The 576,716-nt window shown below is 46.1% G+C and overlaps 1 protein-coding gene across 1 annotated transcript; it reads right to left on the bottom strand.

Annotated features, from left to right (window-relative positions):
• Nucleotides 1–165,597: 165,597 nt before the first annotated feature.
• LOC147701661 (galactoside alpha-(1,2)-fucosyltransferase 2-like) lies at nt 165,598–166,650 on the bottom strand. The gene has a single exon (XM_086929355.1). It carries the CDS (start codon nt 166,648–166,650, stop codon nt 165,598–165,600), a length of 1,053 nt encoding a protein of 350 aa, XP_086785481.1.
• Between the last annotated feature and the right edge of the window lie 410,066 nt (nt 166,651–576,716).

Raw genomic sequence — 576,716 nt, 5'->3', positions numbered from 1 at the left:
GTTTAGCAATGGTAAAGTAAACAGAGTCTTAGGGTCAGCAAAAACGAAGTCAGCAAAAACAGGAGGTCCGAAGGAAAAATATTCAGGGAGAACCTTCGAGAACCACACCAAGGATGCCAGGTCTAGCAATAATTTGTTAAATAAACCTTCTTGAGACAGAGTTCAAGTTAAAAACTGTAAGAAACTGGGCTAGAAGCTGAGGGGTTAAGTGCCCACCTCAAGTAATAATCACAGTACTTGTCAGGGTAAACAACTAAAGTCAATAAAAGAAGCCTAAGCTCAATCCCCTGGTAGTTATGGCACAGAACAAATAGGCTTAACTTTGAAGCAATGTGTAAAGAGAAGAGGATGTGGTCTGATGGCTAGGGCAGTTGATCTCGAAGCTGGGGAACCACGTTTGAGTCTCGGCAGGGCCGCTCAACATCCTGTGATTCTGGGCAAAACACTTAATCTCCCCGTGTATTACAAAACGAATGTGTCTGTCTGTAACACAACTGGTGCTCATATAAAGAGGTCTGATACCTTCGGGTCTAGTTTGCGCTATATAAAACTCCCACCCAAAAAATAATTACGTATGTAGTACTACAACAGTAAAAAAGTTGAAATGCTAAATAATTCAAAAACTAAAGCAAAATTTAAAAAATAAATGACACCAAAATGACAAAAATCCAATAAGAGAAATCGGAGATATGATTTTTTAAAGTTTTAGGTAGGCCTGGGCAGCAAATTCCGCTCCGCTTGTGGAATTTGCAAAAATTTGGCAAATCCGCATTCCATGGGGAACGTGGAATTGCAGAAAATTCTGCAATCCGCGGTATAGCAGAATTCGTGAGCAGGGTCGAGGTTAAGCAGGAGGTAGCACTTACAAATTAGCCAATAGAAAGTACTCCAGTTGAGTAGAGGTATTGCACAAACAGGTGGCATCTTCTAGGATAAATATGCTGGGCAGGATTCATTCTGGCACGATCCTCCTGTCATAAAAATTAAACCTCAACAGGAAGAAGCACTTACAGATATAAATAAAGCAGGTGCCCAAATTAAAGCTCAAATTCGGTAACGCATTAATCAGCCCAAAAAAATTGTGAGCTCAGTCGAGGCTGGGCAGGTGTGCTTTTTCTCCATATCTACAGTAAAAAATTAGCGATGATGCTTTATGAAGGCCTTTGCATCCATGACTTTCTCGAGTGCAATCCCTGTGTAGTTCCTGTAACAGGAGGTTCTTTCTCCTCATCTGCTTCTCAGATCGTGCTCTGACCCTTTATAAACAAAAGGCATGTGAACTTGCATAGAAGCCCAGCCTGTTTGGCTTAGCCCCACATACACTAGCGGTAAGCAAAGTCTTCCCACACTTTTCCCACTATGATGGACAGTCAAAGGACCCCTGCTCCTTTCCGGTGCGGTGGCAAAGTTACAGCTGTAGTGTTATGGGTGGAACTAGCAATTCCACGAGCTCACGGAATTCCACGAGCTCGCAGAGACTACGCAAATTCCGCCCACCCTTAGTTTTAGGTAGAAATAGGCCCAAGAAGTGCCAATAAAAGTCAATGGGCATGGTAGAACATGACCTCTGTGTAAATATTAGGACCCTGACCCTGCTCCGTCCATCACCGCCCCCTTTTGTACTGCTTTGTTCGCCATAAGTTGGCAGGGTATGCTCAGACGTGAGTCCCTTGCTCACTATGCTACTGGATTCAAGCAAGCCTGGCTGAAGATGGCTGGAGTGCCAGAAACCGGTCCTAGGAAGCTTGTTTCCGGTCCTGGGAAGGCATGGCTTGGCAGTTCGGGCTGGAATGTTCCCATGAGGCATAGGGTCAGACTGATTTGAATATGGTCATGTCTGAACTGGGGAGGCAGAGTGGGCTAAAGAACAGTGATGGATTACACCCAGATCTGTTGACTGGGTGTGAGTGTTTGATTGGTTCAGATGCTCCGTCCATCACCATCCCCTTTTGTACCGCATGGATATTTGTGCTGGCACGGTGATTCCACCCAAAAATATGTGGAAAATGTGTTTTCTTCAGCTACATTTGAAGTTTAAAGGGGATTCTGGGTAGGGAAACGTTGAGGGACCCACACAAGGTATGCCTTGCTGGCCTCCCCATGTGCCTAGGTTTCATAAATTTGTGGGTTTGGTAGGTTCAGAGTAAAAGGATACCTCACTTTTGTAGGTAGGGCAAGGGCCTGTGACTGAGAAAAATCCAAAACAGGGGTTTTAGGGTATAGCACCCACAATTCTAAGCACTACATTTAAAGAAAAATGCATTTTTAGCCAATTCTGCATTGGACACCCACACAAGTGACATATCATTTTACTCGGGACACCAAGGAGAATACTGTGGGGTAGGACATTTGTGATGGCATGGTGATTCCACGCAAAAATATGTGGAAAATGTGTGCTTGTTTAGCAAAATGTGAGGTTTGTAGGGGATTCTGGGTAGGGAAATGTTGGGGGATCCACTCAAGTCATACCTCGTTGGACTTCCCAGGGTGTCTAGTTTTCAGAAATGTGTGGGTCTTGTAGGTTTCCAGAGATGGCGGCGAGCCCGGGGCCAAAAAAGCAGGTCCCCCCCCAAAAAACTGGTAGTTTTCTTAAAGGTAATTTTGAAGTCTCCACAGTACGATTTGGGCTATTTCCTGTTGCAGCCACTATGCATAGCCACACCTGTGAGGTACCATATTTATCAGGAGACCTGGATGAACGCTAGGTAGTAGGAAATTCGGGTAAGCCAGGTGATCCTACAACTTTCTCACGCAGAAATGTGAGAAGAAATTGACTTTTTTCAGCTAAATTTGTGGTTTACAGGGGATACTGGGTAGGGAAGTGTTGGGGGACCCACGCAAGCCATATCTTTCTGTACTCCCTCAGGTGTCTAGAAATGTGTGGATTTGGTAGGTTTCCATGGATGGCCGCTGACACTGGAGCAAAAAACTCATGGGACACCCCCTTGCAATACCAGGTTGTTTTGTGATAAGTAATTTTGATGTTGCCTCAATTGGTTTTGGGCCCTTGCCTTTCGCGAGTACTTGGACCACCCATACAAGTGAGGTACCATATTTCTTGACAGGCTTTGGGGAATGTGTGGTAGGTGGAATTTTGTGGATCCAAACAGATTCAAGAACTTTCCACCACAGAAATATATGGAAAATGAAAAGGTATGAGAACCTGGTGGACAAATTTTGAGGTTTGCAAGGGATTCTGGGTAACAGAACCTGGTGAGAGCCAGTCAAGTCAACCCATCCTGGAGTCCCCTGCGCGTCTAGTTTTCAAAAATGTAAAGGTTTGCTAGGTTTCCCTAGGTGCCGGCAGAGCTAGAGTTCAAAATCTACAGCTAGGCTCTTTGTAAAAAAGGGTCAGTTTTCACTGTGAAAAGGTGGTGTGTCTACGTTGCGTTTTGGGCCGTTTCCTGTCACGGGCTCTAGACCTACCCACACAAGTGAGGTACAATTTTTCTCAAAAGACTTTGGGGAACACAGGGTAGGTAGAATTCTGTGGATCTACACAGAGTCCAGAACTTTCCACCACACAATTGTGAGGAGAATGTGTTTTTCTTTTACACATTTTGAGGTTTGCAAGGGATTCTGAGTAACAGAACCTGCTGAGAGCCAGACAAGTCACCCCTTCTTGAATTTCCCTGGGTGTATAGTTTTCATAAATGTACAGATTTGCTAGGTTTTCCTAGGTGCCGGCAGAGATAGGGTTCAAAATCTGCAGCTAGGCACTCTGTAAAAAAAGGGTCTGTTTTACTGTGATAATGTGGTGTGTCCAGGTTAATTTTGGTCAGTTTGCTGTCGCGGGCACTAGGCCTACCCAAAACAAGTGAGGTAGTATTTTTCTCTGAAGACTTTGGGAACTGCGGGATAGGTAGAATATTGTGGATTCACGCAGATTACAGAACTTTATACCACAGAAATGTGAGAAAAACGTGTTTCTTTTAATAAATGTTGAGGTTTGCTAGGGATTCTGGGTAACAGAAGCTGATGAGAGCCAGACAAGCCACCCATCCTGGATTGCCCTGTGTAGGTTTGCTATGTTTCCCTAGGTGCTGGCAGAGCTAGGGTTCAAAATCTACACATAAGCACTTTGCAAAAAAACGGTCAGTTTTCACTGTGAAAATGTGGTGTGTCCATGTTGCGTTTTAGGCGGTTTCCTGTCGCGGGCACTAGGTCTACCCACACAAGTGAGGAGCCATTTTTTTTTAAGACTTTGGGGAACACAGGGTGGGTGGAATGTTTTCTTCATTTTGTGGATCCACGTGGATTCCAGAACTTTCCACCACATAAATGTGAGGAAAATGTGTTTTTGTTTTACAAATTTCTAGGTTTTCAAGGGATTCTGGGTGATAGAATCTGGTGAGAGCCAGTCAAGTCACCCCATCCTGGATTCCCCTGGGTGTCTAGTTTTCAAAAATGTACTGTTTTGCTAAGTTTCTCTAGGTGCCGGAAGAGCTAGGGTTCAAAGTCTGCAGCTAGGCACTTTGCAAAAAAAGGGTCAGTTTTCACTGTAAGAATAAAGTGTGTCCACGTTGCGTTTTGAGCCGTTTCCTGTCGCAGGACGCGGCCTACCCACACAAGTGAGGTACCATTTTTATTGGGAGACTTAGGGTAACACAGAATTGTAGAGCAACTGGTATTACCTATTGAGTTTCGATGCATTTCTTCCTTCCAAATGAAAGACAATGTGTAAAAAAGAAGTCATTTTAAAAAATGACCTATAATTCTCATGCTAGTATGGGTACTCACAATTTCGGAAATGTGCAAATATCTTCTGTTTATAAACTCTATTTTTTGTTCCAATTTCAGAAATACATAGGTGTCTCTCATACCGATATTGCCATGTATATATTTTTCCAAATTAATTGCTATATACCCGGCGTATTATAAAAAACCATTGCAAGACGCTGCTCAGTTATTGGCTCTGGGTTCGTCGGGTTCTTGGTGAACCTACAAATCCTATATTTCTCAACAACCAGAAAGGTCCAGCGGATGAAACAGTATATTGCTTTCAAACAGCTGTTATAATGAGAAGAACTTACAGGTGAAAATGTTGACACAAATGGCTGTTTTTTCAACTAATTTAATTTTTTTCCTATATTCAACAGTTATCAGGAAACCTTTAGAGATCTACAAAAATGACCCCTTGCTGAATTCAAAATGTTGTCTACTTTTCTAAAATGTATAGCTTTTCAGGATCCATTTTTGCTTTCGTACTCATTTCTACCATTAACTGGAAAAAGGTTGAAAGCACAAAAAATAGCAAAAATAGGCTACATCCCAGAAAAATGCCAAAACTGTGTAAAAAGGTTTAGTTTTCTGACAAAAGTCTGCTTGTCCCTGAAAGCTGGGAAGATGGTGATATCAGCACAACAACCTCTTTTTTATACCATTTGCAGGGAAAAAAACATCTCAGGAGGAGGGAAGGGGTAGGAGGGGTGGGGGGTCAGGAATGTTCGGGGGGTTCTGTCTGGATGGAGGGGTGGTGAGGTTATAGGGGGGAAAAAAGCAACACAAGAAAATGAAACTGAAATTCTAGAGCACTTAAGGAGTTATGTATCAAATATGGTAATGTCATGGAATGTTAGGACTGGCAAAATACATGTTATAATTTTTTCTATTCTAAAATGCTTCGAATAAAATGTTTGGCTTGGAACGTTGCTGGCCTGAATAGTAAAAGGAAAAGACGTTTAGTCCGGGAAGAAATAGCTCTGTATAAGCCCAATTTGGTTTTCCTATCTGGGACACATGTTGCCTATGCTGATAGAAACATCTTGGGATATTTGGGGCTTGAGGTGATAATTTGTTCGAAATTCAATGCATCTATAAGGGGGGTTGCTATTTTGAAAGATAAACGGGTTAAGCTAGAAGTTGGGAAGAGTGTTTGTGATAAAAAAGGGAGGTGGGCTATCGTTCAATTAATGGTGGAAAAAATTAAATATGTTTTTTGTATAGTTTATGGGTCAAATTTTGATGATGCTTACATTTTTGATCAGTTGAATATGGAATTATTGCAGTGGGCAGGCGAATTATTCATCATGGGTGACTTTAACTGCATAATGGACTACAAGATTGATACTGCAATGGGCAATGTAAATTATAGAATGCGGAAAACACGAGCTGCTATCCTTGAAATAGGGCGCATTCATAACATTAAAGATGTCTGGCGAGCTGCCTTTCCTACTACACCTGGGTTTACATACTACTCTGCCTCTCACAAGCTCTGCTCACGCATCGATATGGTCTGGGCATCAGATAGAGTAATGAGAAATAGCACCATCGAACTTTGCCCCAGAATTAATTCAGATCATAACCCTATTTTATTTACTTTTAGGTTTAAAGCATTTTATTAAGACAAAAACATAGGGAGAGGGAACAGGAGGTTAGGGTTACATACATTGAGCGAAAGAAATGAGCATGACACTATGAGTGCGACGGTGGACCAGTCCGCTGTGGAAGAAGAAGCAACAGCAAATGAAAACAGCTAAATGTAAGCAATACCTCCAATCTGAGCATGGTCAACACCATCAGTCTGAGCAGAGAGTAGTAAGCAATAACACAAAGAGGCCCAACCCACCATCCCCTAGAACCCCACCCCCGAACACCCCAACTCCCCCCAACTGCCCCCCACCCCGCCGTCCAATGTACCGCTGATAATATTACCTGCCTCCCCACCGCACCCTCCCCCTCCATGAACCCAGCCTCGCCACCCCTCCTAGTCTGCTTGAATCACCGGTGGCGTCAACATTAGGAGCCTGAGGTACCTCGGACAGGTGAGTTCCCTAAATTCCGTAGTTAAAAGCGCACGAAAGGGTTGCCACAGCTCATCAAATTGGTCTATCTCCCCCGCTACCGTGAGTGACAATTTTTCCATGCCCAGCACATGCCAGAGCCTGTGCAACCAGCCAGTGATGGAGGGGACCGTGGTGGTGCGCCAGTGGATTAGGATGTTCTGAACTGCTGAGCCCAGCGCTATCGCGATTTGCCTGCCCCTGCGGGACTTCAGCGGATACATCAGGCCATTAGGAAGGCCCAGCAATACATACGCCGGAAAGCACGGTAATTCAATTTCAAAATGCTTATCAACCTCATCAAGAACCTCCTTCCAATAAGCGGCCATCAAGGGACAATCCCAAAGAATATGTGAGAGGGTCCCCACCTGACCACAACCTCTCCAGCACTCCTTCTCGATATGCCTGTTCATCTCGTGCAGTCTCTCTGGGGTGTAATACCACTATGTGGACACCTTGGTGAATGTCTCAGTGAGGCCAGTGTGATATGCTGAGTGTCTCGCACGGTGTGCAATCTGGTCCCACTCCCTATGGCTAAGTGTCCTACCCAATTCCCTGTGCCATCGTTCCCTGCCCGGGTTATAGTAGTGAAACGGGGGGGGCTGTAAGAACTTGTAGAGATCAGTGATCAGTTTAGCATCGGAGGAGCGGGTCACCAACCACCGCTCATATGGTGTTATCTGACGATCAGCGGTGTCCCGCACCTGGGGTTGAAGCGCCCAGTGCCGAACCTGCATATATCGCAGTCTATCCGACTCCGGCAAGTGGAACTCCTGTTGAAGGAGCTGAAAGGGGACCACACCCTCAGACCCATAAATCTGAAAGAGAGCTCGGCAGCCCGCCGCCCTCCAATGGGAGAAAGCACCCGGCTCCATCCCTGGGGAGAAATCCGGATTACCCACTATGGGCGTAAATGGCGAGGGGAACGTGGTGAGTTCCCGAACCTCACAAATTGTGTCCCACACCCTCAGGGGAACCCGCGTGACATAGGAAGCATAGAGGTTAGGGGGGCGCTGAACTCGGCGCAAGAATGGAATTTCCTGGAGGGTACGCCCGGCCACCGCTTGGTCCTGAAAAAGCCAGTGCTTATCGGATTCCCACCTGCTCCACTCCACAAGGTAACGCAGCTGCGCCGCTTGAAAATATTTCCGGAGGTCCGGAATACCAAGGCCCCCCGCCTCTGGGGCCAGCGTGGAGAGAACCCTCTTCATCCGCGGCTTGCGGCCTTGCCAGACAAAGCGTGCGATGTCAGCTTGCGTCTGCCTGATCCAACCCACTGGAGGCTGGAGCGGCAAGGCTCGGAAAAGGTACAGGATCTGGGGCAGAACCGTCATCTTGACCGCAGCAATCCTGCCAAGCCAAGACAGCAGGCCCTTGCTCCAGCGGCCAAGCTCCTCCTTGATCTTCTTACTAAGAGAGGTGTAATTAGCCGTTACCATCTCTGGTAACGTCGGCGCCAGCAGAATCCCCAGGTCTGGGACCAGGGATGATGACCACTGCATGGGAAAGAGCCGCTGGAGGTCCCGTCTAGTATCCGCAGCCAGAGACACATCTAGAGCTACCGATTTGCCCATATTCATGTTGAAACCGGCCACTCGTGAAAAAGCGTCCAACTCGCGGACGCAGGCGGGAAGGGACCTCCTGGGATCGTCCAGGGTCAGCAGGACATCATCCGCATAAAGACTGACTGTGTGAACATACTGCCCCATCTTGATCCCGATTGCATCCGGGTTTTGGTGGATCCTCTGAGCAAATGGGTCCATGTAAAGAGCAAAGAGGAGTGGGGAAAGCGGGCACCCCTGCCTAGTGCCGCGCTCGATTGCAAAACTGCGGGAGCTGCACCCATTGACCCTCACCGTCGCTGAAGGGTACCTATAACAGTTGAAAACCATCGAGCAGAATTTATCACCGATGCCCAGTTTCTTAAGCACCTGCTCGAGGTAAGGCCAATGAACCCTATCGAAGGCTTTCTCTGCATCCACCGCCAGCAGCATCCGCTCGCCTGGGATCCGCGAAGCCTTCTCCAGAATGTGCGTCACTCGCTTAGTATTGTCGACAGTTTGTCTGCCGGGCACAAAGCCAGCCTGGTCGGCCTCAACCAGACCTGGGAGGTGCAGGGCCAGCCTGGATGCCAAAATCCCAGTGTACAACTTGAGGTCGACATTCAGGAGCGAGATGGGCCTATATGAGCCACATAAGGCCCGATCCTTCCCAGGCTTCGGGATCACTGAGACCGTCGCCCTCAGGAGATCCGGTGGGATAGCTCCTGATTCGGAGAAAGAGTTAAACAACCGGGTGAGGATAGGGGCCACAACCGGGCAAAAGGTTTTGTAAAACAGGGACGTGTAGCCGTCCGGGCCCGGGGCTTTCCCGTGCTTAAGTTTAGCTTTCGCAGAAATCACCTCCTCAACGTGGATATCGCGCTCAAGATATTCCGCCTGAGCGGGGTCCAGTGCCGGAAGGGTCACAGACTCCAGATATTCCACGGCTTCCCGCGACGAGGGGGGCTCCCCGGTGTACAGCGCCTCATAGAAACTACAAAAGGTTTCCGCCACCGCCGCATCACCGGAAACAGCCACCCCGTTCATACCCAAGAGTTCCTTCACCACATTACGCTGTTGCGCGACACGGAGCCTGTGTGCTAAGAGTTTGCCACACCTATCCCCCCCTGCGTAGAATGCATGCTTCAGACGTAACGCCGCGTATTCCGCCCTGTCCATGTCCAGCGCCGACAGGAGCTTCCTGGCAGCCTTCAACTGCCTCCAAACCCTTGGAGCACCCGTACGGCGGTGGACCTGTTCTAGCTCCCGGACTTTGGAAGTCAGCTCCTCCCTCTTCCGCTGCCGCTCCCTGTTCTCTGCCGAGGAGATGGAGATGAATTCCACCCTGAGGACCGCCTTCAGCGCCGCCCACTGTGTCGCCAATGAGGTGTCTGAGTTACTGTTGTGTGCCTGGTATTCCCGTATTGCCTCCTCAATATGTTTTACAACTGTTTTTTTGTGCAAAAGGGTGTCCCTAACGCGCCACACCCCCCGAGAGGGGGAGGTCGCCGGCCACGTGAACGTGCCCACGACCGGCGCATGATCAGACAGTGTCAGGACCCCAATGTCCGCCGCCGTAGCAGCGGCACGCATCGGTCCACTAACCGAAAAGTAGTCCAACCGTGCGTAGGTCCGGTGCGCATGCGAGTAATAGGAATAATCCCTGTCTGTAGGGTGGAGGGTGAAGGGTGCGCCAAAGGTCATGTAGGTCCATGTCAGTGATTCGGGCCTTCCCGGTTTGGGAAAGTTCCCCAGTCTGCGGGAATCGCTGCGCTGACCTATCTAATGCAGAATCGAAGACTATGTTTAAGTCACCCCCCAGGATAACATGACGATTGGGGGAAGCAGTTACATCCACCAGTACCGAATCTATAAAGCGTTCTTGATGGTCATTCGGGCTATATAAGGAGCCAATAGTAAACGACGTGCCCCCCAGGCGGAGGCGGTATGCCAAAAGCCTCCCCTTCTGTTCAGCAAATTTATATAACACTTCCCCCTTGAAGGAGCTCGCCAGCAGAATAGCTACCCCCACAGTCTTGGACGCAGAAGAGGAGAAAAACTGGGTGGGAAACCCGGCGGAGCGCATTCTGTGACAGTCACGGGACAACAAGTGGGTTTCTTGCAGGAGGCATATATCAGCTTGTGTCCCCTCCAGCAGAGACAAAATCGCCCTACGCTTTACAGGGTTATTAAGACCCTTAACATTAAGGGTCACCACCTTCAGGGACGACATATCTCCAAGAGTCCGGAGACGCTATGCCTCGGGCAGGCAGCCGGAGGGGGAGGGGCGCAGGGCAGCAGCGCAGGACAGGCAAAATAGGACCAAGCGCTAACACAGAAAATATCGGACGGTTCTTCCCCAACCCCTAAACAACTCCCGATCCCACCCCAAACGAACCAATGGCAACTAGCCAAATTCCAACTCAAACACAAACAGCCCATTGTCCCAGTCAAGTCCCAAAACGGACAAGTCTGCAGAAAGTACCAAAATTGGACGTCCAGCCACTCGCTTCCCCTGCTCCCCCCCGGCCCTCCCCCCGTCCCCCAAACCTGGCACCGAAGAAGCTATGTCCATCTCCCCCCGGAGTGAGTCTAGGCCGTCAAGGCCACGCCGTTCAAGGCGGCAGAGTCCCTGGCCGCTTTTCTCAGGGTGCTGGCCATGTCCGCTCTGATGGTGGGCGAGTCAGGCCGCCCGGCACTCGCCGCCGATCTCCTTCTCGCCGACCGCCGTCGTCCCCCTCTATCCGAGCGCCTCCAGGTCGGTGTTGCTCCATCCTCCTCAGTAGCCGTGAGCCCCAAGACGCCGCAAACATCCTGCAAGGAGCGCAGCTGGTGCAGTACCCCGTTCCAATGAAATATCAAACGAAAGGGATGTCCCCAGGAGTACGGTGCAGGAAATCGGTTGCAATCCTGAAGGACCTGCGCTTCTGCAACGTGATGGCAGACAGGTCCTGATACAGCGCCACAGGTCGCTCTCGGAACATCAATGGTTGTTTCCTGCAAGCCTCGGACATGATGCGCTCCTTCACCGGAAAGTCAGGGAGGTAGGCCAAGATGTCCGGCGGAGGTGCCGCCGACTGTCGCTGTCGGCCGACTCTGTGGGCCCTGTCGATGCGAATCGGGAAGTCCGCGGCCTCTCCCAGAATCTCCCGGAACAAGTCCTGCAAGTAGCCCACCAGGTCTGTCCCCTCGTCTGCAGACGGTACACCCCGTACCCGTATGTTATTCCTCCTCGACCTGTTCTCCAGGTCTTCGTTATGGGCTTGGAGTTCAACATGTTGCCCCCTGAGACGGAGAACGTCCTGTTGCAATTTCGTCGTCCCGGCGTTGGGCCGCCGCCTCCACCGTCTCCATCCGCTCACCAAGGCCTTCCACTTCCCTACGGACCTCGCGTACTTCACTGGCCACCTCCTGCTTCAGCGTCTGGATGTCCGCTTTAAGCGAGCTGAACAGTTCCTCCATGAAGGACCTCGTGACGGGGGGCTCACCTCCGGTCGGGTCCGCAACAGCTCGGGAAGAGCCCGGAGACGGTTGCGCCCTGTCCCGCTGTTGCTGGGCCCTGCTAAGCATGTCCGGCGGGGTGCGGTCCCCCTTCCTCGATCTCCTTTACCGGACATTCGTGTCCCGTACGCTGTTGCACTCAGCCAAAGCAGGAACACTGGCTTCGTCTACCTACAGTAGGCTCGGCCCTCGATGAGTATCCAACGTTCGGTAGAGACCCCCAGGAAGGAACTCCGGGCCAGATAAGGGACCTGCGCCACAGATGACAAAATGGCGGGCCAGTCTAGTCACAGAGAGCCGATCGGTGCCCAGCCAAGAATTCAAAAGGGACCTCCGCCAGGGGACCCCCGGCTGGCGCGTCCCACAGGAAGGGAGAGCCGTGCAAAAGCAGAGGTGTAGGAGATAACCTCAAGCGACACCAAAGGAGAGCTGCGTCACCGTCGCCGTCAAGACAAGATGGCGGTTGGGCAGGGCCGGGTAGATCGTCCAGGCCCGGTGATGCCACCAGGGCCACTCTAGGAGCCAGGTATACAGAGGAAAGTTCTATCCAGGGCCGTCCAACTAGAGAGGAGAGGCAGTAGACCTGGCTCCGATTCGGAGCATTGTCGCCAACTGGCCACGGGGCCGGGGTCCGCACCACATGAGAGGCCACCACCGCAAGTCCAGGCACCACCACGATCACACGGCAGAGTCCTTGCGCAGCGGAGTCACACAGCCGTTATCCCTCTGACAATCCCCGTCGAGCACCAGGGCGAGCTTCACTCCAGATCGTTAGATATCAGCACCAGGCCCCAGCCGAGGCATCCGGACAGCGCCCCGCTCTGCTCTGCCTCCTAGGCGCACCTCCGTCCTGCAATCGGTCTTTTAGCGTGCTTCCGCCGGAGCGATCGGGGCCAAAGTAGCATCAATGTGTGCCCCAAGGTCTCCGCCGCCCGTCTCTCAGCCGCTGAGCTTCAGCGGGGGGAGAGAAGCTAACGAAAAAGGGCTCGGGCCTAGTCGGACCGGAGGAGCTGCGGGAAGAAGCGTCCGCTGACCCCGCCATCTTGGCCACGCCCCCTTTTATTTACTTTTGATACTGAAAAGAGCTATATAACACCCGAACATTTTCATTTCCCAGGCACTTATTCACCAATATCTTATTTATTTCACAACTCAAGCTACATATTGCAGACTTTATTAAGATTAATCTTAACTCCACGACATTTTTAATGGTATGGGACTCTTGTAAGGCGAGTGTCCGGGGCTTTACCCAGCAATTTTTATTTCATCAAAATTCCGAGCGGTTTAAAAAGGACAGAGCGTTGGTTAACGATATACTTTGTACTGAACTGTTACTAGCGGAGGCTCTTCGTCGACAAGCCACGAATATAACAGAATTGGAACTACAATTAGGACGACTGAAATCTGCCCTAAAAATCATCTTCTGGGATGCAAGTAGCATTAAGCTACACAAATTTCAAGTGACACAGTATGAGAGCGGCGATAAAGTCGGAAAGTTATTAGCCTATAAAATAGCTGATGAACGAGCTAATACTCTGATCAAGAATTTAAAGGGCCCTAATAATAATATAATTGATCAACCCAATCAAATTTTAGAACATTTCGCTGCATTCTATAAAAAACTATACACTCCAGAAAATCAACCGACAGAGGTGGATATTCAGAAATATCTGGACGATTTTCAGGAGAAACCTGACTCCCTTGAGTTGGAACAACTATCTAATCCCATTAGTCCATGTGAAATAAGAAAGGCCATCTCTTCCTTACCAGCTGGAAAGGCATCCGGAGAAGATACGATCCCACTAGAAATTTATAAGGGGTGTGCCGAGGAACTTATCCCTCTCCTCTCCCAAGTTATTAATTATATTGGGGAAAACAAGGTAGCCCTGAAATACTGGAATAAGGCAAAATTAGTCTTTTTTAAAAAAAAGGGAAAATCACCTGATCAGTGCGGTTTGTACCGCACCATCTCGCTAATTAACGCAGATGCTAAAATATTAGCTAAAGTGTAAGCCACTCAATTAGCCCCGATAATACCGAAAATAGTAAGCCCAAATCAACATGGGTTTGTAATTGGTAGGGATACCACCCCACATATCAATCTGGCTGTCACAGCCTTTGATATTGCTGAAAAGGAATCCACCCCACTCGGTATGATTATGCTCGACGCAGAAAAGGCTTTTGACCGAGTGGGGTGGGATTACCTGTGGCTAGTTATGACTGGCCTTGGTTTTGGGGGCACATTTCTGAACTGGATACAGTCACTGTATGATAATCCCATGGCTAGGATCAGCTATGCTGGTCTATTATCAGCTTCGTTTACTATAGCTCGGGGAACCCACCAGGGGTGTCCCCTATCACCTCTCTTATTTGCCTTATCAATAGAACCATTTCTTTATGCTTTACGAATACAACCACTCATTATCCCTTTTAAGTTCAGTCCTCACTTATTGAATCTTACAGCTTATGCTGACGGCGTCGCCATATATTCAACCGATATCGGAGAGGCGATGCAGGGCATCATACTAGAAGCCAATAGATTTGGGGACGTCTCTGGCTATAAATTAAATCTAAACAAAACCCAAATAATTGCTAATTGCAAACCAGAAGGACTAACTATTGGACTGTGTTCGGCAGCTTCTTACTTAGGGGTTAAACTATCTGCAAATATTAAGGATTTAATTAAACTAAATTACGATGACCTAGTTAAAAATACTATAATTTTGCTAAAAAAATGGCATAAACTTTTTTTAAATATCATTGGCAGAATCAACTTGATTCGTATGATAATTTTTCCTAAATTTCTGTACTTTTTTCGTCCTATTCCCTTGGCATTATGCAATTCCTTTTTTTAAAAATTAGACGGGGTTTTCAGCAGTTTCATTTGGGGATATCGCAAAGCCCGCAGATCGATGACACTATTAAAAGGCGCTATCGAAATGGGAGGGTTGAACTTCCCGGACTTTAAGTTGTACTTCTGGGCAGTTATGTTTGGTATAGATGCAAAAATGTTCTTTTGGAGAATTAATGACCCCAACTATTACAAAAGAGTTCGTTTTAAGATAGCGAGGGATCTAGTTAAAATTTGGCGTAATATCCAGGCCTTCTGTAACGTGAATGTTTTCCATCCTAATTTGATTTTGTGGGGAAACCCCGGCTTACCGGGAATATTCAACGATGGATTAACTAACATATGGGGAACACATGGAATAAAAAAGTTAGGGGATCTGTACGGAGCACAAGGGCTCCTAAGTTTTGAAACACTCAAAATACTATATAATACCCCTGACTCTACGAAGTTCAAGTACCTGCAGCTATTCAACTTTTTTTCTCGAAAAATGAAACTAAAGAATTTTTCTGATTCAAGCATATGGGATAATTTCTATTCACAGGAAACTAAATCACTAATTAGGGGTTGTTCTAAATCTCTCAACACTTATAGAAACATAGACTGCAATATAATATCAGAGAAGTGGAGCAGGATGTTAGGGACCAATATTACTCCGGCTGTAATAAGTTAATCTCTACGTAATATTAATAATTTGGTCTCATCGTCAAGTTTAAGATTGCTGCAATTTAAAATAACCTGTATGCTTTACCATACCCCAGAAAGAATAACCAAATGGGCCTCGAATAGCATATATAGTGAACGAACTAAGTGCCCCAAATGTGCGTTGGTTGCAGCAGATTTGGTGCACATATTTTACACCTGCCCTAAACTTTCAGAATTTTGGACATCTTTTTAGACTATAATAACACTGAAATTAGGGAATATACCCCCCTTAGATTCTGCGTTAGTTATGTTAGACACTAATGGTAGGAATATCCAACACAAATCCTTATTTACTATTATGGTAACTTGTGCTAAACTTATAATTGGTCACGCTTGGATCTCCCCTAAACCCCCACATATAATGGAATGGTGGCCTCTCCTTAATGAAATTCATAGTATGGAATTAGCGCTGGCTAGGCTTAGGGGTACTAAATCTCTAGCTAAATTCAATAAGATCTGGAGGTCTCTCATATTTTAGTTTAAAAAATCATGTTTAATCTAGATCATTACTGTCTTCTGTTTTATATGTGTCAAGATATATGTATATATTTTGTTTGGATCTAACAAGAAATTTGTCAAATGATCTAATGCCAACCTAACGTTAACCTTGTAGACGTCTAGATTATTTCTTTTAATTTGACTCTTTTTTGTATACTGTTGGTTCTTGTGTTGCTAATAAATTTTTTTTTTAAAAAAAACATATTGTATCCCCGTGCTATCTTATGGAAAAATCAACCCTGTTATAGTGAAAATAGCTTTGAGGGCATTTTTTACAGTAAGGCTTGTTTAACATTAAACTTTTACATGTCCAACTTTCAAATACCATGCACCCTGCCCTGTCGGCAATGAGGCCTACGTAGCAGTGACTTAGACATATTTAAAAGGAAGGTTTATGTCTCTCCAAAATGGGTAACTTTGACAGATTGAATTTACAGTCAAAACCTAAACTGCAAGACTATTGGTGGCAGCCCTGCAGTCGTGTTTGCAGTGACTGCAGTGGATGGCACTATGAGTGCAGCAGTCCACTAGCAGCATTAAATTTAATGGTCCTTGGAACATTTGGTACCACATGCTAGGGACTTATAGGCAAAATAATTAAACCAATCAGGTGTATATCACTGTCATTGTGTTGAAAAGAGGAGCACTTGATCACTGTTTATCAGGGTTAAAGTGCACAGAGTTCTAAAGCTAGACTAAATAAGTTTAACAAAAAGGCAAAAGAAACTGGGGTGACCCTGCAGAAAGGGAAAATTTCCAACTGAATCCATGAAGGTATATTAAAGAACAGAAATCATTACAGAAGTAAAAAATATGGCTAGTTAGGTAACGTAGGGAATTTTTATAAGGCTCAGTCAAATGCAGCCCAAAGTTTTTCGCAAATATTCTAAGTTCTAAGCAGGAGACAGATTGATGTGGGTCTGATCTCTAAGAATCAGGCAAGGATTCATCAATCAATCAATCAATCACTGCATTTCTAAAGCGCGCTACATACCCGTGAGGGTCTCCAGGCACTGGGGGGAGGGGGGAGGGCGCGCTACTGATCCAAGAGCCAGGTCTTGAGAAGTCTTCTGAAGGCCAGCAGGTCCTGAGTTTGTCGTAGGCCAGTAGGGAAAGCCTTCCAGGTCTTGGTGGCGAGGCAGGGGAAGAATCTTTCACCGGCGGTGGCTTTCCGGATACAAGAAACTGTGGCGAGGGCGAGGTTGGCTGAGCGGAGGCTTCGGGTGGGGGTGTGGAAGCTGAGTCCGGTGTTGTGTAGTGCTTTGTGTGCATGGATGAGGAGTTTGAAGGTGATCCTCTTGTTGACGGGGAGCTAGTGCAGGCCTCTCGGGTGGGGTTTGATGTGCCTGCGTCAGGGGACGTTGAGAATCAGTCGTGCCGGGGCGTTCTGGATTTGTTGTAATCGTCTCAGGAGCTTGGTTGTTGTTCCTGAGTAGAGGGCGTTCCCGTAGTCGAGTCTACTGGTGATGAGGGCTTGGGTGACGTTTTTTCTCGTGTCGGGGGGGATTCATTTGAAGATCCTGCGGAGCATTCGGAGAGTGTTGAAGCAGGACGCGGAGACGGAGTTGACTTGCCTGGTCATGGAGAGGGTGGAGTTGAGGATGACTCCCAGGTTTCGTGCGTAGTCTGTGGGTTCTGGGGCTGTACCTAGCGATGTAGGCCACCAAGAGTTGTCCCAGGCTGATGGGGTGGGTCCGAGAATGAGGACCTCCGTCTTGTCTGAATTCAGCTTCAGTCTGCTGTCCTTCATCCAGTCGGCTACGGCCTTCTTTCCTCTGTGGAGGTTGGCTTTGGCGGTCTGTGGGTCTTCTGTGAGGGATATGATCAGCTGGGTGTCGTCGGCGTAGGATATGATGTTGAGGTTATGTTGTCGTGCGACGTCGGTGAGCGGTGCCATGTAGATGTTGAATAGCGTTGGGATGAGCGAGGATCCCTGTGGGACGTCACAAATGATCTTGGTGGTTTTTGAGAAGAAGGGTGGGAGGCGGTATGCTTTGGGTTCTGCCGGAGAGGAAGGATGTGGTCCAGGCCAGGGCCTTCTCTTTAAATCCTGCATCATGGAGGCGTGCTGATAGGGTTCGGTGGCAGACTGTGTCAAAGGTTGCTGATAGGTCCAGGAGGATGAGGGGGGCTGTTTCTCTTTTGTCCATCAGGATCCTGATGTCGTCAGTGGCGGCGATGAGGGCGGTCTCGGTGCTGTGGTTGCTGCGGAAACCAGATTGGGAAGGGTCCAGGATGTTGTTGTCTTTGAGGTAACGGGTTAGCTGTTTGTTGACAATCTCCTCTGTCACTTTTGCTGGGAACGGGAGCAGGGAGATGTGCCGGAAGTTCATGAGGTCATTGGGGTCCGCCTATGGCTTCTTCAGAAGGACGTTGATCTCGGTGTGCTTCCAGCTTTCCGGGAAGGTTGCTGTCTCGAAGGAACTGTTGATTGTTTTCCGGAGGTGGGGCGCGGTGGTTGTGCTGGCTTTGTTGAAGACGTGGTGAGGGCAGGGGTCGGATAGGGATCCGGAGTGGATGGAGTTCATGGTTTTGACGGTGTCTTTGTCGCTGATGTGGGTCCAGGCGGTCAGGCGGCTGGTGCGGGTGGTGGTCGCAGGGGTGGTGGACTCGGTGGTTGGAGCGGGGGTGCCAGTGTTGAAGCTGTCATGGATGTTGGCGATCTTGCGGAGAAAGAAGGTGGCCAGGGAGTCGCACAGGTCTTGTGATGGAGGGATATCTTTGGTGTTGGCACTGGGGTTGGAGAGTTCTTTCACGATGCTGAAGAGCTCTATGGTGTTGTGTGCGTTGTTGTCTAGGCGGTACTCTTGGCGGTCCTCTTGGAGGTCTGAATGGTTGGTGGTGTCTGTGGGTGGCGCTCTTGTGGGCTGTGTGGCTGTCTGGTGTTTGGTCGTGGAGCCATTTCTTCTCCAGCTTCCGACAGGTGCGCTTGGTGATCCGGAGGTCCTCAGTGAACCAGGCGGCTTTCTTGTAGGTGTGGTTTGTTGTGGAGGTCTTGAGAGGGGCGAGGGTTCTGGCGCAGTTGTTGATCCACTGTTTGAGGTTGATGGCGGCAGTGTCGGAGTCAGTGGGGTCGGCGGGTGGTCTCAGGGCGAGGGTGGTATTCAGTTGGTCCTTGGTGACCTTGCCCCAGCAGCGGCGTGGTAGCTGTTGGGTGTGGTGGTGTGTGGTGAGTTTCCTGAAGGTGAAGTGGATGCATCTGTGGTCAGTCCAGGGGGGTTCGGTGGTGTGGTTGAAGGAGACGTAGGGGCTTGTGGAGAAGATGGAGTCCAGCGTGTGTCCAGGGGCGTGGGTGGGTGTCATCACGAGCTGTTTGAGTCCAAGGTTGGCGAGGTTGTCGATCAGGGCAATGGAGTTGACGTCGTTGTTGTTCTCGAGGTGGTTCAGGTCACCGAGGAGGATGTAGTCCGTGGAGGCGACGGCGTGAATGCTGATGAGGTTGGTGATGGTGTCGCTGAACTATGGTCGTGATCCGGGAGGTCTATAGACGAGTGTTCCTCTGAAGGTGGTGTTGGGGTTGGTGTGGATCTGGAAGTGCATGTGCTCGGAGGTGGTGAGGGTGTCGTCGGTGTTGGTCGAGACTTTGAGGGTGTCCTTGTGGATGATAGTGATTCCCCCACCCACTCCGTTGGTGCGGTCTCTGCGGGAGATTTTGTTGCCCTGTGGGATGGCTATGGCGATGTCAGGTGATGAGGTGGCGTTCAGCCAGGTCTCTGTCAGGAAGGCGACGTCGGGGGCAGTGGAGTCTAGGAGATCCCAGAGTTCGATGGCTTGCTTAGTTCTGGCAGGCGAAGGGTGCTTGGGTGCACTTTGGGGTGGCCCGGTAGCAGGGGTGGCCTCGTCTGGTGTTGAGTGCGCGGAGGGTGCTGAAGTCATAGTGCAGTCTGGCGTTGCGGGGTGCGTGGGGTCCAGGGGTCCTGTCGCTGGGCATGGTCCTGACGCTGGGCATGGTCCAGGCGCGGACGGGTGCAGACGGGCTTGCCTTTGGCGCACCCTCGGCGTGCCATCGGCACGCCCGCTGCACCCTTCCACGTGGCGACCTCCATAAGAGGCGAAGTGGGAGGGAGGAGGAGCTGGGAGGCGGGCGGCCAATGGGCGAGGGACACGAAGGCAAAAGGGGGCAGGGCCGCAGGGGAGCAGCGGCGGGAAGCAGGGGGCGGGGAGGCACAGAGGGCAGTGGCGTGAAAAAGGCACGCCTAGAAACAGACAGTAGGAATGAAGTACAAAATGCCAAAATTACAAGATGAAAAAAACAGCATTAAGCACAGTGAGAGTAACAGTCACCAGGGGCGGCGAACCCTCGGCAGCGGCAGCAGCGGGAGGAGACACGGGCACCCAGGAGGAGCCGTGCGGCGTGGGGAGTGACCCATGGTCAGGTCACACCCACTGCCTCGTGGCGACCTCCAAAGAGGCCAAGTGGGAGGGAGGAGAAGCTAGGAGACGGGAGCGGGCGGCCAATGGACGAGGGACATGAAGACAAAAGGGAGAAGCTAGGAGCGGGAAGCAGAGGGGGGGCACGGAGGGCAGTGGCACAAAAAAGGAGCGCCTAGAAACAGACAGTAGGAATAAAGTACAAAATGACAAAATTACAAGATGAAAAAAACAGTATTAAGCACAGTGAGAGTAACAGTCACCAGGGGCGGCGAACCCTGGGCAGCGTCAGCAGCGGGAGGAGACACGGGCGCCCAGGAGGAGACGTGCGGCGCGGGGAGTGACCCGTGATTCATGGCTCACTCCAGATTGAGTCTATTTCATAATAAAATAAACAGGAAAATCACATGCTCAGCATAAGGCAATCAAATTGTAATATTGATTTAACAATCCTAACACTATCCTAACACTGTCCGCTGAATTAATATTTATGAAAACCTTTTTGACCTAATGTCATCAGATGTGTCAGAACAAATCCAGCTAAACCCAAAACAATGACAAACTCCTAAGAAGAATAGGCCCCATGAAACAGAGACAGGAAGGACCTTGAACTGTTAAATGTTGAATTGACAACATGTTATGTTATGCTTTAGAACAGTACCCAGCAGGTCTGACATCAGGGGAGAAGCCATTGTAAATAAGGTTCGTACTGCCTGTGTCAGCATGGATCACACCTACCAATCATGCATGGGTAGGCGTGATCCATGCTGACACAGGCAGTACGAACCTTATTTACAATGGCTTCTCCCCTGATGTCAGACCTGCTGAGTACTGTTGACACCTATTTACTCTAACTATTAGGCAAGAGCAGGTGTCAAACAGGTAGTACAACTTGTGTGCTTTTTGTAAACTGACACTCTTGTAGGTCATATTTCTGTAGATAGTAGTTTTGATATATTAGGTCCTGAAGAATCGCAGTCAATGAACTTTAAGCGAGAAACATGTTGACCACACCCTTCACATCTTAGTACTGTATCGCCTTTGAAAACTTAAGTTCCAGCGAGTACAGACTAATCTTGATTTTATTTGTGGCAGAGGACCACCAGAATAAAATTGTTTTCCGGTACCTTGTGCCTCATTTTATCCTCACCCACACCATCTACTCTGTTCTGGCCCCTCACCCACACTTCACCCATAGGCAGTTGAATAAAAGATCTCCGATAAAGAGCCCCTCTTTGAAGTGTGCCCGTTGGGTATTGCACCGCCTACCCAACGAGGAGCATTGCCTATGATGAAGCATGACACTCGCAAGGGTATGTGAGGCCATTATATCCAACACAATGGATACCCAGGGTTAGCTCTCGATAGAGCACTACCCCTTGCACCTTAGTGACCGTCCCTTTCTTCCTTTAGGAACAGCCCAGCCTCCTTTTTGTTGTCCAGCCATTTTAGTTAGCCATGTGCTCGCCATGTGCTTTTCCGTCTTCACTGTTGTCTGCCCTGGTATTCTGCTGGAGTCATCAAGTATAGTTAACTGTTTCAGCACTGAGATAGAGCCTTGTACATGCTCAGAAAGACTTGCAGTTGTTGGTATACACCTGTTATAAATGTAACTGTCCGACTATTTTAGCTAATGTCAGCAGATGTGTAGCTCCTCCCACCTTGTTGACGAAGCAATTCTCATGCTTCTATATATGTACAAACAACTATTTATGTGAACACTTGTACCTCCTCCTTTTGAGCTTCCATGCCTACTCTGCAAATATTATAGTATGAAGGCGCCACGGTTTCTGTATCCGTGTGCTGCCTCTCACATTGCCTGAGAGTTGTGTATAGACGTAGTTCCACCTCATGAGGTTTATTAAACGTTCTCATTTGATATTACAGCTTCCGTGCCAATTTCTTCTTTGTCAGTCTAAAGGACTAGTCCGATAAGAAGGGCAAATCCCTGCAAAAGTGGGCTTACTAAGGCCCATCCCACAAATTGGCGTCCGTCACGTGGGCCTCATCGGCGACTTGGATACCTGAATGAGTGGTCTCGACGGAAGTTTGGAATCTTGCTAAGGACGTACACTGAATGAGGAGGCCCTTGTCTTTGCAGGTCGAAGTGCTTTTCCAATGTTCCTGATTTGACCTTCCAGGTGGTGCCGGTCCTCAACTGAGATCCCTTCTGGCGTTCCTCTTGCAGGGATTTTTGGTCGATTCAGAACTTGGCAGTTGGAGGTTGGAGAACTTTATTTTGGTAAGGTCATTGAATGCAACACTTTTTGACTTGCTTGTTTGGCCAAAGATTCTGGTTTGGTTTGGACATATATAAATTGCAATTTATTCAGGCAGGTTAATGAGGAGATTTTTCTCTCAATTTTAAAGTCTTGAACGGTACAAATTGCGCTAAGTACCACTTTGTTATAATATTATATATACTATAATATTTTCGGCATGCCTGTTCCAAGCATGCTCCAAAGGATGTGTTGCTTTCTTGGTGGTGCCAATGTGGATTTAGAGCAAAATCAGCCGATTCCCCCTGAGGGGGACACCAAATAGAGATATGTACATTAAACACAGTATTTCTTCCATAATGTATAGTGCATTATGGACTAAATATACTAGAAAGGATCCTGATTTATGGTGGACAATACATGGGTCATTCGATGTTAGAAAAATTCAGTATATGGAGCAGTGTATGTTTAAATGCAAAAGTAGGCACAATATGTTTGATTGTGTACGAATGTGGGAGAAAGCAGCGCATGAGAGAATGAAACGAGAACAAGCACTAGTGGAAAAAGAACAGCCCAAAATATCTATGCGAAAGCGCTGGAACTGAAAAATTGAGAAATGAAAGAATTATAAAAGACAGAGGATAGGGAGCGTAGTTCACAGGTAAATGGCCAATACCCTGTCCGACGCCCCCTTCATCCTCTGCTTAATAAACCTCAGGATGAGTTAATCTTATTAGATAGATCCCTGCCTCCATATCACTTTCCGTCTGCCCCCGGGGATGTTTCGGATGATGACAAATCTTACCCACAACAGAAAGAGACAGATGTAGGCTCTAAACGAAATACTCATTTGTTTTTGTCTGCTGACCTGTCAGCCTCTCTTAGATCCGCTGATTGTAAAAGGGGTCGTAGACAACCAGTGACCAAAGATCCTTTTTGTGTTGCCCGGCGGTATCGCCTCTATGACCCACCAATATTTACTCACTGAAGAAGCAGGCGCTGGAGACTGAAAGGCAGGAAACGAGGGTTTATTCTCTCCGGAGGAGAACACATCAATTCAGACAGCAAGTATCGTCACGAGGTGCTCTAGCTGCATCTCTGAGGCCTGGCCTCTTATACTCAGGTTTATGATCTTTATTGCACGTAACACATTCTTGCAACACTTTGATATGTGAAAGAACATCCTCGGAATCTCCCCTTCAGGCCCGTTCCCACATACATTTACAGTTGAATTCCCCACCCCGGTCACAACAGGTGATGATTATCGCGCAGTAGGACATTCCGCCGATTCACGGAATGTGTGAAGTTTGATCGGATCTCGTAGGGTGGGGGCTTTGATCGGCTCGAGGGTCTTTTTGATGGGGAGGGGAGGCTTCCTACTGTACGGGGTAATAAACAGTATCCGCAGGGCCAGGTGGTGGCTTGGGAACAAGGAAGACAGACGGGCACACAGGAAAGGGAGGTTTGCATCAAAGGGCCTGAGACTATGAAAGGAACGAAGGGAGGTGTCGCGCTGGGAACAGGATGGGATTCTGAGGCAGATCTGCGCTGAAGAGGGGTTTATGACCCAAGGCATGTGAGAGTGAGGGGGTGGTCAGCGTGCGGGGGATGCCTGTGAGGTTAAGAGAGAGAGAGAGAGAGAGAGAGAGAGAGAGATGCCTGTGAGGTTAAGAGAGAGAGAGAGAAAGAGAGAGAGAGAGAGAGAGAGAGAGAGACGCGCTGGCTATCGGCGAGGGGCAGAGGGGCCATGGTGCTCAAAATGACTGCCGCTTACGCGCAAGGCATGTGAAAGCGGGAGTGATCAGTGCGTGGGGGTGCTTGTGTAGGTGGAGAGCCGTGCTGGGGGTCAGGGGTGTGCAGAGGGTGGTTCTGGTCAAGGCAGCTAATGTGGTGGGCGTGTGCGACGAAGAGTGTGGCATCGGGGCGAAAGGGAAGATGGCGCAGATAATGTTCACCAAACCGTATTGAATTTCCACAGTCCTCCCTTTAACATTTCTAAGACATCTTGCTGGCCTATTTCCTATCTATGTCTATTGTGGTGGTCATAAGTAAGGAAGTGATAACCCAGGTGAAGGAACTGTACATAAACATCACATTTTTAAAATCTTTTCATCCAGTGGGCGGGCTCATCGTTAAGCTTTGTTGCAGGAAAGTCATAGTAATGCAATATCAGACAAAAATTATGCAGGGAGAGCGTTGGGTACAGATCATAGAAGCTTGTAGTCATTCGGAATAGGAGCCGACAGGTTACCACGTAAGTAGGTTCTTTTTGTACTCGGTTGGAGCATAGTCAATTCAATGGTGGTTGGGAGAGAAATGAGACATAGTAAAAACAATAATCAGTGTTCCCAGTGTCTTATGGTCGTGGACCATTATTAGTCAGTTCTCGGCATTCTTTGTCGTCTTCTGTTGGCACTGTTGAACACCTGTATTACAATTCGTTCGTTAGCAGGAATGTCCATGTGGGTTGAGCCGTTGGAGGTCTGCGGGCAGGAGAGTGCCTTTGTACTGTTTCGCCAGACCTCATGGGAGAAATGCGTTACGGTTTTGGAGCAGAGGCATTTTCTTCCATAATCCAGAGAGTGGTCATTAGAAGGAGACAGAAAAGGATTGTGGTGAAGGGTGCAATTGTCTTTGAGTTGTGGAGTCTGTCTGTTCTTGAGTTTCTGTGGTGGGTATTTCCTGTTGCTTCCATCATCTTCAAGGTGTTCGGTACCGGGCAGAACCACATACTTCGTTTAGCTTCTCTTTGGGGTGACCCTTGGTGGTGTTTTTAGGTCACCGTTCTGAGATTTAACACAGTTTGTGGTCTACTTAGTCAGGGCTCCCTCCTCTTTGACGCAGGAAATGCCCTTCTCCGGGTGGCACAGTAGGATTTAGAGGATTTTGAAAGTTCAGGTGGAGGGAGGGTGTGTGGGTGAATAGTCTTTATGGCAGGTCGGAGGAGGAGGGGATGGAGCAGGGCCAGGTCGGGAACAGACCAGGGAGACGGAAAATTTTAGACAGGCGGGTCCATAATCACGTTCAGAGAGCAGGGACCTTCCGGCACGCGTCGATCATAGAGCAGGGGCCTCAGGTCAGCCCTTTCCTTTAGTTTTGTCGGAAACAGTGCCTCGTCCTGCGACTCCTTACTGTTGTGGTCTCGCCTTGGCCTCCGTCGCTGAGGTTCCACGGTCTGCAGTCAGGCCGCGTGCTCCCACATCCGGTCTCTTTCTCCTCCGACAGTGGTACCCTTAAATGAGTTTGAAAAGACAGTCTTTAGAGATTTTGCAGAGGAAGGTAATTACGTAAATCTATTTCTCTCCCAACACCAAGCAACTGGGGTAAACATCCGCTACATCGAGGTTTGCAGCCAACGTATAAACAATTGATGATGGGTTTGCTGGATTCCCAACAACTTCCCTTTGTGGTTATTTCTTTGGCGTTTTGTCGGTTTATTACATTCATTTTGTCGTGGTACGAGGTCTGATACCCATTCATTGCATTCGTTTATTACAGTCATGTCAGTTCTCCTGGAAGTGACCCATTTCCCTAGTACGAGTCTTGCAAGGCTAGACCGGTCTTCAGGGCTTGGTATTTTACGGAAAAGTGTAACGTGTTATTCACCATAGTCTGATAGGCATCCTTCTGAGGAATGAACATAGGCTAAACTATTCTCCATTACATCAATGCGTCTTATCTTTTGGCTAAACATCTCATTTTCAACAAGGTTTAATACAACAAGTTCTTTCATTTTCGATCTAATTTTAACTTTGTAAACATTCTAATCTCTAAATCGTTTCTTACAACCTGGCTACTTCATTAAAGACTTGGGGGGGGCTTGCGATAACTATTAAACTCATCTTTGAGGCGAGTGGGGTCTTATGGGAAACAACTAGGAACACAGTGAATTGGAGCAAGGGTCATTTTTCAAATTCTCGTCTGGGGCAGCCGATACAAAACTGATGGTGTCCTGGGAAGGCGGGTATATCTCGATCGCCTTTGCTGACTGGGGCATTGATACAATTTTGGGACCGGGAAGGTCGCGTTACCAGAAACATTTTATCATGGATGCCACTGACAAGTAGTTCCCTGAAAATGGGTCAGATTAGAGAACCTTAGTCGTCTTACCTGTCCCTTTCTTTTCGGTCAATCTAGGTTTCATCAATATTTAGCAGAAAGGGAGAGGTAGTAACGTGGTATCGATGCAATTTATATTTAAGACAAATTTGTGCAAATACTTGTGGTATTTGGAGCCAATCAGGTGGTGCACCAGGGGTAGTGGTTCGCCAATTAGGTGCCAGTCGCTAGGAAGAGCGAAAGAGTGGAGGAGAGAGAGAGAGAGAGAGAGAGAGAGAGAGAGAGAGAGAGAGAGAGGGAGAGAGAGAGAGAGACAGATAGAGAGAGAAAGATAGAGAGAGAGAGAGATAGAGAGAGACAGATAGAGGGGGAGAGAGAGAGATCGACAATAGGCTAAATAGTACACGTGTGACATGGAGAGTGGCCATGTACTATTTAGGCTATTCAGTGCATTACCCAACATGAAACATTTTGGGTTTGTGTTAGAATGTAGAAAGCATGCAGTTTGGGGATGGAAGAGCATTAGGCCAGGTACATAAGGACATGCATTGAGTCGGGTGTCTTTAGGTGCCATCTTGCAGCGTAGGTCCGCTTCATGTATCGGACATGGCATGGCTCCAGATCTTTTACTATACCCTAGTCGTTATTCCAATGTAACCTGTAGAGGGAGAAAAAGGAAGAAAGGAAGGGGGGGGGAACAACATTCGAGCATATCAAATGTACGGGCACGAAAGTTATTTACTTACCACATACTCGCACTTATCTCCTTGGGATATAATCCCTAGGGTCTTGGTTTCTGAAGTCGAGGGAGCGGGCGGTGTGATAGGTTGTTCGTGGGGGGTTCGAGGGTGGCATTATAGATCGTGTGTAGGGAAACGCTAAAAAGAGGAATCAGAGGCGCCAAGCGCGAGGTACCTGGTTTTGTAGATGTATCTAGCCATCGGAATCCTTAAATCATTCCCAAAGCTGTGATGTTCTAAGGCATATCAGTTCTTCGGTCAACCCTGTCCCTTAGTACCTCCGACCACCATACCTTTATAACATTCTATCATTCACACCGCTTCACTTTACCCATTCTCAGAAGTCGAGGTCCTTCTTCCTGCGTTAGTTCCTGAGCCTAGTCGCATATTTGGAGGCAGCGTATCATACCTTTTGATTCGATCCTCAATCCAGGGCCGAACAATCATTTTCTAATAACCTTGAAAAGAGAGCAAAACTGTTGCGCACAGAATAACCCTCCCGCCAATTCCCACATTTACAAAAGTATGCGATACTTGTTCATAGTTTGGAAAACCTTTTGTTGCATAATCGTTTAGTAAGTAAATATGTGAATGCAATCGTATTTGGTCGGACACGGCGATGGCTGAAGCACATACAGTAGGGGGCTATTTTGCAGTATTTAAAAACATTGGAAAACGTCTACTTAGTTATTTGCAAGAAACTGAAAACGTCTTTTAATAATTGAGGGATCATAGGGTATTTATTTCATAAATTGAAACACAGTCAGACTAATTGCAATCACATTTCCTAGATGTATACCGTGGACGTGCGTCGCAAGCTACGTTATGTATTGGTTACAATAAATATCATAATAAATCGTACATTGAAATCAACATATTAACGGGATCCTTTCAAATGTTCGCCAAGTGAACCCTCCTCCCCTCTTGGTCAAGTGTACAAAGGTTCACATACATAACTCAGAACATCAAGTCTTGTTAGTCAAAGAACACCACGAGGTGTCCGTAAGTTCCTATTGATACCGGCACCATTTTGGGCGATGCCGGGTTGGTTGCACCAGAATCCCTTTCGGCAGTTCAAAAAAAACCTGTGCTAACAGAGGGGTTGGTAATGTGGACGATCAATCAAGAGGGGAGGGAGGTAGAATCTTCCCTACCAGGTCACGTTGAGGTTCAGCCGGAACTCACTCGAATTCGTTAGCCCACAATGTTCCTGGGTGGTTCAGACTGAAGCTGGTGCAGACACGAGAGCACCACCATCTTGCGGCTATGTCGTGGTCGTTCCAGTTGTTCCCTACCGGAAGCCTGTAGGGGCCGAGGGCTTCTGGGACTCTGGTAGAATCTTCAAAGCTGTGGGGATGTTGTCGGAGGTGGGGGCTCGTGCCCAGGTGGGCAAGTGCCCGAGTTGCAATACCGGACAAAGTTACCCCAGCGGCCTAGACCCGCCTTCCAGAGGGCCCAGACGCCATTTTGAGACCCTGCAGTCGCCGCCCTTCGTCGTGTCTTTCAGGAGTGGAAGAAAACTTCTTGTGGCGACAAAGACAGAACATCATGCTGTTGGAGCAGGACATTTTGGTTCGGGGCGCCAGGGTGCAGCTGTGGAGCCTTCACCTGGGGAGGTGAGGGAGGCTCGTTCGCGCCGCCTCCCTCTCCCAGCGCATCCCATGCCGTCCCTTCGAATCAGGGGTGCACATGATGACCACCCTACACCCCTGACTCCGACTCTTGGGGGACCATTGTATGTCCGGTGCTGAGAAAATAGATCCGTCGGACATTGTACGTTCTCTGCTCCGCAAGTAGGTCCATCGAACATTGTATGTTCTGTGCTACGCAAATAGGTCAGTCGAACATTGTACGTTCTGTGCTGCACAAGTATATCCGTGGCCCGGCTGGAGGATTTCGGCGCCGGGCCGGGGCTGGGAAACCTCCTATCTGTGGAGGTGGGAGAGGCTCGTCCGCGTCGCCTCTCCCTCCCAGTCCCCCTGCACCAGTTCGATGGAGGAATTCGTGATGGCCGGACCAGGAGATACGAGGGAGGGGGTCATCTGCATCCGCCCCCTCCCTACTCGTGGCCCAGGGGACGTCACCCCAGGAAGGAGAGTATGGGAAGACCATTTCATGTCGGCCCATGGAGCCTCCTGTACCTTCTCATCGGCGATTTCCTTTGGTCTATGGCTGATGACTGGCCCCGCCCCACACGTGCTATGTGTTTCACCTTCCGGATGGGCGGGACCGTTGACTCGTTACATTTTGAAGACTTCCGGAGTGAGCGTAATATGTTTTGTATTGTTCCCATTAGTACAGTTTACTTTAAAGAATGTTTTACTAGTTTTTCTATTTATCGTTGGTTGTGTGTTATCTTTATCGTAATTAAATCCTAAATTATATAACAGATGCTTGGTTTCCCTGAGTCCTTTTTCTAACAGGAGGTTGTCTACGCAGGCCTGTATTTGCTTTTGTTTTTCAGAGTGGGGGGGGCAACAGGGGGGCAATCAGTCCCAGAACTCTAACATGTCGTTAAAATTGGTCTGACGAAATTTGTGCCATCGAGCATAATCGAACGTGGTGGTTCTATCCGTCCTGTCCGTGTTAGTCTGATTTGTTTTTGTCTCGCGCCTTTTCCCTTTCTGCCGGCCTGTTATTTCTGTCGACCCTCCGCTCTTACTTATGTTCTGTAGAGTCGGGCATTGGGCTTTCCAGTGTCCGAGACATTTACAGAAAGCACATTGGTTTTGCCTTAAATCCGTTTGTCCTGTGCATAGTGTCGGGGGATTACTTTTGGGTCGTTGTGTCTCGGGGTTGTCCCGTCGGCACATCCCTTTACACCGTTCTCTTTTTGTGTCTAATCCTCAGAACTGTGTCGTCCTTGGCCCTTCCTTTTGCCTACCAGACGTTTGGAGGATTGCCTGTCGCATTTCTTTAACTACTTTGACTTCGTCTCTTTCTTTTCGTTGCGTAGCCTCTTTGCGCCACATACTGAGACTATCGAGCATAATAGGCGTTGTCTTATTATTACGAAGGGCTATTTCCACCGTTTCTATTTTGTCTAAATCGAAGGATCCTATCAGTGGCCACTGTTTCTCTTGGTTTGTTTTGGTATACTTGTGCCATAGCTTACTATAGGCTATGGTAATTAATCCATACTTTGTGAACATGTCTTTATTAGGGGTGCCTTCCAGCGGGGCTAGATGCTCCACCTCTAATACACGGTCCGGGCTGAACCAGCTATCCATCAGTGGGGAGAAGACAGGCATGACGGATCACAATGGGGATAATAGTCAGCACTACCTATCTTATCACTGCGTGCAAAGACTAGACAGAATATTTCTATTCTACGTTGTTTGCAGGCAGTGAATACCTCAAGAACCAATATCGGGCAATCAATGTTTGGTCAATAAATAAAATAAAAAAATGGTCAATGGGGAGAATAAGTAGGCCCGCAAAGGTCTGCGTCACCTACCCTTTCACTATCTGCAAAGAGGGGGGCCTATTCTTTCCTGTTTGCAGACAGAGAATCTCCAGAAAACAATCCGTAACAGTTAATCAATGGGGAGGGGCAATTGATCAGTGGGGGAGAAAGATAGGCACGACGGGTGCGTTACCTATCCTTCACTGCTTGCAAAGAGAGAGCCGGTTGTTTCTCCGTTTGCCGACAGCGAAACTCCAAATAAATTAACAAAGAATAATACTAGTATTTTTCATCAATCATCAATCATTCCGCAATTCGTCGTGTTTACACGACGTTACCCGGATCGCATGGACAGTGTCTTGTCTTCCGAATCCAGCGCCCGATCGTCCTCTTCCCTTCGTACTCCTCGTGGCACTCCTGATGGTTCCCAGTCAGGACCGTAGATCACTCGAGAGAGGTCCGTTCGGAACCAGTGAAGTTCGGATGATCGGCTGTCAGACGAGGGTCTATCGGACAGGGTACCTTCCGATCGTTGCAGTCGTTCACTCTGTCGTCAGGACCTCTCCCACTGGATCCACGAGTCGCTGATGGGCCCCACGCTTGGGACGCCAATTGTAAAAGGGGTCGTAGACAACCAGTGACCAAAGATCCTTTTTGTGTTGCCCGGCGGTATCGCCTCTATGAGCCACCAATATTTACTCACTGAAGAAGCAGGCGCTGGAGACTGAAAGGCAGGAAACGAGGGTTTATTCTCTCCGGAGGAGAACACATCAATTCAGACAGCAAGTATCGTCACGAGGTGCTCTAGCTGCATCTCTGAGGCCTGGCCTCTTATACTCAGGTTTATGATCTTTATTGCACGTAACACATTCTTGCAACACTTTGATATGTGAAAGAACATCCTCGGAATCTCCCCTTCAGGCCCGTTCCCACATACATTTACAGTTGAATTCCCCACCCCGGTCACAACAGGTGATGATTATCGCGCAATAGGACATTCCGCCGATTCACGGAATGTGTGAAGTTTGATCGGATCTCGTAGGGTGGGGGCTTTAATCGGCTCGAGGGTCTTTTTGATGGGGAGGGGAGGCTTCCTACTGTACGGGGTAATAAACAGTATCCGCAGGGCCAGGTGGTGGCTTGGGAACAAGGAAGACAGACGGGCACACAGGAAAGGGAGGTTTGCATCAAAGGGCCTGAGACTATGAAAGGAACGAAGGGAGGTGTCGCGCTGGGAACAGGATGGGATTCTGAGGCAGATCTGCGCTGAAGAGGGGTTTATGACCCAAGGCATGTGAGAGTGAGGGGGTTGTCAGCGTGCGGGGGATGCCTGTGAGGTTAAGAGAGAGAGAGAGAGAGAGAGAGAGATGCCTGTGAGGTTAAGAGAGAGAGAGAGAGAGAGAGAGAGAGAGAGAGAGACGCGCTGGCTATCGGCGAGGGGCAGAGGGGCCATGGTGCTCAAAATGACTGCCGCTTACGCGCAAGGCATGTGAAAGCGGGAGTGATCAGTGCGTGGGGGTGCTTGTGTAGGTGGAGAGCCGTGCTGGGGGTCAGGGGTGTGCAGAGGGTGGTTCTGGTCAAGGCAGCTAATGTGGTGGGCGTGTGCGACGAAGAGTGTGGCATCGGGGCGAAAGGGAAGATGGCGCAGATAGTGTTCACCAAACCGTATTGAATTTCCACATGATCATAAAGCGGCTTTTCGTAATATTCCTGCTCTAGAAATTATAACCGATGTTCAGCAATGGGTGGATTCAGAACATTTACAGAGGAATTTACTGGAGCAGTTATTGGGAAATTTTGGAAATATACAGATGAATTAGAGCCTGCTGATATAAAACGTGATCATAAACAAATGAGTGACGGTCTTTTTCTCCCTTCCCAGGTGGTTGACTTAATTAGACACGTGGTTAAACTACGAAATGAGGCATTTCGTTTGGGAGCGGAGAAAAAGGCAGTTGCTACACCTGTACAAACAACTCAGACCCCGTGTTGCAGGAGGCAGACCCAGGGACAGATAAGGATAATGTGGTTCATGGAAACCAATACTTAAAGCTACGCCTTCATTTGTCCCCCTAGGGGTGCGGGAACCAATGACGATAAAACTTCAACTGATGCGAAGGGATATTATTTTTAGGATTGGGTTTATACTCTTTGGAGTAGAGCAGATGTTATGGCTCTAAAAGCTACCTTGGCTAATCCGCGGAAACAATCCAGCTGCTTTTTATGAAGAAGTTGAAGGAGCTATTAGTTCTTGGACTATGACCTTGCCTGATATAGATTTGTTTTTTGGGCTTATTTTACCTCCTGATATGTGGAGATCTATCTGTAAAATAGATGATCATACTGCTTTTGGAGATATTTGAAAGGAACTAGAGAAAATAGATGCAGAAACAGACCCTAAGCAGAAACCACAACAAGAGATATTAGACCTTTCAAAGGCTATAATAACTAAACTGAAAACTCTTATACCGCCCAAAAAGATAGACTGGACTATGGTAGCATCCTGTAAGCAAAAGGCAGATGAGTCAGTTTCAGATTTCTTTACTCTTTTCGAGGAGACATTCCATGACTTTAGTGGGCAATCATTGACCGATGACACGAGCAAGCATCTGTTCATCAACAAATTTGTCGCGAACATGTTGCCAGGAATAGCTAATCACCTAAAGGCCAGCAAGAGTTCATGGACTACCTCTTCCCCTGTTTCTCTTTTGACTATGGCTCAGTACTATGAACTGCAATTGGAAGAAAAAGGCAAGAGGATAAAAAGACTAAGAATTTAAAATTAAAGTCCCTTGCTCACTTTGCCACTGGATTCAAGCAAGCCTGGCTGAAAATGGCTGTAATGCCAGAAACCGGTCCTAGGAAGCTTGTTTCCGGTCAAGGCAAGACATGGCTTGGCAGTTCAGGCTGGACTGCTCCCATGAGGCACAGGGTCAGACTGATTTGCATATGGCCATGTCTGAACTGGGGTGGCAGAGTGGGCTAAAGAACGGGGATGGGTTAAACCCAGATCAGTTGACTGGGTGTGAGTGTTTGATTGGTTCAGATGCTCCGTCCATCACCAACCCCTTTTGTACCGCTTTGTTCACCATAGGTTGGCAGGGTATGCTCAGACGTGAATCCCTTGCTCACTTTGCCACTGGATTCAAGCAAGCCTGGCTGAAGACGGCAGTAATGCCATAAACCGGTCCTAGGAAGCTTGTTTTCAGTCCAGGGAAGACATGGCTTGGCAGTTCGGGCTGGACTGTTTCCATGAGGCATAGGGTCAGACTGATATTCATATGGCCATGTCTGAACTGGGGTGACAGAGTGGGCTAAAGAACGGTGATGGATTAAACCCAGATCTGTTGACTGGGTGTGAATGTTTGATTGGTTCAGATGCTCCGTCCATCACCACCCCCTTTTGTACCCCTTTGTTCACCATAAGTTGGCAGGGTCTGCTCAGACTTGAGTCCCTTGCTCACTTTGCCACTGAATTCAATCAAGCCTGGCTGCAGACAGCTGTAATGCCAGAAACTGGTCCTAGGAAGCTTGTTTCCGGTCAAGGTAAGACATGGCTTGGCAGTTCGGGCTGGACTGTTCCCATGAGGCACAGGGTCAGACTGATTTGCATATGGCCATGTCTGAACTGGGGTGGCAGAGTGGGCTAAAGAACGGTGATGGGTCAAACCCAGATCTGTTGACTGGGTGTGAGTGTTTGATTGGTTCAGATGCTCCGTCCATCACCAACCCCTTTTGTACTGCTTTGTTCACATTGAGTTGGCTGGGTGTGCTCAGACGTGAATCCCTTGCTCACTTTGCCACTGGATTCAAGCAAGCCTGGCTGCAGACAGCTGTAATGCCAGAAACTGGTCCTAGGAAGCTTGTTTCCGGTCAAGGTAAGACATGGCTTGGCAGTTCGGGCTGGACTGTTCCCATGAGGCACAGGGTCAGACTGATTTGCATATGGCCATGTCTGAACTGGGGTGGCAGAGTGGGCTAAAGAACGGTGATGGGTCAAACCCAGATCTGTTGACTGGGTGTGAGTGTTTGATTGGTTCAGATGCTCCGTCCATCACCAACCCCTTTTGTACTGCTTTGTTCACCTTAAGTTGGCTAGGTGTGCTCAGACGTGAATCCCTTGCTCACTTTGCCACTGGATTCAAGCAAGCCTGGCTGAAGACGGCTGTAATGCCATAAACCAGTCCTAGGAAGCTTGTTTCCAGTCCAGAGAAGACATGGCTTGGCAGTTCGGTCTGGACTGTTTCCATGAGGCACAGGGTCAGACTGATATGCATATGGCCATGTCTGCACTGGGGTGGAAGAGTGGGCTAAAGAACGGTGATGGATTAAACCCAGATCTGTTGACTGGGTGTGAGTGTTTGATTGGTTCAGATGCTCCGTCCATCACCACCCCCTTTTGTACCGTTTTGTTCACCATAAGTTGGCAGGGTATGCTCAGACGTGAGTCCCTTGCTCACTTTGCCACTGGATTCAAGCAAGCCTGGCTGAAGACGGCTGTAATGCCAGAAACCGGTCCTAGGAAGCTTGTTTCTGGTCCAGGGAAGACATGTCTTGGCAGTTCGGGCTGGACTGTTCCCATGAGGCACAGGGTCAGACTGATTTGCATATGGCCATGTCTAAACTGGGGTGGCAGAGTGGGCTAAAGAACGCTGATGGATTAAACCCAGATCTGTTGACTGAATGTGAGTGTTTGATTGGTTCAGATGCTCTGTCCATCACCACCCCCTTTTGTACCGCTTTGTTCGCCATAAGTTGGCAGGGTAAGCTCAGACGTGAGTCCCTTGCACACTTTGCCACTGGATTCAAGTAAGCCTGGCTGAAGACGGCTGTAATGCCAGAAACCGGTCCTAGGAATCTTATTTCCGGTCCAGGGAAGACATGGCTTGGCAGTTCAGGCTGGACTGCTCCCATGAGGCACAGGGTCAGACTGATTTGCATATGGCCATGTCTGAACTGGGGTGGCAGAGTGGGCTAAAGAACGGTGATGGGTTAAACCCAGATCTGTTGACTGGGTGTGAGTGTTTGATTGGTTCAGATGCTCCGTCCATCACCAACCCCTTTTGTACCGCTTTGTTCACCATAAGTTGGCAGGGTATGCTCAGACGTGAATCCCTTGCTCACTTTGCCACTGGATTCAAGCAAGCCTGGCTGAAGACGGCAGTAATGCCATAAACCGGTCCTAAGAAGCTTGTTTCCAGTCCAGGGAAGACATGGCTTGGCAGCTCGGGCTGGACTGTTTCCATGAGGCATAGGGTCAGACTGATATTCATATGGCCATGTCTGAACTGGGGTAGCAGAGTGGGCTAAAGAACGGTGATGGACTAAACCCAGATCTGTTGACTGGGTTTGAGTGTTTGATTGGTTCAGATGCTCCGTCCACCACCACCCCCTTTTGTACCGCTTTGTTCACCATAAGTTGGCAGTGTATGCTCAGACGTGAGTCCCTTGCTCATTTTGCCACTGGATTCAAGCAAGCCTGGCTGAAGACAGCTGTAATGCCAGAAACTGGTCCTAGGAAGCTTGTTTCCGGTCAAGGCAAGACATGGCTTGGCAGTTCGGGCTGGACTGTTCCCATGAGGCACAGGGTCAGACTGATTTGCATATGGCCATGTCTGAACTGGGGTGGCAGAGTGGGCTAAAGAACGGTGATGGGTTAAACCCAGATCTGTTGGCTGGGTGTGAGTGTTTGATTGGTTCAGATGCTCCGTCCATCACCAACCCCTTTTGTACTGCTTTGTTCACCAAAAGTTGGCCGGGTGTGTTCAGACGTTAATCCCTTGCTCACTTTGCCACTGGATTCAAGCACGCCTGGCTGAAGACGGCTGTAATGCCATAAACCGGTCCTAGGAGGCTTGTTTCCAGTCCAGGGAAGACATGGCTTGGCAGTTCGGGCAGGACTGTTTCCATGAGGCACAAGGTCAGACTGATATGCATATGCCCATGTCTGCACTGGGGTGGCAGAGTGGGCTAAAGAACGGTGATGGATTAAACCCAGATCTGTTGACTTGGTGTGAGTGTTTAATTGGTTCAGATGCTCCATCCATCACCACCCCCTTTTGTACCGTTTTGTTCATCATAAGTTGGCAGGGTATGCTCAGACGTGAGTCCCTTGCTCACTTTGCCACTGGATTCAAGCAAGCCTGGCTGAAGACGGCTGTAATGCCAGAAACCGGTCCTAGGAAGCTTGTTTCTGGTCCAGGGAAGACATGTCTTGGCAGTTCGGGCTGGACTGTTCCCTTGAGGCACAGGGTCAGACTGATTTGCATATGGCCATGTCTAAACTGGGGTGGCAGAGTGGGCCAAAGAACGCTGATGGATTAAACCCAGATCTGTTGACTGGGTGTGAGTGTTTGATTGGTTCAGATGCTCTGTCCATCACCACCTCCTTTTGTACCGCTTTGTTCGCCATAAGTTGGCAGGGTATGCTCAGACGTGAGTCCCTTGCACACTTTGCCACTAGATTCAAGTAAGCCTGGCTGAAGACGGCTGTAATGCCAGAAACCGGTCCTATGAAGCTTCTTTACGGTCCAGGGAAGACATGGCTTGGCAGTTCGGGCTGGACTGTTCCCATGAGCCACAGGGTCAGATTGATTTGCATATGGCCATGTCTGAACTGGGGTGGCAGAGTAGGCTAAAGAACGGTGATGGATTAAACCCAGATCTGTTGACTGGGTGTGAGTGTTTGATTGGTTCAGATGCTCCGTCCATCACCACCCCCTTTTGTACCGCTTTGTTCACCATAAGTTGGCAACGTATGCTCAGACGTGAGTCCCTTGCTCACTTTGCCACTGGATTCAAGCAAGCCTGGCTGAAGACGGCTGTAATGCCAGAAACCGGTCCTAGGAAGCTTGTTTCCGGTCCAGGGCAGGCATGGCTTGGTTTTCCGACACTGACGAGAGACACCACAATCCTGTTACTGTTGGTTTCTGGATTCAGACTTCCAACCTAATGACGGATGTACCCGCCCATCTTTTCCATTTATCAGTGAACTTTCACTCCTACTCCTTGGTCCTTGTACCCGTTTAACGCCGGGTTGGAATTATCACGGCAATCCAAACCCATTACACTCACACCACTGACAGCCCTGAAGAGTCAACGAGCTATCGGCTCGCTTGACGAAACACGTGTCGGCTGGTTAAGTTGTTTTTGTTTTGAAGTCACCCCTCCAGAACAGGAGGGTCCTAATACATCAAAAAAAGAAAATATATCCATGTGTCCACCTTGTCTCATTACTTTGACTTACGCTTGATATATTTCGAATATACGAAAAAGAAACCTGCATGATTATCCCATTGTAAACATGTGCACAGAATTTGTGTTTTATCCAATTGGCTGGGCCCTTGCCAACCTATACAGAGGTTTTTGGGTCTCCTCCGACCCTTTTGCTCCGTTCTTATTTTGTCGTGTTTACCTAGACTAACCGCTACCAGCATAGGTGCCACTTTTTCTTGTACACTCCAAAACCCTAAACGGAATCCTCGGCAAATACTACTGTGTTCGACACATACACTCCCACAGCTGTGTCACAGGAATATGCTCCGTATAGGACACAGGAGTTTACGATTAACGCTTGGCAGCACCGAGATTGGTTTAATGGCGCCCTACCCCACTCCTTGACAGCACAATGATTAGGTTATTTGTCCTTTCCAGGCCTGTTTTGCCTGGATTTACACTGCATCCTCGACATGGAGCGGTTGCCGTTGCTGATTTGCGGCTGCTACATACGGTCGCAATTAATGTAATTAGGTTGTTAGTCCAATACATTACCCGCAATCTCCCGGGCGGGGCCCCAGGTGGTGCGGCGCTTCCAGCCGGACAGGGCGGAATGAAACTTAGTCCAGTGATGGTCAATGCTGTGATGGGCAAGCGCCCCCCGAATAAGGATGATTTTCCTATCTGGCTTGCTGAGAAGTTTGACCAGCTGGAAGCAGTATTTCCTAACACGACTCCTGGTGGAAAACACAGGATTCTGAAAATTAAGGATGCCTAAAGACTTGATCCCAGAAGCTGGTGGCTGTGAGTCATGGGGTAAGATCTTTGCGGCAGTATATACGAGGTGCTTTGGCACACCATCAATGACTGTCCTTCCGACGGTCGTTAAGCGTGTTCAAGATGAGCACGGACCTGAGGCAGCGGTTGAATTGGGTTTGCGCCTCTGCAGCAGGTTTGACGTAGTTTCCGATCTCGTTCTTGCGAATGTCAAGGGAGAGTTTGTGAGCTTTCAGGTGTCTAATGCTTTGCAGACTATACCCGATGCCGGCAAACCACATCAGTTTCTGAGAATTATTGTGGCTGCTTATAAGACCGTGGGCCGCAATAGTTTGGGATTCAAGCCATTTTCCACTAAAGAGAAAAAGCAACCCCAAGGGCCGAAGTCAGAGACTGACGAACAGCCCAAGGCTAAAAAGCAAAATTGACGAAAAAACAAAAACAGGGTAAACAACAACAGCAGAAACAGGAGTCTCGTCCTGCATCTCCAGTGCTTGCGCCTACAGAACCTGTTTATGACTTGCGCGATCGCGCAACGATAAAATCACCTGATCGTTTTCAGGTTTCTAAACAATGCTCTCCTCATTCTTTTCAGGACTCATCGGCCTCATCGACCGGTGGTGGAGGAGGCGGCAGAGGTCAGGGTGGCCAGCAGGGACGGGACCAGCCCCGCCCGAAAGACAGTAAAGGCAAGCAGGACGATTCAACACCGAAAAGACCCCACTTTCAGAAAAAGAAAGTTGCCGCTTTAACAGCGAGATATGCCACAGATAGTGAGAACGCAGCTTCGGAATCAGACATGGACTGTGACCTTGCTGGACAGCGCGGTGGAGATTACCATAGTACGAGAGGCCCTGCGTCCGCTACTGAAGGTGACAGCGACTGACCGATATGTTGTTGTGGAGACAGATAATACTAGAGTAGCTCCCCCTGATAGACTTTATAACATAGTCCTTTTAATTGAAAGTGACATACAGCGTACCAACAAATGGGTATTTTGGGAAAATCTTACGACTACCTATGACATTTTGTTAGCGGAGGATGACTAGCCCCCACCTTTTGTGCTCACAGCTCAGAGAGGGGAGGAGGTAATCCTCCCTAGTCTCGAAAGAGCATTCGCTGAATTTTGCAGAAGAGTGGGCAAAGGCTCTTGCTCCAGCTCTGTACCATACACAGTGTGGTTGGGATAAATTTTCCCAACACCACGAAATTCCTTTGCGGTCTATGCCACAGCCTCAACCTCAATATCCCATCCGGCGTAAAGCTAAGGCTTCCGTCGCGGAAATCTTGAAAAATTGGAAAATCAAGGTGTGATGGAAACTTGTGTGTCACCAATGAATAACCCTCTTTTTACTGTGACCAAGCCTGATGGCTCGTACCGTTTGGTATTGGATTACCGGCATTTGACCTTGCATTGCCGTACCTGTGCAGTACAGAATACTCACAGCTCTGCTCTTGTGGATGGTCTTGTGCGTAAACGGTTTAAAACCACGCTTGACATATCCAACGTTTTCTTTGCCCACAATTTGGACGGACTGAGTTCCCAGTGGACCAGTTTTACCTGTGGTGGCAAACAACACCAGCATAAACTTTTACCTATGGGCTATAAAATAATCCAGGAGTATTTGCTACCCGTATTGTCTCTTTCTTAGAGAGGATAGACACTGATGCGTGTTTGTATGTGGATGACATTTATCTCACAGACGACGAGCTTTGGGCGCATCTGTGTCGCGTTGACCGCATCATTTGTAACTTTGCAGACTTCGGTTACAAGTTCAACTTTGTAAAGTCACAAATTGCAGAGTACACAGTCTTGTTCCTGGGCTATGAGCTCAACAATTGAGGTCGAGGATTGGCTCCTCACTTCTTGGAGAAATGTGCACAACTGCGCGCTCCTACAACTCTAAAAAAATTACAGTCCTTGCTGGGATTTTTGAATTTCGGGCGTACATATATTCCCGGATATGCCCAGCATATCAAGCCTTTGTATGCTTTGATACAACCTACTTTTACCAAATCTTGCTGGCTGCCAGAACATTCAGCTATTCTGCATTCTTTGCAAGCTGATATTTCAGAATCTAAATTCTTACTGACTCGTGACAACCACACCAACCTGGTGATAAGAATCATCCCTGGGGCGGTGGATTTTACGTACCTTACTTTTAACGAAGGAGACACAGTACCTATTGCTTACAAGTCACACTTGTACACTTCGGCTGAAATGTGGTTTTCCTCTGTGGAAAAAGTTTTGACAGCAGTGCAATTGGCGATTCTTAAGGAACGTGCGCTGTCACAGGGAAAATGCATGTTGGTTGTTACCCCGTTTCCTGCGTTAGAGGCAGTGACGTAAGCCAGTGTACCAAATTCTAAAGCTTTGCACCCACAGTGGATACAATGGGCAGCTTCATTGACATCTATGGATGTCACGTTTATTTTTGATGCCTCCTTACTTTCGCAGGAGTTTTTGCAGTATGAATTTGTTCATCCTGCCCCTTTGGCTATGCGGCCTTTGGAGGACTTCCATTGCATCATATACACTGATGGTTCAGTGCAGGTTGCGCATGGGTCTAAACACGCATACGTTTCCGCTTGCGCTATTGTGGTAAGTGCCATGGTGAATGATGAATTCAAGTCCAGAGTGGTGCACACGTAGACTCTTGGGGACTGCACCGCACAATTGGCAGAGCTTTGTGCTCTGATGCTTGCATTGGAGTACGCTGATCCTGGTGTGACAACTCTTATTGTGAGTGATTCTTACTACTGTGTCCAGTCTTACAATGAAAACCTGTTCTTTTGGATTCAGAATGATTTTTCGTGATTCCAAGGGTAGCACAATAAAACATAAAATGATCTGGGTCCGAGTGGCTGAGCTTAAAGAGCAATTGCCCCTCGTGTTTGTGAATCATACTCTCGGTCATCAGTGCGTAGGAGTTCACGCTGTTGGCAATTCGCCTACCGATGAGGCAGCAAAATCAGCGGTATCGACATATTTGGTAGCAGCAGTTACACGTTCCAGAAGTAAGATTGATGATGATATATTCGCAGCTGTTGCTGCAACTGAGAAGGGAAGTAAATATCCAAAAGGATTCCCTTTGAAGTATACATACTACTTAAGTCCTGATAAAGTTCATTATGTGAAAATACCTGAAGTTGATGAGAGGTTGAATCCAAGCACGGCCCGCAGGCCTACAGTGATTACCGCAGCCCATGAAGGTGTTGCGTCTGCGCATGCAGGCGCTTCGGCTACTGTAGCTCAGTTACAACAACGTTTCTGGTGGCGGGGGCTGTACAAACAGACGCGTGATTATGTCCTTCAATGAGACATTTGCCAGCAGAATAAGCCTTCAACTGCTGCGCATCCGCCCCAGACACAAATGTACATATCTAATAAACCCCTTGGGTGTGTTTATTTAGATCACTGTGGTCCTTTTCCTTCAGATACTGCTTATAAGTACATCTTAGTAGCAGTTGATTCATGCATACGCTTTTTGTGGGTGTGGCCACACTGCAGCGCTTATTCACGGACTGTCATAAGAGACTTGCGTGTCTTTGTAGGGATTTTTGCCTGTGGTACCTTCCATTCGGATCAGGGTCCGGCTTTCGCCTCTAAGGCGTATAAGGATGCCATGACTTCGTTGGGGGTCCTAGTCAAGTTTTCGTCTCCATACAGACCTGAGGGTAATAGTGTTGTGGAACGGATGAACCGAGATTTAAAGCAGTCTTTGACGGCTCGAGTTATAGGTACTTGCAGGAACTGGCTGGCCCACCTCAATAACGTGCAGCGTGCTCTTAATAATCTCCCTATAAGGTCTCCGGGTGGGCGGACCCCATATGAGATGCTCTTTGGTATCAAGATGTATGTCCCGGACATTGACGGTCTAGACTCGGTGGCTCAAGCTGCCTCCTTTGACGTAGACGTACATTGCAATGTTTTACAGGATCTACAAAAGACAAGAGACAATCTTGCAAAGGAACATTTGCCCTCCACCTCGGATGATGCGTTGCTGATCCGGGGAATTAGATGGCTACCCCAAGTTGGAGAACTGGTTCGTGAGAAGATCGAAAACAAGAAAGAATTTGGTCCCTCGGTTCCAGTGCTTGGAGTGAAGGGCACAAGAACAGTCATATTACCACCACTTCCAGGTCATAAGGAGAACAGGTATATCTCCATTGACAATGTCAAGATACACAGAGTGGCCGATTCTTCTTAGTATGACCCCAGCAGTCTTATGTCCTTCTATTTTGAGAAATTCTGTTTTGGCCCTGCTTTCCAATCCTGTACCTGATGTTGCTCTCGAGATGCCTGCTGTTTCCAGTCCTTTATTGAGTATACTGCCTGGTACTCAACATGATGAAACTGACTATACTTCTCCAACTGACTTATCGATGCCTGATTTGCAAACTCGCTTAGCTACAGAATCCAGATTTTCATTTGACACTGTTTCCGAAACATCAAAAAAGCCTTCGAAGATTTCTGTTCTGGCAAGACTGTTTAAAAAACCTTTTTTGATTCCCCCTTGGACTTATATTTTTTGGATGGTGCTTTTTTCGATTTACCTTTTTATGTCAATTTGTTTGTGTTTTATTTTTTCCGTCTCGTCAATGGACACTATGTCGAGGAGAGAACATGCATTCGACATATCAATGGAAGATTAGCTCCCAATTCCTCATCACACAGATTGAAGAGAGACTTGGCCTTAGTTAATATCACTGCTTGGCCTGTCTTAGATGGGATTGTATGGGATGCTGTTCGATTTCAAATCCATGGGCCCACTGAGGTTATAAATGTCCCTAATGTGCTTAGAGTGTCTATGGGGGATGTAGTTAAACAAAATACACGTTCTGATGATTGGGATATTCAAGCCGTAGAATCATTGTTTACTGATTTGAAATATTATGCTGCCTTTGATGCTGTAGATTTGTACTTGGAGTCTGCTAATTACGGTGATTTGTATTGTTATCAACATTTTGGCAATCACTACCTGCATAAAGCTAATACCAGGAGGCTCACTGTAAATTAGACCCAGTGGGAACACTGTCCAGCTCCTATCCAAGGCAGTTCTGCTACCTTCTTGAAAATGTTCACTTACTTTACAGATATTGATCAGTCTAATCCCAATGCTTTTTATTTAAAAATGACTGAAAAGTCCACATCCAAAGTTAGACTTACTGATACTATTATTGTATTCAAAGTCCTTTCTAGACCAGTTGGCTGTTGGAGGCTACCAGTTGTGGAAGGATACCATCGACCTTAAATCAGTTTGGGGTTCTAAAAGCTGGTAAGTGCAAGACACTGAGGCTTTGCACCGTGCATGCCTCATCCCGACCCACATGTTGTTTTTGAATTCTAAAATTTCTCAGACAACGTGCTTTGGATTGGCTACTCCTAAAAGATTAAATGCTCCTTCTTTTCCTGATTTAGAGGAACATTACGGTTGGAGTAATATTACTAAATTTTCCTTGAAAGAGTTACAGATTCTGTTATTGAATTCCTCCTTTAACATTTCCAGTTTGGATCCCGAAGGCTGATTGCTCTGGCACAGAAGTGCTGACTCATGCCAGCATCGTTTTCTGGGTTTAGCACATGGCTTTACACAGGTCAGGGTAGATCCCCGTTTTGCAAGTGGCCATTCTGTGACTACCTATTCTGTGGGAAAATTATGTCAAAACTGGCTCAGACATTCTACCTTGGCGTCAGTTAAACTGCATTTATCTAAAGTGACTGACGATGTTGATCTGAATGATTTCATAAAAGGCCCGGCTAAAGGTAGACCTAACATATGGATATATGCTGTTTATAATGAATTCTGGAAAACATCCCAGATTGAGGCGGCTACCCGCCTTAGAGCTATAGATCAAGCTAATTTAGAAAAAGTGCTAGCAGTTATAGATAACAACATTAACACGCTCTCTTCCCGCATTTACACATTAGATAATATTGTGTCATCTGTTGTAGATATTGTGCAAGATGAAGTGTCTGGTTAAAATCAATTGCGTTCCATTATGCAGTTTGCATGGACATTGCAGACCCTTAAGGCAGGAAAAGTGCCTTGGCATTACATGAATACATCATCATTGTTTGCCCCGTTTAATTTGACTGACAAGCAGCGCTTACTGTCGATGAAAGATGCTTCTTTTTCCATGTTACACATTGAAAGGTTGGAGCCTTTACCGTTTTCTGTGGCAGAGGCCAATACTGCAACGTGGCTAATTCACGGTTTAATAACTCTCCCGTTTCCTTTGTTTGAGTTTAAAAACTGAATGAAGTACTTTGCCATTGGCAGATCCGAACCTCTTGGAAGTTCTTATCTCCATGAAGCTTGGTCACTTCCTTTTACATATAGATGCCTTAGGGAGGGAAAGGAAGTTTATTTGAATGGTGAAGAATGCACTGAAACACCGGATCATTCAAATATGTGTAGACATATCCAATTGCATGGCTCCTGTAATCAAAACGAGCTGAATTTAGCCAGTATTTTGAAAGGTACCCCCGTGCCTGCAAGCGTTCCCACATTCACATTACTGGCAAATGGGAGTTATTTACTGTTAAACAATGAAGATTGCTGTGGCTTATTGAAAGGGATTGCTTATGTAGTTACCGTCAGTGAGCGTGTCGTTTGCTGCAAGATTGTAATGTATCCACCCCCGCATGGGAAACTGGATGTTTCCATCTGGCCTAAGGTTCTGACCTTGAAAGCAGAATTCAATAAGATGAGTCGCATAAGAGCTCTATTGTCCCAAAAAGGAGTTGCCCTCAAATCTGCTTGTGAAACATGTGTCCTTCACGTGGTAAATACCCGCACAGAGGTGCATGCCTTATTTAATACTGATTTGCCCTTGCACTTCGGTGAATTGATTCACACAATCTTCAATGTGTCCTCCACATCGGGGCTGGCTCACTTTTTTAAAGTTGTAAGCAGTGGCTTGGTGACTTCCTTCCAAACGATTTTCGGGGTCTTTCCCTCTTTCTTCCATTCTATTTTTTCCAGCCTGTTTGGTGGATTTCCCTTGCTACTGGCTCTTGCTGCTGGCGTGCTATTGCTGTTTTGTTTATTTCAAAATGGATGCACATCCTGTGTTACAAGATGAGCTGTCTCGGCTAGGGCTGCTTCGGGCCCGGATGCTTGAGTACTATGGAGCGCTGCCTCTTGCTACTTTGAGTGCAGCTTATGGATTATCGTTTCGATTTTCCTACTTTACATGCATCCAGCCTGTCTTCCATTGCCTGAGTTGCGACTTCGAATGGGCCCTGGATTTGTGTCTCTGCAATACGGTGTCTCCCGATGCGGATTATAATCAACTTATGACTCCCTTAGTTGCTCATGAATTGCTTTGTTCTGATGGAGGGATTATGGCCTTTGCAGCGATGCATGGAATACTGGGTCATTGGAATGTGTTTGCAGCGGAGCAAGATTTCTTGGCTCGCAGCTTCCTTGAAAACCCACGAGTTGTCCTCTGATGGTGCAAGAGGCTCCGGTAATTGAAGAACATGTATGTTCTTTCCCTTTGTTCAATTGGATGGCCAAATTATTTTTGGATGATAACAGTGACTTCCTGTTGGAGGCTGTTGCTGCATATTTTGCATATTCATTATTAGGATGAACTGTGTTTGCAGTCTCGCTTTCTTGTCCGACACTTTTCATTGGATTATTGTTTTTTTTTAGCACACAATTTTTTGGGAGCCCTAACCTATTGACTTTATCAATGTCCAAAGGCAAGATTTTTTTTTTCTCATCACAATTATATTTATTTTATCTCCGTTTTTGAGATACCAAATTGGAGACTTGTGTTCGAACTATCGATCTTGAACTCTGCATTCCTAAATTTGCTCCTTTTACTCGTTCTATCCGTGCTCGGATCGAAAGGAGGGTGTCAAGTGGTTTGGTTTTACCTTTGCACTGTGTTATGTTAGCATGAGCGTGTTAGAAGTTTGAACGCCATTTTCCTTTTCTGCAGCCTCTGCACATGACACATTTTGTTATTAAAGCTTTTCGCCTAGTTGAATATTTCGCTTCACACAAGAATAACATGTTTGCTAATAATATCAGCCTTGCTTGGAAAAGCTATGTCTGTACAGTGAGTGCCAAGGCCTTCAAGGTTATTTCAACACAGCGCTTGTTGTTCAGTTTGATCAGCGCACTGACTAGACATAATACATAAGCAGCTGTGACCAACTTTGGGTTTTAGGCGTGATTAATAATGCACTGCACAGAGCATGAGTTACACACTTGATGAATATTCGCATGCAGAGAGTCGGTGCAGGAGATGATGTGATACATTTCTGCTGAACCCAAAGGTATGTGCCCGCCCTTCTAAACCCAAAGAGACCTTCATAGATATAATATATTACACTAGCAAGGGAGGGTAAACTGAAGTTCTATTTAGAAATTTTTTCTTTACCATTTTAACATGCTTTCTCCTTTTGTATTTTATGGAATAGTAACTATGCTGCTAACCTTGTTCCTTATAATATGTTTGCTTGTATTAGCTAGGATACTGTGCTTGAGACCACTGCATTAGAAATAAACATTTCAAACTCGCATGTGTCCTCATTTACTCCTGGTTCTGGATTGATATGTTAGTATAACGAAAGAGTGTTCATGTGTTCCACGTTACCTGAGGTGTTCTAAGTCCATGTTCTGGGTTGTCTAAACATTGGGGGTTTGTAAGAACCAATGAGACACTGATTGCTAGTCTGGTAGGGAATTTTGGATACTAAGGTGAGTTTTGGCACATCCTAATTCACTGAGGTTCTAAGTCTCTATGCACAGTTCTGTGTAAGAGCAGAATCCCTGCTGCACTATTGTGTGTGCAAATGTGTGCCAAAGGTTCAGCTAGAAATGTTATTTGTGTGGAAAATGTAAGAAATAAGCTGCTTCACTACATGGGCCTAACTCGGGAATATAAAAGGGAATGGGGATGCCTCTAGTCAGAATGGGATGAATTTTGGACTGGAGGGGCTGTTCCAAGCTCCCTCGCAGTTGATAATGCTAATAGACCACCAAACCCTGCCCCATCTGGCACTTACTGGCCTTCATAGTCAAGCCGACGCTTTGTGAGGCCTGAAGCGCTTCCCCGAGGTGACACAGGTGGCTTTTTCAGCTGGGGTTGAAGACTGCAGTGTCGTCTAGGTAGACAGCACTTAAGTATCCAACCTCACCTGACCTGGTTAACCAAACCCTGGAAAGTGGCAGACAAATGACATAATCCGAAACTGGAAATGGCCCTCTGGGGAAGAGTAGGCAGATCTCTCTTTGGTCCTCTCATTTAAGGCAATCTACAAGTACCTTATTTGCCAGATCAAATATGCTGAGGAACTTGGCAACTCCCAACCAATCAATGAGCTCATCAGCTCTGGGGATATGGTGAGCGTCAGTCATAGTGACTAAATTGAGTCCCCGGTAATCTACACAAAACCTGAGTTTGAGGGTGGTACCTGGAGGGGCAGTCGTGGGAACCAGCAGCACAAGGCTGGACCAAGGGCTGCTTGAGGGCTCCTTTTCTCTCTTTTACAATATTTTTTATACTTCCTTCTTTATGCTGGTTTTAACCTTGTCAATCTGTAAATCTTATTATTCACAGGCATACTGTCCTCAGTGTCAATGTCATGGGTACACTAAGTAGTGAGCCCTATGCTTAGGAGTAAACTGTCCCAAAAATTAGCGGCAGCCCGTCTGTTGCTCTAGGGTCATTGTAGGGGAGAGGCTGACGCCTTTTACTGACCCATCTTGCTCCTTGAAAGAAAGAAGACTGGCAAAAGGTTCACTTTCCTCTTTCCATTCCGTCAATCATTTCCACATCATGGCAATCTTGGACCTCTTAAAGTGAGGTTTGGTGCGATTAACATGCAGGCCCTTTCAGGGTAATTGGGGGTCTTGAGGTCCACCAGGTCAGTGATCTCCCCCTTGCACCCCTTCAACTCATAGGACCCAGACCATCAGTCTTGTATGGCCCAGGGCTTCACAGGCTCCATCGCCCACTCTTTTTGGTCAGCCTAAAACTCGACCAGAGTGGTCTTCTGATATTAACAGAGCTTCATAACCTCCTGGCTGGAAGTGCAATGTCTGGGTGAGGAGTGCATGATTAGGCGTGGGAGGAGTTTGCTTTATTTCAATCCAGAGAATTCCGTTGATTTACTTAAAAACTTAGCTGAATTCCACAGAGTTATGCTGAGGACATAGTATTGTCTGCCACTCTAGTCAGGAAAACAAAAAGCCCAGTTAAAGCCCTGTTTGTCACTCCGAGTCCTTTCTTCATTGTCACAGAAAGAAAAAAAGTATTAGCTCTTCATATGTTTTAATAAAAAAGAATTATTGTGAGAAACACAACGCGCATGCAGATTATCTTCAAGTGATGCTGCACCCCCACATGGCACTTACATTGCTGACAATGAAAGTGAAATCATGACAGTATTCATAACCCTCCAGGCTTGGTTGGGCACACTTGTACCAGAGACCAGCAAGGAAGCACTCACAGAGACTCACTGCATGCGCTGCTGCACTCAGAAGCCCATTGCCTTCGTCCTAATAGAATGCTTGCTAATAATAAGATAAAAGGTAATCTAAATGAGGTGCGTCAGCACCAGTTGTTCTTTACAAATGTTTTCTGAGTGTAATTGAGAAGTAAAACCTATGGGGCAGATTTACAAGCCCCTTGCGGCTCTTTTACACCGCCTTTGCGTCACTGTGGTTACGCAGCGGTGGCGCAAAAGATACGTCATCGTGCGAGGTATTTACAACGTGATGCATATTCGAGATGCGTCACGTTGTAAAGCCCTGCGCCATAAATGGTGTTCCGGCGCAGGTGGAGGGGGGGGGCGTTCCGGCGCTGGAACGCCTCCTAAAAGTGTCTGAGTGAAATCTACAAGATTTCACTCAGTCACTTTTAGGCCAATGCTGCGTCAAAACCCTGCGCCTGCTTGAAGCAGGCGTAAGGCTTGACGCAGCATTGGAAGAATAGGCCCCCAGAGCATTGCTGGAGCTGTGTCGCGCTTGCGGCGCAACTCCAGCAATGCGCCGCCTTTACGGCACAGATGCGTGATGCATCTGTGCCGTTTTTGCCCCATGGTGCTCCACTTTGTAAATGCGGCGCATCATGGATGGCGGAGCTGCGGCGCACAATTACTGGTGCATCCCTGCTAATTTGCAGGGATGCACCAGTAATTGTAAATCTGCCCCTGTGTGTTTAGTGGCTGACCGGCAGTATTAGCACAAAAGAAAACTACAGAACAGCCAAGCCCCTTCGGGTACAGCTTTCGGTGCAACATGCATCCTACGCAGCCAGAGGGCAGCTTGAGTTGCCCACTGCGTTTGATCTACAATTGTCTGAATATTTCAATCGAGATTAAAATCCAGGAGCTTTTATTATGGGTATGGATGGAATACATTTCAGCTGCATTTCCTCTTTGCATGTGACTTGTTTTACAACACTCTCGAGAAATCTTAATTTTTTTAAGGGGCAGTTCGAAGCCTTGCTCCCAATGCATCTGAGTTAAATGCAGGGGCAACACACGTCATTGTCCCTCATTACTACCATCTTGAGGAATGTTGGTGCTGGTCACATCCCTGCTCAATCCTTATATTGCTAAGTGACAGGCCTCTCGCGTTCTAATAGGCTGACCCTGAGAAGTGATAGAGCCTGATATTTGTCATATTTTATCAATCTTTTACTAATGCTTGGCAATACTCTGAAGTGCTCTTCATGAAGAAACATTCGCAAATCCATGGCAGAGACACATCAATATTCCAATGAGTCTCCTGAGCAATGGGATATGCATTACATATGGATTTCTGGTGAGATTAGGGTGATCACAGGCAGTAAACTGCTCACCATGCATTTGAATATGGTAAATTACAATACAACTCATTACATTGCGTGCTTTTACAACACAGTCATTACGGTAAACATGTTGTTAGTATGCAATGAATTTACATCGTAAGTCATTACAATGACTTGCACTATTATTTACTATTCCTACTCCAGTTTGCGCAACAGTAGGGAAGGTGTTGGAAATAATTTTCTATACCTCAGCACCACCTGGTGCAAGTCGTTGTAATATCTTGCAATGTAAATGCGTTGCGTAATAACAACGCAGTTACATCGCGTTGTAATAGTACCGCGATGTAAAGACAGTGTTGTAAACGCTGTTTCCCGTGCATTTATAAAATTTGAAAACCACCTACAAGTGAAATGCTGCTTTATGCTGCCTGTCTTTTGATCACAGGTATCACCCCTGGCCTGCATGAAAACATATGACAATCATATATGTTTTACATCTAGATATAATAAGTGTTCTTTTTCCGAGTGCCAAACCTTTCTCTCTCTCATAGGCTGGCCAAACCTTTCTGTCTCTCATAGGCTGGCAAATTGCTATGTGTACATAAGTATCTTCCTCCAGACATACCTATCCATTGTGGATATTGTAATGTGCAGCTTAAACCAATCCCCCGTGTAGACAAACAACAACTATTTAGAATGTACCTTTTAACCTCATAAGTGCTGCGCCCAGTCCAACGGCCGACAGCACCACTACCTGAGTGCTGCCGTTGGCCGTTGACCGTTTCAACTGCACCTGCGCAATGGAACGTTCAGCACTGGAGCTGGACGTTCCATAGCTGCTAAGGTGTTACACTGTAGGTCCTTGCCAAGGCATTGCACAGAATTATTTTTGTTACTCGACGAGATAAGACCAGATGTATCTTTTCTCACCGAAACGTGGTTGACACCGTATTCCGACCCTGAGCTAGTACAAACTCTGGGGCAGGGCTATCAAATCGTAAGACAGGATCGCGCCAATGAAAGGGGTGGCGGATTAGCAATCATCTTCAGGGATTGCTTTACTTGTCGCAGCCTCCCCAACCCCTTTACTGACTGCGAAGGCCTGACTTTTTCCCTGGATTTTTCCCCTAATACGATTTTTTCTGAAGCACTTATATATCATCCACCGGGCCCAGCCAAACAGTTCCACAAATCATTGCCCCCGCTGGTCGCAGACCTTGCTTTCTCTCCCACTAACTATACGCTCTTAGGCGATTTGAACATCCATTTCGACGATGCGACTGATAATATCGCCAGAAAATTAATTGGAGATTTCTCCGCTTTACAGATGCCTCAGCTTATCCCCTACACATGCCAAAGGTCACCTTTTAGACCCGGTGTTCAGTAACTGCTCTAACTTGAAGGTATGTCCCCCAATAGCACTCCCCTGGACAGATCACACATTAATTCCCCTAGTATGGAAGACTGATAAGGTTTCGGTTCTCACACCGACAGTGCGAGAAACACGCAATTGGTCAAAAATCCAGTTGGAACGGTGGACCCATGAGCTACAAAGCTCCATTCCATCGATTGGTCAGAATCCATTGCTAGTCAATGAGACATTCAATGAATGGATAAAAAACTCTCTAAATGCCACACTTCCCATCAAGAAAACTGTTTTAAAACGATCTAGGATTTCTGCTCCCTGGTACTCGGACGAGCTCCGGGAGAAAAAGTGTTACTGCAAAAGACTGGAAAGGAAATGGCGGCTGGGATAAGCTGAGCCAGATAAAACTATCTATAGAGAGGCTATCAGAGCCTATAAAAAAGACATAAAGATTGCCCAATCCTTACATTACACCCATAAAATTGCAGAGGCCGGCTCCAGCTCCAAGGAGATTTATCAAATTGTAAAAAGCCTTATTAACCTTCCAACACTGCCATTAATTGATCATAATCCTCTGCTCCGCTGTGAGGATTTGGCAGAATTCTTCTTCCATAAAATCGATCTTATATACTCCTCTTTCCCACCTACAGAGCAGATCATTCCGAAGGAGTTACCTCTATGTCCTTCGCAAGAAGTTAAATCCAAATGTCCCTTTGCATCGGCGGAATTTCCCCCGCTGAATGCGGACCTACTCACTTCCCTTATGCAACAGGTGAAATCGGGCTCCCCCAGTGATCCTGCACCTCCCCATATCCTAGTCTCTGTCCCTCAGACCATTCTTCCTACTTTGTTAGAAGTACTTAACACCTCAATCTCTACAAGTATTGTCCCAGTGGCTTGGAAACGGGCCATGGTGCGGGCCCTTGTCAAAAAACCCAACCTGGACACCAAGAATCTCAACAACTTTCGTCCGATTTCCCTGCTTCCTTGGGCGGCCAAAATCCTTGAGAAGTACATAAATGGTCTACTAACAACTTTTCTTGAAAACAACCAGTTGCTCGACCCCTCACAGACAGGCTTCTGACCCAAGCATGGGACCGAGACCGCGCTGCTGGCGGTTCAGAGGAATCCAGAAAAATCTTAGATTGGGGAGGATCAATGGCAGTCATCCTCCTCGACCTGAGCACCGCATTTGATACCGTTAATCACGGTATCCTTCTGCAGCGTCTCCTGGATACTGGAATATCTGGCAGAGCCCTGGAGTGGGTCAGCTCATATTTGAGTGACAGAGCCTTCCAGGTTTATGGGGGCAATGCCACTTCTACCAGTAAGCCTCTGGGTTGTGGAGTTCTGCAGGGATCTTCGTTGAGCCCGACGTTATTCAACAGCTATATGAGACCGCTGGCTAAGATCGTCCGCCCATATGGGATCAAGATCATTACCTATGCGGACGATACTCAGCTGGTGGTTTCTCTGGCTCAAGAAGGGTGCTCCTTAGCAGGGGTGGATCTTGCAGGCTGTCTGGGGAGCATCAAGAGCTGGATGACCAAGTCTTGTCTAAAACTCAATAGAGACAAGACTGAGCTCATGCTACTGGGTCGGCTCGCACCAGCTTTCATTGATGCACTTTGGCCGCCCTGTTTAGGCCCTGCTCCGGCACCCAAGGATACCATCAAGAGCCTTGGCATCTGGCTGGATAGGTCTTTGTCATTTGACGATCCGGCAACTAGACTATCTGCCATCTGCTTTGGCATTCTCAGAGTCATCAGAAAGATCCTCCCTCTGCTTCCTTTTGAAGCAAAAAAGACTGTGATACAGGGCCTGATTCAATCCCGTCTGGATTTCGGGAATGCCCTGTATCTGGGAGCCCCTGATTTCACTCTGCGCAAATTACAAATAATACAAAACTGTGCTGCCCAGACGCTTCTGCAAATCCATCGTAGATCATCTGTGAAGTCTGGGCTAATAAGGATACACTTGCTCCATGTTAGGGAGAGAGTCAGCTTCAAATCCCTTTGTATTGCTCACCAGGCATTCTGGTCCATGGGCCCAGCAATCAATCTACCCCTTATCACTCCCTACCACCCTGCTAGACAGTTGTGCTCAACCCTTGCCACTCTGGCTACAGTTCCCAAAATAAATAGGACAAGAGCGGGAGGCCGCTCCTTCTCCTATAATGTGGCCAAGATGTGGAATGCTCTTCCCCAACATCTAAGGTCCAACCCTGATCTCACTTCATTCCGTAAGCAGCGGAAAACGTTCCTGTTTAATAAACAGTAGTCGGGCTTGATATATCTTCTTAGTAACCACATTCTCAGCTGCAATCTCAGTGCTTGGACGCCTCAGGGCAGCTATGTGCGCTATACAAAAATCATTTTCATTTCATTTCATTTCTGGCCCTGAAAATGTGTTGACCATGACTTTTGTCATTTTGAGTAATTCTTTTTTAATAAAACCTCGTAATACTTTTCAGGATACCTCATATACTAGCAAGCATGAGTATTAATACAATTGGGATTTTTCCTGTGAAAAAAATAGGAGTATAATGGGGACCATTTCAGTGAATCAAAACATGATAGAGATTCAAGGATGTGCGTTCCTGGGACCTCCATTATTTGCATAGTTCCAGATGCACTTACAGTTCCTGTTAGGATTAGACCAGTAATATATAAACCTGGTCCCAGGGGAAGCAGGATTCAAAATTCAGAAGTCCCTACTCAACAACAAGCAGCAAAAGTTACACCCTTAGTCAGAGAGTAGGGGAATGTATTACTTCCAGTACGATTATTACATATTCTCCTTGTGGTGCAAGTGCAGATACATCTGTGCATCAGACTGGATTTGGACTTATAAGGGCATTCCCAGTTTTACCAGATATGGGTTCACTTACTTTAAAACTGCCTTTAAATATGCATAGTAGCACACCTAAAGCAAAGGCTGCATCTAAAGCCTCTGAGGTACATACTGCTCTTAATGTCCAGGAACTGGAAGTCTTTTTTAGTCTTTAATGCTAGATCGAATGAGTGTGGGAGTACAGACTTGAGTCAGGGAACTCTTCAGTTAACGTATGTAGGAAAGTGCCTCTTTTGACACGGGTAGCCCCCACTTTTTGTCTGATATCTGATGCAATATTGAACTGTATGTGCAATGGGTTACTGCTATCCAGGGTCTCAGTGCCAGATCTGTTTCCCCAAAACAGTACCACAATTGGCACATCTTAAGTTGCCTATAAACAACAAAGGTACCAGAGGGTCTCAAAAGATATGCCCAGGGGTAAAGGAAAGCCAACCAATCCCTGACCTCAAAAGAGATACGTCACAGAAGGCTCTCAACAGGATGAGGAAAATACCCATCAGTCACCATACGGATACGCCCTTCATCATTTGGGATTTTATCCGTACCACCCGTCTGAGAAAATTGATGCCGCACTCAGAGGTCAACCCGGTGGTAAGGGGGTTCCTCAAAAGATATAGTCATTGACAGTGTGGTATGCCACTCGGTGTTGTGAGTGGCCTGAGACATGTGACTGGGGTGTGCAGTGTTAGAAAGAGTGAGGAAGTGCAAAAACCAAGGGAAAAGTGTATTAAAATTGGTTTAGAAAAAGCACTTGACAAAATTTATTCCATGTGTGCCTAACATACCAATGTTAAAAATAAGTGCAACCAGAGGCTGTCTGGTTATGTAGACAGTCTGAGGTAAAAGTGGTCGACTAGTTTCTGCAATCAAGGGACTGTTGCGTCCTTGCATTCATCAGGACCAAAATACAATTACAACTACTGCACCAAGTGGACTAAGTGAATTGAAGAGTGACACCAAGAAAACAAAAACAAGTGCAAATGGTCACCTGAATGTTCTAGGTGCCCTTACAGTCTGTGATGATCACTCGATCTGTAAGGTAGACTGGCCTCACCCCACCTGGCAGTGGCTCAGGGGAAGATGAAGCACCGCTCTGTCCGTCGGTACTCCAAGGCCGGCGTCCTGGCCGACTGGGGAGTTGCCCCTGAAAATCACTGCTGCTGTGTCGTCCGGTAACCAGAAAGAACTCTAAGTACCCCGGAGTACCTCCAGCCTTTGAGAAATTGCTGTGAAGGTATTGATTGGAAAGTGAATTATTGGTAGGGGTAAGTATGCACCTCCCACTAGTAAGAAGCCCACTAACACATGAAAGAAGTGACCCACGTGGGTCACCCGGGTCACTCTCGACCTCCTCTTGCCTTCCAGTAATGAAGAGTCGATGACGCAGTAGAGAATACAAGCAAACTAGTTTATTCACAAAATAAACTGCAGTGGAGTCCAGTCTGACCAGCCTCCTATGATGGCTGATTAGGGACTGACTCTAACAAGCATAAAGCTACATTATGTAGGTTGTGGAGCCCACAAAGCCCGCCTATTATGGAAAAGTACTTGTAGCTGTCGTAATACAATGGGGGCACAGAACATAAGTTTCGATTCCGCAGCCTGGTACAAGCTATCTACTATCCAAGGTCATCTGGCATGTACTCCCCTCTAGACAGGTGGTAGAAGGCCTCTATGTAACAGAAAAGGCATGCGTTAATGAGCAAGTTTCAGCATTGGAGAAACAAAACTTACCAAGGACCATTTCTCATAACTGAGCAAGTAACAGTTTAGATTATAATGCAAAATGACGTCTTCGAGAGCAAAAATGGTAGCACAGATGTAACAACTGCATCTACAGGTTACGCCTACCCACAATATGCAAATATAATGTATTAGCCATATAAATGCTAACATAATATTCGGTAATACACGAGGAAGATGTCAATGTAATGTTTCAGTTCTATCGCACAGTATATGGTCCAGTAAAGGTTTCAGTAAATTAGCCCCTTGCTCAGCCTTTGGTAGCTAACAACAAACAGTCAGGCCTAACTAAGGAGACAGGAGGCCAAAGCATTTAAAAACACCAATGTATGAAATAAGTAAGACAAAACAAACAATAAAAATCCAACACCAATTTATAAAAATACGAACTAATTGTATGAACAAATAGACACCAAAACAGCAAACATTCAATGTAGGGAACCATAGATATGTATCTTTAAAAAGTAACCATTTTATAGATATTAAAAACCTTTAGTGCCACTATGGGACATCCGGTTGCACTTTTCTGGGATAAAGTCAAAGTTTCAGGCTGACTGCAATGTGGCCCTAGTCGGATACACTAAACTGGTGCCCCCAGTCAAAATGTTACCTTCAGACTTAGAAACCTTCCTGGAGCTTTTTCTTCCAATGGCACTGGACCGTTCTCTGCATGTCGGATTAAGGGAGGGATCACCAGCTTGACATTCTGCGAGGCCCAGGTCAAATACTGGAAGTCCAGAGCTTTCAAGGGGAGGAATCTGAAATCCTGGCCAGGTCACAGTTGAAGATAATTGGCTTAACTTTAGCAGTTGAATCAGTCACCTTATGGAGCTTTTTCCCAAAAGTTCTCCAAACTATAGGAGGTGCTTCATGAGGGTCTCCTTGTAGGTTCAAAGTGTCCAAAACACAAATCCAAAGGTCTGGAATCTCCTGGAAGGTCTCTGGAGGGTCTGCACCACAATTCCCACAAAACTCCTGGCCAAAGCCTTAAAAGTCCACTGGACACACTCCAATGTGGGACTCTTGGAGATGATGCAGGTGGGCCCTGTTAACCTATAGCTTCAAGGGGTCCACTCCTTAATCCTTCCTGAAGCAAGACACTGTCCCCAGGGCTATAGTTACAAATTGTGCAGCAGGTGCAGTAATTAGAGTGCTTGCCTTTGGGTGCAAATTCAGATTCCAGCAGGGCAGTCCTTCTTTTCCTTGTAGTTTCAGCAGCTGAATATCTGAGAGACGATGCCGGTCTCAGGTATTCATTCAGTGTTCTGTGATGACAAGTAGAGGGTACCTCTGCCTGATTAGATGCTGGGTGCCACCCAAAAGCATGACAACTTACTCCAAAGTGTGTGGGACATCATCTTGCCCCACAAAGCATTGCACTTCCAATATGGATGAAATCTCTCCAGAGGAGTAAGAGCTAGCTAAATCAACCCGAATTGTGGCTCACTTCCATTAGCTCTCCTCCCCTAACCTCTGCACATTACTGTTCTAAACCTGCCATCTGACTGGAACACAGGGATACTAAAGGGGATGATGGACGAAGAGTTTGAGCATATCAAACACTCAACCCCAGTAAACTGATCTGGGTTTAATCCATCACCATTCTTTAGCTCACTCCACCACCCCAGTTCAGACATGGCCATATGCAAATCAGTCTGACCCTGTGCCTCATGGGAACAGTCCAGCCCGAACTGCCAAGCCATGTCTGACTGGAACACAGCATATGTGGATGGATTGGCTTGCTGATCTGCTCTCTCTTTGAGCTTAGTTTAATTCACATAGCCCCAACGGCAGGACCTGTTCTCCCCAGCTAAAGAGCTCTCTCAGTCGGATAACCAGTGCCCCTGCCAGGCCATTTGTCACCTAAATATACCAGCCTTGCTAAATCAGTTAAGACTGACCAATCAGCAGATACCACTAGAAAGCTGGATATTGGCTTAAAGAAGCCAGCCCGAACTGCCAAGCCATGTCTTCCCTGGACTGGAAACAAGCATCCTGGGACCGGTTTCGGATTCATAATCCTTATCAGCCAGGCTATCTTGAATCCAGTGGCAAAGTGAGCAAGGGACTCACATCTGAGCATACCCTGCCAACTTAGGGTGAACAAAGCAATACAAAAGGGGATGATGGACGGAGCATTTGAGCAAATCAAACACTCACCTCCAGTCAACTGATCTGGGTTTAATCCATCACCATTCTTTAGCTCACTCCACCACCCCAGTTCAGACATGGCCATATGCAAATCAGTCTGACCCTGTGCCTCGTGGGAACAGTCCAGCCCGAACTGCCAAGCAATGTCTGACTGGAACACAGCATATGGGGATGGATTGGCTTGCTGATCTGCTCTCTCTTTGAGCTCAGTTTAATTTACCTAGCCCCAACTGCAGGACCTGTCCTCCCCAGCTGAAGAGCTCTCTCTGTCAGATAACCAGTGCCCCTGCCAGGCCATTTGTCACCTAAAAATACCAGCCTTGCTAAATCAGTTAAAACTGACCAATCAGCAGATATCACTAGAAAGCTGGATATTGGCTTACATAAGAGAAAGTTCCATAACTTCTGTTCTGTACAACAAATGATACATTCAAGAGTGGCAAGTTGTTGGATTTCTTAATACCAATATTTTAAGTCTTTTAATGATATGTTTTCACTCCTTTCATAGCAATATTTATAACTACATAACATATTGCAATGATAGCTTATGGAGTGTGTTGTAATAAAAGAGGATAAAATGTAGAGGTAGCCAGGTAATTGATCCAAGTCAGGTGTTTATTAGTTGGTTTCAATATGATAAGTATTAGGTCCCACCAGGAGCTTGATGGATGTTGCTCAGCCCTCACTCACCAACTGACATTCCCCACACACACCAGGCACACACACATTCTATTCAGTCTGACATCACGCACACCAACATTCCACGCAGACATCTCACTCATACTGGCTGAGCAACCTAAAAGGAGATAAATCTAGTTACAACACATCTCCTTTTCTTAACAGGAAAAAACAGAAATGCTTGCAACATAAAGCAATTAAATAAATCAATTAAAATCTTGAAAGATACACATGCAATAACGTGGACAGTTCATATAAGAAAAGAAAAGGAAAGAAGAATAAGTAAAGCAAAGAAACAACGTAAAATGTAAAAGGATAAACCATAGAACATGGCACATATCCCACCCTCGTCGCCAAAATGTTGTAATAAAAGAGGATAAAATGTAGAGGTAGCCAGGTAATTGATCCAAGTCAGGTGTTTATTAGTTGGTTTCAATATGATAAGTATTAGGTCCCACCAGGAGCTTGATGGATGTTGCTCAGCCCTCACTCACCAACTGACATTCCCCACACACACCAGGCACACACACATTCTATTCAGTCTGACATCACGCACACCAACATTCCACGCAGACATCTCACTCATACTGGCTGAGCAACCTAAAAGGAGATAAATCTATTTACAACACAGTGCTTATGATGGGGGAAATTAAATGGGCAGTTTTTTCTTCGCCAGGATATATAACACATCCTTTATTTGGTCCCTGAATATAGTTACATGGCCCCCCACCCCTGGGACAACTAGGGGAGATCCTGGGGGTGCCTCATAGGCAGAAATACGATAGATTATTACTTTTAAAGTGCCCATAGCACTAAAGTCATGTTTGCACACAATTTTACTTTTAAAGACAGTCTGCAAGGTCAGTTTGCCTTTAAAATGACAGCAATCACATTGCAGCACACACATGTAAGTACAGGAATTCTGCTGGCCTCTAAACCTCCATGCCCCATTATATACTAGGGACTTATAGGTAGATTGAACACCTGGCCATATCATCTACTAAAGACTTATAATGTCTGTCATTATCAATTGTTAGTGTACCCTATTGTATGTACCTTTTCACACATAGCACTGGCCCTGGACCAGGTTATCAGAGTGCAGGGTCCAGTCAGCGTCAGTTGCCACAAGTATTATAAAGCTACAAAAAGGGGGTGAACACGGCAAAAGGCTGACTTTCTGACAGTATCACTCCTCTGCACACTGCAGGCATCGATCATGTGAGGTCCAGTTTGTCGACGTGCTTCTCTCCGATGACCTAGACACAGCACCAAAGTGAGAAAAGGTATAACCGCTCCGGAGAGTCAGACCTGTCTCCCAAACAAGTTTGGAGACACGAGGACCTGCCAGACCTATGGCATACCAAAACCCCAGGCAAGAGATGCCCAACACCTAGAAGAAGACTCCACTCCAGACTCCCGAAGCATCGGAAGGAGGCACCTATGAGGCTCATCAAGAAAACTGAGACCCACTTCTTGAGTTGCTCAGCTGTCCCGAGATTACCACTCCAAGTTGCCTGCTCCTGACCGCGAGGACCTCAAGATGCATGACAACGAGTTGACCTGTTCGCTCTGCACCTGGCCCCAACAGCCCCAGCACTGACCAACCAGACCTGCTCTGTTGGTCCCCATCCCTTGCGACCTCCTCCTTTTGAGGAGACCTACTGGAATTTCTTGTAAGTCCCTCTGTGAAGGGCTTTTTTAAGTGGCCTCCTTCGTCTTTGAGCACCAGCTTCCAAGACCACAGCACCTCTGCTCCCGGCTGATACGGGACTCTCCTGAACTTCTACTGCTGGAACTTTGGACCTTGTCCCGACATCAACCTAAAACAAGAAGGAGAACTTCGGATTAAATGATGAGTAGCTGTCTCACATTGGATTGCACATAAACTTATCAGTAGTATGACCTTTTATTCATGAATAAGGATGTTACTAGGAGAGCAAGACAAGCCTGAGATTAGTATGATGATTCAACAGCATTTGATTTGTTGGCAGAATAAGTCAGTTGAATAGAGTTTGCAATATTTTAAATATTGCAATCATGAGATTAAAATGAGATAGAAAAGTTAAAGGAAAAATTGATGGTGGTACAAATGAAAGCTGATGAGAGACAAATGCAAAATCCACCGTTTGTAGGTAATGCCTCTCCAATGCAAGGAATGTATCAATAGGGACCTCCGACGATGGAGGTGACTTCAGTCACAAGGTAGGGGTCGGGTGTCCCCATTAATCCATGTAATGGAATTGATGTAGCTACATTGAAGAAGTCAAATCCATGCCACTAATGCAATAAGTTGGGGCATTGGAAGCAAGAGCGTTGTCTTAGTCCCACAAATCAGGGACAAAATCCAGGGTTTGCACCACCTCAAAATAGTAATTCCATGCAGCAACAGAATGTAGCCGGACCTAGATCTTAATGTGCCACAAGCTCCAATGATGCAGGTTCCCCATCCCTTGATGCCACAGCCAGCTGCTAATGTTCCCTGATTTTTCTTTAAACCAGATCCTAAATTTGAATAAGAAGGCTTTCCTGAATACTAATGCTTACCAACAATTTCCCAATGTTTGATACTAGTGAAAATGTCTACATCAACCAGTCTTCGTGATGGTTTCTGAGGGGAGAAAGAATGATTGCATGCTTGACGCTGTCTTGGAGGTAAACCAGAGTGGCCCATTCATAGATGCTGAGGTAAATGGCTATGATTTACCATTTTGGGTTGATACTGGTGAGATCAGTGGAAGTCCTAAACCTACCCCTCTTGGGAAGAACTATCCAAGTGATGGAGTTGCTAATCAACAAATGAATAACCCCATTAGTGAAGATGTCTCTGTAAAGATAGGAAGTTTCGAGGATAATCATCAATTTGTGGTTTGTGATTCGAGTCCTGTGAGTTTATTAGGATGCAATTTGTTGTGCAAACTGAATTGCACCATATACTACACCCTGAAAGAAATAGAGCTAAAAACTCATGATGAGGACATTGACATTCTAATTCGCATGTCAGAATTTAATTATTCAAATGTTGCCAACGATGAGGACAGAAGACTAGCCTTTATATCTTAAAGATTTTCTGAGTCCAGAAGTATGGGATTTTTTTGCAGTAAAGGACATTGGACTTGTCAAAGGAGTTGAGCCTATTTATAAATAGACAAAGCTGCATTTGGAATATCCAAGAACTCCGCAGTACAATTTGACCCCGGAAATGATTACAAGAATATCTCTGGTGATCAAGACAATGAGTCAGCGGGGGCGTGGACTACAGCCGATGAAGATGGCCGCACACTAACACAGCTCCAGCATCCCACACTTGACATCCTGCATCATCCGCTAACTACTCCGCCTTAAACTGCAATAAGCAAACTGACAATTGTTGGCCACCTGCAATGCTCTCAATCCGGTGCATTTGTGGAGGGCTCTGGTGCACAAACGAGGCCATATAGATCGGGGCCTATGCCGGGTGAAAGGCCGAAGATGGCGAATCCCTGTCTCTGGAGAGACAACAAATGAGTGGCTCTAATGTGAAGCAGTAAAAGATAGAAGTGGGGGAGGAAGAATCGGCCATACCAGCACGGGCATGACATAGGCAAGTCACATCTAGGTCAAACAAAACAGAAGCACCAAACCGGCAGGAGGGGAGATATACCAGGCCCCGCAGGCACATCTACTGGGAGAGCGCGGTGAGGCAGCCTGGAGGAGATGAGACACTGCTGCGCTCAAATCCACAAGTTATCCCGGCTTAAAGATAGATGTGAGCAGGGAGTAGAGTTTGCATGGCACACTCAGAGAGGCTCCCGTGCTCGAGTTTGGTTGCTGTCATCGAAGTGCCACGCTGTGATTGACAGAAAGGAAGGGGTGATCCTCGGTGGGCCTGCTTGGGCACAGAATGACTCCCTGCCCATTAGAGGTAACTTCTTGAGTGGGTGGTGCCCCTGAGTGAACAAGAGTGGAAAGGGAGGCCACACCCGGCAGACAGTATAAACCGCGAGAAATAGCGAGAAACCCGAGCTAGGAGAGAAAGAGCCGAGCCTGTGAAACCCGACAGCTGGGAAGGGGTACACAGCCATAGAGCAGGCGGAGGGGATTACCCAGCGGACTCTGGGATTTGTACAAATTCCACAAAAGGCCCCACCTAATCTGAGCAATGACGGGTGGGAAGAGTGGACAGGCCTCATTCCAGACAAAGCTGGATAAGTTTGCATGGCAGCAGGGGGCAGAGACAAAAGAAAATGTGATGGATGCAATTCAATCACAGGATCAAACACCTATAGAGCACACTACTCTCAACCTTCACAACATCATGGCCGCAATAAACAGTTTATGTACTTCACTGGAATCAAGACTGGACTCTGTCACTATGGAGTTCTCCGTGATTAGAGCTGATATACCTAACTTAGAAACCAGAGTCAAAGAAGGCTCATTAGCCGACGACACTGCTCGCTTAAAACAACAGATCAGTGACCTACAAACAAAAAGTGAACTCCTGGAAACCCAGCTAGATGACTACAAAGGCAGAGCACGAAGGAATAACGTACGCATATAGGTGTTCCCGAACACGCAAAGGGACCATTTGTGTAGCTCTTCGTAGAAAACTAATCACGAAAGAGCTGCAGCCACGAGGCCTCTCAAACTACTTTCCATTGAAAGAGCCCACAGAATACCAGGAGGGAGGCCGAAACCTTGGGCCTCTCCCCAGACCTATGATAGCACGAGTCTTCAACTCCTGGGACAGAGATATTAGCTTACAAACTGTCCGTAGTGCACCATCAGTCACCTATGAAAACAGCAACATAACGTTTTTCCCAGACTTCAGTCTAAAAGTACAAAGACAAAGCTTTCTGGAAGTCAAACTGGCTTTAAGAGAAAAATAATTGAAATATGCCATGGTATTTCCAGACAAATTGAGAGTTGCAGCCGGAGGCAAAACTTGGTTCTTAACAAACCTTGAAGAAGCATGGGAATGGCTTGATGGATGGCGCAAAGTCAGAAACCCTGCACCTACCGGAAGACGCTCAAAACAGACGTGGAACTTGCAGAAGCAGGCAAACACCAACCATAGAGGCATGAGCTTCGCGAAGGAGGAAACGGACAAGACCCACAATGAACACTTAGACGACTTGACCACGTAGAGGCGAGACACTGCTGACAAGAGAGTTTCCAACAAGCTGACTAGCTCAAAAAACAATAATGAAAATTCAACCATCCCAGTGACTTTTATATTTTTTTCTAAAGGTCCAAGAATTGAAACTCCACAGTTGTAGGTATTAGAGAAAAGGAACTACCTTAAACAGATGCCCACCAATTTGTCCGACAACAGACAAGTTGCATGTGTTACCAGTTCATTGTATATGGAAGGGATGGGTGGGACTGGTGGTGTCCCGTTCCATTGAATTTTTAGGAAGAAGTCGTCAGGCACTCTGCAATGTTGGGGAGGTGGGGAGTTTACATACCATCATGCAGGTGTGAGGGGACGAGTTAGTTTAATTTAGTGGGGGGAGTTTCAATTTTAGTTACGTTTCGGGCATCAGAGTAGTATGAGGAGGCACCACGCACCCTCATAAACATATCCAATCCGTTCAACCCAAACAAACAAACAAGGCCCCGAACACAGTACCCACAACAGCACTACAGGACACAGACCCACAATGCCCACTGTAGGAGCAAAAGGCCGCAGGAACAGGGAGAGAGCAAATACAGAAATTATACCTCCCATGATGGATAAAAAGGAGGGGGCTACACACCAAATCCTTTCCTGGAACGTAAACAGATTAGGAGACAAACTCAAGCGAGCGATAGTGCCCCAATTTATAAATGTCAATCACCAGAGGTTGAACTATTGCACTAAACACACCTGGTGGGCAATACCTGCAAAGCCCTGGATATATGGGGTCATAAACTAATCGCACACGCCCAGTTCACTTCCAAATCCAGAGGGATAGGTGTACTTATTAGCAAAAGCTTTCCCTTCTTAGTGCAGAAGCCCTGGGCAGATATACAGGGCAGATTCGCAGCAGTAACTGGAATATGGGAAGGGAAATCTGTAAATCTTCTGTCGGCCTATGTTCCCCCAGTAATTCAGAAAACGACCCTATCTGACATTAGTAAAATCATTCTAGACCTTTCAGTCGGGGTCCTCTTGTTGGGAGGTGACCTAAATATGACACTACAGGATGCATGACGTTACAACTCATACTTTTACAACGCCTACCTTTACAACGCAATCTTTACACCGCAACATCCATTACAACGCATACCTTTACAACGCATGCCATTACAACGAATTCTTTGAAACGTCCTTTACAACACATTCCACTACAACGCATACTACCTTTACAACGCATACCATGACAACGCATAACATTACATTGCATGTAAGGTAAGTGTTGGATAGTGTAGGGGTTAAAATTACTATTCTAACTCCAGGGGGTGCAACAGTAGGGTAAGTGTTGGATAGTGTAGGGGTAAAAATTACTATTCTAACTCCAGAGTGTGCAACAGTAGGGTAAGTGTTGGATAGTGTAAGGGTCCTATGTATTGTAATGCTATGCGTTGAAATGGTATGCGTTGTAATGACTGCGTTGTGATGACATGCGTTGTAGTGGTGTGCGTTGTAGTGTCATGCGTTGTAATGGTTGCATTGTAAATGCATGCGTTGTAATGGATGTTGCGTTGTAAAAGTTTTGTTGTAATGGTAGTGCGGTGTAAAAGTTGCGTTGTAAAGGTTGTTTCCCACACTACATGACCAGGTGGACCGGTGACCCCCGACGACACTCATAAGAACATTCCTTATTAGTGGATTCCCTCTCTGCTTTTGGCCTAATAAATGTATGGCATCACCTCCACCCCCCAAGCGCTAAAATATATGTTTCACTCTGGTGCTCATAACAGCCTGTCGCATAGAGACTGCATACTCACACTAACGGACTTCGTCCGCAATTACAGGGAGGCACGATGTCTGGTGAGGGGTAAAACTGATCACGTCCAGATTCTGGCCAGATTTACCATGGACATGCCTGCTAGACAACCAACTCTCACTCCCAAGCAATGGTACCTGAAAGTTCTACACATCAGAAAGGAAATACTGCAATACATAGATACATACTTTAATGAAAACACTTGATCAGTGAAATAGCCACAAACAATTGGGGTGAGACTTTGAGGGACCCCCAAGAGATAGCTGAGGCCTGTGCAATCCATTTTACACACCTGTACATGGCCATGACCAAGGCCTCAGTAGATGACTCCCGAGAACTACTAGTAGATATTCCATAGGTGACCCTATCCCCTGAAGACAGTGAGTCACTGGAGGTAGACACCTATCTCCAAGACTTTTATTTAGAGAGTAGACAGAACGGAACTTTGCCACACGACCAAAGGCTGGCCTCCATAGTCGTAATACACAAACAAGGCAAACCGACCGAGAACTGCAGCTCCTACCGGCCCAGGATTCTGGCAAAATTACTAGTGGAACGATTGATTTCCATCATCACTAAAAGAGTAAAGAGTACACCTGGACAAATCAGGATTCATGCATGGTCCAAATTACGGCCCTTAACTTACTTCACCTCACGGGGTATTGGGTAAGATGGGAATACGCAGAGAAAATGCAGCAATACAGGAAACCGATGCGCGATTGGCATTCAATACCATAGAATGGCCTTATCTTTTTGCCGACCTGGAGCTAATGGGCTTCGGCCCGAAATATCTAAAGTGGGTCAGAATCCTATATGCTGAACCAATGGCCCAAGTGATAGTAAATTGCCACACTTCATGAATGTTCCGACTAGGTAAGGAAACTCAGCAAGGCTACCCTCTGTCACCGCTAATTGTTGCCTTGATATTGGAGACTTTGGCAACCTGTGTGAGAGGGGTTCTGTTGAATAGAGGATTAAAATAAGCAGAAGACTACAATAACAGAATATCTCTGAACGCAGATGATATACTACTATATGTAGTGTCACCACCTGCCTCCATCAATAGAATCCTCCAGACATTCACCATCTTCTGCTGGTATTCTGTTTACATTAAACTTCTTATGGGGTAACCCAGTATCCCTCAGAACCTGGGCAATACAATTTCAATATAAACAATGGTTCTGTCGGGTATGAACCTGATCGCTTCAAAACATGCGCAAATCCTTCAACATATGTTTTGTCATAATTATGTCAATTATCATGACTTCTAGAATAAATCATTAAATGCAAATCCAAACAAGCAAAAAGGGTCATAAAAAGTTTTAATCATTAAATTGTTTTTCATTCATGATTTGTTTTTTCTTATAGAGACCCTGTAACAATGCATAGAACATAACGCAAAAAAATTAATCAAGTAATACTTTATATCAAACGGCGCATCAATTCTGGTGAGTGAGATGTGACATATTGTGCAAAAGTGACATAGCAAATAGTGATTTATATACACATTAGTGAGGGAAGGGGGGAAGGAAAAGGAAGGACTTCGCAAGGCCAGTTTGTAGTTAATAATTATTTTGTCCAGTGTGCCACATTAGTTAGCTATGGTAACCTGGACCCAGTTGACTGGTCCTATGGTATTTTATCGTTGACGTTTCGACCCTGTTGACGCCTTGGTTATGGCTCTCGAGCGGGTCTTCCTCAGTACGGGGGAAGGGGTAGTGATGTTGCGCCTGTTGGTTAGATCGAAGGACCATCAGGTTTGGATTTTGCAAGCGATATTTATTAAAAACATAGTTCAAATGGTTTTAAAATAGCTGTGAGCGACTGGGTACTCAGACACTCACCTATTGTTCCTTTGTAAGTTGGACACAGGAGAGGTTTAATCAGTTATGGTTTACTCTTATGGAACGATTAATCTGTGGGGTATAATATAGGTGTAGGGGATTTAGTAATAATTCTGTCCTTAACCATATCTGAGAAACAGATTGCTGTAAATCGCAACTCACCCTGTCGGACAAATCCATGTGGAATCATGCTTCTGTTAGTTAGCTTGATTTGTCTTGTTCAATTCAATCGGTATTCATCAATAGCTGTGGATCGGCCGTTAATAATTCCGCGATCTGGAAGTTAAAATTAAATAGGGTAGGTAGTTATTAACGCGGTATGCGTAACATTGCAGAGGCTTTCGATTGAACCGATACGTTCGGTGCGATCATCTAAAGGCAGCTACACTCACCATTAAATAGTGATTTCTATGTCCATTCATGGGCCCAATCACGGTCACAGTCAGTCCTGTTGTCGGGCTGCAGTGGTGGATCTAACTGCGGCACCACCAATATGTATTATTCTTCGATTTCACTGGAGGACGTTGCCTCGTTCCTAAGATACCGTACACCTGGGCCCCGAGCTACGTCGGTCCCTATGACATCATGGCGCTAGGGGGAGTGTCATGGTGTGGAGTTGCTTTAGTTGCTAAGCGACGCATACCAGCGTCGCTTGCGAACAGAACATTTATTAATGTAGCCCCTTCAGCCCATCTGACTGCTCAAGAGTTGCGGGTTTAGGTCAAATGTCAATAGTCATGGGAAGGCAGTGTGGCATTTAGTGTGTGATATATTCAGTTCTACATAGTGAACAGGGGTAGTTTTGTACACTTCCAAGTCTGTTTCAATGACACGTTTAACCACATCTAGAGCACAGCTGATTACAATACATAGTCACATAGTCATATCAAATCATTATGTATAAATATGTTTCGGTACATAAGAATAACATTGTATTTAATATATACTTTCTGTACATAACAGATTGCAATATTGTATCATAACTTGACAATTTTGATGGTAAAAAAGTGCCATCCATCCTGTGTATGACCAGCTAGTTAGAGTCAAGTAAGGTGAACTAGGTTACAGTTGCTCCATCTGCCTTGCTGTCTCCTCCCTTTCATTCAGGCCTTGCTGTACAGTGTTAAGGCAATGTATCCATCTGCATTCCTTATAGTTCATTGTTTTTGAGAGGGAACCACCTCTGACGCCTGCGGTTACCTTTTCCAGAACCCTCCACTCCAATTCCCCTGGTTTATGTCTGTGAGTGTTATAATATTCCACAAGTGGGGCCCCTACTGCTCATGTGTTGTAGAATTCTTGTTTTTACTTTTTGCATTGTCTGCCCAACATAGACCAACTCACATGGGCAAGTGATGGCATATATAACATGGGTACTGTTACAGTTCATGAAGTGTGGTAATATGTATGTTTTGGAGTTGTAGGTGAAACTTGATCCTTCTTGGCAAAAATCACAAGCTTTACAGTTACCACACTTATGGTGCCCAACCACGTGTGGTAGGTTCAGCATGCTTCTTAGGTCTGGTTGTTTGGGGGTTTTAGGAATGCCCTGATTACTGTAGCTTTTATGTTCCTTCCTTGTTTGAAGGCAAACAATGGTTGTTCTTCCATCTGTAACTCAGCTGCCACCAGGTTCCAATATTTCTGTACGATCGTTTTGATATCTGTGCTCCTTGTATTGTATGTGGTCACACAATGCGCTTCGTCTCATTAGTTTTGTCTTTGGTCTCCAGTAGTTGTTCCCGTGGCTGATACCAGGCACGCTTCTTGGCGCGCTTCAATAGCCCTGACGGGTAACAACGCTTCTTTAATCTTATGGTCAAGTCATCTGCCTCACGGAAAAAATCTTTTATCTGGTAGCAGTTCCTTCTTAATCTCAGGTATGGCCCATAGGGCAAGTTGTCCCTTAGGTTCCTTGGGTGGTGAGAGCCATACAACAATAGAGTGTTCCTCTCCATTGGCTTATGATATAAATCCGTATAAAATAACCCATTTTCAGCTTTAAATGTGAGAACAAGAAAATCAATGGACTCACAACTGTGGGCCATCGTGAACTGAATGTCACTGCTCCTGCTGTTCAACCAAGCGTGAAACACATTGAGCTCTTCCTCATCTCCCGACCAGATGATCAGCACATCATCGATGTACCTTTTCCATACATTGATTTTATCCAGGTAGGGATTGTCCAGGTCATATAGGTATTCCTCCTCGTAACTGCCCATGAATATATTAGCCAAACTCTGGGCATATGTAGAGCCCATGGCGACTTCTTTGCACTGAAAATAAAAGTTTTCTAAACACAAAGTAGTTTTTCCTCATTGCTATATCCCAGATTTTGATCAGGAAGTCAGCAGGAATCCAGTGTGGTCTATCTCTTTTGTCAGTGTGGTCCTGATGATTTCTATTGCGGTGGTTTGGGGAATGGACGAATATAAGGATGATACATCCAGTGTCACCAGCATCTGCTACTCACGATCGAATGGTTGGCCCTCTAGTAGCTGTATGATGTGTGTGCTATCCTGTACATAGGATTTAGTAGTTGGCACCCAGGGCTGTAGAAAATAGTCAATACATTTGTTCAAAGACTCCAGAATCGAGCCACAACCTGATACTATTGGCCTACCAGGTGGTTTATCAAGTCTCTTGTGCACTTTCGGTAGAGCATATATAGTTAGAATTCTGGGTTCCTGTTGGTTGAGGAAATCATGGAGGATTCTGGAAAAGGTAACCGCAGGCGTCAGAGGTGGTTCCCTCTCAAAAACAATGAACTATAAGGAATGCAGAGGTATACATTGCCTTACTACTGTACAGCAAGGCCTGAATGAAAGGGAGGAGACAGCAAGGCAGATGGGGCAACTGTAACCTAGTTCACCTTACTTGACTCCAACTAGCTGGTCATACACAGGATAGATGGCACTTTTTTACCATCAAAATAGTCAAGTTATGAAACCATATTGCAATCTGTTATGTACAGAAAGTATATATTAAATACAATGTTATTCTTATGTACCAAAACATATTTATACATAATGATTTGATATGACTATGTGACTAAGTCTTGTAATCTCGGTAAACTGCAGATCCTTGCCCCAGCACAAACTGGATATTTTCACCCTTCTAACAGAAGAAGCACCTAGTGCTCTTTTCCTCACGGAAACTTGGCTACGTGACAGCTCCGGTCCTGACGTACCAACAGCTCTCCCAGCCAACTATGCCATAGCTAGGCACGACTGTCAAGGCCAAGTGGGCGGGGGTATTGCGATCATATATTGCAAAGATCTTATTTGCAACATGCTCCCAGTGAACATCCCAGACTGTGAAGCTGCCTCCTTCCAAATTACTCTGAACCCTAACTTTACGCTTTCCAGCCTCTTAATATACAGACCTCCTGGGAACGCTACTACCTGGACAGCCAGCCTAGCAAACTATATCTCACCATTCCTGTTAGACTACAAAAACGTTACACTCCTAGGGGACCTAAATTTGCACCTTGAGGACCCCTCTAACTTGGCGTGTTGCAGTCTATTCGATGACCTAAATGCCTTAAATCTATCACTCCTCAACCCCGGTCCCACGCACAAGGCAGGACATTTACTAGACCCCATAATTTCAAATCTCCCAGAATTAAAATGGACTCTAACCAGCCCTATATGCTGGTCAGATCATTACCTTATCAGCTTTCGCCTACTCTGGACTCCCTCCCCCAGTAATACCACCCGGTCCTCAAACCCCATGAGAAACTGGAAACGACTAGACATCAATAAACTGAACCAAGCGCTAACTACTAGTACACCTCACCAGGACCAAAATGTGGAAAATTTCGCTGTAGCCACAAATCAGTGGCTGGTTTCCGCAGTCAATCAATGCCTTCCCTTACAAAAGGCAAATAAAAACTTCCACCACCCCCCAGCCCCATGGTTCAACGAACTTCTCAAAGAAGAAAAATCCAAATGTAAAGCACTTGAAAGAAAATGGCGCAAAGATTACGACCCGGAAAAAAAGATCTCATACAATAAGGCGAGAAATGCCTATCACTCCTCTTGCACCAAAGCACGTGCCCTATATGTGGCAAACTCCATCAACAATGCTTCAAACAAAGCTAGGACTCTATTTAACACAGTAAGGGACCTAGCTGGGGCCCAAACAGCTGCTACTGTCCACCCCCTAACTAAAAACAATGTCAGGACCTTGCGACATTTTTCAATGACAAAATTGAGAATATAATCACAAATATCGCGTCCAGGCCTCTTTGCAATGGCTTACGCCAGGACCCTCCCATGGCCCTTGACAAAATAAACACCTTGGAAACCTGGCCCCTGATAACTAGGGACTCCCTACAAACCTCCCTAAAATCCATCACATCAGGCTCCCCTTGCGACCCTCTCCCTGTGAGTGTTTTAAAACAGCTCGAACCTACCCCCCTGACTGTCATAACAGACATGTTAAATGCTTCCCTTCAAACCTCCACCGTCCCATCTAGCTGGAAGCATGAAGTGGTGACCCCACTACAGAAGAAACCGGTCCGTCATCCGACCCCACATTTCTCTCAAATTACCGACCTATCTCTCTGCTCCCTGCCTTTTCCAAACTCATGGAAAGGCACATACATTCCGCCCTCACCTCTTTCTCTGAAGACAACAATCTCCTTCACCCCTCACAGTCAGGCTTCAGAGCAGGTTACTCCACGGAAACTGCCCTATTGGGTGTGACAGAAAAAATTCGACAACTCCTGGACAAAGGTCAAACGGTCACATTCATTCTTTTAGATCTGAGTGCGGCGTTTGACACCATATCACACAAAACTCTTCTGGCTACCCTAGAGAAAGACGGCATTCGCAACAACGCCTTACAATGGATCAAGTCCTTTCTTTCCGAAAGAACTTTCCAGATCAAATCTAACATCGCAAGCTCAGACATCTTCCCCGTGCCACACGGAGTTCCACAATGCTCCATCCTGAGCCCACTGTTTTTTAATCTTTACCTCAGACCATTGGCAGACTTGGCCGATCGCATAGGCCTGACTTTAATGACCTACGCCGACGACTCCCAAATTATCTTTTCCCTATCCGAATCAAACCCGTTAGCCCCCTCCCTACTGAAATACGGACTCCAAAAGATTTTCAACTGGATGACCATCAACCAGCTGAAACTAAATGGGGACAAAACGGAGGTTCTTCTACTGGGAAGAAACAAGGAACTGTGGACCCCCTACCACTGGCCGCCTGAGCTGGGTAACATTCCCCCGCCAGCTACTCAGGTAAGAAACCTAGGGGTTATTCTAGACAATACTCTTTCTATGAAACAGCAGGCAAATAAAGTCGCGGGACTCTGTTTCACCATAATAAAATGGTTAAAAAAAATCATTTGGATGCAGCCCCTTGACACGCAAACAAACGTAGTCAACGCTTTAATAACTTCACGTATTGACTACGGAAATGCTCTCTACCTTGGTTCCAACTTAGCAGTAATCAAGCGACTCCAACTGTTTCAAAACTCTGCTGCAAGACTCTTGTGTAGGATTAAAAAGTCCGAAAGCGTTTCAAAACACCTGAACGAATTACACTGGCTCAGGGTTGAACATCGGATCAGCTTTAAAACACTGAGCTACATGTTTAAGATTAAAAACAAAATGGCACCCTCCTACCTACAATCCTTAGCCTTTCCCTACCTGCCAACAAGAAGTCTTCGCTCTCAAACGGCCTCGAACTTTGCCGTCCCCAGATTCAAACTACAAAGATCTGGAGGGAAATCCTTTTCCGTCAGCGGACCAATGTTATGGAACTCACTCCCCCTTCATATCCGGAAAGAGGACAGCTACATTAAATTCCGGAAACTCGTAAAAACCTGGCTGTTTCAGAAACAATTGTGCTAAACTATTTACTCAGCATTTTCCTTTAACCTTCTATATGTCATAGGCGCCGGGAAACCCTTGTTGGGTAGCTGAGCGCCATACAAATGCATAAAATAAATAAATAAAATCAGCTTTGCTCTAAATGTGGCTAAACGTGTAATTGAAACAGACTTGGAAGTGTACAAAACTACCGCTGTTCACTATGTAGAACTGAATATATCACACACTAAATGTCACACTGCCTTCCCATGACTATTGACATTTGACCTAAACCCGCAACTCTTGAGCAGTCAAACGGGCTGAAGGGGCTCCATTAATAAACGTTCTGTTCGCAAGCGTCGCTGGTATGCGTCGCTTAGCAACTAAAGCAACTCTGCACCATGACACGCCCCCTAGCGCCATGACGTCATAGGGACCGACGCAGCTCGGGCCCGGGCGTACGGTATCTTAACAACGAAGCAACGTCCTCGACTGAAATTGAACAATAAGACATATTGGCATGCTGCAGTTAGATCCACCACTGCAGCCCGACAACACGACGAACTGTGACCCTGATTGGGCCCACGATTGGACATAGAAACCACTATTTAATGGTAAGTGTAGCGGCCTTTTGATGATCGCACTGAACGTATCGGTTCAATCGGAAGCCTCTGCAATGTTACGCATACCGCGTTGACAACTACCTACCCTATTTAATTTTAACTTCTTATTAACGGCTCATCCACAGCTATTGATGAATACTGATTGAATTGAACACGACGAATCAAGCTAACTAACAGAAGCATGATTCATCCGACAGGGTGAGTTGCGATTTACAGCAATCTGTTTCTCAAACATGGTTAAGGACAGAATTATTACTAAATCCCCTACACCTGTATTATAACCCACAGATTAATCGTTCCATAAGGGGAAACCATAACTGATTAAACCTCCCCTGTGTCCAACTTACAAAGGAACAATAGGTGAGTGTCTGAGTACCCAGTTGCTCACAGCTATTTTAAAACTATTTTAACTTTGTTTTTAATAAATATCGCTTGCAAAATCCAAACCTGATGGTCCTTCGATCTAACCAACAGGCGCAACATCACAACCCTTCCCCCGTTCGGAAGAAGACCCGCTCGAGACCCATAACCAAGGCGTCAACAGGGTTGAAACGTCGACGATAAAATACCATAGGACCAGTCAACTGGGTCCAGGTTACCATAGCTAACTAATGTGGCACACTGGACAAAATAATTATTAGCTAGAAACTGGCCTGGAGAAGTCCTTTCTTTTCCTTCCCCCCTTCCCTCACTAATGTGTATATAAATCACCATTTGCTATGTCACTTTTGCACAATATGTCACATCTCACTCACCAGAATTGATGCACAGTTTGATATAAAGTATTACTTGATTGATTTTTTTTTGCGTTATGTTCTATGCATTGTTACAGGGTCTCTATAAGAAAAAACAAATCATGAATGAAAAACAATTTAATGATTAAATCTTTTTATGACCCTTTTTGCTTGTTTGGATTTGCAATTAATGATTTATTCTAGAAGTCATGATGTTTGACAAAATTATGACAAAACATATGTTGAAGTATTTGCGCATGTTTTGAAGCGATCAGATTCATACCCGACAGAACCATTGTTTATATTGGTGTTCTGTTTACATCATAAATTGGTCCAAATTCACAATATTTACTCCCCATGGTCCACCACCAATATTACCACCTGACTGAGAAGTAACAGTAGCGAAAGAGGGCTTTCGCTACCTGGAGATCTTCATTCCGCCAGACCCACTCCTCTTCTATGCCAAAAACCTCCAGGGCCAGCTGACCCACTTACAAAATGGTGTGCGACATTGGAAGACAATGCCATTGTCTCTACTGTGTCAGGCGGCTTTGTTAAAGATGCTGGCACTGCCACGCTTCTTATACGTACTGCAAAATACCCCATTCAAAGTCCCAGACACATATTTCAATTACGTTAGGAACGAAGTGAAAACCTTACTATGGGACAGGAAACCCCCACTCATAGCTACACACAAAATAATGAGAGGGTGGAACGATGGCAGGATCGCTCTACCCAACCGTAGACTATACACATCACAACTAGTGGTCATTAACTATTGGGTATATCATCCACATAATGAGCTAGTATACCAAATTGATAGGGTACTTAGTGGCCCTGTAGGCTACAAAAGAGCCCTTTACATGAACACTAAACAACAAAAGCTAACAGGTCAAACGGCTCAAATAATTACATTATGGCATCAAGCAACTAAAGAACTAGGGGTCATATTTACAAGCCCATTGCGAGGCTGCTGTATCACGTTGCATGACACACTGGCGGCGCAACCTGCAGAGTGATATTTACAAGCACACGTAAAGCCGCCCTGTGTGACTCTGCCTTTGCTTGTAAATATCGCCCCTTTTTACGCAACACTTTGCATGTTGGGGCGTGACATGGGTGTTGCTTTGGCTTTTACCAAGCAACACCCATGTCCACTGATGCATTTCAATATTGACTAGCAATCGTAAATCTGGAAATGCATCAGAATGCTACGCCTAGGCGTAGAGAATTGCAACGAGGAGAAATGTTTTAATTTCTCCTCGCTCTTTTCCTCTTTCAATGCATGCTGCATTCTACAACACACATTGGAAGAGGAAATCACCTAAATTGATTGTTTTTGTGCCGGGAGGGGCCACTTGCTGCACAAAAACAACCTGCCCACGACGCAGGCATCCTTGCACCATGGTGCAAAAGGTCCTGCGCCGGTGCATGGCAGCAGTTTGTTTGCACAGAGATGCAACATATTGTTGTAAATACGTTGCATCCCTGTGCTTCGAAACTAAAGCAGCGTGACAAAGCAAAATGACTTGCAGCACCGTGCTGCATTAGTTTCATGTCAATCAGCCCCTAGATTGGAACAAGAAAGTAATGCAAGCAATGCCCCTGTGGGAAACCAAAAAGCTAGGTACATTAAGTGACTGCCCAGGGTTTGATAAGTGGGAAGCCAAAGGCATCTCGACGGAAGGGAATCTCAGTGCTACAGACAGAATACAAAATAGTTAGCTCTGAATCGTTCAGATATCTACAAATACACCATGCCCTGATAATGACCAGAGAGGTGGCCTTGCAAGAAGTGTCACCATTGGAAGATAGGTGCCTATCGGAACCTGTGAGTCGCAATGCAATCTCCATGACGTAACAAAAACTCAGTAATACCTTACCAGACCCACTCTTTCACCTCCAAGATCTCTGGCAGAGAGACATGTGTGATCTAGAAGAGGAGGACTGGTATGAAGCACTGGCCTCCCTGTGTGAGGTAGCCATTCCACTAAAACTCAGACTGATCCATCTCAAAGTCTTACATAGACAATACCTCTCATGTGGTACACAGAATAAAATGGGGAAAAGAGAAGATTCTGGGTGACTCTCGCACTGTGCTCAGGAGGGCACATTCTATCACACTCTCTGGTAATGCCCTATTATTAGACTGTACTTGAAGGCTGTAACTTCCCAGATGCAAATTGTGTGTGGAAAAGAGATCTGACCTACCCCTCACTGTGCTTGCTCAATATATGGGATGCCACCGATCTGACCAGCGCAGAACAATCTTGGGTTACTGTTACAAAGACAAAGACGCAGTAGCTGTGTAGGAATATACTGTAATGCTGATCTTCCCCACCACAGGTTCCAGTCATCTGGAGTCAGCTGTGAAATCTTCGGCACAATGGTCAATGTGCATTCCATGAGTTCAGAAAGGAGGGGGGACCATGGAGAGGAATGTACCAATAGAGGATTACAACAGTTAACCTTGGAAAGATCCTCGCCAGGCAAAATATAGCCCAAAAGTGCGGTATTTGAGAGATACCAACCCTGGGTGAATGGGAGAGAGATATGGATAGATATATGATAGCGGAGAAAGATGTGTATAAAAACAGAGGATGCCCTGGAAAATGGGACTGAAAGTGGGGAAAGTGGAATACACATCGAGGTGATATTTGTGTCTCCCCTATGAATGAACTATGCGGGGATGGGATTCGCGAGATTGTACGGGAATGTGATGATGAAAATGCTGTGTAGGAATATACTGTAATGCTGATCTTCCCCACCACTGGTTCCAGTCAGCTGGGGTCAGCTGTGAAATCTTCGGCCTAATGGTCAAAGTACATTCCATGAGTACAGAAAGGAGGGGGAACCATGGAGAGGAATGTACAAATAGAGGATTACAACAGTTAACCTTGGAAAGATCTTCCCCAAGCAAAATATAGCCCACAGGGGTGTTATTAGAGAGATACCAACCCTGGGTGAATGGGAGAGAGATATGGATAGATGCATGATAGCGGAGAAAGATGTGTATAAAAACAGAGGATGCCCTGGAAAATGGGACTGAAAGTGGGGAAAGTGGAATACCCATAGAGGTGATATTGGTGTCTCCCTTATGAATGAACTATGCGTGGATGGGATTAGCGAGATTGTATGGGAATGTGATGATGAAAATGCATGAGAATCGATATTGGCTAAGATACACGCTAAACATGATATATTTTGGCTTGTTTCAAATTCCACGTGAGGCTGAGTGGTTTACTAATATTGATATGTACTATGTGCTCTTCTCCATACCTTTACATGAGGACTGTCAGTTCCTCTTTGCATTAAGGCTCGGCAACCGTGATTTAGCATGGTGCAGACTTTTACAAGTGTATAAGGAGAGCCCTTCCATTTTAAAAAAGATTCCCAAGAAGAATTCGAAGACTATTGTCATGCCTTGTAGATGTGTTTTAGTCCATTTTATTGATGACCTGCTGTTTGTTTCAAATACCCATGAAGCATGCAAAAATGAAACTATTTCAGTTCTAGACCTCTTGGCTGAGAATGGGCAAAAGTTACAGTACTGTTTGAGAGAAGTTCTATATATTAGTCATCATATCAAGAAAGGTGTGTGTAGTGTGTCACAAGAGAGAATTTCAGCAATCACGCAAACTAATCTGCCACCAACACTGAAAGGAGTCAGGGTGTTTTTGTTAATGGTGGGCTACTGTTATCAGTGCATACCCAACTTTTCCCTAGTGGTGAAGCCTTTACAAAGGCTTACACACAAGGATGTGTCAGATCTGGTGCCTTGGGACTCTGACTGTTTGGTTGCCTTCCTAGAGTTGAGAGAAAGATTTTGCTACTTCATGGCACTAGCAATGCCTGATTACAACAAATAGTTTTCACTTTTCTGCAGCGAGAGAGAGGACTGCGCTCTTACATTGTTAAATCTGAACCGTGGTGGTGCCCAAAGACCAGTTACTTACTTCTCAGCCATGTTATATCAAGTGGCTACAGCGCTGCCTGGTTGCCTGAAAGCAGTGGCAGCAACAACAAGTTTCAACATTGAAGAATGTGAAAGTACAGTAATGGGTCATCCCTTAATTGTATATGTTCCTCATTCTATCAAAATTAAGTAAATGAGAACCAAGACACTGCACCTCACAAACAGTTGTCTGACCCACTATGAGCAGATAATACTCGAGAATGAGAATCTGTCCCTTAAGACTAAGAGGTGCTCTGTTTTGAATCCTGCCACTTTGCTACCTCTTCCTGAAAATGACAATGATGATGGTGAAGTGGAACGTGACTATCTGGATGTCACTGAACTATGCACCAAGCCAAGGGCCAGATATATACGATGAACCACTTCCTAAATCTGATTATGTTTTGCTTGAGAATGGCTCTTGTTTATGAGATCATAAATCAAATTTGATAGCTGCATAAGCTGTCTGCACAGATTCAGAAGTAGTGAAAGCTGCTTGGTTTCAAGGAGTAGTCTCCTCTCAAGTGGCGGAATTGATCTCTGTTACCTGAGCATGCTATGCTACAAATCGATTACAGGTGACTATATTTACAAATAGTTAGTACGGCTTTGGTGTGGTGCACAATTTTGTATAGTTATGGTCCCAGAATGGATTTAAGATGTCGCCAGGATCCCCGATGTATAACGGTAAGCAGTTGAGAAAACTGTGAGAGGCTTTGCGATTGCCCGCACAAGTTGCAGTCCTGAAATTTTCCCCACATTGCAAGGGAGATGACTATGTGACATCTGGCAACAGATATGCTTGCAAAGTTCCAAGGTCCTGTGCTTACAACGTGTGTACTGGAAGAAGGGTCAGAAGCAGAACAGCAGAAGCAGAACAGCAGAGCTGGGTAAACGCAGGTTATGTTCAAAGACATGAAGATCGAATATGGGTTTCAGGAGATGGCAGACCTGTGTTGCCAAACAGGCTAGCCGCCAATGGCTAGGCATTACCATGGTCAGACTCATATGGTGAGGGATGCCATGGTTAGATTGTTTCGCCAGACCTGGTTTAATCCCAGGTTCAGGTTAATGGTGGAAGCATTATGTCACAGATGTGTTGTATGCAAATAAAACAATATAGGGAAAAAAATGCAGTGACATTGAGCAACATATGGAGGTCCTTTAAAAGGATGCACATTGACTTTATTGTGATGCCCTGTGTGCAATGGGCTGAGATATGAGTAGGTTGTTGTGTGCATCTTTTCAATATGGGTTGAGGCATATCCCACCAGAAGGAATGATATTCTTACAGTAGGAAAGCTATTGTTGAGGGAGTTGATGCTAAGGTGCGGCTTCTTGACTTCTTTGGAATCGGACCGAGTCACGCACTTCAATAATGAAGTGCTGAGGATACTGTGTGCTGCCTTGCAAGTTGAACAGAGACTGCATTGTAGTTTGAGGCTTCAGGTTTGAAGGCTCGACAACGCGAATGTTAGCTGCGGTGAGTATTTAGAAACAGAGTTAGATTCCCCATAAAGTAAACGCTTAAGGAAGGAGAAAGTAGTGATAATTTCCTTCTGGCAAATAAGAAATCCGAGCGAACCACTAGACATCTTAGTGGGTGCCTTCAGTCGTTTGAGGGGCACGTGTAGAGTGTACCAAACGGGGAATCCATCCCACCCCCCGGGGATTGGATTATTCCCCCTATGAACTGAGTTTGAAGTACCCTTGTCCTGATGAAGCCACAAGAGACGACTGGCTGAAACGCGACCGCGACTGCGTCAACACTTTTTTGATAAGGAGTCCCCATACATTTTCCATTTGATTTATACTTGATTACATGTGCCCCAATAAATATATTTTTTTAGAGGAGTTATACCTCTGGCGCTGTTAGGACCTCCTTTGATGTGTATCACTTTAAGTTAGGAGTGGATACAGTGAGTATTCTGTATATGCCTTTAGGGTACATATATATATACTTGTTTGTATATGTAGTGTATATATTGTAGATTATAGATGTGATGTATATATATTGTATGTTGTATTGTATATGGAGATGAATGCTAGTTAGGTTGTTACATGGTTGTACAGTCTTTTTGTTCATATATAGTAATTGTTGATATTATTTTTTTTTATCTTGTGCGCCACCTTGTCGTCTGATTCATATATATGTCATTATAAATTTGTGAAAATTAATGATTTCTAATATTTGTAACCAACAGGATAATTAATTATATCTTGTTTGCAATTAAATGTTGGATTGATCCCTCAGTACCAATTTCTTTACTTTTACATCTTTTGATGTCCCTTGGTCAGGTACGGGAGGGTGATTTTGGCAGAACCCCTACATATTTTTCTAGTTTCAGGTTTGGAGGAGCAGGTCAATGGGACACTGAAATCAAGACTTGTCAAAGTGAGTGCTTCTACGTTTTTGAAATTGCCAGATGCTTTTCTGCTGGTGTTGATGAGTCTGCACAGCACACCTGATCGTAGGACAGGACTGTCTTCCATTGAGATCATCATGGGAAGGGCAATGAGATTGCCAGCTGTACCTGTAAATGCACTTGTAAACATTACTGATTGTCTGATACTAAATTACTGCAAAGAATTGGCTGAGGTAGTGCATTATGTGTCTCACAACGTTGCAACTGTTCCGCAACACCAGGAGCCGTGCTATTACCTAAGACCCGAAGACTAGGTAGTGGTCAAGAAGCATGTACACAAGCCATGCTTGGAATCTTATTGGCGAGGGCCGTACCAAATCCTACTCATGACTTCTACTGCTGTGAAGTGCAGAGCTCTCCCTAATTGGATACCTTTTGTCCATACTCTCAGAGTTCATTGTCCCTTTGATGAATAACACCTCTTCCAGAAGAGCCTGCGGTGGTTGAAATATCACTTGAATGGCCTGAAGAGGGTTCTAGAGAGCTGGATGACGGAACTGGTGAAGGAGAGGCTAATCCAGTGGTTGAAACAGATAGACTCCGACACTGATAAAGGGCTTAGTGTTAGAGACCTACGAGTGGCAGCAGGAAGAACGTTGGCCAAGATGGCAGGATAGACAGAGATTGGTCCTACTAGGAGAAAGTGATCTCTCAATAATGCCAGAGGTTTTAGAGGATTCAGATCTGCATAAAGGAGGAGAAGAGACAACGCTCAGGAGGTCAAAGCAAGCAAGAGTACCCTGCCAGAGCTACTCATCCCCTGAATGGGCATACTTCGAAATTACAGGGAGAATGAGTTCTGGCAATATTGGGTTCACTGTGAAAGTTCAATTAAAATTTCAGAAACTTGATCTCGTTTGATCTAACCTTTGAACTTTATTTTTTTACTTAATGCCTAGAGACATCTTATCTTAGATGTGCCTGAATTTCCTTTTTTGAATGCAAACAAGTTTCCTGTGCTAGTTGATGAACTGAAGCATTTTATACTGGGACTAATAGTGAGTGAACTAAAACTGTTTATTACTATAAACATTTCATATAATATGTGGGGAAGAAAAGACGATTACTGAGGCCCAAGGGAACCAACGGAGCATATGGTTATCCTTTAGTAGAGCACAGAGTAGGGCTAAGGAAGACTCACATAGATTCTTTATATTTCTGTATATTGTTTGAAAATTGATTTTGCTGCTTGCACAGGTGGAAACCGACAGAGAAGTTTCTGCAGCTGCTATGTTCTACTGAAGGTTTAATTCCAATGAAGTAATGTAAGGCAATCTTACTACTAGTGGGCATAGATACATCATAGTAGGTGCACTAATGACTTTAGTTGTAGTATTAGTTATAGTGCTTATAGGGTTATATTCAGCTACAGATAACTCAGTGGAATTTAAATCTACTGTTGTCCCCATCACGTCACATTCTTCTGATAGCAGCATGCAGTTGTGGGGGTTAAGAAATTACACACAGATGTATTGAGAGGGGGTTATATCACGAATGTTTATTTTAGCTTGCTTTATGAGTACATAAACACTATGATTTCTAGAAGTTGTTATATCTGAACTCAGTTATCCACTTCTGCTCCAGAGGGAATTACCTATCTTCATCTCCTCTAACATCATGTTATATTTCTTGTCATCTTGTTTTAAGCATATTTTATGGAGAAGGCAGTTTTCAATTTTACTTTTCGAATTATGATGTAGTTCTCTCACAAGCTGCCCTTATCAAACATTTAACCCCTTTGCTGCTAGGCCTCCCCCCTGCCTGTGCTAAGCCTTTTTTTTTGGCTATTTGGGGTAGTTCGCACTTAGGCCTATGTAACTTTTTGGCCACATAAGGTATCCACGCCAAATTTGCGTCTTTTTTTCCCAACATCATGGGCATTGTAAAGGTATCCAGGGTTTGTGGATTTCCCTGGAGGAAACCCAGACAATAGCCAAAATGCAGCAAAATTTTGTTTTTTTGGGGAAAAATGCGAAAAAAGGGCTACAGATGAAAGCATCTGCTTTTTTCCCTGCAAATGGTATAAAAAAAGGGGTTGTAGTGCTGAAATCACTAAACCCAGACATTTCGAAAACTAGACACATGGGGGAGTTCAGTGAGGTATGGCGTGCGTGGGTCCCCTAACGTTTTCCTACCCACAATCCCCCGCAAACCTTAAATTTAGCAAAAAAATTCACTTTTTCTCAAATTTCTGTGGGAAAGTTCTGGAATCTACGTGGATCAACAAATTTTCTCCCACTCAGCGTTCCCCCGGGTCTCCTGATAAAAATGATACCTCACTCGTGTGGGTGGGTCAAGTACCCACGGCAGACAAGTGCTTAAAACCTATTGAGGCGATATTAAAATTAGCTATCACAAAACAACCTAGTTTTGCAAGGGGTGTCCTATGAGTTTTTAGCCCTGGGCTCAGCGGCCATCTAGGGAAACCTACCAAACCCACACATTTCTGAAAACTAGACACAGGCGGGAGTCCAGTGAGGTATGGCTTGTGTGGGTCCCCTAAAGTTTTCCTACCCACAATCCCCTGCTAACCTCAAATTTAGCAAAAAAACCCACTTTTCTTTCAAATTTATGTGGGAAAGTTCTGGAATCTACGTCGATCCACACATTTCTTCCCACTCAGTGTTCCCCCAGGTCTCCTGATAAAAATGATACCTCACGCGCGTGGGTGGGTCAAGTACCCACGACAGGCAAGGGCCCAAAACCTTTTGAGTGACATCAAAATGACCTTTCACAAAACAACCTGGTTTTGCAAGGGGGGGTCACCTGGGTTTTTGCCCGCCGGGCTTGGTCGCCATCTAGGGAAACCTACCAAACACACACCTTTCTGGAAACTACGCAATTTTTGCTCCCAATTTGGCAAACATATACATGGACTATGAAGAACATAAATATGTCCTGAACAACATCAATATGTACCGCCCCAGGATCTCATGCTGGAAGCGGTACATCGACAACATTTTCCTTATCTGGTCTGGAATTGATTCTGAATTCAACAATTTCGTCACATACTTGAACTCAGTACAGTTACATCTCACCTTTACCTCCACTATCCACAAATCCAGTGTGGCCTTCCTTGATTTAAACATTCAATATGAGGAAGGGGGGCTATATACATCCCTGCACAGAAAACCTAGTGAACGCAACACACTGCTAATTTACAACAGCCCCCATCCTAGAGCACTAAGAGATGGATTACCCTATGGGCAGTTTTTAAGGCAATTGCACCAAGAAGTAAGATTACATGAGAGAGGCTAACATACTGAGGGGAAACTACTATCCACGGGCTATCCTAACAGGCTAGTTAAACATTTCTTCAAAAGAGCATGGTTTTGCCCCAGGGAAACATTACATACGCCAAAAGAAGCGTCCAACATAAATAGATTGATCTGTGTCACCACATTTGGCATACACACAAACAAATTACGCAAATAGATCACCAAAAACTGGCCCATTATCAGAAACATATAGATCCGAGCATTAAGGTTCCCATGTTCGCTTTTAAAAGGGGCAGGAATGTGAAGGATCATCTCATCAGATCATCGTTATAAAGCCTAATACAAACTACCAGATCACTGCAGGCCGCCTGGGGACTCCCAGAGGTTAAGGGCCATTACAAATGTGGCAACTGCGTAGCATGTGCATTCACTTCCAACACTAAGACATTTGAGCATGATAATGTCAAACTGAATTTGGAATTTTTCGCCAACTGCAACACCAAAAATGTGGTGTACTGCATCGCCTGCCCCTGTGGACTGCCGTACATTGGGCAAACCCAACAACCGATAAAGGCGAGAATTGGACAGCACCGCAGTAGAATCAGAAACTCAGTTCCTGATGCCCCGCTAGTCAACCACTACTCAGAAAAACATCACACTGCAGACGACATCAGATCGCAGGTGATGGACAAAGTACTGGTTCCGCCAAGAGGAGGAGACCTTTCCCAAATTTTGCAACAACTGGAATGTCGCTGGATTGACCGTACTAACTCAATGATGCAGGGGTTAAATTCCGCAGAAGAGTGGCGCCGCTTTGTCACTACACTGAGTATTTTATCACTAGACCCATGACCGCTCCCACACCACTGCATGTCCTTAGTTAACATACATTGGTTACACTACCCATTATACTTTGTTATACAGGTAGTGCCAGACACACCCCCCACGGGGGAATAGATGAATAGACAAATTGTATAACATACACAAGGGGACAGTCTCCGCTGCACAATAGATGCTTGTGATCAACCACCTACATAATATAGCCACCACACTTACTTCACGCGAGTCTGCATCCAGCACATCAGTATATGCATACATTACATACACCTTTGAGGATACTAGGTCTGTTGAGGCATAGATTCTAGAAACTATGTTTGCGTGTCCGCATGTGTGCTACTGCATGATGTAAAATATTGTGCTAGCTTGTTAAATATGTAATACTGGTCTGTTGAGGCATAGATCCTAGAAAATGAGTTTTTGTATCCGCATATGTGTTGCTACATGGTATAAAATATATTGTGCTATTCTGTTACATATGTAATCTACAATTGTCAGGTTTTCTGTAAGTTACTATTTATAATTGTAAGACAATGTATCTCACTTAAGGTACTATTGTTTCCCACAAGGGTTGACCAAATCGAATACAGGCCGTTTTTGTGGGTAGCTATTGTTATCAATCCCGCACTATCTAATTGCTCTTCTACCAGAAGAAGCCTGGCATCACTAACAATGACACCATGCAAATTAGACCGCCGCATTGCCCCACACTAGGCACCTTGGGAGTCTGTTGTTAATTTCAATGACACAGACCACAGAGTCATTGATCTCATCGCAGCTCTTGCCTCTACACTAAAGCCTGAGTGTCTATGCTTTTAGCAGGAATACGGCTATACCTGCAGCGCGGTACCTGACACACACTGTCATCGTACCTTCAGGAGAGGACGTTACATGGATACAGTACGCAGGGAGCTCGCCGCCCCTACTACGCCTATTACAGGTACGCAGTGCAAATGCCTCCGGCATTACATCGCTAGAGACCCCCACCTTCTCCTGTTAATATGCTAAACGCACTGTGGGCCTCATTTATGAAGTCATAACTGTGTGTTTCCAAATGACATTTGGTCACAAGCCCAACAGGGGCACTCCTTGTAAGTGATCACAATAAAGGCTTCTTGTTTTTACTCATTGAATTTTATTCATTCAAAAGAAAGAGTTCATTTCCTTCACTTGATTCTTAATTCATTTCAAATATTTCAAAAACATCCTGAAGTTATATTCCAACCTCCAATGCATTTCGAGCGGGTAGTCCGCTCGTCATCAGGGAGTGCATTCTAAAAATAGATACAATGCAACCAGTGAATTCAGGTTCAACATAAAAATAAACATTTAAAGGTGCATGAATGCAGAAATCTTCACTCCATTGTAAACAACACAAAAAAATGCGGTGTGGCTAATATGCTGGATTGACCTTATAACCCAAGGTGAAAAACGTGCTAAATGAAAACATTGCAGTAGCTCAAACTACTCACGTAATCAAATTTGTAGAGTTTGTGGTAAATCTAGGAAAAGTAATGAAAAGTACGTGTCAGACAAGTAATGGGCTGACATTAAAAAGGAGAGTTCGACTCGCGCTTCGAGAAATGACCAAAGCGCTTCAGAAATGGGCAGCGTAACGCTTTCAGGACTTCTTACCTGACAATGAGATGAAAGATGCGCGTTCAGGGAAACGTCCGGTACACCGTGGGTGGTGATGTTAGTAGCGATCGGGTTACTGTTTTTAAACGCGAGTGTTTGGATAAATGGTCGAAATAGTAAGACGGACTAGGGTCAGTCAGTCACGTGATCGAGAGCAAAAAGGTGGCGGCCATCTTAAGGTGGTGAAATTCCAGCATGTAAAACTACAGTTCTAACAAATAATAAAATAACAAATATTAACTTGAGGCATCACACGTTCAGAAGGTAAAGAGCAATATAGACAAGTATCAAATAATACTATAGATAGCAAACAAATTTAGTTCGTTCATTTAAACCATTAGGTTTCAAAGCCTGTAAGTAGTAAATCCAGTAATTCTCTCTGCGCAGTAGTTCTTTGTTGTTATCTTTTCCCTCAGATTTTTCAACAATTTCCAGTATAAGAAACCTCAGTTGCGCAATGTTGTGTTTAAATTCATGGAAGTGGGTAGCCACTGTAGATTTTGCATTCTTTGTCCTAATATTGGATTTATGTTCATTGATGCGCAAACGAATTTTGCGTTCAGTTTTCCCTACATAAATTTTCCCGCAGGGACATTTCAGAAGGTAAATTACATTAGTGGTTTCACAAGTGGCTGATACTCTCAGTTTGATTTCCTGACCCCGCATGGGGTGATGAATAACATTACCACGAATGATGTTATGGCAGTTTTGACAGTTCAAGCAAGGCATCGTGCCTGTGTACGTCTTTTTTCTTGGTTCTTTTCTCTTAATGATTTCTCCTAGGTTTCTGTTCCTAGTGTAAGCAAAAAGTGGAAGTTCAGTAAATGAAGTTTTAAAGTCAGGCTCCATGATTAACATTGGCCAATGTTTATTGATGATTTTTTTGAAAGTCTGACTGGACGTTGTGAACTTCGTAACTACCACCATCCTGGTGGTTTCTTTTCCTTTGCTTTTAGTTAGAGTTTCATTCCGAGTGATTTGTTGGCATTTTAAAGACGCTTTTGAAATGATGGTTGTAGGATATCCTCTTTTACTGAATCTGTCAGACATTTTCAACATCTTCAATTCACTCACACAATTTCAGATACTCAGATCACGTTTCTTGATGTACTCATATAAAAAAAAAGTGATTGCTTGGAAACTGACATTTTTAGAAAATCAACTGACAAAAATAGCATTCTCCACTACTCAAGTCATCACCAACACTCCTTAAAGAATAACTTACCCACATCTCAAATGTTAAGGATAAAAAGAATTGTATCTGATGAACACAAAGTTGAACAAAGAATCAAAGAAATGTCTGACAGATTCAGTAAAAGAGGATATCCTACAACATCATTTCAAAAGCGTCTTTAAAATGCCAACAAATCACACGGAATGAAACTCTAACTAAAAGCAAAGGAAAAGAAACCACCAGGATGGTGGTAGTTACGAAGTTCACAACGTCCAGTCAGACTTTCAAAAAAATCATCAATAAACATTGGCCAATGTTAATCATGGAACCTGACTTTAAAACTTCATTTACTGAACTTGCACTTTTTGCTTGCACTAGGAACAGAAACCTAGGAGAAATCATTAAGAGAAAAGAACCAAGAAAAAAGACGTACACAGGCACGATGCCTTGCTTGAACTGTCAAAACTGCCATAACATCATTCGTGGTAATGTTATTCATCACCCCATGCGGGGTCAGGAAATCAAACTGAGAGTATCAGCCACTTGTGAAACCACTAATGTAATTTACCTTCTGAAATGTCCCTGCGGGAAAATTTATGTAGGGAAAACTGAACGCAAAATTCGTTTGCGCATCAATGAACATAAATCCAATATTAGGACAAAGAATGCAAAATCTACAGTGGCTACCCACTTCCATGAATTTAAACACAACATTGCACAACTGAGGTTTCTTATACTGGAAATTGTTGAAAAATCTGAGGGAAAAGATAACAACAAAGAACTACTCCGCAGAGAGAATTACTGGATTTACTACTTACAGGCTTTGAAACCTAATGGTTTAAATGAACGAACTGAATTTGTTTGCTATCTATAGTATTATTTGATACTTGTCTATATTGCTCTTTACCTTCTGAACGTGTGATGCCTCAAGTTAATATTTGTTATTTTATTATTTGTTAGAACTGTAGTTTTACATGCTGGAATTTCACCACCTTAAGATGGCCGCCACCTTTTTGCTCTCGATCACGTGACTGACTGACCCTAGTCCGTCTTACTATTTCGACCATTTATCCAAACACTCGCGTTTAAAAACAGTAACCCGATCGCTACTAACATCACCACCCACGGTGTACCGGACGTTTCCCTGAACGCGCGTCTTTCATCTCATTGTCAGGTAAGAAGTCCTGAAAGCGTTACGCTGCCCATTTCTGAAGCGCTTTGGTCATTTCTCGAAGCGCGAGTCGAACTCTCCTTTTTAATGTCAGCCCATTACTTGTCTGACACGTACTTTTCATTACTTTTCCTGGATTTACCACAAACTCTACAAATTTGATTACGTGAGTAGTTTGAGCTACTGCAATGTTTTCATTTAGCACGTTTTTCACCTTGGGTTATAAGGTCAATCCAGCATATTAGCCACACCGCATTTTTTTGTGTTGTTTACAATGGAGTGAAGATTTCTGCATTCATGCACCTTTAAATGTTTATTTTTATGTTGAACCTGAATTCACTGGTTGCATTGTATCTATTTTTAGAATGCACTCCCTGATGAAGAGCGGACTACCCGCTCGAAATGCATTGGAGGTTGAAATATAACTTCAGGATGTTTTTGAAATATTTGAAATGAATTAAGAATCAAGTGAAGGAAATGAACTCTTTCTTTTGAATGAATAAAATTCAATGAGTAAAAACAAGAAGCCTTTATTGTGATCACTTACAAGGAGTGCCCCTGTTGGGCTTGTGACCAAATGTCATTTGGAAACACACAGTTATGATTTAATGTTACGTTGTACTGGACGGATAACGTACCCAAGGGAGCAACCTTAAACTCTTCTTAAATACATTACTAAACCAGGATAACTTTTGCTAAAAACTGGAGGTTGTGCACTTGTCCTACTTGTTTGTTTCCTCATTTATGAAGGCCTTGCGCCACTGGTGCGTCACTTTTTCCCATTTTAAAAGTGACGCACCGGCGGCGCAAGACCTTCATAAATAAGGCCTTGTGTATTTTTCCAACAAAATCGTATGCCGCATCTTCCAAAGTTTAATCCCACACGGCAAAGTGGAAATTCTCCCACATCGCTTCACGAATCCTCGCTCTCCCGTACTTACAGCGCCATCCCGCACTTGCTGGTAAGGAGCATACTGCATTCTTATCTTTCTACTTGAGCATAAATCCTATGTGTCCAGCCCAGGTTGTACTGATAGCCATATATATTTTTTCTTCTATTTTGTCGCCCGCAACTCCTGATCCAGAGCTCCTGGGCCAGCGCCATCACAACACGTGTCTACCATCACTACCCTCATATGGGGCAAGTGATCATGCTCGAACTGTTGCGCTCCTCAGACTATATGCCAATGTCGTTTTCCCATTTAGTCAGTGCAACCATCTGATTTTTCCCATTATTGCACAGCTTCCAGCTGGGTTCCCTGTGAGTTTCTTGTTACACTTTTGTGGCACTTTGCAAACAAGCATTTACAATGCAATGGTTTTGCCTTTGTTAAAGTTAGAGCTATTGGCATTGCTCTTGACATTATTTTTATCTATGTTTTTTTTTAACATAAATAAATGGCATTGTCATTTACAATGCCACTAGCTTTATCTCTCGCAAATGACACACACAAACACACACAGAGCCCCCCCCACACACACACCCACACAGAGCCCCCCACACACACAGCCACACAGAGCCCCCCACACACACAGCCACACAGAGCCCCCCACACACACAGCCACACAAAGCCCCCCACACACACAGCCACACAAAGCTTCCTACACACACAGCCACACAGAGCCCTCCACACACACCCACACAGCACAAGCGGGCAACAGGGGCACACGGAGGCACAAGCAGGCAACAGGGGCACACGGAGGCACAAGCAGGCAACAGGGGCACACGGAGGCACAAGCAGGCAACAGGGGCACGAAAACGGAGGCACAAGCAGGCAACAGGGGCACAAAAACGGAGGCACAAGCAGGCAACAGGGGTGAGTGAGCGACTCCGTCAGAACAGAGGAGCCTGCAGTTGGACAGAAGTTGCTGACTGCAGACATGCTGGCAGTCAGTTTATTGAGCAATCCACGGATATGGAGGGGCCGAGCAAAATATCCGGGCTGGCTGAAGGAGCACGAGCTGTGGCATGAAAATATTGGATTTGTAAATGGTGCAACAAGGACATTGTTGAGCAAAGCACGGGCACCAGCACGCATTGGCTAGTCAAAACCTAAAAATGGCTAAAAATATATTATTTTTTGGGATGGTCTCGAAAAGCCCACTATCGGCATTCCATGGCGCGGAGTGTTAGGTGGGTAGGTCATTTTGCTCCTTGCAAAAGAGCCGAATGCCGTCACTTGCAATTAAATTAACTGATGGCTGAAGTGAGCCGACCCACTGTTCCATGTTGTATGCTGTAGTGGGCAGACAAAAAAGCGCGAATGACAACAGATCAATGGATGAAAAGGGCCGACTGAAAGCCTTTACTGGCATACATAATTGTAGTAAATTCAAAATGCCCTACCTAGCTAGCACTAGATGTAAAAAGAAATATAGGAGGGCACAACAACGGTGTTTATAGGACTACACCCACTCCTCGATAACCATCAAAAGCTTTGACGGGAACCACTAACACCAAGGGTATTGGCAAGTAAGAAACAAGTTACAGAGCAGGAGTGTAGTCCTCACGTATCCAAGACTCAGAAGGGCGCCTCTACACTGGCCGAGCCCACAAGCGCCCATCCACTAGAAGGAAAGTAGCCGTCATTGACTCAGGGAGCGCTGCAGAGTTCGATGTGCGACTGATTTTTACCCAGCGGTTCAAAAACGTAAGAAATGCGACACCGGACACAATTTCCCAATAAATAAATAAATTATAAAGAAATGTGTCACACTTATTAAGGCCCCCAGTTGCATTCGACTGCTAATGATATATATATATTAGTTTTCGAAAAACTGCACACATTCTTTTAAAGTAGCAAAGCTGAGGTAGGAGATAAAAGTAGCAACAAAGGAGGAAATTCTAGCGCAAACTAAACAGCGAAGGACATAGAAACAAGTGACAGACAGCGAGGCGAGAGATCGGCGGATGAACAATGGGAGGAGTGAGGGCCGAAGAGGGAGGGGGCGAAGACACTCTATACACCCCAGGGCAGAGGCTTCCCGGGCACCCCATCTGTTCAGCACAGACCGGCTGCTCCTGGGGAGGGCTTTACCTGCTCAATCATCCACGCCCCCTCGGGGGAATCCCCCCCTCCTCCTTCCCCCTCGAGGCCGTCTTCCCCCTCCCCTTCTAATGAATCCTAATGAAGAAATCAATCTCCAGCCCCAGGACAGGATTGTGGTTAATTTTTGAGTTGTTTTTCTATTCGTGTGAGGCGCTCATTTATTACCTCCATTGTCTCCGGCATATGGGGAGGAGTGGGTTTGGGAAGCATATCCGATTGAGGCTGTTGGTTGCCACAGGGGCTTTGAGGGTTGTTGTGGTATGGGGGAGGGGAGGGGGTTAGGTGGCGGGTTAGGTTGAGGGTGTAGGCTGAGACAGGGGGGTCTGGGGTTGGGAGGGTTAGGGGAAGTGGAGAGGCATGTGTCTACCGATAGGTGGTGGTGGGGGGGATTGTGTAGGGTGTATCTCGAGAGAGCTGGTGTGGTTTTGTCTGAGGGTTGGGTGTAGGTTAGGCGGGTGCTCGAGATAGTGTGGATAGGGGGACTGGGGATGGTGCTTTGAGAGGGCTGAGGGGGTGGGGCAAGGTGCTGGTTTTTAGGGCGGGAGGTGTGGTTGGGGGGGGTGGGAGTAGGGGTGGAGGTGGAGGGCAATCTGGCCTGGGGGAGGAGGGCGAGTCTGCAGAGTTAGGTAGTTGAGGGCTTGGGGTGGGATTTGTGTCCGATCTTTCTTGGGTAGAGGTCTGGGGGTTGAGTTTGAGAGGGGTGGGGTCAGGATGTTTCTGCAGCTTGGGGAAGGCGAGTTCAAACTGGTGTAGGTTGAAGTTGTTGGCTTGGACCATGACTTTGCCATTTCTGTACAGAGTTATGGTGACGTTAATTGAGAATGGGGGAGATTTGGCGATACTTAAGACTTTGGCCGTGGGGGATGTTGGTGGTTTTGGTAACTCGCAGGGGGTTAGCTAGGTTATTTCTCCATTTGGCTTGGTGGGTGGTGTAGAAGATAAGGTCTGTTTTAGTCTTGCCTTTGGAGGAGTTGTGGTAGAGGTCGGCTGTGAGTGTTTCAGGGTGTCACTTGAGTAGATTATTTTTAAAGATTTTGGTGGCGTTAGCTGTGATGTTTGGAGGGTAGATGATGGAGAAGGAGTGGAGGCCGTGGGGTTTCAGGTTAAGCTGTACCTTGTTGCGCTCTGCATTGTCTGGAGAGGAATGTGCCGGTGGGAGCCGTGTGGAGATCGATTAGGGAGGGAGCAGGCTTGGAGATTCCTACTAGATATGATGAAGAGAAGTGCCAGATGACTGTGGGCAGGAAGGGGAGCACCCGGAAGCAGCCTGCAGAGACTCAAATGAGGTAAAGTTATTTGCAGGGTGGCCTAATTACTGCTGCTGTGGGCGGTTGAGGGGGCACTATCATGTACCATAGCGCCGTTGTTGTTGTACCTAGGGGTGTGGAAGAGTTGATTGGCGTCATTAGAACAGATGATGCCTTGCCTTTCTAGAATTGCTAAGCAGTATGGCCATAGAAGATTGAAAAATATTTCCAGTAGATATTGTGCCATCCTAGTGCGCAGTGGGGGTTATTGGATCTCTTTCAGCTAAACAGAATGGGAGGGAAATTTGGTTGAATGCCCATGCCAAGATGGCCACTGCTGGGGTTCGGTCAGTCCTCTTTTTATTATTATTTTGAGGCTCTTCGATCAGTTCTCTTTCTGTTTTTGCATGGAGTTGAGCAGGGCAGGGAGAGACAAAGGAGAATGGCCACCTATTATGTATACTCCTCATAGGAGGCTCCCATATGCGGAGAGAGTCAGTAGAGGCTTCACTCTCTGGTCGATCCAAATATGTGTGTGTGTGTGTGTGTGTGTGTGTGTGTGTGTGTGTGGGACATCGTGGAAATTTGAAAGAATGTGGAATGCAGGCACAGCTCCCTCAGGTTTCAGTCATGCGCAGCAAAGCACTTCATGACTCACCCAGTGGTTGCGGGGACAGGGCACTTCAGATGTGGCTCAGTATCTTCTCTTTTTTTCAGCCTTTGTGGCATTTGGAGCCCGGGGCGTGTTGGGAAGCTTCCTGGTTCAGGCAGTCCTCGTCACCGCCGGGCACCATTTTAAAGTCAGGCACCCGACTTCAGGAGCTCTTTGTCGCCTCTGCTAATGAGTGTTAATATTGTGTCTCTTCTTTTTTCCGTGGTCGGAATTCTGGAGTAGGCGGTCAGTGGGCGCGAACCGTTACGGTTATTTTCGGACTCCCGCTGGGATTTGATGCACATGCGGGGAGATGCGCAGCAGACCTCCCGGTCTAGCCTGGTGCGTGCGCGGGGTACTAGCCTGCACCGAGGATGGACTTCGGGGATGGCAGCTTTGTAGTCCAAGGAGAGTGAAGGATTGACCGCCAGGTCCGCTACCATTGCACTGCGCGGGCGAGTGACCACCATTTTTGCTGACCGGGGCTGCTGGCGCTAAAAAGTCGGTATCACCATGCTCCCAGGTGACCACCTACACTTTCCGCACTGGATCACAGCATCACGTCCCCAGCACGCTCCGACATCAGTGGATGTAGGAGTCCCAGGTGTGTATTGATGGACAGGACGTTTTCCTGGCAGTCCATGCAAGGTAGCTGGGTGCCTTGGTAATCATGGAGATCAGCTCATCAGGTGAGAAGAGGATCCAATGTATCATATTCATAGGTGTGCCATAGTAGCGTTGTGCAGTGGGATCTAGGTGGCGCCACAATGGAGCGGTTTAAACAGAGATAACTACCTAAAGGTAATTCCCAAACAGGGAGCTCCTATGGAGGCTCATACTCGGCGGCCACGTAAGAAGCTTTGACATGGGGTTCGCAATTATAAATTAACTACCACAATTCATCATTTACAATGGTTCTCCGGAGGGTCGACAGCACAGTGCAGGATCATGGAAGCCAATGGAATTATGAGGCAAAAAAATTTAAATTATGCACAAATTATGCAGCAGAGCAGATTAACGGGCATTGTAGAGCGGGAACGGGGGCCGGAGACACAGAGAGCGGGTGGGGGGCGGGAACGGGCATTGTAGAGCGGGAACGGGGCCCGGAGACACGGAGAGCGGGAGGGGGGCGGGAATGGGCATTGTAGAGCAAAGCACGGTCACCAGCGGGAGGGGGGCGGGAACGGGGGCCGGAGACGCTGCGAGCAGGAGAGGGGGTGGGAACAGCGGAAAATTAAAGCAAGCACTCACCTGGACTTCTTCCGGGTGCCTTCAATGCCGGACCAGATTCGGGGGCGTTCCCGGCTTTTGTCTGACGTCGCGTGACGTCGGCAAAAGCCAAAAAATTTCGGGAACGCCCCCGAATCTGGTCCGGCATTGACGGACAGGCCCATCGTCCAATGGCTAGGCTCCAATTAGGGAGCTAGCCAATAAATGACGGGGGCCGTTCCAAACCACACTACAGTACTCATTAGGTTTTCGCCTGCGCGAAAAAGATGCGCAGAGCGCATCTTTTCGCCAGGCAAAACCTAAAAAGGGGTCATTTTTCACAGTTGCATTTTGCGCCATTTCCTGTCACAGGCACTAGGCCTACCCACACAAGTGAGGTGCCATTTTTCTTGGAAGACTTTGGGGAATGCTCGGTGGGTGGAATTTTGTGGATCAGAACTTTCGACCACAAAAATGTTAGGAAAATGTGTTTTTTACACACTTTTTTAGGTTTGCAAGGGATTCTGGGTAACATAACCTGATGAAAGCCAGTCAGGTCACATCAGCCTGGATTTCCCTAGGTGTCTACTTTTCAAAAACGTATAGGTTTGCTGGTTTCCCTAGGTGCTGTCAAAATTAGGGTTAAAAATCTAGAGCTAGGCACATTGCTAAAAAAAAAAAAATGTGGTGCCTAGTGGGCTTTCTGCCGCCTTGGAGAGGAATCTGTTTGCCACGATATGCACCATACTGGGGGGCAGAAAGATGGTGGCTACTTTTTGTGGGGGTGGGGGTATTAGTATGCCCATTCTGGGCAGCCACACCCCCGAACATAAAAAAGTCAGTGTAATCTCTGGCTCCTTGTGGGCTTTCTGCCCCCCCCGGGTGCAGATTAGGGGCCACTGATAGCAACTTCCCCCTGGGGGGGGGCAGAAATACTGGAATTTCTATGGGGGCGGGTGGGGTATTTCCATGCCCGTTTTGGGCAGCCCCCACACCTACACGAATAAAAATAAAATCCCTGGTTTCTAGTGGGCTTTCTGGCTTTCTGGCCCCAGGGGTGGCAGATTGGGGGCTACAACCCCCATCTGCTCCCCAGGGGGGGCAGAAAGACTGTGATTGTTGTGGGAGGGGGGGGCATTGGCATGCCCATTTTGGGCAGCCCCCCCTCAAATTCAACTTGCCCCAAAATAAATCCCTGGCATATAGTGGGCTTTTTGCCACCCGGGGGGGCAGGGGCAGAAAGGATATGATTATGGTGGCAGTGGGGGCAATGGCATGCCCATCCTGGGCAGCCCCCACCCTGAGCCGACCCCACCCTAATTAAATTGCACAAAACAAAATTCCTAGCCTCTAGTGGTCTTTCGACCCCCCCGGGAGGGCAGATTAGGGGCTACTGCCCCTATCTTCACCGAAGGGGGGCAGAAAGTCCATAAATGTGGCAGGGGTGGGGGCATTGGCATGCCCGTTGTGGGCAGCCCCCACCATAATTAAAATTTCCCATAAAAAACCCTGGCATCTATTGGGTTTTCTGCCCCCCCCGGGGTGGCAGATTGGGGGCTACTGCCCCCATCTGCACCCCAGGGGAGCAGAAAGACTGAATATGCCAAAATATTATGGGCGGAGCAAAGGCCCTTGCCCAAGGGGCCGCTCCCCCCTCCTAGGTGTGACTCCCAAGCAGGGATTTCCAGTGATACCTCTCCCATCTTTCTACGTGCTCAGGGGGCTCAGATAGCTCAGATTAAAGGAGGTCTCAGGGAAATTTTTAAGACCTGCAAGGTGTATTTCCCCTTTAGAACGTATATATACCACAAAACACCTCGGGTATAGACAGAAATGTGGGAGAATGGGAAAAGGGAGGGGTAAATGTATGTCAATGGTTAAGACAGCCTCCAGGGAAGGGGGCCCGCTCTTTCCATCAATGACCGCCCTGGGGTACCGACAGAAAGAGCGGGGCCCCCTTCCCTGAGTAGTGACCAGGTAGAGGTGAGGGTGACACCCAATTATTATGGGTACACGGTAATTATTTCCACACTTGCCCAGTTGGACATTACAGGTGCAGTATATGATAAATTTTTACATTTATCACAGTATAGTTTTTCACTATTAGCAGCAGCTTTATATATTTTGTTTGTCTGGTCCTGAAGAATGCCCCGATTAAGCATGGGCGAATTTTGCGAATCTGGCGTTCGCGAATTTTGCGAATTTGTGAACTCGCAATCCGCAAAATCCGCGAATTCTCGCGAATTTGCGGTTTTTTTTGTTCGCAAGGATTTCTGCCAGTTCGCAAGGATTTCTGCCAGTTTGCGAGGGTTTTGTACTAGTTCGCAATTGCGAACTTACATGTCGGCTCGCAACGGTCGCGATTATGTTGTTTCTACGTCTGGTTCATCATCACAGGTTCCCAGCACCCTCTGTTTCACCCCTGCCACCCTCTGTTTCACCCATGCCACCCTCTGGTACATCAATGCCACTCTCTGGATGGTTACTAATGATGAGTTTGAACTTTTGAACCTGCTGAATGCTTTCACTTTTGCAAAACTCGTTTTTCTGCAGAACAGCATTACAGCAACTGTAATGCCCCAAACAAGCTTATATGAGAAAGTTGATTTCTAATCCAAAAGTTATCCAAAGAAAATCAAAAGGCCTCAAATCCAAAAAAGTGCAGGCAAATGTCAACCTGAGGAGTTATTCTGATAAAAATCATCATTTTCAGAAGGTCTATGCTGCTTGCTAGTAGATTTCTTGTGCAGAATTACAATTTTTGTAATTTCGCGAGTGCGAGATTGTTGCTGCCCGCCGCACCTACATGTTCGCAATTGCGAACTTACACCGCACGCCGCAAAATTGTATCACCAAGGAAAAAAAATCCGCTGCGTGCGAATTTGCGGATTTTCGGTAAATTTGCGAGCGTTCGCGGATTGCGAATTTTACCGAAAATCCCCAAAATCCGCGAGCGGAACGGATTTTCCGCCCATGCTTAGCCCCGATACTATTAGATCCTGGCGAGGGCAGAAACATGTCAACCTAATTTCACTGCTTAACATTTGACAATCTCAAGTGTTAGCATACTGCTTTTTAATCATGACAATGGCACTCTTTGAATAAAATTGATATAGAGCTCCTTTAGTCATTTTTAAATACACCCTTTTGTATCATTCAGCGCTGCACTTTTTCTTCTTCTTTATAAAAAAAATCCTCTTCAATTTGCACGAAGATATGCCTTTAGGTTCTATGTTGTACCCTGTGGAGTCATCAGCCATCCTCTAGCTCTTCAATCTGCTAAGGGTACCCTAGTCAATTCTGAAGACTGAGGTCCCTGGTGAGAGGAGGCCAGACCCAAATGATGAAACATCACAATCTGTGAATGATGGGTTCTGGCTTAAGAGGTTCTCTTCTCGTATAGAGGAAGCTGTTGTCTTAACCTTTGACATACATTTACCCCTCCCTTTTCCCATTCTCCCACCTTTCTGTCAAGATCCGAGGTGTTTTGAGGTATATACACGTAGAAAGTGAAACTGAAATGAGCCTAAAGGATCATTTCAGTTTCAAGTTCTATGAAATGACGTCAGCATGACGTGCAAGCTGATTGTCATTTCATAGAAACGGGGTGGGGGCCTCGGGAGCTTGGAAAGCTCTTCCCCAGCTCCTGAGGCTTTGGGGAAGTAAAATAAATCCCTCTGGTGCCTGCACCAGAGGGATTTCTTCTGCAATTGCGTCGGACGTGCGGAAGCCATCCGATGTACAGGAGAAGTTATGAGTCTGACGGCTCCCGCGCGTCCGACGCATGGAAGGGTTTAAAGGTGCAGAGATTGAAGACACATATTTTGCATCCCTTAAATCACTAGACACTGTGTATGCACATAGACGTAATTTGACCTCTTCAATGTCAAATGTGGATTTTTTTAAATTTAGTGGAGGATAGATGGAGAGATTTAAAGTATCCAAATGAAACTGATATAGATCTTAAAAATCACAAGCGAGTAGTAAAGAAATTGAATATCAGGAAAAAGGAATTTACCCACTTTCGTTTTAGATTGGAAACACAAAGGAAAGTTGTATATACATGTTGATCTGAATTATATAAATCAATTGTTTCTAGGGGATAGCAAATGTGAACATCCTTTTGAAGAAAGAGGGAAACATTCTTGTTTCCTGGAGAGGTAGGATCCTATGATTCCTGGAGTCTATTTTACTTGTGGGCAAAATGCGTATTTTATATTGCCCCATGGATGGCATGGTACTTGTTATCTTGACATAGTTTTCCCGAGGATTTATCATGTGGAACATGTTAATGATCCTGTATGGGAAGAGAAATCCAGAACTAAATGAAGCGTTAGTGCAGCAGAGGTAGTAGGAGATATTTTTGGTGTCATAATCCTGCCTGTGGCTTAATTTTAAATAATTTGAGAATTAGAAAGTTATCTACAAGAGTAGACAAATTTGCTACTTGTACTGCAAATTCCTTATTACTTGTAAATACTGAAATGATTGCAGTAAAGTCAGTGGTTTTGCAAAACTGACTTACCGTGGACATTTTGCTAGCAAAGGAGTGCGGAGTCTGTCAAATGTTAAAAGTCCAGCAATGCTGTAGTTATATCCCAGATGAAAGTAAGGATCTGGAGAAATACATTAATAATAAATCTGGGTTGAAGAAGGATTTGAAAGAGTTGGAAGCAACACATGCTTGGGAAGCCACTGGAAATGTATTTGCTTCAATAGACCGATGGTTTGGAAGTTTAGAAAGTGGAATGATAGGCACCATTTTAAAACCTCTTTTGATAATCACCCTTAATGCAATATTCATATTCCTCATCTTTAAACGATATCAGTATGCACAAATTAGTTAGCAAGTAAAGGGAGTGAAGTGGAAGAGAGCAAATGTGGAGTTAGAAGAAGGTCCGAACAAATATTAAGATCATATGAAGTGTCTAGAGGAGTCTAGATGAAAGATGCTCAAGATCAATAGGTTTTGATTGGTTTAATCTGACAATGATCTGATGATAATCTGTGATGGCTTGATCGCCATCAGATAAGGGATTGGAGTAGCATTATTGGAACACCATCCTTTTACGTTTGGTTAGGGCACATATATATTTACATTTGGTCTTATGTACTTGTGTGATGCAATAATACTAATGAGGTATGGTGTACCAAAGGTATAGAAAGTGCATTTATTATGTGTTTTTTATATATATGGTGTACCAAATGTTTAGAAAGTGGATGAATTGTGTGTTTTTGATATATATGTGAGTGCATATTAACATGTTTCTTTTTTTGAAACATCTTGATTGCTGGTATTACTCTTCTATAGCGTTAGATGCATTTGTGTTCAATGCTTTTTTTTATAAATTGTGACCAGTTGTCATTTTTTGCATAATAATACATCTATTAGTTATTGTGCCACGTATAAGAGTAAAGTATAATATAGTTTGATTCCTTCATTATTGATTTGATTTATAGGATCATAAGCAGGTTGTGGTACTAATATGCATTTAAAGAAACATTTAAGTGTGGGTGACGGTGGGCCTCCTCCCCACTGGAAATCAAATCCCCTCCCAAAGCTACACTTGCTAACCCTGGGGCTGGAGCACCAGTGGGTGCTGGGGATTTCTTAGGGCACCTATTGATAACATGTCCCACCTCATTGCAGTGATAGCAGGTAGGGGGACCTCTGTTATCCCTTCTGACCCTAGGGGGCCATGGCTAGTTCGGTTTGGGGTTGGGACTCCTTTCCCTGTTAACTAATTTGGGGTCCTTGAGAGAGCTCCTTTTGGTTACCCTTGTCCCCCCCCCACTCTTCTTCTGGGGACCCTGCCCACCTTTGGCTGTGGTACCCACAATTCCTCTGTGGACCCTGGTACTGGTCCAACGGTCCGCCTCCTTAGCAAGCTTAATAGGGTCTGTCAGCGTGCTGTCTAAAAGATGCTGGCGCAGCTCTGGAACACAAAGACTACTCAAGTGCTCCCAACTAATTAAATGCAACAAGCCCTTATAATCAGTTACTTTGCTGCCCTTCATCCAACATTCCAGTGCACGCGAGTACAAATTCACACACTCCATCCAAGTCAAGCTCTTTCTTCTTGAAGTTCTTAAACTGCAGTCTGTACTGCTCTGGAGTAAGTCCATACCTGAGACATAAGGCATTCTTCATATTGGAGTAGGTCATGGTAACTGCTAACTCTAAGGGCTCTAGAGCACTCCTCCCAGAAGCCTCAAATTGTTTTAACAGGCTCGCCCTCCATTGCTGTTCAGGCACACTATTCATTCTCAATGCAATTTTATAAGAAGTAAACCAGGCATAGATATTCTCACTCCTGTTATAATTCTGTACTAAATCCTTGGGAATATATACTTTACCCCCTGGCACTAGTTGTGCGCTGCCACCATTTGAACTGGAATCCACCTCCTTGGCCTTGATATCCAGTTCCCACATGCTCAACTCATGAGCCAAAAGCAATTTCTTTTCCTCCAGGGCATTTTTGCTCTCCTCTGCCGCCCTTTCTCTCTCTTTCTCCATTTCCAATTGCTTTATCTTTAACCTCATGACTTCCAAGTCTTGCAGCTAGATTCATCAAAGAAAAATGGGCTCGCAAAGGGCCAGATTCTGAGTATCTGGCCCTTTGCGAGCGCAATTTTTGCATTTGGGATTCATCATCCCAAATGCAGAAATCGCTAATTGCGAAATCACTAAATTGCAAGGAATTGCATTTAAGGAATCTCTATTTGAGATTCCTTAAATGCAATTCATTAACCATTTTTAAATTGCGAATTCGCTATTTTTGGCAGCTATTTACCGCGAAGTCAGACTTTGTGGTAAATAGCGAAAACTTAGAAAAATGCACTTTAGTGCATTTTTCTAAGTTGGATGTTACGCACACACATGTCCTTTGGACATGTGTGTGCGCAACATCAGTCTACATTGACATTTCAGGGGTGCTACAGGGTGTCCTTTGGACACCCTGGCACCCTTGAAATTGCATCCTTATTTGCGATTAGCAAATTGCTAATCTCAAATAAGGAATGACTCCCCATTCATTCCTATAGGCCTTTAGGCCCATAGGAATGAATGGGGAGACATTCCTTGGTTGCGATTAGCAATTTGCTAATTGCAAATAAGGAGGCTGTAGGAATCGCAATTTATTTTGCGATTTCTAAATGAATCCCGATTTGCAAGTCCTTAATAGCGATTCCTTAATAATCGCAATTAAGGACTCACAAATCAGGACATTGATGAATCCCTTACTCTCTGATTCACTTCTAACTCTTCAGGGGTAGGACCCCAGCTGGAGTGGTTGCTGCCAGCCCTTGAGCTCGGTTGGCCCACTGGCAATTCATGGGGTTGAAACCCCTCCCACTTGCATCATTTACCTCTTGGGCCTCCCATCAGGCCTTCAAGGTTCTCTGCAACTCATCCTTCCTAAAGTTGCCCTTTATGGAGCACTCAAACTTGTTGCAGAATTGCTTAAGCTGCTCAACTTTGTATGAATACAAATTCTCAATGACAAACTCCAATTCTGCCTCCACACTTGGTGCCTTTCCATTCACAGACATGATGCTTTGAAGAGTTACTCAAAAATAGAACCAAAAAAAAACCTCAACCATAGTATGCGGTGGCTTAGTGGTCTGCACTCACTAGTGATGTACACCAGTCACTGTGTGTCTAGTACAAATACAAGTTCAAAATCCCACTGCTGACCAACAATGTTAGATCTGGGGGTGTCTAGTTTGCAGAGGTAGGTACCACTGTCCAAATGGGGACCCTTGCTTCCAGTCAGGGTAAGGAGGATAAACTCTTTAGATAACCCCTGATCACCCCCTTGGTAGCTTGGCACGAGCAGTCAGGCTTATCTAAGGCAATTTGTACAGTATTTGTACCAACACTCACAGTAACACAGTGAAAACACCAGAAACTGACTCCACAACAGTTTAGAAAAATAAAAGTATTTCATCTAAATTACACAAGACCAAAACAACAAAAATCCAGCATACACAGTTCAAGAATATGGTTTCAAAAGTGTTCTTAAGGTTGTGTTAAAATAATCCACAGTTGCGTCACGTTTTAGCCAACAGTACCTTTCGATGTGACAAAAGATCCAAGTGAAAGCTGTAGCATTGAAAAGCAAGCGATGCGTCACTCCTGAGGCCCTGAGGAGTCGATGCGACAACCCCGCTGGACACAGTTGCGGTGACTCTGGTCTGTATGGGGAGGGATGCAATAATCTTGCGTGGATTCCAATGCACAGGTTTCGGTGGAAGCGGCTCGCAAAAGGTACGATGCAACGATCTTCAGGGCTCCGATGTACGGCTCAGCATCGATCTTCTCCTCTCGCAGTCCCTTGATGCGATGGCTCTGCAACGATTCTCACAGCGACGTGATGCGGTCCGCAAGCAAGCGGAGCGATGATCTCTCCCAGTGACGACAGGCTCTGCGACGATACTCGCAGCAATAGTAATCTTCCCACACCGGTCTAGTGCGTCCCGCAAGCGAATGATGCAACGACTCTGGCAGCGGCAACAGGCACTGTGATGATCTCGGCCTTCGTGGTGGCGGGAATTTTCTCGCACTGACGGGGATGCGCTCCGCAAGCGAGGGATGTGTTAAGCTTTGCAAAAAGTTCTTAAAATCTTGCTGTCCAGCTTCCCAAAACAGGTTCAACTTCCAGAGGCACCACAACTGGCCCAAGCACTCTAGGAAGGACAACATTCTCTCAGTAGAGTTCAGGGAAGCTGGGGGTGATGTCCGTTTGTTCCTGGGACTTCTTAACAGGGAGCCAGCTCTTCTTCAGGCCTTTGGAGATTCCTTCAAGCAAGGGATCACAGCACAAAGCAAAGTCCTTCCCATCTCCTTGGCAGCAAAGCAACTGCATGTCAGTCCAGCAAAGAAACAGCAGGACAGTCTTCCTTCTTCAGTCTTCAAGCTTTCTCCTTGGCAGAGGTTCCTTCTTGATTCCAGGATGATCTGGGGTCCTATGTGTATGTATAGGCATTTATATAGCGCACTACTTACCCGTAGGGTCCCAAGGCGCTTCGACCGCTGCGAAACCCTTCCTGGCTTCCCTGAGAGATGGTCCCTTAATGGGTATCTCCAGGGTGAGACCAGGCATCCCCGGCGGTCTGGTGGGGCCGTTAGTGAAGATGAGGCAAGCTAATGCCCAGAGTTGCCGAGTGTGATCGCTGATCAGAGTGGGCACCGAGGCGAGAGAATTATCGAGTCCGCTGACCCTGGTCCAGAAATCTGCCGCGCCGGGAATCGAACCCTGGTCCCGGGCCGTCCTCTGCTCTCGGGTCTGCCGCCTCTAACCAGTGAGCCACACTACTTCACTACTATACTTATACCCCTAAAAGTCTTTGTTCCCTTTGTGCAGGAGGGCTCAGAGCCCGGTATGAACCAGTTCTGGGTGTTCCTTGAGCACTTTGTTTTTCTGACTTCTCCTTTCCTTATAGAGAGAAGGGCAGGGTCGTCAGCCGCCCAGCAGGAGGTGGAGCCAGCATTGTGGAAGGCAGGCACAGCCCTATTCAGGCAGAGGTGCTGTCCCCTCCCACCACTCAAGATGCAGATGCAGTCATTCAGCCTAGAGCTAACTCAGCCAGCCTCCTGGGGGCTCCCCAGCCCCTGACACTCTCAAACCAGACAGTCAATTCACAAACAGGCCAAGGCACACAGAAAGTTCTCAAACACTGGTACTCTGGAAGATTGAGAGTGCTTCGGCAGAAATGCAGACAAAAAGAAAGAGCCTGGCTCGCCAAACCCAAGGCTCCAGAGAAGAGCCAGCATAAACAGGCCTTAAAAGAATACAAAAGAGCGCTAATAGAGAAAAAAAGAGCTACTTCAATAACACCACTGCCATGCTGAAATCTTCAAGAGAGCTCTTAAAAATCATCAACTCCTTATCCTCACCCAAAACCGCTAATTCAGTGGTTGAGAGTGACACAGGCACTATGTGATAACATTGCGAACTTCTTTCACACAAAAATAGCTGACATACATACTACCCTAGAAACTCTAAATTTGGAGCTGAAAACCTGGCCAACAACCACCTCATCTTTGCCTCATTCCCCTGTAATGCCTGTGGTCTTGGAAGCAAGTCCTTGCTCCCGTTTGGCATACTTTCCTATGATGTCACTGGTAGAGCTTAACAATCTCCTTGACGCTACTAAGTCTTGTTCCCCCTTAGACCCTTGGCCTTTAAAAACTCTTAAGGCATGCAGAGAGGCTGTCCTTCCTTCCCTACTGGAGATCATGAATATAGCCATTACCGAAGGGATTTTTCCTGTAGCCTGGAAGACCGCAGTGGTTAAACCCCTGCTAAAAAAGGCTTCCTTGAATCCCGAAGTTCTGAAAAATTTTCGGCCTATTTCTTTACTTCCGGCCCCGGCCAAAATACTCGAAGCCCATCTCAATCGTCACCTGACCTCATATTTGGAGAGTGAGAATCTGTTGGATGTCTCCCAACATGGGTTCCGTGCGGCCCATAGTACAGAAACAGCCCTCACGGTTGTTGTTAACAACATCAGATCAGAGGTTGACAGAAGTCAAACTGCGCTGTTGGTGTTGTTGGATCTAACGGCAGCTTTCAACACCCTGTCCACTTTAATCCTGGTCGACAGGTTGAGGGCGATAGGGGTCGAAGGCAGCGCTTTGAATCTCCTCTCCTCTTTTCTGCATCAGAGACAGCAGAGAGTTAAATTGGGCAAATTTCTGTCTCCCTCCCAGGCGGTGCAATGTGGGGTCCCACAGGGCTCGGCTCTGAGCCCTGTACTATTCAACATCTATGTGACCCCTCTCACTAAAATTGTAAGATCCTTTGGGTATCAGGTACTCTCTTATGCCGATGATACTCAGATCATTGTCTCCACTTCCCGATCAACACAAGACTCTGCCTCTAAATTTAGAGCATGCATGGAATTGGTATCATTATGGATGATACGTAACCATCTTAAGCTTAACGGAGAGAAGACTGAAGTCTTGGTCTTTGGAGGGAGTTATGAATTGGGGAATAAAGATTGGTGGCCTGTCTCACTAGGGGATTGTCCCCAACCGGCGCAAGCAGCCAGTAATTTGGGCGTAATAATTGATCCGGCCCTCTCATTTGACCTTCAGGTCAACAAAACAGTGGCCACTTGCTGTACTATCATTCGGACACTAAAAAAGATCGCCCCTTATCTGTCCCCTGAGGCACGCAAACAGTCAACGGTCGCCCTGGTATCTTCCAGGCTCGACTACTGTAATGCGCTGTATGGTGGTATTAACAAGAAATCGATTCAGTGCCTCCAGGTGGTTCAGAATGCCGCCGCTAGGCTGGTTCTCAACCTGCCTAGGTGCTCATCGGCTACCAGGGCAAGAAAAGATCTCCACTGGCTGCCAATTCAGGCCAGGATTTCTTTTAAACTCCTCTGTCTGGCCCACAGGGCAGTATTTGGATCAGGTTCCGAAGGGGTTACATCTCTAGTTAGCCCCTATATTCCCAGCAGATCCCTTCGATCATTCACCAAAAACCTGCTCACCATCCCTAGATTCAATAAGGTGAGATGGGGAGGAAGAGCGTTTTCCCTCTCGGCTCCCAAACTGTGGAACGCGCTCCCGCCTGAACTGTCCAGCCAACCCTCATTGGGTATTTTTCGTAAACTTTTGAAGACATGGCTTTTTTCCCTGGCTTATTAACGATTACTATATCTCCTTTCTGCTTTGTTGTGTTTATCTGTCTGTTATCTGCGCCTTGATGCCCCTTGGGGTTAGGTTATGCGCATTATAAGACACCCATTCATTCATTCATTCAAACACAGCATTTAAAAACAACCTTTCCTAAAAGATGTGTTATTAAATTCTGAGTTCAGGGATACCGACTTTTATGTCCTATCCTGCTCCTAAGGGGAGATATGCTAGTAGCCACTGTAGCCAGTATTCTCCATGATAGCCTATGGGCAAGATAGCCTTACAATAGTGAAACACGTAAATGGCTGTAATTCACTACCAGCGCATGTCACCTGCACTCGTACATGCTCTACCTTTCACATACACAGCGCACTGCCTAGGGGGTACCTTGGGCCTGCCATAGGGATGACTAATGTGTACAGAAAGGGAAGGGTTAGGCCTGGTCAGTGGGACACTGGCCAGGTTGACATGGCAGGTCACAGACTGCACACAGGCACTGCGGTGGCAGGCCCGAGACACCATTTTAGGGCTACTCATGTGGGTGGCACAATCAGTGCTGCAGGCCCACTAGTAGCATTTGTATCACCAGCCCTGGCACACTCAGTGTACTTTACTTGGGACTTTTTGGTGATATAAATATGCCAATCATGGATAACCAATTACAATCACAATTTACACAGGGAACACTGGCATTTTGACACTGATCAGCAGTAACAAAGTGCCCAAAGCATCTAAACCAGCAAAAACGAAATCCAGCACAGCATCAAAAATACAGAAGGACGAGGCAAAAAGACAGGGGATACCACGCCAAAGATGCCAGGTCTAACACTGAGGCTGATACCTTTCTTGCTTCCTGGATTCAATAGGTTTTAGTCCTTAGTTTAGTGTACAGTACTGTGGCAAATACTATGGCAAATACAATGGTGCTAAGTTTAATAGCCGAAAAAAATCTACAAAATCATCAGGCACTGTACGCCTGCTTCATAGACTTTAAGGCGGCGTTCGACCGTGTCAGCAGGCAACTACTCTGGTCTAAACTAAAGCAGCAGGGCCTGCCGGATTCAATCTTAACCCCAATAATGGACCTGTACACTAACACCTGGATGCAGGTAAAGATCGACAACGGACAGCGGCTAACTAGGAAGATCAGTACCTTTGATAGTCTAAAACAAGGCTGCGTTTTGGCCCCCCATCTCTTCAATTTATTCATGGCCGACCTGACATCGAGGCTAGACAGGATCAATGCTCATCCACCGCGGCTAGGGAGCCGTTGTTTAACACATCTATCCTATGCCGACGATGTGGTCCTACTCAGCCAGACGAAAATAGGCCTGCAGCGTCTCCTGCAAGCACTGACCGGATACACAAAACAGAACCTGCTTGAAATAAACAGCAAGAAAACAAAGATCATGGTAATAACTCGACGCTGCAAAGCACCACCAACCTTTGTAATAGACAACAACAAACTGGAAGTAGTAGAAAGCTATAAGTATTTGGGGATACAACTGGACAAGCGCCTTCATTTTTCCATGCATTTCAACACCATTGAAAAGAAGGGAACCTCCCTGTTATACGCATTTAGCAGTTTAGCTACCAAACTCAAAGGCCCTCTGTTCAACCCCCTATTAACCGTAATGAAAGCCAAGCTACTCCCAACAATAGCGTACGGCAGCGTGTTACATCACGGAAAGAGTGCACATTTTATAGACAAAATTCAAACGAAAGTCTTCAAGCACGTATTCGGCTTACCACACAACGCATCACCTGCACAAGTGCGACTCGAATTTGGCCTGCAGTCTCAAGAACTGCTGAAAAAATATGAGACTGTCAAATTCTGGTATGACGTCTGGCTGAATCAGGAAATTGAGGTCTATCGTGCCATGTGGGAAGCAATTCATAACAGTCCGAATTCCCGGTATGCCAACTTCTTACAACACTCCTTTGAAACCACCAAACTAGCAGCACTTTGGGAAACCAAGATTCCTGTACCAACGTTCAAACAGGTGGTAAAGAAGGCTGAAAACAGGCACTCATTGTTCAATGACATGTCAACCCTGAGCCATCGCTTACATGCCTGGATGACAATACATTCATATAAAAAGTCTACGCAGGCAGCCTATCTAGAACTCGCATTTTCATCATATGTTAAACATAAATACCTTAGTCTAAGGTTGGGCAACCTGCCAACAAATGCTGATCAACCCAAATGGAAGACCCAAGACATCAAGGAGTGCGACCTATGTGGTGCCGCAAAACAAGATTTCATTCATTTGATCTGCATTTGTCCCGCACTGGACCAGGAACGCCAGAACAGGCTAAAAGCGAAGTTCAAGTAATATGGAATCCGCACCTGTTGTTCCGCGATCATACAAGTCCTGTGCTCAGCGGACCCTCAACTCATCTGAAAAGCAGTCAAATTTATCACCAACTTTGAGAAAAAGAGAGGAACTTTGGCAAAGATCCAATTCATACCCTGAACTTACATTACTTGTGTGACTGTTCCCTCTGTAACTGACCCGGCTTTTCGAAGTTCGAAGGACATTTTCATTCACGATTTTAACTTCTAAATATGTATGTATCTCCAGATCCGTTTTTAAATATTACGGCATTTTATTTTTTGTAATGGTTATTAGTTAACTATACAATAAAGAATTTACACTCTAGTGTAGGGTTAGTAGGAGTTGCAAATATTTCCCATGTATGGGGAGAAGGATTGAAACTATTTGTCTACTCATCAAATCATTTTCCGTATCTTTTGCATTCCACCACTGAAATCCTCAATGTTCTTTACTGTTGAGAACCAATATTGTATGGCGCTTTGGTCTTCCTTTGGTAATCTTGTTTTTCTATACTATGTTCTTGAGATTGATATATTTCAGTCTGGCTTTGAGTTTGTAATAGACATTTTAACTTCAAGTTACTTACTCACACTTTTACTGTGTGGTATTAATGATCACACTATACTTTGATGGTTAAATTGTTGCTAACCCATTTTCCTCTCAGGCTACTATAAAGGTATATTGACCGAAGTTAAATTTGAAGAAACGGCCCAGAGTCAGTTTCAAGATGACTACTACCACATGATCATCTTGTAAAAGTTCGTAAACAAAGACATAGTAGTGCAACATAAATACGAGTTTTGTTTGAAAACACATACAAAGGAAAACAATGATGAACTGACTTTGTGTCATGTTTATTAATTACAATCAAATGCCAGTATAGTAGTCCATTTAAAAAAAAACATTAAACATCAAAACAACGGTGTCCATTGCAAATCCCTCTCCGCTACCTCCCTCCCTCATTTGAGTCCTTGATGTGTAAATATTTCACAACATACCTTGCATCCCACCAGTGCTACTTGTCTCATTTCATGATTTCCAGGCAACTGGGTCCCACTCAGTATTGACTCTGTGTTCAGCCTATTTTTATTTTTATTTTTAATTTATTTTTATTCACGGCACATAGTGAAACTCAGGCAAAAACAGTATACCATCAAAATGTATACATAATACTTATACAGAAAGGCATATAATAGTAAAAAAAACAGATACAAAATATATACATAAATTCATACAATATAAAAAGAAGCTTATTCCCAACAAAAAAATTATATAAAGTTGCCCCAAATTTTCTCAAAATTAAGCATAGCCCTGGTACCCCTAATATGGGCTAATCCGGCTTCCATATTGTGGATTTCATTAACCAAAGACCACCACTGCATAATCTGCGGTGGCTGGGGCGAGATCCATGCCCGAGATATAGTAAGTTTGGCACAGGATAACAGAATAGTAATTAAAGCTTTTTGAGGTAACGTAGTACTGTGTATATCTAAAAGTACACTTGAAGCTGATAATACTGGTGGTTTTATTAGTTTAAGCTTCAAAGCTTTATCCAAGTTATGCCAAAAATCCTTCAATTGCGGGCAAGAAAATAACATGTGTTCTATATTAGCACCAACTGTATCACATTTGGGGCATTTAGTACGATCAGTATATGATGGGTTTGAAGACCATTTAAGAATCACCTCCGGGGTATGGTATAACAAACAAGATGTTTTAAACTGTTGCAGTCGATGGCTAGCTGAATGAACCAAACTGTTAACTTTAGAAAGAGAGTGAGAAATCTGATCCGAATAGATCATCAATCCGAGTTTAGAGCTCCACTTCTCCGCTAATTTAGAGGAATCTTGTTTTATATAAGAAGTTAAACAATTATAGCCAGTACTTATTACCGATTTGGTTTTAGAAGAATAAAGGCAATCCCAGATATCAGATTCTGAGACAGTTAAGATTTTCATCCGACGTATCAGAAAATCATGTACCTGAATATATTTAAACCTCATAGACTCCGTAAGATGGTACAAACATTTTAGAGTCTCAAAATCTAGAAAGCCATAAGCACCATATATGTCCCCTAAGGTTAGAATACCATAGGTTGCCCAAACTCTAGCCCTACTGTCATTAAATATCCCCGGGAGTCCTGGGTTATCCCAAAGCCTCAATTTTGAGTGAAAAAGGAGGTCTTACAAAAACGCATCATACTAAACCAGATCTTAGCAGTATCTCGAGCTGTCTTAAATTTGACTCTTTTGTAAAAATTTGGGTCATTCAATCTAAGGAGAAACATTTTTGCTTCCAGATTCAGCATTATAGTATGAAAAAAGAAAGTTTTAAGCTCAGGGTTAAGTAGGGAACAAAGGCGGCCTATAAAAGTCACCCAAAAATAACGTTTAAAGTCCGGGAAGCAAAGACCACCCATATCAGTTGATCCTTTTAATGAAGACAAGCTTTTTCGAGCTTTCTTATAACCCCAAATAAAGCTACTAAAAATTCCATCTAACTTTTTGAAAAAAATATTGTTAAGTGCCAGAGGGATATAACGGAAAAGATAAAGAAATTTCGGCAAAATTTTCATTTTAATTAAGTTTATTCTGCGTATAATGTTTAATGGAATTTTATGCCATTTTTTAAGAAGCTGTTTCGTTTATTTAACCAGCACATCATAATTAATGGGAATTATATCATTAATCTTAGATGAAATTTTTACCCCCAGATAGTTAGCTGCCCTACAAACCCCCATAATTCCCCCCGATAGTTTATAGTTAACCACTAACTGAGTTTTATTCATATTTAATTTGTAGCCAGAAACATTGCCAAATTTTTCTGCTTTGACCATAATACCCTCTAATGCTGTTATGACATTTGATGAGTAGATGGCAATATCATCCGCATAAGCGGTGATTTTCAAGCAGTGGGGTCCAAAGCTAAATGGGATTATCTTGGGCTGAGCCAGGAGTGCAGATAGAAATGGCTCCATAGAGATTGAGAATAGCAAAGGTGATAACGGGCACCCCTGGCGAGTGCCCCGTGCTATAGAGAAAGCAGAGGATAGTGGAGCTGAGTAGCTGATTTTAGCCATAGGTTGATCATATAAGGCCCGAATCTAGCTAACCATATTGCCCCTGAGACCGATAAAAGACAGAACCGACCACAGATAATCCCACCCTACTCGGTCAAAAGCCTTTTCGGCATCTAATAAAATCATACCGAGTGGGGAGTCTTCAGTTTCGGCAATGTCGAAGGCTGTGATAGCTGTGTTGATGTGAGTTGTTGTGTCTCTGCCCAGTACAAAACCGTGCTGTTGTTCGTTAACAATCCCCGGGACAATCAGAGACAACCTGTTTGCCAACACTTTGGCGAATACTTTCGCATCAGAGTTGATCAGAGAAATTGGCCTATACGACCCACATTCCTCCGCTGGTTTATCTTTTTTTAAAAAGAAGATTATTTTCGTGATATTCCAAGAATTCGGGGCCTTCCCAGTTGACCCGATATGCTGTGTTACAAGAAGAAAAAGAGGAATTATTTCCTCAATGCAAATTTTGTATATTTCCAGCGGGATTGAGTCCTCCCCTGAAGCTTTCCCTGTTGGCAGAGATATAATAGCATGTCTCAGTTCCACCTCGGTAATATCATCCGAAAGAGTTTCCAAGCCTGGAAAATTAATTTTTTCTTAAAGTTACTTTCTAAGTATTTTAATATATTAGATGTAAGGGGTTGATTCTCCGGAGTATAAAGGGTACTATAATAATCTATGAATTGAGACAAGATCTGCACGGGTTGATTATACACAATTTGATTTGGACCTTTTATACATTTAATACGAGTCTGGGCTCTGTCATCTGCCACTTTATACGCCAATAACTTACCGATCTTATCCCCTCCTTCATAGAACTGAATTTTGGTCTTAAGCATTTTGGCACAGTTTTTTTCCATTAAGGTAGTTTTTAGATTTGATTTTAATTATCCCAATTTTAGTTCTATTTCTAGAACATTAGTAGATTGTAAACAAAGTGCCTTAATCAATAAAATGTCATACTCTCTAATATCTGCTGTTAATTTGTTATTCTCATTGCGACGTTCAGAATTCTGTTTAAGAATGTATTGTTGCGCATGACCTCTGATACTGGCCTTACATGTATCCCAAACACAAATATGAGAAGCAGTATGAAGATTTAATTTAATAAATTCACACATATGGAGCTTGAGTTGAGAGATATAAACTGTGTCAGTCAATAGATAGCGAGGGAACGAGAACAATCTGGAATTATTTTGACCGTCATCATAGCTATATGTTAGTAAAATAGGGTTATGATCCAAGGACACCCGGGGGCAAATTTCCATAATACTATTCTGAATGATTTGATCCGTTGCCCAAGTCATATCAATCCGCGTGAGTTTATGGGGAGCTGAATAAAACGTATGACCAGGGATAGCAGGGTAAAGGGAGCGCCATACATCCTTAACATTATGTACCCTGCTGAAATCTAAAATAGCAGCCCTGACTTTATGCATACTTTGGCGAGTCCCCGGTCTAGTGGTGTCCTGTTTGTAATCAATAATGCAATTGAAATCCCCCATCCGGTTTAGCTCCCCCTCCCAGCCCAATAATTCCACATTTAATTAATCAAAAACAAAAGCTTAATCTCTTTTGGAGCCATAGACTCCACATAGTACATATTTACAATTACCAATGCAGACTTACGCAATCACCCACCGACCCAATTTATCGGTGCCAGATCTGATTATTTCAATTTTAGATCTTTTATCTTTTAATATGGCAACCCCCCTGAGAGAAACCAATTGAGAAGAGCAGACTATAACCTCATAGCCCAGCTGATTGAGTAGTTTTCTATCTTTATATGAAATATGTGTCTCAGATAGGAAAATTAGCTGAGGGTTATAAAGCCTAAGTTCTTCGGATATAAGTCTTCTTTAATTCCTATTATTTGACCAGCTACGTTCCATGCTAAACATTTTAAAGTATGCATTTTAGTATATGATCTAAATCAGCTTCGCCAAACTGTATATTATAAAGAAATGAAAATAAGCAAAAAAAACAGTGAAACCATCCTTTCAAGTTTAAACTTTTATCACAATGTGCTGAGTTTTTAGAAATTTTAACCCCTCCCATACCACCCACCCCTTGGAGAACCTGGGCCCACGCCCCACCCCCCCTCTCCTTCAGCCCAGAACCAGAGGGAGCCCCTTCCATATCTGCTGCCGTTAAAGGGGCAGCACAGAACACAGAAGCACCGGGGCTATCCAACCACCCATTCCCGCTTTTTTTTTCCCCTCCATCCCCTAACCACTATTTTATCCCTTTCCTCTTTTGCTTTTCTTTAAGCTCCTCCTTTTTTTTCTTTCTTCCCAAATGCTAGTGAACACTCAAAAAAATACACCCAAAAAAGTTATTTATACATATAGTAGACCCTCATTTTCATCTTCAGCCCACCCATTAGCTCAAATTTGATAGCATACTCTGCGCCTCTTTCTCATCCAAAAAGTAATAGGTGTGAGCACCTTTAATAACTTTTAGACGGGCAGGCTCTTGCAAAAATGCTTGCCCCCCGATAGCTTTGAAGGGGTCAATAAACTTTTTTAATCTCCATGTCCTGTCCATCGTATGTTTGCTCAAATCTGAGCGAACAAATAGAGACATATTCTCATATTTAATAGGAGAATTGGGGCGTGCTTTGAGAGCTACTGCCTCTCTCAGGAGAAAATCCCCAAAATAAATTATGAAGGGCCTAGGGTATTTACTGTCCCTCTTCTTCTGAAATGGGGGGAGACGATGGGCTCTCTGGACCTGAGAGTCCCAGTCCTAGTCAGCTAGATCAGGTAGAGCTTTGCTTAGTAGTGCCACCACATATGCCCTTGCGTCTGACCCCTCCAAACCCTCCGATACACAAAAGAGTCTCAAATTTGTTCATCGTTGGCGATTTTCCAAGTCTTCGACCTTCAGCTGTAATGCCAGAATCTGGCTCTCATGATCCTTTAGTGAAGTCTCAGTGTGGGCTGAACTCTCTTCAATACCAACTACTTTTTGTTGAAGATCTTCTATTTCCTTCGATATCCCACTTAACTTGGAGGTCAATTCAGTCAATGAGTTCTGAAGTTTGGTATTATCCCCCCGTAGTTGCAAAAAATGTTCCTGCGCCTCAGCTCGATGGCTAGTTAAAGTGTGTAAAATAACCTCAAAAGGGGACATCTCAGGAGATTGTTTCTCAGAACCATCTAGAGAGATATTGCAGGAAGAATCAGAGGGCACACATGTTGGTGTATTGAGGCCATGGCAGGATGATTCAAGATTATCAGGGGAGGTTGCCGGTATAGAACTGGTTGTAAGACCAGTAGGGCTGAGAAACGGGACAGAATCTGTAACCAGAGCTGATCCTGGCGCCGATGCAGGATGAGCTAGGGGTAAAGAATGAGTGTCCAGCTGTTTTGCCTGAGATTCATCAGCGGATAGGGGCGAGCCTGAAAGTCGAAGAGTAATACTCTTCACAAGACCCTTAGCCTGTATCCATTTTCTGAGAGGGTTATTATCCAGATTGTGGTTGAAGTAAGATTAATTAAGGATAACCCTTCTGCTGGTGTTCTTTTCCCTTTCTTATTCCTGTTCTTTGTTTTTTTTCTGCTTAGCTTTGCCCCTTCGATCCGCCATAAATTTATCTATCTCTGCTGCCGTTCTGCCCCTTATTTCATGTTCCTCTCCCTCTTTATTTATTTTTATTTATTTATTTCACTTGTATAGGGCATATATCACCCGAAGGTCTCAGAGCGCTGGTAGAAACCCCTAGCAGAAACCCAGATATGGCAAGGGCAGATCAAAAAAGCCATGTTTTTAACTGTTTGCGGAATCTCAGGTAATCAGGTTCCATCCTAAGCTGGAGGGGAAGAGAGTTCCAGGCCTCGGGTGCTGTTTTACTGAAGGCCCTGTCGCCGTTTCTAACCGTGCGGACCCTAGGGATACTCAGAAGAGACTTGGAGGACGATCTAAGAGTCCTCATCGGGTGGTAGGCCTTCAGCTTTTGTTCAAGGTATACCGGTCCATGTCCATTGATGGATTTATGGACGAGGCAGCACAGTTTGAATTTAATACGGTTTTGTATTGGGAGCCAGTGTAAAGTTTTTAGGCAGGGTAATGACGGGGAGCGGGAGGGAATACTCAGAGCCCTCTGCGGAGCAGTCTCCTTCACACTCGCCCTCGACCTCGACCTCATCATCCCGGGCCGCATCCGCAGCCCCCTCAGAAGGTAGCGGATTCACGTTTGGTGGGCTGATAATGTTTATCCCCAAAGTAGTTCCTGAAGGATTAGTTGTGTCCAGTTCCTGCTCCTTAAGCCCCTCACCAGCAGCTACCTCCTTAACACTAGCTGCTAGTGTATTCAGCTCCTTAGGAACAGAGTCAAGAGCAACTCCTAGCTCTAAAATACTTTGTTGAGCTAGAATGCTAGATGAATCATTTTTATCTCGCGAGGTAGTTACATTAGACCCATCGTGCTCCTTCTCATTGTCATTTCTTTTTCCCAAGTCCGATGGACCCCCCCCTGCTATGATCTGCAAAAGGGTCCGAGTGGTATTTACTTCCTTGATAGATTTAGTTATTGTGACTTTAGATGTTACTTTAGATGGAAGAGTACTATCAGCAATCAACACAGGAGGACGTAGTACCTGTTTATTAGTCCCTGTGCCTCTCGCCGGTGATTTTGCTGCAGCAGTCGGCTGAGAAGATGATACTGCCAGCAAAGTAGTCCCAGCAGTGGTTACTGTCACTCGCCCTGGCGATATAGCAGCTTGGTCTGTTACAGCCGGTTTGGTCGCTCGAGTAGACCTGTGCAAGTTTTTTGGAGCCATCCCCTCCGCCTCTGCAGTCCAAGGCACACGTCCGCTCCGCAGCCGCCACCAGCCGAGTGCAGAACCCTGGATTAGCTGTGTGAGGCGGGGAGTCGAGAGCTGCCCTAATCGGCGAAACATTCAGAGCCAAAGCATTCGGCGCCCGCTCAGTGCATCCGCGTCACTAAGGAGCAACAATGTAACAGGGAAGCCGCTCCACCGAAGAACGCTGACTGGCGTCTGCACCTCTCATGCAGCTACAGTAACAAATGCCGGCGGCGGTACCTTCACTGCACTGGCGTCCGCTAGTGCTTTCTACCCTCCGATAGCTCTGCAGGAAAAGAAGCGAGGATGATTGTAAAGAAATAGAATCCATAAAGCTCGAAGCCACTTGCAGGGATGAATAGCCTTGAACAGATCCGAGGAACGGGTAAGTCTGTGAGAGCCCTGGCGGCAAGCTGTGTTCTAGGGCATCCTCACTCCGCCATCTTGGATCCCCTCCTCACTGTGTTCAGCCTATTTGTGATGGCCGGCATTCATATTCTGCCATAGATGCTAAATTAGTCTGGTACACCCTGTCCCTACCATTCTTCTTTTGTCCGTTAGCTGCCAAGGCTCCCATACCTTTTCAAATTTGTGGGGGGCACTGTGGGACTGATACGCCACATCCTCTTGTTGCATGAACCAACCTGGATTTAATATCTAATCAGTTAATTTTAGAGGGGTCTCCATTCCCCAGCAACGCATTTTGTAATGTCTGGCCACTGCTAACACCACATTGCAAAATATGTGTGAATTTTTGCCCAACGTCAGTTCCCATTGGATATCCAATAATATAAGGGGTGTCCCAGCCCTTTTGATGATATTTTACAGGTCGTGTCACAGTACTGACACAGATGTGGGCTGTACATGATATATGTACTAGAATATCATGCTGTTTGCAGCCTTGAAGAAATCGGTCATTGTCCACTTTACCCATGGCTCACAGTGGCGATCTGGTGCAATCCATTCTGTGTAATATCTTTAGTTGTACCATTTAGAAACCTGCCCCTTTAGTCATATTTATAGGGTAGATAACTGCTTCTCCTAAGGTGTTGTCCTCAGGTCTCGTTCCTATTCGTCTCAGAGTGCTATGAGAGGAGGGAGCCTGCTATGAAGCAGCGTGACGTAGATCTGTGACACTGCATGTTTGTAGCGGAATCTCTAATACTCTCATCTCTACCAGTGACTCTTAAGCTAGCTCACACATTCTGTGTGCATGTTTCATCAGGATGTGTTTCATCTGCATGTACCGAAGGAATTGGCTGTCTGTCATCTCTAATTGTGCCTGAAGCTCCCGAAAATGGAATCACAGCCCCATTTCCCCACACGTCTCCCTATTTAGAAATAGCCAACATGCTTCTTATAGCCTTCTAACTTCTGCAAGTCTTTCAGTGCCTCAGTTTCCCAGAGTGATGATTCCAGTGTCAGTTTCCCTCCCCAACTCATGGCCACTGTCACCTTTCTCCGAATTCACACTGCTGACTCTGTTGGGCAGGGCAGTGAGAGCATCTCCGCACTCCATATACATATAGGAAGTAATTGTTTGGGTTCATAGCTTGCCCGCCTGCTAGTTGCACACACCCAGTTGTTGACCACCAGTAATTGAGGCGCCCAGAAGCAGAGCTTTACGTTCGTCACAGGGTTTTTTTTCTGTCAGGGCATGTAAAGGCTATCCTGGGTGGTCCCCCATTCTACAGCAGCTCTCTCGTCATCATGGTCGGGCTTGCTCCGCTCACGGCCGGGCTGTGGCAGGGGCGGAGCATTGCGAGCATAAAGCCAGCCTTCCCACTGAAAGATCACTTTGCTTTCTAATCGACACTCGTGCGATTCTTCTACCCTCGCCCACTTATCTTTTTGCTTCTGGGTTTTCGTTCTGCCACGGTCGACATCTCCCATGGGCAGCAGTTCGGCAGTCCTCTTTGATCTTCCTCAATGTCCTCCTCCACTTCTTCTCCACTCTCGATCCTGTGACTGGAACTACCCACAACACAGAAAGCAACAGACCATTGAAAGAATCACAAATCTACACAGGCAGCAACGCTCTTTGAGCCCAGACATTTTTTAAATATGAGTCATATGCCTATAATTATCTCATGTGTTCTTCTGGCTATTGGAGATCCCGTTCTTTTCGTTGCACTTGCATTCTGGTGATATAAGAGAATGACAAGATATTGTTTAGTACACAGTTTCTGCTTTATTAAGAAACAAATACTTAAATGGACAAAAAAGCCCCACAGCTGTGTGTCGGGCCTTATCGCTGATTACAGAAAGCTTTTAGGTATGTTTGTACTTTCTAGATTTTGTATATAACATAATAGGTAAACTTTTTTAACCCTCAAATGTATGCTGTCTCGTTCAGTTTCATAGATTGTATGCCACTCCTGTATATTCAGTCTCTTTCTTAAGTTACGGCAGAGGGGAGTGTTACAGGTATTGATATACCATTATATAGATTTATGAATCACTGTTAGCTCTGTTTTATCATTCCTGTAGGCTCAACACATACACTGAAGTTTCTATTCTCTTCTTTGTATGCAGGAGACACATAGAGACTTCCTGGGCACCACTCATCTCCCTGTGATGACTGCGCGGGACCTTGTGTTTTTATCTTCCCGTACTCTCTTTTCTGTTTCACCTCAGACTAGCTATGACACTGTTGGGCAATCTTGGTGGTAGGAGGAAGTTGGGACCTTGCTACCTTTCATTCCTATAGCTCCTTCTGAAATACAGGTGAGAAGTGACAGAACGTGAAGCCCACATCTACTTTCTGCCTGAGCAATATGGAAAAACACCAGATTACCCTTGCTGATTTAGTCCACATGATAGAGAAGTTACAGAAGGAAACTCAAGCCCTTACTCTTAGAGGAGACACTATGCAGCATGGTAGTATCCCCAATCCGGCTACTGAGACAAGTCAGGAAGCTGCTGGAAACCTGTTTTCTCCGGCCTCTTCCTCTCGGACAAGCACTCCAGTTGTTCCCGTTACTAGTCCTCTTGCAATTCCTTTGGCACCTCCTGAACGGATTACCGGGGACCTCACAAAATTCACTAGGTTCATTAATCAATGCCAGTAACACTTCATGTGCATAGCCTCGTGTTTTCCTACAGAAGAGGCTAAGGTAGCATTTGTCTAATCATGTTTAGGTGAACCTGCAGCTCCCTAAGTTGAACATAATGACCCAATGTTGTATAATTACACTGCCTTTAAAGGTGATTTGAGAAGACTTTTTGAATGGCATTCATTTATGCAATCTGTAGACACAGAGTTGCTCTACTTAAAGCAAGGCACTAAAGAGTTTATGACTTATCTATCTAGTTTCAATAGACTTGTTGCAGAAGCAGGTTGGCCAGAAGCCAAATGCACTGTTTTTTTTTTATCAAGGACTTAAAAATGAACCAAAAAATGTATTAGCTCAGGTTGTAGACTCTCCTAAATCTTGTAGAGCCATCATTGCTCTAGTAATAAAACTGGATCGTAGATTGAGAGAGAGAGTTAGAGAAGAGGGGCGTTTTGACAACAGACTTTTACTAAATAAAGAGAAAAAACATATGTAATACATCCTTTGTTATTATTCTATATTGACTTTCGTCATATAAAGATTCCCTTTGGGCACCTTAATGTAAGGACCTAAGTTCACACAGGCATATAGACATCCAATCAATAATTAAAAAATGTGAAACTAAAGAAGCAATGTAAGAACTTAGGGCCATATGTATCAAGTCTTTTGTGATTCGCAAAGGCCGAAATTCGCAGAATATCGGCCTTTGCGAATCGTAAACAGCCTTTTTGCATGTTTTGGGATGTAAGAAACATTCCCAAAATAAGGAATTGCAAACTTGTGCGATTCCTTATTTTGCCATAGCATTTAGGGAATCGCTATTTTGCGATTCCTTAAATGCTATGTATGTAGCATTTTTGGCTAGCAAATTTTGGTTAAGAAATCGCAAATTACCACCAACTTGTAGTTGGTGGTAATTTGCGATTTCTTGTAAATATGCATAATTGTGCATTTGTGAGGGTGGCATATGACGCACATACGTGCCCATTGGGCATGTATGTGCGCCATATGCACACACATGTAATTTACAGGGGTGCAGCAGGGTGTCCTTGAGACACCCCTGCACCCTTGCAATAATTCTCAAATAGCGATGAGCAAATTGCGAATTCGCAATTTGAGAATTATTTGGAAATCATTCCTATGGGCCTCCTGGCCCATAGGAATGAATTGGAAATTATTCCTTAATTGCGAATTCGCAAAATGCGAATTTGCAATTAAGGAAGCTTAAGGAATCGCTAATAAAAAGCGATTTTCTTCATACATACCATTTTGCGATTCCTAAATAGCGATTCCTTAATAATCGCTATTTAGGAATCGCAAAACGGAACTATAATACATATGGCCCTTAGGTCCTTACATTAAGGTGCCCAAAGGGAATCTTTATATGACGAAAGTCAGTTGTGGAACCCTATCCCTTTGGTACTGGGGTCCCTCTCTCTTTTATTAGAGATTATTCTATATTGCACATATACGTTTTGAGTGAATAGCATATCTGTATAAAATCTTAGACAGCAAGACAAGTTAACAAATGCAAGATTACGAGTTCTTTATATTGCGCAGTTAAGACATCTCATTAAAGCATCATCAAGTGGAAAAATCCTTTTTAAATAAAACTCGTGCTCCCAAGTGTATGCCCCAAGTGATGGTAATTGAAGAACGTAGGTGACGATAAGACGAAAACCCATCCTAAGAATGAAGATGGAGGAAGAGAGAGAGAAAAGCCAGAAAGATCTAAGAGATTATGCAGTAGCCCCATGCTGAGATAAGAGATAATGGTACAAAAGGACGGGTTAACCCAATCTAGTCTAAACGGAGGAAATGTGGACCTATGGGTCAGCTATATTGATGATGTCCCGATAATTTGGACAGGGAGCACAGAGGACCTATCTGAGTTCCATCTATGGTTGAACTAAAGGAGTCCAGATATCCAGTTTAACCTCCAGTCAAGTAAGGAGCATATTGATTTCCTGGATGTAACGATTTTCGTGGAGAACAACTTGTTGCTCACAACACTTTACAGGAAACCGGCAGAACTCAACTCCCTTTTACAATACAATAGCCATCACCCAAGGGGATTTCGGGACAACCTAACGTTTGGACAGTTTTTGCGTACTCGTAGGAATTGTTCCCTAAAGGTTGATTACATCCGTGAATCACAAGAGCTGCAAGATCGCCTTTTGGAACGTGGCTACCCAGGGAGACTGATCAAAAGTGCACGCAAGCGTGCATGGTACAGTCCAAGTGAGTGTCTCTTTCATCCCAAAGAACGTGTGGCCCCTTTGACCAAAAGGATGATCTGTGTAACGACTTTTTCCACACAGAGCAATGCAATCAAGAAGATCATAAAGGTACTGGGGTTTGATATCTGACAATATTCAGCAAAACAATCCCTCTCTCCATTCATTTAGGAGAGCTAAGAACATTAGGGACATGGTAGTCCACTCATTTTTGGATGTTGAACAACCACCTACAGTACTGTCTTTATGGAAACTTCCAACGATCCTGGGACACCATCGCTGTGGCTCATGTAAAGCGTGTAACACTACCATGCAAACAAAGGAGTTCATACACAAAGAACGTACAGTGGTCCTTAAAGCATATACGAACTGCAATAGTTCCAATGTGATTTAAAATGCCCATGTGAACTGGTATATGTGGGGCAGACACAACAAAAAGTAAAGTCCAGGATACTCCAACATTGCAGCCGGATTCGCTGCGAGGTAGCAGGGGCACCTCTAGTTGAACATTTCAATGGATGTGGACATACACCTGAGAGCATGAAATGGATTGCACTTGAAATTGTAACACTCAACCCAAGGGGCGGTGACATAACATTAATTCTGAATGTCCGTGAGTCGAAATGGATGGCCATTTTCGACTCCATTGATAATGGTCTCAATGAAGTAGAGGGCAGTCATGCCCAGCTAGCTACTCTGATGTGATGAGTTACGATTTGGCCGTCATACATAGTTTAACCATGGCCGTAGTCCATATCTAATCCTCATGTGAGGGACTCACCCACGTCCTGGTTTGTTTATAGATACACTGGCAGACTATCAATAACAGTTCCTCCCACATTCAACACACCTAGAAGCTATGCACCGTTCCTATGAACGCTTTTACCCTCATGCTTGAGAGGTACGCGTTGTTCCAGGCAGGTTAATAGAGACATCACAAATTTGGGCGCCTTTACCCCCGTGCCTGGGAGGTACGCGCTTTGTGCTCACTAATAATAACCAAAGGGTTATGCAGAATGTAATTTGAGGCTTGTACATTTGCTATGAACGCTTTTACCCTCATGCTTGAGAGGTACGCGTTGTTCCAGGCAGGTTAATAGAGACATCACAAATTTGGGCGCCTTTACCCCCGTGCCTGGGAGGTACGTGCTTTGTACACACTAATAATAACCAAAGGGTTATGCAGAATGTAATTTGAGGCTTGTACATTTGGTAATCTGTAACCGATATTGGCGTTTGTACCCCGTGCCGGGGAGGTATGTGCTCTTTGTCTATTCATCAGATAAATACCAATGGTGACTAAGGGATGACCTATCCAGTATGGTCCATGTGTATTTCGCACCATACAGTTCAACGATTGCTAGATATTCAGCTTACATCACGTTATAATGGTCGAGTTGCCCCGACATAACAACATTATGGAGATCTTTCATTTGTGTTGAAATTCATGTGTATCACTTGCCCCTAATGCGCCACGTGTAGTTGGCATTTTATTGTTTAATTTATTCTATTTTTACATACCATGAGTGACCCATTTCCGATGATTTGGCCACATGCGAGGGACATAGTCTTTTTTCTCTTGCGCCTCTTATGCATTTTGCGTGATTACGTGCATGCTTCCCTGACGGCGTTTGTTTAATATCGGCAAGAACCACAATGCCGGGTTTAGTGCACTTCAAAGGTGAACACGTTTATGGACAGGCCGCTTTGCGGCCGACCTACAAGGCATGATTTCTTTGCTCGCAAGAAATTTCTTGGGGCTAGGCCCCGGTGTAAATACTATGTCTTTAGATGTTTTTGACCGTGGGGTGGTTGTAGCCTTTCTTTCATTTATGTTGCAGTGGATGCCGACTTCACAAGCGGCGCGTGGTTACCGATTTGAAAGATTTTTCCGACAATCATGTGAGTAATAATGTGATTGTTGTTGTTCCAATACAGGTAACTCAGTCCTGTTTCATGGAATACTGATTATGGTTCTGGTTTGCTTTTATCTCTCCATTTCTCATAGAATTTATTCATTGTCATGATGACATCACCTCATTAATTCATGTTCGGGGTGATCAGAATTTAATTAATACAGTGAGTACAATGCATGATTGATGCTGTTATCTTGGCATTGATGTTTATTAATGAGACCTCGAGTATACATGAGTATCATTATTATTATCTTTTTAGATTTCCCGCGCTCGTTTGGATTTGGAGCCTCCCGGCCCAAACTCCCTGATGTCCCCGCCATGGTAAATACCCTCTGGTTTCTACAATATTGCTGTGTGATTCGGTCACTTTTTTTAGCAGTTTACTGATGATTGTTCATTTCCCTTTAGACTCATCTGCCCCTTCACTCACTCCTCCCCCATGTCCTGATGAAGACCTCGTTTTGAGTCTGTAACTGTCGCCTACTATCCTTTTGGGGTCGAAACGTCAACTTTGTCCCTACTTTAACAACGGCTTGCGCTAATAAGGAATCTGAGACATGTAGAAGCGCCTTGAGCACGTTGTCGTATTACAAAGTCCATGAACAATTGATGTCTTCTTGCATAACTGGCTCACGTTTGAAGCCAGGGTGAATTATGTATTGTTCTACAAAGTAGGAAGTTGTTATTGCACTTTAGATTATACTAAGATCCGTTATTGCTTATCCTCACGTTGCACTACCTTTCCCTGCTTTCTACTCCTTGGGGTACACTTTTCTATGATGGTGAGAAAATGCCTCTGTTGCTTTGTGATTTTTGTACCTTTTGCTTCTTTCTCACACTGTGAGTCAAAACAAGTGTGACAATGTTTAAGATTAGTAGTGTTTTCATCCAATTTTTTTCGTATGTTTGCTTGACTGTTTGATGTACTGGGACCCCCTTGTATATGTATCGAGATAAGAGATAAGGCACTAGAAGTGTGTACGTACCACAAAATTGAATAAGACATATTATTATGTAATGTAATGTAATGTAAGGTAAAATGTAAAAGATATTTATAGAGTGCACTGCAACCCATCGGGCATCCTGGCGCTAAAGAGGGAAAAACAATAATAGACAACTGTGATCTGAAACAGCTAGAGGTTAGATTCTAGGAAAGAGCCAAGTTTTTATTTGTTTATGAAAAGGCAGAAGATCACTCATCAGTCGCAGCTCCAAGGGTAACGTGTTCTAAAGTCTAGCAGCAGCAACACTGAAAGCTTGACCCCCCAACTTAGCTCTTCTAATCAGTGGTACTTTCACCCAATTAGCTGAAGAAGACCGAAGGCAGCGGGGGAGGGACATTCCAGCAGGATTTACTCTGCAATGGTGTAGGACCCAATCCATGCAGTGCCTTAAACACAACGCAGAGGAATTTAAAATGAATCCTCTGCACTATAGGGATCCAGTGCAGCTCCGCAAGCATGCATTAGAAGAAATTGAGATAGTCACCAGACAAGACTACTAGTATACAAGAAGAGAGACAACAGAGAAAATATGATAAACAATGCTAAATGGAATTATTCAGAACAATGGAGAGCTGGTAAAAGTTACAAAATGAAGTGGACTCAAACTACTAAGTGGGCATGGGTAAGCTTTGATGCAATACAGTGCCTGAATGATGATGCTGGGCATGATGTTCCTCTGAAAATATTGAACACTGTTTTTAGGCATGGGTGGGTAAATAATAAATATGGCCAGTCAGTTTTGGCTATGTTTTGAGCTGTATCTCCACAACCTGCACTGTGCAAGTGTTGCTTTCACCACATCCGGCCCACCAAGTGTGTGAACAATTATTGTTTCAAACAATAAAGGCACCTATCAAAAAATCACACATCCCAGTGGAAGAGGGTCAGGTGTTTCATAAATGGATGGGAAGGGGGATTTGGGGAAAGGTTTTATAGACATACACTATACAAGGACAACATTCATCCTGGCAATGAGCAGCCAGCCATCATAAATGTGTTATGGGAGGATTAGGAAACAAAGGAATGATGATTACAGGTAAACTAAACCAAATTAACTGTCTGCCACCAGAGACACCCAAGTTACATTACGTTTCTAAATATTCAGTGTTATCAAGCTTTGAAAGATAGCAAAAATATTACAAATTAAAAATCTGTAGGAGTCAAGTAAACAACGAACTCATTTCGGCGGGAGGCAAGATGGCGGCAGCTTAGTTGTGGCTGTAACGGCGGTGCAGTGAGGCTGGTAACCGAAGGAGCTCAATGGAAGCTCAGTACTAAGCGAGCGCCTACCTACTGTTTGTGGAGGATTTTGAAGTAAAGTGGAGCAGCAATCGGGGATTTTCCGGGGCATGCTGGCTTCGCTGTCCTGTCGCGGATCGGCAGTTTGTATACTTCGAGAACTGGTGGCCGTGCTATCGGCTCTCTCCCCCAGCTCAAAACGCCGCGGCTTCTTCGGAGGGCGGAGTCTGGTGTGAAGACTGCCGCTGCGAAGAAGCTCAGAGCCCAGGTCAGAACGGTTGATCAGGACGTCGCTTGGGTGTTCGTGCTCGTGCTTGTCCAGTTTGCAAAAGGGAGCAGTTTCTTTATTTATTTATTTATTTAACGATTTGTAGAGCGCCTGGCGACCCGGAGGCATCCCCGCGCTATAAGAACTAGTAGTGACCAAGGAGGAAGAGGGACTATTTAGGGAAAAGGAGAGTTTTCAGTTTTTTGCGAAAGAGAAGGTGGCAGGGTTCCAGCCGCAGGCAGCGGGGGAGCGAGTTCCATCCTGTGGAGGCTTTTACTGCGAAGCGTCGACCACCAGTGCGCACCTTCCTGAATCTAGGGACATTGGCCAAACACTCATTATCCGAGCGCAAGAGACTGGGAGCCTTGTATGGGGTGACCATGTCTCTCAAGATAGAAGGGCCTAGGCCGTTGAGGAGTTTGTGGGCGGTACACAAAGCCTTAAATTCAATCCTCTGTCGTACTGGAAGCCAGTGTAGGGCCTTGAGCACTGGTCTGGCAGAGGCTCTGGATGGGAGATTCATAAGGAGCCGGGCAGCCGCATTTTGGGTGCGCTGAAGTTTTGCCAGGGTAGATTCGGGGGCTCCTAGATAAACAGCGTTGCTATAGTCTAGCCGAGCAAGGATCAGACCTTGAACCAAGAGTTTCCTTGATAGAAGGGGGAGTAGAGGAAGGATCTTGCGGATGGAACGCATGAGTCCGAAGCAGGTTCCTGCTGTTTTGGCTGCCTGGGTCTTCATGGACAGCTCAGGTTCAAGCCAGACTCCCACAGTCTTGATTTCCTTCTTCGGGGTGGGCACCTCACCGAAAACATCGGGCCAAACCGATGGAGGGATAGTAGTCCATTTCTTGCCCAAGAGCATGACTTCGGTTTTAGATCCGTTGAGCTTAAGTGATGACTCGCACATCCAGTGATGGATTTCCTGGAGGCAGTTCAACAGATTGTCTGGGTGGTTGTCAAGATGTGAGAGTGAGACGACCAATTGCGTGTCGTCCGTGTAGCTCACTATCTTGATCCCGAATGGGGCGACTACATCCTCCAGAGGGGCCATATACGCGTTAAACAAAGTGGGACTTAGCGAAGACCCTTGGGGGACTCCGCTAGAGAGGGGGAGAGGGGCTCAGCGGGAGTTGCCGTCCCATACCTGGAACGATCGGCCTGATAGAAAGGAGTCTATCCAGGCAAGCGCAGAGCCCCCGAGTCCTGTCCCGGCCAACCGGTGGAGTAAAACACGGTGGTTCACCGTGTCAAAGACTGCACTAAGGTCCAGGAGGATCACTGCCACTGACCCTCCTGAATCCAGAATGCACCTTGCCTCCTCGATGACGGCGAGGAGGGCGGTGTCCATGCCGTGGCCGGGATGAAACCCAGTTTGGGACCGACGCAGAAAGTTTTTGGATTCGAGGAACTGGGACAGTTGTACATTGACCAGTTTCTCTGCCATTTTGCTAATGCCTGGGAGGAGCGAGATCGGCCTGTAGTTTGCCAGATCAGTGGGGTCCAGTTGAGGTTTCTTAAGGAGAGCTTTGACTACTGCGCTCTTCCAGGTCGGAGGGAAAGAGCCTTGGGCCAGCGAGATGTTGATCAGCTCCGTGATAGTGGGCACGATGGCAGGGGCCACTGTTTTCAGGAATCTGATGGGAGCGGGGTCGCGGGGGGAGCCGCTTTTCATCTTGGCCAGAGTCCTTCCGAATTCGTCCAAAGATTCCGCCCTAAATGCGGTCAACTGTGGATGTGGGGTGTTACCTGTGTGGTTAACAGGTGTATCAGAGTCCGTATGGTTAGACGGACTGGGAGGTGGGAGTGAGGCTAGGATACAGGAGATTTTGGAGTCAAAGTAGGTTGCCATTTCATCACTTCTGTCCGGAGGGGACATATTGGAAGAGGGGGGAGCAGGTATTTTCAGAAGCTCTTTGGCTATGAGGTAGGATTCTCTCGCCGAGTTGGTGGCATTTTTTATTCTGGCATCGTAGTATGAGGCTTTAGTGAGTTTCAGGGTGCTTTTATAAGTTCTCACCGACCTACGATAGGCGTCCTTGCTGGTGTGAAGCCAGTCCTTTCTCCACAGTCGCTCCGCTTTTTTGCATTCTTTGCGGAGGGAGTTCTGAGTTCCGGGCTGAACCATGGGGCTGACCCTATCTTCCCGTTTTTATCCTCACGGGTTTTTATGGGGAGGATAGAATCGAGGGAGGTGGAGATCCACTCCCTAAACTTTCTGTCCGCTGTGACAGGGTCCTCCGATAGGCTAGGGGTCGTAGCGTTCAAGGCTCTGGCCCAGTCCTCTGCAGAGAGTCTGGACCATGCCCTGTCCTTGGTGTAGGTGGCAGGCTTGTGGGGCTTCCTGAAGGACCCTGGCAAGAAGAGAGGGACCAAAAAATGGTCCGTCCACGGGAGGGGAAGGGACGCTTTGGCTTGAAGGGTATGGATATTGGTAAACACAGGGTCATTGTGTTCTGTTGTGGAAGATGCACAGCTTAGTTTTGTAGCAAGATAATCTTAAGAGTTTCAAAAGTTGTTTGCTTTTTAGTGGTGCTCAACCTGGAGACGTCGAGGGTCCAACGACGCCGGTTGAAATAGTTAAGAACGTGTGGCTAGAGGAACTCTAGTTGCATCCCATGGTTGGCACTCATCATTGTTTGTCTTTCCCTATTGGAAGGAAACGACTTTCATACACTGTTGTGAAGTTGCTTTCTTTATTATGTTTCTTAATTCAAAGTTCGTAAGTGTGGAAATTCAATTCAATAAATCATGGTGAAGTTCATTTACAGATCATGGTATTCATTTTTAAGTTCAGGCACTGTCATTTTTGTGGGTCCAATGCATTTCGGGCATTGATGACAAGCCCTTCGTCAGGGAATTGACACTAAAAATGATAATAATAACACAAATTAATCTGGGACCTAAAGGTGAATGTATACATATACAGTACAAAATGCACAAAATTTCAACATGGCTTGGTGATTACAAAAGTGGCTCTTGGTGAGTAACATATGTAGAGAGGAATGTATTCTCTAAAAAACATATCAAAATAATACTGGTATAACAGCACTTAATTTAAGGTAATGGTATGTGATGATCGTGTAGGCTCGTATTCCTATCTGGTTTAAGAGATGTAAATTCTAAAGTAGCCGATTGCATGGTTAAATGGGAAGTTAGTATCGAGCGTCACTGTGAAAGGGAAAAATAAACAAAGAACCGTCAGCGCCTCTGGGCGCCTCTGGCCGTAGCTCCGTAATGCTCGCATCTTTAAGACGCGAGCATTACGGAGCACCGCACGCCCAGAGGCGCTGACGGTTCTTTGTTCTTTGTTCTTTGTTTATTTTTCCCTTTCACAGATCACGCGATCACCTCCGAAAAAACAGGCATGTAAGTGACGCTCGATACTAACTTCCCATTTAACCATGCAATCGGCTATTTTAGAATTTACATCTCTTAAACCAGATAGGAATACGAGCCTACACGATCATCACATACCATTACCTTAAATTACGTGCTGTTATACCAGTATTATTTTGATATGTTTTTTAGAGAATACATTCCTCTCTACATATGTTACTCACCAAGAGCCACTTTTGTAATCACCAAGCCATGTTGAAATTTTGTGCATTTTGTACTGTATATGTATACATTCACCTTTAGGTCCCAGATTAATTTGTGTTATTATTATCATTTTTAGTGTCAATTCCCTGACGAAGGGCTTGTCATCAATGCCCGAAATGCATTGGACCCACAAAAATGACAGTGCCTGAACTTAAAAATGAATACCATGATCTGTAAATGAACTTCACCATGATTTATTGAATTGAATTTCCACACTTACGAACTTTGAATTAAGAAACAAAATAAAGAAAGCAACTTCACAACAGTGTATGAAAGTCGTTTCCTTCCAATAGGGAAAGACAAACAATGATGAGTGCCAACCATGGGATGCAACTAGAGTTCCTCTAGCCACACGTTCTTAACTAAACACAGGGTCAAACAGGTGTCCCTTGATGTGGGTGGCTCCGGAGTTGGTCAGTTGGAGGCTGTAGGCCGCCAGGTCTAGGATCAAATCGGCTGCCCCTGTGTCTAGGGGGTCGTCAAAATGGATGTTGAGGTCTCCTATTATAGAGAAGTTGGAAGTAGAAAGGGCCAGAGATGATATTGATTCTAGAAGGGCGCTAGCGAAAGGGCCAAAATGGCCGGGAGGTCGATATACTAGGAGGCCTGACAGTGAATTTGTCGGCGCCAGCTGGATGGTAAAATGACAGCTTTCTGAGTCCAAGATATGGGCATCGTTGGTTCTACAGGAGAAGTGATCCCGGTGGAGAATGGCTAGTCCGCCTCCTCTTCCAGAGGGGCGTGGTTGGGACTGGATGAGGAAGCCCGGGGGTAGGGCTAAGACCACGTCCGAGTCCGAGTGGTCAGTGAGCCACGTTTCCGTAAGGAACAGAATGTCGAGGTCGTGGTCTACTATTAGGTGGTTGATGAGCAGAGCATGCATAGGAAGTGACCTGCAATTCAGTGCGGCTAATTTAAGGCCAGGGTGTGAGACGGGTGGAATGGTGAGTTGTAGCTGTACTGGGTGACAGAGTGTACATCTAGTGAAAGGTCCGTCTAAGTCAAGATACTATGGCCCCAAACCAAAATGAAGCATCTAAAGCCGCCTCAAAAAAGAAAAACCTTCGAGAGGAGGGCACAGTCAAGGTGACAGGAGCACACACACCGACGCCGGATAATCTTAATGAAAAACAACAGCCTTTGACCCGGACCCGGCAGGCTACAGTTTCGATAGCTGAGATGCTTACAAGAGTCTGTAAGGAGAAGGTGGCGGAGGCGGCAGGGGGTGTGCCTGTATTGGCAGAATTGACTGTAGATGAGACAGAGGCATTACAGGTACCCCAGGATGTGTACGTTGCCAGCGGGACTATCCCCCCAGAAACCGAGGATTTGCAAGCTGACGTGGCTGCGCAGGGCAAGGTGGAGGTGCCAAAGGGGTCAAAGGAAGGAGGGGCCCCCAGGGACTCCGCTGTAGAATTGGGAGAGATGGCTGGGGCGACATTTGATCCCAAAATACAGGCACAGGCTCAGGGTGCTATTGATGTTATCGACGCTGGCGGAAGGGAAGAACTAGCTCTATTGGAGCAGGGAGATGTCGGTGAGGTCACTGGTGCTGGGGATGGGGCTCAAAGTGAAGCCTTTTTCTTGGCCTCTGATGGTGTGGAATGGTCTGAGGAGGGGGAAGATGGTGATTGCAGTTCCCTCGGGGACTCGGAGAGTGAACCGGAGATTGAGCGCCCGGCAACTGCACTAAAAGTATCAGTAGCTGCGGGGAAGGGCCAGAAAGACCCCCGGTGCGAACTGAGCTGGGACCATTCCACTTCATTACCTCTACAGGGCAGCCTGGGTATTGAGAGGGCACAAATGTCCCTATTAGAAACAATCTATCAGGAGATCATAGCCCACAGGATAGAGACACGTCAGGAAAACCGTAAGTCACAAGCAGCAATGAGGAAAATGCGGAGCGTGCTTAGGAAGCTGTCCAAGGCTTGTGTAAACACCAGGGACAGAGTCTCAAATCTGGAGGACAGGATTGTCTCAACAGAACCAGAGGTGGAGGGGGCAGTTGCCAAGGTTAATGCACAAAGCTCCCAGGTTGTAGAAATACAATGGAAGCTTGAGGAGATGGAGAACAGGCTCCGCAGAAACAACCTGAGGGTCCGGGAATCCCGCAGGGATCGGAGGGGTCCGATATCAGGGCATTTACCATCAAGCTCTTTGAACAAGCATTCTCCGAGTTGGGGAGCTGGAATTGGTCCATTGAGCTGCAGAGAGTTCATCGTACACCTTTTAAGGTCAAAAGGAATACGAAGGAAGGGGACAAACCTAGGGCGATTTTGATCTTCTTAGGAAACTTTATTTTGCAACAGGCTATCTCTGATTTAGCAAGGCCTAATGCTAAACAGGGATGTGATGGGTTTTTATTTTTCGTGTGGCCGGATTTCTGCCACACGACGGTAGAAAGACGTTGGCATTTAAGACGTCTGATCAAGCCCATTCAGGACAAAAAGATGCAGGCATTTCTAATAAACCCGGCGCAGCTAAAGATTATTAACGAAGGGAGAACATTGTTTTTCCCATCTGAGATCAAAGCGAAGGAATATTTGGACTCTCCAGGAAGCTAGGGCGACTGCTGCTCCCAAGATGATGGAACGGGTTGTTGGCTATCAGCTGATTCTGAATTTGTGCATGATTTTTCGTTGACTTGCAATCTTTTGAGCTCCAATTTTTTTTAATTTGTTGGATGTACTGGTATAGTTAGTTCTCACCGCGCGTACCGTGCCCCATCACACGCACAGACCAGGTCTGAGCGCCTCACAGAGTAGGGTGGTGGGGGGTCAGGGGCGTGGGGGGGTAGGGTGGGTGGGCCTTTTGGAGCAGGGAAGGGTGGGGAGGGGGGGTTGGGGTGAAAAAAGGAAAAAGGAGGGAATGGTGCTATATTGATAGAGGACAAAAGGAGTTAACGAATATAAAAATATTTCAGCAGTTTCTTGTTGTAGGTGGCCTTGTTCAATTAAATGACGAACATTAGAATTTGCACAATGAATGTGGGGGCTTGAACGACTGGAAGAAAAGGCGGAGATTACCATATGTGGTGAAGCACAACAGAATAGATGTCCTCTGTCTTCAGGAGACCCATCTCCCCTGGGCTAAGAGAAATCTGCTGTTTATAAAAGGCTTTGAGCTGGTGGCATGCTCAACACAATCCTCAACTATCAGGGGAGTTGCCATTTTAGTAACAACAGCTCTGGGAAAGGCCAGGAAAGTGAAAACGGACAGCAATGGTAGATGGGTAATTGTCAAAATGGATCTGGGTTTTACAATTTGTGGGATATATGGCTCGAATGATGATGATCCTGAAATTTTTGATTTCTTAGAAGTAGAGTTAGCTAATTGGCCTACCCCCTTAGTATCTCTTCGGACTGGGGTAATGGAATATCCTATGTGGGGCGGAGACCCAGAGTTTTCAGATCAGTTCAGGCTCTTATTAGCTCGCACGGGCTGCAGGATGTATGGTGAACTAAAGAACCCCAGAATCCGGGTTTTACGTACTTCTCAAACCCTGCTCCGAAGTATTAAAAACTAGACTACTTTTTTATTTCCTCTCCAGAAATAGGGAAAGTTGAGATTATTAAACTCCCAAGAGCAATCTCAGACCATAACCCGTTGCTGCTAATGTATGATCAGGGAATGGTGGAAAGGTCAAAGTCACATTGGACATTTGAAAGGAGATTGTTGGCAGACAACAGGTTTGTAGTTCATTTGAATAAATGGGTGGGAGAATTTTTTGCAGCAAATAGGTATAGTACGTCACAGAATGGGGTCTGGGAGGCCTTTAAATCCGCTTTAAGGGGAGAGACGATTAGCTGTTCTGCCAGGCTTAGAAGAGAGGATAGGGCAGAGGTAGAGAAACTAATGGGCATGCTGGCTACCGAGGAGGAACAGCATATCAGGGACATTGTCTCTGGTGGAGATGGTAAGGAAAGCCATAATGTATTGCTGGCAGTTAAAGCGGTATTGCAGAAGGCGGTAACACAGATGGCAATCAGGGATTTTCAATCTTCAAGGGCAAAAAGATATGAAACAGGAGAGCAAGCTGGTAGAGCCCTTGCCCTTCGGCTAAGGCAGGAAAAATCTAAGAATAAGATTACTCGCATTGAGGAGGATGGAATTGTTTATACTGAAATTAAGGATGTACTGAGGGTGTTTGAAATTTTTTATCAAAAACTGTATGATGTGGGGGATACTGAGAGCAACCAGGGGGATGAGTATCTGGATAGGGGTCCTCGCTTGGATGATGTAACCAGAGCGGACCTCGATAAAGATATATCGTATGCCGAGGTCGTGGCTGCATTGCGGGAGTTAGCGCCCGGAAAAGCCACCGGCCCAGACGGGATCCCCCTGGAGGTGTACAAAGCAATGGAACGTGAGATTGTCCCATTGTTGGTCGACCTGTTCAATGAGATTGCGTACTCAGGGGTGGTCCCGGATTCATGGAAGGGAGCCAACATGATAATCTTCCACAAGAAGGGGAAACCAGCAGAGAAACTGGCCGATATCTTTGATTAATACCAATACAAAGCTCTATTCAAAGATCTGGGCTAAGAGGTTGGGCAGGATCATTGGCGGTCTCGTCTCCCCTTGGCAGCATGGGTTTGTTCCTGGACGGGGCACAACCGATCATACATGTAGAGCTATAACATTATTCGATGCCCAGGATGCCACGGGGGGGAGATCGCCATGATCCTGCTCGACGCAGAGAAAGTGTTTGATCGCGTTGCTTGGAGCTTTTTCTGGGGTATATTGGCAGGGAGGGGTTTTGGGGAGAAAGTCATCAGAGCACTTAAAGCCATGCATGTGGACCCGGCTGCTAGATTCACGGCTATGGGGCAAAAGTCGGGCAAATTTAATATAAAGAGAGGGACGCCCCAGGGTTGCCCCTGTTCGCCTATCCTCTTCTCTCTGTATATCGATCCCCTTCTCCAGAGAATATTAGAGAGCCCGAGTATCCCTCCTGTGATTTTTAACGGCCATGTCAATAAGATACTAGCGTATGCTGATGATTTGGCTGTATTCACGACGAACCCCCAGCAGGCACTACCGGTTCTGGTACAGATGGCGAAGGTTTTTGGTCAGGGCTCTGGGTACTCTAAAACACAGATAATTTGTTCAAAAAATATTGTGAAATCCGATTCTAGATTTGTGGATTCAGCTGTTTATTTAGGGGTAAAAATTAATGCTTCAGTGGGTAGAATAGTAGAAGAGAATTATCTCCCTCTTATTAAGTCTATAGAGACCGAATTGAAAAGAATAGACATGCTCCATTTTTCTTTGGTAGGCAGGGTTAATGCTCTAAAAATGTTAATGTTCCCTAGACTGCTGTATCTCTTTAGAGCTATACCCTTTTTATTGAGGAAAAAATAATGAAACAGCTGGAGTCCGTCTTTATAAGGTTTATATGGCAGTATGGCAAGGTCAGACGCTCTACCAGCCTTATGTCATTACCGAGGGAAAGGGGTGGTATGGCAACCCCAAATCTTAGATTGTACCACTGGTCCTGCCTCCTGATTCAAAATCTATTCTTTTTCAATTTGATGTCAGACCCGTTGGGGAAAATTCAAACTCAGGTACCCAGGGGCCTCCCCCAATTTTTGAGATGCTGTTGGGGGGGAAGCAACTGGCCTATTGTTGTGTGAAGTGGAACGTAGGTTTTATAAGAAGGCCCGCTTTAAGACTTTACACAGGGCCTGGTTCATCTGGAAAGCTATTTTGAAATTCTTTAATGCCCGAAGGTAAACTCTTATTTACATTTGGAAAACTCATGTCTTCTTCCTCAGTTGGGGGGCGATAGGAATCTCCAGGCTTGGAAGAGAATGGGGGTTAAGACTATTGGAGATGCATGGAGGGGGATAAGATCATAGGGTTTGAGGACCTGCAAAAGCGGTTTAGCATTCCTGCTAACCAGTGGTTTGTGTATGGACAAATTGCTCGTACCCTAAGGGCCCTAAGACCTAAACTGAAGCCCCCGGTAGATATTCCTGTGGTTGGTGCCCTGGTTAGAGGGTGTAGAAAGATTAAAGTGGTTTACGACCTTCTGGTGGTGAGGATTCAGGACGATATCAGAAAAATGGAAAGCGCTTGGGCTACTAAACTGTGAGATCCTTATGTTGATCTGGATCTTGCTCTTGGTTTAAATATAAAGCTTTTTCGGGCCTCTAATTTACGGGCTCAGCATTATAAAACAGTGTTTAATTTGTACCATACTCCGGCCAAATTATTTGCATGGGGTGTCAGGATTGATGAATGCTGCCCTAGGTGTAATTCAGGTCAAGCAGACCTAGTACATATGTTTGTTACCTGTGACAGGCTGGGCTCACTCATGGATGAGATTATGAAATTCTGGGAGGAGCTGCTAGGTCACAAGATCGATCTATCCCCTACGTTGGTGTTAATGGGTACAGACTCAAAATTGGCTTTGGAAGAGGATGAGGAAGCCCTGGTTTTTATGTCAGTAGCTGTGCTTCGAATCCTGATTTTAGCTGGCTGGAAAGATGTTATCGCACCCTCCTTCCAGATGTGGCTCTCGAGACTCTTGGGCATTCACAATGTTGAGTCTTGCTTATATGAACTCAAAGGAGTTAAAAACGGGAGATGGGAAGACGTTTCAGGGCCCCCGTGATGAAGTGGAGGGAGGCTAGAATTTGATCAGGAATCAGTATTTTACTGGCATATTTATTTGAACGCAAATGAATTTTATTTTCACATCATGAATTGTACATCTGTCTATTTATATCTTGAAAATCAAGTCCCTGCTATTGCATTTTTGTATCAAATTTTAATGCTTCTTTTGTGTCTATTTAAATGTTAAATTCTTTTATTGCATCCTAACCTTCAATAAAAAAAGGAGTCAAGTAAACAACACACACTGTTCTAATAATTACAAAAAGAATGACACTGTATTGCTAAATTGGGAGTTGCATCTGAATTCCTCTTGGACTATCCATCAATTGTGGGTGCCTGGCGGATGTGGTCCGGTAAGGTAAGCGTGAGTGTTATTTTAGATTTCCAGTTTGACCCAAGGTAAGAAGGCCTGTGGACTGAAAAACAAAAATGATATTGTAGAATCAAGGAGAAAGAAAAAAGTTAAACTTCAAAAGGAATGCACCAAGAACACTAAAAGTCAGTGCAAGAAATAAGAGAAGAATAGTCCTTTTGCACTCATTTATATATGCCTGGTGTATGAACAATTAGGAGAGGGCAATTTTACAACAAACAAAAATCACAAAATAGTAGCAGCATATAACTATTGGTATTGGGCTGATCAAACTTACAGCTATCCTCATGATTATCAATTGATCATCATGAATTCTAACAATAATATGTAGCCTAAGAGCGCATGCATAATGTGATGATTATTCATGACTAAATGTCTGTCACCGGTTACCTTTAACAACAGTTCCCCCACCCAACAACCAATTAGCTTTGAATTTGAGCCAGACAGCACTGAGCACAAACACCCAAATTAAATCAACTCACCGCTGTCACCACTCACCACCACCCCACACAGTTGAGTAGGCCTGTTTAGGCCATTTTAAAGTCATCACCTAATTGGTTGGTTTCAGTGAAGTTGAAAACTTCCTTCTTCTGGTGGCAGTTCTTCAAGTAGTCACTCCCAATCATTCCATCATCCGTGATTCTTCAGACTTTGAGTAAGGTGCCCAACTTGGCACCAACTGTGTCCTGAATCAAATGCAATCGACCTGGAGCACAATTTTCTTGTTGCACAACAAGAGAAATATTGAGTCATTTTTTGTTTAGACTCAATTTGTGTTTGCTTTATCTACACTAAAGTGTCTGGTCAGAACTGACTCTAAGAAGAGTATAAAGCAGAAAACACTTTAAAAAACAGTATGGAGTGGCCCAGGTGAAGAACTCTTGCTATCTCTCAAAGGAAAAGGAAAAATTATTTTCCGAAAAAACATGATCCGCCATCGGTAGGCCACCAACATTGTATAACCTCACAAACACCTTTAGGTGTAATAGTTACAGATAAACAAACACCTGGGGATCGATTTGTATTCAGGAAAGGAATCCGTACGACGATTCGTATTCGTAGCCTTTACCGTACGAATCGTACTAATCCGTCCGAATTGCGTAGTACGATCCGTTGGTAAAATAAACATCCGAATCTTTGCAAACCGTATGAAAATCAAGTGAAAATCCGTTTGATACGGACCGGAAAGTGAACCGTACGATTCGTAAACATGCTGTACGACCCGACAAGTACGATCCATACCGGGGACCGAGAACGTGATTTGTACGAGAAAACGCCACGAATGAGCTGCAATTTGTACGGAAAACATCCCGTGTGAATGAGCCACAAATTCAAATACAAAACAAACCCCCCTGAACGTAGCGCACGTGAACCCCGTAAAAACGTCGTGTATGAGCGAGCCACAAAAGTAAATACGAGACGAACGCCCCCTGAACGAAGTGCACGCGAAACCCTAAAATCAGCACAAGGAGGGTGCAAACGATTCGCACCAAACCACAAAACATGTCTCCTGTTAACAAACCTTTGGAAATGAATGTCCTGGCCAGATACAAACCGGCAAACAGAGGGCCTAACTCAGACCCACCCCATATAACACACCCACCAAAAATTCAAACTAAGCCCCACCCACAAATGGACCAATAAAAAGGGCCCACACACACAAACCATGATCCTTTGCAACATACCCATTTAGCTACAGACACTGGCAACACACCAACAACTGCACACATGCACCTTCACACATATCCCCCTCAATCACATTCAGACCCACACCCCCATTCATATTTAGACCCACACACCCACATCCATACACACTGTCACCCCCCCAATCACATTCACCCGACACCATGTCCGCACAGAAGAATCCAAAGTTCACAAAGGAGGAGATGGAGATCCTTGTAGATGAAGTCATCAGATTCGAGCCACAGCTGATTGGCGAATTGGTCAAACGGACCAGCATAGCTGAAAAAACACACCTGTGGGAGAGGATAGTCAATAGGGTGAATGCTGTTGCACCCATCAGACACACAAGGAGGAAGTGCCAGGCCAGATGGTACGATCTGCAGAGGATGATCAAGCGGAAGATGGATGAAGAGTACGCCCAGAGCCAGGTCACTGGAGGTGGTGGTCCCTGCAGACCAGTACAGTACCATCCCTGGAAGGAGAAGGTGCCCTACTACCACCGGTGGGAGTTCATGGCATTGAAGGAATCGTAGAGCCTGGTGAGTACACAAACAACTCATGTAACATGGGGGTAATGGCATCCACGCTCCAAGTACAAAAAATGCCAGCAACAACCCCCAAGCGCCCCCCGTCCACAACTACAGGCAAAAATAACGCTAATGCCACTAACATGTGTATGCCCCATTGACAAACCAAGGCCATGCTATGTCCCATGCTACAGGAAGCACAGACCGAAGAATAGACGTCCGGTATCCTGGGAAGGTGGGTGTCACAAAATGCATTGTGGGACTCCAAATAAGACCCAATTGCATGGGCGTCCGCAAGGGGGGCAAGGGGGGCTCTTGGCCCCCCCTGGATCACCAGTGTGTCTGGTGTGGGCCCGACCGGGAAGTGGGTGGAGGGACGGGGGAGGAGTAGGTTCACTTTGCAACATTAGCGGGTGTTTATAGATACAGAATGTTGGATTCGAATACGCGCTTGTACAATACGCGTGTGTTTTTAATTGAACAGACTGGATCGATTTGCTTGCTGCCCAATAACTACAAGGGACGCATAGAGATAATTGTCACAGAAACATCTTGTATACCCACAAGCATTGTGAAATTAAACATATTAGAAACGTGCGCTTACTCTTTTCTTTCTCTTCCATTTACCCAGACTGAGCCACAGCAACGCGCCGCCGGTACAGCTAGTATATATATATATTCTTCAACAAGCACCCAAAGCTATGGAGGAGCACTCGGCAACAGACCTACCAACCGGTTTTCACATTCAACTCTCCCTAACCTCCCAAGATAATCTTCATCGCCTGATGCGCTTCCATGCATTCCAGCATCTTAATCATAGGCTCACTTTAAATTACAGAAGTCAGGGCTCATTACGCATGCCTTTTTATTTATTTAATTGCCCTTAGTGGGCTTGGTTTATTGCTTGGCATGCTGGGACATGTAGTCATGTATCAAGCATTATTTACCCTTAGTGGGTGGCTGTTCGTAATTCCATTTTAAAAGCTTATGACTTCCTTTGTAGGTTGGTAAGGAGAGTTTCTTTATTCTCTGCTTGTTGTGCTGTTAGATCCCGGAACTGGTTTAGAAAATCCCAGCCTCTCTGTTTGTTATGTATAGATGGTGCATCTTCCCACGACAGGACTGCTGTGGGGTATTTTCTTCAACAAACATCCAAAGCTTTGGAAGAGGACTCGTCAACAGACCAACCATCCGGTTTTCACATTCAACTTTCCCTAACCTCTCAAGAGAATCTTCACCAACTGCCGCATTTCATTAATCATACGCTCACTTTAAATTACAACAGTCAGTGCTCATGGTCATTACGCATGCCTTTTTATTTATTCAATTGCTCTTACTGGGCTTGGCTTATTGCTTGGCATGCTGGGACATGTAGTCATGTATCGAGCATTATTACCCCTTAGTGGGTGGCTGTTCGTAATTTCATTTTAAAAGCTTTTTTCTTCCCTCGTTGGTAAGGAGAGTTTCTTTATTCTTGGCTTGTTGCGCTGTTAGATCTCGGAACTGGTTTCCAAGTCCTGTCGACATGAATCCATGATGTCAATGCATCTTGATCTCGCACCGCAGTCTTACCACAATCCTTTGAACAGGTGCCTGGCCTCTACTATGCAACGCATCTCCGACTGAAACTCATGAAACGCTCTGCAACCTCAGATTAAGGTTCTTTGGTTCAGCGGGTATAATTGGGCCCCTGTAGGTGGCTCACAATGTTCTGTTTCAATTTAGATCCCGTACATAGGTTTCCCGAATCATGTCCTTATATAGGCACAACTCACATTGTCCTTATTTAGACATAGTATCCCAGTCCCTATTTCGGCATCAGCCATGCTATGCACATACAGGCATAGTCACCTACTATTGTCCATCCAACGTCACAACAAGTTCTTAGAAACCAGACCCATAAGCCATTGGGGCTTTCCCTGCTTGGATTATTGTACTCATTTATTATGCATGAACAACTATTCCTTAGGGGTTCATTCATGACGTCTTCCTCTTCCCGACTTTACATCAATGCTAACATTCCTAGCCACCTGTAGTGTACAAGTAAGTGTATCTTTAAATAAGATATGGCACGCTCAGGCGCGCTCCATGTCTTATTAAGTACTACGATGTTGTGTTCTGTGGTGCGCACTTTTGAAGAGAATGATTCTCTTCAAAAGTGCATCGCTCGTGTTACAAACCTCTGTTGCATGTTTAACTGTACTGTAGTCATTAGACTGTTGGACACTGCCCTGAATAGTCGTGCTCCTGTGATTTGCTGCCTTTTACTTAAATAAACTATTTCTTGATAGTTTAAAGCCTTCTTTGCCATTCATCTTTATTTTACATATTGGCGACAAGGATTTGGCAGCATTTTACTATTTTTGCACTTTACTTTTAAATACCTCCTTTGAGCAATGCGCTTCGCTGGAACCTCGACGCACCTCACTTCATCTTGAAGCTGGAAACCTTGCTGGAGACCTTCGTTCGCTAAACCCTCAGCGCTGAACCTTCATTTCTGGGATTTCTGTTCTTTAATATTTTAAACGGAGCTGTTGATTCGTCGAGTCAGTCATGAACCGCGTGACATCATTCTTATGACTCATCACAACGTCAGCACGCTCTTTCACGCTCCGGTGGCCATTTTGACACAAGCTGTTTCCATGGTGATTCTTCAGTGAAGGTTTCCGAGTGTAATTTCTTCATTTCTTCACGGTGAGCGTATCCAGTGTTCAAAAGGTATTTCTTTCAACTTCGCTTTGAAAATAAGACAAATAACTAATTTATTTATTACAAATAAACACTTTCTGGCAGAACTTTTTTTTTTAAAGAAGTTTTCAAAGCTTCCTAAGCATTTTATTTATTTGTTTATTATGGCCACTAATCAACAGATCGTCTATTTAAATCATTTCCTGCCTAATCCAGGTAAACCTAAAGAGGCATGGAAATTATGGTTCAAAAGCTTTGAGAATTATTTAGTGGCAATTGGAGCAGATGAGTATTCTGCAAAAAGGAAGCTGGCTATTTTATATAGTCATTTGGGAACTGCTGGAAAGGAGATTTTCAACAATCTTCCAATTTCTGAACCTCCTCCGGGTAATGGAGATGGATGGAATGTTTTTACAGACGCTATTTTAAGATTAAATAAAAAATTCATAGAACAGCCCAGCGTCATGATGGAACGTTTCAACTTCATGAGAAGGAAACAACAACAAGATGAGTCTGTTGAGGATTTCATCTCTGTTTTAAAGAAATTTGGCTGCAGAGTGTAATTTTGGGGCATATCTGGATACTGTCCTCAGAGATCAATTTGTGTATAACTGTTTTCACAAACAAATACAGGAAAGAATTCTGAGTTGTCGTGACCCCACTTTAAATGAAGTTCTAGAAATGGCAAAGAGCGTTGAAAGGTCAATTGTCTCATCAAGATGCATCACTGATGGAAGTATACTTCAACATGAAAAAGACGTTCAGATTAACGCTGTTCTTCAAAAGAATTCTTCATTTAAGCCTTTTCAAAGAAAGATTAACTCATACTGTTTTAGATGTGGCTCAAAAAGTCATCTTAGTAACAGTCCTACCTGTCCTGCATTGGGGAAAAAGTGTACTTTTTGTAGCAAAACAGGTCACTTCAATATAGTTTGTAGGAACAGGAAAACAGTTAGAATTAATAATCTTTCTTCTCTTTCTTCGCTTGTAGCCAACCTACACGAAGGGATGAAAGACGTCGCCGTCTGGATGAGGAACAGCCGCCTTAAACTGAACTCGGACAAGACGGAAGTCCTCATCCTGGGATCATCACCCTCCACCTGGGACGACTCCTGGTGGCCCTGGGCACCGTCCCCAAACCAACGGACCACGCACGCAACCTGGGCTTCATCCTGGACTCCTCCCTGTCGATGAGCAGACAAGTCAACGCCGTTTCTTCCTCGTGCTTCAACACCCTGCGCATGCTCCGCAAGATCTTCAGATGGATCTCCACTGAAACCAGGAAGACCGTCACCCAGGCACTCGTCACCAGCCGACTGGACTACGGGAATGCCCTCTACGCCGGAACCACAGCCAAACTCCAGAGAAGACTCCAACGCATCCAAAACGCCTCCGCACGACTCATCCTGGACATCCCCCGACACAGCCACATCACCGGACACCTGAGAGAACTGCACTGGCTCCCCGTCAGCAAGAGAATCACGTTCAGACTCCTCACCCACGCACACAAGGCTCTACACGACCTGGGCCCCAAGTAACTCAACGACCGCTTGACCTTCTACGCGCCCACCCGCCAGCTACGATCGACCAACCACGCCCTCGCCACCGTACCACGCACATGCAGAGCCACCGCCGGAGGAAGATCCTTCTTCTACCTGGCAGCCAAGACCTGGAACTCCCTCCCCATTCACCTTCGACGTACCAAAGACCATCTCTCCTTCAGGAAGCAACTCAAAACCTGGCTGTTCGAGCAGTGACACACCCCTCTCCCCCAGCGCCTTGAGACCCTCCCGGGTGAGTAGCACGCTATATAAATGTCGTGATTGATTGATTGATTGAAGATCCTCATGCAAATGTTTCTAATGTTGATATGTCTTCCTTACAATCTTCATTTGATGATGTTCACATTAATTCTGTTCAAGATGTGAGTTGTTGCCAACATCCTTCTGAAACGAAAATTTTATCTATTGATTTAGTTGAAGTAGATCATCACACTGCACGTGTTAAAGACCCTACTTGCTATGTAATTGTTGAAAATGTAAAGTTGGATATGATGGCAGATTCGGGAGCACCGGTTACCATAATCTCTGATATTTTATTTAATGAATGTTGGAGTAAGAATGTAACTTTATTGCCTCTAGATATTATTCCTAAAGCTTACAATGGGAATAATATTGATATGTTAGGGTATTTTGTTACCAAGATTGAATGTTTGGGTAGGTCCACTACAACAAAAGTTTATGTTGCAATTAATGGCAAACTCATTGTTGGGTGGCAAGACCTAGCTAGAATGGGATTGAAATTAGTCCCTGGTTCTGATTCACCTGTTCAGGTCAATGAGACATCAATTTTTAATGTAGCTAATGAGGAAAACCTGGCGATTCATAGTTTCATATCTGAATTTCCAAAAGTATTCAAAGATTCTGTTGGCTACATTAAAGATTTTGAGCATTTAATCAGACTTAAACCTAATGCCATTCCTGTTTGTCATAAACTAAGGAATATTCCTTTGAATGTGAGGGATGAACTTAAAAAAGTGTTGGATAAATTGGTTTCAGAAGGCATTATTGTCCCTACTAACTCTTCTTTATGGGTTAGTCCTATTGACGTCGTTAAGAAAAAAGATTCCTCTATTCGTTTATGTGCAGACCTGAGTTCTCTTAACCAAAACATTATTGTGGATTGCCATCCATTGCCCAAAATTCAGGTATTGTTGGCGGGTATTTCAGAATCTAAAATGTTTACACTTTTGGACCTCAAGAGTGCGTATCATCAGATCCCTCTCTCGAGGTCCTCTTCTGAATTAACCACGTTTATAACTCCTTTTGGAGCATTCAAATACCTTCGACTTCCTTTTGGTCTGGCGTCTGCCGCCAGTGTGTTCGAAAAATTTATGGACACAATTTTACATGATATCCCAAATGTACAAGCTTATCAGGATGATGTTCTGATACATTCAAAAGATAAATCAGAACATATCAAAGTCTTAAGAAAAGTTTTATCTCTCTTTCAGGAAGTTGGGATAACTTTGGGTGTTAAAAAATGTATATTTATGGTTAAAGAACTAGACTACCTTGGTCACAGTATTTCTGCTCATGGTATCAAACTGAAAGTTTGTTTGACTAAAGCAATTTCTAGTGTTGTCATTCCAAAAGACAAGGACGCCCTGAGGTCGTTCCTTGGTCTCGCTGAGTACTATTCACGCTTTATCCAAAATTATTCTCAGTTTATTCAACCTCTTCGCACCTTGCTCAAAAAAGATGTGAAATTCACCTGGTCTGAGGAAGCTAACAATGCTTTTGACATGATAAAAAAGGTTATTGTAGAGGCACCTGCTTTATCTTCTTTTAATCCTAGTTTGCAATGCACCATTGCTGTTGACTCCAGTCAAAAAGGTTTAGGTGAGGTGCTTACTCAAAGAAGCACCTATAAGGAGAATACTGTAGCTTTTGCCTCAAGAGCTCTAAATGTGGCTGAGTCACATTATAGTACCATCGAAAGAGAAGCCCTTGAGAAGTTTAAAACGTTTATCTGGGGATCACATTTCACCCTTCTCAGTGATCACAAGCCTTTGCTTCATCTTCTCAATGGTAATGGAACAGGCAAGGCTTCTTCCAGACTGGTTCGCATTTTATCAAAGTTACATGAGTACAATTTCACAATCAAACACATATCTGGTGGCAATAATTTAAGAGCTGATGCTCTTTCAAGATTGAGTTTGGATAAAAATGATGAAGAAAATGATGACGTTGAATGCGTTGTAGCATCTATAGAAGAATTAGTTCTTTCACCTTTTTGCATCTCAGAGGCTGATTGGTTGAAGAGTTGCTCTGAAGATTCGGTTCCTGTTAATGTTAAAAACTTAATTGTTGCTGGATGGCCAAAAATTCATTCACTCCCTGCTTCATTGAAGGTTTTTGCACAAGTTTCTGAAGAACTTACTATTGTAAATGATGTAAATGATGTAATTTTTAGGGGCGATTTATGTGTCCCACCTTTGAGCATTCGCAAAAAACTTTTTGACTCTGCTCATCAAGGACACCTTGGTATTGGTGGTACCTCGAGGAAGTTAAAGGTGCACTTTTGGTGGCCTGACTTAGATAGGGATGTCACTGACTGGATTGATTCTTGTTCCACATGCTTGATTTCAGACAAGCATTGGAAGACACCCCTTTTACCTTTGCATACAGTTCCATTTCCTGAAGAGGCTTGGCAAAAGCTGGCTATTGATTTTTCTGGTTCTTGGGAAGTGTTACCTAGTGATAAACGCTACATTATATCATTGATTGATTACCATTCAAAGTGGTGTGTTTTTGAGTTCTCTGAGAATCCCACTTCTGCTGTAGTTATTACATTTTTGAGTACAATTTTTCTCTCTGAGGGTCCCACTAGAGAATTAGTCAGTGATAATGGCTCTCATTTTTGCTCCTCTTCTTTTGAATCATTTTTAAAATCATATGACATTAAACACCTTAGAGTAGCACTTTATTTGCCTTCTTCGAATGGTCTGATAGAGAGGATGAATACGTTTTTTAAGGAAGGTATCCAGACTGCTGTTTCCTCTAATTTGGATGTAGAAAAAGTTCTAAGGGGCAAATTGTGGTCATATTTGGTTACCCCTCATAGTACCACTGGAATTTCCCCTTTCAGACTTTTGAGAAAAATAAATCCAAATGGGAATATTTGCCCATCTTGGATAAAAGATTTGCAGTCTAAAGACAAATCTTGTTTAGCTTGTCGTGACAAGGAAGTTGTTAAAGTGAATGTTGCTTCAAAACAATTGACTCAAGAAAAAAACTTTAATTCAAAAATTCTTTCTTCTAGTCAACCTTTCAATGTTGGAGACTGGGTCATGGTGAAGTTTAATAGCAGGGTTAAGAAGGGTTTATCAACCTTCTCTTTACCTGCTCAAGTTCTCAAAGTTTCTAAGGGATCTCTATTTCTTGATCGAAAGGGGTGGTGGAGTAAGCGTGTCATTGTAAGACTTACTCCAGAACAGGCAAGAAAAATCTCCACTACTAAATATGTCAATGATTCTTCCTCTTGCTCTTTTTTCCCTTTAGGTGCAACTTCTCTGATGAACACTCTCATGTTAGTTCTCCTTGTGTTCGCCTTTCAGATTCTAATTCCAATCCTATTGTAGATTCTAATGTTGAAGAACCTCACTGTGATGCTACTGTTGATTCTCATGTTCGTGCTAGCTCTTCTAATGTTTCCACTGACAGGTGTCACAGGAATTGTTCTCTTCCTACTCGTTTTAAAGATTATTTTCTTTCTTAGTTTTGTCTGTTTATTTTCTTTTTATTCTCTTTTATTTATTATTTTTATTTATGTAAATAGGGAGAAGATGTAGTGTATCTTTAAATAAGATATGGCACGCTCAGGCGCTCTCCATGTCTTATTAAGTACTACGATGTTGCGTTCTGTGGCGCGCACTTTTGAAGAGAATGTTTCTCTTCAAAAGTGCATCGCTCGTGTTACAAACCTCTGTTGCATGTTTAACTGTACTGTAGTCATTAGACTGTTGGACACTGCCCTGAATAGTCGTGCTCCTGTGATTTGCTGCCTTTTACTTAAATAAACTATTTCTTAATAGTTTAAAGCCTTCTTTGCCATTCATCTTTATTTTACACCACCTACCAGGTATAAATATACCTTCACTTACCATGGCAAACCACTGCTCGGCTACACAGCTCAATGCGGCTCGCCACAGCGAATTTGGAAGAAATTCGAGCCTGCCTGATGCACTGACCAGACGCTGTCATCCTGCTCGCAGAGAATCCAGCTTCCAGTGTCCCGACTCCCTTCGCGGGGTGTTAGGTATTGAGATGCGGAAAGAGATCCCCACCTCTCTCATTCGACGGTATGGAGCAGACTAAAACCTAAAGGGACTCTTGGCATACAAACTAAATACAAACTATAGCTCACCATACTATGGAAAACAGCACCTACTTCTTATCTCGTACTACACTTAGGTTAGATACACTGGGGTAGAACTATTTAGAAACACCAGACGAGTATTCACATTTTAGCCTGTGTTATTTATGTATAATTATATAAATATATGTCATAGTTAAAAGACCATGCTATTGCAGTATTATTTCTTCTTTCTGCTTACTCTGTAAGTAATATATTCCGCATACTGTCTTGCGATTGTAACAGCTCATATCTCTTGCACGAGAAATAAGACTGTTCAATAAATCTTTTTATTGAAACGCCCGTCTATCTATTTCTGTGTAACTCTGAAGAAACTAAGCATGCATGATTGACTGAATGAAACTGTTATCTATTGTTTCCACGATTCTGAGAACTGTTACGATTCTAAGGGAAACAAAGTTGTCATGTTTATGCGGTTGTCAGAAACTACTCCCTTCTTGTTTATTTGAGAAGTTTCAAGTGACCTCTGAGTTAGCTGGCACACAAAGTAATTAAGTTTAATATACTCGATAGAGGCATACTGACCTCAGTCCTATGCAAAAATTATAATGTATATCATTCCAATGCGCAGAGCATATAGGAGAAATAGGAACTACACTACAACAATACATACAGTACATACAGTACAGGGATAAGAATTATATAAAGCAACACACCTGGTTTAGGCAGTATACAGCCTGTGCTTTTGTGAGCAATGCTTAAAATAATGATGCCTTTGTCAGTGTAAAAAATGTACTCATCCACGAGACCACTCTACTCGGAGTACTATTTCATGTCTGGCACATTTCCATGTAGATATGATTGCTTTTGCTGCCTGTACTCTCCAGAGATAAGTCCATCCTCTTATGTGAAGTATGTATATACAGCCCTTCCCACGACTGAATGCGCCTGTGATGAGTGCCTGCACTAATTTTAGGAGATTGAAGCTTATTTTTCACCAACAGGTCATGACCCAGAGCAAGGGAAGAAGACACAAAGAAAGATAGGAACAGAATAATGAAGGTAAAAAAGTGGAATTGCAAGAATAGGATGCTCAAAGTACAACACTAGTGTAGGGTAGTGAAAATGAAAGATAATGCAACCCTGGTGTTCAACAATGGGGCCCTAAGAAAACATTTGGATCTCTGTATTCTTCGACCAGTAGCAGCCCCCCCCCCCCCCTCAGCAGCTTGAAACCCTAGCGGGTATGTCGTGAGCTTCATGAATATCTTGATTGATTGATTGATTGATTGCCAACATGGTTTACTGGAGAAGGCCTACTTGTTTCCAGCACAACTGACCTGTGGGTCACCTATTCACTGTCACCCCATCCTAAAGAACCCAGCCCTGTCCAAGCATACATTATCTTTCATCTCATACATAGTAATAGTCTGAATTACATCTGCCTGTCAGACGAAAGAGCATTGTAACAGCAAAGCTACCCTGTGTTATTGTGTTATGATACAGTGCATTGCAAAATCTGCAGCAATGTTGCTGTGGGTGGAGGTGAGAAAGGAAATAACAAGACCAGCCATACCCAGGTAAGGTAACAACTTGGCAATCTTTAGCCACAGTTCACCCCTTTGCATCCTGGTGTATGCAGTACACAATTAGTGCTTACTTCAAAATTAGCGGTAGATATTCACCAACGTTGATGCAGACATTGCTGTGTATCTCTATACATGTGTCTATGGGTTTAACCCTTCATCAGTAGAGAGCAGAAGTAGAAGAGAACAAAGAAAAGCCATCAAAAGTTGGTGGAAATGCTGCCAAATTCCCCACAGGTCCCAGTACCACTCACAGGCACACATGTGCATTTCCAAAGCTTGTCAGTTTGCTTGCTAAAGGAAGTCTTTTCAAAATAAGGAAGGTTGGGAGCACATTGCCTAAAATCCCAGCACAGTTCACTAGACAGACCCTCCAGGATATCGCGATTTCGCGATTTCGCGGTTTGCCGCGAAATCGGGACTTTTGTAAAAATGCCGCGATTTTTACAGAAGTGCCCGCGAAATCATCACTTTAGTAGAAATCGCGCCGCATTTTTACAAAAGCAGCCGCTATATTATATCCTGGGGGGTCTGGTTAGTGACTAAGCTCCGTGATCGACTTCCTGGAGTGCAGTCTGGACCTATGCATCGTCCACTAGAATGCACTTACCCGCTCTACGGGACGGGCGATTAGACAGTGCTCGCTAGAAACAAAGAGTCACCTTTGACTTACAGAGGGAGATGTGATCGCTGTAAGTGAAGTCATTAGGGCTGACTCTGAAAGAAAGGATTACTGAAAGAGAAACGCATGTGCGTACATCAGCAAAGCGCCGGGGCTTATAGAAGTTCCCTGGCTACATGAGCTCTGGCATGCATTGGATGGCGGCTGACGGTAGTGGCAGGCAGTCAGGATCAATCTCGATCTCTCTCTTTCTCTCTCCCCCCCCCTTCCAGATGCCACGTGATTCTCTACAAAGTTTAAACCGCTCCCTACACCCACTGAATGACCATGATGTAATGCCTGTGGTGTCTCTGCCAGCCTTCCCATCTGAGAAGCCTGGGTTTGAAACACAGTTCATGACTGTTCCTCTTTGCTGTGGTTCTGGAGTCTATAGATATGCACTCCTCTCTGTGTGGGCACCCATCCTCTGTTGGCTCTATGATCATTCACTCTACCACTTACTGACAGCGTCTGTGTCCAGTCCAATTTCTCCTGCTCTCTCTTTCCTTCCCATACTTTGCCTTTTATGGACTACGTTTATTCGAAATGTTCTAGTTCCTGGCCTACTCAATACCTTTGTAGATATTTTATGTTTTTCACAAACCTGCCCTGCTCACTTATTTGTGATAGGACACTACATGCTCTGAAAAATGCCAACTTTTAAGTGTATATTATAATTGTGCTTCTGTCTGACAGTTAACGATGAATGATTTATATTTAATTACATTGTTAATGTTTGTATTCATACAATTTATAGTAGGTTCTCATTTCTCTTGTTCTCCTGTTCATGGGAATTGTCCGTGTTGAATAGATGCAAACACACATTATTCAGGAAGGAGACTCATGACCGTTAAAGCCAAATGCGACTTTATTTCAGTTGTACCCTGCCTAACATTGCCCTCACTTCAATGTAGGTCAATGGGTAAGATACTTCTCCCCATTTCTTTTTCAAAATCTCCCTCTTTCCTTTTTCCAAATAGTGGCATGCATGTTATACTGTAAATGTCAATGCTGCTCAATTTAAATATCATCTCTTCTCCCTCAGCTATGGGCAGATGTATGTTACTACTCTCCCCTTACTACTAATTACTTGAATCTGTCACTCACTTGCTGTCTGAGAAGGCACTGGCCACGGCACAGAAATGCTGAACTGCAACAATCGCCTCATTAGTCGGACAGATCCCTAGCCTTGTTCTCTATATTACATGAACTACTCGCACCAAGCCATAGTGACTTTTTATATGTCCTTGCCTTTCTGAAAATCTATATATTTCTCTAAAGGTCAATTTGACTTAAACATTGGCAAAGCCATTTTTAGTAGAAAGTGCAGGCTGGACATACCGCGTAAGTTTATGTGCAGTTTGGCTAGCCTCCCAATGGTTTGGGCTCATGGTTTGGGTGCAGGGTCTGGACACAGAACAGGTACTGTGGCCAATGCGTGGTGCACGCTGCCAAAGGCCAAAAGAAGTATGCATAGTTATTGCTTGATGTGCACATACTCTGTATCCCATATGACACTGGTTCATACAATGACATCAGCAATGATGCCATTGGTGATTTCATATGTGATCTCAGTGAGGTCATCACGTATTATCTGAGATGTTTAGCCTGGAAATACCATGGGATCAGGGGAAGCCCCCTGCCTCGCTCCGATTTGGGTCGGATAAGTTGTTGTTGGTGAAGACGCAGATTCTTGCCTTTCCAGATGAACCAGTTAATGACGAGATGTAGGTTAACGAGGATCGCTGGCAATGGGGTTAATGGTAGGGTCTGAAATCTAAAAAGAATGCGCAGGAGTATTGTCATTTTGACAGCCGCAATACGGCCGGACCATGACAGCCCTGAGCGGTTCCATGCAGAGAGCGTTGTGTTGGTCTGGGCGAGAAGGGGCCTTAGTTGGCTGCAAGTGTCTTCACCGGTGTGGGGGCCAGTAGGATGCCTAGGTATGGTATAGACAATTGGGCGCTCACCAACTCATGTGTTGGTAGACTGGGAGCTGCCATGTTAAAATCACGTAGTGCACCAGACGTAGTGGCTGCAGTACTAGCTGGAAAAACTCCTGTACAGTGAGGAGGTGTTGTTGCAACAACAGGGGAAGAATGGGACGGGGAGCAAGATACAATAAAATATGGACAGGAAAGAAATATCCTTCCTAGTTGTAGATTTGCTGTGAAACTGCAGCAGCCCATAATTGTGAAGCACACGCTCGAGGGAGACAAAGTGTCTACATTGTAAGTAAACCAAATATACATCGCTTAATGTTGTTAAATAACTAAAAAAAACTAAGATATCTGTGTTTGTTGTAGGAAAAATGGGAACATAAAATGCCGCAAAATTGCCGCTAAATTTTCATATTTGTGCCGCTACATTTCCATTTTTGTGCCGCTAAATTTTCGAATCCATGCCGCTATATCCTGGGGGGTCTAACTAGAGGTGAACAGCACTATCTGCCCCAACTCTGGTGGGAATCTACAGCTACCATTCAAGTAAGCACAAGCATTGCACTGCATTTACCATAGCGCTAAGGGGAGAGCTGTGCTGTGATGTGATGCTGTGTGCTCACATAAACCTTCTGTTTATAAAAGCTTCCTTGAGCCAGCAAGCTGACAAACTTTTGAAGTTGTACTTTTTCACCAGTAAGAAGTACTGAGACCTTAGAGGACTGTGGCAGCATTCACAGCAACCCCTGATGTAATTTGTGTTTCTAATCTCTACTGATGAAGGGCAACATCCAGAAACACATTTCTAGAGATGAACAGCACTATCTGCACCAACTCTGGTGAAAAACTACAGCTAACATTCAAGTAAGAACAAATGTATTGCAATTACTATGATGGTAAAGGACGAACTGTGCTGTGATGTGAGGCAGTGTGTGCCCATGTCCCTACTGTTTGAAAAGGCCCCCTTGAGCCAGCGAGCTGACAAGCTTTTGGATATGCACCCGTGTGCCAGTGAGAGTAACTGAGATTTCAGAGGACTGTTGCAGAATTCTCAGCAACTCCTGATGTAATTTGTTTTTCTGATCTCTACGGATCAAGGATGAAATCCAGGAGCACATGTGCATAGAGATGAACAGCGCTATCTGTACCAACTCTGGTAAAAAAAACTACAGCTAACATTTAAGTGAGTACAAACATTGGCAAACATTAACATGGCCATAACCGATGCTCTCAAAAACAACGTACCTTTCTTTCAAGGAAAACAGCACTCCAGCATTTATTGATTGGAACTGGTAAATAAAGCACATGATTTCAAATGTTTGTCAATCATTGTTAGTTTTGATGTGACAGATTTATATACTTTTGCACCCAACTGAAATATCTGGGTGATGGAGGGGCAAGCAGTGAGACAACCCTTACTTCAAGGGAAAAGTGCACCGTTGCAGCATGGCTGAGAGAAGAAACAAGCACACGTGTTTACAAATTAGCACATGGTCTGTGGTACTGACCAAACGTGAAACAATCAGTTCAAGTTGACAAGTGTTACACATATACATCGGTAAATGCACTTTCACAAAAATGCAGCAATAAGAGGAGCTGAATTGAGATTTAGATATGAGTGGTAGGCAGATAACTCTTGAGTGATTTAATGGCCTAATATGTTTTCCCACCTATGGTAAGAATCTAGGCTGTATACATGGTACACATAACAATTGACTTGCATGTGGCTTCTACCTTCCATGCACGCTCTAACCACATGCTCAAAGAATACATTTCAAAGCATTCGCTTTTGATATTAAGCAGTAGAAATAAAGAGCTATCATTCAAGTGGCTGGATTAACAATGCAAAAGCAGAAAACCTGGCATCAGTCCTGGCTTCTACACTCAAACAAATTATTTGATCGGAGGAAAATATTACTTTTGTGATTGATTTAATAGATGATAATATTGTTCCAAGTTCAATACGAATCTAGGCCTCATATAGAGTGCTTATGACAATTGACTGACCTCTTAGTTCATTAATAGCAATGTTGCCAGGGCAGAGGTGGACATGAATGTTTCTAAATTCACACTAAATTCAAACTATCGCTTTTACTAAATGCCTGTCAATGCAATGATGTAATCTGAAAATACTATGGCTAAACATTTTTGCATTTTTATGAAATACACTTTTTGGAATTATGAAGTGACTATGAACATTTTGTTGCATGAATTATTTGCGAGTTTCATGGCTTACCTTGTGCACTAGTTCTCCTTGATAGTTTTTTCGCTCACCCGCTTTTGGAGTTATAAATGTTTCCTTGGGATTGGAACGCATTGTCAAGCAGATTCAGCATCACAGGGGCAGCATTTTGTCCAAAGATAGGACACAGAATTTCTTTAATAGTCGGATGAGTTGAAGTTGAGATGGGGCACTAGTTCTTTACAAGAGCTGGAAAAAAGTCCTGCATACAGCCTATTCTTCTCCGTCAGCAATCTCCATCTGCCTTCTTCTTAATCTTTCTGTCCATGTGCAGCATTTGCTCCAGCGCCAATGGAAGAGAAGGCGATGGGGGCTAAGAAAGGTGTAGGGGCTCAGTAACAAAAAGACCAACATTCTGGATGCTCACTTTTTTAAATGTTGTGCAACAATTGCTAATCTTCAAGACTTCTGTTGCAATGCATTCTGGGAGTTTTGCGGGTGAACATGTATCTATATTCTTCCTGCTGCTTTCTTCTGGACTTCTAGCTCTGGAAATGCTGAGAAAAATCCCAGGGTGGCCGCAAGGCCGGCTTTAAATTGTTTTCCAGACTTGCTACTGACCTGTGTGTGATCCATTCAGCAGTACTATAATTGGAAAAACTTTACTCTGCAAACTCATAAATGGGGGTTATGTGACAGTGAAAACGGGTATCACACAATCCAAACCCAGCCAATACTGTCACCAGGTTTAAGCCATTATCTCTGCTCTCGAACAGTTTTCACACCTCATTCAGGTCAAGCACTGTCAAAGCAGCGGCTGTCATGCTAATGCAAATTAGGCTCCAAAAGCTTCAGGAATGGAAAGGTAACTTTCTAAAAATTACTTTAGGTAAATATATATTAAAAAGTTTACTTCACTATTAAACTGTATTTTTCATAAATATTAAAAATAGTAGTTGAGTCATATTTGTAGGTTGTGTCAAACACAATATATCAGAACACAGGTGCGCAGACAGACTGCTTTACTGATTTACTTTTGGTTTTAAGTTCACTTACGACAAAACCATTGAAAGATGGCCGCCAATCTAAGAATGTTTTTTTTCAACAGGAAAGATAGAGAATTCCAAGATGGCTACCAAGCCTGAGTACGCATGTCCATCCGTGAGCTAGTATGGCTGCCTTGTTGAAATTGTATTTAATCTACTTGACATGAGTGCTAACTTGGAATAATTTTAAAACCATTTACAGATGCCCCATACATCAGAGGTTGTAGTGAAGGGTACATGGGTGGGGCACATGGGTGCTGGTGGTGTGAGGGACAAGTGGTTATTGGGGAGAGCCAGATATTTAAATAAATAGAGCAGGGGAATCAACAATACATCTACTGATATAACATAAAAATACAATACACATTCAATTAGTTGCTGTCACATAGATTGTAATTTATTTAACATTTTTTATTCAACATTATTATTTTGCACTGTCGCATACAGTACTCAGTATATTCACAATTTAAATAGAGCTAATATTGATGTAGCAACACATAATATTTTAAATATCAGCATATGACCTTTGCCTTACTTTACATTGATGAACTACTAGATGCCCTAAAATACCCTCACCACCCCTAAACTCCATCCATTTCTGATACCTAAAAACCCCTCACCACCACTAAACTCCTCCCATCCCTCAACCCTATAAACCACCGTCCCTGCCTGAACTCCAACCAATGACCCCTAAAAACCACTCAGCACCCCTGAACATTACCAATCCTTGAACCTAAAAGCCGCTCAGTAGTCCTACATTTCACAAACGTTTAATTAATGTAATATGGGATTTTCTAAAATGATCCTTCCTTTAAAACGATTAGTTTAATTGTCATACCTTAAACTTATTTTTTCATGACTTTATTTCCTTCATCGTATTTTGTAAGTTTTTATTTTTTGATTAATTTGCATAGATCAAAACTACTAAATTTGGCCCGTGGATCTTTGACATCAAATATCATTTGCCATTATACTTGAGTTGAGCAGTAATTTATTTTGTAATGTTGTCAATTGTGATTTATGTCAGTAAATTGCCTATTTAGATTGACTGGTTTTTGAAGAAGAGTTTAAGTTATCCTAATAAATAGCTTAGATGCTGGATTTAGAGCCACAAATTTAGACCCTGATTCCTGGTGATGCACTACCTTGGAAACACAGTGGAACAGTTTCCATAGTGTGTTAAACAGCACAACAGTTTTTTTGCCGGGCTGTAAATGCAGAGAGAAGAAACCCTATGCCAAATGTTCCCATATAGCACCGCTCCATCACCTGCATTAGAAATGTGATGTGATAACTGGCACCACAGTTCGGCACTAAATAAAATACTTTGTGTTATTTTAGATCAGACCTGCAACGCAAAAATTAACGACAGGTCTCACATATAGATATAGGACCTTTATTGGAAATTCACTAAGACTTTGAGCATCTGCAGTTGCTTTTCTGCACTGCAAAATTTAATGAAATTGCTTTTACACATTTGTGGCCAAATAGACAGCACTTGTCCCCATTGATCAAGAAAGATACATTTGATCATCAGAAAATGCAGTAAAGAGTGACCTACCCAAAAAAATCAGCTTCTCCTCTTTGTGCTGGAGATATCCTATTGAGACTGTATGAGGTAAACATTATTCCCTATTCTCCCTATAAGCCTGCCATGTGCTGCATTGCGGGGGCTGGGACAAATGCCACTCTGTGAAGATGTAGTGTTGTGGCTTTCCCAATAATCTGCTCACTGAGGGAAACCTCCTTTAGCCCGCAGTTACAACAATGACCTGCTTTTACAATGAAATCAGTTCCCCAACTTCAATGTTACCATACGTAACTTTAACCCTCAAGACTTTACAACGACTTGCTTTAGGAGGCAGGTTGTTGGACTGGTGTTGAATTTTAAGTCCAACACCTTCCCGGCTGTTGCTTAGACAAGAGTAGTTATAGTAATTTATACTATTCCAAAGTCTAGCGTCTTCCTAGGCAAGTCATTGTGACGACTTACATGGTAAAATAATGCGTGGTAACATTGCAGTAAGGGTAGTGATTGAATTGTAAAGTCATGTGGGGCAAATGCATGCGGGTTCCGTGCATCCAGTCTTGCACAAAGGATATGATTGCCCTCCAAATTCGATAATAAAGGAAAAAGATCCACTATCCTCCTTTTGTACACATGGGGAAAATCAGGAAGAAGTTTCTAAATTCATCAGTAGGCACTGCATATACGTATTTGAAAATATGTGTGTCTTAAACTTACTTCATTTGATATCTAAAGGTATTATGTTCCAGTCGAATTTGTAAACAGTTTACAGCAATCAGATCTAAAAATTGGCTGATTATAATTTTTGCAGTTTTATAAAGCGCAAATATGGCCAAAGAGCAAAAGAGAACTTTAACTGAGCACCCCATTACACTACCAGAGCTCAGACCGTTTATGGTATGGGAGGATTAAGGGATTTGACCTGAATCATAGGATGTTGAGTCAATGCCAGGTCTCAAACCAAATTCACCGAGCTCCAATGTCAGCAGCTTTGGCTGTTCGGGCCTATAGATTTTTATTGAGGGATCCATAATATCAACGGCCAGTTTTATCACAGTATGCATTGCTGTTGTGCCATGCATGGTGTTGTAAGAGCCAAGCAATACTAAAATCAGATTTACTAAGCAACTCAAGGCCATCTTGCATGGCCCTGCATTGTTTGGTAAATCTGAAGTAACACAAGGCAGCTCATGTTGCTGCCTGTTGGTACTGTACCCTGAGAAGGCGATCCATGGGCGGAGAATGGGTGTTTACATGCTTCCATCCATGGATTTTGGCACATTTGCATACCAAGACTGGCATCACACTGCTACATCTTTTCAGGGTATGTGCAAAAAGGAGAAATATCTTTATTTCTTATTATTTCCTCTTTCTATGTGTGCTGCATTGCTGTTAGGAGTGGGAATAATAAGTCTAACCCTTCTGAAGTCCAACACTTTCCCTACTGTTGTGCTGTTTAGTGTCCAAATAGTACATTTAACCACTCCTAAGTCCAACACTTTCCCTGCTGTTGTGCTTACTGAAGTGGGATAATAAATGTAAATCCTCCAAAATCGAATGCGTTCCCTTCTGTTGCTAATACTGGAGTGGGAATATTAAATGTAATCCCTCCGAAGTCCAACGCTTTCCTTGCTGTTGCTTTGACTGGAGTGGGAATAGCAAATATTACCCCTCTGAAATCTACAATTTGCCTATTTTCTCGCTGTTTGGGGTGGGAATAGTAAATTTAATCTCTTCAAAGTCAACACTTTCCCTACTGCTGCACAGTTTGGAGTATCAGTAATAAACGAAACCCCTCAGAAGCCCAACAGTTTTCCTACTGTTGTGCTGACTGGAGTTAAAATAGTAAGTGTAACCCTCAAAAGTATAATGCTTTCCCTTCTTTTGCTTAGACTGGAGTGGTAATAGTAAACGTAAACCCTCTGAAGTCCAACACTTTCCCTACTGTTGCACTGTTTGGAGAGGGAATAGTAAATTTAACCTCTGAAAAATCCAACCCTTTTCCTACCTTCGCGCTCCCTGGAGTAGGAATCATAAATGTAACCCCTCAATGTCTAATTATTTTCTCCATTGCTGCTAAGGGACATATTATTACATTGGCAGTTTGGCAGAGGGCTGCCACACTGCCAAAGCCATAATGAGGCCGCCATCCTGATTCAGACTGTAATCCAGGCCAGGCAGTCCTGCAGTCGCTGGCCCACGGTGGTGCAGTCCTAAGGCTCATTAGTGAGCCTTAGCAAGACACTGCAAAGGGAATGCCATTGCATGTTCCTGCAGAGCATGGACTGTTATGACCAGTCCCTGCAGGACAGGGGGCACACTATATACTCCTCTGCATGCATCCACCGGCGCAGAGGCAACAGGGGGACCTGAAGGGCCCACTTTGTTTCCTCACCGCCAAACTTTTCATGGTGGGCTCACTGTCATGAAAACTGTGGTGGTGAGGAAACTCCTAATATGCTTGGTGGTACCGCCAGCATATTATGGGTCTCGACCACTGAAAGACCACCAGAGATCGCCGGATTCATGGCGTCAGCAGCAGTACCATGGTGCTACGACTGCCCAGCGTAAAATAGGGCAGTCAGACCACCAGTGCGGCAGGACCGCACCACAACCGCAGGTTGGTTTGGGGGTCCATCAGCCCTTAGACTGGAGTGGAAATAAAAAATGTAACTCCTCTGAAGTCCAACACTTTCCCTACTGAGTCGTTATTTGGAGTGAGAACAGTAAATTGAGGCCAGCCTTGAAGTCCGATACATTCTGTATTGGTGAATAAACTGAAGTGGAAATAATAAATGTAATATTTCAATATTTAAATTTGATATCATTTGTTTATATATATATATTTTTAATTTCATGTTATTTGTATAATGTATGCTTTATTTAAAATATATATACTTTTTATAGTAGTAAATGAAAAGCATATATTTAATATAATGTAAAATATATATTTATATGTATATATACTACTTTCAACTGTACATATATATATGTATATATATATGAAAACTCCTTTTTGGCTCAGCAGCTGCTGAGTCTCGTTATGGTCTGGCCACTTGGTGACAGTGGTTCGTGTGTAGGTAATGAACCTAACCATAAAATCGAAATCCTGTTGTTTTAAGCAGCAAACTTGTGAACAAGGGAGGAGAATCCCCGAAACACGTTGAGTGTTTGCCTTTGCATTTGGAATAAAGGCCTTTTTTCGCAAGAAGAGTTTGTGTGTTTTCTGCTGCTTAAAACAACAAAATTTCGATATTATGTATATATATATATGCACTTTATGAATTTCACTTTTTTAAGAAAATCTCATTTCACGCAACAGCGTTATCTCTTACTCTCTTACTCATAATAATACATTTTTTTACTTTAATGTTTTATCCTGGAATCTATTTATGATATGAAATTTAATATCATGTTTTTTCTAGATATGATACAATATTTTGCACATTGGAATGTATTTAATTTTCTGGCACTAGCACTTTATTTAAGGAGTTGATTGTATTTACAAGTGACACAACAACAGAAACTATTGACAAGGATCTTACAATTATCTAAGGGTTTCAATTGGCCACTTGGCCTTCATTTGTATCAAGGACTATTATAATACTGTTTGACTCTGAATTTTTAAGGGTTTTATCAATATGTATTCCTTGTATTCCATTAATTTTATCGTAAAAAATATCATCTGGTTTTTAAAAACATATTTATATTTTTTATTGCTAGTGTTTATGATTTCCCTTGCAATTTGTATATCTGGATCCAGGAGACGTATGTAATTACTGATAGTATATTTTTTCTGTGTCTACATGCCATGCAATCTAGCCTGACCAGGAAGTGTTTCTATTTACGTTGAGCAGCATGTCCGGGGTGTCATGTGATCAAGGCTGCAGCCCTGCAGCCGAAACGCGTCATGCAGGCAAAACTGAAATAAATGATTATGCACTGAATTATTCTGTGATTGGAGCACTTTCCTTGGAGGTCTGTAGCTGCGTTTTTGGTGAAAGGATTGCCTAGCTTCAGGATTATGTTATATATATATATAAACTACGGGTCTTGCTGGTGCCTGTGTCCACTGATCGGCTGAATTTCTGTGTGTTGCTTGCGGGAGCGCCATGTACCTCATATATATATATATATATATATATATATATATATATATATATATATTCCAAGTTTGCCATGTGCTTGGAGGCGCTCACAAGATAGTTTGATATTTTTGTACCTACCATTATAAAAACAATTATAAGTATAATTTTTGACATGATATTTTTGTCAAAGAATATTGGTTACCTCAATATTCTGACAGTGATGCGTTTATGTGTAACTGTTAAATACCTTAAATATATAACTATAGGACAATCTGCAACTTTAAAAGTACCACTTAATACCTATTTGTTGGAGAGAGCATTTCCTAGCCCTCTACAGAAGTCCATGAATCCCTAAATAAAATAGTACCTGGCAAAGCTGCTGGCTTGGATAAGATTCCAGGGGATTTCAATCAGGCTGACCCTAAGATCTGGGGTCCTTACTTTTGGGTGATCTTCAACGCCATTTTACAGGGAATGGCTTGGCTTTTCCCGCAACTTGGTTAGGCGCTGAGATCATCCCGGTAAATAAGAAGGGATCTCCTTTGTCACCCGCAAATTATAGATCAGCTAGATCAATGTCGCACAGAAAATCTTTGCCAGGGTATTTTTAGATCATCTGCAATCTTGGCTGGAAGAACAAAAGATCCTGACCCCTTTGCAGGATGGCTTTAGGGAGAGCACATTAACAATAGATCAGATCTTCAGGCTCCAGCTTCTCTATTGGAAAACAGACCAGAAGGGGGCAGCCTGTTTCTGGTCTTTGTTGACCTGAAAAGTGCATTTGACTTGGTACTCAGAGATGCTCTATGGAGGGTCCAAAGCGAGCTGGCTACATACTGGAAATTACGCCCAAATCAGATACGGGAAAAATGGGGAACTAACACAGCCCATCCCTGTAAATAGGCGAGCCAGACAGGGATGTGTTCTTGCCCCCACCTTGTTCTGCATATACATCAATGGTTTGATTGATGCGCTGAGAGTTTGTAAGGATACTGATGCTCGTAAAATTGCGCAAATGCAAATTCCTGCCATGATGTTCGCAGACGAAACCTTCATCCTCTCCAAATCTCCAATTGGTATCCAAAGAATCTTAGATGGGGTTTGCAAGTTTTGTAGGACCAGGGGATTAGAGATCAATATTACCTAAACTAAATTTATGATATTCAACCCTAGCAAATCTACACGCCCCCACCCGCACATGAATGGTATCTCTCTAGAGCAGGTCTCTGTATTCGATTACTTGGGTCTAAGTCTTACTGAAAACATGATCTGGGGGGTCAAAATCAGCAATTCTAAACTCAAACTGACACAAACTACAGGCGGCCTGGCTAAGTTCTTCAGAAAAAAATTCCACAAATCAGTGAGCCCAGTAATGGAGATTTATACAACCCAGGCCAGAAGTGCTGCCCTATAAGGCGCTGAACTTTGGAGGCACTCTAACCAGAGGCCTCTGGTCACTACTGAGAACTACTTCCTTAGACAATTATTCAGCCTACCGATAAGCACCCCTTTGGTTCCACTGCATATGGACCTTGGGGTGAGATCTATTGCTGAGGAAATTGGATGCAGGTCATTACTCTTTTGGTGGCGCCCCTGGGTAACACTGGAACTGTCAGAGTATAGATCAGAGCTATTGGATATCCTGAGACTCCCCAGTTCATGAAAGTTGCCATGGCTTTTATTGATCAGGGAGGACCTTTATGAAATAGGACTAAAAGAAATATGGGGCAACCCTGGTATAGCTTGCTTGAGAACATTACACAAATTATTAAACACCTGCTATTGGGGCGGATTATCCACAAAACTCCATACAGAACCCGTTCACGGCTCCCTCACATCACTCTTCCTGGAAGAAAACAAGACTTGCAGGTGGGAAGCATGTCTTGACGTAATCTGTCTGGCATCAGGCAGGAAATTATACGTAGTTTTGTCACGGCTGTCTCCCCCTGCGTGCCTTTACGTGTAACTGGTCGGGTGGTAATCCTACTGGGTGGCCAACCTGTAACATGTGTGTTGAGTCTGAACTTCATGTGTTCTTTTTTTTTGCCCAAGATATCGCTCAAAAAGACAAAGAAGGTTGGTACAGTTATGCAAAAACCTAGGCACAACCCGTGGAATGGAAGCATTTAGAATTCTAAAATACAATACATATTCCCATATAGTGTTTGCGGTTTCACGTTTTTTAATTTCCATGTGGTGGGCCAGGAAAACTTCCTCAATATGCATAACCATGGACCTGATTGTGGCTGACTTTCTTATCATTTTTTTAACTTAAAAAGTATTATCTCAGATGATTTGTTTTATCTCTTTTTAATTGTTTTTAATTATTTTTTAACCTGTTTGTATATATCTGTGCTTGTTCTTTTATGGTGAAAAACTGAAATAAAGAATTATTGGACTGGACTGGATTGGAATAACTATATAAACATTCTTCAAATTCACAGTAACAGATTTAGCAGTTTGACACATTGATGTATTATACAAACTATTTTGATACAGGCCTAATCTTCTGATTATTTTACAATGTAACATGTCTTTCATAGAGCTTAAAAGCCACATACCATTCTGTCCACGCTACAAACATTATCAACCACATTTTGTCCATTGTCGTTAGCTACTTGCTATACTGTTGATGTGTGCTGCATTGTTAACGTAATATTGTTAATTAGTCAGAGTACCTTGTTACTAGTTTAAAATAGCATATCAATATTGAATCGAAATAACCAATATGGTGCTACTGCAATGGAGTAGCTTCCAAAAATCATCCTTCTTCATTTAAATATACTAGGGGCCTTATTAGGACTTTGGCGGTCTTGTAGTGGGACCACCACGCTGCCGCCCTGCTCAGAGACATCCAAAGCTATTAAAGACTGCCCACCAGATTATGACTTATTTTTACTCTGGAAGGTAGTTCTTTGGTGGTCCCACTGCAAAGGCACCGCAATGCAGTTCCTGCAGGGCATGGACTATCCAGTCCATACCCTACAGAAATTGGTGCTGCATGCACATTGGGGGTCACAACATGTGCCCTCTTGCATGCACCCCATGGTGCATAGGAAAGGGCCCCCTTTGATTCATCCCCACCACACTTTCCATGGCGATTGAAGCGCAATGAAAAGTGTGGCAACCCCTAATATGCTTGGTGTGCCACAGCAGCACCGCCAGAATATTAAGGGCCTCAGGCCGAAGCACCACCACCAGGGATCATGGATCCTTGGGTGTCCAACCACCACAGTCCTAATGCAGCAGGAGGCCTACCAGCCTGGCGGTCCGTGGACTACCACCACAGGTTCGGTGATGCAAAAACTTGTAATAGGGGGCCTACATGTTGTTTTCCAAACAAAATTAGAGAATGCTAAAGAAACATGATTGTAAACGACATATTACGGTTTCCAGAGAATATGCCACCTAAGGGTCTGTAGCGGATGTATGACGTTACAACGCATGCTTTTACCACGCATGCCTTTACAACGCGGTTTTAACATCGCAAACCTTTACAACGCATAGCGCTTAGAGGTGCTGGATAGTGAAAAGTTTAATTTACTATTCCAACACCAGTCCCCGTGGACACTAGGGAAGGTGTTGGATAGTAAATTAAACGTATTCCCTATCCTAGAGAGCCCCCCAGCGCAATGCATGTAATGGTTTGCGTTGTAAATACCGCGTTGTAAAGGCACTGAGTGGTGAAAGTTTTGTTGTAAAGGTTGTTCACCGTCTGTAGCATGCCTGAAAACTGTTACTCGATGTATGTATACCTCAAATTTCTAGCTTAAATATTCAGGAGGAATGCCATGAAAACTGAATATGTAATGACATTCTACAATCAGTAGCTGCACACAATCACTCTCTGGTTAAAGTTTTTTTGCCAGAAGAGGTGAAAGGTCAGCAGGGATGCCAATCCATTCTGGAAGGTATGCCGCATCATAGTGAAAACGTTTGAGTAATGGTGAATCAGGCAAAGTGTAATTGTCAAGGTAGATCACCTCCCCGCCCGCAAGGTAACTTGCCCAAATTCCAAAGGTACCGATGGTCATGATGGTGTGGTTGCAGTGGGCGAGGAGTGCAAAGTCCTTCCCCGGGGATGACTCATTGCTGTCACCAGAGAAGAAGACATCGCCTCTGGAGCTGTTAATATTTTTCTTGCACCACTGCATCCCGTTGCTTGTCACTACAAACACAGGCTCCTCGTATTTGTCTCGAAAATATTTCATAGCTTGTTCGAAGTAGCCTTTACCAGCTACTACCCCTTTCCAGAAGTTGGGCATTGTTGTAATATAGTCCCCTCTTCGAACATGAACCCCAATGTAGGTTACATTCTTCCGGGAGCCCTTTAGCTTCTCCAAGTACTGATTGGCCTCCTCCTTGATAAAGTCATGGAACGTGAACTCTCTGAGGATCTCATCTCGAATGTGGTGGTAGAAGGTCCAAGACCAAGAATAGCCAGCCAATTGCACATACTTCCCACTGATGTTCTTGTACTCCTCAGACATCCAGTTATGTAGCCAATACCGTGTCCACTTTATTTTGTTGGCCACTCCTTGGTGCACTTGTGGCAGGCGTATCTTGAAAATCGGAGCTAGCCTGTTGAACATTTCTGGCAATATATAAGCTGGACGCCCGTTTAGTTTGGCCAGAGCATATAGCACTGCATACTCGCCCATTTGATTTCCTAGACGACCAATGGAATTCACAGTCCATGCCCCATCAGAGAGGAGATGCAACTCATTCTGTAAAATCTTAGGTTCCTTATGGAAGCTGGTAATATGGTGGACTGAGTAAGCAGTTGTACATTGACTCGTATTCTGGTAGTAATAAAACACAAAGCAAAGCACAAGAAGAGCAACAAAAGCATTGATGAGAAAGAAAATCTTTCTGCGGATGTTCCCAGTCAGTTGCTGATTCATATTTGCTTTTTACTGTTTACTGTTTGACCTAGACAAAAAGAAATGAACAACAATTAGTTGTCTTCATTCAAGAGATGACATTTCAATGTCTCAATTGTACAGGCCTTTTTGTTCTTACCTACACTGTACTTTGTATCTTGTGCATTACTCAATAAAAAGATGGAGATGTGTGCACCTGTTGTGAGCACATCATCTGTGTATATATGTTTGAGAGCTTGAAGAATGCCTATTGGCCCTTGTGGCAACAGCTGGGTGAGATCATAAGGGTCAAGGAGTTGAAAGGTCAGATCATTATCAGACTGAAGAGGCATACCATTGGGGTGCTCCTTGTGGCCCCTGAGGGACTTTAAGACCAAGTTAATAGTTCAATATCCCTTCTGAAAGTAATTGTAAGACTTCAGAACAGTGCTTTCTGAAGTTAGGGCCTGATTTACAAAAATAAACGTTCACTATCTAAAACCTTGTGATTCGAAATATTGCAAGTTTTGCGACCACAAAAGCCATTTTACAAGTTGAAAAAGTCATACTGACTTGTAAAATGGCATTTGTTTTCTGATTATCAAATTGGAATTGCTTGGCATTTACAGGGGTTACACATTGTGAATAGCCTCATTAATATTTATTAGACAGAAGTCATGCAACCTCCTTTGTGTGAACAGTTTGAAATGTGTATGTGTATCACAAATTGCATTCTAAATTAATCGGTGTGAAAATGGCACATCTCTGATTTGTGAATGTTGACAGTATAAATGGCCCATAGGCCCCTCATAGGTCCAGATTACAAATACCGCCAGACTCCTCCTGGGCCAGACTAGTGGTGGCACGGTGGTGGCAGTCTTGCGACCACCACATTATAACCCTAGTGGTCGTTCTCTGGTGGTGGCGCGGCGGTCCAGAGGCATCTATAAACTTGGTGGGACCGCTGCGTTCTCAACAAGAATATTACGACTTTCATCACCGCCACTGATTTCAAGGAGGGCCCCTTTATGCCTCACACATTGTAGACAAGTGCTCCCATGTGGACAAGCACAGAAGTGCCGGCACAACATGGACTTTTCAGTGCATGTCATGCTGGAACTTCCTTTGATGCTCCCTTTGCAGTGCCTATTTTTTAGGCACTGCTGTGGGAACAGCAAAGGAAATGGCTGCCAGTGACAAAAAAAGTCATTATACAGCGGGCGATCTTCACGTGGGTTTGGCTGTGTGGCGGCAGGGCAGTCATGCCACTGCATCGTCTAACTTGCAATCGAGCCCTAAGAGCCTCATTACGAGTCTGGTAGTCCCACCATGAGTCTGACGGTCTGCAAACCACCCGACTCGTAATAAGGCCCTAAAAGTGTGGCAACTTGGTTGGAATTATGACACTCCACATTTGAATTCTGTGAGAGTATTTAATTATAATTCACATAAAGTAATCTATACAATATTATGTCACTGCAAAATGTATGGAATGAGCTTCATGATGGCCGGACAATTACTTATCTTTAAAAAGATCCTTAGCAGAACTTGACCTCGATCACTGGGCTGCTCTCTCCACAGCAGCTCCACTGCAACTCCACACCTCCTTCATCGCTGCTAAGCCCCCAGCCTGGGTGTTCAATGCTGCTGTCTGCCCCTTTGTGTGCCAGTGGCTGCCCTGCCTGTCTCAGCTCCCTGCGGGGCACCTGTTAGCATTTAGGTGACTGTATTGGGTAATTTGTGTACATCTGGACTTTTGTACTGTGTCTATCATTGGTTTCTTTTTTCTGCTGTAATTCTTGGCTTCTTTGAGCCCACGTTCTCTGCTTCCCTGTACCACTGCTGCTGCCCCCACAGTAAGCATGGGCGGAAAATCCGTTACGCTCGCGGATTTTCGGTAAATTCGCGATCCGCGAACCCTCGCGAATTTACCGAAAATCCGCAAATTCGCACGCAGCGGATTTTTTTTCTTGGTGATACAATTTTGCGGCGTGCGGTGTAAGTTCGCAATTGCGAACATGTAGGTGCGGCGGGCAGCAACAATCTCGCACTCGCGAAATTACAGAATTTGCAATTCTGCACAAGAAATCCACTAGCAAGCAGCATAGACCTTCTGAAAATGATGATTTTTATCAGAATAACTCCTCAGGTTGACTTTTGCCTGCCCTTTTTTGGATTTGAGGCCTTTTGACTTTCTTTGGATCACTTTTGGATTAGAAATAAACCATTCCCTGTAGTGCTTCCTGACTGGGGCCCCTCCAGAGTTCAGTTGCTAGTTGCAACAATTGTATGACCCTGCTCTGACCCTCACAGCCGGATCATAGAATAGCTACAAGTAGGCCACAAGGTCCTGGAAATTTTTTTTACACTGCAACAGAAAGCAAATTACAGATAAGGAAGCAGGTGCCAGACTGGAATTTTAAAACAGTGACACATTAATAAATCAACCCCAAATTAATTCATGTCAGTTGAAGCAGGGCAGGTGTGCTTGCTTTTTCCCCCCATAATTTACAGTGATGATGATGAACCAGAGGGTGGCATTGATGTACCAGATGGTGGCATGGGTGAAACAGAGGGTGGCAGTGTTGAAACAGAGGGTGCTGTGAACCTGTGATGATGAACCAGGCGTAGAAACAACATAGTCGCGACCGTTGCATGCCGACAAGTAAGTTCGCAATCGCCAACTGGTACAAAATCCTCGCGAACTGGCAGAAACCCTTGCGAACACTATAAAAACAAAAAAATCCGCAAATTCGCGAGAATTCGCGGATTTTGCGGATTGCGAGTTCGCAAATGCGCAAATTTGCGAACGCCAGATTTGCAAAATTCGCCCATGCTTACCCCACAGCCCCTCCACCCTGTCCTCATCCGTTCCTGCTTCCCAGCTGATAGTCCCTCACCTCCCCTACATAATGGCGGCCACTGCAGGGGAGCGCCTGTAAGACCTTGACCTCGGTCACTGGCCTGCTCTCTCCCCAGCAGCTCTGCACCTCCTACATCGCCGCTGAGCCCCCAGCCTGGGTGTTCAAGGCTTCTGTCTGCCCCGTTGTGAGCCCATGCCTGCCCTGCCTGTCTCAGCTCCCTGCATGGTAACTGTTAGCATTTTGGTGACTGTATTTGGTAATTTGTGTATATCTGGGCTTTTGTACTGTGTTTATCATTGGTTTCTTTTTTCCCCTGTAATTCATGGCTTCTCTGAGCCCACGTTCTCTGCTTCCCTTTCCCGCTGTGGCTGCCCCAGTGACCCCCCCCTGTCATCACCCATTCCCGCCTCCCAGCTGATCGTCCATCCCCTTCCCTACATAATGGCGGCCACTACGTGCAAGCAGTGGGCACTCTGCTGGCACGCCATTGGTGCACTAAGGCAAGCCCGTCTTCGGCCAGCGCCAGGAACCCTGGAACTCCGACCTTTCCTCACTACGATACTACCACACTCCTGTCACTCAACGTCGGAAGACTCAGACACTGGCAACAGGCCTCGCTGTTATGTTTCATATAGGTACCCTAATATAGGCCCGGGTAATATCACATACCTTCCCCTACATGATCTCCCTTATACTACATAGTAAGGAGCCTTTAGGATTGAACTTTTACCTAGTTCTAGTCCTGGACACAGAAGAAGGGTATTCCCCTGTACACTAGCATCCTATAACTTCATCAATAGACTCATACAGTATGAAAGAATATTCATAAGGGTTTCATGGAAACCAGGCAGGGGCTACACCCCTGCATAATATCTGCATACAAGTTTCATCCCATACATTATCCTCAAATCCATTAATGGCTAATACAAAAAACAAGGGACAAAGGAACCCTAGATACTTTTTGTATAAATACCGCACATCTTACCAGGGTTAGAGAGAGGAGACCGAGACTTCCCAGCCGACACACTGACCACAGACACTGAGGCTTCGGCATGCAGACACTCCAGCTGACAGGTGTCTAAGACATCCCTCACGTCTAACTGTAGACCAAGACAGTGTCCCACACTCTCTCACTTCAGGTAATGGGGTTAAATCTTAGAGGGATTCTTGGCTTCACACCTACTCACATGCTAGGTACACTTAGGTCTTTTTTATCATGCATTTTATATTCATGTATGTATTCATGGTTGTTGAGGGTAGAACTGTACTATCCTTTTATTTTCACTGTACTGCTAATCATATATACCTGCTACTGTCTAATGGTTGTTGCAGCACAATTATTCTACACTAGAAGAACAACTGGGCAATAAATCCTTATTGTAAAATGCCCAACTGTTTCTTCTGTGTAAACTCTCTGAGACCGAATAAGCGAGCATGAGTGACTGAACGAAAGGTAGAACATTGTTGCCACAATTCTGAGGGATCAGGGTTGTCATGTTCTGAGGTTGCCTAGAACTAGCCTCTCCCCGATAGGAGGAGATTCTAGTGGCCCTGCGAGCTAGCTAAAACAGAAAGGCTAACATTCTCTGCTGGGGATACTCAGAGTCAGTCTGCCACATTTATGTTATCCAAACGCGCCGATCCTGTATGGGTAATATAGGAACTACACAACATGGCGCCGCCAACATTGTTTGGGTACTTATTTAACAGTAGAATCTGAGTAGCTCAGTTGTGCTAATTCTCGGAGACCCCTACTCACAAACACTAGAGACGTCTGGAGTGAGTGTGCACAAATCTCTACCTTAGCTGAGTAGGCAAAGTATCATTTTTATTGGCTGCTGGTTAATCAAGCTTTAAGGACACTTTGTTCCTAAATTGTGCAAAAACATTATCTTTGTTCCCCTGAAAAGCTATTTCGCATTCTAAAACACAATGACAAACAAAGAAGTAGGAATAAATGCGTTAGCACAACAAAGGCCTGACTCAGACGAGGAGGAAGATCCAAATGAAATCCAGTTTTATCCAAATATTAGACACGCACTCACCCTTAAACTACTTAAGCACGGTTTAACAGCCACAGGTGGCATAGTAGTATTTGTGATAGAGGCACACGAAGATTTCCAAACAAAGGTATTTTATTCATGGGTTACATTCCCAGCAGCAAATGAAAGAATAACAAACATTTCATTATTACAAACAAGATGACATACCAGTGAAATACATTCCATATGAGGACATTCAAGTTCCACTAACGTACCAGAAAAATGAATAATGGTTTAAAGGTGCCCTTCCCCATACAAGAAGAAGAGTAAGGCTCAGTCAGCTAGGAAGACCAGGAGCAACATGGCCATTATTAGTGGCCTACACACTACATCCTGACATTGACACAATGCCACAAGCTGAATTACTCGAACAACACAAGGAGTAGATAAAACTGTACAGAAATATGACACTATTTGTCATGAGGACACTTACAATCCAACCTGCAGTAGTTACAACAAATACAGCTCCTACACAAACTACAGCAACTAAAATCACTCCACACACATTACAAGCAGTAATGGGCAAAATGCCTATGAAACATGAACAAATACCATTCTGGATAGCTCATAAAATAACACGATTAGAAGCAGTATTCCCTGAATACTGTCCCTTATGAAAAACACAGAATGCTACTAATCTGCTTTCCCATGGGAATTACACCACAAAGAAAGGATTGTATCTCTTGGGGTACAGTCTTCGCTGACATCTATACCAGAACTCATGGTATACCATCCTTGGCTGTAGTACCAGATGTTTTAAGACAAATACAAAATGAGTATGGGGCAGAACCTGCTCTGAACCTAGAGATGAAATTACTAGGTAAATACGACCAGGTATCTGCAATTAGATTAGCAAATATTAAAGCGGAGGCAGCATCAGTGGCAATTCACCACCACCTACAGGAGTGTGGTCCTTTAAAACAGGAACACAAACTACCCAAAATTACAGAAACTGAATATGCAGAATTAGGCAGGGACAGTTTGGGTGGGAAAGCTTTAAAACCTCAAACAATGAACAGTCCTGAAAAGCACAATTCCAAGCAGACACCTGCTTCTCCCAAAACAAAGTGGGATAATAATAATAAAAAACAAAATAACAAAGAAAAGGGATCTCAATACAGAGGTGGATCTCCTCCACAGGAGCCACCCAAAAGGAGGTCCAACCTCAGGAAAAGGGAACATTAGGAAACCTGACAGGTATCATGATACTAATTCACATTCCTCTTGTTCCTTTCAGGGCTCAACGAAAAACTAAGAGAGAGAAGGATGGTCAGAACACAAAGAAGAGCGTACAAAGTCCAGAGACAAGCAGCACGCTCAAGACTATGCTCCAAACACAGTCTCTGGGGACTGTACGGCACAACAGGCAGAATTAAAAGCATTGATACTGGCACTGGTGAATACGGATCATGCATGTTTCTTATGCTAGAAGTGCCACGCATGGTCCCTCCACCCGATGCCTCAACCAGCTGCATAGTAATCTGGCAGACGGACCTCAATGGCAGATGCTGGGCAGACCCCCAAACGATACCTTAATCTGACCCTATGTTTTTGCATTTTTATATATAGTTTCTTCATTTTTGGGGAGTTGGTGTTATGTTTGTATGAATAAATTATTATTTAGTTTAAAAAAAAAAACATTATGGGCCTGATTATGATGTCGGTCGGAAAGGCTCTGAACGGCATTCAGATTTTCCTAAACCGTGTTGGAACCTATGTTTCTGATGAAGGCCCTCATTACGATGTCGGTCAAAAAGGCTCCGAACAGCATTCGGACTTTCCAAACCCAAGTCAGAACCCATGTTACCAACCGACTAGGAAACATTTCCGACCGACCGATTATGATAGAAGGTAACCATTTGGTTTTTCCGACTCGGTTCAGATTGGTATTCGGGGACTTTGAGTCAATCGGTGCCAAATCGTACAGGTCTATGAGCTCCGTTTCCAACTGACGCATTAGAATGTCAGATTCAGACCACCTTTCCGAATCAGTCTGTATGACGTGAAACAGCTAACGGAAACTGACTTTGGGGGCCTGTAGCAGGCCGCCCTTAATCCTGAGGCCTCCGATTCGGGCCCATTGGGTACCCAAGAGACCCATCTTTACAACCATGCACAGTGTGGGAGTCACAGTGGGGTGCCTGCAACAGGATGTAGGGTCCGCAACCACTCCAGTTTTCAATGGGAGCATGTGTTGTCGGTCGGTACACATACTCCTGTTGATGTCAATGGGAGTCCGACCAAGCGGTGTTTTGAAACATCGCAATCGGTCGGTCGGACTCTTCAACGATGGAAAGGTAACCATTCGGTCATTTTGAATCAGTTCCGACCAGCTTTCGGAGACTCTGAGTTGGTTGAAGCTGAATCACACAGCTCTACTGGTGCGTTTCCGACCAATGTATTACGATGTCGGAAGGGACAGCCTTTGCGACTTGGATCGTCCAACACGAAAAGGCTGTCGGAAACTAACTTTGGGGGCCACTAGCAGGCTCCCCTTCATCCTGAACCTCAATTTGGGGGCCGTGGGGGTAGCCAAGGGACCCCCTTGTAGAACCATGCACAGTGTGACAGGCACCATGGGGTCCCCACCACAGGGTGCAAGGTTTTCCTAAAACACACTTTTTTTAATGGAAGCCTGTGCTGTCGGTCGGAATACAGGCTCCCATAGAAGTCAATGGGAGACTTTCCGTATAGTATTCAGAGGCATCATAATTGGTCGGTCAGAACCTCAGACCGCAAGTCGGTCAGTTTAGTTTCTGACCGACATCATAATCAGGCCCATTATTTTATAATTTTAAGTATATATATTTTGTGAAGAATTTCAAAAATTATAATTACATTTCAATGGTTACGATGGCTATAAATAATTTGCTATATTTATGACACATATTTTAATATTTGAATTCATAAATATTTATACTTTTTTATTTAATTTTTTAATGGTTTATAAGGTTTATAATAAATGTATAGTAAACAGTAAACAATAATGATATGTTTTCATATTTATATAATGTAGAAGATTATCTTTGATGACAATTTTAATTTAAAACAATTTTCTAGGTGAAATTGTTTTTATTTATTTTAAAATAACTTTTTTTACAGATTTGAACTAGTGCATAGTGTTTGTGTGCAACACTTTCCCTGAGTTAATTCATATTGGTGTGGGTATAGGTAATTTTGTATGTTAAGTATCTTGCACTTTCCCTGACTTAAGTAATATTGTAGTGAGAATAGTAAATGTTGTATGTTTAGTGTCCAACACCTTCCCTGACTCAAGTTATATTGGAGAGGGAATAGCGAATTTTGTACATTAATTATCTAGCACTTTCCCTGACTTAAGGTATATTCGAGAGGGGATAGTTAATTTTGTATGTTAAGTATCTAGCACTTTTCCTGACTTAAGTAATATTGTAGTGAGAATAGTATATTTGTATGTTTAGTTTCCAGCACCTTCCATGGCTTAGTTATATTGTAGTGGTAATAGTACATTTTGTATGTTTTGGGGCCTATTAGGATGCCGGTTGGAAAGCCCCCTGGATTTGGTAGGTGGCTTTCCGACCACCATCGTTGATTTTAGTGCTGACTGGCTGATTATGAATCAGCCAGTCGGAATTGAAACCAGTCGGAGCCCACCAGCCAATTGGAGCCCAGCCCGTAATCCCAAAGGGCGGTCTTTCTACCCTTGGGATTATGATGCACGGTTTCCGGCAGACTTGCCATGCCGGACCTTTCTGGAATAGAAACCCCGTCAGAAAGTGTGTTGTGGGGCCCCTAGTAGAGCCCGCTTGTGTGCTGTTAATCCCAGCATCCTGTGACAGGCACCTTCAGTGATTAACACCACCTCCCATTTCCCTATAAGAGCATGTACTACAGGCAGTTTACAGCCATAACACATGTTTCCATAGGGAAAAGTTGGAATGCGACAGAAGTGTTCGGTCACATCCAAATCAGGCATTCGGGACCGCCGAACGGGGGTTGGTCAGACCAGTTTATGAGACATGTCGGACAGAAGCAATTCCGTCTGACATCGAAATCAGCCCCTTAGTGTTCACTATCTTACCTGCGTTGATTTATATTAGAGTGTGGATATTTAATTAAGAAAATTTACGAGCATATTTACAAGGAAGTGGCAGAGTGCAGTGTTAGCCTCCTTGGCTTAATGGCACGCTCCGCCACTTCTAAAATGCAGAGGTACACTGTATTTACAACAATAAGGTGCAGCCTTGCATTTCCCCCTCTGTTGGCGCTTATTTGGCTGCCAAGTGCCAACGCAGGCACTCTTGCACCTAAATGCATGATTGCTTTGTGCAGGGAGGTGTTCCTTCCTGCACATATTCAATCTGAAATAGCGTTTTGAAACTTTTATTTGTGCTGCTTAATACATAGAAGTTGTAAAACATAATTTTTATAATGATTGTTTATGTGCAAGAAAAGACACCTTCCTGCACATTAACAATCGATGACCTTTTGATGTTTCTATGTGTGTGGCACAACCTAGCACACATGAAAACAGCAAAAAAGAGGAGAAATTAAACATTTCCCCTTGTTGCGCCAGTGTAAGACCAGGTTTTCCCTGGTCTTAATTTTGGCGATACACCATATTTACGCCACCCTTGTAAATATAGGGTAGCATCAAAATCAATGGGTGGAACACCCACCGCAACACCCATTTCCTGCCCGTTTCACAATAAGGAGCCTATTACGATGTTGTCCAGACTTGTGTCTGCTCAACACGTCTCAGAAATAGGACCAACTGAACTCCGGTCGGTGGTCCTGACCTCCTGATTAGGATGTGACCGAACACTGTTTGGTCGAATTTCGATATTTTCCTACTGGAGCATGTGTTACAGCCATAAACTGTCCGTAGTACATGCTCCCATAGGGAAATGAGAGGTGGTGTTAATCCTTTAGGTGCCTGCCACAGGATGCAGGGATTAGCTGCCCCCAACTGGAGGCTGCAGAGGCAAGGGGGCCCTTGAGATTACGACACTCAATCTTTGACAGGCTTTCCATGTCGGGATTTCCGACTTGGAAAGCCTGTCAGAGACTGAGTAATATGCACTTTAGTGTATATTAGTTTTCCTGATTTAAATTATATTGTTGTGGTAACAGTATATGGTGTAGATATATTATCCAGTGTATTGTCTGAGTTATGTTGTTTTGCAGTGGGTATGTTATATTTTGGTATTTTGGTGTTTAGTGTTTTTTCTAATAACTTAAGTTGCGGCAATAATTGTTTTTTATGTGTAATTGGTGAGTACATTCCCTTTGGTTTGTGTTAATTTTTAGATTGTAATAAAATATTAAAAACGTTTTCGAATTTAAAAAATATATATTTTTAGATAAGTAATGGTGTAATTGTATATAATTACTGTGGTATTTTAGTAGTGTTTTTACTTTTGCATCATATTTAAACATTGTTTATATAGTAGTGAAAAGATACAAATATATGTTGCAATTATTTTAAGAGATGTAAGTATTAAATGCAAGCTTTTATAATTTGGCAAAAATGTATTAATGAAAGAATATTGGTTTTATTTACAAATATAGCAGGCTTCATAATTTTGCATTTATTGTAAACAATTACCTGTAAATCTTCCCCAAAATATTTTCATATGTTATTGATATACAGTAGGTATAGGCAGTATGTATTTAGAAATCAACTTTAATATATTTTTTAAAATATTTGTAAGTAGCATATGTTGCTTATGTTTTGTAAGTAGCATATGTGGCAACATTTATGAACTAATATTATATTTTTGATAATATTTAATGTACAACTTTTTGGTAATATTTATTGTTTGTAAACAGAAACATATATTTATTTAGTATTTTTTTCACAAACATATAAGGGCCCATTACGATGTCAGTCAGTTGAGCGTCTGGCCCACACTGTAGCGGAAATGGAACCGCCTGACAAGAAGTCGGCAGTCCCACTTCCTTTATTATGATGCAACAATCTTCACAGCAGTTGGAAAGTGTATTTTTCTGTTGCGGCTAGTTTGATAAAAAAAATACACTGTTAAAACATCCATGTACCAAGTGGCTGGCTCCATGCGGTGCCTGCCACATGATGCATGGATGTTTGGGGTGGCACCACAGGTGCCCCTTACTCCACAAAGCAGAGGCTGTGGGGGAATAGGTGCCCCACCAGGGGCCCCAAAGCCACTGTCCAAACGCCTTTCCATGTTGGAAAGGCTGACATGGAAAGGCTGTCGGAAATGGACATCATTATCCCAACAGCGGTGCCTGAGTAAGCACCACCACCATCTGGGGATTATATGTCTCACCGATGCCCCAACAGGATCTCTGTTCCTGTTGGAGGCTTCAGTCTTTCCCCAAGGCTGCAGCGGTCTGACCGTTTGATTGTCAGACTGACCGACACTGACAGCTTGTCACTGGCAATTCGCCTGACATCTTAATAGGCTCCATTGTTGCTATTTTATTGAAACATATTTGTAACATATAAATAAACATGTTTTTTATTTAACATTTTGTAATATATTTTTAATATATATTAAATAATTTTATAGGTAATACAATATTAATTAATATATATTTTAAAATTATTTACAAAATCAATTTTATATACTTATGTATGAATGGCATTTTATATAAAGGAAATAATATAAATTAAATAATAGTATTCAACATTTTATTATATTTGTAAACCATATAAAAAAATTGAAAATATTAGTACAATTTTTTAGTATTGTAAACATATTTTTCATTTGTATTTAACAATATACATTTTTAAATATATAGTAAATATTATTACATATTATAATACTATTTATTATATATTTTTCCATTTTTATAATTCATTTCACACAAATATTTTACATGGTGTATATATTTGCATTTTGAGTAAACATTTAACACTTCCAATTTTTATCCTATTTTCCTATTTACTTTAATGGGGAAATAGTATTTTGTCCAGTATTCTTAGACGCCCATTTTTTCCCTAACTGGGTTTTATATGCTTTTGCTATTTTTTTTTGGTTGCTGTTGGAGAAGGAAGGTCGCCATTGGAAGCTGTGTTTCTCCGTCAAGGTAAGTTTATCTGAAACAATTTTTAAAGTAATTTAAGGGTAGGGGGAGGCAGTTAGGTTATAGAGTATGTAGCGTGTTATTTTTGAAATTGTGTAGTATAGCATGTTTTTGGTAGTTTATGGAAAAGCCTTAGCGTTTTTTTATAATATTCAGTGTAGTACTTTAATAGTTCCGTGTGTTGTAGTATGTTATGTGTAATTGTAGGTGATGTGGATTTGTGAATTGTAGAAGATAGAAATATATATGTTTTTGAGGGAGGGTTTTGACTTTCTTATTTATAAGTGTTTTTGCTCGAGAGTTAGTTATACTTAAAATGGGTTTCATGTTTTTTTTAAAGGAAATGTGCATTCATTTATAAAAACGGAGGGGTTGATTACAATGCCAGGCAGATGTGCGCCCGACCAGCCTCGTAGCGGAAGCAGGACCACCCAACAAGTAGTTAGAGGTTCTGCTTCACAGATTACAATCTGACCGCCATGTTGGCGGTCGGACCCTGTATTTTTTTACCATTGCGGCTTGTGCTCCTGCTCACACCACAGGCCGCAAATACAAAAATGCAGACTTTAAACTTCCATGCACTGTGTGGCAGGCAGCATGCGGTGCAGGGATGTTTAGGGGGTCACCAAAGGTGACTGCCATGACAGGGCAGGTAGAAAGTGAAACTGTGAATGTTAGTTCCACTGCCATTTGCAGATTAAATTTCCAAACGCCTCCACGAAGGGATCCAGGAGCCCATCGGAAGTGGAGTCATATTCCCCTGTGGGTTTCCCGCCGATCGCCAGTATCTGGCTACGGCAGTCAGATGGAAACCTCTGATGACAGGCAGAAAGCCTACAATGAGCTGTCAGATGGCTTTCCAACCGACATCATAATGAGGCTTTTTTCTTTTTAATTTGCCTTCCTGGAGCGTTTTATTTTTTTTTACTCTATTTTTCAGCTTTCTGATGGTCCTACGGTGAAGAGTATTATTTCAAGGGATTTATTTTTCACAGTTGTATTTTTGCATTTTGAGTTCTCAATTTTTTTTTAACTGGGCTTGGAAAGATTTCCTGTCAGAGTTTCCCTTGTTTGGTCAAAAGTCTGCAGCTACAAAACTAAGTAATTTTAATTATTTTAGCATGGGTGGGAAATGTTATGTTATGTTATATGCACTTGTAACGTGCACAGATACTCAGAGGAGTGTCCCGGCGCGAGCCTGAAAAGAGTCAGAATGAGAGTAGGAGTGTAAAACTAAAACAGAAAAGCTTTCAGCTTTTTCATAAAGATCATAGGGTCTTTGACGTCCCTCAAAGCCAATGGCAGTGCATTCTATGCCTGCGCCGCCAGCCGGACAAAAGAGCTCCCACCAAGCCTCTGGCGATTAAATTGAGGAATTTGCGCCAAAAATGGGAACGCAGCTGCCTCACTGGAATGTAGAAAGCAAACCTCTTCTGCAGATAAATGGGACACAGACCATAGAGGGCTTTGTGAGCAATGGATAAAATTTTGAATTTTACTCAGGCCTCCGTCGGGAGCCAATGCAGAGATTGCAAATGAGAACGCTGCACCTGCTGGAAAGGCCCAGTAGGAGTCGGGCAGACAAATTTATTCAAAAGGTAGCCCGGAATACCAGCGTACAGTGCATAAGCGCAATTGAGGCGCAAGAGAATTAAAGCAGAACAACAGTTTCCTTCGCAGAATTAGGCAGAAGAGGAAGACACTTCCTCAGAGACTTCAGGATGCTAAAACAAGTGCCAGCCAACTTCTTAATCTGCGATGAGAAGATCAGGCTCTCATTGAACTAAACCCCAAGATTCTTAATAGAGTCATCCTTAAAGATAGGTAGGGGAATCAGGGGGCCATAGCTTCTCTCTGAAGTTCGTGGGGAATGTACCATACAAAAGGATCTCCGATTTCTCCTCATTACACTTGAGCCGTGCCAGAGCAAGCCAATGAAAGACCGAGGATAAGCAGCGTTGGGTGGGGAGAACTGCATCCTTGTCAAGTACCCACGAAAACAGCAGTTGTGTGTCATCAGCATATGCCATCACCTTAGCCCCTAATGCTCAAGCAAGATAAACCAGCTGGGTAACATAGATGTTAAAAAGAAGGGGGCAAAGGGATGACCCCTGTGGGACACCCATGGCCACTGCTTGGGGTTCGGAGGCGCACGGTGGAAGCCAAACCTGTTCAGACCGACCCTCCAAGAAAGACCTGATCCAACCGCATGCAGACCTGGATACTCCGATCTCCGATAGACTATCCAGAGGCAGGGCATGAGGCACTGTATCAAAGGCCACCGAGAGGTCCACCATAACCAAAGCGGCCCTCCCGCTGGCATTGAGACACTCTCAAATCGCCTCAGACACCTCCAATAGAGCAGACTCTGAGATATAAGCAGCCCGGAAACCCGATTGCACCGGATGGAGCAGGCCAAAAGTCTCAATATACTCAGTGAGTTGGTTAGTAACCACCTTTTCACAGATCTTGGCCAAGCTGGACAGCAGCAAGATAGGGTGGTAGTTTCCGGGAATGGATGGATCCAGGGATGGCATTTTAAGGAGGGGAAGGATTTTTGCCTAGTTCCAGGTCGTTGGAACATGGGTATCCCGCAGCAACATTTTAATGATCAGATTGACCTCCGGACTGATACAGTCTGTGACAGTGGGCAATAGTCTGGCTGCACAGGGATCTGCAGGAGAACCTGACTTCAGACCCTTCAAAATTTTGAGGGAGCTAGATAAATCTACTGGCGAAAAGGAAGGAAGATTGTGCGATGGGTCGACTGAGGGCTGAACAGAGATAAAAGGCATAGGTGCTGAAGCACAGGGGGCAAACGTGGCTTGGATGGCGCACATTTTGTCTACAAAAAAAGAACCTGGCAAGAGTATTACACTAGGACTCCGTAACAGGCGCCAAACGCATCAAGGTGGACGAAGACATAAAGCTTTTCACAATTGAGAAAATTTCTTTGGAGTTGTTATTAGCCTGCTCGATCCGTGATGTAAAGTAATGACTTTTTTCTGCCGCGATGTCGGCATAATTACTTGTTTGTTTGGCTCTCAAAGAGAGTTTTTCCATAGGACAGTAGCAGCTGGAACGCCAACCCCTCTACAGAACTTTGCATTGTGTTTCAGAGTTTTTAGCTCAGGTAGGAACCAAGGTTTCGAGGGAGATTCCCTGGCAAGCTTAGGTAAGCGAGGCGATGATAATGATGACACTGAGTCGGCAGTCTAGTTAGTAAACCCGGTCACACTCCCTTCAAGATCTAGATGATGGGGGGCCTAGAGGCAACCATAGAACTCTTAAATTGAAGAGGATCAATTTTACTAAACATTGGAGGGCGAATGCAGCGAGAAACAGATGAGGAAGTGGTCTGACCAGGAGATCGTGGAGAGTTCGGCCACCACAACAGGAAAGTTGGAGCAGATAGGATCTAAAATATGGCCACCCTGATGAGTAGGATGGGAGACGCACTGGGAAAGGTGAGCTAGTTGGAGGGAGTCAGAAAATCTACTGAGTCTTCAGCATCTTGTTGATCAAGATGGAAATTCACATCGCCCAGAACCATAAAGTGGGAAAAAAGGGCAATGAGCACTCGGCTATGGCATCCTCGCAAGATTTAAGAAAGGCGCTAGCTGGGCCAGGGGGGGGCGATAGATGATAGAGCCACCTAGAGTAAAATGATCCGAGGAGTGGATATTAAAATCCAACACCTCACAAGCGTCCCATGTACTAGAGACTTCACTGTGAAAGACCCAGTTATCCCTGTATAGGATGACTACGCCACCTCCTCTACCAACAGGCCGATCAACCCGACAAAGCTTAAAACCAGCAGTGGCGCCCAGCGCAACAATAGGATTCGACACAGCGTCAAGCCAGGTCTCCGTAACAAACTGCAGATTCAGAGAGTTATCAGAGACCAGGTCAAAAACCTCAGTGTGATGTTTCCTCAGGGATCTGGCATTAACCTCATGCGCGCTAGAGGAGTTCTACTCTTGCGCTGAGATTTTAAAAAAACCCATGTTACATGACGAGCTGGGCTCGTCATCAGTGTGCGAGGAGGCTACACCATGACGAGCCCAGCTCGTCATGAGCGTGGAAGGGGTTAATAAGAGCAGCTTTAATGCACAAACCTCTCAGGAAATTGGTTTGTGAATTGAACGACAAAAGCTCTGGGAACAAAACCACAGGCTGCGCAGAGAAAGTCTTTTCTAAAATGCAAAGAACTGCGGCAGTTGGGGGGGGGCAAGGAGGAGACCGAAGCCATTTAAGAAACTCACCCAGCAACCGGTAGTGAGCCCCATCTTCAGTCACGCATCGGACAGCATAATTGACCCTGGCCGCTGACTTGGCGCTGACGGGCGCAGACGGGCTTGCCTTAGGCGCGCCTTTGGCGTGCCGGTGGTCTGCCTGCTGCATGCGTCTGCTGCACGTCTGATCACAGCCCATTGAATAGGGTTTAATGTGGGCAGCGTGCAACAGCTAGAGCGCTGATCGCAAAAATCAGCGGCACAGTCAAGATGCCCGCTAAACACTACTTGCCGAAATAGCGTACAATACGGAAAGGAGTTAACACATTCCGTGTAAGAAAAGCAACGGAACGCTTTTAAAACAGGAGTTTAACACACTCCAACAAATGCAGATAAAAATGAATAACACGTTAAACTTCCCAAATTCTCATGTGCATATCCCCCAGCAGCATATCTGTAAGTAACAGCAGAGATAAAAAATGTTGTGTTTTAAAATAGGAAAAGAGAAACCTTGTCAGGCGCTGCGCGTCCGACCACAGCCCATTAAAAAGTGTTTAATGTGAGCGGCGTTCAGAGTGCAAAAAAGAGAAACCTTGTCAGGCATGTTATGTGCCTATTCATATTTTGACAATTACATATTAAATAAATTGTTATATTTGCGATATATGGAAGCTTATTTTAAGTTTGCTTTGTTACTTTCTATTTTTTGGTGTTTAGTTAATTTGTATTATGTAATAATAATAAAAAATCTAAATTAATATGTTAATTATTATCTAGAAATTATACTTTTTTTCCCAACATAATATTAATATTTTTAGATTTAGAGTATAGATTTTGCTATTGTTTCTAGGTATTCTAGTCCTTTAGTATTTAGATATAGTCCAACTTTGTATTGTAAATGTTCATACATTGTTTTTGTTTGTTTAGTTAGTTTAGGGCACAGTTATGTTATGAATTAGTCTAGTCTAAGTTAACTAAGGTAACTTTGGCCCTAATTAAAATGCCTATCGGAAGAGCGTGCAAACCAATATCATTGCAGTAATGGGAATGCTTGACAAGCAGTCCGATGTCCCGCCCGCGGTATTAAAATGTGACCACCAGTACGACAGGTGGAAACATACCCTTAACTATTGCAGCATGTGCTGTCAGTTGTAAAAGGGCCGCAGCACATGCAGAATGTTAAAGGTTATTTTAACAAACTTCAATGCACCATGTGCCTGGTACAAGGTGCCTGGATGTTTGGGGGACCAACAGGCACACCCCGGGCCCTATAGAGGAGGCCACGGGGAGATGAGGGCCCAGCTAGGGCCTCCCATAATCGGTTTCCGACTGCCTTTCTAAGGTGGTTGGAACACCTTACAAAGGCTGTCCGGAAGGGACATCATAGTCCCTATGGCGGTGCCTGAACAGGCACCTACACATTACAGGGTATAACATGCCGACCATTAGTCAGACGGGCTCCTTGAGCCCATCAGAAACGTTGGTCGGTCCCTCCGCCTGCTGACTCAGACCGCTGCATATCATGATACGGCAGTCGGACTGCGGCATAAGATGTCGGTTGGGCCGCAACTGACAGTTTGTCGGTTGCGATCCGACCAACATCGAAATAATGGTCTTTGTTCTTTTGTATAGCTTCTGGTAGTTTGTGAAGAGTTGGTTGACTTTTTCCTACTGTGAACTGGAAGGCAAAATTACATCCTTCCATGCATTGGTGGTTTTGGCTTGCTGAACTAGGGTATTCTTGTACACATTCCACCATGGAATGTGGAAATTGTGCTGGCGTCTGTGTCTAGATCTTTGTAGCCTCCCTAACCAAGTATCATCAAAATAATCCAGTAGGGGAGTTAGTCTATTTTCGTTTGTTTGGTAGAAGGGTCTTTTATTGATAGGTTATAGTGGTGCGCTACTTCATTGATCGGTACGAAGGCTAGAGCCATTTTATTTCATAGGCAAAATGGCTATGTGATGCATATTCTACACTTAAGATAGAATTTTGTAGGATGCCCCATGTGCTCTGGTTAAAGTGGTAATAGCAGCCTTGTATGATAATATTTTTAGGGTAGTTATTGTTATTTTGCTGTTTTATTTGGGTAAGGAGTTCTATATGGACAGTTGTTTTTTTATTTGGCAATAATGGATAGATGTAAGATGTGTTACTGTTGTAAAATTCCCCATGGAAGATATAGAGTTGGTCAAATGGTTTGGGACATATTTGAAATGTCCCGTCCATCATCTATGTTTCACATTGCCCCAGTTTTAATACGTTTGTATGGGTATCAAAGATGATAATTCGCTTTTTATGACTTTCATTGTCATATAATGGAACTGTTTCTCTTTGTGTGTTAATGTGAGCTCTGGTGAAAATTCTGCCTCTCTAAGGGAGTGATTAAGAGTTTGGAGGTGCGGCACCGTGTCTGCCCCTCTGCTGCACCACCAAACCTGTGGTTGGGCTGCCAGCCATATGAGGAGTTTCCTCCTGTCTGGGAGGCCTTTTATTAGCATTCCCACGGCTGCGGCTCTAAATAGAAGACTGCAATGGGAACGCAAAAAAAGTTCCTGCACAGCAGGGACTGAATAGTCCATGTCGTACAGGAACTGTGGTGTATGCACACAGGGGGGCAAATGTTATGCCACTTTGCAGAAGGGAGCAGAGGCAAAATTTGCTCTCCGTCAAGGTTTTTGCAGAGGAGGAACTGGCGGAGAGGCACTCCTTATTCCTTATGACCAAGTGGTCATATTTGATACTGTATGGAATCCACAGGGTTGTCCACCGCAACCCCATAGTATCAGAAATGTCTAATACACCTTACATTAACCATAAATCACTTTCCAATCTTAAAATAATTTCTTGGAACGTGGCAGGCACACGTAAAGCGTGTAAACACGTAACAGCAACAATTATACTGCAAGAAGGAGTCATTGTATGCCTATAAGAGACCTGGGTCACAGAACATGTACACCTTGAAGGCTACACTGGTTTCACAAACTAGCAACTAAACATAATCGGTTTGGTAGACCCTCAGGTGGAATCTCGATTTATGTAAAACATCTAAAAAAGATAACCGTAAAAAAAGTAAAAATTGAGTCAGACGTGTTACAGGCACTCGTAATAGATGGGAAAGCAGACAGAGATGATAGTTCCTCAATCCTAGTTATAAACATCTACTTAAACGCAAACGGTCCGTTAAAATTGGAAGCTACAAAAAACAATATAACTTTAATACAGGAAATGTTTACATACTTATGCACTATCAGCTAAAGTGATTGTAGGAGACTTTAATCTGCACTATCTGGGAACAAATATGAGTGACAGGTTGTGTACAACCAGCTCCAAAGAATTTTTTATTCTTTCCTGCAAAATTATGACTTAAAGTCCGCCAATGAAACCTGGAAAGGTTTGGATATCAAACACTCAGGGACGGAGCTATTTTTTCTCGGTCTCTGGAGGGGCTAGAAAACATCGGTGGCTGTCCTGCAGCATGGACACGAGCGGGGTGTGGCCCTGGCAAAGACTGGGCCAAGACGGGCACATCTTAGCCCGTCATAGACCGACAGAGGCCGGGCTGGGCCACAACTCTGTCATCTGCCATATCTAAGGTACTGGGCACTGTGTTCAAAACAAAGGATATAGGGCAAGATGTAGGTCGCCAATTGCCGGCCGAATTCGTCCGTTACCGACCGGAAATTGGATTTTGAGATGTAGGGCCCATCATTTTACAGATTCTGTAAATTTACTGAATCGGTAAATTTACCGATTATGTAAAATACCGAATCGGTTATTTCATAGATTCGGTAAATTCCAGATGTAGGAGCACTGGTTACAGTGATACAGGCCTTAAGAATTCGGTATTTTACCACCCAATCCAATTGGGTGGTAAAATACCGAATTCAGGTGTACAGCACATCTGTGCATGTACACCTGTGCCATGTGACCCACAGACATGCCCTTAGGGCATGTATGTGTGCCACATGTCACACAAGCCTGCACTTGGGGTGCTAGAGGGTGTCAAAGTGACACCCCCTGCACCCTTGCAGGATTCGGTATTTACCGATTCGGTAAATACCAAATCAGTATTTCCCATTGATTCCTATGGGCTTCATGGCCCGTAGGAATCAATGGGCAATACCGATTCAGTATTTACCGAATCGGTAAATACCGAATCATACAGATTCGGTAATTCTAAAATTAGAATTACCTACATCTGCCCCCTTCCGATTTACCGACTCTTAAATACCGAATTGGTATGATTCGGTATTTTAGAGTCGGTAAATCGGAATTACCTACATCTGGCTCATACTTTCTCTGATTTTACTGAAGAAGGGTTAATGACTTCATGATTTGCTGAGCTCGCACTACTTCCCTTGAGATGGAAAGCAGAGTGGAGCAAAGTGTTACCTCTTGATACCCTGATTCCTTGATTTGTGGACAAAGATTAATTAGAACAGGATACTATTTAATTTACCCCTTGATCATTTTTCATTTACTCCGCACTAACATGGGGAAGAGAAAATTGGCAAGCACCAATAACAAAAAATTTGCTAAACCAGGGGAGCTTTCCTGTCAGTCTCTATTAAATTATTTAACAGGCGCTGTGGGTGCTATTGAGCGGCAATTTATGAGTGTTGAAGAGGTGTTGAATCCAGGAATGGAGGGTGGTGCTTAGAGGGAGATAGCTCTATTAATCCAACTGTTGCTTATAGAAGCAACCCGGCTAGAAACGGCTGCTCTGTAAATATTTCTGATCATATATCGGGTAGCGAACATGATTATGAAACTCAACCACCGACTAAGCCCCCTAGGAATACAGACACTTGCACCCCTATGTCTGAGGTACCATGTTCAAAGTCTAGTAAGTCCCGACTTAAATCATGGTTAAAGGTCCCTAAAAAAGCTGAAGACCCAAAAATCTGAAAACTGGGAAAAATCAATACTTAGCTCCAATGTGCGCAGACAGAGGGAGGTTGGCAAGTTAAAAGCCAAGTTGGAAGCCCTAGACATGCACCTTAGAGATAGTCTAAGCAGTCTGACATCTAGATTTGACGTAATGGAGCAACTTTAGCTAAATGCCTGGACAAACTCCAGTCCCATGGGCAGAGATGTGAGCTCATCCAAGTGAGTACTCAGGACTGTGAAATAAATAGATTAAGGCTTAATCCTAACAGTTCTGCTCTGGATAGTCATAACAATAGAGGAAATGGAGTAACCAATATATTGTTACAGCCTCCCACTGTAAAATAGGGGTCCCTCCGCCTGCCATACCACTAGTTAGGACCCCACTCATGCGTAGTCCTTTCACCAAAAGCTTCAATAAGGCATACGAAAAGAAGAAGGAACGGCACACAACATACCTGGATTTACCCCCAGTGGCCACGCCATATATTGTGGTGCTGGCTAATGTTTCAAAATTAGAAAATGAGACAGAAGAATCATGGGAGGTATTAAGGGACAAGTCTTTACACTGGCTTGATGCTTGAACGGGCCTCGCCGGGGAATTATTCAAGGAGTTTAAGATGGCAAGGAGAATAGGTTGGCTAGGTAGAGAATGGAAAACCCTCCCAGGGAATTGTGTAGTCCTGACATTTAAGACCCCCCGCCCAGTAAAACTGATTTTGCACTGAGCAGGAAACCATACTGCAGTAGGAAAAGGTGTTAGTGTAGTTCCTTTAGGCTATTTTTTATCAATCTATATATAGCAATAAAGCAAGGATAAACTGGGAACCTTACATTCTGACCCTTAGAAACCAGTTTAATATCCAAACACATAACTGCTTCGATGTATTCAACAACCTTGAAGCAGTCGATTGACTGACCCCAGAGGATTTCACCCAGTTAATAACACCTAGCAGTATGGATGCTGGCTCTAACGCGAGTCCGCTAGTACTTCAAGTGAGTGATGAAATAGGGAACACACAAGAGAAAGTTACAGTGGAAAACATACAGGCCACTGTGAACATAGCCCTGGACATCTTGGCTGTTCCAATCCAAACCTCCTTATCACAAACCGGGGCTATAACCTTAGAGGCGAAGGATGGACAGGGAAGGAACAGGATTAGGGACATAGTCAGGAAAGACAAATGCCAGTTTCTGTTCTGGAATGTGTCAGGATTAAAATCCAAGGTGTTCAATAATGTGTGGGTTGATTTTGTGAGCAAATTTGAAATCTTCTGCCTGCAAGAAACATGGGCAGAGGATCCAATCCACATTGGTGGGTACAAAATGTTCCATACCCCAGCAATAAGATCGTCCCATGGCAGAGCTAAAGGGGGCCTCTGTACCTACATTTCCAACTATTTCGATCTGATTAAAGTTGAATTAATTGTTACTAATTGGTACTATCAAATCATAAATCTATATGTAGACCACAGACTGTGCGTTGTTTGGATACATTTTTATAAAAATGTTCCTTCGGAAACGCTTGAGGGGATAATGCAAAAATTAAACAGAGAGTTAAACACCTTCCTTCCCCACTCAACTAATGAAGCTCTTGTTATCTGGAGCGAGATTTTAATTCCACTACATGCCAAAGGGGTGCTAAGGGGGTCTGTGGAATAACGTTAGAAAAAGGTACCTCCTTTTCCACACACACCCTACGGAGCTTTTTTGATTTGACATTTTGTTTTCATATTACATGGGCTTTGCAAACAATTTATGTTCACCTGTGGTGCATTTACACCCAACGTTCAACGGTCAAGGTACTTCTTCCATAATTGATTTTATTTTTAAAACATGTAGGCATTCCCCACGTGTCAATGATTTCATTACTCGCAATCTTTCTATAAGTGATCATTACCCGCAAAGTATTGATGTGATTTTAACTTGAGGGGTAATTCCAATCAGCTTTTGAAGAATATCACTTTGAGCAGACAAAATGGGTATGCATAAAGATGGGGAAAATTGTACCCAGTGGAATTTGTAACAAAAATTGTCTCGAAGTGTAAGAACATGTTTTATTTGTGTCTTGATGAGAATTCCTCTCATCAAGTAATTATAGAGTTTTTTTAATTATCACTAATCAAATTAAAGAAACACTGTGTGTAAAAGCAAAAAGGAATAACGTACACAGTGAAGGCTGGTTTGATTCCTAATGCACTAAAGCATATACTAAACTTATTCATGCACTAAATCCAGAAGGAGTTATAAGAGGGATTTAAAAGAAAGGAAGAAAATGCTGAAAGAGGAAGCATGGAGTGCCCTGCACAAGGCTTTGACTAATCGATATCCTACTGCGTTTTGGAAGGCAGTTAACGAGCCATTTTTGGTCGTGAATAGCAAAGCAACTATCGAAATTGCCATATCTGAATCGGAGTGAATCTCGCATTATTCCAAGCTGTACAACAACTCAACCAGTGATGAACAGGGAATCGTGGAGAATGGGGCTGACCTTGAGCCTTTCAGAAATTATCTCTGGATTTCACCCTAAACGAGGTTAACACTGGCATAAATGCAAGCCGGGGCAACAAGGCCCAGGGGCGGGACCGCATCCCGGTCAACCTATTTAAATCTAACTTGGCATTTGGGGACCACTTTTAACACAAGTTTTTGATGTGTGCTGTACAAAGGGATTTTTAATGACTTGGTATGATTCCATAATTGTCCCCATTTTTAAAAAGGGAGATAGGGCGAATCCAGCATGTTACTGCCCAATTTCATTATTGGATTCCACAGTGAAGATTATAGACGGGTGATCCTAGAAAGACTACAGGCATGGGCGAAGAAGCAAGGAATTATAAGCGACTTACAATACGGCTTTCGTACGGGCCTGGGGACAATCGAACAGGGATTAAATGTACACATTTTACTAGATAAAACCAAAACAAAAAGGAAAATGCTGATTCTAACTTTCGTTGATTTAAAGGCCGCATTCTATTGCATCGTCCATAAAACCCTATGGCTGATTTTAGAGGGGCGGGGGTAGAAATGTTATTAATTTCTTTTTTAAGGCAGCTTTACTCGGGGCAAGGGCAAGGGTGCACTTTGGGATGGATGGGGAATGCACAAACATTTTTAGAGTGATGAAAGGCGTTAGGCAAGGCCGCTTTCTCGCCCCATTTTTTTAACATTGTATATAAATGACCTAAAGACCACTCTAGTTAAGGAGTGCAGGGACTTACCATCTACAGCGACTCGCTCTATCCCTGCACTCCTGTACGTAGATGACGCAGTCCTTATGGCCCATACTCCACTTGGTCTCCAAAGTGTAGACACTTCTTTTACAAACTTTATGTCTAAATTGGGTCTTACTATCAATCGCTCAAAAACATTTGTTATGAATTGTGGTAACGGATCCAAAAAAAAGAGTAATACTATTTCTGTTAATACTAAGCCAATAGAGTGCACTAATACTTTTTTTTTATCTAGGGATTTTACTTGACCAAACAGGAACTTGGACCAGGGCAATTAAATCTAGAAGACTTTTGTTTAGTAAGTCATTGATTGCTTTAACCAATTTCAGTAGAAAACTAGGTAAACGCTCCCCAGGGGAATTATTGCCTATATATATATATATAAGACGAAATGTGTTGCTATTGCCACCTATGGAGCAGGAATATGGGGTAAATTTATTACAGATGTCAGAAAATATGTTTCTCAAAAAACTTGACTTGCCCTACCTGGAGGACATGATTAAGATCCAGCCCGTCCTCCTCTGGCACAGAGTCTGCACTAATGATGAGTCCGCTTTTAACCACCACATATTAAAAGATGCCTTGGGGATCGATGGAGCTAAACATATAAGATGGATGGAATATGTTAAATCGTTCTTATGTCAATTGGGCCATCGAGAATATTTTTACCATCTCCTTTCTTTGTGTAACAGGTCCAGAAAGGATCTAAAGTGTAGCTGTATGCGATATTTGAGCGAAATTAGAATTTTGACTGAGATGAAGAAACCAACAGTCCAGTCTCACCATCTTACTCTGGACTTTGAGAACATTCAGCCATATGTCTTGTTAGTCATTAGCGACTAGGATAGAGTCTTGCTAATACGCTTCAGACTAAACATTCTATACAGATCGCTTAGTTTCCCCGAAATAAATGATTGATCCAGAACATTATGTAAATGCCCATGTTATGATGTTTCCGCACAATCATCCATACACAAACTGTTTTTCTGCAAATTCTATTCTTCCCCTAGAAAAAGATGGATTTTACCAGTGCTAAAAAAACTGGGACTGAGACAATGTTGCCCTGCATTTCTGGCACTACAATTTTTGGATAATGAATTTACTATTGCCTCTATTACTGCCTTTTTAAAAAAACGTTTTTAAATTGCTGAAATCAATTGTGATATGACATATATATATACCTGTTTCAATTTGTCCATGGACTTTTAAAATGTTTAATACATGAAGTGTGCTTTTTTATAGTTTACTCTGTACAGTAACCAAATAAAGTCATTACTGATTGATTGATAGAAGGTTAAAATGGAACAAGCATCAGGTAACGTTATTTAACGTATGGAAAGAAAAACAAGAGTGTAAAGGAAAGCATCCTAGAACCAACCTGGTGTGGATAACTGAACGAGGTGGATTTGTGCTCTAAAAACTACACTTGTCAACAAATACAAAGTCAGCACACATCGAACGATGTTGTACAGCTCACAACTTAGACACAACAACATAAATCTAAGCACAATAATACGTAACCTGAAGAGGGCAAAAGAGCACATAGGATTGCAGGAACCCAAGAAACAAGGGAAAAGTGTAAAGACCTATCCAAAATGTGCAGACAACTGCTATGGTCTCTTAAACAAAATAAAATCGAGAAAGACTGGATAACGATACACAAGCTCTCAAAACGACACAAACAACGTCAGCTTTGGCAATTTATAGCCAGCCTAGAGAAAGGTAAAGTAGACAGGCACAACTCTACACGCAGATGCATGGCTGAAACATCTGAACAATTTATATTGAAAAGGAAGGCTCTATTGACCCTGGAAGCTCCGGGGTTCGATCCTTGGCTAGCGCAAATATAGATGAGGGTTCTCAGTGGAATCTGTGGGCAAAGAACAAGACTGTACCACCATTGAACAAGTAACATAAAAGATAAGAAAAGACTGGGCACCCAGGCCCAATGGTCTTCCAGGAGCTATCTTTAGAGAAGATCCAGTATATTGGGGAAAAATCTTTTACATCCAATTTTCAAGAGCGAAGACAACACTGAGCCCAAAAAAAATAGACTAATTGCCCTCCTGGACATTGAAGGAAAAGCCTACGCCAGCACGTTATTGAATGAAGGGGGGACATACCGCAAACACCTGCAGACGCCGAGAGTTGCTCCTGGGTGGGGAACGCTTTGTGTCTCCCCGCCGCTGTCCCATCTTCGCGGCTGGAGACTACAGCTCCCAGTGTGCTCAGCGGCCACTTCCGGCCTCCCGCCCTGATCGTGCCCGGAGGCGCTACAAAGCACGGACGCTCCCTCGGTGGAGCTGGGGGACATACCGCAAACACCTGCAGATGCTGAGAGTTGCTCCTGGGTGGGGAACGCTGTGTGTCTCGCCGCCGCTGTCCCATCTTCGCGGCTGGAGACTACAGCTCCCAGTGAGCTCAGCGGCCACTTCCGGCCTCCCGCCCAGATCGCGCCCGGAGGCGCTACAAAGCACAGACGCTCCCTCCGCATCGCGGACCCGTGCGGGCGGCGCCGGGCGGAGCCCGGGCAGAGGGCGGCCCATCTGTGGCCATCAGGGGTCAGCAGGGGTCGGGTTGGGCCATCCCTCTTCCATCTGCCATGGGAAAAAGGAAACAGATATGTCGAGGCGACCAAGAAGGTAAGGTTGCCAAGATTCCACGTAAACCAGAATCCGTAATGTCATATCTAACTTCTGCGGTGGGGGTCTTAACGAAGGAAATTGCTCATGCTGAAAAGGAACTTGGTTTGGAACCCACCAGCAACACCTCCGTTATAGACAATGGCCCCATTCCCGATTCTGTACAGAGTATAACGCTAGAACCTACAATTATTACCATCAAAACCCCCTGTCCTGTACCCCTGCAGTCTGCACCTCCAAGCCCCCCAGTTCTATTGAACCCCACTCAAATAAATGAAACCTCACAAGCACCACTGCTCACGACTATGGGAAGACGAAGATCCCATGCCAAGGGTACCAAAAGGAAATTCACTCATGGGAAATTTAGCCACCAAGCTGCCACCACAAGGGACAATATTTGTGACATTGTGGAAGAACTGTTCATAAAAAGAATGAAACCAGCTTCGGAAGCAGTAGCAAAGGACATAGTGGACACACTAAACGAATGTGTAGGGGGCCTTTTGGCTAAGTGCAAGAAAATTGATAGCCTCCTCAAACAATTCGTAAATCAGAATGAGAAGGTGGTTAATTCCCTACCTGCTATCCCTAGTAACATATGCAGTAATATTGCAACTAAGTGCATGGAAATTCCTAGTGGGAAAACTCAGGATAATCGGGGTACTGTGGAGGGGTCCAAGTACATAAAATTGGGTGAAAACTCTACAAATCAGGCACCCAGTGAACCCCTTCACAGACCGAAATGTTTGCACCTCCCCCCAGAGTCGGCCCCCTTGGTGGCAGTCTTTACAGGGATCCCACCACTAAGGTCGGGCAATGGCGAGACAAACAAAGACTTGATGGACCTGGCTAGGGAATACTGCGCAGAGTTTAGCTCTGGAGGTACAGATATTACATGTACGGTCATTGCAGCAAGAAGGGTTAGTTGGGTGGGGTACCATCCTAAAACTATCCCAGGGGACTGCCTTGTTGTGAATTTTATCAGCCACAATAGCGCATATAGACTGTTCTGGGATGCCTCAGCTTTGTCAATTTATGGTATTAGACCCCTCCCTTTGGGTTATTTTTATTCTCTGGGTGGGATAACAAGATCCCTGGGTAAATTCCCTGTGACTCGTCAAGTGGGGCCTCCATATGCTACCTTGCACCCATCTTACCAGCAGCGCTTTAACAGGGTACAACAAAGACCTGCCCGAGAGCTATTGAGTGGGGTGGGAAGTGTTTCCCTTAGCGTAGTGGACCATGTATCACAGGATAGTCTAGGCCCACCTGCCATTAGTCTTACTGACCGTTTCTCCGTCCTGACATCAATGGAGATGAATGATTGACTCCCTGATGCTGTAGCTGAGGACAAGGGGTTGCCTAGTTTACGGAGACCATGTTGTAAAATTTTTACTTGGAATGTGGCGGGATTAAGCGCTAACATTTCTGATCCTATTTGGCAGGGGTTTGTTAAGCAATGTGATATACTGGCCTTCCAAGAGACCTGGGACACATCGCCCTGTTTTTCATTGGACGGTTTCCTCAGTTTCTCTACCCCAGCAGTACCGGGATTAAGAGGAAGAGCCAAAGGGGGTCTGCTTACATTGTTTTCGCTTAACCTGGTTGGGGTTTTTAAAAAAATAGAGCCTGCCCTTGAGAGCCTCCTCGCCAATTTAAATTTATTTGAACTAGGTTTAGGCAATGACGAGGCTAGAGCGCCCACATTTATTGGGAGGGATGCAAACACCGTCATTGACTATATTTTTGTATCACCTGGGGTGCTAGCCAAAACGCAGGAGTATAAGGTAGTGACCGCAATTTTTAGTGACCACAACCCAGTCTTACTGGCCGTGGACCTTGAGTGTTTTTTGCATGGAAGGAATTTAGGTGTGGTGGCCCCAAGAGACTTGTCAACTAGGGAGCAGGGTAGGAGGGTAAAGTGGGAGAAGATCATCCCAGAAACCTTTTTTAAGACACTTGCACAGGAAACTGAGGTTAATATGGCCGTTTGCATTGACCCCACTTCATCAGGGGCTGATGTTGTGGCTGCCTATGTTGAGATATGCTCACGGATTTCTAAGAACTTGGAGTCCAGGAATGGCTCACATTGTGAGAAGATATATAAATGGTTTGATAAAGAGTGCTCAATCACCCATAGCGCCTTACTTAAAGCACTAAAACACAGACCCACGGATAGGTTACGTGTGGCGAATCTTCGTAAGGAATATAAATTGGCACTTGCGGAACGCAAGAAACAAATTAAGGAAGAAGCCTGGGATAATCTGCAATCTGCAGATGTGTTGAGGGATAGCAAAAAAGTTTGGGCCATCATTAACCAGTCATTTTTCACTGAGGATGGTAAATCAGATATGGACTGTGTAATTGAAGATGAGAGTTGGCTTAAGCATTTCAAACACATTTATGAAACCGAGTTAGGGGTCTTAACTTCCTCAGACGCATCTCCATCTCGAAATATCACGTCCATTAAGTTTAATACCTTTGAAGTGGAAAAGGCGATAAAAGATACAAGTAAGCATAAGGCCCCTGGCCCCGATGGGGTCCCTGCAGACCTCTACATCCTGTACCCACAATTCTGGTCCAAAATACTAACCAATGTCTTTAACGCAATACCCACCGCAGGCTTCCCATCCTCTTGGTCAACCTCCATTATTGTTCCGCTTTTTAAGAAGGGGAACAGAGGGGACCCCGCTTGCTACAGGCCAATCTCCCTGCTGGACTCTGCCGTTAAGATCTTAGGCAGAGTCATTCTTCAAAGGCTTGGGGATTGGCTTGAGGGGAGTGGGGTTCTCTCTGATCTCCAGTACGGCTTTAGAGCACACCGGGGGACCATGGATCAATGCTTAAACCTTCACTTTATTATTAGCAAGTACACAGTGGTGAAGGAGGGGCTTCTATATTTGGGCTTTATGGATTTATCTTCTGCATTTGATTTGGTTAATTGTTTAAAATTATGGCTTATTTTGCGGGATATGGGTCTGGACATCACTTTGGTTAATTTCTTACACGATCTTCATCAGAACTTGTCGGCTTCTGTTAGGGTAACAAGGGATGGCAGGTGTACTGAGCAATTTAGATCAGGAAGAGGGGTCAGACAAGGCTGTATTCTGGCCCCTCTCCTATTCACGCTGTATATTAACTCTTTGGGTAAATCCCTATACCTGGCCACCCTGGACATCCCGCGTATGGGAGGGTCAGCTATTCCGGTCCTCCTGTACGCGGACGATGCCGTCCTACTTGCATGTACAGGTACGGGATTACAAAGAGTGCTAGATCACTTTGGCTCCTTTATGGAAGCCTTGGATTTAAAAATTAAAACCTCAAAATCCCACGTAATGGTGACTGGTCTACGCATGAAATCTATGAAGATCAAAACCTTTAGATGTAATGGAACACCAATTTCCAGGGAACCCTTCTTTTGTTACTTAGGCGTTATATTTGATGAAAGGGGGACCTGGGGCCCCCAACTGAAACTCAAGGGCAATGTGGTTGCAAGATCTACCACAGCCCTTATGAATTTCTCTAAAAGACTGGGTTCGAGACCCATGGAGGCCATGATCCGCATCTACAAATCAAAGTGCATAGCAATCGCCTCATATGGGGCCAATATTTGAGGCTATGCCCCAATTTCAGGGATCCAAATTATAGAAAATAAGTTTATAGGATCTCTTTTGTCACTCCCACAATCTGCCCCTACATATTCAATTCACTGTGAAGTGGGTTTGGGACATATTTCTGATTACTTAAAAATGGCCCCTCTGCTTCGATGGGTCAAAACCTAGCTAAATGAGAAGATCACGCTGAACCACCTGATACTCAAGGACTGTATGGCCTTGGACATAGCGGATAGAATACCCTTGCGTGTATATGTTAGAGCGGCATGCGGGAGGCTGGGGCGTCCGGACATGTATCTATCACCACAGGGCCTCAGGTATGAGGATGTAGGGTGGATCAAGCGCAATTTCCTCAAACTGCTGGAGTTAGAAAGGGAGGAGGTTGAACTCAGGAAACCTATGGTGAGATCAATTTATCAACTGGCAATCTCCCCAGTCATGGAACCTTATTTGAAGTACGTGACTAAACCCTACCATTGTTTCCTTTTAGTCAGATTTAGGTTCAACCTCATTCACCTTACGCTTGGCACCTATCCGAAGTGGGGAACCCCAGAAAATACCCCACCCTGCACCTGCGATAGTTTTTCCACACAGGACACGCTCCCCTTAGTGATGTTCTGTGAGCACTACCTGGAGGTTCTCAAAACATTTTTATACCCAATCCTGAAGGAACTTAAAATTGTCCAGGTGAGGCCTGCCCTCCTACATTTACAAATGTTTGACTCTGTCCAGGTCACATACAGTGTAGCCAGTTTTTTGGTAGCGGCAGCGCGCATAAATAAAATAAGACTCACCCAGATGAACACTTTACCAGGGTGATATTTTCCCAATTTTTTTTTTAGCATATAATGTATTGAGAATAGTGGGACAGTGGGAAACTAGGGTGGGTTCATTGGACTATGATATTGATTTTGCTCTTTGTATCAAAGATTTTAACTGTTTTAGATTGTCCATAATGAACTGTAATCATGTGTATATCTGTACATCTGTATAATTTTAATATGTATAATAATGAATTTTGTATTGCTTTTATGGTTTTTATTAACCAAAATAAAGATATTTGACTGACTGACTGAATGAATTAAATAGATGGATTAAAGAGAATGAAATCCCCCCCCCCCCACCCAGACCGGATTTCGTAAAGGCTGCTTCACAACTGATAACATTGTGGCCATGTCGTATCTAAGCCAGCAAGCATACGTTAAAAATAATGAACCAGTCTTTTCATGCTTCGTAGACTACTCAGCTGCTTTTGATGGGGTGCCTCGACACAAGCTTTGGGACAAATTGTGTAACTGGCATATCCCAACAGGTCTTCTCAACACCATTATCTCATTGTACAGTAACACCTGGATCAAAGTGAAGCAAGTATACAACACCACAATGAAGAAGTTCTTGACAAATTGTGGATTAAAACAGGGATGTGTACTTGCCCCCACATTGTTTAACTTATACACTGCTGATCTGGGGATGAAGCTTCACAATGCCAGTCTCGTAACTACGAAAATTGGGCAACAAAGGGGCCTAGATGCCATTAACAATTACAACGAAAGAAATTAGCTTTTAATAAATGCTCAAAAAACTAAAGTAGTAAATTTTGGACATTTCCCCAAAAAATCTCTATTGAAATGGCATGTGGGCAAAGAAATCATCTCTACTGCGAAATCCTACAATTACTGTGGGTGCTGGCTAAGTGAAACGGGTAAAGCAATGCTACATCTGCATAAAATGAAGGCCAATTCTCTCCGGGGCGCAGCTGAAATCGGGATGTACCAGGGATCGTGTGGTCATGGGAGACTTCCTCAGGTCCTTCAGGTGATATAGCTTGGCCTTTTTCAGTATTCAAGAGGTCTTGATGGTCGACAAGGGTAGCAGGCTCCACTAGGGTTGACGGCACTTTCTTGCAGTGCGTACTATGAACCCAGGTCTTTTTGTTCGTGACTTGGACAGCAGTTCTAGTCGCAAGGGAGACCTGAGCTGTAGTAAGAGCCATATTATCTATCAGAGGATATGTATCTATCCAATTACTGAAGGCACATACTACTACTAGGACATACTTTACATTATTACTGTGTTCTAGATGGATATAATCCATTTGCAGAACCTCAAAATGTGCATTTGGTGTAGCAAACCCTCCTGTGGGAGTTCGTGTTCCTTTTCCGGGATTGCATTGAAGGCAAATCAGACAGGACTGAACTGTCCTTTTAGCTGTGCCAGCAATTTCAGGATGATCCCAAACTTGCTTAAGTAACCTTGTTATTGAGGATGCTCCTACATGTGCCGGCCCATGTGCCATGTAAATCATAGGTTGTAAATAGGCTGCAGGCAGTTTCCACCTAGTCATTTCCTTATTTCTCCAGCAGCCCTCATCATCCAATGTTCCTTTCTTGGCCCATTGTCCTAACTCCTCTGCAGAAGCAGATCACTGAATGTCAAGCACTTCTTGTCTGGCATCATGCCAACGCTCAGCCAGTGACTTCACCACATACATGGGTGTAGTGCTTCGCTGCATTGCTGTTTCACGAGCCGTTTAATCTGCAAAGGCAATACCTTGCCCTACCTTATCAGTTACGTTATTGTGTGTGCTACATTTAATAATCGTTATTTTCTTGGGATATGTCAAGGCAGTAAGGATATTATGCACTAATTCTCCATGCATTATCTGCATTCCATGCGATGTAAGGAAGCCTCTTTCCTTCCAGAGTATCCCAAAATCATGTGCCAGTCCAAAGGCAAATCGGCTATCGGTGTAGATGTTAACAGACAAGTCAGTGCTAAGTTCACAAGCTCTTGTTAATGCTATTAACTCAGCTGCCTGAGCTGACTTCTGTGGGATGCGAGCTGTCTCAACTACCGTCTTAAGTGTCCTAATTGCATATGGAGCTGATGCCGTGCCATCTGGTAACTTCAAACAGGACCCATCATCCCACAATTCCCCATCTACATTTGAAAGAGGCGCATCTTGCAGGTAGATGCGACCCTTAGTCTGCTCCTCAGTAAGGAATATACAATCATGAGGTTCCTACGACTGAGACTTAGTAGCTGGGAATGGCAATAAAGTAGCTGGATTAAGAGTCGAACATCTTTTCAAAGTGATTTGAGGAGCCAAAAGTGTCAATTTGTATCTTGTCAAGCGAGCACTAGTAAATGCTGCGTTTTTGTTTGGTTCAAAAGGGCATCAACTGTATGGGGTACTAACACCAGCAATCTATGTGACAAATCAATATCCTCGCTCTGTCGTATAGACACAGCTGCCGCTGCCACAGAACAAAAACACCCAGGCAACGCATGAGCAATTGGATCAAGGACAGCTGAAAAATATGCATAAGGGCTCTGCTTATCACCATATGTCTGTACTAAAACTAAAAGAGCGCGACCATCCCTTTCGTGTACATAGAGGGTGAAGGCCTTGGTGTAATCTGGAGTCCCTAACAATGGCGCAGAGCATAACGCTTGACGTAACTGTTGAAAAGCATTCTGACATTCAGTAGTCCATGGAAGAGGCATTGGAGTGTCTTTAGTCAAAAGAGCCAACAAAGGCTTAGCAATATGTGAGAAATTAGGAATCCACTGCCTACAGAAAGAGGTAAGACCAATCAACGCACAAACATCTTTCTGATTGCAAGGCACAGGCGTGTCCAAAAAAGCTTGTATGCGATCTGGTGTGAGTGCACATCCCTCCTTAGAGAGTAAGTGACCAAAATAGGTAACCTGCTGTCCACAATATTGCAGTTTCTTCCGAGAAACCTTGTGATTGTGAGATGCAAGAAAAGAAAGCAAGGACATTGTTGAGGGTTATCTGCTCCAACAAAATGTCATCTACATATTGTATGAGAGACACTCCTTTTGGTAAATGCCGGTAATGCCAGCCTATAAAAGCTAGGACTCTCTGTATACCCCTGAGGAGCTCTACAAAATCTAAAAGGTTGATTATTCAAAGTAAAGCCGAACCGATAACGGCTGTCAGGATGAATAGGTATCAAAAAGAAAGCATTTTTTCAAGTCAATTACACTAAATGTGGTGGAAGTGTACGGGACCATAGACAGAAGTGTTGTGATGTCAGAGACTACTGGATATTGGGGTACTACGATCTTATTAACCACTCGTAAATCAATGATAAATCTGTAGATTCTAGTATCAGTATCTTTCTTCAAGATAGGAAGGATAGGGCTATTACAAACATTGTAAGGGACTTCTTCCACCACTCAAACTGCAATCAAATCTTGAACAATGCGTATAAGTGCTTCTCCGCCTTCTCGCAATATTTTGTATTGAGGCAATCAAGGCAATAAAGCGCCCACCTTCACTTGAATATGGACTGGGGGAATAACCATTTGCCCCACCTCAGTGTCCAATGTGGCCAACAAAGTATCAGGCAATGACGCTAGAGCAGCATCTTCCTTAAGAAGACAGGACCTCTCAACCACAGTATAGTTGTCATTTAAAATAACACACACACCATCTGGGAAACAGTGTATCGTAGCACAAAAATGTTTAAGCATATCAAGACCCACAACGTTATTGGGTGTGTTAGGAGAAAGCAAACATAGACATGTAGCAGAAAACATATCAACATGGACTGCAAGTGGTTGTGAGAATGGGCTAAGGGAAAGTGTCCCATCGAACCCTATTGATGATATTGTTAAGCCAGGCAAGGGAGCCCTAGGAACCAATTGTTAATACAGGGCGCTACGAGTAGCTCCTGTATCAACCAAAAACTGCACAGTAGAGCCCAAAACATTTACATGAACATAGGGACCCTTCTGATCTACTGGGATTTCAGCTGATTCCGTACCCCAACCTAGGAATTCCTATGCATAAATAGAATCTTTCATGTCATCAGGCAAATAATCAGACATCTGATACTGATTTCATCTATCAAAAGAATTCTGAGCATGTTCCACTGTTTCAAACCTAGCCCGATTATCTATACCTCCTCTAGTTCTTGAGTACCCTAGGCGACCTCTCATCGGTACCCTACCACGCTGAAAATTCTGACCACATTAAGATGGACAATCAACACACAAATGTCCAATTTCCTTGCAATAAGCACATTGATCAGAAGACAAGGTTGCACGAGGAAAAGAGGGTGCACCAGGACGAAACAATACATGTCCACCTCTTTCATCTCCTCTATAAGAGGGTCCCATATCCCTGAGCTAACATAACCTTCATCTTTAAATCATTAGTCTTTTTATCCTCTCTACCTTTTTCCTCCAATTCCTGACATTCATAATGCTGAGCCATAGTCAAAAGGGAAACGGGGGAAGACGTAGTCCCTGAACTCTCACAGGCCTTTAGGTGACTAGCTAATCCCGGCAACATGTTCGCTACAAATATATCAACAAACAGATGCTTGCCCGTGTCATCTGCCAATGATTGTGCACTAAAGTCATGGAATGACTCCTCAAAATGAGTAAAGAAATATGAAACTGACTCATCTGCCTTCTGCTTACACGAGGCCAACATAGTCCAATCTCTCTTTTTAGGAGGTATGAGAGTTTTCAATTTAGTTATTATAGCCTTTGGATGGTCTAATATCTCTTGCTGTGGTTTCTGCGCAGGCTCTCTTTCTGCATCTTTTCGCTCCAGTTCCTTCCAATTATCTCCAAAAACTGTTCGATCATCTATCTTACGGATAGATCTCCACAGATCAGGGGATAATAGAAGCTCAAAAAACATATCTATATCAGGCAAAGTCATAGTGCAAGAACTAATAGCCCCTTCAACTTCTTCGTAAAAAGCAGCTGGATTTTTCCGCAGATCAGGCAAAGCAGCTTTAAGAGCCATGACATCCGCTCTACTCCAAGGAGTATAAACCCAATTATAAATAAATTATCCCTTCGCATCAGCTGATAATTTACTGTCATCCATTCCCGCACCCCTACGAAGGACATAAAAAGGCGCAGCTTCACGCATTGGTTTCCCATGAACCACATTATCCTTATCTGTCTCCAAGTCTGTAACTTTACATCTAACACTCTGATGAGGGACAAATGTATCTCCTCTAAGCAAAATATTTACAAACACTTCACATTGGGTTTAGGTACATTTTCCAACGCAAATCCGAAGCAAAGTCAACTGGTGGGATTAACAATCCAATGCAAATCGTGATTTGCATTGAATTGTTTGTAACCCAAAGTAATACAACATAGTGCAATGCACTGCCTTCTGTTACTTTGTGTCAAGTGGGCATTCCATGGGTGGTGCATGGGCATTCCCCTGCACCCATCCACGGGTTTTTACACAAGTCCATAGCTACAAGGATTTGCAGACAAGGATTTCTGCCAAAAGCCTGTGCATCTCTGAAGTTTGTGTAGCAAAGATAAATGTTTTAATTTCTCTTTGTTTTTTTCCTCTTTGCCTGCCCAAACATTTGCAAATTCATAGCCAATTACCTTTCCCTAGACCATTTAATTGGAATGAAATTACTAACCTGTTTTAATTTCTCATCAATATCCTGTTCCTTAATCTAATCATATTTGCAGACCACCTCCCAATACAGCAGATGGCATCTACAATTGAAGCTGCAAAGCACTCTTCCAGACTACTATACTTTTCATTACACTTCCAATACATGGTAGTCTTGGAAGCAAATCTGCCCTAAAGTTCCTCTTACCAGAAATGCATTCAATATCAAAATTAAACTGAAAGAATTGGCTAGTATCTTGACTAATCCTAAAAAAGCTTTCCCAGTGCCATTACCAAAAAGCAAGAACTTACAAAGTTTTCCTCATGGTCAGTTTTTAATATATTCTATGGCTCACAGGCTTCCTACGGCTTTTTGGTATCCATTAAAGCTCTTAAGGCAAATACCATGGCATAGATTGTGCCTGGTCTGAACATTATTCCTGAATTCCCTTGATGATGCCATCCAAATAAATGTTGCCCCTTTTTAGTGTACAATTTCTTCAAAAAAAATCTTAGATTGAATGACAAAATTATTAAATCCAAACACATCAATTGAGGTACTCTGAGTCCTGTAAACCTTTTTTCACACTAATTTTCCTTGAAGAACTTGTGGCCGATAACAACATGCATAGGACATAAACCTGCAAGAATGTTAACAGACAAGTTATCAATAACAGGTTCACAAACACGAGACATAAAAGAAAATTCAGGGTGAAACTGATCTTGTGTTGCTTGTGTTCTAGTTCAAGGAGGACCTGACCTGGCACTTCGGGCTAGGCAGTTCCTGATAGAGCTGCCATCCTTAGGGTTGTCTTCCACCAAGGGCTTTGGCTCACCTACTCCATTTTTGCTGACCTTATTCTTGTTGGCCTTATAACTCTTCACAGTTTACCACTGCTAACTAGTGCTCACACCGTCTACTTAGAAGTCCCTTAAAGAAGATTAAAAGCTACTAGTGGGCCTGCAACACCTTTTGTGCCACCCAGCTCAGTAAAACTGTAAAACATGTCCCAGGCGTGCCATAGCAGCTTGAATACAGTTTCAAACTGCCATGTCGGTTTGGCATTTAAACCCCCTTGCCAAGCCTTAAACATAGGGTGATTTGAGATCAAAAGTTTGGACATGTACATTGAAATGTTATATGAACTGGTAGTGAAAAATTCACAAATCAGTTTTTCACTACCGCGAGGCCTATCTATGCCATAGTATAGCATTGGAGTTGCCTTATTGCCCTTTATAAGTGTAATTTCCAAATGGGAAGAGATTACCGGTAAATTTTTGGTGTCTGGGGAATTTAATTTAAAATCCTAATTTATGGTGAAGTTGGATTTAGAAAGACTGAATGGTCCTGTCCTTAGTCCTTTTGTGTCTGTACTCTGTCTTAGTTCACACTACTAGGTGTAACTGAAAGTTAGATTTTGTGTATTCCTCCCAGACAGTGACACAATAGAGGGATTATGTATAGCTGTATGGACCATATGCTGACAGAATGAGGGGGAGGTGCAGAGCCTTACTTACAAATGAATAGCTTTTGCTCTCCCTTCACACAAATAGCCAAACGACCATGCATTGTTTTCTTCAGCCAGCGCCGAGCCAGGTTAGGGGATAGAAGCTTCTCCCACCTTCCAGAACCAGTGCATCAGGGTATAAGAGAAAAACTTCAGGCACAACACTTCAGTATACTTCTGGACCTGTGGATACTCGGCCAGGAAGATGGACTGCTGTGCTGTTACAAGGACTGTCATTCAGTTGGATTTCTGCTCTAAAGTGACTGCTACCCTGCTGTGCTGACCTGCTGCCTGCTACCATCTAGCCTGTGGAAAAAGAAAAGGACCTATTCATTTATGTAAAAGATTTATAAAGCGTGCAGCTACCCGAAAGGGTTTCCGGGAGCTGAAAAATGGGACTAGCGAGGGTTGAGGTAGGCTTGGAATTAGACCTGACTAAAAAGAAAGGTCTTTAGCTTTTTTCGGAAGGCAAGGAAAGACCGACAGGTCCTGAGTTTCAACAAAAGGAATTTCCACAATTTAGGTCTCAGGAAGGAGAATGAGCAGCTACCAATACACCAGTACACTCTGGGAACTGAGAAGAGAGAGATCTCAGTTTGCGAGAGAGTTGATAAAGCTTTACAAGGTTTCGTATGTACAAGGGGCACAAACCATGTTGAACTCGGAACATGTAGCAAAGGGGCTTGAACTCAATGCATTCGCTAACCTTGAGCCAGTGGAGTTGATGAAGCAGAGGGAAAACAGAAGTGTGCTGAGGTAACCAAAAAAGCAAGCAGGCTGCAGCATTTTGTATGAGCTGGAGACGCCGGACGGAGGATTTGTCCACACCGAAGTACAGTTCTCTGGGCTGCTGGTGGAATTAGCCAAAGGATTTTCTTTAGACACTTGAGGATCCCAAAAAAAGCAGAGGTGATCCCGACACTTGGGCTACGAGAGAAAGCTTACTATTGATGGTAAAACCCAAGTTCTTAACCTTAGGGACCGGAGACGGTAATGGTCCTAAAGAGGCAGGCCAAAGGCTGGCTCCCCAGAGCTCGGGATTGCTTCCCAGGATGAGGACCTCAGTCTTGGAAAGGTTCAGCCTTAAAGCATTTCTGGACATCCACAAGGAAAGTTCTGTATATCAAGCTGAAGTAATGAAGCGTCCTGGTGTTGAGCAGGTGACAGAGAGAAAGTAATCTGCGCATTGTCTGCGTACGAAAAGATGGTCAATCTAGATTTTTCCGCAATGTCTGCCAACGGGTGAACATAAAGATCGAGCCCTGAGGTCCTCCAGATGTTAAGGCTACAGAGTTCGATTTAGAGGTGTTAGAGAAAACTTGAAAGGAGGGATCTTGTAGAAAAGAGATTAGCCACTGCAAGGCCGCACCTACAATTCCTGAGGTTTCAAGGTGATCCACCAGAATGGAATGAGAGACCGTGTCTAAGGCAGCGCTCAAGATGAGTGCTGCCGTACCACCCCAGTCAATCCTCTGTGACCCCAAGCAGAGCCGATTCTGTACTATGAGCAGGACAAAAGCCCGACTGTGATGGATGAAATAGCTTATGCCCCGTCACATGTGCAGAAAGTTGAGAATTAATATGCCTTTCCCATTCTTTGGAAAAGGTCGAAAGAAGAGATATGTGCCTGTAATTAGACCAGCAGAGGGGATCCAAGCCAGTCTTTTTTGGCAAAGGGAGCACAAGAGTGTGCTTCCAGTAGATGGGCAGCTCCCCAAGATTTTAAGAGGAGTTAAGGAGATTAAGAATCTCCTCAAGAGCAGAATCATCCAAAGGTTTGAGCTTAGATGGAGGGAGTGGGTCAAGTGGGGAGCCAGACTTGATGTTTCCCAGAAGGTTTTTCAGAGATATCAAATCAAGTGGGAGCCAGGCCGTAACTTGACAGGACTCAACAGATAAGAGGTCAGGGGAAGCAGTATTGACCTGATAATAGAGTTTAGTGTTGGAAAGATGAAGTTGGCTTGAGGGTAGGAGTCTAACTCCTGCTCACGGTGGATAGACAAAACTTTATTGTGGAAAAACAGCACAAGTTTGTTGCAGTGATGTAGCAAAAGGGAATGGGACAGCAAGAAGGTGCTAGACACGCAGAGTTCTGGCACAACTATGAATAGGGTTTGCTGGAAGTTTCGGCCAGTCATAATTTTATCCGTGTAGATGGAGGCACGAGTTGATCTACAAAGAACATGTTATTTTTTCAATGCCACCAGATAGGCAGATTTGGCCTCTGACTTTCTCCACTGTTTCTCCAAAGCTTTTCAATGATTTTTGTCAAGTCTAGGAGAGTCACTAAACCACGGAGGGGGGGGAAGCACTCTAGGTTAAGATTTGTGGAGAGAGGAAGAATAGAATTCAACTTCACCTTGAACCCAGGACCCAAGAGTGACTTAAATGGCTAGTTTGCACACCTTCTGATCTGAGCTTCACGGACATAAAAGGCTTCCCACAGCTAGCACCTGGACCCATGTTCAGCAAGTTCCTGACCCTCAAGTGGTGCCTCTCAGATCCTGGACCTTTGGTGTTAGCTCTCAAGCTTTTGAGATCAAGCTTTTGGGTTCTTTGTGACCACTAACTGGTCTGCTAGCACCAGAACCATGCCGCTCATCCCAATAATCAGCAATTGCCACTGGCAGCACGTCTCTTCGCACAGCAAGCATCAATTATCCATCGATAACGGTGTGATGCTCCCTCGACACAGAAGAACCAGCAACGCCAGTGGTTCCGAAATCACGCTTGTTTATTTGGTAAAGAGCTGCCACCATAGAAACATTGTGCAGACAGACCAACAGCTATTTCTCCAACTGACTTAGTGCTTTATTATGAGTCTGGTAGTCCACAGCTCGCCAGACTTATGGGGGCGCAGGAGTGGAGGTCTTCCTACTGCCCCATTATGACCAGGGCGGTTCAGCTACCCTGGGACCACCACAACCACCAGGGATCAGAGATCCCTGGTTGTGGTGCAGCACAAGTGCTACAAGTCATATACAGTGGAATAAAACCTGGGAAAAATTCATGAAAAAAAGCAAAAACCAGTGATCCACAACAAGAATTCAAATCTTCTGAGAAAGCGATGACAACCAGATCTATTGCCCATCCACTTAGAAGACTGATGGCTAAGCCTTGTCCACCTCCAACAACTGATCAGAGAGCAGAGGATCATCAATGTGCTATCTGTGGTTTAGCCAAAACAGGGGCCAAAAGAGTTGATGAAAGGACAAAGCATTCTTACATACACTGATTCTATTACATGATATCATATAACGACAGTTCCCAGAATGTAATGAACACTACAAACCGCCAACGCAAAGGTCCAAGCTACCAGCTAACTACGCTGACCTGCTTTTGCACCACACTGATCACTGCCAGTGATGCTCGTCCTTCCTTCTTGCGACCCTCTCTAATGGGAAAGGGACTTCTGGCACAAAACTTTAGAAGGTAAAACTTCAGCAGGTCTAATCGAGGACTGTATCCGACCTGCACTCCATTGCGGTCTCCCTGAACTTTTAACTTTGACCTGGTCTAGTGCAACCAGATATCCCAGTTGGCACTTTATGCTTTTAGAAGCTATTTTTTCTTTATTCTTTCAAAATTCATACCATTAGTTCTACTGATTGGAGTTTTGTTGTTTTGGTCACGTTTCATTTATTAAATGTAGCTATATTTTTCTAACCTCATGCATGATCTTTTTGAGTGGGGTTTTCACAGTTTTACTGTTTGAAGTGTTGCACAAATATTTTACACATTGCCCCTATATTAAACCTGACTGCTCTGTGCCAAGCTACAAAAGGGTTGAGCACAGGTTAATTAAAGGTTGGCTTGTGCCTTACCCCTGACTAGGACATGACCAAGGCTCGCACCCCAGTCACCCAATTTCTAATAGTTCCTATTTGAGCAGGGTCAAAACTGAATTGCACTTGGCTGGCAAAAGAACGATGGGTTGGCATGCAACCCTGAGTGATTGCCAGCAGTTATGCAAATTGCAAGCATTTCTCCCTGTAGTGTAGTTCCTATTTACCTTATAGGCTCTACGCATTGGAATAATATACACTATAGTTTTAGCATAGGACTGAGGTCAGTATGTTCCTATCGGGTCCATTAAACTTAATTACTTGTGTGTGCCAGCTACGTCAGAGGTCACTAGAAATTTCTTGAATGAACAAGAAGGGATTTGTTTCTGACAACCGCTTAAACATGAAAACTGTGTTTCCCTTTAGAATCGGAACAAGTCTCAGAATCGTGGAAACAATAGATAACAGTTTCACTCAGTCAATCGTGCATGCTTAGTTTCTGCAGAGTTGCACAGAAAAAACAGACAGGCGTTTCAATAAAAGGATTTATTGAGCAGTCTTCTTTCTCGTGCAAGAGATAAGACCTGTTACGCTCGTTAGACAGTATGCAAGATATAAAATGTACAGCGTGAACAGTAAGTAGAAATAATACTTTAATTGCATTGTCTTTTAGCTATGACCTATATTAATATACATATACATAAATAACACAGGCTAAAAGTGGATAATCATCTGGTGCCTCTAAATAGTTCTAGCCCAGTGTACCTAACCTAAGTGTAGTACGAGGTAAGAAGTAGGTGCTGTTTTCTATTGTATGGTATGCTATAGTTAGTATGCCAAGAGTCCCTGTAGGTTTTAGTCAGATCCATACCTTAGAATGAGACAGGTGGGAATCTCTTTCTGGATTTCAAACTCCGCTAAGGGAGTCAGAACACTGGAAGCTGGAATCTCTGTGAGCAGGGAGTGTGGTAAATATTTTACCGTATACGAGTTTGCCATATAATTTCAGACAAGTAAAGAATAGCTCAATTAAATGAGAGGCAGAGTCCGTGGTGTCTGAGTCATAAGGGCTTTAATCAAAAATGACTCGAGTCATGGAAATCAATTCCATCAATACAAGGGGTCGGGTATGCAATGATGGCAAAAAGATGTCAACGATTTATTAACAGTACATGACATATATAGTAAAATGACACAATGGCAGTGAATACAGTAGGCGTGACAAGTGAAATGTATATGATAAGAACACATGTGCGTAGCAGAAAAGGCGTGTACAAGGGTGTGCACAGAGGCGTGTACTAGAAACGTCACAGAAAAGTGTCATAAGTGGGTGGATGCATAGAGAATTCTGCAAAGTCAGCAGGAAGTGCGGATGCGAGCGCAACTAGCATGACGCGACATAGACGTGTAACTGGGGAGAACTTTAACACTAGTAAAGGAGACAGAAGTCTGGGATGTCAGTACGACCTGGACCTATAACATATCTGGTATCTCATGTTTGGAGGATGTTTTATCTGGAGTAAAAGGTTTCTCGGGCAGAGGCTATACTACACTGAATGCTAGTGCGTGCATAGGTGTCTGCGTGTCTACGTGCGGGGCCATGGGCCTACTATGGCAACGGGAACTGTAAATTACTTGCACGGAGACAGGAAGACTTGCTCTTTGCTCTGCAGCCGGGGATATGTTTACCTAAATCACTAGACAGGAATGTGTTTTCGAGGAGGCTGGACAGATAACTTGAAGGCAAAATACTGTTTTGGCAGGCAGGCCAGGCCGAGCCAGGCATCGCTTCGCTTGGCAGGAAGTAAGGCAGAGGTCAGGGATGCATCTCCATGCTGCAGCTTTCAGAGGCAGAGACAGTAGTGGCTCGAAGGCAGAAATCAGGGCCTAGCTCGGCAGAGCCAGGAAAAAAAACGTGAAAGTGCACCATGTAAAGACGGTGGCACGGCATACTTAGAAACTGAATTATCTATCCATCCATGGTGGATCTGATAGAGGACATGTTAACGTTGGACGCAAATGTATTTGCGTCTTCGGATTCGGTTGTGGAGGGAAATTACATGTACTTAAAACTTGTACATGGAGCCGTTGGGGTACACGTTAGGGGACACATTTGACCATAAAAATTTCAATTACCTCATTCCCTCCTTGTCCCCTACGGACCCTTCAGGATATGTCGATTTTCATGAGACCATCAATCTGTTCATATAACATCATCTGTTCTTCTTTCTGTATTCGGGAACGGGAACGTGAACTTGGATGGAGAACACAAGCTGTGGCGCACAAGCCGCAAATCGCCGGCCCACATTGTAGACATAGACAATAACTGAATACTATGGCCAATATGATTCCTAGGAATGACAGTAGCTTCCATCCCCAGGCTGTGATTACACTCCAGAGCCAACCGGACCAGGTCCAGGAGCCTGGATTCTGGTGTATCAGATGGGCTATTTCGTGAAGTCGGGTAATGGCCTTATAGACTGATGGCGCGTTATTAGGAATAAACACGCAACAACTGGATCCGATGACTCTACAAGCTCCGCCCCTATCGGCCAGTATGACGTCAAGGACAAGGCGGTTCTGAAGAACAACAAGTCTCATAGCAGACTGCTCCTCTGTTAAGTTGCCCAAAGCAGAAGTAGTCTCATTCACTACCGCTTCAAGTATTCTGTTTAATTTGCGTATCAATTTACTATTGGAGACAGTGCCTAGATAGGCAAAGAATCCTTTATTGAAATCTGTATATTGTTCCCATGTAGTTTCAGTCTGATCAACTATTGGGAGACCTCTCTTGTGTCTAACGAGATCGAGGCGGGAATTCCTGTGATAGTCAGACGGGGCTAGGAAAACTGGTGGCAATAGGAATGCAATGAAACAGGTACCATCCCAGTCTGGAGGTAAACGGACATAAGCTGTCTGACCACATATAAAATAGGAATGTCGGGAAGCTTTGAATGTAGACTCGCCTTTATCACTGTGACCTAGATGTACTGAACCATTCTTTCTGACACATAATGCACCTTTCGCTGGTAGAACTGATATGGATGGCAAGTCTGGACTGGTCTCTGACTGAACATTTAGAATCATAAGGTTAAGTGTAAAATTGCCTAATCCATACACTTCATTTTCGAGATCTGTCCCTGTCATTTGTGGAAGACCCTCCTCGTTTGGGAAACATGCTTTGTTCATGACTGTGTTCAGATTTCCCCATATCCAATTGCCTTGGGAAACTCGGGATTCGGTGTCTATAGAAGATATTAAACTAAACCACGCACCACAGGAACCATTATGTGTAAACAGGTAAGGAAAAAGGGGCAGAGCTCCCTTGTAGTTCTGATAGGGAGGGAGTCGGCCACATATCCAACAATTAGTAGCATTGTTGATCTGGTGAGAATGGTGCAACATACGAATGAATGTATTGTTGCGCAGCGCAAGTCGATAAGATAATTTGTGTGGAGGTAGAGTACTAAACGTGTGCTCGGCAGTGTCATTAGAAAAAGAATGTGCAAGAGGAAAATACATGTAGAACACCCAACTCATAATAATAATCGTAAGACTCAGAAAAAGCATAATAAGTAGTGTGCAGACGCACCTGCTTCGGAGATTTTTTCAATATTTCTGTTTCTTGATCTCCTGTCTATCTCTCGCTCTATTTGGGTCTAACTTGTACATGTCAGAAACTGCCTAACCGCTTCACCCAGGAGGGGACTTAAACAATTAAACTGTCTGACTTACTAGATCTCAATTTCATTTGAAACTCCTCTTGGGGAGTCTTCTCTAAAAGGGGGAGTTTGGTATCAGTCTCGGGAATGTGAGAGTTCTGGGAATCAGTCTTTGGCGGAAGTCCATAAAAACGTTTCACGTGACTGGAGTGTACCCAGCCCTTCCTCCCCTCTAATTTAACTGCAGTCCTGGTTGTTAACAAAACAATCTTCGGCTCCTTCCAGCGGGGCTCCAGAGGGCTTGACCTGTCGAAATTTCGGACTACAACGACGTCCCCCGGGACCAGTTCATGTGGCTTCACCTCGGTGTTGTCTGGGAAGGCTGCCGCAACCTGTGAACGACATGATTGTAGTGCAGACATCAAGGAAGCAAGATAATCTGTCAGAATATTACTATCAACATCGGTTATTTTGCGCGGCAGAGGCGTCCCCCACATATTAGGAGGTCTACCGAAGACCACCTCATACGGGGATAGCCCTGTCCTAGAATGGGCTACCATTCGCATATAAAAAAGAGCAACTGGCAAGGCTACAATCCAATCTACTCCTTTCTCTTTACACACTTTGGCAAGGCGAGTTTTCAGAGTCTGATTGTGTCGCTCCACGAGACCTGTTGCCTCGGGATGTCGGACACAGTGAAACTTCCACTGGTACCCCAAGAGAAGTGAAACCTGCTTCATAAGCTCAGATGAAAATGGCTGACCGTTATCTGAATACACGACACGGGGTAAACCATATCGAGGGAAAAACTCACGAACCAACTGCTTGGCAGTGGTCGGGGCAGTGTAATCTGGGACGGGATATGCTTCTGTCCATTGGGATAGGGCACATACAACTACGAGGACATATTTGAATCCTCGGCATCTTTCCATCTGGATATAATCCATCTGGAGGACTTCAAAAGGATGGTCGGGAGGATGAAATCCACCTTGCTCTACGGGAATTCCTTTTCCGGGATTGAACTGACAACAGATCATGAAGGTACGCACTTTCTGTTTTGCTGCTGCTCGTAAATGCTTGTTGAACCAGAGATTCTGTAAACTGTCTAACATGGCTTTCTCTCCTAAATGTGCTGGACTATGTGCTGTGTTGATGATAACTTGAACCATAGAGTCGGGGAGAAACCATGTGGTCTTTCCCTTCGTCGCCCATCCCTGGTCTGTCTGGACCCCTCCTTGTTCAGCCCATTTCTTTATTTCATCTGGAGTAGCATGTGTCTGTATGTCGATGACATCTTGTGTGGGGTCCCTAACTGTCATGCAATGTGTCAGTGAGGTTACGTCAGTCTTTGTCATGTCCGTCGTTTGAGTATGAGTCAGTGCTGTATGTTTTGCAGTTCGATCTGCAAAGTCGTTACCCTGAGAAATAGTGTCTGTGACTGTCGTATGTGCCTTGCACTTCATGATGGCTGTGGCTGTAGGCAAATGTATTGCTTCCAACAGAGCTTGAATGAGGGGGCCATGCTGGATCTTGGCTCCGTGAGAGGTCAGAAAACCTCTTTCTTGCCAGAGGACACCGAAATCGTGTACGACTCCGAATGCATAACGGGAATCTGTGTATATGTTTACTTTCAGGTTCTTGGCTCATATACAAGCTTGAGTCAGAGCAATGAGCTCTGCCGCTTGAGCTGACAGGGTGTCAATGCGATGTGTTTCTATGACTTCAGTTTCAGTGGTCACTGCATATGCGGCCACCAATTCTCCTGTACTAGTTCTTAAACATGAACCATCCACATAAAGTGTCAGGTCTGGATCGGATAATGCAACATCTGTCAAGTCTTGTCTGGGTTTCGTAATTGTGTCAACGACATCCACGCAATCATGTGGAGTAGGATCTGTTGTGCTCGAAGGTAAAAGTGTAGCAGGATTTAGTGTATTGCAGCGTCTGATTTCTATGTGTGGTTGGAATAATGTCAATTCATAACCTGTCAGTCGTGCTATAGTCAAGTGCTGGGTCTGTGTTCTGTTTAGGAGAACCTCCACAGAGTGTGGAACCTGTACTGTCAATTGATGTCCTAATACAATGGAGTCACTTTGTCGGATTGCCAGAGCTGTTGCTGCAACTGACTTCAAGCACGCAGGCAAGGCCTGGGCTACTGGATCTAATGTACTTGAAAAATAAGCACACGGTCTGTGTTTGTCTGCTTGAAGCTGAGTGAGAACTGACAACGCTGTGCCATCACGTTCTGTGACAAAAAGTGTAAAAGGTTTACTGTAACATGGTGTTGCTAAAACAGGTGCTTGACATAAAGCTTTCTTCAATTCATCAAAAGCCTGTGTATGTTCCTGAGTCCAAGGGAGGACAGTCGAAGACGCTGCCTCCTGTGTTGTCAACTGTATAAGTGGTTTCGCTAGAAATGCATATTGTGGAATCCATTGTCTGCAGTAGGAAGTGAGTCCAATAAAGGCTCTAACTTCTTTCTGTGTCTTGGCTTGGGGTAATTGTGCAATTAACTCAATACGATCAGGTGTCAGCTGTCTACCCCACTTGGACAGCAAGTGCCCAAGGTACACCACTTGCTGGGCACAGAATTGTAGCTTCGAAGGAGACACCTTGTGTCCCTTGTCCGCCAGGAAATGCAAAACCGTCAGTGATGCTTGTTCACATTCTGGTTCACTACGGGCGGTGATCAATAGATCATCGACGTATTGGAGTAGGGCAGTGTTGGCAGGCATGTGAATACTGTCAAGTTGTCGTTTCAATGCTTGGCCGTAGATGCTGGGGCTTTCTGTGAATCCTTGAGGTGCGCGTGCAAATTTGAAGCTACGGCCATTTAAACAGAATCCGAAAAGGTATTGGCTTTCTGTATCAATGGGGACACTAAAGAAGGCGTTCTTGAGATCTATTACAGTAAAGAACGTCGCTTCTGAATCAATAGCTGTCAATAGTGACGAAATGTCTGGGACCACTGGATACTGTGGTACAATGCATTTATTTAATTCTCGCAAATCGATTACTAATCGATAGACTGGAGGTGCATTTGGATCAGTGCGTTTAAGAATCGGAATGATAGGGGAGGTACAAACATTGGAGTCGGTTTCTACAACCACTCCTTGTGCAATGAGCTTGTCAATGATTTACAGTAAAGCCACTACAGCATCAGGTGGTAACTTGTATTGTCGGATACGTGGTAGTACAACTCCTGGTTTGAGTGTGACACGGTATGGAGTAATGTGCATACAACCTACATCAGTGGGGCCTTTTGCCCATAAATGTGCAGGAACATTCTGTAACCTGGGATCAAAATCTCTCAATACATAATGTCCCTTAAAATCACGAAGGAACAACCTTACTCCTTCCGGAGAACAACAAATTACAGCTCCTAGAGCTTTCAGAGTCTTTATACCAAGCACATTTTCTGGACATGATTTCGTGAGCAATAAATCTGTAGTACGAGATAATGGACCAACTGCAAGGGGAACTGGTTTCGATACTTCATTGACTATAGGCTTTCCTGAAAATCCAAGGGAAACATTCTGTGAGCCTGAGAGGGGTGCCCCTGGGACCTCGTCATGACTGATGGTAGTTCTGCTTGCCCCTGTGTCAATCAAAAACTTTCTATCCTTTCCTAATACCTGACTATGTACATAAGGACCCTCTTGATCTACAGGAACCTCAATAAGAGGCAAGCCAACCTCCCTCTCTAGGCTGTTTCATGTGTACTGCTGATAATCGGGGTAGTCGGATTGTGCATATTGGTACATCTGCTGTGTAACATGTTGTGTTGCGGCAATGGGCTGAGGCTGTGGTACCGCTACGATCTGTTGTGGAATCTGCATAGGCTGGATATTCTGCGGAACGTGTTGTTGGACCTGGTCCTGTCTGGGAGGACGCGGTCTCTCTTTAGTTTTACCTGTGGCTATGTTGTGTTTCAAAACTGTACAATCGTTTACATAGTGACCTGGCTGTTTACAATAGTTGCATGTCCCTTTAACAGGAGCTGCTGAATTGTTGGACTGTGTCGGTGTCGTACCCCATTTAAGACCATCAGCTGGAACTGACTGAGCAACTAGCACTTTCATTTTCGTGTCTTTCATACGTCTCTGTTCGTGATCATGTTCCTCCCTGATTCTGTTCTGGTGGTACTGTAACATCTGTAACATTTGGGAAGGCGTATTTGCTTGCCATGTGCTCTCGACCTTCAATACACGGTTCTTCACCTGGGGTAATGAATTCTCGACTAATTTGGTTACAAAAAGATGTGGGTATGACTCGCTACTGGTTTTCAGGCCACTGTTAATAATAAAACAGTTCTCGAATCTGGAGTAAAAATCACTAGTGTCTTCGTCGTGTTTCTGTTTGCAGGCTGAGATTGCATCCCAGTCTTCCTTTTTAGTTGCCAACAATCTTGGCAAAACCTGTACTAATAATCCTGGTAATGCTTTAGTTTTGTCCCCAAGACCTAAACCTGGGGTTCGACCAGTTTCTTCGTTTTCTAATTCAGCCCAATTGATCTTTTTATCCCCCACCTCCCATTCTTTTTCTTTGAGTTTCTCGTAAATACCGGCAGGCAATAACACTTTCAATATTTTCATAATGTCGGGATAGGTGTAATCTCCCATGAGTAACATGTCTTTTATTTCGCGGTGAAAACCTGCAGGGTCTTTATCATGACTTGGCACTATTTTCTTCATTTCCAATAATTCCATTTTAGTTATGGGCGTGTATACAAACACGCGTTCAAATGTAATATTTGGTTTCCTGACTGGATGTACTTCTCGTAAAGGATTCTGTTTGTCTAGGTGGTATGGTTGTCTTACTGGGGGTGGAACGGTAACAAGATGTGGAGTAAGGAAAGTTCTGTACTTGTGACGTTGTTCTAAAATGATGTCAAATAAATCGGTAACTAGACCTCTCCATCTTCTCAGGAGTAAGTCTTGTAATAGATTATATAACGGACCGGGATCAGATGCTTGGTTTTCATACTGTACAATGAGATGCTGGGTCATGTATATACCAGCTAGTTGCTGTTCTTCTGGAGTAAGACTTAAAAATGTTTGTACTACTGAATCGTCTTTATATATATTGTCATCCCCGGCCCATTGGACTGCGGACCGGGCTAGTTCCTGATCTCGTAAAGTATTGAGTTCATGATAACCTACCCTTTCTTTCAGGATTTTATCAGTAGTTTGGAAAATATGTTCGAGGGAACATCGCTCTGGTATCGGACAGAGGTAACGTTTCTTATTTTCTAAACGAATGGGTCTGTCGAAGGGCCTGTCAAGAGGATACTGTCTAGGGAGTTTCTCTCTACCTACGTACCCTATCAGGCCTTGGGTCTCTGCGGTATCCACTGGTTCTTCTTCATCTGAGGTTTCTTTATCGTCTGACTCGAGATGCCTTTCAGACTCTTGTCGGGCATGTATTGCTACTATTACTTTACGGATTTTTCTAGTCATAGCCTCTATACATTTCTCTTTATCATGTTTACACTCTGCAATATTCTGACTCCATTCTGACTCCAAAAATCGCATTATTAAACCTTGTGTCTCAACTTTCTGATGTGCCATGGCTTCACGAATACTCTCTGGTCTCTCTCCTGTTCTGATAAAATGGTATATATTGTCTAGATGTTCTGGCATTTCTGGTAATAACATCAAATAATCTGTAACACGTCTTAAACGTAATGAGGCTAACATCATGGGTCCTACTTTGCCAGGCACTGTATCATATCTACAATCTGTAAGATATTCCTTAAGCTTTTCGGCTGGGGTTGCTTTAGGTGTACGCTGCATTGCTAATTCTCTCATTGTCATTCGTTGTAAATGTGGCGGGGTGCGATAACCTCCTGTAGCACCTCCTGAGGCGGAAGCTTGAGCATAACCTGACTGTAGGGTCGGTATCTGTAACGGGGTTGAGCCCTGAGTAGCAGCGGACCCAAAGGGATTAAGCGGATTCACAACAGGGGGAACAGTAGGGGAAGTGACAACAGGTGCGGGAAGTTGGTGACGTGGAGGGGTCATGGCTTGATCATCAGGAATCTGCTGTTGCCGATTATTAGCAGGTGGAAGCAGATTATCGTTAACAGGTTGTACGGGTATATTGGTATATGCGGGAGCTACATCGTCTAAATAGGAAGAAAGGAAAATGTCTGTTGCGGTCTTTTTATGACGTAATTTAGTCGGAACCAATGGAGGGGGCAGATCTTTCGGTATTTCCGGGGTCGCTTTGGGCAGGCCCTCGGCCAGAACTGGATACAGTCCTGTTATAATTGCATTGCTCTGTCTGTCGTGTTGTTCCATTCTGACTCGCTGTCCTTCTTCTAGCAGTTCTTTTTCTTTAGTTTTTTCGGAATCTTCTCTACTTTTCTCTGCTTTTCTGAGTGCTTTCTCTGTCCGTCTATGTGATTATTTACGCCATAATTCAATGGCATCTTTCTGTGACTGTCTGGCTTTCTTTTTCCATAACGCTTCCTCTACTCTCATGATGCACTCGGCATCCCATGTCCCTGTAACGGGCCATCTTTGATTCTCTCCCAAGTCTTTGGTATAGTCCACCCACAAGTCTAAGTATAGAATGGCATCTAAGCCGTGCTTGTGGTACATAAAATATCCAGGAGTGTCCCTAGGTGGGATGGGAACTGCTTCTTCAAGTATCCCTTTCCTAGTTCCTATCTGTCGTAACTTTGAAAACAAAGGCATTGCTACCTCGATCTAGACGCAAACACAATAATCACAGTATAGAAAAGCAAACAATCACTCATACCACGACATTAAAAACACATTGAAACATATCGAACGAATACTGACTCAACATAAATACTCAATAACTGAATAACTGAATACTGGATGCACTGCTAAACAATACAGATACACTGCTAAAACAGTGCAGACCGGATCTGTGTACCCAAACCCGTCTTGACCGGACACAAATTAATGCACCCGTCTTGATGCGTCCCCAGCAACGGTACTCACCGGGAAGCACGGAACGGAAGGCCTCGGAAACTCGACTGGACTGGACCGCTACGACGTCACTGCTGCTGCTGCGCACTACGCATGCGCCTCGACGCTACAGGTGGGTCTCTCGATACCTCGGACACTGCTCTCTCGGCTGGGCTCTGGTCGGGATCCTCCGCACTCCTCACCGCCTCGTCTGGATGTCGACCGCAGTCTCCGTCACCTCCGTAGGCCTGAGGGAGATACAGGAAAACCAGCAGATGCGCATGGGGTCCGTCACGGCTGTGGCAGGGGGCAAGGCCTGCGACGCATCACCGGCGCGTGGGGTGGGGGAGGGGTCCCTATTCGGGCGCTAAATTATGTGGTAAATATTTTACCGTATACGAGTTTGCCATATAATTTCAGACAAGTAAAGAATAGCTCAATTAATTGAGAGGCAGTGTCCGTGGTGTCTGAGTCATAAGGGCTTTAATCAAAAATTACTCGAGTCATGGAAATCAATTCCATCAATACAAGGGGTCAGGTATGCAATGATGGCAAAAAGATGTCAACGATTTATTAACAGTACATGACATATATAGTAAAATGACACAATGGCAGTGAATACAGTAGGCATGACAAGTGAAATGTATATGATAAGAACACATGTGCGTAGCAGAAAAGGCGTGTACAAGGGTGTGCACAGAGGCGTGTACTAGAAACATCACAGAAAAGTGTCATAAGTGGGTGGATGCATAGAGAATTCTGCAAAGTCAGCAGGAAGTGCGGATGCGCGCGCAACTAGCATGACGCGACATAGACGTGTAACTGGGGAGAACTTTAACACTAGTAAAGGAGACAGAAGTCTGGGACGACCTGGACCTATAACATATCTGGTATCTCATGTTTGGAGGATGTTTTATCTGGAGTAAAAGGTTTCTCGGGCAGAGGCTATACTACACTGAATGCTAGTGCGTGCATAGGTGTCTGCGTGTCTACGTGCGGGCCATGGGCCTACTATGGCAACGGAACTGTAAATTACTTGCATGGAGACAGGAAGACTTGCTCTTTGCTCTGCAGCCGGGGATATATTTACCTAAATCACTAGACAGGAATGTGTTTTCGAGGAGGCTGGACAGATAACTTGAAGGCAAAATACTGTTTTGGCAGGCAGGCCAGGCCGAGCCAGGCATCGCTTCGCTTGGCAGGAAGTAAGGCAGAGGTCAGGGATGCATCTCCATGCTGCAGCTTTCAGAGGCAGAGACAGTAGTGGCTCGAAGGCAGAAATCAGGGCCTAGCTCGGCAGAGCCAGGAAAAAAAACGTGAAAGTGCACCATGTAAAGACGGTGGCACGGCATACTTAGAAACTGAATTATCGATCCATCCATGGTGGATCTGATAGAGAACATGTTAACGTTGGACGCAAATGTATTTGCGTCTTCGGATTCGGTTGTGGAGGGAAATTACATGTACTTAAAACTTGTACATGGAGCCGTTGGGGTACACGTTAGGGGACACATTTGACCATAAAAATTTCAATTACCTCAGGAGGGCAGTGTCTGGTCAGTGTGTCAGGTGGGGAGTCGAATTTCTTCCGAACTTGCCGTAGCGAGCCGCATTTTGCAAGTATGCAGCCGGTAGGTAGCTGTACAGCCGTGCCGTGGTTTGCCATGGTAAGTGAAGGTATATTTATACCTGGAAGGTACTTAGGAATGATAGCATTGACGTAAAGTCGGGCAGAGGAAGACATCATGAATCAACCCTTAGGGTATAGCGGTTCATGCATAATAAATGAGTTCATGGAGAAATCGATAATCCATGCAGGGAATGTCCCAATGGCTTAAGGGTCTGGTTTCTAAGAACTCGTTGTGACGTGGGATGGACGGATGTAGGTAACCATGCCTGTATTTGGATTGCATGGATATTGCCTAAATAAGGACTGGCATTCTATGCCTAAATAAGGGCAATGCGAATTGTGCCTATATAAGGACATGATTCAGTAAACCTATGTACGGGCATCTAAATCGACACACAACATCCCAGGAACAAAAGGCTCCTCATCAACTTCTAGGGCAGTGTTCTTCAAACTGTGGGGCGCGACCCTAAAATCTTACCTTTGATGTCTTCCACTGTCCCCCGCGTCCTAAGTCTTCAGCCATTTGAAATGAGAATTTCTGCTCATTGAAGAACTCCGGGAACAGAGGGTTGGAGGGGGGGAGGGAGGGGAAATCATTAGGCACGATGTGCCCATGCTTTTGTCTGCTAAGTAACAGTTCACCGTCCCAGGAGGGGGTTAATTGGAAGAGCTGAACTGCTTTAGCTGCTGTGGGAGGCAGGACGTCTCCTCTGCTCAAACTGAAAGCAAAGGAAGACACAATCCTGTACCTTCGCATTCGATTTCAAATCAGAGGAGACTCCTTGCCTCCCACTGCAGCTAAAATGACTGTCTGTTCCTTTCTTTCAGTTTTACCACAGGACACATCCTGCCTCTGACTGCAGCTGAACCATTTCAGCTCTTCCAATTTAACCCCGTCCGGGGATGGTTAGCTCTTAGCAGAAAGGAGGCAATGTTTCTTTAAAAAGTACGCAGGCAGGTGCACACCGCCCACAGGGCTAAAAGGGCTTCAAGTTGCCAAAAGAACAAGCTTTGGCATAGCCAATAGGTCTCCCTTTTGGGACTGTGTAAGTATTTAGTTATGTAGCTCAATGTTCTTGGTGCAACAACTGTTGCATGGCTAAACACTGAAAAGGTCCCAAAGGCAAGACCTATTGGCAATGCCAATGCTTGTTTTTAGTTGATGGGAAGGAAGTGGGTGCTCAAATTAATAGAGCCAATATGTACGATTTTTTTTCTACATGGCCAAAGTACCCACGAGCTAATTAAGAGGTTCATATGTGGCATGTAAAGGCTTGATTTTTCATAAAATCAGAGTAAACCTTTTGCATACCAAGTAGCAGCATGTAATGCGAGGTGCCGTCTTACGTTATAACCCACACTACTTGGATTTTTGAGCTCATACTTACAACGTTACATAAGAAACTACATTTCCCAGAATGAATCTTGCTGTTGGCTAAAATTGGGATTAACATGCAAACGCTTGGCAGCTATGCAAATATATCCCTCCAAGTCACTCCAGCGCCGCTTTAAGAGTTGTGTGGTGTTCTTTTAGATATCATTGTTTCAAGGTGTGTTTGCCAAAGGCACAACCTAAAATGACCTCCACACCTGCGAAATATGGTGAACAAAGTTCACAAATTTCGCAGGTTCGGGTACGAGTAGGTCATTCGGGTCAGGTTTTTTCTTTGCATTCTGGGAATTTTAGTTCAGACTTTATGAATGTGATCAAAAGGAGCACAAATCCCAGGATGCAAAGAAAAAAACTGAACTTGATGAGCTACACACACATGAAATTGAGAATCTTGAGATCTCTGCCATAGGGGCTTTACAGCCTGATTCATCAAGCTGATTTGCGCTCGCAAAGGGCCAGAATCTGAGAATCTGGCCCTTTGCGAGTGCGATCTTTGCATTTGGGATTCATCATCCCAAATGCAAAAATCGGTAATAGCGATTTCGCTATTTTGCGAGGAATTACATTTAAGGAATCTCTATTTGAGATTCCTTAAATGCAATTCACCATCCATTTTAAAATTGCAAATTCGCAATTTCGGCCCGCTATTTACCGCGAGGTCAAACCTCGTGGTAAATAGCGAAAAGCTTTTAAAAGCATTTTTCTAAGTTGCATGTTGCACACACACATGTCCTTTGGACATGTGTGTGCGCAACACCTTTTTAAATTTGCATTTAAGGGGTGCTACAGGGTGTCCTTTGGACACCCCTGGCACCCTTAAAATCGCTATCTTATTTGCAATTAGCTAATTGCTAATCGCAAATAAGGAATACTCCCCATTCATTCCAACGGGCCTTTTGGCCCATAGGAATGAATGGGGAGTTATTCCTTATTTGCAATAAGCAATTTGCTAATCGCAAATAAGGAATATGTAGGAATCACATTTTTTTTGCGATTCCTACATGAATCCCGTTTTGCGAGCCTGTAATAGCGATTCCTTATGAATCGCTATTACAGACTCGCAAAACGGGTCTTTCATGAATCAGGCTGTTAGTGCCTTATTTTACGTCCCAGGAAAGTTCTACACCTGGAAAATGAAAGCCCTGAACTGGAGAGTTGTCCTGTTGTCTTGTAGTTATCTGGCTACTTTCTAAACTGCATGATACACTTCTTTTTTTATACATTTTGATGAATGTAAAAGGTAACTACGTCACACCATCTCACTAGGGATACAGCGATCCAGTTCTGAGTTTTGGTTGAAATGATATCTTTATCAAGACCTTGTTTTTGCTCGTAGCACTCAGCAAAAAATGACTATTCGTCTGGCTACAGGCATCAAAAGTAGTATCTTACCCATTTTCAGAGATTTTCAATATTGCAGCCTAACGTGAAGTATAGGCTTGCAGGTGGTGGTTACCACACTAATTTTGGGGGACTTGCACTTATTTTTCACCATCAGATTTTGACCCAGTGCAAGAGACAGAAAGACACCACAGTAGCTTCTCTAAAATGACTCATAAAGTGAGCATAAATTCGCCTTTCAGGGGGCCCGTGATGGCAGCTCTGTTTTTGCCCTGATGGCCTGGAATACTTCCTAAACAGATTCATGTAAATACCATTCCAGAAATTTCTGTCAGGTGGTGGGGGGGCCAACATCTAAAAAAAATTCAGCTGGGGGGGGCTCAACCTACAAAAGTTTAAAGACGTCTGTTCTAGGGTGTTCTTTTGAACTGTGGAAATCCTTCCCCCATTAAAGCCAACTGCCTGAGGAGAATCATAAATACTGAGAATCGTATTTATTTTTGAGTTCAAACGATTGCTCTCCTTATCCTGTACGAATTTGATCCTCTTTGCTTTATTGTGGAAGATATTAGAAACATGGCCCACTTTTTTTTACACTTGAAACTTTCTTTCTCAATGGTTTGACAGCGTTCCACGCCACAAACATCTATAATATAAATTGGAATTCGAACTAGTTTTATACTTGTTCTTGGTGTTAGAATTGTGTTGATAAGTTTTAACTTGGCTTATGATGGTACAAACCTCACCGCCGGGGAATGTATATCTGCTAATATTGTGAGAGTACGTAGAGAGACATCTATATTGTTAACTATATCAAATCAAATCAAATCAAATTATCTTTATTCGGTTTTCCCTTGTTTTTGAAATACCATAAAATTTCATAAAATACATCAGTTTCATATTCATATATAAAAGCCCATTTAAAAGCATTAAAAAAATAAAAAAATAAAAAAATTCACAAAATTTAAGAAAGTGCACTATAGATTTCGTCATACGTTCAGTTTCCAAGAACTGTAAGGCCAGATAAGTTGGGCGACACTGACGCAACCTCAGGACCTTCAGAAGTGGTACTATCCACCGCCTGCGTGGTGGAACATAAAATTTACAGAAAAAAAGTACATTAATAGTAGATTGTAAAGAAATAGAATCACAGGGGCAGAGGGAGAGATTTGTAGACCAATCGTTTTGGGAAGGGAAGGAAATCATACGGTGAAACACGTTATACCTGAAGCGGGTCAACAAAAATTTACCATACTGATTTAAATTAAACTGCAGGTATGGTTGGATAGTAGGAACAAGTTGTATTAGCAAACATTGCTGTACAGAAGGTTTCCCTATTTCGTTTAACAAATGCATTCGGGACAGATGCGACAAACATGCTGTTTTTAGATCTTTTTTTGAGAGGTCCAATACTGATGGAGGGTCGTCAAAGAATCTTGCAAGTCCAATGTCAGTAAGGTATGACTTGACATAAACCAGCCACCTGATCATCCCCATATTGTCAAGTTTCATGCAGTCTTGGACAATTATTCTCGTGAGGTGGCATTGTTCCGTTGCCCAGATCCTTCGCCACAGCATGACTGGTTGGATTTTAATGATGTCCGAGATATAGTCCAAACCAAGTTCAAGATGACAACCATATGTTGTGGTACTTTTTGGGACTGCCAAAAAAAACCTGAGAAAGGAGTTTTCAATTTTTTGGAGCTGATCTACGTTCGACCCACCCCAGACCCCTGCTCCATAAATCGCAATACTAAGACATTTTGCATTATATATTTTGAGCATTTCCGTTGGGGGTCTCTTGCCCAACGAAGTGCAAAAGCCTTCAGTGCACCAACGGCCCTTAAAAAAGCCAATTTACGGGAATTGACGGCTTCCCTCCATTTAAAAGCCTCATCAATTAGAATCCCTAGATAGGGATATGTTTCCGTTCTTTCGAGGGGGGATTTGTCCACATAAATTTTCTTGGGTTTTTTACGCTTTATGCCAGCATGCATCACGTACGTCTTTTTTATGTTTACTCTGAGATTCAAGCTGGCCATAAACGAGCAATACTTGTTCAAAACCCGTTGGAGCTGGACTGGGGTTCTGGCAAGGATCACCGCGTCGTCGGCATATAATAGGGCTGGTATCTGCCAACAACCGGCTGCTGGGAGATCTTCTGCACCCTCTAGCATAGTAACCTCTAACCCATTGGTATACAAGGTAAATAGGAAAGGGGTGGGGGGGCCAACATCTAAAAAAATTCAGCTAGGGGGCTCAACCTACAAAAGTTTGAAGACCTCTGTTCTAGGGTGTTCTTTTGAACTGTGGAAATTCTTCCCCCATTAAAGCCAACTGCCTGAGGAGAATCATAAATACTGAGAATCGTATTTATTTTTGAGTTCAAACGATTGCTCTCCTTATCCTGTATGAATTTGATCCTCTTTGCTTTATTGTGGAAGACATTAGAAACATGGCCCACTTTTTTTTACACTTGAAAGATTCTTTCTCAATGGTTTGACAGCGTTCCACACCACAAACATCTATAATATAAATTGGAATTCGAACTAGTTTTATACTTGTTCTTGGTGTTAGAATTGTGTTGATAAGTTGAAACTTGGCTTATGATGGTACAAACCTCACCGCAGTGGAATGTATATCTGCTAATATTGTGAGAGTTCGCAGAGAGACATCTATATTGTTAACTATATCAACAGTGTCTTTGACTGCCGGATTTCTGTGCCTCAGAAGCTGCTCATCAATTATTTTACTCGCACAGCGTATTACAGCTTGGTCTCTAACATACACATCCAACATCACATTGAATTCACATGTGATGCCAAAATACATAACGCTGCCAAAAATGAACCATTGAGTTCATTCGGAAGCTGAGCTTGGGTATAAAAGGTATCTCACTCTATCACAATAAGGGGTTAATCAGTAAAATGTACATTAAGGCACACTATCGTTTCTGAACATTCATTTTAATCCCCATCATATTTTCCCAACAAACTTATTAGCAGCGTTTTCTTCCTTTCAGCATCACTTTTTCCTTCCCTTGCGAGCAAGTAATTAGACCACGTCTTAAACCATTATTCCTCTTTCAAAGAAGGCTTCTCAGGGGAATCAAGAAATTGAAAAGTGGATGGTACTTCATGTGGGAATTGAATTGAATAGCTGGGTGAGTTGGATTAAAGCGAGAGACTACGAGCTATAGTGGCACTATTAAGAACATTTATAATCCCGCATAGAGATTATGAAAAGTATTTTTTTAATGCTTAGAATGAATAATACAGCCAATAAGAACAGCTTGAACAGAAATCCTTTCATTGCCTAGCCACAACTTACTGTGAATAGCGCAGACATACAGGCCCTGCCCTCTTTCTCAGTAGCTACTGGAAGAAGCAGGATTGTGGTCCTTTCACTTCCCGACGGAAGTAGGAGTGACTGCTTTGAAGAGCACCATTAAGAAGTCTCCAGTACAGGCAAACGCAGAGGCGCAGTGCTGGAGAGAGGTTTTCTCAGAATAGCCACTCACCTGAAATGCAGGCGATTCGGACTCAGTGATGCAGTTCCCACCACTCCTCTCGAGAACAAATTTCAGCCACTCCCTAACCAGAGATGCAACTGGTGGAAATAAGCTGGTCAATTCTTCTTGTGAGGATCGAGTTGATACTGGAGAGTGGCTCAGGATGTTCCTGGTTTGAGAACAGACAATGCAAAGCATTGTCCTGCAGTTGAAGTGTGGTTTTGCTGAAATGCCCTGTGATTTACAATGCGAGAAAGTCACGCAATGGAATGGGGAAAATGGATTCTTGTGAGCAATGTTGGGAAGCTGCTGCAGGTGAGGAACCTATGCCGACCGGTGACCATATGGGACCAGGAAGGCTGCAAATGTAACACCATGAGTGGAGGGGATGCTGGAAATTCACATACCAAAGTAACCCCAAACAGGATACACAAGAGGAATTATGGGAACACCACTGAGCAGGGATGGCTCACACAGACAATGCAGTGGGGCGGTGAGGCGGGGCGGTGCGGGATAGTGGTAGTGGAGTTTGACATATGACAGGAAAAGTGACAGTAAATAAATAAAACCAATTACCTTGCGCTCACCACGTCGCCAACTCGCTATGCTGCAAAACCGGCCCCCGGTAACAAAAACACCAGACAGTCATAAGAGCTTTAATCCTGGTCCTCTGGGTCCACTGGCAGATGTGGAGAGGCAAGGTGAGAAAGTGCTAAGTGGAGGCTAGAGGGAATCTCAAAGACCGGCAAGCAGGGACACCACTGGAGCACCAAGCATGGCCGAAATATAGTGAAGATGGGAGTCACAGTTGGTAGTAATTCATGTAATAACCCCCAACATAATAATTTAACAGCAGGTAACAGGCCAGAATTCCGTGTATCACACCAGGAGTGAATCTTTGAAACATGAATAGGATGAGTACACTTGATAGGACAATAGATATACAGAACACTAATACGGAACACAACATTTTGCTCAAGCTTCTGTTATGGGCTATGCTACACGGCACCATGGTTATTAAGAGGAATAACTCTGTTAATCATATCATCTGTATAATTACTCAATTAGAACTAATAAGCTAATTTAAAGTATTGTGAAGTGGGAGCCACTCATGAAATTGGCAGGGCTTCTGTCCCATCAAACTTGTCTTTCACCCACCCCCACCACTTCATTTTAGATATAGAAGACACTCCAGGCTTCTGGGAAGACTGACTGAAATTTCTTCTGCCAGTGGCCAGCCTACTACAGACAGCCAGTCAATATTTCTTTTTAATGTATACTTTTAACTTCAAGACCACTAGGTAAAGTCTGGCAATCTAAAACAGTAAACAATATAAATGAACAGAAAGCATGGAAGGAGCATTACCAGTGCATCAGGAGCATTTGTTCTTGTTCTTTTCGTAGAAACGTTTATTTTGAAGGTTTGCTTTTAAAAAAGATACAAGTTTGCTTAGCATGGCCAAAACTAAATGGCACCTGCTATGCAAAGTGCCCACCCTTGTCTACAACCACCAACGTTGTTTATGCACACAAGACAGTAAGATGCCTACCAGTTATGTGAAAATGTCATTAGAGGGTGGGCAGTCCTGCGCCAGTATAGCAGAGGCCATGACCTATGCTGACATGGTGTGATAACAACCTACCCAGCAAGAGCTAAATGACCTTGTTTTTTCTACTGCTGTTTTGTTTCTAGGGGAATTAATAATAGCTAAATGTCATTGAATTTAATGTAAATTAACACTGTGGAAAATATATTGTGGCCTATTATGATGAGTGTCGGAAAGCCTCCGACACTCATCATCATCGGTTTCAATTCCGACCGGCTGATTATATTACAGCCATCCAGAACTGAAACCGGTCACTCATTCCGGCTGGCTTCCAACGGGCTCAAGGAGCCAGTCAGCCAGTCGGAACCGGCTCGTGATCCAAATGGATGGTGGTTTACGCCGTCCGGATTACGATGCTTGGTTTCTGGCAGGGTTTCCATACCGGCCTTTCTGATATGGAAACCCTGTCAGAAAGCATGCTCCTTTCCCTTGCGGCCTCTGGCACCCCCCTGTTAATCCCTGCACCTTTTGGTTGCAGGGATTAACACAACCTCCCATTTCCCTGTGGGAGCATGTCCTATGGCCGGTTTAGGGCCGTAACACATGCTCTCCTAGGGAAATGTGGGAATGCGACTGAACATGTTCGGTAGCATCATAATCAGGAGGTCGGGATCGTATACCAGAGGTCGGTAGGTCCTGTTCCTGCGATGGTGTCGGGTGGACGCATGTCCACGTGACATCGTAATAGGTCCAATAGTGTATTATTAAATTATTCTGAGTATATATGCTGACATCACTAAATGCGGGATAATTGTATGGCATACCCAGAACAGAGACAACCTCACAAACCACATACCTTTGCAGTTTCGGTTGTAGTCAGTTACCACTTTTAAAGAAGCCCATGGTGAATGGGACCTTGGAAAATACAAAGTATCTTTTGTGGTTAGATAAATGGGTCAAAGTTTCATGTAGAGCCAGAAAAGAATTCTATAATTAAAATGGCTACAGGGCTGAAAGAGTTCGAAAGGTTGACAGCAGAACTTTATAGAGCAAGTTAATGCTGAGAGAACACACAACAATGCAAATTCATAAAAACATAAGCCAACCACATGAGGTTTATTCTTACAGATGCTAAATGGGAGAGGGCCTGCCATAAACCAGAGACTCTCCGTGCAGGATGTGTACTAACTCCATATAAATTCTTGTGTAGATATGCTGATGTGGCAAGTGCACTTTAGGTATTAAAGTAAAGTTGGGCGAGCCACCTAGTCTTACTGGTCCACTTTGTATTGTTTTCATTTAAAATAAATAAATCCCCAATACAGAGTTACTAAATGCAAAACAAAAAATGAGGCGTCCTGATGCCTCGGGAAGTTTCTTCCTTCATGTGGGAACCGTTTTTCATTTTCATTGCAACCTTCATGGCAGCGGCAAACTAGAAAAAGTGCATCAAAAAGTTCACACTCTAAACACAGGTGTCATGCATTATGATACTGCTCAACATGTTTTGCAAGCCTTGGGCACCTGGCAAAGACCAAGGCTTGCCATCCTGTCTGCACAAAGTACATACAAGAATGAAATGGGGTCATTCTCGCTTGGTAACTGCTCTGCTATTTGGGAAACACTAACTCAGAATTAGGTGGTCTATATTTTTGGATATATAAAAAGCATTACCAATTCAGGACACCATCTCCATCATGCACTCGGTCCACTTAGGGGCCCCAACTGACTCATGCCCTCACCACATCTTCAACCTAGGTGCAGCCAGAATCAGCCACATACCCACCACCTTGTTCAACACCTCAATTGCCATGGCCACCTTCCCCAAGGACTGGAACACACAGAGGTCAATGCACTACCAATGAAACTATTGGAAGACCACAGCGAACTCAAAAAATGTTGACCAATATCCCTGCTTTCATTTCTGGACAAAGTAAAGTACTAGAAAAAGTCATCAACCAACAGCTCTCCTCTCCCAATCGGAATTCCATAGCAACCACAGCACCAAGACAGCCCACATTGCGGCTACTGATGACATCCAAGCCCTACTCAAGCGAGGAGAGACTGCGCCTCTGACCCTCCTGGACCTCTCGGCAGCCTTTGCTACGGTCTCCCACTACACACTTATCACAATATAGGCATCCAAGGAGCCACTTTAAGATGAATTGCCTCTTATCTCACCAGAAGAACTCAAAAGGTCAACCTTCCCCCTTCACCTTTGAACCCAAGGAAATCATCTGTGGGGAACCTCAAAGATCCTTGCTCAGTCCCACCCTCTTCACCCCTTATATGATATCTCTGGCTAGCATTGCCAAGACCCACAGACTCAACATCACATCCCACGCTGATGACACATAACTCATCCTCAGTCTGTCTGAAGACACCACCAAGACCAACTTCCACAACTGCTTGACAGACGTCACCAACTGGATGAAGGACAACTGCCTGAAGCTCAACATGGACAAGACAGAGGGACTGATTTCAGAAACAAAATGTCCCCAAGGGATGCATCTTGGTGGCCATCATTAGTCAGACCTACTCCTACCCCCACTGACCATGCTAGAAACCTAGACATCATTCTGGACAAAAAGCTAACCATGGTGACTCTGATTCCTACTCCTGCTTCTTCATCCTTGGCATGCTTCGTAAGGTATTCAGATGCCTACCCCAAGCTCAAGATCCACTATCTAGGCCCTCATCACAGAGATAACAGCTCTGCTCCTCCAACAACTACAGACCATACCGAACGCCCGAGCCAAACTTGTCCTGGATCTCAGTAGATGAACCCACAACCCCCCCACCTCAGAGAAACCCACTGTCTCCCTGTACAAAAAAGAATTAACTGATGCATACAAGGCCCTATATAACTGCAAACATGTCTGCTTGAAACACTGTCTGAACTTCAGCCCATCAGACACCTCTGCTTCTTATTCCATTCTCTAACCCTCACCCCCTGCATCCAGTGTAGCAAACACACAGCTCAGCACACTCCATATCCTACCTAGCAGCGTAGACATGAAACAAGCTACTTTTTCATCCACAAAACTCCCCATCTCTTTCAAAGTTCTAAGTCGCTGAAAACCTGGCTATTTGGCAAATCAACTGGACCCTGCCATTGCCTAGATGACCTCGGGGTGACAAGAAGTGCACTATAAATCTACTGATTGGTTGATTGATTGATCAATTGAATGATTGATAATGTTAGAGAACGCTTTATCACATGACCATTTACCTAATGGCAATTAGGTAGTAACACATCAAGCTCAAACTACCAGCAATAAGCGAAGGAGTAAATATTAAATGAAAAATTCATAAAATAATGCGAAAGATTTCTAACGCAGTTACAAATCTTTTTGTATCACACATCTATATTAATTTACACCGTATAATATGATATGCTATGAGTGCTTCCCTTATAAGCCAGGATAGCTGCCTTGATATGTCAGGTTTGTATCAGTCATCTTTGCAGATACAGCCAGCATGGACACATCCCCACATGCATATGCACATGCCCACATACAGCTCAATATGCCCAAATCCAGCAAAGAAACACATCACCCAGTACAGAAACACAACCCTCAGTTCATCCTCACAGCCTCAAGTGAATGACTCAACCTTTATTTCAAGCATCAATCACAACCCAAGGTTCAGATTTACAAAAACATTCACCCAAAACAGCGCAGCACCTGCAGTTGCTGCATTGTGCTCCATGAAAGAGAGAGAGCAGAACAGCATCATATCTGCTACAGTATGACTCTTTTTCCTCTTACCCTGCGCTGGCGCACTTTAGGCTGCCATGCTTCGACCGACACACCATTGAGCCATAGTGAAGGGCCTGGTGCGTTCTGTAAGAAATAGTTTTTGCACCAGAAGAGGACCCTTTTAGTACAAAACAATACTTCTCCTGCTTTATATGTGTTCTGTACAATGCAGCACAAACATAAAGCAGGAAATGTGAGGAGAAACGAAAACATTTCACCTTGTTATGCCTGCCTCATCCAGGTCAAAGAATTTGAAGCAAATCCCTATCTACAAATATTTGTAGGTAGGGATGTGCATAAGAATCGATGGATGGTGGCATGGGAACGTCTGTACCACCCATGGAATGTCCCCTTGAGACAGAGTAACACAAAGCAGAGCATAGTGCAACTTTGCGTTAATTTGGAAAACTATCAAACACAATTCTAGATTTGTGTTGGATAGTAAATCCAACCTAATACTTCACGTCAGGTTTGCAATAGAAAAGTAGCACAAATTTGGAACAAAGCATAAGTAAATGTGGCCCCAAATATGTATCTCATGGCAGCAACAGAACAGAGACACTCACCTAAATGGCTGAACATAAGCAAATGCAAGTATATCCTGCGAGGTTACCCCTAAGTTTTGGTTTACTTTTCTCCTTTCCTGGAGGGAGAAGTCCTAAAAAGACACATGTAAATCTCAGCAGCTATTGTTCGCACCCCTAAAATGAATTGTATTAAGTCTGCAGGAATTTAACATTTGAATTCATTTGAGTGTACATTGCACGCACTTCAAAAGGCTGTCTAGCTGCAAAAGAAAACATTCTGAAATAGGAAATGCACTCTCATGAATTAAACCGTTCCAGTCCTGCTGTAAACACAATATATAACTGCATCATGGTACAGGGGACTTTAAGCTAGCCCCAACAATGCGTGCCAAATAGAATCTGTGACTAACACCGGGGGAGCCTGTGTCATTGGGTGCCCCAGAGGATATGGAACGGAAGAACGCATTTTGAACACTTCTCAATGATGAAAGTTAGTGAGAGCATTATCTCAGTCTTACCTGTGGAGCCCCAACTCATGTTGAGAGGCTTTGTCGAGAGGGAGGCCACCAAGGTGCCAGAAGAGCTGACTATACTCTTGTTCCCAATCTTCTTTCTGTGCAGGGCAGCATGGGAGTGCCAGACAAACTGGTCTTCATCACAGAGTAAATCTCTCCAGAATCACCTGTGAATGAGGGATCTCTCACAGTTCTGTCTGACTCCCAACATTCCGATCGAAATGACCATAACTCTCTGGGAGGAGTATGGAAAGTTCACAGTTCCCTTTTGGGGGGCAGGGGGCTTGGACATTTACCAGGTCTGAGCCTGCTAGTTTTGGGGAGCACAACGCCAGGTTGGACTCTGGGTCCCTTCGAACATTTGTGTGTCAGCATACCCTAACCTCTAAAGTCGCAGTATCCCCTGAGATTCCTGAATCAACCTATATGCATGTTGTTGGAACTGGCCCTTCTTGCAGGGTCATCCCCAAACTTTTTGCGTCTTCCTCCCTTATTTTTCCTGACCCGTGGCTGTTGGCAATAGGACTCTGCGCACTTTACCACTGCTGATCAGTGCTAAAGTGCATATGCTCTCTGTGTAAATTGTTATTGTGATTGGATATACATAATTGGCATATTTGTATCACCAAGGAGTCCCTAGTAAAGTGCACTGGGTGTGCAGGGCTGGTGATGACAAATGCTACTAGTGGGCCTGCAGCACCGATTATGCCACCCACATGAGTAGCCCTAAAATGGCGTCTCAGGCCTGCCACCGCAGTGCCTGTGTGCAGTCTGTGAACTGCCATGTCCTCCTGGTCAGTGTCCCCACTGATCAGGCCTAACCCTTCCCTATATGTACACATTAGTCACCCCTATGGAAGGCCCAAGGTACCTCCCTGGGCAAGGTGTAGTGTATGTGAAAGGTAGAGCATGCACTGATGCAGGTGACATGCTCTGGTAGTGAAAGGCAGCCATTTTCGTTTTTCACTATTGTAAGGCTATCTTGCTCCATAGATTAACATGGGGGATGCTGGCTACAGTGTCTACCAGCATTTCTTCTCATAGGAACAAGATAGGACATAAGAGTCTAGTATCCCTGAACTCAGAATTTAATAACACATCTTTTAGGAAAGGTGGTTTTTAAATCCTGTGTTTGAGAACAGCACTTTTAGAAAGTTGCTGTTCTCTTGTCTGACCATTCTGTGTGCCTTGACCTGGTTGTGTATTGACTGTCTGGTTTGAGAGTGACAGGGGCTGGGGATTCCCCAGGAGGCTGGCTGAGTCAGCCCTGATGACCCTGCCCCTCACTCTGAAAGGAAAGGAGAAGCCAGGCAAACAAAGTGCTCAAGCAACACCCAGAACTGGTTCAGACCGGGCTCAGGGCCCACTTGCACAAAGAGAACAAAGACCTTTAGGGGTATAAGTACAGGACCCCTGACAACAGAAAAGTAGATCATCCTGGAATCAAGAAGGAACCTCTGCCAAGGAGAAAGCTGAAACTGAAGAAGGAAGATTGTCCATCTGTTGCTCTGCTGGATTGCCCTGCTGTTGCTTTGCTGCCAAGGAGAGGGGAATGACTTTGCTGTGCTGTGTCCCCCATCTTGAAGGAATGTCCAAGGGCCTGAGAAGAGCTGGCTCCCTGTTCTGAAGTCCCAGGAACAAAAGGACTTCACCCCCAACTTCCCTGAACTCTGCTGAGAGAGTTCTGTCCTTCCTAGAGTGCTTGATCCAGTTGTGGGGCCTCTGGAAGTTGTACCTGTGCTGGGAAGCTTGAAACTAAGCTTGAGAGACTTTTTACAATTGAAAAGTTATCGCATCACTCAACAGTGCGAGAAGTTTCTTGCCGCTACGAAGGTCAAGATCGTCGCAGCGCCTGTTACCGCTGTCAGAGCCGTCGCATCCTTCATTTGCGGGACGCACCCTATCGGTGCGGGAAGCCTAAAATCGCTGCAAGTGTTGTCGCCAAGCCTGTCGTCGCTGGGTGAGATCGCCGCAATGCTTGCTTGCGGACCGCATCACGTCGCTGCGAGTGTCGTCGCAGAAGCCATCGCATCGAGGAGCTGCGAGAGAGAAGATCATCGCTGGTTCGCACATCGTCGCCCCGGAGATCGTCGCAACTCCAGAGATCGCCGCATCGTGCCTTTGCAAGAACAAACTTCCTACGGAACCTACGCACCGGAATCCATACAAGCGGCCTTCCTCCCCATACAGACCGGATTCGTCGCAACACGCCCGCTGCTGCAGCGGGGCTGTCTTATACCCCCCCGGGTCTCAGGAGCAACGCATCGCTTATTTTCCACCGCACCAGCTTCTGCTTTAGGAACTTTGTCGCAACTAAAGTTACTGTGTCTAAAACGTGACGCAACTGTGAACTTTTCACGCAACTGTGGATTATTTTATCGCAACCTAAAGAACTTTTTATTACAACCTTAAGAACTCTTTTGAAACCACATTCTTGAACTATGTATGTTGGATTTTTGTCGTTTTGGTCTTGTGTAGTTTAGATTACATACCTTTATTTTTCTAAACTGTTGTGGAGTCAGTTTGTGGTGTTTTCGCTGTGTTACTGTGAGTGTCGGTACAAATACTTTACACATTGCCTCCTGAATAGCCTTGACTGCTCGTGCCAAGCTACCTAGAGGGTGAGCAGGGGTTATCTCAGAGGGTTTCCTCCTTACCCTGACTAGAATCAAGGGTCCCTATTTGGACAGTGGTACCTACCTCTGCCAACTAGAGACCAGCAGTTCTAACATTGTTGGTCAGCGGTGGGGATTTGAACTTGTATTTGTACTAGACCCACAGTGATTGGTGTACATCACTAGTGAGTGCAGACCACTACGCCCCGCATACTACGGTTATGTTTTTTATTTTTGGTTCTATTTTTTTTGGGATCAAATTTATTTTTATTTTTCATTGAAACAAAACAGTCAACATTTGGACAATCATCGCATAGTTGGCTTCCTTCAGCCCCTTGTTCCGCACCAGCGCCAGAAGTCTGATCCCCGGGGATAGATGCCATGTGTCCATGTATGCTGGTGAGGGTGATGCCCACCAAAGTGATGCATATTGGAGCTCCTGTGTCAAACCCCCCTCGAGGTCCACCCTAACCCCACTGCCCCCCCATCCCCTGATGTCTCCCCTCCTCCCCTCCCTCCCCCTCCGGTGTGTTCTGCTGAGTTGTCACAGGGTAACCGAATCGACCCGAATCAGACTTTACTGTGCTCGTCTCCCAGTGTCTTGTGGAACTCATCCGCCAGTCTGAGGACTTTGAGATATTTTGGGCATGTAAGCTCGTTAAATTCGTAGGATAACAGGGAGACCAAAGGTGACCATGTTTCTCTAAATGTGTCCGATGTTTGTGTAAGAGAGGCTTGTATTCGCTCCATCCCCATTATGTACCATAGCCGATGGAGCCATTCAGTGTGTGTGGGTTTCCGTGAGGTGCCCCATAGTGAGAGGATGTGTTGCGTTGCGGTCCCCATTGACAACTCCATTTGTTTCCCCCGTATTGACTTGAGTGGGAAGGTGAGTTTATTGGGCAGGCCAAGGATCGCATACGCGGGGAAGCGGGGAATCTGTCTCGAAGTATAGGTCTATGTCCCGGAGTACCACCTCCCAGTAGTCTTGGACCCCTGCGCATTCCCACAGTAGGTGAAGCATGGTCCCCGTGTACCCACATCCCCTCCAGCACATGGGGTCACGACTACGGTTGCTCTGGTGTAACCTCTCTGGGGTCAAATGCCAGTAATAGGCCACCTTGACCGCTGATTCCCGACTGGCCACGTTCAGGGCTCTGTGGTGTGCCCGGTAGAAGATGTCTTGCCATTCTTTGTCCGAGAGCGCGCGCCCCAGCACACGCTCCCACCGTTTCTGCCCTGCGGATCTAGTCACGGGCGAGGGGGGAGTCAGCAGCTTATACAATTCCATAATCGCCCGCTTATCTGAGGATTTGGTAAGGAGCCACTTCTCGTACAGCGTAAGGAGGCGGCCCATATGTGGTATTGTATGTATCCTTGTGGGTAAGCCAGTGCCGAAGCTGAAAATATTGGAAGTTTTGCGGCTTATCAATTGCGTACATATCCCTTATAGCGTCCAGTGTCATAAAGCCCTGCGAATCAAATAAGTGCCCGGCCGAGAGACACTCTATCTGTCGCCATTGTGGGAAGGAACTGGGAGCTGTTCCAGGCAGGAACGCTGGGTTGTCTAGCAGGGGCGTCATCGGTGACGGGAAGGACGTAAAGTCCCTTGAGACCACCACCGCATCCCACACCTGGAGGAGTGTCCTGGTAATCGGAGAATTTTTGATGTACGCTGGCCTGTCTGGGTGCGCCATGAATGGGATTCTCCAGAGTGACGTGCCCGCCATGGCCCTGTCTTGGAACAGCCAGTGTTTCTCTGAGGTTGGTCGAGACCATTCTAATATGTATCGCAGCTGTGCTGCCTGGAAATATCGCTGCAGGTCTGGTACGCCTATCCCTCCCTCTGCTGGGACCCGCGTGACCAGGTCGCGCCTCATACGAGGACGTTTACCGGCCCAGACATATTGCTGTATGGTGTCTTGCAGTTTCTTGATCATGCCTATAGGAGGGTTGACCGGGATGGTCTGAAATAGGTATAGCACTTTTGGCAGAAGGGACATTTTAACAGCAGCCATCCGGCCCAGCCAGGAGAGCGGCTGTTGTCGCCAACTCAGAATATCCCCCCGGATGCGCGTTAGAAGCTTAGTGTAATTTAGTTCGACTGTCTGGGCTGTTGTGGGTGTCAGTTCAATCCCCAGGTACTGCAGCGCCAGTTGCGTGGACAACCCTCCCAGGTGGAGCGAGCCTCTATTGGCCTGACGGGTGTTGCACCCCAGGGGCAGAATCACTGACTTCCTAACGTTCATTTTAAAGCCCGATACCTTCCCAAACCGCTCCATTTCCTCTAAAAATGCTGGTATCGAGACCCTAGGATTGTCTACAGCAACCAGAATGTCGTCCGCGTATAGGCTTATAGTTTGTTCTTCACCCCCAAAAGTAACGCCCGTGATGGCCTGGTTGTGCCGTATGTGTTGGGCGAAAGGTTCGATATAGGGGGCGAACAGCAGCGGCGAGAGCGGGCAGCCCTGCCTCGTGCCTCGTCTGATGTCAAACAGTTTGGAGCTTGTCACGTTCACCATGAGCGTTGCTTTGGGCGACGCGTAGCAGCTCGCCACCCAAGCCCTAAACCAATCACACATGCCAAATCTTGCCAGCGTCTTGTCTAGATGTTTCCAGTCCACCCTGTCGAACGCTTTTTCGGCGTCGTCTGATAGAAGGGCCGCGTCCGTAGCGTTATAGTGTGCTTTATCAATCACGTGCATCAGGCGCTTGGTGTTATCTGCACATTGACGGGAAGGTATAAAGCCTGCCTGATCCGGTTCTATTATACCTGGGAGACAGGGGCCCAGCCTCACGGCTAGAATCCCCGTAAAAAGCTTTAAGTCGAGTTTGAGGAGCGAGATCGGTCTATAGGCCGCGCACAGGGATCCGTCTTTGCCCGGTTTCAGCAGGACTATAATGTCTGCCTCCAGCATCTCCTGTGGGATCGAACCCGGGCCCTGAAAGGAGTTGAATAGTTTTGTCAGTATGGGGGCTAGAAGGGGGCAAAAGGACTTACAGAAGCCTGCGGAGAATCCATCTGGGCCCGGCGCTTCCAGCGGTTTGAGATGTGCTATTGCTGAAATCACCTCTTCCAGGCGTATGGGGGCATCTAGAGCTAGGGCGCTCGCCTCGTTGGGGGCTGTTATGTTTGCTTCGTCTAGGTACGCGGTCCCTGCCCCATCATCCAAGGCCGGATCAGCCTTGTAAAGTTTGGCATAGAATGCCCTGAACACTTCCGCGATGCGGTCGTCCTCTCGGATCTCCCTACCATGTTCCTCATGAATGACCGGGATCTTAGGTTTTGCTTTAAGTTTACTGGCTAGCAGGTGGCCGGTCTTGTCCCCCCCACGTAGTACGTGTGCTTGAGGCGCAGTGCTGCGTATTCCGCCCGATCTAAATCGAGGCTCGCAAGCTGCACTCTGGCTGCCTTCAACTTGCGCCAGATCCTGGGGGCCCCCATCCGGCAGTGAACTCTCTCCAGCTCCAGCACCTGTGCAGTCAGCTCCTGGCGTCGTTCCTTCCGTTCTCTATCGTCCGCTGCTGAGATCGCTATGAGTTCCCCTCTGACGACTGCCTTAAGTGCCCCCCAGGCTGCTGTCATAGCTACCACACCCGTGTCGTTCCGGCGTAGATAATCCCCGATGCTCCGGGAAAGTTGCTGTGTGACCCCCTTGCGGGAAAGCAAATTCTCTCTGAGGCGCCATTTACCCTTATGTGTCTGTATACGCGGAACCAGCAGGCGAAGCCCTACCGCATCGTGGTCCGGCAGGGCCGCCGGGGCGACCTCTATATCCTGTACCATGGGGGCCATTTCCACAGAACTGAGAAAGTGGTCTATCCTAGCATATGTGCGGTGCACGTGTGAGGAAAAGGTGTACCCCGGGGTTGTGTGGTGGATCTCCCTCCATGTGTTCAGGAACCCCCTACTGGCGAGCCAGCGCTTCCCTTCAGTGGAGAGAGCTCCTGAATCGCCATACCTCCAGCCCGACCTATCTCTCTCGTTATCCATGACTAAATTTATGTCCCCGCTTATCAGAGTGTACCTCGTGTCTGTACCCATGACCTCTGATAATGCCCCCTTAAGAAAGGCCTCCTGTTTGGTGTTGGGAGCGTAAACGGACCCCACTGTGATCGATAGGTTTCCAATAACAACAGTGTAGGCCAATAGTCTACCTTTGATTTCTGCCACTTTGTCTCCCACCCGACCTTTGAAATGTCTAGCGAAAAGAAGGGCAACCACTGCTTTCTTCTCTGTGGTGGAGGAGTAAAACTGAGTCAGGAAAGCCCTGGACTTCATACGATGCCAGTCCTTGGCCAGCAAGTGTGTCTCCTGGAGAAGGCATAGAGCCGCCCCAGAATTCTCTAGGTAGGAGAGTACTTCCCTTCTCTTGGTTGGGTTGTTGAGCCCTTTAACATTTAGGGTAAGAACCTGAATAGACTCAGCCATGGGGAGGTATGTACCCTGTCTCTCTTTGCCGTTGTCCTGGTCCGGATCCACCCTGCGTCCCCGCACCCGCTGCCTGTGTGAATTGAACACACCGGAGTCCACTCCTTATCCCAGTTTCCCCCGAACCCCAACTATGTTCTCCCCCCTATGTACCCTTCACCCTGCTCCCTCCCACCCCTCCCTCCTCTCCCCAGCCCCAACTGTGAATCCCCAACTGGTGAACATTTTCCCAGGCCGAATCAACGTCAGTCCAGGCCCGTGGTAGAGTTTCGAGTGAAGGGAATGTGTGGCAATGGCGACCTTGAGGTCCCCATCCCGCCCCCATATCGTAGTGCTGCAGCAATGCAAAGTTACACCCCCGCTCTTGTCCCCTCATGGTCCAGCGCTCATGTCCTTGGAGACTTCCTATATCGCTGCAGCGTGTTCCTGCGCTACTGTCTCTGGATCTGGTTTGAATCCTTTCTTGGGTGAGCGTCTACGCCTCACCTTTTGCCAGCCATCTCTTGACGTCTGCAGGGACCTCCACTCGGAAGGCTGCATTCCAGATTCGTCGTCCGGTGTGTCCCCCTCGAGAGGAATGCCCAGCAAGGCGCAGGTGTCTCGTAGGGACCTAAGTTGATGAATGGCTCCATTGCACTTAAACATGAGTCTAAAAGGGAGACCCCAGGAGTACGGGACCCCGTTGGAAGGTGGTAGCTACTTTGAAGGCCCGCCGTTTCTGTAGTGTGATCGCCGAAAGGTCCTGAAATAACTCCACTGTGTGACCCCTGAAGCGAATGGGTTGTGTCTGGCGCGCTGCCTTCAAGATGCGTTCATTGAGGGGGTAGTCGGGCAAGAAGGCTAGGATGTCCGGAGGGGAGCTGGAGCCCGGCGGGCTAGACCCACCCTGTGGGCCCCGTCAATTCGGATCACAAAGTCCTCGCTCTCCTCCAGTATTTCTCAGAACAAACATTGCAAGTAGGTCGTGACATCTTCCCCCTCCGCCTTAGATGGCACATTTCGGACCCGTATGTTGTTGCGTCTTGAGCGGTTCTCTAGGTCTTCCGTGTGAGCCTGTAGGTCCGTCTGCTGTTCTTGGAGCCTTATAATTTCCTGCTGCAGTAGTTCTACCCCTTCACTCCCAGTGTGCCCGGTGTTCTCGACCGCCGTCACACGCTCTCCAAGGTCGTCTATGTCATGGCGGAGCTCCTTATACCCTCCCGCCATGTCTTGCTTGAGGTTTTGAATGTCTTCCCTCAGAGAGGTGAATAGGGCCTCCATAAATGACTTTTAGCTGGGGCTTCCCCTTCATCTCGATCCTTCTCTTTAGGTTGAGCCGTTGGGGTTGGTTTGTCAGGGCTCTTTTCACCTTTCGACGATCATTTAGCTAACATTTCTGGGATGGTGCGTCCCCCTCTGCGGTGTGTGGATGACATGCTCTGGGCCTGTGTGAGGCCAACCGTCCCTCTCGCGACCGCTGGGTCCCCCGGTGATTCCCTGGTTAGTGGCGGGTCTATGAAGGGGGCAGCGTGCCGAAGATATGAGTCGCGCCCCGTTCCGGCTGGCCTCGTGTGTGCACTGGCAGTGGGCCTGCGGTTGGGCTATCAGGCGGCCTCCTGGGCCAGCCCTCCTCCACTCTGGGCCAGCCAACTCGCCTCGTCAACCGGCCAGCTGACACTCTGTAGGTGGGGTTGCCTCTGATCTCCAGTGGTTCGGTGATGCCCACTGAATCTTCGCCCTCCGTGTCTGGACCTGTCTTTTCCCGCTGTGAGGGCCCTTCCCGGTGATTCAGTGAAGATCCCCTGATGCCATCCTCCTGCCACCCAGGCGTGCGCGTTGGCCAGTAATTGCGACTATATCTTGGCCTGCCTCGTGGCGCCGCCCGCCTTGTTATGGCTTGTCAGTGAGTGGATGCTGTGCTTAGGCCCTGGGCCGACCCGCGCCGGGGGCTCGATTATCTGCCCCCTGAGTTGCTGTTCCCAGGCGCCCCCCTCGGACACTCCGCACTGCCGCGTGCATGCTCGCCCGCTTCCCTCTGTAGCCGTCTATTCCCGCTGAGCAGGCCCAAGCCGGGACCTCAATTATTGCTCATCTTAGTCCCGGGGCCTGAATGATCTGATCTGCGAGGCAGCGTGTTGGAGGGCCTCTGTGTTGTCGCCCTCTGTCCGCCTCGCGCCAGGGGCTCGATTACCTGCCCCTGAGTCCCAATCCCTGGGCGCCCATCCGGTTCGCCTCTCACCTTGTCGTGGGGAGTCGCCTGCTCCTCACGCAGGCCGCCGTTGCTTCTGCCGAGTAGGCCCAAGCCGGGGCCTCGGGTGATGCTTCTGGCCGCTTGTCTCCGCCCTCCGGGCCGCGAGCCTGTCACCGGCCCCCAGTGGCTGATACTCCGCTCGTCACCCCTCGCTCTTCTCCGTCTGGGCGGAGGTCTGCTCCGTCGTAGTGTGGTGTCCGGCACTTCGCTGTGGCGAGCTCTGCGAGCCACCGTGGCTCCGTGGGCCAGCCGCTGCGATCCCGTCCCCAGCTGGGGACTGCTTCCTTAGCCGCTCGGTGATCCGCCCCGAGGTTCCGGCACCCGTGAATTCATTTGGGCCCCCAGCAAGTACTCCGCTCAGGGTCGGCTGCCGGTATAGCGTATTTTGGGCAAAATAATGTATTTTGTGCGGTCGATGGTGGTTTGGGACGAGGAGCCTATTTAAGTCGCGTCCTCTCAGGCCGCCATCTTGGCCACGCCCCCTTTGGTTCTATTTTTGAGTAACTCTTCAAGCATCATGTCGGGGAATGGAAAGGCACAAAGAGATGGTTTTAGGCCACAGGATCTGCATGTGTCCAGAGCAGCCTCAAGGAGTTGGAGGAAAACCAAAGGGCTAGAGATTATACGTTGGAAATGTTGAGGCTTGAAATGGAGCTGAAGCAAATAGAAAAAGAAAGAGAAAGGGCGGTGGAGGAGAGCAAAAATGCCAGTGCCCTGGAGGAATTGAAATTGACCTTGGACAATGAATTAAGAATGAGGAAGCTTGAGTTGGAGCTCAAGAGGCGTGAGGCCATAAGGGTATCAGCTGAAGAAGAAACATGGGTAGCTCAAGAGGTGAGCTTTGCTGAGTTGGAGGTGGAGTCCAGCTCAGATGGTGGCAGCAAGACTATAGTTTCCAGTGCTGAGAGAAAGGTACAAACACCCAGAGATGTGGCGCCTGACTTGAGGGAGTGGGTCGACATACACCAGGGGGTTAAGGTTTATGATGTAGTTCCAGTAGACTGCAGTGTCCCTGAAGTAGATTGGGGGACTGGCACAGGGGGCCATATTCCTAGTGGTGGGAGGGACACTTTACTGACTCTATAAGAGAGGTACAGGGAGAGGGGTTCCCCCGTGGTAGAAACCTTGGTGTGTGTGTGTGAAGACCAGCCAGAAGAGTGTGGGTTGAGTGACAGAGACAGTCAGATACTGTCTTGCCAGTCTCAGGAGAGTGGTGTGGGGTACTCATGTTAGGCACTGGAGAGTGAGGCAAAGAATAGCTTGGTTAACAACTGTGGGGGGCTGTGTGATTCATTTGTTGGAGAGCATATTTTAAGTCCCTGTTTTCCAGAGCTATGCCAACAACCAGTGGAGTGTGAGTTCTCTGATCCCAGAGAGCTTGCGTTGGAGGCAGACCTCTTGGTGGATTCCAGAGAGTCTGAGGAGGCATTGGGGAGTGATCCCAAAAGGAGTGGCTTAGATATCTTCCAGACCTGTGAGGTGGAAGAGGTTCAGGGTAGCCCTGTTAGGTCCCAGTGTAGTGGGAGGGGTGTAGGGGCTCATATCCGGTCGCAGTGGAGAAGGAATGAGTGTGGGACAGTGTGTCTCACGGTGCCCGAAACCCAATATCAGGGCCTGGAGGGTTCCTTAAGGGAGCACCAGGTTGGGGACCTAGACTGTACTTATAGGCCATTTGAGGAGGATCTCCTAGTGTCTGTTGAACGGGGAGTGCCTGTAACCAGGCCTACATCAGTTCTGGTGCCTGGCAGTGCCACTCCAGTTGGAAGGGTGCCGAAGTCCAGACTGAGGGGTGAGAGGGGGAAGGAGTCCCCAGAAGTCCTGGCGTGCCAGGCAAGTGCACAACCGCAGGTTTTGGTCCCTGGGTTGGGAGACCAGGTCCAGGATCTGCCTGACCTGGAAGGAAGGACATCTGTTACCAGTGTCCTGACCAATATGGTTCCCAGGATTACCCCTCCAGTAGGGAGGGTGCAGCGCTCTGGAAGGGGGTGCAGAGGGAGGGTGTACTCACCTCTGACCCCGGTGCAAACTGAGGGGTTAAACCTTAGGTTGGGAGACCAGTTGCTGGAGGGAGTTCCTGAACTGGTAGGAGAGTTGTGTTCTTGGTTGTCTTGGTGGACAGGGTTGCCCCTGGAAGGTGGGCAGGAGTCTCACCCTGGGGGTGGACTAGGCCACAACCTTGTGTTGGCCAGGTGCATACTGTCTACTAGTGTGGGCACATCAGTGAGTGAAGTCCTGGTGCGCCAGGCAAGTGTTCCACCGCAGGGGTTGGTCCCTGGGTGGGGAAGCCAGGTTCAGGTGTTGTCTGACCTGGAGGCATTGGAGCCTAGGTTTGAGGGCCAGGTCCAGGGTGTCCCCCCTGACCTGGAATACCAGTTGCAGGATAGAACCCCTGAACTGGTGGATGAATGGTGCAGGGTACCTGCCACAGGTGCCCTGACTATTCTAGAAGGGGGTACCTCTCCAGCCAGGTGAGAGGGTACAGAGCCCCAAGGAAGAGGAGGACCAGGTGTGGAGAAGCCCACCTCAGCCTCCTGTCCAGCCGCCAGATACAGGTACGGGACTGGTGGGTCAGTGCCCCAGTGTCAGACCTGACCTGACAAGAGAGAGAGTGGACAAAGGGTGCCAAGCACCTGGGGCTACTGCCCCCCACCCTCTGATGCCACAGGGGTTTGAGAGCCATGAGAGGCATGAGACCTGGGTCTCATCCCTGATCACTGTTGGTGGTCACTGTGGCTTGCTGTCGGTCTTTTGTGACACACCTGTGAGGAAATTAAGGTTAGGTGTTGCACAGGTGGGTCCACAGGTGAGGTGGAGGGTTCCACATGGGTTGGCCTGGTGGACCCTGAGAGTATGGATGGAGTGATCCAACTAGGTACAGGAAGGCGCAGAACAGGAATATTGCCCTGCTGTTTGGGCCAGGTTCTGTGTTCTATCAGTGTTATATTCTGGTTTACAATGTATTTCCCTTTTAACTTACCTTTCTTTTCCTTGTACATATTTCCCTTTTAATAGAATGTTTGTACTTAGCTGCACATGCACACTGTTCATGAGATTCCATTTAGAATTGTTATGATCTAAAATGTTTAACTTGGACTGACTACTTGGAGGTTGGGAGTACTTTGCTGCAGCTCAATAAATCCTTGATTTATCTGGATATATTTGGATTTGCTCATTATTTATTACAAAATTGGCGACGAAGTTGTGAGCATGCTAGGGGGAGGTGTTATATTTTCCACTTTGGACTTAAGATCTGCGTATCATCAGGTTGTGTTAGCAGAGGAATCACGTCATCTCACAGCTTTTATCACACCACAGGGTTTGTTTCAGTTTAAACGGATGCCGTTCGGTTTGGCGTCGGTGTAGGAGAGTAGGGTCTGCAATCCCATGATCACCCAGATTTTTTGCTTTTGTTTCACTGGTTTACGACTTTCTCTGGCTGTGGGCCTGCTAATCAGACCCACAGCCTGGCTGTTCTCTTTCTAAATTACAATATGTACCCTAGGTGCATTTACCAATTGGTACTGGGCCACCTTATCAGACCCTGTAACTCAGGGCATAGGTGTACCCAGGGCCGTCAGGGGCTGCAGCATGTATTATGCCACCCCTGGCTGGCCTCCTAAATTTGACACAACTGGCTGCATGACAGCTGGGGCGAAGTCGTGTAATCACACTTTGCTTTAGATATAGTGGCCCTATATCTAACCATACAATGGACACTCGAGTTCCTATCAGTCACTCCTATGGCAGGCCTTGACAATCCTGAAGGCAGAGTGCATGGGCTCGTGTGAACTAGGTTCTGGCCCGAGCCGAGCCCGGTTGCAGCTTGCGGAATCAAGACCCAATGGCTGTTCCATGATAACGCGTACCACATCGGTAACTTCGGTGTCGCGTTATCAAGACATGTCGAGTAAGGTGTCATACGAATCGGGATGCTGCCCTCTCACCAACTCTGGCGACGAGGTTAGCATTCCGCCCTTCTAGAGGGACACGACATGTACGTAACTGTGAACCCCGGTTAAAGTTAACTAAAGCCTCAGCTCCACAAAATGGATGCTGCCACCACAGACACGAGTCTGACCTCCTGCTGCTGGGAGTCCTTCCAGCGAGGAGCGCTTGGACAAAGGGTTTCCTGTCGAGGGCGGTGTTCGCACCGTCCCAGACAGGGTTTGTGTATTCTGGGTAGGTAGGGCTTTTGCGAGAAGGTGACTGCGGAGTGGCACCCCGGTGCTCACTACGCATCTGCCGGTCAGAACCAGTTCCAGGGGTGCCAGCCCTGGCCTGGGGAAAGTCCGGCAGGGGAGAGGGGTGTAACTACCCCCCTTCCTGGTCCCACCCTTAGGGCAGGACCTAGTCATGTACCCACCCCTTTCTTTAGAATAAAGGCCGGAGCGGGGACCCTTCCAAATTAGATCATCTTTGAATCAAGAACTACTTTCTACGAAAGGACACTCAAGACTCTTCTCAAGATTTCTCCCTTGTGACTAAGGAGTAGTCACCCTGCATCAGCGGGCACCATCTAAGAACTCTGCGGTTTGCTGTAAGTCCTTCCTCAAGGAATCCGACGGCCCAGCTCGACGAGAACCGGCTTCCCTGGCACCTCTGACCTCTACCCACGTCATCAGCTCAGCTGTGATCTGTGGGTGCGACGAGACCTCGAGGGACCGGCCATCATCAGAACCTGCACGCTCTTAACCAGCACGACCTTCGAAGCAATTCCCTGGTGAGTGCTCTGGGGTCCGAGAAGCCCCGACCCTGAGCCGCTCCAGCACCGAAGTGCAGTCCCCCAGCATCTCCACGATCTGCGTGGGGCCCTTCTGCTCGCTGCTCAGCACGTTGTCTGGTCACTAGCCGCTGGCTTGTGCCCTTCCTTGACGACGACCGACAAACAACTCTGCTAGTCTGGTTGCTCCAGACTGGCCCTTGCTTCCATCTTTGCGAGAAGCACCCCGGACCCTCCTGGCCCACTCAAGACGCCATCTTAGGCCCACCACGTGGCCCTGAGATCTGCCAAGGCTTGTTGCCCCATCCTGGGCCCAGCGACGCCGACAGCATCATCCTTCGTGGGACAGCTCGCACCTCCACCGTGGTCGCCGACAACGCCTCCTGGTCCGTGAGACTGCAGAGCCTAGCGTCGCCCACTCACCTGGTCGAGGTGACGGCCAACCGGTGCCCTCCTGGTACCCTCTGACTACTGGCTAGTAGTACGAACTTGGTCCCCTCTGCTTTCAGGTATCAACAATCTCTGATCCAGGCTTGGATCTCTACGAACTATTCATCACTGGTCGCCGGCCAGCAACTCCTTTTCTTCCGGCTCCTGGCTCGTCAGCGAAGACCCCGACGCCTGTAAGACTTGTGCAGCCGCAGCCCTCGTGGCTAGGTAACTCGGCATTTCGGTGCCTGCATAGCCTCTTTACTCTAGGGTCCCGAGTCCCTCGCTTCCGACTTGCCTTATCGGGTCCGCCCGAGACCTTAAACTTTCCGTGTCCTCGGACACTTGTTTTAATTGTGCACTTGAAGTATTTTCCTAAGAGATTTGGTTTGTGCTTAGTACCCTGTCCTCATAAAGAGTCCAGGGCTGTTGTGAATCTTAATAAATATCCTGTTTATTTTCATAACACTTGTGTGGTGTCCTTTCACTGGGTGTTCAAGGGGTACATGTGTGGTAAACAGCTGGCTTAACGCGCCCTCTAGAGTCTTTAGCCTTAGACTGCTCGTATCCACGCTACTAGGATAGCTGGTCTATAGGTTGACTTACAACCAAACACCATAAGGGTCGTTGGAACGCTACATAGCGGTCGCTAGAATAGCGAACGTTGCATATCGGGCCAACTTCTCACAGTCGGCAGCCTCTGTTTTTCAGAGATCTATGTATCATATTTTTAAGGACATGAGTGAATACGTGAAGTGTTTTCAAGATGATATCTTGATATTCTCTAAATGTGATGAGGCACACATGGGGCATTTGAGGAATGTGCGTAAGATGTTAAATAAGTTTGGTCTTACTATTAAGAGTAAAAAGTGTAAGTTATTCCAGAAAACTATAGAGTATTTGGGACACACCATTTCTGGAAATGGTGTTGCTCCAAAAAGATCATTGGTTGATGCTATTCTAGAAGCTCCTGCACCAGATTGTAAAGACAAGTTGTTATCGTTTCTAGGACTTTGTGAATATTACAGTAAGTTTATTGTAAGTTTTGCAACCAAGATGTAGCCGTTAAGAGAGTTAACAAGGAAGGATGTAGAATTTTTGTGGGGACCTAAACAGCAAGATGCTTTTGAGAGTGTTAAACTAGATATGGTGTCAGCTCCTACTCTAAGACCTTTTTGCTTGAATAAACTTTGCATTTTGACTGTAGACGCAAGTCTTTATGGTTTGGGTTGTGTGCTTTCACAATGTTCAGGCAAGGAGGATTGGAATGTTGCTTTTGCATCAAGATCTTTGAATCAAACTGAAAGACGGTATGCTGTCATAGAAAAGGAATTGTTGGGATGTGTATGGGGCGTTGAGCATTTCCGGATTTATATTTGGGGTGCAAGGTTTTTGATACGTACTGATCATAAACCATTGGTGGGTATTCTTTCACCTGGTGGAGGTTTAAATGCTACAGCTCGCATTGCTAGATTGATGTCACGTTTGCAGGAATATAGTTTTGACATTGAATATGTACCTGGGAAACTAAATGTAACTGCAGATTGTTTGTCTAGGTTGCCATATCCAAGTACTGGAGTTGAAGAAGATACGGAGGTGGTAACTAGTATTTCTGAAATGTTGTCAGAAAAATACAATGTTATATCAGAGGATCTGTGGATGAGAAGCATGAATGAGGATGATTTGTTGTGTAAGGTCAGAGATTATGTGAATTTGGGGTGGCCTTCTAAGGAACGCATTCCTGCTGAAATCATACCATTCTACAACATTGCTGATGAATTGGCCATTGAGGGAAATCTCCTATTCAGAGCTGGGAAATGTATTCCACCTTTGGCTGTAAGAAATGTCATTTTACAAATGAGTCACGAATGTCACATGGGCATGTCTTCCATGAAAAGACTGATTAGGTCCAATTTCTGGTGGCCAGGAGTTGATAGATTGGTGGATAAGTTTGTCAGAGAGTGTCCTGAGTGCATTGAAAGTGATAAATCGTGCAGGTGTGATCCAGCACCTTTAGTTCCTGTGAAGTGGCCAGATCATCCGTGGCAAAAGTTAGGGATCGATATTGCTGGTCCGTTCAATTTTTTACCACAGGAATGTAGGTTTGCTATAGTTGCAGTGGATTATCACTCCAAGTGGCCTGAGGTCAAACTAGTACCTCATCCTAATACAGACAGTGTTATCCTATTCTTAAAAGAGATTTTTTCTAGGGAAGGATTTCCTGAATGTATTATATCTGATAATGGGGTACAGTTCAAATCCTCAGTGATGTCAGAGTTTCTGAGTACGTATGGTATAAAGCATTGTACCACCGCTCTGTATGAACCGCAAGGAAATGGACTAGTGGAGAGATATAACAGAGTTCTCAAACAAGACATAGTTTGGGCTCGTAAGTCTGGGGGATTGTGGAAAGAAAAATTGAGAGAAAAGTTATGGTTATACCGTATTACACCCCATGCCACATCTGAGGTTTCTCCTTTTCGTTTACTAAAAGGTAGAGATCCTGCTTCTTGTTTATGTCCCTGGTGGTTTAAAAAGAGTTGTAGTCATCAAATGATTGATGTGAATGTCAAGGATGTGGCTGAGAAAGTGGAACTCAAACAAGGTAAATACAAATGCAATTATGATACTAGGATGAATGTTAAGCAACCAGCATTCATGGTGGGTGATGTAGTTAGGATTCGTAAACCAGGTTATATTGCCAAGGGAGAAACCAAATTCGGTAAACCTATGAAAGTTATGAAAGTTTATCATAATAGTGTGGTTGCACAAGATGGGAAAAGATGGAATGTTAGAAGAGTTTCAAAATGTGTATCTTAGTTTTCTATATACTTGATGTTTTCTTCCAGCAGTTAAAAATGTCAATTTCCATTCTTATTTCTTTAAGGGGGAAAATGTGTTATATTCTGGTTTACAATGTATTTCCCTTTTAACTTACCTTTCTTTTCCTTGTACATATTTCCCTTTTAATAGAATGTTTGTACTTAGCTGCACATGCACACTGTCCATGAGATTCCATTTAGAATTGTTATGATCTAAAATGTTTAACTTGGACTGACTACTTGGAGGTTGGGAGTACTGTGCTGCAGCTCAATAAATCCTGGATTTATCTGGATATATTTGGATTTGCTCATTATTTATTACAAAAACCTTAAGCAGGGAATCCGATCGAGGTATCGTTTGGTCTACCCTGGCTTTAGGCTGGAAGGGGGTTGTGTTGGAACTGGCCATTCTTGCAGGGTCATCCCCAAACTTTTAGCTTCTTCCTCCCTTATTTTTCCTGATCTGTGGCTGTTGGCAATAGGACGCTGCAAACTTTACCACTGCTGATCAGTGCTAAAGTGCATATGCTCTCTGTGTAAATTGGTATTGTGATTGGATATACATAATTGGCATATTTGTATCACCAAGAAATCCCTAATAAAGTGCACTGGGTGTGCCAGGGCTGGTGATGACAAATGCTACTAGTGGGCCTGCAGTACTGATTGTGCCACCCACATGAGTAGCCCTAAAAGGGTGTCTCAGGCCTGCCACCGCAGTGCCTGTGTGCAGTCTGTGAACTGCCATGTCCTCCTGGTCAGTGTCCCCACTGATCAGGCCTAACCCTTCCCTTTTTGTGCACATTAGTCACCCCTATGGAAGTCCCAAGGTACCCCCCTGGGCAAGGTGCAGTGTATGTGAAAGGTAGAGCATGTACTGGTGCTGGTGACATGCTCTGGTAATGAAAGGCAGCCATTTTCGTTTTTCACTATTGTAAGGCTATCTTGCTCCATAGAGTAACATGGGGGATGCTGGCTACAGTGGCTACCAGCATTTCTTCTCATAGGAACAAGATAGGACATAAGAGTCTAGTATCCCTGAACTCAGAATTTAATAACACATCTTTTAGGAAAGGTGGTTTTTAAATCCTGTGTTTGAGAACAGCACTTTTAGAAAGTTGCTGTTCTCTTGTCTGACCCTTCTGTGTGCCTTGGCCTGGTTGTGTATTGACTGTCTGGTTTGAGAGTGACAGGGGCTGGTGATGGGAGCCCCATCCTTTGTCACCCAGAAGCTCCAAGTTGCCCAAAACAGTGCGGCCCGGCTGCTCTACAATCTCCCTCGCTGGCAGTCAGCAAGGAATGCCCTAAGGGAACTTCACTGGCTCCCCATAGCGGCCAGAGTTCAATTCAAGGCCATGTGTATTCTACACAAAGCCTTTTTTCGCTTAGGCCCTGCAATCTTACAGCCCATGGTCACTCCCTATGTTCCACCCCGCGCCCTACGATCCGTGACCCTCCAATTGGCTACCTTGACTAGAATCAAGAAAGCCCGCTGGGGAGGCCGCTCTTTTTCACACACTGCGGCTAAGCTTTGGAACACTCTTCCTTTACCCCTGCGAGAAACCACTAATCATCTCGCCTTCAGGAAAGCTCTGAAAACCCACTTGTATGCTAAACTCTGCTGATCTGCCCGAGCCTGCGTTAAGTAAGCTTTCAGTCATAAGCGCTACGAGGCCTCCGGGTAGATAGCGCTATTTAAGTGCAAGTTTCATTCATTCATTCATGCCCCAGGAGGCTGGCTTAGTCAGCCCTAGGCTGAATGACTGCATTTGCAACCTGAGTGGTGGGAGGAGTTAGCACCTGGGCCTGAATAGGGATGTGCCTGCCTGCCACAATGCTGGCTCCACCTCCTGATGGGCAGCTGGCGACCCTGCCCCTCACTCTGAAAGGAAAGGAGAAGCCAGGCAAACAAAGTGCTCAAGCAAAACCCAGAACTGGTTCAGACCGGGCTCAGGGCCCACTTGCACAAAGAGAACAAGGACTTTTAGGGGTAAAAGCACAGGACCCTGACAACAGAAAATTGGATCATCCTGGAATCAAGAAGGAACCTCTGCCAAGGAGAAAGCTGAAACTGAAGAAGGAAGATTGTCCATCTGTTACTCTGCTGGATTGCCCTGCTGTTGCTTTGCTACCAAGGAGAGGGGAATGACTTTGCTGTGCTGTGTCCCCTGTCTTGAAGGAATCTCCAAGGGCCTGAGAAGAGCTGTCTCCCTGTTCTGAAGTCCCAGGAACAAAAGGACTTCACCCCAACTTCCCTGAACTCTGATGAGAGAGTTCTGTCCTTCCTAGAGTGCTTGATCCAGTTGTGGGGCCTCTGGAAGTTGTACCTGTGCTGGGAAGCTTGAAACTAAGCTTGAGAGACTTTTTGCAATTGAAAAGTTATCGCATCACTCGACAGTGCGAGAAGTTTCTTGCCGCTACGAAGGTCAAGATCGTCGCAGCGCCTGTTACCGCTGTCAGAGCCGTCGCATCCTTCGTTTGCGGGACGTACCCGATCGGTGCGGGAAGCCTAAAATCGCTGCGAGTGTCATCGCCAAGCCTGTCGTCCCTGGGTGAGATCGCCGCAATGCTTGCTTGCGGACCGCATCACGTCGCTGCGAGTGTCGTCGCAGAAGCCATCGCATCGAGGAGCTGCGAGAGAGAAGATCATCGCTGGTTCGCACATCGTCGCCCCGGAGATCGTCGCAACTCCAGAGATCGCTGCATCGTGCCTTTGCGAGAACAAACTTCCTACGGAACCTACACACCGGAATCCATACAAGTGGCCTTCCTCCCCATACAGACCGGATTCGTCGCAATACGCCCGCTGCTGAAGCGGGGCTGTCTTATACCCCCACGGGTCCCAGGAGCAACGCATCGCTTGTTTTCCACCGCACCAGCTTCTGCTTTAGGAACTTTGTCGCAACTAAAGGTACTGTGTCTAAAACGTGACGCAACTGTGAACTTTTCACGCAACTGTGGATTATTTTATCGCAACCTAAAGAACTTTTTATTACAACCTTAAGAACTCTTTTGAAACTATATTCTTGAAATGTGTATGTTGTATTTTTGTTGTTTTGGTCTTGTGTAGTTTAGATTAAATACCTTTATTTTTCTTAACTGTTGTGGAGTCAGTTTGTGGTGTTTTCACTGTGTTACTGTGAGTGTTGGTACAAATACTTTACACATTGCCTCCTGAATGGCTTTGACTGCTCGTGCCAAGCTACCTAGAGGGTGAGCAGGGGTTATCTCAGAGGGATTCCTCCTTACCCTGACTAGAATCAAGGGTCCCTATTTGAACAGTGGTACCTACCTCTGCCAACTAGAGACCCCCAGTTCTAACACATGTATAGCATACTAATAAAAAATCGGGTCTACTGCGTTTGTCTGCATTTGGTGGTCACAGTCTTCATCCATGCATATAACATGCTAAACAAAATGGGGCAGATTTATGTTAACTGGCGCATCCCCAGGGATGCGCCAGTTAACATGCGCCACAGTGCGCCACAGTGCGCCACAGCTCCGCCAGCCATGGTGCGCCGCATTTATAATGCGGCGCACCATGGTGCAAAAACGGCACAGATGCGTGACGCATCTGTGCCGTAAATGTGGCGCATTGCTGGAGTTGCGTCGCAAGCGCGACGCAGCTCCAGCAAGGCTCGGGGGTGCCCCATTTTGACAATGCTGCGTCAAGACCTAAGCCTGCTTCAAGCAGGCGCAGGCTTTTGACGCAGCATTGGCTTAAAAGTGACTGAGTGAAATTTCATAGATTTCACTCAGCCACTTTTGCGAGGCGCACCTGCCCCGGAACGCCCACCCTGCGCCGGAACGCCCACAAGCGGCGCAGGGCTTTACAACGTGACGCATCTGCCTAGATGCGTCACGTTGTAAATCGTTCGTAGGGATGCGCCACGTTTACGCCGCCTTGCGTGACCCAACAGCGGCGTAAACGTGGTGCAAGGGCCTCATAAATCTGCCCCCATGTATTTATCACATTTCAAACCAGTGCCATCATTAAAAAATCATACCAATTGACTTTGACATGGGTGTAGCAAATATAAACAATAAGAACATTTCACAAGATGAAAGTTCACATTATTTCTTTTTTATATCTGTTCTCTAGCAGTCCCTCAAGGACTCCAGGCAGAAAGGAACACTTGAGGTGCGACACAAACACTCAGCTGTGGAACCATGTCAAATAAATCAATACCTTCCAGGTTTGCTAATCCTTTTCCACAAGAGACTTAAGGTATGGATGAGTCTCCCTGAGAGTGCATCTCGAAGGTACTCACAGGTCCTCCAGTTCTGTCCCAAAACTCTTCAACACACTCATATGGTGTCCCTGTTCTTCTGTGACACAACTGGTTCTCATGTAAAGCGCTCTGATACCTTCGGGTCTAGTTACACTCCTGTGCACTACAGAGAAGAGAAACAGAGCTCATGGGAGCTGTGTTTCCTTCTGTTCCTGCCACTGCCTTGGTGATCTTGCTATATGTAATGTAATGTAGCAAACATATAAACAGTGTGATTCTCCATTAAGTGTCTGGTGACTTAGTGGACTAATGCCTCCAGTGTAGGGGACTGTGTTTGGCCTCATAGTCAAAGGTTCAAATCCGAGCGGGTCCACTCAGCCTTTTATCCTTTTATCGATAAAATGAGTACCATTGAGTTGGGTAACAATAAACATCTGTTATTCAGCGGGGAACATGTGCTTTACAAATACACGTGTTAATGTTATGTAAGGGTATCCTGGCACTAGCAATCGAATATAAAGGCAACATAAGAACAGTTTATGCCTTAGTAGCCAGATAGGAGAAAGAAAAAACACCTGCACGGACGTGGCAAATCTTGCGCAGTCCTTTGGAGGTGATTTTGGAGGATGAAAGTTCTTGTAATGAGAGTGTGATGAAAAGCCTGATGAACCAGGCAGAGAGCTGTAAACTTGATTCTGCTGGGAAGAGGGAGCCAGTGCAGAGGCATATTAGTTAAAGGTTTGGGAGCAACAGGGTAAGTGAAAGATAATCCAAACAGCAGTAATTTTAATTTAAGGAAACTTGGAAAATTGGTGATTGTCAGACAAAGATGGAGGGCGTTGTACTAAGTAATAATTGTTTGAAATACGCTTTGGCAAGCTGAGAGTGGAAGAAAAGGTGAATGTAGTGATACAAGCAAGAAGAAGAGACCTTAGCAATCTGAAGGGCAAAGGAGAGAGACTGATTGAAAAGAAAGCCCAATTATGTCAGTAGAGATGTCATCAGTGATGTCATAAATGATGTCATAGAAAATGTCATGAGTGATGCCATATGAGAGGGCTTAAGTTATAGGTAGCGCTGCTGACAACTGCTTAATTTCTGTGTTTTTTTTTTAGTTCAAAACGTTAATATTGTCATAGAGGAATTAACCTAACTATAATGTTATTTTAACCTTTGTTTTTTTCAGCGAATTTCAAAGTTAAAAAAAAACAGATATTTTTATTACACTTAACTATGATGTTATTTTAAGCTTTGTTTATGCAGTGAATTTATAGTTTTTTTTAAGTGAATTAATTTTTCTTCAAATGTATGTATGGTAGAATAACTAAATCATTTATCCTATGTGTGGACCTTATTCTGAAAGGGAATTGCTTTTGTATTGTAACTTAACAGGAAAGGGTGCCCACTTTGCAAAATGTTTTAAAAATCCGGTGATGTTTGAGTATAAAATGGAGTAATACCACAATATTTGTGTTGAGATTGTCTATTTCCTCAGTTCTTTTTCCCAGCAAGTTTATTAGTAGTGTAATAGCATAATTTTCACAGCCTTTGTATATCTTTTGACATTAAAATCATAATTATAATCCAGAAAAAGGAATCAGTTTTTGTGTATTATATACTATTAGGTTTCATTATATAAATCGATTTTGTAAGTGTGTGATTACTCACAAAGAACCTGGTTGTACTCTTGTCTGCAGGACAGAGCCCAGGAGATATGGCTTCCCCCTTTTTCAGCCCCTATGCCAGGAATAAGGGTCAGAGTTCTCCAGGATTCTATTCTCAGCCCTACTCTTTTTATTCTGTACATGTCCCCCTGCATAAATAACAGAAGCAAAGGGTGCTAAGATCGTATCTTACTCAGATGATACGCATTCGATTTTTACTTGTCGAAAGGAGCACATTTTCACGGGGTAAGTATCAGGAGGTGCCTTTCAAACATTTTCTGAAGGCAGACCCGCTCAATTACAATTTGGATAAGTATGAGATTGTTTTCTTAGGCCAACCAGGTGTCAGTAACTGGAAGGCCTGGTGGCCTGAAGAATACTTGCTGCCTCACTCTGAGCAATAAGTCGTAAGAAACATTGGAGTTTTGCTGGATAACACCTTGTCCATGAAGTCTCAAGTCCAGGCTCTTGTTGGCACCTGCTTTGGCATTTTGCGCTTGTAGAAAAATGTCTTCCTCTCTTGACAATCGAGTCCAGGAAAATTGTAGTCCAGGCCTTAGTGACATCAAGACTGGACTACGCAAATGCCTTGTATTTGGGTCTTCCAGGCTATCTTATACAGCACTTACAAGTGGTACAGAATGACGCAACCAGTGCAATTCTCCAACCACAATCAAGGTCGCCTATGTCCCCGCTCCATAAGTCACTTCAGTGGTTGAGACTGAAGAAGATGATAAAATTCAAAGTGCTGGTTGTTTTTTTTAAAGCCTTTCATGGGTTAGGAGCCAGCTACCTCACCAAACGAGTCAAGCGTTATATCCCTGCTTGATTCCTAAGATCCTCCTCCACAAACCGCACATGCACTCCTAAAGTACGTCTAACCCGGATGGGTGGCAGATCCTTTGGGTTCCTGGGGGCCCAGGCCTGGAACAGGCCCCCAGTCTCCTTACATTCCATTCTAGATGTCTCAGTCTTTAAGAAACACTTGAAAACGTGGCTTTTTAAAATCTAGCAGCCCTCTACAGCTTTTCTACTGTTTCTGGCATCTGAGAAGACGGTTTACCTATAACAAATACGTTTCATTCATTCATTCATTCATTCATTCATTCAGAAGCTTGCATGCTTGTAGACTTCTATATTTTGTTTTAATCTACAGTTTAGAGTTCTTTTTCCTGTGTTCCATTATTATTTAATGTTAATCTGTAAAAAGAGTCATTAAAATATGGTTCCATAATATTAATTTTTGTTTTTCTAAAAAGGTGGTCACTCTCGTGAGACACTCGCTGGAGTCAAACACTCAATCCCCTCCCTGGACTCCACGCGGGGTGTACTTTTCACATGTTCTCCCAACCCTCTCACAAGATCATACATTTGAGATTAAGTTAAGAATAGACTTGGGTGGTGAACTTTGTTCTATTTGCGGAGTTTGCAGAGATTTCTGAACTCCGCGGAGCTCGCAGAGTGCAGAAAACTCCACTTCGCAATGTGCAGCAGAGTTTTTCCCCCGCTCGAGATGGTGAATGTTAAGTTCGTGAGCTGCCACTCAGGTAGAAATTCTACCTGAACGGCAGGAATACCAGCACAAACTGCAGTTCGCACTGCTCTCCACCACTTGTGGAACATTGCAGAGTTTTTTTGTAACTTTGCGGAGTTCTGCGTTGCAAAACTGCACGAATTACACCCAGGCCTGGTTAAGAACAGTGTTTTTCTATGATTCTAAACAAAGTAACAGTGATTATATTAGTAGATTTGAATATGATTTGTTCGTTGGATATATAAAGGAATAATATTTGTATGATCTTGCGAGTAACTCAAGAGAGTCAAACAAACAATCCCTTTTGTGGACTCTGGTGGGCTGTACTTTATGTTCAGCTCTTGCGGTCTACTTGCTAGATTGTGCATTTGAAATTAGGTTAATAACAGTGTTCTCTTGTACTTCTGAACAAATTAAGACATTAGCAATGTTGATTCACTTGGAAAAATTGATTATGAATTGTTTCGTTAAAAATATAAAGCAATAACATTCTTATGATTTTGCGAGAAGTTCGAGGGATCGGACAAGCCTCATGCAGTAAGCTTAACTCCCTGAAGCTTTGCTTTCTACTCTTGCAACACTCTTGTGAGATCATAACAGTATTGTAGGGAAATAGTAGTATATGCAAAAGACCAGCCTCCCCAATGACAATCCCCTCTTGTATAATGTGTGTGCATGCTAGCGTCTGAGTGTGGGGAAGTACTGCCTGCTCCTTTGAGACCTCTATCTCACATGATGGGTGTTAATAGCGGGGTGTGTGTGTAGGGACTGGCCACTCAGCTGAGACCTCTCTCTATAATGATGGGTATGCTTAGTTGGGTGTGGGGATGGACTGGCCTCTCCTTTCAGACCTCTCTCTATCAGATGACGGGTGTGCATATTATAGTGGGTGGATGGACTGATCTTTTCTTTCAGACCTCTCTCTTAGATGATGGATGCACGTAGTAGGGTGTGTGGATGGACTGGCCTCTCCTTTCCACTTCTTTTTCACATGATGGGTGTGCCTAGTAGGGTATATGAGTAGCAACATATCTTTTCAGTCACACTTCTCTCTCAGATGAATGGTTTGCATAGTAGGGTGTGTGCATGGAGTGGCCTCTACTTTTAGACCTCTCTGTGTTAATCACAGCGAGACAGGTAAGTGCGAGAACACCTAGTTTAATGACTATCCATCTCCACAGCTTCCAGGTACAAATAACAACTGCCCCTTAGAGTTCAAACCATCACATTCTATCACCATGACAGTGACATCATAAAGTCTATTGTACAAAATAATAGACAGTGAAGAATACATGCTTTAGGAAGACTACTACAACATCTCCTACCGTTTAATGAAATAAAAACAAAACAAAAAGAGTAAACGAACATTGCAGAAACCGCTGTAATGAATAATTGACTATAAATCCAAACATTTAGGCAGAACAATTCTCCTTCCACTCTTGCGAGGAGTAACATATTCCAATGATAACTTAGGAGACTGAGAAGGTTGCAGAGAACACCCCCTCCGAGCTTGCTGAACATGAACAGGATCACTGCCAGACTCAAGCACCAATTGCAACACTACCCTCCTAGGAACTTTATAAGTTCTTGACAAATTCCACCAACCTTTCCCATTGACCCTCACAGCAAAGCGTGAAGTGGCATCCACTTTAATAGGAAGGCCAAATTTTGACATTCCCTTTGCCACATTGATTGGAGACTTAATTCTCACCCAATCTACCACACGAACACTAGACTCAAAGCCACCCTCATCAGGGACCACAGAATGGGCATGCGTCCTCACATCAGTTTGAGAATTCCCACACAGTGACCCTGAACCCCATTTTTTCATTCATGCTGGGCCAATATGAAAATAGGCCACTCTTTCATGGAGCCGTACAAAGGGGCTCTAACCCGTGATGGGACTAGGAGTAGTGAGCCCACAGCATACTTTGGACGTCTTCATTGATATCAATTCCAATAGAAACAGCCTGCTGAACACACTCAACTAAAATGTGGTTAGTGCGCTCAATGAAACCATTGGCTTGTGGGTGATACAGAGCCACACAGTGATGTGAGATCCTAGATTGACTTAAAAAATCAGACATCTCCTTGGAAGTAAATTGTACCCCATTGTCGGATACAATCTCTTTAGGGAAACCCTCTCTGGCAAAAAAAAACTCTAGGAATTTGATAACTTTCTGTGTATTGAGATCAGTCATGAATTGAACCTCCCACTACTTACTCAAGTAATTAGCAACAAACAAGGCAAATGTGTATTTATTAGGTAAGACATTAAAAGGACCCACAAAATCTATGGCTAACTTCAGCCAAGGACCATTGGGAATATCCATCTCTTGTAAAGGAGGAGCAGCAACCACGATGACTTTGTCACTAGTGCAACATGTCACACATTTCTCTAAAACATCATTTACTTGGCAATCCATGGAAGGCCACCAGTACACACACCAGTTCCTCCTTTTAGTGCTTGTTTGCCCAAGATGACCCTCATGACCATAGTCGATGATACGATCTCTCAGCGACTCAGGAGGAATAAATGTATCCCCTGCATGACCATTTCACCACCCTACAAAGTAAGCTCATCAGCAATCTTAGCGAAAGGGAGAAGCTCACCATCCAAATGTTTTTCCTTGGACCAACCCAACACTATAAAACTCTTTACTCACTTGAGTACAGAGTATGACTCTATAGCACAGAACCATTCACATTCAACCTGACTGCAAACATCCACAGCAGCGATCAAACATTCTTCATCAGCATCATCATCACAAAATTCCTGTTTTTCCAAATGTAAATGAGACCTTGAGAGAAAATCAGCCCTTGTGTTTTTCCCGCCAGGAATATGTGCAACCTCAAAATCATATTGTATCAATTCAGAACTTAATATTGCAATTCTCAGAGTGTGATCCTTGACAATGTTACCATTGAGAATGGGGATGGTGATCAGTCAGTAATCTGAATGTTTTACCCCTGAGAAAACACTTGAATCTTTCAATAGCCCACCAACACACCAGCAACTCTCGCTCAATTACTGGGTAATTTTTCTCACTTGGACATAATGCTCTGGAGGCAAACCCAATGGTGTGTTCCTTCCCCTGCTTGAACTGAGAGATCATACCTCCCAATCTATCCAAACTGGCATCCACCGACACAGTACACTGGTAGTAAGGTTCAAAAGGCATAGGAATTTTGCAAGATCCCAGTTCTTGCCTGATGCAGGTAAACTCATCCTGACAGGATGTATCAGGATAAATGTGGCTTTTCTCTTGAGTAATCCTTGCATATGTACAGTTTTTGCTGCAAAATTAGAGATGAACTTTGTGCAAAACTCACATACTCCCAAAAATGAGAACTGTTCTTTGGATGAAGGACAAGGAGCATTCACAATGGCCTTGATAAGACCTTCTCTTGGTACAATACCATCACCGGAATTCCGATGACCCAAGTACTCAATGGATTCCACACCAAAAACACATTTTAGTTTGTTGGCCACAATCCCTTTCCCCTGTAATCTGTCCAATACAAATGCAAGATTTTTATCATGTGACTCCCTGCACTTTCCTGCAACCAGAATGTCATCCTGGAAAACCACAGTGTCTGTGACACCCTCTAAAACTTCTCCATTGAGAAACCCAGGCTGCTGGAGCTAAGCCAAACAGCATTCTTCTGAACTAAAAAGTCCCAACAGGAGACACAAAAGCATTCAAATATTTACACTTGGGATCCAATTCCAATTGGTGGTAGGCGGAGGCAAGATCAATTTTAGAAAGGAATCTCTAGCACCAGCAAACTTTGAAAGAATATCATCAATATGAAGTAGAGGATGGGAGTCCACCCAGATCTCCTCGTTCAGACTGCGCAAGTCAATGCACACTCTAGGACTCCCTTTCGTCTTACGGGCAACCACCAAGAGAGACAACCAAAGGGAGGCCTTAATAGATTCAATGACTTCTGACTCACACATCCTTTTAAGCTCAGCCGACAAGTCATCACTGATGCTAAACAGTACATTACGTAGCTTGTGCTTGACTGGGGTAGGTTGCTCATTAACTGTGATAAAATGTTTGAAACCTTTGACACATCCTAAACTATCCCCAAAAATGCTCGAGAATTTGTTGGACCATGCAACCAAACTCTCACCTTGAGAAGAGTCATCCACCACTGAGACTTGCTCAATCTTACCTGGTCTACGAGTCATGCCAAACAAACCCTGAGGATACCAACCAAGTATATTAAGACCTTTCTTTGCCACTTACACCTTCCCATGGATATGTCTGTCTTTGAAAAAAAGACTTGTTTAGAAAACCCCTTCAAGTTTGCTGGTGCTAGAGATTCCTTTCTAAAATTGATCTTGCCTCCGCCTACCACCAATTGGAATTGGATCCCAAGTGTAAATATTTGAATGCTTTTGTGTCTTCTCCAAGTCAATTCTCCTCCCTTTATAAGAAACAGGAATTCTGTCAGGTGGATTGAGAGATTTATCTCTCCACACACTCTCAAACCACTCATCGGTAACCATAGTCATGCGTCCTCCAGAATCTGCCAATAGTTGTATAGACTTTTCATCAACCAACACATCTATTACAGGATCAACACAATTCTCTGAGTCATCCTTAACAACCACAATAACATTGGTTAAAGAACTTACAATCTCACTCACAGAATCATCCTTAACCTTATCCTCCTCAGAATAAACAACATTGATATTATCCCGGAAACCACACACTTTGGCAAAATGCCCTTGTTTACCACTGTAGGAAGGTGGATATCTGACTATGGTTACCCCCAAACTTTTTGCCTGGTGTTTAGCTGGTTTTTGACTTAGTTGGCCTGGGATCCTGCTATTCAGGGCCCCAGGCTGATTGCTCTCTCCTTAAAATGGACTCCATGTACCCTAGGTGCATAACATAATTGGAACTGGTTCACCTTATAGGCCCCTGTAACAGTGTACCTTAGGTACCCAGGGCATAGGTGCAGCCAAGGCCTACCAGGGGCTGCAGCATGTATTGTGCCACCCCTGGCCTGGCCTCCATATTTGACAATACTGGCTGATCACTCAGCTGGGGTAAGTGGTGTAATCACCTCTTACTTAGATATAGTATCCCTATGTCTAACCTTAAACTGGACACATATGTTCCTATCAGCCACTCCTATGGAAGGCCTCATCAATCCTGGAGGCAGAGTGCTTGGAAATATGTGAGATGGTGCTCTAGCACGAGCTGAGCCTGTCTGCAGCTGTCGGGAACCACTCCCTAAGCTGTTCCGGGATATTGCCATACCATATACTCTTAAGTGCATTATAATCTTCGCGGTTAAATGCTATCTTTGGTTTGGCTTTATCAAAACATGTTGAGTAAGGTGTCATACGAATTGGAATACTATCCCCTCGACAGTTCTGTCGACGGGGATAGCATTCCACCCTTCTAGAGGGACACGACATGTGTGTAGCCTTAACCCCGGTTAAAAGTTAACCAGAGCCTCAGCATTACAAAATGGATGCTGCCACCACAGACACGAGTCTGGCCTCCTGCTGCTGACCGAAACTCGGCAGATGGCGGCCTGGACAAAGGGTTTCCTGCCTTGGGAGGTGCGAGCACCACCCCAGACAGGGTTTTGTGTATTGGGTAGGACAGGGCTGAATAGAATCAGACATGCCCGGGGCACACAAGGTGTCCCCGTGCATAGGCCAGTCCAAACCGGTCCTGGGACTTTCCAGACCCAGGCCTGGCGAGGAGCTGGACAAAGGAAAGGGGGTGTAACCGCCCCCCTTCCTGGTTCCTCCCAGAGGAGGGACCTAGTAGGTGATCCACCCCTCAGATTGGGAATAAGAGTGGGAGCAGTGCCATTGCACAGCAGATCATCCTGAATCAACTTGAAATACAGAAGAAGACTGGACTTCGACATTCTGCTGCTCAGAAGACTGAAGAGAATCTCCCTTGTGGCCTAGGAGTGGCCACCCTGTGAACACAGGCACCAACCAGCAATTCGACGTCTGCTTTGCCGCCGCCTCCCGCCGGAGCCCGAGCCCAGAGCCCAACAAGAACCAGACTCCCAGACCTCTCAGAGCCCGATCCACAGTTCCTGCAAAGAAGGGACCCGTGGAGGCAGCGAGTGACGTGGGACCGGACCTCTTGGAAGACACTTGAAAAGCTGGCTGCGCAGCTTCTGAGGCATCCTCGATGTTGTGCTTTGGGGACTGAGAACCCCCACCACCGAGCAGCCCTTGCACCGAAGATCATCCCCCCAGCATCTCCACGATCTACGTGGGGCCCTTTTGCATTGTGCCACTCGACGTGCCATCCCGGCCACTAGCCACGTGGTCAGCGGCCATCTTGGCGACGAAACCGACGATTTACACAGCAGGTCTGGTTGCTCCAGACCTACCCAAGCTCCTGTGAAAAGGAGCACTCGCTCTGACCTTACTGGTCCGAGTGTTAAGCATCTTTCGATTCCTGCGTGGCTTGCATTAGCCAAGGCCTGTTTGCTCCGACCAGGTCGCTGACTCCGCCGCAGCGAGAAGCCTGCGTGGGACAGATCGTGACTGAATCCTGGACGTCCTCGACCCCCGGTGTCCACGTGGCTGCAGAGAGAAGCTACCCGACAACGCCTGTTTGCACCCGACATCGCCTGGTTCCAATCTGGTTCCACGGTAGTCACTGGCTAGTGACTTTGAACATTGTCCCCTCTGCTTTCAGGTCTTCACAACTTCAGATCCACCCTTGGATCCACCGGAACTCTTCACATCGAGCCGCCTGCAGCATCTTCAGCTCCAAGCACCATCGACCAGCGTGACGAAACCCGACACTACTTCGACCCTGTGCACCCGCTTCCTGTGGGTGAGGTAACTCAGCTCCACCGGTGTTCCTACACTGGTACACATCTCAAGGGCCTGTGTCTTAAGTTTCAGCGTTCTGGGTCACTCGGAAGGTTCCTAACTATCTAACTTTGTACTTTTTACGCACCATAGACTTTACATTGGAAAGTGCGCGCACTTTGAACACTGCACCCGAGTCCCGCGGGCCTTTCCCGACTTAGTCACTGCTAGTCTCGAATAGCTCCAGCGATTCCCAAGGCCCTAGGCCTGTTCCCATTCCGATTGGTATCTCTTATACCACTTTCTTAGTATATGGTTTAGGTGGCCCCTAGGGCTCATCCATATTGTGCAACTTTTGTGTATTTTAAACTGTCTTGTGATTTAACGCTTGTGCTTCTGTGCTCATAAAGAGTCCAGGGGATTTTATAGTTAATAAATCAATATATATTTTCAATATATATCTGTGTGGTGTCCCTTTCATTTGGTATTCAAGGGGGTTGTGTATGGTAATACAGCTGGCTTCACATGCCTTTCAGAGTTTAGCCTAAGACTGCTTTGTCCACGTTACCACTAGGATAACTGGTCTACAAGGTTGAATTACAACCATCATCATAAGGGTTGCTTGGCATGGTACAAAGTGATCACTAAGAATTAGTGAGCATTATATACCAGGCCAACTTGTCACATAGGTGAGCAGCGGATTGGGATCTGAGCTTGCTGTTGTTTTACCATTACAATCTTTGAGATTATCATTTGAAAGATCATACAGGTACCTGCTAGGTACATATAAAACAAGACTAGTATACATAAGTTCTACTGAACTTAGTTGTTGTAGAGCAAAGGGAGTAGCACACCCTGACTACAACTACTAGATAGGTTTAGTAGGTAAACACCAGTGTAGGTAGATTGCAACACATCCACCCACACTAGAGCAATGTCTGGAGCAGAGGGTTCCACTGGGAACATCCCTGTTGAGAGTGACCCTCCAAGGGCACCATCCAAATTTGCTATTTTTTCCTTTAAGGAATTAAGACAGCTTTGTGTCTTAAGGGGTCTGAGGACAGGGCCTTCCCCTACCACAGACCACCTTAGAGAGATCTTGGATCAGTCTGAGACTCTAAAGACCTCTAAGGCAGACCCCACAGGGAATGCTGAAGGAGGCCATCCTTCAGAGGATGACACTGTAGACACCCCTGTCCCTATCATCCTGGTAGATGAGGAAGCCCCCATCACTGGAGCTCCTCAGGTAGATGAGGAGGAAGAGGAAGAGGAAGAAGAGGAGGAGTGGGGAAGCAGTGAGTCAGATGATGACAGAAATAGTCAGGTGCTGGTCAGTAGACTGAACCAGGCTAACTTAAGCCTAATTGGGACTGAATCAGGTAACAACCCATTCAGACCCCCAGGAGGACTTAACCAGAAGCCTAGGAGGAGAAGGACTCACTCAGGTGACTCTAACAACTCCCATGCTTCTAGAGGTTCTCATGGTCACTCCAGAAGGGAGATGACTAGCCCTTAGAGAAGGGAACATGAGGCCAAAATGAGAGAAGCTGAATTGAGGATCCAGAGACAAGAATTAGAAGTTGCCCTGGCCCAAGAGAAACTTGCTAGAGCAAGACAGCCTAGAGAGAGTGGATTAGGATCCACTGGTGGCAGCACTATCCAGAAGGATAAAGACAGGTCCTTTGATACAAGAAACCTGAGTAAGATTGTGCCCCCCTACAAAGCTGGGGATGATATCCACAAATGGATAACTGCAATGGAGAGAGCCTGCATGGTACAGCAGATCCCTCAGGAGCAGTGGGCAGCAATCTTGTGCCTCTCCTTTGAAGGTAGAGGCAGAGACAGACTCCTCACAGTTAGTGATGGGGATTCTAGAAACTACATGGTCCTGAAGAGTGCTCTGATTGATGGGTTAGGCTTAACCACTGAACAGTACAGGTTAATGTTCAGAGACACCCAGAAGACACAGACTCAGGACTGGTCTGAATTTGTTGAATGTGCCACTAAGGCTCTGGAAGGCTGGTTGCTGGGAAGTAAGGTTACTGACTATACAGGATTGTATAATTTAATTATGAGAGAGCAAATCTTAAGTAATTGTCAAAATCAGCTTCTACATCAGCACCTGGTTGACTCTGATCTGACCTCCCCACAAGAATTGGGTAGGAGGGCAGACAAATGGGTCAGAACCAGGATCAGGCCTAAGAACCAAGGTGGTGACCAAAAGAAAGAGACTACCAAGCCTCAAGAGAAGGGTGGGGATAAAAGTAAGGAAAAGACTTCCCCAGGGCCCCAAAACTCCAAGAATGGGGGTGGGTCCCAAGACACTTCTACAACCCAGAAAAAGCCTTATTGTCATACATGTAAACAGGTGGGGCATTACAAAACAGATAGCTGTTGTCCCAAGAATGGCAATAAAGAGAATATACCTCCAGGTAAGGCTCCAACACCTCCTGTCACTGTTAGCAGTGGTCCCCCAGGTGGTGGGAGCACCCCCAAGAATTTGGGTGGGTTTACTTTTGGAGGACAGGTGGACTCTGGCCTATCCAGGTCCCCTAACTCAGATACTCTTGTCTATGAGACTGGCATGGGGTTTGCCAATTTCACTGCTTGCCCAAACACTTTGAGCAAGTATAGACAGGAGCCCCTCATCAATGGCTTGAAAGTTGAGGCCTTCAGAGACACAGGGGCTAGCATCACCATGGTGGCTGAATGTCTAGTCCCCTCAAGGCAACTTTTACCTGATGCCAAATATCAGGTGACAAACATTGATGACATAGAAACCAATCATCCCATGGCAGTAGTCAATCTTAGCTGGGGAGGTGTCACTGGCCCAAAGAGAGTGGCAGTGTCAGCAAACTTGCCTGCAGATTGCCTATTGGGTAATGATTTGGAAATCTCAGCCTGGGTTGAGGTTGAACAGCAAACCCATTCTAGAATAGTAAATCTCCATGGAAAGGTTAGTGGGGCTGTGATGGCTACAGCCCCAATCCAAGATGTCCTTCCTGAAAAGGTTGGGAGGGCTGAGCAAACCTCAGCCCCGTCTTTAGATAACTTCCCTCCTGAAAAGAGTAGCAGGGCTGTACTAGTAACAGCCCATACCCAAACTGAGTCTCCTCCTGAAAAGGTTGGTGGGTCTGTGATGGCCACAGCCCAAACTCAAACTGATACATGGGTAGTGAAGCCTGAAATGATGGATCACTCCACCCAAACAGAGAGCATTGAGGAGGAAGAGAAATCTCCCTCCCACCAGACTTTAGGAAAGGATCAGCTTCCTCAGGGAACTGATCTTACCCCTGATGAAGGAACTGTCCCAGAGGTTGTTAGGCCTGGCCTAACAGAGCCTCTGGTGGCAGTGGACCCTTCTCAGGTGGGACCCAGTCTGGAGCAGGTAACCTGCCCCTCTCTACCTTGCCTTACTCAGCCCAGGGCTGCAGAGGACAAGAAGGACAGTGAGACCCAAACGGCCCCCTGTCAAATAAAGCACCCCCATCAACAGATTAGGGGCACCGAAACTAGTAACCCTAGTAAGGTGCAAACTTTAAAAACTCCTGAGGGATCCCCCTTGAAAGTAGTTAGGGACCTCCCCCAGATGGATATTGTTGGGCACAGCCAAACCTGGGACCCTAAGGGCCCAAACCTGACCTGTCCCTCCAGTAAGCCAAACAGAGGGACCCAGCCTCCAGCTTTAGGTAGATAGAGGTTGACCCTGAGAGCACAGTGCAACTCAGTCAGAGAAAGAAAGGCACACATGGTGGAGAGTGGTTGGAGGAAGCTGAGCCCTACAGAGGAAACTCACTTCAGTACTCCATCTCAACACCAGCCTTTGACTTTGCAAAGACACACCACAGGTAGAGATTCCCTATGGTGGAGACCCTCAGATACCCTTAGGGTGAGGGATTACTTAGTGGACCATGAGACAGGGGGGTACCAAGCCAGAGCTGGTACTTCCTTATATGGCCACTTAGGCAATATAGGCTTACCTGGTCAAGGATAGCCTTATCTCCTTTCGTTTGGGGGGGGGTTATGTAGGAAGGTGGATATCTGACTATGGTTACCCCCAAACGTTTTGCCTGGTGTTTAGCTGGTTTTTTACCTAGTTGGCCTGGGATCCTGCTATTCAGGGCCCCAGGCTGATTGCTCTCTCCTTAAAATGGACTCCATGTACCCTAGGTGCATAACATAATTGGAACTGGTTCACCTTATAGGCCCCTGTAACAGTGTACCATAGGTACCCAGGGCATAGGTGCAGCCAAGGCCTACCAGGGGCTGCAGCATGTATTGTGCCACCCCTGGCCTGGCCTCCATATTTGACAATACTGGCTGATCACTCAGCTGGGGTAAGTGGTGTAATCACCTCTTACTTAGATATAGTATCCCTATGTCTAACCTTAAACTGGACACATATGTTCCTATCAGCCACTCCTATGGAAGGCCTCATCAATCCTGGAGGCAGAGTGCTTGGAAATATGTGAGATGGTGCTCTAGCACGAGCTGAGCCTGTCTGCAGCTGTCGGGAACCACTCCCTAAGCTGTTCCGGGATATTGCCATACCATATACTCTTAAGTGCATTATAATCCTCGCGGTTAAATGCTATGTTTGGTTTGGCTTTATCAAAACATGTCGAGTAAGGTGTCATACGAATTGGAATACTATCCCCTCGATAGTTCTGTCGACGGGGATAGCATTCCACCCTTCTAGAGGGACACGACATGTGTGTAGCCTTAACCCCGGTTAAAAGTTAACCAGAGCCTCAGCATCGCAAAATGGATGCTGCCACCACAGACACGAATCTGGCCTCCTGCTGCTGACCGAAACTCGGCAGATGGCGGCCTGGACAAAGGGTTTCCTGCCTTGGGAGGTGCGAGCACCACCCCAGACAGGGTTTTGTGTATTGGGTAGGACAGGGCTGAATAGAATCAGACATGCCCTGGGCACACAAGGTGTCCCTGTGCATAGGCCAGTCCAAACCGGTCCTGGGACTTTCCAGACCCAGGCCTGGCGAGGAGCTGGACAAAGGAAAGGGGGTGTAACCGCCCCCCTTCCTGGTTCCTCCCAGAGGAGGGACCTAGTAGGTGATCCACCCCTCAGATTGGGAATAAGAGTGGGAGCAGTGCCATTGCACAGCAGATCATCCTGAATCAACTTGAAATACAGAAGAAGACTGGACTTCGACATTCTGCTGCTCAGAAGACTGAAGAGAATCTCCCTTTTGGCCTAGGAGTGGCCACCCTGTGAACACAGGCACCAACCAGCAATTCGACGTCTGCTTTGCTGCCGCCTCCCGCCGGAGACCGAGTCCAGAGCCCGACAAGAACCAGACTCCCAGACCTCTCAGAGCCTGATCCACAGTTCCTGCAAAGAAGGGACCCGTGGAGGCACCGAGTGACGTGGGACCGGACCTCTTGGAAGACATTCGAAAAGCTGACTGCGCAGCTTCTGAGGCCTCCTCGACGTTGTGCTTTGGGGACTGAGAACCCCCACTACCGAGCAGCCCTTGCACCGAAGATCAGCTCCCCAGCATCTCCACGATCTGCGTGGGGCCCTTTTGCATTGTGCCACTCGACGCGCCATCCCGGCCACTAGCCACGTGGTCAGCGGCCATCTTGGCGACGAAACCGACGATTTACACAGCAGGTCTGGTTGCTCCAGACCTACACAAGCTCTTGTGAAAAGGAGCACTCGCTCTGACCTTACTGGTCCGAGTGTTAAGCATCTTTCGATTCCTGCGTGGCTTGCATTAGCCAAGGCCTGTTTGCTCCGATCAGGTCGCCGACACCGCCAACAGCGAGAAGCCTGCGTGGGACAGATCGTGACCGACTCCTGGACGTCCTCGTCCCCCGGTGTGCACGTGGCTGCAGAGAGAAGCTACCCGACAACGCCTGTTTGCACTCGACATCGCCTGGTTCCAATCTGGTTCCACGGTAGTCACTGGCTAGTGACTTTGAACATTGTCCCCTCTGCTTTCAGGTCTTCACAACTTCAGATCCACCCTTGGATCCACCGGAACTCTTCACATCGAGCTGCCTGCAGCATCTTCAGCTCCAAGCACCATCGACCAGCGTGACAAAACCCGACACTACTTCGACCCTGTGCACCCGCTTCCTGTGGGTGAGGTAACTCAGCTCCGCCGGTGTTCCTACACTGGTACACATCTCAAGGGCCTGTGTCTTAAGTTTCAGCTTTCTGGGTCACTCGGAAGGTTCCTAACTATCTAACTTTGTACTTTTTACGCACCATAGACTTTAGATTGGAAAGGGCGTGCACTTTGATCACTGCACCCGAGTCCCGCGGGCCTTTCCCGACTTAGTCACTGCTAGTCTCGAATAGCTCCAGCGATTTCCAAGGCCCTAGGCCTGTTCCCATTCCGATTGGTATCTCTTATACCACTTTCTTAGTATATGGTTTAGGTGGCCCCTAGGGCTCATCCATATTGTGCAACTTTTGTGTATTTTAAACTGGCTTGTGATTTAACGCTTGTGCTTCTGTGCTCATAAAGAGTCCAGGGGATTTTATAGTTAATAAATCAATATATATTTTCAATATATATCTGTGTGTGTCCCTTTCATTTGGTATTCAAGGGGGTTGTGTATGGTAATACAGCTGGCTTCACATGCCTTTTAGAGTTTAGCCTAAGACTGCTTTGTCCACGTTACCACTAGGATAACTGGTCTACAAGGTTGAATTACAACCATCATCATAAGGGTTGCTTGGCATGGTACAAAGTGATCACTAAGAATTAGTGAGCATTATATACCAGGCCAACTTCTCACAACCACACTTCCAACAGGACAAATCCGGGAATTAGGAAAATGAGAGGGAAATCCACATTTTGACACAAACATTTTTGGGGAAACCTACTTTTTTCTCAGGTTTAAAAGAAGTGTACCTACTCCCTTTTTGCTCACTCTGTGGTTTGTCTTTATCTCCCTGTAACTTATCTCCTTGATCTTTAAGCTCCTTCACTACACCCACAACATTCTTCTCTGGTTGAAGCTCTCTCAAGGCTTTCTGAGATAGTTCAATGCTTCTGACAATGGTAATTGTTTCATGTAGAGGGATATTTTAGAGTAAGCAATTTCTCTTGAACCTTTTTATCCTTGCAATGGACTACAATTTGATCTCAAATAAGTTGCTAATCCGGACAGGTAAGTGTGAGAACACCTAGTTTAATGATTGTCCATCTCTACAGCTTCCAGGGACAACTAACAACTGCCCCTTAGAGTTCAAACCATCACATTCTATCACCATGACAGTGACATCATAAGGTGTATTGAACAGATTAATTGACAGTGAAGAATACCTGTTTTAGGAAGACTGCTACACTCTCTCCCAGGTGACGGGTGTGTGTAGTAGGGTATGTGGATGTGTTGCTCGGATATGAATTTACCTTAAAGAAATGAAATACAAGAGGTGTTTTACAACACAGGATTAAGTTGGTTTAATTAAACGCTACGGCCTGGAGAGTTTCGACAGAATGCGCCTGAGGAAAGTCTCTCGGTGTACAAGGTTTTGGCTGGTTTTATATGGATTTTGAAGTACAATAAACCAAATTCTGCATTCTTAAAAGGCATTACAGTCATATATTAACAAGGTTAGGTATCTTGATAGGGACACAGATGACCCTCAACCTCAGGGATAGCTAGTGTGAGACAGTGTGTATGTGTCCAGATGTCCAGCATGAGGAACGTGTGCTCACCAAGATGGCCTCCCTGGTCAACCCGGAAAGGAAAGAAGATGCAGGAAAACATACTCATCTCAGGGCATCGACCCTGACCCTATCCAGATGATCCAGGATCAACACAATGCTCTCCAGGCAGTACTTGAAATCAGTGGGACTTTGGTGGATGAGTCTTCCACTTCAGGCCACCAGGGGTGCAAAAGCGATGGAAAGATATCGAACAACACTCTGAACTCGCAGGGCTTGGACGGTGCCCCGGTAGTCACCCCTCAGACATCAGATGACACAATGTAGATTCCATGAGTTAACCATGTGTATGCAGCTTCTAGAACATATTGTTGGTCATGCAATTAGAACTGGGCTCTGTTATCACTGTTTTTTACTGCATAGGAGGGATTTTCCGGTCCCATAGAAGGAGATGACACGGGCTTAGGGCATGAGAGGATACAATTCCAAGTCACATACCCTCTATAATTCTCCACAAAAATGGCTAATACTTTCCGCTATAGAGGCCCGGATGTGCAGTACTTATGCGGGGTGGGGAAGTCTTTATCATTCAGTGCTTAATACCTGGTAGAAACACCCTACCTGTGTGGGGATCCCGCCTTGTTTTAGACAAAATGTGGTTTCTCTGTATTGTTTGGACGATTGCATGCTGCATTGTCACCCTTTTGGCATTGTATGTTTTAGTTTTTTGTTGTTTTGTCGTCTGCTGCTGGCTAGGCCCACAGTGAGCAGACATCAGCTACCCAGTCATTCTACTATTGTCCATTATCTCTGACATGCATTTCACCTCTCCCCGAGACCCCTGGAACAAGACCTGTCCACGCGCTTGCCTATTCTTGATTCTATGGCCCCTATCAAGATAGCTACTTGGAACGTGAGAGGTATACACAGCCCTTCCCGTAGATATCTTATTTACTCATATTTGAAACGCCATCATATATAAATCACCCTCCTTCAGGAGACACGTTTGTCGGTGACTGAGGTAAAGCATTTACACAGAAGGTGGAGAGGACAACTCCACACCACAGGATTCTCGGCACATGCTAGGTGGACCTTAATCTGGGTTAGGCCGGGCACTCCTTTTCACATAGAGGACTCCCTCATTGACCAGGAAGGTAGATATGTCATGGTCAAGGGTAGACTAGATGGCCAACCCGTCATTACCGCATCACTCTATTTTCCCAATGTGGACCAGGCTTCCTTCTTTAAGGCTCTATAAACAAATTAGCAAACTAGCGCAGAATTCCGCTGATTCTGGGAGGAGATTACAATAGTGTCCTTGATGTGTCCATAGATCGCTCCTTTCCTCCATTGTCCAGCGCACGCACGACTGCCGCCATGAAGGCATTACATGAGCCTTCAGTGTTGCTGCAGCAAGGCTTTGGAACAGTATACCCACGGAGTTGCGACAAATGAATGATCTACTGCCGTTTAGAAGGAAAATAAAGATCTGGCTCTACCCTAGAGCGTCAGGTTAACTTTCTCCCTTGTAACAGGCCTCTTGTCTCACAGCGCCAGAATACCAGCTGGTGCGCATTGTGCTATATAAGAAATGACTACATTACATTACACATATATGAGTGGCACAGAGGCATATAGTAGATGCCTGGAGGTATAGGTACCCACATGATAGGTGTATTAATTTTTTTCTGTAGCTCATGGCCTCCATGTGCACCTGGATCAGATAATGGTGTTTGACGATCTCCTGCCGGTAGTTATGTAGCCTCAATATCTTGGGCGCATCCACTCAGTCCACAACCTTCACACTTTACAAATTGACTGGCACATTGGTAAGCCCCCGATACCAAGGTGGCGCTTACAGCCAGATACACTGCTAGATGGGGAGTTTCGGGAGACACTGGGCATGACCACAGCACAATATTTTGAAGATAATGCAGGCACTGCCTCGTCACCATTGGTGGAATGGAACGCTTTTAAGATAGTGACCCGGGGTCATTGCCTAGGCATGCAGGATGTCACGCATAAGCAACAGGAGAAGGACCTTACTGCCCTGGAGAGAAAGCTGGCATCACGAGAGAGGGGTGACTGCAGGCTCACATGGGCGACTGACGAATGGCAGGGAGGAACTTGCTAAGTTGTTGGAAAAGCTCAAGTCTCTGAACTATGCGGCACATTCGGCACATACATATCACTTGGACGACAAGGCGGGCAGGCTTTTACCTTGGTTGATCCGACAAGAAGATAACATCTTGCCTGTCACTTCACTCCCCTTGGTACCGGGTGTTGTGCTGCATTCTCAACGGGACATACATCAGGAGTTTGCGGTCCACTACACTACTTTATATAAGTCATACATCTTAGCTACCACTGAGGACATCCACGGGTAACTGGCAGACGTTACTTTACCACAGATCACACCTGAGCAGAGGGTTGACTTAAACGACCCCATCCTGTTGAAGGAAATCCGGGCAGGTATATGCTCATTAGTATCGGGTAAAACTCCTGGCCCGGCGGACTACCAGCAGAATTTTATAAAGCCTATGCAGACACTTTAGCGCCCCAATTACTAAAGATGTATGATAACGTGATTGTGGCCTCTACCCTTTCTGACTCACAAAATGAGGCGTTGCTGAACTCTATCCCTGAACCCGGCAGGAGCCCGGAAATGCTAGGCTCATATAGGCTGCTAGCCTTACTTAATATGGACTATAAGATTCCAGCGTCCATTATAGCGGCCCGACTGGCCCCAGTTCAGACCTTGGTACATGTCGACCAAAATGGGTTTGTTTCCAATAGAAGCCCGGGCCTCAACATCCGGCGCCTCTTCAGTAACCCTGGGTGAAGGACTTCGCTACGCCCACTTCGTGGGCATAATGTTGCCTACTTCGCCCTTTGCAAAGTAGGCGAAGCAGGCAACACTACACCCACTCCTTGGGCGTAGCAAAGTTACCCGCCACCCGCCTCCCTCCCGCCCTCCCGAACATACCTAACTTTAGTAAATGGGCAAAGAAAAATAAATAAAAGGCACTTACCTTATCTGCTGCATTCCGGGGCTCCCTCTGCTCGTTCACGCCGCTATCTTGATAACCAATGCACATGCGCGCCCGCCCGCGCATGCGCATTTCTCGTGAGAAATGCGCATGTGCGGGCGGCCGCGCCTGCGCATTGGTTATCAAGACGGCGTCGTGAACGAGCAGAGGGAGCCCCGGGACGTAGCAGACAAGGTAAGTGCCTTTTATTTATTTTTCTTTGCCCATTTACTTAAAATTAGGTATGTAGGGGAGGCGGGCATGCAGCGCGTAGTGGGGCTATGCGAAGTGCGTAGGTGGGCGTAGTTTCTCACCCACTTTGCGTAGCTTTGCGTAGCCCCACTATGCATACAACGCCCAGGGTTACTCTTCAGGGCACACTATTATGCAGCGGAGATATGGCCCAACCTGGCTGCCTGGTCTAGGACTTAGAAAAGGCCTATGATTCCCTTGAGTGGCCGTACCTTTTTGAGATACTGCGGGGATATGGATTGGGTGACTCATACAGCCATCTGTCAGAGTCCGGACAGCCTCCTGCTATTGGAGAGCACCCAGATACATAGAGGCACTAGGCAGGGCTGCCCTTCATCGACGCTTTTTTTTTCCGCTCGCCATGGAGCCCCTTGCGGAATGATTGCGCAGGGAAAGGACAGATGTGGCCTTCAGCTAGGGGATAATCTACGTGTGGTTTCCCTGTATGCTGACGATCTATTACTATATTTGAGGGAGTTACATGATATCACTCTCCAATCCTTTGCGGAGATCTCGGGCCTCTGGTTAAACTGGGCGAAATTGGGTCTATACCCCTTTTGGGACAGTATCCATGATCCTAACATTCTCATGAATGGTTCCTTCCTTGGCTGGTATCCTTTAGCATTTCGTTACTTGGGCATTTTTATATATAGAGACCCTAACAACATCTTGGGAGGTAATCTGACCAGAACAATATCGGCCATCAGGGCACCGACCCAGTTTTGGAAGACATTCCTGTTGAACATAATGGGCAGAATTGCATTGTCTAAGACAGTGGTTTTACCAAAGCCACTATACTACTTCACCAACCTGCCCGTCTACGTACCATCTTTGCGTGCAAATTTGACCGCCTCATCCGTTATCTCATCTGGAACACGGGACGACCTCGGATGGCACCCTGGAAGCTCCAAGCTCCCACCTATGGAGGAGGCCTAGGGGTCCCGAATCTGGAACTGTATTACCTGGCAGCACAGCTGCAATGAGTGATGAAGTGGCTAGCAGGCTTTGGGCTAGATGACACAGCCACTACACAACCACTGTGGTCCCAAAACCAGATATATCAATTGTTTTATCCCATTGCTCGGACCCCACGCCCGTCACATGCCTATCTTGCGCTGGCACACCGTTGTTATAGGAGAAACCTATACCTCACCAGGAACACGATCCCGTACACCCCATCGCTGCCACTTTTGGGAATGCCCAGGGACAAAGCGAGCATCAACAGTGGAGCACTGACGTGCTGGCATGAGGCGGACCTACATTCTCTAGGTGATCTTTACTCCGAGGGTGCTCTAATACCCTTCGAGAATCTAGCAGAAGACTGTGCTTTGCCCATGGGTACATTCTTACTATATAACTCCATATCACGTTCTCTCACTGACGCAATGCAGCCTCTAACGTCTCTCTGCACCAAATAGGAGGAAGACAGAGGCAGCCTTTGGGAAGATCATTAATGGGCCAAGATATTAGCCACCCCTACATATATACCATGGAATTCCAGATTTAGGCTCATACAGACCTATAGGTAAACAGCCTTTACAACAAAACTTTTACAACGCACTACCATTACGACACAACCATTACAACGCAAACCATTACAACGCATTGCGCTGGGGGGCGCTCTAGGATAGGGAATAGATTTAATTTACTATCCAACACCTTCCCTACTATCCACGGGGACTGGAGTTGGAATAGTAAATTAAACTATTCACTATCCAGCAACCCAAAGCGCTATGCGTTGTAATGGTATGTGTTGTCAAAATTGCGTTGTAACGGCATGCGTGGTAAAAGCATGCGTTGTAACGTCATGCATCCAGACCTATATGGTGCACAGAGCATATCTCTCCCCAGATAAAGTAAACAAATATATTCATCTGAACACAGTGGCGTGCCCCCGCTACACACAGGTGCATACACATTTTCTACACATGCTGTGGTCCTGCTTCTCCTTAAGCACTTATTGGGGAGAGGTCAGTGAGGCGCTTTCAAGCTGCACTGACAGAACGTTGCCACAGACATGGGAGATATGCGTGTTGGATCACTGAAATAATATCGAGGGACAAAATATCGACTTGCCAAAATATCGTGGACAAAATATCGACAGTCAAAATATCGAGTTTGTATCTACAAACAGGTAAGTACAAAAATATCGAGTACAAAATATCGTTAACAATAATATAGATGTAAAAAATATCGACTTTATTAAAAACAGTGTTAAATTAAATTAATATTAATTTTTAATTACTAAAATATACTTAAAAATACTTAAATTAAATTATAATAATTAAATAATAAATGAAAATAATAAAAATAATTTTTTACTATCTTATTTGTTGACCCTGAACCCTAAAATATACCACTTTACCCAAAAACCCAAAACTGACCCTGAACCCTAAAAATGCCCCTTTACCCAAAAACTGAAAGCTGACCCTGAACCCTAAAAAAGCCCCTTTACCCAAAAACTGAAAACTGACCCTGAACCCTAAAAATACCCCTAAAAATACCCCTTTACCCAAAAACTGAAAACTGACCCTGAACCCTAAAAATGCCCCTTTACCCAAAAACTAAAAACTGACCCTGAACCCTAAAAATACCCCTTTACCCTAAAACTGAAAACTGACCCTGAACCCTAAAAATACCCCTAAAAATACCCCTTTACCCAAAAACTGAAAACTGACCCTGAACCCTAAAAATGCCCCTTTACCCAAAAACTGAAAACTGACCCTGAACCCTAAAAATACTCCTTTACCCAAAATTTATCAATATTATTTAATTACCAAATAATTATTAATTAACAATAACAATAAAGTAAATATATTAGCACATTAGCTGTAATTATTTTAATAATTAATATTATTTTTTCCCAATTAATTACTTAACAATAACACAAAATTATATATATTAAAATGTACTATAATTAATGTAATTAACTAATTACAATTGATTAATTAACAATTAATTACTAATACAAAATATGTACAAAATTATATTAATTAATTAACTAATTTTTATTAATTAATTATCAATTAATTATTAATTATAAATATTTACAAACAAATATTAATGAATTAATTATTATTAAATTACTTCCCACCCTATTCCCCTATAAACCCACAACCCGCTACAGAATTACATTACGCAATTATTATAAAAACAAAATTCATTTAATAAAATATTTTATAACATTAATACACACTTTTCACACATATTATTACATAAAAATACACTATAAAATATTATATATTATTAGAAATTCGATATTTTTGCTATCTATATTTTATACAGTCGATATTACTTCACTTACCCGAAAAACGATATTTTTGTAGTCGATATTATGTCCAGTCGATATTTTGTCCAGTCTATATTTAAAACTCGATATTATGTCCAGTCGATATTTTGGAGTCGATATTTTGTCTGTGCACCATGCGTGTTGGGTTCCTAACCCAGACCAAAAAAACATAGGGTCACGTCTAGGTTTATTGATTTGGGCTTCATTGTAGCTAAAAAGGTTAATCACAAAAAGATGGAAGAGTGCCGACCCCCCCTATGGCAGCTTGCTGGAGAAACTCTCTTTTGGTATGGGCACGAGTGGAAAGCATAGAGTGGAAATAGCCGGGTTACGCAAATACCCTATCGCCCAGCTATGGGACACCATACTTGCAGACTTGACACGTGCAGATGGGGTGGAGGGGACCAGCTCTTCACAGGAGGCTAGTGACCCCAGGCGGATGGCCGCCCTGGTATGAACAGCAATGAGATCCTAGACCGGAAGAGTGGTCATGTCTAGTCTAGGACATACATGAGTTTTTTTTGTTTTGTTTTACTTTATTCGATTGCTTTATAAGACAATCATAAAAGTACATATTAACAATAAGAACATTCAAGAGTTATAAAAGTTTTAAAATGTGTACAGAAAAAGCTTATTATTTATAATCCATGATTACAATACAGTTGTTTTCCTGTGGCTTAGTACTTTCTTTGAAAACATACATAACTTCCAGGCCCTGTGAATTTCGTCCAAGAAAGGCTGGACGACATTGTCTCAGACCCAACTCCCTCATAATTGGGACAAGCCAAACTTTCCTCAAATTACTATAAAAACTGCAAAATAAAAAAACATGCATAGTTGATTGCTCCGAGCAATTATCGCACAGACATGGGCCTAGGGTTCGTGACCAATCGTTTTTACAAGGGAAACTCACAAGCCTGTGATAAATGTTACATCTAAAACGAGTTACTAACAATCTATCATAGCCACCAAGTACAAACAATAAATACAACTGAATGTTAAAAGAACCTAAAATCAATTGATTGTATTGAAAATAAGGTTTATGTTCTCACGTGTTCTTGTGGGCTCAGATATGTGGGCAGCACTAAGAAACAGGTACACGTGAGAATATTGCAGCATATAAGAGCTATCATTAACTGTGACCCAAATTACCCGGTGGCACAGCATTTTAAGTCCGTGCACAATAAGGACATTAACTGCTTAAAGTATTTCGTGATTGATCATGTTCCGATGCCTATAAAGGGAGGTAACAGGGAAACCCTTTTGAGACAGTTAGAGACCAAATACATCTTAAATCTCAACTGTAAGTTTCCCCATGGTCTGAATAACACAGAGGACCTACATACATTTCTTTAGATCAACCTGTTCATTTCTGTTTCCCTCTTTCTTTAGAAACTTCTGAAGATCTGAACAAAATAGGAAATAGGATCTGAATAAAAGGAAAAGATGTATACAATGCCCTGCAACTGAATGGATATACCTGTTAAACGTGGTGTACTTGATGGACTTGATTAGAACGATGATACCGTCCATATAAAAGTAAATTGAACAGAAGAAATATACTCTCTGCGAATATTGCAATTGATTTACATATAACACTGTCTTATACCGTTTTCATTGAGAAAGGACTATCATCACAATGAAATTACTAATTCTGCATATAGCTTCACTGTAAATATAATCACATTATTGAATGCAAAAAATCATTTTTTGCATTTCTCATTTTTTATTCATTAAGCACCTAGAACTTTGTTTATATATAATATCTTGAGTGAGCTCCTCTTGACAACTGGGTTCAGTTGTCATAGGTACAATATGAATTCTATTCAGTAATGTTTACAGCACTTGGACTTACAATATAAGATCAATTTTGCACGATAAGCGTAGTTGCACATATGCGTCTGCATTCAGGCAGATAATTTGCACAATGGCTTTATTTATCTATTTGGTAACATAGGAGCTGGTAAAGTGAAAATATTCAGGTTTACATAATGGCATAGTTTTACACATATTGGCAGCATTCAAGCTGCAAGAACATGTTTTTATTCTTATTTGTATTATATGTAAATATATACATTACATAATATAGGAGATGGAGTTATATATACATATATATATGTACATAGATATTTTTTGTACAATGAGGGTATGTGTAAATATGGAGAAATGTATAACTTATTGAAAACTATTTAATTATTCAAATTGCATAGATTGATAGAACATATGCCGCAGTAATTTGTACTTGTAAACTTGCACAATTCCAGTCCATGTTTTATCGCATATGCATTTATGCAGTTATAATTATATGTAAACAGTTGGTGTACATTTGATCATAATATTTAATCATCCATATGTGCTGTGTTTACAAAAATGGAAGAGCCACTCGCCTTACACTTTAAGTATATCTTCACTTTTTATGAATCACGTGGTGCGCTTAGCAAAGAGGGAAAAAAATGAGTATTTAAAGGTCTCTTTAATCAGTGTATCGTTGTGTGATCAAGGGTAGTCCATACCCGAAACGCGTCATGCCAGAGGGAGAACTAGGGCGATAATAAACTGACCTGTGGTACTGGATGAACTGTGTGGTGGTCTTTGTGTCCTGCGCGCCGTGCCTGGAGAAGCAGGAAGGAGAGGAATATATATATATAATATATAAGTTTACCACTAGAGGGCGCTAATGATGCACGAGATCTGTTCAAAGCCCTAGAAAAGGCATCGAAGGCTGAACAGTCGAAGTGGTGGGAGCACACTTCTCTCACCGGGTATCTGGAGGTGGGTAGAGTCCCGCGTGGGTTAAGGATCTTTCTGGCACCGTCCTACGATAGCCCTGACCCTAAAATGCTCGTAGATTGGGCTGAGTGTAATCTTGAATCATCCAGAAGACTGATGAATATATTAATACAGTATGCTGAAAGTGATAGGGTGAAGTTATTGGCTGAAATGGATAGAATCAATGGAGAGATAGACAAACTGCCAAGTTCCCCTTTAATCACAAAATACAGAGAAGACATGCAAGTGAGGCTTAAGCGAGAGGAGGACATAATCAAACGTCGAAAAGCCTATAAATTTCAAAGAGATAGGTTAGATTATGAAAACTGACAGATATTTACTTTCGCAAAGAAATATGATAACATCAAGAAATCACAGCCGAACAATGCAAGTGCACCCTCACAAGCCAGCACGTCAAGGCCAGATAGGTCTGTAAGTCTTTCCTCTGTTGAAGCAGTTTCAAGCATTGAAAGTGGATCAGATAACGAGCAAAATAGAATTCAGCGGGTGGGGTTTCGCAAATTTACTCCAGCCCAAGAACTGGAGGTTGTTGTACAACAGGACAGAAAGCAGACCCTACGCTCTGGTGCGCAAAATGCTGTAAGAGGCAAAACACAAACAGCAAACGCGCAGCCAGGAGAAAGCACAACAAATGCAAACGCGCAAAAGAAACCGCAAAGAAAGCAACCAAAGCGCAACCAATGGAGTCGGCGCTAGATTCTTCCACCTCCATCTCAGAGTCTGGGAATAGTAATAACACAACTGAATCTCAAACTGTTATCAACCTCACGGATATAAACCTAACTACTAAGGAAGTGGAAACATTATCTCTGGGTTTATCCTATTGCGCAAGAACAAATTTTGACTATGCAGACACAAGAATAGAATTGTTTAAATATGTCCGCAAACTAAAGTTGCGCAAATACAACATGGGGCGTAAACCGGTGACATTGTCCACACCAGCTGATATGAGTGCACAATCAAACTTGATGTTGGATGCAAGTCCTTTAACTACAATATGTGATATGCAAATGGTATCTATAGAGTCACAGTCTGACCCGGGCCCGGGTCAGCAACAACTTCTTACTACCACTACCACATTCAAGCCAAAATCGAAATTTTGCCCATTAATGATTAAAGACAATCTAGATCAATTTCAAGACAAAGTGGCACAAGAAATAAGGGAACTGTATCTTAAACGTAACGAGAATGTGAATAAATTTAAGTATCAAGACTTTGCTTATCACCAATGTGTAAAGAAATTGAAAAGTAACACAAAGGTGGTAATAAGACAATCTGATAAGGGCGGTAATGTCGTCTTGTGGCCCTTACAAATGTATTTAGAAGAGGCGATGGGCCAATTGAATGACCGCACATGTTATCGGAGGGCAGACCCCAATGAAGTCATGATATCAAAAAACCTAACACACTCTAAACTTATGGCATGGAGGAGTGCTGGAGTAATTACGATGGATGAATTTAAATACATGAAAAAGGACAATCCAACCACGCCTGTCATATATTTCATCCCTAAGATACATAAAAACAACACTGTGCCACCAGGGCGACCAATTATTTCAGCATGCAATGGTATACTGGAAAACATAAGTAAATATGTGGACTATTTTCTCCAAAATTTTGTCAAATCTTTACCATCTTATGTACTGGACACCAGTGATTTTCTTAGAAAGGTGTATGATGTGCAATGGAAACCAAGTTACCTGTTGATAGCATTAGATGTGTCTGCATTATACACCAGCATACACCACAGGGATGGCCTAAGAGCTGTGCAGCATTATTTGAGTACCAGGCCAGATCATTGCACAACACACACACGTATGATCATGGATATGATCACTTTGTGTTTAGAAAATAACTTTTTTCTATTCGGTAAGCAATATTTCCAACAGACCAGAGGAGTAGCGATGGGGGCCTGCTTCTCTCCCAGTTATGCCTGTTTGCATATGGGGTACTGGGAGGAGCAGGTCCTATCGGTAAACTACTCGGAAATTATGGCTACCAATGTTATTTCTTGGCTAAGGTACATAGATGACCTTTTTGTAATTTGGGATGGAAGCTTACAAGAAGCTCAGGGGTTCATTGACAGTTTAAATGTAAACAACATGAATCTCCAATTCACCAGCCAAATCAGTGACAGTTCCATCAGCTTCCTTGATGTGGAGATCAGTGTAAATGGAGGTAAACTAGAAACCAAGATGTATAGAAAAGAAACGGCTGGCAACAGTATCCTCCATTCCAATAGTCACCACCCTGTCCATTTGATTAACAGTATACCTTATGGCGAGATGCTTCGCATAAGGCGGATTTGTAGTACAGAACAAAGTTGCTTAAGCGCACAGCAGGCATGTGCGGCCAGATTTAAAGAAAGAGGGTATAGCAACAAAACCATAATGAGGGCCATGAATCATGCTAATTTACAGCCTAGAGCCTCATTACTCAACATCCCTGTAAATGACCCTAATATAACGTCTGTGACTAGCTCCACTGCTGTACATACAACTAAACAGCAGGATGACAATACAACTAGACTGATTCTAACTTACAGTAACCAGCACCGAACCATTAGAAACATTGTCAAGCGTAACTGGTCTCTAATTACGAGTGACCCAGTTATAGGTGATCAATTTAAGGGGGCTCCCTTGATTGCCTATAAACGTGCTAGATCTATGGGCAGTCTTCTAGTTTCAAGCAGTCCAGAAATCCGCGCAGTGACTCTGTGGATGGACAAGAGCAAAGGGTTCTTGCGCTGTCCTACTTGCAAGGCTTGCAAGAACGGAGTCAGCAAGTAGGAATACACTACACCCTTCAACCTAATACCAACTACCATCAGGTACAAGCTGACTTGTCGCACTGAATACGCTGTGTACGTGTTGGAGTGCCCTTGTGGCCTACGATATGTGGGAAGTACAAGGCCACAAGTATTCAAACGGATACTCCAACACCTTAGGGCCATCACCAATGGTGACGCAGCGTATCCAGTAGCTAGACATTTTGAGTCTGTGCACAACAAGAAGGCTGCAGATCTGCGCTATTTTGTGATAGACACAGTCCCTCCCCAGAGGAGAGGTGGGGACCGTGATCTATTACTGCGCAGATTAGAAACACGACATATCATTTTACTCGACACCAAGAGCCCTAATGGTCTTAATGCAGGGGAAGACTGCCATACTTACCTGTAAATAGAATCTGTATCTAGTCCATTTTAGCATATCATGATTTTAAATCAATAGTAGCTGCCTCAGACCATATATCACATTTTAATTGCACTTTTTCTCTTCACATATTTTCACGGGGTAGCACAATTGCCATGGAGTTGGTAACTGATTAAATACCACCAATGCATTGTATATGTGAGCAGGCAAATATGTGTACATAACAGGATTAGTACATGCACTATGCAATAATGATTTTTTCCTGTATCATGCACTTCTCTTAGGTAGTACAGAACTCTTTAAAAAACTAGGGTTTTAAACTTTTAGCGGATTGGTTATATATATTTATTTATTTTAACCGTCTCCTACCTATGAGAATTTTTCAATCATGTGCGAATATGTGTATATATATATATGAATTTTGTAATTTTAGCAATATATATTTATATGTATTTATTTATTTATTGGATTTTATATTTATATTTAAATTCAATTTTGCACAGCATGATTTTGCACATTACTCAGTAATTTTACCAATCGTATTTTATTGTGTAAAAATATATGAGTTTCTGCCGCACTTATGTGTACATATACAGCGAATGCATTTATGCAGTAATTGTTTTTAACAATATGTCGTCTATGTCTATGACGCTATTTTGATTGGCTCCAGGCAATTTAAAATGAGCACGCCCGCCTTGCAATGACTGTCATGTGATCAAGGTGCTGTTTGCACCGTAACGCGTCATGGCGGAGTGGTGATGAGGATTGTACTTGAATAAAACTTACCACATCCACAGAAATCGGGTTTGCCTCGTCTTTCTTGCTGCTGCATACTGTGGCCACGGACGTTCTATGCCGAATATATATATATATATATATATATATATATATATATATATATATATATATATATATATATATATATATATATATATATACATATATATATATATATATATATATATATATATATATATATATATATATATATATATATATATATCTTACTGGCGGTCGCCAGTGGGTAGTTATAGTTAGGACCTACTTTCCACAGGAAATCCGCAACATTCTATTGGGAATAACTTTGGCGCCAGTGGACGAATCTTCGCGAATTTCTCAAAGTTCCTGGCCCGCTCCGCTCCGGTCCTTCCCTGAAAGTTTGGGGGGGATTCGTCAAGCGGGGCCGAGATAAAAGGGGGGTCCCAAAACGTGTTTTCCCCATGTTAATTTCCCTAGGGCGGTCGAACTCACTTTTAACCAGAACGGTTGAATGGATTTCCACCAAACTTGGCAAAATTGTAGGGACTGGTAGCCCGATGTGCCTTTGCTATCTCTCAAGATATGTGCTCCAGTGGTTTTTGAGTAATTTAGGTTAAAAAATTATATATATCTATGGCAGCGCCCCTGTACGTGCACCGGGGAGCGCTCCGGGCGCGCCTCGTGAGGTGCGCACGGAAATCTGATTGGCTCTCGGGTGTCTCTAAACATTTGAAACAGTCCGGAGCGGCCGCCATCTTGTGTCTCGGTAGAATCGAGACACAAGAGGTGGGAAAAACAAAGGGGGAAATGACCATAAGGGGGAAGAGTAGATCCCCCTTGACCCCCTAGGTTTGATGTGGGGGCTAAAAAAAGGGCGAGGGAGCGCCCGGTACGCGCACCGGGGAGCGGACCGGGAAGCGTACCATGGGGGAAAAAGAATGATAACGTTTTTAAAAAATTTAGCCTTTTTTTAGAAATTGGAGGTACATTACAACATTTTGTAATTTCTGTTGGCTTTTATGAACTATTTTGTATTTTTTGTGGTATTTTTTTATGGGGAGAAACAAAAAACAGGGAATTCAAAAGGGCTCAACAGGAGCAAAAAAAAAAACAGGACAAAATTAGGGTTTTTTGGGACATTTGTGGTTGTCACCAGAAAGGAGGATCAGCTTTATGCTTTGTTCACCATATGAGATGGTCTTTCCACAAAAAATACAGGTGACCCTAAATTCTCCAAACCGTGGTTGAATGCAAGGGATTGTCTCCCTTGTTTATGGTCCCGATGGAGTGGGTTGATTTTGTTTGGAGGTGCTGGGTGTAGATTGGGGAAGGTTGCCGGCCAGTTCTCTCATTTCTGCAGCAGAATAGTTGATAGGATGCTTGTGCTGCATGTGCCTTATCATGGTATTGTTCCCAAATGAATATTTTTTATTTGGGTTACCCCTTGAGAGTTCCATGCCACAGATAAGGCAAGTCACCTTTGCTGCATTGACTTTCTTTTTTCCTTCAGGGATGGAAAAAAACTCCCATAAAATATGTGGCTTGGGTTGGTATGGTGTATTAGTTTCTAGCAGCCACCTCGTCCTCCTCCCGTTCTCTTCTTCTTCCTCCTCCTCCTCTTATTCATTTCCACCAATCTAGTGTTGTGGTGGGCCTCTTGGTGGTGGAGGTGGTGGTGGTGGCTGAGATGCTCCTGCTGCTGCTGCTACTGAAGCCATTTTATAATAGTTCAAAAAGGTACAGAGAGGTACAAACAGGTCTTCCTCAGTCAAAGGACAAAGTCAGAATAAGGAAAAAAGGTGGGGGCTTTCATCATTTGGAAAAAAAAAACTGTCCTGAATCAATGAAAAGTGTTATTTTCAGGTCACAAGACCAGGGGCTTCATCATTATGAAACCAAAACTGTTATAAACCAATGAAAAGTGTTATTTTCCGGTCACATGACCAGACGCACTTACGCTACGCGCCCCCGGGCAAGCCCCGGGGCGCGACACGGGGCGCGTCACGTAAGCGCGTCAGATGCTTATGTTGCGCGATCGTATTCGCTCGAGTGCTTCCGGGTGCGCTTACGCCGTGCGTATCACGCGGACGCGGCTACGCGATACATCACGATCATGTTTTCGTACGCGATATTGGCGCTAACGGGACGCTTCCCGGTTCGCGCACCGGGGCACTTCAAAATACTACGCTTTCCGGGGCGCTCACCGGGGCGCGCACCGGGAGCGCTCCGAGGCAAAAATAAAACAAAAAAACAATATACATTAAAAAAATTGTTCATCATACATATACAATATAGCTATAGAAATTTGCTATGAAAAAACCTTTGAAATTCACTGAAAAAACCATAGGTTTGACACCAGTTATATATATATATATTCACTGAAAAAACCATAGGTTTCACACCAGTTATAGTTAGGGATTAGCATTTAAAAAACCAATGAAATTCACTGAAAAAACCATAGGTTTCACACCAGTTATAGTTAGCTGGAAATTTTACTGACATAAAACCATTGAAATTCCACGTTATAGTTAGTTGGACTCGCTATAACTTGCGCGCCTGCAATGCACTGCTGATGACGTCACATATTACATCACTCATGACATGGTCAGTGACATCACTCATGACATCACTGATGACACCATCCTTGTGACAGAGTGACAGACCTCCTTTCACTGTAAAGTAACCCTTGAAACACATATTCAAAAATAGTAACTAACATTTTCCAAAAAGTGGAGATACCCATACCAGTTACAACAACCAATGCAGTAATACCACCATCTAATACACATCCACTCATTCACCAACAGTTCTATATAGTAACTCATACATATATTCACTCATCATATGTAGTGAAACACCTATACATCCTGTTACACACCGACAGTCATCCAAAAGTTACTCACACACATACTCACACATGCAAATAAACTATTGAACATCCATTTATTTGCATATACAGCTATACACACACTACCACTTTACTTCTAAGGATACGTACACATACTTACTCTCTTAAACAATCACTTATAGAAACACATACTTATTTAAACAGGATCCCTTACAATCTCTCACTCTCACATATACTCACTTATATATATCAATACTCACATATACTAGATTAAAACATATGTCGTTACTGATAAAGACAATAGTGAGACAGTTGTTTACTCACTAACACACACATATACACACTCATCCATCCATACAGTCCTGTACATATGCTGTGTTCAAAACACATGCAAAGAGTGAGTCAGTCACCAACCCATGCAGCCACTTGTACACAAAGTGAAACACTGATACCGACATACATACATTTCAATATTTAAAAGTTACTCGCTAATATATGTATTCACTAAGATACACTTAATAAGCCAGTTAACCAATCAATTGTTTTTAAACATCCATTCAGACACTTACTTAAACATTTATTCTTACATCAACCTTTTTCATATACATATAGAAAGCATATTTATTTTTCAGAAAGACACACATTCACTGGATGGTGTCATCAGTGAATTCATGAGTGATGTCACTGACCATGTCATGAGTGATATAATATGTGACGTCATCAGCAGTGCATTGCAGGCGCGCAAGTTATAGTGAGTCCAACTAACTATAACGTGGAATTTCAATGGTTTTATGTCAGTAAAATTTCCAGCTAACTATAACTGGTGTGAAACCTATGTTTTTTTCAGTGAATGTATATATATATATATATTACCTACTGGCGGTCGCCAGTAGGTATATATAGTTAGGATTTTTTCCCTATGGGATTTCTGAAAATTCTATGTCTAATAACTTTGGCGTTTGTGGACGGAATCGGCTGAAATTTTCAGGAAAATGGCACATTTTGTTTCTGAGCAGCTCCTGGAAATTTGGGGGGGTTCGTCAAGGGGGGGCCGAGAAAAAAGGGGGGTCCCAAAACGCGTTTTTCCCATGTTAATTTCCATTGGACTCACTTTTAGCCCGAACGGCTGAATGGATTTCCACGAAACTTGGCAAAATTGTAGGGACTGTTAGCCCGATGTGCCTTTGCTAGGTCTCAATATATGTGCTTCAGTGGATTTTGAGAAATTAACGTTTAAATCAAGATATATATCTGTAACAGCGCTCCGGGCAGCGATCCGGTTAGCGAACTTTTCGCGTATCGGAACTTTGCGATGCGAAGCTGATTGGCCCTCCGGTGTCTGTCAACATTCTAAACAGTCCGGAGCGGCCGCCATCTTGTCTCTCGGTAGGATCGAGAGACAAGAGGAGGCCAAAACAAAGGGGGAAATGAAGGAAAGGGGGCAAGGTAGATCCCTTCTGACCCCCTAGGATTGATGAGGGGGATATTATAGAGCCAAGCGGGGCCCCAAAAAAAAAAAATCCAATTTTTTCGCCGTAGAGACGCGTCTTGGTAAGCGAACCGGGCAGCTAACCGGGCAGCTAACCGGGAAGCTAACCGGCAGTGTAACGGGAGTCTGAGGAGTAGCTGATTGGCTGTCAACATTGTAAACAGTCCGGAGCGGCCTCCATCTTGTCTCTCGGTAGGATCAAGAGACAATTGGAGACCAAAACAAAGGGGGAAATGAAGGAAAGAGGGCAAGGTAGACCCCTTCTGACCCCATAGGATTGATGAGGGGGATATTATAAAACCACGCGGGGCCCAAAAAAAAAAAATCCTGAGGAGTAGCTGATTGGCTGTCAACATTGTAAACAGTCCAGAGCGGCCGCCATCTTGTCTCTCGGTAGGATCGAGAGACAAGAGGTGGAAAAAAAAAAGGTGTAAATGAATGAAAGGGGTAAGGCAGACCCCTCCTGAACCCCTAGGATTGATGAGGGGGCTATTAAAGTTCCCTGCGGGGCAAAAGAAAAAATAAATTGCGATTTTTCGCGGTAAAGGTGCTTCCTGGTACGTTAACCGGGCAGCTAACCGGCAGCGTAACGGGAGTCCGACATATTGTGTTTTTTGAACGTTTGTGATATGTGCACGTGTGGATTTTGTCTAATTAAGGTTAAAAAAATATATATATATCTTTAAACGTGTTCTGGCGCGCTTACGTTTTGGGTTTGGTTTGCGCTGCAGAGACGATACGTCACGGTTATGCGATGCATCATGAGGCGTCTCACGGGCTACGTGATACGTCACTTAATAAAGAATATATTTTACAGCTATAGATATTAGCTTTTAAAAAACCAATGAAATTCACAGAAAAAACCATAGGTTATAGACCATATATAGTTAGGAATTTGCATTTACAAAACCTTGAAAATTCACTGAAAAAACCATAGGTTATAGACCATATATAGTTAGGGATTAGCATTTAAAAAACCTTATTTTATTTGCACAAAACCATTGAAATTCCATATATAGTTAGTTGCACTAACTATATATCGCGGACCCGCAATCCACTGCTAATGATGTCACATATTACATCATTCATGACATGGTCAGTGACATCACTGATGACATCACTGATGACATCTTAAATGACATCACTGATGACATCACTGATGACATCTCAAATGACATCACTGATGACATCACTGACATCTCATTTGACATTACTGATAACATCACTGATGATATCATTTATGTGATAATACATCTTCAGACTCTAATATAACCTTAGATACACTCAGTGTAAACAGGCACTCACAGACTGTCACACATCCATGGAGTTACTCACACACCTAGTCAGTCATGCAAAGAATCAATCACATCTCCATTTCCTCAACTATACAGTTATACACACCTTACTTATTCAAACATATAGTAACACATATTTACTCTCTTATACAATCCTTGATACAAGTTCACAATGATTCATACAGCCACTCACACATTCACTGGCTCTTATGTTCAGTTATTTATATATGTCAACTCTCACATGGAGTGTGTTTTACATATGTACTTACTTTGACATGTAGCACTGAGATATCCATTCACTCACCAATATACTCATGCACACTGTCAACTGTCCATACAGCTGTTTCTACATGCACTTTTGAACCCATACACCTAGGGAATCAACTGCTCACACATCTATGCACAGAGTTATACACCTCCCAGCCACCCACACACATACTCAGTCTCCCATACAAATACTTGGGCAACCATTCAATAACCCATATAGTTACTGATATAGCTACTGATTTAAACATGCAGCAGTTTACAGAACAACATAAATAATGATTGCCAAATTAAGACACTTTAATCACTAACCCATACACTCAGTGAGACACATTTAATCATTCTCTCATACAGTCAGTCATGCACCTACTAAATCCTTCATCCAGACACTTATACATCCACTCATTCTTCAATATGTAAGACATATTTTAACTTTACAGAAACATACAGTCACTGGGTGTTGTCATCAGTGATGTCATCAGTGATGTCATCAGTGATGTCATTTGAGATGTCATCAGTGATGTCATCAGTGATGTCACTGACCATGTCATGAATGATGTAATATGTGACATCATTAGCAGTGGATTGCGGGTCCGCGATATATAGTTAGTGCAACTAACTATATATGGAATTTCAATGGTTTTGTGCAAATAAAATAAGGTTTTTTAAATGCTAATCCCTAACTATATATGGTCTATAACCTATGGTTTTTTCAGTGAATATATATATATATACACATATATATATATATATATATATATACACATATATATATATATATATATATATATATATATATATATATATATATATATATATATATATATATATATATATATATGCTATTAAATCAAAAGAAAGAACCCAAAAATGTTAATATAATGTAAACTATATATTTTTTATAATAATGTTGTTATATATATATATATGTATATATAAACATACACACTTCTTCGAACTGAAGATTGACAAGAATTACAATCCATTCGACCCACAGCAAACTCCTGACCAGCAGGACACCTCCTTTGTTGCCAAACAGCAGCTAAGCAACTGAAAGGCCTTCTTGAACAAAGAAACCACCTCCCTGATGATTACTATTAACTCAAAAGCCCCCCCAGACCCATGCCCCACTGCATATACAACCTTGGAAGAACTATCATCTCCCCCCACTCACAGCTATCATAAACATCTCCATACCCACTTCTACCTTCCTGTCTTGCTGGGAAAATGCAGAAGTCAATACCCTAATGAAAAAACCAAGTGTGGAACCTAACACCCTGAGCAGCTACCGACCTAACCTTTACAAACAATTACTCCCTTGGGATAACTCTTGGTGGCCCACCAAACTTGGTCCCCCACCCACCCCTGTGAACCATGCTAAGAACCTCGGAATCACCAACCTCTCCATGTGCAGACAGATCAACGCCGTCTCCTCATCATGGAGAATGGTCACTCAGGCTCTTCTCAATGTCAGACTTGATTATGGAAACATCCTCTACATCAGAATCCCAGCTCATGTCCTACACTGACTCCAAACCGCCTAGAATGCCACTGCCAGACTCATCATGAACATCATGTGAAATAACCACATCTAAACAATCCTCACTGGTTCCCAGTACATGAAAGATGTGTGTTAATGCTATTCACCCATGCCTACAAAGCTCTGTACAATACGGGTCCATCTTACCTCAATCATTGTGTCAACTTCTACCAAACCACCAGACACCAGTCCCAGATAAGAGTACATCTCACTTGCACCAAGAAGACCATAAGCGAAGGATGCTCTTTCTCATACCTCACAGCCTAAAGCTCAAATGACAGCCCTAAATATCTCAGAATCTCTCCTTCCCTCATGGACTTCCAAAGGAACCTCAAGGCCTGGCTTTTTCAGATGAAATAGGCATGAAATCCTCCTCCCCGCGAAAGTGCCCCCAAAATGGCACCCTCAGACATCTATCGTCCGTCACTGCTCCACTCCCTCGAGGTTCCAGCGGCAGCCCCTCCATACCTCAGCGCCTGGATAACCTCACGAGTGATTAGCTGTGCTCTACAAATTCACATGACATATCATAATATATATATGTGTGTGTGTTTATATAAGTATATATTTGTATAAAACATTTTCTTCAAATGTATTTAATTTACATTATATTAATGTTTATAAAAATGTGTAAGACTTACTATTTTAACTAGGCTGGGGCAGTGAACTCTGCTCCTTTTACAGAGTTTGCAGAGTTTTCCGCACTCCCTGGAGCACACAGAGTTCTGAAAATCTCTACTCTGTGAAGCGGAGTGGAGATTTTCCTTGCTCATGCTCTCCAACATTAAGTTGGTGAACACGATTGAGGAAACTCCAGCACCAGACAACGTCCCAGTGAGATTTCTCAACGCGGGCGGTGGACAAACACCTGGCACTAAAAATCAGCGCACCGGTGTAAACTAACACACTCCACCGCTTTGCGGAACAGCTCGTAGTGCAGCAGAGTTTGGTCACTTTGTGGAGTTCAGCATTACGGAACTTCGCCCAGGCCTACCTTTAACACATAAAACAATATTTGTGTATGTTTTCTAATGATATTAGTGTGAAACTGTAGTTTTTTCCCAATATGTTTGTACTTACGAATATAAATATATTTCAACTAAATTTTTGTAACTATAGTTTTGACACAATATTTCTGTCCTAAGATATGATTGTAGTTGATAGTGTGTCAGTGGTCCCAGATTTCTGGGTTTCCTGACCTCCTATGTTGAAGTAGCAATGGGAGACTTATCGGCATGCTGTTTGTGCCCATCCTGTATTGCTTCAGCCAGTCCAAGGCCTCAGACAGGGCCTCAAAAAATAAACAGCATACATCAACTAGCACTTTGAGTTTAGTGGGTAATATTAGCATATAGTTGAGGCCAGTGTCAGTGTCAACGTTTTAAGTGCCAGGAATGAGGAATGCAGTCACAAGGCTTGTACCCAGTGTGCCTGTTCCAGCTCAAAGAAGGGAGACAAGCACATGGGATACACTTCTGTAAAAATCCAGGTGTCCAAGTATGCCACCATGTTGGTCCTCTCTCTGCCCTCTGGTAGACCCACCAGTCAGTTATTATACCCCCTATTTCATCCTTCTGCATCCTTAGCCCTGCTGTACAAAATCCACACTTTCCATGAGGGATGTCATTTAACTATCGAGGAAATCCACGGAAGGGCCTATTCCCCTCAATTGTTCACCATGGACCTTGACCTTGTCATGCAGGTCTATGTTCTTCTCATAGGCTGCCCAGATAAAATGAGGCTGTTGCACTTGTGCCCTCTGGGACTTCCCTGGAGGCAATAACTACTTCAAGGATCTCATCCAGCTTGATCTTCCAAGCTTGACAGTGCTCCCTATGAGGAGGTGTACCACCCGTTTTCGGCCTGGACCTCTGGGGCATCTTTCACATATCTACTCCTGCCCATTGTGTTACTCTATTTTTTGGGGGGATACAGGCCAGCTACCTTTTCATTTCCTAAGGTTTCAAGGGTTACTTCTCTGCAGCTCCTCCATAATGTGTGGAGTCCGTCCACCCCTAATGCCTCTGGCTGCTTTGCCCCTGGTTTCTCCAGGCTGCTTCCCTTCCCTTGCGGGCTCAACTCAGGCCACAATAATGCCATATTGGGGGGGGGAAGGAGGGCCCCATGTCAGCTAACTTCTCTGTGCCTCAGGCCTCCAGGTTGAGTCCCTAAACCACCTCCAGTATGTACTGTGGCCTGTTTCACTTGCCGGCCGGTAGCGACCTCACCTCCAGTTTCTCCAGATCTCACCAATTTCTAGCAGGCTCACCCCAGCATATAATCATGGCCCCTGCAGGGGCAGTAGCACACAGCAGACTTGAGGGTGGTCAAAGACCCCACCGCCCTCGCTCAGCCAAACGCATCACCAGAGCATAGGCATCGCCGAGAGGGTGGCCCGCAGAGAGTGTCCCCAAAATGACACCCTCAGACAGTTATTATACCTCACTGCTCCACTCCTTCAGGGATCCAGCACCCACCCCTCCATACCTCTGGTGCCTCATCAAGTGCGTTGGTGGTGGCATGGTCATCAGCTCCATTATTGGTGAGGGGGGTAATGCAGGCCCTAGTCCCTCAGTGGAATCGAGGGGTCCTTGGCAGCAATAGCAGCATTCGCAGCCTCTCACAATGGACCAAATGTCACATTTAGAAAGCTCCATTTTCTTGTCCTAACCATTTCTTCCTTATGGCAGCATCCTGAGTCACTTGTCTGTGAATGACTCTGCTGTTGGGGTTTGTGTAGTCGTCCCTGACAATGAGATAAATGGGTCTAGACGTGGGCAGGATTGTCCATCCTGCCAGAATGATTGGGGGCGGAGCTGTTCACAGTCCCACTTATATTCTAAATGGCTTCCCTCAACACACACAATCGAGCATGACACTAGTCTCTTGTCACCCAAGAGTTCTTAGAGCCTTGACAGTGGAAGGGAAGAACTTTCCAGAACCAAGTATGTGGGTAGTCTCCCCACTTCAGAGGCTGGCACCAGGTATAAATATTGGACTCTCAGAACCACTCTTTAGTAAACTCCTGAACATTTCAGCATTACAGAAGATGGACCGTTTTGGTCCCCACAGAACTGCCCTGCTGCTTGAGACGTACCTTGCTGCTTGGAGGATTGCCCCGCTCCTACCAAAGGAATGCCCTGCTCCCCGAGGACTGCCTTGTGCCCGAGAGAGCTTCCCTGCTGCTTAAGGATTGTCCTGCTCTCTGAGATGGGAGACTGGACCTCCTCCCTTCAACCCAGGTTACATGAGTGACTCCAAAGGTCAGTTGGCTACCTCTTTCTGAACTACAGGGATACATCAAGCCTTAGAGGCCTTTCTGCAACTGTCCAGCTGACCTGCTGACCTAAACCTTCCTGGACTTGCAACCTGAGCTACCTGAAGGCTGCTAGCCTCTGCTGGAGTGAGTTACTGAGCCCCAAAGGTGCATCCCCAAGACCTGGGTCCTTGTTGGTATCAGCTGAGCTCCTCCTATGATGGAAGGTGAAATCATGAAGTTTTGGGATTTTCGTGACCACAAACAGGCCCGTTTGCACCAAGACTCTGCTGTCCACAATGTCCACCAACTCAAAGCTCTGATGAACCCGACTCTTCCCAATACAGTGACCACCAGCAACAATCCCAACATTCTATCTATACTACGCAATACAGCAATGAATGTCCCTACTGACCATCAATGACTGTCTAGAATTTCCAACAGGCTCCTTGTGATGAAGCCTCCTCTTCCCGCTACAGCAATGACCATACGCAATGCTCCCTGAACCTCGCAGCTTCCTCCACCATGAACAGAACTCTTTGTGCCAGACTTTAGGAAAGTATCTTTTTCAGCAGGACTAACCTGGTCCATATATCACATTCAGCCTGAACTTATGACTTTCCATCGGTCTAACATGACCAGATGACCGTGAGTGGCGATTTGTGCTTTTAGGTGCTATATCTACTTAAAACTTGAAATTGTATATCGGATTGGATTTTTGTTGCTCTGTCTTCATTGTATTTATTAAAATGCCTTCTATTTTTTTTACTTGGTCTAGTATTCTTCTAGTGTTGTGTTTTTAGTTCATTTCTGCTTGTGTGCTACATAAATACTTTACAAATTGCCTCTAAGTTATCAGAGGGTTAAGCACAGGTTAATTAAGTGATTTTTATGGTTCACCCTGAAGAAGACTGTTGTCATTGACTGATTGGGTCTCACATTGCTGATAAATATCCAACCTCCTGGAAGCAGACTGTAGCAAAACTCCTCTTACAAAAACCTGATGTGGGTCACTACTTTCCAACTACTGCCTGATATTACTTTAAATTTTGCTGCCAAAAATATTGAGTACCCTGTTAATTAATATCTATCCCTCTTTAGTGAGCAAAATTAATTAATAGCTTTTTGGAAGCAGGCTTCAGTTTGCTTCATAGCATGGAATCTCTCTTCATTTAAGCTCTGGATGATCAGATCATTAGCCTTGACTGCGATGGCACAGCAACCTATGTATTGTTCAACTTCTCTGCCACATTTGACACCCAATTTTCTTTCTAGCTAGAAGAGGTGATGATGAAAGTCAGGCCAATTAGCTTGGCGGTCACTATTTACCATTTAGTCCAATCATCAGCCATTACTCTGTGGTGTCCTTAAAGGCTTTACAATGTTATTCAATATAAATGTCACACTCTATTCAAACAATGAGTTCCATCTGATGGTATTGTGTTGTTCAACAGATGACATACAACCTGTGACCAGAATGGCTTAAGACTCTTCCACCACTTAAGCCTCCTAACATGATTGTCCGTTCACCATTGCTAAATTGCTGAAATCATAACATTTGTCAATTACCGAAGCTCACTTCATGTAGAGCTTTCAAAATATTTGATCCCTCCTCTGTAAGCTCTACTGAGCACTGCACCTCAGTTCATTCTTGAGCTTGAAGGTCAAGAACATGGGCTATATTATCTAGAAAGGGCAATACATTATCGCCGCTTTTATCAGCAGGAAACTGCAGCTAAAGCAGTGATAATGAGCTTGATAATATGCCCTTGTGAATTCCCACAGAACCCCAGGTTAACACCAGAACCTGGATTTCTATGGGAATTCACAAGGTTATTTTATAAACCTCATTATCACTGCTTTAGCCGCAGTTTCCTTCCGATAAAAGCGGCGATAATGTATTGCCCTTTCTTGATAATATGGCCCATATTTCTTAAGAGGGAACGCACTACACTGGCAGGGTTCATTTAGAGTTTGGTGGGATGTGAGAACTGCAGAAATTACTAGTTCTCTCACCCGGCAAAATTTATGGGGAACACTGCTATGTTTCTCATGTGAAACCTCAGCTGTGTGTCCTGGGAGAACCTTCACTGGAATCCAGCCTGTGGTAGGGTCATCGACTTCATGCCATTGATATGCTTACCTTGTTTAAAGGCATGCCGTTTGACACTGACATAAGAGCTGTGACAGGACACGTAGTGAAATAAAACAATGGCCACATGCTTAGGGAGAAAACACCCTTGGGCAGATTTACAAGTCCCCTGCACCACCAGTACATCCCTTTTTGTGACATACTGGTGGCACATGTTACTGCTCCATATTTACAAGGACAGGAAAAGCCACCCTGCGTGGCTTTTGCTGTCCTTGTAAATATGGCTCCTTTACACGCAGCACTTTGTGTCAAAGGGGCGTTCCCTGGTTGTTGCTATGGTTATTCCAACGCAACACCCATGGAACAAGACACATTTCCAGATTGACAAGAAATCGTAAATCTGGAAATGCGCCTGAATGCTTCTCCACCCTTGGGGCGGCATAGGGAAGCGCAACGAGGAGAAATGTTTTAATTTCTTCTTGGTTTTTCCTCTTTCAATGCATGCTGCATTCTACAGCCCACATTGAAAGAGGAAAATGCCTGTAGTGATTGTTTTTGTGCAGGAATCTGCCCCTTCCTGCTCAAAAATAATCTCCCCATGATGCAGGCATCTTTGCACCATGGTGCAAAGGTGCCGGCGCCGGCTCATGGCAGCTGTGTGTGCGCCAGCACAGGGGAGAGCATGCAGCATATTATTGTAAATATGTAGCATTCCTGTGCTTTGGAAGTGCTGCAGCGTGGCGAAGGCAAATGGCTTGCGTTGCCGCGCTGTGGCACTTCCGTGCAAGTCTGCCCCCGTGTGTCAGGGTCAGTGTTGCTAGCCTCATGTTGCCCAAAAAATAATTAGAAAAATCTATGCGTTTGGGGGATTTTTTTAGTCAACTCACTTTATCAATTGGGCATCTTAAATGTCACTTAAATGAGTCTCCCTCCCACCATAGCATAGGGCACTTTACAAACTCACTTCACTTTGAGTGGCTGCATTTTGAATTGCGCACATCTACGTAAAAAAAAGTCCCCTGTTGTTAGGCATTTAAAGGCATCTCTATTCCAATCCCAGTGACTACTAGTAGCTATGTATAGAAGAGTGCCACATCGATAAAAATCACGAAATTGATTGAAATCTGCAAAGCTGATTCATTATCATAAACAACTTTGGCATACTTATTTATCCTATGGCAAAGAAGCAGAAAACACTACAATATATAAAGTGTACATAGCATGTAGATAGTGGAGCCACACCCTCTCAGCTTTGCGAAGATCCTTTGAAGCACTTACTTTTGATGCAAGAGGGACATCTAGTAACGACTATAGGTAGTGCATCTTAGTGAAGGTTTCAAGCAGTTAGATTTGACTCTGGACGGATGACTGGTAAATACCTGAAGTACTGCAGTTTAGTTTTGATATAGATTTGTTAAGTAGCTGCTGCTGACTTTAGAAGGAAATCTAATAAAGTCTTGGAGGACTGCAGCTTTGTCAAAGAATTCAAGCTGTTACTTCTGACTCAAAAGTGACATCTTGAGGCACTGTACTAAGAGTTATTTTCAGAACAACCGCAGGTTTTATGAGTTTAATTCTCCAAAATAACATATACAGCTGGACAGCTGTCATGACAAGGTGTCCAGATGGTACTTTAGTTTTGCTGAAAGCGCTTTGGTCTCCTGAGACATTTGAAAAACAACATATTTTTCTTTGAACAGCTTTCTGCAGCAATAACTTCTTTCCTGAAAACCATTTTTCTAGCAACACTCATTTGCTAAATATCTTAGAGACTGCAGGGTATATTTACAAGAACGTGTGCTAAACATCACCAAAAAATGCTAACACAACTTTACACATTACAGAGAGGTGAGGTTCTAATTACAGCACACCAAGAATTATTTTAAATTATGTCAGTCTTTATGAGCGTATTGCACAAGCGAAAGATTGAACTGTTGTCACCGGTAAAATTTATAAGACAACTCAAAATTCACACAGTATAAGGATAAACAATGGTCCAATGTAGATTCAAAAAGAGGTCCTCTCCAGATAGCGTATTTTTGTTATTCTTCTTTATTCAAATTTCATAAAAAACAGATTCTCCCAGCATAAGCATCGCCAACACGTGTTCGTCTCACACAGAGACTTCATCAAGGCATAGATAATAGTAGGAAGGTGTTTAGTAATCCACTCGTAAAGTGAGGACACAACGTTAAGTGTTAATAGTGGGATACCCCAGAAATAGAGAATGGGGTAAAACACAAAACTGAATTCACTTCGAAAAGAGGGTCAGCATAATTTTCTTTGACAAACGTATCATCAATCATTGATGAGAAGATGTATCATAGGCGAAAAAATAGATATGAAATAAGGCTGTCAGAATCCAGAGTAATAGGATAAATCCAGTAACATGAATCACACTGTATTAAAGATAAGCAAGTAGATTTTGGACGAACTCCCTGAAGGGTTAAAGAAGTCCGCGTTCGCAACCCTGATAAGTTGCAGTTATTGCGGGCGATGAAGCGGGATACGAGCGCTGCTGCCACTTGGCCGACTGCAACTTCAGGGTTGCGAACGCGGACCAGGGATGGGTGGAGAGGGCCACAATGGCACACATGCACAATCAAGCAGTGCACACCCACAATTACTCTGGGTCATGCCCCTGATCTACACACTGTCACAATGTGCAATGCCACGCTGTCTGAATGTCAACATGTACCATACAGCTACATACATGTGGACACATCATAAAACAGCATCTCCTCTTCATATTTCAGGGGAACCATCAACACTCCTTGCAGAGCAGTCCCAGCCACTCTTCACTGATGACGAGGAGGACACCGCCAGCATCGACACCCAAGCCCTCCAACACATCATGGACATCATCCGCAACTCACCTCCAGGATCAGGGCAGCCCCGCTGCATTGAGGAGACCTCCCCCACTACCCAAAGCACCCAGCAGGAGGCACCCACAGCCCCGGCACTCTCCCAAGACCCCAAGGAACAAACCATGGCCTTCCAATGCGGTGTGCTGGAGGGGCACAGAGAGACGACTGAGCAGGTGCGAGTGGGGTTCAGCCTCATGGGTGCCAAAAAGGACACCATTCATGGGTGTCTAGGTCCCATCAGGGACCACTCCAGTCCCTAACGTATACCCACGGCCCACTCCATGATCTCCAAAGAGCCCTAACTGACCGCTGGAGTCATGACGTAGAGAGAAACACCTGTCCGCTCAGACTGGCTCCAGCGATTCCAGCCGTGAGCTGGCACACATGCAGAGGCTCATGGAGGACATGGTGCGGATGGAGGCAGAAAGGATGGTAGCCACCGCTGCACTTCAGTGAAATGTAGCTGGGATCTACCATTTCCTGCAGATCCTCATCATGGCATTGCTTCCACAAGGCATGGCGCTCATGATTGATGCTGCCCCCACACCGTCCACATCTCCGCCCTCTGATGTGTCAGTGCCTCACAGTGCAGCAGGTGGCACCTGATGTGCCGCTGCCACACAGTGCGGCCAACAATCCTCCTCCGGCCCCTGATGTGTCAGTGGCACAGAGCGCCGCAGCCGGAACTGCAACACCAACAGGTGGGGCAGAGCACACATATGAGGATGAGGACGTGGATGGGATTGTTGTCAGGAGGCAGTAGCATTCATTTCCTCCACCTGGCCTGTTTCTGCTTGGTGTCCCACATCGCCTCATGACCTTCCACTGACCCCTATACACTTCGCTGCACTCACCTTGGACCGTGACATGGACTGCCATATCCTGTTTGATGACCAATGACACCGCAACCAGACTGCCGACTGTACCCTTCCTCTTCTGCAGTACCTGTCAACCCTGGATGGACTCTGGCTGGCCCCCCACTGGCCCATATTGTGTGGTGTGCTTGGCATGGCCCTGTACCACTCCAGCTGCAAAACTCCACTGGATGTGCAACAAACATCAAGTAACGCACAGCTGTGTCAATTCTTTCATCATTCCTGCATGAATGTGTGGATGGAAGTAAGTTCAGGTATCTCCCTTACGTCAATGATGCTAATCTCGTGGGATGCCAGCCACCGTATGATACATTCCCTATTGTGTCCCGGGTGCCGTGGACACTACAACAGGGACACATGCATTAGTCACTTCTTTGTCCGGACATGGACTGAACCATGCCTAGAGCCCCCAAATCATTGTTGCAAAACCTGCACTGCTCTGGCATACGCCAGGCCAGACCATTCCACGGATGCTCCGAGAAGGGCCCACATAGTTACCTGTCACAGGCGTACTCGCTGGTGGTCGGCAGGTCACTGGTCTAATTGTCAGCATGTCATTGCCACTCCCTGAGGGCAGGTCTGCACACACTCCACACCCATCCAGCACAGGCGTCACAGGCATGTGACGCCACAAATATGAGGGGCCGACAACGTCAAATTTCCCTCTGCCAGTGTTGACTTGATGACGGATGCTCCATTGTACTCAATCATAAAGCGCCCATGATTTGCTGCACACAGCTTTGGTGGCACTCAAGGTCTTGTGACTGACATGGGCCTACCACCACTTGGCGCTGACTGGCGCAGCACAGGGTTAGTGGCACCGAAGGCCTTGCGGGCGACACAGGCCTACCACCAAGTGGTTCTGACTGGCGTTTTTTTGCTAACCATGTCATTCCAGTTTGAACCCAGACATATCAGTCCTCCCTGGACTGGAAACAAGCATCCAAGGACGGTTTCGGGCTTTCAGCCCTCATCAGCCTGGATAGCTTGACTCCAGTGGCATGGAGTGGTGTGGCTCACTGGTTAGAGGCGGCAGACCCGAGAGCAAAGGACGGCCCGGGACCAGGGTTCAATTCCCGACGCGGCAGGGTCATGAACCAGGGTCAGTGGACTCGATAATTTTCACCTTGGTGCCTACTCGAACCAGGGGATCACACTTGGCAACTCTGGGCATCAGCTTGCCTCATCTCCACAACAGCCCCCCACATATGCCGGGGATGCCTGGTTTCACCTTGGAGATACCCAGTAGGGACCATCTCACAGGGAAAACCAGGACGGGTTCCCCAGTGGTCTGCTGCGCAGAGATACTCTTTCGGGAGTCGATTCTAGCGCGTTAGAAACCCACAATTAATTAATTAAGTAATGGAGAGCACGGGAATCACGTCTGAGCATACCCGTTTAACTCGGGGTGACGAATGCAAAAAAAACAGTTGATGGACAGAATGCAGAACAATGTCATACATTCACCCCAGTACAGAGATCTGGGGTGATTGGTTCAGATGCTCCGTCCATCACCACCCCCTTTTGTACCGCTTTGTTTGCCATAAGTTGGCAGGGTAAAAATAAAAATTGATACTTGTATAGCGCACTACTCACCCGCAAGGGTCTCAAGGCGCTTGTACAAATACCGCTGTGGAACCCATCCTGGCTTTCCCTGTGAGGCGTCCACTCCTGGGCACCCCCAAGGTGGAGACCAGGCATCCTTAGCGTTGTGGGGGCTGTTGTGGAGATTAAGCAAGCTATTGCCCAGAGTTGCAGATTGGGACTCCATGATTGGAATAGGCACCGAGGCAAGAATTATCAGGTCCATGGAATTTTTGAGCCCAAGACCCGCCGAGGCGGGGAATTGAACCCTGGTCCCGGGCTAGACCTCTGCATCAGGGTCTGCCGCTCTAATCATTGAGCCACACTTCTCCACATTGAGTGACACATCTCTCCACATTGAGCCTCAGACGTGACTCCCTTGCTCACATTGCTACTGGATTCAAGCAAGCCTGAAGACTCCTGTAATACCAGAAACCGGTCCTAGGAAGCTTGTTTCCAGTCAAGGGAAGGCATGGCTTGGCCGTTCGGGCTGGACTGTTCCCATGAGGCACAGGGTCAGACTGATTTTCATATGGCCATGTCTGAACTGGGATGGCAGAGTGGGCTAAAGAACAGTGATGGATTAAACCCAGATCTATTGACTGGGTGAGAGTGTTTGATTGGTTCAGATGCTCCGTCCATCACCACCCCCTTTTGTACCTCTTTGTTCGCCATAAGTTGGCAGGGTATGCTCAGACGTGAGTCCCTTACTCACTTTGCCACTGGATTTAAGCTTGCCTGGCTGAAGACGGCTGTAATGCCAGAAACCAGTCCTAGGAAGTTTGTTTCAGGTCGAGGGAAGGCACGGCTTGGCAGTTCGGGCTGGACTGTTCCCATGAGGCACAGGGTCAGACTGATTTGCATATGGCCATGTCTGAACTGGGGTGGCAGAGTGGGCTAAACAATGGTGATGGATTAAACCCAGATCTGTTGACTGGGTGTGGGTGTTTGATTGGTTCAGAAGCTCTGTCCATCACCACCCCTTTTTGTACCGCTTTGTTCGTCATAAGTTGGCAGGGTATGCTCAGACGTGAGTCCCTTGCTAACTTTGCCACTGGATTCAAGCAAGCCTGGCTGAAGACGGCTGTAATGCCAGAAACCGGTCATAGGAAGCTTGTTCCCGGTCGAGGGAAGACATGGCTTGGCAGTTCGGGCTGGACTGTTCCCATGATGCACAGGGTCAGACTGATTTGCATATGGCCATGCCTGAACTGGGGTGGCAGAGTGGGCTAAAGAATTGTGATGGATTTAAACCAGATCTGTTGACTGGGTGTGAGGGTTTGATTGGTTCAGATGCTCCGTCCATCAACACCCCCTTTTGTACCGCTTTGTTCGCCATAAGTTGGCAGGGTATGCTCAGACGTGAGTCCCTTGCTCACTTTGCCACTGGATTCAAGCAAGCCTGGCTGAAAATGGCTGTACTGCCAGAGACCGGTCCTAGGAAGCTTGTTTCCGGTCCAGGGAAGGCATGGCTTGGCAGTTCAGGCTGGACTGTTCCCATGAGGCACAGGGTCAGACTGATTTGCATATGGCCATGTCTGAACTGGGTTGGCAGAGAGGTCTAAAGAACGGTGATGGATTAAACCCAGATCGGTTGACTGGGTGTGAATGTTTCATTGGTTCAGATGCTCCGTCCGTCACCACCTTTTTTGTACCGCTTTGTTTGCCATAAGTTGGCAGGGTATGCTCAGACATGAGTCCCTTGCTCACTTTGCCACTGGATTCACGCAAGCCTGGCGGACGACGGCTATACTGCCAGAAACTAGTCCTAGGAAGCTTGTTTCCGGTCCAGGAAAGGCATGGCATGGCAGTTCAGGCGGGACTGCTCCCATGAGGCACAGGGTCAGACTGATTTGCTTATGGCCATGTCTAAACTGGGGTGGCAGAGTGGGCTAAAGAACGGTGATGGATTAGACCCAGATCTGTTGACTGGGTGTGAGTGTTTGATTGGTTCAGATGTTCCGTCCATCACCACCCCCTTTTGTACCGCTTTGTTCGCCATAAGTTGGCAGGGTATGCTCAGACCTGAGTCCCTTGCTCACTTTGCCACTGGATTCAAGCAAGCCTGACTGAAGACGGCTGTACTGCCGGAAACTGGTCCTAGGAAGCTTGTTTCCGGTCCAGGGAAGCCATGGCTTGGCAGTTCAGGCTGGACTGTTCCCATGAGGCACGGGGTCAGACTGATTTGCATATGGCCATGTCTGAACTTGGGTAGTAGAGTGGGCTAAAGAACGGTGATGGATTAAACCCAGATCTCTTGACTGGGCGTGAGTGTTTGATTGGTTCAGATGCTCTGTCCATCACCACCCCCTTTTGTACCGCTTTGCTCCCCATAAGTTCGCAGGGTATGCTCAGATGTGAGTCCCTTGCTCACTTTGCCATTGGATTCAAGCAAGCCTTGCTGAAGACGGCTGTAATGCCTGAAACCGGTCCTAGGAAGCTTGTATCCGGTCCAGGGAAGGCATGGCTTGGCAGTTCGGGCATGGCTTCACAGTTCAGGCTGGACTGTTCCCATGAGGCACAGGGTCAGACTGATTTGCATATGGCCATGTCTGAACTGGGGTGGCAGAGTGGGCTAAAGAACGGTGATGGATTAAACCCAGATCTGTTGACTGGGTGTGAGTGTTTGATTGGTTCAGATGCTCCGTCCATCACCACCCCCTTTTGTACAGCTTTGTTCGCCATAAGTTGGCAGGGTATGCTCAGACGTGAGTCCCTTGCTCACTTTGCCACTGGATTCAAGCAAGCCTGGCTGAAGACTGCTGTAATGCCAGAAACTGGTCCTAGGAAGCTTGTTTCCGGTCCAGGGTAGGCATGGCTTGGCAGTTCGGGCTGGAGTGTTCCCTTGAGGCACAGGGTCAGACTGATTTTCATATGGCCATGTCTGAACTGGGATGGCAGAGTGGGCTAAAGAAAGGTGATGGATTAAACCCAGATCTGTTGACTGGGTGAGAGTGTTTGACTGGTTCAGATGCTCCGTCCATCACCACCCCCTTTTGCACCGCTTTGTTCGCAATAAGTTGGCAGGGTATGCTCAGACGTGAGTACCTTGCTCACTTTGCCACTGGATTTAAGCTTGCCTGGCTGAAGATGGCTGTAATGCCAGAAACCAGTCCTAGGAAGTTTGTTTCTGGTCGAAGGAAGGCATGGCTTGGCAGTTCGGGCTGGACTGTTCCCATGAGGCACAGGGTCAGACTGATTTGCATATGGCCATGTCTGAACTGGGGTGGCAGAGCGGGCTAAAAAATGGTGATGGATTAAACCCAGATCTGTTGACTGGGTGTGAGTGTTTGATTGGTTCAGATGCTCTGTCCATCACCACCCCCTTTTGTACTGCTTTGTTCGTCATAAGTTTGCAGGGTATGCTCAGACGTGAGTCCCTTGCTCACTTTGCCACTGGATTCAAGCAAGCCTGGCTGAAGACGGCTGTAATGCCAGAAACCGTTTCTAGGAAGCTTGTTCCCGGTCGAGGGAAGGCATGGCTTGGCAGTTCGGGCTGGACTGTTCCCATGATGCACAGGGTCAGACTGATTTGCATATGGCCATGTCTGAACTGGGGTGGCAGAGTGGGCTAAAGAATGGTGATGGATTTAACCCAGATCTGTTGACTGGGTGTGAGGGTTTGATTGGTTCAGATGCTCCGTCCATCATCACCCCCTTTTGTACCGCTTTCTTCGCCATAAGTTGGCAGGGTATGCTCAGACGTGAGTCCCTTGCTCACTTTGCCACTGGATTCAAGCAAGCCTGGCTGAAAATGGCTGTACTGCCAGAGACCGGTCCTAGGAAGCTTTTTTTCGGTCCAGGGAAGGCATGGCTTGGCAGTTCAGGCTGGACTGTTCCCATGAGGCACAGGGTCAGACTGATTTGCATATGGCCATGTTTGAACTGGGGTGGCAGAGTGGGCTAAAGAACGGTGATGGATTAAAACCAGGTCTGTTGACTGGGTGTGAGTGATTGATTGGTTCAGATGCTCCGTCCATCACCTTCCCCTTTTGTACCGCTTTGTTCGCCATAAGATGGCAGGGTATGCTGAGACGTGAGTCCCTTGCTCTCTATGCCACTGGATTCAATCAAGCCTGGCTGAAGATGGCTGTAATGCCAGAAACCAGTCCTAGGAAGCTTGTTTCCGGTCGAGGGAAGGCATGGCTTGGCAGTTCGGGCTGGACTGCTCCCATGAGGCACAGGGTCTGACTGATTTGCATATGGCCATGTCTGAACTGTGGTGGCAGAGTGGGCTAAAGAACGGTGATGGATTAAACCCAGATCTGTTGACTGGGTGTGAGTGTTTGATTGGTTCAGATGCTCCGTCCATCACCACCCCCTTCTGTACCGATTTGTTGGCCATAAGTTGGCAGGTTTTGCTCAGACGTGAGTCCCTTGCTCACTTTGCCACTGGATTCAAGCAAGCCTGGCTGAAGACGGCTGTTCTGCCAGAAACCGGTCCTAGGAAGCTTGTTTCCGGTCCAGGGAAGCCATGGCTTGGCAGTTCAGGCTGGACTGTTCCCATGAGGCACAGGGTCAGACTGATTCGCATATGGCCATGTCTGAACTGGGGTGGCAGAGTGGGCTAAAGAACAGTGATGGATTAAACCCAGATCGGTGTACTGGGTGTGAGTGTTTCATTGGTTCAGATGCTTCGTCCGTCACCACCTTTTTTGTACCGCTTTGTTTGCCATAAGTTGGCAGGGTATGCTCAGACATGAGTCCCTTGCTCACTTTGCCACTGGATTCACACAAGCCTGGCGGATGACCGCTGTACTGCCAGAAACTAGTCCTAGGATGCTTGTTTCCGGTCCAGGGAAGGCATGGCATGGCAGTTCAGGCTGGACTGCTCCCATGAGGCACAGGGTCAGACTGATTTGCATATGGCCATGTCTGAACTGGGGTGGCAGAGTGGGCTAAATAACGGTGATGGATTAGACCCAGATCTGTTGACTGGGTGTGAGTGTTTGATTGGTTCAGATGCTCCGTCCATCACCACCCCCTTTTGTACCGCTTTGTTCGCCATAAGTTGGCAGGGTATGCTCAGACGTGAGTCCCTTGCTCACTTTGCCACTGGATTCAAGCAAGCCTGACTGAAGACGGCTGTACTGCCGGAAACTGGTCCTAGGAAGCTTGTTTCCGGTCCAGGGAGGCCATGGCTTGGCAGTTCGGGCTGGACTGTTCCCATGATGCACAGGGTCAGACTGATTTGCATATGGCCATGTCTGAACTGGGGTGGCAGAGTGGGCTAAAGAATTGTGATGGATTTAAACCAGATCTGTTGACTGGGTGTGAGGGTTTGATTGGTTCAGATGCTCCGTCCATCAACACCCCCTTTTGTACCGCTTTGTTCGCCATAAGTTGGCAGGGTATGCACAGACGTGAGTCCCTTGCTCACTTTGCCACTGGATCCAAGCAAGCCTGGCTGAAAATGGCTGTACTGCCAGAGACCGGTCCTAGGAAGCTTGTTTCCGGTCCAGGGAAGGCATGGCTTGGCAGTTCAGGCTGGACTGTTCCCATGAGGCACAGGGTCAGACTGATTTGCATATGGCCATGTCTGAACTGGGTTGGCAGAGTGGTCTAAAGAACGGTGATGGATTAAACCCAGATCGGTTGACTGGGTGTGAATGTTTCATTGGTTCAGATGCTCCGTCCGTCACCACCTTTTTTGTACCGCTTTGTTTGCCATACGTTGGCAGGGTATGCTCAGACATGAGTCCCTTGCTCACTTTGCCACTGGATTCACGCAAGCCTGGCGGACAACGGCTATACTGCCAGAAACTAGTCCTAGGAAGCTTGTTTCCGGTCCAGGGAAGGCATGGCATGGCAGTTCAGGCTGGACTGCTCCCATGAGGCACAGGGTCAGACTGATTTGCTTATGGCCATGTCTGAACTGGGGTGGCAGAGTGGGCTAAAGAACAGTGATAGATTAGACCCAGATCTGTTGACTGGGTGTGAGTGTTTGATTGGTTCAGATGTTCCGTCCATCACCACCCCCTTTTGTACCGCTTTGTTCGCCATAAGTTGGCAGGGTATGCTCAGACCTGAGTCCCTTGCTCACTTTGCCACTGGATTCAAGCAAGCCTGACTGAAGACGGCTGTACTGCCGGAAACTGGTCCTAGGAAGCTTGTTTCCGGTCCAGGGAAGCCATGGCTTGGCAGTTCAGGCTGGACTGTTCCCATGAGGCACGGGGTCAGACTGATTTGGATATGGTCATGTCTGAACTTGGGTAGTAGAGTGGGCTAAAGAACGGTGATGGATTAAACCCAGATCTCTTGACTGGGTGTGAGTGTTTGATTGGTTCAGATGCTCTGTCCATCACCACCCCCTTTTGTACCGCTTTGTTCCCCATAAGTTGGCAGGGTATGCTCAGATGTGAGTCCCTTGCTCACTTTGCCATTGGATTCAAGCAAGCCTTGCTGAAGACGGCTGTAATGCCTGAAACCGGTCCTAGGAAGCTTGTATCCGGTCCAGGGAAGGCATGGCTTGGCAGTTCGGGCATGGCTTCGCAGTTCGGGCTGGACTGTTCCCATGAGGCACAGGGTCAGACTGATTTGCATATGGCCATGTCTGAACTGGGGTGGCAGAGTGGGCTAAAGAACGGTGATGGATTAAACCCAGATCTGTTGACTGGGTGTGAGTGTTTGATTGGTTCAGATGCTCCGTCCATCACCACCCCCTTTTGTACAGCTTTGTTCGCCATAAGTTGGCAGGGTATGCTCAGACGTGAGTCTCTTGCTCACTTTGCCACTGGATTCAAGCAAGCCTGGCTGAAGACTGCTGTAATGCCAGAAACCGGTCCTAGGAAGCTTGTTTCTGGTCCAGGGTAGGCATGGCTTGGCAGTTCGGGCTGGAGTGTTCCCTTGAGGCACAGGGTCAGACTGATTTTCATATGGCCATGTCTGAACTGGGATGGCAGAGTGGGCTAAAGAAAGGTGATGGATTAAACCCAGATCTGTTGACTGGGTGAGAGTGTTTGACTGGTTCAGATGCTCCGTCCATCACCACCCCCTTTTGTACCGCTTTGTTCGCCATAAGTTGGCAGGGTATGCTCAGACGTGAGTACCTTGCTCACTTTGCCACTGGATTTAAGCTTGCCTGGCTGAAGATGGCTGTAATGCCAGAAACCAGTCCTAGGAAGTTTGTTTCTGGTCGAGGGAAGGCATTGCTTGGCAGTTCGGGCTGGACTGTTCCCATGAGGCACAGGGTCAGACTGATTTGCATATGGCCATGTCTGAACTGGGGTGGCAGAGCGGGCTAAAAAATGGTGATGGATTAAACCCAGATCTGTTGACTGGGTGTGAGTGTTTGATTGGTTCAGATGCTCTGTCCATCACCACCCCCTTTTGTACCGCTTTGTTCGTCATAAGTTTGCAGGGTATGCTCAGACGTGAGTCCCTTGCTCACTTTGCCACTGGATTCAAGCAAGCCTGGCTGAAGACGGCTGTAATGCCAGAAACCGTTCCTAGGAAGGTGGTTCCCGGTCGAGGGAAGGCATGGCTTGGCAGTTCGGGCTGGACTGTTCCCATGATGCACAGGGTCAGACTGATTTGCATATGGCCATGTCTGAACTGGTTTGGCAGAGTGGGCTAAAGAATGGTGATGGATTTAACCCAGATCTGTGTACTGGGTGTGAGGGTTTGATTGGTTCAGATGCTCCGTCCATCATCACCCCCTTTTGTACCGCTTTCTTCGCCATAAGTTGGCAGGGTATGCTCAGACGTGAGTCCCTTGCTCACTTTGCCACTGGATTCAAGCAAGCCTGGCTGAAAATGGCTGTACTGCCAGAGACCGGTCCTAGGAAGCTTTTTTTCGGTCCAGTGAAGGCATGGCTTGGCAGTTCAGGCTGGACTGTTCCCATGAGGCACAGGGTCAGACTGATTTGAATATGGCCATGTCTGAACTGGGGTGGCAGAGTGGGCAAAAGAACGGTGATGGATTAAAACCAGGTCTGTTGACTGGGTGTGAGTGATTGATTGGTTCAGATGCTCCGTCCATCACCTTCCCCTTTTGTACCGCTTTGTTCGCCATAAGATGGCAGGGTATGCTGAGACGTGAGTCCCTTGCTCTCTATGCCACTGGATTCAATCAAGCCTGGCTGAAGATGGCTGTAATGCCAGAAACCAGTCCTAGGAAGCTTGTTTCCGGTCGAGGGAAGGCATGGCTTGGCAGTTCGGGCTGGACTGTTCAAATGAGGCACAGGGTCTGACTGATTTGCATATGGCCATGTCTGAACTGTGGTGGCAGCGTGGGCTAAAGAACGGTGATGGATTAAACCCAGATCTGTTGACTGGGTGTGAGTGTTTGATTGGTTCAGATGCTCCGTCCATCACCACCCCCTTCTGTACCGATTTGTTGGCCATAAGTTGGCAGGGTTTGCTCAGACGTGAGTCCCTTGCTCACTTTGCCACTGGATTCAAGCAAGCCTGGCTGAAGACGGCTGTTCTGCCAGAAACCGGTCCTAGGAAGCTTGTTTCCGGTCCAGGGAAGCCATGGCTTGGCAGTTCAGGCTGGACTGTTCCCATGAGGCACAGGGTCAGACTGATTCGCATATGGCCATGTCTGAACTGGGGTGGCAGAGTGGGCTAAAGAATAGTGATGGATTAAACCCAGATCGGTTGACTGGGTGTGAGTGTTTCATTGGTTCAGATGCTCCGTCCGTCACCACCTTTTTTGTACCGCTTTGTTTGCCTTAAGTTGGCAGGGTATGCTCAGACATGAGTCCCTTGCTCACTTTGCCACTGGATTCACGCAAGCCTGGCGGATGACCGCTGTACTGCCAGAAACTAGTCCTAGGATGCTTGTTTCCGGTCCAGGGAAGGCATGGCATGGCAGTTCAGGCTGGACTGCTCCCATGAGGCACAGGGTCAGACTGATTTGCATATGGCCATGTCTGAACTGGGGTGGCAGAGTGGGCTAAATAACGGTGATGGATTAGACCCAGATCTGTTGACTGGGTGTGAGTGTTTGATTGGTTCAGATGCTCCGTCCATCACCACCCCCTTTTGTACCGCTTTGTTCGCCATAAGTTGGCAGGGTATGCTCAGATGTGAGTCCCTTGCTCACTTTGCCACTGGATTCAAGCAAGCCTGACTGAAGACGGCTGTACTGCCGGAAACTGGTCCTAGGAAGCTTGTTTCCGGTCCAGGGAGGCCATGGCTTGGCAGTTTGGGCTGGACTGTTCCCATGATGCACAGGGTCAGACTGATTTGCATATGGCCATGTCTGAACTGGGGTGGCAGAGTGGGCTAAAGAATTGTGATGGATTTAAACCAGATCTGTTGACTGGGTGTGAGGGTTTGATTCGTTCAGATGCTCCGTCCATCAACACCCCCTTTTGTACCGCTTTGTTCGCCATAAGTTGGCAGGGTATGCTCAGACGTGAGTCCCTTGCTCACTTTGCCACTGGATTCAAGCAAGCCTGGCTGAAAATGGCTTTACTGCCAGAGACCGGTCCTAGGAAGCTTGTTTCCGGTCCAGGGAAGGCATGGCTTGGCAGTTCAGGCTGGACTGTTCCCATGAGGCACAGGGTCAGACTGATTTGCATATGGCCATGTCTGAACTGGGTTGGCAGAGTGGTCTAAAGAACGGTGATGGATTAAACCCAGATCGGTTGACTGGGTGTGAATGTTTCATTGGTTCAGATGCTCCGTCCGTCACCACCTTTTTTGTACCGCTTTGTTTGCCATAAGTTGGCAGGGTATGCTCAGACATGAGTCCCTTGCTCACTTTGCCACTGGATTCACGCAAGCCTGGCGGACGACGGCTATACTGCCAGAAACTAGTCCTAGGAAGCTTGTTTCTGGTCCAGGGAAGGCATGGCAGTTCAGGCTGGACTGCTCCCATGAGGCACAGGGTCAGACTGATTTGCTTATGGCCATGTCTGAACTGGGGTGGCAGAGTGGGCTAAAGAACGGTGATGGATTAGACCCAGATCTGTTGACTGGGTGTGAGTGTTTGATTGGTTCAGATGTTCCGTCCATCACCACCCCCTTTTGTACCGCTTTGTTCGCCATAAGTTGGCAGGATATGCTCAGACCTGAGTCCCTTGCTCACTTTGCCACTGGATTCAAGCAAGCCTGACTGAAGACGGCTGTACTGCCGGAAACTGGTCCTAGGAAGCTTGTTTCCGGTCCAGGGAAGCCATGGCTTGGCAGTTCAGGCTGGACTGTTCCCTTGAGGCACAGGGTCAGACTGATTTTCATATGGACATGTCTGAACTGGGATGGCAGAGTGGGCTAAAGAAAGGTGATGGATTAAACCCAGATCTGTTGACTGGGTGAGAGTGTTTGACTGGTTCAGATGCTCCGTCCATCACCACCCCCTTTTGTACCGCTTTGTTCGCCATAAGTTGGCAGGGTATGCTCAGACGTGAGTACCTTGCTCACTTTGCCACTGGATTTAAGCTTGCCTGGCTGAAGATGGCTGTAATGCCAGAAACCAGTCCTAGGAAGTTTGTTTCTGGTCGAGGGAAGGCATGGCTTGGCAGTTCGGGCTGGACTGTTCCCATGAGGCACAGGGTCAGACTGATTTGCATATGGCCATGTCTGAACTGGGGTGGCAGAGCGGGCTAAAAAATGGTGATGGATTAAACCCAGATCTGTTGACTGGGTGTGAGTGTTTGATTGGTTCAGATGCTCTGTCCATCACCACCCCCTTTTGTACCGCTTTGTTCGTCATAAGTTTGCAGGGTATGCTCAGACGTGAGTCCCTTGCTCACTTTGCCACTGGATTCAAGCAAGCCTGGCTGAAGACGGCTGTAATGCCAGAAACCGTTCCTAGGAAGCTTGTTCCCGGTCGAGGGAAGGCATGGCTTGGCAGTTCGGGCTGGACTGTTCCCATGATGCACAGGGTCAGACTGATTTGCATATGGCCATGTCTGAACTGGGGTGGCAGAGTGGGCTAAAGAATGGTGATGGATTTAACCCAGATCTGTTGACTGGGTGTGAGGGTTTGATTGGTTCAGATGCTCCGTCCATCATCACCCCCTTTTGTACCGCTTTCTTCGCCATAAGTTGGCAGGGTATGCTCAGACGTGAGTCCCTTGCTCACTTTGCCACTGGATTCAAGCAAGCCCGGCTGAAAATGGCTGTACTGCCAGAGACCGGTCCTAGGAAGCTTTTTTTCGGTCCAGGGAAGGCATGGCTTGGCAGTTCAGGCTGGACTGTTCCCATGAGGCACAGGATCAGACTGATTTGCATATGGCCATGTCTGAACTGGGGTGGCAGAGTGGGCAAAAGAACGGTGATGGATTAAAACCAGGTCTGTTGACTGGGTGTGAGTGATTGATTGGTTCAGATGCTCTGTCCATCACCACCCCCTTTTGTACCGCTTTGTTCGTCATAAGTTTGCAGGGTATGCTCAGACGTGAGTCCCTTGCTCACTTTGCCACTGGATTCAAGCAAGCCTGGCTGAAGACGGCTGTAATGCCAGAAACCGTTCCTAGGAAGCTTGTTTCCGGTCGAGGGAAGGCATGGCTTGGCAGTTCGGGCTGGACTGTTCCCATGAGGCACAGGGTCTGACTGATTTGCATATGGCCATGTCTGAACTGTGGTGGCAGCGTGGGCTAAAGAACGGTGATGGATTAAACCCAGATCTGTTGACTGGGTGTGAGTGTTTGAATGGTTCAGATGCTCCGTCCATCACCACCCCCTTCTGTACCGATTTGTTCGCCATAAGTTGGCAGGGTTTGCTCAGACGTGAGTCCCTTGCTCACTTTGCCACTGGATTCAAGCAAGCCTGGCTGAAGACGGCTGTTCTGCCAGAAACCGGTCCTAGGAAGCTTGTTTCCGGTCCAGGGAAGCCATGGCTTGGCAGTTCAGGCTGGACTGTTCCCATGAGGCACAGGGTCAGACTGATTCGCATATGGCCATGTCTGAACTGGGGTGGCAGAGTGGGCTAAAGAACAGTGATGGATTAAACCCAGATCGGTTGACTGGGTGTGAGTGTTTCATTGGTTCAGATGCTCCGTCCGTCACCACCTTTTTTGTACCGCTTTGTTTGCCTTAAGTTGGCAGGGTATGCTCAGACATGAGTCCCTTGCTCACTTTGCCACTGGATTCACGCAAGCCTGGCGGATGACCGCTGTACTGCCAGAAACTAGTCCTAGGATGCTTGTTTCCGGTCCAGGGAAGGCATGGCATGGCAGTTCAGGCTGGACTGCTCCCATGAGGCACAGGGTCAGACTGATTTGCATATGGCCATGTCTGAACTGGGGTGGCAGAGTGGGCTAAATAACGGTGATGGATTAGACCCAGATCTGTTGACTGGGTGTGAGTGTTTGATTGGTTCAGATGCTCCGTCCATCACCACCCCCTTTTGTACCGCTTTGTTCGCCATAAGTTGGCAGGGTATGCTCAGACGTGAGTCCCTTGCTCACTTTGCCACTGGATTCAAGCAAGCCTGACTGAAGACGGCTGTACTGCCGGAAACTGGTCCTAGGAAGCTTGTTTCCGGTCCAGGGAGGCCATGGCTTGGCAGTTCGGGCTGGACTGTTCCCATGATGCACAGGGTCAGACTGATTTGCATATGGCCATGTCTGAACTGGGGTGGCAGAGTGGGCTAAAGAATTGTGATGGATTTAAACCAGATCTGTTGACTGGGTGTGAGGGTTTGATTCGTTCAGATGCTCCGTCCATCAACACCCCCTTTTGTACCGCTTTGTTCGCCATAAGTTGGCAGGGTATGCTCAGACGTGAGTCCCTTGCTCACTTTGCCACTGGATTCAAGCAAGCCTGGCTGAAAATGGCTGTACTGCCAGAGACCGGTCCTAGGAAGCTTGTTTCCGGTCCAGGGAAGGCATGGCTTGGCAGTTCAGGCTGGACTCTTCCCATGAGGCACAGGGTCAGACTGATTTGCATATGGCCATGTCTGAACTGGGTTGGCAGAGTGGTCTAAAGAACGGTGATGGATTAAACCCAGATCGGTTGACTGGGTGTGAATGTTTCATTGGTTCAGATGCTCCGTCCGTCACCACCTTTTTTGTACCGCTTTGTTTGCCATAAGTTGGCAGGGTATGCTCAGACATGAGTCCCTTGCTCACTTTGCCACTGGATTCACGCAAGCCTGGCGGACGACGGCTATACTGCCAGAAACTAGTCCTAGGAAGCTTGTTTCCGGTCCAGGGAAGGCATGGCATGGCAGTTCAGGCTGGACTGCTCCCATGAGGCACAGGGTCAGACTGATTTGCTTATGGCCATGTCTGAACTGGGGTGGCAGAGTGGGCTAAAGAACGGTGATGGATTAGACCCAGATCTATTGACTGGGTGTGAGTGTTTGATTGGTTCAGATGTTCCGTCCATCACCACCCCCTTTTGTACCGCTTTGTTCGCCATAAGTTGGCAGGATATGCTCAGACCTGAGTCCCTTGCTCACTTTGCCACTGGATTCAAGCAAGCCTGACTGAAGACGGCTGTACTGCCGGAAACTGGTCCTAGGAAGCTTGTTTCCGGTCCAGGGAAGCCATGGCTTGGCAGTTCAGGCTGGACTGTTCCCATGAGGCACGGGCTCAGACTGATTTGCATATGGCCATGTCTGAACTTGGGTAGTAGAGTGGGCTAAAGAACGGTGATGGATTAAACCCAGATCTCTTGACTGGGTGTGAGTGTTTGATTGGTTCAGATGCTCTGTCCATCACCACCCCCTTTTGTACCGCTTTGTTCCCCATAAGTTGGCAGGGTATGCTCAGATGTGAGTCCCTTCCTCACTTTGCCATTGGATTCAAGCAAGCCTTGCTGAAGACGGCTGTAATGCCTGAAACCGGTCCTAGGAAGCTTGTATCCGGTCCAGGGAAGGCATGGCTTGGCAGTTCGGGCATGGCTTCGCAGTTCGGGCTGGACTGTTCCCATGAGGCACAGGGTCAGACTGATTTGCATATGGCCATGTCTGAACTGGGGTGGCAGAGTGGGCTAAAGAACGGTGATGGATTAAACCCAGATCTGTTGACTGGGTGTGAGTATTTGATTGGTTCAGATGCTCCGTCCATCACCACCCCCTTTTGTACAGCTTTGTTCGCCATAAGTTGGCAGGGTATGCTCAGACGTGAGTCCCTTGCTCACTTTGCCACTGGATTCAAGCAAGCCTGGCTGAAGACTGCTGTAATGCCAGAAACCGGTCCTAGGAAGCTTGTTTCCGGTCCAGGGTAGGCATGGCTTGGCAGTTCGGGCTGGAGTGTTCCCTTGAGGCACAGGGTCAGACTGATTTTCATATGGCCATGTCTGAACTGGGATGGCAGAGTGGGCTAAAGAAAGGTGATGGATTAAACCCAGATCTGTTGACTGGGTGAGAGTGTTTGACTGGTTCAGATGCTCCGTCCATCACCACCCCCTTTTGTACCACTTTGTTCGCCATAAGTTGGCAGGGTATGCTCAGACGTGAGTACCTTGCTCACTTTGCCACTGGATTTAAGCTTGCCTGGCTGAAGATGGCTGTAATGCCAGAAACCAGTTCTAGAAAGTTTGTTTCTGGTCGAGGGAAGGCATGGCTTGGCAGTTCGGGCTGGACTGTTCCCATGAGGCACAGGGTCAGACTGATTTGCATATGGCCATGTCTGAACTGGGGTGGCAGAGCGGGCTAAAAAATGGTGATGGATTAAACCCAGATCTGTTGACTGGGTGTGAGTGTTTGATTGGTTCAGATGCTCTGTCCATCACCACCCCCTTTTGTACCGCTTTGTTCATCATAAGTTTGCAGGGTATGCTCAGACGTGAGTCCCTTGCTCACTTTGCCACTGGATTCAAGCAAGCCTGGCTGAAGACGGCTGTAATGCCAGAAACCGTTCATAGGAAGCTTGTTCCCGGTCGAGGGAAGGCATGGCTTGGCAGTTCGGGCTGGACTGTTCCCATGATGCACAGGGTCAGACTGATTTGCATATGGCCATGTCTGAACTGGGGTGGCAGAGTGGGCTAAAGAATGGTGATGGATTTAACCCAGATCTGTTGACTGGGTGTGAGGGTTTGATTCGTTCAGATGCTCCGTCCATCATCACCCCCTTTTGTATCGCTTTCTTCGCCATAAGTTGGCAGGGTATGCTCAGACGTGAGTCCCTTGCTCACTTTGCCACTGGATTCAAGCAAGCCTGGCTGAAAATGGCTGTACTGCCAGAGACCGGTCCTAGGAAGCTTTTTTTCGGTCCAGGGAAGGCATGGCTTGGCAGTTCAGGCTGGACTGTTCCCATGAGGCACAGGGTCAGACTGATTTGCATATGGCCATGTCTGAACTGGGGTGGCAGAGTGGGCTAAAGAACGGTGATGGATTAAAACCAGGTCTGTTGACTGGGTGTGAGTGATTGATTGGGTCAGATGCTCCGTCCATCACCTTCCCCTTTTGTACCGCTTTGTTCGCCATAAGATGGCAGGGTATGCTGAGACGTGAGTCCCTTGCTCTCTATGCCACTGGATTCAATCAAGCCTGGCTGAAGATGGCTGTAATGCCAGAAACCAGTCCTAGGAAGCTTGTTTCCGGTCGAGGGAAGGCATGGCTTGGCAGTTCGGGCTGGACTGTTCCCATGAGGCACAGGGTCTGACTGATTTGCATATGGCCATGTCTGAACTGTGGTGGCAGAGTGGGCTAAAGAACGGTGATGGATTAAACCCAGTTCTGTTGACTGGGTGTGAGTGTTTGATTGGTTCAGATGCTCCGTCCATCACCACCCCCTTCTGTACCGATTTGTTCGCCATAAGTTGGCAGGGTTTGCTCAGACGTGAGTCCCTTGCTCACTTTGCCACTGGATTCAAGCAAGCCTGGCTGAAGACGGCTGTTCTGCCAGAAACCGGTCCTAGGAAGCTTGTTTCCGGTCCAGGGAAGCCATGGCTTGGCAGTTCAGGCTGGACTGTTCCCATGAGGCACAGGGTCAGACTGATTCGCATATGGCCATGTCTGAACTGGGGTGGCAGAATGGGCTAATGAACGGTGATGGATTAAACCCAGATCGGTTGACTGGGTGTGAGTGTTTCATTGGTTCAGATGCTCCATCCGTTACCACCTTTTTTGTACCGCTTTGTTTGCCATAAGTTGGCAGGGTATGCTCAGACATGAGTCCCTTGCTCACTTTGCCACTGGATTCACGCAAGCCTGGCGGATGACCGCTGTACTGCCAGAAACTAGTCCTAGGAAGCTTGTTTCCAGTCCAGGGAAGGCATGGCATGGCAGTTCAGGCTGGACTGCTCCCATGAGGCACAGGGTCAGACTGATTTGCATATGGCCATGTCTGAACTGGGGTGGCAGAGTGGGCTAAATAACGGTGATGGATTAGACCCAGATCTGTTGACTGGGTGTGAGTGTTTGATTGGTTCAGATGCTCCGTCCATCACCACCCCCTTTTGTACCGCTTTGTTCGCCATAAGTTGGCAGGGTATGCTCAGACGTGAGTCCCTTGCTCACTTTGCCACTGGATTCAAGCAAGCCTGACTGAAGACGGCTGTACTGCCGGAAACTGGTCCTAGGAAGCTTGTTTCCGGTCCAGGGAGGCCATGGCTTGGCAGTTCAGGCTGGACTGTTCCCATGAGGCACAGGATCAGACTGATTTGCATATGGCCATGTCTGAACTGGGGTAGTAGAGTGGGCTAAAGAACGGTGATGGATTAAACCCAGATCTCTTGACTGGGTGTGAGTGTTTGATTCGTTCAGATGCTCTGTCCATCACCACCCCCTTTTGTACGGCTTTGTTCCCCATAAGTTGGCAGGGTATGCTCAGATGTGAGTCCCTTGCTCACTTTGCCATTGGATTCAAGCAAGCCTTGCTGAAGATGGCTGTAATGCCTGAAACCGGTCCTAGGAAGCTTGTATCCGGTCCAGGGAAGGCATGGCTTGGCAGTTCGGGCATGGCTTGGCAGTTCGGGCTGGACTGTTCCCATGAGGCACAGGGTCAGACTGATTTGCATATGGCCATGTCCGAACTGGGGTGGCAGAGTGGGCTAAAGAACGGTGATGGATTAAACCCAGATCTGTTGACTGGGTGTGAGTGTTTGATTGGTTCAGATGCTCCGTCCATCACCACCCCCTTTTGTACAGCTTTGTTCGCCATAAGTTGGCAGGGTATGCTCAGACGTGAGTCCCTTGCTCACTTTGCCACTGGATTCAAGCAAGCCTGGCTGAAGACTGCTGTAATGCCAGAAATTGGGCCTAGGAAGCTTGTTTCCGGTCCAGGGTAGGCATGGCTTGGCAGTTCGGGCTGGAGTATTCCCTTGAGGCACAGGGTCAGACTGATTGTCATATGGCCATGTCTGAACTGGGATGGCAGAGTGGGCTAAAGAACGGTGATGGATTAAACCCAGATCTGTTGACTGGGTGAGAGTGTTTGATTGGTTCAGATGCTCCGTCCATCACCACCCCCTTTTGTACCGCTTTGTTCACCATAAGTTGGCAGGGTATTCTCAGACGTGAGTCCCTTGCTCTCTTCGCCACTGGATTTAAGCTTGCCTGGCTGAAGACTGCTGTAATGCCAGAAACCAGTCCTAGGAAGTTTGTTTCCGGTCGAGGGAAGGCATGGCTTGGCAGTTCGGGCTGGACTGTTCCCATGAGGCACAGGGTCAGACTGATTTGCATATGGCCAAGTCTGAACTGGGGTGGCAGAGTGGGCTAAAAAATGGTGATGGATTAAACCCAGATCTGTTGACTGGGTGTGAGTGTTTGATTGGTTCAGATGCTCTGTCCATCACCACCCTCTTTTGTACCGCTTTGTTCGTCATAAGTTGGCAGGGTATGCTCAAACGTGAGTCCCTTGCTCACTTTGCCACTGGATTCAAGCAAGCCTGGCTGAAGCCGGCTGTAATGCCAGAAACCGTTCCTAGGAAGCTTGTTCCCGGTCGAGGGAAGGCATGGCTTGGCAGTTCGGGCTGGACTGTTCCCATGATGCACAGGGTCAGACTGATTTGCATATGGCCATGTCTGAACTGGGGTGGCAGAGTGGGCTAAAGAATGGTGATGGATTTAACCCAGATCTGTTGACTGGGTGTGAGGGTTTGATTGGTTCAGATGCTCCGTCCATCAACACCCCCTTTTGGACCGCTTTGTTCGCCATAAGTTGGCAGGGTATGCTCAGACGTGAGTCCCTTGCTCACTTTGCCACTGGATTCAAGCAAGCCTGGCTGAAAATGGCTGTACTGCCAGAGACCGGTCCTAGGAAGCTTGTTTCCGGTCCAGGGAAGGCATGGCTTGGCAGTTCAGGCTGGACTGTTCCCATGAGGCACAGGGTCAGACTGATTTGCATATGGCCATGTCTGAACTGGGGTGGCAGAGTGGGCTAAAGAACGGTGATGGATTAAAACCAGGTCTGTTGACTGGGTGTGAGTGTTTGATTGGTTCAGATGCTCCGTCCATCACCATCCCCTTTTGTACCGCTTTGTTCGCCATAAGATGGCAGGGTATGCTGAGACGTGAGTCCCTTGCTCTCTTTGCCACTGGATTCAATCAAGCCTGGCTGAAGATGGCTGTAATTCCAGAAACCAGTCCTAGGAAGCTTGTTTCCGTTCGAGGGAAGGCATGGCTTGGCAGTTCGGGCTGGATTGTTCCCATGAGGCACAGGGTCTGACTGAATTGCATATGGCCATGTCTGAACTGTGGTGGCAGAGTGGGCTAAAGAACGTTGATGGATTAAACCCAGATCTGTTGACTGGGTGTGAGTGTTTGATTGGTTCAGATGCTCCGTCCATCACCACCCCCTTCTGTACCGATTTGTTCGCCATAAGTTGGCAGGGTTTGCTCAGACGTGAGTCCCTTGCTCACTTTGCCACTACATTCAAGCAAGTCTGGCTGAAGACGGCTGTTCTGCCAGAAACTGGTCCTAGGAAGCTTGTTTCCGGTCCAGGGAAGCCATGGCTTGGCAGTTCAGGCTGGACTGTTCCCATGAGGCACAGGGTCAGACTGATTCGCATATGGCCATGTCTGAACTGGGGTGGCAGAGTGGGCTAAAGAACGGTGATGGATTAAACCCAGATCGGTTGACTGGGTGTGAGTGTTTCATTGGTTCAGATGCTCCGTCCGTCACCACCTTTTTTGTACCGCTTTGTTTGCCATAAGTTGGCACGGTATGCTCAGACATGAGTCCCTTGCTCACTTTGCCACTGGATTCACGCAAGCCTGGCGGACTACGGCTGTACTGCCAGAAACTAGTCCTAGGAAGCTTGTTTCCGGTCCAGGGAAGGCATGGCATGGCAGTTCAGGCTGGACTGCTCCCATGAGGCACAGGGTCACACTGATTTGCATATGGCCATGTCTGAACTGGGGTGGCAGAGTGGGCTAAAGAACGGTGATGGATTAGACCCAGATCTGTTGACTGGGTGTGAGTGTTTGATTTGTTCAGATGCTCCGTCCATCACCACCCCCTTTTGTACCGCTTTGTTCGCCATAAGTTGGCATGGTATGCTCAGACATGAGTCCCTTGCTCACTTTGCCACTGGATTCAAGCAAGCCTGGCTGAAGACGGCTGTAATGCCAGAAACCAGTCCTAGGAAGTTTGTTTCCGGTCGAGGGAAGGCATGGCTTGGCAGTTCGGGCTGGACTGTTCCCATGAGGCACAGGGTCAGACTGATTTGCATATGGCCATGTCTGAACTGGGGTGGCAGAGTGGGCTAAAAAATGGTGATGGATTAAACCCAGATCTGTTGACTGGGTGTGAGTGTTTGATTGGTTCAGATGCTCTGTCCATCACCACCCTCTTTTGTACCGCTTTGTTCGTCATAAGTTGGCAGGGTATGCTCAGACGTGAGTCCCTTGCTCACTTTGCCACTGGATTCAAGCAAGCCTGGCTGAAGACGGCTGTAATGCCAGAAACCGTTCCTAGGAAGCTTGTTCCCGGTCGAGGGAAGGCATGGCTTGGCAGTTCGGGCTGGACTGTTTCCATGATGCACAGGGTCAGACTGATTTGCATATGGCCATGTCTGAACTGGGGTGGCAGAGTCGGCTAAAGAATGGTGATGGATTTAACCCAGATCTGTTGACTGGGTGTGAGGGTTTGATTGGTTCAGATGCTCCGTCCATCACCATCCCCTTTTGTACCGCTTTGTTCGCCATAAGATGGCAGGGTATGCTGAGACGTGAGTCCCTTGCTCTCTTTGCCACTGGATTCAATCAAGCCTGGCTGAAGATGGCTGTAATGCCAGAAACCAGTCCTAGGAAGCTTGTTTCCGGTCGACGGAAGGCATGGCTTGGCAGTTCGGGCTGGATTGTTCCCATGAGGCACAGGGTCAGACTGATTTGCATATGGCCATGTCTGAACTGGGGTGGCAGAGTGGGCTAAAAAATGGTGATGGATTAAACCCAGATCTGTTGACTGGGTGTGAGTGTTTGATTGGTTCAGATGCTCTGTCCATCACCACCCTCTTTTGTACCGCTTTGTTCGTCATAAGTTGGCAGGGTATGCTCAGACGTGAGTCCCTTGCTCACTTTGCCACTGGATTCAAGCAAGCCTGGCTGAAGACGGCTGTAATGCCAGAAACCGTTCCTAGGAAGCTTGTTCCCGGTCGAGGGAAGGCATGGCTTGGCAGTTCGGGCTGGACTGTTTCCATGATGCACAGGGTCAGACTGATTTGCATATGGCCATGTCTGAACTGGGGTGGCAGAGTGGGCTAAAAAATGGTGATGGATTAAACCCAGATCTGTTGACTGGGTGTGAGTGTTTGATTGGTTCAGATGCTCCGTCCATCAACACCCCCTTTTGTAGCGCTTTGTTCGCCATAAGTTGGCAGGGTATGTTCAGACGTGAGTCCCTTGCTCACTTTGCCACTGGATTAAAGCAAGCCTGGCTTAAAATGGCTGTACTGCCAGAGACCGGTCCTAGGAAGCTTGTTTCCGGTCCAGGGAAGGCATGGCTTGGCAGTTCAGGCTGGACTGTTCCCATGAGGCACAGGGTCAGACTGATTTGCATATGGCCATGTCTGAACTGGGGTGGCAGAGTGGGCTAAAGAACGGTGATGGATTAAAACCAGGTCTGTTGACTGGGTGTGAGTGTTTGATTGGTTCAGATGCTCCGTCCATCACCATCCCCTTTTGTACCGCTTTGTTCGCCATAAGATGGCAGGGTATGCTGAGACGTGAGTCCCTTGCTCTCTTTGCCACTGGATTCAATCAAGCCTGGCTGAAGATGGCTGTAATGCCAGAAACCAGTCCTAGGAAGCTTGTTTCCGGTCGACGGAAGGCATGGCTTGGCAGTTCGGGCTGGATTGTTCCCATGAGGCACAGGGTCTGACTGATTTGCATATGGCCATGTCTGAACTGTGGTGGCAGAGTGGGCTAAAGAACGTTGATGGTTTAAACCCAGATCTGTTGACTGGGTGTGAGTGTTTGATTGGTTCAGATGCTCCGTCCATCACCACCCCCTTCTGTACCGATTTGTTCGCCATAAGTTGGCAGGGTTTGCTCAGACGTGAGTCCCTTGCTCACTTTGCCACTGTATTCAAGCAAGTCTGGCTGAAGACGGCTGTTCTGCCAGAAACCGGTCCTAGGAAGCTTGTTTCCGGTCCAGGGAAGCCATGGCTTGGCAGTTCAGGCTGGACTGTTCCCATGAGGCACAGGGTCAGACTGATTCGCATATGGCCATGTCTGAACTGGGGTGGCAGAGTGGGCTAAAGAACGGTGATGGATTAAACCCAGATCGGTTGACTGGGTGTGAGTGTTTCATTGGTTCAGATGCTCCTTCCGTCACCACCTTTTTTGTACCGCTTTGTTTGCCATAAGTTGGCAAGGTATGCTCAGACATGAGTCCCTTGCTCACTTTGCCACTGGATTCACGCAAGCCTGGTGGACTACGGCTGTACTGCCAGAAACTAGTCCTAGGAAGCTTGTTTCCGGTCCAGGGAAGGCATGGCATGGCAGTTCAGGCTGGACTGCTCCCATGAGGCACAGGGTCACACTGATTTGCATATGGCCATGTCTGAACTGGGGTGGCAGAGTGGGCTAAAGAACGGTGATGGATTAGACCCAGATCTGTTGACTGGGTGTGAGTGTTTGATTTGTTCAGATGCTCCGTCCATCACCACCCCCTTTTGTACCGCTTTGTTCGCCATAAGTTGGCAGGGTATGCTCAGACATGAGTCCCTTGCTCACTTTGCCACTGGATTCAAGCAAGCCTGGCTGAAGACGGCTGTAATGCCAGAAACCAGTCCTAGGAAGTTTGTTTCCGGTCGAGGGAAGGCATGGCTTGGCAGTTCGGGCTGGACTGTTCCCATGAGGCACAGGGTCAGACTGATTTGCATATGGCCATGTCTGAACTGGGGTGGCAGAGTGGGCTAAAAAATGGTGATGGATTAAACCCAGATCTGTTGACTGGGTGTGAGTGTTTGATTGGTTCAGATGCTCTGTCCATCACCACCCTCTTTTGTACCGCTTTGTTCGTCATAAGTTGGCAGGGTATGCTCAGACGTGAGTCCCTTGCTCACTTTGCCACTGGATTCAAGCAAGCCTGGCTGAAGACGGCTGTAATGCCAGAAACCGTTCCTAGGAAGCTTGTTCCCGGTCGAGGGAAGGCATGGCTTGGCAGTTCGGGCTGGACTGTTTCCATGACGCACAGGGTCAGACTGATTTGCATATGGCCATGTCTGAACTGGGGTGGCAGAGTGGGCTAAAGAATGGTGATGGATTTAACCCAGATCTATTGACTGGGTGTGAGGGTTTGATTGGTTCAGATGCTCCGTCCATCAACACCCCCTTTTGTAGCGCTTTGTTCGCCATAAGTTGGCAGGGTATGTTCAGACGTGAGTCCCTTGCTCACTTTGCCACTGGATTCAAGCAAGCCTGGCTTAAAATGGCTGTACTGCCAGAGACCGGTCCTAGGAAGCTTGTTTCCGGTCCAGGGAAGGCATGGCTTGGCAGTTCAGGCTGGACTGTTCCCATGAGGCACAGGGTCAGACTGATTTGCATATGGCCATGTCTGAACTGGGGTGGCAGAGTGGGCTAAAGAACGGTGATGGATTAAAACCAGGTCTGTTGACTGGGTGTGAGTGTTTGATTGGTTCAGGTGCTCTGTCCATCACCATCCCCTTTTGTACCGCTTTGTTCGCCATAAGATGGCAGGGTATGCTGAGACGTGAGTCCCTTGCTCTCTTTGCCACTGGATTCAATCAAGCCTGGCTGAAGATGGCTGTAATGCCAGAAACCAGTCCTAGGAAGCTTGTTTCCGGTCGACGGAAGGCATGGCTTGGCAGTTCGGGCTGGATTGTTCCCATGAGGCACAGGGTCTGACTGATTTGCATATGGCCATGTCTGAACTGTGGTGGCAGAGTGGGCTAAAGAACGTTGATGGTTTAAACCCAGATCTGTTGACTGGGTGTGAGTGTTTGATTGGTTCAGATGCTCCGTCCATCACCACCCCCTTCTGTACCGATTTGTTCGCCATAAATTGGCAGGGTTTGCTCAGACGTGAGTCCCTTGCTCACTTTGCCACTGCATTCAAGCAAGTCTGGCTGAAGACGGCTGTTCTGCCAGAAACCGGTCCTAGGAAGCTTGTTTCCGGTCCAGGGAAGCCATGGCTTGGCAGTTCAGGCTGGACTGTTCCCATGAGGCACAGGGTCAGACTGATTCGCATATGGCCATGTCTGAACTGGGGTGGCAGAGTGGGCTAAAGAACGGTGATGGATTAAACCCAGATCGGTTGACTGGGTGTGAGTGTTTCATTGGTTCAGATGCTCCTTCCGTCACCACCTTTTTTGTACCGCTTTGTTTGCCATAAGTTGGCAAGGTATGCTCAGACATGAGTCCCTTGCTCACTTTGCCACTGGATTCACGCAGGCCTGGCGGACTACGGCTGTACTGCCAGAAACTAGTCCTAGGAAGCTTCTTTTCGGTCCAGGGAAGGCATGGCATGGTAGTTCAGGCTGGACTGCTCCCATGAGGCACAGGGTCAGACTGATTTGCATATGGCCATGTCTGAACTGGGGTAGTAGAGTGGGCTAAAGAACGGTGATGGATTAAACCCAGATCTGTTGACTGGGTGTGAGTGTTTTATTGGTTCAGATGCTCTGTCCATCACCACCCCCTTTTGTACCGCTTTGTTCCCCATAAGTTGGCAGGGTATTCTCAGATGTGAGTCCCTTGCTCACTTTGCCATTTGATTCAAGCAAGCCTTGCTGAAGACGGCTGTAATGCCTGAAACCGGTCCTAGGAAGCTTGTATCCGGTCCAGGGAAGGCATGGCTTGGCAGTTCGGGCTGGACTGTTCCCATGAGGCACAGGGTCAGACTGATTTGCATATGGCCATGTCTGAACTGGGGTGTCAGAGTGGGCTAAAGAACGGTGATGGATTAAACCCAGATCTGTTGACTGAGTGTGAGTGTTTGATTATTTCAGATGCTCCGTCCATCACCACCCCTTTTTGTACTGCAACATAGAACATTCATGCCATCTCACTGCCATCCTCCAAGCTTCACCCAAAGTAGCACTTAAAGTCAGCCTGAAAAATATAACATTTAGCAGCTAAATGAGTTAAGTACTTAGCTTATGTGTTGGGAAAATCAAGCTCCAAGTCCAGAAAGTAGTGGCCATCCTGCAGGTGCCCTTCCCCAAAACCAAGAGGGATTACAAGCATTCCTTGGGCTAGTAGGCTATTACCATAGATTTATCTGCAGATTCCCCCCATTGGGCTAGGCACTTAACTGATTTACTAAAACAAACCCAAGAAGCAGAATTTTTTTTTAAACTCTCTCGTCAGACTTTTGAATTTTTTTAAGGCATTGAAAACTACCCTAACCTCTGAGCCCGTATTGCAAACTCCAGATTCTACCAACAAATCTATCTTACAACAGATGCCTCTGGGGTAAGGCTAGGCGCTGTTCTGTCCCAAAAGGATGCAAAAGGGGTGGAAAAATAGTGTTTGTATGTTAGTCGAAAACTCTTTCCCAGGGGAACGTAATTACAGGATAGTCGCGAAAGAAGGGTTAGCAGTCAAATGGGCTCTCAAACTCCTTCGCTATTACCTATAAGGGAGAGAGTTTGACTTATATAACGAGCAAGCCCCTCTTGAGTAGATGTCCCAGAACAAGGGGAATATGCTAAAGTACTGAGTTGGTATTTGGCTCTAAAACCCTTCTGGTTCTGCACCTATTATAGAAGAGGAAAGGAGCAAACACATTTTGATTTCTTTTCCAGATATTCAGCAAACAGATTTCTTTCAGGGAAGAAAGTAAAGGAGGAGAGATATGTGTAAGCTAAGGGCTGGAATCAGCACTTACCTGGTGGCCCAACCGCAGAATCCGTGGCAGCAAGACCTTGAAATAAAGAAAGGACCGAAGTAAAAAATAAAAGGGGCATAGTGGTTTCAATGATCCCAGCTTTGTGTAATGCTTCTATTTGATTTCTAACTTTCTCTCTCAATGTGAAGGCTATGTTCCTTACTTTATGTATGCATGGTTTAGCATCAGCCTTCAGTTGTATTCTGTGCTTAAATGCTTTGAGTTTTCCAATGCCACCGCTAAAGATTTCAGGGAATTCTATGAACATGAGTAAACTGGGGTCATTTTGTGCTAGTGTTAGTTGAACAGGCTCTGGGCTGTTAGGGTCCAGGATGATTCCGAACTTTCCTTGATCCCTCCAACCCAACGCTGAAGGGCCCTTGACAGATACATATAATTTGCTTTGAGTGTCTCAGTTTTTAAAAGCACATTTTAACTCCCTGTAGCCTATCATTTCAATGGGTCCCCCCGAGAATGTCTTCAAAGTCACATCTGATTGAATTAAGTCATTGCCTAAAGTATGTGCAAACTTTCCTTCCCACACCTCCTTATTTACTAGGGTGTATGGGGATCCTGAATCTGAAACTATTTCTATGTTCATCCCCCCTATCACCATGCTGCATTTGGGTTTCTTCTTTTTACCTTCACAATCACATTAAGAACCTACATGTTCATATCTGATTCACTGGAAGAGTCTGAGTCACACTCTTCCTCCTGCACAACTAACTTAACCTTGTTGTTACCTTTCCCCCCTTTGCAAACCTTGTGTAATGTCCTACTATGCCACAATTGCTACACCTTTCTGAGTGGGCTGGACACCTTCTGTCATCAGCTAAATGTCCCGAACTACCACATCTGTAGCATTTCCTCTTTGGCTTTTCCTTGGTGATATTCTTTTGCTTTGATGCATCTGTAATCCTCCATTCCTGTTTGTGCGTAGGCTGAGATCTAACCTTCCTCCCATTTATTCTCACCACTGTTGATGCTTCATCTTGCTTTGCTTTGCTTTCAGCCAGTACCGCTTTAGCACACCTACCGGTCAATTCTGCCCTCTTTACAATATCGATGACTTTCTGTAATGGCTTCTCACCCTTAGCCCACAGTGAGTTCTGGATGGCAGAATTAGCTGAGCACATGACAATTTGATCTCTTATGAGTTCATCTTGCAGATCTTCCCAACGACAAGTTAGCGCCAAATTTTTGAGAGCTGCCATGAAATCCTCTATAGACTCTTCCTTCCTCTGTTTCCTATGTAGAATCTGTACCTATCTACTGCTACACAAAGTTTAGTTGTAGTTTGCGCCTTGATGCCCTTTGGGCTAAGTTCGCGCATTATAAATAAACTTTCATTCACACAAATAGTTGGTTTGTAGTAGCTATCTAAATCTTCCAATGCGTTCATGTATACATCTCCCTGCTCACCTATGCGTATTTTCTTTTGTATTCAATTGTACACTTTGTTTCCCCCAGCTCCGAGGCAGTGTAACAATATTCCCTTTTTCTGCTCGGGTGTCATATTGTTCACTCCACCATCATATGTTGATATATAATTTGAAAAGTACTCTCGCTATTCCTCCCATTTCAATGCTGGTTCTCCAGCAGTGGGCAGGAATGCTTGTGGGGGTGATAAGTTGTACACATTCCGAAACGCCATATTGGTTCGAGGTGTGGGCGCACTGGAAGTTGATACCTCCGGTGAAGAATCCTGATAGTCCATGTGTCTGGTGACTGCCCAGGAATTGTTTGTAAAAGATGATCCTAGAAAGTGAAGACCAGGATAATTACAGTTCTGTGAGTTCTTGCATTACATTTAAAATTTAGGGCTCTCTCTTACCATTTGCCAAAGTCTTAACTTCTCCAAAACCACTGTGTAATGGAGGAGTTGCAATACTTCCTTTTGAACGCTGGATGGCGTCTGAACACAAGATTCTCCTCACGAAATTGACAAGGAAGGTTCTCCCGTTGCCGTTACCGAGTATGGTGAGGCTCACATTAGTGTGACATTTATGTCAGAATGAGAAGTTAGGTGCGCCCCTTTTTAAACCTTCAACGCGCAGCTGCACATGTTAATCCGACTGCAGATAAAACTTTGACCAAACAGAGGAGTAGCGCATAGCTGTCAAGGTTTCAGATTGCTTATGTGTGACTTTTCCATAATTTCAGTGTAATTATGAGTGACTTTCAACGACTATGAGTGACACTTTCTCGAAATCAAAATCAAGCAATGAGGAAGGGGGAAACATATCAATATAAGAAATTACACTCATTTGAGCAACGAAAACTGTTAAAAGCTCCTAAACTGCTGCATTCCACCTGGGGACTAAGGACACTGCAGGATGGATGAGTGTGTGTGCCAACCTTGCAAGACCCATCACATTAGTTTCCTTTTTCTTTTTACACACAGTTATTAGTAATGTGACTAGTAGCGCCACCTCTCAGTCCTGAACGAAATCAATACACCTAACCATTCACATCTGGTGTTTGACATGATGACGAATGAACCGGCTTCGTGTGTGCAGCAAATAAATTAGTGTGAAAAACAATCAATTTATCAAAAACAAGTGTGCATCCATATCCCTTTAAAAAAAAATATATATTTTTATTGTTAGCCAGCTGACATAAAAAGGGAAAAAAAAGACATAGATAATTTCATACATGTACAAAAAGACATCAAAGTAGATATATTATATAGCAAATGAGTTGATATATGGAGACAATAAGAGAATTCCTAATTCCTAATCAAACTATAGACATAGTTTTCTTTACAAAAAAGGAGAAAATTAACAATTGTGCAACATTGAGCAGAATTTTACTCTAAAAAGGTGCCCCAGTTTCTGTTAAATTTGATCAGTGATCGTGTTCCCCTAAGAATTGCTAAGGCTAGCTCCATGGCATGTATCTCTGTTACTAGTGCCCACCAGTTCCAAACCGTCGGTGGTTCCGTGCCGGTCCAGGCCCTGGCCAGGGTTAATTTGGCACATGACATAAGTATAGTGACTAAGGCAGATTGTGGAGATGACAGGGGTTAAGAGTCTAATAGAACCGAAGCAGCCGTGATGGTGGGTAGCGAGATGTTCTTTAGTCTCAAAACATTCTGTGTGTCCCCCCAAAAGGTCTTGAGTTTTGGGCATGAGAACAACATGTGTACTAGATTGGCTGCATCGGCTAAACATTTAGGGCATTTAGTGCGGTGGCTATAGGAGGCGTTAGGGGACCATCTAGAAATTCTTTCCGGGGTGTAGTAGAGCATGCAGGTCGTTCTGAATTGTTGTAGCCTAAGGCTAGATGACCGTACAAGATTGTTGATATTAGCCAGAGAGTGCTCAATTTGATTTGGGGTAATATTTAAGCCTAGTTGAGTGCCCCACTTCGCAGCCAGTTTATCACCATCATTCACTTTAAAGTTGCTAAGTAATTTATATGCCTCACTTATAACTGATTTATTCTTGTTTGAATATAGACAAGTCCATACATCGTATTCAGTGATATTTTGGATCTTTTTTTTGTTAATCAAGTAATCGTGCATCTGCAGATGTTTGTATCTTGTGGCTTCCGGTAAGTCATATATCTGTTTGAGCGTATTAAATTCCAAAAACCCTTGCGTGCCGTACAGATCCGCCAAAACCTTAATCTCAAGCGCCGCCCAATTATAAGTAATATTATCCGTGAAGATAGCCGGGAGACCTGGGTTACCCCATAGCGGAAGCTTCGGGTGAAAAAAAGTTGTTTTGCAGAATGTTAGTACATTGCCCCAGATCCTAACACCGGGCCCGATTCACAGAACTAACTTAAGACAAACTCCTAAATTTACTACCATTTTCGTATTCACAGAAGGCACTTACTCATTTTGGTATTCACAGAAGTCACTTACTCATTTCGGTATTCACAGAAGTTAGGACTCCTAACTTTAGGACTCCTAAATGCCTTCTGTGAATACCGAAAGGCTTAAAATTAGGATTTTTCTCAATTTAGTAGTAGTAAAGTTAGGACTCCTAACTTTAGGACTCCTAAACTGAGAAAAATACTAATTTTAAGACTTTCGGTATTCACAGAAGGCATTTAGGAGTCCTAAAGTTAGGAGTCCTAACTTTACTACTACTAAATTGAGAAAAATCCATATTTTAAGACTTTCGGTATTCACAGAAGGCATTTAGGAGTCCTAAAGTTAGGAGTCCTAACTTCTGTGAATACCGAAATGAGTAAGTGTCTTCTGTGAATACCAAAATGAGTAAGTGCCTTCTGTGAATACCAAAATGGTAGTAAATTTAGGATTTTGTCTTAAGTTAGTTCTGTGAATCGGGCCCAATGTCCCTAGCGGTCTTAAATCTCACCCTCTTGTAATAGTTCGGGTCACTAACTCTAAGCAAAAACAGATGTGAGTCTTGTTTCAACATAAAAAAGTGAAAAAAGAGCTCTATCTCCGTGCAGTAAGGAACGTAAACGTGTAAAGAACGCAGACCAAAAATACAATTTAAAATCTGGAAAGTTCAGCCCTCCCTTATTTGTATTATTTTTTAACATTTTTAATGACCTTCTGGCCTTTTTATTGCTCCATATAAAGCTACTCAGTACTCCATCTAGATGTTGAAAGAACTGATTATTTAGTGCCATTGGGATAGATCGGAATAAATAAACAAACTTTGGCAAAACCTTCATCTTTATGAGATTGATTCTACTGATCAAATTCAGGGGCAATCTGTTCCCCTTTTTTAATAGTAGATAGAAGAATAGGTTGTTTGATCAGCTCATTGTAATTTATATTGTTAATATCTTGTAATTTGGCAGTTATTTTGACCCCTAAGTAGGTAGCATCTTTACAGATCTCGGGGACAGCCACAGTAGGGGAGTAGTTGGCTATGACTTGTGTCTTCTGCGGATTAGGCTTATAGCCAGACACCTTCCCGAATTTCCCAGCCTCGGGAACGACATCACCCAGCAGCCCCGGGGATCGGCGCATTGCTGATGCGGACGAAGCGCCTGGAGGTGCTACAAGAGCGTGGTCCGCCGAGTGGGCTCTGGGGGTCCTAGGCGTATTTGGCAGCATCCAGGAGGGCCGTGAGGGCAACGGCCGTGTTTGAAACACCTTTCCTTTCTGTGAGGGCAATGGCTCCAACTGCAATATTTGTCGCACAGAGTTGTGGGAACTACATCACCCAGCAGCCCCGGGGATCGGCGCATTGCTGACGCGCACGACGCGCCTGGAGGCACTACAAGAGAGCGGTCCGCCGAGTGGGCTCCGGGGGTCCTAGGCATATTTGGCAGCATCCAGGAGGGCAGTGAGGGCAACGGCCGTGTTTGAAACACCTTTTCCTGCCTTGAGGGCAATGGCTCTGACTGCAATATTTTTCGCACAGAGCCGCGGGAACTACATCACCCAGCAGCCCCTGGGATCGGTGCATTGCTGACGCGCACCACGCGCCTGGAGGCGCTACAAGAGCGTGGTCCGCCGAGTGGGCTCCTGGGGTCCAAGGCATATTTGGCAGCATCCAAGAGGGCCGTGAGGGCAACGACCGTGTTTGAAACACCTTTCCTTTCTGTGAGGGCAATGGCTCCAACTGCAATATTTGTCGCACAGAGTCGTGGGAACTACATCACCCAGCAGCCCCGGGGATCGGCGCATTGCTGACGCGCATGACGCGCCTGGAGGCGCTACAAGAGAGCGGTCCACCGAGTGGGCTCCGGGGGTCCTAGGCGTATTTGGCAGCATCCAGGAGGGCCGTGAGGGCAACGGCCGTGTTTGAAACACCTTTTCCTGCCGTGAGGGCAATGGCTCTGACTGCAATATTTTTTGCACAGAGCTGCGGGAACTACATCACCCAGCAGCCCCGGGGATTGGCCATTGCTGACGCGCACCACGCGCCTGGAGGCGCTACAAGAGCACGGTCCGCCGAGTGGGCTCCGGGGCTCCTAGGCATATTTGGCAGCATCCAGGAGGGCTGTGAGGGCAACGGCCGTGGTTGAATCACCTTTTCCTGCCGTGAGGGCAACGGCTCCGACTCAATATTTCTCTCACAGAGCCGCGGGAACGACATCACCCAGCAGCCCCGGGGATCAGCGCATTGCTGACGCGCACCACGCGCCTGGAGGCGCTACAAGAGTGCGGTCCGCCGAGTGGGCTTCGGGGGTCCTAGGCATATTTGGCAGCATCCAGGAGGGCCGTGAGGGCAACGGCCGTGTTTGAAACACCTTTTCCTGCCGTGAGGGCAACGGTTCCAACTGCAATATTTCTCGCACAGAGTCGTGGGAACTACGTCACCCAGCAGCCCCGGGGATCAGCGCATTGCTGACGCACACAACGCGCCTGGAGGCGCTACAAGAGCGCGGTCCGCCGAGTGGGCTCTGGGGGTCCTAGGCGTATTTGGCAGCATCCAGGAGGGCCGTGAGGGCAACGGCCGTGTTTGAAACACCTTTTCCTGCCGTGAGGGCAATGGCTCTGACTGCAATATTTTTCGCACACAGCTGCGGGAACTACATCACCCAGCAGCCCCGGGGATCCGCGCATTGCTGACGCGCAAGAAGCGCCTGGAGGCGCTACAAGACCGCGGTCTGCCGAGTGGGCTCCAGGGGACCTAGGCGTATTTGGCAGCATCCAGGAGGGCCGTGAGGGCAACGGCCGTGTTTGAAACACCTTTTCCTGCCGTGAGGACAACGGCTCCGACTGCAATATTTCTTGCACAGAGCCGCGGGAACTACATCACCCAGCAGCCCCGGGGATCGGTGCATTGCTGATGCGCACGTCGCGCCTGGAGGTGCTACAAGGCCGCAGACCGCCTGCCACCCCTGGGACGTGCGCGGGCGGCGCTGAGCTAAGCCCGGGCAAAAGGCTGTCAGGGGCCAAAGGAGGCCATGTCTGGCCCCCCCTGGTAAGTCTGGCAACTGGCATTGGAGTAGGTGGATCATCGGTGGCTAAGAAAGAAGACCAGAGGAGAGGCAGACTGTATAGTGGCACTGGGCTCAGCGAAACGCAAGTTGATTGAAAGGGACTGTGTTGGGGGGTCGGACTGAGCTCTTTATTTTCTCCTTTTCATGTGGGATTGTATATTGGCAAGGGGGGAGAACCAATCTGAATGCGTAGACTTTGATAAATTAGTTTCACCCTGGGTATTCTGTATTGGTTTCTCCCAGCATGGCCAGTAAAGTGAAAACCCGCTCAACTAAAGCAAAGTTGAACTCCCCTCCCACCCTTCGAGTGGACCCACATGACAAACGTATCCCGGCCCTCTTCACTGTACAGCCCACAGCAATTGATCGTATGTTGCGAAAAGCCATTGGGGCAGTATCAAGCTAAATAAGGCGCACAGAAAGACGCTTGTTACTCACACCAACATCTGACCCTCCCATTCTGTCACAGGAACTAGAGGTTGAGGTTATGACTACCCCCCACTCATCTCCTCAGAGCCCTCTGATCAGGATATCACATGCGCACAGTGGGGTACCGATGAAGATATGGTGGACTCGACGCCCGGTAAAAAAGCTGCAAATAGTAGAAAAAGAAGAGCTTGCCCAAAGAAACCAAAAATTAAGAAAACCAAAATTAGCCTTCCCCCATCTGAACCAGGAAGCTTGTTGAAAGGAACTAGGGCTGAGCAGGTGTCGCAGCCGCTAGCAACTCTGAGCTGGACGGGCCAAATAAATTTTGACTTACAAAACCACTTAGAAGAATTTATCATTAGTCAGATAAAGCCCTTAGCAAGTAGGCTGGATACAATTTTAAATGAATTAAAAAATAGCGGTAGGGCGCAGGGTATAGCCCCGGACACTGGTACTATCAATAACCCGATTGTAATCGATACTTGTCTAGACCAACAGACGGTTATACAACCAAGTACGATGTTGAGTGTGACACCTATGGTTACACAGGCTCCTAGTCTACTGGGTATCTCCCTGCATTCGGTTAGGTGCATGGCTTCTGGAGAGGGGGTTTCACAGGCGGGAGTGGGAGTTCCCGAGCCACAAATAGAATGACCTAGCAATTATACTTCCAAACCTGAAGTAGTAGTGGCAAATCAGAGTGGGTGTGTGGCCAACACATTAACTAGCGAAACCTTACCTATCATAAAATTACCACCTCAAGCGTGCCCCTATAGGTCTGGCACCCCCGCGAGTACGTAGTAGTACTCACGGGGGTGCCAGACCTAAAGAAAGAACAGAGTGAGTCACACACCGAACTGAGAAATAAGACCATACACTGGCTGAATCAGAACAGGCCTCTTGCAGGTAGCAAAAACTGGGAAATTCTCCACGTTACAAGGGTGAGTTGGATTGGCAACGGATGCAAAGATATAGTGGGGAACTGCATCATTGTGAATTTTAGGGACGCAAGGGTACTGCAGCATATTTTGTCTTTTGGGACGGGCAACCAGGCAAGTAATATAAGATCCTTGCCTCTAGGTTATTTCTACTCCAGACAAAATGCCCCCTATGATTCGGCCAACCTCGATGGGAAATCCATAGAAGGCCTAAATACAAACAAGGCTCGGTATCACACTTTGGGTGGCCCAGTGGCAAGAGATTGGGAACTATATAAATGTTCCAATAGATTTAGCCCCTTGACATCCCTCGAGGAAAACGATTGACTGATAAGGCTCCCCCTCACAGCAGAGAAGGCAGAAATAAGAGGAGTTGGAACACGAATCCGCAGGGCTCGCAAGGTGAGGGGCGGAGGGTGCCACAGGTTGCCCCCATAAATTCTTCCCTTATAGAAGAGGCCCATATAGCAAAAAGAGTTTTTGAGGTGAAACCTGTTAGTACACCAGAACAAAAGATCGGGACCGCATCCGGAGCCACTTGCTGTGAGGTTGAGTTAAAGGATGATTTATCCCTGCCCTCACCACAGTGTCGAGAGGCTCAAGCAATTTCAATAAGGGTAGATGATGGGTTGGATACTGGAACTCTGAGTGCCCAGGGACCAGCTTGCGACCAGTCACTAGAAAGAGGGTTAAAAATAATCTCTTGGAATGTAGCCGGCCTAGCAAGTAAATTTGATAATATTGAGTGGCAGCAATATATAAACAAGTTCCAGATAATTAGTTGGGTGGTGGATAATAGCCTTTTCCATATGACAGGGTACCAATGCTTTTTTGTGCCCGCCCAGAAATCGAGATCTGGAAGAGCAATGGGAGGACTATCCGTATATGTAGATCTAAACCTGCAAGGAACATGGACTAGCCCATCCTGAATATCCCATAATCTCCAGGCACTGGGGTTTAGGGGTAGCGGGCTAAAGCTGATATTGTTTAATGTATATAATGAAGGAACCCTCGGAGAAAATAACCCCACACCCCAGGAATTAGATCATAGCCTGAATCAAGAACTATGAGAAAGGAAAGGGGCCTTGGAACCCAATGTCCTTGTCATGGGTGATTTCAATTGCCACTTATGCCCAATGGTATTTCCCCTGAATGCAGAATGGTCCCGTTGTCCAGTAGAGAAAGGCCCCCATTTTGAACACACAACTGAGGGAAGGGCCTTTAGTAAATCTCAAAAAAACAAATTGCCTGGAACACTCCATCGAAATGATTAGTCTGGAGAAAGAGGGAACACTCGCCACAACCTTTAAAGGGAGAGGGTGCTCGTCATATATTGACTACATTTTAGTGTCCAGGTATTAACCCCTTCGATGCTGGCTCGTCATGGGCGTTACCTGCGCTGCGCGCATGACGAGCTGGCTTTGTCACGTAACGCCGGATTTTTAAATTTTCAGCACGCAGCGGGAAAACCCGCTAGCGTGCATGCGGTTAAAAAACTGGATTAGATCGGTGGGGATTGAGTGGAGCCCATTCAGTGACCACAATCCTCTGGTTTTAGAGCTTATGCATCAGGGTCGACCTAAGATAAGACCCGTGGTTGGGACCTCTGTGAGGGCAACGGATCAGGGAAGACGGCTCAGGTGGTCAAAAATTGATGGTGAGGCCTTCTATAAATCACTAATGGTCACTGGGAAAATACCTATTGGCGAGTGTCTTGATCTTGCGGTCGAGGGGTCGTCGGTGGTTAGGGCATTTGGGCTAGTAGCCAGTTTGATTGAGGGGCTTATGAAGACAAGTTCCCCCAGGAAAAACATCACCCACCCAAAATGGTTTGACAGGGAATGTTCGCGCGCCCTGAAGGAGTTAAAAATTAGTTTAAAAAATAATCCTAGGCATAAACACAGAGTAGTGCAATGCAGACAGGCATATAAGAGCGCAATAAAGAAGCGGAAACTATCCCTCCAAGCAGATGCATGGGCAGATTTAAGGGAGGCTGCATATAGAAGGGACATGGCAGAATTCTGGAGAATAATCCACAGACCATGTTTTCAGGACAATAATGCCCCTGAGATCAGTGCAAATATCCTACCAGAACAATGGCTCACAGACTTTAAGGGCTTGTATAGTCATAGCCAGGACATGGCGATGGAGGGGGGATGGGTGGGTTGTCAGGCTCAAGTAGTAGAATTCTCACTAGAGGAAATCACTGTGGGAATCCAGGGTCTGACAAGAAATAAAGCACCAGGCCCTGACTGCACTCCTCCAGATTTGTACCTGAGTAATGTGGACTTATGGGCCCCTATTCTCACTAGAGTGTTAAATGCGGCTATTAGGTGGAGTTTACCCCGCTCTTGGTCCACTGCAATATTTGTCCCTATTTTTAAAAAGGGCAATAGGGACAATCCCCAGTGTTACCGGCCCATTTCATTAATTGATGTCTCCCCAAACGTCTTGGGATGGGTAATCCTTCATTGTCTTACTGAGTGGACCGAAGAACATGACATCTTCTCGGACACTCAGTACGGCTTTAGGACTGGGAGGTCCACAAGCGATCAATGCTTGAACCTTTATCTGCTGGTGGCAAAATATATCAAGACCAGCAACGAAGCGATTTACCTGGGGTTCATGGACCTGGCAGTCACTTTTGGCCATGTCAATACGGAAAAATTATGGGCCCTGATGAGTAATTTGGGAATTGACCCGGGCCTGATTAACATCCTTAGAGAACTACATTGGGATACCACCGCCAAGGTCCGCTTTAACACGGAGGGGGAAAATACTGATTCCTTCCCGTGCACTAGCGGGGGGAGGCAGGGTTGTATTCTCGCCCCCTTTTTGTTCTCGCTCTATATTAACAACTTAGAGCAGGCCCTGGTTGCCTCGAAGACAGATTGTCCGAGAGTAGGATCGCGTCATATACCGGTGCTCCTGTACGCGGATGACGCGGTCCTACTGGCCCGCACACCGAAGAGCCTACAGACCCTAATTGACGGATTTGCCAAATTTATGGAAACATTAGACCTATCTGTGAACCTAAGTAAGTCCTATGTAATGCTGGCTGGCACAAAACCCTGCTAAAGGTTTTCTTATAGAATAGGGAACCACACACTAGAAAAGGTGCAGTCCTTCTCCTATCTTGGCCTGCTCTTTGACGGGTCATTAAAATTTGATTTCCTGGTGGAAAAACGATGCAGCAGATTGGTATCCTCATATCGTGCTATAGCAGGCTATGGGCGCAGGCTGGGTCGTTGGTCCCCTGAACAGATTATGAATTTGCATAGTTCTATATGCTGCTCAAAAGCTATGTATGGTTCTGAAGTGTGGGGTTTTATAAATGTTGACCAATTGCAGCAGGAGGAAAATAAATACTTGCGATCGGTCCTGAAAATACCTCGGAGTATCCCTGCTGTGGATGCTCACAGGGAGCTAGGGAGGCCATACATTGAAGACCTGGTTAAGCTCAGACCGATTATGGCATGGTGAAAAATCTGGGCAAACCCTGAGGTTGTTTTGAGCAGACAAATTCTAAGTGACTGCTTGGACTGGGATAAAGGCCTGGAAATATGTGAAGACTACCCTGGAAGACCTAGACCAGAAGGATCTTTTTATAAACCCCACAGCAATTGTACCATTGGACACATTTAAAATTAAAAGAGCGTTTCTGGACTGGAGAGTCACCCGTAGAGCAGCAACTGAAGGGACCAAACGCTCAGTAACTGCCCATGGCATTGTTAAGACCACGGAGGGAATGGAACCGTACCATTATCTCATGTATAATGCCCAGGAGAGGTTTTTAATGTCTTGTTTTAGGCTCAACCGTTTACCTAATTTTTGGGATGATCCATGAGGTTTTACTTTAACAGTTGAGCAGAAGGGTGCCTGCGGCTGCGACAATAAGTCTCCGCAGGACACCCTTCATTTTGTACTTTTGTGTGCTTTTTATGCAACTCCTAGGTGTAAATGTTTGGTGAATATCTTAAAATAGGCCAAGTTGAGACATGCTAAAGCCGCTCTACTCTTCTTGCGAAGGGCGAATGATCCCCGCACATTGTTCTCTGTAATGAATTTCTTGAAAGTTTCTTTAAGATTAAGGAAAACAAGAGGGTCGTTCTGATTGTGGAATTTGTAAAGTTTTTAATTCATTTGTATAAATATTAGTCGGGGTCTTGACAATATTTAATCATGTTTTAAATTGTGTGTATATATATATATGTGCTTTTATGGTGTTTTTTAATCACCGAATAAAGATCCATTGACTTTGACTTATTCTCATAGTAGAAACAGCACATCATGTAAGATTATCAACATTTCCGTTTTGTTGGCATTTAATTTCAGACAGCTGTAGGCCATTCAGGTGGTGACCTCTGACAGACAGGATTTACATTGTTTCGCTAATTCACCTTCAGACTGCGAGAGCATGACAATTAGATTAGTGTCGTCAGTGTACGCCACTAATTGAACCATGTGCTTGTCAATGATCTCTGGTAAGGGGGATGTATATATTAAACAGTGGGCTGAGAACAGTGCCTTGGGGGACACCCTGAGGTAAAGTAAGAAGTAGTGTGGACAGTGGTTAGCCCTGAACCTTGATTGGGAGGAATGGAGGAGGTCATTGGATTCGATAAAGCGAGTTGGCAGAGTATTTGCATGCTTTCTGAGGATTTTTGCAAAAAAAGGCAGAAGAGAAATGGGGCTAAGATTTTCTAGGACTGAAGGACCTAGAGAGTTTTTTGCATATTGGGAGCACCATAGCGTGCTTCCATTACTTGGGAACTATGGGGCAGATTTACAAGCCATGTGCGCCACTATTGCGTTACTTTTAACATGGGGAAAAGTGACGCAAAAGTGGCGCAAGGGGCTTGTAAATCTGCCCCTATACGTAAGTTGAGGGATGTGGTAATCACCAAATGTACAATCCTCATACAATCAATCACATAGCCACTTAAGACGAAGTTGTTTTCCATATAACTTTTCTTGTTAATACGTGAATTCTCATATGGCATTAGGATTTGCAAATACTCTATCATCTTCCTCATCATCGAGTCACAGAGCCAAGGTATGTGACAGGACCTGCCTGAGCACCGTAAGTACTCAATTTCCTTTTGAGCAGGAAGGGTATCAATGTAGCTGCAGTAGCCACATTTTCTATGTATTGGCATTTCAATATAATCCAATCTTGGGGCGTCTTTACCTCTGTAACATCTGAGTGTCACGCCTTGCTCTTAGTTATCACTGAGGACCAATAGGAGAAAGTTTCTTAATTTTTTTCTTTTGGGGGTTTATTTTTTCAAAGCAAAAAAAATGCAAAAAAGTTGTAAAATTGCTGAGCGTGTTTGCTCTGCAAAATGTTTTTGGTAAAACTATACATTCTCACCCACTGCCAGTTCACTCATTCTATTGGAAGCAATCTTACATTGTTTAAGATTAAAAAGCAAAGCAAAGTAAACTAGCTTACTGACCATAGCATGTGAAATAAGCAGAAAAATAAGCAAGCATGTGCAAAGTCAAAAGGTCTGACATTGGCCAGTAGCCTTTTGGCAAGTCTTAATTTGACATAGTTTTACTACACTTTAATGTACGGGAAGCTGCCAGGAACACACAAATCTAAACATAACCATTGGATAAAAGCTAAAATATTTTGTTCTCAATAAAGCACACATAGCAAAGTAGTCATTGGCACTGAAAGGAACTACTTAAGGAGCTCAACTAATGGCTCAAGCGGGCTGATGCATTTCCACTTGATGCATGCTGCAGTGGGTGGGCGAAAGAAAGAAAGAAAGAAGAAAGAAAGAAAGAAAGAAAGAAAGAAAGAAAGAAAGAAAGAAAGAAAGAAAGAAAGAAAGAATGGCGGATAGGGTTGCTAAGACAGAGCACCTTCATGAGCTTATATTCAGAGCTCATATGAGCTGCTGGCATGGTGTGAAAGCGGCAGTCAGATAAACAAAGGTCACTTCAAAAAGAGTTTACAACAGCTTTGGCAGGAGACAGGAACTTATAAAGCTGGAGTATCCCTTGTGGTCTCATCTGATATCATTATCAGGCTCTACAATCAAAGTCAACACTAAAGTAATAATAAAGTACACACAAAAAGCACTGTTACTGAAGGAAGTACCTTGTGCCTGAATGTGCTCCTTGTGAAATGGCTAAATGCAGTCACCAAAAAGGAAGTTACTGAGCAGGCTGACCAACTGCCCAATGCTGTAGTGGGCGGAAGATAAATGTGAATGATACAAGAACAGACTGATGGATGAAGAGAGATGGTTGAAAGTCCCTTTATATATAAGAGTATTTTGGATATAATTTTAGTGAAATCAAAAGGTTTTGCCTAATCGTGTGCTAATCGCACTCTGCTCCCTTTAAATACCTTTGCACCCCATAATCATAACCCACCCTTACTCCTTAAAATACCCCAATACCCTTAAACACTAACCCATTGTAACCTTATAAATATACCCTGTACCCCAAAACCCAAACCTATCCCTAAACCCTGAAAAATACCCCTGTACCTCAAAACCCAAACCTACCCCTGAAACCTAAAATTACCCCTGTACCCAAAAAAACCCAAACCTAGCCCTGAACCCTAAAATACCACTGTACCCCAAAACCCAAACCTACCCGTGATACCTAAAATGCCCCTGTACCCCAAAACCCAAACCTAGCCCTGAACCTTTAAAATACCCCTGTACCCCAAAACCCAAACCTACCCCTGAACCCTAAAAATACCCATGTACCCCAAAACCCAGACCTAGCCCTGAACCCTAAAAATAACCCTGTACCCCAAAACCCAAACCTACCCCTGAACCCTAAAATACCCCTGTACCCTAAAACCCAGACTTAGCCCTGAACAGTAAAAATACCCCTGTACCCCAAAACCCAAACCTAGCCCTGAACCCTTAAAATATCCCTGTACCCCAAAACCTAAACCTACCCCTGAACCCTAACAATACCCCTATACCCCAAAACCCAAACCTAGCCCTGAACCCTAAAAATACCCCTGTACCCCAAACCCATACCTATCCCTAAACCCTAAAACTACCCCTGTACTCCATAACCCAAAACTATATCTGAACCCTTAAAATACCCAAACACCCCAAAACTTATACCTCAGTACCCCAAAACATATACCCCTATACCCAGACTTACCTTATCCAAACATTAAAAAAAACATGTTTTTACCATTCAAGCATTTACAATGAATTTCCTTGTAAATGTATGCGTGGTAAAAGCATATAAAATGTAATGCTGTGCGTTATAATGGCATTGCGGAGTCATGGTACTTTCGTAATGAAAGTATGCTGAGTGATGGTATGCGGAAAGAAAGTTGCGGAATAATGGGTGTTTACCCTCCCCCGGTAAATACATTGGTGGCATGGCGGCCCACATCTCCAGCAACATACTCATATTTTTTCACCACCCATTTGAAAAACGCACAGGTCTCCCTCATTGAGGCCAGCACTGATATACACTTTTAGACACACCTCCCGCCATAAGTTCTAGAATTGCGTACTTTAGAGCTGGGGAGCTACGTTCGAATCTCGGCATCAGCTCAACATCCTGTGATTCCAGGCAAATAGCTTTGTCTCCCCGTGCCTACAACAAATGAATGTGTTCTTCTGTAATGTAAATTGTGCTCGTACAATGTTGTCGAGTTCGCGCTATATAATATTGCAAGGAAAAATAAAGTAGGGAAACTCGAGTTCACACACTACTGAACGTGCACTCTTAAGTGCATCAGCAGTGCGCTGTGAATCTGAGACTTTCACCGGCCTTTCACAGATAAGAAATGCTATCAAAACGAAATCCTACAAAACAATATAGTACTGGCCGGCAGCAATTCATACCCGGACAACGTCGGGACGGGCTGCTAGTATATATATATATATATATTACCTACTGGCAGTTGCCAGTAGGTAGATATAGGACCTAGTTTCCATAGGAAATCCACAACATTCTATTTGGAATAACTTTTGCGCTGGTAGACGAATCTTCGCGAATGTCACCAGGAAAATGGCCTGCTCCACTCCTTCCCTGAAAGTTTGGGGGTGATTTGTCAAGTGGGGGCTGAGAAAAAAGGGGGTTCCCAAAACATGTTTTCCCCATGCAATTTTCCAGAGGGAACTTTAGCCAAGGCTAAAGCCTGAACGGCTGAACGGAATTACACCAACTTTGGCAAAGAGGTAGAGTTTGGTTTGCAGATTGTGCTTTTTGTTAAATGGTGTAAATCCGTTCAGTAGTTCCTGAGAAAATCAAAAGTAAAATCCTAGTGATATCTAGAGACAAAGTACCGTACTCTGTACTGTACTCTGTACCTTCCCGAGCACGAGCTACATGGTCATTGGCTGTCAACTGTCTGTCAACACTCCAAACCTGAAAGTGTTGGCAGCCATCTTGTGCCTCGGTAGAACCGAAGCACAAGAAAGAAGTGAAACAAAAGTGCAAAACACAATAAGGGGGCCGGGTAGAAACACCCTGACCCCCTAGGCCTGTTCAGGGGGTCCCAAAAGGACCCCCAGACACTACAAATGTGTATTTAAAAAAAAATGACAGGGTACGAATTACTGTACTCTGTACTGTACTCTGTACTGTATATATGTATATATATTACCTACTGGCGATCGCCAGTAGGTAGATATAGTTAGGACCTAGTTTCCATAGGAAATCCACCACAACATTCTATTTGGAATTACTTTGGTGCTGGTGGACGAATCTTCGCGAAATTCTACAAGAAAATGGGTTGCTCCGCTCCACTCGTTCCCTGAAAGTTTGGGGGTGATTCGTCAAGTGGGGGCCGAGAAAAAAGGGGGGTCCTAAAATGTGTTTTCCCCATGCAATTTTCCATAGGACCTTTATACAGGGCTACAGCCAGAACGGCTACACGGAATTACACCAAATTTGGAAAAAAAGGTAGAATTCGGTTCACAGATTGTGCTTTTGTTACATGGTGTAAATCTGTTCAGTAGTTCCTGAGAAAATCAAAAGTAAAATCATAGTGATATCTAGAGACAAAGTACCGTACTCTGTACTGTACTCTGTACCTTCCCGAGCACAAGCTGCATGGTCAGTGACATCACTCATGACTTCACTCATGACATCTCAAATGACATCACTGATGACATCACTGATGACATCATCCAGTGAATGTTTTTTTCCTGAAATTTAAATATGTTTTCTATATGTGTATCACAAGGTCGGTGGAAGAATAAATAGATAAATAAATGTCTCAATGGATTTTATTTTGTAAAAAGGATTGCATAACTGACTTATTAAGTGTATCTTAGTGCATACATGTATTAGCGAGTAATGTTTAAATATGTAAATATCTGTATCAGTGTCTCACTTTGTTCATAATTGGCTGCATGGGTTGGTGAGTAACTACATGAGTGTCTATATGAGTTATTAGTTGGCTTTTTGAGTATCAGTATGACTGTCTGTATGGTTTGGTGGGGAGTATTACTTAGCGAATAGATGCATGAATGAGTGACTCACTGTTTGTATGTGTTTTGAAGACAGCATATATGCAGGACTGTATGAGTGAATGAGTGTGTATATGGGTGTGTTAGTGAGAGATTGACTGTCTCAATAGTATCTTTATGAGTAGCTACATATGTTTTAATCTACTATATATGAGTATTGATGTATATAAGTTATTATATGTGAGAGTGAGAGATTGGAAGAGTTCCTGTATAAATAAGTATGTGTTTCTGTAAGTGATGGTTTTAGAGAGTAAGTAGTAATGTCATTTGAGATGTCATGAGTGATGTCATGAGTGATGTTACTGACCATGTCATGAGTGATGTTATATGTGACATCATCAGCAGTGCATTGTGGGCACACGATTTATATATATATTTTTTAAAACCTTTATTTTTTCACATTTTGGAGAATACAAAAGGCAACCCCCCCCCCACATAGGCATCAATAAAAACAGCAGTACACAGGTCGATGGACTCATTAGGCACTCCACGGAACAAGACCACATCTGTAAACAAGGAAGTCCATGTGACAGAGAAGCGTCACCAGCAGTATATTACAATACACGTTTGGAATTCAGGCCAGGTCTTATAACTTGCACCCTACAGACAGGTACTCATATACTTGCATCACACTCCCCCTACGGGCTTAAGTCAGGTGCAGAGAACAGCTCGCCACTGGTCCCCTCCGAATCAGATTGAGACTCAGTGCAAAACCCCGCCATACACATGGTATCCAAGCCAACAGGTCCTCCTGCAATTTGTCATCTTTCCTGGAGCACTGCATATGTGTTTCCTCAGCTAGTACCCACTCCCTCACATCTTGAAGCCAAGTGTCTACCTCAGGTGCTCTTTGTCCCATCCACGTAATAGCGACCCTATGCCTAGCTAAAACCAGCATCAACTGTAGCAACTTATACAGGAGTTTCCATTTCCTGGGCTTAGGTAACAATCCCAGCAGACAGTACAAGGGGGACAAGTCAACTCGGAGGCCCCGGTAGCAGCCGCTACACGACCCACTACCCCCGCCCAGAAGCTCTCCACCAGGGGACATTCCCAGGCCATATGTAGGAATCCCGCCCCTCTCGCGCCACACCTGGGGCAATTGTCCCGTCTGTCCATCGAATACCTGCTCACCACCGTGGGGGTAAGATAGGTGCAATGAAGAAAATTGAAGTGAACCAGCTTGAAGCGAGCATTGCAAGAGACTCGCCTTGTCAAGGTCCCAATGCCTTTCCTCTGACCCTGGTCCAGGGGCACACCCAGGTCTCTTTCCCAGGCCGCCCATCACGGCGGGACCGGGGGGGGGGGCTGAATCGCGCTTCATCGCCGCGTACCACAGAGTAATCAATTTTCGTCCTCTGCCACAAGACAATATAATATGAAGTGTATGGGTCGTCCGGTGGGTCTCCGGGCACTGCGGCCAGATCGTTCACACAATGGAGCGCAGGCCCTGGTATTGAAGAAATTGCCCTCCTCTGAGGCCAAAAGTTTCCTCCGCTTGCTCATAAGTCAGGAAGCTGTCTGAGGGGTACAGATCCGCAAGCAACAGCCCCCCTCTCTCCATGTTTGGAAGGACATCTGGCTTTCCACCTCCACCATAGGGGCCAGGATCCAAATCGGCAACTCCCTATCAAAGGGTGCCGAGCACAGGATCCTCTCCACGAAACGTTGCCACACATTAGCCGTGTATCGGACCACATATGGTAGCTCGGGCGAAGCCCCCGAACCCCGCATCAGTGCCTGCTGAAGCTCCTGCACCGTGGCCCGCCCAGTCAGCAGGTTCGTTTCCCACATATCTGTGTCTGCAAACCATCTGGCCGCCGGAAGGAGCTGTGCCGCATAATAACAGAGGTCAAAGCGTGGGGCCTCCAAACATCCTTCCTCAAAGGAGCGCACCACAGTGCTCAGGGCCAACCTGCTACACCTTCCCACCCACAGCAGGGACGTCAGCAGTGAATTGAGGGTTCTAAACACCCTCAGCGGAAGGGGGCACAGCGAATTCTGAAGAATATACAGCATTCTCGGCAGCATCACCATTTTGGCAATGACCAGCCGCCCCATGAGGGAGAATGGCAAAACATTCCAGATTTTTACCGACTGATGCAATTACTCTGTCCGCATTACGGGCGAGGGACTGGTCTTCCGTCGGGGTCAAGTGGATGCCCAAATATCTGAAGCTGGTCAGTTCCCAGCGTAACCCCGGCTCCGGTAGGTCCTCCGTGCGCACTGTGTCAAATCCTGAAAGCGGAAAAATCAGAGATTTATTGCGATTGAGCCGCAGGCCCGACGCCTTCCCAAAGGAGTCAAGGAGCTGTAACAATCGTGGAAGGGCCTCCCTAGGGGTGGACAAGTAGAACAACGCATCATCTGCGTAGAGCGATAAAACATGACAGGTGCCGCCTACCGTGATGCCCCATTGATTGAGCTCAGTGCGAATCTTAACCGCAAAAGACTCTATAGCCAGGGCGAAAAGCAACGGCGACAAGGGGCAACGCTGTCTCGTTCCCCGCCCCAGCTGCCACTCCTCCGATCTCTGGGAATTATACAAAATCTCGATCCAGCGAGCGAAGTTGGGTCCAAAGCCCCAATCAACCGTATCGAAGGCCTTGGCTAGATCTATCGAGACCAAGACCGTCTGCTCTTCCCTACTGCTCACCTCGTGCTGTATATGGTTTAACCGTCTCAGGTTCATCGCCGTATTACGACCCGGTATAAAACCGCACTGGTCTTGATGCACCAAGTGTTCCATGTATGGCGCCAGCTGAGTAGCCAGCAGCTTGGTCAATATTTTAACATCCCTATTGATCATAGTGATGGGGCTGTATGTGGAAGGGTCATGCTTGTCCCCTCCTGGCTTGAGAATCATACAGATCTCCCCCTGAGCCATGCTCCTCGGAGGAACTCCCCTCTCAAAGGCCTCTAGATAGACCTGGAACGGGAGTGGCGCCAATCTTTCCTGAAACTCATAATAGAACCCCGGGGGGAATCCATCGCTCCCCGGTGACTTGGCGCACGACAAGCGAGCCAGCGCTCCTTGTATCTCCAATAGACTCAGGGCCGAATCCAGGTCTTCACGGTCCGAGTCCGAAAGGGCTGGCATGACCAACTCCTGCAAGTAAGGGAGATAAGCGGCCGCTCAAATGGCCGGGTCCGCTTAATACACTAGCTGGAGATGGGACTGGAGGACCTCAAGGAGGGCCCGTACCTAATAAACTATCTCACCTGGTCGCGTAGGGCAATAATGCGTTTGGGTGTCTGTTCCCGTTTCAGGATCCAGGCCAAAAGCCTCCCCGACTTGTCTCCTTCTCAGTAAAGGCGTTGCCTATATTGGCCCAGGGTGTACCTGTCCAATCGATCCAGGATATCATGTACCCGGGTTCGAGCCGCTTGTTCCTCCCGCCGCTGGGGACCGCTAAGGTCGACCACCAATTGGGCACTCAAGAGAACGTTCTCATCCCTCTGGAGGTCGCGAAGAAGCTGCTTTCAAACTCCGTAGGTAAGCCCCATACAAGCGCCGTGCACCACTGCCTTAAGGGCCTCCCACCTGGTAGCCAGGGAGAGCGTCCCATCACGCCAGTTGATATCTGTGTAGTCCTCTATCGCCTTATCTATATGCGCCCTACCCATCTGGTCACTGAGGATATCCACCGGGAGCCTCCAGGTGCGAGATCGAGCCACCGGGGATCCCCACTGAACATCACAAGCCACCGGGGAATGACTGGACAAGAACCGGGCTTGGTGCGTCACCTCCATCACCAGGCTAGTCCCGGCATCAGCCACCAAGATTAAGAGGTGACCGTAAAATCCGTTTCGCGGGCGAATTTGCGTTTTTCCGCAATTTCGCGATCCGCGAATCTCGCGAAATCGCGGTAAAATCCGCGAATCAGCGGGTACGAATTTTCAGCCAAGCAAGGGTTACAGCAGCAGGTGCAAAAGTTGAACCTAATTTCTTTGTAACCTTTTACAAAAGGGTTACAAACAAATTAACTTCAACTTGGCCAACCCACTACAACAAAAATGAAAACTACCCCCCACCCCGACTCCCCACCAAACCCATCATTCATACCAAAAGTTCAAGCTCGATCTTGCGACTCAAAACCATGCACACTCACTGCAATAACCCGGGACATGCTCTCGCCCCCCCCGCCTGTGAGGTCCCCCAATCAAAAGGAGACCCCACACCCACCCACCCCAGTGAGTACATCCCGGGAGACCCATAGCCATCTAACTAGCCCATTTACGGCCACCAGACTGAGTCACCCATCAAACACAATGCTCACGGAAATAACCAAGTCTTTCACAAGAGGGAGCTTCAGCCCCTGGGGGTCCACTCGCCGCAGTCTCCGGGACCACCGGGGCCATCCGCGGTATGGCGTTGGCCATTACTAGAAGTGTATCTGGGACCAGGATGTCATCTTGTTCAGAAGGGAGGACAGCCCCAGGCCATCAGCCACTTCTACTGGTCCCAATTGCAGGGCTCCATCCTCGCCAACCAGAACTCTGCTGCTCTCCTGGCTGTCCGCCACCCCGGATTGGCGCCGCCGCCTGCTGTTGCGTCTCCTGGGTGGGTGGGAGCCCCATCTCCACCGGGGGACCCCACGCTCTCCCGGAGGGAGGTCGTCACCCCGGATCTCCAGCTACTCCCAGACCTCGGCCGGGGCCTCGAAAAAGTGCGCCTTTCCCTGCGACAGTAACTTGAGCTTGGCTGGGTATAGGAGAATGTATTGCAATTGCATCTCCCTGAGTTTCTGTTTAACCCCCAAAAAGGACTTCCGCTGTTCATGAACCTGCTGGGTGTAGTCTGGATAAATGGAGATCTTGCTGTTCTCAAACATGAGGTTTGCCGACTCCCGTGCCGCCTTCAGGATACAATCCCTGTCTCGATAGTTCAGGATTTTTGCAATGCTGAACCTTGGGGGGGGGGGGGGGGCCCTTTCAATCACAAAGACCTCCGAGAGACACAGGTAAGTACGAATCCAGTCCTCCAGGAAGCGTTCTGCGTTCCCCGCTTCCGCACGTTCAGGTACTCCAAGGACCCGAATGTTGCTGCGGCGCACCCTCCCTTCTGCGTCCTCCTCTCTCCGCTCCAGGGCCCCGTCGTAGCAGTCAGCTGTGAGACCGTCTTCTTGAGGGTGGCCACCTCACCCTGCAGCTGTTCGATATTACTCTCTGCCTCAGTCACCATGTCCGCCACCTTCTGCAGGTCGGCCCGCAAAAAATTAACATCTATAGACACTGTCTCTATCTGGCGTTCCAATGCGGAGTGGGAGCCCTGAATTGCTTTCAGGAGTTCCGCCCGGGAGGGCTCCCCAGGGGGCCTCCGCCCCCTCGTTGTGGCCCAGCTGCCTCGTGAGCCGCTGAGACGGGAGTCGTGGGGTGGTGTATTGTGTAATGGTGTTGGGTTGCGTGGGCCGAGACAGCTTGTCTTTGCGCATCTTTAGCCCCAGACGTGGCCCCCCCGGACCTGGAAGGGGGCCCCACACCAACACGAAACAGGATTGTCCGACCTCAAGTGGTCCGCAGGCAGCACCAGGTTCTTACCGCATAATCCACCTTCTGCAGACTTCAGTGCACACTCAAACGCCGCGGAGGCGCCCGGTGATCCCACCAATAATAGACCCACCACTGGGCCCCGCTCACGATTACACGCACAGCTCCAGCTTCGCCCTAAGGCACTCCCAGCAGGCACCCCCTTACCAGTCCGCTGTGGCCGGTCCGTGGAACACCGGGTCTCCCCGTAAGGGCATCCGGGGTGGACCAATCTTCGTGCCAGAAATATAGTCCTGCCAGGTCAATACAATGTCCAAGTCCGCAGGGACACCACTCCAGAGGGGAACTTAGGCTCCCCTCCACATCAGCAGGCGCCCCCAACCATGGCACAGGATGAGGACCACCAGAGGTGTATCAGGGGGAAGAAGGAGCCCCCGCCACCAGTGGCCGGGCCAGGCGCCAACCACGACGGGCCCCCAAGTCAGCGCAGGTCCGGAGCATCCAGGCCGGCCTCCGCCAGCAGCGCAGATCAAAATGCGCTCTCCACCGGCCCCCCCGGGGGCGATCTAAAACACGAGGGCCAGGCACCCTGCAGCCTAGAGTCCTAACTGGCCTCCAAACTCGGCCACAGTGTCTTTGTGCAGCTCTCACCCAAGAGCGGGTTTCCGCCTGCAAGATGGCGTCGGCCGCAGCTCGGGGGGTCCCGATCCGTCCTGGAGCGCCTCCAGGCACAAGTGAGTCCGCTGCCTCCACCAGGCAGAGTTACAGCCCGGTACTGGGTCGCGGACGGGCCCGCAGCGGCACCAGGGAAGCCACCAGTCCTCAACAGTGGGTGGGGGAGGTCGCGAGGATCAGGCCGGAGGGTAGGCTCATCACCCCTGCCTCCGGCAAAGCTCCGCTTCCAGGCAAGGCACACAGGCAGCGCCCGCAGATGTCTCATGGCCCCTCATCGACCGGAGCCCCAGGTGTCAGCAGGCTCCGGTTCACCAATCGCCCCGAACACGGGGACCGCAAGTCCGAGCCTTTGCCGGCCCGTAAATACAGTGCTCTGCCTCCCTCCGGCAGAAGGCCGCAAGCCCCAGCCTCGAGTGGCGAGAGGCCCGGGGTGCCGCCAGGCAAGGGTCAACGCCGGCCACACTCAGTTGGCCTGTCTTCGTCGTCGGGAGCCAGAACAGGATGATTTACAGGATCAAAAGGGTTCTTGGATGGAGCCGGCAGAGCTCACGTCCTGTCGGCCATGCTGCTTGGCCACGCCCCCTACGCGATTTATAGTTAGCTGAACTAACTATAACAGGGGAATTTCAAAGGTTTTTTATGAATGAAATGTCTAGCTAACTATAACATATATGAAACCTATGGTTTTTTCAGTGAATTTCCAAGGGTTTTTTAAATGCTAATTCCTAACTATAACCTGTGTCAAACCTATGGTTTTTTCAGTGAATTTGTAAGGTTATTTAAATACTAATTCCTAACTATAACGTGACTGAAACCTATGGTTTTTTCAGTGTATATAAATACACCCACTTCCTTTACAAAGAAATGGAAAGTTTGCATCTCTGCAACCTCTCTAATTTTTCACCTCAGTAATCTTCCGCTCAATCAACACAGCAACCACAAATACACACACCTACTTGCTACCATTCTTGGCTGAGCTTATCAATTATTCTTCTTTAATTCAAATTCAAAGTGCAGGCCATTTATTCAGCCTTCTTGGTAACTACTACCCATGAATAGCAGTGGGTAATTTACACACTTCCGTCCTTTATTGCGTCTTTTCTACCACACACTGGGGCAGGTTTACAAGCCCCTAGCACCACTTTTGCATAATTTTTCCCACAAGCTTTTAAATCTGCCGAACTGTGTGTACTTTATGCACTAGCTTTCTTCCTTAGATGTGGTACTAGTTTCTCTTGCTCCCACTGCAGAATCCAACACCCTATCTATGTAATGACCTGGAAATTCAAAGATCCATTTCACTGACAATGCAGTGGGTAGTTTGCGTCTCTCCAGCCTTTCTTATTTTTCACGTTTTTCATCTTCCACTCAATCTACACCTCATCCACACATACACATATCTAATTACTGCATTCCTTAGCTGTGATTATCAACTATTCTTCTATTTTATATTCATATTCAAAGTGCAAGCTCTTTATCGAGCCTTTTTGTTGTAACTGCTGTTCCAGGAATTCTGCTCATACACAGAACTATGCATAAAGACTTAGGACCTCAGTGAATTACGGTATACCAAAACCCACCTTACTACACAAACCCCCTACCAGACTAGCAATCAGTCACTCATTGGTTCTTCGCCCTAGAGCAAAAACATCAATGACTAGTCAACCCAGAACACATGACTTAAATTACATGAAGTAAAGTGGATAACAAGAGCACTCTTTCATTGCAGTCCAAAACAAGATGTAAATAAAGACATGTGCAACTTTGAAATGTTTATTTCTAATGCCATAATCTCATGCACAGTACGTTAGATAATACAACCAAACATATTATCAGAAACAAGGTTGTCAGCATTGTTACTATTCTACCAAATACAAATGGAATATGCATCCTATAATGTTAAAGGTAAACACATTTAAAATATACCTACATTTCACCCTCCCTACCTAACTGATTAGTTTATAACTACAGAAATTCTCATGGGATTATATGGGCAGACCCATACCTCTGGTAGTCAGTAGTAGTGGATCACATTCAGGGCTCCACAAACTGTCAAGATATGAATGTTCTCCAACTGTGTGTAACATTGCCTCCACAATGCATTATGAAACATGCAAGTATAAGAGGTGGCCACAGCTGCATATGTGTTATGGCTCAAACGTGCTAGGATCATTCTGTATAACAGAGACAGTATTCAAGATAACCTTGATGTTCCATGCTCTCATTATACACACAAAACTAGTGAGGCAGTTTACAAATCTAGCATACCAAATTATTCCCATATAAACCAAAATACTCAGTGTTCTCTAAACAATATCACAAGTACGTGTCGTGTGCAAAGCAGAGCAGGAAAGCAAAATTAGAGTGTAAGCTTCTAATAAACCCATGCTAACTTAACAGGGTGTGAGTGCAAGGCACAGCCCCACGGCACCCTTCCTTGATCAAAGCACGTGATATAAACTTGGGTGAATTAGAAACGCAGAGTCCAAGCCTAAAAAGCAGAGTCAAGTTCACATTTGCCAAAAAAAGTTATTCTCTCTTTGATAGAAAGCAGTAGCTAAATAATAAAGAATATGTAGAAAAAGCAGAGTCTTAATCCAACAGCGTGTGAGCACAGTATGTAGCAACAGCCTCCAACAGGAAGTCATTGTTCTCATCTGAAAACATTTCAGCCATCCAATTCAATAGTGGGAATGAACATACATGTTCCTCAACAACTGGAGCCTCTATCACCAGGAAAACTTGGGTCATCTTCAATGTAACTGCATGCCAAGACGTCATGCGCCACTGCAAAAACATTCCAACGTCCCATGTATCGCTGCTAAGGCCATACTCCCACCGCCAGAACAGAGCAATTCATGAGCAACTAAGGGGCTCATCAGCTGATCATAATCCGCGTTGGGAGACTCTGTACTGCAGAGACACAAATCCACGGCCAAGTAGAATTCGCAGCTCAGGCAATAGAACACAGGTTGAACGCATGTGAAAAAGGAGAATCAAAACGATAATCCATAAACTGCACTCAAAATAGCCAGAGGCAGTGCTCCCTAATAAGTAATCATTTGGTTGCGAACCATCAACAGCCGGGACATATTGTTGTCTGCTACAGGATGTGCATCCATATTTATGTGAACAAATTAATAAAAGCACACCAGCAACTAATGCGAGTATTAAGCGCAATCCACCAAAGGTGCTGGAAAAAATTGAATGAAAAAATCCTGAAAAGACACCAAATATACTTTCTACAGAAGTCACAAGACCACTGCTTCTAACTTTAAAAAATAAGGTTATCCCGCATTTAAGGACACATTAAAGATACTCTAAATTTACTCCCTAAAATTCAAGACAACGTCTGTATTTAATAAAGCATGCACTTCTGTGCGGGTGTTTGCTACATGAAGGACAAATGTTTCTGTAGCAGATATAACAGCGACCTCTTTTTGAGACAATAGCGCTCTTATACGATTCATTTGGTTGACTCTGCTTTCAAGGTCGAAATTGACAGCCAGATGGAAACATCCAGCTTCCCATGCAGAGAAGTTAACACAACTTTTTTTGTATCAAACCACACGCTCAGTTACCGTAATCATGTAAGCGATGCCTGCTAACATTGCACAACAATCTCCATTATTTCAAATTAAATAACTCCTGTTTCCAGTAAACTGAACGTTGTTGAGATAGCAGGTGTCAGAGTGCCTTTCAAAACTCAGTCCAAATTAGGCGCATCTTGTTTACCAGAGCCATGCAATTGTATGTGTCTACAAATTAAGGAGTGATCTGGTACTATTGTGCAATCCTCGCCATTCACATAAACTACTTTTCCCTCCCTCAGGCAACTATATGTAAATAGTAATAACCAAGCTTAATGGACATAAGCGCTGCCTAAACATCTATATCTGCCTATAGCATAGTAACTTAAACAGGTTAAAAAATAACGTTAGGATACTGTGGATCTCCAATGAGTGCCCACTTCTAACCATTCTCATAGCGCGCCCTGTGTTCTGATGTGACAGTGAGAGAGTGACCGCACAATCGTTTGTACTGCTAATCATTCTCAGCATACGCTACGAATACGCTTTGACATTACGCGTCGCATCAAAGCTTCCGTGTGACGTCATGTATGGCGCCCCATAGGCGAAACACGCAAATGTTTTTAATTGTTTAAAAACATATATTCATTTATTTAATGAACATACTAACAGAAGACTTAATCTAGGATAATTATGAAATCATTTTTTTTTTACTTTTAAAAATCCTATATTACTTCTATATTGTATGAGTGGAGCTGTGCGGCCCTCCGCCTGCCACCCTAGACACCACCACGCTCAGACCCGGTTCATAAGCACGAGTGATCGTCAACACAAAACCATTAGCACGCATATCGCTTTACCACACATGCTTTTACAACTAGTATGCATTTACCATGCATAATAAATGCATAATCTTAATAATGTTTTTTTGTTGACGAACACGCATTGTAATGGCTGTGGCTTACCTCCTTCAAATTAGTTTCTAGGTAGGTATACGTGTGACCAAGTCTGATAAGATCGGTGGCCAAGGACAAACACCGTGGTGTCTGCGGCAGAAAATCACATCGATCACAGAAAAAATATTTGCAGGGTAAATTGAAAGTAACGGGTATAATAAAAATAATGGAGGAAAACTACTAAAATGGCCGTTGAACGGAGTATGTAATCAACGTTTGGCGCCTCAACACTACATTTCAAATAAATATACATACAGTATGTTTATTAATATATTACAAAAGTATCGAACCGGATGACACACACGACCCGGGAAAAGAAAGCGGCAAATTTAATACCTAAAATCAGGAGAGGTTTGCTTGGCGAACTTGAAAAAAAAGAAAAAAAAAGTGCACTTGCAAACAAGGCTGTGCATGCGTAGTGAGTACAACTGATGCAGGAAAAAAAAACGGAAAGTTTTACATACTGCCATAGAAATATATCTCTAAAAATTGCCCCCGGAATTAGCCCCTCCGAGACCTAATGAATAAAACGGACTTATAGTTTTTTTTTCCCTTTTTCGAAATAAAAATTGACCCTAAAAATCAATGAATGACCCCCTGAGCAAGCTTATAGGGTAAGAATGTTTCTACCCTGCCCCCTTTCCGTATTTCTCAACTTTGTTTCACTGTTTTCTTGTGTCTCGTTTCTAGCGATGAACAAAATGGCTGCCAAAGCTTCCTGGTTTGCAGTGTTCACAGACCGTTGACAGCCAATCAGCATGCAGCTCGCACTCGTATTTGAACTGATCTCCGTACACGTGCAGAACTCTGTCTCTAGATATCGCTATGATTTTACTTGTAATTTTCTCAAAAACTACTGAACGGATTTACTCCATTTAACAAAAAGCACAATCTGCGAACCAAACTCTACCTCTCTGCCAAATTTGGTGTAATTCCGTTCAGCCGTTCGGGCTGTAGCCCTGGCTAAAGGTGCCTATGGAAAATTACATGGGGAAAACACATTTTGGGACCCCCTTTTTTCTCCGCCCCACTTGACAAATCATCCCCAAACTTTCAGAGAAGGAGCTGAACCGAGCAGGCCATTTTCTTGGAGAAATTCGCGAAGATTCGTCCTCCGGTGCCAAAGTTATTTCAAATAGAATGTTGTGGATTTCCTATGGAAACTAGGTCCTAACTATAACTACCTACTGGCTACCGCCAGTAGGTAATATATAAATAAAAAATTACATGTATTCTCACATTACATCAAAACGAAACACACTTTTATATTGCTTGAACTTTTCCACCCTTCCAACTGACAAAACTTTCAACCCTCCCCCATTCCACAATCTGCCAGTTACCAGAGAAACACTTCAGGGAACACCTAACTCAGTACACAGGTGAAAAGTTCATCATATATTGTTGCAAATTAAAACAGCAAGTATGCTTGACTTGAGAATATACCAGCTTATTTTAGGTAACATTCTGTTCTATCCGTTTTTCTTAACCAATTAAAATAAGGCTTGTAAAAAACAGAAACATGCATCCTAGTTTTCTGTAAAATGTTGTCAAACAACCAATTATTTCTTTTCTTTTTTCAAACCTGCATGTTGTCCACCATTTTAGAAAAAGTGTTACTTTTCAAACTGCCATTTCATTTACAGAGACCATCAGAGTGCATCCAGACCTCTCTTCAAAATGCTTACAGTGTGGATTGTGGGACACAGCTATATTTTCTGGAGCCAAAGGTACACACAACAGAAAAGAATTCACAAAGACCTAGGTTTACCAAATGTAGACATTGAATGGATTGGACAGAGATGATTAAAGTGCCACCAATTGATGCCATTAGTGAAATCCTTTTTACATCTCCAACACCCTGACCTCATAATTGTGTACTGTGGTGGCAATGACCTCGGCACTTTGACTGGGGTAGGTCTGGAAATCCTTATAAAGGACACCTTTAGAGAATTGATGGCACTTTTCCCCCAAACTGCCTTTGTCTATTCTAATATATGCCAAAGGCAGAAATGGGACTGGTCCAACCACTATTGTCAACAGATTGAAAAAGCTAGGAAACATTTGAATAAATCTGTTACTGCCTTTCTCCATGACTATCGAATGGGGTCCATCTACCACAACAATCTGCATTTCAATATGCATGACATCTGTAGGAGAGATGGTGTTTATTTTACAGATGAGGGGAACAGAGGCTTCCTCATAAACTTAAGACTCTGCATTGGTACTTACTTGTAGGTACTAAAATCTCCCAATAAAAACAAGGGCTCTTTTTAGAGCCACACAACACATAAACAAATACACTTCCTAAATATCTAAAAATATTTTTATTTTTATTGCTTAGTTAAGCTTATAGGACGACTTCCAATCTTCCAGCTGTACGTCATCCATATGTGCCATATGCGTACAATAAATCTACCATGAAAAAAATAGCCTTTATCACTAATTTTCTATAAATCCCGAGGACCCCATCCACCGGGGCTCAAATCTAACAATTCGGACCGTGGGAACAGCCCCAAGGCCTCCACGGTCCCAGCCGGCTCCCCACTTCCTGCGGGAGCCGGCATTGCTATTTGTCACAGAAAGCAGCTTACATGCTTCCATTCTACTTTCAACCATGATTTCAACAGCTATATAACAGTTATACATTTTATAAAATAATATAGTACTACACGCTAAAGCAGAAAAGTCAGCACAATTATGATAGAATAGAAAATAGAAAAATAAAATATATACTTCTACACTCAACAAACTCATAAGCAGAGTACACAGTTTAATTTAAAAGCACTTTACCACAACTAGTTTTTGAAACGCATTGTGCAATAAAATGCGTCACAAAATAGGCTAAATACATGGTAACTCTATCGTAATGCAGCTGCGGCCCGTGGAGGGTGTTGCGGTGGGTCAGGCAGGTGGGGTGGGGGAGGGGCAGGGTGAGGGGTGATAAACAAGGGAATGTGGATGATTGCAGGTAAGTAAACAATTCATTTATTAAAACAAATTTCGTTCCATGCCCTGCATCGCAGCCGCGCTACGAAATTTGTTTTATTAATTGAATTGTTTACTTACCTGCAATCATCCACATTTTGTTCTTTTTCACCCCCCAGCCCTGCCCCTCCCCCGCCCTGCCTGCCCGTCCCACCGCAACTCTCTCCACGGGCCGCGGCTGTCGTAATGTCACATAGAAAAAAGAAAGCCACTCTTACACTACCAGGAAAACACAACAGTATGTGGTCCACATTTCCATTGTAGTGTTTTCGTAGTTGCAGCTCTAGTTGTCAGATCGACACACACACTCCCTCATGGCTGGTATACACCCACACCACACCTATCCAGCACATTCGTCACTCCACACGTGACCCTACCTATAAAAAAGACTGAGCGCACGGTTGTACGCCATTTTAGAGTTGTTCCCAAAGCACCGAACAAGGGGCCCACTACTACATGCATGGCCTCTTTGGTAACTGAGTTAGTGGTGCCCGAAGCATTGAGCAGGTGAAGAACCTGCGATGATGATGAGGATGGGAGCACAAGTATGTCGTTAGCCATACAGATATCAAGACTTGGCACCCTATATGAGACTTCTTTGTTGGAGATCGTGACTACATCATGAAGAAACTGTTGTTTCCCCAAAAGGTGAGCAGTGACACTTGAGTACGCATCAGGAGTCAAAGGGTTATAGCTGACTACATACAAAAATGCGACTTAATATTTTAGACGAACGCACTCCTATATAATGTATTAATTTACATATTTAATTTTTTCCCAATAGCAGTAACGTTTTTATAATCTCTGAAATGTCTGAAATATATTCACAATACAAACAGGGACATATTATCAAAGACCGCTGTTAAAATTATCGCTGTTTTATCGGCAAGAAAGTGCCGATAAAACAGCGAGAATGGACTTGATAATACGGCCTTGTTATTTCCCATAGAAGCCCATGTTAACACCAGAACAAGGGCTTCTATGCGAATTAACAAGGACGTATTATCAAGCCCATTCTCGCTGTTTTATCAGCACTTTCCTGCCGATAGAACAACAATAATTTTATCGCCGGTCCTTGATAATATGCCCCCTGGTTCGTAGAAATATGACAATGACCGTCTATAAAAGTGCAATGTTATCTAACTCTAAATTAATATAGCAACCATTACAAATCATAACATCTTTCTTTTAATTTCTTTTAGATGTACAATTTCACGATGGATTATGTAACAAGGTCGACGGCAATAGCACAAGGTGAGCAAAGAACCTTGTTTCTAAAACAACAACAAGTTATCTGTAAATGGAGACAATCTATAGTAGGCAGCAGGCACGCAAAACACACATTGGCTTAACGAGGCTTCAGCTAGCATGACATACCTTCCTGCGCCCACACACAGTCGCAACTGAGTACGTCACAAGTCTTTTCAAGAAATTTTGGTTGTTAATGAGGCTTTGATGTCCCCCCCACCCCGCTTACAGCCCCTGCAGCTCCACTCTTCTTTTTCCTTGAAATTAAACCACCACCCCCGAAAATGTTTACCGGGGTAGCGCCTCTGCCTTCAGGTACCCCCCCTGTCGTGTGTGTCTCCCACATTTTAATGTCCTTTTTTCTCTTTCTCTTCCTTACTCTCTCACATCGTTTGTCTTTCTTTTCTAAAGTTTTGGGCGGTACTATCTCCACTCTGCTGTATACAACCTTATCTGAATTGAAGTAGTTAACTGTCTTGATTACAGTGAAGGCTTCTTCCACACGTAGAGACCCATCTTTCAATCACCCCAATGGCACTACGTGACATTGAATTTTCGGGCATATTATCAAGGACCAGCGTTAAAATTATCGCCGTTTTATCAGCAGGAAATAGCTGATGAAACGGCGATAATGGGCTTGATAATACGCCCTTGTGACTCGGTTCTGTCGACAAACAAGATGGCTGCCAACACTTCCTGGTTTGGAGTGTTGACATCCAATCAGCATGCTGCTTGTGCTCGTAATTCTACGGATTTCAGAAGCGTACCCCGCGATTTTTCTTTTAAAAGAAATAAAATAAAAATTGAGCCTAAACATCTATGTACTACCCCCTGAGCAAGCCTATACGGTCATGATGTTTCTAGCCTGCCCCCTTTCCTTATTTCTCAACTTTGTTTTACTGTTTTCTTGTGACTCGGTTCTACCGAGGCACAAGATGGCCACCAACATTTTCTGTTTCAAGTGTTGACAAACAGTTGACAGCCAATAAGCGCTCGTAATTGAACGGATCTCTGTCCGAGTTTAGAACAGTCTCTAGATATCGCTTTGATTTTACTTGTAATTTTCTCAGAAACTACTGAACTGATATATACTATTTAACAAAAAGCACAATCTGCAAACCAAACTCCTCCTCTCTGCCAAATTTGGTGTAATTCCGTTCAGCCGTTCGGGCTTTAGCCCTGGCTAAATGTCCCTATGGAAAATTGCATGGGGAGCACACGTTTTGGGACACCCTTTTTTCTTGACCACCGCTTGACGAATCACCCCCAAACTTTTAGTGGAGGAGCGAAACCCAGCAAGTAATGTTCTTGAGGAAATTCGCGAAGATTCGTCCACCGGCGCCAAAGTTATTCCAAATAGAATGTTGCGAATTTCCTATGGAAACTAGGTCCTAACTATAACTACCTATAGTAACATTCTATTTGGAATAACTGTGGCGCTGGTCGAGGAATACACGCAAAATTCTCCATGAAAATGCCCTGCTCCGCTCTGCTCCTTCCCTGAAAGTTAGGGGGAGATTTGTGAAGCGGGGGCTGAGAAAAAAGGAGGTGCCAAAACATGTTTTCCCCATGTAATTTTCCATATGGACCTTTTGCCAGGGCTACAGCCCAAACGGCTGAACGGAATTACACCAAATTTGGCAAAAAGGTATAGTTCGGTTTGCAGATTACCCTTTTTTTTAAATGGTGTAAATCCGTTCCGTAGTTCCTGAGAAAATCAAAAGTAAAATCATAGATATATCTATAGATGAAGTACCTTACTCTGTACTGTACTCTGTGCTGTACTCTGTACCTTCCCGAGCACGAGCTTCATTCTAATTGGCTGTCAGCACTCTAAACCAAGAAGTGTTGGTAGCCATCTTATGCCTCGGTGGAACCGAGGCACAAGAAGGCAATGAAACAAACGTGCAAAACACGCAAAGGGGGCAGGGTAGAAACACCCTGACCCCCTAGGCCTGCTCAGGGGGTCCTAAAAGGTATTTCTTTTTTTAAATCAAGGGATACGCGTACATACACGTACACCATGAAAAAAAAATAAACGGTCTGCTTTTCTTCAAATTAACCCCAGGGGGACCAAATCCCGGGGGCATAATGAAAAAAAGTGTAGACGGCCGCAATACCCCCGACACTGCCCCGGGGACTGCCAAATTCTGGGGCAAAGTAATTATGATAGGGGGGCACATGGCCCCCCCACAATCCCAGGGACCACCACCCCCCGGGGCTTGGATATGTATAATGGGGAGCCTTTCAGGCCTCCCGAGCCCTCGGGGCTTTTTTGTAAAGGATGGGGGGGTTCTCAGCCCCCCGCAGCCCTGGGGACTGCCACCCCCCGGGGCTTCATTTTTTAATAATAAAAAAAAACAGTGTGGGGGTCTCAAGCCCCCCCACAAGCCCGGGGACTGCCTCCTCCCTGGGGCAATAATATTTAAAATAGGGGGGTCCGTGACAGACCCCAGCCCCGGGGACCACCACCCCCAGGGCTTTACAATTGTTGGGAGTGGGGCCGCACGGCCCCCCTCCTGGAGCCTTTGATGGCCCTGGGGACCGCCACCCCCCAGGGCCTGCTCCTGCAGAGTCCCGGGATGCCTACCCCCGGAACACTTCTGTTTGCTATGGTAGGGCGGGAGCCTCGTGGCTCCCGCCCTACCAAAGCAAACTGGTAGCAAAACTGCTTTGATTTTTGAAAGAGAGAGCAGGAAATCTGCTCTCTCTTTCAAAAATCAAAGCTGATTGCTTTTCTGCATCGGGACCAGCATGTTAGCTGCTCCCCATGCAGAAAAGCAATGCCGGCTCCCGCAGGGTGCGGGGAGCCGGCAGGGACCCTGGGGGGCTTGGGGACCCCCCACGACCCCCAATGTGGAGAGACAGGCCCCAAGAGATGGGTCCAGAAGTGACCCGGGAGGGGGGCCACGTGGCCCCCTCCCAAAAAAAAAGATTTTTCTTTTAAATGGCCGGCCCCGGCTGATGGGGTCCCCGGGGCCAAAAGTGGCCACAGGAGGGGGGCAAAGCAACCCCCCTCCTAATAAAAAATTAAATTAAAAAAAAGGCCCATGCCCCGGGGGATGGGGTCCCCAAGGCCAAAAAAAAGAAAAAGAAGGGAGCTACACAGCCCCCTTCTTAAAAATGTTTTTTTTTAAATGAGATCGGGAGAAGGCCACACCCCTCCCTGCACCTCTCTGCAAACGAACCCCCTGGTGCGTTTCCAGAGGGGGAACTAATCCCCCTTGCATACTGGGGGTCCCAGGGGGCCAACTAGCCTACCAGGAACCTCCAGTATGCGCCAGGGGGATGCGTTGCAGAGAGGTGTAAAAAGGGGCGGGCCTCAGAACACCTCTCTGTGTGTATCAAAGGTTATATTACGCTGAGAGGAGGTCTGCCACAAGGATGATGTCATCAGTGATGTCATTAGTGATGTCATTTGAGATGTCATCAGTGATGTCATGAGTGATGTCACTGACCATGTCATGAGTGATGTAATATGTGACGTCATCAGCAGTGCATTGCGGGAGCGCGAGTTATAGTTAGCTGAACTAACTATAACGGGGGAATTTCAATGATTTTGTATGAGTGAAATGTCCAGCTAACTATAACATGTGTGAAACCTATGGTTTTTTCAGTGAATTTCTAAGGTTTTTAAATGCTAGTTCCAATTATAACGTGGCTGAAACCTATGGGTTTTTTTCAGTGAATATATATATATATTGAATTCTATCCAGTGGCAAGACAATTGGTGTTTATTAACATTAGACATCGAGTCATTGTACACTTCAATAGATCACTCCAAAGGTTTGGATGCCATCAAACACTATCTTGGTTTACGATCATGTGAATATTATGCACACAACAAGATGTTATGCGAATTGGTTCATTGGTGCCTACACAATAACTACTTCATGTTTGCTAAAAATGTATGGAGACAGGTCCGGGGTGTTGCAATGGGATCGTGCTTTTCCCCCAGCTACGCGTGTTTACACGTGGGCTGGTGGGAGGAGCGCGGTCTCATCGCAACACCTGGATTTCTAAATGTCAAATACTGGAAACGGTTTATTGATGATGTGTTCTGCATTTGGGAGGGAGATGAGGAGAGTGCTCGCTCCTTTGTTGGTGCACTTAATGAAAACAATGACAATCTTTTCTTTACGGCCAACATTAGCAAGGTTCAAGCAGATTTCCTTGACGTCCCTGTAACCATTGACAGGAATACTATTATCACATCATTATATCGTAAACCTACGGCTGGTAATAGTATACTGCACGCCAGTAGCAAACACCCACAGCACGTAATTGCAAATATTCCATACGGCGAGTTCCTGCGTGTAAAAAGAATTAGCAGCACTCCAGAAATATTTGAGCAGGAGGCTCAAAATACCATCAACAGACTTAGAGCGAGAGGCTATAAAGAAAATACTCTGAATAGTGCCCTTAGACGTTGCCGAGACAAACATAGGGAAGCACTTTTTACATCTGAAAGTGAAGACTTAGAGTCTGACAACTCTGCCCCTCGCCTAATTCTAACATTCAGCAAACAGGAGAGACAAATAAGGTCCATTGTTAGGAAGCACTGGCCCATCCTCCAGACAGACAGTCTTTTGAGTGATATGCTCCCCAGTGCCCCGACTATAACCTATAAAAGGGCACCCAGTATGCATAACTGTCTAGTTAAGAATAGCCCTGAGCTGGGCAGTGGCAGTGCCTGGCTCAAACAGAAAGGTTTCTTTAAATGTTCCTCTTGCAGGGCGTGCAAATTCGGTGTTAACACCTCGCACTATCTTACACCGTTCAGTTCCATCAGGAAAGCTATCCAGGGTTATTACAACTGTCATAGTGAGTTCGCAATATATGTCCTGACGTGCACATGTGGCCTTCGTTATGTGGGCAGTACCAAGCTGCAAGTGCACGTCAGGATCTTGCAGCACTTACGAGCGATAGTCAACAGTGACAGTACTTACCCGGTGGCACGCCACTTCAAGTCCACACATAACAATGACTTGTCAAATCTATCTTACTATGTCATTGATGTGGTAGCGCCCCTCGCCAGAGGTGGCGACAGAGAAAGATTGCTGAGGAAAAAAGAAACCGAGTATATAATACTACTAGACAGCAAATACCCGAACGGGGTAAACACCACTGAGGATTTACATCATTTGTTGTGAGTGTGCATTTTACCATCATGTACCTGTTTATCTGTTTATATATTCTTTCCTCAAGAACTTGAGGGTATTCACATGTGGTCTTTCATTTTCTTCTCAAGGTCCTGCTGAACTCTGAACGGGCACTTGTTAAGAAAATCCTTACTGCGCTGATGTGCACCCAGCAGAATTTCATTTAAGATTCTATAATCATATAGTTCTTGATTTGAAAAGCTCCCTGTTAATAATTATCTCCCTGTACAAACTTTACTGTAAATAATGTTGATTGTTGAGTGATTATAATCAACTAGGATTCTTTTTCTTCTTTTGTTTTTCACTATAAATAATTCCTTTTGGTAGGAATCACTGTAGGTAGTGGTTTATGAGTTAAGGCACTTGTAATGTACATTACCCTAGTCATGATTAATTCATTTTCTTATGGATCATTGATTCTAGGAAAGGTCCTGATTGTCAATGCAGTGATCTATGGAGTTTTCATTTGTAAATATGTATATAGGATTGTAAATAGACAGATGATGTGTATATATATACATATTTTTGATATTTGTACAAAACAATATATATAGATAGTATATATATATATATTTTTTTTTTTTACATGTAAATACTTCATTGAACCCAAATTAGATTAACTTGTTTTCTCCATCTATCAGATCCAGGACCTCATATTACTTATGTACATTATGTTGTATATCAAAGTTCTTGCATTCATGCAGCTATTTTGTTTTAGTGCCCTACTCACTGTTTTTATATTTTGTTAGTGGTGTGCACGTAGATAAAAACTACAAGAGTGTGTTTTTTATGTTTATACACCATGTGACTCACAGAAGAGGTGGAGCATCACGTTAAAAAAATGTGTATAAATTTGTTGCTGACCAGGTGCGCGGTGTGTGACCAAGAGCACAAGTTGCTCGAAACGCGTAACCTGTGAGGTTTTAATAAATCTCCTTCACTGCAGCCTTTGGGTCCGTGTCTTCTTTTCCACAGCGGGAGTGTGCTGTTAGAAGATGTTGTTCATATATATATATATATATGTATATATATATATATGTATCAACGCCAATTCCAGCCTTTGCTCAAAAAACGAACACCAAGATTGCGAGGTCAGTTCAGAGCACATATTTATTTTTCGTTGTAAACCTAAGGAGAAAAAGAAAATAGTCTCTTCTAATAAGGTACACCGGAATAGCCCTCCTCTCCTGAATGTGGGTGATTTTGAGGAGTTTGAGGATGCTTTGTCATTACGCACTGAGCAAGATGACTTTGTGGCCACAGACAGCATGGTGCAAGCAGAAGATAGAAAAGCATGGCAGACACCATTTAAACCAAAATCAATCTTCCATCCTATCATGCTACATGATAATTTAGATGTGTATTATGAATTGGTAACACAAGATTTGAAAAAAACTTTACACATCTGTTAATAAATCTTACCATGCGACCAGCAAACTTAATCTATGCTACAAGAATTTGATGAAGAAATTGGGGGCAGATGCCAATATTATTGTGAGAAAAGCCTACAAGGGGTGCAACGTGGTCGTATGGCCATGGCAGCTCTACATGTTTGAGGCAAAAACACAACTATTGGATTTGGCATGCTACAGGAAAAGTAATATACATGTTGTTAAAACGGCATGGAATGAACATTATTCAAAACTCCTGGCATGGAAGAGTGGCACTATTGGTTCCTGAAGAAAAACACCCAGTAATCCCTACATTCTACTTGATTCCAAAAGTACACAAATGCACCGCCAAACCACCGGGCAGACCGATAATATCAGCAATAAACAACATCATGGAGAACACCTCGAAATATATTGATTATTTCCTACAGGAATGGGCCCAAGGCTTAAGCTCTTTCGTTCAAGATACCTCCAACTTTTTGAGAAAGATTGAGAAAGTAGATTTGTGTTCAGATATGTTATTAATGACATTGGATGTGACTTCTCTGTACACCTTAATAAGACACAATGATGGCATAAGAGAAGTTGAGCACTTTCTTAATATGAGACCTATGACTTTTGCGCCCCATAACAAAATGTTATTGGCCATTGTGAAAAAATGCCTCGAACAGAATTACTTTCTGTTCAATAATCAGATTTTTCACCAGGTGAGAGGAGTGGTGATGGGGGCCTGCTTCTCCCCCAGCTACTCTTGTTTACACATGGGGCTATGGGAGGAGCAGGTCCTGAGGGGAGAGCACAAGAAAGCCATGGAGAATCATGTTGTGACCTATTTAAGATACATTGATGACCTATTTTTCATCTGGAGAGGCTCCGAAACGAGTGCTAGGCAATTTGTTGAAAAGTTGAATAATAACTGGTTAAATTTCAACTTTACATCTACAATTAACACACAGACAGTTTGCTTTCTTGATGTAGAGGTGTACATAGAGAGTAACACTTTGGCAACCAAACTATACAGAAAGTCCACAACGGGCAATACAGTACTAAACGCGTTGAGTCACCATCCGCAGCATCTGATACGCATCATCTAGTTTGGGGAAATGCTGCGTTTCAGACGCGTTTGCAGCTCAGACGTGGAGTGCCAGATTGGCCAACAGGCCAAAAAAAGATGCTTTTTGGCAAGAGGCTATGCCCTCGGTGTGATAGACGAAGCAATGAATAAGACTAAGGGGCTCATTAGGATGACGGGCGGACTTTGTCGGCCCACCATCCTGTCGTGTGTAGGGACCGCCCGCCATAAGGGCGGGCGTCACATTGGGGGTATTAGGATGCGCCCGCCACAGTGGCGGGTGCATCCTGTATCTTTAGCATTGCGGCGGGCAGTGCTGAAAGCACCGCCCGCCGCAATGCTAAAGATACATGTTGTGCATTACAAAGCACAACGTGACAGGCACCGCACAGTGCCTGCCACGTTATACTTTGAAATGCTGGGGGGTACCATAGGTACCCCCCATGTGCACCCCCCAGCCCTCCGAAGTCCCTGGGGGCCCGCAACGGGCCCCCGCAGGGTATCTCCGCATGCCTTTCCCTGGCAGCATTGCCGCAACGGAAAGGCATTGGAAAATGCCCATGCTAATATGGCTGGCAATCCTAACGCCATCCTAATGAGGGCCTAAGTCTTTAAATAGAAGTGAGGCGTTGATACCTAAATCACAGAAGGAGAGTCCAGTTGCAAATAAATCAGATTTTCAAACTGGGATAATCTTTACTTTTAGTAGACAACATCAGGAATTGCGGAGGATCTATACTCGCAAATGGAACAATGGTACAAGGGGACCCTGTAATTGGAGGGTTGGTATCAAACAAACCTGCCCTTACTTTTAGAAAATCACAATCGACGGGCAACAGTTTGGTGAGCAACAGTCCTGAAGTAGTGACTCAAGGAACATGGATGTCACAGATAAAGGGTTTTAAAAAATGTCCCAGTTGCAAGTCCTGCAAATTTGGCAGCAATAAAACCCAATACACGAGTCCTTTACATACAGAACCCATCGAGATCAACAAAAGATTGACTTGTAGGATGGACTTTGCTATTTATGTGCTGGAGTGTCCTTGTGGGCTTAGATACATTGGCAGTACCAAACTGCCAGCCCACAAACGGATACTCCAGCACATTAGAGCTATTACAGGAAAGGATCAAGCCTATCCTTTTGCAAGGCATTTTGAACAGTCTCATAACAGTAACCCTAATCTGTTACAATATTATGTAATTGACACTGTCTGTCCCATGACTTTGTTCTGCATTCTGTCCAGCAATTGTTGTTTTTAGATTTATCACCCCGAGTGGGATGGGTATGCTCAGACGTGAGTCTCATGCTCTCCACACCACTGGAGTCAAGCTATCCTGGCTGAAGACGGCTGATAGCCAGAAACCGGTCCTAGGATGCTTGATTCTGGTCCAGGAAAGACATGGCTTGGCAGTTCGGGCTGGACTGTTCCCATGAGGCACAGGGTCAAGGCTGATTTTCATATGGCCATGTCTGAACTGGGGTGGTGTGGAGTACAAAAAAACGATGGATTTAGGCCCAGATCTCTGTACTGGGGTGAATGTATGACTTTGTTCTGCATTCTTTTCATCAATTGTTGTTTTTGCATTTGTCACCCCGAGTGGGATGGGTATGCTCAGACATGAGTCCCATGCTCTTCACACCACTGGAGTCAAGCTATTCTGGTTGAAGAAGGCTGATAGTCAGAAACTGGTCCTAGGATGCTTGATTCCGGTCCAGGAAAGACATGGCTTGGCAGTTCGGGCTGGACTGTTCCCATGAGGCACAGGGTCAAGGCTGATTTGCATATGGCCATGTCTGAACTGGGGTGGTGTGGAGTGCAAACAAAATGGATTTAGGCCCAGATCTCTGTACTGGGGTGAATGTATGACTTTGTTCTGCATTCTGTCCATCAATTGTTGTTTTTACATTTGTCCCCCCAAGTGGGATGGGTATGCTCAGACGTGAGTCCCATGCTCTTCACACCACTGGAGTCAAGCTATACTGGCTGAAGACGGCTGATAGCCAGAAACCGGTCCTAGGATGCTTGATTCCGGTCCAGGAAAGACATGGCTTGGCAGTTCGGGCTGGACTGTTCCCATGAGGCACAGGGTCAAGGCTGATTTGTATATGGCCATGTCTGAACTGGGGTGGTGTGGAGTGCAAAAAAATTATGGATTTAGCCCAGATCTCTGTACTGGGGTGAATGTATGACTTTGTTCTGGATTCTGTCCATCAATTGTTTTTGCATTTGTCTCCCCGAGTGGGATGGGTATGCTCAGACGTGAGTCCCATGCTCTTTCACTCCACTGGAGTCAAGCTATCCTGGCTGAAGACAGCTGATAGCCAGAAACCAGTCCTAGGATGCTTGATTCCGGTCCAGGAAAGACATGGCTTGGCTGTTCGGGCTGGACTGTTCCCATGAGGCACAGGGTCAAGGCTGATTTGCATATGGCTATGTCTGAACTGGGGTGGCTGAGTGAGCTAAAGAATGGTGATGGATTAAACCCAGATCAGTTGACTGGGGGTGAGTGTTTGATTTGCTCAAACGCTCCGTCCATCATCACCTTTTGTACCAAACAAGTATCACGGCAGTTATTTAAAGTATTTTTACTGCCCCAGTGGGCGTGGCTATAACAATGGCATGCTGGTATTTGGAGTCCCAGTGATATTAATCACAACAATTTACTGTTTAATACCTGCTATTTGCATCATAAATCCCAAGTTGGTTTGAAGTTCACTGTGGCACTCTGTCATATGTGTAGCATCCACAACCGGGGACAAACCTGTTCCCTAGCTACAGCGCAGGTTGACGCTGTAGCGGAACTGCACAGGCGTGCAGTGGGGCACTCAGGTGGGGCTCAGGCGGGCCGCATTTACATCCAACGAAAAGGTTTCCTGCCAAGGAGGCCCAACTCAGGTAAGTACAAATCATGCCATCTTATTGGTTCCTAGAAAACAATGTACAGGTACCCTCAGTGTTCATCAAACACCTGCCCACTGAGGCAGGTGTTTTAAATTCAACTGTGCGTCAGCACTAGCGCTTTCCATCTTGTACAACCAACATGCCACTGAAGAAGGGATTCTGCCTTTCCCGAAACGCGTTTGGCATTTATTTCTGAGATGTGCTTGCCTGTTCAAGTTGGTTGTCTGCATGCCGCCAATAAATCATGTGAAGTATTGTCTTCCAGTGGCCTTCTTGAAATGGGTATCCTGCATTGTTTGATGTTTACCGGCTGTTTCCGGTTGGAAAGTAAGGCTCACCGCTGCAGTGCGGGTCCAAGCTGGCATCGAGTCGGAGCAATAGCGTTATGGATGGAAGGAGATTCGGCGCCATTTCAGGGTGGCGTCGCTTCATTCACATTGGCGACAACAAAGCGGGTCAAGTGACTGGCAGGCTTCACATCTACCCACTGGGGATTATTATTGTGGTTTTAATTGACATTTGAACAGCGCGCCCACATGGGTAACATACCTGCCACTACAACATCCAGAAGGCCGTGTGTTCGGCTACGCCCACTGAGGCAGGTGTTTTCAATCCAACTATGCGTCAGCACTAGCACTTTTCATCTTGTACAACCAACATGCCACTGAAGAAGGGATTCTGCATTTCCCGAAACGCCTTTGGCCTTCTTGAAATGGGTCTCCTGCATTGTTTGATATATATATATATATATATTCAATGAAAAAAACATTGGTTTTAGGCCATATTTAGTTAGGGATTTGCATTTACAAAACCTTATTTTACTCGCATAAAACCATTGAAATTCCATATATAGTTAGATGCGCTAACTATATATCGCGCACCCGCAATCCACTGCTGATGATGTCACATATTACATCATTCATGACATGGTCAGTGACATCACTGATGACATCACTGATCACAACATCCAGTGACTGTATGTTTCTGTAAAGTTAAAATATGTCTTACATATTGAAGAATGAGTGGATGTATAAATGTCTGGATGAAGGATTTAGTAGGTGCATGACTGATTGTATGAGGGAGTGATTAAATGTGTCTCACTGAGTGCATGGGTTAGTGATTAAACTGTATTAATGTGTGCATCATTATATCTGTTGTTCTATGAAGTGCTGCATGTGTTAATCAGTAGCTATATGAGTAACTATATGGGTTATTGATTGGTTGCCTAAGTATTTCTATGGGAGAGTAAGTGTGTGTGTGGGGGTGGCTGGGAGGTGTGTGACTCTGTGCATAGATGTGTGAGCAGTTGATTCACTAGATGTATGGTTTCAAAAGTGCATGTGGAAACAGCTGTAGGGGCAGTTGACTGTGTGCATGAGTGTATTGGTGAGTGAATGGATATCTCAGTGCTACATGTCAAAGTAAGTACATATGTAAAACACACTCCATGTGAGAGTTGACATATATAAATAACTGTGCATTAGAGCCAGTGAATGTGTGAGTGGCTGTATGGATCATTTTGAACTTTTATTAGGGATTATATAAGAGAGTAAATATGTGTTAGAATGTTTCAATAAGTAAGGTGTGTATAACTGTATAGTTGAGGAATTGGAGGTGTGATTGATTCTTTGCATGACTGTCTAGGTGTATGAGTAACTCCATGGATGAGTGACAATCTGTGAGTGTCTGTTTTCACTGAGTGTATCTAAGGATATATCAGAGTCTGTAGAGGTTTATCGTATTAACACATGAATGATGTCATCTGTGATGTTGTCAGTGATGTCATTTGAGTTGTCATCAGTGATGTCATCAGTGATGTCATTTGAGATGTCATCAGTGATGTCATTTGAGTTGTCATCAGTGATGTCATCAGTGATGTCACTGACCATGTCATGAATGATGTAATATGTGACATCATCAGCAGTGGATTGCGGGTGCGCGATATATAGTTAGCGCATCTAACTATATATGGAATTTCAATGGTTTTATGCGAGTAAAATAAGGTTTTGTAAATGCAAATCCCTAACTATATATGGCCTAAAACCAATGGTTTTTTCATTGAATTTTCAAGGTTTTGTAAATGCAAATTCCTAACTATATATCCACTATAACCTATGGTTTTTTCTGTGAATTTCATTGGTTTTTTAATAGCAAATATGAAAAGCTTTAAAATGTCAAGTACGTGATAGATAAAAACATTTTCGTATTTATGCACGCTGATGTGCTTTGAACGCTGCCCCCCCCCACTCCCCTCTTTTCTCTTAGTAGTACTCTCTCTTTGCAGATAGTGAACGGTAGTTAACGCAGGCCTTTACCCCTGTTGTAATCCGTCGTACCTGCTTGTCTTTCCATTTGATTGATTATTATCCAAGCATTTACTGTTTTAGAATTGGTTCTCTTTGGATCATTCTCTATTTACAAACAAGCACAAAGTCGCAATACTCTGTTTAGTCTTTGCAGATAGTGAAAAATCGTGTAAAAAAATAAAAGTAATCGAGCAAAATCAGTAGGCCACTAATTGGATCTCTTTTTGACCTCGCTAAAATAGAAATATTAGGAACAACCCTTCATGAGAAATACGAAAATATTGAGATGAACTGAGCTCCACACCATGAGGGCTGCAAGACAGCTCGACTCCGTCACCCACCCCGCCCAAAATAACGACAAACCCTATGCAAATATTAAAAATATAGACAACACACCAGCAAAGAAACAGGGTAAAACATTTTATTAAATAACTATTTACATAACTATTTTATACTTTTTATTGCCCGATCCGGCTAGCTCAATCGATCGAGCATGAAACTCATGCACTCTGATAGCAAGCTTTGCTACTGATGCTATGCAGACCAAAACTGGTTTTCAGTTTGTACATTTTTCTAGATTTTTCAATCCAAGGTTGGTTGACTTTGTAGAACGATGGCTTCAGATTTTCAACATACGGTGTGGTGGCGCGGACTGGGAGGGGGCGCTTCGCTCCTGCCCCCTCCCCAAGTAAGATTTTCATACGTGAAAGTACGTTAATGGTTTTGGTCCCTGAGTTGCTTCAATGTCACTGCCATTCTCAAATGGCATAAGTTCTGGATGTTGGGTGCCATAGTTAAGAGTTCTGAGCAGTGCTTGTAACACTGTCTGAAGCTTATTTCCACCTACTGCAGCTTCACTATTCTCAAAGTAAGTGAGTGTCGTTTGTGGACCTGACTGCATTAGAAAACAATGTGATATGTTACCTTCCTAAACAGCTTGACGGAGGCCCCTGAGGGGCGGTGTGATGGCCATGGACTCGGAGAAGACGCTTGGCTCCGACACCCTCCCCAAGTCTTATAGCACTGGTGTAGCCTGAGATCGCCCCCGACATAGGCGGCCGGCTCCCGGGGTCCGGCGGAACTTTTTGCCTTTTGATGACTCTTCAATTCTGGACCTTGTCCCACAATCCGTTTGACCTGAAGACACGCTGTAGTGGGGCGCCCCTTTACCGTTTCAGTTGCCATTCCGCCCGCTTTTGCTACACTGTGCCTCTTCCGCCATTCAGCTGTTTACCGCCCGCTCTTGCGACTACAGCGTCTCGCTCATCATGTAGTTGAGTTGCTCCCGCTCTTGCGGTGCAGCGATAGGCGGCTGCCACAGGACTCTCAAAATGGCGGCCGGCTCTTCGGTTTTGGGCCTGGTCCACTAAAATGGCCCTGGGACACCTTTGAACTCGGACGCTTGCCTGATAGGGCTTGGGCTCCATTCTCGAAAAGCGTCCCCTCAGCCGTGAAGATTCTACAAAAGTCTTGGGGGCCTCCGTCTCCCGCAGGCTTCTGGTGGGGAGCGGCTGCCATGATTGCTCGTGGAATGGCCACGACGGAGCTACGAGATGGTAGTGCTCTCATGCTGACGCCAGCTTTAGTCTGAAACATCCAGAAACACTGTAGACTACCAATTCGATCAGTTCCGGTAGCGCCCCAACATGACCCGGAAGAGAAGAACTTGCCCTCCCCTCTTTGACTGATGGTTCTTGTTGCCTGTCCCCTCTGTTGTCATTTAACAGAACTTTTTGGACTGCTGAAAGGGGTTGTGTTCCGAACACTGGTTGGTGGAGACATTTTGACTATATTCTTGACCTACGTTGTCGCGTAATGCGTTATATGACACGCCGCATTAGCGCACCCGGTAGTGATCCGAGGCGCGGCGCGCAGCGCGTAACGTAAGCATAACAGGTCATGTGACTTGTTAATAAAACTTTTCATTGGTTCATTTTACTTTTGTTATTTTAATGATGAAAAGCTTGGTCATATGACCTAAAAATTACGCTTTTTATTGTTTTCGAACATTATTTTTTTTTAAACATATGTTATAATATTCCAGGCTAATGTACTTTCCCGGAAAATTTACAACTGTCCTGCAAGTAAAATATATTCCTTTTTCGAGAAAAAGGGCGTTTCTTCCTTCCATGACGGAGCCGTTGAGTAAAAGAGATTCGGCCTGCTTTCTTAGTCGCCGATACGCCTGATTATCAGATTCTTATCGATCACTTTATGTTGCAGAAATGAAAAACACAACTGCCCTTGACCATTTATCTTTACTGCGTTCCTACATATTATACCTTTTATCCGTCATGTAATTGGACTGCTTTATTTCACTTGCCTTTTACTGATTCGAAAACAGTGACTAAAAGTAAAAACTTTACCAATGTAAATACTACTACCGTGTTTTGTTTTAAAAACCTTTATTGTGAAAATGTCAGTATACAAATACGGGCCTATAACCACGTGGGCCGGCCACGGAGCAAACTGAAATCGTATATGATGAGGAGACATTTACACTGTAGAGGAACGTAACGAGCGGGCCATTAGGTTGCAAGAACAAAGGTGTCTAACAGTTGCGGAATCGGTGGACGTACATTTTGTAATTAAAATACGACAGGGCCACTTACAATAACATTTTCTAGATATACATTTGCGGGCAAGGAGTTACGAGTCCCATTTATACCGGCGCCATTTTGGGCGAGGCCGGGCAGGTCCAAGATATAGTCAAAATGTCTCCACCAACCATCGGCCAGACCAGAACCCCTTTCGGCCCTTTATGCTACAAGATGGTGTCTTCCATTCAGAAAATATTGTTGGCAGCATTTTGAAAGGAAACAGAAACAGCCGTTCTCCTAGTGAGTTTCACATTGTTACATTTAGGAAGAATGTTGAAGAGTAGTATGTGGAAAATCTGAAGCCATTTTTCTACAAACTCTCAATCAGACTTGGATGGAAAAAAAAATCCTGAAGAATGTACAAACTGAAAACCAATTTTTGTCTGTATAGCATCAACAGCAACGCTTGAGTCAGCTTTGTGTCAAGCCGCCATTTTCATTCACTCAATAGCGTCCCCCTGCACACATTCAGGGACCTGGTCGTGTCTTCAGATGAAACGGATTGTAGGAAAAGAAGCAGAAAGGAAAAGGAAAAAAGTTCCGCCGGACCTCGGGAGCCGGCCGCCTATATCATGTGCGACCTTTGGCCACACCAGGGCAATAGTGAAGCTGCAGCAGGTGCAAATAAGCTTCAGACAGTCTTACAAGCACTGCTCAGAACTCTCAACTGAGGCACTCAACGTCCAGGACTTGCCATTCGGATCTTAGCGCCTTGTGCTGGTTCCGACCTATTCACACATCGGTCCACTACTGACATCACCTCATAAGCCAATGGGGCACCCCACGCCGACTTTCGGCGCAGCATTGTAGGATGGCCACACCAGTGCGGCAACTTGCTGGACACAACCTCGGTGCCATCCGGATCTCGGCGCGTTCGACTCACTGTACCGCAAGAGTGACCGGAACTCAGCTGGACACGCCGTCTTTCGGCGCAGCATTGTAGGATGGCCACACCACTGCAGCAATTTGCTGGACACCACCTTGGGCAACAGTGAAGCTGCAGCAGGTGCAAATAAGCTTCAGATATTCTTACAAGCACTGCTCAGAACTCTCAACTATGGCACTCAATATCCAGGACTTGCCATTCGGATCTTGGCGCCTTGTGCTGGTTCCGACCTATTCACACATCGGTCCACTACTGACATCACCTCATAAGCCAACGGGGCACCCCACGCCGACTTTCGGCACAGCATTGTAGGATGGCCACACCAGTGCGGCAACTTGCTGGACACAACCTCGGTGCCATCCGGATCTCGGCACGTTCGACTCACTGTACCGCAAGAGTGACCGGAACTCAGCTGGACACGCCGTCTTTCGGCGCAGCATTGTAGGATGGCCACACCAGTGCGGCAATTTGCTGGACACCACCTCGGTGCCATCCGGATCTCAGCGCGTTGTGCTGCCTTCGGCCTATTCGCACATCGGTCCGCTACTGACGCCGCCTCACGTGCCAACGGATTTTCTACGCTTTTTGTAGCCCTATGCCGCATAACAGGTCATGTGACTTGTTTATAAAACTTTTCATTGGTTCATTTTACTTTTGGTTTCCTAAAGATGGAAGGCTTGGTCATATGACCTAAAAATAACACTTTTTATTGGTTTAGAACATTTTTTTTTCCCAAACGATGAAAGCCCCACCTTGTTTCTGGATGTTTCAGACTAAAGCTGGCGTCAGCATGAGAGCACCACCATCTCGTAGCTCCGTCGTGGTCATTCCGCGAGCAATCATGGCAGCCGCTCCCCACCGGAAGCCTGCGGGAGTCGGGGGCCCCCAAGACTTTTGTAGAATCTTCACGGCTGAGGGGACGCTTTTCGAGAATGGAGCCCAAGCCCTAGCAGGCAAGCGTCCGAGTTCCAAGGTGTCCCAGGGCCATTTCAGTGGACCAGGCCCAAAACCGAAGAGCCGTCCGCCATTTTAAGAGTCATGTGGCAGCCGCCTATCGCTGCACTGCAAGAGTGGGAGCAACTCAACAACATGGTGAGCGAGACGCTGTAGCCGCAAGAGCGGGCGCAACTCAGCTGGATGGCCGCCACCTGGGGAGGCCCGTTCACGCCGCCTCCCCCACGCCCCCCCCCCTCCGGGCCGCCCCACGCCAATTTTCGGAGCAGCATTGTAGGATACCAAAACCAGTGCGGCAGTTTACTGGACATCACCTGGGTGCCATCAACAACCAGCGCGTTCTGCTGCCTTGGGACTATTCGCACAACAGACCGCTACTGACGAGGCCTACCCCCGCCCCACCCGGGACGCCCCACGCCAATTTTCGGAGCAGCATTGTAGGATACCAAAACCAGTGCGGCACCCAGGCGACATCACCTGGGTGCCGTCCAGAACTCAGCACGTTGTGCTGCCTTGGGACTATTCGCACAAAAGACAGCTTCTGACAATTGTTGCTTTTTTGGGTGAAAAATGTTTAAATGTTTTTACAGTTTTTGTTCCGTTCATTATAGTTAAAAGTTAATAAAGTTTTAAAATCTAACTTTGTTGGAGTGCTATATATGTTTAAAAAATCGGGTGAATGGGCCCTTGAATCGGGTTATTGTCATGTGTGGGCTTTGCAAGTGTACTGCTACAAGATCGGACATTTCAAACTCAAATGCACGTTCTTTTTCTTACCTTTCCGAAGCATGGAGCGCAATAGCAGGCAGAGAAAGGGTGATGCACGTGTTGAACACTGCCTGGCCTGGCAAGTTGCTGGCAGTGCCCCCCCGCCCGCTCCTGAAAAAGGGCACACACACACCGCCGCCCGAGTACTTCACAAATCTTTAAAAGACCATGCGCTTGTTCATGAGGCTTAAATGGTTTATCACCCCTTCTAGAACCCCTGCATCGACCCTCTGACGTTTCCTGGAAGAATTAGCACGTAACACAATACCAAGCCCTGTCAGCTGAAACCCCCGAGAAATCATGGGGCATATTATCAAGGGGGTTTATTTCCGCTTTTTGGGCTTTAAAAGCCAAAAAAAAAGAGATAAAATTATCTCCCTATTACCAAGCTGTCGCTAACACCAGTTAGTGACATCTAAAAGGAGATAGCGACCATCTTGGGCCCCGCTTTGCATATCAGTGATATTTATCACTAATGACATGCAAAGTGGGCGTGCCAAGATTTTAGCGACTGGAAACAGTCCCTAACCATCGCTATCTCCTATTACCAACTTTTGGAGATATTCGCCCTAAGCGCAAATATCTCCAAAACCTAACACCTGCCCTGAGCAGTTTTAGCCATGTTATCCAATGGGAAGTGGATAACATGGCTAAGAGCATTTGCTGGATAATGCATGAATATCGCTGACTTTTCAACGTATTCATGCATTACGGCCGTTTTTTATCGCATTTGCGATAAACCTTGCTAATAGCAAGGTTTATGTGCGATAAAATTCGCCGATGTGCGGCGATAATTTTTGTCTCTAAACAAGTTAGAGACAAAAATTATCGCTAGTTGTTGATAATATGCCCCCGGGTTTTTGCTTGCAGGAATCGGGAGGCGGGAGACTAGCACTGAAATCAGTAGTCTCACGCCTGAATCGGGAGGGTTGGCATGTCTGGATACTCTACAGCTGGGGCCATAAACTACATCCGCAGGGCTAGGTGATAGCCTAGGTCCGGCCTGGACAATCGGACACAGAGGAAGAGGAGTGTCAGAGGGTGCGGTAGTGAATAGGGTGAAAGGGAGGTGTCGGGCGGGCACAGGGTGTGATTCTCAGAGAAGAGCAGCGCAGATGGGGGGAAGTATATGGCCCATGCATGAGAGAAAGAGCGGGGGTGACCAGTGCGTGGGGGAGATGCTTGCGAAGGTGGGGAGCCTTGCTGAGGATCGGCGGCGTGCAGGGAGTGGCCCTGGTCAAGGCATCTAAAATGGCTGCCGTGCACGACAAAATTGTGGCATTGGACAAAAACGCAAGATGGCGCAGACAATGTTTATCAATAAGGATTCATTTATAACAAAATATTTACTCGCAGTGACAAAATGGTGGTCAACACTTCCTGATTTCCATCGAATCGAACGTTAACAAACGTCACGCAGCAAAAAAAAAAAAAAAGCTCACGCACAGAGCAGTTTTTAGCCATGTTATCCAATGGAAGGTGGATAACATGGCTAAGAGCATTTGCTGGATAATGCATGAATATCGCTGACTTTTCAGCGATATTCATGCATTGTGGCCGATGTGCGGCGATAATTTTTGTCTCTAAACAATTAAAACGAAGCACAAAATGGCGAATTCCCGTTTCGCTACCAGTTTGCGGCCCAGTTCGTGGCCCGTAAAGCGCTTCTACCGTGAAAAATCATTTTTTTTTTATTTTCCCCACGGGACCCTTTAATAACCCCAACAACATTCCTAGGGGGTCAAGAGGGGTATACCTTGCCCCCTTTCAATAAATTCCCCCTTCGTTTTTCACCTCTTCTTCTCTCTCGATCCTACCGAGAGATAAGATGGCGGCCGCTCCGGACTGTTTAGAATGTTGACAGACACCGGAGAGCCAATCAGCTTTCTGCGCGCAAAGTTCCGTTTCGCGAAAAGTAAGCGGACCGGATCGCTGCCCGGAGCGCTGTTACAGATATATATCTTGTTTTGAACGTTAATTTCTCAAAAACTACTGGAGCACATATATTGAGACCTAGCAAAGGCACATCGGGCTAACAGTCCCTACAATTTTGCCAAGTTTCGTGCAAATCCATTCAGCCGTTCGAGCTAAAAGTGAGTCCAACCGCCCTATGGAAATTAACATGGGAAAAACGCGTTTTGGGACCCCCCTTTTTTCTCAGCCCCCCCTCGACGAAACCCCCCCAAATTTTCAAGGGCTGCTCAGAAACAAAATGTGCCATTTTCCTGAAAATTTCAGCCGATTCCGTCCACAAACGCCAAAGTTATTAGACATAGAATTTTCAAAAATCCCATAGGGAAAAAATCCTAACTATATATACCTACTGGCGACCGCCAGTAGGTAATATATATATATATATATATTTTTTTTTTTTTTATATCAACAAAATTTGCTTCCTTTCACACCAGGACTCCACAGCACTCTGGTTAAGATATAAATTGCCAAATTTAACACTCAAGCGGATTACATCAACGTGTTTTGGTCTGTCCAAGTCCCTTGGTCACGACCAAGAAGCTTGGAAGCACCGAAACGCATATATGTGATCTGCTTGAGTGTTGGAAATTAAATTTTGCAATTTATATCTGATCCGGAGTGCCGGTGAGTCCGTGTGTGAAAAGGAAGCCTTTTTGTGTTGAAATTAATTCAGCATGCGACGTAACACCGACAACGTGGACCACCGGATGTGTGGCTGCCCTAGGGCAATACACCAAAAGGGATTTTATATATATATATATATATATATATATATATATTCCGTTGCGATGGTAACCCATGTTGAGTCGCGCACGAGCTGGGATGGAAGGTTACCAGCCTTCTTACACGGTATGGACTCAGTTCAGCATCCGTGATTAAAACAGCCTTACTGAAGCCTGATGCAATTCGAGTGTTCTCTTCTTCAGAGGCTTATGCTTAAGGTACGTGCTGGGCAAACATACTCCTCCATTTCTTATGCACAATGGCACGCCCACAGTGGGGCAGCAATAATTAGCAGTGCGTGAGCATTCTGGGATTTGTAGTGTTCGTATTTCTTTACCTTTTAGTTTAAGGCGCACTTCATTGACTGTTTGTTTTTCAAAAGCTCTGAATATATATATATATATATATATATATATATATATATATATATATATATATATATATATATATATATATATATATATATATATATATATATATCTAAATTCCTTCTCCTTATCAACAACAACTTTTTACAACGAAAAATAAATACGGGACGCTCTCATGTTGGCAGCATAAAGGAGTATGGTTTCATCAACCTTATCAAGGGTATGAGTGATTTCAATGACATTAAAACAGCATTGTATAGAGAGACTTGCACTTTGGAGACTGCGTTTACCAGCATGCATTGTTGAACACGTGACACTCATTTGAGATTTATTAAAGCTGAAGGAAATTCATTCTGAAAACCCATTGGGCATTTAACATTTGGGAAGAAACCTACTTACCTTCGCCCTGCCTAATCATTATATTTGTCCTGGTGAGGAGTGCTCCTGATTAAGGACAAACTGTGGAAAGTTATATATATGGCTGGTCCGGCCTTAAGTGAACCACTGATGGCTACTTATGGCGGGTCTGTGGCTTTGGGATTGCAAAGCCAGGCTGACTCCTCGGACGCTCTCATGTTGGCAGCACAAAGGCGTATGGTCTCATCAACCTTATCAATGCTATGAGGGATTTCAATGACATTAAAGCAGCATGTGTGCTGGGGGTGTGAAAAACGCTGGGAGCATGTGGTACTTTCCGCCCTACATGCCTTGTCTCATATCGTGTGCTGTGGGCGTGTGTTGGGGGCGTGGGCGTGTGCGGGGCGCGGGATTACGGAAAAAGAAGCGTTGTGCCCAATATTTCATTGTGTTTTCTTCCCAGGTTCTGTACATTCCAGCTCCTGGTGTGCTTGCCCCGCACTCCCAGTGACGTGCACCTGCTTTACTGTATGGAGGTCAGGCATGGCGCTATTCCCAAGGGCCGGAAGGAGAGCAAACAGGGGCCATTGTGCAGGAAATGTAATCTCGCCTTAACTTCCGGTGACGCCTGAAGCACACACTGGAGATTTTCCACTTCTGTTGCGCACAGGCCTCGCGCCACGCCCATCCGGACACAAGGCCGGCCTCCACGGAAATAGCAAGAAAGGGACTATCCCTCTCCCGGGAATATGTGATGATATTCCGCAAACCAACATCCCGCATACCATCACCTTCAATTTTTATAACGCAGGACTATTACTCCGCAAAGACATCATTTCTAAAACTTTTACAACGCCTATGACTTTATCATGCATGCCATTATAACGCAAATGCATGTGTGGTAAAGTCATATACATTGTAAAGGTACCTTATTAAAACATCAAATATATGTTTGTATATATGTGTATTTATATATATATATCCAAACACACGAAGTTGCTCAAAAGGGTTGCTGGATGGCCCTGCGGGAAGTGGAGTGGACGCCGGCAGAGCACGCCGTTATTTCAATGAATCCAACTCTTACAAAGTTCTGTATCACGCTCTCAGATTCCCAAAAACACCAAACGAAGTCAGCAGAGTCCAAGGGTGTTTATTAACACCTACTACATGTTTCGGCTTCCACGAAGCCTTGATCACGTGATCAAGGCTTCATTGACAGCATACCCAGAAATGTCAGAGGCGGGAATCGTAAACTTGCGTTACGCCGCCTGGAGTCAAGATACATTATTCTTTTAAACTCCAACATCCCGTCAGGTTTGAACGCAGATGAGGCCTTAAGTGTCCATATATTAACCAGCATAAGTGTCCCCCTAGTCTTTCCTGAGTACCCCTTAAGAACATCTGTTGTTTAAATTTACATTAATTTATTCACGTATATCACTCACATGTAAATAAGGATTTATGCACAAAACCATACCCCACTTTCACGCCACCTCACTTGAACATAGTGCCCCACACTGCACGTCCCTATAGCTCATAAACCTCCGAGAAGGCTTCTGCGGGCCAGACCAATCCTCATGTAATATCCAGAGGACACGCTTGACGGTAAAAACGCTTCACAGTGAGCAGCTCGCAGATGAGGCCAGTGAAAAACAAACAAGTTATAAAATAAACACTGGCTATGAAACGTTACTAACAGAGCAGAGAGGTCGAATTGAGCAAACAAATTATAAAATAAAAACTGGCCATGAAATGTTACTAACAGAGCAGAGAGGTCGAACTGATCAAACACTTACCGCGATCAGTGCGCGGCATGCAATGAGTCACGGAGCCGAAAGGAAACAATCAAATCACCGGCCTTTTGGATCAGTGAAACCCTTATGCTCCGACCTCAGTCATGAGCGCCCAATGATAGACCCACACACTCCCAACATAGCTGACAGAAGCCAATCATGGCTTGTATGTCATACATATGTGTTGGTACCAGGGGCCGTATTTTCTGTAAACAGCTATTGTGTATAACAGAATAATGCAGTGGTTGAATGGCAACTAAAGTTACACGTATTTTAAAGGCGCGTATTTGAACACATAGTTTATTTTATTTTATTTATACTTAAATGTATAAAATAGATGCTAACGATGACAAGTGAAGAAAGACTAACATGAAAATGAAATGTGCAAGTCACCAACTTGTTTTTTGTTAACTCACAGGGTGTAACCATGTTTACAATAGCAACAGTCAGTTGAAACTGGTTGACTAATGAATCACATGACAACCTTTACATGTATATATATGCCAGGATTTAGAAATACTGATGATAGTGATCAAGGCGGGAGCAAGCCGCTGAAACGCGTCTGAGCAGAAACTGAACCTGAAATAAATCGTTTGAACTGAGATTCACGGAGTCAGCGCCTTCTTTGACTGGAAGTTTGGTGTGGTAAAGTATATATATATACATATACACATTTTTTAAATTTAATTAAAACATTTATTCTTTTAAATCGCATTATTTATATTATTTTTATTTATTATTTTATTTTATTATCCTTTACACCCTAAAAACGAATCCCACCCTGCTCCCTTTAAATACCCTTGCACCCCATAATCATGACCCACCCTTTCTCCTTAAAATACCCCAACACCCTTAAACACTAACCCATCTTAACCCTATAAATATACCCTGTACCCCAAAACCCAAACCTATCCCTAAACCCTAAAAATACCCTTGTACCCCAAAACCCAAACCTAGCCTTGAACCCTATAAATACCCCTGTACCTCAAAACCCAAACCTACCCCTGAACCCTAAAAATACCCCTGTACCATAAAACACAAACCTACCCCTGAACCCTAAAATACCACTGTACCCCAAAACCCAAACCTAGCCCTGAACCCTTAAAATACCCCTGTACCCCAAAACCCAAACCTACCCCTGAACCCTAAAAATACCCATGTACTCCAAAACCCAAACCTAACCCTGAATCCTAAAAATAACACTGTACCCCAAAACCCAAACCTACCCCTGAACCCTAAAATACCCCTGTACCCCAAAACCCAAACCTACCCCTGAACCATAAAAATACCCCTGCACCCCAAAACCCAAACCTACCCCTGAACCCTAAAAATACCCATATACCCCAAAACCCAAACCTAGCCCTGAACCCTAAAAATACCCCTGTACCCCAAAACCCATACCTATCCCTAAACCCTAAAACGACCCTGTACCCAATAACCCAAAACTATATCTGAACCCTTAAAATACCCCAAAACATATAGGCAAAATAACCTCCGGAGCACTCAATATATCCAACACAGTCTTACTATATAGTCACACAAATTCCAAGTCTTAAGTGGCGCACGCTCCAAATTCAAATCCAAAATCAAATCCAGGATTATCTTCCAAATGTTTATTTCTTTGTCGTGCACATTGATTCGATCATCAGCAAATTTCTTCACAGTTATGCAGCCAACACGTGTTTCGTCATGATTATTTGATCAAACAATAACTTCCTCAGGGCTGCAACCCAAATAATAATAACAACAATTAGTAAAGGGGATCCTACTGTGTCATTAACACTCACCAGTTAACCGAGTGTGTGAAAGGATAATCGAGTAAGTAGGCCCCATTGTGAACTAGAAAATTTCGAAAAGAGAAGAGATTAGGAATAGTAGTATCTACCAATATCACCTCATATGTGAGAGTTAACCTTATATTCCGTGAACATGAATATTATAAAGATTAGAATATATGTCACCTATTTCAACACTATCCTCATGTTCCAATGTAGCTCCCCTTGTGTAGTTGGAACCAAATCTGTAATCATAATGAAATATCGGATTCTCAAATTAACAACCGCATATATATAGACCCTGTGCCAAATCTCTAACCATCATGAGTACGATATTAGCACCACTCAACAGTTTATCACTAATGCTCCATTCAAGTCAATAACTATCTAATATATGCATTGAAGCCAACATAAGTTCCTATTATTAGCACAGTATAAAATAATAGAGTTCCAATCAGTAAAAAGAAACCAATTCAGTTAAACACTTCACTCTCTCGATTCTAATATTCCATTGTTACATCAGATCTCATCCTACTCACCCCCTTCCTTTTACTTGTCCACTCTCCTAGTATTTCGAGTGATTCCACAATACACTGGTGTCTGTAATCCACATACGTATCCTGTAAGAATATGATATAATCCAAGGTGTAAAACTCTACTAGTATTGCATAGGCTACTCTATTGGGTCACAACATCACAGCTACTTGAGGACTTAGAAGTGAACAGATTTTTGAGTGAAAGTAGTGGTCTAAAATTAAAATCCAAATGGACTCCACCAAGCTCGTCTGGTAACACTATAGATGCATTCTATATATCAGTAGAACTAGATATTGACAAACTGATTAAACAGCAACTGAAAGGAGGTTCTTTTAGGAAACATGATAACCTAACGGAAGGTGAGAAAAGTGCACTGAAAATATTTTAAAACAATGATGATATTACTATCCGTGCAGCTACCTAACAGTTTCCTACCCGCGGGTGCCATGTTTATACACTCTACCCAAAGTCCATAAAGACAGAGAGAAACCACCGGCTAGACCAATAATTTCTGGGATTGGTTGGCCAACTGAAAGACTTTCGGAGTTCCTTGACACATTTCTAAGACCATATGTAAACAATCTTCCCTCCCATATTCAAGACACCAAACATGTACTGAATATTTTGGTGGATGTGACGTGGGAGACCGGGATGTATCTAGTTACTCTAGATGTGGTTTCCCTTTATTCTAATATCCAGCATAATTTGGGATTAGCTGCTCTTGAAACCTTTCTAAACAGGAGACCAGCTGAATTACTGGAGCATACAAAAATGATTTTGGAAATGACTGAACTTGTATTTATTTATTTATTTAATGTATGGACTGAGACCTGATGTAACAATGGAATATTAGAATTGAGAGAGTGAAGTGTTTAACTGAATTGGTTTCTTTTTACTGATTGGAACTCTATTATTTAATACTGTGGTAATAACAGGAACTTATGTTGGCTACAAAGCATATATTAGATAGTTTTTGACTTGAATGGAGCATTAGTGATAAACTGTCGAGTGGTGCTAATATCGTACTCATGATGGTTAGAGATTTGACACAGGGTCTATATATATATATGCGGTTGTTATTTGAGAATCCGATATTTCATTATGATTACAGATTTGGTTGCAACTACACAAGGGGAGCTACATTGGAACATGAGGACGGTGTTGAAATAGGTGAAATATATTCTAATCTTTATAATGTTCATGTTCACGGAATATAAGGTTAACTCTCACATATGAGGTGATATTGGTAGATAGTACTATTCTTAATCTCTTCTCTTTTCGAAATTTTCTAGTTCACAATGGGACCTACTTACTCTATTATCCTTTCACACACTCGGTTAACTGGTGAGGATCCCTTTACTAAGTTGTTGTTATTATTATTTGGGTTGCAGCCCTGAGGAAGTCAATGTATGATCAAATAATCATGACGAAACACGTGTTGGCTGCATAACTGTGAAGAAATTTGCTGATGATCGGATCAATTTGCACAACAAAGAAATAAACATTTGAAAGATAATCCTGGATTTGATTTTCGACTTGAATTTGGAGCGTGCGCTACTTAACACTTGGAATTTGTGTGACTATATAATAAGACTGTGTTGGATATATTGAGTGCTCGGGAGGGTATTTTGCTTGTTTGTTGTTATACTTGGTATAACTGCTGGTGGATGTAGGCAACCACTTCCTCTTCCCAGAGCACCACATTCAATTGTAACTCTACAAATCCTGAATTTGCAGAGCGCCCTTCTTCTGTGGTTACCCAACCCAATTTCTACCCCAAAACATATACCTCAGTACCCCAAAACATATACCCCTATACCCATACTTCCCTTATCCAAACATTAAAAAAAACATGCTTTTACCATTCATGCATTTACAATGAATTTCGTTGTAAATGTATGCATGGTAAAAGCATATAAAATGTAATGCCATGCGTTATAATGGCATTGCGGAGTCATGGTACTTTCGTAATGAAAGTATGCGGACTGATAGTATGCGGAAAGAAAGTTGCGGAATAATGAGTGTTTACCCTCCCCCGGTAAGTGAGATGAGGCTCTAGCATGAGCTGAGCCTGTCTGAAGCTTTCGGAACCATGTCCTTATAGCTGTTCTAGGATATAGCCATACCATATACTCTTAAGTGCATTATGAACCTCGCTGTTAAATGCTAACTCTGGTTTGGCTTTATCAAAACATGTTGTGTAAGGTGTCATACGCTTTGGAATACTACCCCCTCGCCACTTCTGGTGACGGGGTTAGCATTCCACCCTTCTAGAGGGAGAAGACATGTTGTGCCTACTAATCCCGGTTCAAATTAACCAGTGCCTCAGAGTCACAAAATGGATGCTGCTGCCACAGACACAAGTCTGACCTCCCGCTGCTGGGAGTCCTTCCAGGGAGGGTGGCTTGGACAGTAGGTTTCCTGTCTTGGGAGGTACTAGCACCACCCCAGACAGCCTATAGTGTATTGGGGCAGGGAGGGCTGAAAGAAATGAGACACTGCCTGTGGCACACAAGGTGTCACATGCATAGTCCAGTCCAAACCGGTGCTGGGGCACTCCAGCCCCAGCTCTGGTGTGAAACTGGACAAAGGGAAAGGGGTGTAACCACCCCCTTCCCTGGTCCCACCCATAGGAGGGACCTAGCAGGTAATCCAGCCCCTAGATTTGGTAAATAGGTAGGAGCTGAGTCTCAAGAGATTCGATTTATTCTGACTGAAACTTGAAATGAAACTCTGGACCTTCGACGTTCTACCTGAAGATAGAAGACTGAAGAATCTCCCTTGTGGTCAAGGAGTGACCACCCTGCACAAGCAGGCACCATCCAGCTCCTGTTTGAATTCCAATCTTATCTGATGTGTTCAGTATGCTATGCCTCGTTTGTCCACGCAAAAGGCCACTGCCTGACAGTGTTCCGGCTTGCTATTCAATCCACTATCTATTTTTAATGTGTCAATTTTATGTAAGTCTGGTAGGCGTTAAAAAGTCATGTTTTTTGCATTGGAATCACTCCACTTCCTAAGTCCATAAACACTTTATAATTTGTAGAATTTCTGCGCCATTGCTCAACGATTGTGTTAGGCACACTTTTATGAAAATTGCGAGTTGCAGGCCATGTGCACTCAAAATGTGTTTTGATATGTTTTTCCGAATACGAGTACGTATGGTCTGAATACAAAATAGGGTGTATCTTTGGGAAATGATTCTCTATTTCTCGAACATAAAATGGGATATTCGGATATGTCAGTTTTGGTATGCAGAACACTTGAATATTTCTGCCATTAGCACTGAACAGTAAGCACTACGAAAGTGCTGACTGTTTACTGAGTATATGGGATGTTAAACTGGGGCTATACACATGGACGTCGATTCACCAAAATGCCAGGGGTAGCGGAAGTGACTTCACACATCCTTAAGCCCTAGTGACCTCGCAGAAAGTGACATCACTTGACCTTTGACCCTGGTGATTTCTCGGTAAGTGATGGTACTCAATCATTCACCCTGGTGTCATTAATGAAAGTGACATCAAAAACATTATTACAAAAAAACTGCTATATGGGATACTGAAAAACAATAAAGTATGTTGAAGTCGACAAAATTGTGCTTTAATTGTCTGCACAATTTGCTAGGCTATTTTGATGATGTTCTGGGGCTCTCCTACAAAAAGCCAGCAGCATAGACTAGAACAGCTATCAGGGACCAGGAGAACAATCATCATAGACCAAGAGAACCATCATCATAGATCAGGTACCATCAACCATCATTCTCTTAACAATAGCTTCAGATAGTAGGGCACATGACCATACCATGGTCTACACCATCATATGTCAAAAGCCCAGGCAGAATCTCCATATTGCCGGAGAGCTGGAAGCACGCTGATATCAACGCCCTCCTCAAAAAACCCAAGGCGGACCCCAAGGACCTCAAGAACTTCCGGCCCATCTCCCTGCTCCCATTATCAGCGAAGGATATTGAGAAGATCGTCAACACACAACTGACCTGTTACCTCAAGGACAAAAACATCCTAGACCACGGGTACTCATAGTACAGCCCGCGGGCCGCTGGCGGCCCCGCACGCCTTCCATGGTGGCCCGCGGACCTTGAGACATCATGCCCGTGTTTTTAATATTTCTTTTAGGAGTGTCTGCAGCAGCGCGAGAGACTCTGCTGCTCTGTGGGGGCCGGGCGATCCTAGCGATAGCCAGGGTAAGGCTGCAGGGGCAAAAGAAGAGGTGAAATACATCAAGGCCTCATTAACATGAAAAGGGTCTTTTAAAGAACTGTTAAGTGCTCGGGTGCGGCTGTGAGTGTGTGTGTGCCCCGGCTGACACGCAGGCAGGGTGAGAAGAGAGGGAGAGGGACGGAGAGGGAGGGAGACTGAGAGGGAGGGGAAAGTTACCGTTGTCTTTTGAGTCACGCATACCCCATTTGTATTTGGTAATTATTCAATCCCCAGGTGAAATTAGCAAAAACAGTTCCCAACCACGCACCAGCCAACTATTTTCAAAGTATTAGGCAGTCAGTAGTTTAAGACGCTTTTTTTATTCATCGAAAGCCAGTGCTTCATTTTGCCGCACACTGTATTTCTTCTCCGGAAAACTGCCAAGCACTCGTTAGCGAGTATGAATATCTGAGCAGCTACCTTAGGCACTGTAGCCCTGATAACTGTCTCGAAGTTGGCATGCAACTTCCCACATGGGAGTGCTGTTCTCCATTTTTCTTATAAACACAGGCACACCTCAAAAGAAAAGCGCATTCTTTAGCTGGAAAACCACCTACTTAATCAGCACTTCTTGCTCGCTCAGTCTATTGCCCCACATTCAGGGTCTACCATGGAATGCAAGACCACGCGAGAGAAAATTACGATTTACATTTTTGTCCAAAAATAATCAGCGCTAACAAATGCTACTGCAGCTTTGAGTAACCTTCTTACATGTAATCGGTTTTAAACCCAAACAAGGTAATTTAGCTCTTTCCCTATCCTGGATGCCTGTAAGAATTCGAATACTCTTTCATATTCAGCAACACATTTATAGCACAGGTCAGGTTTTACTAAGAGTGATTGCCCAGCGTTAATCTGGTTAAAGTAGTGTATGCACTATTGATTCAGCGCCGACTATTAGTTCTATATTTGACCCTATGGCTTCCGGAAATTATGCGCTACATTTGTTTTAAAAAATATTATGTTTTTCTAGGTGTTATCTAGTCACAACCCTGTTTGCTCTGTTTGCGGCTGTGAGTGTGTGTGTGCCCCGGCTGACACACAGGAAGGGTGAGATGAGAGGGAGGGGGACGGAGAGGGAGGGAGAGTGAGAGGGAGGAAAAGGGAGGGAGTTGGAGAGGGAGTGAGACGGAGGGAAAGGGAGGGAGACGGAGGGAGACGGAGGGAGACGGAGGGAGAGAAAGGGAGGGAAAGGGAGTGAGAGGGAGGGAAAGGGAGGGAGAGGGGTTGAGGACAAGGGAGGGAAAGGGAGGGAGATGGAGGAAAAGGGAGGGAGATGGAGAGAGAGTGAGAGGGAGGGAAAGGGGGAGACAGAGGGAGAGAAAGGGAGGGAAAGGGAGTGAGAGGGAGGGAAAGGGAGGGAGATGGAGGGAGAGAAAGGGAGGGAAAGGGAGTGAGACGGAGGGAAAGGGAGTGAGACGGAGAGGGAGGGAAAGGGAGGGAGACTGAGAGGGAGTGAGAGAGAGTGAAAGGGAGGGAGACGGAGAGGGAGTGAGAGGGAGGGAAAGGGAGTGAGACGGAGAGGGAGGGAAAGGGAGGGAGACAGAGAGGGAGTGAGAAGGAGGGAATGGGAGGGAGACGTAGAGGGAGGGAGAGGGAGGGAGAGGGAGGGAAAGGGAGAGAGAGGGAGAGAGAGAGAGGGAGGGAGAGAGAGAGAGAGAGAGAGAGAGAGAGAGAGGGAGAGAGAGAGAGAGAGAGAGAGAGAGAGAGAGAGAGACGGAGAGTGAAACAGAGTGAGTGAGACAGAGGGAGTGATAGGGAGTGAGAGGGAGTGAAAGGGAGTGAGAGGGAGTGATAGGGAGTGAGAGAGAGTCAGAGAGAGTCAGAAAGAGTCAGAGAGAGTCAGAGAGAGTGAGACAGAGTGAGAGGGAGCAAGAGGGAGCGAGAGAGAGTGAGAGGAAGTGAGACAGAGGGAGACAGGTAGAGAGGGAGAGAGAGAGGGAGAGAGAGAGCTAGAGCGAGAGAGCGAGACCAAGAGAGAATGATAGAGAGATATGTGTGTATGCCGGGTCTGGTAGCTCAGTGGATGAAGGCGTCCGCTGCAGGGACCTGTGATCAACCTCATGGTCAGTTTTTTTAATTGCTCTAGCACCGCCCCCTCCCCCAATGACCCTGCCCCCACCGGTGCAGCCCTCGGACACAAACCAAACTGTAAATTTGGCCCCCGAGAGAAAGTTTGTGAGTATCCATGTCCTAGACCCATCCCAGTCCGGATTCAGATGAAACCACAGCACCGAGACAGCCCTCATCGCTGCCACAGATAACATCAGGCGGCAACTAGACAACAACAAAACTTCTGCCCTCATCCTCCTGGACCTGTCAGCCACCTTTGACACAGTCTGCCACCACACACTAAGGACACGCCTTCAAGAAGCCGGAATCCAGGAGAAGGCCCTGGACTGGACCCGGACCTTTCTGTCCGGCAGAACACAGAGAGTCAGCCTCCCACCTTTCTGATCCAAAGTCACCAACATCATCTGCAGAGTACCCCAGGGTTAATCCCTCAGCCCGACCCTGTTCAACGTCTACATGGCCCCCTCGCACAAGTGGCCCGCCAGCACGACCTGCACATCATCTCCTACGCAGATGACACCCAAATCATCCTCTCCCTCACTAAGGACCCACACACCGCCAAAATCAACCTCCATGATGGAATGAAGGCCGTCGCCTAGTGGATGAGGAGCAGCTGCCTAAAACTGAACTCAGACAAGACGGAGGTCCTCATCCTCAGCCCCACCCCCTCTGCCTGGGATGACTCCTGGTGGCCGACCACACTGGGAACAGCACCAACACTCACGGACTACATATGCAACCTAGGATTCATCCTCGACTCCTCCCTCTCCATGTCGAAGCAGGTCAACGCCGTCTCCTCCTCCTGCTAAAACACCCTCTGCATGCTTTGCAGGATCTACAAGTGGATCCCGACCGAAACAAGAAGAACGGTGACCCAAGCCCTTGTCAGCAGCAGGCTGAACTACAGAAATGCACTCTATGCAGGAATCCCGACCAAACACATACAACGGCTGCAACGCATCCAAAACGCCTCCGCCCGCCTTATCCTCAACATCCCGCGGCGCAGCCACATCACCTCCCACCTAAGAGGCCTGCACTGGCTCCCGGTCAACAAGAGGATCACCTTCAAGCTCCTCACCCACACACACAAAGCACTCCCCAACACCAGACCAGCCTACCTGAACAACAGACTCAACTTCTACAGCCCAGCCCGCAAACTCCGCTCCACCAGCATCGCCCTCGCCGGCGTCCCAAGCATCCAACGAACGACGTCCGGCGGCAGAGCCTTCTCCTTCCTCGTCGCCAAGACATGGAACACCCTCCCCATTCATCTGGGGCAGTTCTAAAACCTGCTCACCTTCAGAAGGCTCCTCAAGACCTGGCTCTTCGAGCAGTAGCAGCCCCCCTTCCCTCAGCGCCTTGAGACCCTCATGGGTAAGTAGTGCGCTTTGCAAGTTTACTGATTGATTGATTATGTCATGGCAAAATCAGTGGATGCCAGGCTAAACCCAATATTTCTGTGCTGACTCATAATAGCATAAACATTTCTATAAAAACTGGCCCTGGTTGGTTCTTATGTGTGACCTCCCCTTGTAGGCGCTAATGTGCACGCAGAATACATCTGCTGCGCCCAAGAACAAATATGCTCAACAAAAAACGCATGTATAAGAACAACAGGAGAGAACCCATAGACCACGTTGGGATGGGTGTGTCGTGTAAACAAAAACAATTCCCAACAGGTATCATGTAAGGGCAATTTAAACAATGTATGCAGTTTGCATAACAAAAAAAATGAACAAGGAGTCACTGAAATTTTTGAAAAAAAGCAGTATTATTCACCAATAGACACAGGGAGAGGTCTTTCACATGGCAATTCAGTTAAACAGCACTGTACAGAACAGATCATGTGACAACCCAGTGGCACTTGGTGCTATATACAAATAGTGATTGTGAAGGTGCAAGTGCTAAAGTGAACAGCGTGATTGGCGCATAAACCAAAGTTTTTACATCAATAATGGCTCCACAAGAACAAGTTGTAATCACTTAAAACAAGATTGCATAAATTTAAGCAGGAGCACAAAGCGTGATGTGCGTCATATAGTTTATGCTGTCGAGTCAACGGCGTTTCGATCCCCGTTAGTCGGGATCGTCATCAGGACAGGGTTGTCGATGGAGTCAGTGCTGTGGGGGAAAGAAGGGCAAATGAGAAGAGGACCGGGGACGGAGGCGCGGGGAAGGGGTGGGGTGGACGGGTGAAGGGGGTGTCTACGGAAGATGAGCGATCAGTGTTAGTGAGGTATGGATGGGAACTGGTGCTGTGAATGACTGGGTATGGATGTGACGTGATGGGGGAGGGGAGGGCGGTTGTACGGAATGGATAATTGGGGGTGAATAAGGTGTGTGCCAATGTCAAGAGTTACTATTAGGCAATTGGGAAACATTGTGATAGAATAGGCCGTGGGTGGCTGAGTGGCTGGAGCAAGACAAGTAATGAGTCGTGAAGGGGTGAAGATATTATAAAGGCAGGCGGCAGTGAAGGGGCGCAGGAGGATAAGGAAACTTACAGTGACACCCAAGCGGGGAAGCGAGGGTGGCTGAGGTCCATGCGGTTGCTCAAAAGTCGAGGGCTGCAGGGAGGCAAGGGGGAGAGAAAAGAGCGGGGTTTAGTTTAAGAGTGCCGGGTGGAGGGAAAGAAGCGTCTTAGCGTTGTATTACCTGATCGTCGATTGAATCTGATCAGCGGGCGGGACGTACGGCGCCTATGAGGAAGGAAAAGTAGAGGGGGTAAGAGAAAGCCGGTGGCGTGAGAGACCATTAAGTTGCATCGTAAGGAGATCGCACGGGGTGTGCGTGATCTGGGCGTACCTGTGTGAATCAGGGCGGCGGAAGGCAATTGGGGCTCTTCTGCTTGTGGACTGCTAGCAGTGAATGCTGGAGTTAACTGAGCAGGTACGAAGCCTCAATCTAAATCAAGAAGCCGAGGTCCGGAGGCGGGGTCGAGTCGGCAGGGGAGGCGGGGTTGGGGGCGTGATTCAACACAAGAGCAGAATTAACTGCAAAGTACTTACTGCTCCTTTGGTCACGCATTTCCTGGAAAAATCACATGCCGACACAGATCTTAGATGGATGGTCATTGAAAAACCCACACTACCCATCAGAGGGGGGAATATGGCCACTCTACTTAATAGAGCTGAATGCAAATGGATCTCACGGGTTGACTCGGTCAACCATGGGTTAAACACTCTTGATGAATGGACTAACACCATTACTGTGTAAAGTCTACTCCCTTTGACCGCCCACTTACATATTTCTTATGTACATAACCCTCCGGTTTCAGACCATATACCCAGCTGGACTTCAATTATATGCAACCTCCATTGCTGTGTAAATATTACCTCCTCTTACCAATATACTATGATGTTAAATAACCCACTGGTTTCAGACCTAATACCCACCTGGGCACCAATCCCTTGTAAATACACCCTACCTCGTGCTCATAAGTGACCGACCCCGCCATTGTAAATAATGTGAAATTTGAAGTGTATATTGCCTTATATTTCCTCGTTTTACCAACATTACATCTTGTGTAAGCTTGTTTTGGATTCCACACCAAGTGTCAACCCCTTTCCCAAGTTCCAGCTAATCAAGCTCTGTCCTGCTGTGAAGCCCTCCCCTGTACAGACCCCGTAGCTTCCTGCTTGTCATTGTTGCCCTGACAACAATCTGACACACCCTAATCCTTTTCTTCTACCGCGCCACTTCCTGTTTGCCAGTGTTACCTCGGTAACACCGTGACACGCCCCCAACCCCGCCTCCCCTGCCAACTCGACCCCGCCTCCGGCCCTCGGCTTCTTGATTTAGATTGAGGCTTCGTACCTGCTCAGTTAGCTCCAGCATTCACTGCTAACAGTCCACAACCAGAAGAGCCCCAATTGCCTTCCGCCGCCCTGATTCACACAGGTACGCCCAGATCACGCACACCCCGTGCGATCTCCTTACGATGCAACTTAATGGTCTCTCACGCCACCGGCTTTCTCTTACCCCCGCTACTTTACCTTCCTCATAGGCGCCATACGTCCCGCCCGCTGATCAGATTCAATCGACGATCAGGTAATACAACTGAACCTAAGACGCTTCTTTCCCTCCACCCGGCACTCTTAAACTAAACCCCGCTCTTTTCTCTCCCCCTTGCCTCCCTGCAGCCCTCGACTTTTGAGCGACCGCATGGACCTCAGCCACCCTCGCTTCCCCACTTGGGTGTCACTGTAAGTTTCCTTATCCTCCCGCGCCCCTTCACTGCCGCCTGCCTTTATAATATCTTCACCCCTTCACGACTCATTACTTGTCTTGCTCCAGCCACTCAGCCACCCACGGCCTATTCTATCACAATGTTTCCCAATTGCCTAATAGTAACTCTTGACATTGGCACACACCTTAGTCACCCCCAATTATCCATTCCGTACAACCGCCCTCCCCTCCCCCATCACGTCACATCCATACCCAGTCATTCACAGCACCAGTTCCCATCCATACCTCACTAACACTGATCGCTCATCTTCCGTAGATACCCCCTTCACCCGTCCACCCCACCCCTTCCTCGCGCCTCCGTCCCCGGTCCTCTTCTCATTTGCCCTTCTTTACCCCACAGCACTGACTCCATCGACAACCCTGTCCTGATGACGATCCCGACTAACGGGGATCGAAACGCCGTCGACTCTACAGCATAAACTATATGACGCATATCACGCTTTGTGCTCCTGCTTAAATTTATGCAATCTTGTTTTAAGTGATTACAACTTGTTCTTGTGGAGCCATTATTGATGTACAAACTTGGGTTTAAGCGCCAATCACGCTGTTCACTTTAGCACTTGCACCTTCACAATCACCAACTGTATATAGCACCACGCACCAAGTGCTACTGGGTTGTCACATGATCTGTTCTGTACAGTGCTGTTTAACTGAATTGCCATGTGAAAGACCTCTCCCTGTGTCTATTGGTGAATAATACTGCTTTTTTTCAAAAATTTCAGTGACTCCTTGTTCATTATTTTTGTGATGCAAACTACATACATTGTTTAAATTGCCCTTACATGATACCTGTTGGGAATTGTTTTTGTTTACACGACACAACCATCCCAACGTGGTCTATGGGTTCTCTCCTGTTGTTCTTATACATATTACGAGCAGCTGCTTAGCTGCGAGAGTTGTACCACAGTGTACTTCACTTAATGTACCTCAGCCAAAAAGGTATTCATCAGTGTACTACCCTTCGGCCTACACACGATGTCCAAGGAGTCCCTTACTTACTCGGAGGAATATATTCAGTCACGACTGACCGGTCCCTCATTACTGTCGGGAACGCCACAGTCCGCGACTACGTCCACTGCCCCTAACACCTCCCGTGTCCTCCTGGACAAACTCGAAAAGTTGAAGAAGAAACAGATCAGGACTGATCTGCATGCTCGAATGCTAACGGACTACCTACGCTCAGGCGTCATCCCCTTAGGGCTTCAAATTCGTAACACCCCTGCTATATTTACACAGGACCCCAAATTCAGAACCAGCTTCAGCCATCTGCCGACCACCTGCTCCCGCCATTGGATGGTCCTGGGGATAGATACAGCCATAGAACACAGCCGATTGGAACTACAAGAAATTGATGAACTAGAAAAACTCATCCAGGCAGATACTACCCTCACTGATGCCAAAAGCCTCCTAGATAAAATCAACAGCACCATCGCCACCTTTAACTCCTTTGAAGTCAATAAAAAGGTCAACAAAATAGAAAAAGACATCAAAAATTATAAAGTGGAGAACACATACCCCTATCTCAACGAGGAATTCTACAACACCCAACAGAACCCTCCGAGAACACAGAATTGGGGACGATTCAGAAATAACCAACGCGTCACGTTCTCTGTCTCTTCCAACAGTTCTGCGGACGACACAGACGCCCCATCCTCTGGACCCCAGCCACTTCTACCACCTGGTTTTTTAGGATGAGGCCGAGGACGCGGCCAACAACCACCACCACAGACCCGCCAGACCAGGGCCAAACAGTACCAACCTCAGGTCCCAGGCAACCGCCAAACCCGCAACCGATACTACCAATGGGGCCCACCACAGTAACTAATGATCAGGATGTAATCACCACTGGTATGACCATCCCCATTTTCAATTTGTCTGACCACATTCTTACTCCAAAGGAAACTAGACTTCTATCTTGAGGTCTCTCATTCGTACCGACCGTCAGAACTAACTTCCTGGGGTTACAAACTAACCTTCTTAAATTCTTCAGAAGAATCCGGTTGAAATACTTTTTTGCTGATAAACCAGATTCCAGAATGGATCAAATCTCTCCATTCCGGTTGCCCTCCACTTTCAATCCCCCCTCGAATCAAATGACACCTGAAATACTGGCGTTTGAACGGCTAGTCATGAAGGAAGACATGGACCTTAAAGCCATACCACGTTTCATCCCTTACAATCTTCCCTTAATTGAAAAGGAAGCTCTCAACTCCCTTCGAAATAACTCCGAAATTGTCATCAAACCCGCTGACAAGGGTGGGGGAATTGTCGTTTTAAACAACACACAATACGAGAAAGAGGTTGAACGTCAACTCACCAATACCGAACATTATCGCACTCTCTCAAAAGACCCCTTGATGGACATCAGACAAAATATTCTTTCAATCACAACAGCAGCAAGAGACAACAATATTATAACCAAGAAGGAATTTGAGTACTTGAACAATCCGCATCCCAGAACCCCTGTCCTATACGTCCTTCCCAAAATACACAAGGACGCAAGGAACCCGCCTGGACGCCCTATCGTGTCAGGTTGTGGCTCCATACTGGAACCTCTGGGAAAATATCTGGATTCTATCATCAAAGAATTTGTACCTGCCACCGATACCTACATACGCGATACGATGGACCTGATTAATACCATAGAAGACCAGTCCTTTGACCTGGACACCCAACTAATGGTGAGCTTGGACATCGAGTCCCTTTATACCAATATCCCTCATCGCGAAGGTCTCGAAGTAATTAAAAATCTCTTACTCTCCAGACCTCAACCCACCAAGATCCCTACTGATTTGATCATGGACCTTCTACGTGTGGCCCTGCAAAACAACTATTTCATGTACAAAAATATGTACTACTTGCAAATCAAGGGAGTATCCATGGGCGCTTGTTTCGCCCCCAACTTTGCGATCCTATTTGTACATGATATGGAAAAATCGCTGATCCTAAACCCCATCAACCCATATCGGCCCCAAATCCATCTGTGGCGCCGATACATAGATGACATATTATTGATCTGGAACGGAACAGCTGACACCCTCCAACCCTTTATTGATTGGCTCAATACCTCACAAGAACACCTTAAATTCACCAGTGAGTCCAAATCCAATGACTTACCGTTCCTTGATGTCACTATCCATGCAGGAGAGGGTGCTCTTGGAACATCCCTTTTCCGCAAACCGACGTAACATATCACCCTGTTACACTATTCAAGTAACCACCCTAGAGGCCTACGCGATGGACTTCCCTTTGGCCAGTTCTTGCGAATCCGTCGCAATTGTAAATGGCGAAAAGACTATTTCAGAGAGGCAGATATTTTGGTCACTAAACTCATCAACAGAGGCTACCCACGACGCTTGGTCACGAGAGCAAAGAAACGGGCGAGGTACAATCACCGCGAGGATCTACTGATGCCTAATAACAACAAAAAACAAATGACCAGAATCCCCTTTGTCTCCGTCTTCAGCCCGGACAGCAACAAAGTTGCTAAAATAATCAAGAAAAATTGGCCTGTGCTACGTTTCGATGAACAATTCCACGCACCACCTCTATTTTCATACCAGAGAGGAAACAACATCGCCAACCATCTAGTACATGCGATTACTTGGCCAACCCCCACAACCGAAAAACACACTATCACAGCCGCTGGGGCTTGAACCCAGTGATCGGACATTTTAAATGCCAATCTTGCAGTGTCTGTGAGCTGACAACCAACACCAAAGAATTCATCTACAGTGGACACATCCATCAACTCTCCCACCACTCGAACTGTAAAACGCAAAATGTCATCTATGCCATCCGTTGCCCGTGTGACCTAATCTATATTGGCCAAACCACCCAAATGGTCAAAAAACGGATAATTCAACACAAGAGCAGAATTAACTGCAAAGTACTTACTGCTCCTTTGGTCACGCGTTTCCTTGAAAAATCACATGCCGACACAGATCTTAGATGGATGGTCATTGAAAAACCCACACTACCCATCAGAGGGGGGAATATGGCCACTCTACTTAATAGAGCTGAATGCAAATGGATCTCACGGGTTGACTCGGTCAACCATGGGTTAAACACTCTTGATGAATGGACTAACACCATTACTGTGTAAAGTCTACTCCCTTTGACCGCCCACTTACATATTTCTTATGTACATAACCCTCCGGTTTCAGACCATATGCCCAGCTGGACTTCAATTATATGTAACCTCCATTGCTGTGTAAATATTACCTCCTCTTACCAATATACTATGATGTTAAATAACCCACTGGTTTCAGACCTAATACCCAACTGGGCACCAATCCCTTGTAAATACACCCTACCTCGTGCTCATAAGTTACTACCCCGCCATTGTAAATAATGTGAAATTTGAAGTGTATATTGCTTTATATTTCCTCGTTTTACCAAGATTACATCTTGTGTAAGCTTGTTTTGGATTCCACACCAAGTGTCAACCCCTTTCCCAAGTTCCAGCTAATCAGGCTCTGTCCTGCTGTGAAGCCCTCCCCTGTACAGACTCCGTAGCTTCCTGCTTGTCATTGTTGCCCTGACAACAATCTGACACACCCTAATCCTTTTCTTCTACCGCGCCACTTCCTGTTTGCCAGTGTTACCTCGGTAACACCGTGACACGCACCCAACCCCGCCTCCCCTGCCGACTCGACCCCGCCTCCGGCCCTCGGCTTCTTGATTTAGATTGAGGTTTCGTACCTGCTCAGTTAGCTCCAGCATTCACTGCTAGCAGTCCACAACCAGAAGAACCCCAATTGCCTTCCGCCGCCCTGATTCACACAGGTACGCCCAGATCACGCACACCCGTGCGATCTCCTTACGATGCAACTTAATGGTCTCTCACGCCACCAGCTTTCTCTTACCCCCGCTACTTTTCCTTCCTCATAGGCGCCGTACGTCCCGCCCGCTGATCAGATTCAATGACGATTCAACTGAACCTAAGACGCTTCTTTCCCTCCACCCGGCACTCTTAAACTAAACCCCGCTCTTTTCTCTCCCCCTTGCCTCCCTGCAGCCCTCGACTTTTGAGCGACCGCATGGACCTCAGCCACCCTCGCTTCCCCGCTTGGGTGTCACTGTAAGTTTCCTTATCCTCCCGCGCCCCTTCACTGCCGCCTGCCTTTATAATATCTTCACCCCTTCACAACTCATTACTTGTCTTGCTCCAGCCACTCAGCCATCCACGGCCTATTCTATCACAATGTTTCCCAATTGCCTAATAGTAACTCTTGACATTGGCAAACACCTTAGTCACCCCCAATTATCCATTCCGCACAACCGCCCTCCTCTCCCCCATCACGTCACATCCATACCCAGTCATTCACAGCAACAGTTCCGATCCATACCTCACTAACACTGATCGCTCATCTTCCGTAGACACCCCCTTCACCCGTCCTCCACACCCCTTCCCCGCGCCTCCGTCCCCGGTCCTCTTCTCATTTGCCCTTCTTTCCCCCACAGCACTGACTCCATCGACAACCCTGTCCTGATGACGATCACGACTAACGGGGATCGAAACGCCGTCGACTCTACAGCATAAACTATATGACGCATATCACGCTTTGTGCTCCTGCTTAAATTTATGCAATCTTGTTTTAAGTGATTACAACTTGTTCTTGTGGAGCCATTATTGATGTACAAACTTGGGTTTATGCGCCGATCACGCTGTTCACTTTAGCACTTGCACCTTCACAATCACCAACTGTATATAGCACCACGCACCAAGTGCTACTGGGTTGTCACATGATCTGTTCTGTACAGTGCTGTTTAACTGAATTGCCATGTGAAAGACCTCTCCCTGTGTCTATTGGTGAATAATACTGCTTTTTTTCAAAAATTTCAGTGACTCCTTGTTCATTATTTTTGTAATGCAAACTGCATACATTGTTTAAATTGCCCTTACATGATACCTGTTGGGAATTGTTTTTGTTTGCACAACAAAAAACGCAGTCAGTCTGGTCACACACAGTTTCCAATCCTGTTTTTTCTCCTGTCAAATCAAACTGTGTACAGGAAATCTGGGTGCCTATTCTGGGATGAGCTTTTCAGCTTAATCATGTTTTTATGTAGAATATACCTACCCTTGAGTTCCAAAAAATAGATGTTTTCTTTAAAATACCTAGTATTTTCAGGATAATAACTTGATTTGTAAAAGAGGGCAGATTCAATCGATAACCTTTTAAGTATTGCCCGGCGTTAGTCGCCTCTCATACCACTCGATAATTATCAAACAAATAGGCTGGCGCTGGAAACTGGATGTCAGGAAACAGAAGTTTATTCCGTCGGAGCAGAACACATCAGATCAGACAACAGGGTAGCGTCTCGAGGTGCTCTAACCGCATCTCTGAGGCCTGGCCTCTTATACACAGGTTTATGGTCTTTATTGCAGTTTATTACGTGTGGTACATTCTTGCAAATACTTTGAAGTACAGAAAGACATCCTCGGAATCCCCGCTTCAGGCCCGTTCCCACACAAATCTACAGTAGAAGTCCCCACCCCGATCTCAGTAGGTGATGACTGTCGCGCAGCTGGATATTACGCCGCTTCCCGGAATGTGTGCGGCTGATTGGATCTAATGGGGTGGGGGCTTTGATCAGTCGTAGATCCTTTGAAGAGGGGTAACTTCCTACAGTAGGGGGCAATAAACTGCATCCGCAGAACTAGGTGATGGCCTGGGATCAGGTCCGACAATCGAGCACAGAGGAAGGGAGTTCATCAAAGGATGTGTGACCATGAAAGGAATGGAGGGAGGTGTTAGCCGGGTTTGGGATGTGGCTCTGAGGCAGGGTCGTGCTGAGGGGGGTGGTTTATGGCCCAAGCATGTGAGAGCGGGGGCTGTCAGTGCGCGGGGGATGCTTGCGAGGTCAGAGAGAGACACGCTGGCGATCGGCAGTGGGCGGAGAGGCCATGGTACTCAAAATGGCTGCTGCTTACGCACACATATGAGATTGGAAAAGGGACAAGATGGCGCTGATAATGTTTACGCCGCAACTTAGATTTTAACAGTCCTCCCTTTTCAACATATCTAGCCAGCTTGTCAATCTATATCTACCCCCATTATGTTACGGATTTTCACTTCGTATAAAGCTTTCATGCGTTCAGCTTCGAAGTCCAGAGTCTTAGGGCAGATACAGTTAGCAAAAAGTGAGCACAGGGGCGGCAAGCATTGAACACCCAGGCAGAATCCACATATTATGACAATCGGTATCATTATGATAATAAACAACCTCCATCCCCAGTTATAATAGCATAACCATTGCTCAAAAACTAGCCCTGGTTGGTTCTTATGTGTGACCTCCCCTTGTAGGAGCTAATGTGCATGCAGAATACGTCTGCTGCGCCCAAGAACAAAAATGCTCAACAAAAAACGCAGTCAGTCTGGTCACACACAGTTTCCAATCCTCTGTTTTTTCTCCTGTCAAATCAAACTGTGTACAGGAAATCTGTGTGCGTATTCTGGGATGAGCTTTTCAGCTTAATCATGTTTTATGTAGAATATACCTACCCTTGAGTTCCAAAAAATAGATGTTTTCTTTAAAATACCTAGTATTTTCAGGATAATAACTTGATTTGTAAAAGAGGGCAGATTCAATCGATAACCTTTTAAGTATTGCCAGGCGTTAGTCGCCTCTCATACCACTCGATAATTATCAAACAAATAGGCAGGCGCTCGAAACTGGATGTCAGGAAACAGAGGTTTATTCCGTCGGAGCAGAACACATCAGATCAGACAACAGGGTATCGTCTCGAGGTGCTCTAACCGCATCTCTGAGGCCTGGTCTCTTATACACAGGTTTATGGTCTTTATTGCAGTTTATTACGTGTTGTACATTCTTGCAAATACTTTGAAGTACAGAAAGACATCCTCGGAATCCCCGCTTCAGGCCCGTTCCCACACAAATCTACAGTAGAAGTCCCCACCCCGATTTCAGTAGGTGATGACTGTCGCGCAGCTGGATATTCCGCCGGTTCCCGGAATGTGTGCGGCTGATTGGATCTCATGGGGTGGGGGCTTTGATCAGTCGTAGATCCTTTGAAGAGGGGCAACTTCCTACAGTAGGGGTCAATAAACTGCATACGCAGAACTAGGTGATGGCCTGGGATCGGGTCGGACAATCGGGCACAGAGGAAGGGGGTTCATCAAAGGATGTGTGACCATGAAAGGAATGGAGGGAGGTGTTAGCCGGGTTCGGGATGTGGCTCTGAGGCAGGGTCGCGCTGAGGGGGGTGGTTTATGGCCCAAGCATGTGAGAGCGGGGGCTGTAAGTGCGCGGGGGATGCTTGCGAGGTCAGAGAGAGACGCGCTGGCGATCGGCAGTGGGCAGAGAGGCCATGGTACTCAAAATGGCTGCTGCTTGCGCACACATATGAGATTGGAAAAGGGACAAGATGGCGCTGATAATGTTTACGCCGCAACTTAGATTTTAACAGTCCTCCCTTTTCAACATATCTAGCCAGCTTGTCAATCTATATCTACCCCCATTATGTTACGGATTTTCACTTCGTATAAAGCTTTCATGCGTTCAGCTTCGAAGTCCAGAGTCTTAGGGCAGATACAGTTAGCAAAAAGTGAGCACAGGGCCGGCAAGCATTGAACACCCAGGCAGAATCCACATATTATGACAATCGGTATCATTATGATCATAAACAACCTCCATCCCCAGTTATAATGGCATAACCATTGCTCAAAAACTAGCCCTGGTTGGTTCTTATGTGTGACCTCCCCTTGTAGGAGCTAATGTGCACGCAGAATACATCTGCTGCGCCCAAGAACAAATATGCTCAACAAAAAACGCAGTCAGTCTGGTCACACACAGTTTCCAATCCTCTATTTTTTCTCCTGTCAAATCAAACTGTGTACAGGAAATCTGTGTGCCTATTCTGGGATGAGCTTTTCAGCTTAATCATGTTTTTATGTAGAATATACCTACCCTTGAGTTCCAAAAAATAGATGTTTTCTTTAAAATACCTAGTATTTTCAGGATAATAACTTGATTTGTAAAAGAGGGCAGATTCAATCGATAACCTTTTAAGTATTGCCAGGCGTTAGTCGCCTCTCATACCACTCGAGAATTATCAAACAAATAGGCAGGCGCTGGAAACTGGATGTCAGGAAACAGAAGTTTATTCCGTCGGAGCAGAACACATCAGATCAGACAACAGGGTATCGTCTCGAGGTGCTCTAACCGCATCTCTGAGGCCTGGCCACTTATACACAGGTTTAAGGTCTTTATTGCAGTTTATTACATGTGGCACATTCTTGCAAATACTTTGAAGTACGGAAAGACATCCTCGGAATCCCCGCTTCAAGCCCGTTCCCACACAAATCTACAGTAGAAGTCCCCACCCCGATTTCAGTAGGTGATGACTGTCGCGCAGCTGGATATTCCGCTGGTTCCCAGAATGTGTGCGGCTGATTGGATCTCATGGGGTGGGGGCTTTGATCAGTCGTAGATCCTTTGAAGAGGGGCAACTTCCTACAGTAGGGGGCAATAAACTGCATCCGCAGAACTAGGTGATGGCCTGGGATCGGGTCAGACAATCGGGCACAAAGGAAGGGGGTTCATCGAAGGATGTGTGACCATGAAAGGAATGGAGGGAGGTGTTAGCCGGGTTCGGGATGTGGCTCTGAGGCAGGGTCGCGCTGAGGGGGGTGGTTTATGGCCCAAGCATGTGAGAGCGGGGGCTGTCAGTGCGCGGGGGATGCTTGCGAGGTCAGAGAGAGACGCGCTGGCGATCGGCAGTGGGCAGAGAGGCCATGGTACTCAAAATGGCTGCTGCTTGCGCACACATATGAGACTGGAAAAGGGACAAGATGGCGCTGATAATGTTTACGCCGCAACCTAGATTTTAACAGTCCTCCCTTTTCAACATATCTAGCCAGCTTGTCAATCTATATCTACCCCCATTATGTTACGGATTTTCACTTCGTATAAAGCTTTCATGCGTTCAGCTTCGAAGTCCAGAGTCTTAGGGCAGATACAGTTAGCAAAAAGTGAGCACAGGGGCGGCAAGCATTGAACACCCAGGCAGAATCCACATATTATGACAATCGGTATCATTATGATCATAAACAACCTCCACCCCCAGTTATAATAGCATAACCATTGCTCAAAAACTAGCCCTGGTTGGTTCTTATGTGTGACCTCCCCTTGTAGGAGCTAATGTGCACGCAGAATACATCTGCTGCGCCCAAGAACAAATATGCTCAACAAAAAACGCAGTCAGTCTGGTCACACACAGTTTCCAATCCTCTGTTTTTTCTCCTGTCAAATCAAACTGTGTACAGGAAATCTGTGTGCCTATTCTGGGATGAGCTTTTCAGCTTAATCATGTTTTTATGTAGAATATACCTACCCTTGAGTTCCAAAAAATAGATGTTTTCTTTAAAATACCAAGTATTTTCAGGATAATAACTTGATTTGTAAAAGAGGGTAGATTCAATCGATAACCTTTTAAGTATTGCCCGGCGTTAGTCGCCTCTCATACCACTCGATAATTATCAAACAAATAGGCAGGCGCTGGAAACTGGATGTCAGGAAACAGAAGTTTATTCCGTCGGAGCAGAACACATCAGATCAGACAACAGGGTATCGTCTCGAGGTGCTCTAACCGCATCTCTGAGGCCTGGCCTGTTATACACAGGTTTATGGTCTTTATTGCAGTTTATTACGTGTGGTACATTCTTGCAAATACTTTGAAGTACAGAAAGACATCCTCGGAATCCCCGCTTCAGGCCCGTTCCCACACAAATCTACAGTAGAAGTCCCCACCCCGATCTCAGTAGGTGATGACTGTCACGCAGCTGGATATTCCGCCGGTTCCCGGAATGTGTGCGGCTGATTGGATCTCATGGGGTGGGGGCTTTGATCAGTCGTAGATCCTTTGAAGAGGGGCAACTTCCTACAGTAGGGGGCAATAAACTGCATCCGCACAACTAGGTGATGGCCTGGGATCGGGTCGGATAATCGGGCACAGAGGAAGGGGGTTCATCAAAGGATGTGTGACCATGAAAGGAATGGAGGGAGGTGTTAGCCGGGTTCGGGAAGTGGCTCTGAGGCAGGGTCGCGCTGAGGGGGGTGTTTTATGGCCCAAGCATGTGAGAGCGGGGGATGTCAGTGCGCGGGGGATGCTTGCGAGGTCAGAGAGAGACGCGCTGGCGATCGGCAGTGGGCAAAGAGGCCATGGTACTCAAAATGGCTGCTGCTTACGCACACGTATGAGCCTGGAAAAGGGACAAGATGGCGCCGATAATGTTTACGCCGCAAGCTAGATTTTAACAGTCCTCCCTTTTCAACATATCTAGCCAGCTTGTCAATCTATATCTACCCCCATTATGTTACGGGGCACTAACACCGTAAGGAAGTTCGAGAGCACGATTCCCTCACTTTGTCGGATTGAGACAGCAGCGGCAACTACAGCTTGAAGGCAAGCAGGCAAAGCTCTGGTATGGGGTCAAGAGTGGCAGAGAAGTAGGCACATGGGCGTTGCTTGGGGCCGATGGACTGAGTCAGGACAGACAAAGCGCACCTCTCCCTTTCGTGAGTGTAGAGGGAGAAGGGCTTTGTGTAATCTGGGGTTCCTAGGACTGGTGCCGAGCAAAGGGCATCTCGTAGTTCTTTGAAGGAGGATTGGCATTCAGGGGTCCAAGGGAGCGGGAAGGGGACATCTTTAGCCAGCAGGGAAAGTAGTGGTTTTACAATGAGGCTGAAATTTGGCAACCATTGTCGACAAAAGAAGGTGAAACCTACCAGAGAGCGGACTTGTTTCTGGGTCTTAGGGACAGGGGTTTCTAGAATGGTCTGAATTCGATCGGGTGTAAGCTTTCTCCCGTCTTTGGACAAGAGGTGGCCTAGGTAAGTCACCTGGGGTTGGCAGAATTGTAACTTCTTCTTGGAGACCTTGGGCCCGATGTAGGTGGCAGTTTCAGGCCATTTACCGACCGGTTACGGCCGATTTCGGCCGTTTCCGACCGGTAAATGGCCAATCGGTATGTAGGGGCCTAAATCCAAGGCCATATGTAGGTAAATCTACATTTACAGAATCTGTAAAATTACCGATTTGGTAAAATACCGAATCGGTAATTTTACCGATTCTGTAAATTCCATATGTAGGTGGGACTCTTCTGAGTCCCAAAGTCCTTAACGAATCGGTATTTTACCATAAAATCCAACTTCATGGTAAAACACCGATTCCGGTGTGCATGCACATGTGTGCATGCACACCTATGTCATGTGACATGGCACCTGTGCCTGTTTTGGGGGTGCCAGAGGGTGTCAAAGTGACACCCCCTGCACCCTTGTGAATTCTTTAAATACCGTTTCGGTAAATACCGAATCAGTAATGCCTAATCATTCCTATGGGCTTCAAAGCCCATAGGACTGAATGGGCATTACCGATTCGGTATTTACCGAATCGGTAATTAAAGAATTGTTAAGGATTCGGTAACGAATCCAGATGTTGAGACCTACATACCATTTACCGATTTTGAAATACCGAATCGGTACAATTCGGTATTTTAAAATAGGTAAATGTTTTTTACCTACATCTGGCCCTGTGTGGCCATTTTCCGCGAGGAAGTGTAGGAGTTGGATGGTGGCTGTGACTGCAAGTGGAGTGGTGTCTGCCGCCAAAAAGATATTATCGACGTACTGTATCAACACCACTCCATCCGGTAACTGGACTGCATCCAGCTGTCTCTTGAGGGCCTGGCTATAGATGCTGGGACTTTCAGTGTAGCCTTGGGGTGCTCTACAAAATCTATATGAGCGGGCTTTTAAGGTGAAGCCGAAGAGGTAGCGACTGTCTGGGTGGATGGGGATGGAGAAGAATGCGTTCTTGAGGTCGATTACAGTGAAGGTGGTGGCAGTGGAAGGAATCAAAATCAGATTGGTGGTGATGTCTGAAACTACGGGGTACCGAGGTACAACTACTTTGTTAACCTCTCGTAGGTCGATGATGAAACGGTACGCTTTCTCATCTCCCTCACCCTGCTTCTTTACAATGGGTAGGATAGAGCTGTTGCAAACATTGCTAACTACTTCCTCTACCACTCCTGCATCTACTAGGGACTGGATAATCTTTACCAATCCCTTCTCGCCCTCGGGCGATATCCGATACTGTGGAGGTTTTGGGAGCACTGCGTCCTGTCGAACAGTTATATGCACAGGGTCAATCATCATGCGTCCTACGTCTGAGTCAGTTTTAGCCCACAGGTACAGAGGTAGAGCGTCGAGTAGGGACAGGTCAGCGTCAGTTATGGAAAACATGCATCGTGTGGGACAAGGTCTGAGCAGAGTCGGGTTGTCGTACAGAATGACTCGAACTCCGTCTTGGGAACATCTAATAGTAGCTCGGAAATGTTTCAATAAGTCAAGTCCCATAATGGCGTCGGGGTGTTGGATGAGAGCAAAAACGTTGTGTCAGTGGTGTTATTTTCCAAGTCAAAGGAGATCGGTGTGGACAAGGGATTAGTGGAGGGCGCTCCATCAAAACCTATTGATGTTACGTGTGAGCCAGACAAGGGTGCCCTTGGAATCAGTCGTTTAGATAATGCACTACGTGTCGCGCCAGTGTCTACCAAAAATGGAGACTTTGTACCCAGGACCTTAGCGGTGACATAAGGACCTTGCTGGTCAACATAGAGCGCGACTGGATCCCTCCCTTGCCCTTGGCAGTCCTATGGGAAGTCGTGGGTGTTTTCGCAGTCAGACTGTTGGTACTGGTTATGTCGGGGACTGTCAAATGTGTTTGTTCTGCCTGGCCTGTTGTTATTGGTGTCGTTCGTGTACCCTCGTCCCTGACCTCTATTTCTTGGCCCACCCGCTACGTCTCTTGTTTCCCTATTTTTGTTCATTTCTAGCAGGACCGGACATTGGGACTTCCAATGACCAAATCCTTTACAAAACGCACACTGGTTCTCATTGATGTCTTTACGTCCAGTGTAGGGAGCGGATGTACGGTTTTTAGGGGGAGGATTTCTAGGAGCCTTTGATTGGTAACCTCCTTTGTACTGTTCCTTTCCTATAGTCACCCCTTGCAACTGTGCGATCATCACCATTTCCTTTAGATCCTTTTTCTTTTTCTCAGTCACCCTATCGTTCTCGTTCTTTTGATGCCCATAGTACTGGGCCATCTGAAGGATAGCCGCAGGTTTGGAGGCCGCCCAATTACTCTCGCTAGTCTGTAGTTTCTGTGAGACTTCCTGCGACAGACCTTTGACATAATTCTGGACAAACAGATGATGTCCGGTCGCAGTGGAGAAGTGTGGCTCACTGGTTAGAGGAGGCAGACCTGGAAGCAGAGGTCAGCCCGGGACCAGGGGTCTTGAGTCCTAAAATGTCCATGGACTTGACAATTCTCGCTCCGGTGCCTACTCGATTCACGGGTTCACACTCTGCGACTCTGGGCAATAGCTTGCTTAATCTCCACAACGGCCCTTCGCGGCGGGATGCCTGGCTTTCACCTTGCGGATACCCTGCCGGGGTTATCTCACAGGGAAATACCAGGACGGGTTCCCTAAGCAAGCGCTTAGAGACCGGTTGGTGATTTGCGCTATATAAATACCTGTACATTTACATTTACATTTACATTTACAGTGGTCATGTCCTGGCCACTGTAATCGGAAAACACCGTCTCGAACCGGGAGAAGTATTCTGATACGTCTTCCTGGGGTTTCTAGCGGCAGGCCGTTACTATCAACCAGTCCACCGTCTTTTCTGGGATCAGGGTTTTCAATTTCTGGACGATCTTGTCCGGGAGTTCTAAAATGGATTTTAAAGGTTTCTGTCCAGGCTCTCGCTGTCTATCTATGCCATCAAGTTGTGACCAGGTATGTCCGAACAGCTCAAGGTGGTCGACTGTCCAGATTTGGTTCCACACATCAGCTGGCAGACATAGCCCGAAAAACAAATCGATGTCCGCTAGGGTCATAATCGTCAAACCCAAGGCTGTGCCTAGTTCAGTATAAAAGGCAGTGGGGTTCTTTCGTAAATCGGGTAAGGATTTTCGGAAAGTCAGGATTTCTTGTAGATCCCATGGTTGGTAGACCCAGTTGTAAACTACCCTTCCTCTCGCATCTTGGTGATTAATGTCATCATGTGTTCCCTGTCCTCGTGGGGGAACCCAGTAGGGAGCGGCCTCCTTTATAGGCATCATTGTGTCAGTTTTTTCTGTTCGGGGTTTGGTCGCTACAGGAGTTGTGGTCTTAGTTTCTAGCCTCTGTTCAGTGAGGTGGCGGAAAACTTCAAGTGTACGCGTGAAGAGGTCCGTCACATCACACTCGCCTTCGTCTCCAATGTCGACTTTCCTATATAGAGTCGTTAGGCTCTCAGGACCTTTATCTTAGTATCGGTCCTCATAGACATTGAGGGTGTGATAACAAAATCGCACAACAAAATGTCGTCTGTGGCTATCGGCATACGAATTATACATATCCGTTACGTATTCTTCGCTCTCCTTCCGTTCCACCAGTGTTTTCACTATCTTATCGATCCCTTCTCGTTCATCTTTGCTCAACTGGTTCATTCTAGTGGAAACTTTCTTTCTAGTCTCAGGGTCATCTAATGTTACTGTTTGTGCTGTGTTTAGTACAAGGGGTTCGGCCGGCGCGGAGGCCGTGAGGACCGAGGTCCTGGCAGTATTCTCACCTGTACTTGGGGGCTGCGGGTGCTGTACTAAGGGTTGGGAGGGGGCGTATGGAGGGGGCATATAGATGATTGAGGGGCCTAGTAATAAATCATTGTTCGCTTGTTGTTTCAAGGGTAACTCAGGGAAGAGCGTAGAGGGTGTTCTAACGGGACACTGGCCCGATGTTTCGGACTCTTGTTTCTGTTTAGCTTCCTCTTTCTCCTTTATCTCTTCCTCTAACCTTTTGGCAGCAAGGTGAACTGCTTTTCATAGCTCTTTCTCTAATCTTACTTCATTTCTCTTTTTCTGTTGCGCTGCTTCTTTGCGCCACATGCCGAGACTATCAAGCATAGTGGGCGTTGTGTTATTGTTACGAAGGGCTGTTTCTAGTATGTCTATTTTATTGTCATCGAAGGATCCTATCAGTGGCCACTGACTTTCCTGATTCTTTTTTGTATATTTATGCCATAGCTTACTATAAGCCACGGCGACTCATCCATATTTAGTGAACATGTCCGTATTAGGGGTGCCTTCCAGTGGAGCCGGATGGTTCATCTCTAATAAGCGGTTTGGGCTGAACCAACTACCAATCAGTGGGGAGAAGATAGGCATGACAGATTACAAAGGGGAACAAAGGTCTGCACTACCTATCCTTCACTACTTGCAAAGACTAGACAAAATATTTCTATTCTACGTTATTTGCAAACAGAGAATATCTCAAACCAACTTCGAACAATCAATGTTCGGAGAATCAATCAGTGGGGAGAAAAATAGGCGCAACAGATTACAAAGGGGGACAAAGGTCCGTGTTACCTACCCTTCACTATCTGCAAAGGAAGAGAGAATATTTCTATTCTTCCCCCTCTGCAGGCAGAGAATATCTCAAAAACAATCAATGAGCAATACTAGTATTTTCAAACAATCAAACAATCGTTTTGCAATTTGTCGTGTTACACAACCTTACCCGGACCGCATGGACAGTTTCTCGTCTTCCGCTTCCAGCGCCCGATCGTCCTCTATTCTCTGTTATTGCAGCGGCACTCCTGATGGTTCACAGTCAGGACCGTAGATCACTCGAGAGAGGTCTGCTCGGAACCGGTGAAGTTCGGATGATCGGCTGCCATATGAGGGTCTATCGGGCAGGAGCTCTTCCTGATCGTTGCAGTCGTTCACTCTGTCATCAGGACCTCTCCCACTGGATCCACGTGTCACTGATGGGCCCCACGTTTGGACGCCAATTGTAAAAGAGGGCAGATTCAATCGATAACCTTTTAAGTATTGCCCGGCGTTAGTCGCCTCCCATACCACTCGATAATTATCAAACAAAGAGGCAGGCGCTGGAGACTGGAAGGCAGGAAACAGAAGTTTATTCCGTCGGAGCAGAACACATCAGATTAGACAACAGGGTATCGTCTCGAGGTGCTCTAACCGCATCTCTGAGGCCTGGCCTCTTATACACAGGTTTATAGTCTTTATTGCAGTTTATTACGTGTGATACATTCTTGAAAATACTTTGAAGTACGGAAAGACATCCTCGGAATCCCCGCTTCAGTCCCGTTCCCACACAAATCTACAGAAGAAGTCCCCACCCCGATCTCAGTAGGTGATGACTGTCGCGCAGCTGGACATTCCGCCGGTTCCCGGAATGTGTGCGGCTGATCGGATCTCATGGGGTGGGGGCTTTGATCAGTCATAGATCCTTTGAAGAGGGGCAACTTCCTACAGTAGGGGGCAATAAACTGCATCCGCAGAACTAGGTGATGGCCTGGGATCGGGTCGGACAATCGGGCACAGAGGAAGGGGGTTCATCAAAGGATGTGTGACCATGAAAGAAATGGAGGGAGGTGTTAGCCGGGTACGGGATGTGGCTCTGAGGCAGGGTCGCGCTGAGGGGGGTGGTTTATGGCCCAAGCATGTGAGATCGGGGGCTGTCAGTGCGCGGGGATGCTTGCGAGGTCAGAGAGAGACGCGCTGGCGGCCGGCAGTGGGCAGAGAGGCCATGGTACTCAAAATGGCTGCTGCTTACGCACACGCATGAGCCTGGAAAAGGGACAAGATGGCGCCGATAATGTTTACGCCGCAACCTAGATTTTAACAGATTATATGTGCATATTAAATGACCGGCACAGAGTGGGCATTCCTGGACCTGCTTTGGACACCCATTACATACATGAATCATGTTTGCCTTCTGTACAGTTGATGTCTCAAACTGAATTTTCTATTGGAACTAAGTGGCATCCGACAGAACCCATTTTTTACATTTTAAGCCTGTGACATCACCATGTGTGCATGTAGGCATTATTCGCTGGAGGACTGCTAGTGCTTTAGCACCTTTCATTATCAAGTTACATCCCACCTGTGTGCATATTCTAGCTACACCGCTTTTGTGTGTGGCCATAGAACCCACTCAGCCTTGTGCACCTAGCCACATCTTGCCTGTGTGCACCTAGACGCATATCCCTTTTGTACAAAGTGGCCCTTAAACTTGTATGCACACAATCATATCACCTGCATCCATATAGTATTCATCATCTGTGTGCAGTCAGGAGCCTCATTTTTGTGCGCCGATTTCACTTTCAGCTGTGCAGCATGCTTTCCACAGAACCACGCCAGCTACTCACACTTAAACTGGAAAGCTTGAGGTTTCCAAGGTAATCCTGTATAACCCAATCTCACTCTGACCAATTTGCACCTATCACTGCATCATATACTCCCTCATCTTGTTGCATTTAAGGCCCCCGACTAGGTGCACCAAGCGCCTCTCATATGCAGGCACACAGGCCCCCAGTCACAATTATACACCTAGTATTCATTAATAGGTAGGCACAAAGCATCCTCTAATCTGTGGCCTGCAATCCTTCCTCAACTTTGGGTGCCCCACCCGGCCCCCCACACATTTTACACCTATTCTGTATATCCCATAGATTTCAACTTGCGGCCGCTGGCAGGCTGCTTGCGACACTCTGGAGAGAGGGACCTTGTTTTTGTGTCTCACTCCGTATGGCATATCTGTCAGACCGTGAGTGTGTAAATATATGTCTTTTTAATGTGTGCTTTGCTGTGTATTTAATGAGTGTGTGTTGGTTCTACCTATGTCAGAAGAATATATTTATCTGTGTATGTCTTTTATGAATGTGTGGCAGGTTTTGTGTATCAAGAATGTGTGTATGATGGTGACCATGTTAGACACGAGTGCCTAACACATTCACAGTGATTCACATATTAATGAATACAACCGGCCACACATTCATAAAACACATATGCACACTAATATAATCTAACATAGGCACAACCGACACATTCATTAAACACAGCAAAGAACTTACACACTCAGCCATATGGTTGCTTAATCATTTCCTGATTCACTAACTCATTCATTCATCTGTCTACTCAGTCACTCTTCTCTTCACGTGCTCAGCCATTCACTCACAGTTTTTTTTCTTATCAACCCACCTATGCAAGCCCTCACTAATGGCTCATTGATCCCCTTATCGACCTGCTCACTTGTTTTCAAGCCTGAGAATACTGAGAGTACAAAACATCTAATTGGTTGTCTGGAGTTGATGTCACTGCCATGCTTGAGTACACATCTTTGTCATTACTTAGTAAAGCTAAAAAAATAACCACATGTGCTGGAAAGAGTTGCAAGCTAGAGTAATATGCAAATTGGGGGAGCTAAGGGTAAGCAGGAAATTCAATAACCATGAGACTGAAACAGCAATGGGACATCAATGAGTGTGGCAGAAGGGAACAAATTGTGGAATGTGTAAAAGATCTCTTGGCAATGACTGCCTGCAATAGACGCGACTATCCAGAGTTGAGATCGGGGATTGTTTGTTTACCCGTCGTGTCTGAGTTTGGAGCCTTCAGGAACAAGCCAGGCCTGGATTGATTTTACTGCCCTGAGTCACGGAAACGATTTAATATTGGCTGGAGTTATTGCACATAAACAGGAATTTGTCAACACTCATTTGAGAAGTTTACCACTAAGTAGTGCAACGTCTACATCATAACCAAAACTTGTGAGACATTGACACGATTACTTTTAGAACATACAACAAGAAATCATTGGTCCTGAGAAAAATCCCCATAATGTGGGAGATTCGAAACGCGTAGACCATAGCGTTGTTTAGGCCAATCAGAGTGGATTCATTCTGTTGCGAAATTGTGTATTGCATTGAATTTAGCGGATGGCCTTGTTTTCGAAGTATTGTTGTTGTACTTATGAAATATTGAATTTAGAGTGCCTCACCAGAAACAGGGTTTCGCTAAATTTCCCCAGGGTGGGCATTTGCATGTATGATGTGAGAATGTATGGATGGATGTGAAGATTAGTCTAACAGTTGTATGATACCGACAGATTGTATGTTGTGTATAGAGTATGTTTTTTAGAGAGTGAATGTAAAGTTCAATTTCAAAGGGGCTCCTAAAGAGAATTTATAGTAACTTTGAATATTGATGTGTCTAATTTAAAGTAGTTCCATGTAAAAAATTTGAAATATTGAAAAAAGAGCAAGGAAATAAATATAAATAACGTTTTTTGATTAAACTCAAACGGAAAAAGTGTTTTTTTGAGGGCAGCTGTTTTATTCATTGCCTGTCAAACTAATTGGTCAAAGAATAGTGCAGTACTGGTATTTAGTTTCGTTTACTGCAATAGAGTCAAGGGCTCAGTCAGATTAGCAATAGTATCATGGAAAGTAAGCAAACACAAGGAGATAATGGACAGAGCGCGGAAGCTTTTCAGACACTCACCCCCAGTCACAGATCTGGATTGAATCCATCATCGTTCTTTAGGTCACTTCGCTACCCCAGTTCAGACCCAGCTATATGCAAATCAGACTTGACCCTGTGTCTCATGGGAACAGTCCAGCCCAAACTGCCAAGTCAGGTTTTCCCTGCACCGGAAACACGTATCTGGGACTGGTTTTGGGGTAACCACGTCTGACATCTTAGGGCGAACAAAGCAAACACAAGTAGATGATGAACGGAGTGCTGAAACTTTTCAGAAATTCACCCTCAGTCACACATCTGAGTTGAATACATCATCGTTCTTTAGAACACTTCGCCACCCCAGTTCAGACCCAGTTATATGCAAATCAGTCTTGACCCTGTGCCTCTTGGGACCAGTTCAGCCCGAACTGCCAAGCCAGGTCTTCCCTGGACCGTAAACAAGCATCCTGGGTCCAATTTCCGGGTAAAACCCAGTATCAGCCAGGTTAGCTTGAATCCAGTGGCAAAGTGAGCAAGAGATCCACGTCTGGGAATACCCTGCCAACTCAGGAAAGTAAGGCACATTCAAAAGTAAATGTCAGCACGAAAACAGCTGAGTCACACCCTGCTCTTTCTAAACCATGTCAATATTTCTACTTAGAAAATCATGAGGGAATCCCCACATTGTTTTCAGAAGCAAAAATAATTTGAGAACTGATCTGAGCAGCTCTCAAAAAATGTGTCAGTGATCCAGTCCTCAAGCAGCGACAACTTTTTTCAGATATATTGTTTATTTTCCTGGTCAAGACTCTTATTGAGCAACTGCTTGTATTTTCCAAACATGTGTATGATCACAATTTTAGTATTAACCACTCTCCTGTAATGTCCACCGTCCCCTACGCTTTGCCCTATGTAGCGCCCAGAGATGCACCTTTTCGTAATACCCATGCCAGAATTGTGACAGTACTGTGCTTTCTTTATATGACACTATGTCCTAACATATTCACAGTCTTTCACATATTCTGAATCCATGCAGCCTGGCACACATTCATAAAGCACAGGCACACACAAATACATTCTAACATAGATACAATCAACACATTCATTAAACAGCAAAGCAAACAATTACACAGTATTCCAATACGAATGTATGACGTTACAACGCATACATTTACAATGCATGCCTTTACAATGCAGTTTTTACATCGCAACATCCTTTACAACGCACTCCATTACATCGCATAACATTACATCGCATTTTTAGAAACTACCTTTACAACACATTCCATTACATCGCATCATACCTTTACAACACATACCATTACAATGCATACCATTACATTGCATTTAAGGTAAGTATTGGACAGTATAGGGGTAAAAATTACTATTCTAACTCCAGGGGCTCCAACAGTAGGGTAAGTGTTGGATAGTGTAGGGGTAAAAATTACTATTCTAACTCCAGGGGGTGCAAAAGTAGGGTAAGAGTTGGATAGTGTAGGGGTAAAAATTACTATTCTAACTCCAGGGGGTGCAACAGTAGGGTACGTTTTGGATAGTGTAGGGGTACTATGCGTTGTAATGGTATGTGTTGTAATGGTATGTGTTGTAATGCCTGCGTTGTAGTGACATGCGATGTAGTGTCATGCTATGTAGTGTCATGCGTTGTAATGCCTGTGTTGTAGTGACATGCGTTGTAAAGGATGTTGCGATGTAATGACTGTGTTGGAAGTGTAGTGCGATGTAATGTTTGCGTTGTAAAAGATGTTTGCCCTCCGATACATTCTTACAGTTGCTATATCATCCTGATTGAGACACCCAAACAAGGTCCCACTCTCGCTAAGGGTCTCAAGTAGCCTGCCAGGGGTCGCAAGCTGCAGTCTAAGGGTCGCAGCTGCGACCCCTAAATGACGTCCACGGCTATGCATATTTTCTTACACATATTAGGTCCAGCAGGTCGACTCTATATCACGCCTTTTTTAATGTCACTGACAGCTGATCAGTCATGGTTGGATTAGATAAAACAAATGTGCTTATGTTGTTTGCTTTCATAAGGCATTCAATTATTAATTAACTTCACTTTTTAAGAAGTGAATTGGAAAAGTTCTATTGTTCATCCGCTGGCTCAGGGGCTCACCAGCATGAAAAAATTTCTGGCACTAGGAGAGAAACAACATCCAAGTCTTTCTTCTTTCTGATTGATTGTTCTGGCTTCATGTCCAAGTTCACTTGCATTGCTGTTGTTTAGCAATGTATAAGTTAACTGGGAAGCCTGAATCATGAACTTGGGTCTCTAGATTGCTCAGCCAGCAATTTTGGCAAGAAAGCAAATCTCCTCCCAGTTTATTATCTGCCATACTTTTGACTTATTTTGAGTTTACCACTCTGAGTACGGCCTGGGTAACAACATTTCTGCTGTGCTGTTGACCGCCAGCTTTATTAGAGTTATACATATATATATCTGATCGTGCAATAAAAACTGTTACCTGCTTCTCGCCGCCAACAAACTCTTACTAAAAGCATTTTGAAAAGAAAAGGCATTTTACAAGTCCTTCTATGCTTAACATGTAGGCATGAACCCCTGCCCGTCACAACATGTAGAGAGCTACATTTGTGTTGGCGGTACGCTTCTGACGAATCTGTGAGCGAGAAGGGAGGGACATAGGACTGCCGCGAGGATCACGTGGCTTCTCTCGCCCACCCTCTGTTTATTTCGCATCCCTTCCAGACCCTTCCTTCCTCGTTGCATTCTTGTCCCCTGAAGTGTTGCTTCAGCCTTCCACCTACTTAGATATTGCTGGCTAGCAATGTTTGACATATTGTGAGCATCAGCGCTTTTAAGGACACTTTCCCGTGGTTTAAGGTAGGCTCTGACATAATGGAGAATATTCATGGTGTATTTTGAGTATTCTGGGTAGTGTTATGGCAATTCCTGTCATGCAATAGCCCATCAGATCATCTGTAGTAGTATATGTGAACACTTATTGAAAATTGCATGCTAATGTGAGTGAACCATATGTACGTTTTCGAAAAATAAAAATAAAACAGTATTTATAACAAAATAATATTTCTCGAAAATGACAAGCTTTTGCTTGGGGTGTATGAATTAATATATAAAAACTAAAACGTTCTGAGAGAGCGCAAATTTGAATAAAAGTTATGTATAGGCCATATTTACAAGCACATTGTATAACGTAGGAATGAAATGTATATCGTAACGTGAAGTTGACACTTATAGCATAAAGCTAACCGAGATAATCAAAGGTAATATAGGAAATGTAGCTGTATTTACTTTAGAACATGTATTAGATTTAGAAGGCCCGTATACGTAGTGGGCTGATGTCGAAATATGTAGAAATGCTTACGAAATATAGCACGTGCAAGGTAGAATTCATGTACGTGTGTAACTTTAAATGGAGAAACGGCGTGAAATGTAACATGGAGAAATGTGCAGAGAACATACACGGCGATGTAACAAAAGAGAATATAAAGTTATACTTTACGTAGTCTATATTCTATGTACAATATATTCACTTATATGTAGGGATTTGCTAAATACGAATATATAAATGTGTGTTAAAGGTTATACTGTGTAGAAAGCTTTTTGTAAGAATGTTAGAAAGGTTTAGGTCATTTGTGATTTTAACCTGACTGACCAAGGGTTCGTAGGAGTGTAGTCCGCTGTAGGTAATTTAGTGGGCTCACAGGAGTCGTGAATAGCCTTGCTGTGAACGTGCGAGCCAAAGAGTCTAGCGCTTACTAGATTTAAGGTGACAACGCCGGACAAGGTTTATGGCCTGAACGTGATAAGAAGCGCTTAGAATTTGAGAGTTGTTTTGAGAAGTCCATTCACAGGACCTAGAAGGGTCAAAATCATAGTCGTAAAGTTTAAAGTTCTGCTGAGGTTGTTGACTTGTGCTCTGAAATGTCAATTGTAATATTGAATGAAGTCACCAACAAGAAGACGAAGATGGCGTCTAAAGGAAGAAAGGTCAACTTAACGGACGGCGAAAGAGACGAAGCAAGGAAAAAGCTAGAAGATTACCTCACGGGGAAAGTCCGTGGTGGGCGTCGAAGGGGCGTTCCACCCACACTGTGATTGTGTATTTTAGGGACAGCACCCCGGGGTGAAGATAGCAATTGGCAATTAGCGAAGGGAACAGCGAAGCGAATTGCTCATAGGGAGCTCGGAGAGAAGGGCGAAGAGTAGATGACTTGAGCAGATGCGCTGAGAGAGAACAGAGCGCAAGAGAGCAGTAGGCCGAGGACCCTTAGAGAGCGGATGGGTAGGCAGAGAGGGTACTGCTTCTTAAACTTAAGTTACCTTTAGAGGCTAAGAGAGTTTGAACTTCTTTGGGAGTCAAACTGCTGACACCTTTTTAGGTTAGGAACTTGCGAAGTAGGGATGTCACGTAGTATAGAGTAGGGACAGATTTAACTTGATTAATTTTCTCTTTCTGTAGATGACGCAAAGGAACCACTTCACATCGATGTTTTAATTGGCTGATTCTGGAATTGATTTTGTATTCTTTTGTATACTTTTTGAGATTTATCCTAAGAGGATTGTATTCGCATTTAAATTTGACTTTTATATAAAACTTTCAAACTTTATCAGTTGTAAGTGGTTCTTCAGAGTGGCGTCAGTTTATGGGGTTGATCTAACCTATGCGGGGTTTGTCTTTTACTCAACGACAGAAATCAAGCGATCCAAAATTTTCGAATGAGATAAGTTATTAAATTGATCATAAATTGATATCAAAATCTCATTCCTCGCAGTTGGTAGCAGAGAAAGATGGTTTTCTTCTTGAGGAAGACAACCTAGGTCAGGTTTAGTTTACCCCAAGGTCCCCAGTCATCGACGACCAGAAGAAGAATCCCTGCCAAAGACGGTGCTGACGGTGTGTCGAGAGAAAAGCAGCAGAGTCGGTCGAGAGTGAGTATAAGGGTCATGCGTTGTAAGATTGCGGTGTTTTATGTTGTTCCTGTGTTGTAATGTCAAGCGGAGTTGAATGCCTGTAGTGTGATTGAGGGAAGGTTGTGAGCGCGCGCAACCGGATGAAATCTTAAGCTCCAGGGAAGGACTTAAGTGGTTCGGGTGTATCGAACACCCAGAGTAATTTGTCTACCATTGAAAGGGGGTCATGAGGTACCATTGATCGCCCGACAGACCGATGATAGGGGGAGCGTAAGAGTGAGTGAATGAGTAGCGGACGCTGGTCGTACGTTTACTGTGTGTAAGTAACCTATCAGTTGAGGCGATCGTCCGACCGTCAGAGGGAAGACGTTTCGCCAGTTGAGGTAGCAATTACAGTTAGACTGTGGCCGTACAGTCAGAGAAAAGTGATCGCTTGGACGGAAGTAGTCATTTTTCAGCGTATGAATGAAAAACGCATGCGAAATCGTGAGACGAGTTGAGAAAGAAGGAGAACTGCTACAGAGGGAACGAGTGACGTCAGCATAGAACCGCGCTGAGATTGGTCGGTCAGCGTAGAGTCGCGCTGAGATAGGCCGATTAGTGAGAGCCGCGTAGGGATTGGTTGGTGGTTGTCATCGGGACGTAAACAAGGAAGAGTAAAGGGAAAATTGTAGATTATCGAAAATGAAGTGTTTTAAGAGTTTAAGAGCACTCTTTAGGAGGAATAGAAGAAACTTATATGCAGGAGAGGAAGCTCCACCAGAAGGCACACCAGCTTATCATATGGCAGTAAATGTAGGCTTACACTCGATACTATGGATCTCCGAGTGGAATAAGCTAACTGAAGGGAATAAGGAAATGACGTTTCCGAGATTCGGAACGTTTAAGCTAGACGTGTTGAACGAACTGAAAGCGGTAATGCTTGCAACAAGACCTCTACCGAGGCCAACACAGTTTGAAGCCCTTAGCGCATGGTTTAGAGCAGCACACGAAAAGAGCGTAAAGAGGCGCCAAGAAAGAGTGAGACGATCAGTAAAGGCAGTGCAGGATGCCAAATGGGATGAGGAAGCTAAGAAATGGAGGGTGCAGAAGATAGAAGCAGACAAACTGTACCCGATGCTAGAAGTTACGGGAGAAAAGAAACCTCTAGAGGAAGATGAGGAAAGCGAGACAGAAGAGGATCTGATAGAGAGGCTATTAACAGATAGACCACCTCCGTACAGCGGAGGGGCCGCAAGTTCCATATTACAACAGGAAGACGGAGCTAGATGGGGGGAATATAAATCGATCCCAGTAACAGAGTGGGATGCCAAGAAAGATGAGGAAGTACCTCAATCTAGTTCCGAACAGAGAGTAGTGGGAAGACTAGTGGTCCAGAAGGTGCCGGAAACGCAATATGCAAGATCGTATCAAATGCCAGATGCTTTACAGGTACCTGTTACCATAGGCCCTATTGTGTCAATCTACAACCCAGAAGGGGTCCAGCAGGAGGAACAGGCACGATGGGACAGGGAAAGGGCAGAGATGGAGAATAGGAATACCATGATGAATCCTCAGAGACAGATACTAGCACCGATGAGTCGGAGTACCCCATTAGATGCCGCAACAGGTCCCTGGGTAGAACAAGGGGGTCAAAGAGGGCCAATGGACTTAAGGGGACCAAAACCGAAAACCCATAAGGAATTAAGGGAATACCTGAAAGAATGGGATACTGCCGAAGAGGCTCGGAATAAAAGTTTAGAAACAGGAGCAGAGTGGAGAGACCAGGATAACTGGATCCTCTCTCATTGTGGAGCTGGCGAAAGCAGCCTGGAGTGGGAGAGAGGGAGTCAGGAAAGCAGAGGAAATAATTGTCCTACTATTAGCGGCAATAGGCAAATGTGCGAGGACAGGAGTGCAGGGTGTGGCGAAGTGCCTCGCGTCACCTTTAGTGAGGGGGAACGAAGGACGCAGGAGTACCGAAATACTTTCAGATGCACTCACCATACCCCGAGTGAAACAGTGCAACATTGGAATCACGGGAACATGGAGAGTCGTGAAGGGTCTCGCCATGCATCCGGTGATCATGGGCGAAGTCATGAGAATATAGGGAGTCGCGAAACGTCTCGCCATACTTCTGGTGATCAAGAACGAGATCGCGGGAGCATGGAGGGCCACGAAGGACCTTATCGTTTATTGAGCGACACCAGACAGCAAGCGAGTTACAGTGATTTTGAACAGAACGGTGGATCCTATCTCGTATCTGGAGAAACCGAGCCGAAAAGACGCAATGTAAGGATGGGGGATGGAGTAATGTTCCACCACACCCCACGGGAAGATGGAAAGGCTTGGGATCTAGAGAGGTGGGAACAAAGAGATGGAAGGAAAACTCCTCATAACTCACCTGTGTTTAGGTGTAGGGCGCATAGTGGAGGTGAGAGGGGTATGAGCGAACCACCTAGGACTGACATACTGAGAGCTGAGATAAAAGCAAAACGGCTCGATGTAATGAGTTTGAAGTCAGACTTAGATGAAATAATTGATGGCACAGTGGCAATAGAGAGATTAGAGTTGTACGCACCAGATGAAATATTGTTCTTATCCAAGGATGTTACTCGGAGAGCGAGGTCAGCTCATGAAAATTTATCTAATTTGGCAAATAGGTATATGATAGACCTGTCATGAACCAAAGCTTTACAGCCCAATCATAGGCTAAATTGCACAGACCTAGATTTGGATGAACGTAGAACGATTGGACTAAGAGTACACATAAGGGAACTAGTCATGTGTATCAGAATATGGAGAGATCTGGATAGATGGGAGGAAAAATGGTCTAAGAAGGGATCTGTCAGAAGAAGTACAATTGTGAAGTCTCAGGATACAGACCTAATGCGAATTGAAGCTTTCCCTTTGCGAGAAATCGCGAACGGAAACTACGTTCATGTACCTTGGAGTAGGGGGGATTTAGCGGCATTCACTAATTCCTTCCCGAAGCTTAGAGAAAACCCCGTCGAGTGGTACAAGCAGGTAGAGAGGTTCGTAAAAATCTCTAAGGTGCTGTGGATCGATTTGAACACATTGTTCGATATCGTAGTACCCGGAGATTTGTGGACGGCCTGCAAACTTAGTATTGAATGGCCTACTTGTGAGCCTCCGAGAGATACCCAGACGAATGGTCCATCAGACAGAGTCATGGAAAAATACGAAAGAGTAATAACATGGCTAAAAGAGAAAGTGCCAGTGCAGGACATAGACTGGGTTAAGATAGATCGAACAACTCAGGAGCCCAAAGAGACAGTTCACGAGTTCTATGAGAGGCTACTGAAAGCATTTAAACAATACAGTGGGTTAGACGTAATGGATCCTAAGGACATAGGACAGTTTGTGTCGAAGTTTGTTCTAGGATTGAGACCGGACATAAGCCTGATGATACAACAGCATTTGATCTGTTGGCAGAACAAACCTTTAGATGAGATTCTGAGGTATGCAAGGTACTGTAGCGATGAAATAGATTCAAAAGTGAAGAAACTTAAGGAAAAGCTAATGCTGGTACAAATGCAAGCAGCTGGAAAGGGTGGACAGCGGCAACAGGGAACAGGAACGCAAGCGAAGAAACAGAATAATCAGAGCAGAGATGAGGAAGAAAGACCAAGACCGAGAATGGATATTGCGACACTGAAAAAGACAACGAGGTGTCACCAGTGTAACGAAGTGGGACATTGGCGACGCGAGTGTCCTTACAATGTTGAGACAGGGGAATTAGAACAAGAGGAGGAAGAGGTACAGAATAACGTGGTTAAGGGAGCCGCAGCCCCGAAGGGAAAGTTTATCAAAGGGGGGACTCAGACTCCTCGAGCCCCGTTTCCTCAACCACCTCGCATTGCAAATGGAGGGAAAACCTATAGACAAATGCCATTGTTCGTAGGAGGAGAAGAATGCTACTACGTTGATCCTCTTACAGGGCAACGAGTGAATAGGGAGGAAGACTGTACTCTAGGTGCAGCCCTGGAAGTAGATCAGAGGGGACCATACGTAGAGGCTGAAGTAGCTGGATGTCCTACAACCTTTTTGGTGGATACGGGGGCCACTCGATCCACGTTGAGATCAGCGGTAGTCCCAGGTTTGCCAATATCGGGAGAGACGATTCAGGTGGTCGGAGTCGCAAACAAGAGGATGACGAATCCTCTGACCGAACCAGTGTCAGTAAAGATAGGGAATTACAGTGACGAACATCAGTTTGTGATCTGTGATTCTAGCCCTGTGTGTTTGCTAGGAAGAGATCTGTTGTGTAAATTGAATTGCACAATACATTGCACACCTGAAGGAGTAGAAGTGCAGACCAATGATGAGGATGCCGATTTTAAGGTTGTAAACTCGCAAGAGTGCGTGGAACTATATCCTACCTTAACACTGGAAGAGCTTCCACAGGATTTGAGGGAGAAAGTGTCAGCTGAGGTGTGGGATTTTACTGGAGAAGAAATAGGACTGATCAAGGGAGTAGAACCAGTAAAGATCTTGGTAAGACCCAATGCTGAGTATCCAAGAACTCCACAATACAAGTTGACTCCAGAGACGATTGCAGGAATAAAGCCTGTGATCGAATACATGATTAAACAGGGAATACTGAAGGAGATCGTGGGTAGTCCATGTAACTCCCCGATTATGGGTTTGCAGAAGCCTAGTGGAAAATACAGGATAGTGCAGGATCTTCGAAAGATTAATAATATTGTTGTCTCATGTTGTCCAGTGGTACCGAATCCATCAGTGATATTATTTCAGATACCGTTCCGAGCTGAATGGTTCACCGTGATAGATTTGTGCCAGGCTTTCTTTTCGATTCCTTTAGATGAAGAGAGCCAGTATCTTTTCGCTTTTAAGCTGGAAGATCGCGTTTTAACATGGTGTCGTATCCGTCAGGGGTATACAGAAAGCCCATCGATCTTTAACCAGCTATTAAAAAGAAATCTTGAAAGTCTAGTACTGCCCAAGAATTCGGTTCTAGTCCAGTACATAGACGACCTCCTAGTTGCGTCAGAAATGGAGGAAGCTTGCAGAGAAGACACCATAACCTTGTTAAATCACTTGGCCGAGAACGGACACAAGGTGTCTCCAAGTAAATTGCAGTATTGTAAGACTGAGGTGCAATACTTGGGCCATAGGATTGAAAAGGGAAAACGGAAGGTGTCTCCAGACAGGATAGAGGCGATCATGAAAATGAACGCGCCTACAACACAAAGAGAAGTCAGGATGTTTCTAGGCATGGTCGGTTATTGTCGGCAGTGGATAGCCAACTTCTCACTGAAGGCAAAACCGTTATTACAACTGACGCACAAAGGAGTAAGTGATCCGGTACCATGGGACAAAGATTGTTTGATGGCGTTTTTGCAGCTGAGGGAGGACTTATGTCGTGCCCCGGCTTTAGGAATGCCTGATTACACAAAACCATTTTTGCTTTACTGCTGCGAAAGAGAGGGATGCGCGTTAGCAGTTTTGGCCCAGATACATGGAGATGCGCGTAGACCAGTGGCGTATTTTTCGGCTACATTAGATCCAGTAGCCGCAGCGTTGCCCGGATGTCTCAAATCCGTAGCTGCAACGGGTGTCAGCATTGAACGTTCTGAAAGCGTGGTAATGGGACATCAGTTAGTAGTGTACGTACCGCATTCTGTAGAATTGTTAATGACCAGGACTAAGACTCAGCATCTGACGAATAGCAGGCTCACACGCTACGAGCAAGTCATACTGGCTGCCGAGAATGTGACCCTAAAAAGATGCTCCGTCTTGAATCCTGCAACTTTGATGCCACTTCCAAACGAGATCGATGAAGAAATTTGTACAGACCATGATTGCCTTGATGTGACTGAACTATGCACCAAACCGAGACCCGATATTGTAGATGAGCCATTGACTGACCCCGATGAAATATTCTTTGTCGATGGTTCATGTGTAAGAGACAATATCGGTCAGCTGAGAGCAGCTTATGCAGTTTGCACAATTACGAGAGTAATAGAAGCCGCTTGCCTGGAAGGAGTACACTCCGCTCAGGTAGCTGAAATTGTTGCTTTGACGCGTGCTTGTTTAGCAGGCGACAAACTTCGAGTCACCATATACACCGATAGCCAGTATGGTTTCGGGGTAGTTCATGATTACGGGCAGCTATGGTCTCAAAGAGGTTACATGACCTCCTCGGGTTCTCCAATTAGGAATGGAGAATTTGTGAGATTATTGTTAGAGGCATTGCAAGGTCCAACAGCCATTGCAGTTGTCAAATGTGCTGCGCATACGAAAAGTTTAGATTTTGTGTCACAAGGTAACCGCTATGCGGATGAAGTCGCGCGTTACTGCGCAGAACAGGGATATTCTCACACTGATGTAAAAGTGGGGGGAATCCAAGAAAGAACTGAATTGACAATGTTGTTGGATACTGTAGATACGTGGGATGAGCTAAGGAGTGTACAGGAAAATGCACCAGACGATGAGAAAAGGAGTTGGGAAACAGCTGGTTGTTCCAGAAGTGAGATGAATTTCTGGATATCTGCAGATGGGAGAGCAGTTTTACCAAATGAACTTGTTAGTCCAATGGCAAGGAAATTGCATGGATCAGCACACATAGGTAGAGATGCTATGGTGAGAGTGTTCAGACAAACGTGGTTTAACCCAAAGTTTAGAGTAGCGGCAGAAGCAGTGTGTCAGCGATGTGCGATCTGTCAGCAGCTAAACGTAGGAAAGAGAACACCAGTCACGTTGAGTCACATTGGGAGGTCTGGGGGGCCTTTCAATAGAATGCAGCTTGACTTCATAGAAATGCCTAAATGCAATAGACTCAGATACGTTTTAGTGATTGTTTGTATATTTTCTAGATGGGTTGAGGCTTACCCTACACGTAGGTGCGATACACTTACAGTAGCAAAATTGTTACTTAGAGAGTTGATACCGAGGTTTGGGGTGCCATCCTCTTTGGAATCGGACAGAGGAACTCATTTTAACAGCGAAATAGTGAAGATGCTATGTTCAGCTTTGGGTATCGATCAGAAACTTCATTGCAGCTATCGACCAGAAGCTTCAGGGATTGTAGAGCAAATCAACAGCACGATAAAGTCCAGACTTGCCAAAGTTTGTTCAGCAACATCCCTGAGTTGGCCAGACGCACTTCCAGTGGTTCTTATGAGCATACGTAGCACACCAGATAGGAAAACAGGTCTCTCTCCTCATGAAGTGCTAATGGGGAGAGCCATGAGGTTGCCATCGGTTCCGACTGCAGCTCTAGTGAACATCACAGATGATTTGATCTTGGACTACTGTAAGGGACTATCTGATGCCGTTAATTCTGTGTCCCTCCAGGTCCAGGCTGCAGAGGTTCCATCAGCACAAGATTTGTGCCATGACCTGAGTCCGGGGGACTGGGTCCTGGTGAAAAAACACGTCAGGAAGAACTGCTTAGACGTGCGCTGGAGAGGACCGTTTCAAGTTATACTTGTGACGAATACTGCAGTAAAGTGTGGAGGCCTGCCAAACTGGATACATGCCTCACACACCCGAAGAGTGCCAACACCTCTAGAAGAAACAGCTCCTCTCTCGGATGAGAATCCAGCGGAAAGCGGAGAAGCCATAGAGGGGGAAAGCCAAGCTGTGGAGGTGAGCGAAGAGGCTGAGACTGAGACGGAACAGGTCGACGAAGGTCAGGATACCAGTGGGACAGAAGTCGCCTCAGGAGAAGAGAGTAATTGGGAGATTGAATCAGATACTGAACAAGCAGAGAGTGACCAAGAGACAAGTCCAAGGACAAGGAGCGGGAGGACAAGGAGTGACGGAGCTAGTTGGCCGGAGAGAAGGAGAAGGCCAAGCTTAAAAGCAGATCAAGAAAGAGCCCTTGTCCCGATCGCTGAAGAATCGGATCAGGAAGAGGAAACTACAGACTCAGGAACTGAAAGTCCAAGGAGATCAAGAAGGGTACGTGTGCCCTGCAGAAGGTACGCCACCCCAGAGTGGACTTATCTAGCAGATGTCTTGGGGACAGAAATCTGGGAGAGTGAAGAAAGTGAAAGTAATCGATCACGATCCATTTGTGGCAGTGGAGATATGGATGTTGACGCCTGGACTCGAGACTGAGGGGTTACTGACTTTCACACTTCCCATACCCCCATATTTGAGTCAAATTCAAGATCTAGTGCTAAATAGATTACAGTTTCCGATTTTTGGTTATCAAATTCCAGAGGAAGAAGAAAAAGTCATCCGTTTTGAATTATTGGAAATAGTTGTGAAAGCTGCAGGTGCGAGAATTATTGTTGATGCATAAAAGACTTTTGTATATAAGCTATAAAGAAGAAGATAACCTAGCGCCGAGTGGAAAGAAGAATAAAATTAGGGATTACATTTAGAGGACGGAGAAGGGTTAGGGTTGTCTGTTGCTAAAGGAGAAAAGGACATTGTTGCGAAAAAGAGACTTTGTTGATAAAGAGCACTTTACAGATTGAGAAAGCAAATAAAGCAAACCAAGACTGGGAAGAAAAACTTTTTCGCAAAAGAAGGAGCTACGCTGTTTGATGACATGGAGAACGGCAACCCAAACCGAAAAGCTAGATGTATAGTAGGTACACTAATAGCAGTAGTAATTTTTCTCATAATTACAGTAGTGACAATATCATACATAATAGGACATGAAAGTGATAAAGAAACAGCAGATGTAAAGCCTGTAACGACTTTGAGACCTGCTCTTGTGGGGAAGAAAGAGGAGAGCAATGTCATCCGTGAAAAGGCGTTACTGGCAGATGACGCTCGTAGATTACACATAGACGAGTCACAGGGAAACTTTAGGTCAAACGCATATGCTAAACTGTTGTACGAGTATATCGATGCCATGGAGGCCAAAGATTGCTACGTTTGTATGCAATTGCCGGCTTCTGTAGATGAAGGCATTAGATATCATCATCTCCCACTGACTTATGGGATAACATGTAGTTTACTGCTTAGTATATTTTATGGTAGGGAAGGGTTTGAGTACTACTTTTCAAATTATGATTCGGTACTGCCTGAAGTTCCGAATTATAAGCAAATGAATAAGTGGGACTATTACAAAAAGGAGGATAGACTAGCCAAATTCTTTCTTCCTTGGGATACATTGGATACATCATACGCACGCAGAAATAACCTAACTTGCAAAGTATCGGAGGTTGAGAAAAAGTTCATAGGACAAGTAGATGACAGATATAGGAGGCAGAAGATTCTGAAAATGTCAGGACAATGGAAAACGTATTGGACCGAAGAAGAGAAGGCACATAAAAGGAAAGGTAGCAATGGTCCAATAGCTTTGGATAGAACGCAGAAAGGAAAGTTATGTTTAACTCGAAGCAAGACGTATTATGAGAGTGTATTTGTAGGTGAAGTAAATTGTGAACATGCTTTTAGATTAGAGTACTATACGAAAGATTTTATGAAAGGAATGCAAGCTATTCCGAATGTGTATTTTGTATGTGGAAGAAATGCCTATGTAAAACTACCTGACAATTGGTATGGTTCGTGTTACTTGGCAATTGTCTTCCCCAAATTATATCATGCAAAGGATGTAGCGATAATAGAAGGAAAGGCTTCGAAGAGAGCGAAAAGGGAAGTAGGAGATGCAGAAGTAGTAGGAGATGTATTTGGAGCAATGTTTCCTATGTTAGGTTTAATACTTAACGATGTTAAGATCAGGAGACTGGCTACAGTTGTAGATAGATTGTCTGCAAGTACTGCAAGGTCATTAATGTTAGTAGAAGGCGAGATGCAGTCGATTAGAGCAATGGTTCTTCAGAACCGACTTGCTTTAGATGTACTGCTAGCAAAAGAAGGCGGAGTTTGCAAGGCTTTGAAGGTTCAGGAATGTTGTACTTATATTCCTGATAATTCAAAACCACTTGAGAAAGTCATACAGAACATTACACAGATTCATAAAGAAATCGAAGATTTATCGAAAATAAACGTTTGGGAAAAAGTCGGTCATGGAGTAGGAAAGGTTGGGAGTTGGTTTGCCAACCTTGGTAAAAGCATAGTATGGTATATATTAAAACCTATATTGATAGTATTAATTTGCATAATCACATTGTTAGGTTTAGTTAAATTGTATAAATGGTATAGGTCGAACCGGTTACAAAGATCAATGAGAGAGCAAGAAAGGAGATTAGCTGCTTTACAAGATCAACAGTACAAAAGCTTAAGAGCTCTCGAAACGATGAAAAGAGGGAATATTGTAACTAGTTCTGTGTAAGGATGTTATTCAAATTGCATTTAGTGATGACTCCTAGAAGTCATCAAAGGGGGGACTGAGAGAGCGCAAATTTGAATAAAAGTTATGTATAGGCCATATTTACAAGCACATTGTATAACGTAGGAATGAAATGTATATCGTAACGTGAAGTTGACACTTATAGCATAAAGCTAACCGAGATAATCAAAGGTAATATAGGAAATGTAGCTGTATTTACTTTAGAACATGTATTAGATTTAGAAGGCCCGTATACGTAGTGGGCTGATGTCGAAATATGTAGAAATGCTTACGAAATATAGAACGTGCAAGGTAGAATTCATGTACGTGTGTAACTTTAAATGGAGAAACGGCGTGAAATGTATCATGGAGAAATGTGCAGAGAACATACACGGCGATGTAACAAAAGAGAATATAAAGTTATACTTTACGTAGTCTATATTCTATGTACAATATATTCACTTATATGTAGGGATTTGCTAAATACGAATATATAAATGTGTGTTAAAGGTTATACTGTGTAGAAAGCTTTTTGTAAGAATGTTAGAAAGGTTTAGGTCATTTGTGATTTTAACCTGACTGACCAAGGGTTCGTAGGAGTGTAGTCCGCTGTAGGTAATTTAGTGGGCTCACAGGAGTCGTGAATAGCCTTGCTGTGAACGTGCGAGCCAAAGAGTCTAGCGCTTACTAGATTTAAGGTGACAACGCCGGACAAGGTTTATGGCCTGAACGTGATAAGAAGCGCTTAGAATTTGAGAGTTGTTTTGAGAAGTCCATTCACAGGACCTAGAAGGGTCAAAATCATAGTCGTAAAGTTTAAAGTTCTGCTGAGGTTGTTGACTTGTGCTCTGAAATGTCAATTGTAATATTGAATGAAGTCACCAACAAGAAGACGAAGATGGCGTCTAAAGGAAGAAAGGTCAACTTAACGGACGGCGAAAGAGACGAAGCAAGGAAAAAGCTAGAAGATTACCTCACGGGGAAAGTCCGTGGTGGGCGTCGAAGGGGCGTTCCACCCACACTGTGATTGTGTATTTTAGGGACAGCACCCCGGGGTGAAGATAGCAATTGGCAATTAGCGAAGGGAACAGCGAAGCGAATTGCTCATAGGGAGCTCGGAGAGAAGGGCGAAGAGTAGATGACTTGAGCAGATGCGCTGAGAGAGAACAGAGCGCAAGAGAGCAGTAGGCCGAGGACCCTTAGAGAGCGGATGGGTAGGCAGAGAGGGTACTGCTTCTTAAACTTAAGTTACCTTTAGAGGCTAAGAGAGTTTGAACTTCTTTGGGAGTCAAACTGCTGACACCTTTTTAGGTTAGGAACTTGCGAAGTAGGGATGTCACGTAGTATAGAGTAGGGACAGATTTAACTTGATTAATTTTCTCTTTCTGTAGATGACGCAAAGGAACCACTTCACATCGATGTTTTAATTGGCTGATTCTGGAATTGATTTTGTATTCTTTTGTATACTTTTTGAGATTTATCCTAAGAGGATTGTATTCGCATTTAAATTTGACTTTTATATAAAACTTTCAAACTTTATCAGTTGTAAGTGGTTCTTCAGAGTGGCGTCAGTTTATGGGGTTGATCTAACCTATGCGGGGTTTGTCTTTTACTCAACAACAGAAATCAAGCGATCCAAAATTTTCGAATGAGATAAGTTATTAAATTGATCATAAATTGATATCAAAATCTCATTCCTCGCAGTTCCATTTGATAACAAAATGTTGGTATGTCCAAAACAGACATGCTGAAATCAGGAGTCAAGATCATTGCATTTAAATGTATATTTAAATGTTATATAGGGTGAAAGGTCTTGTTGTGTTTTGTGGACTTATTGCTGGTGTTGGTCACTTGGAATCAATGCTCTCTTACTGCATTGGGCTGTTATCTCATGACTTGACTGATTTGGAGGTAATTTGTTACCTAGATTGATAAACCATTTTGTGCTCTTATCACTGCAGATTTTTTTTTACCAATCTTTATTAGGTTTTTAAACAAAACATAAAGAAAAGGTGCAGTCAACAGTATAGTACAATGGGAGCTTAGCACATCTGCAAATAGGAGCAGAGTCTGCAGGCCCAGCAGGTAAGTGCAGCGAGAGTCATTGGTATATGTAGGAGAGATTGTCGAATATACACACAACAGAAGGGAGAATACATAACCTCGGATAGTAGGGGGAAGCGAGGGGGAGTAGGGGTGTGGCAGAATCTATCAGTAGAGCAATCTGAGACATAGATACAATGGCCATGTGGGCTGGGCCAGACAGTGCAGTTGGTGTAGTGTAACACGTTATGAATAAGCGAAGATTAGGGGGGGTACATCAGTGGGTTGCTTGCAGAGACTCTGCACCTCATTGCGCAGGTCATCCTCCTCCACAGCGTACCCCATTTGGACCGCGTCATACCAGGCAGCCAGAGAAGGGTTCACCGGGGAGCGCTAGTGCCAAGCGAGAGTACCATTGGCAAGGAGAACCACCAGGGAGGTGACGCGCATGTACACCATGTGAGGGTTGTGCTGCCAGAAGATGCCAAGCCAACTTGCTTGGATGTCGGTAAGTACCGTGACCTGGCGTAGTGTGTCCTGTACTCTTTCCCAGAAATGGTGTAGAGCTGGGCAGGGCCATATCATATGTTGCAGGTCTGCACCTGGGACCTGACAGCACGGGCAGTGTGCGTCTGCTTGCAGAAAGAAGTGATTCATTTGGATGGGGAGGGGGGGGGGGTAGGAGGGAGTAGGCACAATGCAGCATGAAGAGTTGTAGGTTTTTGAAGCGTAAGTTATGGGATACTTTTTGAGGAAAGGCAAGGGCAGTCTTCCACTCCTTATCATGTAGTGCTCACCCAAACTCCTCCTCTAATTTGTGCAGTAGAGTGTCTAGGGGAAGCACCTTCCGCTTGTGAACGGCTTTATACAGCCAAGTGATAAGTTGATGGCCAGGGCCCATCACGAGGATCTCTTGCAGCACAGGATGTGTTGACGATTCTGTAGCATTCCATAGCGTTCGGCATGTGGGAGTGAGTTGCCAATGGAGAAGTAATTACCCTGGGAGTAGATCATAATTTGCAACAAACTGGTCAAATGCAAGGAGCTGACCGTTGAGAAAAACGTCCCATGTTGTGAAGACTAGGTGTTCCATCCTGCGGGCAGAGTCATGCCGGGTGAAGATCCCAGGAAATTTAGGGAGTCCGACAGGGGGCAATACAGGCGCATATTCTTTTGTTATTGGGGACATTCTATGTATTCTGGGCATGCAAGTCTGAGCCACTACCACCTGTGGGGGAGGTAATGGGACACTGTTTTTCGAGTCAACATAAGGTCTCTGAAAACAGAAACCTGAAAGCCTAGCCGGTCACTATAATTCCATTCGCAACACTCATTGGGGTTGGCCTGGAAGGTATAGTAGATGGAAAAAGAGAATTGCTCTTTTTCTTGGTGTCCCCTCACTCACCAGGGTTGCCCCATGGTGACATGCTTCATCATAGGGGCCATCCCAGTCCTCTACGGGCTGGGGCGTGCTGCGACTTGCGAATTACGTAGGAGCACTTATAATTGACTATGTGTGGTGCGGTCTAAGTGATATGTTTAAAAATACCTGCCCAGTAAGCTTTCAATAAACTTTATTCCTGCTTCCAGGTGGTAACATTAAAAATGGGGTGGAAAAATAGGATCCCTAAACGTAATGTGTTAAGGTGTACCTATCAACTCCTGTCAACATGTTTCGTGCATACCCCTAGCACTTCTTAGGGACTACACAGGTACCAGCCCTGTGTTCGCCACTCCTTAACTCTGCAATGAGTTATTTTAAAAAAATGCTGCAATCGACAATCAGTGCATGCATATAGTACCTACGTATTCATTTGAATCACAAGGTTCATGTAGTGGGACCTAACTGTGCCCCATGGACTGGAAGGGGTTCAGTATCCCAGCAATTTGCTAACAGGATACCTCCCTCATGTAAGCACCTACTAGCGCCTCTCCGGTCCGAACACTGTTTTTCGAACAAGGTGGCAGTGGATCACCGGAGAGGCTAGGACACCGACCTCACCACGGGTATCTCCAATGCACCTCCCGGCCATCCAAGGTGATAGCCATTGTAGCTGTGCCACCAGAAAATATGCTTCAAATAATGTTGCGCCCGAACCTCCCAAGTCTATTGGGAGCTACAGTTCACTAAGCGCTACCATTGCCCTGGATAAGATCTCCCAATAATGAATTGAGCTTTCTAAAGAATTAGCTAGGTGGAATTGCGGGAAGAATCATGAAGTGGTAGAGCAAGTGGAGCAGGATAATTATTTTGGCTAGTGCTATTTTACCTACTGGGGCCAGAGGCAATGATCAGCAAAAATGCATTTTTCGCCTTAATACCTAAAGTGGCTCCCGAAGATCCCCTACAAATATATCCAATGTGGTTTCGTAGAGGCAAATACCTAAGTAGCGAGTAGCTGCTGCTTGCCAGTGAAGAGGGTTAGTACCTAAACATATTGATTGCAGCGGTTGGTTAGGGTGTAGCGGATGTATGGCAGACTTATTCCAGTTTACTCACAAGCCGACAGCTGCAGGGAATTTGTGTACTGTATGTTGAAGCGGGAAAAGATCTGAGGTTATGTCCTTCAAGGTTGTCAGCGTACAGAGACATCGCGCGTGTCCTGTCCACCCGGGGTATTCCCCAACCATCATCCTCAAACAATAAGGATACAGCAAGAGACTCCATTGCCAAGGCAAAGAGCAGAGTCGAAAGGGGACACCCCTGTCTAGTGCCACCACTCATTTAAAACAGGGCAGATATTAGGCTCTCTAGGCGGACTCAAGTGGTCGGGTTAGTGTAGAGAAGCCAAGTCTATGCGAGGGGATGTGTGCCACCTCTCAGAGATGGGTCAAAACCTGGAAGAGATAGAGTCACACCAGTGAATCAAAAGTCTCTTCTAGGTCTAATATTTTGCATGCCGCTTGTAGGTAGCATCCCTTAACACACTCTTGTATAGGGCAAATATTCTAGAAGGTGCTGCATTCTGGGACAAACCAATTCTGCTCTGTGTGGATGAGATGGGGGAGCACCCCACCCCAGTACCTTGCCCAATATTTTATAATCGGCCCCTAGAATGGCAATTGGTCAACCTTGACGATGATTTTGCCGGGCTTCGGATTGGAGACCAGGATTGATTCCTGAAGCATTTGAGGGAGTTCACCTGCTGTCAGTGCTGCTACACATAAGTCAGTCAATTTAGGTGCAAGTTGTGAAGAGAAAGTACTATAATAGTCAAATGTTAGGCCATCAAGTCCAGTGGTTCTATTATGGGGAAAGTCCCTGATCGTCTGTTGTACTTCCTCTATAGATATTTTGGCATTAAGTGTGAATTTAGTCGCAGTGAGGATGTGAGGTAGGGATATGTCCACGAGAAAGGCACTCAAGTAGTCCTCAGATTGGTCAGATGAGGCCTGGTATAACTTAGAGTAAAAATTGCTTGCAGAAGGGTTGTAGTATGTCTTCTTGGGTGTAGACGGATGTGCTCAAGGGTGTGATCATTTAGGTTATGGGATACGGATTGGTACCTTGTCGTGCTAGCCAGGCTAAGAGAGGGGGACAGATTTTTCCACCTCTCTATGGGCTTTACCTGCATGAGCTGTGAGATTAAAGAGGCAGAGGCACTTCAAGAGTTGTATATATGAGGTATTTGTGGTAGCTAGCTGTAGGGTCTTTTCAGGATACTGATCTGCAGTCTTACTCAACTGCGCCAGGCAGGTCTCAGCGTCCCTGATTTCTCTGTCCCGGGTCCTGGTATTTGCAGAAACCCCATGTCACCACTTTGAATGCATCCCACTCCACCGTCCTCATAGAGGTGGTGACATGTTTTTCAACAAGGTAATGGCAGAAATGATTGCTCTGTTCCTCGCGGAAGACTGAGTTTTCAAGATAGTCGCAAGGGAGTCGCCAGGTAGGTATCGGTGGCCTTTGGTATGTTAAACGAAAATCAATATAGTGTTCATCATGATCCAAAATCACATGGCCTGAGTAATCTTAGCAATGCAATTGGGAAGCTGGTAAGGTCCAACATAGAAAACAATCAAGGTGCATATTAAGCCTCTGGGGTAAAGAAAAAAAATAATAGACTTTATGGATGTGATTGAGTGTCTGCCAAGTGTCCGCCTGCAGAGCACGCCGTCTAACTGTGATGATCTGCTCCAGGGGCGCTGCTGTGGACGAACACTGGGTACCTCGAGTACGGGATTATTTCTGTTTCTGATGTATCGACCTGGGCTGCGAGGAAGAGGATGTAGCGTAGTTTGGTGGTGCAGGACCATATTGTTGTTCGTTCCAGTCACAGGCCTCCTTCAGATTTGTGAAAAAGAGGATGGTGTCCTGTACAATGATCTTGATTTGGGCTGGAAAGACAAGGGAGTACCAGATCCCTTGCAGGCGTAGTCAGCTCTTGACACAAAGGAAGGATGATCGTTGTGGTTGGACCTCTCTGGTGTAGTCCGGGAAGAGCATGACCCCCTTTTCTTTCACCTTGAGTAGACCAGATTGAGGTGCTGCCCAGTCCTTGAAGTGAAGGAGTTTTGACAACAAAGTTAAGTGAGGGGATCCTGTGAGAGGGCAGTGTGCTGGCATGCAGTGTGCTCTCTCCAGCGGGAAAAAAGGAGTGTGTTCTAATGGCAGGGTGAAGGAATTGAACCAGGTCTCGAGGTATTGGATGAGGTCATGTCCTTCAACGCCTCCTGCAGGCCCAGGATGCTCATGTTGCTCCTGTGCGACCTGCTCTCTATGTCTTTGTCTCCGTCCTGTAGCTGATGGATCTGGACTTGCAGTTCACGGATGGTCCGCTGGTTGTCGGCCACGACAGGGTGGAGGGCAGCCCGTTGTTTCTCTCCACCAGACACCTTGTCAGAGAGCTTGCAGTGGTCATCGCGAGAAAGCTGAGGTTGGTGGTCATAGCATTAAAGAATGCTTCCATTGTAATGAAAGAATGTTCTATGGCTGCTAGCACTTCGTCCAGTTAGTCATTGGGGGTTCTGATTGAGAGCAGTTGCCTTGGAGGGTGTAAGGGACAACACCGTGTGGGGGCCAGATGTCTGAGGTGGCCATTATGGCCAACCAAAATCTGTTCATGATGTGGGACATCAGAATGGTTTGCCTCAGGGGATTGTAGATGAGTGGAAGTCCTAGGTAGCCCACAATGTCAGGGGGACAACTTCTATCCATGCGGTGGAGGCAGGGGAGCTGTCGTCAGAAGACTGTCCCAGGTATGGCACGTCGGAGACAATGGTCAGATGCAAGAAGCCTTCAAGGGGTGTCTTTGGTAGCACTCCCACTGTGCGCCCTGATATGAGCACCGGGGCAGTGGAGTGGACATCAGCACCAGGAAGGATCAAGGCGCTGAGCCTGAAAGCACCAAACTGTCTTGAACGGTAATTGGGGCCCAATGTTGTAATGCAGGGATCAGCAGCCCTGTGGAAGACCCACCAGAGTGGTTCCCAGAGCAGGTGAGGTGAGGGGGGAAAGTCTCCCTGTTGTCTGTTCTGTAACTGGGGGCCTCTTTGCAGGGCCTCCTTGGCCCCACTGTTGTGAGGCTTGATGGTTCAAAGAGGGTCTCCAAACCCCACCATGCACTTTGGTAGTAGCTCCAATGTGGATTGGCCCTATCCCATCTAGGCAGGCTCCTGGAGTGGTGTTCAAATGTCCACCACCAGGTTGGAGGCGGGGGGCAGTCATAAGGTTTCTCCAAAACCCAGCATGGGCACAGCATCACAAAGCAGAGTCGCAGGCTCTGGTGGTGCCGCCAACTGGAGGGATAGGCACCTCCCCCCAGTCAGCTACAGCTTAACAGTCACCCTGTCTGTAGCCTTGGTCCCGGACCATGCGTCTCTGTCGCCATAGGAGCTCCATCGTCACCAGGCCCAGTCACGCAGTGTGTGGGGTGCAAAAATGGATCTCCGGTGCGGGCAGCTGGAAGGAGCTAGGAGTCCCGGGCCAGTGTGCTTGTCCACCTGGCAGTTGCTGCAGGCCCCTCCCAGGCAAGGATGGACACTGAAGTATAAGCTCTAGCAATTCATGTCCGCCATCTTAGCTGGCTTGGCGACACACTCATATAACTATGGATGAGCCAGTATAATGAGTATATTAAGTGGGTTGTTTTAACGTGTAAATGCTCTTTAAACTTAGCTATAACATAGCTCTATGAGCCCATACCATATACCAAGATCTGACATCCATAGACTGACATTATAAAATCTATTAAACGTATTATTTCCAAGTAGATTCTCAATCATATAACATATGACCAAGAGTTTAATTGGACACTGTGAAGAAAAGAAAGGAAGTGGAATCTTAGATGTGAAGCAAGATGCTATGTGCATTTTGCAAACTAATAGTGTTTGTGAAATTACTTACTCATATATTTTTGACTGTAGACTCTACCTATACCTGCTCGATTTTCAGTCCATTTTATGTATTGAACTTACAACACTCATAGAAAGCAATATGTCTTCTTGGTAGAGAAAGAAAGCATTGGTATATTGCTTGAGAGTTTCTTTATAAACTTTGAGAATGTATTCAACTTATGTGGACAGTGTACTACAAAATGAACTATATAATTTTTCTAGTGTTTTCTTAGAATGTAAAATCCCCAAACCAATCAGGAAGAAACTATCCTGCATGTGTTGCTTGCTCACTGTTATTTTGCCATCATCTTTCATTTTTACCTGTCACCACTGGAAAACATTGAGGATGTTTAAGTAGTGAGAGAGGTGTAGCTGATGCAGGACAAAATAAAGCCCATTATGACATTTCTCAATATTGGAATACATTTCTTTTTTAGAAAATATTTTATTAAGTTTTAAAAAGTAAAATCCAACATCCTACTAAAGTTGTCCTTCGCTCCCATTCCCCCCTCACATTAGGCAACATGTGACAACCTAGTAAGCACAGTCCTCCCAAAAGTTCACAGTGGCTGGCTGCCCCACCCTCCAAAGGCTTTTACCATACTAGGGTAAAAAACACTACCTATAGACCTCTCAGTGTATCCCGCCAACTTCGGCCCCACACTATCTTAGCCCATGTCTTCATCGCAGGCCCTCTACACTCCTCAAATCTTTTCAAATTTTTTAGGGCATCTCCGGGCCATAGATATTTGTTCCTCTGCTCTCATACACCAATCCACTTTGCGTGTCAATCCTCTACTCCTGGTGCCCCGATACTGTTCCATTTTTGGACCACTTCTCGTCTAGATAGCCTTAAGGCCACATCACAGAAGAGGTGCATATATTTAATTAACGACTGTTCACCTCAAAAGCCTAACATGATGACTTTCTGTATCTGGTCTAGTGTGGGGTAAATAACACCAGATACCCTATTAGCCACTCCTGACCAGAGGGACCTCAGTCTAAAACACTTCCATATTGTGTAAATTAATTAGCCTCATTGTAGGCGGCCTTTCAAGCATGTATCAGAAGGGCATCTATTCATGGCAGAGTTGAGTCTTTGTAAAGTATGCCCTGTGCAGGATTTTGAGTTGGACCAGTCTAAAGTTTGCTCGGATTGCCACCTCCCAGAGGGTAACAACAAGCCTCCCCACACTCGTTGTCCTTAAGCCTACCTAGATCTACCTTCCACTGGTCTCTCAGGAACAGGAGGGTCGAGTGCTGTTTGCCATCAGGGTATTATACACTGCCAATATGGCATGCCTCTGCAGTGGGTGCAAAGTACCCTAAACTCCAGGGGACTCTTCACCAGGCGTTCCTCAACCTGGCATAGACATCCCTGGGTAGGGTGTTGGACCTGGATATACAGCAAGTTCTGACTCCCCACCAATTCATATTCTGCCTTGAGTGTCTCAAAGGATCTGGTGCCTCTCATATCCTAGACATCCCCTTACATTGAGATCCCCAGATGATCCCATTCGGTCCCCCCCTCTGCTTCTCGTAGTGGAGCCAAAGCGTTAGAATCCCATGGGGGAGTTCCAGCATGAGAACACCCTGCCATCCGATATGTACTATGGCCTTTCTCCAAGGTTTGACCGCCATGGCCGTGGGGATGGGAGCCACGCCAGAGCTAAAGAATGATGATGGATTCAACCCAGATCTGTGACTGGGGTTGAGTGTCTGAAAAGTTTCAGCACTACGTCTATCATCTCCTAGTGTTTGCTTTGCTCGCCCTAAGTTGGCATGGTATGCCCAGAAGTGGGTCCCTTGCTCACTTTGCCACAGGATTCAAGCTAGCCTGGCTCATGAAGGCTGTTACCCAGAAACCGGTCCCAGGATGCTTGTTTCCAGTTCAGGGAAGACCTGGCTTGGCAGTTCTGGTTAGACTGTTCCCATGAGGCACAGGGTCAAGACTGATTTGCATATAGCTGGGTTTGAACTGAGGTGGGGAAGTGAGCTAAACAATGATGATGGATTCAACGCAGATCTGTGACTGGGGGTGAGTGTCCATCATCTCCTTGTGTTTGCTTTGATTCCCATATGCAGCCCCTGCTAGCTAGGCATCCAAAGATGCGTCTGGGATATTGCGTTATTACCTACTAGACCTGTATGGCATAAAATCAGATTGATCTGGAGCTACTATGGTGTGAATCACAGGCAGCAGACGGTTGGCCAAGACTTTTGCCAGGACCTTTGACTCTTATGTTAAGGAGAGAGATCAGCCTGTATGAGGACCACAAATCAGGGTGCTTACCCTATTACCCTATATCAGCCTGACAAAGTTCAGCTGGTAGCATCCTGCGTGCTCGAGCCTCCACCAACATTTTTGGATCGATTTTACCACCCACCACTTCACACATTGAAAGAACTCCACCGGAAAACCGTTGGGGCCTGGTGATTTACCCCCTTCAACTGTGCCAGTGCTTCTGCAATTTCCCTCTCCTGCAAGTCATCTTCTATAGATTTTGCTGCCCCCTTATCCAATCTCTCGATCAGGAAATCCCAGAGGAAATCGAATCCCAGAGGAAATCGCTTAAATCACTGGAGTGGTCATCCCCCCACTTCTGGGGATGGATAACTGCCAGATTTGTCTGCAAAAGCCTGCGCTAGTCACAAGGCCATATCTATTGCATCTCCTGCATCTGTCTTTAATCTCGGAACCTACCTCCACCCCACTTTCTTCCTTGCCAACCATGTCAACAATTTCCCCACCTTCTTCCCAACCTCATATAATCTATGCCACAGCTTTCCAAACTTTTCATGTTGGTGACACACCTTTTTGTGAAAAAAATTCTGGGACACGGTATCGTGAGGAAGCACAGAGAGCGAGCCCGAACCACCTAGGGTGGGTTCAGGCCCCACACCCCACACACACATACCCCACCCCACACACACCCCACACACAACCCCACACACAACACCCCACGGACACACCACCCCACACACCACCCCACACACACCCCACACAACCCTCCACACACAACCCCACACACACCCCCCACACACACACACCCACACACACACCCCACACACACACCCCACACATACCCCACACACCCCCACAACCCACCCACACACACCCCACACAACCCCCCACACACACCCCACACACAACCCAACACACACCACCCCACAGACACACCACCCCACACACACACCCGCACAGACACACAACCCCACACACACCCCACACACACCCCACACCCCCAACCCCCCACACCTCCTTCACCACCCCCCCCCACACACACACACACACACCCACACACCCCAAACACACACACCCCCACACACACACACAACCCCCCACACACAACCCCACACACACACCCCACACACACCCCACACACACCACCCCACAGACACACCACCCCACACCCCCCACACACACAACCCACACACACCCCACACCCCCCCCCCCCACCTCCCCACTCACACACCCCACACACACACCCACACAACCCCACAAACACACAGACAACTCCACACATACACACACACAAAAATGCAAGTGTCCATCTGTAACACAACTGGTGCTCATGTAAAGTGCTCTGATACCTTTGGCTCCAGTTTGCTCAACAAAAAAAGGTTGGCAAAAGCTGCATGGTAAAGCATAAAGGATGTTTTCTACCATTGTTTATCAATGTAATTGCTTTCTTAGAAGAGCTCCTGCACAAATTAAGCACTGCCCTACTTCCTTTACTTCTCATCCGTTTTCCATGGCCGGAGCCGGACAATGATTAAAGTGTCCAGCTTGTAGTCATAAACTGAACTCTGTCTGCTTCTTAAAAACTGCAATACACGTGGAACCAAAACATGGTGCAGTCGGGTGGTGCAAGTCCATTCTAAAACCTCTGTTTTCCTTGAGACCACGGACAAACTCTGAATCTTGACTGTTGTAGGCGAACCATGTATGACTGAGGTTGTTTTAAACGGGCCAGAATGTTTAAAGAAGAAAGAAAGTATTCATTGTTTTTGAAATTTCGGCTCTAGTTTTGCTACAATGGGCACGCGGAAAGCCACAGAGGGCCCGGAAAAGGGGAAATCACCAACAATAAGGAAAAATGCAGCTGAAAATTGCACTCTAGAAAAGATTGATCACTTGATAGAAGAAGCCGAGTCACTGAAGAATAGTAAACATAAGACCCGGAAATGTTACAGGAATTAAACCAAATAGCTGTAGAGGTCTCAAACTGTAGTGTCAGGGGCAAGGAGGGTACACCAACAATAACGTGTTCAAATAAGTATTCACCACTAGCCTCTGCAACATTGTTAGATGATGGAAGCATTCTATTTTTATCTCAAATTCCTAACCAAATTTTGCGCCCACAACATTACCCAGCACCAGCTGTAACAAAAAACAGAGGTCTCTTCTGGGCCCTACATATCCTTAACTGTGCAAGCAAAAGCATTAATTTCTTACTCGACAATGTGTGCAAGAACCATGAAAGTAACCAAACCCAAACTCAATGACACAATCCCCATTATATTCAACATGTCCTAAGAGTACTTCTTTTTTCCAGGTGTGTTTCTGTAGTTTTGTTTTTCATGCAGCACATGAGAATTGCAAAGTGCATACTGAACAATGAATCACCTTCAGGTGTGGTGGCGAGTTCATGGTGTGGATGGATGTTCCCCATGGGGAATTCTGAGAAATCTGGAGCTGAGGCTGAAGGCAGTGCCAGTTACTGACACTGGATCATAAACGAGTTCAGATTACCTGCTAATCCAATATTTACCCTCCCTGTGGAGCACACAGAATGATGCTCCCATATGTGCTAAACACAGTTCTGATTCTATGGGAAGATGTGTGAAGGAGATACACAGCCATGGCCGGACTGGCTGTAGCAGGCATCAGGTGTTTTCCCCGGAGGCTGGAAAGGTGGGGGCTGGTTTTGAAATAGTTGGGGCCGGTTTGTTACTGGGGGCCGGGTTTGCAGCCGTGCTGCAATATTGCACCCCAGGTCACAAAAGCAACATGCAAGCGTTTCCATCCTGCCAGGCAGGCAGTGCTTCGCCAGAGGCCAGGCAGCCACCCAACCCCAACACCCCGCCATCCCCACTCCCCCAGGACCGGTCTGAGAAAATTGCCAGGGCTACCTTCGGCTCCCAGTCTGGCCCTGTACACAGCTCTCAAAACATTGAAATCGCTCAGTGAATAGAAAAAGTATTGTGTGTTTGTGTACGTGGGAGAGGTGATGGTAGAGTGGAGGCGACAAAAGGAAGTACTTGCACAAGAATAGAGTGAAGTGACAGTGATGCGGAGGAAAGAGATGAAGCGTGATGTATTTAGATGCACAGAACACACATACAGAAGATGCCAAAGTCCCATATGCAGGAACACAACTACTATTTATAGGTAGAACAAAACTGAGGAAATAAAGGGACCCAAAAATGCAGCAACACTAATCATTTTTATAGAAATTAATGTCTACAATCTGTTAAAGAAAGTGAGGAAACCACGTGACTAGAAATGCTTTTCTTCAATAAAACGAGTACTCTTAAAAATACAATTATTTCCTCATTTTCGGTCATTTCTGTCATAGGGCACTTGGACTAAGCTCACCTTCTGCTCGGTAAAGAGAATACTACAAATATTGAGCTGAGCAGTTATGGTGTAAAACAAAAACAACAGGGACCAAAAGACAGAAGAAAATGCACCATACATAACGTAAGCATATCTTCGTATAAAAAAGCCAATAACATCTACGGCCTAAATGTTACTGGCTTTTTTATACGAAGATATGCAGGATCGACAAATAATGCAGATGAGCGGTGCCGCTCACTGACCTGCTCATCTGTTTTGACCCGAGGAACTGCTCCTTTGTCCACGTCTCAAACCGCATTCCCTGTGGCAGAGGTCGGCTGGTGGGAGCGCTACTGCAATCGGCAGTTTTCCACCTCGCTCTCAGCGCGACCCGCCCAGGTTGCAGTGCATTGGCTGTGTCCTGGAAAAGCCTACCGGGGGACTGCGAGGCCCAGAAACCACCGCTCTTTGCAGCCGGCGCCTCTTCCCCCGGCGGCCACGCCCACTGATCTGAACGCTTCCATATAACCTTTCGCGCCACCCGCTGCGCGGGTGCCGCTCACTGACCTGCTCATCTGTTTTGACCCGAGGAACTGCTCCTTTGTCCACGTCTCAAACCACATTCCCTGTGGCAGAGGTCGGCTGGTGGGAGCGCTACTGCAATCGGCAGTTTTCCACCTCGCTCTCAGCGCGACCCGCCCAGGTTGCAGTGCATTGGCTGTGTCCTGGAAAAGCCTACCGGGGGACTGCGAGGCCCAGAACCCACCGCTCTTTGCAGCCGGCGCCTCTTCCCCCGGCGGCCACGCCCACTGATCTGAACGCTTCCATATAACCTTTCGCGCCACCCGCTGCGCGGGTGCCGCTCACTGACCTGCTCATCTGTTTTGACCCAAGGAAATGCTCCTTTGTCCACGTCTCAAACCGCATTCCCTGTGGCAGAGGTCGGCTGGTGGGAGCGCTACTGCAATCGGCCGTTTTCCACCTCGCTCTCAGCGCGACCCGCCCAGGTTGCAGTGCATTGGCTGTGTCCTGGAAAAGCCTACCGGGGGACTGCGAGGCCCAGAACCCACCGCTCTTTGCAGCCGGCGCCTCTTCCCCCGGCGGCCACGCCCACTGATCTGAACGCTTCCATATAACCTTTCGCGCCACCCGCTGCGCGGGTGCCGCTCACTGACCTGCTCATCTGTTTTGACCCGAGGAACTGCTCCTTTGTCCACGTCTCAAACCGCATTCCCTGTGGCAGAGGTCGGCTGGTGGGAGCGCTACTGCAATCGGCAGTTTTCCACCTCGCTCTCAGCGCGACCCGCCCAGGTTGCAGTGCATTGGCTGTGTCCTGGAAAAGCCTACCGGGGGACTGCGAGGCCCAGAAACCACCGCTCTTTGCAGCCGGCGCCTCTTCCCCCGGCGGCCACGCCCTCATTACTTCCCCTACATCTAGCCAGTCACTAACGCGCCGCGGGTCGCGCGCGGGTCGCAGCCCGGGGCGAAGACCGGGCAAAGACCGGGCCGTTTTAGGCCGTTAGAGGCCGGTAGAGACTGGACTGGGCCACCCCCCTGACATCTATATCTGGCCCTCTTCCATTGTCCCATTCCACGAACCTCCTCAGACCCACAACCCAACAAGAACAATAATGGTTCTTACGAGGGGAACTAAAACCAAAATCAAAGCCCCCAGCTCTGTGGGTAAATTGCTTGGCCCTATGGACGACTTCTTAGCGAAGGCTAACACACTCATAGATGAAAGCATTTCAATGATGGAAGAAAGGGTCTCCCTAGATCTGGCATTCGCCAAAAGATCCTCATTAGGCATCCTGGCGGAAGCCAGATCTCCAGCATTAGGAGCCCCAAATGCGGAGACAGTGCCAACTAGAGAGAGACGCAGTCTACCAAACACAGTAGACCTGTCAGTATCCCAGCTAGCGGACTCTCAACTTAGCTTCGATTTAGAAAAAACCCCAGAACTGCTCCCAATAACACCTTTACAAATCTCCTCTACAGATAAAAGAATAGAAAGGGGTAGGAGGGAGGGAGCAATTAGCAAGAAAAGGGCACCCAGAAACCCCATCACACCAGAAAATCTGGCAATACCACCAACCATCCCACAAAACCTAGATGATAGGGTGGCACAAATTGAGATTCTAGCGTCAGTCCACCAGGTAGAGAAGGAACCATCTCCCCCGAAAGTCTTGGACCCTCATCCCACCAAACAAGCCCAAGTGGACTTGAATGTTATCGAGGCCCAGGAACTAACTCTCTCTAGCATAGCCAGTGTAGTTAAACAGGCATTACAACCCTTAGAACACCGGTTAGCAACCCTAGAGCCACAAATTTCCAAACTTCTAAAAAATCAACAGCTAACTCTCCCATCATGCCCCCAAAAACCAGGAGGAAATAACATCAAAAAACCAACTAATACTAACGCACCTAACGCTAATCCATCTTTGCCCAACCCACAACAAAAGACTCTCCGGATAACCACTCCAAATGTGCCCGTTAACAAAAATACCTCAAATTTGACCAAAACAATAAAAACCGTAGCAGCCCCAAGCACCACCAACAATTCACAACAGATAATTACTTTGACCTCCCCAGGTGCGGCACCTACAACTGCCGCGACCCCGACGGCACCCAGTAGCTCCGCCAATAAAACCCCAGGCAAAAATGTGAATAAAACAACAACGAAAACCTTACCCCCTCCACCCGATTCCATCTTCCTGGCGTGGAAGAATCAGATCTGTAGCTAGGGTACCGTGGGTGGGCAGTACTAGAAAAACCATTCCTGGGGATTGCATAACAATCACATTTGAGGACCCACGAATAGCGGACTATGTCTGCGCATGGGAAGATATCACCCCAAATGGAGGAATTAAGATCAAGTCACTCTCCTTCTTCTATCCCTTTAGGCAAGTGGACGGCTACATACAGGAGCAGGAGCCTCCTTGGTCCGTTCCATTCCCCAGGCAGGACGACCTATTAAATTCCAGATATCATGGTCCCCCTAACTTATATGAGCCTGATTACTCCTGGCACACAGTAAGACAACGTCACCAGGGTGGAAGGTGGGACGACAGAAGACCTTACACACAATGGCCCCCACACAGAGATCAACCCCGATGGGACCCATGGCATAACATCCCGCTAAACAATAGGTATAGTGGCCTAGAAATGGTCGACTGACCATTAACAGAAATCTCTCCAATTGACCTTCAACTATCCTCCCCTTCACAGCTCCTCATTACCTCCCCAGTTATCTGTAACAAGGAACCCATAATCTCAAAAGAATAATCTGGTGATGACTCTTCATCTATCATAGCCTCCTATTGGAACATCGCGGGCCTCCGAAATAAAATCGAGGATGGATCTGCGCAGAAGTTCCTAACCCCATATCAAATAATTTGTCTCCAGGAGACATGGTCAGTAGAAGAATTACACCTACAAGGCTATAAAACCTATTCTGTTCCAGCACTAACCAGCACAATGGGTAGACCAAAAGGCGGGCTAACAATTTACATTTCAAATTCCCTACCCCTCAACAAAGTGGTTACACTCTCCCAGGACGCTAATCATCAAATCCTCTCACTCACCCTGCCCAACAAAGATACAATCATTTTGACTAATATATATAATAACCTATCGGAAGAAAACTTCACAATTCTTCTCACTACCTTAACTGACAAACTGAAACAAGTTCACCACTGGAGATCCGCAAACAAGGCAACCCACTTAATTTGGGGAGGTGACTTCAATCTCCACCCCTGCACAGCTTCCAACCTATTGTGCTGTGGGATAGTGGACGAATTCAACGTCCCACTAGCGCACCTCGCTCACACTAAACTGGGAAATATTATTAACACCGTTCTATCAGACCTGGATCTCCACATTGCTAACCATCTAAAAGCAGACCCAAACAAATTTATTCCGACCTATGTGGGCAGAGGTCATCAAACCACAGTAGACTTCATATTCCTTTCCCAAAGTCTCATGAATAAACTTAAAGATTTTGAGGTCATTGTCACTCCCCTCAGCGATCACTCAGCCTTAATAATAAAACTATCTATGCCATCCAATTCCTCCCACAAATTGGAGATGGCGACTACCCTCACACAGAACAAGATCCAGGTTGGTAAACGTAACGGACTCACAATCAAATGGGCTAAAATTAACCCATCTGACATAACGAAAAAACTAATAACTCGGTCCTACCCAAATATTGTGAAATGCCTGGATCTCGAGACTAGTCACAAGGAAGTCCTGAGAAATTTTAACTTAATATTAGGTACCATAAAGGACCTACTCACCTCAAAACCCAAATTAAACCGCTCCACAAAACCAAAGTGGTTTAATCATAATTGTACAGCGGCTCTATCAAAATTAAAATCCGCACTCAAAAACAACCCACGAGATGCAGCCCAGATCCAACTCCTAAGGCGCCAATACACAGGGGAAAGAAAGCTGAGAACTGCCCAACTTAAGCAAAAACTATGGGATGATCTCCACCAAGGTGCAGTCTCAAAAAACAGCGAGCTTTTCTGGCGCACAGTCAGAACCCCATATCTCACCGAAAAGGATACCCCGAAAATAGAAGTCGCTATCGACGAAAATACATGGGTTTCCCACTTTGAGGAGATTTTTAAAAACACTTCACCAACAGAATCCCCTCCCCCTAAGGCTAACTATCCCATTTTGGTTCCTTTTGTTATCCCAGACCTCATAGATGCTCTGCAGAGCAGCAAACCAGGCAAGGCACCAGGACCTGATGGGGTCCCAGTGGACTTCTTTAAAAGCAACCAAGACCTTTGGGCCCCCATTTTAACTAGAGTCTGTACAGCGGCAGCGAGTGAGGGAATCCTAACCTCCTGGACAAAATCAATAATGGTTCCCATCTTCAAGAAGGGGGACCGGCAAGACGTAAAATGTTACCGGCCCATATCACTGCTGGATTCGCTCGGGAAAGTAGTGGGGAGAGTGATCCTAGAGCGCCTTCAACAGTGGAGTGAGGACCGGGGCATAATTTCTGATATCCAATTCGGCTTCCGAGAGGGCTTTGGTACACTAGAGCAGGTCCTCAATCTTACCCTAATAATGGGGAAATATACACAGGCCATCCCTACTAAGTTATATATGGTCTTTGTCGACCTTTCCGCAGCTTTTGACTGCGTCTCGCACACAAAGCTGTGGAAGGTCTTAGCTCAATTGGGAGTAGATCCACCCCTTTTAGATTTTCTAAGAGAGCTCTATACCGGGGCAACAGCCAGAGTGCGCTTTGGCGTAAATGGAGAGCTGACGTCACCGTTTAGCGTAGGGCGTGGGGTCAGGCAGGGATGTGTCCTGGCCCCCTTCCTCTTCTCACTCTACACCAACGGCTTGGAGGGGGAGATGTTGAGGGGGGCTCAGGACCTCCCACGCATAAATCGCCGCCTGATCCCAGCCCTGCTCTACGCGGATGACGCTGTTATCCTAGCACGAACCCCCAGAGAACTCCAGAAAGCAGTGAGCAGGTACACGTCCTTCATGGGCAATCTAGACTTAAAGGTGAACGTGAAAAAAACGTTCGTAATGACAGTTGGTAGAGGCCAAAAAAGAACACATCCCACACTGCTCAACAATCAAAAGCTTGAAGCTACCCCCCACTATCCCTATTTGGGGGTCATGATAGACGACCAACTCAGCTGGAAGCAAGCAGTGAACACAAGGGCACTCTTATTCAGGAAGTCAATTGCCGCTCTTATAACTTTCTCTCAGAGATTAGGCAAAAGACCACCAGTAGAGCTCCTCAAGATCTATAACGCCAAATGCCAGGCAATCGCAACATATGGTGCGGGAGTCTGGGGGTACACTGACATCAGTCCCATCCAGAAGGCAGAAAACACCTTTTTAAGATTCTTGTTAGCCACCCCCAAAGGCACCTCAACTTACGCAATGCACCTAGAATTAGCTATACCCTACTTAGAGGACCTAATTAAAATAGAACCTCTGATGTTGTGGCGCCGTATTTGGAAGTCAAATAAAAATGCTCTGACACAAGCCATCATTGCAGACTCAATGAACATGGACAATTCTGCAAAAATAAAGTGGCTCCTATATGTTAGGAACTTTTTTAACGATCTAGGCTTTGAGAACTACTATTTGGACCCGGCATCTATAACGGACATCTCAAAAAAAGATCTTAAACAGAAAGCACTAAGACATCTGGAATCTTTAAGACTTGCATCCAATTCCTCAAAAACGGCAGTGATCCATGCAAACATGATCCAAGTAGCCTTTGACATTCACCCGTATCTGGCACTCCAAACATCAACCTACGAGAGAATGCTAATCACAAGATTCAGGCTAAATACCTTCTTCAGAATGGTCACCTTTCCGTCACAAAACTGTTGGAATGCCATACTCCCGCCCTGTCCATGTGATGGTCTATCAACGCAGTCGAACCTGCATGTGATCCTGCTCTGTAAATACCATCAAGCCCATAGAAAGATCTGGCTTTTACCGATATTAAGATCTTGGGGGTTGAGACAGTGCAGACCCGCTCTCTTAAGATTGCAAATGCTGGAAACGGTAAATGTCTGTTATTTTGTTAGTAGTTTCTTAAAGTGTATTATGAAACAGAAAGAACCTCTAAAAACCTCGTCAGATCTACTTTCGGCTCCTTGTACATTTTGATTAACTCTTTTTTAACTATGAAATGAATTTTATATGAAACATTATGCAACATATGTACTTTTACATTGTATGATATTTTTTTGCTCTTTTATGGTTTTTCCACTGTGAATAAGCCGAATAAAGATTTTATAAAAAAAAAAAAAAAAAAAAATAATGCAGATGATGCAATGCCCTCCCCCCAATTGGCATCACAGGGCTTCAGCCCCCACTCAATACCCCCATCCTCCCTGTTGTGTGTGGCATCCCGGGCCCACTCACAGCAAGTTAATGGGGCTTTTTTGTTGTTTCACCCCTTCTAAGAGCCCCTGCAGCTCGACTCTGCAGATTGCCGGCAGAAGTCATCTCATTTCATCCCGCGACACACCTACGGCTGGGGCGCGACACAGTAATGTGTCGCGCCATACAGCTTGGAAAGCTGTGGTCTATGCTGTTGAACTCTTGGTATGCTAACGCCCTATATTCAGCCCTCCCGACCTCAATGTAGGCTGCCTGCTCTTCAGTGGGGTGTGCTATGTACTTGGCCTCCCAGTCCAACAACTGCTCCTTCTTTTTTCTACTGAGCTGTCTCTGTCTCTCTTTTTTACTCATCAACAGGGCTATCATCTGACCACGTATCACAGCTTTATAGGACTCCTACATTGTAACCCTGAGGACACAGAGCCCTAGTTATCGTTGAAATAGGTCTCCATGGCCTCCTGCACATATCTTTTGAAGCACCACTCTGTGAGGATTCAGGGGTCCTATCTCCATCCTTGGCCACTGAGTCGCACCTTGCCCGCCTCTTGCATACTCAACGGAGAGTGGTCCAGAATCCCCCTTAGCAGGTATCACACACTACTGCATCTGCTCAGTTGTACCGCTTTGATGAGGAAATATTCTATTTGGGACAATGACTGTAGTGCATTGGTTGCATAAGAGAATTACCTCTTTCCATGATGTCCAGCCCACCATAGGTCTTCTAACTCTATTGCCTCCAAAAAAGTCCTCAATCTAGTGTTGTCCTTGGTACTCTTTCCACCTTTAATCATTCTATCCAGCATGCTTTAGAACCCATGGTTCAGATCCCCTGCCACGACCAAGAGCGTTTCTGGGATTGAAGTAATTCACCTTGATAGTTTATCTTGGCCCTGCACCTGGAGGTCCAGTGAGATGTACCAGCAAGCTACATAGAGCTTCTCTCTCTACTACATGCCCCAGTGGCCACCCAGCAACACTATAGATGAACCCACATCTCTGTCACCCAGTAAGGGGGGGATTTAATTGCTACAATATAAGTGCCCCGGAAACCATCTGTGAATACTGCATTGGCGAGTACAGTGTATCCATCTTTGCCCAGCAAACCACAGTTGTTGCCCTTCAAGTGGGTCTCATGCAGCAAGATGATGTTTGGAGTATGCCTAGCTAAATGTTTCATCACCATTCCTTGTTTGAGTTTATCTCCCATGCCATTCACATTCCAAATCAGGAACATGAGAGGGATCCCTCCCAAACTGCAGAGGTGGTGTGAACCTACTGTGCATGTTCCTGTTGCTTCTGTGCCCAAATTTGTGAGTAGGTTTCAACCTGTGGTTGCCTATGTGTGCCCCCTTCCATTCCCTCAAACTATCCCTCCCAAACTCTTTAACCCATACTGAGTCTTCATTAGGTGATAAAAGAACCTCTCACCCCAATGCTCGAGGTACCTGTCACCCACCCCCAACTTGTTATACTTTACCTCAACAATTATGTAAGTCTATAATTTCACAGTGTGCCGCTGAGTCCCACAGCACATTTCTCAGTCTATGGATCTGCCCGATGGGGCGCAGAGGTTCAGGCTCCAGCTGGCAACCTACCACATTCCTTCGGAGTCTTCAACTGGATCTCTCACACAATTTCAGCTGACGTCATGGGAGCCACCATGGGTTGGGCTGGTCCCCCCATCACCAGAAACTCTGTCATTTCTCCTACGTCAGGGAAGGCCATCGCCAACAAGGACCATTTATTGTTGGAGGACCACAGGTTCCCCTCCTGGACACTCTTGAGAATTTCATCTGGGCCTGGTCTTTTGTGGAGGTTTCCCTACCCCACTGCCGGGTCGACCAATGAGACCTCTGCTTTCACTACTCTAGGTCTCCACTCCGGTCAGCCGATTCCGACCTTGGGTAGCCCTTAGGCTTTAGCCAGTCCCAGTCCTCCACTGCCGAAGTAAAGAAGCATTTCCCCTCCACTACAATTTTCAATTTTGTAGGAAAAAGTAGACCATATTTCAAATTCAGTCTTCTCAAGTGTTGTTTCACTCTGATAAATGTTTCCCTTTGGTGCTGGACTGCTGCAGTGTAGATCGGAAAGATATTGACCTGATTGCCCTTAACCTGACAGGGGACTTACGCATTTTCCTCCTGAAGAATATGGTCCTGATCTCTGAAATCAAGCAGTCTGGCAGTTATCAGCCACAGAGGTTCCCTGGTGGGGGTGGTCTTCGAGGACCCTATGTACTCGCTCTACAGTATACATATTTGAAACCCTATGTTAGACCTTTCATCCTTAGGGTGTTCTTACCCCAAATGTTTTTCCTGCTTAACTCCCCTTTTTGCTGTATCTTTTTGTTGGCCAAAGGACTCTGAGCACTTTAGCACTGCTGGCCAGTGCTAAAGAGCATGTGCTTGCCCCCTAAACATAGGAATATTAGGGTATACTTGATTGGCATATTTGGTTTATGGTTAAGTCTCTTGTAAAGTAGAAAATCATATACCCAGTGCCTGGAATCTAAATCCTACTAGTGGGCCTGATATACTGGTTGTGGCACCCACAACAGTAGCCTTTCAAACCTGTCTCAGGCCTGCCATTTCAAGACCTGTGTGTGCAGTTTACCGCCACTTAAACTTGGCATTTAAAGCCACTTGCCAAGCATTAAACTCCACTTTCATTACACCACTAAGGTAGGCCCTAGGTAGCTCCAAAGGTAGGGTGCTGTGTAGGTTAAAGTTAGGACATGTACTTGTACGTTTTACATGTCCTGGTAGTGAAAAACAGCTACATTTGTTTTCCAATACTGTGAGGCCTACTCCTCCCCTAGCTAGCATTGGAGATTCCTTAATACACTTTTAAACTGTAATTCCTCATTAGAAAGGTGTAGCTGCATCATGTTTCATATCTTTGGAATGCTAATGATAAATCCTCCTTAATGGTATATTTGGATTTAACATGACTATTTTAAAAGTGCCACTTTTAGAAAGTGCATAAACAACCGTTGATGGACAGAATGCAGAACGATGTCATACATTCACCCCAGTACAGATATCTAGGCCTAAGTCCATCATCATTTTGCTCACCATGCCCTTCCAGTTTGAACCCAGCCATATGAAAATCAGTCTTGACCCTGTGCCCCATGGGAACAGTCCAGTCCGAACTGCCAAGCCAGGTCCTCCCTGGACTGGAAAGAAGTATCCTAGGACTGGTTTCAGGCTTTAAGCCCTCATCAGCCAGGATCGCTTCATTCCAGTGGCATGGAGAGCACGGGACTCACATCTGAGCATACCCGTCCCACTCGGGGTGACAAATGCAAAAACAGTTGATGGACAGAATGCAGAACAATGCCATACATTCACCCCAGTACAGAGATCTGGGCCTAAATCCATCGTTATTTTGCTCACCATGCCATTCCAGTTTAAACCCAGCAATTTGCAAATCAGACTTGACCATGTGCCCCATGGGAAGAGTCCAGCCCGAACTGCCAAGCTAGATCCTCCCTGGACTGGAAACAAGCATCCTAGGACCGGTTTTGGGCTTTCAGCCCTCATCAGCCAGGATAGCTTGATTCCAGCGGCATGGAGAGCACGGGACTCACGTCTGAGCATACCTGTCCCACTCGGGGTGACAAATGCAAAAACAACAGTTGATGGACAGAATGCAGAACAATGTCATACATTCACCCTAGTACAGAGATCTGGGCATAAATCCATGGATTATTTGCTCACCATGCCATTCCAGTTTGAACATAGCCATATGCAATTCAGTCTTGACCCTGTGCCCCATGGAAACAGTCCAGCCCAAACTGCCAAGCCAGGTCCTCCCTGGACTGGAAACAAGCAGCCTACGACCGGTTTCGGACTTTCAGCCCTCGTCTGCCAGGTTAGCCTGATTCCAGTGGCATGGAGAGCACGGGATTCACGTCTGAGCATCCCCGTACCACTCGGTGTGACAAATGCAAAAACAAGTTGATGGACAGAATGCATAACAATGTCATACAGTCACCCCAGTATAGAGATCTGGGCCTAAATCCATATTTTTTTTGCTCACCATGCCATTCCAGTTTGAACCCAGCCATGTGCAAATCAGTCTTGACTCTGTGCCCCATGGGAACAGTCCAGCCCGAACTGCCAAGCCAAGTTCTCCCTGGACTGGAAACAAGCATCCTAGGACCGGTTTCGGGTTTTCAGCCCTCATCAGCCAGGATAACTTGATTTCAGTGGCATGGAGAGCACGGGACTCACATCTGGGCAAACCTGTCCCACTCGGGATGACAAATGCAAAAACAACAGTTGATGGATAGAATGCAGAACAATGTCATACATTCACTCCAGTACAGAGATATGGGCCTAAATCCATCGTTTTTTTTGCTCACCATGCCATTCCAGTTTGAAGCCAGCCATATGCAAATCAGTCTTGACCCTGTGCCCCATGGGAACAGTCCAGCCCGAACTGCCAAGCCAAGTCCTCCCTGGACTGGAAACAAGCATCCTAGGACCAGTTTCGGGCTTTCTGCCCTCATCAGCCAGGATAGCTTGATTCCAGTGGCATGGAGAGCGCGGGATTCACGTCTGAGCATACCTGTCCCACTCGGGGTGACAAATGCAAAAACTACAATTGGATATAAGTGCTGGGGCTCCGACCCTACCAAGACAGTAAACTACTGGACCTGGAAGCACTCTGTCAGCAGTAAGGACCAGCGGCATAGGGTGGGGGTGCGGTGGTGCGGGCTGCACCGGGTGTCATCACTGAGGGGGTTGACAAAATGGCAAAAATATGTGTTTTAAACACATATTTTTGCCATTTTGTCACACCCTTCAGCGATGACACTTGTCACCCCCGGCTTGACAAAATGGCAAAAATATGTGTTTTAAACAGATATTTTTGCCATTTTGTTAAGCTGGGAGTGACAAGAAATTGTCCGCACCGGGTACCACCTGACGTTGCTGCACCCCTTGTAGGACTGCTGTACTACAAGGATTGCCACTCTGTCTAACTGCTGATCTGAAAGAAATACTTTCTGCTTTGCTGAGCTGCCCTGCTGCCTGTTGATCCCTTCCCTGCTGAGGACAAGGATTAAACAAATCTCACTTGAACCCAGAATGACTCAAAGAGCTTGTTGGCGTGCCCCTTTTCTGAAGTCTCAGGGCCAACAAAAATTACTCCAAGTCTGCAACAGCACCTGGATGCTGCCATCTGGGAGTCCTAGCATTGATTCACACAAACAGAAGGGACCCACCTTCCTTCGCTCTCCCAAGAAATCTATACAACTCACTACATGGGAAGGACCAGCAGACAAGTGAGTGCCATAGACATCCAAAACACAGAGGTCTACAATGCAAAATGCCTATGCCTCCAAGGATATAGGAGAAACTAGGAAGTACTAGGAAGAGACCCCACAACACAATTGCAAAAAGACATTAACAGCGTTTTGGAAGAAGCACTAGCTAACGGGTGGATCAGCCAATAGGAAGCAGCCTTTCTAAGTATAGACAAATCCAAGATCCCCTACTTTTATATACTACCAAAAATACATAAAGCAACGAGTCCCCACCAGAAAGACCTATATTCTCTGCCATTGATTCCACTTTGGAACCGCTATCACAATTCTGTGATTTCTTCCTCAGAACAAAAGTTAAAAAAATGCCATCATACCTGAAAAATAGCATGGAAGGTTGGAATTTGGTAAAATACCTAGGGGCATATTACCAAGCAATAGCGATAATTATCGCTATTGCTTGGTTAGAGACAAAAATGTATTTTTATCGCAGATAAACCTTGGTATTACCAAGGTTTATCGCAAATGCGATAAAAATCGGCCGCAATGCATGAATATCGCTGTAAAGTCAGCGATATTCAGGCATTACCAAGCTAATGCTCTTAGCCATCTTATCCACTTACCATTGGATAAGATGGCTAAGAACTGCTCAGGTGCAAGTGTTAGCTTTTGGAGATATTCGCGCTTAGCGCGAATATCTCCAAAAGTTGGTAATAGGAGATAGCGATGCTAGCGACTGTTTCCAGTTGCTAACATCTTGGCACGCCCACTTTGCATGTCATTAGTGATAAATATCACTGACATGCAAAGCGGGGCCCAAGATGGTCGCTATCTCCTACTAGCTGTCGCTAACTGGTGTTAGCGAAAAGATAGGTAATAGGGAGATAATTTTATCTCCGCTTTCTTGGCTTTTAAAGCCAAAAAAGCGGAGATAAACCCCCTTAAAATATGCCCCCTAGATTTCAATCCAAAAGAAGATGTTCTAATTGGATTAGATATCGAATCTCTTTATACAAACATCCAGCAGAGAGAGACATTGCGAGTCAATGAAAAGATCCTCTTTTCAGAGAACTGGAAATTCCAAACCCAGAGACCCTTCATATTTAGGTTGGCAGAATTGGCACTCACTAGAAACTTTTTTCAATACAATGAGACTCTGTATTTACAAACCCATGGTGCTTCCATGGGAGGTTCATTTGCACCCAGTCGGCCTGTTTATGTGTCCCAATTTAAGAAGGAACACATTCACTCCGAACTAAACCCTTATCTTGACTCAAGAAGGGTGTGGCGTCAGTATATTGACAAGGTTCTTTTTATTTGGCATGGGGATCCGACCTCCGCAGAGGAGTTTCTTACATGGCGTAATGGGAGGAACACTAATCTTTTCTTTACATTAACCATCACAACAGAGTTCTTGCTTTTTTTGGATCTAATCATCAAACCACACCATGGGAAATTGGTGAGTGAAGTGTTTCACAAGCCAAGAAACAAAAACAACTTATTATCCTTTCATAGTTTCCATCCAAAATCTCTTAGAGAAAATCTTCCCTACAGGCAGTTCCTTCGTCTTAAGAGGAATTTCTCAGAAATCCAAGATTTTGATAAAGAGGCTAAATTGCTGAGTGATAAACTACAAGAACAACACTACCCGCAACATGTAAAAGAGCATGGAAACGAGGCAAAAATAATAATGGAGAATCGCTCTTAGAAACAATCGAAACACCGAAAGAGGACAGGAATGTCTGAGTGACGACATACAGCACAGCATCAAACTGTATTAAGAAAATCATCACAAAAACTGCTGTATTCTCAATACAAATGGCCTGAATCTAAAGAGTGCATTGTTTTCATTTAAGAAAAGTGCAAGCACTTGTAATATTTTGGTACACACAACACCACAACCTCACAGAACAAAAGATAAGGAAGAGCTGACACCTGGAGGTCTTCCCCAATTACAGGACATTCAGGTAGATTCATCAAGCATTTTTGCGAGCGCAAACGGTGCGAATCGCAAAATTCGGCCGTTTGCATCCGCAAAAATGGCATTTGAGATTCATCAATGGTTCATGAACTCGCAATTAGACAATTCGCAAATAATTGCAAATTATCAAATTGCGATCGCATTTAAGGAATCTCAATTTGAGATTCCTTAAATGCTATTCATGAACCTTTTAAAATTTGGGAATTTGCAATTTCTGGCCGCTATTTACAGCGAAGTCTGACTTCGTGGTAAATAGCGAAAACTTAGAAAAATGCACTTTAGTGCATTTTTCTAAGTGGTATGTTACACACACACATGTCCTTTGGACATGTGTGTGCACAACATCAGGCTACATTTACATTTCAGGGGTGCTACAGGGTGTCCTTTGGACACTCCTGACACCCTTGAAATCGCATTCTTATTTGCGATCAGCAAATTGCGAATCGCAAATAAGGATTGACTCCCCCTTCATTCCTATGGGCCTTCAGGCCCATAGGAATGAATGGAGAGTTATTCCTTATTTGCGATTTGCAATTTGCTAATCGCAAATAAGGAGGCTGTAGGAATCGCAATTTATTTTGCAATTTCTACATGAATCCCGATTTGCGAGTCCTTAATAGCGATTCCTTAATATTCGCTATTAAGGACTAGCAAATCGGGACATTGATGAATCTGGGTGATTATTCCTGTGGTACTCGCAAAGCCTACAAACAGCAAATTTGTGGACTCTGGTTTAAAATACCCATGGGAATTGAGAAACCATACTACAAGTAATTCAGAAGATTTTATTTATTTGATTGGATGCCCCTATTGTTTTCAGTATGTAGGTATGACCACAACGCGGCTTAAGAACGCGGCATAAGAATTCTAGAATGCATGAGCAATGTGAGGTGTAAAAAGACAATGACGAAACTTACAGCTCACTTTTTAGTAATAATTCACACCGAAAATTATCTCAGGTGGCTGGTAATCGATAAACCTTATATACCCACAACTATAAAAGACATAACGAGATTCTTGTTCCAGCGGGAAAGAGATGGGTACATATACTACAGAGCAATGAAAAAAGACTCAATGATTCGATTCCTTGGTACCATTTTAACAATACACACTAAAGAACATTTGATCTAGTAAAGATTGATATACATATATGTGCACCTGTTCATATGGATATATGAGGGGAAAGCAGATGGTGAAAACAGATGCCCATTGACTGGGTAATGTGCACATAAGGATCCTAATAAAAATGCATGTTACGGATTCGAAAATTGGGCCACACAATAAGGATAAGGTCAACATAAATATAAAAGCAAATGAAGACCAAAGTCTCTGTGATGGCATGATGAATATGTAATAGGACATAATAACACAAATACATTGTATTCCCTCAACCAGTATTATATAACATATATAGGCCAAAATAAAGAGGTAACAAAATAGCCAGATATTAACAATAATTGACAGTGAGTAACCTAAAAAACACATCAACGTAAAGATTTTCAGGATCTATTACCCACAACCGTATATCCCTTTAGCGTCTAAATTCATTTTCCACTGGAATTGAGAACTATGGTACACCACCCAGATAACCGCCCGAAAAACAATACACAATTGCAAGGCTTTAAGTGGACCGGGTCTCAAGGGTTCTGAGCACCGGCAGGTTTTTAAAGGGGGCCTCGAAACAGGTCTCTATCGGGCTCTGTTTTGAGCCCTGGCACAGGCGATTCTTTTTTTCCCGGACTGCAGTGACAGCAGTTTGCTGTCACTGCAGTCCGGAAAAAAAGTGCCAGGGCGCAAAACAGCCCGATAGAGACCCGTTTCGAGACAGCAGGCACATGGATGTGTGCTGCCCACACTGCACACTGCTCACTTCTCACTAGTGGACGTTACGGCATGATGTCATGCCAGGTGAGTGTTGTGGGGGAAGGGAATCCTTCAATGAGTCTCATTTTCTCTCAGGATTTCCCTTCTCTTTCTGAAACGCAAGAGCAGCAACATTGTGGTAGGGTCTCCAGGGCTTTAATTGGCAGTGTTTTCAATATTATATGCAACAAGCCATAGTTGCAGCTTATTTATCTTTTGCAACTAATAACCATTGACAAAGCCAACAGCCCTTACTTGTTGTAGGTATGATGTTACTTGTTGTATCACACATCTGGATGCAATGACAGAAACGGCAAAATACAAGTCAGGCGGCACACTGTGCTAAACTCCAATTTTTAGCGCAAGAGTTTTATAGCCATGCCCCTAATTACACCGGCCACACCCCTTTGAGAGACCCCCCAGTTTTTTCATCCCACTTAAAGCCCTGCACAATTGGACTCCCTTTCGAGTTAGGGTAGAGGGCAGCCCGGGGAATCCACATGACCGGAACAATGACGGAGGACTCAGGATTTAATGGTGCCGATTTTCTGAATCCAGCATCGTCGGAGAGATTAGAGCTGCCTATTTGGTGACACTACACCTTGATGAAGTGAGTAAGGAGCCCTGCGGGTCGGGAGAGATACGGAACCTACATATTGAGGTCTTTCGCCCAACGTGCGCTGCAGATATTGTATTTGAGATTGTGCAGTTGAGACTCCGCCTTCGGAGTAGTGCATGTTTGGCACGGTGGCAGGTCATTCTCCATGGAACAAAAACATGTAACAGCTAATGTTGCAAGCGAGGTATCAGGGGCAGTATTTAATAACAAAAAAAACAAGTAAATGTCCAATGCACACATCGGTGCATTGAATGATAAGGAAACATTCTGTCATAGGAAGTATAACTGATAATTAGTACTAAGTAAACTGCAGTTAGTGCCATTATTGGAAACTTCCCCCACCCACAATCAGAGCATGCATGCATAAATAAATACACAAGACAACTTTTGTTATGGGAAAATATTGCTGCAGGTTTATTCCATACAAAAGTATGCAATATGGTGGGTTATCTTACGGGCAATCCAAGGGCAGGCAGCAGTACCAACCTATGCTGCCCCAACCGCCTGATTCTTCTCTGACTATGCACCGAGACTTTGAAAGAAACTCTCTACATCACACATTCTCCCTTCATTTCCAACAATTTTAAAGGAAACTCAAAATTTACCTTTTTGCTCTATTACAGCTGTGAAAAGAATGGTTCACATTGGTCACACTTCCACTCAACCCACTCCAGCCATCTCAGCTAAAATGTGTTGAATTGTTGTTCATTGAACTCTTGTTCTTATCCCTTTTACCAAGTAGATGCCCTAGCAAGTTTCATAAGCCCTACACTATGCCAAGTGATCTACTACCTACCCCATTCATATACAACATTTATTTTCCCCGAATAAGTGTTTTTTTACAAAAAAAACATTGTCAGCACATACCACCACTTCCGCCCAGTTCAAATCTATCCAACTTTTAATTTTATCAGAACCCCATGAATTGATTTGGCTATGATTATCAAGTTATTACTTGACCACTTCAACCAGCTGCACAGTACGTCAGCTTTCCCTGATTTTAATCACCCATCTCCAATTGTTCCAGATGCTACAGAACTTGTGGAGTTGCATTTCACCAATCCAGGAGCCATATTATACATACAGCCCTTTTCTTCAATAGAGCCCGGTGCACCTTTTAAAATGTGCGCCTGGAACAGTCAAGGAAAATGCGCGGTATTAGGGAGAATGTGCTGACTCGCGCTGCCCTGGGGACAGCATATTCATGTGAAAAACAGATTGGCTGCTTTGAAGTCGCTCTGTATTTTCACAGTGCAGATATCACACGTCTGCACTTTTGAAGGGGATTAGTGATCCCCTTGCAGGTGGGTGCATTGAGTGACTGCAGTCCCCTGCAAGGGGATGTCTGGGGGGTCCACTGGGCCCCCTCTCCTCTGCCTGGTGGCTGCAATGAAGGGGCGCACTGAGAGTGCACCTCCTTTTAGGCAGCGCACTCTCAGTGCATCTCCTGAGCAGGGCCAGACTGGCCATAGCGGGCACCAGGCGTTTGCTGGATTTGTGGCAGTAGAAGCCTGTTTTGTCACTGGGGGCCGGTTTTGCAGCAGTGCTGTAACAAAAGCGGGAGCAGTACTTCTTACTAGCAAACCCCCTCCCAGGGCCAATTGAGAAGCAGTCTACCAGGGCTGGTTGCTGTTCCTAGACCGTCCCTGTTCCTGACAGCTTCTTTACCTCTGCGCCTGCATCTGTGCTACAGTTCAGGCACAGAGGCAAAGGGATTCCCTCATTTGCATGGGGCCACACCCTCATGCAAATGAGGGAACGTCCTCTTGAGGAAACGCTGGTGCTGTATGTGCACCAGCACTTTCTATAATACAGAAGGTGACGAAAAAGCGTCTGAAGCCCCTTCTGTAATATCATAGCACCACAGGGGCGTGCAAAGCGGGCACACCTGCCTGTTGAGAACCTTAGACACTTCTATAATATGGCCCCTGAAATCAAGATACTTGCACGACTGATGCCTAGTAGTGAACTCCACAGAGATGTGTTGCCGAATAAACATGTATAAAACATACTCTTTCCATGGAAATGTCGATGAGAATGCCCCAAAAATCCCTTATCAACAAAATACAGACCAACACCACAGGGTCCTTGTAAACATGGGACACACTTTTATTGTTTTTCTCAGCGTCTGCGGCCCCTTTTGCAATACCAAAGAACCCAGAGGGCGCACAAAGCAGGTGCACTTGGCTCTTTGTGTAAAATTACCCCTTGTATTCATCTGATAAAACCTACTCTTCTGCAGCTCATTGTAACAAATGCATCCAGGGTGGTCATGGGCACAGAAGCCAAATCAAGACAACTTAATTTGTTTGCAGAGTCCAACACATGCCCCAACATATATCAAGCCACTCAGATTCAGGGCACATATAGAGAAGTTACCAAGAGAAAAAAGCACAAACTAAAAAATGATTGAAAGTGAAGTCACACCAGTATGGAAGCTTGAACCCCAATATTTCACCTAACCACAATATTTAGATCACCCCTAAATTTACCTCTGGCAGTTCAGCTCTATCACTCTCGATCTAGCAAGAAGAGTCACAACCCTTCACAACACCAGGCCAAACAAAAACAGTAGAGTTAACCAAACCGTGACTGGGACCACTCAATAACTGAGTTCTAGGGGGCATATTACCAACAACTAGCGATAATTTTTGTCTCTAACTTGTTTAGAGACAAACATTATCGCCGCACATCGGCGATTTTTATCGCAAATAAACCTTGCTATTAACAAGGTTTATCGCAAATGCGATAAAAAACGGCCGAAATGCATGAATATCGCTGAAAAGTCAGCGATATTCATGCATTATCGAGCAAATGCTCTTAGCCATGTTATCCACCTCCCATTGGATAACATGGCTAAGAACTGCTCAGGGCAGGTGTTAGCTTTTGGAGATATTCCCGCTTAGCGCGAATATCTCCAAAAGTTGGTAATAGGAGATAGCGATGTTAGCGACTGTTTTCAGTCTCTAACATCTTGGCACGCCCACTTTGCATCTCATTAGTGATAAATATCACTGACATGCAAAGTGAGGCCCAAGATGGTCGCTATCTCCTACTAGCTGTTGCTAACTGGTGTTAGCGACAGCTTGGTAATAGGGAGATAATTTTATCTCCGCTTTCTTGGCTTTTAAAGCCAAAAAAGCGGAGATAAACCCCCTTGATAATATGCCCCTAGATCCTTAAAAAGCTAAAGAGTTTTATTACAAAAATCTCAAAAGAGGAGGTAAACAAAAATGGAGGATATGGAGTAAATGCCATAAAAGCTCAGATGCATAGCACATAGTCAGAAATCGTTCTAAATCTAAACAAGCCAAAAAGTACCTCTAAAATTAAAATATCAGATTCAAAAGGAACACTGCCAGCATTTTTAGGGAGAAGGAAAAAAGTCTTTAAAATAGTCAGACAGTGTTCTCGGAGGAAAGCAAAAAGTCTTCAGCTCAACCCCAAAATCAGGGGTTTTCATACACTGTGAATCACCATATAATGATTCAAAGACTCAGGGAGGTGGGTGTTAAGGGAACTGCCCTAGAATGGTTACAGTCCTTTCTTTCTGACAGGTCCTTTGTGGTCTTTGAGGAGGGTGTTCTCTCCGACCAGAGGCAGTTGCAGTGTGGAGCCCCTCAGGGATCTTCGTTGAGTCCCACTTTATTTAATATATACATGAGGCCCCTGGGGGATTCACACTGTTACATATGGGGATGACACACAATTAGTGGTGGGTCTTAATCGGCAAGATAATTCAAACTCAGGCCTGCCTTGTTAAGGTCTCTGAATGGATGGATTTGTCCTTTCTCAAACTTAATGGCACAAAGACTGAGATTATGATTCTTGGTCATGTGGCACCTCACCATCTGGATTCTTTGTGGCCAACCTGCCTGTCCCTAAGACACAAATCAAAAGTCTTGGGTTCTGGCTGGACTGTAAATTGAATCTTAAAGGCTCGGCAGGCAAGGTAGCTGCAAATTGTTATGGCTTGCTCAGGATGATGCAGAAGATTCTTCCCCTCTTGCCATTTGACGCCAAGCGCTTGGTGGTTCAATCCTTGGTTTTATCACGGTTGGACTATGCAAATGTAGTCTACCTGGGTGTGCCACTGCAAACTATCGGGAAACTTCAGATAGCACAGAATTGTGCGGCTCGTCTCCTGATGGGTATTCCTAGGCGTAAGTCAGCTAAGCTGGCACTTAGACGACTGCAATGGCTTCCTGTTGCGGAAAGGGTCAGGTTCAAGGCAATGTGCATTGTCCATAAGTGCATCTCGGGTAAAGGTCCTGCCTTGCTGCAGCCCCTGGTGCATTTATATGACACCAAGAGGACTTTGAGATCTAGCAATAAACAACTGCTGTTAGTCCCGAAGGTTAAACGTTCCCGGACCGGAAGACGGCTGTTCTCCTATAACACGGCCAGGATTTGGAATCAGCTTCCAGAATCCATCCGCCTTGAAGTTGACCATCTTAGGTTCAGGAAACAGTTGAAGACTTTTCTTTTTTCTTGATCACTGATAAATGATTGGTGTTACATTATGCGCTGGGATGCCCTATGGGTAGCCATGCGCTATATAAGTGCGTATTCATTCATTCATTCAAGGCTGACAGGTCTAACACCAGGTAAATGTAAAACACATCTTCTCCCCATAACACTGACTTACTGATTCCTAATAAAAGGAGGCTTGTCAGGGAGAGAAGAATTGGCTCTGCCCCTTGGTATACCTCCGAACTTAGGAGTTTCAGAACCTCCTGTAAAAGGCTTGAACGTGCCTGGAGGAGAGAGCAGACGGAAGGAAGCCGGGCCAACTATAAAAGAGAGATGAGGAAATATAAAAGTGCAATGAAGGTTGCTAAAAAGAACTTTTTTAGCGATAGGATTGAGAGGGCAAGTAATTCTTCAGGAGAATCGTTCAAAATTTTTAAGGAACTTCTGAAAGCCCCGGTCCCGCCAGTTGTGCATGACAATCCCAAAGAAAAATGTGAGGAATTGGCTAGCTTCTTCCATTCTAAAATAGAGAAAATATTATCCTCCTTGCCCGATATCCCTCAAATCCCGGAGCCGGCTGCTTGTCAAATATCATGCCCAATTGAGCTAGCCCATTTTGGTCCCTTTTCAGAAGAGGACGTGATAAAAGTCCTGCTAGAGCTGCAGAGTGGATCTCCAAGTGACCCAGTGCCCATAAAATACCTCAAGCTTGTGGCCAATACTCTGTCTACCCCGCTGACCGACCTCCTAAATCTGTCACTTGTTCATGGCACAGTGCCCCAGCGATGGAAAAAGGCAGTGGTAAAAGCCTTATTGAAGAAGCCAGGATTGGACCCATCCAACTTGACCAACTTCAGGCCAATTTCACTTCTGCCTGGGTTCTCTAAAGTTGCAGAGAAACTGGTTAACCGCCAGCTCATCTAGAGTCCAACCACCTGTTGGGAGACTCCCAGACTGGTTTCCGTCCCGGCCAGGGAACAGACACAGCCTTGTTGGCAGTAGTGGAGGAAGCTAGGAGCACTCTAGATACAGGAGGGTCAGTGGCAGTGATCCTCCTGGACTTGAGTGCTGCCTTTGACACCGTGAGTCATCAGGTGCTCCTCCAACGTCTGTCAGAGGTAGGTGTCTCAGGGACGGCCCTGAAATGGTTGGGATCTTTTCTCTCCAACCGTTTCTACCAAGTCTGGAAAGGAGCAGAGCAGTCTGCCCTATTTCCCCTTCAATGTGGAGTCCCGCAGGGCTCATCGCTGAGCCCTACCTTATTTAATATATATATGACTCCACTTGAAAGAGTGGTCGCCCCTTCGGGGGTGAAGATCATCAGCTATGCTGATGATACTCAGCTGGTGGTGGGCCTCACTCAGCTGGCGGAACAACCTGAGGTGTTACACGACTGCCTTGCCAATGTCTATCGCTGGATGTCTAACTCTGCCTTAAAGCTTAATGGAGGAAAAACTGAGCTGATGCTCCTGGGCAATTCCAGTCCCTCCATTATTGCTAGCTGTTGGCCCCGGTCTCTTGGTGAGCCACCATCTCCCAAGAAGGAGATCAAGTCCTTGGGAGTATGGTTGGAGGAAGATCTGTCCTTCAGGACCCACGCCAAGAAGACCGCGGGGTTTTGCTTCGGTCTACTGAGGTCAGCCCGAAAGGTGTTACCACTGCTTCCTGACCCAGCAAAGAAGCTTCTGGTACGTGGTTTAATCCTATCGAGGCTCGACTATGGGAATGCGCTGTTCCTCGGCGCTCCATAAGCGACCTTTAAAACCCTCCAACAGGTGCAAAACGCAGCGGCTAGACTTCTTATGGATGTTCCTAGAAGACAGTCTGCTGCCCCGGCCCTTAAGACGCTTCATTGGCTCCCCGTGAAGGAGCGGGTGAAGTTTAAAGCGCTATGCACGGCCCACAAAATTCTGCATGGCAAAGGCCCCCCCATCCTTTCTAACATGGCCCGTCCGTATAAGCCCCCACGTCCTTTACGCTCGGACCAAAAACATCTGCTGCAGTCAGCGAGAGTAAGGAGAGTTCGATCTGGGGGCAGGCGTTTCTCTGTGCAGGTGGCGACTCTGTGGAACTCTTTGCCCCTCAAGATTCGCTCTGAGCCCAAGATCCTACTATTTAGGAAACTTCTTAAGACCTACCTGTTTCCACAGTAGGGATTAGTTGAGTCTCTCCTTTTGGTCTGTCTGCGCCGGGATGCCCCAGGGTAAGCTGAGCGCATTATAAGTTTCATATTATTATTATTATTATTATTATTAACTGTTGGTATTTGAGACATTGCTAATCGAGATTCTTTGTCTGGTTCACCCCATCTTCTGGAGCAAAATGCAGAATATTTTATAGTCTTTAAAGATAATTTGTGAGGTTGTACCTCTGTTATCAGGTAGACACTTTAAATAGCCCCACAAAGTCTCACATATTTCAGGATTGTGACTATAAGACACTAAGGGCCATATTTAGAGTTTGGCGTAGAGGGATATCTTCTAAAACGTGGTGGATGTCTCATCCTCTGTCTTAAGAGTGCCATTGACATCAGTTCCTAAAGGGTCCGATTTAGAGCTTGACGGGTGGGTACTCGGTCACAAACTTGAAGGATGTCCCGTCCACCTTATTATAAGTGCATTATATATGTGCATTATATCTCAATGTTCTTGTAATAAGGCAGACATTATATCTGTCACCTTTGTGATCAAGTACCTGTCTGCCAAGCTCTAAATCATGCCCTAAGTCTTGAAGTCTGACGTACCACTGTTATTACAACTTGGGCCCAAATTTAACATCTTAGGAATTTTCCACTGGCTGATTATTGCCAGATAAAATTAGATTAGATTGATTTTGATTCGGAAAATAGAGCCCATGCTCTCTTTTTTTGCTGTTTTTTACGCCCCAGACAACATGCAACAGGGAAACAGGCAGATTGTGCACCCTTTAAACATAAAACGCCCCACATTTGGCATTTGCCAGATTCGTAGTTTGCACCTATTGTCAGAAGGCAAATTGGATCATCAGTGGAAATGTTGGAAGGACGATATGGTAGAAAGAGCACGAGTTTTGCCAGCAAATAGTTACAGGAATGATGGGCAAAAAGAAAGATGATGATGAAGGAGACAGATCTCAGTATATGTGGTGCTGTTTAGGTTACCTCCATTGGCCATTAGTCACTGATGACCTTGCATTGGTGAGAAGCAATAGAATGGCAGAAGTAAAGCTTAGAGGCACAGTCTTCTTTATAGAGCGCTAAAACGGATAACACTGGGTCCTGTGCATTAGGGCCTGGGCTGGCAAATGTATCAGTCACTTCAACAGGAAAAATGCAAAACACGACATGGCAGTATGTCCTCTTCCATTATTAGATACTTCCCTCTAATGATACCAAATACCCGCCTTAGCCTTTGCAGCCACCATTCAACTGTTTTTCACAGGCCTGCTTCTTTGTTCCACTTAAATGGATGTGACAGGTTATTGAAAAATGTGTAAAGTGCACCTGACATGTGATCGCGGCACATTAAAAACACAATGACTCATGTGATTGCATGGTTGCCCTGTATCTGCATTGTGTTCCACTCACAGTGGCATCCTGCCAGAGGGAAATGAGCATTGGCAGGGCCTGTGTGTCAAGATCAAGAGCCTGATCAAGCTTCTGGCTAGAGGGCAGCATTTCATTTGTAACCAACGCAGTGTTTTGGGGGTGAGCAATGAGAAAGAAATGCTCACATGGCTTTCCTTGAAAGAAGCTTCCTGGTTCAAGTGCTGTACAAACCACTTGACTCGAGAAGAACTTTCAAAGGAAAATTGTGAATTCCATCTAAAGCCCCTGCCACATCAGTTATGCAAGTCGACTAATGTTAGATCATCGAAAAGCCTAACAATATCGAATATGTGGTTAATTTTTGCAAGAGGTTGCATTGTTAGTTGACTTGGGCTGTAAGCCCTGGTCAAGCAGCAAGCACAATCCTTGTCAGGGTAAGTAAAGCACAAGAAAACCCCAAATTAACCTGTGCTTCCCCCCTTGGTAGCTTGGCACAGTACAGTCAGGCTTAATTTAGAGGCAATATGTAAAGTATTTGTGCAACACTCCAAACAGTAAAATAGTTAAAAACATACTGCAAAAGGAGCCCACAATAAAAATAGAGTACTTTTTAATAAATAAAACAAGACCAAACCAACAAAAATCCAATTAATAGAACCAGAGGTATTGAATGTGTTTTAGTGAAAATAGTGCACAAAAGTTTAAATTGTCAACTAAGGATATCTGGTTGCAATTCATCCTGGACAAAGTCACAAGATTAGGCCAACTGTATTTGGCATGGGCCAGCTACAGGGACCCTGTTAGGCCTGCTGAACAAAGTATGCCTTAAATTCTGGTTGGGGAGCAGTGTGTAGATTCGCGTTCAATAAACACCATGCAGCCTAAGTAATGTGTTACTTGCGAGAAGCGGCAAGGCTCCAGTGGGAGGTCCTGTTTCGTTGTCATCAGGGATCCTATTGACAGGGCTTGTGATGCTATGTCCTGCATCGGAGATGTGGCTAGCAGTGTGCAATGTGTTTGTTCCGAGGAGCTCCAATGCGTAATCTGTCATCATCCATGCTGCTGTCAACGAGAGATGCGAGGACCTGAGCTGTGGATGTGCTGCGCTATTGGGGCAATGTATCAGTTCAGAGGATTGCGGAGGCAATGCGGGTCTTTGCTTCAGATCCAATCCACCCAGCAGTGGTCATGCATCAGTGATGGGTCGCTCAGTAGAGAAGATGTGCCAGTTTCACTGGCAAACACTTTGGCTCCTTTTGAAGGTTCCAGGATTGGAGTGGCACCACTTGGTAGGATAGACTCACAGATAGCAGAGTTCACGTACAAGTGCAAGGTTGTTGGAACCCTGTTATGTCCCTTAGGCTTCAAATCAGGAGGCCACCCAACAATCTGTTGTAGTAACTTTGGGTCTGGGTTCAGAAGAGGCACGCCCAGTCCTTCTCAACAGTGGCAGCTGTCACTCATTGGGGGTGGTGGGGCAGGGTGGCCAGAGGGAAGGAAAGAAAAAAAAGACATGTAACGCTTCACTTAATCTTTTCTCCGTCGTCTCTCCAAGCCGAAGCACACAGGCTCAGGCACATGCTGAGGCATTGTGGTTCAGTGCTCAGAAAGGCAGTGGGAGCCTGTGCATGTTCTCTCCCCTGGCTGTGTATCACAGCTTGTGGACAACATGCAAAGTGCACATGACTGTTTGGCTGGCTCAAGACGGCCGACCAAACCATCATACGCACTGACAGAGTGCACTCACCTTTCCAAACTGCTTCAGCAGGGAAAAATAAATTGATAATACCCCAATGTTATTATCATTTTATTTTTTCTATTTTACACTGCTAAAAAGCAGTGGGGCGAAGCTCCTCTGCCTTAGCAGAGGAGCCGCCACTGGTCAAATCTTCTAGGTACTCTGATGCCAGAGGATAAAGGAGGAATTTGTTCCAGAGCACCAGGGCAGTGCCAGTAGCGCTACAAGGTCTTGCATGTGGCCTGCCACTGTAGTGTCTATTTTCCCCCCACCATCAGCCTAGCTTTGTGATTTGGACGGGTACTAGGGGGCGACATACTGGTAAGTGATACACCAATGAGTCAATCAATGGAACAGGACAACGAATATGGGTAGACCTTGTTAAGGGGTGATTTTTCCACTTCAAATGCTGGCAGGCCCGCACAGCTCCTGCAGTTCATTCCTATCGACACAGAGAATCGGGCATCACCAGTGGCGTAACGAAACTTGAGCCCCCCCCCCCCTTTAAAGTACATGGAGGGGCCCCCCTCCATACTCACTCAGGAGTTCTAGAGCTAGGTGACTGTGCTGAGGGGGCCACCTGGAGCAGGGCCATCTTAACACCATTTTATGCCCCCAGGCAAAGCAGTGCACCTGGCCCACACAACCACTGATAGGAAGAAAAATGTGTAATGGAAAGTTAGTGTTAAATTCTGCATGGGGCTCCTATGCTCGTGGGACACCGGGGCAACTGCCCAGTGTGCCCAAGTGTTACGACAGCACTGCCCTGGAGTTCAGGGCCCCCCCTTGCGGGGGCCTTTAGTACAACACTGCACATCTCTAGGGCATATCTGGCGTCATTGTTCCTGTTGACCTTTTTTGTGAGATCCAGTGTAAACTGCATAAAGTGCATTTATATAGATTAACATGTTGAGAGGCTGTGCACGTGGTTAATCTGAAAACAAATCCACGGATGGTACCTTAAGTGATTTATGAGATCATTTTGTACATACATAGCTCCTAGTCTAGTTTATTCAGACAGCTGGATTAATTCAGTCTGACAGCTTTCTATACATTCTCTTTCTATACGCGCTCCTTCATTTGCAATAACTGGTTACGCTCCTCTTCATGACTCTAATTCTTTGATCCATAGAGAATGTCAGGGCAGGAGCCCTCACCTGTAGACATTCTGCGAATAAATCAGATAAAATCAAGTGGGTGAAAATAGACTGCCTTGTGAAATAAATGCCCAGATGCTCAATGCACAGTGTACCTCTCTTGTTAGCAGTGACACCTCATCCCCTATGTGCCCTAACCATACAATATAAAGCTTAAGGTCAAGTTTCCTAAATATGCTCTAGAGAGATATATTGCCCTATTGGAGTTAATAATAGAAAATCTACACCCAATGGCATGCTATACTTAAAAAATATATAGGACATGATAATTATGTCAGATGATATTTCTATATGCAATATTCTGACCCATAACCCTCCGGGAACTATTAAAGCATGGTCTGTGGAACTCTTGTCCAATGAGACAAGTTCAGGAATGTTTTCCTGCTTCTAGCAAAGTGCATATGTTTCTGGGCCGGTAAAACATCATGCTACCTGCATGCTTGCCTGGATCGAGAGTCTTTGCACCACTACAGAGAGTCAATACCCCAGAAGGACTGCATTGATGCATGTGTATCTCACACCAAAATCCTTAGAGAATAAGCAGGATGGCACAGCAGATGGAAAGAACCTGTTATTTTCTTTAGGCAGCCTCGATCATCCACCTTAAATTCAGTAGGTCAAGACAAAGCTGTTTTTGGTCATCAATGGTAATTGTAAAAACGGGCAAACAGAGGGTGATCATAATCATCCTTCCATCTGCACTTATTCTAATGTTTGCAATCTCTATTACAATCATTCCGAAGATGGCAAAAAATGTCAATTCATCAAACAAATTCCTCAGTCAGATCCCTGTTAGTGAAGGTCACTGGACTTAACTGACATGGAGGGGTGTAGGCATCTACCCTTGGTAACAGTACTGCGCCACAAAACTATAGTCTGTCACCAGCTGTGTCATGTTTGGGAGCAGGATGCCCCTCATTGTGATACAACTAGTAGTGGGACAAGGATTTCTTGCATGCCACTGAAAACAGCAAAGATGTTCCTGGGTGCTTCAGGGATAAAACTCAACCTCTGTTGAACCTGTTGGTTACTGTGAGAAGTTGGGTTGTTGGTTAAAGGGAGTAGGGTGTTAGCCCTTCTCAAGCAACAGCCACAATCCTTGTCAGGATGAACAACAAAAGTCACTAAATTAACCCATGTTTAACCCTCTAGAAGATTAGCACAAATGGAGTCAGGCTTAACTTAGAGGCAATGTGTAAAGTATTTATGCAGTACTTAAGCAGTAATACAGTGAAAACACAACACAAGAACAATGCCACACCAATTTAGAAAAACAGAATACATTTGAATACAATATTTTACACCAAAACGACAAAACTCCAATCTGTAGAACTGGAGTCATGACTTTTTTAAGGTTTGAGGTAAAAAATAGCGCCAAATAGATCAAAGCGCCAACGGAAGACATATAGCTGCACAAGACTTGAGCACATTCAAACGTTGAGGCTCAGCACAATGGACTGCAGGTAGGATCCAAAAAGTGAATTGGACCTGGTCTCTGCTTACCTTTGGTATTAGAGAATGTTTCAAAAAAATGTCAGAGAATGTAAAGTTCAGCGTGGCAAGGCTGCTATTGGTGTCCGAAGAGGAGGTGTCATCTGTGGGGAGCCTCTGGACAAAGTTGCTGTGAAGATTTGTATGTTCAGTTTTAGCCTCTTTTTTGGAAGCTGAAAATGTCCAGCAGGGCTCCAGGAGGCCAGATGCCACTTCAACCAGGAGCCGCTGAACAGGATTTGCAATTCCTATTACAATGAAGCTGGAGCTGCCAGGAAGTCAGGCTGACCAGCAATGCCCCTTGGACTGTTCCCAGATCCTTTTAGAACCACTTTTAAGGCTCCACGACTGGAGCCGCACCGATTGCATGGTCGGGACTCACTCAGGCTGGGTCCAGGTGTGGTTTCAAGATGTTTGGAGCCTTTTCTGTCCCTGAGGCTCTAATCATGAGGCAAGCCGGTTAGAACTTGGAGTTAATGCAGATGTCTTGGGTTCAAGAAGAAAAGCAGCAATCAAACAGCAGGGAAGTCCTCTGAAGGCACATGGCAGGCTTCAGGCAGCAGGGCAGTCCTCTTGGACTAGCAGGAAAGTCCTCTGACATACACAGCAGGCCACAGCATCAGGGCAGTCCTCTGAGAGTCTTTCCATAGGTTCAGAAGTTAACTGAAGAGTATGTCTGAGGTTCCAATTTTTATACTAGTGCCCTATTCAAAGTGGAAGAAACATCTGGAATTTTCACCCTATAAAATTGTCTGGAATTTCCCGCCTCCGTGCTCTGGTCCCAGGCTGTCTGCATGCACAGTAGGCTAGTGTCAAGTTCTTTGTGTGTCAGCTGAAGTAGTGTCTTTGAAGTGCAGGTGGGGCTGTGTACAGCTCTGTCCCCCATCCTGCAACACCCACATTCTCTATTGTGTGGTTGTCTGTAGTATACCCAAAGACCAGCTGTGAACTACACCTAGTCATGCAACCCAGGAAACAAGTTGCAGCACCAAATGCTTAGGACACGAAAATGCCACCTTATTAAAGTATCACCCAAAAAACAACTTGCCAATACTGATAGTCATTCACATCCTCATTCAAACTGAATGATCACATCTCTCAGTTGTTATGATCATTACAATTTCTTTATTTCCATAAAAAATAAAAAAAAATATTCTGAATGTCTGCTTTGATTGTTAGTTTTTTTCAAATTTGTAATTTTTTCACACTTCTTTTTTTTAAAAAACCCATTGTTTACAACAATTTACATAACACAGAGACACAACACATATGAATTACAACATATAAGATAACATTGCGGATGGTGCTGCTGGCTGCAGCACCGTACGCAATGTTAAAATGCCATGCACTGCATTTCCATGCACTACGAGGCAGGCACCACGCAGTACCACCCCCCCCCCCCCCCCAGTGCAGCACTACCTCCCCGACAACAAAGAAGGCCCACTTCAGGCCCCTGAATCCCTTTCTGCCTGTCTTTTCACAGATTGATGACCACCGCGAAAAGACAGGCAGGAAGGGATTTCCTTATCCATTTATTGCCTGTACCCTACTAGTGGGTCACATGACTGAGTATAGCATATAGGTTTGCTTTGTGTATTCATCATAGACAGCCAAGTACAAAAGAGCTTAAGTGTGCCTGGATGGGCCATTACTGGCAGGATGGGAGGATGGAGCTTGGGGCAGCCCTACTTTCACTTGAATAGGCTGTGTCCTGCCTTAACACAAAGGGCTGTATACCTCCTATAGTTAGCCTGGAACCAGGACAAGGAAGGCAAGTCACCTGTGCAGTTCGAAGGGAATGCTCTGGTAGTTTCTCCCTTTTCAAAGGCAGAACTGGGTGTAAATATTTAACCTGAGACACCAACTCTTCAGTACACTTGTGGATATGTGTATACAATGCCAGCTAGGAAGAAGAACTGCTGTGGTGCTAAAAGGACTGTCACTTTTCTGGACTGTTGATCTGAAGAATTGCTAACCTGCTATGCTAAACTGTTGCCTGCTGCGGTCTTGCCTAGGTGTGAAGGTTTGGGCCTGCATTTGTTTAACTCAGGATCTCACAGTGACTCCAAGGGCTAGTTGTCTGGCCTCCTGACTAAAGCCTTATGGATAGAAAACTCCAACAACCTTGAACCCAGCACCTGGACTCTTCCGTCTGTGAGTCCTACCCTGCCAAGTTGTGCACCCTTGGAAGTGGACCTGAAGGTGCTCTTCCAGCCAACTGTGGACCAGCAGAACTAACGTATCTCCTCTGACTGCGTGGTGCCATCATAAGCAGGACCCAAGCATCACCTCTGCTCCGAAGGTTCTCTCAACACAAGGGCTCTACATCAACCTAGCATCCCGCATCAGAACTGTGCAAAGCTTTCCAACGCAGGCCCTCACTAGCAAATCTTTTGTTTATGGCGCTTTGACAACAATGCAGGTTCTTGCATTGCAGCTCTTTGGAGCTGGTGTTTTTCCTCAACTGCCCAACTATTCCTCAATGCCGGACTTGCCATCGCACCACCCTTGTCAACAGGACCCTCAACGATAATGCAGAACCTCGCAGTGCAGCTTCCCAGCCCATCAGAACCAACCCTTTGCCTCGGATATGCAATATATATTTGATGTAAATGTACATGTAAATTGATACTTGTATAGCGCACTACTCACCCGCAAGGGTCTCAAGGCGCTTGTACGAATACCGCTGTGGAACCTATCCTGGCTTTCCCTGTGAGGCGTCCACTCCTAGGCACCCCCAAGGTGGAGGCAAGGCATCCTTAGCGTTGTGGAGGCCATTGTGGAGATTAAGCAAGCAATTGCCCAGAGTTGCATAGTGGGACTCCATGATTGGAATAGGCACAGAGGCGAGAATTATCAGGTCAGTGGAATTTTGAGCCTAAGACCCGCCGAGGCGGGGAATTGTACCCTGGTCCCGGGCTAGACCTCTGCATCAGGGTCTGCCGCTCTAACCATTGAGCCACACTTCCCCACGTTGCAGAACCTCTAAACACTCCACAACTAGGATTTAAGATACTCTTGTTCAGGGGGCCTAACTGTATCCCCGTAGCTGTCCGCGCTCCATCGCAGTTGGCCTGAACTTGTGACTTGGTCCCGTTCCGGCACAACCAGATATCTACATGGAGTGCTTTGTGGTTTTTGGCACTATTTTTTCACTGTAATCTTTTTACCTGCGTATCTCTGGTACTACTAATGGGATTTTTGTCATTTTGGCTCTATTTTCCCAACCTGGTGTGGGATCCTTTTTATGGCACGTCTTCACTGTGTTACTGTTTGCAATGTTGCACAAATATTTGACACATTGTCTCTGAGTTAAGCCTGATTGCTCTGTTCCTAGCTACCTGAGGGCTGAGCACAGGTTAATTTAGGGTTTGTTTGGACCTTTACCCACCCTGACAAAGACTGTGTTTTCAGCTGGAGCATGGTTACACCCCCCACAACCAGAAACCCAATATCGTACACGATTTCATCCTATGGGAGAGGTAGGCATCATAGTAGTGAAAAACTAAATGTGAGTTTTTCACTATCCGATCATGCAAAACTTAAAAGTACATTTCCAATTTTGAAAATACAACTCCCCCTGCCGTATGAGCTGTTTGGGGCCTCCCCAATATGATAATATGTATTGTAAAAGGAGTTGTAAACTTGTCAAAAGGGGGACAAAGAGTACAGTGGCCAGACCTTAACCAACGGGTCACACAGAGCATGACCAGGCAGTTCATACCGGGAACCAGCAAAGAAACAACTTGATTATCAATTTGACTGACATTCATCTACTATTGAGCAGAAGGAAACCTGCGGCTGCGACAATAGGTCTCCGCAGGATTCCCTTCATTTTGTATTGCTATGTTCATTTTATTCTGAACCTAGGCGTAGATTCTTGGTAGACATCCTGAGAAAATCTAATATAAAACGTGCTAAAGAGGCTTTGATCTTTTTACAACAGGCGTCGGATCCCCTTACATTGTGCGGCGTTATCAATTTGATTAAAGTAGCTGTTCGGTTAAGAGCAACTAGATGGGGGGGGGGGGGAATTTGAGAATCCCGTGATTGCTTTTAATGGATTATAATGTTTTATCTAATTCACTGGGACTTTGTTGTTGTACTTACATTAGGATTCATGTTAATTTGACAGTTTGTTTTTAAGAAGAAATGAATTGAATATATATTGAATGTTTGTACTTTTATGGTGATTTTTAGTCATCGAATAAAGAATCCAATGAATGAATGAATGACTGACATTACTCTCATAAAAGAACAAGAGAATGCACTCAACAAAGGTCTAGGGTTTGTTCCTACCAACCAAGTCGATCCCATTAAACTAAGATGTGAACTCGCAGAGTTCTTCAGAAAAATACAATTAAGGGTCTTTTTTGAGGGAGACAATTGTGATGATAGAGAATTAGGAGATACAGGATTCCACCCTAAATCCACTTTTGTACCATCGCAATCACAGGTACCACCAGAGGTAGGGGTATTAGAACAGGCAGTAATCTGAGAGGTGGAACAGTTTAATATGGTGCAGAAGAAAGCATTTACCAACCTCACAAATACTGAGCAAGCTGTGATGCAAAGCTTGAAGGAAGACCCTAGATTCATTATTAAACCAGCAGACAAGGGCGGGGCAATAGTTATTCAAACTGCCGAGGTCTACAACACAGAGTGCCTATGCCTCCTCGGGATCAGAGGAATAATGAAGTTCTAGGCAAGGACCCCACAGTAGAGATACGTAGGATATCAACAGCCCAATGGTAGAAGCCCTAATCAACAGATGGATCTGCCAAAAAGAAGCAGCATCTCTATGTAAGGAGAAGACAAGAATTCCTTATTTTTATACAGGGACACAATGTACTTACAATCACATGGAATGTCCAAGGGAAGTTCATTTGCATCTACTCTGGCTAGTTTATATGTCTCACACTTTGTGGAGGAGTATATGTTTTCCTCTTTGAACCCATTTGCACAAAGCATCAGGGTGTGGCGTTGATTTATGGATGATGTTGGGGGCGGAGCTAGCCGGCGTTCATGGCGGACGCATAAGCGCGAAGCTCCGCGCTAGCGCCGCTAACAATTCATCAATAATCCTCACTGAGCGGCGATTATAGTGGAATTCCGGCGGGGGCTGTCCCTACTCCCCCCCGTGGACCTCCGGCGCGACTTTGGTGGAGCTGCGACTGCGGGTTCCCCCGGCGACGCCACTGACCGGAGAGCTGCAAACCAGGCTGGGATCCCTGCGCTGTCCTGAGACGCGGGGCCGGGCTGCGTCACCCGACGTGCGGCCCCTGGGTGAAGACGTCCCGCGTGCACAGTGGCCGGCGGAGGCCACGACCGCTAAGGTGCCCCAAGCCCACACAGCGGACTCCCACTTCATCGACTGCACACCCTGAAGGCTTTGGGGGACTAGAGCGAGCGCCGGCGGTGAGGCGGACCCGCCGGGGGGACACACGTGGTGCAGACGGGTCTCTGCTTCGCCGCGGGCGCCATTATCTCCTACCGGAGTGGCCTAACCGGCAGCCTGTCCGCTTGGAGGAGGCCCTGAGGAGCGGCGGGCGACTTCGAGACAGTGCACCCACTGCACGCGCCCTGCACCCCTAATCTGGCTGGGGGTGCCCTGACACCGAGGCACCCAGTGGGGGAGTGAAAGCTGCGGGCGCCTGCCTCGGCCGGCAGCGGTGCTGGGCAGGCAGGCCTGCACACGATTGGGACCTGACCTGTCCCATTGGGGGACCACCGGCTCAATAAGGACTGAGGGCGCTGACCCCACTATCCGCCGCAGTGATGGGCAAGGGCGACAGGACTCAAACTAAGCTGTCGTTTGACCAGAGAAGACAGAAGGTGCCGGACCCTCCGGCAGACCAGACCCCGGGAGCGGCTGCAGACCCGAGCTCCGCACTGTGCGCAGAAATTAAAGGTATGCTCAACACGATGGAGAAGGGCCTACAGGAGGGCATGGCGGCCATTGGCACCAAGATAGACGCCCTGGCATACCGGATGGATCGAATGACGGAGAGGGTGGATAAGCACGCAGAGAGGCTAGACATGGCGGAGCGCAGGCTAACGGAGGCGGAGGAGGCGCAAACAACATGGGACGCTGACCGCAAGCAGTTGGGAAGGCTGCTCCAGGTGATACAGGATAAATCCGAAGATTTAGAGGCCCGCTCCAGGCGATCCAACATCCGCGTCACGGGTGTGGCGGAGTCGACCCAGACGGGGAAAATGGAGCCATTTATCGAGAAACTACTTAAATCTCTGCTGGGGGACGATACCTTCTCCCCTATGTTTATAGTGGAACGTGCGCACCGCACCCTGGGACCGAGGCCTCCACCGGGTGCGAACCCTAGGCCCATAATAGCAAAACTCCTCAACTACAGGGACAGGGACGCCGCCCTCCGTGCTGCTAGAGAGAAGGGAGACCTGCAGTATGAGGGGATGAACATTTCGTTATACCCTGACTTCACCTCCAAGGTACAGGAAGAGAGACGGCGATTTGTCCCCTACAAGCAGCAACTCAGAGACCTGGGCTTGGACTATGCCATGTTGTACCCGGCGCGGCTGCGCATCAACAGACAGGGCCACTCGCATTTCTTCACTGATCCCAAGGAACTACAGAAGTCCCTGAAGCAATGGATCAAGGAACATCGAGAAGACCGATCTGCGCCTGCGGAGGAGCGTGCTGGCAATGGCGAACTGGATGAGCAGGACTAGCGAGGAGAGGGGATGCAGTGGCTTCCTCATGCGGATCGGCTACACTGTCCCCTGTGATGCTCCTTGCAGGTGGAACCGAGAGAAGCCCACTTGGGGCGCACCACTGCGGCGAACGGACTTCTGCACATGTTGCTGCGGGTGAGATCTGCACAAGCCTCACGGGTTATGGTGGGGGGCGGCGATTGCCATGACACTGTTAGACTGCCCTGAGGTGGCGTTGCTGGGGCCCTTAAGGCGAGTACTATACTGCTCGCATATCCTACAGCCGCACTTGCGATTGGGGGCGCTGGCGTGGGGGCGGCCTACTTATACTGCGCAGGAGGAACGACCGGACTGAGGTCGATTTGGACATTGTGTGCGCTACCTCTGCCCTGGCGCTTACAGTGCTTGCGGCTCTATTTGAGACTGCTTGGGGAAGTTTGAAGACGGGTGGGGGGGGTGGATGCAGGGATCTCGGTCACACCAGGTTGGGGTTGGTTGACTGTGGGCGGAGGGGGGTAATGGGGGTTCTGAATTCGGGGTTGTTTGGGATGTTTGGGGTAAGGTCCGACATGTGCTCTAACAGGTTAAGTTCTGCGAGGTGGGTGAGCGGCTGCCGCTACTGGAAGGGGATGGCCCCTGCCACCACGCTACAATTGGTGACCTCTTTTAATGGTAATGGCTGACACGGCTCGGGCAGACTCGCTGCGGGAGTCGGAACCCCTACGGGCTGTCACCTGGAATGTACGGGGCTTAAATGATTACAGGAAACTCCGCAAGGTGCTACACTACCTACAGAGACACCACATAGATTTGGCACTGCTGCAGGAAACACATCTCCCTAACACCAGCAGGATGCTAACACACAGGGGGCTCCAGGGGCACTCCACTTTTGCAGGTTTCACCACACACGCCAGAGGGGTCCTCACCTGGGTTAACCCGAAATCTAAGCTATCCCTCGCCCTGGTGAAGGCGGACCCGGAGGGGAGGTTTGTGTTAAGCAAGTGCACAGGCAAGGGACACAACCTATTGATCGTGAATGTCTATGGCCCGAACTATGACTCCCCTGACTTTTACGCAGCGGTTGCGGAACATTGTAATGAATGGTCTGCTGGGAATATGATGTGGGGAGGGGACTTCAATTTCACCTTCAGCCCTGATCTAGATAGGTCCACGGGCCCTGCCAGGCGCCCTGCTGCGGCGGCGCAGCGCATGCAGGCGGAAATGTTGAGGCTGGGCCTAGTAGATGTATGGAGAGAAAGACATAGCGCCAAGGGGGGGTACACGCATTACTCATCGTACCACAACATCCATACCAGGATTGACTACTGGCTGACATCACACTCCTTGTTTTCCATGGTCAGGGGCTGCAGTGTGCTTCCCCGCACTCTGTCGGACCACTCCCCGGTGCTCCTGGAGTTGCACACTCCCCTGCAGAGAATCCCGCCATTCACGTGGCGATTCCCACCTTACTCGCTGCTGGACGAGGCATTCAGGGCTGACCTGGGAGAGGACATAGATAACTTCTTTACCACCAATCTGGGCTCAGTGGACACCTTCGGGACAATCTGGGAGACATTCAAGGTGTATGTACGGGGGGTGGTCATAGCAAAGCACTCCGGGGTCCTCAAGGCAATTAGAAACAGACTGAAATTCTTGGAGGGGCAGATAGCAGACTACGAACGCCGCCAGCTCCTAGACCCGAGCCTGCCCGGGGATGACACCCTGCAAGAACTTTTGAAAGACTTCCACGAGGAAGCGGACAGGGAGGTACGACATTTAGGAAAGTATGCGACGGCCCGCGCGTATGGGGAGAGTGACCGCCCGGGTGCACTGCTTGCCAGGATTATGAAAGGCACTAGACGCAAACAGTCTGTAGCGGAACTGCGCTCCACTGGAGGGGTGTTACTCACAGAGGAGACACATATACTGGCGGAATTCAGGAGCTTCTATGAGGAGCTATACACCACTAAAATTTCGGGGGTGGAGGACCAAATTGACAATTACCTTAGCTACATTAAGATGCCATTCCTGGAGAATTGGCAGAGGGAATTCCTAATGGCCCCTATCCACTGCGAGGAGATATCTGATGCGTTGGCCACCATGAGAGCGGACAGTGCCCCCGGGATAGATGGTCTGACGGTGGCCTTTTACAAGGCGTACAAAGATAAGCTACTCCCCCACCTCTCCACCCTCTTTGACGAAATTTGCAAAAATGGCGCTATGCCCCCCTCTATGCGGGAGGCGCTCATCGTTACTATACTTAAGCCTGGCAAGCCCAGCGACATGCCGGGCTCATACCGCCCTTTGTCCCTTCTCAATGTGGACGCTAAACTCTACGCAAAAGTACTGGCGACCAGACTGGCCCTGGTGGCGCCCGAATTGGTGGCCCCGGAGCAGGCTGGGTTCATCCCGGCTAGGAACCTCACTTACAATATACGCACGGTCCTGGGAGCCATGCAACACACCAGGCATGATACCAAAGCCATCGCGGTCTTTCTGGACATGGAGAAGGCCTTTGACTCTGTGGAATGGCCCTTCATGCGCAAAGTACTGCAGAAGCTGGGGCTGGGAGAGATTTTCCTCCAACTGCTAGGCGCCCTTTATCACCGGCCCACGGCCAGAGTCAGACTGGGGGACGCAGTCTCGGAGCCGATCTCCAACAGCAGAGGCACGAGACAGGGGTGCCCTCTTTCCCCGCTGCTCTACGCCCTAGTGGCGGAGCCACTGGCGTGTGCGATTCGGGAGTACCACTCGTACGAGGCCATCAATTACCCCACCTATAAGTTGGGTATTTCCACGTATGCGGACGACACCCTTCTTTACGTCAGGGACCCGGCCAATAACATTGCGTCGGTACTGAGGGAGGTTGTGAGGTTTGGCGCGTTATCCGGGCTGAAGGTTAACTGGGAGAAGTCAGTCGCCTTCCCACTGACCCCAATCACTGTCCCCTTCGAGATGGACTACCCGCTCCAATGGTCCTCTGAGCCGATTAGATATCTGGGCATTATGCTGCACACGGACCCGGACGTCCTGCTAAGGGAGAACTACGGGGTTGCCTACAGCAAACTCGTGGATAACGTTGAACTCTGGATTAAGCTCCCGCTGTCACTGGTGGGACGGATCGCCTTAATGAAAATGGTCATTCTCCCGAGGTTCCTATTCCTGTTCAACAATCTCCCGATTGTCCTCTCGAAAGCCTTCTTTGCCACTCTAAACAAACTCCTGGTGAGATTGGCGTGGGCCGGGAAACAACCTAGGGTGCAATGGCGGGTACTGCAATTACCGTACGAGCAGGGGGGATTGGCGGCCCCAGATCTGGAGCGCTATTACAGGATCGCACAGGCCTCCCACCTCCACACTTGGATTCATGGCAACCAAGACATTCCGCACGTGATCCTGGAACGACTGTTCGCAGACCCTACCCCACTTCCCGCTACCATATGCGGCCCCAAAGACCGTAGGGTTGGCGTTCTGGACTCCTTGCTATCCACCAACCACGCATGGCATTCCATTGTGCAGAGGCAAAACAAGGAGCTGATGTACGCTCCCAACATGCCTATACAATGGGCGCTCTGGCTGCCGACCTTGGCGGAACCGGGTGTCCACAGGGCCCTCCACGAACTAGGTGCACACACTCTGGGGGACCTATTTGTGAATGGCAAGGCGAAGACGTGGGCGCAGATCTCGCATCGGAGGGAGAGCTCCACGTTACTCCAACGCTTTCAGTACCATCGAGTCCGTAGTGCCCTATCGGAACTACTGGGCCCGGATATGGAGGAACCCCCCGCAGTCCCGGAACTGGTGTATGTTATAGACAGCGACTCGCCAAAGAAGCTGCTCACTAGGCTGTACAGGATAGGACACGATCACACGGCACTGCGCTACACGAGGGCGCGATTAGCCTGGCAGGCTGACCTGGGCACCCACGTCGATGACGACATGTGGGCATACTGCTCTGCGGCCACAAGGCGCATTTCCCTGAACGGGAGGCACCGTTTGGTCCACTTTAAATTTTTGCAAAGGGTATACCATACACCGGAACGGCTCCACAGGTACGGCCTCCGCGACTCCCCACACTGCGAGAGGTGCCGGGCGCAGGTTGCGGACTTCTTGCACTTAGCCTGGTACTGCCCGGGGGTCCAGAGATACTGGGCAGGCGTATTCGCTGTAATGAGCACTATAGTGGAGGTGGACCTGGCCATGGACCCAGCCCTCGCCCTAATGGGCTATACGAAATCGATGCCTGTCTTGATTAGGAAGCTGGTGGGCATGGGGATGCTCCTTGCGAAGCGAGTAGTTGCATTGTGTTGGATGAGAGGGCCATTACCTACACTCAAGCGATGGGCTAGCGATATGAAGTACTGTGACACGCAGGCGGATACATACAGTGAGCTCCTTCCGCCCAGAAGCCTCCCCAAGAACTTTTGGGGGCTGTACCAGACCCACTTGTCCTCTAGGACGGACGGGGATGTCTCGGAGGAAGGGGAGGGAGAGGAACTGGAGAGTGTCCTGCAAGAGCCACCTGATTCACCTGCCCGGTGTGTTCCCCCGCACACCTAGCGCGCTGTAGGCGTTAGGAAACACCCCATCCATAGAGGCGTGAGGTGGGAGGGCAACACCTTAGATGGAGGAAAAGTGGTAGGCTGCACTAGACACAACAGGGGTTAGCGACGCCTGAGGACTTACTCGGGGAGCACAACTGAGGGACCAGTTATGGGGAGGGGGGGTGTTCACGGGGTTAGGGTTTGGTTGGGAGAAAACGTAAAAATTTACTGCTTTGTTCATTTATTCCAAATGCACGCTACTCAGCAGATGGTACAAGCCTACAGAGGAGAATTTCCATCCATCGACCTCCGGCTAGCGCTTATATTGGACTCTATGATGTTAAGGTATACTGGTACATGCCATTGTTGTTGCACGGCGACCTAATGCCGGCCCGAGATGGGTTGTAGGCGAGCTTTTTCTGTACTTTGTGAGGTGCTTTTTCCTAATAAAATAAATTAATAAAAAAAAAAAAAAAAGATTTATGGATGATGTTTTGTTGATTTGGCTTGGAAACAGATCCTCATTTGGAGATTTTCTAATGTGGCTCAATAGTTGAAATCCATTTCTCTTTTTTACATCTGCGATAATTACTGAGGTTTTTCCATTTCTGGATTTGGATATCAATCCACAAGGGGTAAAACTAGTTAGTGAGGTTTACCATAAGCCGACAGATAGCAATAATGTACTATGCTTTCATAGTCACCATCCAAAAGCACTGATAGAGAACCTTCCTTACAGACAATTCCTCCTCCTCCAGAGGAACTGCTCAGAAATAATAGCTTTTGAAAGAAGAAGCTATCCTACTAAGTGATAAACGAGAACGACACTATCCTCAACATGTAAATGAAAGGGCTTGGAAACAAGCCAAGAATAACAACAAGGAGGCATGACTTGAGTCTCTTGAAAAACCAGGAGCGATTAGAAATATTTGTGTCACCACATTTAACACGGCTTCAAATGCGAGTAAGAAAATATTCACAAGAAACTGGCGGATCCTAAACTCGAACGGAACCAGTTACGATATCCTCTTTTTTAGTTAAAAAACTTGGCAAGTATACATAACATTTTGGTTCATACGGGATCCCAGAGAAAAAAAACAAATGACAGAATGGATATGGGTTTTCTCCCAATCACAGGACATTATGCATGCGGTGCATGCAAGGCCTGTCTACTTACCACGAATAGCAAATCTGTTGACGTAGGTCTGAAGAGCCCCTGGCAGCAGAGAAATCACAATACGTTTAACACCGAAAATGTGATCTATCTGATTAAATGCCCGTGCGGTCTAAAGTATGTGGGCATGAGGACCAAGCATGTCAAGATCAGAATCTTTGAACATATGAGTAACATCAGATACAAAAAATCAATGACGAAGTTAATCAGACATTACTTGGACATGAGACAATTGGAATAAGATATAGGGGTCTAGTTTAATGTCTGGCGGATCACCACCACCCACATGGCGGTGGCGATCCGCCCGACATTATCTCCCGCCCGCCTCCAATTTCCCCCCACCATATTATGACGGTAGGGTGTACAGCGCAGACGGGAAGACTGTTCGCCACTTTTCCGCCCAGTCGAGAAATTGACCGGGCGTAGAAGGGTTAAATATGGTGGTGGTGTCTGCAAGACACCGCCATCCGTATTACTATGCAGGCGGAAAGCAGCCTTTCTCTGGTTGCTTTGCTGCCACGAAAAGGCATGCAGTGTTCGCAGTTGGGGGCCCGTTGCGGGCCCCACAGAATGTTGGGGGTGCACATGGGGGGTACCTATGGTGCCCCCCTGCATTTGCATGCCCTATGTGGCAGGCATCGCACGGTGCCTGCCACTTTGTGGATGCAAATGCACAAATGTTGTTTTTGCATTGCGGTGGGTGCTGCTGACAGCACCACCCGCCGCAATGTAAAAAATTTGAGATGCACCCGCCAGTGTGGCGGGCGTATGCTAATTGTAAAAGCAGGACTGCCACACACATAACGGGTGGTGCCATTTCCCGATGCAATAGTCCGCCCGCCCTCGTAATAGACCCCTTAGTGTGGACAGTTATTGATAAGCCATATATCCCAGATAATACTAGAGACACGAACAGCATTCTGTTCAATAGAGAACAAAGATGGGTCCATAAACTATGTAGCAGTGATAGGGGTCTTTTTTTTTTTTTTTTTTTAAAACCTTTATTTACAAATGCACAGTACACAGCGTCTGCCTACAACCCCGCAGGGCCGGCCGCTATGACAAAAAACAGGCTGAGCGAAAAGTGCAATACGAGGCAGCACGTTGCTGGAGCAATCTCTCACATCAACATTATCGGCAAGAGCGTAACATCATACAAATAGGATAAGAAAGGTTTAATTTTATGTTTTTGTCGAAGTGAACACTAACAAACAAACACATGGTATCATAGTGGCAAGGGTTGCTGGAGGTGGGGGGGGGGGAATGAATGTAGGAGAAACGACGATGGCGAGGGGGGGGTGGCGCGCGCAAGAGAAGCATGTGGTGAGAATAGGAAAGGAACGTAAATCACGGAGAGGAGGGGAGAGGGACCTCGTAGTCAAGTGGGGGAGAACAGATATCTCCACGATAAGCATTCCAGGGAGCCCAAACTCTGGACCACTTCCCCGGACGCCCCCGGGCCTCATATACCGTCTTCTCTCGGAACATGGACCAGTCCATGTTCTCCTTCCAGGCACTTAACACTGGCGGTCTAGGGGAGCCCCAAAGCTGCGCAATATCCCTCTTCGCGATCATATTGCCAAGGGTGACCCAAAGTGTCTGGGCAGCAGTGCAGTCAGACGGTTCCCATATATTCAAGAGACAACGACGCGCCTCAGGAAGCAATGGGACCCCCGTGACACGACTCATCACATCATGCACCCTAGACCAGTACGCTACAATCACCGGACATTCCCAGAGAACGTGAAGAAAGGTACCATCCATCCCACACCCACGCTTGCATCGACCATCCGAAACCAAACCCATTCGCACCAGACGCATTCCAGTAAGATACACGCGATGAAGGATTTTCAATTGGACAAAGCGAAGTCGTGCAGGAATAGCCACCTCCTTAGGGGAGGACACGGCGGACTGCCAGTCCTCGTCGTCCAATTCAAGTCCGTCGGCCGTCCAGGCAGCCCGGAGCTTCTCGAGCTGGTCAGTTCTGTTATTAATGAGCTTCTTGTAGATTAAGGAGATGGTACTGTCTGGGACGTGGCCATCTAGAACTCGATCCTCCAAAGGGGAGGACTGCGGAACGTCCGTACCGGGGGGGAAGACGGAAGACAAGGCATGCCTCACCTGCATGTACCGGAAGTGCTCCCTATCATCGAGCCGGTATTCTAGCTTCAGCGATTCAAAGGACTTAACCGCGCCACGTGTCCACAGGTCCCCCACCGTGCTAATCCCAATCATGTCCCATTTCTCAAATCCTTTCGTCTTCCACAGGTTGCCCAGACGTTCCGAATCATACAGTGGCGTCATACGTGTCAGTCTACCACCCCAGCCCGTGGCCACCGTAGCGTCTCGCCATGCCCGCACCGCACATTTCGTTGGGCCCGTAAGGAGTCGGAAGGGGGCCTTAGAGTACAGCGCCCTATTAAAGTTGCCACCGGGCAACAGCAATTTATCCAAAGCAAAGGCAGGAGCGGGCTCCGGAGCGTATGTCGCATGGTTGATGGCACTCAGGTGTGAGGCCCAGTAGTATCGTCTAATGTCCGGCAGCGCAATACCTCCGTCGTACCAGGAGAGCGTTAGCTTGGACAAGGCAATGCGGGCACGGCCGTCCCAGATAAGTTGCCGCTGTAAACTCTCGACTTCATGGAAGTAACGAGCTGGAACAGGGTCGAAGAAATTTTGCAGGGCGTAGAGGAATCGAGGGAGCGACATCATTTTAAAGAGCGCCGCCCGGCCCAATGGAGATAAAGGCAGATCGCGCCAACGCCGAACATCCTGCTTCAGTCTGCGGAGTGGGGCATACAAGTTCCGCTCATAGCGGACCGAAGAAATCATGGATACATGGACCCCAAGATACTTAAAACCGTCCGTCGCTACCAGGATGGGAAATCTGCGGGGGAGAGGCGGCAGAGTACCAGCTATGGCGTAGACACAGGACTTGGTCCAGTTAATGACAAGTCCCGAGTTTTTACCGAAGGACGTGAGGACGTCGAAGAGAACATTGAGCGACTTCTGAGGGGAAGTGAGATAGAGGAGGATGTCGTCCGCGTACAAGGAGACACGATCCTCAAGGTCAGGGGACCATCGGATCCCTTTGATCGAGGGTTCCCACCGGAGCCACGCGGCCAGAGGTTCGAGTGCCAAAGCGAACAAAAGCGGAAAAAGAGGACAGCCTTGACGTGTGCCACGGCCCAAGGGGAAGGGGTCCGAGCACCGACCATTCACCGCGACCTGGGCTAGCGGCTGCTCATAGAGAAGCTTGACCCAAGCGATAAAATTGGGGCCAAAGCCAAATTTAGCGAGGGCTGCCCATAGGTAGGGCCATTCAATAGTGTCAAATGCCATCGTGGCATCAAGGGAAGCGACTACTGCTGGCTCGGCGAGAATAGAAGCTCTCGCGAGGACACTGTGGAGCCTACGCAAATTAAGAGCAGTGTTTCTGTGGGGGATGAAGCCGGATTGATCCGGGTGGATCAGGTCACAAATCACAGCAAGCATCCGATTGGCCAGCACCTTAGCGAGGATTTTGGGTTCCGCATTAAGGAGGGAGATGGGGCGGTACGAGGCACACCGGTCACGAGGTTTGCCATCCTTATAAATGACCACTATAGTAGCGAGGCGCTGCTCAAGGGGGAGGCATCCAGCCTCAACCGCCTCGAGGAACATGCGACGCAGGTGGGCGGCCATCTTGTCGGGGCAAAGCTTGTAGAGTTCAATGGGGAGTCCATTAGGGCCCATTGCCTTACCCGAGCGAAGGGAACGAATTGCAAGGGCAATCTCATCGACAGTAAAGGGGGCCTCCAGAGCGAGGCAGTCCGCATCAGACACAGTAGGCAGAGCAATGTCACGTAGGAGTAGCCTGGAGTCGGCCTCATCTCGGTCACTAACAGGCGTATAAACCGTACGGAAGTGGTTAACAAAGCACTCAACAATCTCACCCGGATCAGAGACAGTCACACCAGAATCACGAACAATGGAGGGAACAACACGACTCGCACGCTCAGTCTTATCCAACCACGCAAGAAGCTTGCTAGCTTTGTCACCCACATCATACAGTCGACCAAGTTGATTAGACCGCATCAATTTAGCAGCATCCGTGACACAGGCTTTATAGTCTGCTTGCTTCAATTCCAATTCATGCAACAGTGCAGGCGTGTCATTCCCACCCAACTCGCTTTCAAGCGCAGTGATTTCAGTTTCAAGAGCCACAACAGCCTCCCTCTTGACCCTACGCTCAGTGGCAATGAGTGACAGGGCGGAACCCCGAATAACCGTCTTAAAGGCCTCCCAGAGAACAGTGGGGGAAGTGACTGAGCCCATATTCTCAGAAAAATAGCAATCTATTGCCTTAATCAAGTCTGAGCGGAGCCGGGGGTTTCGAAAGTGCCAAGGAGGAATCGGGGGAACTCTGTTACCAGGAAGACCGCCCACAGAAATCGTAATTAGCAGGGGGGAGTGGTCCGAGATACCCCGGGGGAGATGTCGAATCTCACGAACAGTGGACAAAGTGGAGGCTAACATAAGAAAATAGTCAATGCGGGAGAGGCTGCTGTGCGCACCAGAGTGAAAAGTGTATTGGTGGAGTGTGGGATGTAGTGAGCGCCAGACATCAACCAAACCAAAAGTGTCAGCCATTTCACTGAGCCACATCTGGGACTGTGGCAATACTCTAGGGGGTAGCCTGTCGCAGTCGCCGGACATGACAGAATTGAAGTCCCCGCCCAGGACCAGCAAGCCGTCTGGCAGCCCAAGGAGAGTCCTGCCTAAATCAGCATAAGTGGTAGCCTGCAGTCCCGGGGGGATATAAACAACAACAAACACGACCTGCTTACCCTCCCACCTCCCCGAAACAGCAGCATACCGCCCACGTTCATCAAGGATAACATCGTCGATAGCAAGAGCAAGGGAAGACCTTACCATAATACCCACACCCCGGGAACCCGAGGTGAAACCCGCATGTGCAACCAGTCGATAACCCCGGCGGTCTAAGGCCTTGCAAGCATTGCCAATCAAGTGGGTCTCCTGAAGAAACACAACATCAGGGGCGTGGCGCCTCAAGAATTGCAGTACAATGCCCCGCTTAATCCTGTCACCCAAACCATTTACGTTCCAAGAAAGAATCCGCATTTCACCCCCCCCCATTGCGACGAAAACATTCCACACCCACCCCCCAGCAGAACCCACTATGAAAAGTCATTGCAAGATGTGAAATACCATGGAACAAAGAACAAAACAGATTAAACAAAACAGAACCCAGTCCCCAAACACCAACCCCAAGACCCAAACCCGTTACAACACCCCCCTCCCTGCACCCCTGCTGACTAAAAAGCCACCCCCAACTGCAGTGTGCCTGTCGCCCCATACTTCTACACAAAGAACCCCCCGAGGAGGAAGGGAGAAATCACCCGTTACCGCACCGCCACGGGCAGAGTCATTAGGGAATAAGTCAATGTACACAGAACGTTTCATAGTCTCAATCGGAACCTCTAGGGCATCTGTTACTCCTGGGCCGCTGCACCACCTTCCGCACCACCAGGGCCTCCGCTCCCAAAGTCCTCTGCCGGCAACGAGTCCAGCCAGTCGGCTACACGTTCAGGTTGATCAAAGAAATAGGCACGCTCCCGATATTCGATCCGGAGCCGGGCCGGAAACAGCATGGCATATTTCAGTCCCCGGTCCCTTAGACGACGCTTCACTCCAAGGAAACCTGATCTTTGTCGCTGCACTTGAGGAATGAAATCGGGATAGATGGAGACAGAGTTATTGTCATACTTCAGGGGACCATGTTTACGGGCGGCCTGGAGGATAGCATCCCTGTCCCGGTAGTGAAAAAGCCTGGCGATGATAGGCCTCGGTGGGTTCCCCGGCTTCACTCGACCTCCAAGAAAACGATAGGCGCGCTCCACGGCAAAGAACTTACTAAGTCCCGCCGGAGCCAGTTGGGCGACTATGAGTTCCTCGACCAAGAGATCGGTCGCTACAGCACCATCACCTTCCGGCACTCCGACAAGGCGTATGTTGTTCCGCCTGGCCCTGTTGTCATAGTCCTCCATCCGCTTAAGCAGTAAGTCGTGCGATGCACGCAGATTGCCAATTTCGGACTGCGCCTCAGCCATGTCGGTCACCAGGCTCGACGTCTTGAGATCTAGTGCCTTCACCCGCTCATTCGTTTTGGCCAAGTCGGCCCGAATCAGAGTCACATCCACCGCCACCGTGTCTATTTTGGTCACCACGGCTTCAAATTGTTGACTCATGTCGGCCTTGAGTCCAGTAATGGCAGCCATTAGGTCTTGGAGCGACACTTCCGAAGTAGACGATGTGTCTGTTTGAAGTCCTTCAGCACCCATACATACGGTCCCGGGGGAGCCCCTCGGCTGGGTGTAGCGTTCGATCATGTTTGACTGGATCGATCCCCCCCGGGTTGCCGCCTTCCGGCGTTTTTCGGCCTCCACTTTCGTCGCCATCTCGCATTCAGTGTCGGCCAGATAGCCAGGGGAGGTGACGAGAAGGTAGAAAAGTCTCGAAACTCCGATGCGCCACTGAGACAGAGGTGTCGCAGCCTCCTTGCCAGTCCAACGGAGGATAGTGCAGGCTGAGAGGGCCGCAGGCAAGGCAGAGTAGGAGGAGACAGGAACAAAGAAAAGGAAACCGAAAGTGAAAGCAATACACCTCCGGCGGGCCAGATGCCAGGCAGCCGTTGTTGTTCAATTACAGGTCGGCCAAAGTGGGCAGCCGAGTCCCCGGTCGCGCCCGCGGGCAGGCCAGAAAGTTGCAAAGTTCAGAAAAATGGTCCCCAGGGTCCGATTTTGACCAGAGAAGGATCAGTAGCATCAGCGATGATGGCGCTGCAAAAGCCCGTCAAAATGACCAGGATAGGTGAAGGATAGATAAAGAAGGACGGTGCGGGTCTCGGGAGCTCTCTGCTCACGCGACCATCTTGGATGCCCGCGTAGCTCCCCAGTATGAGTGATAGGGGTCTTAATGATTTTATACCCTGGCACCACCTTAATAATCTCCATTAAAACAAATGCAGAGAGATGGTTTGGGATTTGAACTAAGCGATTGGTTTTTCGCTCTCTTATATGTATGTCATAATCCATGAAAATATCGATATATCCAGAAAGAGTGAGCCTTAACACCCATATGTACCACAAGGACCGGCTACATAATGCAGAAGCACAAAGGGTGGGCAAGTCCGTTGCTTGTAACCACTGGAATCATATGATATTAAGTAGACTTACCATTTTGTTACTAATCATCCTCTGGCACCATCAGTATGTATGCCGTATTATTTAAAATAATCAACAAGCTGATCCTTGTAGTTGAATTATAAACATATTGTACTGGTAATGGGCTCAAAAAGAATTACGTAGTGCGCTGAGTATTCTAAAATGGCAGCACCATTTCCCACACAGGAAATCGAGCTGTGGGACAATACAGGAAGTGACGAGCCCACAGAGGAGAACAGCATCTTTGGAGGAAGCAGAGGGGCTAACCTAAGTAACGTCGCAACTTGATGGAGTAAGTGTTGATGACTGGTGATTTAACCCAAGTGAGTCCATAACGCGGTGAGCCGGGAGACAGCAGGGACACGTAAATATTAAGACAAATACTTATTGAAATAATACCCTGAGGTAGGCTGAGCCCCGCACACAAAAATACTTTTCTGAGCAAGGGAAGCATCCAGGGCTTACGCTTAGGCCATAGGTATATGAAAGGGGCAGAAAACTATTATAAAGAGATCCCCCGAGCCTCTCTGGAAAAGCCATGCAGAAAAAATGTTCAGAAGAATAAAGAACAACTTGGCTTTGGGTTGATAACACCATGAACATGATTATTCTAGAAGGATTAATGAGATGGGTAATTATCTACAACTACGATCAAAGTTTTAACTTGATTTCTTTTGAGAAAGAGAGGGTTACATGGATATCTATAGTGAGCTGGCACACTTACATACGAGTAATTATCCAACAAGATGCAGAGAGTGATATCCACCCATCAGGAGGACTACATCAGACACTAGACTGCACTTGATTGCTTAGGTGTTTAAACTTAGATAATGACATAGGCCCAGGTGAAAATAAACTATACAAGCCATGAGGTTCCTGAACTAAACGTGAGCCTACTGTCTATGTTCTCTAGTTTTTTAATCGTTTCCTAGAGTGTGACAACAGGGTGTCATCCCCAATCTGATCCCGTGTTTGGAAAATTGATATTGAAACTCAGGTAAGGAGTATATACCGTCCTGTTAGTGGTACTTTTCAACTTGTTCACAATTCACCGGGTGGTGAGTGTCACAATGAGATACCACAATTATTTTATAACTAGTACACTGGGGGATCACAATGGGGAGAGAAATTGAAATAATAAACCATGATTAATAATCAAAGTTTGAAGCTCGCGACCGTGATGGCCGCACTGTAGCTCAGCTCCGCCAGCAATCCTGCCCGACACACACATCCTGCCGAACATCCTGCCCCGCGACGACACACTCGGGCGGAAATGGAAAGGTGAAGCGACGCTCGTACTCACCGTTTGACCCCGGGGCTCCTGCGAGTTGTGGATCTGAAGCTGAGCTCCTGCCTCATCCGGGGCCTTCGTGGCGCGGAGACCGGGGACTTGCCTGCGTGGGTCGGCCAGAGTGTCGGCGTTGGCGGCGGCCCCTGGTGGAGGAGAGGGGTCGGCCGGGAGAGGCCATTGTGCGGTTATGCCGGTGGAGCCTGACCGGGCCCGGTCCAGCGGCCAGGGAGCCCCGAGGTAGGGCGTGGCACGCCGTGGATGGGGGAAGAACGCGCAGGAGGATTCCCCCTTTGTTGCCTGGTCCGGGCATCTTGAAGCCCTGCGCCCGGAGGTGGCGTGTGGCGCCCACGGGGCGGTGGCACCTGCGGACCCCCCTTTTTGGTGGCTCTCCTTTCTGCACCTAGGTTGCCATTTCTGGGGCTCGGGTGAGCTCCAGGGGTGGCCTTGTTTGAGAGCCCGCTCCAAAGGTTGAGGAGTGTGAAGACGCGGCTGTACCCGCAAGATGGCGGCCGAAGCCCTGGGTCGCGGATTTACTCAGGACGGTGGACTTGTGTCACTAGAGTGCACGGGGGCCTGGTCCTGTGAGCGTGAGCCCACGCTCGGCGATGTCCTTGACGCTCTGCGGTCTTTACATGCGGCCATGGCCCCCGTCGCCCCTGTGCAGGACAGACGATCTGCCGCCATTTTTGTTGGGCCGTCCCTCATGAACGCGGCTCGACTTCAAGTGAGCGCTGCTTCATCCCCTTCAGCTGCTGCGGGGAGTGCTGCCGCCGTACATCGGCAGGACTGTATGCCTGAGGCTCGAATTTCCAGGTAGCTTTGACTGCGGCGAGCGCGGGTGCGGGCCCCACGCCGGGGCCCGTTCCAGCTCGAATGTTCGGGGTGAGATGTGGACTGCTGCTTTGATCTGCCTTGGTGAGGTCCTGTTGTTGCCTTGCGGGGGATACCTTACTTTCCTGTGCAGCAAGACTGCATCCATACTGGTTGCTGCTTCAGTTGTCTGTAATGTATAGTGTGGACTGCCGCGAAAAGTTCTTGCCTTGTTGTTGGTTACCGGGATCCTCTGGCTTACACCCTTGTTCCGTTTTGCTTCGATCGAGCGGCTTCTCCACCTTGAAATGCTTGCTGCCCACTACCTTGTCTCGTATGGTGGCAACGACTAGGAAAGGACAGGGGTGAGCCGGACTGAACCTCTTATCTGTTCTTTTCCACTTAGTTCTATGGCTCATTTGTATCCCTTTATCGGGGCGCCGCGTCTGTGCGTATCTCCCATGGTATGCTTGCAGGTGGGACGGGGGGCGAGTTGTTCTTCTTTCTACGGTATTGATTGCATACACATCATGACTTGCACGCCCTAACCCCGATAGCGGGATCCCTAGCCACATTGCGTGCCCTTCCCGCTGTGGGGCGCGTACTCCGGCGCGGCGTTCTTTCTTTTCTTCTTTATAATACTTCTCTCCCCTTCCCTTTCCCCCCCTTTTTTTCCTGATTATTTAGGTTAGTATAGAGGATGATTGTAACCACTGTTGCTGTTCTGGTTCCTCCGTTATGCATCAGTATGATAATTAGGTGGTTGGTGGGCAAACGACGGGCCATGGGGGGCACTGATCTGTATTATGTATATCCTAATTGATGTGAACTGTTGCTGTAAATCGTCTTTATTGATGCCTCTATATCCTGATGCCTAGTTCGTAGCCTGCTAGGGGAACTCAGATGATTAACAACTGCAATTGCTCTGCTATACTCCCTAATATAAAAATTAACCTTCTTTGATCCTGTTTCCGGCGGTAGTGCTCAGCTTTCCTCACACCGTACTACTTGCTTGCACAATGCTGGGCGCTACCGGGACACCTCCTTCTTCTTTTATGTGATTTCTATAATGTGTCGTGGCCGGCCTGCTTGGTTGTAGGCCCGTATTTGTATGCCTTTTTCTTCACAATACAGGTTTTAAAAAAATAAATAAATAATAATCAAAGTTTGATATTTACATTTGTAGGTGTGTCTTGAGTGTATCTACAAAAGGGCGTGTATGGTCTTACTTTTTTTTAAAAAACAGATTTTATTTGTCATAGTTCACATATGACGCATAGCTCCGGAATCCGGAGTCTGATGCAAGCATTAATGAGGCAACAATAATATCTTAGACTTTTACAGAAACCCTACAGAGCATCCATGCAGGGCAGACGACAATTACGCCAAAGAGGGGTCTCCTTTGTAAGCACATTCCACCACCCCATTCTGCCTAATGTTTGTCTCCATATGTGAAATACCACCTGAGTGGCAGAGGGAAGGCACCTCCGAAGCGGGCGGAGTACAACAGCATGTGCACGGACGCCGAGACCATTAGGTGGCGTTCGACAGCATAGGCCGGATTGCCCCTATCGTGATGCCGCCATTCGTTAAGTACCAACAAGTGTGTTGCTTGATAGTAGAAGAGAACATGTGATGTGGCCAGCCCCCCAGCATAGGAGGATAAGAAACACGTTTGCAGTGCCACACCCGCGTTCCCCCTTCCCACAGAAACCCACCCAGCGCGAGTTGACCTGCTGAAACCAACGAGGCGGAATCCGGTGCGGGTGATTTTGTAGCTGGTACAATAGGCATGGGAGAGCCACCATTTTAAAGATGGCTGATCTACCATAGATCGTTAGTGACATACGGGACCACATCTTCATGTCTTCACGCGTGCGGTCCCACACTGGAGTGAGATTGTGATCCCGGGAGGTGGCCTCTCCTCCGACAGATACACCCCCAGGTACTTCACCCCTCCAGAAGCCAACTTAAGGCCCGACACCAATGCTCCCACCTGCCGCTGTCCACCCAGTATCCACAACGTCGACTTACCCGGATTTATATAGAGGCCAGAGATTTCGCTGAAGATCTGCAAAATACGAAGCAGCCTCGGCCCGACCGATCCAGATTAGTGAGAAAAAAAAAGACATCGTCTGCATAGAGTGCTATTTTATCAGTGAGGCCCGACGACCACCGAAAACCTTTGAGCTGGGCATCTATGCACACTAAGCATGGGCGGAAAATCCGTTACGCTCGCGGATTTTGCGGATTTTCGGTAAATTCGCAATCCGCGAGATTCGCGAATTTCCCGCAAAATCCGCAAATTCGCACACAGCGGATTTTTTTTCTTTGCGGTGTAAGTTCGCAATTGCGAACATGTAGGTGCGGCGGGCAGCAACAATCTCGCACTCGCGAAATTACAAAAATTGCACTTCCGCACAAGAAATCTACTAGCAAGCAGCATAGACCTTCTGAAAATGATTATTTTTATCAGAATAACTCCTCAGGTTGACATTTGCCTGCACTTTTTTAGATTTGAGGCCTTTTGATTTTCTTTGGAAAACTTTTGGATTAGAAATCAACTTTCTCATATAAGCTTGGTGAGGCATTAAAGTTGCTGTAATGCTGCTCTGCAGAAAAACGAGTTTTGCAAAAGTGAAAGCAGGTTCAAAAGTTCAAACTCATCATTAGTAACCGTTCCCTGTAGTGCTTCCTGACAAGGGCCCCTCCAAAGTTCAGTTGCTTGTTGCAACAATTGTTCAGTTGCTAGTTGCAACAATTGTATGACCCTGCTCTGACCCTCACAGCAGGCTCATAGAATAGCTACAAGTAGGCCACAAAGGTCCTGGAAAAAAAAATTGCACTGCAACAGAAAGCAAATTACAGATAAGGATGCAGGTGCCAGACTGGAATTTTAAAACAGTGACACATTAATAAATCAACCCCAAATTAATTCATGTCAGTTGAAGCAGGCAGGTGTGCTTGCTTTTTCCCCCCATAATCTACAGTGATGATGAACCAGAGGGTGGCATAAGGCATTGATGTACCAGAGGGTGGCATGGGTAAAACAGAGGGTGGCAGGGGTGAAACAGAGGGTGCTGGGAACCTATGATGATGAACCAGACGTAGAAACAACATAATCGTGACCGTTGCGAGCCGACATGTAAGTTCGCGATTGCGAACTGTTACAAAACCCTCGCGAACTGTCAGAAATCCTTGCGAACTGGCAGAAATCCTTGCGAACACAAAAAAAAAATCCGCAAATTCGCGAGAATTCGCGGATTTTGCGGATTGCGAGTTCGCAAATCCGCAAAATTCGCGAACGCGAGATTCGCAAAATTCGCCCATGCTTAATGCACACCCACGCCGCCAGGCGCTCCATGGCAAGCGCAAATAGGTAGGGGGAAAGGGGACAACCCTGTCGCGTACCTCGCTGGACCCTTAAGGATCTAGAAACAGCGCCCCCCACTCGCACCTACGCCGTGAGATCAGTGTACAACAATTGTAAGTAAGTCATGAAGCGTAGGCCTAGATTGAGACGTCGCAGCAGGGCAAACAGATATACCCAACTAAGGGAATCAAAAGCTCTGTCCATATCTGCCAAAAACAGCGCTGCCTGTTCCCCTAAGCACCCCCAAGCCGACACAGCGACGTGGGTGCGCCTAATGTTATGTCGAGTCGCCCTTTGAGGCATAAAACCTGCCTGATCCAGGTGAACCAAAAATGCTATGTGAGGCTTGAGCCTATTAGCTAGGGCCTTAGCCAGAAACTTGGCCTCAGTATTAAGCAGCGAAATAGGGCGGTAGGACGCATGGCTCCCCGGGGGTCTACCTGGCTTCAAAAAGACCACCACCTCCGCGTGTCGCCAGTCCGGGGGGAGCCTGCCGCCCTCACACGCCTCCTTCACAAACGGACAAAGGTGTGGACCCAGCTGTACATAGAACTGCCTAAAAAATTCACACAGGAAACCATTGGGTCCCGGTGCCTTACCCGGGTTCAGCTCGCCCAGAGCGGTGCCCAATTCATCATCAGATAGGGGCCTATCCAATTGCTCCCGTACGTCATCTGAAACCGACCGCGGGGGAGATCATCTATAAACCTCTGGATGACATCGCCATCAGGTATTCCCGAGGCGCGTATAGCTCCTCGTAATATGCCGCAAAGCTCTCCGCAATGGCCGGGCGTTCCAGTATGGGCACTCCTGCCGGGTCCAATATCTGGGGCAGTGACTGGGCAAGGAGTGTGCCTTGACACAAGCGGTGCAGCATCTTGCAGGATTTGTCCCCCCACTGATACACCCAACTGCGAGTGGCCAACCATGCCTGCCGTGCCTCCTCCATCATGACCGCTGTATACTGCTGCTGGGCCAGCACTAGCTGTCTTCTGGCAGGCCCTCCGCCCACCTCCTGACCCCTGCACTCCAGTGCTTCCAATTCCGCCTCTCATTGCACTAAGTCTCTCCGCCGCTTCCCACGGGCGGCCACACACCAGGAAATGTCAACACCCCGCAAAGTGGGCTTTAACCCCTCCCAGAGGGTAGTTGGGATATCTAGGGAGCCTACGTTGGAGACCAGGTAGTAATCAATTTCTTTAACCATATGCTCCCTGTATTCGTCCTGCAACAGGTGCCACCCCGATATGCGCCACCAAAATGACTGCCTGGCCGGGCCTATGCTAAATGTGAGGGCCACTGGCGAGTGGTCCCCAAGCTGACACAGCGACATGGGCGCGCCTAATGTTATGTCGAGTCTCCCTCCGAGGCATAAAACCCGCCTGATCCGGGTGAACCAAATCTGCTATGTGAGGCTTGAGCCTATTAGCTAGGGCCTTAGCCAGAACCCTGGCCTCCGTTTTAAGCAGCCAAATAGGGTGATAGGACGCATGGCTCCCTGGGGGTCTACCTGGCTTCAAAAAGACCACCACCTCCGTGTGTCGCCAGTCCGGGGGGAGCCTGCCGCCCTCACACGCCTCCTCCACAAACGGATGAAGGTGTGGACCCAGCTGTACATAGAACTGCCTAAAAAATTCACACCGGAAACCATTGGGTCCCGGTACCTTACCCGGGTTCAGCTTGCCCAGAGCGGTGCCCAATTCATCATCAGATAGGGGCCTATCCAATTGGAGTAAGACAGCGCAGCATACGCCGGTTCGTCGCGTTGCTGAAGCCGCTGGAGAATTAAGGAAGATTGTGGGACTTGAGCCACTCCTGAGACTTATACTAATTTCATTTTAATATATCTTGCTGGGCGGACACAGTGAAGATATTAAGATTTCCCGAGATTTGAGCCGAGACGGTGGCACCTACCCCACCCTCCTGGGTGGGAGTGTGGGTTGGCCGATAAGATTTGCCCTAGACTTGGCCAGGGCCTTGCAAACTAGAGTACCCATGTCCTGATGAAGCCTATATCATCTAGCTGAAACGCGACCGCAACTGCGTCGACACCTTTGGCTTTGAACGGAGTCCCTTAGTTTAATTCAAGAAAGATTTAATTTGTTCTTTGATGCACCTACACAAATATAGGCTGGGTATATGTGTTAACCCCCTGGTGCTTGTCGTTAGGGACTACCTTTGAGTTGTATACTCCACTATACTTTAAGAGGTGATACATGTGTAAATTTGTGTGTATATATATATTTGTACATATGTTTTGTCTTGAGGGTACATAGAAGTGTTTTTGATATTATATATGTTGTATAGTTGTATAGAATGTACATGTGATGTGTTGTATATAAATTGTTTTCTGTTGTGCCTCTCTGGCTGTCCGCCCATATATGTATATATGAACTTATAGATATTCTTCCTTGATTTAATTTGTTTATCACAAGATAATTAATTGTTTCTTGTTTGAGAATTAAAAGTGGATTGATCCCTTCAGTACCTTTTCTCTCTACTTTTTCATCCTTGGATGTCTCCTGCTCAGGTACGGGAGGGTGAGGTGGGCAGAACCCCTAACCATTTTTTCTAGTCAATTGCTCCCGTACGTCATCTGAAACCGACCGCGGGGGACAGCATCTATAAACCTATGGATGACATCGGCCATCAGGTATTCCCGAGGCGCGTATAGCTCCTCGTAATATGCCGCAAAGCTCTCCACAATGGCCAGGGGGTCCAGTATGGGCACTCCTGCCGGGTCCAATATCTGGGGCAGTGACTGGGCATTGAGTGTGCCTTGACACAAGCGGTGCAGCATCTTGCAGGATTTGTCAGGGCTCTCGATAGAACAGCCGCTGATAGTATCCTATGTGCCTTCCCACTGGGAACGAAAATGTAGTCTAACCTGGAGAATGAGTCATGCACCGTGGAGAAGTAGGGGTATTCCCTATGCGGGCCATGTGTGTACCTCCAAACATCCGTCCAATCAAGTCCCGTGGCTAAGGCGTGTAGCTTGGTGGGTGGGGCCCTGACCCCCTTTCAGTCGCCCCACTCCTCCATCTATCGTCACCCATGTCCATCACATCGTTCCAGTCCCCCCCCCTGACTACAGAGAAGGTATCCGGCATGTCGCTCCAAAGGGACATAAGTTTCTACACTAAGGGCCACTATAGCGGTGGTAGGGTGTAAACACTACCTAGGGTCACCCTATCCCCCCCCCCACCCTGCCCTTTACAATAACATACCTGCCTTGTGTATCTGTCCAAAGTCTGTCTTGTGTAAAAGAGACCCTGTGGTGTATAAGGATCGCTACCCACCTAGAACCCCTCGTGAAGCCCGAGTGGTAGTCCTGGTGGAACCCAAACCATTGCAGGCATAGCGCCTTCGGACCAAGCAAGTGAGTCTCTTGGAGCAGAAGTACGTCCGCACCGGCACTTTTAGCTAATTGGAGAACAGCCCGCCATTTCACTTTATCCAGCACCCCCCGCACGTTCCAACTAAGTATGCGCAGGGAACCGGGGGCTACCCGCCCTCCTCTATCGGCCATGGACATGGTGGAATGTTACATTGTAAGCTACAGGTGTCTCTGTGACCCGGCGTGCATAGAATGTGGTAGACATGTGGCATCAAAACTTGTGCACACAATCCCCCCAACCCAAAACCCCCACACCAACCCCCCCTCCGCCCCAACCCCAATCTCACTAACATGGAAGCACCTGTCGCGGTCGGATCGTAGCCTAGTCCCCAACTGGGGAACAAGAACCACCCCCTCCAATGGATCCCCAATTGACAACCCACAACTATAGGACTTCAATCCCACCCACCCACTCCTCCTGGGCCAGGCTCCCAGCCCTAAAGAGACCGGCCCACCTAGACATCCAATATTACCATACATTTAGACCTGAGCAGGAGTCCCAGCCATCATTTCATTACAGGTTGCTGCTCCGGTGTCGGATCGCGCTGCCGAAGTGCGGAGCCAGAGCGCGAACTGCGTCCAGACCTCGATCTCCTGCGGCGTCGCTGCTGACTTCTGAAACCCTCGCGGGCCATGCCACTCGATGATGAGTCCGATTCTCCACCCTGCGGCCTGTTGACACGAATTTTCACCGTTTCATCCGTCTATTTGAACACCTCCTCTGGGGAGTCGAAAAACAGTGTACGGGAATTGAAAATCACCCTCAACCGCGCTGGGTAGAGCAGGGCATATTGAAGTTTGAGGCCTCGAAGGCGGGCCTTTGCCGCGAGAAAGGATTGTCGCTGCTGCTGCACCAAGCGTGTATAGTCCGGGAAGATGAGGATGGTTGAATTGCCACACGTGAGAGAGGTCTTCACCCTCGCCTGTCGTAGGATGGTGTCTCGATCCGAGTAATTTAAGAATTTGGCGATGATCGGCAGCGGGCGTGCCCCAGCAGAGGGCTTCTGCATCAGAGCTCTATGAGCCCGCTCTCCTACAAAGCAGCAAGAGATCACATCCGGGGGGAGCCAGCCCTCCAGCCACTGGGCGAGAAATCGTTCCACGTTGTCGCCTTTGCAACCCTCCGGAAATCCCACAAAGCGTAGGTTGTTCCGCCGAGCGCGCCCTTCGGCGTCCTCAACTCGCAAACCAGGCCCTTTTGTATTTTCTCCATGGCCGCGACTTTCTTCTTAATTACGGTCACCTCGTCCTCCACCTCCGATATGCGGGTCTCCGTGTCAGTGATGCGCTCCACAGCATTTCTCAAGTCCTGGCAAAGCAGCATGACGTCCGACCCTACAGCCCCGATCTTGGCGTCCAGCATGTCCCTAGACTGGGTTATTGCTGCCAATAGCGCTGCATTGTCAGGCGCCTGGTTCTGCAACTCCGCAGCCCCGGCCGCATGGCTCGCCTCCGTGAATTTATCCAGGGTCCCCTGCTTTGTGTGGCCACCACCAGTGCGATCCCGCATCATGGCAGCGGGGTCGAGTCTTCCAGGCGATAGTACTCCCTACCCCAAGGGTCGTCGCCACCAGCAATTCGGGAGTCAGGCCGAGCGACAGGCAGAACAGGTGTCTCACTCCCACAGTCTCCGGACAAGCCGAACTCAGAGTTCCAAATCACAGGAGCAGATTCTCGGTCCCCACAGTGGCGGGCAATCAGTGAAGGGCTCTGGCCCCAGCCACAGGGGTCCCCGGCATGAGGAGCGCGACAAACCAGTCCAGGGCGCAGCCTTAATTCACCTCCACCCAAACACTGCACCACTGGCCCTTAGAGCTCCTCCAATCCTCAGCTGACTCCCCCGAGGCCCGATCTGGCCCCCGAGCCACCCCACTGCAGCAAACAGCAGCCGTCCAAGTTTTTTACCACACGGGGGGAGGGCAGATCACAGCGCCCCGCCTCCACCCATAGGCCCGGTCTGCTCACCACACTGCAAGAACGCCGCTGAGTTTGTCGGGCCAATTCAGCCAGTCCGCCCGATCCGCCATATCCAACGGCCACCAGGGGGTCTTCAGCACTCCGCTACAGCCAAGGGGCACTCTCCTCTGGGCAAGGGTGCAGCCAGCCTTCTCCTCCAGCTCCTTTTCAGGATAATCGATATGTCCCAAAATGGCGGCCGCTCCTGCCGGACCGGCTCAGGATATGGCGCTGCCCGGGACTCTTGCGCGCCGCCGTGCCCGCTCTCATGCTCCTGCTGCAGAGTCTATCTGTGGCCTGCCAGGCACCCGGGCTCAGTCCGTCCCGTGGGCGCTAGTTCTAGCCACACCCCCTCCATATCGGCCGCAGGTCTCTGTGCGCGCCAAGTGCTGAGCGCGCCTCACCGGGTCTGCACAGAAATCTAGGTCCCTGCAGGCAGCTCCACCTCGCCGGGTCGCACTGCGCCTCTACAATGCCGGTGTCACGCCGCTGGCACTACCGTATGATCCTCCAGACCAGGCGACCTCAGGAGGAGTGGCAACAACCTTCTGGATGCCTAGGGCAAGGATAGATGGTCAAGATACGGATTGGCTGGCCAGAGCTCTCGCTCTCCACAACCGCCATCGTTGTCGGCTAAGCCACGCATGTGTATGGTCTTACTTAATTATTTTCTTCCATGTTAGGCTTGTACAGGAGGGATGCTTTGAGGAGGGAACTGTATCCAGGTGAAGGCCATTTGACCCAGAGTGGCAGTTGGATTTGGCTGAAACATGTTGATACAAAGTTACTGGATAAAAGAGACATTGAAACTCCAATTTACCCGCTAGATTTTAATCCCGCCAAGTGGGACCCATATTAAAGTACGGGGGTAGGCACCTAGAGATTTTTAGCCATATATATTTTGTTGAACTAGGGATACCAATCAAATTTTTTTTCTGTTTTTTTTTTAAAACAGCGTTCTACCATCAGCGTTGGCCTACGCCATGGTGTAGTAGTGGCCCAATGAGGTAGCATGCCACTATTAGTGGGCAAGGGCAATCTTAACAACCAACTGGGTTTCCACCTGGTAATTTAGATGTTTTTTCGCTCCTTTCTTTTGTTTTCTTCCTGAGTAGCCCTTTATTGGTGGTAGTTACTAAAGGCCTAATCTCTTGTCCCTTCCTTAGGTGTGTTTGAAAAAGGTTTATTTTGCCAAGTTGTCTTGACAGATTGCTTGCAGGTTGCAATGGTAGGCTTGAGACATGTTTTAAAGAGCTTCTTAAGTGGGTGACACAATAAGTGTTGCAGGCCCACTAGCGGCACTCAGTTTACCTGCCCTGGGTAAACTACTTTTCTAGGGATTATGAATTAAATTAATTATGCTATTCAGGTGTAAGCCAATTTTACATATTTTAGGAAGTAAGCTAAAGCACTTTGGTACTGGTTGGCAGTGGCAAAGTGAACAGAGTCCTAAGGCTAACAAAAACGAATTCAGCAAACTAGGACAGGAAGATGCAAATTGTTTGACAGATCAGACAGTTACACTCCACAGTTTCACTCTATGATTATCCATTTATGATTATTGAATTCGTATTCATACATAATACCCACAAACTGACCAGCCTCTTGATTGCTTAGTAAAGAATATATTCACTTGTGACCTTTAAAGGGTAAAAGAATGTGTCAATCTTGCCAAAAGTCTTCAAGCGTGCGATTTATATGTTCCATAACTGATTCAGCTATGTTTTCTTGCTCCAACTTGCAGAAGGAAATGCTTGTCTCTGATACTGAAACATCTTGCATTGTGAGTCTAATAATGAAATAAATCAATAGCTTGTTCGGCTAAATGCTGTTTACATTGTTGTTACTGGTGAAGGTCATTCTGCTCTCGTGATCTCAGCGAGGCACCTGCTCGTATTCTTTGTGAGATCTGCACCATCTGACTACTACTGGAAATGTATGTATATTAGGTTATACATTTGAGCCTTGCCTGTAAGTGTCAAGCTTGTCTGCACTGATGATTTCAGGGAGACCCTGGTCAGTTGACTGTGATTCACAGCCTAATATCACTTTTTGCCAATTGACCCTTACAGATTCCAAGTAGCATGTTGAGAAATTTCACTGACAGCTCTTATCTTCACAAGTATGCTTTCCACTTTCACTTCCTCAAATTATGAGCAATATATTAGCAATAGTGCTACATATTTTATAACACTTACTCAATGCTATCATCAACTAACATGGGTTGAGACAAATGGCCTTCATATAACTGAGCTTATATCGGACTTTGCTCTTATGTTGGTCAACCTCTTATCTTATCATTATTCATGATTACTCTTCGAGTATTGTATTCCTGTCTTTTCTTGGAGAATGGAGGGGAGATTGGCCTGCAAGTCATTCTGACTACACACCAGTACGAATAGATACTGCTATTACTTGGGAAAGTATTACCCACATCACTTAGTTGTAAATAATAGAAAGCTAGGTGTCTGTTGAGGCCTGGAAGATCGAATTGACTCCTGTCGGGGGGAAGTGGGTCAGACTCTGGGGACTTCCACAAGTGCTTGGACACCGGGAGCCCTCTAAAGACCGGGAAGGTAGACGACCTCAGAGAAGGCTGTTTGTGCGATGATTTATTAACTGCACTGACGATGGGTGAGGCAGGCCTTCGGATCTCATGGTCGAACTGCCCCATGCTGCGGGATCCCTGAAGCAGCTAGCCATGGCGCATTGCTGGGCCATGACCCTGCCAGACATAGATGAAAGGGCAGATGGAGCACTGTTGGCAACATGCTCCCCACCATCAACAAAAGGAACACGGTACCCCACAATGGAATCTGCCCAGACTTCACCCAGTGAGGGTGCTGCTTGTAAGCCAGACCTCGCCCCTGCTACGTTGAGCAAGATGCTGGTGGCAATAGCCAGAGTCCAGAGAGACTTTTGAGGCCACATTTGACTTGTTTACTAATGACATTGTGATCCTCGGAATAACCAACAAAAACTCTCAGAAAATGTTATCACCAATACTAAGATTATCAAGGAGCTTTGGTCCACGACTCAAAGCATTAATACATCACGTAATTGATTCTTGAGCGCCTATGAGCTGTGGAGAGCAGGCTGGACAATGCAGAGGGTCGATCTTGCCAAAATAATGATCTGACTATGGGCATCGTGGAGGTTGCAGTCAGGGGCGGTGGGTGACATTTGAAAGTGGTGGGGGGCAAAGTGATTTGCATACAGCACCGTAGCGAGCGAGCGCAGTGAGCGAGCCCGAACCACAAAAGGTGGGTTTGGGGGGGTTACCCCCCATGAAAATTTTGAAAAAAAGAAGCAACATTGTGCATTTTCAAGCAAATTTGAGAAAGCAGGAAGGTTAATAAAGCAATTGTGAAAAGTGCAGTTATTACCCACACAGCCCACACAACCCTCACAGCCCACACAGCTCTCACAGCCCACATAGCCCTCACAGCCCACACAGCTCTCACAGCCCACACAGCTCTCACAGCCCACACAGCCCACACAGCCCTCACAGCCCACACAGCCCTCACAGCCCACACAGCCCACACAGCCCAAAACATCCAGAGACATTTTAAGGCATGGGCAAAGTGGCCCTTTCCAGGGGGCTCATGAGAGAGCCAGCTCGCTTCTGCAGAGTCTTGCCCAGATGATCATGATTAATTCTTAAACAGATAGTTTAAAAAATCAATTTCCTTAAATGTATTTTTAATGTGGGTGATTTGAGAGAGCCTATTACAGACATTTGGCAGAGAAATATTGTGTTTATGCTCTCTCTCTCTAGTGCTTATGGATTCCAGATTTCCAAATAATTCCCTTGCTGCTTTGCATATAATCAGCACCAGATGTTTAAAACACCTGCTTGCTCTTAGTGGGCATTGGGAGTGAATATTTGCCTCAGTGGCATTGCTTTATTTAGGCCCCTGAGTCTGCAGCTCACCTTCAGCTTCCTGAGGTTCATGCTCTCTCTGAGGTCCACAAAGCCTTGCATGCTCTCAGGATTTAAAGGCTCCTGATTGTACCATGACTCCTGCACACCATCCGTTGCCCAATGTTCTGCATACCATCCGTTGCCCATAATTCCTCACTGTCATTTAATTGTGGCTCCTTGCCCTAGTCAGGGGCGCAGAAGCTCTTTCTCAGGGACATTGTTCATCGAAGCACCAACTAACCTTAAGCCCCTGAGGTTCCTTCAGACTATTAAAACTCCTTCTCAATTTCACATCCAAGCCTTCTTGCTTACCTTCTGAACACTGACATTTGTGATTACTCAGAGGCCCCCCGAATCTTCTGCCCATACTTAGCTGTTCGGAAAACTCTTTGCTAAACCTCAGGCATTAATGGTTGTACATATCTAAGGCTTTCATCAATCAGAACTGAGCCCTTAAACTGAAAATAATGACAACTGGCTGTCCACACTACAATTACACTAATTATGTGAATATTTACGGATACTTGACAAAAGGGGCATGTAATGCACCGTAATAGGTAACTATTACACTCTGAAATACTCGGTTTTATCCTGCTGTTTACAATTATTCTCATGTTAATTACAACAACCTGCTGAAGAGGACTGTGCATTCACTCCGTTTTCAGCATGATTCGTCAAGCCCCAAAAACTGCGGGTAAATCCTGACCTAAACCCACACTGACCCGGGACCAAGATAGGCACAGCAAGTCAGTGAAACCCCAAGAAAAGAACAGATCAATGTAGTGAAAACTCTAACAAAATTACAGTGCAAACGTCCTTCTGGCTAAGGGTGGGCGTAAAATCCGTTTCGCGGGCGAATTTGCGGATATTCCGCGATTTCGCGATCCGCAAATCTCGCAAAATCACGGTAAAATCCGCGAATCAGCGGGGACGAATTTTCAGCCAAGCAAGGGTTACAGCAGCAGGTGCAAAAGTTGAACCTAATTTCTTTGTAACCTTTTACAAAAGGGTTACCAACAAATTAACTTCAACTTGGACACCTGCTGCTAATTGCTTCCTGTTGCAGATATGGTGGTCCTAGACATAGAATTCCACACACAATTATTCCAAAAATATTTTGCTCAGTTATTTTTCATATGCGAAATTAATTCCTAAAGTGAAAAAACAAAAACATAATAGCCCAAAAATACACAGGTGTCCAATATACACACATCAAACAGATTTGTTTGAACGTTTTAAAAGTAGAGGAGAGAACTCTACTGTTTATTCTTAATAAAAATCTCCTCATAAGACAGTATACAAATGTACAATATCAACGGTTTGGAACAGAAGGGGTTACCGAAGAAAGAAAAGTGCATAGAGTGAGAAGTTTTATGTACTCGTGTAAAAGAAAGAAAGGACCAAGCGGTCAGGGGATATTGAATAGTATGATCGTTGTAGAATCCGTTAGTTTCGGTTCTAGACAGAGCCTGCCCTCAAAAGTTAGTTTGCAAAGCAAATGTTATTGTCTTTACAGCGATCACTTCGCTCAGGAGGTTTTGGTCTTCAGAAAGGGTGAGTAGGCAGGGGCATAGGAGATGCAGGCTCACTGTGTGGAAAGGATGTCGACGTTTCGGCCCAAGGATAAAAGGGCAGTTTGTATCCTCATAGGCGGGTCTTCATCAGGACGGGAAGGTGAAGGGAAGGAGCGTAGTTACATTGCGTTCATGTAACCCCAGCAGTATAGGCGGACACCTGTAACACAAATGTAAGGGCTAAGTATTTCAAAACCAACAGCATGAAGGTTTAAGGAAAGTACTCCAAAAGCACTCACCCTGTTAGTGGTGCGCCTGTTTGCCAACCGGTCAATTCGGTAAGAGAGAGCCGTACGTACGTGCTCTCGAGTACTAGAAAAACGAAACACACATAGCCATTAGTGCTGTGTTTCTTCCAACATAGTTACACATGAAGGACATAGACTTAAAAGGGACAAGACTAAACACTGTGACATTACATGGAAGCTAATTGAACTCACCCTCGCTCTTTCGGCGAAAGATGATAGGTTGAATATTCAGTGAAGCAGTATACACGCTGTGTCTGTAGACAAGAACGTATAGTTAGCTACGTGGGTCAACATTTATAAGGTAGGAGAGGATAAAGGCAACCTCGGGGATGCTTGTTGTCATAACATACCTCCTCCGTAGAACTGCGCGGCCTATCAATGGGGCTCTGTCTGTAGGTGACTGCTGAGAGAGACTCAATCAGCGCCAGATTAAGTACTGGACGTGACGTCAACGTGCACGCCACTGAAACTTCACGCTAAGGCCGGGACTGTTGCCTAGCAACATGCGTGGGATTGAAAAGAAGACAGACTCCAGGCGTCTTAAAAGTTTAGAAAACATAGTAAACATGGAAACATTTATGTGCAATAAGAACATAGTAAACATGATTTGCCTTGTGCTGTACATAATTACAAGGTACCAATGAAATATGTATCCAGATTACACAATCCCATATAGTTTCCTATGTCCTCCTGTGGTACGAACATAAACAGCAAGTGGAAAGTTTAGCCATTGTACAAGGTAGCCATTTGTCTTGTTGTTTCCTCATATTCGTTCAGACCCCGATTGAGTGTGGGTGTAGTTGTTGTGTGTGCACTGCTTGATTTCTAAAGTCAAAGGGCAAGCTTTGCACGCACCACATTTGTAATGGCCGACCACTGGTGGAGTATTCCATAGAGTAGTTTGTGAGTTGCTGGGTTTACTATGAAGTAGGGATTGGACAACATAGTCCCTTACGCTTTTCCCTTTCCTGAATGCATGCATCGGGGGGTCTTGGATCCCTATTTCATCTGCCACAAGGTGCCAGTGGCTGTTTATGACTCTGTTATAGTCATAAACAGCCACTGGCACCTTGTGGCAGATGAAATAGGGATCCAAGACCCCCCGATGCATGCATTCAGGAAAGGGAAAAGCGTAAGGGACTATGTTGTCCAATCCCTACTTCATAGTAAACCCAGCAACTCACAAACTACTCTATGGAATACTCCACCAGTGGTCGGCCATTACAAATGTGGTGCGTGCAAAGCTTGCCCTTTGACTTTAGAAATCAAGCAGTGCACACACAACAACTACACCCACACTCTACGCCATCAAACTAACTGTAACTCGGCGGGCGTTATATATGCCATCAAATGTCCGTGTGGTTTCCTGTATGTGGGCCAGACCATACAAAAAGTAAAAGCTCGCATTTTGCAGCATGTGAGCAGAATACGCTGCAAGGTACAGAGCGCCCCTTTGGTGGAACATTTTCTGACCTTTGGTCACCCACCTGAAAGTCTTCGGTGGTGGATTCTGGAAAAAGTACAAGTAAACATCAGGGGTGGGAACTTTGCCAGTACCCTTAGTCTCCGAGAATGTAAATGGATGCACATATTTGACACAGTCAATCGGGGTCTGAACGAATATGAGGAAACAACAAGACAAATGGCTACCTTGTACAATGGCTAAACTTTCCACTTGCTGTTTATGTTCGTACCACAGGAGGACATAGGAAACTATATGGGATTGTGTAATCTGGATACATATTTCATTGGTACCTTGTAATTATGTACAGCACAAGGCAAATCATGTTTACTATGTTCTTATTGCACATAAATGTTTCCATGTTTACTATGTTTTCTAAACTTTTAAGACGCCTGGAGTCTGTCTTCTTTTCAATCCCACGCATGTTGCTAGGCAACAGTCCCGGCCTTAGCGTGAAGTTTCAGTGGCGTGCACGTTGACGTCACGTCCAGTACTTAATCTGGCGCTGATTGAGTCTCTCTCAGCAGTCACCTACAGACAGAGCCCTATTGATAGGCCGCGCAGTTCTACGGAGGAGGTATGTTATTACAACAAGCATCCCCGAGGTTGCCTTTATCCTCTCCTACCTTATAAATGTTGACCCACGTAGCTAACTATACGTTCTTGTCTACAGACACAGCGTGTATACTGCTTCACTGAATATTCAACCTATCATCTTTCGCCGAAAGAGCGAGGGTGAGTTCAATTAGCTTCCATGTAATGTCACAGTGTTTAGTCTTGTCCCTTTTAAGTCTATGTCCTTCATGTGTAACTATGTTGGAAGAAACACAGCACTAATGGCTATGTGTGTTTCGTTTTTCTAGTACTCGAGAGCACGTACGTACGGCTCTCTCTTACCGAATTGACCGGTTGGCAAACAGGCGCACCACTAACAGGGTGAGTGCTTTTGGAGTACTTTCCTTAAACCTTCATGCTGTTGGTTTTGAAATACTTAGCCCTTACATTTGTGTTACAGGTGTCCGCCTATACTGCTGGGGTTACATGAACGCAATGTAACTACGCTCCTTCCCTTCACCTTCCCGTCCTGATGAAGACCCGCCTATGAGGATACAAACTGCCCTTTTATCCTTGGGTCGAAACGTCGACATCCTTTCCACACAGTGAGCCTGCATCTCCTATGCCCCTGCCCACTCACCCTTTCTGAAGACCAAAACCTCCTGAGCGAAGTGATCGCTGTAAAGACAATAACATTTGCTTTGCAAACTAACTTTTGAGGGCAGGCTCTGTCTAGAACCGAAACTAACGGATTCTACAACGATCATACTATTCAATATCCCCTGACCGCTTGGTCCTTTCTTTCTTTTACACGAGCACATAAAACTTCTCACTCTATGCACTTTTCTTTCTTCGGTAACCCCTTCTGTTCCAAACCGTTGATATTGTACATTTGTATACTGTCTTATGAGGAGATTTTTATTAAGAATAAACAGTAGAGTTCTCTCCTCTACTTTTAAAACGTTCAAACAAATCTGTTTGATGTGTGTATATTGGACACCTGTGTATTTTTGGGCTATTATGTTTTTGTTTTTTCACTTTAGGAATTAATTTCGCATATGAAAAATAACTGAGCAAAATATTTTTGGAATAATTGTGTGTGGAATTCTATGTCTAGGACCACCATATCTGCAACACTTGATACCCAGGTCCTAGGACTCTCTTCGGGTTACCCCATATATAATAACGCTAATTGCTTCCTGGCGCCTCGTTGCCTACTTGCAACTATTCTCTGACCCTGCTCTGACCCTTGAAGCAGGGTCAGAGAATATATTTAGAAGTAGGCAACGAGGCACCTGTCCAAGGAATTAAACCTCATCAGGAAGCACTTACAGATATAAAAAACAGGAAGAAGGGAGAGGATGGCAAACACACCCATTTTGAGTTGTCAGGAGGGGTTAAACTAAAAGAAACCTTTACAGAACAATTTTCATATGCATTTTGCTAAAAAATAAAAAGCTGTATGTTCTGTAGGGGCAACTCAGGAATCTGGCCCTTCAGAGATCCGGCCTCTCTTTCTTTCTCTCGTTCTCTCTCTCCGTCTCTCTTTCCCTCTCTTTCTATCTATCTATCTATCTATCTATCTATCTATCTATCTATCTATCTATCTATCTATCTATCTCTCTCTCCCTCTCCCATAAATGACTGCATGGGTAACTTCGCTATGCAAGTGGCTCGCGAAGACGCAAAAAGCCCCGCGAACACGCAAAAAACCCCGCGAACACGCAAAAAACCCAGCGAACACGCAAATACACAAAAATCCGCAAATTCGCACAAATTCGTGAATTTTGCGGATCGCGAAATCGCAAATCCGCAAATTCGCGGATTGCGAATTTGCAAAATTCGCCCATGCTTACTTCTGGCAAACATCGCTCAGTGGAAAACTCATCCAAAAGAGGGCAGCCGAGGATGTGGTCCGTCGGCTAGGCTGCCAACTTTGGTGCTGGAGACCAGGGTTCGAGCCTCGAGGTCGCGTCCAAATCCTGTGATTCTGGGCAAATCACTTATTCTCCCCATGCCTGAGTGTGTAATGTAAATACGGTGCTCATGTAAAGCTCTCCAATACCTTCAGTTCACGCTATATAAATATGCAAAAAAAACTCCTACGGTTTGACCTAGGAATGCCAGATGTTATGAAGTATTTGTGCCACCTGGGAGCAGATGAGCCTGTCAGAAGAGCTTTATGCTGTAGTGTAACCATGGAAATCAACATGCATTAAGCTCACACTTACTGTGCACCGGCCTTTTCCAATACCTTACCACGAAACGGTTACGCGGTGTATGCACCAGCTGCACCTTAACTTGACATAACTCCACATTCTGGAAGCAACAGTGACAAAACCCACACAAGCACTGACTTTCAACCTTAGGGCAGACTATTCAGCCCTTCACTGTTACTCTCAACCTGCACAGGGGACCAAGGGTCCAGTCTCACACAGCACTCGGTATCTCTCAAACCTTCAACGGCACATGGCAGCTCTCAACACTCATGCTACACCACAGGCTATTCACACACCCTCAAAAAGCACACTCCAGCTGTCCATAGTCATGCAGCATAGGACAAGTGTCAACCTTATAAATAAATAATAAACTTCATATCACAACGAAGGATGCTGCACAATTCTCAAATCGCAGTTTCATCCAGAAAAACCTATCTATCGGCTCGTATCACTCTAGTATCTTTAAATGTCATACTACAATACAGATTGTCTCCCTGACCACACCAAATTGGATAATCCCTCATTTGACAAGATGAGCTACCTTTCAACTGCCCGTCAATTTTTCTCCTGCGGATCACCGGCCTCCTCAGCTCGGCCCTCCCCACCCATAACTAGGAGTGATGTTCAACCACATCTGTCTTTCCTACAACAATGTCAGTTAAAGACTCCGGGAAAAGGTGGTGGGATCCTGCATTATGGCCGCCATGGACTATGGCAAAGCTATCCTCCCGAATCGCCTGTTACGAAGCTCCAGCGACAGCAGGATATAGCCATGCACCGGTGAATGCTCTCAGGAAACTGAGTCTTTCGCAGTGGGAACAAAACCTGAATTGGCTGCCGATAAAACAAAGTGTTCTTCTTGAAATACTCTGTATTCCATCAGACAGTTACTATCTGTGCAAGACGATTCTGCCGCCGCATGCAAGTCTGCGCGATTCCCAGATGAACAGCATGAAAGTGCATCCTGGCAAATAAGGTTATTTTAAGATATTGTTAAACGCCACATTAAAATGCCTCAGATATGATATGTTAGAGCTGTCCATGTATATTTCTCCAACCCAGAGGAGCGCAGTGACCTTAAACTACCGACGTTTGTTTACCTCACAAAGTCGCTTCAGAACGTGTCGACCATTACCCTCTTCTGAGACTGTAATGCAGCCTCGGACAGACTAGTGTTAATAAGCATTACAACACATTTGCGAGCAAGCCTCACAGGAATCAATTCACAGAGGACAAACAAACTTACACTATGCTTCTTCATGCCTCCCGGCAATGGCACATGGGGTCTCTCTTCTCTCGCCGCCGTCTGCTTCTCCTTCTGCCCGGGGTGGCGCCAATCTGCCCCCACCCATGCCGCACCCCCCTAGCCAATCCTGGTGCTGCATGCAGCGCCAGGATTGGCTGGTCCACCGCACAACATCCATTATTGGATGCGCGGTGGACCAGCCAATAATGACGTTGCATGCAGCACCAGGATTGGCTAGGGGGGCACACTCAGCACTCGCCCTGGGCAGCCTTTGTAAACCCGGCCCGACTGAAGCCGCACCCGGCCCCTTCTCTATGTCGAAGTGCTTTTCGCGCAACAGCGCATGCGCGGGCAAGTCTCAGCCCGGTAATTCTATGCGCAGCACCAGCAGACCAGCAGCCCCGCAATCACCCGCACCCCACCCCCACCCCCTGCGCACTCCGGACCGCACCAATTACCAGGCATCAACATGATCATATGATCGCCTGTCCCTCCCGCGCTGCGCTAAATTTGAAGAATTAGCGTTATGTTTATAATAGTTTAGCTGCAGTGCCACAGTGCGTCCGGGGCTTAGTGGGGCTACGCCCCTACGCCCCAATGGACGCACCGCAGCTGGTTGCAGTGTGGATGGATCTGGTGGCCTTCATGGAGAGAGAGCTATCGCAAGACATTGCTCCTTCCATGCTCTCCCCACAATTTATATATTGAAAGGGCACATGGAGTACCTGCTCAGTGCTCTCCTTCTGAGGCACCTCCTAGACCTTCGGTGGTGAGGCTCTTCAATTGCCGGGATCAGGTGCCATACTGACAGCGGCCTGTGAAGCGAAAACACTGTTCAGGCAGACAATGCAAAGGTGATGTTTTTCCAGACCATACGATGACTGTCAATGTCAGAGGGCATCCTGTTTGCTGTTCAAGAAGTAACCCCGGGATCTTGGGTTCAAGTACGCATTGATGCTCCTTGCCAAGTTAAGTATCTCAGGTGGCCAAACGACTTATTTTTTTACACAACCGGAGAGGGAGTGAGATTGGGTCAAGGCCTTCCACAAACGCAGATCATCGGGGTCACTGTCTCCTTCACCGACTAGACCCCGCAATTGAAGCGCTTAACAAACACAGTCCAAAGATTTGCGCTGCCAAACAGCATGCACGGAACTCCCTCTTTGCTGCAGACACAGAAATAAAAAAAGAACATGGTAGTGAAGGCGACATCCATACGGGACCTTTCCATATACCCACAGTTGCTATCTTCTGTGTCGGATGTCAGAGGCATTCCTGTGCCACCATGGTTTGCAGCACAAACTATAGCTGATTTGGGATAGATTGCCTCCCGCTGGGCCCAGTGTAGTAGCAGAACTATGCAGTTTCTGCCATGTGTCAGTTCCCCATCTCTGCTGTTGAATGTTGAGGACCGTTTCCTTGTGCTTGAGGATGGTGAACAGACAGAATATCGAGTTTCAAATATCGATATACAGGAATATCAAGAGCAAGAATATTGTGGTCCAGAATATCGACATTAAGGTAAGAAATATCATTTTTAAAATATCGAAGTTAGTAATATCGTTTGTAAAAATATTGTTGTTTAAAATATCGATTTTTATATTATAGTTATGTATTTTAATATGTATTTTAAAAGTATGTGATGCAATTTTTGTTTATAAGTATTGATTTTGTTTTTTAATATATATGTATACATCATTAATAGTTATTAATGTTATGTTAATTACATTTTGTGTTTTTTAGTTCTGTAGCGGGTTGTGGGTTTATAGGGGAATAGGGTGGGAAGTAATTTAATTATAATAAAGAAATTAATATTTTTTATTCATTAGTATTTATTTAATTTAAATTTTATAGTGTTAATTGTGGTTATTCATTTTTATATTCATTAATTATGAATTGGCTGTTAATTTTTATTAATGGATTTATTGATAATTATTTAATTGTGTTATTTTTTTCAGGAGCGGATTGTGGTTTATAGGGGAATAGGCTGGGAAAGTAATTTACCTCTAATACATTAATAATTTTTTTTAAATATTAGTATTTATATAATTTAGATTTTACAGTATTAATTGTGGAACTCAGGGCCCCATTAGTATATCGGGCGGATCACCTCCACCAGGCCGGCGGTAGCCACTGCCGGCCTGTCGGGGGCGATCCGCCAGCCAACCATGCTGGAATGACCCCACGCCATATTATTATGGCTGGGGGGTCCACGGCGGACGGAAAGACCATCTGCCGCTTTTCCGTCCTGTTCAGCTTGCGAACGGGTGGAAAAGGGTTCTTTATGGTTGCGGTGTCTATCAGACACTGCCAGCCATATTACAATGGGCATTTTTCAATGCCAAAGGCATGCGAGTCTGCTTTGGGGGCCCATTGCAGGTCCCCAGGCACTCCGGGGGGGGATGCACATGGGGGGTACCTATGGTACCCCCCAGCAGTTCCATGCACAACGTGGCAGGCACTGCACTGTGCCTGCCATGTTGTGCATGGTGCAGTGAGCAAGGGACTCATGTCTGAGCATACCCTTCCACGCTTATGGTGGACAAAACAATTCAGAAAAGGGGGTGGTGATGGACAGAGTATCTGAGCAGAACACTCCTACCAAGTCAACAGATCAGGGCTTGATCCATCACCGTTTTTTAGCTCACTGCACCATCCCAGCTCAGAACCTGGCTACATGCAAATTAGTCTGTCCCTGGCGCACTGCACCATCAGGATTCAAGCAAGCCGGGCCGAAGACGGCTGTAATGCCAGAAACCCGTCCCAGGAAGCTTGTTTCCTTCCCAGTATAAGATTTGGCTTGGTAGTTTGGTCTGCCCTGTTCCCATGATGCACTGGGCCAGGGACAGACTAATTTGCATATAGCCGGGTTCTGAGCTGGGATGGTGCAGTGAGCTAAAAAACGATGATGGATCAAGCCCTGATCTGTTGACTGGGTATGAGTGTTCTGTTTAATTCATATACTCTGTCCATCACCACCCCCTTTTCAGAATCGCAGCTGTAGCAGCGCCAATTCAGAAGGAATGCATCCAAAACTTGGCTGGGCCATTGTCCACATTTCGTAACGCTATATGCAAGACCGCCTGCAGCTAAAAAACTCTCACCCAACCTCCTGCCTCATGGTAAAAAATTCCTGTCACACGGCGTCCTGGTCTTGATAAATTATCCTGCCATTCTTGTATCGGGCACATACCTCTACAACTACTCTCATTGAACCAGACCCATCTACCCCTGCCCACCTGATCTGTCTTAGAGTGACTTAGCCAAATCTCCAGTCGGTCCTGATCCAGTCTCACCTCCTCATAGGACACTCCCCTCTGGCATACCGTTCCCAACAACTCCAAGACCCGGAAAGCCCCGAAAAACACCCAAATCATACATAACCTAAATATCAACACCTCAAATATGTCGTAAAAACACTCTGGCAAAACTCCCAACAAACCTTGCAACAATTCAAAAGTTATCTCCTCCCTCAGAACTTCCCCCTCCACCTCCTCGTTCTCAACCCCAATCTCTCAATATTCTGCTCAGAATCCCATCTTTGGCATGATCAAAACCTAAATATAACTTGCAGTAAAATGATATCCCTGCCATTTTCCCACTATTGTTGTTCGTGACAAACCCTTGTCAATACATCGTAAAACAAAACACAACACTCCCTGCTCCGTGTCCTGCCTTGCCATCCTCAATGCATCTACGGAATGCCCCATGATATTTCTAAATTCAGACCATGCCAGCCTATAGCTCCATCTTGTGAAGTCCTCAAAAGCACCAGGCCTAACACTCTCACTCCCCTCAGGCCCAGATGTCGTCCGCCAACCTTGTCTTGCATTCATTCGCTCCGGGGGCCAATCTGTGAAATCGTTGCCACTGCGACCGAGACAAAGCAATCACAATGTCATTACCTGGGGTATGTTTGGCACGAAAAACCACTTTCAACCATAAACACCTAAGCATGAACCTTCGCAAAAGCCGTATGACCCTCAAATCCTTCGTCTTTTGTCTGTTCACCAGCTCTTCCACAGTCATGTTGTCAAAAGTGAAAAAGCATCTTCCTATTCTGCAGTACAGCACCCCGCATTGCCAATGCCGCCAACAGTTGGAAAAACTAAAAAAATGTGATGCATCTTCCTTGCCTCAACCAGTGTCCGGGCCACTTTGCAGGGCATCAACATCCATCCCAAAGCAGTCAAAATCCTAAACCACCTGCCGCATCTGAAAAGATTTGGGCCTGCCAGATTGTGTTGATCTCAGATCTCAATAATATAGACACAGTGGCAGGGGGATGACGCACACTCCAGTTGGGTTAATAGTTGTCCAAATTCACTACAAAATCTTGGTGCTTCAGGAGGTAGGAGAGCCACCAAATCCCCGACAAAACAGAAGATCTCCTTACACAAATGTTTTTAGTAAGCTCCAAGCACTCAGTAATATAAGCACAGATGTTATATCCAGTAGTTAATGTCCATTGTCTTTTTATTGAGACACAGTTTTTTATCCAGTTACGATTTTCACCTGTACATCATCTTTTGTTCCCCTTTTTTGGTTCGACAGCACCTTAAGCAAAGCCAACACGTGTTTTGTCGGTTTAAATTACAACTGGACATCCTCAGGGCTCATAACAAGTGTTATTTCATCAGGGCTCATAACAGTTATTCATATATCCAATGTCCCATTTATTAATTTAAATTCAAAGTGTATCTATTAGTCCGTTTTTGTTACTAAAAAAACTCTCAGATCTGCCCTGACCCCCTTCAAAATCCTCACCCTGTGGTGTGGTAGCACTGCCCAAGACATGGCCATGCCAAGATGCTGACAAAAGGTTCTACCCGCTCTCATCACCCCCCCACCACCCACAGCAGAAATCCCTGGACGTCCGCCACTTTGTCGCTTTGCAGCCCCACCACCAATTGGACCGAGTCCAACTCAATGTCCAAAAATGTCATTCTACAGCTGGGCTCAGCCATTGCTTCTGGCGCCAAGGCAACCTCAAATGCCTGTGACAGTACTTGAAAGTGATGCAACACCCTCTCAAAAGCTCACGAGGTTCCTTCCCTATGAAGAAAATGTCATCCAGGTAATTAGACACTTCTTAGTGACCACTGCTCCTCACAAAAACCCATTGTAAGAAAGGGCTGAACTTCTCAAAAAGTGCACAAGAAATTGCACAACCCATTGGCAGGACCTTTTCCAGGTAGATGGCACCTCCAAGTTGCATCCCCAATAGCGGGAAATCCGCTTGGTGTATGGGCAGCAAACAAAACGCAGATTTTACATCACACTTTGCCATTTTCGCTCCCTGCCCACACAACCTCACCAAGTGGACTGCGTGGTCCACTGAGGTGTACAGCACCCTCAAGTCCTCCTCATTAACTGATCTCCCTTCAAACCAGGATAGCTGGTGAATCATCCTGTACCCCCCTGGTTCTTTTTTAGACACCACCCATGGAGGTGATATAATCAAGTCCTCCACAGGCCAATTTGTGAATAGGCCTGCTATCCTCCCTTCTTCTACTTCCCTTTCCACTTTTGCTGCCACTACCTCTGGCAATTCCCTGGCTGATTTCAAGTTGTCCGCCCATCTTCCCTCTCTGGGACCTTGACAACCCATCCGGAAACCCTCAATAAAAGCCCACTTTATTCGTAACGCCACCTCTCTGTCAGGGTAAATCGAGAGCCATGGGCCCATGGCCTCAATCCTAACCGCTGTAGGAGCCCTTCGTCCCAGACTGTCCTCGTCCCTTAGTGGTCCTCCACTGTTTGGCTGGGGTGGACAGGGTAAAGTACTGCGTAGACGGGTGTCGTTCACCACGGGTGCACTCCATTGGAACACTCATGTTTAAACTTACACGGGTGCCTGAAACAGAATCCCGTAGGGTGCCTGAAACTGAATCTCTTATTGAAATTCCAGCATGCCCTTGTGGTGACTGCCCCCTGCTTTAGTGGGACTCCTGATTCTCCTGCACTAAAACTGGCTCCTCCCCCCCCTGGCTGAGCGGGACGCACCGGAAAGAGCCGGTACATCAGAGGAAGGCCGCTGGCTATATGCGTGGATGCTGAGGATTGTGTGGATTCCATCCACTGCTTCTACAGCTCCTGATCCACTTCCCCCTATAGTTTATCTGGGTTGATGCTGATCCTAGCTCTAAATTCCTCATCGTAACTCAGTCAGGCGAAGTGCCCGAAGTGCATCTGTGCCTTACGTATAATATCGATATATTTCAGTAAGGCAATCGCCCTATCCAAATGCTTATTGCAATAATTGCTAGCATAGATTAGGGAAGCCGAGGTCCGGGTCTCCAGAATAATGGGTACTCTCAGTCTCCTTGTCAGATCCCATTCCTCTTTCTTTGATCCCTCCTTTGCTCTCCCCATGGAGCAACTTGAATACATCGACATATTTGTGTTTCCATATCCTATTTTTTGTTTTGTCAGTCAGATGCGAGTCCAACGGCATCATCAGTCCCATGTATGGCAGTTTTTGTGGTGCTTATTGTCCCCTTTGTCCTCTTTCTTCACTCCCATCTACATTGCCCGTCTGGACACTCGTGCCAACTAACAGCATTGACCCGCTGTGATTTGCACCCAATGCAGGAGCCACAGCTGCGCTGTGTTTAAGCATGGGCGAATTTTGCGAATCTGGCGTTTGCAAATTTGCGTATTTGCGAACTCGCAATCCGCCAAATCCACGAATTCTCGCGAATTTGCGGATTTTTTTGTTTTTATAGTGTTCGCAAGGGTTTCTGTCAGTTCGCGAGGATTTTGTACCAGTTCACAATTGCGAACTTACTTGTCGGCACGCAACGGTCGCGACTATGTTGTTTCTATGTCTGGTTCATTATCACAGGTTCACAGCACCCTCTGTTTCAACACTGCCACCCTCTGTTTCACCCATGCCACCCTCTGGTTCATCATCATCACTGTAGATTATGGGGGGAAAAAACAAGCACACCTTCCCTGCTTCAACTGACATGAATTAATTTGGGGTTGATTTATTAATGTGTCACTGTTTTAAAATTCCAGTCTGGCACCTGCTTCCTTATCTGTCATTTGCTTTCTGTTGCAGTGCAATTTTTTTTCCAGGACCTTTGTGGCCTACTTGTAGCTATTCTATGATCCAGCTGTGAGGGTCAGAGCAGGGTCATACAATTGTTGCAACTAGCAACTGAACTTTGGAGGGGCCCCAGTCAGGAAGCACTACAGGGAATGGTTACTAATGATGAATTTGAACTTTTGCACCTGCTGAGTGCTTTCAGTTTAGCAAAAGTCGTTTTTCTGCAGAACAGCAAATGTCCAAACAAACTTACTTGTGAAAGTTGATTTCTAATCCAAAAGTGATCCAAAGAAAGTCAAAAGGCCTCAAATCCAAAAAAGGGCAGGCAAATGTCAACCTGAGGAGTTATTCTGATAAAAATCATCATTTTCAGAAGGTCTATGCTGCTTGCTAGTGGATTTCTTGTGCAGAATTGCAAATTTTGTAATTTCGCGAGTGCGAGATTGTTGCTGCCCGCCGCACCTACATGTTCGCAATTGCGAACTTATGCCGCACGCCGCAAAATTGTATCACCAAGAAAAAAAAATCTGCTGCGTGCGAATTTGCGGATTTTCGGTAAATTCGCGAGCGTTCGCGGATCGCGAATCTACCAGAAATCCGCAAAATCCGCGAGCGGAACGGATTTTCCGCCCATGCTTAGCTGTGTTTGTCCCTGAGTCTCGTACTGACCCTTCACCCACACCCACTGACCGGGAGGCACTTTTTCTTGCCAGCCCTGGGCCCCCCCTTCCCATTCCACCCACAAGTCCACATTACCTGATAATCCTGCGTGGACCACTTTGTCCTTGCCCCTGCTGCAGGCCTTCTTTTGGCCCATCGTCTTCGACTTGCCCTTAGCTGCATCTGTCTCCTGTAAGACATCAACTTTCTTGTTTGCCTTCTCCGGTGCCCAGGAGCCCTTGTAATCACATCCTCCTCCTCATGCACCTCACCTACTTCCCACTTGTCACCTTCATCCCCATAATACATCAGTAGTTCAGCCACATTCTCAGTTGAAGTCCACAGTTCTTCATGCAGCGCTCTCTTTTGTCCTTTCACATTCTTTCCACTCAGAACAGCGCACTACTCCATCGTCACCATCGGTGCCCAATCTGTAAGAGATCCTCACAGCCCACCTGCTCCCACCCCGCCATGATCCAGCGCTGACATCCCTGCTGATTTCTTGCAGGTAGGCGCTTCAAATTTAATAAACTAGCTACCCTCCGTAAACGCTTGGACCCTATTAGTAACTGAAACTTCCCTCCCCAGTGTTGCTAGGTGTCAGGAAGAGGTTGGGTCCTCCTCTCCCGACACCTTTATAGCCCACCTTAATCCCTGTCTTTACCTAACCCCTTGACCCCCTTCCCACCTTGTCCGAAGTTCCCTGGGGAAGACTGGTCTGCGACCTTCACTTCCCCCGGGGCCCGACATTGCAAACACTGTTGTGTGTTTATGATTTGTATTTTCCTCCGGTCGCCGCCAGAACGCCATATCCCACCAACATGAGGAATTATTTTCCATAATAATGGCCGTGGTGAGAACATTTGTGTGTAACATCAGAGGGCCTGCCCAAAGTTTGGCATTTTGGGAACGAGAAATTCCCATTACGAGAATCTGGCGATAATAACCACACCAAGAGGGAAGTGCTCTGCTGCAACTTTGAAATCCTGGGGAACAATAAAGTAACAGTGCTGCCAAGTATCACGCATCAGGCGTGACGCTATCGCATTTCATTGTGGTGATCCGCATCACCGCACTGAAATCCATTGTCACACATTTGCACACTATCTCAGCATCACTGGCACTGCCTAAATATCATGGAGTGAGTGAAAGTGTGGCAGCTGGCAGAGCGCAGTTCCCCCTCAGGCTTGAGTCTTGCAGCAGTGTTGAGGCTGCTGTAAGGCTCACTGCAAAATGCAACACTGTTTCATGGTGATTTCTGCGGCGCCGTGTGGCTTTCACGCATCCTTACGTCATGGTAGTGTCCAGTATTAGTCTGGCGCCGCGGGCAGGGTTGGGAGATGTCAAGTCCTGCTTGCGAGGCGGGGAGTTTGTTTTGGGAGGACGAAAGGCAGATAGATGCGGTTTGGGCTGGCTAAAGGTGAGCAGGCGCTGCCGCAGTCTTGGTGCTCACAGCACTGCCTGTTGCTTGCACCTGCCCAGGCCGCCATTGCATGCTGTACCACGGTGAATTGCATTTTTCATCACCGGAGCTGTGGCACTTTGAATTGCACAAGAGGAAGACCGTTGCAGCAGCATTGGCCAGGACTTTCACTTGACCCGAGTCCAGGCCAGAAGACTCTCTGAGGAGGCATGCGACAATCGGTAGTTGCTACAGTGGCTCGAGCTCAAGTTACTGCAACTTGGAGAAGTAAGTGAGAGAGCCGTGCTGCCATGCAGCCACCTGACTGTATGTGTGTGAATAATTCAGTCCTTCACACCGCACAATCGGCAGCGGGTGCCGGTCATGTACAAAACTCACTGCAACTCACAGACGTTTTGTAGTGTCCTGGCATGGCTGCATCTTCCTCTATTTCTAATTTATTTAGAATATATTTACCATGTTTGAAAATGTTCTTTTGTCTGCCTAATTGGGATGAAAGGTGAAGTAGGCCTCTTTCGATTACAAACGTAGCAGTGAAAAATGAAATGCGTTGATGTTATGGCAATGATGTTGAAACCCTTCACTACGTAAATAACCTTAATTTTACTCTGCTCCACGACTGAAAATGCCCCACTGTGTATTCACACCCAGAGGCGCAATTTCGGGGGAAGTGGGGGGCGCCGAAGCCCTTTGAGCCCAATGGGCGTTGCTCGTCGGTTCACACTCGCCACTTTCCAGGCAACAGTACAGTAATTCATAGCAGAGCACATCAGTGTTCCATTCACTTAACTGAGATCTCTCTAATTCAACTGAGCTGTCCAGCGCATGTCTGGCTACATTTACTTGCTGCAATAACCATGTCAAGTGCCTCACATTTGCATTTCCCTTCCATTTCTGCTTTTGGCCATCTCTCCTCCAATCTCACCTATACCCCTTCTTTTTTTGTATCTTGTTCCCTCTCTCCTCCTTCTGTCTACCTCCTCCCCTCTCACCCCTCTCCCTACTCCCATTGTCTCCCTCCTTCTTTCTATTTCTCCTCTCCCTCTTTCAATCAATCAATTAATCAATCAATCAATCAGAGTACTTGTAAATCACGCTACTTACCTGTGAGGGTCTCCAGGCGCTGAAGTGAGGGGGTCTTGAGGAGTCTTCTGATGGCGAGTAGGTCTTGGGTCTGCCGTAGGTGGTTATGGAGGATGTTCCATGTCTTGGCGTTGAGGTAGGAGAAGGATTTGCCGCCGGAGGTTGTTCGTTGGATGCGGGGAACAGCGGCGAGGCGAAGCTGGCGGAGAGGAGCTGGCGGGTGGGGGTGTAAAAGCTGAGTCTGCTGTTCAGGTAGGCTGATCCGGTGTTGTGGAGTGCTTTGTGTGCGTGGGTGAGGAGTTTGAAGGTGATCCTCTTGTCGACTGGGATCCAGTGTGGAGGGTGATGTGGCTGCAGTGGAGGACATTGAGGATCAGTCAGGCAGAGGCGTTTTGGATACATTGTAGTCTTCGTAGGTTTTTGGCTGGGATTCCGGCGTAAAGTGCGTTGCCGTAGTCCAGTCTGCTGCTGACGAAGGCCTGTGCCACCGCTCTTCTTGTTTCGGTCGGGATCCACTTGAAGATCCTGCGGAGCATGCAGAGGGTGTTGTAGCAGGAGGAGGAGACGGCGTTGACCTGTTCAGATATGGAGAGGGAGGAGTTGAGGATGAATCCTAGGTTGCGTGCATGGTCGGTGGGTCTCGGTGCTGTTCCCAGTGTGGTCGGCCACCAGGAGTCGTCCCAGGCTGAGGGGATGGGTTCGAGGATGAGTACCTCCGTCTTGTCCGAGTTCAGCTTCAGACGGCTGTTCCTCATCCAGTCGGCGACAGCCTTCATTCCCTCATGGAGGTTGTTTTTGGCGTTGTTCGGGTCCTTGGTGAGGGAGAGGATGAGCTGGGTGTCAGCGTAGGAGATGATATTGAGGTCGTGTTGGCGGGCCACTTGTGCAAGGGGGGCCATGTAGATGTTGAACAGGTCGGGCTGAGGGATGAGCCCTGGGGGACGCCGCAGATGATGTCGGTGGCCTCGGATCGGAAGGGTGGAAGGCGGACACTCTGGGTTCTGCCGGAGAGGAAGGACGTTGTCCAGTCAAGGTCCTTCTCTTGGATTCTGTCTTCTAGGAGGGGTGTCTTTAGAGTGCGATGGCCGTGTTGAAGTTGGCTGACAGGTCCAGGAGGATGAGGGCTGATGTTTCGCCATTGTCTAGTTGGCGCCTGATGTTGTCTGTGGCGGCGATGAGGGCTGTCTCGGTCCTGTGGTTTCATCTAAACCCGGACTGGGACCGGTCCAAGATGTTGTTGTTTTCCAGGTGGCGGGCTAATTGCATGTTGACGATTTTCTCATTGACCTTCACCTGGAACGGGAGCAGGGAGATGGGTCCAAAGTTCTTGACGTGCTTGGGGTCCGCCTTGGGCTTCTTGAGGAGAGCATTGATTTCGGTTTGTTTCCAGCTTTCCGGGAATGTTGCTGTTTCGAAGGAGATGTTGATGACCTTCCGTAGTTGGGGTGCAATCGCAGCGTCTGCTTTGTTGAATATGTGGCGTGGGCACGGGTCTGACGGAGATCCTGAGTGGATGGAGTTCATGACCTTGCGTGTCTCGTCATTGTTGACGTTGGACCAGGAGTTCAGGCGGTTGGCGCTGGTGGTGCTCACAAGGGAGGTGGGGTCTGGCGTAGTCGGGGCGGTCATGGTGTTGAAGCTGTCATGGATGTCAGTGATCTTGCGGTGGAAGGAGATGGCCAGTGAGAACGAGTCCTCGGTGCCCGACATCACTATAGCCATCCCGGACGGCTACAAGATCACCCCCAGGGATCGCCCAAACGGAATCGGAGGAGGAATAGCCATCGTCCACAAGTTCACCCTCAAGGTCGCCTCCCACGCAGATGACACCCTCAACACCGCCGAACACCTGCACTTCCGGATCCACACCGACCCCAACACCACCCTTAGAGGAACACTCATATACAGACCCCCAAGGACCCCGAGCTCAATTCAGTGACTCCATCGCTGACCTCGCCAGCACCCACGCACTCACCTCTATGGACTACATCCTCCTCAGGGACCTGAATTTCCACCTCGAGAACAACAACGACGCCAACTCAACCACCCTGATCAACAACCTCGCCAACCTCAGCCTCAGACAACACTTCACAGGCACCCACATCACCTTCGACCTCACCACCGAACTCCACTGGACTGACCACCGCTGCATCCATTTCACCTTCAATAAACCAACCATGCACCACCGCACCCAACAGCTCCCTCGCCGCTGCTGGAGCAAAGTCACCGAAGACCAGCTGATCACCACCCTCGCCCAAAACCCACCGCCCGACGCCACCAACCCAGACACCGCAGCCTGCAACCTCAGACAGTGGATCGACGACTGTGCCAACACCCTTACCCCACTCAAGAAACCCTCCAACAACCACGCCAGCAAGAGCCACCTGGTTCACCGGCGAGCTGCAGACCTCCAAACGAGCATGCTGGAAACTGGAGAAGATATGGCTCCATGAACACACTCCGAACAATGACGCAGCCCACAAAGACGCCACCTGCAGACATCACTACCTCGTCAGATTAGCCAAGAGATCCTCCTTCAAAGACTGCCTGGATAACAACGCACATGACAGAAAAGAGCTTTTCAGCATCGTAAAGGAACTCTCCAAACCCAGCGCCAATGCCAACGACATACCACCCTCACAAGAACTGTGCAACTCATTGGCCATCTTCTTCCACTGCAAGATCACTGACATCCATGACAGCTTCAACACCATGACTGCCCTGACTACGCCAGACCCCACCTGCCCTGTGAACACCACCAGCGCCAGCTGCCTCAACTCCTGATCCAACGTCAACGATGACGAGACACGCAAGGTCATGAACTCCACCCACTCAGGATCTCCTTCAGGCCCGTGCCCCCACCACGTATTCAACAAAGCAGACGCTGCCATCGCACCCCACCTACGGAAGGTCCTCAACATCTCCTTCAAAGCAGCGACATTCCTGGAAAGCTGGAAACACGCCGAAATCAACGCCCTCCTCAAGAGCTGTGGAAGAAAACAGTACTGTGCTACAAAACTATAGTCTGTCACCAGCTGTGACACAGTGTGGATCAGGATGCCCCTGTTGTGATGCAACTGGTGAAGTAACCAGGGTTTCTCGCCTGCCCCAGAAAATGGCAAAGATGTACATGGGTGCTACAGAGATAAAACTCAACTTCTGTTGAGCCTGTTGGTTAATGTGATAAGTTAGGTTGTTGGTTAACGGAGGGGTGTGTTAGCCCTTCTCAAGCAAAACAGCCACAATCCTTGTCAAGGTGACCCACAAGATGCACTAATTTAACTTGTGTTTAACCCTCTGGAAGTTTAGCACAAATGCAGTCAGCTTAACTTAGAGGCAATGTGTAAAGTATTTCTGCAGCACTTAAACAGTAATAAAGAGAAAACACAACACAAGAATAATGCAACACCAATTTAGAAAAAAACAGAATAACTGAATACATTTTAATAAATTGTTTTACACCAAAATGACAAAACTCCAATCTGTAGAACTGGAGTTATGGCTTTTTTAATGTTTAAGGTAACAAATAGCATCTAATAGATCAAAGCGCCAACTGCGGGCATCTAGCCGCACGAGACTTGAGCAAATTCAAACGTTATGTGAACATAATGAAGAGCAGTTCAGATCCACAAAGTGGATTGGACCTGGTCTCTGCTTACCTTTGGTATTAGAGAATTTTTCAAGAAAATATCTGAGAATGTAAAGTTCAGCAGGGGCAGGCAGCCTTCGGTGTCAGAGGAGGTTGTGTCTTTTCCTGGGAGCCACTGGAGAAAGTGGCAGTGAAGATTTATATTTTCTGTTTTAGACTTTTTGGAAGCCAAACATTTCCAGCTGGGCTACACGAGGCCAGATGCCCCTTCAACAAGGAGTCGCAGAACAAGATTTGTTGCTGCTTAGAACAATGTAGATGGAGCTGCCAGGAAGGCAGGCTGACCAGCGATGCACGTTGGACGGATCAGTGAGCAAGTAGGTCCAAGTCTCCTCTCAGTTCTCAGACCACTTTTTTGTAGAAAATGTAGGAAGTCCAATGTTTGGGAGTAGGGCTATCTGGCCTGCTTTACAACCACTTGAAAGCATTCAGGACTGGAGGGACACCAATTGTGCTGTCAGGACTCAGTTAGGCTGGTTATAGGGGTGTGTTCAAGATGGTTGGAGCCTTTTATATCCCTAAGGTTTGATCAGGAGACCAGTCAACTAGCACTTGCAGTCAATGTGGAAGGCTTGGGTTCAAGCAGGAAAGCAGGCAGTACTCAAAAAGCAGAACAGTCCTATGAGGGCACTGATCAAGATTCAGGCAGCAGGGCAGTCCCTTTCTTGTAGCAGGGAGATCCTCTGAAGTACACAGCAGGCCATAGCAGCAGGACAGTCCTCTGAAAGTCTTTCCGCAGGTTCAGAAGTGAACTGAAATGTAGTCCATAGGGTCCAATTTTTATACCTAGTGCACCCTTTAAAGTGGAAGAAACATCTGGAATTTTCCACTTATAATTTCCTGCCTTCGTGCTCTGGTCCCATTCTGCCTGCTTGTAAAATAGGTTGGTGTAAAGTTGTTGGTGTGTGAGCTGAAGCAGTTCTTTGAAGTGTAGGTGGGGCTAGGTACAGCTCTGTTCCCCCATTCTGTCTTGGCCTATCATGCCAATACCCAAGCTCTCTATTGTGTGGCTGTCTGGGAGGAATATCCAAAGGCCAGCTGTGAATCACACCTAGTCATGCGGCCCAGGAAACAGGTAGCAGGCACCAAATGGTTAGGACCTTATCCACTGGGGCGGAACTGTTCCCATGGGGAGCAGGGTCAAGACTGATTTGCCTATGGCTGGGTTTAAGCTGGAATGGTATGGTGGACAAAACATCAATGGATTTAGGTCCAGATCACTGTACTAGGGCTGAATGTTTGACATTGTTCAGCATTCCATCCGTCAATTGTTCTTTTCACATATGTCACCCCAAGTGGGAAGGGTATGCCAGGATGTGGGTCCCATGCCTACCATGCCGCTGAATTCATGATACCCTGACTGATGAGGGGTGATGTCCTGAATATAGTACCAGGATTCTTGTTTCCAGTAAGCGTGGACAATGAACTCCGCTCCGCTAGCAGACGTTGCGGAGATTTGGTAACTATTCATTTCATTGAAAAGACGGAATTCATGCAATAATTCTGCTACGTAGTAGAGTAAGGTAATGCACCCATGAACATTTGATAAAACAACTTTACCTTTACATGCTATAAAGCATATAACCAATTCACAAAAGTGAACTTTGAAAAATACCAGGCTATGAGAGAGGTGATGATTTTGGGGTCACCCCTAACCTAGGGGGAGGGCAAGCAGATGCTTTGAACACAAAGAGCATATCATGTTGAAGGATTCAGTGGTGGTCCCATCCTCCTAGGACCACCTCAAGAAAAGTTATGGTCAAAAATACAATGCCAACCAAAGGCCCAGCAAAGCATTTTGGGACGGGATTCTAGAGTTTAGTGAATATTATAGTATTAGCTCTAAGCTGAGCAGGAGAGCCTGCCCCTTGAGGAATGTTTTGATATTGGATACTATAATATTCACTGCACTCTTGAATATCGTCCCATAAGCTTTGCAGGGCCTTTGGTTAGGAATGTATTTTGGCCCATAACTGTGCTTCGGGTGGTCCTAGGAGGAAGGAACCATCACCAAATCATTTCAGCATGATGTGCTCTTTGTGTTCAAGACATCTGCTTAGTTCTCCCCCTAGGTTAGGGAGGACCCCAATATCATCATGCTCAGTCGCCATGCTCCAGGAGGTCAGATCCATCTCCCCACCAAATGACACCAGGACTTCCCAGAGTCTCCCTGCACCAATACCTGTGGTACCAGACCCCTTTCAGCAACCAAATCTAGTTTGAAGTCCAATCAGGACTCCCACCACCAGAAAGACCGATCAGCCGACAATGGACATCAGCACAGCAAAAGGTCAGCACCAAGAGTGGCCCAGCTGTCCTGTTTTGTTCCCCTCGGCAGGTCTGATTGAGATCTGTGAGTGCCTTTGGCACACTGGACCAGTCGACCAAAAACCCTCTTCACCCGAGCTTCCCGGCCTGGGTTTATGAAAACCGATTGTGCCCCTTGCTTCCAGGACCTTCAAGAACAGAGCCCCCCCCCATTGGGAGCACCCGGACTTGTCACCAAGTCCCCCCTACAGCCTATTCCTAGGTGGCCCCCTTCTTTGCCAATGGTGTTGTGCACAAGGCTAGCAACCTGTCCAGCACCTCTGCACCCAGACACACCAGGGCAGGTAAACCCGAGCTGCTGGTGTTTCTTTGGATCATGCCACCCTAGCACCTTAAGTCCTAAAGTGGACCCCTGAAATACGATTGCAAGTACCTGTATGCAGTACACGTTTCATTCTCCATAGGAAAGCATTACTACATAAAGATGCATTTGTATTAGTTTTACTGACATATAAAAATGTATATGTTGAAAAGTACTTTCGCATTTACAAAGTTCCTGGTATTAAAATATATATAAAAGGGCCTGTTATTTTTCTAAATTGGTCTTGAGTTTTTTCTTGAGTGTGTGTCTGTCATTGACTCTGTGTGTGTTTAACAAATGTGTTAGAACTGGGGGTCTCTAGTTGGCATAGGTAGGTACCTTTGACCAAATTGGGACCCTTGCTTCTAGTTCGGGAAAGGGGATTACACTCCAGGATAACCTCTGCTCACCCCCTTGGTAGCTTGGCAAGAGCAGACAGGCTTATCTCAGAGGCAGTGTGTTAAGCATTTGTGAACACATGTAGTGATACACTGAATACACTACAGATGGATGCCACATTAAAAACAAGTATTCTTTATATAGACTTAATACAAGACCACAAATGACAAAAATCCACAATACCGTACTCAAAATAGACCTAAACATGGTAGAAGTAACTTAGTTCAAGTTGATGGTATAAATGCAACACGTTTCTCGCAACAGTACCTTGGATGCGTAACACGAAACTAAGAAAAGGTCCGCAGGGAGGGTGATGCATCGGTTCCTGGATTCGGGGTAGGCAATGCATCGCACCTCAATGCTTGTACAGAGTAGGGGATGTGTCTGTTCCTTACCAGAGAGGACGATATGCGTTGATTCTCGTACTGCGCTCCAGTTGCGATGCAGCAATGTGGTGCCTCGATGCGATGCGACAATCCGGTGCGATGCGATAAGATGGCGCCCTTGGTGCGATGTGACGACGTGAAGATGATGTGTGCACGCCCGAGGGCCGTGCTGTGAACTCCGTAACTTTTTAGCCACGACAGGCCCTGCGACAAGCTTCTCCGGAGATGCGACGACGACCCTTGCGGTGGCGACATGCTTCTCCAGTAATGCGACGGCAAACAGCTGCGGCGAAGACATGCTTCTCTGGTGATGCGGCGGCAGCCTCTGCAGCGGCAACACGCTTCTCCGGCGATACGACGGCAACAGATGCTACAGCGACACGCTTCTTCTTGTTGAGTCGGGCTTCCAGCTTCCAGCTCCCAGTGACATATAGGCTTCTGCAGACAGAATTCCCAGCAAGGAAATTCAGAGGGGAGCTGGTGGTCAAGATTTCAGCAGGAGGCAAGCACAAGTTCAAGCCCTTGGAGAAATATTCAGCAAGATGATGAAAGTTCCTTAAAAGTTCCTTCTCGTTTCCTTGGCAATGAAGACACCACTGCAGGCCAACCCAGCAAACAGCACATTGGCTGAGGGGCAGTCCAAACTAATGCAGCTTCCTTGGTTATTCTCCTTGGCAAAGGTTTGTCTTGTTGTTCCAGAAGTGATCTACAGTCCTGGGGTCTGGACCCCAATATCTATACGGCAAAATGCTTTGTCCTATGAAGGCAGAGGGTCCTGTACCTAGTCCAAACCAGTTCCGTGCAGTCCTGGAGCACTTTGTTTACAGAACTCCTTCTTTCCTTTGGCAGGGTGGGCCAGGGTCCTCAGACTCACTACAGGAGTTGGAACCAGCATTGTGGAAGGCAGGCACAGCCCTATTCAGGCCCAGGTGCCACTCCTCCCACCACTCTACATGCAGATGGGTCAATTCAGCCCTGTGCTGACTCACCCTGTCTCCTGGTGCCTCCCCAGCCCCTGTCACTCACAAACCAGAAATGCCATACACAAGCTAGCAGAGGAAGGCTGGATGGTTTAGGTAAGAAAATACCTACTTTCTAAAGATGGATTTTATCCTTTACCATCACCGCACATCCTGAGTTCACATATAGCCTTGCAATAGTGAAAAACTGAAATGGCTGTAATTCACTATCAGGACATGCCACACACATCAAGACATGTTCTACCTTTTACATACAATACACCCTGCCCCTGGGCCTATTTTAGGGGTGGCTAAAATGTACAAAAGAGGAGGTTTAGGGACTGGCAAGTGGGTGCACTTACCAAGTCAACGTGACAGTACTAGACTGCACACAGGCTCTGAAATGGCAGGCCTGAGACACACTTTACAAGCTGCTTTTGTGGGTGGCACAATCAGTGCTGCAAGCCCACCAGCCACATTTGATTTACAGGCCCTCAGCACACATGGTGCACTGTCCTAAGGTCTGACAAGTAAATCAAATAAGCCAATCATGGAGTCACTAATCAATAAATCAATTTACCTTATGGAGCACTTGCACTGTGGCACTGAATAGCAGTGACGCAGTGCCCAAAGCATCTAAACCAGCAAAACATATCAAAAACAGAGGAGGCAATCAGTGAAAATGGAAGGGAGACTCACGTCAATGGTACCAGGTCTAACACTAGTCCCCTCCAGCTGAAATGTGGGGAGAGCTACCCCTCCCCTTTGGAGTTCTCTTTACTAAGGCGGAAAAATCTGGACAGACAATCAGCATTGGTGTGTTCTGTACCAGGGGGGTGTTCCACCGTGAAGTCCATCCCTTGTAGGGAAATGGACCACCTCAACAACTTCGTATTGTCACCCCTCATCTGCATCAACCATCTGAGAGGCCTGTGGTCTGTCTGAACTAGGGGTGGGCGGAATTTGCGTAGTCACCCTACGTAAAGCTCTGCAAAACTGTAAAAAATCTCAGCGAGCATGCAGAGTTCCGCGAACACCCAGAATTGCTTGTTTCACCTGTTCGCTATGCCTTTTTCCTGTTCGCGAACGCTGTTTGCATGCTTGGGGAAAATATTTTGCAAACACGCATTTTGAAAGTGCAAACAAGCAAAAAAGTCCACGGATCGTGACATTTTTGGCAATTCCGCATTCTCCGTGGACCGCGAAATTACCCAAATTCCACAAATTGTGCGAACTGAACGCAATTTACCGCCCAGGCCTAGTCTGAACCCGGAAGTGAGTCCCAAACAGGTATGGTCTTAACTACTTCAGTGTCCAGACCACAGCAAATGCCTCACGCTCAATTGCACTCTACCTCTGTTCCCATGGAAGTAACCTCCAACTAATGAAGGATACAGATTGGTCCAGGCCCTCCTCATTGATCTGTAAAAGAACAGTCTCCACACCGCACTCTGAAGCGTCTGCTTTGACATTAAATTCCCTTGAGCATTTGGGCACCTGAAGCACAGGTGCTGTGCACATGGCCGTCTTCAGGGCATCAAAAGCCTTCTGACAGGTTTCAATCCAGTTCACTTTCTTGGGCTGCTTCCTGGAAGTCAGCTCAGTCAAGGGTGCAAAAATGTTGCCATTCCCCTTAACAAACCTCCTGTAGTACCTTGTGAGTACTAAAAAGGCTCTCGCGTGTATCTGGATCTTGGGGGGGTTCCCATGCCAGGATAGTATCAATCTTGGGTTGTAGGGGCGCCACCTGGCCGCTCCCTACCTGGTCCCCCAAGTACACCACAGGACCCTGCCTGCCCGATCTGGCACTTACTCACCTTGATCGTGAGGCCTGCCTTTCACAGTGCCATCAACACTTCCCAGAGGTGGCGCAGATGTTCTGCCCAACTGACGCTGAACACTCCAATGTCATCCAGGTAGGCAGCACTGAAATCCTCCAGTACAGCTGATTGACCTGAATGCCCCCGCCACCTAAAAGGTGGCGGGGGCATTCTTCATCCCAAAGGGCATAACCCAGAGTTGGCAGCGCCCATCTGGTGTGGAGGATGCTAACCTCTCTTTGGCCCCATCAGTTAAGGCAATCTGCCAGTACCCAGACATCAAACCAAACGTGATGAGGTACCGTACAGCCCCTAACCGACCAATGAGGTCATCATCTTGGAGACCTCCTCCTTGATGTAAGCTCTGACCCTGTCAGTCACTCTGTAAGCCTTGTGCTTAACAAGATGACTGTCTACAGTGTCCACATCATGGACGCACCACTCAGTGACACCAGGGAGAACATATCAGGGATTTGTCCCAACAGTTGGTGACAATCTTGCTGCTGGTCAGGGGTCAGTGTGGCAGAGAGGCTGACACCATCCACTGACTCATCTTGCTCTGTTGCAGACAGGAGGTCAGGAAGAGGCTTGGTCTCCTCCTCCATTCCATCATCTGTTGCTAGGTGCAAGCCCACTTTGGCCCTTCCTAAGTGGGGCTTCAGGCGGTGAACATGCAGGACCAGCACAGGATTCCTAGGAGACCACAAGTTCACCAGGTAGGTGACATCACTCTTGCGCTCCACCACCTCAAATGGTCCGGTCCACCTTTCCCTGAGTGCACAGGGATCTACAGGAGCCATGACTCAAACTTTCTGACCAGGCTGATGCTCAATCAGAGTGGCATTTTGATCATTCCACCTCTTCATCTCTTCCTGGCTGGCTTCCAGATTCACCTGAGCGAGCTTTCTGAATAGCCTAGTCTGGTTCCTGAAGGCCATCATGTAACTGTATCATCCTGGGGAGGTTTCCTGGGAGATTTCTCCCAGCCTTCCTTGACCAGACTCATAGGTCCTCTCAGCGGGTGACCATACGGCAGTTCAAAGGGGCTGAACCCTATGGGCGAATTTTGCGAATCTCGCGTTCGCGAATTTTGCGGATTTGCGAATTCGCAATCCGCAAAATCCGTGAATTCTCGCGAATTTTTTTTTTTGTGTTTGCAAGTGTTTCTGCCAGTTCGCGAGGATTTGGTACTAGTTCGCATTTGCGAACTTACTTGTCGGCTCGCAACAGTCGCGACTATGTTGTTTCTACGTCTGGTTCATCATCACAGCCTCCCAGCACCCTCTGTTTCACCACTGGCACCCTCTCTTTGACCCATGCCACCCTCTGTTACATCAATGCCACCCTCTGGTTCATCATCACTGTAGAAGATGGGGGGAAAAGCAAGCCCACCTGCCCTGCTTGAACTGACATGAATTAATTTGAGGTTAGTTTATTAACAACACCTGCCCTGCCCCAACTGACAATAATGAATTAGGGGCTAATTAATGTGTCACTGAAAGAATTTAAAACGTGCCGCATCCCTGCGAGTCATTTACAGCATGACGCATCTAGGGAGATGCGTCACGTTATAAAGCCATGGGCCTGCACCACAATGGGTGCGTTCCTAGTACGCAGGGTGGGCGGTCCGGCGGCTGTGCGCCTCGCAAAATTGCCTTCGTGAAATCTACAAGATTTAACGCAGGCACTTCTGCGACGCTGCTACGTCAATTCAATTCCTTATGCCTGCTTGAAGCAGGCGAAAGGACTGACACAGCATGTTAAGTATTGGGTGGCCCTGAGCATTACTGGAGTTGCATTGCGTTGGCGACGTGACTCCAGCGATGCGCCGCTCTTACGTGACGAGATGCGTCACGCAAGTGCCTACCCTTGCGCCAGGGCGCGCCGCATTGTAAATGAGGCGCATCTGCCGTGTCGCAAGGGTAGTTTTGCGTGACGCATTTGATCTGGCGCATCTCTGGAGATGCGCCAGAACGCGTAAGTAAGTATGCCCCTAAGGGGCAGAATTGCAATTACCGTCGCATCCCTGCAAAGTAGCAGGGATGCGCCATTAATTGTGCGGCCCGCTACCACCACCAAACATGGTGCGCCGTATTTGCAATGCGGCGCACCTTGGGCCCAAAACGTCACCGAAGCTTTACTGCTGGAGTTGCGTCGCAACGATGGCGCAGCTCCAGCAATGCTCTGGGGTACCCTATCTCCCCAATGCTGGGTCAAGCCGTACGTCTGCTTCAAGCAGGTGCAGGGTTTGTGTGACGCATCATTGTCCTAAAGGTGACTGATTGAAATTTTGTAGATTTCCCTCAGCCACTTTTAGGATGTGTTCCAGCGCAGGAATGCCCTCCCTTGCGCCGGAACGCCCCCTGATGGCGCAGTGTTCAGTCCCTTGAACACTTCCCTGCTCTCTCTCTAGAAGATCTTAATAGCCTGTTGGATAAAACAAAATCTTCATCCCCACTTGATCCAGTTCCTCTGAAAGTACTTAAGAACTGCAGAGAGATCATTCTTCCCCCGATGCTGGAAGTAATGAATGGAGCCTTGGAACAGGGTATCTTTCCGTCACTCTGGAAGAGAGCCATCGTAAAGCCGCTTCTGAAAAAGACCACCTTAGACCCTAGAGTGCTGAAGAATTTTAGACCCATCTCTCTGCTGCCGGCCCCTGCTAAGATGTTGGAGACCCATTTGAATTTCCATCTTTCAAACTTCCTTGACACCTCAGGCTTCCTGGACGGGTCCCAACATGGCTTCAGAAAGCTGCATAGCACGGAGTCTGCCTTGACGAAAGTCATGGATAACATCCGCAGAAAAGTAGATTTGGGTCTCACCACCGTACTGGTGCTGCTAGATCTTTCAGCAGCATTCGACACCCTGTCTCCCCTAACTTTAACATCTAGGTTAAGGGAGGCAGGGGTAGATGGACCGGCGCTCAGCCTCCTGAGCTCCTTTTTACATCAACGAGAGCAGCGTGTCATGCTAGGTGAATACCTCTCCCCTGCTAAGTCTTTGCAATGTGGGGTGCCACAGGGGTCGGCATTGAGTCCGACCCTGTTCAACATCTACGTGGCCCCCCTTGCAAGACTAGTAAGATCTCAGGGGATGGAGGTAGTGTCGTATGCTGACGACACGCAGATTATGGTATCCCTGACCCACTCTGTAAGTGAAACTGCTTCTAACTTTAGGGCCTGCATGCAACTTGTTGCAGAGTGGATGGTCTCTAACTCCCTAAAGTTGAACGGGGACAAGACAGAGGTCCTGGTCTTTGGCAAGGACCAGGACATGTGGTCAGGTGATTGGTGGCCTCCTTCTTTAGGTAGCTGCCCTATACCTACACAATCTGCCAGGAACCTAGGCGTCATCTTTGACACCCAGCTCTCCATGGAGCTTCAGGTTAACAGAACGGTGGCTACCTGTTGGGGTGTCATCAAGACCCTGAAAAGGATCGTGCACTATCTGTCCCCACAGGCACGGAAACAGGTGGTGATTGCCCTTGTTGGCTCAAGGCTTGACTACTGCAACTCAGTATACGCCGGGGCCAACAAGGGCCTGCTTCAGCGTTTGCAGGTCATACAGAACGCTGCAGCACGGTTTGCTCTCGCTTTGCCCTGGTTGGCATCTATGACCCTAGCGAGGAAGAACCTCCACTGGCTCCCCATTCCTTCAAGGATCACTTTTAAACTCCTTTGCCTTACATATAAGGCTCTAACTGCAGGCTCGGCTGATGCCCTTGGTTCATTACTCACCAGATATGTTCCGAGCAGATGTTTACGATCCAGCGAGCTTAACCAACTGGTAATTCCCAGAGCCAAGAAGGCTAGATGGGGGAGCAAAGCTTTCTCCATACTGGCACCTCTGACGTGGAATTCACTCCCCCTTGAAATCAAACTACTTCCTTCCCTCGACCTCTTTAGGAAGTCACTGAAAACTTGGCTCTTTATTAAGGCATACCAGTAGGCTCTGTTTCTGTCTGCTAACAGCTTTTTTATTTGGTTTAGGCGCCTTGACGCCCACTGGGCATAGTTGCGCATTACAAATGATATTTCATTCATTCATTCATTCAACGGGATGCATCTCTCAAATGCGTTACGTTGTTATAATATTATATGCCGCACCATGGCGCCCTTTTTTGTTTAGCTGCTGCGTCACAAAAGTCACGCAAGAACGGAGCAAAAGAGCCGCAAGGGGCTTAAATCTGCCCCTCCCTTTGTACCCCTGACAATAAGAAAAATAGTGGCGGTGGATTGATAGTTTGACTATTTAAATGACTGGTAATGTAGCAGGCAACTGTTAGTGTTGTCACTGATCTGACTGAAATCACAATGGAGTTTGTCTGTCACTTTGCGTCTTGCCTGCGGACTGCTGCCTGCCAGTCCTAGGTGAACCTTTCAGTACTTTGTTTAGTGAGTTACGTGACTTTCGAAGTCACAGGTCCGCAAATAAATGAAAACTAACCCTAATCAATATAATTTCGCGGAAATATTTTGTTATTGTTCTTTTGAAATGTTTGATTTAGTTGACATTGACAAGCAACAATCATCCATGTTTTCTGTTCTTTCTTTCATGTTGTACGTCAGCTCCCCCCAGGGGCGAGAGGAGGACACAGGAGCAGCAGGCGGCGGATGCTGTTCAACAGGGCCAGGATCGGGCAGGCGAGGGCTCCTTTGCTGGCCCCAGTAAGTTTTCATTTTAGACTAGTACCTATTTTTCCTAGCGTTCCTCATTTGACTTTTTTCAAAATTGTCTTTGATCTTCTTGTAGACTGCATCTAAATTCTTATCCTGCCTCTACTATGACTCCCTGTGGTATTACTAGATTATTCTTATTAGTCTGTCTGTGTAGCTAACTAAGATTGCACGGTTGGCGAAACTCCCATGATTCTAGTCAGCAATAGCTCTATCAACTTAGTGCAGTCCTCTGGGATTGTCCATAATGTCTTTTGAAGTGTTCTATCTGGACTCATGCTTGCAAAAATTGCAAAACCTTTCGCTCAGTCACTCTAGTCTGGACCACAAAACACAGATTGTATTTAAGTTTAAAAGCTTTATTAAAAGTAAACACATTTATTAAAATGAAGTCATAATAAAACTAAACGTTTAACTGATAATGGAAAAGTGGTTAGTGCTGACGATTAATTGAAGACATTTCTTGTGGTCGAGCCGAGCTCTCACCTGGTTTCAACTTGATCTTGTTGTTAGAAGTCCATCTTCTGTCTGTGTGGAGAAAAATGGTGCGTGTTAAAAAACCAGCCTTCATCAGTCGTGCCAAAAAGTGCAGCAAGACAACCTTCCCTGGAAAAAGGGACATTTTTTTTAACTTTAAAGTAGACAGTCACAAATTACATTGTTTTCACATGTCTTCATTCCTAGACCAAAGACTAGTGAGTGCTTTATTCTAACATTCTTAAATGTACTTTGTAGGTGGAACATCTGGTGGCGGGGCCAGCGTGGAGGTGGTGGTGCTCGACACGGAGGCGGAGGGCAATTCTTCAGGGGAGGAGGCGGCGGCTGTGAGAGTTGAGACGGTGGTGGTGGCGGCCAGAGGTAAGCTCTTATATATTCCTTACTTATTGAGATTGAAGACTAGCTGGGAAGGCAAGAATATGAGATGCATGGCTGGGTGAATGATGAAGCAATGATGGGTGGAAGGACAACAGCCTGGGTGGGTGACACAGAAACTGTATGTGTCCATATACCTGGATCATGCTACTATCTGACTCTTAGATAGCATACGTGTATCTAGAGCAGGGGTACTCATAGTACGGCCCGCGGGCCGGTGGTGGCCCGGCAAGCCTTCCTTGGCGGTGCGCAGACCTTGCAGACAATCACTGCTCCCACGGCCCCCACAGAGCAGAGGCTTTTTTGTATTTCACCTGTTAGCGCCCCTGCATCTCCACTCTGACAATCACTGCTCCCCCGGCCCCCACAGAGCAGAGTGGAGATGCAAGGCCACAAAGAGGTGAAATAGAACAAAGCCTCTGCTCTGTGGGGCCGGGCAAGCAGTGATTGTCAGGGTGGAGATGCAGGGGCGCTACAACAAACAAAGCCTCAATAATATGTTAATGGTCTTTTAAAGACCTGTTAAGTACTTTGGTGTTGTTGTCTGTGTGTGCGCGTTGAGGAAGCGGTCTCAACCCGGGCTGAAGGCTGACACAGATAGACACACACACGGTGAGATGACAGAGGGGGGGGAGAGGGTGGGCAGGAGGGAGAGAGGGAGGGCAGGAGGGAGAGCAGGAGGGAGAGAGATGTATGTAAATGCTGGGTCTGGTGGCTCAGTGGATGAAGGCATCTGCTGCAGGGACCTGTGTGCAACCTCATGGTCACAAGTTTTCGTTTTGCTTTAGCCCCGCCCCCTCTGACTCCGCCCCCACCAGTGCGGCCCTCGGCCACAAACTACACTGTAAATTTAGCCCCTGAGAGAAAGTTTGTGAGTACCCATGATCTAGAGAGAGTAGACGGTCAGTGGATGAACTAAGTGTAACTTTGAAGAGCATGTAACACTGCACCCGCACGTCCGTTCCAGTGTAGGAAAGGCAAGGAAAAGAAGTTTTAATTTTGTCCAAATACTACCATCAATAGTAGCAGTAGTTTGTATTGCAAGCACAGCATAGATCCGGTTATTACGGTGGCTACTCCTTACCTCTCTTAATAAGTTTAGTAGTACTCAGTCATTCATGTGTGGATGTATCACTGGTCACTCAATAAAAAGCAAAGCACCTAAAGTCATCCCATATATAAGCAAAAACATCCCATGTGAAGTGATAGATAATCAGATTATTTATCTTCTTCAATTTTCCATTTCTAGTACTCATTTCCACTGTAGGGTAAAGTTAAATTATTTAAGCAGTAGCCCTTGAGTTGTAACAGAGTATTCTCAGTGCCACCCGTAATAGAAAAGTAAGAGCTTCACCACCTGCATGTACTGGACGGGTACAGTAACGCAACGCAAGTCTAGGTCACTCTTCATGGCGTGCGTCTCTTTTTCTCGGGTGCAAATTTACTGCGCTGGCATTATGCCGGCTTGCAGAAGATAACGTACCAATTTTCCTAAACAAGAGACAAGAAGAAGAATAAGACTGGTGTACTTTCATAGTCGACTCCAATGGAAGTCCATAGTGCTCGTAGAATTTGTTCCTTAAACTCCCACTAATATTAGAGCAAGGATGAAGAAGTGTGAGGTTAGATAGATACTGGCCTCAATAGTTATGTAATGCGCTTGCAATTAGCTAGTTGTAGTGCAACACAAATTTCTGCTGAATGATTGAGTTAATCTTAAAGAGCATTGGTTACAGACTATGTCTTTCTTTCTTCATATAGGTTCTCCTTCCAAACGAACAAGGAGGAAGGAGCTGGCTAGAGCGGCCCGGCAACGGAGGATCGATGCCACTGTGGCCGAATATCGGCGGCTGGTGGCCCTGGAGGACAAAGAAAGTGTGCAGTCGACCACAACAACTACGTCGTCTGCATCGGCCTCCGTGCCCCCACGGGCTGCCAGTGCCACCCAGCACAGTGGTCCACCCAAACTGAGCTGGGCTGCCAAAGCCAAACGCCACCGCCGAGTAGCAAGGACAACAGCTTCCTCTCACAGCCGTTGCACCTGCAAGGCATTGAAGGCACGCCTGCGCCGCAGTACCCTGATGGTGTCCCGCCTCCAGCAGGAGCTCCACCACTTTTCAAACCAGTTGGAGGGGCTCCGCGTAGAGCACGCCTTGCTCCGCCAGGAGCATGATGCCCTGGCCCAAAAAGTAGACAGCATCCACCCATAGTGTCCCTTGCCCCTTTTTTAGAGACTTTTGGGGGGTGGGAATTGAGAGTTGGGTTTTTGGGGACTTTTGAAGGACAATCGTTGGGGTTAGGGAGGGTCTTGCGGGAGATTATTTTGTTAGGGATATAAATATACTTTTTCAAACTTTATCTGAGCATACCCGTTTCTTACTGCTTGCCTGGTGGGTGGGGGTTTAACAGTGACTTTGTTTTCCTGAAAGTTTAGTTCCATTTTCTTCCTTTAAGTGTAAATGCCCAAATGTTTTCAACACTAAGTGCCTCTCACAGAGTAAGTGAAGTGAATCCAAGAGTCCTAGGACTTTAGTAGTACTACCGTCAGTCTCTCGTCTCTCCTACTAATACTCCATTATACCCTCAAACCACCAAACGCTTATCTTACCTGTGTAATTTGTGTTTGAAAGTAGGGCTAGACCCAGGGCTGGCTCCACGGGAAACAGCGAATAAGGTTGGCAATCTTGGTCGGATAAAATTTCCTCATAGCGGTGGTACTGGTGGTGTGACACAGTGGCAGTTGCATGCCTATGAAAGAAAAGAAAATGAAATCTGGTTTGTCCTCCTGAGCAATTCAACGGTACAACTGAGAATATAGCAGGTGACAGAAGTACACTAGAACAGTGCCACATTGTAGCCTAACAAATGGTAAAGTATAACTACTAATTCGGTTGAAGTTCTTTGACATTAGCCATGGGTCTTTGTCAAGCAGAGTAAGAATATGTCCTCGGATTTCTTCACCAGCCTGTTGCTATCACCTTATCCTCCCCAGCAAGTGTGTGGATTTATTGCTGTAATTTAGTCACACATCAATCAAAACCACACAGCCCGGGGGAAGAGGGTTAGGGTTTGAAAAATGGATGGGTACGGGGGTTTTTGGGAAAGGTTTTGGGAGACAAGAAAAAAAGCACAGCATGGACAAACAATTGTGAACATAAACAAATCTTTGGGTACAAACCTATCCATCAATCTTTGAAAGTGCATGCACCACTGCATGCATGTCAGTGAAAAGTAAGTAGTACTTTCGACAACTGTGGAAGAAAGAATGCGACAGTACAGGGCCTGTGTGGAATTATTGATAATGATATTCAACATAAGGTCTCTGTAGGCAGATACCCGAGAGCCTTGCTGGTCACTATAAATCCATTCACAACAACACTCAATGGGGTTGGTCTGGAAGGTATAGTAGATAGAAAAGGAGAAATTGCTTTTTTTCTAGGTGTCCCCTCACTCACCAGGGTTGCCCCTTGGTGACATGCTTCATCATTGGGGCCATCCCAGTCCTCTACGGGCTGGGGCGTGCTGCGACTTGCGAATTACGTAGGAGCACTTACAAATGACTATGTGTGGTGCAGATGTGATAGTGGAGTGGACTAAGTGATGTGTTAAGGGATCAATTTAGAAGCAGAGAGAGATCCAAGAAATGCAGTCACAGTCAGAGAAAAAGGCAAGGGATACTGTATCTATGTGGTTGTAGTTGTCCTGTTGGAAGTGGTAAGTAAGTTTCCTGCAGAAAAAAAATCCTCTTATTAGCGGCACTCCTCCATTGCAGCCGACGCTTCGTCCATCGATGTTGGTCACCAGAAGACACCCTGTAAAAAAAAGCACAGCATAGACAAACAATTGAACTTAAACAATTCTTTGGGTACAAACCTATCCATCAATCTTTGAAAGTGCATGCACTACTGCATGCATGTCAGTGAAAAGTAATTAGTACTTTCGACAACTGTGGAAGAAAGAATGCGACAGTACAGGGCCTGTGTGGAATTATTGATAACGATATTCAACATAAGGTCTCTGTAGCCAGATACCCGAGAGCCTTGCTGGTCACTATAAATCCATTCACAACAACACTCAATGGGGTTGGTCTGGAAGGTATAGTAGATAGAAAAGGAGAAATTGCTTTTTTTCTAGGTGTCCCCTCACTCACCAGGGTTGCCCCTTGGTGACATGCTTCATCATTGGGGCCATCCCAGTCCTCTACGGGCTGGGGCGTGCTGCGACTTGCGAATTACGTAGGAGCACTTACAAATGACTATGTGTGGTGCAGATGTGATAGTGGAGTGGACTAAGTGATGTGTTAAGGGATCAATTTAGAAGCAGAGAGAGATCCAAGAAATGCAGTCACAGTCAGAGAAAAAGGCAAGGGATACTGTATCTATGTGGTTGTAGTTGTCCTGTTGGAAGTGGTAAGTAAGTTTCCTGCAGAAAAAAAATCCTCTTATTAGCGGCACTCCTCCATTGCAGCCGACGCTTCGTCCATCGATGTTGGTCACCAGAAGACACCCTGTAAAAAAAAGCACAGCATAGACAAACAATTGAACATAAACAATTCTTTGGGTACAAACCTATCCATCAATCTTTGAAAGTGCATGCACTACTGCATGCATGTCAGTGAAAAGTAATTAGTACTTTCGACAACTGTGGAAGAAAGAATGCGACAGTACAGGGCCTGTGTGGAATTATTGATAACGATATTCAACATAAGGTCTCTGTAGCCAGATACCCGAGAGCCTTGCTGGTCACTATAAATCCATTCACAACAACACTCAATGGGGTTGGTCTGGAAGGTATAGTAGATAGAAAAGGAGAAATTGCTTTTTTTCTAGGTGTCCCCTCACTCACCAGGGTTGCCCCTTGGTGACATGCTTCATCATTGGGGCCATCCCAGTCCTCTACGGGCTGGGGCGTGCTGCGACTTGCGAATTACGTAGGAGCACTTACAAATGACTATGTGTGGTGCAGATGTGATAGTGGAGTGGACTAAGTGATGTGTTAAGGGATCAATTTAGAAGCAGAGAGAGATCCAAGAAATGCAGTCACAGTCAGAGAAAAAGGCAAGGGATACTGTATCTATGTGGTTGTAGTTGTCCTGTTGGAAGTGGTAAGTAAGTTGCCTGCAGAAAAAAAATCCTCCATTGCAGCCGACGCTTCGTCCATCGATGTTGGTCACCAGAAGACACCCTGTCCACTGCCTGCCTGATGCTGAATTGTGGCTCGCTACTGTGAAGCCTGACTCCATCCTTTTTTCCCCATTACAGAGACTGAAACCCGGCCTGTAATTATTCAACGAAAAACAGGAAGTGATATAATATTACAACACCACTGATAAATAAATATAAGGTATGTAGGCTGTGGAGTGCAAAAAGTCACAATTTGATTTTCCTAGTAGACAGTACAATATTTTTGAAAGTGCGTACTCTGTCTGAGTCACCTTTTGAAGGATAAATAAGTATGGGCAAATTAATGTAGCGGATCTTTCCCCTCAAGCTAGGCGTACTGTAAACTGTGTTTTAGAACAAAATTAGATCTTCCTAGCAGTGCTCCCACCCAGACCTTTACTAAAGCCAGTCGCAAAAATGTAGAAGACCCCCAATCAAATCTCAAAAAACGAGGCCTAGCAGAAAACTGGTGACAAAACTTACTTTGAAAGTAAAAGTAGGCCGAAGTACCCCCTTCCTAATTACCCCTTACCCACCGTGGATTGCATTCAAACCACTTGCAAGCAACCAAGCAAAAGTAGCCATAGCCAGCATCGCTCCAAGACTCGAAATCCCCCCCACTCAAACACATGCAATAGAAATACTGCTAACCCTAACAAACCCTAAGTTAAGAATAGGGGCAAAGGCTTTCTTTAACTATGCCAAATCCCCCCTTTCCCACCATGGATTTTCTTCAAATGACTTGCAACCAAAATTACACATTCTCACGAGTGCTCTAAGACCCCAGAACTCAGTTGCAAAAATCTAGAACACCCCGAAACACATGCAATCCTGCTGCTAGGGCTAACCCTAACGAACCCTAAGTTACAAAAAGTGCCAAAAGGCTTTTCCGCGAGGATTTTGTCCCAACCACTTCTACCCGGTATTAGACCTTCCCAGGAATGCCCCAAGACCCGCCAACCCAACCCACCCGCCAAGAAGCATAACACCCCCAAACAGGCCAAAAGCAAAATCTCATACTTGCAATATTTCTCGGCCTTCGGTCCAAACGCGCTGCGTAGCTAGGCCATAAGTCGGGGTTGCCACGACGGATTTGCTGAAAAGCAAATGCAATCAAGATTAGAGTGTCCCAGCAGTGCTCCCAGACCACGAAACTCACCCACAAACTGACGGAACCCCCCCTAAGAGCACCTCAAAGGCAAGCAAGTCATCAAAAACACAAAACACAAAAAAATTTCCACCTGGGATTTGGTCCAAAACACTTTTATCCGGTATTAGAGCTTCTGAGCAATGGCCCCAGAGCCGTCAACCCAGGAGAAAACGAGTAGAAGACCCCCAAACAGCCAAAGAGCAAAAGTACAAAAATGGGGACTTAGTCAATTTTTCAAAAATTTCCCAAATCACTCCGCGCGCGCTCTGCAGCTAGGCCCTAACTCCCCTCTGCCACCATGGATTTGCTTCAAACCTCTTGCAAAGTTAAGTATATATAGCCAGCAGTGCGCCCAGACCCCGAAACCCACCCACAAACACCAGGAAGCCCCCCAAACAGGCCCCCGAAAACGCTACATTGAGCAAAATGTCAGAAATAGCCAAAAAAAAATCGGCCTGGATTTTGTCCCAACCACTTCTACCCGGTATTAGACCTTCCCAGGAATGCCCCAAGACATGCCAACCCACCCGCCAAGAAGCATAACACCCCCAAACGGGCCAAAAGCAAAATCTCATACTTGCAATATTTCTCGGCCTTCGGTCCAAACGCGCTGCGTAGCTAGGCCATAAGTCGGGGTTGCCACGACGGATTTCCTGAAAAGCAAATGCAATCAAGATTAGAGTGTCCCAGCAGTGCTCCCAGAGCCCAAAACTCACCCACAAACACCAGGAAGCCCCCCAAACAGGCCCCCGAAAACGCTACATTGAGCAAAATGTCAGAAATAGCCAAAAAAAAATCGGCCTGGATTTTGTCCCAACCACTTCTACCCGGTATTAGACCTTCCCAGGAATGCCCCAAGACACGCCAACCCACCCGCCAAGAAGCATAACACCCCCAAACAGGCCAAAAGCAAAATCTCATACTTGCAATATTTCTCGGCCTTCGGTCCAAACGCGCTGCGTAGCTAGGCCATAAGTCGGGGTTGCCACGACGGATTTCCTGAAAAGCAAATGCAATCAAGATTAGAGTTTCCCAGGAGTGCTCCCAGACCCCGAAACTCACCCACAAACACCAGGAAGCCCCCCAAACAGGCCCCCGAAAACCCTACATTGAGCAAAATGTCAGAAATAGCCAAAAAAAAATTGGCCTGGATTTTGTCCCAACCACTTCTACCCGGTATTAGACCTTCCCAGGAATGCCCCAAGACACGCCAACCCACCCGCCAAGAAGCATAACACCCCCAAACAGGCCAAAAGCAAAATCTCATACTTGCAATATTTCTCGGCCTTCGGTCCAAACGTGCTGCGTAGCTAGGCCATAAGTCGGGGTTGCCATGACGGATTTCCTGAAAAGCAAATGCAATCAAGATTAGAGTGTCCCAGCAGTGCTCCCAGACCACGAAACTCACCCACAAACAGACGGAACCCCCCCTAAGAGCACCTCAAAGGCAAGCAAGTCATCAAAAACACAAAAAAATTTCCGCCTGGGATTTGGTCCAAAACACTTTTATCCGGTATTAGAGCTTCCCAGCAATGGCCCCAGAGCCGTCAACCCAGGAGAAAACGAGTAGAAGACCCCCAAACAGCCAAAGAGCAAAAGTACAAAAATGGGGACTTAGTCAATTTTTCACAAATTTCCCAAATAACTCCGCGCGCGCTCTGCAGCTAGGCCCTAACTCCCCTCTGCCACCATGGATTTGCTTCAAACCTCTTGCAAAGTAAAGTATATATAGCCAGCAGTGCGCCCAGACCCCGAAACCCACCCACAAACACCAGGAAGCCCCCCAAACAGGCCCCCGAAAACGCTACATTGAGCAAAATGTCAGAAATAGCCAAAAAAAAATCGGCCTGGTTTTTGTCCCAACCACTTCTACCCGGTATTAGACCTTCCCAGGAATGCCCCAAGACATGCCAACCCACCCGCCAAGAAGCATAACACCCCCAAACAGGCCAAAAGCAAAATCTCATACTTGCAATATTTCTCGGCCTTCGGTCCAAACGCGCTGCGTAGCTAGGCCATAAGTCGGGGTTGCCACGACGGATTTCCTGAAAAGCAAATGCAATCAAGATTAGAGTGTCCCAGCAGTGCTCCCAGAGCCCAAAACTCACCCACAAACACCAGGAAGCCCCCCAAACAGGCCCCCAAAAAGGCTACATTGAGCAAAATGTCAGAAATAGCCAAAAAAAAATCGGCCTGGATTTTGTCCCAACCACTTCTACCCGGTATTAGACCTTCCCAGGAATGCCCCAAGACATGCCAACCCACCCGCCAAGAAGCATAACACCCCCAAACAGGCCAAAAGCAAAATCTCATACTTGCAATATTTCTCGGCCTTCGGTCCAAACGCGCTGCGTAGCTAGGCCATAAGTCGGGGTTGCCACGACGGATTTCCTGAAAAGCAAATGCAATCAAGATTAGAGTGTCCCAGCAGTGCTCCCAGAGCCCAAAACTCACCCACAAACACCAGGAAGCCCCCCAAACAGGCCCCGAAAACGCTACATTGAGCAAAATGTCAGAAATAGCCAAAAAAAAATCGGCCTGGATTTTGTCCCAACCACTTCTACCCGGTATTAGACCTTCCCAGGAATGCCCCAAGACACGCCAACCCACCCGCCAAGAAGCATAACACCCCCAAACAGGCCAAAAGCAAAATCTCATACTTGCAATATTTCTCGGCCTTCGGTCCAAATGTGCTGCGTAGCTAGGCCATAAGTCGGGGTTGCCACGACGGATTTCCTGAAAAGCAAATGCAATCAAGATTAGAGTGTCCCAGGAGTGCTCCCAGACCCCGAAACTCACCCACAAACACCAGGAAGCCCCCCAAACAGGCCCCCGAAAACCCTACATTGAGCAAAATGTCAGAAATAGCCAAAAAAAAATCGGCCTGGATTTTGTCCCAACCACTTCTACCCGGTATTAGACCTTCCCAGGAATGCCCCAAGACACGCCAACCCACCCGCCAAGAAGCATAACACCCCCAAACAGGCCAAAAGCAAAATCTCATACTTGCAATATTTCTCGGCCTTCGGTCCAAACGCGCTGCGTAGCTAGGCCATAAGTCGGGGTTGCCACGACGGATTTCCTGAAAAGCAAATGCAATCAAGATTAGAGTGTCCCAGCAGTGCTCCCAGACCACGAAACTCACCCACAAACAGACGGAACCCCCCCTAAGAGCACCTGAAAGGCAAGCAAGTCATCAAAAACACAAAAAAAATTCCGCCTGGGATTTGGTCCAAAACACTTTTATCCGGTATTAGAGCTTCCCAGCAATGGCCCCAGAGCCGTCAACCCAGGAGAAAACGAGTAGAAGACCCCCAAACAGCCAAAGAGCAAAAGTACAAAAATGGGGACTTAGTCAATTTTTCACAAATTTCCCAAATCACTCCGCGCGCGCTCTGCAGCTAGGCCCTAACTCCCCTCTGCCACCATGGATTTGCTTCAAACCTCTTGCAAAGTAAAGTATATATAGCCAGCAGTGCGCCCAGACCCCGAAACCCACCCACAAACACCAGGAAGCCCCCCAAACAGGCCCCCGAAAACGCTACATTGAGCAAAATGTCAGAAATAGCCAAAAAAAAATCGGCCTGGATTTTGTCCCAACCACTTCTACCCGGTATTAGACCTTCCCAGGAATGCCCCAAGACACGCCAACCCACCCGCCAAGAAGCATAACACCCCCAAACAGGCCAAAAGCAAAATCTCATACTTGCAATATTTCTCGGCCTTCGGTCCAAACGCGCTGCGTAGCTAGGCCATAAGTCGGGGTTGCCACGACGGATTTCCTGAAAAGAAAATGCAATCAAGATTAGAGTGTCCCAGCAGTGCTCCCAGACCCCGAAACTCACCCACAAACACCAGGAAGCCCCCCAAACAGGCCCCCGAAAACGCTACATTGAGCAAAATGTCAGAAATAGCCCAAAAAAAATCAGCCTGGATTTTGTCCCAACCACTTCTACCCGGTATTAGACCTTCCCAGGAATGCCCCAAGACACGCCAACCCACCCGCCAAGAAGCATAACACCCCCAAACAGGCCAAAAGCAAAATCTCATACTTGCAATATTTCTCGGCCTTCGGTCCAAACGCGCTGCGTAGCTAGGCCATAAGTCGGGGTTGCCACGACGGATTTCCTGAAAAGCAAATGCAATCAAGATTAGAGTGTCCCAGCAGTGCTCCCAGACCCCGAAACTCACCCACAAACACCAGGAAGCCCCCCAAACAGGCCCCCGAAAACCCTACATTGAGCAAAATGTCAGAAATAGCCAAAAAAAAATCGGCCTGGATTTTGTCCCAACCACTTCTACCCGGTATTAGACCTTCCCAGGAATGCCCCAAGACACGCCAACCCACCCGCCAAGAAGCATAACACCCCCAAACAGGCCAAAAGCAAAATCTCATACTTGCAATATTTCTCGGCCTTCGGTCCAAACGCGCTGCGTAGCTAGGCCATAAGTCGGTAATGCCACGACGGATTTCCTGAAAAGCAAATGCAATCAAGATTAGAGTGTCCCAGCAGTGCTCCCAGACCCCGAAACTCACCCACAAACACCAGGAAGCCCCCCAAACAGGCCCCCAAAAACGCTACATTGAGCAAAATGTCAGAAATAGCCCAAAAAAAAATCAGCCTGGATTTTGTCCCAACCACTTCTACCCGGTATTAGACCTTCCCAGGAATGCCCCAAGACACGCCAACCCACCCGCCAAGAAGCATAACACCCCCAAACAGGCCAAAAGCAAAATCTCATACTTGCAATATTTCTCGGCCTTCGGTCCAAACGCGCTGCGTAGCTAGGCCATAAGTCGGGGTTGCCACGACGGATTTCCTGAAAAGCAAATGCAATCAAGATTAGAGTGTCCCAGCCGTGCTCCCAGACCACGAAACTCACCCACAAACAGACGGAACCCCCCCTAAGAGCACCTCAAAGGCAAGCAAGTCATCAAAAACACAAAAAAAATTCCGCCTGGGATTTGGTCCAAAACACTTTTATCCGGTATTAGAGCTTCCCAGCAATGGCCCCAGAGCCGTCAACTCACCTGCAAAGAGGTACAACAACACCCCCACAAGTGCTGAGTCTTTCTTCATTGGGCGTAAACCAGCCTTGTGAACCTGAGGAATGCAGACTGCGGCAACTTCAAATCAATTAGCAAACCAGTGAAGACAGTTCTGCTGATGGGCTTGATTTTGTGATTATCTGATTAAAGTTTGAAATATATTAACTGTGCACAACAAAGAAAGACAGACACACAGGAATAAAAGTGAATAAGGACGAAAAAGAAAGTTATTGATTCGTTGTCTCATTTTCAGGGCTCGGTATCACGGTCCAGGAATAAGAATAAGGCTTCGTCATCATACTCTGCGAATTCAGGCAGGGTGAGCTCAGTGTCACCTGACAGAGTAGAAATTCCCTCATCTATGTTGCTGGCCACCTCCTCTTCATCCGGCACGCTTTCTCGTACTCTGAAATCTGGTGGTATGAGGTGCTGATTCATCTTGATCATTGTTAACCTCTCCACATTTTTGGGCGAGAGGCGGCTCCGTTTGGGAGTTACAATGCCACCAGCAGCACTGAAAACCCGTTCAGAAGACACGCTTGCGAGTGGGCAAGACAAGTAGTTTAAAGCCAGGTTGGTGAGCTGTGGCCACAATTCTTTTTTCCCATGCCAATACGCCAATGGGTCAGAATTAACATAGACCTCTGTTGAGTCATTCAGATAGTCCTTCACCATCGACTCAAGGTCCTCATCAAAGGTTCCTCCACTTTGCTTAGCTCTTGCTGTGCCTCTGACCTTTTGAGAACCAAACCCACGCAGAGCTAGCCAATCCTCTTCAGCCTCCAATGTTTCTGTTGTGTCTCGTGCAGATGATCCGATTGCCGGTGTCTTTAACGGCTGAGAGGTCACTTGTGCCACAGCCACAGGTGCAGAAGTGGATTGTTTTGACTGGGGATGACCTGCTGATGTACTGCCATTTCCTTCAATTTTCAGCCGTTCTGTTTCAAACCTCTTGGCTGACAAGGCTAGCCAACGTTTGTACTTTGGAACATGTTCATCATCAAAAGGAAAGAATGCTTGGCCTGCCAGCGCCTTTTTGTAGCGTGGATCCAGAATAGTAGCACAAATGTAATGCTGTTCTGAGTGGATCTTTTTAAGACGTTCATCACCTTGTAGGAGCTCTAATAATTTCTCAACCAGAAGCAAAGAGTCTTGGTTTTTGTCATCTTTTTCAAACACAGAACACACCTCCTTCAGTTGGTCCTCCAGCATGTACAACAATGGGATAGCTTTTCCCAAATTAGAGTCCTCCTTGCTGGCTGCACGCGTGAAGAACTCAAAAGGACGAAGCATGCGTGTCAGGCTTTGAACTATGTTCCATTGCGCCGCACCCATCCTCAGCTCCTCTGTACCCTCTGTAAGGAAATATTGATCGAGTTCCGTATACTGCTCATACAGACGCTCAAGCATGTAGAAGGTTGAGTTCCAACGTGTTACCACCTCCTGGATGAGTGCTTTCACTGGCATTTGACGTTGATATAGCAGGCTCCTCAGCTGCTTCCGGGCCTTAAAAGAATGGCTGAAATGCGTGCACATTTTTCGGCAGGTGTCCAATACACTTTACGCTGCACTGCCTTTATTACCCAAGAATTTTTGGACAACCAGGTTTATACAGTGCGCCAAACACGGCACTCTGAAATAGTCACCGTCCCTCATGGCCTTAACTATATTGGCGCCATTGTCCGTGGAAACATAACCAACCTGGCGTTTTAGTGGGGACAGGCAGTTAAGGACCTTTGTGTGAAAGACATGCAAAATGTTTTCTGCTGTGTGACGTTTCTCCAAACCAAACATGGCTAGTGTTGCATGTTTCCGAGCAGCTTTAAAAACAATGTCCGCGTCAACACCTGCGTTTAGCTTTGCTTTAGCCCCTGAAAAAGAGACCCAGTGTGCAGTGATGCACATGTAATCAGCGCCTGCGCCACTGGTCCACATGTCTGTTGTCAGATGTATAGTGTGAACAGCACTCTTCTGCAAAGCTGCCCCAATCACCTTCAGAACATCTTCATGTAGTGCTGGAACCGCAACTCGGGCAAAATAGAACCGGCTAGGAACCTTCCATTTAGGGCAGAGCGCTGCCACTAATTCTAGAAAACCCACCCCTTCTACAAAAGAAAAAGGGAGAAGGTCCAGAGCTAGCATTTTAGCCAGCTTAGTGTTATACAGACGCGTCAGTGGGTGGTTGCGTTCATATTGCGCTTCTGTAAACAACATCTTTTTAATGTTGCCCTGGACCAAGGATTTACGGGATGATGATGATATCTTCGACCCAGTTACGCTCGCTGATGAACTTTTCCGCATTGATGTCTCACTCTCTCCCACACTCTTAGTGTGCCTCACATGGGGTGTGCTGCTGACAGGGGTACTGGTTGTAAGTGAAGTGTTTGAATCGTCTTCTTCCTCCTCGTCATCATCAGATGAAAAATCAACGTTTTCATTACGTGCAATTCTGGCTTGCTTAAACGCCTCTAGGTGCGGAAACCATTGGACAGCGTGCGCTCTCTTAAGATGACCTCTCTGGCCTCCGGTACCATAGTTAGAACCAAGCTTACCACGACCAACTCGAAGCTTACAAGTGCTACAAATGGCTACGTTTTCCATTTTTGGGCAAACACTAAAGAAGTCCCAAACTGGAGACTTGAAATGTCTTTGGGGGCCGGAGGAGGCGGCGATACTGGTGGTGGTGGTCCTGCTGCTAATGCCAGATGAAGTGGAGGATGTGGATTGCCGAACTTCAGTACGTTTTGCACTTTCACCACCACGAATTGAGGTCGAGGTGGGTACCTTCTTGCGAGGAAGAAATATGGAAGCGGTAGGTTTTGGTGTACTACTTAACTCCAAATCTAATGATTGTTGTGTTTCCATTTCCATTGCCTCCTCGTCGAGATCATCATCACACTCAGCAGCTTCTCGGGATAGGGTCAAAATGTCTCTTTGCTGCATGCCCGGTGGGGCTGCAGTGACATTTGTGATGACTGGCTCGTCGTCATCGTGAGAGGCTTCATCACCAGCAGTATCTGTCACTTCTTGTTGAGCCTCATCACACTCCATAGGTATGAGTTTTTCGACGACCTTCCTTTTACGCTTAGGTACCTTTGTCAGATCATGGTGTGCCTCATCCTCAGACCGCAGTGGTGGTTCCCAAGCTGGATCCGTATCATCAGAAGGAGGTGGGCTTGAAGAAGATGTAGACACCCCCCTTGATCTTTTCCTTGCTAGGGATGTGGAAGACAATGAATGATCATCAGGAGGAGAGGCTTCCAATGATACTTCGGCTTCATTGTCGATTTCCTGATGTGCCCCTACTTCGGGAGGAACAACTATTGTGGGCACTTGTGAACCTCCATGCACCTTTGCTTGCGCATCTCCTTTTGCTGCCTCTCCTTCCACATGTACTTGGGCGTGTACTTGCACATGGTGTTGTTGTTGCGGCTGTGGTTGTTCAACACTTGTCAGATGAGTTACAACAACCTGTGTTGATTCAGGGACATTGCTGCTACTTTCTTGCGATGAGCCAACATCACTGGTCGATGGTGATTGGAGAAGTACACTGACTGCCTCTGAAGCACTCAAGGGCTTTGACTTAAGTTGGCGTGGTGGTGGAGGCACTGAACCCAATGGAGCAGGGGTGCTGCTCCCAGCTTGGTCCCCAGCAGATCCTGCTGCTGCAGGCGTACTTTTTTTTTTTCTCCCAAAAAACGTGGCGGGTGGCACACCAGCCTCCTTGGTAACTTGCTTCTTCTGCTCCTTACTAGCAACTTTCTTGCTAGAGGAGCTACGGAGACCTTTTTTTGGGGACATCTTCTTCAGAGCAGGTCAGACAGCAGGCCGCAGTTGCACGAATTGTAGAGTTGTCTGAGGCCAGACGTGACGTCGCGTGACGTTATGCTGCACACACACACCGCTGCAGGACTTCTTCCTGGCACTGGTGGTTCTCTTGAGTCTTGTGCACCTAAAAACAATGGAAGACAGAGGAACATCAGTTCAGTTATACAGCACAAAAAAATCGAAAAACACTGCAAAATCAGCACAATCCCATTCCGTCCATGCCCTCCATGATGTTTAAGTTCAAGACAGCCCACAGAAAGACTAGGCCCATGCTAGACTCAAATACCCCTGGTGAAAAGGCCACAAGTACAGGCCCAAAAAACGAAAATCACTGAAAAATCAGCACAATCCCAATCCATCCATGCCCTCCATGATGTTTAAATTCAAGACAACCTACAGAAAGACTAGGCCCAGCTAGACTCAAATACCCCTGGTGAAAAGGCCACAAGTACAGGCCCCAAAAACGAAAATCACTGAAAAATCAGCACAATCCCAATCCATCCATGCCCTCCATGATGTTTAAATTCAAGACAACCCACAGAAAGACTAGGCCCATGCAAGATTCAGTACCCCTGGGCATAAATAAAGGTTGAAAAGTAGGCAAAATGGTTGCAGGCCTAACAACAAAGCCTGCATTCAAAATGGCCACTTGCCTGCCAGCACATGGCCAGTGCCTGTAGCTGCACTCAAAATGGCCACCAGCCACATGGCCTGTCCCTCCCCATGAACACCCCCAAAAATCGAAAAACACTGCAAAATCAGCACAATCCCATTCCATCCATGCCCTCCATGATGTTTAAGTTCAAGACAGCCCACAGAAAGACTAGGCCCATGCTAGACTCAAATACCCCTGGTGAAAAGGCCACAGGTACAGGCCCAAAAAACGAAAATCACTGAAAAATCAGCACAATCCCAATCCATCCATGCCCTCCATGATCTTTAAATTCAAGACAACCTACAGAAAGACTAGGCCCATGCTAGACTCAAATACCCCTGGTGAAAAGGCCCCAAGTACAGGCCCAAAAAACGAAAATCACTGAAAAATCAGCACAATCCCAATCCATCCATGCCCTCCATGATGTTTAAATTCAAGACAACCCACAGAAAGACTAGGCCCATGCAAGACTCAGTACCCCTGGGCATAAATAAAGGTTGAAAAGTAGGCAAAATGGTTGCAGGCCTAACAACAAAGCCTGCATTCAAAATGGCCACTTGCCTGCCAGCACATGGCCAGTGCCTGTAGCTGCACTCAAAATGGCCACCAGCCACATGGCCTGTCCCTCCCCATGAACACCCCCAAAAATCGAAAAACACTGCAAAATCAGCACAATCCCATTCCATCCATGCCCTCCATGATGTTTAAGTTCAAGACAGCCCACAGAAAGACTAGGCCCATGCTAGACTCAAATACCCCTGGTGAAAAGGCCACAAGTACAGGCCCAAAAAACGAAAATCACTGAAAAATCAGCACAATCCCAATCCATCCATGCCCTCCATGATGTTTAAATGCAAGACAACCTACAGAAAGACTAGGCCCATGCTAGACTCAAATACCCCTTGTGAAAAGGCCACAAGTACAGGCCCAAAAAACGAAAATCACTGAAAAATCAGCGCAATCCCAATCCATCCATGCCCTCCATAATGTTTAAATTCAAGACAACCCACAGAAAGACTAGGCCCATGCAAGACTCACTACCCCTGGGCATAAATAAAGGTTGAAAAGTAGGCAAAATGGTTGCAGGCCTAACAACAAAGCCTGCATTCAAAATGGCCACTTGCCTGCCAGCACATGGCCAGTGCCTGTAGCTGCACTCAAAATGGCCACCAGCCACATGGCCTGTCCCTCCCCATGAACACCCCCAAAAATCGAAAAACACTGCAAAATCAGCACAATCCCATTCCATCCATGCCCTCCATGATGTTTAAGTTCAAGACAGCCCACAGAAAGACTAGGCCCATGCTAGACTCAAATACCCCTGGTGAAAAGGCCACAAGTACAGGCCCAAAAAACGAAAATCACTGCAAAATCAGCCCAATCCCATTCCATCCATGCCCTCCATGATGTTTAAGTTCAAGACAGCCCACAGAAAGACTAGGCCCATGCTAGACTCAAATACCCCTGGTGAAAAGGCCACTAGTACAGCCCCAAAAAACGAAAATCACTGAAAAATCAGCACAATCCCATTCCATCCATGGCCTCCATGATGTTTAAGTTCAAGACAGCCCACAGAAAGACTAGGCCCATGCTAGACTCAAATACCCCTGGTGAAAAGGCCACAAGTACAGCCCCAAAAAACGAAAATCACTGAAAAATCAGCACAATCCCAATCCATCCATGCCCTCCATGATGTTTAAGTTCAAGACAACCCACAGAAAGACTCAGTCCACCCACCACTGAGTACCCCTGGGCAAAAGGCCCCAAAACAGCCCAAAAATCGAAAATTCCAAAATTTTAGTTGCAGCAACTGTAATGCCCCAAACAAACTTACTTGTAAAATTTCTAATCCAACAGTGATCCAAAGAAAGTCAAAAAGGCCTCAAATCCAAAGATCCAGCAGCATCCACAAAAAGTAATCCTTCCAGCTCCAGATCCAAATGAAAAGTGACCAGGAGATGGACAAAGCACTGGGAGGAGCCTGCTGAACAGGAACAGGAAGTTGAAGACTGTGGGGCACTTCCTTCCTCCCACCCCCCTCCCCCCCTCCCCAAAATGGACTCCTCGCTAAAAAAGTGCAGGCAAATGTCAACCTAAGGAGTTATTCAGATAAAAATCATCATTTCAAGAAGGTTTATGCTGCTTGCTAGTGGATTTCTTGTGCAGAATTGCAAATTTTATATTTTCGCTTGTGCGAGATTCTTGCTGCTCGCCGCATCTCAAATCTCGCAATTGCGAAGTACCGCAAGACGTGATCTCTCCGTACTCGCGTTGACAAACTATCGCTGGCAAGCCGCGATGACATAATCGCGCTCGCCAATTCCCGCGGGATCACACAGCAAGATCCAAAATGGCGCAGCACTCGCAAACTATCGAGAAAAACAACTCGGCAAACGATGATAAACGCCGCGCGCCGCAAAAATTGTATCACCAACGCCGCGCGCCGCAAAAAAAATCCGCTGCGTGCGAATTTGCGGATTTTGCGGGAAATTCGCAAATCTCGCGGATTGCGAATTTCCCAAAAATGCGCAAAATCCGCGAGCGAAACGGATTGTCCGCCCATGCTTACTTCTGTGGCACCTCACGGTAAGCAAAAAGAAGGCATGGCAAGAGGACATTCCACTTATGCCTCATAGGTTCCTCGAGACCCATAATCATGCCTTTAAGGGACCGGTTGAATCTCTCAACCAGCCAATTACCTTGGGGGTGGTAAGGAGTGGTGAACTTGTAGGTAACACCGCACTGCTGTAACAGGGACTTCATATAATTAGAGATGAAGTTTATACCTCGGTCTTACACCACCTCTCTGAGGAACCCACACAGGAGAAAATCCCCATCAGTGCACGTCCCACCACAGGGGCCGTCACTGTCCTAAGAGGGATGGCTTCCGGGTAGCATGGTCCACCAAGACCAGGCTAAACCTGTTGCCAATGGCTGTCTTAGGGTCCAGTGGTCTCACAATGTCAATGCCCACCCATTCAAAGGGGGTACTGACTACAGGGAAGGGTTGGAGGGGAGCCTTGTGCTTCCTTCCACTTTTCATCCTACAATGAGTGTCTGAATTCTTCCGCATCTGGGGCCAATAAAAGTGGGTGACAAGCCTTTCAAAGGTCTTGTCCTGCCCCAGATGTCCAGCTAACAGCACATCATGAGCCAAACCCAGTAGGAAGGCTCTGAAGTGCTGGGGTACCACCAGCACTCGGACTGACCCAGGCTCAGCAACCTTAGGCTCGATATAAAGTAGGTCATTCTCCTAGTAGATGCAATGTGATACAGACTGATCTCCTGCTGCCTGGTTTGTGGCCTGTTGCTGCAAACCCACAAGAGAAAGGCACTATTTCTGCTCTGCACAAAATTCCTCCCTGGAGGGTCCTCCTTCCTGCTGCCAATGGGTCAGCAACCTACTCCCCTTTGGGTTCCTGGGCATCTCCCTCAAGGTCTGCCCCCTCCTGGACCGTAGGAAAAATGGGGGCTGGTTTTCCGCATCCCCTACCTCTTCTCTTTAAGGCAGGTTCCTGGGCCATACTTTCAGGCTCCAGGAACACTTGAACACCCTTACTGGCTGCCACAGACCGAGTGGTCACACATGCCCACTCAGGCAGACCCTACTACTCTAAATGAGCCTTCATCTCCACCTTAGCCCAAGGGGAGCTCTCTAAATCACTGCCCAACAGACAATCCACAGGCATGACTGGCCTCACAGCTACTTGGAGAGTGCCTGGGACCCCCCCACTCAAAGGGAACCTGAGCCACCTCACACTGGCTCTCTGAGTTGCCTGCGGCAACTACACAGAAGAATGCATGGGGGATAACCTGCTCTTTGGACACCAGCCGGCAACTGACAGCTGTCACACTAGCCCTGGTGTCTCTTAGAGCTTCCACCATATTGCCATTGATGGTCACCCACTGCCTGTACTTCTTAGTATAATCAGGCAGCTGGGTCTTAGGGGCCATCTCAAAGTCTCCTAAAGAGACATGGGACATCTCTGCAGGACCCCGCCTACCTTGAACACCCATCTGCTCACCCCCAGGGCTACCTCGCCATCTTACTGGGTGGTTCATGAGGTGGTGCTTGGGAATCCCTCATGGGACACTGTGCATCATACCAAGGGTGGACCACTTGACCACACGTAAAGCACTTAGAGGGGCCCCTGTGAACAGGTTTACCTGTCGGGCCTCTTGCTTTTTCTCAGGGGGACTATGGGAACCCTTCCCTTGGTTCCCTTAGGAATTTCTTTGGGGCCCTTTCTGGAACTCCCTCTGTTTACCCTAGTCACCCCACTCTTCTGCTGGGGACCCTGGCCACCTTTGGCGAAGTCTCCCACGTGACCCTTGTGGACACGGGTGCCGACCCAGCGGTCCGCCTCCTCAGCAAGTTTACCTAGGGTTAGTTAACTTGCTATCAATTAGGTGCTGGCGTAGCTCTGGAAAACAATTAGCAGGGGAAACACCCTTTACAACGCAGTCATTAAATCACACTACACTTACATCGCAAAATCCTTACAAAGCACGTCACTACAATGCAAGCATTACAAGGCATACCATTACAACGCATGACACTACATTGCATGTCACTACAACGCATGCATTACACCGCATACCATTACAACGCATAGTACACCTACACCATCCAACACTTACCCTACTGTTGCACCCCATAGAGTAAGAATAGTAATTTTAACCCCTACGCTATCCAATATGGCCGGGATGCCTGTCACCCCCTCCCAACACAATCCCCAAGGATGGGAAGACGGACGCAGTTCTGAACTTTTGGAAGGCGGTAGGGAGTTACCCTCCCGGCCGTATTTATTAAAATATGAAACAAAATTAAAACATTAAATAAAAAGTTTCATATCATGTACAATTTTCATTTATTACATTTCGATGAAGACATGTTCATTGGCTAACCTTAACAAATCTCTAATACAAAGGTTTTCCTAGCCGAGTCTAACATCCTGCAAATGCATATCTTCTAAATTAAAATTGTACATCCTAGCATTACGGGCCAACGGCAAGGTCGCAACCGGTGTCAGATTCCTACTACCAAAACTCTCGCCCTCACGGTGTGAGTGGCGGCCACGCAGAGGACTGTACCCTCTGTGCCAACTCCAATTTCCCTTGTCTTGTTGGGGGCCCCCCATTTCAACTCGACGCCATCTTAAAGGTCATCCGAGGACCCGTGTGAGGTGTCTGTAAGAAGGCAGCGTGGACTCCCCCTCCCACCCCACACTGTCTATCACATCCGCCGTCTCGGATATCCGGGCCCCGGGAAATTCGTAGGAGAGCATATAGCCGCCTCCTCCCCTGGAAGGGGCCTATGGCCGTCTTCCCCTAGGCGACCCATACTTAGTGGGTGCCGCCTCCCCATGGGCGGGGCCAATGGCCTCCTCCCCCCGGGCGCTCCCATCATAGTGGGTGGCGCACCCCTCTAGGGACCTTGAAATTACTGCTCACCGATCATGACCTTACCGCCCGACCAAAAAATAAATACGACATTTGTTTACCTACTATGGGAGAAAATACCATCCTGTCTACTTGTATCGATTGTCTATACCTCAGGAAAACGGTACCTACAAACAGAAATTACATCCTTAAACGACATTCGTGTTCTTCTATACGGAGGGAAAGAAGATGTTATCAGAGCAAAAACTTTATTGCAAACTAACATTGCCATAAGGGGCTGGTGGGTGGGTCAAAATTGCTCCTTGTTCCGTCGAGGGCTCACGTGCAACGAGTGGGTGCAGCTTCCAAGCACAGGAACAAGAGGACGCTTCTTCGGATTCCCGCTCTCTTTATCCTTCTTCGGGAGGGCGTGTACCCTCCGCCGGTACGCCTACTGGGCGTGGCCATCGGTGTAGGTGTCTAGGACAACCCCTCTTGGGCGGGAAAAGGCGCGCCCCGTCTACGCCGCTTTGGGCATACCAGCCGAGGCACGCCCCCCCGCCCAAAATGGTTTCCCGGGAGGATCCGGGCCCCCAACCATACGTTCGGGGGGACCGAGTGGTCGCCCCTTTCCATATGGCCGGGATGCCTGTCACCCCCTCCCAACACAATCCCCAAGGATGGAAAGACGGACGCAGTTCTGAACTTTTGGAAGGCGGGAGGGAGTTACCCTCCCGGCCGTATTTATTAAAATATGAAACAAAATTAAAACATTAAATAAAAAGTTTCATATCATGTACAATTTTCATTTATTACATTTCGATGAAGACATGTTCATTGGCTAACCTTAACAAATCTCTAATACAAAGGTTTTCCTAGCCGAGTCTAACATCCTGCAAATGCATATCTTCTAAATTAAAATTGTACATCCTAGCATTACGGGCCGACGGCAAGGTCGCAACCGGTGTCAGATTCCTACTACCAAAACTCTCGCCCTCACGGTGTGAGTGGCGGCCGCGCAGAGGACTGTACCCTCTGTGCCAACTCCAATTTCCCTTGTCTTGTTGTGGGCCCCCCATTTCAACTCGACGCCATCTTAAAGGTCATCCGAGGACCCGTGTGAGGTGTCTGTAAGAAGGCAGCGTGGACTCCCCCTCCCACCCCACACTGTCTATCACATCCTCCGTCGCGGATATCCGGGCCCCGGGAAATTCGTAGGAGGGGCATATAGCCGCCTCCTCCCCTGGAAGGGGCCTATGGCCGTCTTCCCCTAGGCGACCCATACTTAGTGGGTGCCACCTCCCCGTGGGCGGGGCCAATGGCCTCCTCCCCCCGGGCGCTCCCATCCATTGTGGGTGGCGCCCCCCTCTAGGGACCTTGAAATTACTGCTCACCGATCATGACCTTACCGCCACAGGCCGGATAGTTGACCGGCTATCCGGACCCCCCACAAACTCCTCCTAAAGGTCATGCTTCCTCAAACCCCTTAGCCATGCTATGAAGTCTCCTATGAGTAAGACATTCCCCTCCCGGGACAAGTGAACCCCATCATCGAGATACATGTGATCACCCCAAATACACCCATGCGGAATACTGTGCAACTGCGCCGAGCGAACCAACCTACCAATTTTGTTGTTGACCTTCTTTACTGAATGGTTCAGTGCCGACACCGAGAGGCCTCCCCGCCATACCTTCCTGGGAATCATGTGGGACCATGCAATCGTGCACCCCGGGATTCTTTTCGCCAGCCAGCTAACGGTAGACAAAACTCGCTCGAGTAATACTCGCCTACCGAGTGTCACCATGTCATTGCCCACCAGGTGTACTATGATTACAGATGGCGGTGACCTTTGCCGCCCTAAGAGTCCCTCGAAAAAAGATTAGAACTGGTCAATACAGAGCCCGCCCCTTCCGTGGAAGGTCACTCTGTACCCGTATTCCCCAGCTGCGTGAGTCACGTCACCTGCATTGAATACGTCCCCGGCCCGCCTCACGTATGAGTGGCCCACGACCCACACCACTCTCTCCTCAGCAGGTGATCTCTGACCGCTGGTCCCCTGGTGCTGGGTCGACTGCAAATTTCGCCCCGCATGACATGCTCGCGAAACTGTAAATCAAACAGAAGACAAGAAGCATGAGTGCCTGTAACTTGACTTCACAACATGTGCAATCGCACATACCTTTTAAAACAATTCGAGGACCATCGTCCTAACTGTTTCACCTCTTCAGCACTCTGACCCCTGGCTGTAGCCTCAGTAGCAGCCCCTATCCTGAAGGAGTGGGTCCCAAAATCGCTCGGGTCCATGCCCGCCGCTGCGATTGTCAGTGCTAGCACCCTCTGAAACTGAAACCTCGTCATTGGGGTGGCATCGATGTGTCTCAGCAAACTCCCACCCCATGTATCCGCCCTCAGCGCCAAATATTCCTCAATGCACTTTATCGGGCACGTGGGGGACCCTCGCATGCGCTGGACAACAACACTGTTTCCCATAGCTCTCTGGTCAGTCTTGGACTTAGCTATCGTGACTACCATTGAATCAACCCTAATTAGGATGTGATCCCGACACAGCCCTCCCTCCACATCTTTCTTATTCTTTGCGACCAGTTCGCTCACCCGCATAGCCCCATGGAACGCTAATGCGAAAGCGGCCCGGAACAGAACTACTTCGAATTGGGAGGAGCATGTAGTGGGTAGTATCGCCATAAGCAGGGACAACCTTTCTAAACCAATCGGGCGCCTCTCCTCGTCTTGCCTACGCCCCTCAAGGCGCTGCCAGCCACGAAGGGCTTTTCTTGCCACAAAGGAAGCTGTTGGGTCCTTGATGCCATGCACCTGCGCCATGAATGAAATGGCCGCCCGGTGTCTATTGGCCGTTGCCGCTGATCGGCCTTCCCTGTGCAGTGCTACCAGGAACCTTAGGAAGCAATCCTCCTGACTCCATGTCTGATCCCCTGCCAGACCCAAAAATGCACAATAGGAACGAAACGCTCCTTCGTATGCCTTCCTTGTCCTGGGGGCTAAGCTTGCTGCCACGAGGTCTTGTAATCCGGGGTACCGAGCAGCCAGAGTGCTTCGGGGAACGGTGCCGCCGCTCGCTCCGCAGTCGGTAGATAACCCCTGAACGCCTGCATATGTGAACGAGAGAGTGCATCAGCCGCATGATTAAGTACACCAGGCACATGTTTAGCCCTGAACTGTACATTCAGTCTCATGCAAAATAGTACAATTTCCTTCAACAATCTCAAGATCCACTTGCAGCGTGCTGCCTGATTGTTAATGCATTCAACAACAGTCATATTGTCTGACCAAAATACCACAGAGCGATCTCTGAACTCGTCCAGCCATGCCATCAGAGCCACAAAAATAGGGAATAGCTTGAGGAACCCAATGTTACTTGTGAGACCGCTGGTGTGCCACCATGTCGGCCATGTTTGCGCCGACCATCGGTTACCAAAAATGGCGCCAGATCCCACGCTCCCCGCCGAGTCAGTCCACAAACCCAGCTCGTCCGAAGACGCTGGCGGCTTGTTCCACACTACTCGACCGTTGAAGTCCGCCAGAAATGCCAACCAGATGCGCATATCCTGGCGAACTTCTGTAGACAGTCTCGTGCGGTGGTGTCCTTCTTTGAGACCAACCATAGCTTGTGCAATGGAGCGTGAAAAGGGGCAGGCCATTGGTATCACTCTCAGGGCAAAGTTAAGCTGACCCACTGTTTGCTGCAACTGGTGCAGGGTCACTTTCTCCTTACTAAGGCACAGTTCCAGGGAAACCCTAAATTTCGCTACCTTCCCTACCAGAAAACGGAAACATCCCTCCACAGAATCAAGCTCAATTCCCAGAAACTCCAGTGAAGTAGATGGCCCAACCGTCTTACCTGGTGCCAATGGCACGCCGAATTCCCTCATGAGGATGCAAAAGTCCTGTAACGCCTGTGCACATTTTGTGTTGCCGGCTGCCCCCAAGAACAGAAAGTCATCTAGGTAATGAATAACATGGCTATGCCCAGTGGCCTCGGTGAATGCCCATTCTAAAAAACAACTGAATTTCTCAAAATAAGCACAAGAGATGGAGCAACCCATTGGCATACATCTATCCATGTAGTAACGTCCTTGGAACACAAAGCCTAACAGACACTGATCCTGTGGGTGTACCGGGAGCAACCGAAACGCTGACTCGATATCTGACTTTGCCATCAGCGCTCCGGGCCCCAGGCGATTCAACATGGTGACGGCATCATCGAAGGATGCATACCGCACCGAACAAACTCCCGGGTCAATCGCATCGTTCACCGAGAGACCCTTCGGAGCTGACAAGTTGTGGATCAGCCTAAATTCCCCCGGGTCTTTTTTGGGGACCACTCCTAACGGGGAACAGATGAAATTTGTTACTGGCGGGTGCCGGTATGGGCCCGCAACCCGGCCCAGGGTAACCTCTTTTGCAATCTTCCTCTCCACCACCGCTGAGTTATGCAGAGTCGATAGTTGGTTTCTACAAAGTGGTTCCCCACGAAAATCCCCCGCCGGGATGTGGAAACCATATAAGAATCCATCTCTCAACACCCCAGCGGAGACATGATCAGGGTATTTGTTTAGCCAGGGGATCATTGCCATGACATCAACGGGGGTAGGTAACGGTACACAGTGGTCCACCTCAGTCTTGTTTGGACCCTCCTCTACCTCCCGACCCGCCATTCTTGGACCTGCATGAACTCTGCGGGTGCGAGGAATTCCTACAACCCGCACACGCATGTCTGAACTTACATGTCCCTTGTGGTCTGGTGCAGTTGCCCCTGTTAAAGCTCCAACAGACCCCTCTCTTTCCCCCATTCCCACCAGTCTTTGCTTGGTGGTCACCACCGGCGCCCGCTCGAATGGGCACCGCGGGCTGTTGGCAGGAAAACCCCGACCCATTCCCGCCTGGCGAGGACATCTTTGTCGCACCCGGCAGGAGCTGCTTCTGCCAAGAAATCGAGTCGAGACAATCCCACGTCAGAGATGAATCGTACTCTTTGGCCTTACGGAATTTCATATCGTAACCCATCCATTCATTCCCCTCATACGTTTCATAGAAATCCATTATTCGTGCCTGATAGCAAGACAATTCAGGCAAAACCTCGGGCTTACGTTCCCCAATAATTGCAGTAAACATCGCAAAGGCCTTGGCCCAATTAGTGATTGTCTCATCCCCCCCTGAATGCTGCCATCTTGGCTCGCCAGACACTCGGGTGCCACAAATCCTTCTGCGTCTTAGCATACTCCATCTCGCGATGGTCAGTCAGCAGAGAAAACATGTTTACATACTTGTCAGCCCATATCAATTCTTTCGTGGCCAACGGGATATGTTCAACCACTCTCTCCCATCTTGAGGGCAAAGAGCCCTCCCCCGCAATTGGCAATGCCTGCTTACCCGGCTCGGTTGTCGTTCCCGCTGTTTTTCCGACGCCAGCTGCCGATCCTTCCGGGGTCACCTGTGGGGGGACAAGAGGGAGATTCGCCTTTGCGGCATCTCGCGACTGCCGCAACTGCTGCATTAGTAACCTGGCCTCTTCGGCCGTGTCTCCAGGTGCGGTAGCACCCCCTGTTTTTCTGCCGAGCCATGCGGCCAACTGGGCGGCCAATTCAGGAGGCATGTCCTCCTCGTTGGCGGGCGTAATCACAACCGGAATCGGCTGACCCGCGTCCGGGATTGGTACCGGGGCCTCGACTGGAATGGCAGGGCTCGCCGGGGGGTACCTCGGGGATCGGAACCACCCCCCCTGCCGCCCTATTCCTGACCCGTTTCCCCCTACCCTCGGGGGAAACTCCCGGCAATGCCGGGCCTATTACCTTCTTAGGTTTACCCGGATTGTTCATCGCAGCCATCTGCTTCTTCATGCTCGCCATATCTCTTACCAGCATGCGAAGCATCTGGTCAGTCTCGGACTTCTTTCCTGCCCTCTTGCCAGGCATTGTTATCGAATATTCGATCCAAGTTGATCAACACGGTCCTGGATCCTTAGCCTCGAAGTCGCTGAAAGAAAAACACAAGAATTACAAGTTCTCAAAATTGCTCCTTGTTCCGTCGGGGGCTCACGTGCAACGAGTGGGTGCAGCTTCCAAGCACAGGAACAAGAGGACGCTTCTTCGGATTCCCGCTCTCTTTATCCTTCTTCGGGAGGGCGTGTACCCTCCGCCGGTACGCCTACTGGGCGTGGCCATCGGTGTAGGTGTCTAGGACAACCCCTCTTGGGCGGGAAAAGGCGCGCCCCGGCTACGCCGCTTCGGGCATAACAGCCGAGGCACGCCCCCCGCCCAAAATGGTTTCCCGGGAGGATCCGGGCCCCCAACCATACGTTCGGGGGGACCGAGTGGTCGCCCCTTTCCATACTTTCCCTACTGTTGCACCCAGTAGATTTAGAATAGTAATTTTGACCCCTACACTATCCAACACTTACCCTACTGTTGCACCCCTTGAAGTTAGAATAGTATTTTTTAACCCTACACTATCCAATACTTACTTTAAATGCAGTGTAATGGGATGTGTTGTAAACGTAGTATGTGATGTAATTGAATGCGTTGTAAAGGTAGTTTTTAGGTCTCGGCTAAGCGAGCGGAAGCGCGTTCTCGCCAGAGACCTTTTGTCGGCGTGTCTGCTTTCCAGGAGACAATCCTGGCTGCGCGCATCTCCTTGGAGGCGATTTGAAACTGGCACGCGCACAAGTACGAGCGCTCAATTGACTTTGTTGCAAGTTTCTTGCAATGCACGTTTAGAGTGCGGCAATGCGCGTTTAGAGTGCGGTTAAACGTGTAACTTTCAGTTTCTTTTAAGCAGCGTGTTTCATGGCATGATCGAAAATGCTCCATATCGTAAGGTGTTCCGAATTAAGTTTCTTTTAAGCAACGTGTTTCATGGCATGATCGAAAATGCTCCATATCGTAAGGTGTTCCGCAAGCAGCGTGTTTCAGGACATGAGCGACGTTGTTTAAGAAAATGCTGCGTGTTTGCCTAAAGGGTCGGTTCTTTAAAAAAAGGGCTGGAAGTGTAAGCATGCAGCCAGGAACCTTATAGAATATAGTATTAGATGTTCTACTCAGTGTACCAAATATGAAGCCATAAGTAGATCACATCATACATTTTGTTGTGAGCATCATAGACTTTCAGAAGCTAAGTGATGAGCAAACGATGTAAATTCTCCAGTGAAAACTGGAGATGGCAGAAAATGCTGCTGATTGCCTAAAAACCTGTGACAGCGTAAGATACACACATGTAAGGACTTTGAATAAGGCTTCATACTTTCTGATTTACACGGATAGCCTTCCTCATATTTTGATATGTCGTAGTCAGTCAAAAGACACCGTGTGTAGACCAAGCTTTTTGTCTGTTTGTTATATCGTGCAAGATGTTGTCTCTCAAAAGTCCTGCTATGCTTTGTCTTCTATGGGCTCATTCTATGACTCCTGATGTATTAACTATTTACTGGGCGAACATGGTTGGGTTGGGGTCGTGCACAGAAGAGATTCCCGATGGGCTGACCTCGATGAAGTGATTTTACTTCCTGACGGAACTCCACAACGCACCTCCTTGTGAAGGTTTCGCAGGTTTAGCTACGAACAAGAATCAGATTATTTTGCTTCATAATGCATGTTGAGATTGCCTACCATTCAAACGTTGACTGTAGAGTGAAATGTGCATCCTCTCTACATATATTTCCAAATCAGTAGGTATGATTCATTTTCAGAAGCTTTTTCCATGATAAAATACAATCCTTTATGGGACAGCAGCTGGACCCAGAACAGTTTGGTTTACATACCATTGAATGTTGTCTCGCAAGAGATCTATTGTTACTGAGTCTGCTTCCCAGGAGACAGCACCTGGCTGCGCGCATTTTCTCTGAGGCGATTTCTGCGGGCAACGCGCACGCGAACGCACTAGCTGTGGCCAGCTGCTGTCTCCTGGGAAGCTCCAACACAACACACGCATGCGCATACACAGAAACACACACACAAGTGCACACGCATGCACATACATACAGAAACCCCCACCCCCACGCATACACACACGCGCGCACACACACACACGAGTGCACCGACCCCCCCCCCCACCTTTTGAACTTACTGTGCCAATCTCGGGTGACTCCGCTCTCAGCACGCGGCAGGGGCAGGCACCGGGCATGTGCCTCGTGCCCCCTCCGCAGAGTTGACGCTGCAGCTCTTGCCAGCTCCTTTCCCGGAACTCCCTCTTGGTCAAGGGACCCCTGCAACACTTGCGCAACCTCCTGCTGGCGGCCCCGGGGCTCTCCACTGCTCACAGGAGCCCCGGGCTGCGGGACGCATTTACTCCACCTGCCTCATCTTCCGGTCCGGACGCGGCCCCGCCCCGTTAAAAGACGACCTTGCCTGACTTCCGGGGGCATTTTCTGCCACACATACATTACTTTTATTAGGCACGGGGAGATTAAGTGATTTGCCCAGAATAACAGGATGTTTGGTGCTTGCTTAGTGCGATTATCATGAAATCTAAGGCTCATCAGCCCGACACCAACCCCCACCATTCCTGGCCCATCCTCCCCAAATCTTACAGACAGAAGTCCTTTTCCAGAAATCTATGACACGTACAACAGCAGGCCATGTGTGTGCTGTATAAACAACATACAGCTTTTGTGGGCAGAGCCACTTCCTCCTAAAGACATTTAACTGTAACTCAGATGTCACATGCCTGAGCGTTTCATCTTTAGCATCGAAAAATGAGTATCACACACCATTTTGCTCTTTTGCAGTTCGACACAAAGGAATTGGGACGCTTTAAAAGAGCACCAGTTACATTAACAATGTCCTTCTTTTTTGTTTTTTGTTTTTTTATTTCAAGGCACGGGTAGATTAAGTGCTTTTCCTTGAATAAAGGCTGCTGAGTAGATTCCAAGACAAGAATTTGGTTCCAAAGATTCCGTTTAAGAGTCAATGGAACTCCGTGTATGGTGTATGTGTAGATAGATTCTGGTTTTTTTCTGAGACACACTACCCTAGAGTGAAGTAGTGTGGCTCACTGGTTAGAGGCGGCAGACCCGAGAGCAGAGGACGGCCCGGGACCAGGGTTCGATTCCCGGCGCGGCAGGTTTCTGGACCAGGGTCAGCGGACTCGATAATTCTCTCGCCTCAGTGCCCACTCTGATCAGCGATCACTCTGGGCATTAGCTTGCCTCATCTTCACTAACGGCCCCACCAGACCGCCGGGGATGCCTGGTCTCACCCTGGAGATACCCATTAAGGGACCATCTCTCAGGGAAGCCAGGAAGGGTTTCGCAGCGGTCGAAGCACCTTGGGACCCTCCGGGTATGTAGTGCGCTATATAAATGCCTATACATTTACATTTACATACATTTACATACATTTACATTTACATTTACCCTGCTGTGATAATATGGCTGCATCATACCAAACTGTGCCATGGGGAGTTGGCAAAGGGACAGTGGGCTATACGCACAGCCACGGCGTGGGGTTTAACAGTGACTCCAGCTTCATGCCTGGACGATGCCCTCCCTCACCCTTGGAGCACGCGGTGAGGTTTACTAGTCACACATCCTCTGTTGCTTGTTTTACAGCCCGGCCCTTCAGGGCTTATCTTCCCGTTTACAATCCGCGCTCCCTCCAGCACAAAGCAGGACAGGGTGTGAGCGTGCTGACCTCTGACCCGCAGGTTACACATTGGTGCTATAATTACACACCATCAAAGTGTGCTGCAGATGCTTTACATTTCCAGCTCAGTGGAGAACATCAAAGGGCAGCGGTGGGGGCCCTGAGGCCGGCTGTGAGGTGGCATCGGTGATGCCCGCGCAGGGGGTGGAAGAGCCTGGGTGGCACTGTGGCGTAGCTCACCCGGTTCCTCAGAAGTGTGTGCCTACAATCTACATAATGACACTTTGTACGTGCAGCGCTTTGTCCCTTTCAACAGGGTTCACTCTCAATCTCTCTCAACGATGTGGCATAACGGCCAGAACTGCCGACTTTGGAGTTGGGAAACCAGGTTCGAGGCTGGCGTTCGCTCAACATCCTGTGATTCTGGGCAAACCACTTAATCTCCCCTTGCATACCAAAAAAAGAATGTGTCCTTGTGCAATGCATCTGGTGCTCTCGTAAAGCGCTCCAATAAATACCTTCGGATCGAGTTTGCACTATATAAGAATGAACAAAATAAAATGAATAAGAAATAAGCAGGGCGAGGAATCGGCCTGGGCTTTTTTTTTGCGTGTAATGCACAGGAAACATGCCTCAGTGTAGTGGGGTTGGCGCATTTGCATACGTTTGGATAACTTTTGTAGTCACACAGGCTAGTTAAAAACAAACATTGGCACAATCAATTGTCATGGCCTTTGGAAAGAGAAAATATTCTCCCTAGCTTTATCTCACTACCAAATGGGCTTCTATACTTCCTCCTCCCCATCCAGGAAGTAGTGACAGGCGTTGTGTTTCATTGCCAACCACCTCTAACCTCACCTCACAGCTAACCATTCACAAACAATGTTTATATACCAATTGCAAATAGCAAAAAAAAATTATGCAAAGCATTGTCATTTACAATGCCAGTAACTCAAACTTTAATGCTGCGAGACCTATTGCATTGTAACCTCTCTTCCTCACAATCTAGATCCGTAGATGCAACGAATGCCGGTCTGCTCATGGCAGTAAGAATTGGCCGTTCTCAGAAAAAATAACAGTCCAATGTAAAGAAAAAATAATTCTAACAATAAGTATGTGGGTGGGTTTGGTCTGCCCTCACTAGTAGTGTACCAATCACTGTATATGAGTTAAAATGCAAGTCCAGAATCCTCACCGGTGACCACCAATGTTAGAACTGGGTATCTCTAGTTGGGAGAGGTAGGTACCTTTGACCAAATTGGGACCATTGCTTCTAGTCAGGGATAGGAGATTACACTCCTGGATAACCCCTGCTCACCCCCTTTGTAGCTTGGCATGAGCAGACAGGCTTATGTCAGAGGCAGTGTGTTAAGTACTTGTGAACACATACAGTAATACAGTGAAAACACTACAGATGGACACCACACAGGTTTTTAGAAATATAAGTATTCTTTACTTAGACTTAACACAAGACAACAAATGACAAAAATCCACAATACTGTACTCAAAATAGACTTAAAGATGGTAGAAGTAACTTAGTTCAAGTTGATGGTGAATGCGACACGTTTCTCACAATAGTACCTTGGATGTGTAATACAAAACAAACAAAGGGTCCGCAGGGAGGGTGATGCGTCGATTCCTGGCTTCGGGGGAGGCGATGCTTCGCAACTCAATGCTTGCACAGAGTAGGGGATGCTTTGGTTCCTTACTGGAGAGGGGGTGATGTGTTGATTTTCGTACTGCGTTCCGGTTGCGATGTGGCAAGAGGGCACCTTGATGCTATGCAACAATCCGGTTCAATGCAATAAAATGGCGCCCTTGATGCGATGCGACGACGTGAAGATGATGCGTGCATGCCCGATGGCCAGGCGGCTAACTCTGTAATTTTGAGCCGTGACAGGCCCTGTGACACGCCTCTCAAGTGATGCGATGACGACCCTTGTGATGGCAACACGCTTCTCCAGTAATTCACTGTGATGGGTTTGGATTGTGTACAGGAAGAAGTGTACGTATTGAGTCAAAGAGCAAAGTCAGTAGGTCACGGTGCAGACAGGCC

This window comes from Lissotriton vulgaris, chromosome 7 (genome assembly GCF_964263255.1).
Source record: "Lissotriton vulgaris chromosome 7, aLisVul1.2, whole genome shotgun sequence".
In the NCBI taxonomy this organism is placed as follows: Eukaryota; Metazoa; Chordata; class Amphibia; order Caudata; family Salamandridae; genus Lissotriton; species Lissotriton vulgaris.
The sequence above is the reverse complement of the archived record's forward strand: the minus strand, read 5'-3'. Positions and strand labels throughout refer to the sequence as shown.

Excerpts from the sequence above, each read along its gene's own strand:
- LOC147701661 (XM_086929355.1), bottom strand. The coding sequence starts at position 166,650 with ATGAATCAGCAACTGACTGGGAACATCCGCAGAAAGATTTTCTTTCTC.